Below are 576,716 nucleotides of genomic sequence, written 5' to 3'. Positions count from 1 at the left end.
TCCGGGTTCAGCAAGACAAGAGGGGATTGGCAGAGGGAGGGGACAGAAGCAGCAGGCAGGAGGGAGGGTTGCCCACAGCAGCTGGGAGTCTTATAGACCAATTCTTTGCAGCTCTACTCAGAAGTCTATTCAGAAGAACTCTACTCATTGAGGTCAATGGGGCTTCCTCTCAGATAACTGTGGAGGAATGGAATTCCTGGAGCCAACCCACCCTCATCTCACCAAGTCTGTTGGTCACACCACTTCGAATGCCGCTTCTGGATCACCCATGAGGTCATTCTGGTTGCTGCAGAAACAGCAAAAAAAAAAAACATTTAGCAGGCACACAGAGGCACACAGCAGACTAGCAGACCAATGGACTCAAGTTAAGAAACTAGAGACTATGAGTCAAAATTCATTCCCAAGGAAAAAAAAAAGTCATGAGTCAGTTCTGGGTTCAAAAGACATGGATAACTTGAGTCCATACAAGTCACGAAAAATGCATGCTGTTGTAATTCAGGTCTGAGTCATCCAAATCTTGGCTCATCCCTGCAAACTAGATGATGTTTATGCATTCAAAGAACCTCTGGTCCTAAACCAGATGTTATACAAATAAATATTTGAGAACTGAAAGTAAAGTATTTGTTTGATCTTTTACCTCAGCCTTAGTTTTTATTCCTTACGCGCATCATTTAGTCTTAATAGCAAGCAGCCTGGTGATAGTAAGTCATTTTGATTACAAGAGGAGCTTTCTTCTCTCTGTGTTTCTGTGCTCTGCTTACCAACCACCCCTACAGGATGGGGAGGACCTTGGTGACAGTTGCACATATCAAGATCAGATTCCCCCCTTCCCTAAATAGCTGGCATAACTCCAAGGAGACCCATTGGATGTCGGCCAGGTGGTCTACAGGGAGGTAAGTCAGAAACATTTTGATTTACTTCTCATGGGCCACCTGGTTATCCTCCATAACAGGTTCCATCAGCCGTGCTGTATGCTATGGGCTGGTGGGGATAGGATCAGGTCCTGAGTCTCAGTGGAAGCAATGTATTGAAGCGTATGTAGATGGATTGTAGTTTGTGCACCTCAAACAACAAGTGGTTTAAACTTATTTATGGATGTTCATAAACTTACTTTTGAAAATACAGTGTCTAAGTCAAATCTATCAACAATTTGCAAATTTCGATCTCAATGACTAGGAAGGAAAATGCCTAATGCTTTTAGGCCACAGATGATCTTTCATCAGGTGAATCTATAATTAAGAAACAAACCATGAGACGCATGTTAAAACTGTTCTCATTAAAAACATATTTATCTTTCCTTGAAAGGTCCAGAATAAAACCAAATTTAAAGTAGTAACAAAGTACATAAAGCAAAAACACACTCCCATCATCATCATTTGTAACCAAATAAAAAACAAAAACCCTTAGTAATCTTGCAGCCCAATCCTATGCATGTCTACTCAGAAGTAAGTTCCCATTGTGTTCAATAAGTCTTACTCTTAGGAAAGTGTGGATAGGGTTGCAGCCCTGGGGGCAGAAGTATATAGACCTTGCAAACTTCTTCGGAAATATTTTCATGAGCATTCAAAAATTGATCTGGCCTATTTCTATAATACTCAAAACCTTGTTAAAATCCAGTTCACAAGGTGAAGGTGTTCACAGTTTTCCCTGCCCCCCCCCCCCATGCTCTGGGCTCAAATCACTACTTGAATGTGGTCTGTTGTCATCGTTATTCAAATACCAAGACTGCCTCACACATGGACAACCTCATTGTTGGACCATGAGCAAGTTCTGCGCTTTGGAGCTCTGCTTGTTCTGGTCATAAACACAAAGCAGGTCACCTTTCAGAGGCATTACCATGGAGTTTTTGAAACATCATTCAATTGCCAGCACTATGGTTCAAACAAAACAAAACAAAAATTAAAAACCACACTGGGCAATGCAAGGTTAAGGAGCTCCCTTGGAAGTCACAGTTTCGACCTATTGTTGCTTTGGAGGCACCTACATTTTGCTTTGAAGTACCTTGAACAGACTCCTCACTTTTTCAAAGCCTGAAGGTCATGGTTTAGGCATAGAACAAATTGTTCCAAAGCAACAGAAAGAGTTTGGCAGCCAGGAAGGGAAATTAAATTGCATTATTTATTGGAAATTGTTGTACAATAAGCATTTTCAGTTGTCTTTTTAACACTGTTGAGCTGAAAAAACAATTAGAACATAATAGTTGCTGCCTTTTACATCAATGCTGGCTGTTCAATAGTTTGGTGGTTCTCAAATGTCTAGTAACAGAGGCACACTTTTTTCTGAATTAAAATTGGAGGCACTTTTACTCCAAACAGGTTTAATTCTACAGTACATAAAGAGAGAGCCAGCTGCAGTCAGAGGAACCCACCCAGCTCCTTGTGTTTCTGCATGAGTCACTGTTCTGGATGTGCCTCTTCAGATAGTAGATAATTCCATTGCACCTCTGAATCAGGGGTTATTCAGGGCCAAATTGGGATTTTTTTATGAGGCAGAACTGTGTGAGGGAAAGAATAATATAGGATAGGTTATAAATATCATTCATTCATATACATGTTGTTACCCCACAATTCCTTTACCCCGAAATACTAATCATCCAAAAATTTCCTTTAGCTCATAACAAGATAAACCAAGTATTCTTCTTTTATGACAAATTTCACTGCCAGTTTTACTCAAGATAATCAATATTAAACATACCACCAGTCTGAAACATGAGCTCACTTCTGTGACTTCCCTTAGATAGAAAGAAGCATTTTGGGACTGAGGTTGACCAAGATTTTCCCAGAGGATGCGTTAGATACAAAAGCAGGCACTTTGATCTACCTGAAGATAACTCAACTGGGACAGATGCTTCCCCATCAGCCACACTAAATCAGGATTGGCCAACAGGCTGGCATGCTGGAAGATGCCATCTTTAGACAAGGAATCTAGATCCTAGTCTAGATAAGCGTAGAACAAGACTTATACAGTATGAACATTGCTGCTGTGGGTATGTTCTTTCTTCCACCTTGTGTTTTTTTTTTTTTATTTCTCTACGGTTCCCGTACAGAGTCTTCACCTACTAAATGTTTCTGCCTAATAAAGGTTGACTTGACTTGTTTTTTTTATTGGTGGTGCAGAGAGACCTGTGTCATAGGGAAAGTAAGAAGGGGGACACTGAGAGATTGGGTGCAGAGATATATGTTCAGAGATTGAGCAAAGGAGAGAAATATAGATGAGGTGCAGAGAGACCTGTGATGGTTCAGGGGAAGGAGAGCTCTGGAGAACAGAGAGAACAAGCAAGGATAGCTTAGCAATGTGGCCACAGCAGGACCTGTGAATAGGTAAACCTGTGAATAGTAAGGCCCGTGGATAGGTAAACAGGAAAAGTTGGTACAGGTGTGTGATGAATCAGAGGAACAGAGAACACATGCCGTGAAGTGCAGAGAAAAGAGATGGAATGTTGTGGGACAGGGAGAAAAGAGGGAAGTTTAACAAGGACAGGGCTTCAGAAAGATCTGGAGTGGTGCCGAGAAAGAAAAGAGTACATGCACCACACACACACACACACACACACACACAAGGAGCTGCAAAGAGCAAAAACTGTAACAAAAATGCTGTTGCACAGTTAACATAGTAATGTAGACCTCTCAATTTAGTAATAAAAGCACAAAAGTGGCCTTCAGGGTGAGTGGAGTTGTGTGCTCCTGTGTGTTATAGAAAACTTCTGAATACACCTCATCTTACTGAAGGGGGAATAGAGCTGTGAGCTGTCAACAGAACAATCGTCTGACAGGAGGTTGTGATCTGGCATGATGATTCATCCAAACATCAGAACGTTCCAGGAGATTGCAGAAGAACAGCCCAGTGGTATGAGTAGATTGTTCTTTATTAAATGAAAACCATATCTTTCTTTCATCAGGCAGACTTCTGTGTTCACTTGAGTCCTCCTGGAACCTGAATTGTACCAGGTATCGTATCATCAGTTACTAAAGTCGAGAAGAGACTTCCCTCCCTCCCCCCAAATACAGAGAGAGAGAGAGAGAGAGAGAGAGAGAGAATGCATTGTATATTTGGGTTGGATTTTAATTGTGGGAGCTGAAAAGTGGGGTACAAATACAAAAAAAATTTTTTTTAAGTACTGGAGAGATGTGGTCTTCAAACTTCCTACCTTCAGAGAATCCCATCCATGTCAAGAAGCCCCTGGACATCTGCCATGTGTTGAAGAGGATTCTGGAACATCTTCTAAAGCAGGGGTGTCAGACATGAGGTCTGCAGTCTGGATATGGCCCATGGAAACTCTTTATCTATTCCTTGTGTCAGCAGGGCTCTCCAGCACCACCATCAGCTGCTCTCAGCTGCTGAGCTGCAAAGTGGCACATTGGCAGAAGTGGCACTGCTAAAAGGCCTGCCTCCATGATAGTTGGTCTCTCCCATATCTTGAAAATATTATCAAGATTTACACGCAATATTTTATCTTCTGTCATTTGCAGCTAATGAGTTCCTCGGTGAGCAAAAGGTGCTTTTTTCTGGTCATGTTCTGCTTCATGATGTCAGTTCCTGCTTAAAACTTCCATCCCTCAGCAGGTGCCATGAATGCTTTTTGGCCCACTGTATGAAATTTGACACCCCTGTTCTAAAGCAGGCACTCAGCTCATGTGGGGAACTCACCAAGCCAATTGAATTATTATTATTATTATTATTATTATTATTATTATTATTATTATTATTATTATTATTATTATTATTATTATTATTATTATTATTATTATTATTATTAATTTATACCCCACCTTTTTGCCCAACGGGCACACAAGGTGGCTTACAATTTAAAAGTGCAACATGAAAAACAATTAAAAACAATTTACAATAATTAAAAAATCTAAAAACAAACAAACCCCATGGATTTTCATATAAAAAGCAAGGCCAGCCAGCCTGTCAACAATTAAAAGCTTTTTGAAATAAAAAGGTCTTCAGTCCACACCAAAACGTTAGCAACGAGGGAGCAGTTCTCAGTTCTAAGGGGAGGGTATTCCACAGTTTGGGGGCCACCACCAAGAAGGCCCTCTTCCTGGCCGCCGCCCCCTCACATCTCTTAGTGGCGGCACAGTCAAAAGGGCCCCCCCAGATGATCTAAGAGCACGGGCAGGATTGTAGGGAAGGAGGCGGTCCCTCAAATACCCCGGACCCGAGCCGTAAAGGGCTTTAAAAGTCAAAACTAGCACCTTGAATTGGGCCCGGAACAGAACCGGCAACCAGTGTAGCCGCCAGAGCAACGGCTCAACAGAGTCAAACCGACGTGCCCCAGAAACCACACGAGCAACCGCGTTCTGTACTAGTTGTAATTTCTGGACCGTCTTCAAAGGCAGCCCCAGAGCGCATTGCAATAATCTAATCTAGATGTCACTAGGGCATGGGTGTCATTTTTGCCTGCTTGAACAATGCATATGACATGGAACACACCCAACACTCCCCTGAAGCTACACATTGTAAGGGGAGGATGGGTAGCAATGGGCACACTTGTTTTTTTAAGGGATATTGATCTCGGAAGCTAAGCAGGGTCAGGCCTGGTTAGTACTTGGATGGGAGACCGCCTGGGAATACTGGCTGCTGTAGGCTTATACCATAGTCTTTCGAGACTGAAGGTTGCCAACCATTACCATTTCTCATAACCAATCTTCTTATCAAGGAACTCCCAAAAAGTTTATGGGACCATCTAGTATTCCTCAGAACACACTTTGTAGCCCACTTCAATAGAGGACTGGAATTTCATTAACATTCCACAGAGCTCTGTTCAACGAATAGACAAGATGCTATGGAGAGGAAAGTTACTCTGCTCCTAATGCAAGACAGAATATCAACCTCTGGGTCAATAAGAGGCCACATGGTTTTTTGTGCAACCTCACTCAGCTCAGCTGTTTGTCTATCATCTCTTCGAGGGTCACAGCAAAGGATACCAAGAGTTTTGATCCTAGAGAGGCCACAGCCTTGAATCCTTAAGGTGGGGTAGCCACTTGCCAGAGGTGGAATACAGTTGCAATTTGGGCTATAAATAATTCACCTACAAGTCATGTAAAGGCTTGTGAATTGTGAAAAGCAGCTGAAGTCCTTAAACACAATGAAACAGTTGCTGTTGACTCTGTGGGTGCTGGCTCAAAGCCAGAAAATTGTGATTACAGGCTAGCTTTGAACCTCTTTGTTTCCTTGAAGTCACACTCAAGTGCTTTCACATGACTTCCAGAAGATGCGAATGTATTGATTGCAGCACTTGTGTGAGTGTATGTGAGAATACCTATAGATCTATCTTCACGAAAATACTAGCATTTTCTGGAGATATTCACTGACCTGATTCATTGACTTTAGGGGCATTGAGCTCAATGTAAAACAGCACTGTCTCCCACAGAAATTATTCTTTCTGCTCCTTGTCTTTTCTTTTTTCTTTCAGTTATTCATTCATTCTTGACATTAAAACCTCAGCAGGACAACTTCAAAAGTATCTCTCAGAAACAAATACATTTTCTAAACAAACATCTTGAATATGTTTATTGCTTATATTTTAACAAAAACAACCACAAAGGAAACAAATTGTGTTATACCTACAAACAGAGACATTTAAGGGAACATTATGTAATGATTTTTCCACTCTCTTCAACTAACTAAATGTTCATAAGATATCATGGGCAAGGTAGAGAATGAGTTTTGGGAGAAAGGGTGTTTTCCATCTTTTTACTACAACCCATTCTGTATCCCTCACTCCAGCCATACCATTCTTCTCCCACAGCCCAGGCCTAGCCCATCTCCACCTGCTTCAGCTTCTCCTCCATTTCAGTCCTTCTCCCCATTTCAGTCACTACACAATCCTACTCATTTAGCCATCAATGGAGATTACCCTTTGATCCAAGAACTAGGGCACACAAGTTCTGTTTCTCTGGGGCTGGACCCATCTTGTTCAAGGTTGCACCATGGGAGAGGAATTACAGCCTAATCCTATGCATGTCTAAGAAGTAAGTCCCATTGTGTTCAGTGAGACTTACTCCCTGGAAAGTATGGATAGGATTGCGGCCTTAATCAGACACTGAAAATGCTCACTACCAGACTGAGGACTTTTTTCCCATGATGAGGAGGAGGTGGCAATGGCATAGAATGCAGTGGACAAGGAAAGGAGGGTAGGAGACCTTCTCAGTGACTCCTTCCTAGGCCATGCAAAGCACAGGGCCTAGGAGAGGGGGTAAAGGGGGTAATTTGTACCTGGGCCCAGGGTCAGAAAGGGGGCCCAGGAGCCAAAGAAGGGGGCCCAGAAATTTCCTGGAATCTTACATTTTCCAATTTCACGCAGACTCACTGCCCATGTGGGATGCTGGGGGCTTACCGTGGGCATATGGTAGTGGCTACTGACAGAAGCCATACACACCAGGCCCAGGAATGCATACATTCCTTAACAGTGTCACATCTGGGAGGAAATTGGCTGCTCCAGTACCTCAGCTACCTCCAGTAGCTTGTGGACCTGCTAACCATGAAGGAGTGTAGAGGAGCTCAGGGACCCAGCTGTGGGACTTCAGCTGCTGCAGAAGTACACAGTGTACACAGGACACTTTCCATTCTAGTGTGAGTCTAAACCCAATGCTACTAATCTCCTGCAATGATTTTCTATATTTGAAAGGTTTTAGAGAGACTTAGGAATGTGTTTGGTTTTCTGTATGCCGGGCAGGCAGGTAGACCTGAGTTCTGCATTGGGAAGTTTGGTACACCTGGGCTCCAAAGACTATTCTGGCTGTTGCCACTTTCCCCCTACCTGTTCTGCCCCCAATCTGCCCACCCAATTGCTATCCCCCCCCCCCACTTTGTTTCAGCCCCTCCCTCTTTGGGAAGGGGCCCAAAATAAACTTGGTACTCCCTGATAGAATTCCTCTCAAGAGGCCCTGGCAATGCAGGCTCTTGTTTACTAAGCTTCTCACATATGTCCTCATTCAGAGCCCTCAACAGAAACATTTGACGGTCACAAGAAAATTCAATAAGGAATTACAGTTTCAGCCATTCTGAGCATACATTGGAGGGAAAGGTGGGGTAAATTCTTTGACAGATAAAATATAAATATAGAAATAAAAAACATAACTCTTCAGTATGCTGGTTGTGCTACATCACCCACATTATACAGCTGACCTACAACTGTTACCCTGCACATGCCTGATCTCATCTGATCTTGGAAGCTAAGCAGGATCAGGCCTGGTTAGTACTTGGATGGGAGACTGCCTGGGAATACTGGGTGCTGTAGGCTTATACCACAGTCTTTCGAGACTGAAGGTTGCCAACCAACCATTTACTGCTCATGATTCATGGCTTTATTTTATACTCCACCCGCTACCAAAAACAAACCCAAAAAAAGTGCTTGCTTTTATTCAGGGCTTATTTATAAGCATGATCTTATTATGACTGGATTAGGAGACACCTAGATATCTTGTGACAGCTTTTCATACCAGTATCTACTGGACTGAGTCAAAAGGGGGGGGCAATTTCACCAACCATTAATGCTGAAAGGTTCCTCCCTTGGGGGAATTTTTTGGGGACTGCTGTGAAAAGGAACAAAAATGTTTTGCTGTTCTAGTGACCTCCCTCCATCAACATGTAGCTAAATCTGATTGTTAGTACCTTTCTAACATTGTGATGTTCATTGTGATCTCTGCTTTTCTAAGATAGTCAATATAACAAGTCCCAGAAACCTTGCCCACACTCTACATTGATTTCATTTGCTTTCGGAAATACCAACATGCAGCCAAATCCTATTGACTGTGTAATGTTATAACAGCATTATATTCCCTACATGAGCCTTGATTGGCTCAGATAATTCTATGGAAGAAGCCCTAACCAGAAATTAAAAGGCCCAAAGGCAGGAATACAGAAACAGCAAACATTTGCAAAACAACAGCAAACAAAACACACACACACACACACACACACACACACAAAACCACTTAACAAAAAAAGAACATTTAATCATTTTATGGGGTTTAGAAAAAAAATTCCCTTCTAACCTGAAAATCAAAACAAGCAGATATTAAGTGCAGCCCTTTTATTGTAAATCGTTTTGTGAACTTTCTGTTGAAAAGTGGTATATAAATACTGTTAATAATAATAATATTTAGAGAAGTAAACACAGTTTAATTACTTATAAACTGAATAAATCAAGCCAATCATTGCAGATAGAATGAGATGTGTAGTATTTCAACCCTTCTGAGTGAATTTGCAGACAGGGGTGGCTATCCTATACCCACTTTCCTGGGAGTAAGACCCACTGAACACAATGGGACTTACTTCGAAGTAGACATGCATAGCCTTGTGCTGTTTCATTTTTTATTGAGGTTCTCTTGTTTGCCTCCAGGCCCGGAAGGTTACCACAGCAATGTACAAAATGCTAGAACAAAATGCACCACTCTGAATCCAGCCCCCCTTTTATTAAGGGATCAAATTTTACTTTTGCCACTGGTTAAATCTGCAGCAGGAGACCTAGCTCAGCCCCTAAGACCTCCCCTCAGTCATGGTCAGGTGGATGGGCTTGGCAAATGGACAGGACACAGTGAAACCCAGTGGGGTGCTGATGTTCTCCTCCTGACCTCTTCTTCTAACAGAGCCTGGTGTTAGCCAAAGCAGCACTGTCAATCCTCACTGACCTCATTGACTTAACCTGGAAGTCAAGCTTTTCCTGTGAATATGCAGGTTGCACAGGTCATGATGGCAAAGCTACACTGAATGCCCAAGACAAGCCAGTTCCATATGATAAAAACAAGGGTTCCCATTTGGGTGGAAGGGTGCCTTTTACCACACCTTCCCAGGGGTGGCATTGGGAAGTGGGAAAATGGGAAAAATCAAAATTCACGGACTGGACTCTTGGCAAAAACCTGAGAGGCCTGCCACAGATTCCTGTTGTGAGGGATTGGAATGTTCCTCTGTGCACAAACCTTGATCCTGCATACCTTTACCTAGTTCACAAGTCAAGTATTTCTCTAGTGTCCTCAAGTGTTTAATCCAGACCTCTTACTGCACTTCACAGCCATAGAGTGGACTTCCAAGCCTGAAATGACTTAGCACATGGCTGGACTGTACATAGCGCTTTTAGAGAACAAGAAAGTATAAATATCCCTTGAAAACAAGAAAAGGAGCCACTCCACCCTGTCCTTGGTGCCATGTGTTAAGAGATTGTGTAGCGGCAGTAACGATGAATGGCAGTGACTAAGCTGCATTAATGTAATTGAAGGGCAGACCACGTAGAACCTCTCTGGCTTCCCCTGGATGAACTAAGTCTGGAGATAGCAGGCCAGGTTTCCTGCCCTTAAGAAAGAAGGGGTAGAAGAGGCAGGGGCTTGAGAGGGTAGAAGGTAGCACGTGTGGAAAGGAGGGAAGGAGAGGTATGGGGAGGGGAGAGAAGAAGCAAAAGCTAAAAGGGGGAGTCTAGGGCAGGGGTGCCCAAACTCCGGCCTGGGGCCATTTGCTGCCCTCGGGGACCCCCAATTTGGCCCATAGGGAGCTCTCAGTCTCCAATGAGCCTCTGCCCCACCAGACACTTGTGGAGCCCAAACTGGCCCGACTCAACTGCTCTCACAGCAAGTGCTGACTGTTTGACCTCTCGCACGAACTGCAGGCCGAGGGCTCCCTCCACTGCCTGCTGTTTCATGTCTGTGAAGTAGCAGCAAAGGAAAGGCCGGCCTTGCTTCACGCAAGGCCTTTAATAGGCCTTGAGCTATTGAGAGACCTTCATTTAGTTCCATCTCTAATATATTCATTTATGTAAATCTATGTTAATTTATTCAAATTTTAAATGTAAATTAATTCTTTTTTTCCTGCCCCCTACACAGTGTCAGAGAGATGATGTGGTCCTCCTGCCAAAAAGTTTGGACACCCCAGGCCTAGAGAGACAGAAGAGAAATAAAACTGGGACAAAGAATGAGCAGAGAGGAAAAACACGCAGAACCAGGAGAGAGTCAAATCTGTGAAAGTCTAACAGCTATCCTTACAGTATGTTCCGCTACTACGGCTGCTTCTCCACTGGTCTGCTCAGTGCTCCTGCAGGTGCTGCAGCTCGAAAGCCCCATACTGGCAGTAGTGCAATGTGAATCAGTCACCTGTAGGATTTTTGCCAGGAGAGGGATAGGGATCAGGACTGGGTAGACTGGCATGGGACAGGGAATGGTCATGGTGGCACCAGTTTTCTCCACAGCCATGAGGACTAGAAACTTGCTTTTAAAGGGGGGGGAGGTAGCTGAGTTTCTCAAGACACTGAATTCAGGCAGTACCCTGACCTTTCTATACTTTTATGAAACTGCGGCATTCCCACACTCCTGCTTATGGTCGGATGCAGCTGAGGTCAGCGTACAGGAGACCAAAGGTGAGGCTCAGATGAGGCTATTTGGTATCATCAGAAAGGGGGAGTGGCTTCATTTCACAGCTGTGACTGTTCTCCTTTTTCATCCTTTCTTATAGCTTATGAATTTGATCCTGTTTAACCATGAAGATTTAAAATGTCACCTGAGTGAAAGTCCTGATTAAAACCATATCTTGATCACATTTCTTAACGTGCATTTGCAATGCTCTGTTTACTTAAGTATCAACCGTAATTTAAATCCTGCATAACTATATTTGCTCCTTTAAATTCGTTCATTAGGAATAAGCAGTCTTTCTTTGTCTACTGTTTTGTAAATTAGCATAATAAGTAACTAGTTACAAAGATCATTCAGCAACCTTAATGTCTCATTAATTAACCTGTTCTACATGTTGAAAAGGGATGACCATGCACTGAAGATGGCTATGTTCTCAGAATAGGGAAGTAAAACAGTTTTTACTTACCTGCCCCTTAGTCATTTAGGCCGCATTCCGAATCAACTTTCCAGCACTGACATAAGGGCAATGCAACCCCAAAGTAAGGGAACGAACATTGCCTTAACTTCAGGGGGCCTCCGTGACTGCCCCCCGACTGTAGGATGCAGCGCATGCCCCACTGTCACAGCTATGCCAGTGCTGAAAAGTTGGTTAAGATTGCGCCCTTAGTTATTTAGTTATAATAACAAGAACAATAGATGGATTTCGGTGGGAAAGTATGAATTATGTGCTTCACTTCTTGTGATCAATGTAGCATTTGGATTATATGTTGTAATAACTACATATAAAGGGGGGGTTGTATAACATAATATACACCTATACACCATGTACAGTAGGGCTTCGGCTGTGAATTCATTTTTAGTTTATTTTATTTGACGCAATGAATGGAGACCAAACTGAAATGGGTTGCATTTGTTCAATTCAGGTTTCATTTTTTCCTAAAAACTTACCCAATGATCCCTAAATGAGTAAAAATAGGAGTTGTTTTTGTAGCCCTATTCATTTTCTTTTTCTTTTTTTAACTAATTTTTTTATCGTTACTCACATCAGAAGCAGGAGGAAGTTGCTGGGCAGGATAATCTCCTGAAACATGGCACCTCAAACACCCATAACTACTCTAAGATAGTCACCACAGTATGGGTTTAAAAAAAAAAAAAGGGAGTCACCATGAGAAGATGAAGGTTGCCATGTAACAACTACCATTTTCTTATAGTAGCAGACGTGCACATTATGCCATCCCTGGGCATTTATGGGCATTCAGGATGGTGCTTGCCAGGAAATGACTCTGCCTGGCAGCTCCTACTATTGAGACTACTTGGTCATCACCTTGTGTATTCCTGTTCCTCCAATATCAGCAGCCAATGATGTTGCACTAACGGCATTGCACTACGCAGTGGTATCACAAGTCAATGTTCCTACACGTGAGGAAGAGGTCAGCATGGAGGCACCATTTCAGCAGCAGCCCCATGTATGTTTTCCATAGTGTCAGACAGTTGTCCATACAAAGATCCCCCTGATGGATGAAAATCCCTACCCCAGGCTCATGGAAACTTTATGCTCAATACAAATGCATCTGGATCTGCACCAGGACTGCAGTGAATCTTCAGGGCATCCAATACAGCCTCTGTTCATTTTTAATGGTGAGGATGGGATGAGCATTTCCAGCCATGCTGCAACTGAGCATCCTGGACCACTGTCTTGAGCTCTGCAAGCTTGTTGGGTAAGACTATATCTGGATGAAGGCTGATGTGTTTTTCAAAGTACTTTGACACCCCACCCCACCCCCGCCAAGGGAAGACTTTCTCTCTGTGGGGGCAGTGTAGTGCTCACAGAAGCAGAGGATCACTGGAGATAAACAGGTGCTTTCTTCTTTTTAGAGGCACGTGAGGTCAGTTCTTAAGACACAGTGGAGACAATAGAAGTCCTTTTGCCTTTCAGCCTTTCCTCCTGACCACCCAGTAGAGGAAAAATCCCTGAGGTTTTGGAGATTTTGCACTGGGAAAAAAAAAAAGCTGTATGTAAACCGTGTTTCCTGCAAGGGTGCTTCTTAACAGAGAATGTGCAATGTGCTCTCAGTAAACCATTCTCTCTTGTTGCTTTTGTTTTTGTTTTCGTAAATGCCTTTTCACCTCAGTCACCCATTCAAGTGAAATTTACCTCTGAACAAAAGTATTAAACATGATATCAGAGGTTTAGGTGTAAAGAAAGGAATAATTTAAAATATACTAATACGTATGGCTTGTGAGGCAGGAACCTGTCATGTTTGCTTATTTTACTTTGTAAAGCACAGGATACTGATGGTGCCTATAATCAGTTTGCAATTCTTTTGTGATTTTATGATGAATGACAGGGAAGCATTTGAATGGCATCTTTCAAGCACATATAAAAATCAAAGCCAACACTTCTTACAGCCGTCTACAATTAAAGGCAATTTCCACAGTGTGGATTGTCCATAATGGATAATAATTAAAGCTTTGCATGCAGATCTAACCAAAGGATATATCTCCAATCAACTGGGTCTACTAAGAAGATGAAAAGGAAGACAATCACTTGCACAGACCTACTACTGGTACAAGCAATTTATATTTTAAACTAGGACACAAAAAGTAACAGAATTTAAGAGGGGAAACATGTCATCCCACACATGTTGTGGATTGTCCATAATGGATAATAATTAAAGCTTTGCATGCAGATCTAACCAAAAGATATATCTCCAATCATCTGGGTCTACTAAGAAGATGAAAAAGAAGACAATCACTTGCACAGACCTACTACTAGTATAAGCAATTTACATTTTAAACTAGGACACAAAAAAGTAACAGAATTTAAGAGGGGAAACATGTCATCCACTTTGGACATATTGTCTAAATTTAATGACCAAGTTTCCCCAGTATAAACATGGAGATGTGGGGGAGGTTATTTACTCAATTTCTGTTTCCATGTATATCAGAGGAAAATCTGGTAAAAGTACATTCAATTTACAATTGGTAGTACTGTCTACATAATGATTATGCCATTTAAACTGGGTTACTTTTTGCACCAGATAGCAAATCGGCTATTAGAGCAAACATCTTATAAGCATTAACTTATTCTGAGAGTGAAACCCACGTTTTTCCTTGTTAAGTATGCAACTGTGTTCATATGTCCATTCAGTATCTGGAGACATGGAGGTGTGTTTATGTATTTGGAAGCACTATCCTCCTGGGTTCATAGATAGGCATGGGCCGCTTAATGACCTTCCGCTTAATGACGGACTGCATTCACAATGGTGATCAAAGCACAATAAACAGGCTCTTAATGAAGCAACCAGGTCTCCCATAGCCTGCTGCAGAGTGTGTGTTAACACAGTAAAAAGGCTCTTAATGCAAAGAAGAGGCAATACATCTCCCTTAGCCTGAGCAGCCAGCTAGTTCCTGGCAGGGAGCATTTGTTTACACAACAAAGGCATTAGATTGGGCTGAATGTTCGCTTAATGATACATCACATAACAACAGGGATTAGACAACGAATCCCTGTCTTAAGTGTACACACAAAAGTGTACACTTTTGCTGTCCAAGAGCAGACCTGACTTAGAATCTTCTCTCCCTCCCAAATCTTTTAGCCCATCTTCCCACCATTGAATTCTGAAATGGTGCTTTGCCAAATAGCCATTACATTCCCACTCAACACGACACATTTAAAGATTTACACATGGGGGAGTTACTACAAATGTTTTTCAGATCTACACTTTTGCTTTCTTCTTAATACAGCAGTGGAACCTGAGAGTTATTAAGGTTTAAATCCTATTCACATTTACTTGGACCTGATATTAATCTGATATAATGGATTGTACCCAATGGGACTTACCTCAGCATAGGATCAGACCACATAGGCTATATCCAGCCCAAGATAGGTATGTTTAAGCCATCCTGACTGCAATAGGAAAGATTTAAGTGTATCCACTCTTCAATCAATGAATGTCCGTTTCCTTAATTTTGACTCTAACGTGCTCTAAGCAAGTTCATTAATGGCTTTGGTCAAAGCTCCTTTGCAACTTTTCCATCTCTCACAGAAAACACAGGAAGCCAAACAAATGCCAATACAAAAATCACAAATTACAACTGCAAATTTTTCAATAAGGTGCAGCTCTGGTTTTAAGGCAATAAATACAAAACCGCTTTTTTTTTTTAATGGAAGCAGAAAATTCTGCCATAAATACAGTAGGTATGAATGAAAACTCCTGTGAATAAATGCAGGCCCAAAGTTACTTGGAATCTCTGCAGCTGTGTTCTTATCAGGCCAGAGGAAGGCGAAAAACAACAAAAGAGGCTAAGAAGCCCCGGCTGATGCATGGGAAAGCCATTGGCCGGCAATTGTGGCTGCCCTTCTGCTGAGCAAATAGTTCAAACTGTTCATTCCCATCTCCTATTCTCTCCCCGGTACATTGTTTGTGTCCTTGCATTTCATTCTGCAAGGAAGATTGCTCTCTGGGCCTATAAGCAAACAGTCCAGAAAAAGAGCCAACTAGCTGCCTCTTTTCCCTGGAGAACTAGCATTTTTAGTTCCAGCTCCAAGCTGTCAACGAGCTGGAGAGTTAATGTCAGTATCCTGAATTAATTACTTTAAGCTGGAGCAGCCAAAATGTGCCACCAAATGTCCAGAAAATGTTTATTAATAATGTTTCCTTTTCTGTTTGGGGGATTTTTTTTTGTTCCAAGCTGTCTTTCGCATACGGTGCCCCCCCTTTTCTGCCTGAACAGCCTGCCTCACTGTAGGTTACATTGGCTAAATGCAAAGCACTTATGAGCATTAAGAACAGCTCACAAGGTATCATCCGACACAGAGAGAAACACTTACATGTTCCAGGCCCACAGCTGTCATTGTCATCCTGTCAGAAATTCGACATTAGAGCCTTGACTATAGGAACGAAGTGATAGATGAGGGTGTTAGGAGGAAGCAAGATCATGTTTACACATAAATATCTCTGAAAATTAACCCCAAAATGGTGTGGAAATTACAAAGGGAGAAAAAAAAAACCCACATGAATGGTAAATGGATTTTGTGTTTAAACATGCTATGTTTTAAAGTGCTCCCCAGTGTGAATGGCCCTCTTTAAGAGAATGAAATAATAAACCAATTTATATACCAATAGAGAGCTGAGATCCTGAGTGCCGTTGTGTAAATTTTCCCCCTTGACTTTTCATTATCTACCTGTGCAAAATCAATCTATATGTATGGGATCAACATACAATTGGAGAGATAAAAGACGAAATAAAATGTGCTTTGCATATCCTCGAGATAACAGGCGCTGCTCCTCATTCTCCTGTTTTCCGGGCAGATGCGTTTTATTTTAAAAATCAGGTTGTAAAGGTAAAAGAGAAAGACAGGGCGGTGTGGTAAGTGTTTACTTTTTTGCCCGAAATATTGATTCTGTTAAATGAACTGTGGTTAATAAGTAACCGAAGAGATACCAGCTCGGTTTTGCCCACAATTTATCTGTATCACAGGAGAAGGAAAAGTGCCTCTCTTTTTTATTTTTATAGGGTACATTGCATTATTTTTAAAGGAAATGTCTATAAAATACAAGTTATGAGCACAAAAGCACTATTAAGTCCCAGTAAGTGCAGTGCAAGACCTACACAGACATTCTTAAATATCTACCTTTGAGCTAGAGGAGAAGTGATTAATTTTGCCCTCCATTGTAGGCACATTCTAACTAATGGGATACTATCAGGGAATAGGGAAATGTTATACCTCCATTGTGCTCAGCCTTCTAAAACCCTAGAGCACTTTGGAAGCTCTGCCCAACACCAAAAATGTATGAAGGATAAGCACTCGAGGCCAGTTCACACATGCATGTTCACTGCTCATCTAGTGGCAGCCTGTTTACATGCACCAAAAATTAGAGGTCAACATCACAGGTAAGTGGTTCATATCTGCAGACAAAACCTACACTTCAGTAGGTTCAGATCAACTGCAAGCCATTAAATGTTCAGTAGTAAAAACAGAAGAAATCAAGAGATGTACATGGCATGTATTTGTGAACACCGCCATTAAGGATGTTCCTTATACAGAGTCAGACCATTGGTCCACCCGACTCAGTACTGTCTATGCGATGTTCAGCTCTCCAATTCCTGGGTTTCAGACAGGGGTCTTTCCCAGCCCTACCTGGCGTTGCCAGGAATTAAACCTGAGACTTCCTCTATGCAAAGTATAAGCTCCACCACTGAGCTTTAGCCCTTTTATCTGTCTTCTTCTTAAGGGTACAAATATCAAGATAATGCAGGATGAATTGTTGCTTATAACATATTTTTGTGAGGACCCATCCATGCATGCCAATATTGGTGTGGGTATTTTCCAAGAGCATGGGCCCACAACATTGTGATATGTATCTAAATAGTGGAACCATCTAGGTAGGACAAATCAGGCCACATCATCTTTCCTACCCATAACAATTAGGTGGGAAAGATCTATTCAGTAGGCCCCACCCTTGTGACACTGGTATTTCAATACATATTGTAGCGGCATTGGTTGTGGCCAGGGAGAAGAAGTTCCCACACCGCAGCTACTAGATGTGAATGGGGCCCAATACATGTGATTTATCGTTGCTGGAACTAATATCCTGCGCATGCCTGATCTTGTCTGATCTCGGAAGCTAAGCAGGGTCAGGCCTGGTTAGTATTTGGATGGGAGACCGCCTGGGAACACCGGGTGCTGTAGGCTTGTACCATAGTCTTTCGAGACTGAAGGTTGCCAACCAACCAACTAATATTCCAGCAGTAATTCCTGCCTAGAGGCAGACGCAAAACATGTTCTAGAAGTATGTGAAGCCAAGTGCTTCCAGAATGTCAGCAGAGAGGCCAGACCATGCCCACATAAGGCGGTGGGTTAGTTGGCGGGGAAGGGGAATGGTGTGAGGGAAGGCAGAACAAGGCAGAATGGGGGAAGCACATGGGGCTTGATGAAGGTGAGAGGGTGTGGCACCTGGTTTGGGCCACTTGTACCAGGTGCATTCACTCCTACAGCTGCTGGGACACCCCCTTTGTCTCCTCAGACTTGCACCAGCTAAAGAACTGGTGAAGGTCTAAGGAGACCCATAGGAGACCATGGCATAGCAGACTAGGATAAGTTGAACTTTGCCCTACTTCCCTGTCCCTTACTATCATGGCATATACCACCCTCCCCCCAGCAAGATACAGCTCAATCCTCTTTGGTGCAGCTCCAGTGGCAGCAGGAAGAAAGGATAGGATTGGGCTGCAAATCATGTATAAAGAACAAATATTTCTTCTCTTCCCTCTTATGTTTACGGTTGACTAAGGATTTTAATCAAAATGAGCGTTTGTGAGTGCAGTGCTACATAAATGATAGTTCTTCCAGAAAGTATCTTGTGGCAACTTAAAAACTATTGCATGAATTCATGGGCTAGAGCAGAGATTCCCAAACTGTCAGCCATGACTCCCTGGGAGCCATGGAAACCAGACAGGGGCGCCGCAGAATTCTCACAAAAAACTCACCACCCTATACTGTATATAGGATTGTAGCCCTAATGGGAGCAGCGACCAATGTCCCAGTAGATCAAAAGAGCTGCTAGTCGCAAAAGTTTGGGAACCACTGGACTACAATTTTGCACCTAATGACATAAAGGTTCATGCCAAAATAAATTCAGATGAAGTTATGCTGAGCCAATTGTGTGTGCACTCAGCAGTCAGAACAAAGTCTGTGCAAATCCCACACACCTAACGTGTAATTATTTTCTGATTGGGAATACATGAATACCAGCCCCAGTAACTGGATCAGAAAATGATCTGGGTTGGTAGTACACTAAGGGTGGGGGGGGGGCTGTAACCCTGAAGTTCTGATTGGTCAGCATTTGGCCACTTCCAATTGGGTATTCAAAATTCTCTCCAAGAGTCTTCACTGGCTTTACCTATGGTGTCTATAACCATGTAACTATGCTCAGTAGCTTTGTTGTTATGATTGGGTATGGGGGTTTAAAGTCAAAACAAAATAAAAGGGGCAGCAAGGCCAATGAGAGTGGTTGGTTGGTTGTGGCTAAAAACTGAGTTGCAGTGTTTCCAGGAAGAAATGGCAAAAGACGCAAAGACCAAGCAAAAAGCTTGTGACTGATCGCTGAAGCAGGTGGAGAGAGAGCTTAAGGAAGCCTTCCTAGAAACTCTTCTGAACAAAGAGCCAGAAGCCATGGCACCTTCCGTGATTCAGCTGGAGCACACGTGCCTTTGGAAGACTTTGGGAGTCACAGCCAGCTCAGAACGCATTAGCCTATATGAGAAGTTTTGACTTTTTGCTGCAATGTGCATGACTTTACACTTTGCATGCACACTGAAACACATCTACCAGTATGCTGCCCATTCGTCCAGCTTGGAGAGATCCTACTGGAGCTCCTCACAATCACTTCTGGTCTTCACCACCCAGAAAATTTTAATGTCATCCACAAACTTGGCCACCTCACTGCTTATCCCTGTCTCCAGGTCATTTATGGACCAGTTGAAAAGCACCCATCGCAGAACAGATCCCTGGGGCTCACTGCTTTTCACCTTTCTCCACTGTGAAAATTGCCCATTGACACCCACTCTCTGTTTCCTGGTCCTCAGCCAATTCTTAATCCATAGGCAGACCTGCCCTCTTATTCCCTGACTGTGAAGTTTTCTCAGCAGCCTTTGGTGAGGGACCATATCAAACACCTTCTGAAAATCCAGATATAAAATATCCAAGGATTCTCCCACATCCACATGCCTGTTGACCTTTTCAAAGAATTTTAAAATGTTCATGAGGACCAAGGAGAATAGCTGACCCAAGCTCACCCAGGAAACTTCATGGCTGAGCAGGGATATGAACCTGGATCTTCCAAGTCTTAAGTCCATTTCCCAAACCGCTATACCATCCTGACCACAGATTAACATCAGCTTGCATTATCACTCTCACTCCTATGCCTTACCAGGGTAAAGGTTTTAGTACAGTATATAGTGGCTCTGTATAGATAGTAGAGGGGAAGATGGAGGGACAGGTTTTTGTAGAAGTAGTCCTTCCCCCACTAACTTTAAAAAGGAATTTCTTACACACTGTTAAAGTGGGTGGGATATTTGTTTTCCCTCATGCTATTGTTCAAAGAATCTGTGAGATGGTTAACAGAAAGGGTGAGTTCTCCCTGACCTGGATATTTTACTCATCTCCCCCACATACAGATTGTCTTCCATATGGCTATTTTATGCCAGCTATCTGTATGGTTGTATGCCAACTACAATACTGTAGTCCAGGGCTTTTCAAACTGGGGCATCGCGACGCCCCAGCCTATGAGCCCTGGCTTCTGCCCCCTTAAGGGACAGGGGCAGCCTGGAGGCAGGGAGAAGGCAGCGGCGCAATCCCCAGGATCATGCCACCCAGGGGGGCTGCAGGGGCTTGGGTGCACTTACCCAAGCCTCCTGCAGCCTCCCCAGGCTGCGGGGAGCCCGGCGCGACCTGCAGTAGGGTTCTCTGCAGCAGTGAAAATAAATGCGGAGTGATCGTGCTCCACTTCCGCTTTAGAGAAGAAACTCCCAGAGAGTTTGAGAACCACTGCTGTAGTCAAATATTGTATGCCAACAAAAATACTGTGGTCAAATACTAAATATCGCTGAATGCCAGATGTTAAATATTGAAACTGAATACGATATGTCATCAAAATCCCACATTCAAACATTTAGGCTGCAATCCTACGTACACTTACCTGAGAGCAAATTCCATTAAACTCAATGGGACTAGCTTCTAAGTTGACATGCATAAGATCACGCTGCCCAAAACTGAATAGCATGCATAAAAATTCACAAAGAAGAATGCTTTGAGGGTTGAAATTTGTGGAGAAAATTTGTTTCAGCTCTGCAGTATCTGTGCTAATACATATAAACAGCTTGCATTTTAGACTGCAGACTTTCCCATCCCAACTATAAAGAGAAGCCAAGAAGATGATTCTAGGGTGGTGATTTCCAAATGGTGTAATGCAACAGAGCTGCTAATTTGTACATCACAAAAAAAAAATGAATTAATTTTAAAAATGGTAAGCTTCCTGTGAGCCTACAGGACTACACACATTTGTTGTCTTAAAGGTTAGGCCTATTCTTGGGTCTATTTGGGGTGCTGAATCAAAAAATGGCATTGATTTTGCCAGATTGGCTCTAACTTGGGTGGTACAGCATAGCCACCTTATATGCTGATTCATGCAGATTCCTCATGAAGAAGCCAACACCATGGCGTCCTCATGAGGAACCTGCTTGAATCAGCATATAAGGTGATTATGCTGTACCCCCAAAACTAGAGCCAGTCGGGCAAAACGGATACAGTTTTTGGATTCAGTACCCCAAAACTATTCTAAATTCATTCAAATGTCCTTGGCAACTAAAAAGCGGGTATTTTTGTATGCCTCTGTAATAGTCAATTTGATTTCAAATCAGTTTTAATTTATAGTGTGTCACTCTTAATCCAGGACAAGTGTGACACAGGGCAGTTTGGTACTGATGTCACTTCCAACACTGTTGCAGATGATGGTCCTATGTGGATCTCACTCATCAGCTAGTTCTCAGATGCCTTGTGCATCACCACAAGGCAAGTTGTTTCCTTCTGACATCTCTTGCAACATAGAAAATTGGCATGCCATGGGAAAAGGTTCTAGCCTAGCATCTCCAGTCCCTCACATGGTAGGGATTTTTTTTAATCCATAAGGAATGTGCATAATAGTGGACCACTTGATCATATGACCCCTACCAGCAATCTGAAATGCCAACACAAGCTAAGATTGAGCATAGTGAGAAGGCCTAAAGTGCTGCTGCTTTGTGTGTGAAGAAGTGGGTCTTTTTTTTCCCTCCCATGGGGAAGCATTGAAACATGCAATAGCAGTGATGCAGTTTGAATTGTAGTTTAGTACAGCTGTGCCACTTGATCTGATTGATTGTATAGCAGTTATCCTGTTCACTTTCAGTCCATGTAATAAATCTACTCTCAGACCCTGTACTGAAAAGAGATGTACAGAGGGCTGCATGGAAATAAAGGCAGCACAGAGGTCGTGATGCTACTAAGCTTTAATTTCATATTTTGAAAGTTAACTGTCTGTTTCACCCCAGTGGATAAAGGAATGCACTTTTGAGATAAGAAGCTCCTTCCATAAGAATTGCCGGGGCATTGAGACTGCTTGCCATGGTGGAAGTAGTCAAGCTAATCTAGGCACACAGACCTCAAATTAAAGATTTTGAGGCTTGCCCTGTTAATTTGCTGCATGTTGGGTGTATTTAGAGCCTGCATTTGATTTTCACTGACGTTCTGTGTGTGGAATACGTGTGAGCTTGAGGAAGTAGAGTTAGGGCAGGCATGTGGAAGAATTTCCTAGTTGTAAGGGATGTCTGGCATTGGAATAGGGCAGTGTTTCTCAAACTGTGGGTCAGGACACAGTAGGTGGGTCATGAGCCAATTTCAGGTGGGTCCCCATTCATTTCAATATTTTATTTTTAGAATATTAGACTTGATGCTACCATAGTATGTGATTGTATTTGGGGAAAATTATAGACTTGTACTTTTAACAAGCTACTATGCATATTCTTTTAACAATGATAGTCAATGGGACTTACTCCTGGGTACGTTTGGGTAGGATTGCAGCCTAGGATTGTTCAAAATTTTCCTGCTTGATGATGTCACTTCCGGTCATGACATCAGTTCTGGTGGGTCCTGACAGATTCTCATTCTAAAAAGTGGGTCCTGGTGCTAAATGTGTGAGAACCACTGGAACAGGGCTCTCACACATTGGAGGTTTTCAAGCAGCAACTGGAAAGCCAATTGTCAGGGAAGCAGTAGCAGTTGCCTGCAGTGAGCAGGCCGCTGGACTAGATGACATCAAAGGGCCTTTCCAACTCTCACAGGAGCCAATCTATATGCACACTTTCCTAACAGTAAGCCCATTGAAGTCAAAGGGATTTGCTTCTGAGCAGACAGATTTTGTTTAAGATTCTGCTCTAACATTCTACAATATGATTCTGTGATCACTGGTGGACTTTTTCTGATGGATCACCTCCTTCCTGGAGTGATTCTTGCAAAGAACGCAGGGCTGAGTCTAGCTTGGCCTCATCCAATAACAAATTTCTAACGTTTTTAAGCAAGAGTGCAGTCTCAGGATCCTGTAACACACTTGAAGTGTGCCTTAAAGGTTAATAAGAAATTATTAGCAATAATAATAGCAATTTTCTACCAGTGTGCCATGGCACATGGGTAGGCTGCCAGTGGTCCGCAGGTTTGGGGGAATCCTATTTATTAGTAGGGCAACTGGGGGGTATTGTTGGAGGAAATTTAAAAAAGTTTCCTCTTCAGGGGGAAGCAGAGTAGCTTAAGCAGTGGACACCCCCCTTTTGGGTATCACCCCAGGGAACCTCCCTCACCCAGCTGACTGCTAATCAATAAAAAAAGACAAAGAGACAATGGCTTGTTAAACTTGCAAAAAGAAGTTATTTACTTACAGTTCCATTGAGTGTATATTTACAGCATCTGATTAGGATCAGAGGTTCAGCTAACACTTAGCAAGGCCCTGGAGCTGCCTTGCCCTGCATGCCTTGTGCTCAAGATGGCCTGGGCATCAGAGCCCTGGTGTGTGCATCTTAACAGGTCAGAGAAGTGCTCAGAGGAGACGGGAAGGATAAAGGGTTAGGACCACACCACACAAGGATCACAGAGAGAACAGGTAGAAAGGTCAGAGTCACTGGCCCATAGCTTGACCCCTTCTGGACAGCATCCTGCCCCGTTTGGACAGCAGATGGAGTTGCATCAACTCCAACAGGTATGAGCTCTCAGCTGCCTGTGTGGTGTGCCTTAGCAGTTGCAGAAAGAAAACTGATGGTGTGCCTTGACAACTTTAGTGCTTGGTCAGTGTGCCCTGAGATGAAAAGGGTTGACAATAGCTGCTTTAGGGCCCAATGCTATAAAATTTTCCAGTGCCAGTGCAGCTGTGCCCATGGGACGCGTGCTGCATCCTGCGGTGGAGAGGCAGTCCCAGAGGCCTCCTCGAGGTAAGGGAACATTTGTAACCTTACTTGGGCCTTCATTGCACCTGCACCAATGCTGGAAAGTTGGATAGGATTGGGCCCTTAGACAGTTCAAGCTCACCAATGGACCACAGGGATTCTGGTGAACTGGCTGACCCTGGTGAGCCCATGGGTCATTCAGGAAGCTAAGCAGGCCTTAAGCATTGGCTGAAATGCAGGCAAGATGGACCTGGAATCCCATTGTCCGTTTTTTGGCTCAGGTCCCCCAAAGAACAGAAAAAGTGTGCCTGTGTGTGAGTGGGTGGGTGGTGGGGGGTAAATTCGCGAATAACAAGTCAGTTACTAATGAGCTAAGTCACCGCGCACTGACTGATGAGTGGCAGCAGCAATTAGCCTCCCAGTAATTAAACGGCGTTTATGGGATTAACGCCCCGCGGTTGGAGACAAAGCGCAGACACGATCGGGACGCGCAAGGAGCCCCGAAGCGTCGCCTGGCTCTGAATTTCCTTTGTTTGTTTTGAAATCAGACAAAGGACACCGACAAGAATGTCAATTTCGCGCCTTGGCGGGCGGCTGATCTCCTTGCCTCCCAGCGAGATGGTGGCTGCCTTCTCGCACAGTCCACGTACGACGGAGCAATAAACGGGGCGATCTCTGTTCTACCGGCTGCTTATTACTTCTCCAGGGCTGATAAAGCGTCCATTCCCCGCTCATTTCCACGGCGGCTGGCGGAGAAATGTCAACAGAGAACTTCCTGGGCATCGCACCCGAGTCGAGTCCACAAGGAAGCGCGGGTGGCGGGGAGAAAGAGCGATAAGAGGGCCAAGAAGTCATTCATCGCAACCGGTTCATCTTTCTGTCGGCTCCAGCAGATGCACTTGTGGCCCGCCAGTCTCCAAACATCAGCAGGGTTACAATCCTAGCCATGCTTTCCTGGGAGTAAGCCCCACTGACTGTAATGGGACTTTCTTCTGAGTAAACATGCATAGGATTGGGCTCTGAGGCTGCAAGCCTAGCCACACTTTCCTGGGAGTAAGTTCTATTGACTATAATGTGACTTACTTCTGAGTAAACGTGCTTAGGCTTGGGCTGTGGGCATTAAAGTCCCCACCAGGGTTTTGCTGGCTTTTTTTTTTTGTTTGTTTGTTTCTTTTAAGTGGGGAGGGGGGGAGAAGGGACGCGGTCCGACAAAAGGTTACTGTCAAATCTGGTGGATTTCAACCACCGGTTAAGTAGATGCTTAAACGGAAATCTCCAACTGAAATCGGTAGGACGTGCAGCCCAGTTCCATGCATAAGTTTACTTGAAAGTAAGTCTGCTGTACATACCTGGGAGCAAGCCCCATTGACTTTCATGGGAGTAGATATGCATAAGACTGGGGTCTAGCCTACTCAGAACTCCCACTGTAGTCAATGGGGCTTACTCTCAGGTAAGTGTGGATAGGATTGCAGTCTCAGGGCTCAATCCTATCCAACTTTCCAACTCTGATGCATCCGTGCCAATGGGGTGTGTGCTTCGTCCTTTGGGCAGTCATGGAGGCCTCCTCTATGTAAGGGAACATTTGCTTCCTTACCTCAGGGCTGCATTGCAGCTGCATCGGTGCTGGAAAGCTGGATAGGATTGGGCCCTCAGTCTCCCTCGATACAATGGAGTTGATTCAAGTGCGTGTTCTCGGCAATATTAAAAGGGCTAAAGTTGGCTGGATTGGGCAGACACCATATTGTTAAAGTGCTGTATAAATGTACTACCGACGTGTTAAGCGCTGTATAAATGACATTTTTTTTAAATATCGTGAGGACAGAGAGGCAAACTTCGCTACTATTTATTCGCAGGAGGGACTTGCAACAAAATGTTGCAGCTCTCCAACACTGTCGCCCAATGGCTGTGGAAGGAGGATCAAGCAGACTAAAATGCCGTCCACCCACATCCGGAGCCCTTTAGTGATGCTATCTCTTCCCCCCGGGAACCCCATCCCCACCCACATGCACCATCTCAACAAGCTGTGGTTCCTGAGGGCCGCTGAGATAGTTCACTCTGTTGCGGGCCCCCACCTTGCTTATTCTTTGACGCATTGCCGCGACCCTAGGCAGTGCCTCGAGTTTGGGGTTGGTCTCGTTTTGCTTGCGGTCTGCTGGGCACTCCGCCACCTGAGTAAGCACGTCGTCTCCGTAGTTATTCCAAAGCAGCCTTGATCTTCCGAGAAATTACTGAGGTTAGGGCCTGAGCACGCCTCTCTGGAGAAGAGAGATGTCCACCACCGGTTGGAGTCATGTTCTCTCTCATTCGCCCTTCGTCACTGGGATGGACAGAGGAGTCGCGATGAGGGGGCGCACTCGAGATCGCTTGATGCACTGATAGACACTTTCAACGACCTTGAACCACTCCATCGTTGTTCGCCATCGCTTGAGAGTTGCGGGAATGGTGGCTTCTTTTTTTGCAAGAGACACTCAAGGAAGTTGACTGGTGTATCCCCGTCCTGGGAAGTTCCATGGTAAAGGTGGCGCCAAACTGGACTGGGGACCAGGTGGGCCAACACTCAGACAGGAGAACCAGCACTCATGTGCCCTTCGCTGAGGGCATGACTAGTTCCCGTTGGAACATCGAATAGGACCGTTTTTATATTCCCAATATGGTTAAAGAAGAGAATGGATGGATTCCCTCACCATCAAGACGTAACTCTGGTACATTCCAGTGGTCATGAATGTCTGCCCATCTACTCCACAAGGAAGGAATTTGGGTTCATTGCACCCTAATAAGAGGGCTTGGGCTTGTGGGGATATCCATCACTACCCCTCCTCCAACCATTTTCTACACAGCATAAGACACCCATTCATTGTGCAGTTTTGCCAGCTTGAATACAGTACAGCACTCTTCCAGTTTGGACTTCTTTTAGCTCCTGTCCCGAACAGAAGGTTTAGAATTCAGTGGAAGAGTGTTTTGCAATCTCTTGTTCCTCCGCGTAGGACTGGAAACTTTTCCCGTTCGGTACCAAACCCTGGAAAGCCACTACCAGTCAGCGGAGGTGTGGCGGAGCTGGATCAAGAGACTGTTTCAGTGCAAGCCAGCGTCATATGTTCACCCACCTCCTAGTCCTTGTGGAAGATATTTAGGGCCCAGTCCTATCCAACTTTCCAGCACTGATGGTGCCAATGGGGTCTGTGCTGCATCCTAAGGTGGGGGGGGGGGAGCAGTCAAGGAGGTCTCTTACCTTACCTTGGGCTGCGTTGCTGCATCGGAGCTGGAAAGTTGGAAAGGACTGAGCCCTTAAAATTTTTAATCAATTTTATATTAGGTCTATAATAGACTAGACCAGACTATAGACTATAGACTATAGGCAGCCAGAGTCCCTATTCCTAGGCCACATCCTCCTGGACTTTCAAGCTTTGCTTGTAACTTGCACAAGGGCAGTTGTCCAGCAACTGTTACCCTGCACATCCCCGATCTCGTCTGATCTCGGAAGCTAAGCAGGGTCAGGCCTGGTTAGTACTTGGATGGGAGCCCGCCTGGGAATACCGGGTGATGTAGGCTTATACCATAGTCTTTCGAGACTGAAGGTTGCCAACCAGTTGTCTAGCTCTGTCCTATGACAATTCACACAGGAGGCCCTTGAGACGTCGCCAGAGCCCCTTCTCATAGGTGGTGAGGTGGTGGAATGCTTCTTGGCGCCCTCCAGCCAGCATCGAATGCAGACACGAAACCAAACCAGCTTGTCAAGGCTAGAAAATCGAGGAGCTGGTTTTCTGCGTTCGGGGAATTGTCGGGCGCCCAGGGACGCTCATCAGGTGAGCCCCTCCCTCACCGCACCCTGAAGAGCTGCAGCTCAGACAGGGTTGCCCACCTCATCCGCTGCTACTTGTGAGAACTCAGCAGTGAAGATCCAATCTGCACCAGGTTGTCCGAAAGATTAACAACGTCGCTCAATCTCGTTTGGCGGGTAAATTAAATTAAGCGGGACTATAATTCACTGTCGCCGATGAACAGGCTTGGGGAAAGCAGTGGCTCTCCCGAGAGCAGTTAAGAGAAATCAAGGAGAACGTAATGAGATCAGAGGATACATGAGTGTGCAGTTAAGTCCATATTGGCGCCCCTACAGACGCTAGTAAAAGGAACATGGAGAAGAGGCATCCTGAACTTGCGCCTGACACATACCCCAATCCTAAACACGGTAGAAAGAGTCCTGCGGACACTCCTGAGCAAACCTCATCTTGGGGCGGCGGGATGCCTCTCTCCGGAGGTGGTATCTAGTTTGACATGTGCAGGCATCACCTACATAGAAAAAGGTAATTTTCTTCCCTGCTGCTTCAGGTTTATCGTATGTTCAACCAATCAGTGCAGATTAAATTAATTGAACAAAAAAACTTCAACAGGAGTCGTTGACTTCTTGATTTCTTGAACGGGTGTCCGACAAAGAAATGAATTTTTTTGCCTTTCCCAAAAGGCACCAGAAATTGGAGGGAACAAAGAACGGTAGTGGTGGCTTCAAGTGTTCTAAGCGAGCTTCGTATTCCAATTCAGTCGTTTTCATTCCTTTTTCGTCTCAGGGCACACTGACAAGGCACTAAAATGGCCAAGGTACACCATCCGTTTTTGGACAATTGACAAGCCACACTACGCTGCCAATGGGGGGCTCACATCCCCCAACGGCCCTACCAATAAATGACCCTCTCCCAAATTCCAGTGGCACAGCTGCGAACCATTCGCGGCACACCAGTGTGCCATGGCACAGTGGTTGAAAGTGGCTGTCCCAATTGTTGAGTAGTAAAACCTGAAATTGGGGCTCTAAGAGCCTTTCCTTAGAAATAAATCCCCTTAAGACCAAAACCAGGAGGAATGGGTGCGAGAAAAGTTAAGGAGGTGTCAAGTGCACTGATTCAGTGCTGGCAGAGAGGGGAAGGACATGCTTAACCTTTTCCACTGAAATCAGTGTGGCACTTGAGGTAGACTTGTTAAGGGTCGACTTGAGGACCTTTGGGTGAAAGAACCTCATCTATCCCCGGTCATTTGGCTAGTAGGGAAGGCAATGGCACGACCAGCTCCCCCAAACTGAAGCGATCCCCGTCTAATAGGGTGTCTTTTGACTCTTCTCAGAATGTTGCTATCCTCCCACAAGGAGATCTTGGATGCCCCTTATAAAAGGGCCTTATTCAGTCTCACGCTTCCATAGCAGGTCATCTTCTTCATCTCCCATCCGTAGAGTGTGCATCTGGGGGGGGGGGGTCCTATTTTGACTGCGTGTACCGCTAATTCCAGCCGTGGCTTTGCTGCAGGCGACTGGCAACTAGATTCCAGCCTCGTATCGTCTGAAAGGAAACAAGTCCGAGGGGCGGGCTGATCTGGGTAGTACTAAAACTAAAACGACTAAAAAAAGAGAAGCGCAGCTCCGTCCTCGGCTCATTGACTCACTGAAGTGTCCACGTGGTTATCCCGCAGGATTGCAAACATAGAAAAAGTCCGTGTGGGCAAAGGAGAGTTCGGAGATCTGTCAATATTCCACCGATTTCTGCTTGAGGTTCACACTTGCACCAGAACCGGGTCAAACACTGGTCTGGCTTGGTCCAGTTCCTAATTGTGTTCTGCCTGAGGAAACAGGGAAAGGAAGTGGTGTGGTTTCTGGGTGAATTCGATTTAAAGCAGCAATCCACTTTCCCTTGCCCGCTCTTGAATTCGGAGTCTGGCTGGGTAACCAGTAGTGCGAACTACTGCGCCTTGAGTGCTCTCCTTGGGACCAGGTTATCCGCTACGGCCTGGTCGCTCCAGGTTGATTAACGGACATAGTTATGTTATGTCCCAAAACATAACTATGTGCTCAGGATTAGAATCACTATGGTAAGGGTGTGGCCTTCATCCAGGGTGAGAATCGTCCTGGCACCCGAGATTTAAGTCGCCTTTGAACCACTTTCGTGCTCTTCACGCTGAACAGAACGCGGAAGAAAGACATTTGTAATGCAAATTGACATTTCGGCCAATGGAGGTTTTACATTCATATTTAAAGCGCATATACACCTCTCTCTCTCTCTCTCTCTCTCTCTCTCTCTCTCTCTCTCTGTGTGTGTGTGTGTGTGTGTGTGTGTATACGTGTATGAATATATATAGTGTGTATGTTTATAGTATATATATATACACAATACACAATTCATGTGTGTGTGTGTGTGTGAGAGAGAGAGTGAGAGAGAGAGAGAGAGAAGGCGATTTCTACCTGGGCCTAGAGAGTCTTTGACGCTCATCAGGCCACGTGTTCACATTAAGGCTGAGTTGCTGTCCTTCTTCTCCCGGGTCTTCCACAGGACAGCCTCTGCGCGCTAGAATCCAGGTCCATTGAAAAATGGCCGCTTGGAGGGCTTCCTACTTTCACACATGCGCACGAGTAAGGCGTGTCCCTTGTCTCAGTGTCCTGGGCCGGGAGGATTCTGCAGATCTAGCCTATCGACTGGAGGGCCAACATCCCATAATGAGCCAAAGGCATCTATTTCCTTGAGGCGCTGCTGGCAGCGGGATCCTCCCCTTGGCTTGCCGTGGGATTTGCATTTCTGCCTTTCTTTCAAGAAGCACTTTGTTAGCATTCAATTTCATGCTTGGCTTCTACTGTCAACAGGAGCCTAATCGCGGCTCTCCCTGCGTGCGCACTGGCCCTGAACCAGCCGAAAAAATGCCGAGCGAGAATCACGCCTGCCTGCCGTCCAACCGCAGCGCCTATCAGCGCGCTCCACCTGAAACCGAGCTCTGCAAGACGGAGCACGTCCCCGCAGGCTTCGCCACTTTTGCGCGCTGCCTGTCCGCGGGGCGCCCGCCGGAATCCCTCCTTAACCCTTTCGCCGCCCGCCGCCTGCCTGGCGGGCAGCCGCCTTTCCGTCAGCGTTGAGCTGCGGATCTTAACTACTCCTGCTCGGAAGTAAGTCCCGCTGGAGTCAGAAAGGCTTACTCCCAAGGAAACGTGCAGAGAACCGAGCTCAGGGTGGCCACTAGCAAAAGAGGACCAGGCAACCCAAAATGTAGGACATCCCAGGAAAATGTAGGGCACCACAAAATAAAAGCTAAAAACACTCATGAGTATGGATTTCATAGGGTTAACTTAAACAACCTATTACTTATTAATACATTTAAAACCATATTGCATATAATTTGTTGATTACAAGAAGGCTCTGCGCAGCCTGCTCACAGGGAAAAGGAGGACATTGAAGTTCTCTTCAAGTTCTCTTCAAGGACATGAGGCTTAAAAAGAGGATATGACCTGGAAAAAGAGGACATCTGGTCACCCTGACTGAGTTGAGCATGCTTGCAATGCTTTTAAAGTAGGCTTGCTGCTGAGTTGGTAGTAAATTCCCCTTAAATCAGTGGGATTTACTTCTGAGTAATACACCGTAGGCTTGGGCTGCATGCTAGTCTATGCTCCTGGCAAGTGTGACGAATTCACCCAAAGCATCCACTGGATCAGCTTTTGCCAAGAGATCTGCATACTTCTATATCGTGTTGTAAATAAAGGAGGACCTTGCTGTCTTCAACCTGTAACAAAAGGGCATCAAAGTTTGAGTACTGTGGTTTTATCCCTTAGAGTGTGTAAATTACAAAAGCTTAGACGCAAGCACACCTATGGGTGCCAGAAAGAAAATCCCACTGACTCCAATAAGTAATTGGACATAAGATTGAGCAGTAAGGGTAAGAGCAGTAAGTAACCTGCCTGGGAGTTGAGATTGAATTCATTGGGATTTACTTTCAAGAAGACATGCCTGTCAGGCCGGAGCAAGAGCCCTGAGATCTAAGATATCAGTTCCTCAACCCTATTACAGCAAAATGCAAAGAGGATTCTTGTGAGGCTTTAAATACTAGCAGTTGTGGAGTGGGCTCTAGTCCAGGAAAGCTTGTACCACACCAAGCACAAGCCTACACATGTTCACTGAGAAGTCAGTCCCAGTGCGTTCCGGGGTTCTTACTCCCAAGTACCTTAGACAGGCTTGTCCCTGAAATTGGTACACCTTTAACATGCCATTTAAAAAAATCTTTGTTTTGTTTTGTTTTTCAATTGAGAAAAGCTCAATTATACAGAGGCCTACTTATTGGCTCCCAGGTTCATCGTCTGTCCTGGAGACTCTTCTCACCAACTTGCTCACAGATGGTCCATGGCAATTTCCCACAAAAATGAGGGCTGTGGCTCATTATCTGTTTTACAATCTCGACTTCAGTGTTTTACTCCAACCCAACCGAACAGATGAGTGTCACCATTCTCAGGTCAGCAGTCCTTTGTATGTTTCAAATACAGAGTAGATGGAACTGACATTCATTAGGACTTACTGCTGAGTAAACACACATAGGATCCTGTGTTCTGTTGATGGTTGATGAGGCAACTCACTTATCAGAAGTAAGCTTTCAAGTTCAAAGAGGCTTACTCTGGAGCCAGTGAGCTCAGGATCAAGGCACTTAACCTGCAAGACAGATGGATAGAGGTGTTTGAAAATGGTGGTATTTATTTTACTCAGAAGTAAGCCCATTGTTTTCAGTAAGACTAGGATGTAATCCTATCTTACTCACTGGAAACAAACACCTCTACTGATGGCATGCAGTAGGATTTACTTCTGACCAAACACAGCTTGGCTTGGGCCACATATCACTTTAATTCTGTCATCCACCTTCTTGGGGACTTTTGTTAAATTTGGGGGAGGAGACATATAAATACTTTTGAATAAAGGCCAACTTTAACCACTGAGAACTAGAGGTGTTTCTTTTTTTTGCTTGGTGAGTAAGATAGGTTTACAGCCTAAGAACTCAATCTTATTCAACTTTTCAGCACTGATGCAGCCTGGAGGCCTGCTCAAGATAAGGGAACGTGTATTCGATGGAAAGTCGGAGAGGATTAGGCCCTCAGTCTTACTGAACACAATGGGTTTCCTGCTGAATAAAACAGCACTGTTTACTAACACCTCTGCTGCGAACAAAAGTTAGCCTGCCAACTAAGAACACGTTTTTGTGGCTGTTTTGGTTCTGATCTGCTACTGGAACAGGGAAGGGAAGGCAAAAGATTGAAAGAGGGTTTTGACAGTACGTGTCAGTGGGCACGGTTTCTTTCTTTCTTGAGCTGTAAGTGTCCTAATATGCAAATCCATTCAAATTCCAGCAATTAATCCGTTAATTGGTTAAGAGGCAGGATGAATCAGTTACAGACTCTTTAATTGGTCGACAGTCCTAATGACTAAGCAGCCCTTCCAGTCTGAAACTGGGGTGGTAGCGTCGTTCCAGGTATGAATCAGCACAGGGGAAGTTGGTCTGTAAGTTGTGGGTTGCAGTTAGGGTGGTTTTGGCTTAGCCTAGCAATTCCACTGCCCCTCCAGCAAGTCCACTTTCATTCCATGGGAATTATGCCCAAGTAACTGGGCATAGGATTACAACCCAATTCGGTACAAGTACTTGTATCTGTGGGACCAATCCCACCCACGCTCTCTCCCTTATAGTACTGTGCGTGCTGCACCCTGGTGTAAACCGCCAGCCACAGCCCTGGAAACGAAGCTACAGACCCCCGGCTGAAGTTAACACCTTACTGGCAGGCAGCTGTTAGGAGGACCATCAGTCCCCATGGCCCACCTGCCTAAGGGTCTCCCCTCCCCAAGCCTGTAGGAATTTGTCCCCAGACACTGAATCTCCCAGACTAAGCGAGGTGCTGGTTGCGAGCTGGGGAGAAGAAAGGGACAACGCGGGCAGCTCCTTGGCGTTGTTTACCCAGCAAGGCTGGAATCTAAAGGGCGCTCTCGACAATCAATGGAGCCTCGGCTCAGGTTACCGAGCTGGGCTCCCTAAATGCGTCTAGCAGGCTGATAACTGCAGGTTAAAGGCACCTGAGATAAACGGCTTCCAGTGGCTTGATGTCAAGAGAGATAAGAGGGGGAGGATCGGCTTTTTATCGGCTGCCTGGAACTAGAGCCCTTCTCGCGGGCTGGCCAGGTCATGTTTGGAGAAGGGTGGGAGCCTTCGGTGGGCTTGCAGAGCGCGCAGGCTAACTCAGCGGGAGGGAGGGGTGGCTGCCAAAGGCCAGGCTGGAAAGGCAGCGCTGGGGGATGCGGCTAACGGGAGATACAGGGTGGGAAGCGTCAAGGGGTTCTCCACAAGCTGCCTGCCCTGCTGTGGATGAGATCCATGGAGGGGTTCGTGAATTCAGGTCCATCAAACTGGGTCGTCTTTCCAAACGTGCCTAGGAGCGCTCTGAACTTTGGACGAACTCCGCTTAGGCTCCATCTTCACCGGTGATTAAGAGCCCAATCCTAGGCATGTCTACTCAGAACATGGGGCTGTCCTCTCAGGAAAGGGTGCATAGGATTGCAGCCTTAGAGCCCAATCCTAGGCATGTCTACTCAGAAGTAAGTCCCATTAGAGTCAATGGGGCTTACTCTCAGGAAAGTGTGGATAGGATTGTGGCCTTAGGCTGAAATCCTATGCACATTTACCTGGGAGTAAGTAGCGTTGAACTCAATCACACTAACTTGTGAGTAGGCACGCAGAAGATTGGGCTGTTAAACGGCAAGACTTTTCAACATGCCCAGATTTCTATTCTCTGTCCCGCTCTTCTATTTATCGAAGGTTCCTGGATAACCTTCGTCGTTTTAGTAATGCAAATTCCTTAGAAATTTGTTGTAGCAGACGGTATGACTGTCTCTTCTGCATCCTATCCATATTTTCTTTGTTGCAAACGTCATTGAATATAATCAGACTTATTTCCAAGGGCATTTACACGGCAAAACAGGTGCCTCCTAGACGTTGTTTGAGGAATAAATTCCACCATCCATCCATTTTCAATGCAAGTTTACGAGCAAAGTCAAATCTCTTCCTGATTTAAAAACAGGAGGAGTAAGAATTCTGGTTTTATTAGTATAGAGACTATATACTGGTCTAGCGTCCTACGTTCACTCCTGGAGAGAGAGGAGGAATTAGAGAACTGCACATCTGGGGTCCCACACTTCAATGAGGACCCCATTATGGTCTTTAAAATGAAAGCGAGGGAGTCCAGACCCAGTTTAGTGCCAGAGAGAACCTGCTTTGAATGCTGAAGGTGCAGGGAAATCTTAGAAAGTTGCTTCGCACAGTGTAGACAGCAGTGGACTAGATATATACTCCAATGGTTCAAGGCAACTTTCCTGTGTTCATAAACTACGGTAGGTCTGTAGAATCCTTGGAACTAAATGGAGTTCCTGGTTCTCCTGGAAATCCCAGCTTTAAATTGTTTGGACCTTGTCTCTGGTTCTAGCAGCCCCCTTTGGGTCTTCCAGCAGCTCCATTATTAACATTTTAGTGTATGAAAAGTCTTTGTGTATCACTGGATGTATTGAGATAATTACACCTCTTCTTTCGAACCACCAGATGTCCCAAATAAAAAAAAACAAGGAAGTGGAACAGAGCCACTTCTAAAAAAAGTTAGGACTGTCCTTTTCTTCTTCGTTTCCTCCTTGCCTTTGGCTTTTATAAACCGCCTGAGTAACTGGTGGTGCTTTCCCCATCACCATCTCCCAGGAAAAGCCTCCCCTGCTAAATTTCTGCCTGTCAGGCAAAGGTAGAAGGACCCCCCCCCCCCCAAGGAAAAAAAACTGGTGAAAATGTGAGCAAATTTTGAGAGGGTTTTCAATGGCTCAGGTTTCCTACTCTTGCAGGAATATATTAAAAGCAAAAAAAAAAATTGGAATATACTGTAACTATTTGCCTAACAATCAAGGTAAGCAAAACTTCTACAACGCTGTCATCACATGCTGCCTGTTTAGTTTGGATTGCTAGAAAGTAACAAAACCGCAAAGGTGTGTGCATTTTTTTTTGGTTCAGTGCTTTTCTGCTCAACATTTGGTGTGGCTGGCCACGGTGGGAAGTATCCCCAACACAACATCCTTTTGACTTACTGGCTTTGGGAAGTAGCACTTAATAAATAGTGGTTTGGGAAGTGGACTTAGACCTGGATGATCCAGGTTCAAATCTCCCCTCAGCCACAAAGCTTCCTGGGTGACCTTGGGCCAATCACTTTCTCTCAGCCTGACCTACCTCACAGGGTTGTTGTGAGGACAAGAAGGAGGGGAGGAGCAGCTGTGTAAACCGCTCTGAGCTCTTTGGAGGAAGGGTGGTCTAAAAATGTGAATAAATAAAATAAAATAAATAATAGTAATACCCACTGCTGAAATTAGCGTCAGGTTTTTCAGACTGTACTTGAGGGTAAGTCACAGGGATCTCAGTAAGGCTTACTTCTCAGTAAAGGTGCCTGTTCTATCAAGGGCCTTGCTGTGCACTTCACGTCCCCATTGTGATCAATGAGACTTTAAACGTGCTTTCTGTGGCCGGATGGTGCATCGATATCACTTATTAAAACCTTGTATTCAGGGCTTGAGATCTGCGACAGAACCAGGTTTCTGGATATCTTTTTTTCCCCCTCCAAACCTTCCATACCCGCAATTTCGAGTTCTGGGAGAATGAAGCTAAACAGATAATATTCAAGGCGCTTCCGGATCCCGTGTATGGTTACTCGAGAGTAAATTGCACAGAGATCACTGGGCTCTTTTCCCAGTTAAGTGTATATAGGATTGCTACGTGCCACACAGGCAATGTTGTTCACAAAATATAATATGGAGATGCTCTCAACTTGGGGGAAAGAGCTAAATGGGTGGATAGATAAAGTGAACTCAGCTTCATAGTAGGGGAAACTATATGCACCCCGCTCCTGAATCATTGCTTTCAACAGAACATTCTTCTAAATAGTGAGGCTTAGAAAGGAGAAGCTTGCATGGCAGGTAAAAGGAAAGTTGGGGGGACATTGGCAAGGCTGGATCCAGAACACATACGTCCAGGTGGCTTACTCCTTCTCTGTAAATTAAGGCTGCAATCCTAAACAGATTTTACCCAGAAGTAAAGCCCATTCACCTCAAGTAGGACTTACTTCCGAGTAAACATTCTACAGGGCGTCAGGCTACTCATGTCTTTTAATCTAAAGACCTTAATCGTTGTGATCTCCGAATACTCAACAGTTCCATCTTAAACAGGGGTAGGGTTGCCAACTTCGCAAGTGGTTTCTGCACCTGTGCCTCAACAGCTTGATCTGCGAACACTAGCCGGTTTATCTCCATGTAAAGAATCTTCACAGAGCAGATCAAGCCGCTATTAAAGACATAGCCAGAAGGGCTGACTGAAAAGCTGTAGATCCTAAAAAAAGAAACATACTCTGAAAAAAAAAATAGATGAATTTTACTCTAAAGAATTAAATTACTTTGGTTAGGTAAGTTGTTGTTTGACATGTTCCCTTTCTTTCTTAGGGAAAAAAAAAATCCAGGGAAACACTTTTTTTTTTGTAACTTCTAAATCATCAATAATTTAGACTCTTTCTCAGAGTTAGCATAAATATTGTCAATAGCAGTCAATTGTTTCGAAAAATGTTTCAGATTAATATGGCAGTCCTCCATTTGTAGTCGCTAGTTAATACTGTACTTTTTTACATTTGCATCTGACTTGTAAAAGTAATACACAGGAAGAAGAGGGAGGGACTTCATATATTCCATTTTATAAATACTTTTTCATTTATATATTTTTTTTATCTTCTATTTTACCAAATCAACAAAGAAAATAGGTCAGAAGTATAAATGAAATGAAATTAATTATTCATGCTGAGGATTACACCATGAAAGAAAGGCTTAATTACTGTCCTTTCCAAAATAAGTGAGGTCACAGGTTTTGCTAGGTCCCTGGCTGAACTCAGCTAGTTGACAAAATAACAAAATGTGACTGATTCAGGACTAGATCCTTAAAAAAATCTTTTTTTTACTCCCACTGAGTTCAGTTGAACTTTCTTCCTAGTAAGTATGTTTACATTTGAAACCAGCACACCTTACTTCTGAGTAGCCCCATGCAAGATCAGACAAAATGCTTGATTTAATGGGTTGTGAAGCGACCTAAGGTGTAGGCAGGATTTGCGACCTTATTATTTTTTTAATGTTCAAATATTTAAATTTTTTAAAAAATTGTTTAAATTTCATGGATGGTCCAACCATTAAAATGGCACATTTAAAGCAAAAAATATGGGAGTACTGGTTCCCCAAATACCAGAATTAAAAGGACACAGTTCAGAGGAAAAAAAAATTCTTTCTTTTGTTTTTTAATTTCAATTAATTGACTCAATCTTGTAGGCAAATAACTAAAGAAGGGACCATAAATCATGAAACGACATCTCTCTCGAATATTGACTCATTGGAAGTTAGGCATTGCGGAGGTGGTTAAACTGGGGGAGGGTTTGCCTTGCAGTCTCCTGCTCCATTCGGTGAAGTTTCTAGAGTAATATCGGTGGGGAGAAAGAAGAGAGAATTCCCCGCTTGAGCGGTAGGATTAGGAATATTTCTGGAAGAAAGAAGAGGGTGTGAATTGACTTTAGCCTGCCATGGTCTAAAGCGGAATTACAGCTTGTAAAATAGGTCTCCATCAGTCTCCCAGGAGACGGGCTCAGTTCGACTTGGGTGTTCCAGCTCCTTGTTACCCCTCACAATAATTAGTCCCATCTCGGTCCCAAGCGTGTGGCTTTCCCCCACCCACTCCCTTATCCCCAATAAATGTAACCTTTTTTGGGGGGTTGGATCCCCCAATTCTGCAAACTTCAGGGGTACCCCGATTCAGAAATGGACCTTTGTGGAGGCTGGGGGAGCACAAGCCCCCAAGGCAAGGTCCCTTAAGCGGCTGGCCGGGATGCTTTAGAAGGCCAAAAAAGAAGACGAAATTTGGGAGGACTGTGACTTTCTTATCAAAGTGCGGGAAGTGTCATTTTCTTTGTGCTTTGATGTCTGGTTGTCTTTCAGCCCATCCTTGCATGTCATTACCAGGCTCAGCACAGAGAAAGAGGTGTGGGGTTTTTGTTTTGATGGGAAGTAGAGGAGAAGGGTAGGGGGGGGGAGTCAACGAGGAGGAGAAAATGGGGGGCGCCCAATTAGATGATTTCTGCCCTTCTATTACCACCCTGAATGAAGGAATACTTGACAGTAAAGGCTGCCAGCGGTTCTATTCTCCACTGGACAAGTCAGAATATGCCAAATAAAAAAATTTAAAGGAGTTCTCCTGGATTTCCCCCCCCACACACACACACACACACACACACGTTTTTCCTTTGAAGCAATTAAAAAAAGGGTTAGGTGAATTTTGAATAGAGGTTTTAGAAGTGCCATTCCTAAGTAGGCAAGGGAGATTCAGCCATGCCATTCTTGCGGTTCAGGATCAGTTCGCCTGCCACCCTAAAGCCGTCTTAAGACTCCCTTGGATTTCAGCGGAGCTTAATTAGTAGACACGTGTACAGAAGACGACAGTGCCATCCTCGTCCAGTTCAAGTGGACGTTGGTCTCACGGAACTTCCACGGAGCGGACATAATTGCGGACTGACAGCCCAATCCTATCCACACTTTCCTGGGAGTATGCCCCACTGACTCGAATAGGACTTACTTCCGAGTAGACATGCATAGGATTGGGCTGTCAGGCTGCAATCCTACGCATGCTTTCCCGGGAGTCAGCCCCATTGAACTAAATGGGACTTACTTCTGAGTAGATATGCATAGGATTGGGCTTGAAGGTTGCAATCCTAGGCGCACTTACCTGGGAGAAAGCCCGATAGAACACAATGGGACTTACTTCTGAGTAGACACGCCTAGGATTGAAACTGCCATCCTAGGCACACTTACCTGTGAGTAGATTTCATTGTACTCAGTCGGATTTACGTCAGTGCAATGATCGCCAACCACGTGCATACTAATTTGGGAGTTTTCCCTTCATTTGGACTTACTCCCGAGTAAGCACGCGGAGGTTCAGACTACGTCTGAACTCAACCCTTTCTCCCCAACAGGCTTTAAGCCCCGGAACTTGCAATCCTAGCCAGACCTCCCTAGGTACGAACTCCAAGACTTACTCCCAGGTGAACGTGTGTTTAATACCGGGCGTGTCAGTGATTGTTGTTACAGGCCTTTCAGACTTTGGCCATCTTGGGGTTCTCCGCCTGACCCCCCCCCCCAAAGAAAGTTATTTCGTCTGTAAGGAGTAGGGAGAGGGACGATCTCGATCGGTAAAAGTATTCAGGCAGCAGTCCGCGAAGTGTGGTAGGGAACTTGTATCGTTCCACCCCAAAGGGAAGGGGATGGGATGAGACGCTGGTTCTGCAGCTGGAAGAATGCACTCAACTGGCCGGGCAAGACTAGAAAAAAGAAGAGAAAAGCCAGGAGTCTCCCCCAAAAAGGACAGTGCTGGGGCCAAGCCCTGGACAGGGTTGCCATAGAGGCAGGGACGCCTCCGCCTGTGGATGCTTCTCAGCGCAGCAACGAAGACCTTCGGGGGCACCGAGGAGGAGGGGGGAATCCGTCTCCTCCTGGCCCATCCACGCTCGCTGGGCGAGGAAGGCCGAGCGCGCCTTCTTGGCCTTCATTGATCCGCGTCGCCCGGTCTCCTGCGCAACGAAGGGCGCTCCGCCTGTGGAATGCGGCGCCGGGTGGCTCCGTTGGGGGCTGCAAATTCTTCTCCGCGATCAATGCGTCCCCCTCCTCCCTCCCCCGGAGCCTTCCCTCACTCGGCTGTCCTTCGCAGACGCCGGCACACCTCTCCGTCGGGGGCACGATCCGGGCCCGGAGAAGCGCTCGGCAGAGTCGTCTGCTTGGAAGGAAGAGATCTAAGAAGATGCTTTTGAAAAGGGCTGCATTTCTTATGCTGGGGTCCTGCTCTCCTGCGGTGTCCAAGCCAGGGAGCTGAGAGCGTCCACACCTGCTTAAAAGTGTTGAACTTTGGCCCGTGGCTTTAAGTTCCTCCGGGCAGGGGGACTGTCATCCTCGGCTTACTCTACTCTGAAAAGAGTCAAGCCCACCGATCGTTCCCTGGAGAAGTAGCGTGTCTTGCGTGAAGTTTAATAAGAGACTCGGGCTGCAATCCTAGCCACACTTACCTGGGAGTAAGCCCCATTGACTATAATGGGACTTACCTCTAAGTAGACATGCATAGAATTGGACTCACAGGCTGGGTGCCTTCCAGAAGGCGGTTTTGCTCCAGTTCCTGTCAGAGACGTGACAGCCCAACTGTGAGAAGGCGGGTCTACTTAGAAGTAAGTCCCATTATGTTCAGTGGGACTTGCTCCCAGGAAAGTGAGCATAGGATTGTAGCCTAAATTCCTAAAAATTATCATCATCATCATCATAAGAACATAAGAACAGTCCCACTGGATCAGGCCATAGGCCCATCTAGTCCAGCTTCCTGTATCTCACAGCGGCCCACCAAATGCCCCAGGGAGCACACCAGATAACAAGAGACCTCATCCTGGTGCCCTCCCTTGCATCTGACATAGCCCATTTCTAAAATCAGGAGGTTGCACATACGCATCATGGCTTGTAACCCGTAATGGATTTTTCCTCCAGAAACTTGTCCAATCTCCTTTTAAAGGCGTCCAGGCCAGTCTCCATCACCACATCCTGTGGCAAAGAGTTCCACAGACCAACCACACGCTGAGTAAAGAAATATTTTCTTTTGTCTGTTCTAATTCTCCCAACACTCAATTTTAGTGGATGTCCCCTGGTTCTGGTCATCATCATCATCATCCTAAAGTTCAGTGCTAAGCCACCAGCGAAGCTTTCTGTCTTGGCAGCTCTCCTGCATCTGGGAGCTGGTTGTAATTAGTGGCGTGAGGAATAACACTCTGTATGCTCTGAGGTGTTCTCCAAGGGCTGTAGAAACAACCAGTGTGGGAGGAGGGCTTTCAGGCCTTCCTGGAAAGGCCCACTTTCACACCCAGGATTTCCCAGACCTTGTACAGTCTTCTTTAACAACAGTCTTCATGGGGGGGGGGGGGGAGTTTAGCAGCTACAGCTTTCTCTGGCCTGGAGAGGAAGTGGTGGGGAAAAGGTTCAGCCTCTCAGTGTCCCTGAGTGTCAGAAGGCCCTTAAAGGCCAAGAGAACCCCACTTTGAAAGGAAGCCTCCTTCCTGCCTGGACGAGGCGAGTAGGCGTGCTTGTTATTTATTTACTTGTTTGTTTGTTGGCTTGCTTGCTTGCTTCCTCCTAAACTCCTGGCAAGGCGGAAGGACGGGGGATAAGGATCGGAAGCACAAAATTGCCCATTAGGCAGATTAAATCTCTTTCGAAGCTCTCTCTTCCTGGCGTGGCCTCCTGCCTGCAGCCTGGACACACACACCAGCAGGCAGCCACGCACGGAGCCCTGCCTGCCTGCCTATCACTGAGGGCCTTTCCAAGCGGAATCCAAGGCGGCTGGGCTTCTCCGAGATGAGGGTGGAGGTGATTCTCTTCCCTCGGTCCTCCATCAAAGGCCCCAAAGCGAGGGACGTGGATAGACACTCATTTAATGGCAAGTAATTGCCAAATCCGAGAGGCCGCATTACTAGTGGACTCGAGGAGTATTAATTATTGAAAAACCATTAGCCTCTCTGTGTGTCCTGCAGCGATCCCATCTTGTTCGGGAAATATAAGCTGTCACGTCAGTTTAGATGGAGGGGAAATCAGATGAGGAGCTTCCCCCCCCCCCCCGTCGCCTCGACAAGCCCCATCCTCAGAGGACTGGAAGGCTGCTACCGCCAGCCTCCAAGCCACAGCTCACACAGGCTTGTGCAGGGAAAAGGATCCCTCGTCCTCTTTTGCCAAGGAACCCCTGTGGGTCTGTTGATCGGTGTTTCCTTGCCTAAAGGTAGACCAAAAGGATCCTTCTTTGGATGAAGCACGAGGGGAGAGGAGGAGGAACCTTACAAGAGAAATCAGTTGGGCAGGAAGTCAAATATACCCAGTGCAGGAAGGTTCAGATCCAAGAAGGAGGCATGTTGGAGCCTGCTACTCTCGCCACTCATTCCCCAAAAATTAATTGCAGGGAGAAAAATACTAAGGGGTGTGTGTGTGTGTGTGTGTGTGAGAGAGAGAGAGAGAGAGAGAGAGAGAGAGAGAGAGAGAGAGAGTGGTGTGTGTGCGTGTGACTGAGTAAATGTGTGTGGCGGGTGGCTGTGTGGGTGCCGGTGTTTTGTGTGTTTGACTATCTTAGAAGAGAATGAATGAATGAAAGGCGTCGCAGAGCCTTGGGGGAATCACTGGAGCTCAGCCTCAGCTCTCCCATCAGTAAAATGGGAACCCTAAGTAATTTACCACGCAGATATGGATTCAGGATAAAAAGGCATTTCTACAAGCACAATCCAGCCAACGCAAACAACTTTTAAGTTCCACTGGCTGAATTTGCTTGAGTTAAAACCCCTGGAACTTAAATGTGCCTTGGCTGAATGTTGCTCTGCCCGCAGGGACAGATCTACAGGCTCAAACTCCTTCAACATAAACGATTTCAGTATTAGCGGAGTGAATGGCCTTGCCCAATTAGAGTAATTGTGAGAAGGCCTTGTTTGTTGTCCAAAGAGAGGAGTGAGATTTACGAAATAAAATAAAAAATTAAAATGCTCATACTGGGAAAACAATTTCACCATAATAATACTACATCAAGAATATTTCTTCTGCTGGGCGCTGTAGGGAAATGACACCGTCCCTGTGCAGCAGTCACACATGCCAAAGAGTCCACTTCTCTGTCCCTTAAAAGACCCCCCCCCTTTTACGGGGAAGTTCTCCACAAGCCCCATTGGAATGAATGGCGAACGCGACAAAGCACGACTGTGTTCTCGAGAAGCTCCAGTCAATCCCAGTTGGAACTTAACGGAGAAAAACTTCTCCGGGAGCTCTATCAAGGTCTTTTTGCTTCCGCGCTTCCTGGAAGTTGGACTTTCGTGGTCAAACAGCTACGAAATGGTGCAGCCTTTTCCATTCCAGTTGCATTCTTTGAAATGTTACTGAGAACCCGAAGCGGGTTAAACCCATTTTCATCTCTTCAGCGGTTCAAAGCTGCAATCCTATCTACACTTACCTGGGAGTAAACCACACTGACTTCAATGGGACTTACTTCTAAGTAGACATGCATAGGATTGGGTTCTAAGGCTGCAATCCTATACACACTCACCAGGGAGTAAGCCACATTGACTACAATGGGGCTTCCTTCTGAGTAGACACGCCTAGGATGGGGCTCCAAGATAGTTTCGTCTAGTGGCATGTCTACTCGGAAGCAAGTTCGAAGCGTTCAGTGAGTTTTGCTGCCTAGAAAGCAGGGCTTCAACTTCACTAGGCTTCAAGGTGGGGGTGGGAAAGCCACGATGCTCGAGGACAGACAGTGGGGCGGGTGAGGAGGGGGCTATTGGGCTCTCGAGGTCAGAACAAAGAGGGCAGCTGTTCGAAACCGCCCGTTTTCCAGCTGCTAGAAACTCGGTTTATGACAAAAAGGAGGGTGCGATGGGAATCGACAGACCCTGCCCCGAAGTCCTAGCCTGTTGTTCGAGGAACTCATCAGGCAAGCCTTTCTGGATCGCAGACCGAAAGTTGCAGCTAGCTGGGGCTCACTGAACAGTGGCCACCCACGGGTGCCTCTGGGAAGCCCTGGCTCCCGAGCAAACCTCCAGAGACTCAGTCTGCATGGAACCCGACGGGGCTCTTTCGTTTTATAGTACCATCTCCCTGCAAATCCAGCCAAGCAAACCTAGAGGCTTAAGGAACTCTGCTCGGTTGACTGCGCAGGAGCCCGTTTGAACACCCGGGACTCCCAGAGTAACAGTGGAACGTTCCCCCGTCGTAGGGCCACCAGCCCACATTCCCCAGCTGCTGTGGGGCGGGGGGGGGGAAGGATTCTCAAAGCCGCAAGGTATCCCGCGTCCGTAACCCCATAGCTGTCCTATCGACGAGATGCACAAGCCCAAGAGAATCAAACCCCCTGGGTGGGTGGGGCCCTGTTTTCCTGGGCCTGATCCTGACGGGGGGGCAGCGGGTAGGACTTAGGCAATGTTCCCCCCTCCCTGTCAAAAAGGAATAAGGCAAGAAAGACGGGAGCGCGCGCACTCCCCTGGCCCCCTACCTGATGCCCTGGAGCTGCAGATCGCGGAGGCGATGACAAGCCCGACGCCCCACCGACTGCAACTCGTCGGGAAGGCATCGCCGCATTTATTGGAGCGACTGTTGACTTTAGCACAAAGCAAAGATTTCACTGCCCGCTAGTTTAAAAATGAATATTTTACCAAGATATCGATCAGCGTTATAAAATTCAGTTAAGCACAATGGCTCAAAAGGAGCAGGGGAAAACACACACACACCACACAAGCACGTATATACACACACAGAGGCAAGGAACAGCCGTCCTAATATCTGTGAAAATTTACTGAAGTGTGACGTGCTACCTAAAGTTGGCCCTCCTGGAATTTGGAGTTGGATTTTTTTTATTTTATTTTTTTTATTTGTTTACTGATTTTGTTTATTCAGAGATCGAGGCGACTTCAACCACCAGTGGGTTAAAAAAAAAAAAAAAACTGGGGGTGGGGGTGTGAGGTGGAGAATGTGGTCGTTTTGTAAATTAATCCCCCCCCCCCTCCATGGAGCCCCCTTGTCAAGAAGATAGGAACAAGGGAAGACCGACCCTTCCATTCTATAGCAGGCAACCAAATGACATCTCTTGCCCCCCCTCTTCCCCCCCTTCTTTTTTAAAACGTCTTTGGCCAGAAGTATATCTTATTGCTGGGAGATCAGCGGAGCGGGAGACGGCTAAGTAGTTTAAAACAACCGTGTCACAATAGGGGACAGGCGCGGTGGGACCGGCCAGGTTAGAGCATCACATCGGCGGCCCATTGTGCCCGCAATCGCTCCCGTCCCAGGCCCCCATTCATCTGCGCCACGGGAGCCTTTTATGTGGTAATGAACACACACTTTCCGCTTTGCTTCACAACGTGTGTGTCCTCGCGGGACAGAGGCGGGCAGAGAGAGTCTCGTTTGGGGAGGGGGCCTGGGTTCCTTTCCCCCCCCCTCCCACCACCACCTCCGCTCTGATTTTTAAGAGGTGCCTTCTTTTCACTCAAGTCTTCCGAAGAGACAATGTGGGATTTTTGAGATGGATTCTCAAGTTTATTTCCCCATCTATAAACGCTGGGCTGGATTGGGGGGGGGGGGGACAGGACGGCTACACAAGGGAGATACACAACTTGTTGTCCGGATCGAGGGCAGAAGTTCTTTTATTCCCCCCCCCCCGCACGCACGCACGCACGCACACACACGCAAGTTGCTTGTGATCTGAATTGGTCTCAGCAGGGAGTGGGGGTTTTTTTGACAATAACACCTTGTTCCTTATTGGGGTTAAATCACTGCGGCAGCCACTGACTGACACTTCACGTGTGGTCTCTGTTTTGGTACCACGGGTATAGATTTGACAGTCGATATCAGATATCAGTCCTCCACTTCAGTTTTAAAATTTAGAAGCCTATTGATCAGTCATGGTCACCTCCAGCGGAGGGCTTCCAGTAAATGTCCAGATTTAATCTTCTTTGCTGTCATTCGTGGATAAAAAGTATTTGGCCATGCTGTGGGTTTACATACATAAAAAAGTAACTTGAACTGCAATCTTACCTGGGAGTAGTCACACTGAAAACGATAGAACTTACTTCTGAGTAGGCATGCAAAGGATTGTGGTGTTGGGGTCCAATCCTATCCAAATTTCCATCACTGGTGCAGCTGCAATGCAGCCCCCAGATAAGAGAACAATTATTCCCTTACCTTGAGGAGGCCTCTGTGGCTGCCTCCCCACCAAGGAATGCAGCGCATGCTCCACCAGCACGGCTGCACTGGCACTGGAAAATTTGATAGGATTCGACCCTTAGTCTTTTTGGGCCCTTACAGGTAGCTAAGCTTCCTACAATCCTAAGACTGACTGCTAAATGTCAAGATTCCTCCAGGTTCTGACATTTTCCTTGATCTGTTTCGCCATGTTAATTTCAGTTATGCGACAGAGGTACTGTATCATCACCTTTGCCTTGGGTATCGTACAATGAAATCAAATCCTTGAATTCCCCAGATTACGATGTTCAGTTAAGCACCGGTTGAGATTCACCAAAGTGCTTCTAAACCAACTTCCTTCTACACAAGGAGGCAAGGGTCGATTAAAATGAGTGGAACTTACTTGCAAATAAGTGTTGTAAGATGGGGTGTAGAGCATTAGCAACAGCAGGTTCACACCTGTGGACACATCATTTGGTTACTAAAAGCTGGAAGAAGTTGAACGTGTGAAGAGACACTTAGAAAAACATTTTAGGATCTTACAAAAGCCTGATGTGCGGTTCTGGACTTCTGGCGGCTCATGCAGTTTCACGCCTTCATGATGCAAACATCACTTGCTGACCCAACCCTGGTGATCCCACTCTTCCTTTCAGAAGTCAATTCCCTTCAAATCCCTGCGACCGACTTCCAATTCCACAGGCGATGGATTTGGCTCGCTGCTTATGGCTGCAATCCTATCCACACCTTCCTAGGAGCAAGCCCCATTGAGCACAATGGGACCTACTTCTGAGTACACTTTCATAGGATTGCGCTGTAAGTTCCATGGAAATGAAGTCTAAGGAGAAACCTACCATAGGTACATCAAACAGCCAGGTGTTTCGCCTGCTCTTCTGAAGCAATGTGGCACTGAGGAAATTACTACCTGTAAAATTTCTAGTTCACTTATGGTCGCTCGTCAACCCGTGGGATGTTAGGGGAATGACATCACAAAACTAAACTAAAGCGTCGTGCATCGTGTTTATGCAGGCATGAATAGAACCTTACGCAGAATACAAAAATTGATTCTTTTGAATTGTATCTAGGAGAAAACCGGAAAGAGGTAGCCTTGGTGGGGGGGGGGGTGTAAAGTTGATCAGGTCCAGGGTCAAAAAGGGGGCCCATGAGCCAAATGAGAGAAATTTCCTGGGATCTTACATGTTTCAATCTCGTCTGGACTCGCTTCCCACGTGAGCTGCTGGGGGCTGCTGCAAACCATAAGTACTGGGTTGAGGAATGCATACATGACACTCCTTAACACAGAGTCAAATCTGGGAGGAAACTGGCCTGCCTCAGTAACTCTTTGGCTTGCAAATCCTCATGCTATGAAGGAGTGTATAGGAGCTCAGGGACACAGCTGCAGGACTACAGCTGCTGCAGAAGTGGATTTTGGCTCGCACAGGACACTTTCCATCTTTGTGTGAGCCTAAATATGATGGTGCCAATTTTCCACAATGATTCTCTATATTTAAAAGATTTTAGAAAGATTTAGGGCACAATCCTAACCAGGTCTACTCAGAAGTAGACCTATTTTGTTCAATGGGCCTTACTCTCAGGAAAGTGTGGTTAGGATTGCAGCCTTAAGAATCTTCCCCTTGGAAGGTGGCCCAAAAGAAACTTTGTAACCCTGATAAAATTCCTCTTACAGGCCTGGGGCCAGGCTGGGGAGGATTTAGGTTCTCTCTCACCCTCAAAACGTCTTTGGTATGAGTAATTAGTACCCTAAATATATGTTGCTTAGTGGTAAATCTCATTTCTTGGTAAACTTCTGGTGTTAACCTTAAATCTGCAGCAGAACTAGATTATGCCAGAAATGGGGTGAACTGTTCTTTCTGCAAAATTTATCCTAAACATAGTTAGTCTGGAGTCAATTAATCTGACATTCATTGGATTCCCCCTCCCCATTTGAAGCTATAATCCTATACACATAGATACTAGTAAACTCATTCAGTTAAATTCTTTTAAATTGTACTTCTGAGTAAGACCCGGTTGGCTACAGTTCACGCTCTCTTGAAAGTACCACTGAAGAAAGTGGGCAGGATCGGGTTGCATATGGGGGTAAAGTGTGAGTATTGTATTTAACTCAAACTGTGTTTTATTCCAAGACATCTTGATTTGAGGTACTTCTCTTTGCTTGGTTCAGAGACACAAACCAGGACTAGTGAGAGTGTCTTGGGCCTGGAGAACACCAACGCCCTTGGAGAACAGACTCCACTGAAATCTACATGGCTGCAGTGATATGGAACGTCTACCTATAACATAAAAGTAAGTAGGATACGTTTTCACATGGAAGTCAGCATCATGGGCCTATATGAGCTAGCCCTTCGCTTCCAAGTCAGTGTATGAATGCTAGGGTGGGCCCATCCATGAGACCAACTGAAGAGGTCGCTCAGGCAACAGACTGGTGGGGGGGAACAGTGTTCCCTCTAAGGTGCATGGCAGCACTGCGTTCACCTCCCAGCTGAGCTCCACACAGCAGGGAACTCAGCAATCAGGGCTTTTGGTGATGTGATGACATCATTGCAGGATTTTCAGAGGTGTCTGGCACAGTAGTGATCCCAACGGAGGAGCAAAGCATCACTCCTGGTCTGGCAAACTGCACAGCTGTCAAAGGGATCTGTGCATAGCATGGCCCCCTTAGAGCTGTGTTTTTCAACATTTTCCACCTCATGGTACACTGGCAAAGCACTAAAATTGTCAAGGCACACCATCAGTCTCTTGACAAGGCACACTGTGCTGCCAATGGGGGCTCACATCCCCAAAAGTCCTACTAATAAATGACCCTCTCCCAAGTTCCCACTGAGGACCATTCATGGCACACCAGTGTGCCATGGCGCAGTTGTTGAAAATGGCTGCCTTAGAGAGAACACAGTTGGAGGGTGCCCTTCTCTGTCCATTTTCTTGCTTCAGCTGTTCCAATCCCTGGATTGAAAAGGAAGAGGACAGAAAGGAAGAGGACATGTGAGGAAAGGAGAATGCTGACCTGGAGCATGGGAAAGCGGCAGGAGCAGGCACATCTTTGGGGAAGGGGGCAGTATTTGGCAGGCCCCCTCAGGTGTCAAGGGTGTCTTGGGCTGGCCCTGCAATAGGGATGCTGCCTAACTGACAAAGGAAAGGGCTTTATAAGATGAGGTTGTCAGTATCCTTGTTTTATTTGCCCTTAAATGGGAAACCTGGTCGTGCTTACTGGGAAATGTCCGGTGGTGTCCAATAGAGCTTTCTCGCAGGCTTACCTCTTGAAAGACAGTGGATCATTTCATCTGCACCAATAGTTAGAAAATCCGTGGAGATTCTCTGGGTGACCTTAGGCAGACCCAAGTCCCCAGCCTCAGTCTGAAGGTCTTCCAATCTAAGACCACCTACCTTACAGCCTTGTGTGGATGACCAAGTACTGTGCCTGCAGGCAAAGCTCTATATGCGAAAGATTCTTTATGAAAGAGTCTGAATTCCCTGCTTGATTGGGGCTCCCAAATTTGTCCTCCACTGTCCTTGTCTCCTTCAAGCACAGCGGATGGCTCTGCTGGTGCTCAGAGCCTTTCGTGTGCGGCGAGAGAGCCGTTTCTTTGAAGTCTGCCGCAGTGCTTTTGGTGAGATTGTCCCACAGCCCAACGCTGAGTGCCAGGGACGTGCCACGCCCCACCTGCTTCACTGGGCTTTGGTTTCCTTCCACCTAAAGAGCCTCAGCCCTGGAGCCTCCTACAGCCCTGAACTCCGCGAGACTCACCTCCGCTGCAGCGCCTCCCATCGAAAGGTGAAGCACCACGCACTGCGCGTTGACTGGGAGAGAGGCCCGTTGACATTCATGGGTGCCAGGGGTTTTACTTCTGAGTAAACATGCCCAAGATGGCACCTGCGAATGGCTTCCAGAAATCACTGGAGTTTAGGAATTCTAAACATCCCACAAGGCACCCATCGCTGGCAAGTGGTTTTGCGTGGGATTCTCTGACCCCACAAGGTTTTAGGATCGGCCACAAGGGTTTAGGATCGGGAAGCCAATCGAAGAGCTGCTTTGCCTTTGGCCTCCAAAGGAGCAAGTGAAGATATTGTGACCAAAGCGAGAACCCCTTCTGAGAAACCCTCAGACAGGGCTGGACCTTCGCGTGGACTCCGCTAGCTAAAGCAGGCTGGTCACATGCATCCTTCTCCCCACTCCATCCTCTTCAGGTCAGACTCTACCTCTTCTCCCCACCCTCTAGTCACCCACTGATTTCTGCAGGAACGCAGGAGCCTGGGACTGGTTGAAGTCCCCTTTTAACCCCGCCTGGTCCTCGGCTATTAAGAGCTTCCCTCTCCTCGCCAGGAAGAGCGCTGATCCCAATCAGGCCCAGAAAAGACGCACACAGAGAGAGGACGCACTTTGGGGGCAGAAGAAGCGGGCACTGGAGTGTTGTGATCCCCTGCCTTAGGCACAGCCTGTCCGGTCAATTCTGGCATTATTGGCCATTCTTCTTCCACTGGAGTTAGACTCACGCTGCAATTCTAGCCACACTTTCCTGGGAGTAAGCCCTTATCGAACTCAGTGGAACTTACTTCTGAGTGGACATGCATAGAATTGGGCTGTCAACCCTTTGAAACTTCTATCTGAGCTCCGAATTCGAATCTATCAACCCAATAAAAACGACCCCTTAAAATACCATTGAGTGCACGTGTCGGCCTGTGGGTGGGTGGGAGCGGGTCTGGGTTTAATGCTCTGTCTCTCCTGATGGGAGAACTGGTGCCCAGATGTTTAAACTGACCCCCTGCATTTAGACCTCGATTTAAAGCATCCAAATGCAGGACGTTTCCTCGTTCGTGAAAACGGGCACAATCCTGGGAAAATTCTCCCAGGTAGCCCCCCCCCCACTTGGAATGCATAGGAGCCCCGCACAGGCCCCGGGGCATGCTACGCCCATCCTTTGGTTGCTGCTGGTGTTATTTTTTAGGAGAAAGATCGATGGCAGTGCGGAATCCAATATTTGTGAAGCTGGAAGTCCTCCATTCAAAATGTGAACTCACCAGTGATTGAGTGGAGCTACTCTCTCTCAGCCCTCCCCATCTGCCCTACTGGGATTAGACTGGCCTGTCTTACAGGGTCGTTGTTTAACAACGAAATAGGATCCAAACACGATCCGGTCCAAGTTAAAGCACGATTAGGTCTCAAATGTTTCAGGTGAAAGGGATTTAAGTATGAGTTTAGATCTGCCATTGACATCAACGGGATTTAAAGGCACAGCACTTTGTTTTGGCCGGATCGTGTCCAGCATCATTATTTAAATTACTGCACACAGGCGTCATATACTGTCTATACAGATGTATGCATATCTGATTGTCACCGAGGCTGCATATCTGATTGTCCCCGAGTTATTCCTTAGTTACTCCCTGGAAATCTACATCGCTAATGGCGGGATGTACATCGCTACTGTACATCGCTAACGGTGGGATGGCATCCTAAAGCCAGATTGCCAACATATTCAGTGGTTTCAACTTCCATTGTGACCAGTCCACATTCATAGGATCATGGGGTAAAGTCATGTGCAATACATACATGGAACACGGAACAAGAAAATATACAAAATACAGGGCAGCCAGCCCAATCGCCCAACTCCACGCATGTCTATTAATCCCCTGAGTTCAGTGGGGCTTCCTCCAAAGTCAAACTCAGTGGAGACAGCAAGCAAATTTAGGGCTCAATCCTATCCAAATTTTCAGTGTGGACGAAACCACAATATAGCACTGAGGTAAAAGACTAAATATTCTCTTACCTCGAGGGGGTCTCTGTGACTGCTTCCCAAAGGCAAGGTGCAGCACATGCGTCGTTGTCACAGTTGCGCCAGCGCTGGAAAGATGGATGGGATCAGGCCCTAAATCCAATGCACTTTTTGGGGGGAGCAGGAGTGCAACCCTGTTTACACTTATTTCGAAGTAAGCCCTATTAAACTCAACTGAACTTTCTTCCGAGTAAACCTACAAGGTTCAGGCCAGAAGAAGGGCCACAGAACTCCATGGAATTTGCTTCCGAGTAAACCCACATATAATTAGCATTGATTCATGTTTAGAACCCAGGTGCCCGTAGGCCTAACTGGCATAGAATATACATTCTATATGTACGTTCTATATGAGGAGGCTCGTATATGCTTCCTATACATGTGTGCTCTTCTATGCAGTATAGGAAGTGGCGAGAGTCCAAATTAAACTACCCTTCTCTTTTTGAAAGTGAGTATGGTGCTTACACACCATGCCATGGTGGTTATAGTAAGCCCATTAGTAATAATTGAATCCGGAAGTGAAATTAGTTGATGTTGTTTTTATCCCCAGTCCTTTTGCATTATACATTTCAGCCAGAAAAAAAAAAAAAAAGCATGAAGGTCTGAAGGAATTTTTTTACAACGGTAAAGTGGAAAAAAATCTCCAACAGCACTTTAATATAGGTTTGTGAGAATGTGGCTGGTCCTTACCAGAATACACATTGATAAGCCATAAATAAAGCGTACAGAAAACGATAAATTAATCGGATCCGAGTCGTTTACTCTCCCGGTAACATCGAACCTTCGCGGGTCAAATTACAATCTAAAGTCTTTTTTTTCCTTTTTTTTTGTTGTTTTTGACTTCACAATGCTACAGTCTTTTGATCTTCAGTTTTAAAATCTAACATCGGTTCACACACACACACACACACACACACTGATATCTGTGTCACTTTCACACCCCCAAAAATAGATATATGTATAGAACTCCCTGCGACAGACAAAGAAACACACAAAGAATCCGCCTAAAAAGAAACCTTCAGTTCAAATAAAATTAGAATTGTGTCTGAGTAAACTTAGTCAAGAGCCTGTGGAATTGGGAGGCTTTTTACGCCCCCTGGTTGCTAGAACTCAAACCTCCCCCTGCCCCCTCCCCTAACATAGGGAGAAAAGGGTTGGAGTTTAAATAACAGAAGAGCAAACGTATATTAAATATTGGGGGGGGGGGGCTTCTAACTATGACCCCAACGAGAATTGCAGGGGCTCCTTGCCAAATGTAGGAACGCTCCTCCCCATAGAAAAGTGGCTTTTAAAATCATTTTTTTTAAAATTTCATTTTTAAACAGGCTAAAGACTATACGGCGGCCGATAGAAAGGCGCGGGGTCTTGAGTTTGAATGTGGCACTGTCCTCCGCGCGCCACGACCTCTTAGTCCGCTGGACTTTGGGTAAGTAGTGGAGAGGGACTGGACGGGGGGGGGCGGCGGAGGGTGTTGGAAGGTTGCTTTGGGCACAATGTTAACACTTTCCGAAATCTACCCCGTTTCAAGGTGAAGAGTCCCTCCTGCCTCGCAAAGTCCGTCGGTTTTGCGCTGGGAGGGAAGAAGAGGGAGGCAGCGAAGAGGCGGGCTGCTCAGGAAGAGTTCATGATGGGTCGCGAGTAGACCCCTTGGTAGTAGGAGGTGTCTGCGGCCAAGGGCGAGGCCTCGAGGGCGCTTTTGTTCGTGACGGAGCCCATGGCCAGGCTGCCGGGCACGGGCGAGCCGTAGCCGGTGTAGTGCATCACCTGCTCGTAAGCCTTGAGGTCCATTTTGTGGTGGGGGTGGTGCTGGTGCGGGTGGTGCTGGTGGGGGTGGTGCTGGTGCGGGTGGTGGGGGTGCTGCTGCTGCTCGCCGGAGGACATCAGGTTGGTGATGGAGAAGGGGTGGTTGAAGGCGTAGTGGTGCTCCGCCTTGAGGTGCGCCTCGTGCGAGAGCCCCGCGTGGGCGTGATGCTGGGCCAGCAGGTGCTGCTGCTGCTGCTGGGCCGGCGACGGGGCGGGCTCCGGGTGGCCCTTCAGGTCTACCAGGGCGCGCTTGTGCTCCTGGCAAGGGGAGGCGCTGGAGTGCGGGGACTCCGGGGCGCCCCCGTTGGGCACCTCTCGCTCCTGCTGCTGCGGCTGCTGCTGCTGCGAGGCGGTCTTCTTGCCCCCCGACGGGGCGGGCGAGGCTCCCTGCTGCTGCTGCTGCTGCTGCTTGGAGCCGGGGGGCTTGTCGCACTTGAAGCGCTTCTGGCGCCGCAGGTAGCAGCCGTTCTCGAACATGTTGCCGGAGTCCGGGTGCAGCGTCCAGAAGGAGCCCTTGCCGGGCTTGTCGGGCGAGCGCGGCACCTTGAGGAAGCAGTCGTTGAAGGAGAGCGAGTGCCGGATGGAGTTCTGCCAGCGCTGCTGGTTCTGCCGGTAGAAGGGGAAGAGGTCCATGATCCACTGGTAGATCTCGCTCAGCGTCAGCATCTTGTTGGGCGACTGCTGGATGGCCATGGTGATCAGCGAGATGTACGAGTAGGGCGGCTTGGCGTGCGTGTAGCTCCGGCGGTAGCTCTTGGCGTCCCGCGACCGGCCCAGACCCGCCGCCTGCCCGTAGGCGCCCCCGCCTCCGCCGCCCCCCACCGGGCTCAGGGCCGAGTAGGCGCCCAGAGCGCCCCCCATCGAGCCCGCCTGGCCGCCCAGAGGGCTCAGGCTGGGGCTCAGGTGCGCCGCCATGCTGGCCATGGCCCCCGCGCCCGGGGAGAGGTTCATGCCCGCCGGGCCCGCCGCGTAGGACATGCCCATGGAGCCGCCGGACGCCACCGTCGTCATGTTGCCCGCCGCGCCCATGGCGGGCATGGTCATGTAGCCGTTCATGCCCAGCCCCGCGTTCATGGAGGAGTAGCCCTGCAGAGGCGACAAGAGAAGGGAAGGAGCCCAGGGGTTAGTTGTCCAGGGCTCAGTCATCGCCCCACCCAAGACCCCATTCCCACTGAACCTCTAACACCCCCACTCGTGTCCCCCCCCCCACGGATCTCGACGAAACAAGCACCCCGGACGATTCTGAGGATCTCTCCACTAGACCTCCTGGGAAGTGCCCCATTGAAACCAAGGGGACCTCCTTCCGAGTAATAATGGGTCATGATTCAGGCACAGGCCCTTTTCCTTGGAACAGGAGAATTAGACTGCAAACCTATCCACACTTTCCTGGGAGCACACCCCACTGACTACAATGGGACTGGCTTCTGAGTAGACAGGTGTAGGATTGGGCTCTTAGGCTACAATCCTATGCACACTTTCCTGGGAGCAAGCCTCACTGAACCTAATGAAGACTTACTTTTGAGTAGACCCACTTAGGCTTGAGCTGCTCGGCACGTGCTTCCTGCTGCACCTCTATGCCCACTTATGTGGGAGTAAGACCCATTCAAATCGGTGAAACTGTGGCTAAGGGCCGGGGTCAATTTCCACGACAGTCCACGAGCAAAAGGACTTGGCTTGGTCTGGATCGTGCCCCTGATTAGGACGGGGTTCCAAGGGACGCAAAACGAGATCCTAAGAGTGGGTGACTCCCAGTGAAACCGCTGGCTTGTAAGCAACCTTTTTCGGACCCGGGTGTGAAATTGTTAACCGTGCAGAAGTGCAGGGTCGGCGATCGTAGCCTTCCTGGCTCTCGTTTCTCTGTTCTAAGGAGCGAGTCGCCTTGCCTTGAACGGGTCTTTTTGTTCTCCAAGGAATGTGGTTAGCACTGGGACGGAAGGAGGAGAGGATTTGGGAGCTCTCAAAACCTTTCTCTACTGGCTGGCGGGGCAGAAAGGCAGGTGAAAACCCCAAATCCTTGTCAACCGAGCCAACCAACACCCTGACCCTAAACAGGTTTGCCAGGAAGCGAGCCCTCTCCCGGTGACACGCTCACAACTGACCGGACCGATCCACACTTTCCTGGGAGTAAGCCCCATTGAACTCAATGGAACTGACTTCTGAGTAGACATGCCTAGGATCGGGCCGCGAGACATGCGAATCCGTTTCACAGACGCCCTTTCGGGGAGAAGCTATCCTCTTGGATTTCAATGCGACTTACTTACAAGGAGCGCGTGTGAACACTGCTAAACCGGATCCACGCAGCCATTCAATAGAAAGCGTTTGCTTTCATTTAGGGAATTCGATCTCAGCGCAAGTGCTACTTGGAAGTAATCCACATTGACCCCCGTTCAACCTCTTCGGCAGACCAAGGATCACAGCTAAATCGGGGGTTGTGGTGGCGGAGGTCATGCCCATCCGAGGTAAAGTTAAACACCGTGGAAATGTGTGGGTCTGGTTTACAATCGGAGTGTAAAACCAGCGGAAATCCAGGGACTCCAGGGGGAAGGAGAAACGCCATCTGGCTCAAGGAAGACAGCATCCCGATTCGAAAAGACCACTTTTGTTTCCTGGGGCAGGAGACACTATGGTCCCAACCCTGGGAAACCCCTGTGGGTTGTAGATCAAGCTCTGCTCCTCGCATTGGGGTCTACAGGGGAACAAGTCTTGCTCAGGCTCTTTTTATTCAATATAACCTTCACGATGCGAGATTTAGAGCAATAAATGTCCCCCCCCCGCTCCCCCTGGTTTCTTATAACTCCCCCCTCGGCGCCCTTCCTCCCCCCCCCCCCACACAACCTCTCTGCCAAACACAACTTTGTTAGGATAGCGCGGCTAGGCATGGCAAAAGGATTTGGAGGCTTGGCAAGTCAATATTTGATCACAAAGTTAATATTATCTCAAGGCTAACACAGTGTTGTATAAAAAGAGGGAGAGAGAGGAGACAGAGAGAGAGAGAGAGTGCTGTTTTTTAGCAGAAGGAGGAGGCTTGGGGATTGGGTGCGGGACCCACTCACAAACAGAGAGAGAGAGAGAGAGAGAGACGCAAACAGAGAGAAGTTGCCATTTACCTCCGGCTCGCTGTAGTAGTTGGTCCACTCCGTGTGCTCGTGTCCTTCCATTTTCACGACTCCCAGCATACTGGAAGCGGAGTGCATGGCAGTTTAAAATTTAACAGCCACAACAAGCGACGACAGAGGGAGAGAGAGCAACCAAAAAAAAGGGCAAAAAGGAAAACACCCCCCCAGCCCTCCCTCCCTCCCTCCCTCCCTCTTTCGCTCCCTCCCCCCTCCCTTCCTCCCTCCCTCCCTCTTTCCTTCCCTCCCTCTATGCGTGTGATGGGGAAGGAGGGTGGGCTCGCTCTAGTCGGGGTTTGTCCCTGCTTGCTACTGCTGCAGCTGCTTGGGTGGGTTTCACAGTGAAGAGTCTCCCGGAGTCGAAGGCAAGGAGGAGGAGGGAGGGGGAGGAAGGAGGAGGAAGCGAAGTGGTGCAGTGACGTGGGTGCTGGAGCCACCGAGCAGCCAGCCGACCAGGCGAGCCTCCAATCCCCAGGTCCTGGGCAGGCGATTTGAATAATCGGCTCCCACCTGGGGGCTCCACCCCAAGACCCCCCTGCCTCCACCGTCTCCGCGCTCGGCCTGGCTGGCGCGTCCTTTTGCGCAGCCTGGAAGGAGGACTAAGCCAAGATCACGCCTCTCTTGGAGTCCAGGTTCATGAATCCGGAACGGCGGCCCCTTCTGGGTTGCTCCGATGTGGGCTAGAAAGGAAACCCACTGGACCCCCAAGCAGGTCTCCCAAGACAGGCCCTGGGAGGTCTGCGGCTCTGGGGGACAGTTGGACTTGTCCAAACCAGGCTGCTGCTTCTTGCTTTTGTGGTCAGTCTCCCTCCAGCAACAGAAGAAACCGAGGACAAATATTTACCTACCTGCATACGTAGCATACAGTCCCATCCAAGGCTAGCACCTTGAGTTTCTCCATTGCAATGGGGATCTCAGCTTGCACTCCAATGCGCAGTTTCTGGGATGTAAATCCTCTTGAAATCGGCCAATGGAGTGGCCAGTGAATTTAGGATTGCGCTGGGCAACGGTGTCAGGCTGCAATCCTAGCCACACTTTCCTGGGAATAAGCTCCATTGACACTAATGGGACTTACTTCTGAGTAGACATGAATAGGATTGGGCTCTCAGACCACAATCCTAGCCACACTTCCCTGAGAGGTGAGCTCCATTGACCACAGTGGGACGTGTGTCTGGATAGACAGGCATAGGATTGGGCTCTCAGGCTGCAATCATATCTACACTTTCCTGGGAGGTAAGCTCCATTGACTACAGTGGGACTTGCGTCTGAGTTGACAGGCATAGGACTGGGCTCTCAGGCCAAATCCATGGGACAGAAACATTTTGGATGAGATGGATGGGCAGACAGGGCCTCTGAGAGGAATTTTATCAGGGGGTACAAAGTTTCTTTGGGGCCCCTTTGCAAAGGGGGAGGGTTGAAACAGAATGGGGGAGGGTGGTGACGTGTGAGCAGAATAGGGGCAGGGAGGGGTGAAGCAAGGGATGAAACAGGCAGGGGGGTAGAGACAGCTGGAAAAGTCTTTGGAACCCAGGTCAACCAACCCATGTGGCATCAGTAGTGTCCCCTGCATCCCCAGTCTTGGTAGTGTCTTTCCTATTCACCTAGGATGTCAAGCCAGGGTGTCGAAACCCCAGGCATTTCTTGACGAGTGGTGGTGGCGATCAAACCTTCCTATCAATAGGGTTTCCTATCAATAGGGTTGATAGGTTTCCTATCAAACCCTACCGCTTTCAGTGGGAGGGAGCAGCAATGGATCCAAATAGGGAATGGAACCTCTCTGTGCAGTGTCAGTCCACCTTATTTATTTATCACATTTTCACATGGCTGCTCCCCTCCTTTTTCCTCACAACAACCCTGTGAGGTGGGTGAGGCTGAGAGAAAGTGACTGGCCCGAGGTCACCCAGGACGCTTCGTGGCTGAGGGGAGATTTGAAGCTGGATCTTCCAGGTCTGAGTCCACCTCCCAAACCACTACACCACCCTGGGCACCTTGAAGTGCCAGGTACTGAGGAGCAGCGCTTGGGCACGGCGATCAGTCTCTTGGGGTCCCAAGGCTTTTGGGGAACGGACTCTGGGTTAGACAGAGGGCCTTTTGCTTGTCCCCTGCGAGGTTCTCCTGCTGTGTACCTCGGCGAGATGTTCCCCTGCGCGCCCTGGCGCTGCTCCGGGCCAGGAGGCGAGGCCTGCCGGCGCTCTCTCCTCCCGGGCCCAAGCAAACAAGCTGTGCTCGGCAGCCTCAGGGTGACCTCCAGCATTTCGTAACTAAAACAAACAGCCTCGAAGTCACCCGGCGAGGCGGGCAAGAAGCGCTCCAGGTGAACGGCGGAAGAAAAGCCCGGGATTCCTGGCAGGGCCGGCCCCACATCAACCGCACTGCCTGGGCACACACGCAAGCCGCTTGGCCAGCTCCGACACACCGACAGCCAGCCAGGGCAGGAAGAGGGAGCCAGGGCCAGTCAGCGGCGGGCCTGGAGGAGGGAATGGGCAGCAACAAGTCCACAGCTGCAGGGGCTGGCTGGTCGGGGCAGAGCTGCCAGCCTCTGCCTGCCAGCCTGGGCACGACCCTGCCGCTTGCGCAACCCCGCCCTAGCCAGGTGTCCTCAGAAGCAAGTCGCGATGAGTTCCGTGGGATTTGCTTCCAAGTCACCCCCAACCGGGCGCTGCCACGTTAAATGGATCAGCGGGCTTGGAAACCCCGTGATACCGACTCGATCATTGAGTGTCACCTTGATGGGCACCACATCCCCGCGCATCTGCTCTTCCAAACTCGAGTGCCTCCTCCCCCTTCTCCTCCTCGTGCGGTTTCCCTCAGACATTTCACAGCGACCCTGTAAGGCAGGGCCGTCCTCTGATCCTCATGCAAATGGCAGGCAGGGGCTGAGAGATCCCCCTAGTAAGGGGACACTGAAACCCGGGACCCCGTGGCACCGTTGCAAACCGCACGGGGAGGAGGAGGCCAGCTCAGGTTTCGTGCCTCATTGAAATGAACAGGAGCTGCGCAAGAGAGGTGCATCTCCCACCTCTTTCCGTGGGGTCTGACAGCCCAACCCTATCCACACTTTCCTGGGAGTAAGCCCCATTGGCTGCAATGGGACTTAACTGCTGAGTAGATATGCAAAGGATGGGGCTGTGAGTCGGGCCACGGGGCGGTGAATTGCGCTCCAAGGTGATCATCAATGCTTGCTGAGATGTCTTCGGAAAAAATCCAGTCCAAGTCAGGGTGTCCAGCAGGACCTGCGGGTTGACTGGAGATCTGGGTGATCCCGAGGGAGACCATCCCACGTGACCTTCCACACAGGGTGCAGAACGGGCATACTCGTCTTCTCCTGGCCCAGCTCAGTGGAGTTCCTGGAGCAGTGCGTGGGTCTCCTTGGGCAGGTGCCTGTTCCGCACCTGGAGCAGCAAGGAAAGTGCCATTCTCCAGGGAGGATCCCATTCATCTCTTTCATTGTTCAGGCGCCGCGGGCGGGCATTCAAGCTCAGGACAATTCACCAGGTGCCCTGCCATTCAAAGGGAAGGAGCCCGTTCCACGTCCCCATCGGAAACGCGCCTCGGTGCAAACTCGCTTTTCACAGTCTCACTCGCGAGTGAGTCTCACTCGCTTTTCCAGACGTTTATGGGGGGGGGCAATTAAAGGAAAGCACAATGAGGGAAGGATACAGCATCTGAGGCTTTGCATCTGAACCCCAGCATGGCCCCCTGATTGAAAGGACACAGGCCACCCCATCACACACACACACACACACACACACACACAGAGAGAGAGAGAGAGAGAGAGAGAGAGAGAGAGAGAGAGATTGTGAATTCTATCTGCACTTCCCTGGGAGTAAAGCCCCATTGACTCTAATGGGACTTACTTCTGCGTAGACATACATAGGATTGGGCTGTCAGTGTTTTTCGCTCCAATGCAGGCAAAGGGCTCTTGGAGCCTTCCTTCTGAACAGCAAGAGAGGCCTGGTTAGAGCCCTCTCCTTGTAATGCCCCTCAGCTACTCCTCAGGTCACAAGTCAAGGCATATGAGTGAGTAGCTGAGGAACCTAAAGGTGCTACTCACCCTGCAACGGGGGGAGGGGTTCAGTAAAGATTACTTTGCCGATGTTCAAGGGATTCAAGCCATATTTCTGGCTTTTCTTCTGTCCTTGCTCATTTGAAAATATGGCCCTGTTAAGTAGGAGTTGCCAACAGGGCCGGTGCTATCATTAGGCCAACTAGGCAGCTGCCTAGGGTGAAGACCTCAGAGGGGCACAGTACTGATCTTTGAGGGACACCGTTTTATATACTGCTTGGTTTTTTATTTTTTTAACACATGTAAAAATGAAACTGACAATTCATTTTTTATATCAAGTTAAATACCGCAACAGTGCTATGGAATATAATTAATTATAAAGTCTTATGAAAAAATTCTGGGTGGTGCAGATAGCATTATATAGGAGACAAAATACTTGGCACCAGCTTTGGTTGCCAGCAAGGGGGCTGGATGAGGAATCTATTCTTCTTTTCTTCTGATTGTGTGACTAAAGCCTCCTGGGTCTGTCAAAATTATTTATTTTATTATTATTAATTTGTACCCCGCCTTTTTGCCCAACGGGCACACAAGGCGGCCTTACAACATTTTTAAAAAATGCAACATTAAAAACAACAACAATTTACAATAATTAAAAAATTTAAAAACAAACCAACCCCGTGGATTTTCATATAAAAGCAAGAACGCCAGCCAGCCTGTCAACAATTAAAAGCTTTTTGAAATAAAAAGGTCTTCAGTCCACGCCAAAACGCGAGGGAGCAGTTCTCAGTTCTAAGGGGAGGGTATTCCACAGTTTGGAGGCCACCACCGAGAAGGCCCTCTTCCTGGCCGCCACCCCTTCACATCTCTTAGTGGCGGCACAGTCAAAAGGGCCCCCCCAGATGATCTACGGGCAGGGGCAGGATTGTAGGGAAGGAGGCGGTCCCTCAAATACCCCGGACTTTGCAGCTGAATTATTTGGGGTTTAATTAAGGACATTTCTGGATATATCCTTACAAATATTTCTCATAATCAGAGATCCAGAATCTGCAAATACTTGCATTTGCAACTTGGTCCTTGGGCACATATGACAATTAAGTTCACTTCCAAATCATGTGTTTAGGATGTCAATCTGAATACATCAGCTTGAGTAATAGCATAGCACATAAGAGCCCTTCTGTGTTAGGCCAAGATTCACATAGCTAAGCATTCTGTTTTCAAACTGCCACCACCACCACCACCACCCCTCTCCCAATTTTTGGAAAATTCACTAGCAGGGCATGGCAGTTACTGCCTATCCCTGCTGATTTTCTCAGCATCTGATCTTAGAAGTAAACTGCCACTGCACATGGAGGTTCCATTTAAAAATAATGATCCATTTATATAATTTGTCTAATCTAGAGATCATCAACTATTCTTGTGGTGATGAATTCCAGAAGTTAATGACACTTTAGTTGAAGAGGTACTTCCTTTTGCCAGTTTTATGAACCAAGTTGTAAAAGAATTTACAGTATTTTATTCATGGCAGTGGGGGAATGTGGGTGTGTGTGTGAGTGAATGATAGCAAGGAAATTGATTGATTGCATTAAGACAGAAACTCTCAAATTCACCCGATGTAGATCAATGGGCAAAAGAAATGGCAAATTAACTGCTAAAGAGAATTTGATATACAAGAAATGAAGAACAGATATGTTTGAAAGCAGTTTGAAGAGACCGACCAATGGTGTCATTAGTGTTGTTGTCATCCAGGGTGGTAACTCATGGTATCACCCCCAATGGACCTTCTCATAAATGCAATAATAATGTAATAATAAACAACAACAACAAATCTGTAACCAACACAAAACCTGCCGCAAACTTGATGATGCTCACACAACTGAATAGGAGTCCTAGTATTAGCTGTGATACATGGAAATGAGAGCTGACTTATACTAATTCTTGATTCCCTGTTGTTTCATAATAACACTTCATTGGCTCTTGGAACAGTCAGTCTCACTGGTCAATTTTGAGTTAAAGAAATCTACTTTTTGTTACATAAAGCAGTTGTGTTTTCTTTTTCCATCAATTGATAATTGATAGCGCTGTTTAAATATTCAAGCTCTTTTATATACATCATGTTGTACTCCTTACAGCAGCCATATAAGGTAGGCCGGTTTTATTATTCACAGACTGCAAATAGGAAGAAAGAAACTGTGAGATGGACTGACTTTCCTAAGGCCATCTACTAAATTCATTACAGAAGCAAAATATGAATCAAGCAGACACTTCCAGATTCACAGAGCCATCTCTTAGCCTCTATGCTACACCAGCTCTTGTAACACACCCCATGTCATTCATAAGTAACTTAATATTGAAGTGAGGTTCCCACTGTACTTTCTGGTTCTGCTTCCGTGCTTCTCTGATGGAAGCATGACACAGACATTTTCCAGTCATTTTATCTGCAGTTAAGTAAGGCTTCACATCTTACTTTCTATGCGTTTGTTGTTGAACAGTGGGACCAGGAAAAAAAATGGTGGCATAACTTTGAAGGTTTGAAATTGGTGAAGAAAAATGGGTAGGAATTCCAATGAACTTCTGATTAAAATTGCAGAAATTAGGGGTGAGAAATAGTACATTATAAGATTAACAGCCCAATCCTAATTTGCACTAGGACAGACAGGCCAAGTGGCCTACACTGTATCCAATGCTGGGTAGGAGGTGGCTGCTGCACAACTCAGAGTAAGGGGATATTTATCGCCTTACTCAGAGTAATGCCCCAGCAAAACTAAATCGCCGGTACAAATCCAAGCAACCTGGTGCTGGCTGTGAGGGAGTTAGGATCCAGCCTAAGTTACCCAGGCTGGTCCCACACCCATTCCACCTCCATTCCACCTTCCCACCACCCTCTCTACACCCCATATGCCAGCCTCCCTAATCCTGCACTTACTTACTCCCACCAGGCCTGAATCCGGCACAAAGAGGCCAGGATCCTTACATCAGCCTCCCTGGAGTAGTCACAAACATGCTTTATGGCACGTTTGCGACGCTCCCAGGCCAGTGCAAAGGACTTGCACCAGCCGAGCGCATGGTTAGGATTGCGCTCTAATTGCAACATTCAAACAAGATGGGAGAGAGAGAGAGCGCGCACTCACAGAGAAATGTCTTTATTCCCCCCAGAGGAATGGCTTCTTTTATGTTGCCTTTATTATTATTTATACCTTCAAGCCCTCTCCGTCTCCAAGGATATGTACAGTACTTATTTTAGTGCTTTGGATGTCAAGTTGAATGGTTTAAATCAGGCTGGTCAACTTTTGGCCAGTAGGCCCAATCTGCCTCCCTGAGGCCAATTCCATGTGGCTCCAGGCAGCCCAATCAAATTATTACCAAGTTTGCCTAAAAGGTTTGCCAACCATTGCACTTTGAAGGAAAAGAGAAATGTTTTCAAGTTATAAGCCACAGACATCTGTTTGTATGCACTAATCTGTGCCTGACCTTCTGTAATCCATTCTAGTGGAGCGCTTACTTACTGATAGTGTTAACTTTATCGGGGAACTTGATCACATCCAAAGGCATGAGTTTGTGCAGCACGATGTACTTCTTTTTGATTCTTTTGTCTGCAGAACAGAATTCTGCCCTCACAAATACAAAAGTTGGCCATTTTCATGACAGGAATTTTAAAAGATGACACTTGTCCCCATATCATTAAGAGGTTACATTAAAGAAATTCCATTAAAACTGCAGAATTAAATCCAGAAGCAGCAAATCCATTAACATTGTGTCCTGGAATCAAACTTTGGGAAGTATTACAAAGCGTTCCATGGGAAAAGAATGTATTCACGGGTCTCATTTTCTTGGCATGCTATTTCAGTATCAGATAGTGCCCACCCCTTTGTTTCTGGTGGTAAAAAGATGGGGGAGGGAGAAATTCCCACATTTTTATTAATTAAAGCTTTTAAACTGGCACAATGAGAAACTATTGATATTCACTGCTGTCAGATCCAAGAACCTGAAACCATCTGGAAGATACTCGTGATCTTCAAAAGTTTTTGATAGCGGGCATGGGGGGGGGGAGAGAAGAAGGCAAGAAGAAAGAAAGCTGCCTAGCAAGATTTTAGGAAATGAATGCTAATCAATGCAACCCCAATTTGCTCCTACAGGCTAATCCACAATCTGGTGTAGGTAGCAACGGTCTCTGTATATTAATCCCATAGTTTCCTATTCCTTTCTTCTCCAAAGGTTCAGGACAAGCTCAAGGTTTACTTGTCAGCATGTAATTTCCACCTCCCACCCCACCCCCATTCTATGATGTTTCAGTTTCTTGAAGAGAGAACTAAACCTTCCCCCACCCACCTTCATCCTCCATGTGTTTATTGGGAACTAACAAGGATGTGAAGCTATAACAGGATTATTCAGTCCCTAGGTACCATTTACAAGAAAGTCATTATGGATTCTTACACTTTGCAAAAGAGACTCCCCCTGGCACAGTCACACCATACAGTAGATGTGGATCTCAGATTCACTGTATGTAGCTGCTGGAAAGAAAACAGAGATTAATGCCTCTGGGAATCCCTGTGGACTCTGAAAGGATACACTTCCTTAACAAGAAAATAGTGGCTTGGCTTGAAATTTCCTGGTGCAATTGTTTTGTTTCTCACACTTTCTGGGGATCCCCTTCCTTGACTGGAAAGATTCAGTGGATTAAAACAAACAAAAACTTTCACATGCATTTAAGGGAAGGTTAATCTCCTGAATACTAATAGATTCATCCTTTGGTGGACCTTCTAAAGGACAAAAGAGTTGGCACTTCCAGGCTGGTCCTGCCTAATAGTGTCCCAACTTTTCATTTCAACTTATACAAGGTTATGAATTCTGTGAAGTGAAGGAAATCAATAAGGAACAATTACAATACTAAAACTCAAGAGTCACCCAATGAATTTGATTGAAGGTAGATGCAGATCAGGCAAAGAAAAGATTTGATTTGCAAATGCATGTGTAGTTTGTGGGCCTCAGAGCCACAACATACAGGGATGACCACTAGTTTAGATAGTTTCCACAGGAGGAGGACTAGCAAAATCCAGTGGGAGGAGGTCTGTCAATAGATATGAACTTTGATAGGCCAAAAGGAGACTCCATGATTAGGAGCAAAGTACCTCTACATGCTGGGGTAGAAACAGGGCATGATTGTTATTACATCATGCCCTGTCGATGAGGTGATCAGGACATCTAGCTGGACACTGTAGGGGACAGAATGCTAAACCAGAAGGATCCTTGGTCAGAGTCTGTAAACTTTATTGCATTTTACTGAATTTTTTACATAGAAGGCAGATCCCTGCTGCAAGGGAGTCAAATCCACAATCAACACCAAGGAGACAACAGAAGGGGGAGGGAAAGCCGAGGCATGGATGAATTGTGGGAGCTTGTGGCTGCATCATTTTACTAACCCATTTACACCAGAGTATGTGGACTAGGGACTTTGGCTAAGGTTTCATGAAAAAGGTGGGTTCTGAAGATTTAAAAGAAATGAGAAAAGGTGGCACGACAACATAGGTTTTTTGGTGGAGAACCCAATGGAGGACACATCTGTGAATGAGTATGTGACATTTGCTTCAGCAAGCCAGATTGATGTGCTCATTAAACACATCCTGACCACAGCTGCTAGCAGGAAATCCACAAAATACTTTCTCTGGCCTTGTTTCACTGAGATAATAAATGGTCTGGCCACTGATGCCTAATGCCCTGACCCTTATCTGAAAAGTATGTTCCATAGGACTTATCTCCAATCAGTGTACACAGAATCACAGAAATTGGCCGAATGTGCGGAAAATAATTCACTGACGGATATCTCCAAAATAGTTACTAGGTCTACAGTTTAGGGTTGCTGTTAGGTCTGTGCCATTTCAAAGTAGTACAAAAAGGGTGATAAAAAGCACAATCAGTATAGGCTGGTACACAAACTACAACCCTGCCAGGAGAGAGCTGGCTCGGCCACATTTATCCATGCCTGAGTTAGGCTATTCCAAGGCACTTTATGTGAGGTTGCTCTTGAAGATGGTTCTTTCAGAAACTGCACGTAGTGCAGGATGTTACAAGTGGATTATTTAGTGGGACTGATGCTTGCAGGGAATGTTTCCTCAGTGTTGGAACAACTTCACTGGCTCCCAGTCCACTTCTGGCCCCAATTCAAGGTACTGGCTTCTACCTCCAACTCTCTGAATGGCAAAGACCACTTCTTCCCATTTGCTTGGGTGTTGAATTCATCCTCAGAAGCACTGCTCCAGGTTCCTTGCCCACCAGGGGTGCATTGGATGGAACCTGAGGAGAGGACCTTTTCTGCTGTAATCTCTCCCCCTCATGCCTATGGAGGGGGAGAACACTTGCTAAGTACATTTCCACTTCCAGAACAGGGGCCAAGTAGGGTAGTGTCTCATGGACACCGTGGCAATTGAACCCAATACTACTTGCCATACTGGGACACTGATGCCACTGACTGAAAGACTCTAATTTAGTGGAATGGTTTGAAGTTAGAACACACAGTTGCTGCATTCACTGCAAGCAGGTGGTGTTTGCATCATTTCCACCAGATTTAGAATACTACATCTGTCTTCAGTTATATGGTGTGCATTCTTCCCTAGACTTAAAACACTGCAGCTCTGCCCTGATTGGCTGGGTTAAAAGTCAGGCTTCAAGGACTAAGTAGCAGATAGCTTAGGAGAGTGCTTAATGAGGTGGGCCAAAAGCGAATTGGAACAGCAGTGGCAGTTCCGAGAGAAAAATGACAGATGGACGGATGGACAGATGGATAGACGGACGGATGGTCAGAAAGCACAGTTTTTTTAACCTTATGGAAAACCTGTCTTTACATCTCACTCAAGAGAACAATTTTTCACAGAATATGATTATTCTTTTGAGTGTCACCTGCATTCACCAGGGTCACCCCCAAACTTCCTGACACCCTGGGCAGTATGCCAAATGCTGCTTCTCCTTACCTGATGATGTGCCAGCTCTCCAATGTTCTAGCTCAGCACTCCTCCCTGCCACATTTCCTCTTACTTGTCCAGGAAGTGGAAGGGAGCAGTGGAAGCAAGAAGGCGATCAGAGATGAGTGCCCCTCCTCCAGTCTGCTACCTGATGTGACAGCTTGGCCTCATGAATGGGCTGGTTCTGATTCATTTCATGAAACATCTACCAATTTAAAAGAAGAATGCTAGAAAATAAACATTCCCATACTAAGTGGCTGAAATTTGATTAACAGCCCACTCTGAAACTTTCATAACTCACATAACATGCAGCCTCACCAAAATAGACTGCACTGCATGCTATGGTGGTGGGGAGCTGATCAGGAGGCTTAGGGGGAGAAAGGTAAAATATTTTCTCTTACTCCTTAGGAAGCCCCCTGACTGCCAATGGTCTCCAGGCTTGTGCCAGTTGTTTAGGGGATAGCATTAAGTGCAAGTCACTCATGCATGGTGTCACCCACTTCTGACTCCGACAAGTCCACAGTCCTCCCCCAATCCAGACACACCCACCGCGACAACTTACCAGCATCGGTGGGGTTCCTCTTCACTACCACCATGCAAGGGATCCTCCCTGCCATCTGTGGCAGTGGTGTTATGTGAAAATCCCCTTTTTCCTTTTAAGTTGTGATCTTTATATCTGGTTATGTTACTATGGACAAAAATATTATATAGGCCAAGCAAACAGGCCCCATTTCCAAAACCCTGGTAAAAGTCACAAGTTTACACAACCTCTACCTCTCCATGCACACAGCAACAAAGTCTAAAGCATTGTATTGTTTTAAGAAAGGGTCTCCTGATCCAATCACTGTTATGCAAACCTATTAAACCTCAACACACAGGACAATCAAGTCAAGTCAAGCTCAGGTGAGGACAAGGAGTCTGGCATAGCTAATCATTGTTTAAATGTTTCCTATTGTTGTAGCTTAATCACCGTATGCAGATTTGAACAGCCAGCTACCCCCCCCCCCCCGGAGGCCAGCCTTTGCTGATAGCTGACTCCTTGATCATCCTGTTTTTCTTGCATGCTCCACGTGTCCCACTATGTGTAGTGAGCATGCACATCCAGGTCAGTTTTAGGCCACATCCGGGTCATTCAGGTCAACAAAAACCCTTAAAAGAGAAGGCTGCCATGTGCTCCCTCTCTCTCTGGCTGCCCTCCAAGGCAGAGGTCCTCAATAGGACTCTTCCCCCCTCCCATCCAACTGCTCCTCAGGACAGGTAACTATATCTTGCGTCTGGAACCTTTTCCCTTCTCCCCCCCTTTTTTCTCCCCTTCTCTACCCATCTTTAGTCAGCAACTGGGTTGGCAGAACAGGGACCCCTAAAATCCTTCCCTAAAATCTATCCTTTTCTGATCTCCTCGGAATGCACCAAATACACTCCACATGCAACCACCAGAAGCTAGGTACACGAGACACAAGTACTAGAAACAAATACTTATCAATTTTCCATGTGCATTATGTATACCTGTGTGTTTTTGTAATAAAAATATAATCTTTGATTGAAAGTCGTCTTTCTCCCAGTCTCTTTTCAAGCTAAAAAGGAATTTCTTTGCATTACGCTGTCTTGTTATCTAGCCTGCGATCCTGAAGTTTCCAAAAGGGTAATATAATAATTCCCCTTAAAACATAACAGCCCTTTTTGGTAACAGTGGTGGCCTGGAAGCATGTGTGCTTCTAGAAGGCATCTTATGACACTGTAAGTGCATACCAATGCTGGAACACTAGTTCCAGTAGCAGTAGTGCCAGTTAGGACTGGACTTTAAGTGACATACTGCATGTTGAGCTGAACTGCACCCTATCAGCACTGCCTCAGACAACAAGAAAGATTCATGACAGTGGAAACCATGCCAGAATTACTACAGTTACAATGTATAGTATTTGCATAACTTTTGGAAGAACTCTGCAAGCAAGCCTCTTTTAATCAGATTCCACATTGAAGAGCACTTTGCAATTCATGAAAATATTTGGAGGGGCTACAACCAGTATGATTGATTGAGTCCTGGAATGTACTATCACTTTGCAATTTAGGGCGCAATCCTAACCCCTTATGTCTGTGCTTTCCAGCACTGGCATAGTGGTGCCAATGGGGTACGTGCTGCATCCTGCAGTTGGGTGTCACTCACAGCGGCCTCCTCAAAGTAAGAGAATGTTGGTCCCTTACCTCAGAGCTGCATTGCCCTTAAGTCAGTGCTGGAAAGCTGGAAAGCACTGACATAAGGGGTTAGGATTGTGCCCTTAAACACATTGGGCCCAACTCAGAAGAAGTTAGTTGTGGTTAAGTACTATTGAAAGCATTGGAATGGTACTTAGCATGACTAGTTAAGCCCACTAATTTTGGTGAAATTTAGGTGTGATATTAATTTCACATTTATGAGGGCAGGACCCCTTGAGAGCTACTTCTTCTTGCTCCATGCTGTGCCACACTCTGATCAGGCGGGAATGAATGAACCACACAGAAACAGCAGGATCATGTGAAGAAAACCATGCAAGCAACAGTGGTCAGATGGAGGGAGTAACATTAGTGTGGTCCTGTGAGTGGGTGAATATAATTTAGCAGGCAATCTCTATCTTCAGGGATTCCTGACATTTGAGGTTTCTTGCATCATCATATCTAGGGAAACCCAAGGAAAGTAACTGAATTTTAAAAAAACCAATAAAAATATTTCTATGTAATTGTTCTCCCACCATTAAAAGAACATAAATACAAAGTCCTTCACTATTTCCAGAAGATCCTCAGGCTATCTCCTTATTCACATATGCACTTGATGATGTGGTCACTTGAAAAGATGGCCATTTTATTGAATGATTCATGTCAAGGCCTATCCAAGACCTCCTCATGTCTGAGGTGCCATGCCAAATGCTGCCCCCTTACCTAATAGTGTGCCAGCCTCTGTGCCTACCGCTCTCTGATGTTTGAGTTCAGCACCTTCCTCCACTCCACATTTCTTCTTCCTCTCTGTCCCCCACTTCCTTTTCCAATCCAGAGAGTGGGAGGAGCAACAGCAGCAGTGGAGGTCAGTTGGCAGACAGAAATGGGCACTCTCTGGCAATCTGCGGCCTGAGGCGACCACTTCAGTTGGTCTCATGGATCAGCCAGCCCTGATTTCCATGAAGTGCCCCTCCATCAGATATAACAGTTTTTCAAATGTCAGCAAAGACTGCAAAAAGATGGGGCTACGTGGGTAATAGTGAGAAGAACCACATGTGAGACCATGTCATACAAATTATCTGCCTTGCAGGCTGCCTCCATGTGGTTGTTAGGTGTGGGTGAACGTGTGAACCGGGCTTTTGTCAGCTGTCTGAACGATAGGGTTGCCACCATAACCTATCAAATGATGAGCAGATCAGCTATTTGCTGCATCAATGGGGCAAGAGGAGTAATGGGGCAATCAAATGTCTTATTGCACCTATTATTTGTCCTGACGGATATTTGTCCTGACGGATATTTGTCCTATTATATGAAGCAGGTACAGAGCACAAGGACTCTAGGAAAACAGTCTCAGACACCTCTGCAATCTTTTTCTTTTAACATGTTGATTTTTTTTCCCCATTTGTGCCTGGTTTCTTCTGTGACAAGCAAAATGTATACATCTGTCATCAGCTGACACAAGGTTGACGGCATTGGATCATCACTACATCAGTACTGAAAAATTGAAGTATATTAGTAGAAAGCAAATAATCATATGGTTCAAGATGACCAATCATTTATCTGGGAGTTGACTTACACACTCTAAGGGCTTGATTCAGGGCCCAGTCCTATCCAATTTCCCAGCACTGATTCAGCTGCAGTGTAGCCTCAAGGTAATGGAACAAACACTACCTCAAGGAGGCCTCTGTGACTGCCCCCCTCCACAGGCTGCAGTGCACACCCCACTGGCATGGCTGCATTAGTGCTATGAAGCTGGATAGAAATTGGCCCTCAAAGTGTTAGCCTCCCTCGCAAAATTCCCAGGGCAATCTTGGAACTAGAAGCAAGGGGGTAGGCCATACAGGGCCCTTTTCTCTCTTCTATTCTAAAGATTAAAGGACACACTTTTGCCAACAACTTCTTTTGACTGTAGAATGTATTTCATTTTTTTTCCCCCCTATGGGAGAAAGTGGATGGGAAGGGGACATAAAGGCAAGAAGTTATGCCTTTAAAGGCAATATTTTTTAAAAAGATATAATTTAGGAATCAGATAGGAAAGCAATTTCATTTAAAGCCCCATGGGAAAGAAAGCAATAATACAATACTAGAGATGAATTGGAATGAGGCAAGGCCATAGAGAGCCTTCCCTGCTGAGTGAGGCAGCCATATTTTTCCATGGCAGCCAGCTTGCTAATGAGGCATAGGGAGACAGTTGCCCCAAGGCAGTGAATTTGCAGGAGGCAAAAGATTGGCAGAGAGTGCCCCAGACATGCCCTATACCTGCCACCACCCATTCTACTTTACCCAGCCCAGCCCCTTGCTATGCTAGCCGCTGCTGGTTTAGGCCATCATCTTTCTCAAGGGCTGCCGGAATGATATTATGCAGCTCATGTCACATTAAGGTTATATAGCCTTAGGAACATTTTCCTGGGAGTAAATCATACTGAACAAAGTGTTTATTTATTTATACAGGTATTTATATACCGCCTTTCTTTGGTCATCAGATTTCTCCTCAGACTTTAATCCAAGGCGGTTTACATAGGCAGGCTGTTCTAAACCCCAGTAGGGATTTTTACAATTGACTAGTTCTCGTCTTTCATAGAACTCCTCGTTCCAGCTGGATTCCTTCTCGGTCTGGCCTCTCTCTGGCCCTTCGCCTCCCACGCTCCACTTGACGGCAACTCCTCTCTGCCGCCAAGGGTCAGCTCATCAGTATATCAGTGTGTCATCAGTTCTGGGGTACTTCTGGTTGTTTCGAACTGGCAGCCTCAGATCTTCAGTCATACAAGGCGGCAGCTCTACCAACTGAGCCAGACCTCCTGCCCTGTAAGTAAGTAGAACTTACTTCTATGTAAACATGCATAGTCTACCATAGATAGATAGATAGACACACACACACACACACACACACACACACACAGTGGTGCCTCGCAAGACAATATTAATTCGTTCCGCGAGTCGTTTTGTATTGCGAAATTTTCATCTTGCGAAGCGCGATTTAAAACAAACCAAAAAAAAAACATGCAAAAAAATTCGTCTTGCGAAGCACGGCCATAGAAAAATACGTCTTGCGAGTCACCAAAAAAATCACAAAACGCTTTCATCTTGTGAGTTTTTCGTTGCGCGAGGCATTCGTCTTGCAAGGCATCACTGTATATGAATGCATATGTATGTATGTATGTATGTATGTATGTATGTATGTATGTATGTATATGAGATTTTTTTTTAAGTTACATTTTTCAGTTTGTATATGTTTGCCTTAAACTAAGGCAACTCACTCCAAGAATCTATGACAGCTATTTTCAATTTTTTCATCTCACAGCACACTGACAAAGCATTAAAAGTTTTCAGGATATACCACCAGTTTTTTTACAATTCACAAAGCACAGCACACTGCCGGCCGGTGGCTCATATCCCCACTGCCCCTGCTAATAAATTACCCTCCCCCAAATTCCCACCTGCAGACCATTCATGGCACACCAATGCACTGCAGCAGCACACCGGAAGAAAATTGCTGGTCTAGGTCTGGATGAAATACATTAACTGGATCTTTAAACAAAGTTTAATAAATATCAAAGGAAGAGTCAGTAGCAGGAGAAGACAACACTCTAATGAAGAAATTTTAAATCAATTTTGTTGTTGTTGTTAGTGGACATGACTATGGTGTGTTTCCTGATGAGCTTCCACATTTCCAAATTTACCACTACACCAGTCCATGCTCCTTAGGTTGGTAGCCTTCAATGTTATTGTGACAGTACAGTGGTTTTCAAACATTCTTTCTTCAGGGAGAAAACACATCAGCCTGTCTGCTGAGAGATCCCTGCGTGTGTGTTCCAGGAGCCTGTGTAGTGCAGAGGAATCTGGAGAGCATCTTCAGGAGTACACAGAATTCATAGGGGTTGTGACCAGACCTTTTGGTTCCAAGACCATAATCAATATGATTGCTGCTGATCTTCTCATTGTTCTTCCAGCATTCCTGATTTACTCATCAAGGAACCTTAAAAAAGCATCCAAATTTTCCTTGAAACGCAGTTTGAAAACCACTGTAAATGCAGAATAAATTCAACTGGGTTCCAATTATTGATGCCTCATATTAGGAAAGAGTTTCGGAAGTAAGCACAGAGGGTGTGTGTGTGTAAATTGCCTTTGAGTAGCCTATAAGCAAAACGACTATTGGAACTTATGAAAAATTATGAAAAGCCTCCAAAACAAAATAAATAGCATCCATCTGTTGGTTGTTTACTGTATCCCACATGACTTCCACATGTCTGATGCTCTCATCTCACACATTTAGTTAGGTAAACAAGAAACACAGACGGCTGGTGCCAGGTCCGGAACAAAAGATTTGGTATTAAAAATGTAAAGTTAACACGCTCATCCCAGGACTGTGTTATCTCACTCCAGATTTTGAATGTTAAAGAGCCAAATACTTGCATGGTGTGGATGGTGGTTTGTTCCTCTAATCCTCACCAAAAGCTGATCACAACACTCTTTTATTTTCTTTATTCTTATTTTTATTTATTTGTATCCCCTCCATCTTTTAGGGGTTTTTTTTTTTAATGGCTGCTTTTCAAATGTAAACATTTTTTATCATCTTGCTCTCATTTGCATTTGCACTTTTGTAAATCTGCTGGGTAATAAAACTTTGCATGGTTGGGTAAGATTTTTCCCCACCTTTAACACAGCCAGGAAGAGCTGACAGCAACTAACTTGAAAATGAATTGGTCTGCGCTGAAAAATTCCACAGAGGTAGCAAATGTATGGCCCAATCCTATGGTGGCCTTATGTTGACAGATCTCACAAACCTTCAGCATAAAGACTCAGGCAACGTCGCATGAGTTGCTCCACTCTGGACTGCTTGCTACAGATGGCATAGGAAGCAAGGAAGCCCCACAACCAGGACCTCTGAGAGGAAATTTACCAGGGGGTACAAAGTGTCTTTTGGACCCCTTCCAAAGAGGGAGGGGATGAAACAGAGTGATGGGGTGGGCAGAATGGGGGCAAAACAGGCAGGAGGAAAGTGGCAACAGCCAGAATAATCTTTGGAGCCCAGATCTACCAATCTTCCCAATGCAGAGCTCAGGTCTACCTGCCTGCCCAGCGTTGGCAGCTAGATACAGTAATACAGAAAACCAAACATACTCCTAAGTCTCTCTAAAATCTTTCAAATATAGAAAATCATTGCAGGAGACTAGTATCATTGTATTTAGGCTCACACTAGAATGGAAAATCCTGTGTGGACCAAAATGTACTTCTGCAGCAGCTGCAGTCCCACAGCCGTGTTGCTGAGCTCTTCAGCACTCCATGGTAAGCGGATCCACAAGCCAAAGAGCTTGTGGCCAAGTCAGTTTCCTCCCAGATGTGACACTGTTAAGGAATGTATGCATTCCTGGGCCTGGTGTGTTTGGCTTGTGGCAGTAGTTGTCGCCATTTGCCCACAGTAATCCCCCCCAGCATCCCACATGGGTGAGACTGGCAAATGGAAGATTCCAGGAAATTTCTGGGCCCCCTCCTTTGGCTCCTGGGCCCCCTTTCAGACCCTGGGCCTGGGTACAAATTACCCCCTTTACCCCCCTCTCCTAGGCCCTGCCCACACCAGTAGTAGCAGGCCGCTGAACCTAAGCCAGAGGAGGTAGGTCAGTGGTTCTCACACATTTAGCACCGGGACCCACCAGGACAGAATGAGAATATGTCAGGACCCACTGGAAGTGATGTCATGACTGGAAGTGACATCATCAAGCAGGAAAACTTTTAACTATCCTAGGCTGCAATCCTACCTACATTTACCTAGGAGTAAGTTTCCTTCACTATAATTGTTAAAAGAATGTACATAGTAGTTTGTTCAAAGTACAGGTCTACAACATTTCCCCAAATGCAGTCACATATCATGATAGCATCAAGTCTAATATATTAAAAATAAAATATTGAAATGAATGGGGACCCACCTGAAATTGTCTCGTGACCCACCTACTGGGTCCTGACCCACAGTTTGAAAAACACTGAGGTAGGTCATTGTGGGGGGGGCAGTTCAGAGTTGGGGGCTAGGATGAGGGTGGGAGGATCTTGATGGCTATAGTGCACACACTGAGATCTTATTCCCTTTTTCCTCACTTTCCTCTGACCTACACCAGCTAAATAGCTGACATAGGTTCAAGGAGACCCATTGCAGGATAGTCAGCCTATGGGGAGGTAAGTAAAAAAGTAAAAAAGATTTTTACTTCCCTCTCCTGGGCCATCTGGTTGTGTGTTCCTCCCCCCACCATAGCATACCTCATCAGCAGCACTACATGCTAAGAGCTGGTGAGGGATAGGATTGGGTTGTTAGCTAGCCTGTTGCAATAAAAACCTACTTGCATCCAGGACCCATAAGAAGGGGGTAAATGGGATAATTTGTCCCTGGGTTTGGAGTCAAAAAGGGGGCTCAGGAACCAAAGGAGGTGGCCCAGGCATTTCCTGGAAACTTACATTTTCCTATCTCACATGGGATACTGGGGGCTGCTGCAAACCATAAGCCCCAGGCCATGGAATGTCTATCTGACACTCCTTAACACAGTGTCAAATATGGGAGGAAAGTGGCCTGCTACAGTAGCTCTTTGGCTTGTGGATTGAGATCCACTTACCACGAAGGAGTGCATAGGAGCTCAGAGACACAGCTGCAGGACTATAGTGGTCCACAGTGGACACTTTCCATTCCAGTATGAGCCTAAACACAATGATGCTAATTTTCCACAATGATTTTCTATAAGATTTTAGAGAGACTTAAGAGTGTGTTTGGTTTTCCTTATTACTGTGACTAGCTGCTGATGCCACACAGGCAGGTAGATCTGGGCTCTGCATTGGGAAGTCCAGTAAATCTGGGCTCCAAGGACTTTTCTGGCTGTCACCACCATTCCCTGCTGTGTTTTGCCCACCCCACCCCTGTTCTGCCAATCCCTATCACTACCTTTCCCCCACTCTGTTTTATGCCCCCCTTCCCCTTGGGAGGGGACCCAAAAGAAACTTTGTACCCCCTGATAAAATTCCTCTCAGAGGCCCTGCTTGCATCTGGGCAAGAGGGCCCTTGTCAGTAAAATCACAATAAAACTGATTGTCATGAAGAAGTCAAAACATTCTTGATTTTTAGGAAAAAGATGGGCATTTTATAAGGCTGAAATTCTATATACCCTTTCCTGGGAGTAAGTCTCATTCAGTTCAATGAGACTTATTTCTGAATATGGATGCATAAGATTGTTCTGAAACAGTAGTTTTGATATTTTCTTCGATTTTAAAGGGATCAACTATTTGAACAAGTGCTGTTGGTTAAAAAAAATAGTCCTCGTGATACATATTGAAAAAATAAAAGACAAAATATTTCAATCCACTGATGTGAGAGCAATTTCAGACAGTCAGAAGAGCCATTTGGTTTTTGTAGGTTGCACCATTTCAAACTGCAGGTAGCAGAGTTATTGCATCTGTAAATGCTCTCCCATTAAAACACACAAACATGCATAAAACACCTCCCCAGGAATAAAAAAATAGCATGGTATGAAGACGAGTAGATTGAACCTTCCTTACCAGCATGCTATTTTTCTAAGCGTAGGGACATTTTGCATGGGTGGGGTGGTGAAAACTTCAACCCGTACCTCAGTCTAAAGCAGCATAGTCCAGGAATAGTCTTGTAACATGATTCTTCTTATTGTATAGAATGGCTATGAGACCCACTGAAATCAATGAGACCATGTGTTTATTTCATGGAATGTATCCTTCAGTCTTATGCATGTTCTTCATAAGACTCATTGAGTTCAATGGGACTTACTCCCAAATAAATGTCCAAAGGATTACAATAATAATAATAATAAGCTTATCATAATGAGCAGTAGGTCCTAGCATAGAAATTCCATAGGTTCTTCAAGGACAAAGTGCTCGCTGAAGTAACAATTTCTAGAAAGGAGCTGTATTCACGAAAGCTGCGAAGTGAACCTGAGCAGTGAACAAATTTATTCCAGCATAAATTTTGTGGACTACAGACAACCTCGGCAGATCAGAAAGCTTATGCAAAAATGACTCTGTTGTCTTCATTGAAATGATTACTTTGTACCCAATACCAGATAAGATCTTGTTCTTATGTTCTTAAAGTGAATATACAGAACACGCTGCTCCATAGCATGGTGATGGCCACAAGCTTGTTAGATGTATGTTGATTACACAGATTTATGGAGGAGAGCTGTATCGATGTTTATTATCCATAACTACTGAATGGAGCTTGCATGTTCGGAGACCATGTTCAGAGACCATATTTTAGTTGAACAGATGCTGGGAACAAACAGAAGATGGCCATCACTTTCATGTTCAGCTTACTAGCTTTCCAGGGGCATCCAGCTGGTCAATGTTGGAGACAGAATACTGATCCAGACAGATGCTCTGATCCAGGAAAGACATTTTTATGCCCTGATGGCTTTCTAAAGTTGTTTCTCCTTTCTTGGAATCCTATGTGCAAACTGAATTCAGGATTAACTACCAGCGATGGGAGACCAGACAAGGTCATTTGCCGCTCTGCTTGCTAGTCTCACACTTTGCCAGGACAGGCTCTGGCCTGGCCACATGTTCTACTAATAGCTTGCAAAAGCAGCCAAGACAAACTGGAAACCATCTGCTCTTGCACAGTTTAAGCCAGTAATACTCAATCCATCATTACTTATGGCCGCAAATGCATCCCCAGAACATTCATGGTAGTCATAGGTGTGACCCCCCCGCCACATCAAAGCTTTTCCTGATTATGTCCCTTTGCAAATACTTCTCTACTGAGTTGCCATTTTGGAAGCAATGAGTGTGGGGCTTGCTCCCACCCCACATTCAGTTGTTCCCAAAATCCAGAAAAAGGGACATGTATCTGTCATTGGTTTACTTATTTGTTCTCACTTTCTTCTCGGTCCCTCTCCAATTCCATATACACTCCATGCAGCTGATATTTTCTAACAACTTTGTTCCAGTTGTTTTTTCCTATCCTGGTGCCTAGGTGGCCACATCAAAGGTCTCGGGCAGCCATATGCAGTCACAGTGGCTGCATTTTGACAAAACACAATTTAAGCCACCAGGTATACTTGGGCATTTGGTTCATTGATATTCTTCCAGGTTTGAGGTAACCGTTTCTGTCCGACATGGTTATAAGCCCTGATAATTACTTTCTACAAACAAATATATCCAGATTACTTGTCCAAATTTTCAGCTGAGAGCTAAAACAAAATTTCACAACATTTCAAAATTTGATGAATGTTCACCATATGAAATTTAAATTTTGGTATGATTTGGCATCAAAAGTCACCAATTGTATTTCAGAAGAGAAATTTAACATGAAAATTTGAAGTCTACTTGATTAAGGGTCCAATCCTATCCGACTTTCCAGCACTGGTGCAGCTGTAATGCAGCCTGGAGATAAGGAAACAAATGTTCCCATTCCTTGAGGAGGCCTCTGAGACTCCCTCTCCAACACAGGTTGCAGTGCATACGCTATTGGCACAGCAGCACCGGCACTGGAAAATTGGATAGGATTGGGCCCGAAGACAGCAATCCTATACATACTTTCTTGGGAGTAAGCCCCACTGAACATAACGGTGCTTACATCTGAACAGACATGCATAGGATTGTGCTGCAAATAACTAAAGAGCCCAATCCTATTGTTTTCCCTGCCATAGCATGGAGCTGCGTCAAAATGGGTTGCACTGCATACTAGGGTGAAGGGGAAGATTGGGAGGCTTGAGAGGGGAAAGGAGGTGATCCACACATGCATGGCTCTGCACACTTCTGGAGGACCATTTACGGGGAGTGAGTGGCTCTGTTGGAGTGTCCACCTGGATCTCCCCCCCCCCAGTAGCTGCCTTGGTAGGACTTGCGGGTTCAAGTACTGTGACATCCTACCAGCTGGGCTGTGTGCACAGCCAGAACACTAGTTCCGGCAGCAGTAGAGCCCAGTAGGATTGGGCTGAAAGTAAATATAAGATTTACTACATTTAATTGTATGTCATTTCTCAGGTGCAATCAAATGTTGACTGCTATAACAGGTTAGCTGTCATATATCAAAAGTTCAATTTTGTCTGTTAGATACTAAATGCTAATGCAGGTCTCCTGTCAGATATGATCAAATGTTGACAGCTCCATGTCAGCCACTGTTAATAGTTACTTGACGTACATGCCAGCTGTCACATACTGCCAAATGTTGACTGCTATAAAAGAACCTTTGGATGTCAAATGCTAATGCTAAAAATCAAATATTTGCAAGGCCAGACTATATTTAGATAATATTCACCACCAATATTCTTATTAAGCAATTGAGGCTGCAATCCTATCCACACTTACCTAGGAGTAAGCTCCATTGACTATAATAGGACTTACTTCTGAGTGGACATGCATAGGATTGGGCCCTGAAATGGATACTCCTTCATGATTTCTGTTATAATTCTGCAATTAAAAGGGTTCAAAATTTCATTATTAATTTTTATTCACTGCTTTTAGAGTGCAATCCAGTTAAGTTTTATTTTTAAGTCCTATTGATTTCAACAGTAGCATAGTGGTTACATCTCTATGCTGAATCCAATGGGACTGAATCCAGTGGAAAAAGTGATTAGCTTGATTTATATTTATTTGAAAAATAGTACAATCCTATTCAAATTTATACAGAAGGAAATCCCACTGTATTCAGTTGGTCTCCCTCCTAGGAAAGTGTATATAGGACTGCAGGTAGATTGCAGTTTGTTACCGGGCCTGTGTTTGCCAGCACATTTTGGGCAAGGAGGGGTATTTTCTTCACAACTGCTGTGAGCAATGGGTTTTTGCTGAAGGGGCACCACCTATGGGATGACACCAAAAGAGTTTGGGGAGCATCACTTCAGGGGTGGAACAAGGGCAAAGGTATACCCTCATGCTTTTTATTGGTGGTAAGTCAGGAGGGGGCTAAAATCCCATGGTGAGAAGAAAGATTCAACTGATATTCAAGTGAGACCTGGATATGGGAACTGGAGAATTGCTGAATTTGTTTGTTCCCTCTGTTTCCATGTCCTCATTTGAGAACAAAGTGTGGACTATTTTATTATTTGTTCCTCCCTTAATTCTTATGCTCTATTCTTTGTATAGTGGCTTGTGGCCCAATTGTTTTTGCTGCTGTGCCTATGTAGGGTGTCACAAACAAGCCATGAAGCACACTTTGTGTCACTACATAAGAAAGGAAGGCCTGTGCCATCCCGCTGGTGCCACATCCAGAGCTGCGCCCACCAAAGCAGGTAGGAGCTGTTCCCAGTGGTGCAGGTGTGGGAGAGGGCAGGGGAGAGTGGGGAGGGTGTGTATTGGGGTGGGAAGAAGCAGAGGGGGTGGATCAGGCCTGGAAGAGGGCAGGATAAGTGAAGGAGGCTTTTGCCATATCCTATTCACCCTCTCAAGTCTTTTCCCCCAAGACTTGTACCGGCGATTGTGCTGGTGCAGATCTGAGTAGCCCTATTAGGTAGACTATACAGGTTAGGGAAACAAATGCTCCTAAACCAGCACTGGATACAGCGTGAGCTGTGCAGACTGCTACTCCGGCGCTGGTTGGGAGTGGGCTGTTACAGCCCAATCCTATCCACACTTTCCTGGTAGGAAGCCCTATTGACATGAATGGGACTTACTTCTGAGTAGACATGCATAGGCTTGGACTGTTAGGGGGCAATCCTAACCCCTTATGTCGGTGCTTTGCAGCACCGACATAAGGGCAATGCAGCTCTGAGGCAAGGGAACAAACATTACCTAACTTTGAGGAGGCCTCTGTGAGTGACACCCAACTGCAGGATACAGCACATGTCCCATTGGCACCACTATGCCAGTGCTGGAAAGCACTGACCTAAGGGGTCAGGATTGCACCCGTAGTCTCTTAATTTAATTAATATTACTGCTCTTATATAGTATATCTGTGATGGACTTTGAATGCTGCAAGTTGCTTTAGGAGCCAATCTTGACTGAAAAACAGGATATAAATTAGATAGATAAGCATGCATACAAGCCAGCAAGAGCATAAGAAGCCAAAAGCTTCTACTATGCACCAGGCATGCGAAATACCTGATAAAGATTTTTTATTTGGGTACAGCTGCAGAAAAGCATTTGCTGCCCACAGCCTGTGGCGACAGCAAACATTCCTCAACAGAATAGGAGTTTGGATGCATCATTATGTAGCACAGCTGTGACAACCCTGCTTGGTTCTTGGTGTGGAGCCTGTCACATGTGTTTACCTGCAAATGAATCTCAAAGGCCACAGAGATGGAGCCGTATCCAAGAAGACCCAAGGCAAGCAAGCAGCTATTCTAAAGCAAAGGATGGCACATCTTGACCATTGGCTTCTCATTCACATGAGCAAACAGCCCCTACCTTAGCAGTGAGGAGTTTCCCCAAATAAAAATTCTTTGCATTTAAAGGGATTCTTTCTTAGAGCAAGAAAGCATCTTGGATAGGATGTGCGTACAATTAAACTGAGCAAACATTTGAAAGGCGGCAAGTGCATTTACATTCTTCCTTTTTCTTCCCAGGCTGAGAGATGTTAGTTAATCACATGACAAAAAGGTCAGGAAGGGCCAGATCCCCTGCTGGGCTAAACAGAAATGGGATAGTGACACAGAAATCAATGTAGCAATTTTAAGCAAAAGAGAGTCACTGGACTATTGAACAGATTTTTATCCCATTTGTTCTCCAAGGAGCTCCCGATGGCACGCATGCCTGCGCATGTGCATGCACACGCACACGCACACACACACACCCATTTTATCCTCACAACAACCTTTTAAGGTAGGTTGGACTGAGACAGAGCAACTAACCCCAGGTTACCCAGAGAGCTTGTGATATGGACAGATTTAAACTCAACACCTCCCTAGTTCAAGTTCAATACTTTAACCGCTCTACCACATTGGATCTTCTGGTTGCACTAGTTACCCACTAACCACAAACAACCTGACCTACTACTATACTTTTAATAGCAGCTGAATTTGCAGTGTTTTTGAGACATGGAGATAAACATTAACACCTTGCTATAATAGTGCCATGGACACAGAAGCAGGAGACAGTAAAGAAAAAAAAAGTTGGCAATTTTACAGTAGACATATTCCACTCTTCATTTTATTTGAATAGGCTATTTTATTCCAATAGGGTTCAGTTGAAGGGAGAAAGCTGCAGATCAGAAAAATAAGAACATAAGAAGAGCCCTGCTGGATCAGGACAAAGGCCCTTCTAGTCCAGCTTCCTGTATCTCACAGTAGCCCACCAAATGCCCCAGGGAGCACACAAGACAACAGACACAACCTGCTTCCTGGTGCCCTCCCCTGCATCTGGCAATCAGAGGTAGCCTGCCTCTAAAACCAAGAGCTTCCACATACCTACTATGACTTGCAAAATGCAAAACATATACCCTGTTGCTGCTATTTTCCTGCTGCTAACTGGTTCCAGTCATCATCATTTACAGCAGAGAAGCAGTAGTTGAAGTTCTGAGACGAGTTCCAATTTATATATGCAGATCTTGATCCACCAAGTGTTATAGCACTGAAGCCTGTTTACACACATGGATCCCTGTAGCCAGATGGGAGCATATGAACCTACAACTGCTCTTTCCCACACCCAACCATGGTTACACAGGAGCTTCCTGGTTACCCTCTCCTCCCCTTTTGTCTCTTCTACAGTCAACATTTAGATTATAAACTCCTGGGGAGGGGGGGGAGGCAGCAAAAGCTCATCTTTTTGCTTATGTAACTCTACAGTGCATGTGTATGTTGAAAGTGCCGTACAAATAAATTGGTATTACTACATCTAAGAATACCCTGTCAAGCAATACGTGACTTGTTGTCCTCTGACTCCTGATTTTTGTTTTAAGTTGTCAATGCATTTTCTGCTGCAACCTTGGAAAGAGATGAAATAAGAGAAGACGAAATTATGAGAGCTATGGACCACCCCATAAAACTTTTGATATTATCATGCTGTCCATACCCAACCTGTATTTACCGAGCCGAGCCCTCCCTTGGGTTCATCCCAAGGATTGTTCTTCTCACCACTTTAAAAAAAAAAAATTATAGCCAAGGCAGAAAAGACACTTTCAAAGTCCCTACACATTAGCACCTCATCAGTTCCCTGGGGTCCCTGGCAAACAAGAGCCTTCCTTGCTGAGGAAATAAGTTTTTCCTTGTAATGCGGATGTGATCCTGCAAAGAGAAAGGAGGGAGCTTCCTGGCTTTGCTTTGAGCACAGCTGCCTCCTCTCCCCCAGCTACCAGAGCTTTAGGATTGATGGAGACAGAGTGTGATTCAGGTGAGCAAACAGTACGTGGTAGGTGAAAATTACACTTGGCAATGATGTGTATTCTGTCACTCTAGGAAGATGTTTGAAACCGAAGTGTCTTCTACAAAGAGGAACATTGATTTTCCAACTTCCTGTTTTCAGGGAACACTTTCTACATTGGTCTGTCTTCTTCAAAACCCCTGAGCATCAACCACAGAACCCATTATTACAAAGGACTCCTGGATATGTTCTATGGTGCACACTCCGTTCACAGAGGCACAAACTGGGCCTGTTGGACTTCACTGTTTCACCATAGGATCTGAGAATATACCACAGAACATGAAGCTGCATATAGTGGGGAACCAAGTTGTCTTTCAGGGGAATTTGTCCAGCATTCTTCTCACTGACCCCTGATAAGCCTTCAAGGATAAGGAACCCTTAATAAGCCTTCAGGGAGCTCCAGTGATTTCTGGAACAGTTTGAAAAACACTGGTCTGGAGCATAAAAGCCTCATTTTCCCTGGTGGGACAGAATACCAAAATACGTCCAGATGGAGCTCCCAGTTGCTCCATCTAAAGACCTGTGGGGTGCTTCGGTTTGTACCAGTCCCTGAACATGGTCAAATATGTAGTAAAGGTTATATGCCTAATAAAGGTTTGTTGTATTATATGTAGTAAAGGCATAAAGTTAAACAGAAGTGCAAAAGTTCCATCAGCTCTTACAATTTTCAAAAGCAACTTTTTGGAATGTGGTGGTATCACAGAAATGTCAGTTCCAGTCCTCCTGATTGTGGGGAAAAGTGTGAAAACATGCACAGGTTTGAAAACCAAGCATGGAGTTAAGTTCACACTGATTAAAGGAAGGGGTGAGCAGTTTCCTGTCCCTTCCTTGCAGTTATTAGAATGTGTGTGCCCCCTGCCATGCAGTCTACCTAACACCTTCTCTCTGAGCCTCCATCATTTTGCATTGTCACCTACTGTCAGTCAAACCAAGTGACAAAGTTCAAATTGTTTGTAACCATCTTGGCAGCAAATTAAATAATGTGAGGTGAACAAATAGAGACGGATTCTCTTAACAAGCATTTTGCATTCTCATCGCAAAGGTGGTTCTTGGTGCCACAAGGTCACTTTGGCAAAAAGTTGACATGGCCCTGCACAGTGCTCTCTTTTGTGTACGGAGGATCTGCAGCCAATTCTATGACCCACAACTGTGCCCAAGGCAATATCAAATCCATCTGGATAAGGCATCGATGGAGACTGTCATGAAGCCAACTATCATGGCAGGGGCTGAAAGGGAAAAACACTTAAAAGGACTGAATATGCTATTCCAACTTGTAAGCTCTGCGCTGCCCTTGAAAATGTTCTGGGCATGTGTGTCAGTTGGTGTGAAATGCAACAATGTGTTTTCCTAGTGCAAGTATGGGTTGGGATCATGTGACTCCTGTGCTGGTATGGCTGTATTAGCTGCCTTTTAGCTTCTAGGCCCCATTTGTGGTCCTAGTTCTTGTTCTTAAAGCCCTCCATGACCTGGCATAATTTTTGGCATACCGTGGCATATCAAGGGCTGGCATACCTTTAAAACCATCTTCTCTCATGTCTCATCTCATTAAGATCTTCTGAAAAGACCTTGCTCCACATTCAGGAGCAAGTCAGCGCTCAGGGCTGGCCCAAGATCTCCAGGCACCTGAAGCAGCAAGCCAAATGCTGCCCCCACCTGGTGGTATGTCAGCCTCTGCTCTTCCCTGGATTGGAAAAGGAAGAGGAGGCTGAAGAGGAAGTGCGGAGGAGGAGAACATGGGGCACCAGAACATCAGAGTAGAGCAGGCAGCCTGGCTAAAACACAGAATGAAGGGTAAAAGAGCAATAGGAAATTAGAGTTGTGTTCAAAGATAAGTACTCATGTATATGTCTGTCTAGTATAAGTCCTTGGTTAAAATGGGGTGGGGTGGGGTGGGGTAAGAGGAGTAGGAGAGAGGCATAATATTGGGAGAGAGAGAGAGAGAGAGAGAAGGCAAATGCTGTAACATGGTCTGCAATGACAAAACATCTTGGGGATCAAATCTTTCCTGCTGGTTTTCTTATCAGTAACAAGAAGCAAAGCATGTTCTAACCTGGTCTGTACCTTGTAAGGGAGACTGCTTGAGAACTTGGGGTGGTGTTATAAATTTTACAGTGCAGGAGTTTGTTGTGCACTCCTTCCAACTAAGATTATACCAAAAAAATTCAACTCTAAAATTCTTAGTGTTTTTTTCCCTGCTACACTTACCTCTACTTTGAAAATTATTAGACTTCATTTGAAGACGGAGCTCATTTTACTCCAGACTCTTGGCATGGGCTGCGACCGTTTGAAACAAAGGTGTAAAAACTGTACAATGGAATTAAAAGATATCCCAGATAAATACAAAAGGTATGTTAGAGTGCTAGCCTATGCCTGTTTACTTTCCTTCCATTGTGATCAGTAAGACTTCCTCCCAGGTAAATTTGCCTAGATTGTAGCCTTAGTCATGTGACATGAGCTGCACGTCTCTCAGGCAGCCCTTGGGAATGGCCTAGAAGATGTCATGTGCCCCAGACAGAGCTTCTTGCTGAACCTTGCTATGACCGTTTGAAAAAGTTTCAAAGGCATCCCAGAGCTTCTCTCCCCCTTGACCACACTCTGCTGGGAACTCCATAAAAAGTGTTCTGGGCTTATCCAAGGACATAAGTGAGAGCTGAAGTAAGTGTAGCGGCCTAAGACTATGAGGCAGGAAGCTTTAATTTCACTCTACTGCCACAAGCTCCCTATCAGCTAAAGCCTATGCATGACTACCCAGTAATACTCACTGAATTCAATGAGATTTACTCCCAGGTAAGTGTGTATAGTATTGCAGCCTTAGCACTATTCTCTCAGCCTTAGCTTCCATGTGCAATACAGAGATAAAACTCCTCATCTTACAACACTGGCATCGCTAGGGGGTGCGGAGGGTGTGGGCCGCACCGGGTGACACACCAGGGGGGTAACGCACCCTGGGGGATGACGCGCTAACATCACGGCATTAGGTGCTACCCCATCGTGTCATACACCGTTGGATGCGGAATTTCCAGCAGAGTGCAATGCAAAAAACCAGAGTGAAAGTGCTCCTTCCGTTCAAAAGTTATAGCCAAAAACCAAGAAAGAAAAAATGCCCTATGGAAAGTGAAAGTGAGCTGTATCACGCGTTTACACATGAGTAGGCGTACTTGCCATAGTGCATTGGAAAGGGCAGGCTGAGAGGAATCCAATGACACCAGAATGGTCTTGGTCCAATGAATGCAGCCCCCCAGAAACACCCAAGAAGGTCCCTCCCTCCCAGCTGCCAGTCTGCTGAGCCTGAAACGAAGCGACATGTCTGCACTTACTCGCGAGTAGGCAAACTTGCCTTAGTCTGTCAGAAAGGGCAGGCTGAGAGGAATCCAATGACAGCAGAATGGTCCTGATCCAATGAATGCAGCCCCCAAAAACACCTGAGAAGGAAGACCCTGCCCCCAAGCAGATGAATGTATTGAGCCCTATGGAAAGTGAAACTAAACCTCATGGTCACATTTGCTCAAACGTGCCTTGGCTGGTGTGAAAGATCAGGTGAAGGAGAGTGCAAGGCTACCAGAATGGTCCTGATCTGATGGAACTGGGACTCAACAACTGCACCAGAAAGCAGCCTCCCCCCCCCCCCCACTAAAAAGGATCAAAACAGATTTCAGATGATAAGGTGAAACTTTTTGAGATTTGCAAAGCCTTACAGTGATCTGGTTTAAACAGAAGTTCTTCAATTGAACTGGGCACTGGGTAGGGCTGAAAACCTTACTGGTTTTGGAGGGAGGGTGTTATTGCAGGCAGGCTACAGAGGAAATTCACTTGGTGGAGCAAGGCTGGCTTCTGCTTGTTTAATTATTTGTTTTATTTTAATTATTTATACTTTTTTTAAAAATTTGCCTTATGATGACACTTCTACCATGACATCACTTCTGGTGGGTCTTGGACAGAATGTCATTCTAAAAAGTGGATCCCAGCACTCAAAGTTTGAGAACTGCTGCAATAAGGAGTTAGTAAGTTGACACCTGGGGAGTGTGACATCACTAGGGACCAAAATCACTAAAATCAGTTTGGAGGAATAATATCATCATGTTATATATCAATCATTGCGTAATTTCATGCAGAATGTGTTCTATCTTTGTTCTATCAAAAGGTACAGCCTAAAAACCAGTGTGGGGCGGAGTGATGGTACATCACCACGCCCACCACCTGGGATGTTGCCCCGCCCACTGCATGGGGGGTGACGCGCTGGCATCCCGCACCAGGTGACGTGAACCCTAGTGATACCACTGCATGTGTTTGCCCCAGGCTATTACAGCTATCCCTCTGGAAGAGTTCTTGTTATAGGTGGAATAATAATAATAATAATAATAATAATAGTAGGCAATGTAGAAAATGCTGTTTAAAAATAGTGACTTAACAACCTTGATTTCTTTCTCTCTATGTCCAGCTGCCTTCTTTGCTTCTGAGCTGGAAAAGCACAATTCCAGAGCCCTTCTAGCATTGAAATGCTGAGTTCACAGCTGGGCTCCTCCTAGCCCATGGTTCTGCACTTTCAACTATCTGTAACAAGCACCTTTGGACAAAGAAACAGCGCCTCTCTTCCCGAGTGCCACCACCAGCCTTGTTTGAATGAAATAATTCTATTTGACTACGATATACTATTTCAACAGTTTTAAGTTGCATGCAGTTATTTCAGGTTGATTCTGTTTTAATTTAATCACTTTAATGGGACATTGCATTTCCAGATAAAAGAAACCTCCAAATTGTCTGATTAACATTTTAGAATCAATACATTTAATGGAAAAGTATACAATTATCCAGACAAATTACCCAAAAGGTCGGGTGGGCATGAGCTTTTCTGTCACTTTGAGCAGATGCAATAGGCCAAGAAACTTAAACCATTCAAATTAGATCAATGAGCAACTTATGGGCATGATGTACCATGTGGAGTGCTCTAAGCATGTACTTTAGAGATCAAATCATGTCTTGTTCTGTTGGTATTATACATTCTTATCTTCCAGGATAGTAATTCTTTAAGCCATTTCTGCGCATCGTTACATATACACTACAGGAACTAAATGGATACACCTGTGGGCTGGGGAAAAATGGGTTAAAATGACAGAATATTTAGCACTGCAATATATATATATATATATATATATATATATATATATATATATATATATATATATATATATATATATTTGATAACAAAATAATCACTAGGTTAAAAAGATTCACTTGCAACCTCTGCTGCCTAACAATATAAATGGTATGTTTGGAGAATGAGGATGACTAGTTATGGGCTGGATGCCTAATCACCTTGGCTAGTGAAAGTCAGTTGAGAAAGGTCAAGCTATTTACTGGGATGATTAATACCTAGTTCAGAGAAAGGAGTTTGACCATCTCAAAACTGTGGTCAGTCAGTCTATACCCAAAGAACCTATCCTGGGGTTTTATGGACAGCCACCAAAACCCACCAACTTGAGAGGCAAGTTGAATGTATGGCCCTCCAGCTCAAACACACCTTAATTCTTTCACCTTTTAAAAATCCTGCTAGTCCATGTTTTTGGGCAGAGCTATACCAGAATGTGGACTTGGTCAGAGATCTCCACCTAGGGACTGATTGGGGAAATTACACCATTTGATCCAGTTAGCACTGGAACTGAAACAAGGGTGCTGGACGTTGGCAAATATTCCCTGAAAAGGGAAATATTTCATCTTCAGCATTAGCATTTGATATCTGTTAATTTGTCATAGTGGTTGACAGTTGACTGTACGTCACATGTAGCAGTCGGTATGATTGTACAAGTATCTGACAGCTACCACGCAATAGATGTTAATACTGGGCACCTAACATGGAGCAGCATCAGATAGCTTGAAGAGGTGAACACAAGCCGGCAGTTGACTATCAATGCCATGTCTGTTCTAAAATTTGAAGGTCAAATGTTGAGGCCAAATTACAACATTGAAATCCAAACCGTGACATTATTTGAATTGGCAATTTTTTATTTTATTTTATTTTTAAAGAAATTGGGTTTTAGTTCAGTCTTTGACATCACTGGCCCCCAACTATTTGGGGCATATATTTTGAGAAGCTTAATTCCATTGAGATAACATTTTTGTTCTTCATAGCAGGACACAAAGCTCCTGAGTAGGCTGCAAACACTAATTGTTGAGACCTCATTGCCAACCAAGAAGAGGCCAGCAAGAACAGGCCATCTCCTGTGAGCTGTTCTTGTTGCCAGCCATCCACCCTTTATCATTGTTCAGGGCCTGGGCAGTGGGTAGAACCAGGATCTTGCCCTTGGGCTGGATCCTAACCCCATTCCTGGGCAACTTGGTGCAGCACTTGGTTGCTCAGATCTGTGCCACCTCTTTGGGTGGTGCAGATCATAGAAGACCCACTGGGGCTGCTGCCACATTATCCAGGGTAAGGGGAATGAATTCCCCTTGTCCCAGGCTAAGCCATAGCCAACCCCAACCCCATGCTGGATACAGGCTCCAGCACAGGTTAGGACTGGGCTACCCACCCAATACAGTGTAGTTTAACTAGATGCATAGTCTAGCCCTGCAATGCTTTTCACCATTATCCATTAACACTGCCAGTTGCTGACTCAGTGCAGAATTGTAGATTGTAAGCTCTTCGGGATAGAGGCCTGTCTTTCTGAAAAGCATCGTGCACACTGATAGTTCCCTATCAAAATGATAATTGTTTTTATAATTGTCAGGTAGGTATCGCAGAGCACTGTTACAGAACCATCTGGTGGCCAGAACTGAAATAGACATTTGTCTAAAAGGAATCATTGGTCTGCAGCCAGTGCAGCAAGACAGTATTTTTCAACCAGTGGTACTCATACCACTGGGGTTACTTGAGGTGGTATCCGGTGGTACACACAGGAGCCCCCAGACCTCTGCCATCTGGCAGTGAGACCAGCAACACAACATGACAAACAGCAGTAGGAGGCTCGGCTCAGCAGACAGAACTCCAGTGTGTGTTTTTTGCATGTTCTAAAAAGCCCTCCCATCTGCCCTTTGCTTCATAGCGGTGTTTGTCATGTTGCATCTGGCCTCCCAATCAAGAAGTAACTGGTGATGACATCATTGCCAGTGACTTCTGGTGTTACTTCCAATAGGTGGATGACGTGAAGTGATATGGCAGGGGAATATCACTTGTTGCAAAACTTGTTGCATTGCCTGGTATGGTGGCAATCCTTTCACTTTGCAAGGAGCTCCTCTGAAGGCTGGAAGTGATCAGTCTCCTCTCTGTTAAGATGCTGTGCAGAAAGGCAAAAAGATACATTCTATCTTTACCACTGGATACTTTCTATCTTTACCAATGCTCCCTGTCCCAGTGGGAGGTAGAAGAAACAGACATGGATAGCAGATAACATTTAGCCTCAATTTGCAAAAAGTCTTGGGTGAGCTGCTGAAAGGGATGCTTGGCTGGTGGTAGCCTAGTTCTTGATCCTCTTGCTCACTTTATGTAGCAGGATTAGGGCACAATCCTAACCAGGTCTACTCAGAATAAGTCCTATTTTGTTCAATGGGACTTATTCTCAGGAAAGTGTGGTTAGGATTGCAGCCTTAGTCAACCCCAAACAACCCCCAGAGTCAGGGCCAGCCCAAGACCTCTTGGGCTCAGAAGGTGGCTTGCCAAATGTTACTTCTCGCTTATCTGGTGACAAAAAGGAGAGTGGTGAGCTAGTGTGTCTTTGACGCTTTAGCCCACTTCTCCTCCTAAGTCTCCTTGTTTTCCCCCATTTTCCTTTTCCAATCCAGGCAGTGGGAAGAGGAGCAGTGGAAGCAAGAGGTTGCATGGAGATGGGCACTCTCCCCCTCCCAGTCTGCTGCGTGAGACTACCATCTGAGTTGGTCACGTAGATGGGCTGGTCCATCTTGTGTCATCTCAGAGCTCTGATCTGAAAGTTTGTGAAAATCCTCATGCGATACGTTTTCATATATGAAGTCAAAATTGCCTTTGACTCTCTTGACAGCTAATTATGCTGGCATTATAACATGATTCATGTGGAACAGAAACAGAAGAATGGAATTTGTAATACCAATGAACATTCTGATTGATGTTGCTTTTGTGTTATAAATCCAACTGAAGCAAGGGGCATTATAAGCCTGATGTGTAAAAATGCTTGTTCCTCTTCAGCCTGTGTATTCTATTGGCCTTTTCCCCCTCCTTTTTTCCCTGCTGCTTTCTGCAATGGCCAGTAGATGGCAGTAGTGTATTACGGTTTCTGTCATATTAGTTAGGTGACCCATATGGTGGTATGTAGTAAGTAACACTTGACCTAATGAGCTCATTTTCATTACTGATTTCATCCAAAGGAAAGTTTAAAATAAAACAATTTCCAGGAGATGTGTATCTTTTCCACCATACCCTGAAATGTCTGTCTTTCTTTCTCCCCAAGCCTTTTGGTGGTTGTTTTATTGAAAAATCTAGCCTGGGGGACATCCCCATTACTTTGTGATATTTTAGTTGGAATATTCATATACCATTTTTCAACAGTAGGACCAGGGCTGACAAAAGAGAAGACCATTTCACCAAATACATATTTTACACAAATTTCATTACTATAAGCGATGATGGCGCCATCCAGCCTTGAGGACAGATATACTGAGGGCTACTGGTCATGATGCAGTGACCATATACTGAGCAGCATACAAAGAGGGTGGCCCTGCATGTCAGGCTGGGGGGGGGGTTGAGAGACCACCCCAAGATGTATAACTTCTTTTTCAAGAAGAAAACATTTTTCTTTTAAACTTATTTTTCAGTTGTTTATTGGTATGATTATAAACAGGTTGAGCCTCATTATCTGCATGGGTTCTGTTCCAAGCACTCATGAGGATGGCAAAAATGCACTATAGCAAATCAATTTAAAAAGTTTCTATGCTCTGGCGATTTAAAAACAGCCTTGCTGACCTTTGTGATGTAAGATAAGAATCATTAAGAAGACAATCCATCAATCAGTCCTCCTCCAAGTGCTTGCAAAGGCACTTCACTCAGTCCCTCCCTTCAATGCAAAGTGATCACCTTTCTTTCACCTGCTCAGGGGGAAGGGAGGGTCGCCTGGAGAGAAAAGGATTGATGGATTGTCAGCCAGCTGCGTGCACTCTCTCTCTCTCATTAAGGAGGCTATTGTTAAAGGACTGTTCTGTTTTTTAAACTGATTTTAAAGGGGTGCATTCTTCCCCTTCTCCAGGGATCAGCACATTCCTTCTCATTTGCAGTGGCCATTTGTGTTGAGTCAAATCCGTGTATAAAAAAATCTGTGTGTAACAAGGCTGGACCTGTATATGAAGTTATAAAGTTATATATAAATATAAAAACTTACAAAGTTAGTATAATATATAGATATAGATAATATATAATTATCATAATCATAGATAATGATAACTAGATAACTATCATAATATATAAATAATGTCCTATAAAAGAAAATGTTCAGTCTGTGCTTCTTCTCTGGTCAATATTATTCACTTCATGTCATGACTGTTACTGAAAATAATTTTGTCATGGGATGGTGCCAAAAATTTATGGAATCCTGGGTGCCAAATGATCTTGGTATGCCACTGCATAAACCTCTGATAACCAAGTGCTGGGAGCCAAAACAAGTGATGGTTGATTCCATCATGTTCTGCTTGTGAACTTCCTGGAACTATCAGGTGCTTTTTCAAGATAGTCAGATCTATTTTCACAGCAATTAATCTGGATTATTTTGTAACATATCACTTGCACATGGCATTTCAGAGTCTTTGTTTAAAAGGGAGCAAAGATGAGGAACTAAACACAATCCAGTTTTAAAAAGAATTGAAATGACTTTGCTTGGCAAAGAGAGATCTGTGAACTAAAGGAGTGCCTCCAGCATTTCAGGCACTAAGGGTGCAATCCTATACACTAGTATTTCTCAGACTGTGAGTCTGGATCCACTAGGTGGGTCACAAGCCAAGTTCAGATGGGTTCCCATTCATTTCAATATTTTATTTTTAATATATTAGACTTGATGCTACCATAGTACGTGACTGCATTTGGGGAAATGTTACAGACCTGTACTTTTAACAAGCTACTATGTATATTCTTTTAACGATGATGGTAAATGGAACTTACTGCTGAGTAAGTGTTGGTAGGATTGCAGCCTAGGATTGTGAAAAATTTTCCTGCCTGATGATGTCACTTCCAGTCATGAGATCACTTCCGGTGGGTCCTGACAGATTCTCGTTCTAAAAAGTGGGTCCTAGTGCTAAATGTGTGAAAACGACTGCAATACACGCTTCCCTGAGAATCAGTAGCATAGCTAGAGGGCGTGCAAAACACTTTTGCACAGTGCCTCACCACGGTGTGCAAGCAGTCCCCTCGCCTCTCCTTCAGAGCCATTCCAAGGCTACTAGAACATTTTGCTCTAGCTGCTAGCTAGAATGGTTCCAAAGGAGAGGGGGAGGAACTGCTTGCACCACACAGTGAGGTGCTGTGCAAAACTCACAGCCCAATTCTATGCATGTCTATTCAGAAGTAAGCCCCATTGAATTCAGTGGGACATTCCCAGGAAAGTGTGCATAGGATTGCAGTCTTAGTGTTTTGCATCCCCTCTAGCTACGCTACTGCTGAGAATAAGCCCCACTGAATACAGTGGGACTTACTTCTGAGTAAATATTATAGGTATGCACTCTGACTGTTCTATACATGCAGGTGCATACAACATACGATCATTGTTGTAAAATCAATAAAACAATACTCAAAACACGAATAAGATCAGCACTGAAACTGCCTGAAGCCAGGATTGTCAACTATGTAATGTAAAGCATTACATTTCACAGCATTACATTTCATTTTACTTAGTGAAATGAATCAGAAGTGAATCAGAACAGTGCCAAACACGTCTACATGGTTGGTAGCACTTCTAATTTCTGAGTATCGAGAAGTTGCAGGGAAAGAGGTTCTGGATTTTGTTTCCTTTAGATAAGAGAACACTGGAGGTTGGAGGTGTTTTTGTAATTTTTTATCTATTTACAAAAAGGACACAAAAAAAAGAGCACAAGGGAAGCAAGCAGCCACTCTGATTGCAGGCAGCAGGCCAGACCCACTACCCATCCCTGAGAGAGCCCCTCAACCTGAAGGTGCTTCACTTTCAGCCAACTCATAGCTCTCTCTTCCCCCACCCCCACCCCACTTCTCCAGTTCAGACAGCAAACTACTTGTAGCTGTTTCTCTGTCCCTTTCTTTCAGCTGGAAATCTGTCATTTCTCCAAACAAATCCCTATTCCATGTCAAAAGCTAGATAGGGATTCACAGCTATTAGAGAGATTGATAAGCAATCAGCATGGTCCGCCAGCAGGTATAACCATATTATTTGTTTCCTGCCACATGCACACCACACAAGTAAGTTCCATTTGCGGTACATAATCATAGGTACACATTTCTGGCTGCTCCTGAAAATCCACTCTACACCCCACCTGATCCTGGTGTGTAAGGAAAGAGTGAGCAGACCAATTTTACCCCCTCCTGCAAGGGGTTTTGCTGAAGTGCTGCTCTCTGTCATCAAGTAAACAGGCAGTCAAATCCTAAGCTGCTCGGCACGCAGGGCTGCTGTGGCACCGAAAACCAAGCAGCCACCAGCAGCTCCTCAGGGAAAAGGGACTTTCATCCCCTTTCCCCAGGTAAGGTAAGTAGCCCGCAATTGTGCTACTCAATTCTGCAGCAGCCCATGGACTGGTGCAGGATCAAGAGACTCCATTGTCAGGCTTTGGTGCCCAACACAGAGCTCAGGATCCGGTGGAACAGAGCTCCAACATTCCCACCCTCCTCCTGCCCCACTCCGTCCCCCAGGATGCCTCCTCCCCGTCCTTACCCTGCCCTCCCCCACCCCCAGAATGCCTCCTCCCCACCTCCCCCCACGCTGCCACCTACCTCTGTATCACCCAGTGGTTTGGGCAACTGCTGAGCGGTGGAGCACAGGTTTTTCACCAGCACTAGCCCAGCGCTAGCTGGCACTGGGCTAACTCCGGTGCTGGGCTGGCGCCGAGGACTTGCAAACATGCTTTACGGCACATTTGGAACAATGTGTGCCAGCGGTGATCCGGCACACACTGTTTAGCACTGCCTTGTCAGAAGTATGTCCATTCAATTCAATGGGACATACTCCCAAGGCAGTATGCATAGGATTGTAGCCTACATTTTAATCTTCTGAATAGCGTACTTGTATTTCATTGAGGATTTTTAGCCAAGGCGTTCATAAAATCAGAAGGAACTTTAATGAGATGCTGACAGCACAAATCTAATGCATCCGGGAACTAAGAGCCCAATCCTGTCCAACTTTCCAGTGCCAGTGCAGCCATGCCAATGGGGTGTGTGCTCCATCCTGTGGCGGAGGGACAGTCACAGAGGACTCCTCAAGGTATGAGAGCATTTGTTTCCTTACCTCCTTACCTTCCTACCTGCTCTGGGCCAGAGTATCTTAGAGATCGCCTACTCCCATACAATCCGGCTTGTCCTCTTAGGTCGTCAGAGAAGGCCTTTTTACAAGTGCTGCTGCCTAGGGAGGTACGTGGGGCGGCAGTAAGAAATAGGGCCTTCTCAGTAGTGGCACCAACGCTATGGAACTCCCTTCCCCTTGACTTAAGAATGGCTCCCTCTCTTAAGACCCTTTGGCGAGGCCTGAAGACCCTTCTGTTTAAACAAGCTTTCTGAGTTCTCAGCCTTTTAAACATCTTTTCAACATCTTTTAATATTTTTTACAGGCCTGATTCTTTTATGCTGCTCTATGCTCTTTTTACTTGACTATTTTTTATCTGACTGCTGTTTTTATGATATGTGTTAATATGTTTTTTATTTGTTTTAAATTATGTTTTTAATCTGTTTTAACCTGTTGTAAGCTGCCTTGAGTCCCTTCGGGGAGAAAGGCGGGGTAAAAATAAAGTTGTTGTTGTTGTTGTTGTTGTTACTACTACTACTACTACTTCTACTACTACTACTACTACTACTACTACTACTACTACTAATACTAATACTAATACTAATACTAATACTACCACCTCAGGGCTGCATTACCACTGCACCAGCGCAGGAAAGTAGGATAGGATTGGGCACTCCGTCCACTGAGTTAAATGGAACTTACTCTCAGATAATTATGCATACAACTGCAGTCAAAGTGAGTGAAGAACTGTTTTGAGTTCTCCCCACACTGGTTCCTTTGCTGCAATTGTTACTCACGCGGTTGTTTTCCATGACTTTTATGCTTTGGCATGTTGACTTGTTGTGCATTCTAATATTACAGCTGGCTTTAGTATTTTACATTCCAGAATAAAATCATTTTTTTAAAATCCCAAAGGCAGCATTAAGTGAGAAAATAATGTTATGTAACACAATTACATGCAGAAGATCGACAAACATCCTGCAAGATCAGAGTCTGAGGACCAGATGCTAATGTCATGTTTGCAAAAACAGCACAAATCTGGGCCAGATGTTGCTTATAAGGACATTGTGATAGATTCCCAATCTTCTTGCTGTTAACAGCTAAAACATCTTCTGTGAAGATTATTAACTCCAGCAGCAGACATTCACGCTGAGGCTGGAAGTTCATGTTAGCTCAGCAAATTTGTGTTTCCTGGACTTCAAGCTTGCTTGCTAATGCTATTTGTTATCAAGACTGTGTTATCAAGAAGGACCAAAGGAAACTGTCTTATTAAAACACACATGGACACAGTTAGAGCATTGCTAGAGCAATGAAGGTCATTCATTGAAAATATTTGACAGAGAGAAAGGCATCATCAAGTGATGGAGTAATCCTCCAGGCATCTTTTCCTGCTGAGCTAGCAAAATAGCAGGAAACAGCCTGGAGGGGTTCACAGGTCCTGAAGCATCAACGAGACAAATATGAATACCAAAGCTACTTGTAATCTAGGGCAGTGGTTCTCGAAATGTTTTAGCACTGGGACCCACTTTTTAGAATGACCAGCTATCGGGACCCACCAAAAGAGATGCCATTGATCTGGAAATGATGTCATGGCTGAAAGTGACACCATCAATTTAGGCTTCAAACCTAAGTCACCATCAGCCAAAGTTCCCATTACACAGTGCGCTCATGCTGTTATTCTGCATAGCTTAGAATTCAAACAATCCAGCTCAGAAGTCAAAGCAGAACACAGATTTGGATCCTTCTCCAACCACACAGCCCTCCAGTATCCCACCTTCCCACTTGTTCAGGGCAAAGGACCATGCATCTTTCCCACCGGGAGCCCGCCCTGCCCAGCAGCTCTGTAACCTGTATTTTTAGCTCTGTGTTTTCAATAGCAGCTGAGCTAGGTGCTAAGTGACCCACCTGAAATTGACTCATGACCCACCTGGTGGGTCCCGACCCACTGTTCGAGAAATGTTTTTTCTCAGTGTTTCTGACCTAGGGAGAAGGAAGATCACACTACTCTTGGGTTTTTTCTCAGCAGCAGCTAGGCAATCATATTGGAAAAGAACAGTTCACAATCTTAAGTCCACCAGTTGGTCCACTGAGTCAACCAATTCCTCTTCCTCCTCCACAGTGCTCAGCTCCGTCAGATCCAGAGCCCCATGTCAGTTGTCATGGCCCAATACAAGGCTTTTTTTTTTTAAGTTATTTTTAAAACACCAAAAATTAACAAGTACAAACTAAAAATAGAACTAAAAATACAAAACAGGTATTGAATGTTGTGTGGCAAATGAGAAGTTCTGAATCGACATTTCTTTTTCTTCTTCTACAAAATCATATAATATGATCATATTAGGTATCCTATCTTCAACAATCTGTTGGTTATGTCTAAAACACATTTTCAACCACAGGAAAGAGAAAGAGAAAAGAAAAAAGTATGTATATTATTTACTCATCGAATTCGTAAGTCATTAGACCCATTTTCCCCTTCGTATGCAGCAAGTCCATGAATGGTTTTCAATGGTTAATAAAGGTCTTTACAAACTTCTCCTTAAAAAAAAACATAAGTTTGTTCATTTCAGCTAAGTCCAATACCTTTAGCCACTATTCTTCAACTGAGGGTATCTCTGAAACCTTCCAGTACTTAGCATACAATATTCTTGCTGCCATTGTCTGACAGGAGGTTTCTTAACTCTGCGCTGGCCCATCCATGAAGCCAACTGAGGTAGTTGGTCAGGCAGCAGATTGGTTCCTCTCTGTCTCCCTCCTTGCCTCCACTGCTCTTCCTCCTCCTCCTTCCACTCCCTGGATTGGAAAATGAAGAGAAGAGAGGAAGAGGAAATGTGGGAATGTAGAGGGAAGTGCTGTGCTAGAACATGGAGAGTGGGAGGGAGGGGTAGAGGTTGGCACATGATTGCATAAGGGATGGGGCATTTGTTATGTTACCGCAGGCAACCATCATTAAACACTTCAGTGTCAAGCCTTTGCTGTGAGACAAGCCCAGTCCATTACCACCTTCAGAGAGCAATCCTATGTGTATGTACTCAGAAATAAGTCCTAATGAGTTCAATGGTACTTCCTCCCAGATGTCTATAGGATTGCAGCCTCAGGCACCAGCTGAGAACATCCAGGGACTCCCTGAGATGAGATGAGATGGTGTGATAGACCTGGGTATCATCAGCATACTGGTGACATCCTAGTCCCAATCCTCTGACAACCATTCCCAATATTTTAAAGAGCATATTAAACAGCAGTGAAAACAAGATGGAACCCTGCAGGACCCTAAAGATCACAGAGTCTACCAATAATCCCCTAGTACTCTCCTTCTGAACCCTCCAGGTAAAACTGGAACCTGTGCAATCCTACACTTCATCACTTCTGAACACCAACTGTGAGAAATGGTTCAGAAAGACTAAATGGTGAATGATATAGACCAGGGGTGTCCGAAGTTTTTGGCAGGAGGGCCACATGGTCTCTCTGACACTGTGTCAGGGGCCAGGGAAATAAAGAACGAATTTACATTTAAAATTTGAACAAATTTACATAAGTTTACATAAATGAATATGTTGAGGTCAGGGCAGGAGGTCTGGTCTAGAGGGTTGAGCCTCCATTTGCCTGAAGATAACATCCGAAGGTCGCCAGTTCGAGGCCACTAGCACCATGCGACCCTGAAGCAGCTGACAAGCTGAGCAGAGCTATTCCATCTGCTCTGAGCATGGAAGGATGGAGGACAGAATGTGCGACCAGATCAAGAAAGAAACACCTGAATGTTGTGGTTTCTTGAAAGATGGAAACCTTCTTTCAAAATTGTAAAAATCCCTATGGGGATTTCAAAATTGCCTGCCTATGTAAACCGCCTTGAATAAAGTCTAAGGAGAAATCTGAGGACCAAGAAAGGCGGTATAGAAATACCTTTATTATTATTATTATTATTATTATTATTATTATTATTATTATTATTATTATTGTTGTTGTTGTTGTTGTTGTTGTTGTTGTTGTTGTTGTTGTTGTTGTTGTTGTTGTTGTTATTATTATGTTAAAGATGGAACTTATATGAATGAATGAAGGTCTTGCAGTAGCTCAAGGCCTATAAAAGGCCTTGCACAAAGCAAGGCTGGCCTTTCCTTTGCTGCTGGCTACTGCATCACAAATGTGAAATAACAAGCAGTGGAGGGAACCCTCACCCACAGCTCACGTGAGACGTCAAACAGTTGCCCTCACACTGAGAGCAGTTGTGTTGGGCCAGTGTGGGCTCCAACAAATCTCCAGAGAGCCAGAGGCTTATTGGAGACTGGGGGCTCCCTGAGGGCCACATTGAGAGGCCTTGAGGGCCGCAAGTGGCCTCAGGGCTGGGGTTTGGGCACCCCTATATAGACAAGCACTAAGAGGTATAACAGAACCAACCGGGTTGCACTTTTCCTGCTTAGGCTCCTGGAACAGATTGTCAACCAGGCAGTTCCAGTTCTGAGCCCAGGTTGGAAGCCAGAGTTATATGAGTCAAGATAATCAGTTGCATCCAAGACCTTCACAGGTCAACTTGTCCAAAAAGAGATTAGAAACCAAATGGTAGTGATATCCAAACACCTTTTAGTCTGTATCCAAACTAGTTGCTTTTTGTACATATGTGAACTATGCTACTTATCTAATACTTTCCACATAAGACTTTTGCATCAGTGGTGTAGCTAGGTGTAATGGAACATCAGGAGATCACTGGGCAGAAAATGTGGTGTTGACAGTGATTCCCATGTTTTGACAGCTGGTTGACAGCTCTGGGAAGGAAAGGGCTAGTGGACAGCTGTAATCAATCAAGGCCAATGGAGACTTTGATGGACACTTGAACTTCATTTGACTTTGATGAGACTTTGCATGGACATAGACTAATGAGGTAGCTCACAGCTGAGCTTGATTTGGATTTAACCAGGGTTTGCAGGAATAAAAGGCAGCCTCAGAAGGAGCAGATGGACTAACCTCCACACAAACAGGAGGGGATTGCCAGGACCCTGCTGGAGGGCTATGACACAGATGAGGGACTTTGCTGTGCTGGACCCATCCAAGGAAGAGGATGTGGAGATGCTGCAGGATTGGACTGGGAAGATTGGAGTGGGCTTTGAAGCTGCTGTGGACTTGGACTAGAGGCTTCAAACTTTTTACCCACTAAGTTAAGTAGAGTTTTGGGGAGGAGAAAGCATCTGCACAAGAGGAATTGCAGGGTGTGTGTGTGTGTAGCAATAAGTTTTTTACAAACTGATAAGGGTGTTCTGTTCATTCCTCTACACACTTCATCTGTTATTGGAGAAGGGTGTTAATTAGCCAAAAAGTGGGCTTTATTTATTTTTCATGTTTTTATACTGCCCTTCCTCCAAAGAGCTCAGGGTGCTTTACACAGCTGCTCCTCCCCTCTTTCTTGTCCTCACAACAACCCTGTGAGGTAGGTGAGGCTGAGAGAAAGTGACTGGCCCAAGGTCACCCAGGAAGCTTTGTGGCTGAGGGGGGATTTGAACCTGGATCATCCAGGTCTAAGTCCACCTCCCAAACCACTACACCACCCTGGCTCTCATCTCATTAGGAGATGGAATATTTTTTGGACAGGACACTAGGGCATCAGGCACCTGGGACCCATAAATTTTTAATACCTCCATACCCCCCCCCCCACCTGGTCTCAGAAGACCTCCTGTGGGCCTTAGAAAAGCACTTCTGATTTTTGGTGAAAACAGACTGCGCCATTCTATGGCCTCCAGGAGGCCTTCTGAGGCTTGGGGGGGTCTCCCTGGACCTCAAAAGTCTCAAAAAGGTACCCTGTCAAGGTGTGGTATCTGGGGCAATGGATCTCTCCCCCCCCAGCTATGCCACTGTTTGGCTTTAGTGTTTGCCTTTACACATTTTGTATTTTATTTTAACTTGAAATGAATATTAGTGTTTTATTCACTTGGAACACTGAATTCTCAGAATAAACACCTCCGCCCTTGTCATATTGCCTATGCCTGGTTGCCTCCCTTGTTGACGCAGGCCTGCTGCCACATACCCTAGGATAATCATTGCAGGTCCTCATAAATGATATATATTACAGTTGGTGTACTGAATATAATAAAAATATTCACATTCTGAACTGGCTTGTTGCCTGAATTCTTCTGGATGATTAAAGCTGAGGTCATTTAAACATTCAAATGGTTTGTGGAATGTTTATCCCCTGGATCATGATCCCAGCATGTGGTTCTTGCCTCAGGGGTGAAAAGTTTGAGTCAAAAAAGGAAGTGAACCATAGGTTTCTTTCCATACAATAAGCAGGATCCTTTATTACCCAAGATCAGAAAATGCTGTCTTAAAAATAGAAACAAATAGACATATAGTAAGTGCAGTGGGGAAAGCTGTTGATTGCTGAAGTATTACACGGGATGTTTGTTGGGCAATGTAAGTGAACTGCTGTCTGGAGAAAAAAAAACTTACAGCCCAATTCTATCCCCCATCAGTGTGCATGATGTAGGGTCGCCAGTACAGCCTCAGCTGCTTCCACTGCTCATGCACCAAGCTGGCCAGGAGAGGTAAGAAAAGAAAAACTTTACTTAAATTAACTGGCTGCTACCTGATCCCCTATGGGTCTCTTCAGATCGATGCCAGCAGTTTTGCTGGAGCAGCTCTGTAGTACCACAGGCAATATGTCAGGCCTGGGATGGGAGCCTGGGATACAGATGGGTGCTGGTGCCACCAAGATCTGCCTCTGTCATGTCCCTGATCCACCCCCACCACTGGCAGAAACCCACCAGTGGCCATTCTGCAGGGCACTGTGGGTGGCGTGTGGCCTTCAAGCCTTTGCATCAGCAGCAGTGCACCACAAATCAGCAGAGCAGCTGCCACAACAGTATACCTTGTGGTACACTGGCATAACAGAGTGATAGGAGTGGGCCACTAATGGTTGTAAGATTTTTACAAATTCCACTGAATATTAGCACAATGCAAAAAGAAGCTACAAAAGGACTGCAGGCAATGCATAAAACCCTCTGCTTTTTGCCAGGTGGTCATGTATGACCATCAGAGCTGCCAATCTATGCATACCTATTTGGCAATAAGCTACACTGAACACAGCAGGACTTCTGCACAAATACTCCTAGGCTACAACTGTACAGTAACAAACCCTATGATTTCAGAAGATAGGATTTTCACTGAAGTGCCATACTAAGAGCTACCCTTTGGTAGCAGGCAGACACAATTTAAGGAGACAGAATACCATGTGACAGCAGAACACAGAAAACTTAAGGGTAATATAGGGCAGTGGTGGCTAACCTATGGCACGCATGCCAGAGAGGGCATGAAGAACCCCCTCTGTGGGCACGTGTGCCAAGCCTCTAACCTTGCCTCCCTGGAGGAGGAGCCTCCACAGCCACAAAGCCAGCCGCCTCCTGCTCGCAGCAGCCGGGGCAAAGGAGGGAGGGGTGAGGCCAAGGCGGGGAAAGGAACGGACAGCAGGGGGAAGAGGCAGATGGGGGGGCTGACGCCAAAGACCCAGGTGGCGTGCTCCCAATGGGCACAGCAAAGCTGCTGCTGCTTGGGGCCCCAGCCCTGCACATGGTGCTGGTCCTGACTTACTAAGAAGTAAGTCTCATTAAAGTCATTGGGGCTTGCTTCCAGGAAATGGGGGCTAGGATTGCAGCCTGAGAGCCCACTCCTATGCATGTCTACTCAGAAGTATGTCCATTGTAGTCAGTGGGGCTTACTTCCAGGAAAGTGAGGGTAGGATTGCAGCCCTAGTCAAAAGGGGGGGGGGGTTGCTCCCAGTTTAAGAACCCAATCCTATACATGTCTACTCAGGAGTCAGTCCCATTATAGTCAATGGGGCTTGCTCCCAGGAAAGCGTGGCTAGGATTGCAGCCTTGGAGCCCACTCCTGTGCATGTCTACTCAGAAGTAAGCCCCATTACAGTGGATGAGGCTTACTCCCAGGAAAGGGTGCCTAGCATTGGAACCTTGGAGCCCACTTCTGTGGGTGGGGCTTTTTAAAAGAAAATAATTTCTTGTTTGAGAAAATGAGAAGTGGCAAAGTCTTGCAGCCACCCCCTCCCTGCCAATATTTATTTACCCAGCATGTAATTAGTCTGTGGAACTCTTTGCCACAGGAAGCAGTGATGACAACTTGCCTAGATGCCTTTGTGAAGGGATTGGACAAATTTCTAGACGAAAACTTCATGATAGGCTACAAGTAATAGTAGGGAAAAGATGTTAATGTATGAGTTGTTTTTTCTAATCTACTAGTAAAACCTCAGTATTCAGGTTAAATTGCCGTGTTGACACTTTGCGATAAATAAGTGGGTTTTGGGTTGCAGTTTGGGCACTCGGTCTCTAAAAGCTTTGCCCTCACTGATATAGGGCATGTCTACACTATGCATATCTATCAGCCCCAAGCCTGTTCAGTTCTTTTGGACTCTAGAGCCATTTAGTACAAAGCTGCAGGAAGTTCTAAGGAGAGACTGTGGACTAGTTCACACAGGCACAAACAGTTTGCTTCAGTTCCTATTGATACTTGATTGGTAGCTGAACATGTTAACTGATTCAGTCAAAAGGCACTGTGTTTGATGTGACATGAGGAGATATGACTTGTGTCTTATATCTTTGATATCGTATCTCACATCCATCTCATATATTTGATGACTACTCACACACACGCAAGTTATTTGATCTTACTTCTGCCATGAACTGGAACAGTCCTAGTGAATCTGCCTTCTGAATTGGGGCTAATCCACAACCCCTGCTAGTAACGCACCCCAACCCCCCACACAAATCTTACATTCCACTGTCACTGTTGCTTCCTCTGCCTTCTTTTGTCCACCTGGCTGCTTAGGAAAGACGCAAAGCAATCCGAGGTCTGCCTCCAATCCCCTTCATCCAATTTATTTCAAACAGGATGATGTGGAAGTGCCTGGCTGAAGGCAAGGGGATGAAGGGCAGGCTGTCATTGTCTCCTCTTGTCCACCTGGCTGCCTTGCTTGCCACTGCCTGAATGTCGTCTTGCTCACTCTCAGCGGGCAAGAAGATCAGAGAGGCAATGGAAGTGGCTCAGTGGGCTGGAGGGGCAGAAGGGCGCAGAGCACCTCTCATCCATTTGTCATCACCCCCAACTTGCCACCCAAGATGGCTGCTTCAGTCAGCCTCAAGACCCTGACCCTGGCCATAATGAACTCACTAGATGACTTTTGGAAATCCTCTATCCTTCATTCTCTGTCCTCCATGCACAGAATTGGGATCTTGGCCTACTTTGCAGGTCCTTGTAAGGATTATGATAAAATAATGGATGTGAAGCATATTGGACATTTGAAAGCACTTTAGAAATGTTAATTTTTAATGTTGTATTTTTTAAGGAGTTGTAAGCTGCCTTGTGTGCCCGTTGGGCAAAAAGGCGGGGTATTAATTAATTAATTAAATAAATAAATAAATAAATAAATAAAAATTAAACATGCATCTTGCACCTAGGAGAGGATAAGACTGCAGTTCTATACATTCTTCCTGGAATAAGTCTCATGGAACATAATGGGACTTATTTCCGAGTAGACATACATAGGATTGCGCTGAAAGCTTATTAAATTTGTATAAAACACTATCCTACACTTCATACTCCAGAGCTTTCCCATCCTTCCCCACTTTATGTATCCCCTTATTTTGCTTAATCAGAACCAGAAGGGGGGCAAGCACCCCTCTAGACAAGTCGCTCACCCTCTCCATTGCTTATTTTGACACTATTTACATGTATAATTGCTCTTTATATATATATACACAAACACACACATACACACACACCCCACACACACACATTCACATATACAAAAATATAGATATAGGTAGAGAGAGGTCCATCACAGGCAGAAATTCAACAAGCAGCATTTCTTGCCTATGTTTGGTAGCAGGGAGAAGAAAATGATCCAATTGGGGGTTAAACACAATGGTACTTTATTGTTACAAATGCAATCTGAACTGAACTCTAGCCTTAGTTATTACAGCTAATAAAAACTAGTATGAGCTAAAGAGCTCCAAAAAGCAATAACTTTAACCCACAGCACACATGACACCAGAAAGAATCTTGACAGCTCCAGCTGCATTTCATGAAAACTCTGTAGGATGTTTCTGGGATCTGTTGCAAAACAAATGGTTGCAATCTTGGAAATATCTTTCCTTAGTACATATGTGCTTGTTTTTCAAAAGAAGGCTTATCTGAAAACCCACAACTCTCTCTCATAAAAATTTCTAAAGTTTTCTATACCACCTCTCTCCAAATGGGCCCAGGGTGGTTTACACTAAAAAAGCACACACAAACAGCTATGATTCTATGTCAGGGGTCTCCAAACTTTTTGACCAGAGGGCCACATCAAATATCTGGTGGGGTGTTGAGGGCCAGAAAAAAAAATTAAATATAAAATTTAAATAAATAAATTAGAAATGGAACTTAGGTGAGTGAAAAAATGAATGAATGGGCTCATTCATTCAACCTCTCTGGCCCTCAGAACACCCTCTAGACCCAACCAGAGCACAGCTCTGGTCACGTACAGTTGAGTGGGCCAGAGACTTTCAGGGGACAAGAGGCTGAGGGCAGGATAGAGGCTTGTCACGGGCCGCATCTGGCCCCCGGACCGGGTTTGGAGACCCCTGTTCTATGTTATACAAAACAACAGTTAGATCAACAGAACAATAAAGACAAAATCAAACAGCAGCCAATCAACAGAAAATCAGCCAGGAAGATCAACCCAGTGGAGATTCTTGGCATGTTAATATCAGGCAATACCAAAGGTCTTCGCAAATAACCATGTGTTAGCCAAACATCTGAAGGCATAATATCTGGGTGCCAGCCTGACCTGTAAAGGAAGGGCATTCCACAAAGTTGGTGCCACTATTGAAAAGGCACTGTTGCTTGTGGAAGTCTATCACTCTTCTAACAGCCTAAGCATCAAAAGCTGTACCTCAGATATTGACCTGAGAATATGGGAGAAAGAAGTCTTTCAAGCACCCTGCTCCCAAGCCATTTGGGGCATTAGAGGTTAAAAACCACACATTGAGTCAAGTGTAGAAGCACATAGGAAGCTAATGCTATATGTCTGGCACAAACCTTACATGGTTCCAGAAAGGTGTCTCAGTCAGCAACCAGATAGCTACATTTTTCACTAGCTGGAGCTTCCAAGTTGTCCTCAAGGGCAGTCCTACATAGAGTGCATTACAGTAATCTAATCTAGAGGTGACCAGAACTTGGATTCCTGCGACCAGATCAGATTTCTCTAGGAATGTCTGCAGCTGGTACAATAGATAAAGCTGGTGAAAGGCGCTCCTTGATGCTACTTGGTACTCTGTAAGGATGCCTGGGTCAAGGAGCACCCTGAAATTGCAAGCCTACTCTTTCAGGGAGAGTGGAAAGCCATCCGGAACAGTCTGTGAAACTGTTTCTGACTCAGCTGAACCCTCACCAAACAGCATGTCCATCTTGCCTAGATTATGCTTCAGATTACTTGTGCCCATGTAGACCTTTGCAGCTTCCAGACAACAGTTCAAGGCATTCACCATTAGGATCATGTCTTTAGTTCACAGTCGGTACTGTAGAAAAATAAGTTCAATATTAATAAGCACAGACTTGCCATAGAACATCAACAAATTTTTCCTAAAATGTTCCTAAAACAGCATTTCAGTTTTCTGTGTCTCTGAGAGGCTTTGGGCAGTCTTACTGCAAGAATATAGGTATTCAGGAAAAGCAAGTCTCTCTGGGATACCATAAATTGGTGACTTATGTAACTGTTCTTCCTACCCATCTGTGCCAATCACAAGCTCTGTTTGCCCCAACACAAATTCCATACCTCTTTAGAAGCTAAGTAAAACTCTACCAACACTTGAATTACCAATGCAAATTTTTGAGAGGGTTTGGGGCATCGTGTTGGTTGCAAATTTTCCTGAGAGTAAGTCCCAATGAATTCAATGAGACTTATTTCCGTGTAGACATGCATAGCTTTGTGCTGTTTGACCTTAGGTACTGTGACATTTTATTTAACGGGCAGCCTATCTTATTTAACTATGCAGCACTAGTTCATTGGGGCCATACAGCCTACCACTAGTGTTCCTGGAAGGGGGGGGCAAAATGCTGAGCTTTTCAGGGCCTGAACATTGGTGTAAAGCAGCCCTTCCAATGCTTCAGAGCAATTCGGAGCAGGAAGAGCAAAGTGGAGGAGATGCCTCGCTACTCCAAATGGCCCTGCGGGTGAGGAGGAGGGGCCACTTCACACCAGTGTTCAGGCACCTGAAAATCTTAGCATTTTGCCCCCGTCCTGGAATGCCAGTGTGACCCACACCATATCTAGTACTGAAATTGGGCAGACTGGAAGTCTCCTCAAGGTAAGCGGACATTTATTCCCTTATCCCATGTTGAACCACAGCCTTTCCAATGGGGCTACTCGGATCTGCGGCAGCAAAATCACTGGTGCATGTCTGAGAAGCCCTGTGTAAGGCTTTCAGGCCCAGGCAGGGAGTTAAGATATGGTGGAGGACTCCTCTGCCAATCCTGCCCCAACTCCTGAGCCAGCCCTGTTCTGTGCTCCCGCCACCACAAGACAATCCCTCCTCTGCCCCACCCTCCCCAGATCGCTATGCCTCTGTACTTACCATCTTTGGTAGCTGCAGGTTCAGATGATGATGATGATGATGATAATGATGATGATGATGATTAACAGCACTAGGATTCAGCACTAGTGGGACAGTACAGGCCTTCCTGCCATACTCTAAAGTCATCACAAATGTGCAGTTGCTGTGTTGGCACTAGCCCCTGTGCTGGATTTCGCTGTAAAGCTGCAATGCTACACACACTTTTATGTGAGCAAGTCCCATTGAACATTTACTTCTGAGTAGGCATGCATATGATTGTGCTGTAAAAGTAGCACTTGCAGATGTTCACCTGTCCGTCCCCCTGCTTCTGGGCTTCTGTTACTCCCAAGTAGTTGCTTGCAACTTAGATCAGAATTTCTGGCATCTTCTTCCTTCCTGGCTTTCATAATGTCTCCGTTCTCTTTGTCAGAAGGTGAGAAACAAGAACAGTTCAGCCATCAGTACTGTGTGCCAAGGGTATGCATATAAATCACAGGGCCTGAAGAGAACCCAGGGATTGCCTGCATTCATGCCTGACACCATCATGCACTGGCCGAAGGAGAGGAGTGAGTCTGCTCCCAAAAGAAACCTAGTCAGCCTCTTCCAGACTGCAAATCTCTGTCATAGCCAGCTGCACCAAGGAGACTAAACACCCCTCCCATCGCCAACCAAGAGATCACCCAGCTTTCAAACACACAGGACCAAACCCCCTTCCCAGACCAGGTACGTCTGCATAGATCCATGTGGACTAGCACCAGAGGTATCAGTGGCACAGGTCCTAGTTGATCCATTGCAGCTGCTTGGGCTTATCCTGATACAAGGGGACAAATAACCCCTTTTCCTCAGGTGACCTCCAGCAGCCAAAAATCCCCCATGGGATGCAGCGTAACCCACACCGGAACCACTGCATTGCCAAACAGGGATACTGGATTGGGTTATAATGCACATGAAATTGCCACAGGCCTATAGTTAACAGTTGGTCAAAACAACTATTTTACACTTATTATATATGTGTAATATAATAGGGCAGAAAGGAATGACAGCCCCACAGGGCATCAGAGAAATATTCAGGGACAGTGGCAGGGGACAGGAAATTAAGGGAAGAAGCAAAACCTTGGTGAGCTTGATATGGGCCATCTATTATCTCATGACTTGCACTGGGTACAACCCAGTGGTTAATAAAATGATTGAGGGCCCAATCCTATCCAGAACTGATGTGGCCTCAGTGCAGCCACAATAGGGCCCTGGGTTATAAACCACAAAGTCTCAGGTTTGAACATTGCCCTGAGTTTTCAGGCAAGCTGCCTTCTCTTTGCCTCAGTCCCCCATCTAAGACTGTCCTACCTGACAGGGTTGATGTACAGACTACAATGAAGTGATGCAAGCAAAGTGCTTTGGCCACTCAAAAGGGCTCTGGAAATTATCCACCTCATCCACAGAGAGCTGGGTGTCAGCAAACTGTGCCTTTTTCTGGCAGAAAATGTTCAGAGTTCTTAACTGTGAACAAATGTTCTGGCACAACTATACAAAAGGCAGCTTACTCAGCCTATTTATCCAGTGCTGTGCTGTTTTCCTTCCTGGCTGTTTCTTGTGGCTGCTTTCCACAAAAGGCTGCTGGCACCCTCAACTGTGTGTTTTTTCTTTCTTTTTCCAATTGATCCTGGCTCTGGAAGAGTTGAAAAACTTGGAAGGAAATGGCCCAGATGGCAGGTTCAAATCATAGCATGGTGTAGAACAAACTAAATCATTTAGGATCAAATCCTATCCAACTTTCCCATGCTGATGCAGCTGCAATGCAGCCAGGAGGTAAGGGGAAAAGATAGATAGGGCTGGAAAGTTAGATAGGATTGGGCCCTACGTTTGTGTAATGGCAGTCATCCTTAGTTTATGATCATTGTGGTAATGCTCCCAAATGGTGTCGAATCTAGCTTTTGGGAGGCCCTGGGGCAAAAGCCTGTGAGGGGCTCCCCAATGGTGCATTCTCCCTATGCTTGGAAAGGTATTTGAATACTGCAGTTATGCCCCCATTAAGGAGCTAGAGCAGCGATTTTCAACTTTTTCCATCTGATGGCACAATGACATGGTACTAAAATTGCCAAGGCACACCATCAGGATTTTGACAATTCACAAGGGCCACCATGCTGCCACGGCACAGTGGTTGAAAATGGCTGAGCTAGACAGTGAAAGAGTGCCAGTTCATCTTCACTGCTATTGCTGTAGATACGGGTGGAGGCATGAAGAAGGCCTCCTATCCTCTGCTTCCACTTGCCCATCCTCTGCACTGCCTCCACACCTGGTCAGGAACATGTAGGAATGTATACCCAAACAATGGGAGAGGAGACACCACAACAATACACATGAGGCAAATTATTCCAGTTAGAACAAGCTCTCTCTCTCTCTCTCTCTCTCTCTCTCTCTGTAAAGGTGGTTTAATATTTACAGCTCAATCCTATCCGCTACTCTCTCATCCATGCAGAGGTCCCCAAACAACCACTGCATCCCATGGTGGTGTGGGGGCAATTCAGAAGTACTCCTCTAGCTAAGGCAGCCATTTTCAACCACTGTACTGGAGCACACTGGTGTGCCATGAATGGTCTGCAGGTGTGCCACGGGACTTTGGGGAAGGATTATTTATTAGTAGGGCCATTGGGGGATGTGAGCCCCCCCCCCCACTGCATGGTGTGCCTTGACAATTGTCAAAAAACCGATAGTGTGCCTTGGCAATTTTAGTACTTTGTCAGTGTGCCTTCAGACGAAAAAGATTGAAAATCACTGGGCTAAGGCAGGGGTGTCCAAACTTTTTGGCAGAAGGGCCACATCATTTCTCTGACACTGTTTCGGGGGCTGGGGAAAAAAAGAATTAATTTACATTTCAAATTTGAATAAATTTACATAAATGAATATATTAGAGATGGAACTTATATGAATGAAAGAAGGTCTTGCAATAACTCAGAGCTTATAAAAGGCCTTGCACAAAGCAAGGCCGACCTTTCCTTTGCTGCCACTACTGCATAACAGACATGAAACAGCAAGCAATAGAGGGACCCCTTGTCCAACAGCTCACATGAGAGGTCAAACAGTTGCCCTCATGCTGAGAGCAGTTGCATAGGGCCAGTGCAGACTCCAGCATGTCTCCAGAGGGTCAGAGGTTCATTGGAGACTGGGCGCTCCCGGCGGGCCAGATTAGGAGTTCCCGAGGGCCACAAGTGGCCCCCGGGCCAGGGTTTGGGCACCCTTGGGCTAAGGGAATGAGAGACACGGACAGGAGGAGTGTAGGGGAGAAAGAAAACCAGCCAAGCACACTTGAGTTATGACTTTATGTCAGTGTTTCTCAAACTGTGGGTTGGGACCCGCCAGATGGGTCATGAGCAAATTTCAGATGGCTCCCCATTCATTTCAATGTGTATTTTATTTTTAATATGTTAGACTTGATGCTAACATGGTATGTGACTGCATTTGGGGAAATGTTACAACTCTGTACTTTTAACAGGCTACTACGTATATGCTTTTGACAATGATAGTTATTGGGGTTTACTCCCACATCAGTGTGGATAGTATTGCAGCCTTTGGGATGTTTGGGAAATGTTTTTTAAACTGATTAGCAACTGCTTGGGGGGTTAGGAGGGCTCTTCTTTATTTTAAATAAATTTTAAAACTTACCATAAACATTTAATTTATTTGATTGATTTTATTTTGTCACATTCAAAATTTTCCTGTTCGATGATGTCACTTCTGGCCATGACATTACTTCCAGGTTAATAACACCACTTCCAGTGGACCCCTACAGATCTTCATTCTAAAAAGTGGGTCCCAATGTTAAAAAGTTTGAGAACTACTGCTTTATGTGATTTCAACTTACAGTTAGTTCAGCTTGATTTCAGCTGCAGGGAGTTATTGGGAGAAAGGGGCAAGTTGGCGCTCCATGAGCAAATTATCTTGCTTCCAGAGAAAGAAGGAGAGACACAACGACAGTTGTGGATGGTTCCATAGACAGACATCTAGCTTGGCACTTCGAGGGAGAAGAGAAGGGAGTGAGAGAGAACCAGGCAAAAGGTATTAGGAGGCAAGGAAAAGAAGAGCATAGAGAAGGTAAGGTGGATGAAGAAGTAGAGGTTATATTTCTGTCTTTCTGGGAGTGTCTTTTGACCAAGAATCTGGGATGCTGTAACATAGCATGATGGGATACTTCAACTGAAAGTCTGGAGATAGAATTTCAAATTGTGACTCTCAGCCCAGATCTCTTATATTGCTTTATTCCCCACAGTAAAGTGGCCCTTTGTTTTTCTGAGGCTAGTTCCAGTCTCCTATTATCTTTCTAAGTTAGATCTCTTGTTTACTCCCAGTTCCTGAAGGTTGAGCTTGCTGCCCTTAAGGTTAAGGGTACAGCATTAGTTATTTCCTTGCTTAACAAAAAGCTTTGGGTGCTGCCCTTGTTCATGGCCAGAGTAGGGTAAATTCCATCAAGAATTTGGCAGCAGATACCATCAGTCTATTGTGGCGGTACTGGTAAATAGCCTTGTTTTTGACTTGTACTGGGTTTCTCCATATCTTAAAAGCTGATTAGGCATTCTGGGTGTGATCTGGAAGTCACAGCCACATTGGGAAAATTAATTATTATACTGGCTCTGATTCAAGCTTTATTCATAATTACAAGAGAAAGATGGGGAAAATATTGGAAGCAACAGGAAAAAGGCACTTTGAATCTGGCTCACAAGTTCTCTTTGACCTGGCCTGGAACAAAGTTAGAAGATGTAATTAAGGCCTCCTCCTCAACTATGGGTGCTCGAAGCCAAGTCATAATACTCTTGGAAAACCTCCCCATTGGGCCTCGGACCCCATCTGACTTACCAGATAATGTGGGGGAGCAGTGGCAGCAAGATTAGTAACATGAAGAGGATAGTTTCCTCCTGCACCCCTTCATGTCAGATAAGCCAGCTAGGGGTCCACTGCCCAATAACAGTCTTCCTGGGAAGTTCTTGGGGCAAGGTGTGGGCCTTTGCATGGACATGGCCCAAGCCTCCAGCTCACACTTCACTAGGCTCCACCTTTGGATGCACCCCAGCTCCCAAAAGTTTTGTGGCTTTAATGGTTACAGAGTTTCATTCTGCTTCCAACTCTCCTGCCCATAAACTCATTATTCCAAAACCCAGTCAGATTGGTAGAAGATAGTGCTAGGCTAAGTGCTAATGCTACAGCCACAAAATGGAGCTGACTGGGGGAGTTGGGTAAATTAATCACCAGTGATGCCTGGAAGTACCAGTCAATATGTACCTGCACCTCTGTGGAGTGCAGAACAATAGAGGCACCCATCTCAAACAAGGGATGAACTATCAAGGGCCATCAAGCAACAAAAGGAAGGTTCTTGATGTGTTAACTCCACAATAGGTTAGCTTCATTAACCTTAATTCTTCCCTATGGCAATTTTGGTCATAAAAAGTGGGATCACTGTCCCCTTGTGTCTGCAGTCTGTCTTTTCCATGTCCTTGCTGCTGTTGGTCCTTGACCCCTGGGGCTGGCAGATAAGAATAGGCCCTCAGTTTGGCTGTACTTGTCATTAGAGGTGACTAAACAGCCACCGGGTAGATGGGACTTAACCTGGGAAAGTAGTTCATCTGAGAAAAGGAAAACTCTGATCCCAAACCTCCACTGCCTTGTGGCTACATCCAGTTATGGAAAAGGCTTCAGGAGTCAACCTTGAGGCAAAATCCAGAGCTGGAGTCCCTGAGGCAGTTCATGGCTGAACACAGTCACATTCTGACAACTCCTGTGACACCGCTGGAACCAACTGTATTGGCTTCTGCCTTTCCATTAGACCATTTCAGTGATGTGGAGAGGGGGAATTTGCTGCATCGGTAACAGTTTATCCTCCATATCTACTTTACCCAGGCTTTGCGCACTGGAGAGGACACTCTGTTCCAGAACCACCATTCAGAGCGTGACACCATAGTCTTCCGAGACTGAAGGATGCCAAGGAATTGCTGTTGTTGCTTCCCATGACTTCCTCAGTGACCCAGTCACCTTCAGAGCGTTTAAGGAGCCAAAATCCATGGATTTCATTATCCACTGTTTTCTGTATCTGTGAGGGGGTCTGAGAATGGAGGCCCCATCTGTATATGCTAAGTGTTTACTTTGACTGATTTCTCAGGAAATCAGTTTTAATTAGCAAGAAATAAAATAATTGACAGCAAAATAATATGTTACTGTAAATATCAACTATTGCCCAGGTTCTCACCACTTTAGCAGTATCTTATCAAACAGGTGTAGCCAACTAATTGGCAAAACACGTACAAGCAGGAAATAACTAGGAACTGCGAGTTTATGAAGAAGGCACTATGTAATGTGTTTTCAGAGAAGCCAGCTGTGATCAAGGTCATTTGTTTTTAGTTTAAATTCTGAGGAAAACCAATGAGAAAACTGTCAGTCTCCCACAAATAGGGAGAGGCACAAAATACGGCTGGTCAGCTGGAAAGATGGGTGCCAGCCATTACATTTATAAATAGTAGAAGGAAATGGTGATAGTGACTAATCCAGAATGGTCCTGAGATTACTGTTTCTGTTCAAGAAAGTGAAGCAGAATCTCCTGGCGAAAAACAATTGATACATTGCGAATTCCAAGGTCAAGTTAGTGTATCTTGCTCACAAGTCCACCCAAGCATAAATCCTAAAATTGATATCTCTGCACTGTTTGAGTCATAGGGCAGTCCTGTGAGCAATATTGCTGGAAGAGGCATAATTAAAATAATGAACTACTTGTAATCTTTTCCTTTTAAAAATTCCTCAGCACCGTTATGCTTTTTCATTCAGAACAAATAAAGGATTTCTTTAATGCCACTTAAGCCTGATTCAGGAAACACCCCACCCTTCCACAATCTTTCAGGCATGCAGCAACAATAGAAGTGGCAGGAAAAGTTTCCACCCGTCCATTCTCCGTTCGTCCAAGTCTTTGTTCTCTTAAATTTTTTCTCTGGAAATGAGCAACCACACCAGCAAAAACTTCTTCCAAATAAATGTAACAGTTGATTGGGCACAAGTGGTTCCATGAGGGAAGATGAGGAGATTGGGAGTGGGCTTAAAGGGGTGGTCAATTACAAGGAGGCTGTAAGCCAACACAAAGGAGGAGAGGCTGGCCCAAGCTACGTTAGAACTTATGTTGAACATTGAAATGGCCACTAATCAACATGGCACACCATCCACCAGGAACTTCCCTCACACAGGCCCCACTGAAATGAACAGAAACTGCACGCAGGAGTACCATTAAAGTCTTGTGCGGTTGCCCTTCTTTACAACAGGCCTTGTGGTAGAGGATTTCCCTCTGAATGGTGCCCCATGTGTTGCTTGCATCCATCTTCCAGGGGCTGCAGCACTATTCGAGTTCTGACTTCCTTTAGAGATTGCTGGAGACTTATGGAGACTCTTTGCTTTTGCTTTATTAACAAGCTGAGCTTTGGAAAGGAATTAAATAAGTGTTTCTCAAACTGTGGGTCAGCACCCACTAGGTGGGACGCAAGCCAATTTCAAATGGGTCCCTATTCATTTCAATGTGTATTTTTTTTTTTAAATATATTAGACTTGATGCTACCATGATATGTGACTGCATTTGGGGAACGGTTACAGATCTGTACTTTGTACAGGTCACTATGTATATGCTTTTAACAATGATAGTCAATAGGCCTTACTCCTGGGTAAGTGTGGAATATGACTGCAACCTTTGGAATGTTTGGGGGATTTTTTTAAACATACTTAATGTAAACTTTTAATTTACTTGATTGGTTTATTGATTTGATTTGATTATGTCATATGGGGGGTGTTAAACATTTTCCTGCTTGAGAATGTCACTTCTGGCCATGACGTCACTTACAGGTTAATCACCACTACTGGTGATTCCTGACAGGGAATGTCATTCTAAAAAGTAGGTCCCAGTGTTAAAAGTTTGAGAACCACTGAATAACCTGTACTCCTGCAGGCCACAACAGGTAACAACCCCAAAAATTGCCTTGTGGGGATAGCCATTCCTGAAGTCAATGGAAGCTATCATCTCAGGCAGCATATTGGTAGGGGAATGCCCACCTCCATCCACTTACTTGCCTCCACCGATCCTCTTCTTCCTCTTCTGGCTACCTGGATTAGAAAAGGAAGGGGGGAACAGAAGTAGGGCAGGAGGTCTGGCTCAGTTGGTAGAGCTGCCGCCTTGTATGCCTGAAGATCTGAGGCTGCCAGTTCGAAACAACCAGAAGTACCCGAGAACTGAGGACATGCTGATATACTGATGAGCTGACCCTCAATGGCAGAGAGGAGTTGCCGTCAAGTGAAGCGTGGGAGGCGAAGGGCCAGAGAGAGGCCAGACCAGGAAGGAATCCAGCTGGAACAAGGAGTTCTTTGAAAGACTAGAACTATTCTATTGTAAAAATCCCTACGGAGGTTTAGAACAGCCTGCCTATGTAAACCGCCTTGGATTAAAGTCTGAAGAGAAATCTGACGACCAAAGAAAGGCGGTATATAAATACCTGTATAAATAAATAAAGTATGGAGGAGAAAAATGGTTAGCTGGAGAGTCAAGCAGTAGCTGGTATATCACCAGGTAAGGGGGACTGCATTTGACAAGCCCCCTCAAGCACTGGAGATCTGGGCCTGATCCTGGTACTGGCATTGTCCCTTAGTTTCTATCTCAGCCTCTATCTTCCACAGTTTAAATGCTACTCTCTCACACACTCAGATATCACACCCTCTGAGCCACAATTCTGATTTTCTTCTCTTTCCCCATGCCATCTGAAAGAGAAGCCATGTTCTCTTTCAGGTTACATACTCTCTCTTTCAGGTTCTTTTTCAGGTTACACTCTCTCACGGGTTACAAGCCCTGCTAATTGGGTAAGAGGCACTTTTTCAAGTGGGTGCTCCTTTTTTTAGCAGGGGGAGAGTAACTGGCCCACCTCACCCCAGCACTGTCTGTTCTAGTGACTGTCTGCTGGTATTCCTTTGCATATTTTTAGATTGTGAGCCCTTTTGGGACAGGGAGCCATTTGGTTATTTGATTTTTCTCTGTAAACCGCTTTGTGAACTTTTAGTTGAAAAGCGGTATATAAATACTGTTAATTAATTAATTAATTAATTAATTAATTAATTAATTAATAATCTGGAGGAAAAATCCATTACAGGTTACAAGCCATGATGTGTATGTGCAACCTCCTGATTTTAGAAATGGGCTATGTCAGATGTAAGGGAGGGCACCAGGATGCAGGTCTCTTATTATCTGGTGTGCTCCCTGGGGCATTTGGTGGGCCGATGTGAGATACAGGAACCTGGACTAGATGGGCCTATGGCCTGATTCAGGCCATTCTTAATCTTATTCTACATTCTTATGTAGAAAGAAAGGAGTCACTTACATCTCACACTTCTGGCCCCTCCCAACTGGCAAAGCTTACATGAGATGATAGAGCCTCTCATTATCTGAGGGAAGTTGCCCATTAAGAAAGAATTTTTTTCTTTACTCTTCACACCTCTGACTATAATTTTCTGTTGCCGGTCAGCCTCTGTATGTGTGAAAGCATCTGGATAGCCCAGTATTCTGTGTTTCAGACACTGATCCATCTGAAATCACAATCTGTTACTTAATTCTGTAAGAATGCTCTTAATGCAGGAGATAGATTTTAGATGCTGTGCTAGACTGAGGCTGCTTCCAGACTGGTCATTTGCTCTGGAATTACTTTTTAGTCACTGAACAGCCCCAGTCAGCATATCATTACTAATCTAGATTTTGCAAGTGTTGCTTCCAGGTTTTCTTGGCATGTGTAGATCCCCCATGCACTATTCCAGTGTTTAGAAGAGGCACTACTGGCTACTGGCTTTTCAAGGACACTGCCCCTTTAATCAAAAGGCTTTGGCTTCTACCTAACTGATTGTTTCCTGTCTCTGCCCCTTCAGAAGCATACCTTCTACAGACAGCTCTCATGTGGATTATGTGAGGTGCTCTGACTGCAGCCAGACAGAGCAATTGCCCACTATTTTATTGTATTTTAAGGAGGGCACTTTTGCAATTATGATAATCAAAAATAACATTTTAAAATTAATGAGGCATGACTCTGATTGCAAAAAAAAAGGGCAAAATCCTTGGATGGGGATGTTTATGAGCAAATTTCTGATGCAAAAGTACAGCTTGCAAGAGTCTGAAAGCCAAGGGGATGGTGTGAAGTGACGTAATCTGAATCCCAGCTTTTGGTAGAGAACATGCTGGCTGGCTGTCTAGTACGTAACTCCCCTTCGTGTCTTTTAGTACTTGATTACTACACAGTGAGCTGGCAGGGTTTCAAGAGGGACAGTGGAGGCAACGAAAAGCTCTGTCCTGTGAGTACTGCAGGAGCTCTGCATTACTCAATAGGGATTGTCACTGGACAGTTACTTTCACTGTCTCACTCACCAATGGCTTGTGTACGTCTTCATGCTCTACCTACCCTGTGGGGAAGGGAAAGCAAATCAGAGCAAGCAATGAATATAGTGTACCTCTCTTTCTGTCTAGCCCAGACACCAACATTACCTCTGCAGCACCTCTCAACCTACAGCTGAAAGCCATCAATGTAGAACAGGCTGCAACAACCTCAGTACATTTACTAGGGAGTAAGATTCACTGCATTGATCCACCTTTCTGTCATGGGGTGAGTATTTTGGGTTGTTAATGAGGATATTGTTAGAACAGACAGGTTGTATGGAGCAACAGTTACAACTGCATAGCTCTATACATGTTGCAGCTGCCTTCTCCTTTCCATGCAATGATAACAACCAGTTGCTTTGGTAGGGTATAAACGTTCTAAATAAATTGTTACTGATTTTGTGTTTTGTTGAAGAACCTTTAAGAAAAATGAAGGGAAAATCCAACTATCTTGCTAGCTAGTTAATTTTTACTCACCATGCCCTTTATTTTTGCAGTGCCAGGAATCCTTGAAAAAGTAGCAGAACGATTCGATCTCATGTCTCTAGGTCAACAAGGAGCACACAATTTATTGGTGATAGGGAGCCAGAAAGTGCAAGAAAGTTGGCATGGATACCAAATGATTGGAGGAAAGAAACAGTTGCAACAACATTTGGTAGACAATGTCAGCAGGGGCACTGTGAACCCACAGTGACTCAGCAAGGACAACTCATGGACAAATGAATCAGCAAGGGCACAGAGTTAAAGGGTGGGGCAGAGAATCCCCAAAGCAACACCCTGTCAGGCTTTGACCCAAGAAAGACTGCAGTGGGGAAGAGTGTGTATTTCTGGTGTGGAAGATCATAAGCAGTCATAGGTGGGCTTATGCCAGGTAACAGGCCAGGTAGCAGTGTTAGAGGCAAGAGATGTGATTGTAGATGAGCCATGGTAAGATACCCCATTGGTCAGACAACAACTGAGGGCCAGAAGTAGATGTGATCACAGATGGGCTAGAGTCAGATACCAGGTCAGGTAGAGAAAGACAAAGTGAGGCTACTCTAAATGGCAAGTTGCTCAGGAAAGCTGTCATGGAGGCCAGGATTGTGTAGGGCTCTTGTGTGTCCACTATGTCCTGCAGTCAGCTGACCATATTCAGTGTCAGCTTATAGAGTTTAGATAACCACAGAAGCATTGCAGGCACTCCTAGACTCACAAAGCCTACTAAGTGACAGCGGCAGAGTGTGGACGGATGTGGCCTGGGAGGGGGCAAGATTGGCAGTGCTGATACATGCCTTATGCCAGTGGTTTTCAAAAACCAAACTGGGGCATCACGACACCCCAGCCTGAGAGCCCTGGGCTGTTTTCCCTTAAGGGGCAGGGAGGGGGGAAGGCAGAGACGCGCGCCACGGATTGGGTTGCAACGGCACACTGCCACTCACCGCCGCCTGCAGGAGCCTCCCAGGGGTCGGGGAACCTGGCGCCAGCCTCAGCAGGGCTCCCCATGCAGCGCAGAGCCCTCCAGAAGGCGATCACGACCACTTCTGGTTTGGCAATCGAGAAACAGGAAGTGGTCATGATCGCCTTCTGGAGGGCTCTGCACTGCGTGGGGAGCTCTGCTGAGGCTGGCGCTGGGTTCCCCTGACCCCCGGGAGGCTCCTGCAGGCGGCGGTGAGTGGCAGTGTGCCCCTGCAACCCAATCAGAGACGCAATGCTGGGTACCACGTCTCTGCCTCCCCCCTGCCCCTTTGCCTTCTGAGGCAAAGACTTAGTGGCTCTCAAACTTTCCCAGAGAGTTTGAGAAGCACTGCCTTAGTGACATTTTTTTTTTTTACTTGCATAGAGAAAATGCACTGTAGACTCAACAGCACTTGCAGCATTTTGGAGAGAGCTTGGCCCTATCTTTGACCTCATGTGCTCCCTGGGTTTCTTTTTTCTTGTTTTTTGTTTTTAAAAATGACTACAGCTGCTGAAATTTGGAACTGAAATAGTTTACATTCCTTGTGTATGCCCTTGTGCGATTCCACATCAGTGAAGTCTTTGGAAAGCATTAACAAACTTCTTTTCGTGCCCTTCAGAAAAACCAAGGTCAGAATGGGTAGTGCTCAATAAATCTCTTTTATTCTGAGCACCTATTGGAGGAAGTACCCTTCCTCCAGAAGGCAAGAAGAAGTCACTACTTTTAAGCAGTGACCGAGGGAGAAACAATACCACTACCAGCAACAGTGGGAGATACACAGTGGTGGAGCTCGTTCTAGTCAGGAGGGCTCAACACAGCTGACTCTAGCAGCCCCCTGCATCCACTGGCTTGCAGCCTCAGGTCTCCTTTTGGCAAGACCATTAGTTCCCCCTTGTCCCTGGTCACTGCTCAGCAGTGGCCGCTTCCTGCTACCTCTTATTTCACAGCACACCACTCCATTGACTATTGCTACTCCTGAGAACACAAGAGGGAAACAATGTATTACATGATAATATGTATAATAAAGCTCCAACAGGTGGTTTATTAGTATTAGTATGTGTGAGAGGAAGAGTGACGGGAAGGCGTGGTTACCTTTACCCTACCAGCTCACCAAACTTGCTCACCCAAACTGCTTTTCATGCTGCAGAGTTCCAGATGAACACTGAACTCACATCTGGAACACCACTAGCAAGAAAGAGGAAGTGGCTTGATGGGGTGATTTGGAGCAGGAAAATGGAACAAACACTGCATACCTTCCTAGGAGTAGGTCTAACTGAACATAATGGGACTTACTTCTAAGTAAACATGCATCCGGTTGTGCTGTATGATATCCCTTTCCCTGCTGCTACTCGGCTCAAAGTTGGAGCCTTCCAAAGCTACTTTCATTTAAAAAAAATAAACCCCTATCTGAGCTTAGTTATGTGTTTGTCATCTACAAATTTTTCCCATCTAATTGTGAGTTACCATATGCCATGAATTTTGAAGACAGGCTTTGAACTTTATGGGAGATAGGTCAATCCTGTACTCAGGGATATCCTGACTATCCAACTCAAAATACCCTGGAGCACTACTGTAGCACTTATGTTTCAGCAACTGATACTAGATAAAGGGTGTACTGGCTTTGAACAGTTTTGCTACTCTAATGAGGAACATATAGAAGAACTTAAAGTTTATGAAGAACTAATAGACTATATTTGTAATGAAATAGGAAGTAATATGACAACACGTAATTTTCGCAACACCAGGTGTAAAGAGGGCTAGTTCGATGGGGAATGTAAACAATTGAAAAAAACATATTAGAGATGTTTATAGGCTATTCAGAAAAGAAAACGACCAGCGTTTGCTGTCTGAGTATTTCCAACTTAAGAAGCAAATGCAGGCCCTGGCAAAAGTTATAAACAGGTTGAGCCTCATTATTCATATGGGTTCCTTTCCAACCCCTGCTAACTGGGTAAGAGGCACTCTTTAAAGTGGGTGCTCCTCTTTTTAGCAAGGGGAGAGTAACTAGCACACCTCACCCTAGCAGTGCCTATGTATGAGGCAGTATCTTTTCTAGTGGCTGTCTGCTGGTGTTCTTTTGCATTTTTTTAGATTGTGAGCCCTTTTGGGACAGGGAGCCATTAGTAATTTGATCTTTCTCTCTGTAAACCGCTTTGTGAACTTTTAGTTGAAAAGTGGTATATAAATACTGTTAATAATAATAATAATAATATGGATGGCAAAAAACGCACTATAGCAAATCAATTTAAAAAACAAAGTTTCTTTGCTCCTGTGATTTAAAAAACAGCCTTGCTGACCTTTGTGATGTAAGATAAAAGTCATTAAGAAGACAATCCATCAATCAGTTGTCCTCCACTCAGCCCCTCCCTTCACCAATGAAAAGTGATCACCTTTCTTTCAGTGCTCAGGGGGAAGGGAGGGGTCCACTGGAGAGAGAAGGATTGATGGATTGTCAGCCAGCTGCCCTCTCTCTCTCATTAAGGAGGCTATTGTAATGGACTGTTCAGTTTTTTAAACTGATTTTAAAGGAGTGCATTTTTCTCCTTCTCCAGGGATCAGCACATTCCTTCTCATTTGCAGTGGCCATTCCTGTTGAGTCAAATGTATAAAAAATCTGTGTATAAATAGGCTGGACCCGTACAGACATTTTGACAATCAATGGGCAAAGTTACTGTCAGCCATTTCCTGTAAAAGTAATGAACAGTTCTGGGCAATGGTGTCAATGGTGACTTATCTGGTGAGGCTTATGACCCAGCAGTGATATTGGCCAGCAGATGGCTATGACACTTTTCAGAGCTTATGTATGAGGCTGATAAAGGTACAGGAGAACCTATATCTTTTGCTTCCACTGAGCTCCCAGACTGGCTATTACTGGCTATTCAGTCTTCATACGTAATAATTAAAGGAGTTACCCCTGCTAATTGGGTAAGAGGCACTTTTTAAGTGGGTGCTCTTCTTTTATTTAGCAGGGGGAGATTAACTGGCCCTCCTCACCCCAGCAGTGTCTTTTCTAGTGGCTGTCTGCTGGGTGTTCTTTTGCATCCTTTTAGATTGTGAGCCCTTTTGGGACAGGGAGCCATTAGTTTTATTTGATTTTCTCTGTAAACTGCTTTGTGAACTTTCCATTGAAAAGCGGTATCTAAATACTAATACTAATAATAATAGCATTAAAACTGGTTTCTCCAGTTGCCGAATTCCCTGACGCAATTTCCACTGACATGTTAAAACACGATCTGAACTGGTGGGCCTCGATTCTTGCTCCCCTGTTTGTGATGATTGATAAAACTGGGGAAATGCCTAAATCTTGAAAGCATACCATAGTGGTCCCCATTTATAAGAAGGGTGCAGTGGCGTAGCCTGGCTGAACACCATTAGGTTCTGGCTACATTTATTGTACATGGCAGACAACGATGACCTGTCATTTCACCTTCTCTCAGACCTGGTAATCCCAATGGGGATTCCTCCACTACAGTGGGCACAATCTGTACTGAGCAATGCTCCAGTACAAGCGCCATTGAAATAACTGGGAACTGTGCAAGAGCACAGATGAGCAGTTTCCATTCACTTCAACAGGGCTTGCACAGGAGAACTACCTGGAGGACTGTAGTCAAGGTATATGGAAAAGCTAACATCTACTCAAAGTTACACTACGAGTTAATTCTATGTATTCAGAGGGGTTAAAACAAATCTGAATCCCTAAGCCTACCTACATGAAGATAAAATATTTTCACTGCGCAGCTGTCAAAACAATCCCATCATCCAAGGCTCAGCTGTTCATTTTAGCAGAGAAACACAGAGCAGAATACCAAATGCATAGCTTCTGAATGAGCAAGCATGTCATTTCACCTCAAAGGGATGCCTGTATAGGAACTTTCAGAGGACAGAAGTACTTCTTTCTCATCAGAGAGAGACAGGAGATTGAGAAAGAGAGAGAGAGAGTGATTTAAGCCCTTTGGTAATGTAGCCAAAAACTGGTTCCAACATTATTATAGCCAGCTCACTAGAATCTAAAATTACTCACATGATACTGTACTCATGAGAGCAGTGTAACATCAGCACAGCTAAGTTGTGCATGAGCAACTTTTCTTCTATGAACAGAAAAATCACAAGTTGCAATTTTCCAGTTTGCAAAACAGGAGGCAAGACCTTGCTTGAGTTTGTTCTTCTGAAGGTATGCTGCTCATCATGTGAGCAGTTATTTGTACAAGTGAGCCAGCCAGAATATCAGTGAAACTGGCTTCAGATGTGCTCACACAGCAAGGAGTGGAGCCAAGGAAATGCAGGATTGAATATGATATGGAAAGGGGATAGGAAGAATCTGTGTAATATTGCACTGTTAGGAAGGTCAGGGAAAGGCATGAGTATGGGTGAGTGAGCCAGGATGAAAGGGGATGGTGCTTCTCCCCAGGATATCCTGATAACAAAGTAAAAACGAAAGGTTTGTTCTTGTCATTTACAAGGGAGCAAACTAGCTGTGACTCTGTATCAGCTGTGATCTCTGTGTATCAGAATTCTGATAGGGATGATTTGTTGTGAAGTGGGTGGGGCAATTTAAAATGCAGTACAGGTGGGTGGGAAGCCTCCTCTGTCCACACTTTCCCTCATCAACAGAATACTGTTTCTCTCCAGCCATTGTTTCTCCTAGAGCAGCTTATTTCCCCTTGTTATAAAAACAGCTACAAAGTAGTTCTTTGGAGGATGAGGCATGGGCAGTGTGGACAGGGTTCAGCATTATTTTCCCATCTACCCATGCTGCACTTTAAATTCCTCCCACAGGAAACTATCAGAAACCTGGTTAGGACACACTGTTCACCGATACAATGACATTTAGTTTGGCCCCCACTGCAATTCTTTGTGGATCTAGAAATTGCGAATCAAAGATGTGAGGCAGACCCACCAAACGTATACAGTCCACCAGATGAAAAGGTGTTCCAACAAGCAAAAAGGCATTTTCCATGGGAGAAAAGGAAAAGAAAATTTTAACGGGCATTTACAAACTCTAAAACTTATTACATTCAAAACTTATTACACTAAAACTTATTACATTCAAACAATGAGATACTGAATGAAATCATAATAAAGCAGCATGTAGGAGCCTGCCATGGGAGTTAAGTGGAGTGATGGCTCCTATTTGGGCAGGAGCAGCAGGAGGAGGGAAGCACCCTGCTGAGCTCAGGGGCCTTCCTGGAGTTCTGGAGGCAGCCACTTTAAAGGGGGGGGCTGCAAGCAGGGCCTCAGAAGCTTAACTGGGGAGGGGGTTGGTGCACCCACTTCCTCCTCCAGTGGTCTCCTCTCAGTCCTGCCCTGAGTCTTGAGCCTTTTCCTTGGAGGAAGGTCTGGCAGGCTGCCAGTCCCTAGTACCCTCAGGAACGAAGGACCAACCTCTTCATCACTGGCTGGCTGCTTCTTCTTCCCTTGGCCTGGGCCCCCCATCCCTTTTGAGTCTCCAACCCCTTCCAGCATCCATAACTGTGGTCTGCTTGAACTGCCTGCCTCCTTCTCTCATTGGTCTGCAGCAAAGAGATGCCTTGGCAGAAACAACATGGCTGAAAGGCCTGCATGATAACACAGGCCAACGCACATTTTGCTTCCTTAAACGTTACACCAATTCCTGGGTATATTTGGGGTGCCGATTCCAAAAATGGCATCCATTTTGTCCATTTTGATAGGACAAATCCTACACCATGGCTTCCTCATGAGGAAGCTGCTTGAACCATTCACTAATGAGGCTATACTGTATCTCCAAAAGTAGACGTGATAGGACAAAATGGATGCCATTTTTGGAATCGGCACCCCAAATTCATATCAAACCACCATAAAGTTTGGGGAAAACTTTTCTTAACCTCAATTTTGTAGGCCTGTGTAATTGAACTCTCCCATATCTTGAAAATATAATCAAGATTTGCATATTTTCCTCTTCTTTTATTTGCTACTAATGAATTCCTATGTGAGAATAAAGTGTTTATTTCTGGCCATCACCCGCTTAATGATGTAACTTCTGGCGGTCTGCAGGCAGCATGAATGGTATTTGGCCTGTTATATAAAAAAGTTGGACACTCCTGTCCTAGTCCAGGCTCTGGGCCCTCTGAGGGTAAGGGCACAATCTTAACTTGTGCTGGGAACAGGAAGGCCAAGTTCCCTGCTCTTTTTCCACTGCAAGGTAGGTGCAGGCTGGAGTGCAACTCAGAGTGAAGGAATTTTTGTCCCCTTACCCCATGTCACTCACCAGCCACCCCCATGGAGCTACTTGGATCTGTGCCTGCAATTTCATAAGAGCAAATCTGAGTAGCCCGTGAAATGCTGGTTGGGTCGCGGACGGGGTTTGCACTGCTGTGGTGCTTCCACCCCCTCTCCTGGGTCCAGTCCACCTCCCGGTTCGCCCTCCCCCCTCAAACATGCCCCCTTCTTGCCTCCATTCTGCTCTTCTACCACCCTCTCCCAGCCTATGCACCAGCACTGGCTCAGCCTGCTCCCAAATAGGTGCAAACAGTGCTTTATGGCATGTTTCAACACTCTGGAGCAGTGGTTCTCAAACTGGTGGGTTGCGACCCACCAGGTTGTGTAAAGATTCCCCTGTGGATTCCTGGGGATTCCTGGGGATTGAGGAATTCCTGGGGATTGAGTCGCTGCCCTAGCGCCCCCCCCCCCCACACACACACAAAGACTTACTGAGGGAGTAAAGCTCCTTCAAAGTTTGAGAACCACTGCTCTGGAGCCAGCACAAGAGACATACACTGGCTCAGGGGTGAATCAGGATTGCTCTGCCCATCTCTCAATGCAGCAGAGTGGATGATGAAAGGGCAGCCTACTGTTTGGGGTCTGGTTGTGGTTCCACTCCCTTCACAGGCAGTCCTTCTGTTTCCCTTAATCTGAACTGGTTATACTCTTGCAAATCAGGCCTCATATCAGTCTTCACCAAGTGTCATGATTTGAAGGGGTGGCATTGGGAAGGAATCAGGTACATTTGTGTGAACTGGACTTTCCTACACACCCTTGGGTCACTTTTTAAACATGCAACCTTGCACTGGGGTCTGCCTGCTAGCTGTCAATTCTCTCTCAAAAGCAACTGTGACAGTCTCTTTCCAGCTCTTCTCCCCACCCCCCAATAGCAATGGCTAGAGGAGTTTTGAAGGAACAGGAAGCACTTGGATGTTTATTCAAAACAAAGAACAATTTTATTGAAACAAAACGTGGAAAACGGAAGACTGAAGGCAAACAGCCAAATTCTATACTTGTCAAAGTTTAGAGAAAAATAAACTAGTTTCTCACTAAATTCCCTAGCTTGCAACTTCACTTACAATCATTTTGGAACCAAAGGAATCCCAGTCCTGCCCTGTCAGGAATTAACCCTGTCCAGGCTGGACTGCACCAGCCTTCTTCCTGATCTGGCAAAATCCTCTTGCACTGACTACAGCTTATCCCATTTTGGGGAGGACAGCTAGGTAGGCTAGCAGTGGTCCCATCCACTGGTGGGCTTATGCCAGCCAAAGGGCGGGCACATATCTAAGTAGGCCCATCGGAGACCATGGCACAGTGAAGTAGTTAAGTAAAAAAGAGTTTGTAAAAAAAAAGTTTTTTACTTATCTCTCTGTTGCTGCCTGGTCTTCAACATTCCACTTGGCAAAGACTGCACCAGAGATACTGCATTGGCCTATCCTAGCCAGCTCAGGATGGGATTGGGCTGTTAATCCCAAAACCATATTTTGTTTAAATTGTGAGCCTCCTATTAGCAGGTAGTCTCAGACCATTACCTTCCCCCCCCCAATGGAAATGCCACTGGAACTCTGTGAAAAATGCCTGTTTTGCCCCCTGTGGCAATGTACGATCCCTGAAACACAGCAGGATTGGGGAGGATGGATTGAGCCCTGGAGAGGGACGGGATCAGCAGCGACACTGCACACCATATCCTATCCCGCTTTCCAGCCTGATCCACTGACACAATCTGCTGACAAGGGACAAATGTCCCCTTACTCCGAGGAGTCCTAGTGTAGCTCACCCCAGCACCACTGCATTGGCATGTGAGAATTTAGGTAAGATTGGGCTGTTAATGGCATATCAATCTTCTGTTGTACAGTATCAACCAACACTAAAGTTGGAGATCTTTGCTGATTATCTTCTCACTCAATTTCCAATTCTATATAGTAATCTCAATTGTTTTGAATTTGTTATAAGGTTTTTCCCTTTTGTTTTTTGTAATAATGATATGCTTATTTTTAATTATATGCTGTTTTAGGTAGTTAGGTAATAAAAAAGTAAAACCATCATTGTCAGAGAAAGGGATTCCATATTTAACATTATCTTCCACTGCCTATTAACAGTAACAAACAAAAATCATTATAGTTTTTTTTCAAACAAGCAAGCTGTCAAATCACAGTCAAACTATTTAAAACTTGCCCTGCATTCAGCTACCACCTAAAGCGTTAATTGATTAATTTAGCTTTTAAATTAAAATCTACAGCTCTAAATGAAATAAATACACGCAAGCTGACCAAAATCCAATTTTCTTCCTTATATTTATTTTCCACATTTTTATATCACCCTTCCTCCATGTTGCTCTGAGTAATGTACATAATTCCTCCCGCCTTTTGTCCTCACAGCAAACCTCTGAAAGCCCAATCCTAGGCATGTCTACTCAGAAGTAAGTTCCATTGCAGTCAATGGGGCTTACTCCCAGGAAAGTGTAGATTGCAGTTGGGTAAGGCTGAGAGATAGTGACTGGCCCAAGGTCACCCAGGAATCTAGATCTTCCAGGTCTAAGTCCAACTCCCAAACCACTACACCATCCTGGTTCTATATAGTAACTGATTGTCAAGGACTGATAATAAACTAATGTGATATTATATAATTTATCATCCTTACATAATTTGTTATCACTGAGGTAAAATCCTCACAAAAATATCCAAACCTGCTGACAAGGTGCTTACAAGATTTGTTGAGGAACCAGCAAAATAGTTAATTAGCCAAGTACTAGTTGTAAAACATACTGCAAATGTTACATTCTACTATGTTCTGCATACAAATTTTATTACACATACATGGGATGACACAATAATTTTGTAAATATCCCACACATAAATAAATAAATAGGAGTATGCCAAGCTTACAAAACTGCAGATTAAAAAAAAAAAATCACTCACTCTCGCACCCACTTTTGAAAATAATCACATCTTTACAATATCAAAAACTCCAAGGTCATTCAATCAGGACTGTTTTACCAAATCAATACACTTCACTGTGTTCAGCAAGATTTTGGTAATACCTATTCATTCATTTCCAAGAAGGCAGTGATGAACTGGGTTGACAAACCACAAAATAATGCAAAAATCTAATGCAGCATAAAGGACTTGGAGCACTGATTGATGCTATTAATCAGTGGGTTTTGACCCTTAACTTCTCCTTTGAAAAGAGAAACCACAACTGGACTTGGAGTGTTTTTTAAATGCCAAATTTTTTTTAAAATTTTCATAGACAGTATTATATATAGAAAATTTCATTTGTTGCTTAGGCTCCAACACACAAGCGAGCGACTTAACGCAATTCTTTTTTCAGCTACTAAGAGAGCAATCCAGAAGACTCCTTTGGCCGGTGCAAGTCCCCGTGTCAGCCCGAGCGTGTCACAAATGTGCAATAAAGCATGTTTGCGACTACTCTTGAGCTGGCTAGGCAGAAGCAAGCATGTGTGCAGGCCTCCAAGCATGTGTGCTGGATCCAGACTTCGGAGGGGTAAGCAAGCGCTGACCGAGGTAGGCCGGCATGGGGAATGGGAGAGGATGGAATGGAGACAGGAGGGGACATTTTTGGGTGGGGGACGATGGGCAAGGAGGTGGATCAGGCCTGGGAGGGGGGCAGAATCGGCCGCTGCAACACAGGCCAAATCCTAACCCATAAACCTGGCCCAATTAGCCTTACACAGGCTGCTCGGATTTGTGCTAGCAAAATCACTGGCACAGATCTGAGTAGTCCAATAGGACTGGCTGGGACGTTGCTCAGGGCAAGGGACATACCATCCCCTTACCCACTCTGCCTGCTTTTTCCAGCACAAGTTAGGACTGGGTTGCTTGTATTATAGCCACTCCATAAACAAGGCTGCATACATTTTAGGTAGGGAGAGCCTGGTAGTTCTGAAACCAACATCCTTTTAGCATTATTCCATGCCAAAATATCTTTGATTTGCAATTCACAAGATTTGGTCTCATAGGACTGCACAGAGCAATTCTACCTGAAAAAGCCTTGTTCTGCCTTGTTTGGCTTGGGCAATGGCTTTGTTAAAGTGCCCTTCTTTTATTAAAAACGTGGATACTATCTTATTTTCAAGTTTGTCTACTAGCTTGCAGACTTTAAAAAAAAATGGATTTGGCCTCTTCAAAGATTCTAAGAATTCTTAGAAACTAAGAATTCTAAGAATCTAAGAATTCTAAGATTCTTAGAATCTTTGAAGAGGCCAAATCTATATTTTAAAAGACTTCTGCAAGCTAGTAGATGTCTTTGCTTTATGTCTCTGAAAGAGTCAGGCTTAGAAATGCAAATTCTAAGCCTGATTAGCCTGAATCTAAATCTCCTGAAACTGCAAGCACTTGAGGTTAAAAATGATGGCAGAGTTCTTAAACAATTAGACCCAATGCATAATTCTATGCACAACTACTCAGAGATAAGGCTATTGTGTTCAGTAGGGCTTACTCCCAGGGATTTTCAACCTTTTTCATCTCATGGCACACTGAATTGGCACTACAATTGTCAAGGCACACCATCAGTTTTTGAACAATTGACAAGTCATACCACACTGACAGCAGGGATTCGCATCTCCCAGTGGCCCTACTAACAAATGATCCTCCCCCAAACTCCCATGGCACACCTGCAGACCCTCCAGTGTGCTATGGCACACCAGTGTGCTATGGCACAGTGGTTGAAAATGGCTGGTATATAGGATTACAGCCTAACTTTTATGTTTTGACAAGTGTAGGAAAATTTTATATTAAATACACAACTAAAAAAAGATATCCTAAATGGGAACATTAAATAACTTTTCTATCATTTTGCAACATAAAAATGACAAACAGAAGAATAGGGCATGATTCTGCTACCACCTAAATCAATGGACATTTTCCAATGAAAGAGTAAAAATAAGATTATAGTTACAGAAAACAGCAATTTAGGTACAAATGGAAGTGTCTGAATGCCAACAAGCATATGTCACAAGATTTGAGAGTTAACAGCTTTTTCTTTTTTTTTTACATCTAACAGAACGTACTTTGAAACATAATAAACCAAAATCACTAAGATACTCCACCAGCAGCAGTAAAATTAACATTAAAAAACCATAACAATCTAAAATATCTACAGGTCTAAAAGATGTTAAAAGATACAATTAAAAGGGTTCCAAAAACACATCAAATTTGGTGCCAGACACACCTCCTTGGGGTGGAAATTCGAAAGCCAGGGCACCACAGCAGAAAAACCAGGGCACCCTAGCCTCCAGCTGCCTCATTTCCAAAAGTCACAGAGGAGGGTCTCAGAAGAAGATAGCTGTATCTGGACTTCATGTGGGTGAGAAAAGGCAATCCATAGGATACCTGGCCCCATGTAATTTAGGGCTTCAAAGTTATTAACTCTGAATTGTACTCAGAAATGTACCAAGAAATAGTACAGCTGTTACAGGAATATCGGACTGCAGTCCTAAACAAATGTTCCTACTATGAAGTAGACATTGATAGGACTGCACTGTTGGAGAATTCCATAATAAAATGTGGAAACAGTCTGGCAATGAAATGGGAAGTACTGATTTCATAATGGCGATGAAAAAGAAAAAGCACTACCTTTACTGTCAAGTCAGTAAAGCAAGAATATTGTCTGCAGCAGCAAGAATAGAGGATGAACTCTTCCACAGTTGGAATGCAACCTGCTGGGAAGTTTTTAGTTGTGCTGATACAGTGGTACATTGCAGTAGCTTGCACCTTAAATGGTTGGTTTAGCATGAACGTTTGTGGGCAACTGCTTACTTCACCAGACATATAGAAGGAGACAGAGTATCAGGACATTTCAGAGTCATGTTCAGAAGAAGGGACTATCAGCTCTTCCAGTTAACCTGGTGTCCTTAGCCTTAAAATACTGACAGCATCATGTCTGGTAGAATAAATCATAATATTGCACCTGGAGGTGTAGGGAAAAGTCCAGGTTCTATCACATTGCAGATTCTCTCTTGCTTTGTGATCCATGAAAATTGCTTCCAATGCATGAGAATTAGCAACTCTCAGGAAACAGAGAATTAAAACCAAAAAGTTCCCAAAGTCCTTCCAAGCAACCAGGAATATCTGCGAAGGAACCCTTTCTGGAATTGTAAGCATTTCCATCCAGTTTTTAAAACAACATTATCCCCCGCCCCCCACTCACACACTCCATTCTTTCCCCCAAAAGAGAAATGCTCCTATATTTTCTGTCTGGAAAGGGAATTAGGCATTGATTTTTAACCTTTTTCATCTCACAGCACACTGGCAAGGCACTAAATGGTCAAGGCTCACCATCAGTTTTTTGACAAGACACACTGTGCAGTCAATGGAGGGCTCACATCTCCCCAACGGCCCTACTAATAAATGACCCTCTCCCCAATACCCACGGCACACCTGGGGATCATTTGCGACACACCCGTGTGCCATGGCACAGTGGTTGAAAATGGCTGACTTAAGACAACATATTACAGTGCCACACCAGTCTCAGACTGCCGGCATTTGTAATCCAGCATGGTCTGTTTAGTGCAGTGCTTCTTCACTAAGTAGCACAGAATGGCTGCTAATAGCACAACCACCAATGCGGTACTAACAATTGTTGCGACCAGCATTCTTGGGCTGCTGTCATCCTTTGGTGGGACAAGAGTGGGAAGTGATATTTTGGGGTCATATTCTGATGTTCTGGATTCAGATTCAGTCTCACCCGAGGCATCATCTTCAGGTACCCCACAGAATTTCAGCTCTTGGACAGTGCTCCCATCAGGGCAGGTGCATTTATGGCTACCGAGCAAATTTTCGCACTCAAAGTCACCACATTCACCAGACTCGCATTCATTGATGTCGGAACAAACTCTCATCCCGTCTTTTTTTTCTTCCACAACATAGCCAGGCGGACAGAAGCAGGATTCGTAAGTGTGCGGGTCGCACTGCGCTGGGCACTCGGTCTGATTACAGAACATGATACACTTATGAGGATTTTGGGGGTCGGGGATAAACCCCTGAAAGCAGGTGCAATGATACTTTCCATTCACAGCCACACAGTCGTGATCGCAGGGGTGGTTATAGCAGACCAGTTCCTTTAACAGGCACTTGTCCATCACCAGTTCGTAGTCAGGAAAACACTGGCACTCGTAACTCCCCTGGGTGTTGATGCACTCCTGCGGACACAGACCAGGCGTCACTTGACAGTCGTCGATGTCCTTGCAGCTTCTGCCGTCCGGAGCCAACTCATACCCCTCCCAACACATGCAGACGCCGTGGCTGCCTTGGGGCACGCACAGATGCTGGCAGGGCAGGTTGTCGCAGGGGGAGGTGCAGCTCCGCAGGTCCCCCGCCAGCGTCTTGCCGTCGGGGCAAGTGCAGAAAGGGCGCCCCTGGTCGTCCCAGCGGCACTGGCCGTCGCAGCCCCCTTTCTCCAGGCTGCAGTGCCAGGCGCCGGGCAAGGCGGAGCCCCACCGCAAGGAGGCGTTGCCGTGCGCGGCGCACTCCAAGCTGGCACCCAGGCTGGGCACCTCCACGGTGGTGCCGGGGGGGAAAGCCACGAGGTCGTTGTCCCGCACCCCGAAGGGCGTGAGGTAGGAGACCCCGAGGGCGGGCGGCAGCGCCAGCGGGGCGCACGTTCCTCCGGGATAGCTGTACTCGCAGAGGAAGCCGTCGGCGGGAGCGTCGCAGGCGCGGTCCTCCCAGCTCAGCCGGTGCGTGACCACCGCGCATCGGGGGCCGACGACGCGCCCCGCCGCGTCCGTCCAGTTGCTGTAGTCCGTGTGCTCGTCGCCCACCACCCAGCCGAAGCCGCGCAGCTTCTTCGCGGGCTCGGCGCGCGCGCCGTCGGGCAGGCGCAAGCCCAGCCAGGCGCTCCCGGAGCGGCCGCGCAGCAGCAGCGCGATGGCCTCGGCCGCCACCGTGGAGCGCACCGTCATGAGGTGGCCGCCGGCGCCCTGGCACACGCTCGCCCCCTCGGGGAAGCTCCGCGCCGCCCAGAACAGGGCGAAGCAAGCCGAGCCCAGGCACTGCGCGCCCGAGGGGGCGGCCGGGGGCGACGGCGCCGCCAGCCCCGCCACCGCCAGCGCCAGCGGGAGCAGCCTCGGCAGCCACATCATCGCGGGACGCCGCAGGGAAACGAGCCGACCGGGGGACGTGGCTGCTGCCGCCCCTCCGCTGCCCTTATAACACCCTCTGTGCGGGGATTCCGGCAAAGGAAGGGCAGTGCCGTCCGCCTGCCGGCAGGGAGGAGGGGGCGCCTCCCCGAGCAAGGCGTGAAGGGGAAGGCCTGCCTCGCCCGCGCTGGCTGAGTAAGGGGAAGAGGAGGAAAGGCTGCCCTCGGCGTCAACGGCGCCCCGCCTTCTTTCAGCGCTTGCAGCAGGAGTTGGCGCCCGTCCGCCCGCCCCCACCTCAGCCCAGGGCAGCGACTGCGTGAGGAACCCGACGGAGCGCACGGGAGGCGAGCCACGTGCCGGGTGGCCCTTTCCTCGCCCTCTGGCGCCCCAGAAGACCTTTGGGAGCAGCCCGGATAGGCGCGGCTACGAGAACGGCCCGCCCGTGTAGGAGTTGGCAAGGGAGCGGCCAACAGTTCCCGCTCACGTCCCAGTCCAACGGCAGGGGAGTCCACCCAGCCTCCTGCCTGCTTGCCTAGGAACATCAGCTGCAGGTTTCCAAGCGGGGATGGAGGCTTGCCCACCCCAAGGCAGTTTGGCGCTTCGCAGAGGCACGCCCCACTCGCAGACGCAAAATAAGACACGTGTCGCCAGAGCCAAACACGCAAACCCTTTTCGCACGAACGGCTTTGCCCTGCTCGTGGAGAACGACCAGGATTGGCTTCCTTGGCCCCGCACAGACCTGTTAAGGTGAAGGCGACATGGGTTCGGCGTGCTTAGAAGTTTCCATGCAGTTTTGAACCCTGCACGTGAAGGGCCAAAGCCTATCCAGTTTTTCAGCACTGGTGTAGCCGTGCCAGTGGGGTTTGCACTGCATCCTGTGGTGGGAGGGTAGTTATGGAGGCAACATCTGTTGCCTTGCCTCAGGGCTGCATTGCAGCTGCACCGGCGCTGGAAAGTTGGATGGAATTGGGCCCTAAGTCTAAGGGCACACTCGCCAAAACAAAAAATACAGTTCGCTTTAGGAAGGAGCTCAGCCTCACAAACCCTGCATCCCCTATGACGGCCCTTGGGTGAGTGGGAGGGAGGAAATTACTATTGTCTGCCTTGCCTGAGGGAACTCAACCACGCTCACTTCCTCTGGCCAGCCAGTGCATTTCAGACCACTGCTTCCAACCTTAGTACCCTTGCTGTCAAAGACATTTGCCACTGAGACAAAGTGCTTTGCCACTTGCAGATGGCACTGATGGGAGGTGGGAAGTCAGTCCGACCCCTAATATTTGCCAGCTTGTTGAGGGAATCTCTACCATCTATAGCAGTGTTTCTCAACCAGTGCTTCAAGCACCACCACTAGTACCTGAGATGGTTTCTGGTGGTGTTCACAGGACCCCTGGACACCTGCCACCTGGCAGTGAGACCAGGAACACAACACCACAAAGAGCTGTAGGAGGCTCCAAAGCATGTTTTCCATGCTCGAAAAACCCTCTTGCCCACCCTGAGCCTCTTTCTGGTGCTTGTCACGTTGCATCTGGCCTCCCAACACAGAAGTAACTGGTAATGATGTCATCGCCAGTTACTCCCGGTGGTACTACTGCAGCATACATTGGAGTAGCATTCTACTTGACACCCCTGCAAAGAAAGTTAGCCACCACTGACACAGGTGGTGTCACACTTAACCTGAAATAGATGCAGGAGTAAAGCTATTCTGACAGTTTTCATAAATTTCAACAGCTCTCAGAATGGAGAGATTGAACAAGATTAAGAGCAATGGTTTTGTAATGAACTCCAACATGTAAAATAATTGATTATTAATGAAGTATACATACAACAGAGATGTATGTATACTTCCCTTACCTTGTATATGATGACGTGTGGGACTGTTGTGTTTCAAGACTGTTTTGTAAAAGTGCATTTCAGACCCACTTTATAACGCAGTAGTGTTTGCCTTTAGTACCCTGGTGTCACTCCAGTGTGTGCTGAAATTAACACATGAAGTATGAAATTGAAATGTGAATTTCTGAGAATACAGTGAACACATTAGGGAGCCATAATCAATCATCCTTCCCCAGCAGCTGTTCTCTAGTATTTGGAAATACACATGTCCCTTTTCCCACATATTATGTGTGTATCGCACAGCAAACATCAGCATGGGCTTCAACAAACACAATTGCTGCATGAAATATGAAACAACTCTTGCATGAAATCCTACACAATACCAGATTTGCCTTCATGTTGCCTTTTTAACACTGCAGATATAAACTGTACGGCTGATGTCAAATATAATTTCAAACACGTTTTTCACTGCCAGCTCTACTTCAAGAGAAAGAACAGCCTTGGTTTGTTACATTTGCCCTAATCTTATGCAAGAGCGAAGGGCTGTACTTTTATTTTCCATGATGTCTCATGGCACCCTATGACTAAATGGTACATTCTGTATGATGCTACCCATAAGAGACAGCTAACCTTTAGAGCTGCCTGCGTCAGTTTTTAAAAGTTTGGCAAGAAAGGGGATAGTGTGTCCCCTTTTTTGCAGATAAATTTTGAAGTTCAGGAAACCCCTATTCCCAAGGGTGAGGTGGTCTGGAGTGACTCAGAGGTGCTGCCAAAGAGTGTAAAGTGAGCATTCCTCCCAAAGAACAAGCTAGAGGCCAATAGCATACTAGCGAACTGGCATCTGGCCAGGACAGTAACTTTCCAACCAAGAGGAGTGGTGTTAAAAAAACAAAACGCTGAGCAATCAGATGGCTCATCTCAGCCCAGTTTTGAATAGCAAGGCAGTGAGGGAGCTCTGCCTCAAAGGGTGAGGGGATATGGTATAATTAGAAGACAGGCTCTGAGCGTCAATGTGATGCACTAGGATATAGATATAGAAGAGTAGATAGGAGTAGATAGAGGAGTAGTAGCTATATATTCCTATGTATAGGAACATAACAAAGGTCTTCTCAGCCCAATCAGCTATAAAGCCCACTGAAAATCTTTGGAAAAATCAGTCTCTCTTAATGTAGAGAGAAAGAGAGTCTGAACTCATGTGAGGATAAAATGGGCTAGCCCTACACAGGCAGTTAATAGATAGATAAGACCTTTATTGGCATACATAACAAACACAAACACAACAACACAACAAAGAGAACAACAGTAGTGAGTACAAGCCTGTGATATATAATACATAAAATTAAATAAGTCAGGTATATTTGTCCCATATAAAACATAGTGGCCTAATATATAAAATATGCTGGATAGCCTCTCTTGGGTCTACTTGCCACCATCAGCTGCAGATAGACTGCCATCCTCTTGGTGATAGGACTGAACACATCATTCAGCTGTTATGGCTTATCACCGCCATCATGAATTTTGAAACCTTTTTCAGTTCTGAGGGTGAACAATCATTTAATAATAACTTAATTTTTTCTATATCTGGAAGACCCACCTTATTAACCAGGATGGGCATTAGATAGGTAGAACGGGCGCTATTATGCCAAGGACAATAAAAAAGTATATGTGGGAGAGATTCAACCAACCCCATGTTACAAGGGCAGAGTTGATCTTGATAGTGAGTCTTATGATACCTCCCAACTATCACCCTTGAGGGAATAACGTTGAACCTTGCCAGGGTTATGGCACAACGTTCTGTGGGGTCTGTCAGTGAGGAGAGGTAGATTGCCATTTTCCCTAACTGGTATGGGATGGAATAATATAAGGGCGAGCAAACCTTTGTTGCCTGATCATAAAGATTTAGAAATTCAATATCCAACAGTCTGACTATGATGCTCCAAGAGGCCTCAGCACATGTTCAGATGGTCCAATGAGATCCCTATTGTCTCAATTTTCTTCCTTATATAGGTTGACCATGAAGAAAGGTCAAGCTCGCCGAGACTGCCTGGTGGCGAATTGTAATGAATGTGCAACCAATATCGGATGGACAAAAGCCAGGCTCTGGTTAACAAGAGCTTTTGCCCTGTTTCCAAGCATGTGGCGGCATAGGGGGCACACCTAGGTAACCCCAGGATTACCCTAAGAAATTTTGCCTGAACTCCTTCCAGCTCATGGTTTGCTGCCCTAATCCAAACTGGAATGTCATACAGTAGTAGTGCAACTGACTTGGCATTAAAGATCTTAACTGCCCCAGGAATGAAACAATTACCTTTTCTATGGAAAAACCTAAGGATAGCTTGGGAGTTAGCATGGGCTAAGTTAACTGCCAGTTTATGATGAGTGCATTATAATTTATAATATATAAATTATATTGGAAGTGTACCCCTAGATATTTAAAACTCTTGACCTGTTCGATTTTCTCACCATTTATATTCCAGGTAGCGGGTTCCAGGATTTCAAGAACACTAATATCTTAGTCTTCTGGGTATTTAACTCCAGTTTATTTTTTGAAAGGTAGCACAGGCAGTTCTGAGTTCTTTAGAGGCAGAGCCAGACATACAATAGCCAACAACAACAACATCTAACTGACCGTGTGAAAATCTCATAATAATAATAATAACTACAACCACAAACAAACATCTGTCGCACAATACACCATATATAACTGTAAAGAAGAAATAAAAACAAATCAAAATCATTGATACAGCTATACCAAGGGATAGCAGAGTAGAAGAAAAAGAACTGGGGAAAAAAATACAAAAACTTACAAGTAGAAATTGAAAGACTGTGGCAGAAGAAGACCAAAATGATCCCAGTAGTGACTGGCATCCTCAGTGCTATTCCAGAACACTTTGAAGAGCATATGAACAGCACTGGGGGCCATTTAATCCTAAAAGTATTGTTTGCTACAATGGCATTTTTGAAGTAGCTGTGGGGGGGGGGGGGAATCTGAGAGGAAAAATGAAGCAGGTTAAGCACTCCCTAGTTCATACCATGATCCTGATCCAAACTGTGACTTCCTGCAAGTCAAAGCAAGTCTCAGTTTACATAACGAGACATTTTACGTCACATGTAGCTTGACCCAGAGATTCCTAGAAATTGTAATTTGGTGAGGGGCCTGAGAAATACTTCTTGGAGATCTTTATCTTCCCTTATAAAAACTATACAGTACCAAGGTTTTCCTGGGAAGATGGAATGGCTGTTTAGTTACTTTGTCATGTAAGTAAGTATAATGTTAATGTATAGCAGCGTTATAGGAAGTAGCTTTAAGGAAACGTGTGTGTGTGTGTGTGTGTGTGTGTGTGTGTGTGCTGTACCACACATGGTGGTTGTGATGGTGAATGAAAGTGGCCGCACTTAAGAAGATAAGCTAGTTCTTCCTTTATATCTCAGCACAATCAGATCCTCTGGGTGGCACTAAACCTCTGTATCAGCTAGAGCAGTGTAAGTTCAAGGCTTTCCTATAGATGTGTTCTAGCCATAGTACAGGACACAGGGATATTTTGCAGCACAGCTGGTTCAGTTCTTGGTGAATTCTGGATTAGCAAGAGGTATTGTGGATGGTGGGCACAAACATAGGCACATCTTGTTCCCCCACCCAAACTGGATCCAGCTGCAAATGTGTATACCTCAAAATGGAATATCTTTTGTTGTTCCTTTACAGAAATCCATGCTAATAAAAGTGTACAACATTCCTCCTTTCCTTCTTGTTCCTTACCATAATATTTGTTTCAAATATCCTTTCATTTTTTGCATACTGTAGATTCTTGGGATAAATAACTTTTTCTGTAATGTCAATGGAACTAAATATTTGTTACATTCATGGTTACATTCCACTTTTATGGTTTTTCTTTCAGTATTTCAGCTCCTTCTTTCCATACCATTGACAAATATGGGACACAGTTCATCCCTTCTGTGTGCGCAGCTCTGGCTACTGTATGTGCAGAAATGGATTATATCCAAATGTAGGAGGAATAAGAAAGAGGCATGACCTCTCCCATACAAATAATTTGTTATGTTTTAAGCTTAGGAAAGAAATTTTTAAATGTTTGAGAGACCGTGGTGAACGAGACCTCTTCACTTTCATATGGAGTCAATATATATGTGTAATCTGGTGCAGACTTGGATGATTCAGCTCGGACAGCGTCTCCATTTGACCCCAGTATCCAGCATGTCCTCAGGAAAAGCTCAATGTGTTTTGAAAGTGTAAGAGTGACTGGCACTTGTTCCTAGCTGAATAAAAGGCCAGGCAAAACACACTGTTACCTCGTTGGATTTCACTCATGCCTGTCCATTGGTCAAGTTCATCCACCTGACCATGGTTAAGGAGAAGTCCAGAGGCTTGAGATAAGGTTTCATTTTTTCAACCACCAGTCAGAATGCTCAATTCTTGAACCCCCAAAATCCTCTAAAGAGAACTTGATAGTTTGAACTAGCACAAACTTTATTCCAACACTTGCAGGTGTCGCATTGCTGTAGGCAAACAAGAAAAGTGCAACTATGGACCCTGTCCTATCCAACTTTCCAGCGCTGATGCAACCATGCCAATGGGGTGTGTGCTGCATCATGTGGTGGGGAAGGGGCTATCACGGACGCCTCCTCAAAGTAAGGGAATATTTGTTCCCTTATCTCAGGGCTGCATTGAGGCTGCAGCAGTTCTGGAAAGTCAAATAGGATTGGGCCCTCAATAAGTACCAAATACCTCATCAGAGCTTATGGCTGCAATCCTAACCACACTTTCCTGAGAGTAAGCCCCATTGAACAAAATAGGACTTACTTCTGAGTAGACCTGGTTAGGTTGGTGCCCTATGTCTCTGTAGTTGTATTATGTTTTATCATTTCTATTTATTTCAAATTTTAAGTGCCAATTTTCATCCATTTCTGTTTCTGGCTTTCTTTCTAGCCTCTGTTATTTTTATAAGTTGATTGCCTGTGGTGTCTTTCTGACCAGAGCTAAGAGTTCCCTGGCAATTACTCAGGGCTAACACTATAAAGTGAAAGTGTGAGTAAAGAGGAGTGGGGTCAGCAAGATTAGTTGGCTTCTCTGACTGCTCTTCTAGCAACTATGCTCTGATAACTGGGAATTAGGTAAGGAGTTGCAATGCAAAAGGGAGCCCGCTTGCTGGTCTTTTCCCTTCCTGGTGGCAGCATGTTTTCCCTTATCAAAAGTTCCTAGGCACCCAGGAGATATCTGAATGTGTGGGAATGTCAAGTGCACAGACTTTGTGCCTTGGTTCCCCCCCCCCCCCCATCACAGTTTGGTAGACCAAATCAGTTCATCACAAGGACTATTCTTTTCAGGTGATTTCAAGTGTATGTAAGAAGTATTGCTATGGATTGAGCAGCTAATTCCCATGCTAATATTCCCAGCCATTCCAAGTTCATTGTCCTGCTTCATTTCCTTTATCTGTTGTGCCCCTCGGGGTTCTGTATATTTAGGGGTGCCTTATTTTTGCAGTTTATCTATTGTCCTCTTGTATATTCCTTTGGTATTATCATTTTTACACTGATTATGTTCCATTTCAGATTTTTCCCCATCTTCAGTTGCTTATCTTTCTGCCTAATGTAGTTCTTCTTTCTTCTTCAATTATTTTATTTTGAATCCAAGATAATTTATTTTCTTAATTTACGTAAGACTGGCAGTCCAAACCTATGGGGCCATTATGACAGCGAATCTTGCAATCCGGCATTGTAAAGGCCACAGCAGCACTATAAATGGCACACTGCTGCCTTGTGTGTTGGAGCTGGTGGCCAAATGGCTGGCAGTTCCATGCCATCTGCCACTGATAGATCCAGCCCATGCCACAGCAGGCAAGGTGATGTCACGAACAGGTTGTGGGCAGTTCAGAGGAGGGCATGGGATGGTTCAGAGGCTGGAGGGGATGGATCTTGACAGCAACAGTGGGCTCCATGATCCTTGTTTTTCCAGCCCAACATGGATCCTTGTTTTTTCTCTACAGCATGCCCCCTGTCTCTCAGACGTATGCCAGTAAAAAAGCTGGCATATGTCCAAGGAGATCCATTGGTGATTAGGCCAGCTACCAAGGAGTAAGTAAAAATATATTTACTTGCCTCTCGTGGGCCGTCTGATCACACACACCCCCATTGCATGCAGTGCAGGACACTGTCAGTGCAGCTGCATGGCAGAAGATGGGAGAGGGATAGCATTGGACTGAAGTTTCTTATTTTTCGGCTTCAGGCTCTTCAGTTTTTTCCGTTTCCTAAAACTAATGGTGGCATATTAGTGTACTTGACATGCTGTGAATCTGAGTGTGATTATTTTGACTTTTTTTTTTTTTTACAGTTCTTTGTCTTTTTCATTGAAACTTTAAACCCTTTCTAATTTTGAAATTATGGACACCTCTAAAATGTGGTCTTGCTGAAGAGATTTCTAATACTTCTTTCATTCCCGTCTTATCTAGACTTGATTATTGCAGTGCCCATTTAGTTTATCTTTACCTACTTTAAAACTACTGATATCTATTCTTCTACAGTTCATCTTACATTCCTTGCCTGTAAATACAGTATGCTAATATTTCTCCTCTTTTTCCTTTACACTGACTTTTTTCCTAATTGTGTTCACTTTAAAATTCAACTTCTTACTTAAAACTTGCACTTTATTTCACCCTTTTATCTTTCTTATTTAATTTCTTTTTATACTCCTTTGAGAGCTCTGCATTCTTCTGAGAGCTATCTTCTAGTCAAAACTAAGATTACATCTGTTGTCTCATGCCTCCATCCCTTTTTTTCTGGCTGCACCTAATCTCTGGAATTCACTGCCTCCAGATATTTGCATGATTCAGTCCCTCCCACTTTTCAAGAAGCACCTACAGACATATCTTTTCTCAGGTCTTTCTTCTCTGATTTACTGAGATTTAATTTTCAACTTAGCATGTCTTTTCCTCCATTGTCTTTCTTCACCCTCTTCATTCCTTTGTCCTCATGTGTTTGTGTAGATTGCAAATCTGCAGGCAGGACTTTGTTGTTAATTTTATCTTTACTTATTTTACAGTGTCTCTTTCTTTTTAGGTGCATCAGAAATTTGTTGTTGTTGCTGTTGTTATTGTTGGTAAAGCCATGCCCAAGCATGGGAGTGGGGCAATGAAGAAAGGGCACCTGGTTCTCTGCTGTCTGTCATGTCACTTCCAAAAGCAAAGGAGCCTTGTTTGTTTGCTCTGCTTCCAGAACCACTCCATCTCTGATACTTTTCAATAAATGTTTTCACTTTGTTGCAGCGTTTTCATTGTTGTTAATGGGGGTAAGTGGATGGGAATCATTCCCCCACCCCGGTTGTCAGGTGGCTTCAGGATGTGACTGGGAGGGAATGGATTCAAGGTGGTGTACTATTTCTCACCTCTGGCCTCTTGAGATCCCAAAAGAATAAATGGGCAGGCTTCTTACAGTTCACAGTCCTTCTGTTGACTGCTTATGCAATAAGCCATGCAGTCTCTCAGCATAGGGTGGGGAGGATGGATGACCATAACCAGCAGATTCAGGCAATCAAACAAATGAGTGTTGGGGGTGTGTGTGGTTAAATGGATTGGTAAGAACTGGGTGACCTGAAAGACTTCAGTGCTGATAGAGCTACGAAATAGGACAATGTTGTACTCCCTTCGGATAGCTTTGGCCTTCCACTTTCTCAGGTATACCTGAGTCTGGGAGCCTTTTCTTGAGGAAGATCACATCCAGGGTTTTAACTTAGACCTCTTTGCACATGAAACCTATATTGTTCCACAGCGCTAAAGCTCCTCATGTAATCTAGTTAGACCTGAGGTTCATGGATGGGCTTGTGCCTAGAAGATGACAAATGTTCATCTGTTTGTCACCTTTTGCCTGCCACCTTTTGTAGGTAAGACACTGCTCTTTGAAGTCAGGGTTCTGGTCCTACCTGCTCCTCCTCTAACATGAATGTTGCTGACTAGGCACCCAAAAGGTGAGTGTTAACCTTGAATCCAGCAATCTCCCTGTCAGGGCTCAAACTTGAGTTGCCTGATTCCCATCCCAGCACGCTTATCTACTGAACTAACAAGGATCACACACATAAAACTGTGGTTATGGCTTCCCTTTTTGGTTGTCCTAGTTCTCTATGGCTAAAGTCTTCTTGGATGGGTATTGCTTTCTAAGGAGAACATGAAAGCCTTTGTGTTTTCTGTTCAGGCCTCCTCCCCAGTGAACTACATGGGAACTGTGCTGTACTGTTTACTTTTTCTCCCCTATGTGTTGGTCATTCAGAGAGTGGATATTTGCAGGCTGCACATGTGAGTAGTATAAGTGGATCCAGATCCCTGCCTTCAGGGACCTATGGTGGACCTCAGGTGCTGGGCTCCTGTCTCTGTCACAGGAGGGCACTGTGGTGTCCTTGTGTATTTTATGTAACATTGTAGTTTGCATGTATGGTGGGTTAGAATGATGCCATGGTGGTATTTTCCCACTGGCATGCATATACTGGTGCCTTCCCTGCATAGCTGGTGTGTGGGTGTCATTTGGCATGCTACTCTGAGGATTAATGTGTCTTGGCAGCGTTACCATAGATGCTGGGGGAGTGGCTGTTGGAGTCCTTTGCAGTGCTGTTGTATTCTTCTTAACTTTGCTGTTGGGAATAAAGAGGAACTCAATTTCATTCAGGTAGCTTATCTAGCCAGTGGTACAGCAAAACCATTGGATTTCTCTTTTGGTTTAGTTTAAATTTATTTTTTTCATTCCACAGGCCATAACAAACACATAAAACTTTATGCAGAGGAGGCACTATATATAGGTAAAATCAATTATTGTAACAATTTGCCACCTGCACAGCTAAACAAATTGGTTAATCTTTGCAGACATAAAAGCAAAAGAGGCAGATTTTTCCAAAATAGCACTATCTTGGTTGATTAACAAATGTATGAGTAGTTTTGCTTTTTGTTCTTAAACCAATTGTTCTTCCCAGAGAGGGGAAAAAGTTCCGGTATAATAATTAACTGTTTCTCTCTCTCTCCCTTATTGAGTGTCAGAGCTTGGCCATTAACAAGCCAGAGATCCAGGACTTGGCAGGTGACTCAAGTCTGAGTCATGAAAAATCAGCATTTTTTGCTGACTCGTGCAGACTCAAGTCACCTGCATCGATGACTCGGGCATTGATTCAAGTCTGAGGCCACTGACTTGACACTCAGTCTCCATGCATACAGACTCGAGTCTGTCTGTAACTGGGTGTGCTTGCTTACTTTTTTTGCAGCATGAAAGACTTTGTAGAGCCATCATTCAGACCGGGCAAGCAGCAGGGAAGTTCCAGACAAGAGGGAGGGAAGGATTAGTGTTTTGCTTTTGCATTGAGGGGGAGGTGGGAGCAGGCTTCCTTTGATGATCATTGGACAAATGATGGGCAGTATGATATTTTTCTTTGAATGAAGTAGGGCAGAAGGAGAAGGCCAAGGGGGTTCTTGTCTTAGAATTGGCTGGAGAAGCCCAGGAGGTGGAGGAAGCCATTTGTAATGATCATTCTTTTCAACCACATGGCTGGCTCCTGCGGGTTCCAGTAGCATAGCTAGAGGGGGTGCAAAGCACTAAATTTTTCAGGGAGCCTCACCTCAGCTTGCAAAGCACTACATGTTGCATGGAGCCTCATTGCAGGTATGCAAGTGGCCCCATCCCTTTCAGAGCAGGGATGTTAAGTGTGGGGGTGGATGGTACTGCCCTGTCATTGTCTGTGGAAAACACTGCAATTGCCCCACCTGCTAACATCCAAGGAGGCTTTTCTTATACCTGCTTTCTCGGTAAGCAGGTGGTGTAAGCAAGGCCCATCCCTGGGACTTGGGACCAGAAAGTGAGTCAGGAACAAATTAGAGTTAGAACCAAAGATTCAGGTCCTTGAGTTAGACTTGGTGGAACCTTGAATTAGAACCAAGGATTCAAGTCAAAAAACAAGAACTTCTCAGAGCCAAGGATACTTTCCTGCTTGAGCAACCATTCAAACAGGAAGCCATTTATAACCCTTCCTGTTTCAGAGGGATCCAATCAATAGCATAGCACAGAGGTGCCTAAACCCCAGCCCGGGGGTCACTTGTAGCCCTCAGGAGCTCCCAATCCAGCCCGCAGGGAGTCCCCATTCTCCAATGAGCCACTGGCCCTCCAGAGACTCGCTGGAGCCCATGCTGGCCCAATGCAAGTGCTCTCAGCTTGAGGGTGACTGTTTGCCCGCTCACATGGGCTGTGGGACAAGGACTCCCTCCACTACTTCTGTTTCACATCTGTGATGCAGCAGTGGCAGCAAAGGAAAAGTTGGCCTTGCTTTGTGCAAGACCCTTTATAGGCCTTGAGCTACTGCAAGACCTTCATTCATTCATACAAGTTCCAGCTCTAATAATGTAAATTTATTCAAATTTTAAATGTAAATTAATTTTTCCCCAGCCCCCAATACAGTGTCAGACAGATGATGTGGCCCTCCTACCAAAATGTTTGGACACCCCTTGCATAGTGGATGGGGCTCCTCCAGACCCTGAGTCTTTCACTTCTCTTGATCATATTCCAGGCTGCAATTCTGGTAAGTTCACCATAGGAGGCAGCTGTTCACCAAACCATAGCTCTCATTTTCAGCTCAAGTTCTGGCATCCAGAAAGAAGGCAAAGAAACACTTTAAAAATATTCAGGTCGCTAGAATGATGTGTTTTCCTCCCTGCTTTCTTGAGTAAACAGTTGGTCTAACTGAGAGGAAAAACAGCAGGAAATGTTTTCCTACACATACTAGGGAACAAGAAGTGGTGGTGGACCATGACAAACATGTTAAAAACACTTTTAGTTGCTTGAGTTTCAGCATCCCAAGGCCACAATCCAGCCCAATTCATGATGATACTGGTGGGAGAGTTGCGTATGTGCCCCATTGACTTCCACTGCCAATAGGACTTTAAGGTACTTAATACTGGCTGAATCTTGCTTAATGCATGTAGTATTCTTCCAAAAATGAAGGCAATGAAGATTTATTCTAAAAACAATTTCATCATATTAACAGGCACTTAGATAAATACGTATTTTAGCTATTGACCTGTTAACAGAAAGATTTTTAAAAGGAAAGATCTGTGAGAGTAGCTGCCAGTGTGATAACGAAATCATCATTTGATGATGGATAGCATCATAACTTTAAATGCACCTATTTGCATAATAAACCTTTGGCTGCGGAAATTTTTTTCAGGAGCACCATGGGGATAGTCATAATACATTTCCCATTCTGATGCTTATACATATATTTTCCAATTGTATCTTCTAGATCACTTGCTGGACAGTACTTAAAAGAAATACATTGAATGCCTGATAAAACGCCTTGCTTCCTCCTGAAAGGCCACTGGGATGCATTGACTTGAAACATGACCATTAGTCTCAGGGTGTTTGGTTGGTCACACCTTCACACTCATGGGAGTTCCCCAGTGGACTAGGCCCTTTCTTCTTGGTAGTTCTGGACCTCTAAAACTGTAGGAAGTGCCTCTAAGAAGAGGAGGCAAAGACCTCAGTGCGGAAACTAGGGCCAAAGACTGGACACTATTTGTAGCCAGAGGCTTGGCTGGAAACTGTGTAAATAAACCATCCTTCCTGAAGTTTATGACTTGCTTTCACACTATCTCTTAAACCAACATGTCCTTCTCAACCCCATATAAAATCGCTCCCCCCCCCCCGGCTGAGCTAGAAAGGGAGGAGAGGCAAAAACCATGCATACATATACCCCTTTCAAGGGAAAGAGCAGGGCATGATCCAACAGTACACTGACTTGCCAACCTGAAATTCAGTCAAGTGTAAATAATTGAAATTGTCTCATATACGTGCAGCACAATCCTATCTTGCGCTGGAACAGGCAGGCCAGGAGGCCTGCTCTGTATCCATTGCAAGATAAGTGCCCAAAGTGGCTCAGTTGGAGGTAAGGGAAAACTCTGCCCCTTACCCCCCCCCCCCGGTAAGCCACTGCAGCCCCAATGGGTCTCTCCGGACTTGCGCCACCTCCAGAGGTGGCATAAGTCCAAGGAGAGACGAGCAGCTTGCAGCTGCTCCACACTGCTCAGGAAATGGGGTTGGGATCCAGCATAACTGCCAGATCCCAGCCCCACCTCCCACTCCCCGCCTGCCCGCCTCCGGAACCATCCTCTGCTCGCCCTCCCCCCACCTCGGAACACTTCCCTCCCACCTCCTCCCTGTCTCCTCCCCACCCTCCCCAGACCCCTGCATTGGCCAAGCTTGGCCAACGCAATCTACATGGGGCAAGCTGGCACAAAGTCTGGATGCAGCCTCCATGCTCCAGCGCACCTCTATGCACTGGCGCAGCTTGCTCCTGAGAAGGCTTTACGGCAGGTTTGCAATCCTCCTAGGCCGGCGCAAGGGACTTGCGTAAGCCCAAGGGCTCTTTAGGATTGCACCCTTAATTTTTTTTTTCAACATTCATTGCACATGTCAATGAGCTTATTTTTAAAGAATTATTTATACTGAAAAAAAATAATTCTCAAAACTAAACACACAGATGGAAGAAGCTTGTTGCTGCAGTTGCTTCTACAAAGTTTATAAAATGATGCCACAGGAGACTGAAATATGAAATGAAACTTTACTTAGCAATGAACAACTCTTACTATATCTAATCTCAGACTGGCTAGTGCCCTAGCTTTCAGTTTTCTGCTGATTTGTGCAGAACTGCTTCCCTTTGTGCACTGACTTATGGAATATGTTAGTCCCTATTATCATTACCATGTCCCTGAATTCCTCCCCCCAAACATCCTGACAATGATTGAAAGACATGGGAATTGATCCAGCCCCCCTGTGAGTGCTGTACCTACAGCAAGCTGGATCATCTGCAAGGAATATTTTAGCTCAGTGGTTCTCAAACTTTTAACACCGGACCCACTTTTTAGAATGAGAATCTGTCAGGACCACCAGAAGCGATGTCATGACCGGAAGTGACATCATCAAGCAGGATAATGTTTAACAATCCCAGGCTGCAATTCTACCCACACTTACCCAGGAGTAATTCCCTTTTAATATCATTGTTAAAAGCATATGCATAGTAGCCTGTTAAAAGTACAGATCTGTAACTTTTCCCCAAATACAATCACATACCATGGTAGCATCAAGTCTAATGGGACCCCCTGAAATTGGCTTGTGATCCACCTAGAGGGTCCCGACTCACAGTTTGAGAAACACTGTTTTAGCCTATTAAATGTTTTTGCTAGCATACAGAATGGGATATAGCCACAGACTGAAGAATAACATGTATGAAGCAGTACCATTTCTCAATCTATTTGAGTTTCTGGTCTGATTTTTCTTTAGCTGAAATCCACTTTCCTAGGAATAAACCCTATTGAATGCAATGGGATTTACTTCTGAGTAAACATGCAAAGGCTACGCTGTAAATTAAATGCAGCCTATTCGCAGGTCAGTTCAACACCAGGATTCAAAAACCAGTCTACATTTTAAAAGCAGTCCTATCGAGTGATGAAGTCAGATGTAACATTTTAAGTAAAGTATCTTCAGCATGTCTCTGTGATCTGGCTCTGCAGGTTTTCAGAGTGATTCAGCTTGAATAGGAAAAAAAGCTATTTATGGATGGTACCTACTGGTTAGTGCCTGTATATCAAGTGCATCTCCCCACCCTCAACCCCTGGAGTAGATTTGCATAAGTTTTGCTTTGTTTTAATATTTGTTTTGTGAGGTGAAGGATGGGCACCTATACAAATAAATCTACATGTGCAGGTTTATTTTTTTAAGGTACCACCTGATTTTTAGGTACAACCATAAGCAAAGAGTAAGTGGGACAGATAATCCAGTGTTCAAGTTACTGATCTGTGTCTGACATGCAAGTTGCAAAACCAGGCTTTATACCATAGGAGGTGAAGAACCTAATGTGTTTGATCTTAGATTTCTTCCTCTGACTTCCCCCTCAGAGTTTCAGATCACACAGGCCTTGTGATTTCCCCACCAAATATGATGTGAAACATCTCTCACTATACATATATTTCTCTCGCTTCCATTTTCCTTTATCTTTTCTCACCATCCATCATTGTTACAGCAAAAGCACAATGTTGATTACATGTACTCAGTGCCTCCCCTCCTCGTCTCCTCCTGATCTGGCTCCCAAGAGTAATTGTCAGTGGCACTTTTGGCTTTTTTCTTTGCTTTCTTGGTTTTCATTCTCTTGTAGGCAACCAAGCTTAGAGCAAAAGCCATCAGTAAGAAAACAGTGGCAACACCACCCAAGATGTAATACAGGAGTTGTTTAGAGCTACCATTGTTATTGTTTATGTTGTCATCTCCAATCTGATCTTCAGCATCTGGTGGGCTGATGAGCACATCTGGCTGGCTGGTGGCATACTGGGATACAGAGACCCTTTCTTGTTCTGCTTGAACTGGAGAATCAGATGGTAGTGCTGGTGTCTCTGAAACTGAATCAATGTTCACTGGGTTCCCCAATTTTCCTTCTTCCTGGGTGAGTGGGATTCCCCAATTTTCCTTCTTCCATGGAGAGGAGGTACTAGCAGTGCTGTCTAGGAGGCAAGAGATCCCATTGGGTGCCAATATCCACCCTGGCTTGCAAAAGCACTGATAACTGCCTGGGTGGTTTTTGCACGAATGCTCACAAGGCTCTTCCTGGCACTCATCCACATCTAGACAAGAAGTGCTGTTGACACTCTCTAGCTGATAACCTGGCTGGCAGGCACAGTGGAAGGAGCTGTGCGTGTTTACACAAATCTGGGCACATGGTGTGTCCCCAGCACACTCATCAATGTCCTGGCATGACTTACCATCAGGCCCAGCAAGCTTGTAGCCTGAGTTGCAGAGGCAGTTGAAAGTCCCTATTTGGTTCACACAGATCTGTTCACAGGGGCTTTGGGGAAAACTACATTCATCGACATCCACACAGCTCAGACCATCTTCAGCCAACATGTAACCCACAGAGCAGAGGCATTCAAAGCCACCTGGGCGTTGCAGACACTGCCCTTGACAGGGATTGGAGCTGCAATAGTCCACTGGTATGCAGGAAAGGTGGTCTCCTCCAAGTTGGTATCCTGAGCGGCAGGCACACTGAAACAATCCCCCGTCCAGCTCCTGACACTCATGCTCACAGCCCCCATTGCTGTAGCTGCAACCATGACTAGATGAAGCGCACAGTGGACCGGGGCTGTTCCACTCAAAGGTATTGGTGTTTGGTTGTGCTTTGCACACAAGGAAGACATTAGACAGCTCCTGTTTCTGAGCTCCACATGTCACTGAAGCTGTGGAGCCAAAGGGCACGACAGCAAGGGAAGAAGTGGCTACTCCAAAAGGAGTGCTGTAGTTGACCGTGCCTGGTCCTGCCAATACAAGCGACTGGCACATCCCTTGGAAGCTGAACTTGCACAAGTAGCCAGGGTGCCCATCACCTGAACTACCACAGTGACCATCGGTCCAGGCAAGTTCCTGAGATGAGGAAGTCCCTTGAAGGGTCACACACTTCTTCACTGTGCAGGATTCCCGGGGCTCCCGAACCCAGTTAGAATACTCAGTCTCCTCTCCTCCTGTCACCCAGCTGAAGCCCCTCAGTAGCTGGTGTTTCTGGTAGCATTTGCCCTTCTCTCGATGAAGCCCAATCCATAGTCTTACCTCCATACCTGTGCCAGCTCCCCAGTTGGGCACCTTGTTCAGCAGCTGCAAAACAAGCAATGCCTCCTTTTGGTTTTTCAAAGTCATCAGGTTGCCCCCATTGTCTTGGCACTTCATCTGAGCCTCCATCCAGCTGTGCCTTCCCCAATGAAGTGTATAGCAACTGGAACCAGAGCACAGGGCTTCCACCTCCTCACTGGGCTGGGCTGTCAACACCAAAAGCAGCCCTTTCCAGAAGAGCTGAAAGAGAAACTCCATGGTGACTGGGTGAAGGAGCCGTGAACTTAACAACCTCCCAAGCGCAAGCTCACGTTGTACAAATAAGTCTTGCAAAGGACATGCTAAGACAATGGAGCACAGATTGTCTGCATTGCATATCCCTTCAACTCAGCAACTGGGTCCATATGCATCCTGTGTTGTTGTGACTCTATTTATCACCGGAGATTAGAGTTTCCTGAGAAATGTAGTATTGTTAACTGCAGCCTTTGTTATCCAATATAGTTTAACTCTAATTATTTAGAAAATCCCTCTTTTTAAACTGTCTTTCTGCTTTCCTATTTTTAAGCTAGTCCTTTCCCTTCACATGAGAATCTTGCTGGAATGCTTCTTTTCTTTCCTTTTTTTTCATAGTAAACCATCATTGAGCTTCTAAGCAATCCAAATAGGGCCTTCTAGCTGTCAGCCACCACTGCAAGTTAAAAAAGAAAATAATGATGCAATCTGGAAATAAGTCAGCACCCAGTTCTGCATTTTCTCAAGAAGGAAAAACATGGAGCCTGTGACTCCTTCACAATATGGATCTCATATTTGTACAATCTTTAAATAGGCACAAAAGCCCGTAAATAAAATCTGGGTCATGGGAATGTCTTTAAACTTTAGACTGAGCCAAATTTTTGAAAGGTTCTGAACTGATTTCTACGCAGTGTAATTCAGCTGACGTTGGCAGGTCTAAATTCCGGTTGAGTCTAATGGGTTTAGGATTTCACTGTTTATCAGGGGTGGCCAAACCATTGGTTGGGAGCCACATGCAGCTTTTTGACACACACATTGTGAGCCTGGAAATATGTTGCCTAAGCTCATTTTTGCATCACAATTACTATAAAAGGTAAATAAAAAAATTTCAAGCTTTATAATTATTTGCCAGGTTATAATTATTTGCTGAGAATACACTGGAATAAATCTTCATGGTGTTCAATAAATGTTCATGGTGAGTAAATATATTTAAGAATCCAAATGCTTCTTGAATATTGTAGTTCTCAAACATCTGAAGTTTACTGCATGTGGCTCTTACATTGAGCATGTCTGGCCACCCTTGCTCTAAATTAACCCCAGGGAATTTTCTAGGTGCAGCTCTAATGAAAGTATAGATAAAAAGAAATACAAATAACTGTGATGCCAATAAAGGTTTCCGGTCTGATCTGAATAACCGATGAATTTCTGGCCTTTGGAGTATGTTCTGCACTCAGTTTCTAATCTATGTTCACATGCTCTGAAAACTCTGCCAGCAGCAGTGGAAGTTTTCACTCTTTCGCATCTTGCAGCAGTACCAGCAATGCTGCAGTGTTGCTGTGTTGCCTTCTGCAGGGATAGCATGGGTTCCATCATGGAATTGTGGGTGACCACAGAAACTGAGACGAGATTAGGAGAACACAGGGAAAACGGCCAGGAAATGGAGATGTGACAGAAGCCCAACTGGATTGGGATAGTAGGACTGGAGTACAAAGAAAGAGAAAGACTAAGGACGCAATCCTAACCCCTTATGTCAGTGCTTTCCAGCACTGGCATAGCGATGCCAATGGGGCATGTGCTGCATCCTGCAGTTGGGTGTCACTCACGGAGGCCTCCTTAAAGTAAGGGAATGTTTGTTCTCTTATCTCAGAGCTGCATTGCCCTTATGTCAATGCTGGAAAGCACTGATATAAGGGGTTAGGACTGCACCCTAACACTATAAAAGAGGGAAAGTGGCATGAAAGCCACATTGTGCACTTCAGGCATACAAACAGCCAGCACAAGCACCTAGAGGCCCCACATGCATGACAGCAGCTCCCAGATGCCCCACCAGAGCAGATAGGTAGGCAGTGGGGGAGGTTCAGGAGAGGGTGGTGGGCATTTCAGGAAGGAGAGCAGGTCAAACAGGAGGGGGAGGATCTGGGTGACAGTGGTGCAAGCCAAGATTCTATTCTCTTTTCCCCACCATGAACTGCCCCTGGAGTCTCCTTGGGCTTATGCCAGCAAAATAGTTGGAAGCCAGCTGTTGGAAGCCAGGCAGTCTACATCAGAGGCTCCCAAATTCTACAAGACAGTAGGGACCTCCCTAAGTATTTGAGGGGGTGGTGGTAGTGGCAGCACTCCTGGGATTGCGCCACCATCACAAAAAACTGGTTCCAACCTCTAGAGGGTGTGGGGAAGCCATGGCCCCCTCTGTGGACCTTCCCATGCCTCAGAACATCTCCCTGAAGCGATTGCAACCTGGTTTTGCGACAAAAACCAGAAGTGGGTCGTGATTGCTTCAGCAAGCCATACTGAGGTGCAGGGAAGCCTGCAGAGGGCAACATGTTCCCCCCAAACGCTCCAGTGGGCTGGCACAACCCCTACTAATGTCTCACTTGTATAAACATTTTATTTATTCAGTAGATTTAGAAGCACCCCTCCCACCTCAACACAAGGCTTCCAGAATGGTGTCCTTTTTAAAACAACACAATAACATTCAGTTCATAACAGAAGGTATCAGTCACACAGTAAGATCAAAATAACAATGAGAACCAGTGACAGAATGTGCTGAAATGTGTGTTCAAATAAAACCGGTCTTCCCCTGGCACTGGGAAGGTGAGTCCAGGCAAGCTTCACTGGGGAGGATATTCCAAACACTGGGTATCACAGTGGTACTTGTCTGTGACAGGCTTGAGCCTTTGTCATGCTACAGAAAAGTGAGGCAGGTAAAAGAGCATCTGGTTGCCACAGACAGAGTTGAGCTGATTCTGGAAGAGAAGCAAGGCAAGCAGAAGGGCTTAGGCAACATGAGGGACAAGGGTGTACTTGTTTTGCAGCTATCCGTGCTATTCAAGGGAGCCATTTTGCAGATATCCATGGCCATTTAGAAAGTCTCTGCACTATTCGTGGGTGCCATTTTGAAGGTCTCCACACTATTCGCTGCCATTCTGAAAGTCTCTGCAACATTCTGAAGTTCTCCACTGCTGGCAGGTTAGCTACCACTACACCTAACCCATTGATCCCATAGGTAGAGGTGTTTGTTTCTAGTAAGATAGGATTGCAGCCTTACAGTACACAGTGAGCTTACTTCTGAGTAAAATAAATAACACCATTTTCAAACACGTCTATCCATAAAATCATTTGGTATCTGCTGGTGTTTCCAAGATCCTAACCCCTGCAGATAAGAATTGACTGCATTTGGGTATAGCTTAACATGTGAACAGTTATGTGTGTGTGTGTGTGATCGTTATAGCACCAGACTATGTGCATTCATAATACTTAAGCATTAATTCCTTTTATCATGTCCCTTATATAATTTCCACACTAGTTTCCATTCACAAAGTAGCTCACATTAATGCTACCCCTCAGAGGCATATATGCACATTAAATTCATATGCAACTATGCTGTTAATTCTGGGTGTCTGTTTGCCACTATTAAATGCAGTACAATCAATTCATATTCTGACACTGTTGTCCTTCCTATATCTGGCACATACAGCATTTTTCTCTTTTCCACAAACTGAAAAACAAGGAAAATCTTCCAAGTCACCATTAAGAACATTTATTTCAAGTCATTGTTTCTGTATGGTCTTTATTTTTACTCAAGAAAATTGTTTCAGTGCAGGTCCACTCCCACAATTTCCTGCTCAGTGTGCGATCAATGAGGTTCAACTACAGAGTCATATAATTTTTCTAAGGGTTTTCTAAAGCCAAGTAGTGCCATGGTAGTGCAGCTGTTCCACAGCTCCAGTTGTGGGGCTTGCATGGGAGAGAACTTCCTCAGAAATTGTGCCTTTGGTTTATCTCGCAGACCCAGCATTTTCTATTTTACCCATCTACATTCAGTGCTGTGTTCTGTGTCCAATATCCTGCTCAGATATCCTGTAGCAATCTTTTGTTTTGTCTTAGCAGCTTATCTATGTGAATCATGTAGGTTCTTCTCAATCACAGGAAGTACCACAATATAAATTGTTTGTAATATGTCTGAGATATAATCAGCTATACTGCAAGTGTTACAAAAAGTGGTGAGTTTGGGGGCAGGGTTGTAAATTGTGGCAGATTAAGGAGCTGGGGTTGCCAAATGTGACTAAAGCTTTTCCTCACCTGAAAACAAAATGTTTTCTTCTTCTTCTTCTTTAGTAACATGATGCAATGTCATAGAGGTGTCCCAAGGATGCATTGCGCTCGTGCAGTGCTTACCTTGTGGAGCTTGGTGTTCCAGAAGTTCGGGAGTGACATAATGATGCAGTCACATCACCCTCAACCTTCTGCTCTATTACATTGCTTTTAATGTGATAAGCCTACCTATGAACTACCTCTGTTCTGAGATCTGTGGCTGTCTCTGGGCGCAGTCACTTTGTGTTCTCACTGGCAAGTGGTAAAAATATGATCGTTGGCAAGAGTGTGAGGCAGCTGGGCCCAGAGAGAGCTGAAGATCACCAAACAGAGGCTTGGTGGTGTAGTGTCACACACACACACACACACACCCAGGTCACACCAGCTGCATCCCTTTAGTGATGCCACTGTAATGTCATTAAATCAAGGAGACCTGTTAACATCTGCAAGATTGCTTTCAGGTGTCATTTGGAGATTGGTGCTAATTACTAGAGACTCCAGGTCAACCCTGGTGGGTTTGCAACCCTATTAATGGCCAGACTACACACCAATACCATGGTCTTCAGCACAATTGCCCTAGTCAGTTAGGGGACATACATGCACAAAAGCAGGATTTTGCTTGCATAGTCCTAGCCAGAATGGAAGAACTGCATATTAAAATGGTGTGGTGTGCTGTGTGTGAGGTTTCTGCTCTGATCTATCTGCTACGATTGCAGGCACATAGTCCTTAGCAGAAAATAGGAAAGAAATAAGCTTATTTCTGCATGCTCTCCCTTTCTTGTTCAACAACTCATTGGTGCAATTGCCAGTGTTCTGAAAGAGCTATGCACATGCAACCAGGGTTGTTCACACACAGAGTTGTAGCTGGGCCAGTGACTCCAATCCAAATTTCATAGTTCTGGTGCACAGCTGGTGCACCAATCTGCTCTTTGAGGCATCTGCTTCAGTTGCCCTCATGAATGGGCCAGCCCCTGAGTGCTTGTGTTGTTACAAGACAGCTGTGACTCAATCCACAAAGGTGGAGAAGGTCTCAAAGCCTAACCAGCCAGTGCACAAGGTTCTGTGCTGTCTTTAAAAAAAAATAAAAAAACATTCTCAGCAGCAGTCTGGAAATCTGAAGAGAGGAAGGATAGGCAGGCAGACTGTGCTTAGCCATTTCTTCTCCTGTATTTTATGCTGAAACACGACTCCCCAAGGTCTTTTTCTCCCATAGGGGAAAAGATATAACAACCTTATAATTTTTGCTCTGCACATAGGAAAGCAGATTGGGGATGCAGTTTTGTGTGGGCAAGGGCAGGAAGGAAAAGGATTCAGCAGTCCCTTCCCCTTTCTGTTCATGACCACAACCTCCAAAGCTGCTTTGTGTTTAAAAAAGAGAGAGAGAGAGACAATAGACTCTGCATTGTTTACCAGAAATCAGAAATAGTTCTCAGTTGAGTTGTACTTGTTATTTGTCCAATCTAAATCTATCTGCCTTGGACCCTTCTGCTGAGTTTGGAGCAATAAATAATTGAGGCTTTAGAGGGAGTCTAGTGTATGCTATTGTTCTCAGATATCCAGGACAAAATCTCAAAATGACATGAAACTTAAAAGCTAGAAGAAGGGTTCCACGTGCAAAATGAGAAAAAGGAGGACAAAAACATAATTCACCCTAAATGCAAGGATCCTGAAAGAGGAACATAAATTGCACTGGTTGTAGAGAGCTGAGTGATTAGAAAAGGGTAAATGAACTGAATAACCCCAAGAGACAGCTTATAAAAACTTGAGCTGTCTGTGGAAGAACTGTGATGAAAAAATGTGTTCAGAACAAAAGGATGAAATGAGTAACATTTCCGTGCTCAAGAAATAAGATGCTCTCTCAAATATGGGGCAAGGTTCTTTCAGTGTTGCTAGGATAGCCTTAAAGATGGAAGCTTCTCATCATTTTGGAATGTTATTTTGAACTATAATTTCCTGTCTTCTGTGAGTGATGAACTTCAGCCTTGTCTGTGCAAAAATTCAGTATCTTTTATTGACCGAACCTTGACTTATGTTTGCCTTTAGAGGATGGCAACTTGATGAATATATACAAGAAATGATTCACAAGGTGTCATCTTATCTGCTGGCCCCCAACCTTGCAGCTATTTGGCCTTGCAGCTCCAATAATATTATTCCATTCACATACACACACTAATCCTAACCAACTTTCCAGCACTGACCTGGCCGCAATGCAGCCCCAAGGTAAGGTAACAAATATGCCCTTACCTTGAGGAGGCCCCCTTGACTGCCTCTCCACTGCAGGATGCAGTGCACCCCACACTGGCACAGTTATGACAGTGCTGGAAAGTTGGTTAGGATTGCGCCCTAAATTGCAAATACATTGAACAAGATGGAAATTCCCAGACAAAGTGTTACTAAGCTGTATTTCTGATTGAGAAATCCAAAGGCTTAGCAATCATTTCTTTTAGGGCCCACTTGAAGGCAACACTCCTTTCTTGTGACATTTAACAATCCCAGTGGTTATCTCCTAGAAGAAGATCCAGGAAATAGGGTGGGGTTGGATGAACTTACCTGTGGAAAGCTACTCAAGTTCAGAAAATGAACTGAGAGATTAAATGGAAACAAAAGTGGACAGGCATTGCTAAATAATAGGAATGTACCAAATATATCTACCACTGGGTGGATGGGACTCTGGGAAGGCAGCTCATGTGAGAGAAGGAAAACTCTGATCCCAAACCTCCACTGCCTTGTGGCTACATCCAGTTATGGAAAAGGCTTCAGGAGTCAACCTCAAGGCAAAATCTGGAGCCGGAGTCCCTGAGGCAGTTCATGGCTGAACACAGTCACATTCTGGCAACTCCTGCGACGCTGCTGGAACCAACTGTATTGGCCTCTGCCTTTCCATTGGACCATTTCAGCGACGTGGAGAGGGGGGATTTGCTGCATGGGAAACAGTCTATCCTCCATGTCTACTTTACCCAGGCTTCGCGCACTGGAGAGGACACTCTGTTCCAGAACCACCATTCAGAGCGTGACACCATAGTCTTCCGAGACTGAAGGATGCCAACAACAACCAAGTATAACTGCTGCTGTGGAATAGTTATGCCTAAATCCAGATCAGGAGGGTGCACTCTTCAGTTAATGATCCTTTAAGTCAGCAGATAGAGCTGAGATACAGCAAAAATTGGATGCTGAGGAGGTAATTCTAAGCTCTTTTGGCAGCTTAAGCTTGCTTAACTGCCACTAAACCTAGAACCTCAGCTACACTTCAAAATAGCAACATTTATGTACTGTATTGTGTTAAAGTGAGAAGTGTTTGATTGCACATTTTAGTTATGTGCAGATTTAGCCAAACATAAAATAGGCCACACTTCTGTATTCCCAGAAGAGCCCCCCCCATGACCTTTAATCACCTCTAATCAACATTCATCGTCCAATAACCCAATATAATCACATCTTGCAGCAGTACAACCTGAATCATCTGGCTGGCCTGTATAGCCTTTAGCCTGCAAACTAGTCAGATATGCTTTTGTACCTAGGTCTGATTAACTAGAACTGAAACTAGGGGTAACTAGTCTAAGATAGACATTCAGAGGTAGTTTGTGAGGAAGCATTAGCTCTATAAGCATAAGACCTTTGGTGATTAACCTCCAAAGCATTCCTGACAGAGCCTGAGGAAAAGGGAAGTGATTGAAGGAAGTTCAGCAACGGATTGGCCAAGACTTTTACTTACTAACTAACTAATTAAATAAATAAATGCATTTATATTCTTTATTTCATTCATGAGCGACAAAGTGGCTTACACATTATTTTTAAAAATGCAAATAAACAATAAAGACCTTCAAAATAAACTGATAACATAGAGCAACACATAAAAGCAGCAGCAGTAGCAAGTCAAACAAGGTTATATAATCAGATTCTAGCAGTATAAAAAGTTTTCAGAAAGAGGAAGCTCTTAACTATCCATCTAATGATGAGATCTCCCTGGGAAGAATATTACATTAGAGGTGTTAGCACTGAAAAGGCTCCTTAGAGTCTTACTACCCAATCCTATGAGCCCTGGCCCCAGCGCTGCGCTCACAGCACTACTGTTGGGTGTCACAAAATTGCCATGAGGCACTTTGCTGTCATTGGGAGACACACAGCATTGATGGAGAGGCACACATCAGTTGGTGCTAGGCCTCTGCAGTAGCAGGACATTGATGAGTGCTGGCCAGTGAGTGTCCCTACTGGGTGGCAGGAAAGCTTTTGGAGGAGGGCAGGATGGGGTGAAACTGGGCAGAGGGGATGGGCCAAAGGGTGGATTGGGTCTGGGAGGACGAGGGGACAGCAGCAGAGGTTGCCACCGAATCCTATTCTCCCCTCCTGAGCCGCAGAGTCTGGAATCAATGTTCTGATGTTCCCCTACTCCGAGGAGTCCTCCAGCAGTTGCACTGGCCCCACAGGATACAGTGGTGGCCATTTCTGCACTGCCCTACATGCAGCACCAGGGCAGCATAGGACTGGACTGCCCACCTCCTTCTAGAGTAAGCAAAAATTAAAATCTTTTTAAATTGAAAAAAAACCTTAAGGACAAAACCATTTATAATACTAGGAAGTCACCAGCTGTATGAGTGCAATTCAGAGTGTTCCATAGTGTGTCAAAAGTATGACAGGCAGAAGTTGTGGAAATGTTGCTCAGTTGAATGAGCTGCTGGTTCTTAAGAAATCCTTCCATTTCCTTCTGGCCAAGATGGCTGACCTGGGGCAAAGCAGAATATAGATGGGGTACTTCTGGGATATGGCATAAGCACCCCGTCTCCATAATGATGGCTTATCTGCTGTCACTGAAATTAAGATCATAGTACAGGAAAGCATCATTGCAAGGTAAAGGATCTCTTTTGCAGGGTTATATTCCTCAGGTGAAGAACATGTATTCTCAAGTGTTGGGGAAGGTGGGGTTTGGTAGCTGGAGATTCAATAATTAGGAATATAAAACATGTGCTTTGACATTTAGGCTCTCCAAGGTAACATTTTCAGAACTGCAATTTGTTCCGTGCATGAAGCCAAGTAGACAGCTTGAACGGAGGGGTCAATGTGTGAAAGAGACCCCCATTGTTGTTAAGAGGAAGTGGGCTCTGGGGAACATTTTGGAACAGGCTACAAAAGAAACAAGCTCTGCGTGAACAACAATTGAACCAAGCACTAAATATGGAAAGGGTGTCAGAGTAACTTTTCAACTAAATTCTTGGTGGGGTCAAATGAGCTACAGAGAATTGTGTGGAACTATTTATCTCTAAGGAATGTTGGAGCAAACGTTTCAGGTCATTTATATGAGGATAGAAGGGGAGCTGTGGTGGTTGATGCTTAACAGGAACATACAGTGGGCCTATCAGAAATGTACCGAAGTGGAAACTTGCAGTTTCATACAATTACCACTTGATACAGACAAGCAGAGGAAAGACACCAAAGGGTGTGTTTGGGGTGATGTTGCTCTATATCTCACAGAACCTATTAATTCAAGAACACATTTCTCCATGAAATCACTGAGGATGAAAATTCCAAGCCTGAATATCAACTTACTAGCCAAAATAGAAAACATAATGATAGGTGGCTTCCAATACCCTGCCGTTGACCAGATAATTTCACTTCAAAGCACGATAGAGACCATATTTCTAGATGTGTGCCTGAGCCTTGGAACAATTGGTCATGGAACTGACAAGAGAACAGGCTACCGGAACTGAATTCTGAGTAGTGCCCAGACCTTGGTGTAAGATGTACATGTTGTCCAACTGACTGGCATCACTGACCACAGCACAACCTCTATTCAGTGCATTTATGCATTAAAAGTTGCTCCAAAAGTTCAACACAGTCACGTTTAATTTCAAAAGAGAAAACCTCAAAGAGAGAGAGAGAGAGAGAGAGAGAGAGAGAGAGAGAGAGAGAGAGAAATGAATTTTTAAAAAAGTGAAAGGGAATTTCAAAAGGATTAAATCTCTCTAGGACATTGGGAGGATTTCTTTTTAAAAACCATAATAGCAGAAATTCAGCTGAAATGTATACCACAAATTAGGAAGGCAATGAAAACATCCAGAAGGATGCCGAAATAGTTAACTAGCTAAGCAAAGGAGGCTATAAAAGAAAGAAGGCTTTCTTTAAAAAAAAAAAAATAGAACTGGTCTAGCCCAAATAAGGAGAACAGAAAGGATCACAGACTCTGGCAAAATAAATGTCAGACTATGATAACACAGGTGAAAAAAGAATTGAAAAACATAATGCTGAAAACATTAAGACAAACAATAGACATTTCTTTCAATACACCAGAAGCAGGAAACCTGTCAGGGAGGTGGTTGGCTCACTAGATGACACATGAGTGAGGGAGTCTTCATAAGACGTTAGGGGGACTGCGGAGCAGTTAAATTAATTTTTTGTGTTAGTTTCTGATGTAGATACCCACCCATTAATGGCTGTTTGGAGGGAAGTAGATGGAAGAACTGAGGACCTAATCAGATATGACAGTGGGTGCATGCTTGGTTCTCTGTCTCACTTCTTTTTAACCCTTCAAGCTTCCCCCCCCCTTTGATGCAAGATGTTTCACCACGTTCAGTATCATACTCCCTGTTGACTTTCCAATCATGCATTGGCTGTCAATCAGCTAAATTAACATTTAACCACAGAGGTTCTTGAAATGCATACAGTGGTGCACAGGAGTGCAATGGACCTGGCAGAGGCAAAACAACAAAGCCTTGCGATTGTTCTGTCAAATGACAGCAAACCAAGTAGGAGACAGATCAGGCATGAGAATACAAAAAGTCACACATATAAGATAACAAGAGATGGAAGTGGTGAAGCGAGACACCAACCTGCCCTAAGAAGATACATAACTAATGTTACTTCTGAGTTAACCCAGAGTCAAATGGAAGTAAACTTCTCCAGTTAATTGACTCATTAAAACCTAACCTATCACCAGATTTAGATGGCATTTACCCAAAAGCTATTAAAGAATTCAGATGTCAAAATGCTGGTTTCCTCTCAAAATAAGCTACTTCTCAATAATGCTCTTTCCCCTTTCTCTGTTCCTCACTCCAGAGAATCAGAACTTCTGCATTTAGTCATTTGTTTGACTACCCTCATTCTTTCCACTATACTATGGGGCATTCTATACTATGTGGACTCTTTGCTCACAACAGGAGAGGAAACTGAGCGCTTTCCACATGCGCTGCCTCCGACGCATCCTCAGCATCACCTGGCAGGACAAATTTCCAAACAACACAGTCCTGTTGTAACACAGAACGTGCTGGAATTCAGCATGTATTCACTGCTGAAACAGAGACGCCTGCGTTGGCTCGGTCATGTTGTGAGAATGGATGATGGCCGGATCCCAAAGGATCTCCTCTATGGAGAACTCGTGCAAGGAAAGCACCCTACAGGTAGACTACAGCTGCGATACAAGGATATCTGCAAGAGGGATCTGAAGGCCTTAGGAGTGGACCTCAACAGGTGGGAAACCCTGGCCTCTGAGCGGCCTGCTTGGAGGCAGGCTGTGCAGCATGGCCTTTCCCAGTTTGAAGAGACACTTGGCCAACAGACTGAAGGTTGCCAACAACAAATGAATCTGTAAGACAACTGTCAGTGCAGTTTTTTCCTCCTGTGCTGGTACAGCTTCCCTTCACTTTGTCTGCCTTTAAATTACCTTTAAAGCACCTAGTAGTTGGCAACCTTCAGTCTCGAGAGACTATGGTATCGCGCTCTGAATGATGGTTCTGGAACAGCGTCTAGTGTGGCTGAAAAGGCCGATTCGGGAGTGACAGTCCCTTCCACACCGGGAGCAAGTGCAGTCTGTCCCTGGTCTGTCTCCCTTGCTACGGGCCTTCCTTCTTTGCCTCTTAGCCTCAGACTGTTGGCCAAGTGTCTCTTCAAACTGGGAAAGGCCATGCAGGAGGTGTTTCAGAATACACAAGAGCAAGTCAGTCAGTGCAGTGCACTGTTGATGTCTTCCCAAACATTTTTAACTGAGCTTAAATTTCACAAGAGCACAGTGAGTATACTGTACTGTACTTCAAGAGCATGATTTGTCTCTCTCAAATCATGGACATCCGACCACACCTACCTTCCTTCTGCAAGCATTTATATTTGAGAACTGCATAAAAGCCATGGCCTCTAAACTGAAAACATTAACCTCTCATAATCCCATATATCCAGAGCTGATTGCTTTGGAAAGGCACATTGCTCATTACTGGGTTGAGGCTATGTACTGGATGGAAAGAAGTCAGCCTCATAAATTGTGCCTTGCTCAAGGACTTGCTCAAGTTATTCAGGGGAGGCTCTGCTCCATGTGCCATCATTGAGTGAAGCTGAATGGGCATGCATGCAGGACAGAGCTTTCTTTGTGATAGCCCCTGAACATGAAACTCTTTGTCTTGGGAAGTACCAGAAATCTCCCCTCTCTCTTTGCTTTTAAAAAGGCATTTGAGATGGATATGCTTCAAGGGGAGATGCAAAGCTGAGCTGTCTGAAAGTGGTCTATCTATATTTGCTGCTGGAGTACTGTACCTTTCTCTGTCTTCCAATGATTTTATATTGTTGAATCTGCCCTGTTGTCAATTATTGTCATGCTTTATACTGTATTTTAGCTGCTTTGGGACTAATTAGTGAAAGGCAGAACACACAATTGAATTAAAACTCAATTCAGTAATCTTCAAACAAGGCTTTGCCAGAATAAGAAGGATGGTGTGATCAAAAGCATGCAAACCATCCTCATGAGAGCAGCAAAGGTGCAGAAAAGGGTGCAGGGAGAAGTAAAAACACCAGACATCCACAAGCCCACTCAGAAGGGGCAGGTGCTCCAGTCCTCTGATGACCAGGACATCTAGCATCGCACTGACCGTCTCCCAGACATTTTGCTTCCATCACCACTTCATATGAGAAGAACAGAATGTGCTTTTGAATTGAGGGAGAGCTCCTGCTATTTCTTGCTATCACTGTAGCCCAGTGTTTCTCAAACTGTGGGTCAGGACCCACTAGGTGGGCCGCAAGTCAATTTCAGGTGGGTTCCCATTCATTTCAATATTTCATTTTTAATATATTAGACTTGATGCTACCATGGTGTGTGACTGCATTTGGGGAAATGTTACAGACCTGTACTTTTAGCAAGCTACAATGTATATTCTTTTAACAATGATAGTCAATGGGACTTACTCCTGGCCAAGTGTGGGCAGGATCAGAGCCTAGGATTGTTAAAAATTTTCCTGCTTGATAATGTCACTTCTGGTCATGACATCACTTCTGGTGGGTCCTGACAGATTCTCATTCCTAAAATTGGGTCCCAGTGCTAAAAGTGTGAGAACTACTGCTGTAGCCCATTGCAAATGAGGTAAAACTCTCCATTCCTAGCCCTCTGTGCATGCCAGAGGACTTGGGATAAGAGAGAAGGATTGGTAAGGACTTCAAATAATGGCTGGTTTGTAAGCCAAATTAATATTTTTTGACCCTTGTTAAATCTCCATCCCTTCCTCTCTCCCTCCCTGTTTGAGAAATCTACTTTTCCTTTCCCAAAACTGTTTTACTTTTTTGTGTTAAATAGCATCAGAATTCTGTGACATGCCTTTGTGTATAAACTGTAGTTTGCCTCCAAGCTGCCAACTATAGTGACACAGAGCTTAAGACTGCTGTTCTAAAACTGTGCAGCCTGAGGCTAGGTTTGATTCCAGGAAAAAGCTATCTGGATTTGCAAGCAAGTATCATAACCACTAATCAAAGTTTGTGAATCATATTGCTTGCGTGCTTATGACAGTGAGAAGCACAAGATAAATATTGTGAAGCATTCAGAACATGAAGGCAAAAGAGTCTGGTGGCATTTGGAAGGCATCTCTTTCTACTAGGGCAGTGGTTCCCAAACTGTAGGTTGCGCCCCAATTTTTGGTGGGTTGTGAAACTGATAGCTGACAAGGAAGCCCTATGGAAGCAGGAATGGAGCAGAAAGTGTGCATTTACTTGTGGGTAGGTGAATGTGCCTTGATCCACTTCAAAGGGCAGGCTGAAAAGAATGCAATGCCACCAACAGTGGTGGACCACCCCAGCCCCATGCCCTGGGGCAAAGGTCCATGATAGCATCCCCCCCATGAGCTGTCACTTCCCCCAGCGCACAAATCCACCCCCCCCCCCCACTCACCTGAGGCTCATGGAACCTCGCGCAACCCAAGGCTACGTCAGAGAAGTTTCTTGAGGTTTGCCCAACACTAGAAACTGTGCTTCTGAAAAACCAGAAGCACAGTTTCCTACCCCATCAGGAACCTTAGAGAGGTTTCCACAGGGTTCTACAGGCTTGTGCCTGGGACATTTGCCCCATCGACTATAATGGGAGGTCTGCCACTGGCCACTAAAATGGTCCAATCCAATGAATGCAGGCCCAAACTCTTGAGAAAGAAGTACCCTCCCCCCCTTCAAGCTGACAAGGAAAATGTACTGAGCCCTACGGAAAGTGAAACTGAGCCACATGTGCACATTTACTTGCAAGTAGGTAAACATGCCTCAGTTCACTGTGAAGGGGAATGCAAGACCACCCGAATGGTCCCAATCTGATGAACACGGAGCTCAACAAATGCTCCAGAAGGTGACTCTCCCCCATCATAGTAAAAAAGATAAAAACAGAGGGTGAGAGTGGCTGGTGAAGTGAAACGCCTATCTCCTATCTCGTCAAAATAGGTAGGACCCAACAGGGTGTCATTTTTAAAAGTGGCTCCCAATTCTTTAATAAACAGATTTATTCTTGACTGAACAGAAGCCATTTGTGGTCTTTATGCAGAGCCTAGGGCCCAATCCTATCCAACTTTTCAGTGCTGATGCAACTGCAACCCAGCTTTGAGGTAAGGGAACAAATGCTCCCTTACCTTGAGGAGGCCTCCCTGTCTGCCTTCCTTCAGCAGGATGAAGCGCATGCCCTGTTGGCACAGCTACTTCAGTGCTGGAGAGTTGGATAGGATTGGGCCCTTGATTGGCAACCTTCAGTCTCGAAAGACTATGGTATAAGCCTACAGCACCCGGTATTCCCAAGCAGTCTCCCATCCAAGTACTAACCAGGTCTAACCCTGCTTAGCTTCCAAGATCAGATGAGATTGGGCATGTGCAAGGTAAAAGATGGGTAATTAGACAATAATATATATACCTGTGGGTTTGGAGATTGAAGAGATAGATTTAATAGAGATCTAATAGTAAGGTTAAATCTTATTGTATTAAATAATATAAAAGTAGATATTGTTATATATGTCTGTAGTAGAGATAAGTGAAAGTTTTTTTAAAATTTTGTATTAAGTATTGTAAGCTGTGTAGTTTTGTATTATATTTTGTAGCTTAGTAGTTTTGTTAGTTTTATGTGTGTGTTTTATTATTATTTATTTAGGTTGTATTTGTTTTTTTCTGCTCTAAAAAATTTAAAAAACATTTTAAAAGTGGCTCCCAGTGCTAACAAGGAGATTTCTACTCTGTACTTGGGGGACATTCTGGTCTAGATCTCACTGAAGTTGTCAGCTTGGGTCTGGGCTGTGCTACTTCCGTCTGTAGATGGGAATTTGCATGTCTGATTGGTTCTCCATATAAAAAATTCAATGCATATAGAAAACTTTGGGAACAGGGACTTTAGCCTGCACTCTTCTCCTGATATATTCATTTTCTATAAAGGGACATTTTTGTATGAAGGATTGAGTCAAGTGAGTCCTTCTTGACACCTGTGGTTGGCAACCTTCAGTCTCGAAAGACTATGGTATAAGCCTACAGCACCTGGTATTCCCAGGCGGTCTCCCATCCAAGTACTCCAGACATAGGCTTACAACCTCAGTAAGAACTAGGCTTCAGTTACTGACACAAAACAGTGATTCCAAGTCATGTGTTCCAAGTATTTGGTTTATGTGCTATGTGTAATAAATTAAGATCTCCCATTTTGTTCAGAGTACTCACTGATAGAGTGTTCTTGCAGTTGGGCCTGCATGAGTCATTGCTTCTGCCTCATTGTCTCCTCTACGGGTGGGTCATTCTACATCCACTCTGGGTCAGCTGCAGTGGAATCACTACATCTCTCCTGAGTGAGGCAGCAGAAGTTCCTGCCTTCAAAAAGGAGAAGCCCAGAACAGTGACACAAACACCAACTCTCTGAGGGCAGATGGTTCTTATGTTTACACAATCTGAAAATAACTTGTTTATACAGTAAGTCTGGAGGGTGCAGTTTTAATTCAGATCAAACATGTGCCTCAGCTATGGGTCATGCTGTTTTAAAAACACCATATTTAAACAAAATGGGTTCCAAGAAAGGCTCCAGCATAAAGCCACTGAATTGCAGTTCATTAGCTAGCTTGAGAACATGGCACTTTGATTGAGCCTGCAAGTTGGGAGTGACTTTCTTACTATGGAAAGTCATTATGTCATCGTAATTGGTCATCTTGCATTATTATCTTATTCCTGGTGGGCCCTCCTTAGGAAGGGTGGTTACACCCTTTGATTACATCCTGCATTCCTTCAGTCTCAGCTCAGAACTGCAACTCAGCCTTCACTTGTACCTGCATTTTCTTGGCCTTTGGGCCCCTTTGTGTAAACCTACAAACTTCAGAGGTCATTTCATGTATCTAAGAATATGCCAAATTATAATGCAGTCAATTCTTGTTATCCACTATGGTTAGGTTCCTAGAAAATCTAATTCTGTATCTAATGGATACAGAATCATTGATCAGGTTCAGACGCAGATCATGCCCAGGAGGGGAAGGGATCAGCTGCAGCAGTGCACACTAAACTATCTCTCTTCCCAGGTCAGATCTGCTGGCAAATGTCTCCTTACCTTGAGGAGACCCCCAGACTGCAAAATTTCCTCACAGGATATAGCACAAGCCACACTGGCCCTGCTGCATCAGCATGGTGGAATTTCAATAGGATTGGGTTTCCCATTGTTGGAGTTGGTGCAACTCCGTCTGCTGTCCAGAGGGGGCAGGATGCTGTCCAGAAGGGGTCAAGCTATGACCCAGTAACTCTGACCTTTCTACCTGTTCTCTCTCTGTGATCCTTGTGGGGTGTGACCCTAACCCTTTATCCTTCCCTTCTCCTTTGAGCACTTCCTCTTGTCCTCTGACCACCAACCTGTTAAGATGGCGCACACCAGGGCTCTGATGCCCAGGCCATCTTGAGCACAAGGCATGTAGGGCGAGGCAGCTCTAGGGCCTTGCTATCTCTAAGTAATAGCTGAACCTCTGATCCTAATCAGATGCTGTAAATATACACTCAATGGAACTGTAAGTAAATAACTTTTTTTTGCAACTTTAACAAGCCATTGCCTCTTTGTCTTTTTTATTGATCAGCAGTCAGCCGGGTGAGGGAGGTTCCCTGGGGTGATACCCAAAAGGGGGGGGTCTGCTGCTTAAGCTACTCTGCTTCCCCCCAAAGAGGAAACTATTTTTAATTTCCTCCAACACCCATCAGTAAAGGCAGACAGCATGTGGGGAATCAGACCTATTCTTCCACAGAATGTAGCAAAATCAAACCTCAGGAAAGAAGGGAAAGTCTTTGAAGAGATAAGTAAGAAATTCTGTTCTCACTCTGCTGCTGCTATTTAGAAGTGTAAATATGAACTACTGCTGTATTTTTTCAGATTATAAGTTAATGGCGAGTATAACAGAAACAAGCTAGTCATAAGAACATAAGAAGTGCCCCACTGGATCAGGCCAAAGGCACATCTAGTCCAGCTTGCTGAGGCATCAGATGCCTCAGGGAGCATACGAGACAACAAGATACCTACATCCTGGTGCCCTCCCTTGCATCTGGCATTCTGAGCTAGCCTACTTATAAAATCAGGTGTTTGCACATACCCATCATGCTTGTAACCCGTGATGGACTTCTCCTCCAGAAATTTGTCCAATTCCCTTTTAAAAGCATCCACACCAGATGCCATCACCACTTCCTGTGGCAAGGAGTTCCACAGATTAATCACATGCTGGATAAAGAAATATTTTCTTTTGTCTGTCTTAACTCTCCCAATACTCAATTTTAGTGTATGTCCCCTGGTTCTGGTGTTATGTGAAAGGGAAAAGAACATCCTCTTATCCACTTTATCTATCCCCTGCACAATTTTGTATGACTCAATCATGTCTCCCACTCAGGTACCATTTTCTAGACTGAAGAACTCCAAATGCTGTAGCCTTTCCTCATAAGGGAGGTCCCCCAGTCCCTGTAGACATTTTGTTTGCTCTCTTCTGTTCCATTTCCACTATATCCTTTTTTAGATGTGGTGACCAGAACTGGATGTAATACTCCAGGTGTAGTTTTACCATCGATTTGTACAATGGCATGAAAATTTTAGCCGTTTTATTCCAATACCTTTTCTAATGATCCCAAGCATGGAATTAGCCTTCTTCATTGCTGCTGCACACTGAATCAACATTATCATTGAGCTGTCTACTCACTCCCCAAAATCTCTCTCCTGATATGTCAGACAGCTCAGAACCCATTAGTCTATATGTGAAATTTTGGTTTTTTGCCCCAGTGTGCATAACTTTACACTTACTTACAATTAAATGCATCTGCCATTTTGCTGCCCACTCTTCCAAATTGGAGAGATCCTTCTGGAGCTCTTCACAATCCCTTCTGGTTTTTACCACTCAGAAAAGTTTAATGTCATTCGCAAACTTGGCCACCTCACTGCTAAACCTTGTCTCCAGGTCTCCTATGAATAGGTTGAAAAGCACCAGTCCCAGGACAGATCCTTGAGGTGCACTGGTTTTCAGTTCTCTCCGCTGTGAAAATGGCCCATTGACACCCACTCTCTTCTTCCTCTTCCTTAACCAGTTCCTAATCCATGAGAGGACCTGCCTTCTTATTCCCTGACTGTGGAGTTTCCGCAGCAACCTTTGATGAGGGACCATGTCAAACACCTTCTGAAAGTCCAGATACATAATATCCATGGGTTCTCCTGCATCTACATGCCCGTTGAACTTTTCAAAAAATTCTGAAATTTGCAAGGCATGACTTGCCCTTTCAGAAACCATGTTGGTCTCCCTCAGCAAGGCTTGTTTGTCTCTGTGTTTTAAGATTTTATCTTTGATGTGGCATTCCACCATCTTACCTGGAACAGATGTTAGACTGACAAGGCTACAGTTTCCAGGTTCCCCACTCCTTCCTTTTTAAAAAATCAGTGACATTTGCTGTCCTCCAATCCTATCCTCCGATTCTGTTTTAAAGGACAAGTTGCATATTCTAGTCAAGATATCAGCAAGTTCCCACCCCCTTTTTTACTTCAATCCATTGATAAGTTGATAGCATAAAACCTGGCTAGAAGAAGCTAGATAGTGTGTTGCCAATTGCAAGATGAGGCTAGATAACTCAGTCTTGAGTATAACAGTAGAATGTGATGAGACAATATTTATTTGAAATGTACTGAATATTCATTGAAAGCATTGGTTTTAATAAATGGAAGGTTCCATATTTTATCTTAATTGGACAATCCACACTCCATTTGCAAATAAGTCAGTGTGGAGCATAAGGCATTGAAGGACAAAAGTCTCATCTTATAACCACTCAAATACAGTACCTTTTTACTGCAAGGTGTATGAAATAGTTAAACATTGTGGGACAGGGGTGGGCCAACTGGTACATAGTACAACAAAGTTCGGAATACTGCTGTGCTAGAATAACTCACACATGAAAGTACTGTAGACTTTTATAGAGACAAATGAACCCTGACTCCTTTCATGACATTTGGTACAAGTTTATTGCATTCATCGGTTACAGTGGAGCATCACTGCCATGACTCACTATAGAAAGGATTTCTTGGGTAGCCATTGTAGAATATGAACTTTGAATGCCAGGCTTTTGCAATGAGTTCATTTATATGCCCTGTTCTGAAACTCTGATTTAAACACATATAACGTATTTATTCGAAACTCTGATTTAAACACGTATAAACACGCCTGTTTGCTTAGCAGCAACTGTTACCCTGCACATGCCCAATCTCGTCTGATGTCAGAAGCTAAGCAGGATCAGGCCTGGTTAGTATTTGGATGGGAGACCGCCTGGGAATACTGGGTGCTGTAGGCTTATACCATAGTCTTTTGAGACTGAAGGTTGCCAACCAACCTGTTTGCTTATGGTTTGATCTTGAAAATTTAAATACAGAATTTTCAAAACATGCCACACCTCACCTGCAGTCTGAAATGGTACAGTTCAGGATTTTGTCACTTCGGTCTATCACCTCAGTTCACGTAATATGTAGGATGACCCTAATGTGGTCACCCTCTGGAATTCTGCACACAATGAGTGCTGAAAAATGCTTCACAGCAGCGTTCCCAAACTGTGCACTGTGGCATGTGAGGGCACTGTGGTGAACTCTCAGGGGAGCTGTGGGACATCCCTGTTGGTGCCCATCTTCCCAGCTCTCCCGGGCTCTGCCATTTTGGATCGTGCAAGATCTCACGTGATCCAAGATAGTGATGCCTGGGAGAGATGGGTAGAAGAGGCTGCTGAGAAAGAATACAGCTGTGACCACTGTTAACTTTGGGAACCGCTGCCTTACAGCATTCTTCAAGAACAAATCCAGCAGGGAGAACATTGACTTGGGTGAAAAAATGAACTGACCTGCAGTTATTCAGAGAAAGCTCAGTCAAGACAAAAAAAAATATCTTGTGTTTAATACTCATAATACTATTGTTCAAGCATTTCTGTTGGCAATTTCTGTCTGTTCCCTGTTCCAGACATCTGATGGGCTTCATATTGTAAACTATCTCTGATGTTTATTTAAGGAAATGGGCTTTGGGACATTTCAATTGCAGGAAGAATGGGCAATAGATTATGTGAAGTCACTGACTGAAGTCTCACTTCAGCAATATTGTTTAAAGAAAGATTCAATCCTTAGGGTTTTTTTATTATCATACTAGTTGAGGCTGTAGTTGTCTACATACTTACCTGGGAGTAAATTCCACTGAACTCAGTAGGATTTATTCCTGAGTAGACTTGCTGAGGCATGTGCTGTGATGCTTCTAACCCCTGGAAGTTTTCCTCATTTACATTCAATTTAAGGAAAAATGTTGAAGTTGTTTAGTTTTCTGAATACCAGCAACTATAAATTCCATTGTTGTAAGGCTAACCCCTGTGACAGTAACCTTGATCAGACGAAACCTTGTGCAAGGTCTTGTGCAAGCTGGGGCTGATACACAATGGTCACCATTTAGAGGAGAAAGGAGAGGTCAGAGTCCTTCCCCTCTCCAAGTTTTAAACTATATGTGACCTTCCTGCTCAGGGGTTCTTTTGTTTTTGCCAGCTCACTGGTCCAACATAGTGAACAACTATTATGATGACTTATTTTACCACCCACCTCATGGTGACTGGTATTTTCTACATACCAAGTCCTTCCCAAAGACAAAGGACATCTAGAGGTTTTTGTGTAATTGTAATATATGTTCAGTTCCAAATAAAGTTGCTCTTTGCAGTTCATAAGGCAGGCAAAAATTTACCCTCTACCGGTCCAGATCTGGCAGGGAGAGGCCAGCGTGCATCTTTGCTCTGGCCCAGCCTTCTCTAGAGTAGTTGTAAACGTCCTTTACAGCATGTTCGTAACACTTCTGGCCTTGAAGTGGATGGCAAGGGACTTGTGCCATCCAGGCATGTCCTCTGTATTGAACTCTCTAACGGTTAAGTGGGTCTATATAACAGGGATGCATGCTAAAGGCAACAAATTCCTTTACTTAAAAAAAGTAAAAGGGAGGGGGTACTGACTGTTTATGCAGCATCATACCACATTACAGTTACCATGAGGTGAACAAAGAGGAATCAAAACAAATGCTCTTCAAATATCCTTTGTTTGCAAACTATATTGTATCTATAACAAATTTTGTGATGGTAAAGGGGAGGGTGGTGGTGAATGGTTGATTTCCCCTAACATTAAAAAAGTAGAAGGCTCTTTGGTTGCCATTGGCTGAGCTGCTCTGATCCTACAGAAGGCAAACAACACTGCTAGAAAAAGGATGCGGGGGGGGGGGGGTTTAGGAGAAACAGGGGTCTATGCTGGATCAGGCCAAAGGCCCATCTAGTCCAGCTTCCTGTATCTCACAGTGGCCCACCAAATGCCCCAGGGAGCACACAAGACAACAGACACAACCTGGATCCTGGTACCCTCCCCTTCATCTGGCAATCAGAGGCAACCTGCCTCTAAAACCAAAAGCTTGCGCATACCTACTGTGACTTGTAACCCATAATGAACTTCTCCTCCAGCAATTTGTCCAATCCCCTCTTAAAGGCATCCAGGCAAGATGCCATCATTACTTCTTGTGGCAAAGAGTTCCACAAACTAATTACACACTGGGTAATGAAATATTTTCTTCTGTCTGTCCTAACTCTCCCAACACTCAACTTTCGTGGATGTTCCCTGGTTCTGGTGTTATGCGAGAGGGAAAAGAGTGTCTCTCTGTTCACTCTGTTCATCCCCTGCATGATTTTGTATGTCTCAGTCATGTCCCCCCTCAGGCGCCTCTTTTCTAGACTGAAGTGGCCCAAACACTGTAGCCTTTCCTCCTAAGAGAGGTGCCCCAGCCCTGTAACCATTTTGGTTGCTCTTTTTTGCACCTTTTCCATCTCCACTATATCCATTTTGAGATGTGGTGACCAGAAGTGGACACAATACTCCAGGTGTGGCCTTACCATCGATTTGTACAACAGCATTACAATCTGTCTGTCTGTCTGTCTCTTATTCTCTGTTCCTTTCCTAATGATCCCAAGCATGGAATTAGCCCTATTCTCTGCCGCCGCACATTGGGTTGACACTTTCATTGAGCTGTCCACAAGCACCCCAAGATCAGCTCAGAACCCTTTAGCCTATATGTGAAGTTTTGATTCTTTGCCCCAATGTGCATGACTTTACACTTTCTTACATTGAAACACATCTGCCATTTTGCTGCCCTGTCTCCCAGTTTGGAAAGATCCTTGGAGCTCTTCACAATCTCTTCTGGTCTTCACCACTCAGAAAAGTTTGGTGTTATCTGCAAACTTTGCAACCTCGCTGCTTAGCCCTGTGTCCTGGTCATTTATGAACAGGTTGAAAAGCACCAGTCCCAGGACAGATCTTTGGGGCACTCCACTTTCCACCTCTCTCCATTGTGAAAATTGCCCATTGACACCCGCCCTTTGCTTCCTGGACCTCAACCAGTTCCTAAACCAGGAGAGGACCTGCCCTCTGACCTGCCCCCTGACTATGGAGTTTTCTCAGCAGCCTTTGGTGAGGAACCAAGTCAAACGCCTTCTGAAAGTCCAGATATATAATGTCCACAGGTTCTCCCGCATCCACAAGCCTGTTGACCTTTTCAAAGAATTCAAAAAGGTTCATGAGGCAAGACTTACCCTTACGGAAGCCATGCTGATTCTCCCTCAGCAAGGCTTGTTCGTCTATGCGTTTTAAGACTTTATCTTTGATGAGGCATTCCACCATCTTACCCGGAACAGATGTTAGGCTGACTGGCCTATAATTTCCCAGGTCCCCTTTCCTTCCCTTAAGAACATAAGAAGAGCCCTGCTGCCAAAGCTACTGTGAGCTTCCCATATCTCACAGTGGCCCACCAAATGCCCCAGGGAGCACATAAGGCAACAGAAACAATCTGCGTCCTGGTGCCCTCATTGCTATCCTCCAATCTTCTGGCACCATGGCCGTTTTAAGGGAGAAGTTGCATATTTTAGTCAAGAGATGAGCAACTTCACTCTTCAGTTCCTTAATAACTCTTGGGTGGATGCCATCAGGGCCTGGTGACTTATTGATCTTTAATTTGTCAATTAGATCTAAAGCATCTTCTCTTTTAACCTCTATCTGACTTAATTCCTCAGTCAGGAGGGGAATTCCTCAGTCAGGAGGGGAGCAGTACCCTCTTATGAAACTATTACCATGTATAGCCTATAATAGTTTTATAGGGGGGTCCTGCTCCTTTGAGAATGCTTATTGTTTCATAGTGTGTGTTTATGAGTGTGCACACATGCATGTGCTTAGTGCCATGGGTAGCTCAGCATAGTCAGGGACCCCCAGAACCTGGCTCAGGTGTTGCTTTTGAAGACTAACTGCCATTTGGTTCCTCTTCAGAAAAGGGGAAAAGGTGACTTGCCTTTCATCTGCCTAGCCAGGATCAATTGTTTTTCTTTGGTGCCATCGTGTGGCCATTTAAGGTCACTTCTCTCAATCTCTATTCTCTGAGGACTTGCAAGGTGCTTTTCATTCAGTTTTCCATTGGTGTACCCTGAAGATATATTAAATGGAATGAGCAGAGGTTGGCACATCTCCAGATACGGGGAGGGAGCATTTGGCATGTTGCCTCAAGGGCTGAGAGATTTTGGACGAGCATAGATAGAGAGGATTTATGAGAGGATTTAGAGAGGTGTTTTCAGCACCTTAATCAGCCACCACTGTATTGGTCCAAAAGAACCTTCATCTAACCCTGCTAGGTAAAGCTTGCTGGGTACCATCAAGGATGCAAGAAATTTCTTTTGCTCCCAGGAAGGCATGATTTAGTGACTTTTGCCACACCTCTAAAAGGAAAAAAGAACATTTCAAAGACTCAGTAGAGGCAGAACTGAAATGCGACACAGAAGTATTGCATAGACACACAATATTCTGCTTAGAATATTATTCTTTGGAGAATAATAAAAAGATTATTCTTGGGTTATCAATGCCCACTCATTGCTATACTGGATCCTGATGAAACCCCTATATAGACAATTCTTCCCTTTTAGGTTGTACTGTTCTAAGCAGTCTCTTGAATGGTTGGTAAGAATAGTAAAAAATAGCTCAAGGACAGGCCTGAGCCATACATATTGTTTGGTTTGGAGCAGAAGTTAAATGACCAGCTGTTTTCCTTTCTGTTCACTAGAAGGAGAAAATCAACTGATCTATCTTCAGGCAGAAGATGCAGGCTGGATCAGCCCAAGGTTCAGCTAGTCCAGTATCCTGTTTGCCACATGGCTGGACAAATGCTACTGTGAATCCCACAAGCAAGGCAATAGAACAATGGACCTTTCCTAAATACCCAGCAACCCATATTCAGAGGTGTACACACTCTGAACATGGAGATTCCACTTTGTAATCAGTTAATAACTGGTGATAGACCTGTCCTTCAAGAAATTATCTACCCCTCCCACTTTTAAAAAAAATAAAAGCTACCTAAACCTGTGGCCATCACATCTTGCAGAAAGAATTTTATAAATTATGAGTTATGTGAACTATTTTGTCTACTGGAAAACTTGGGCCACTCAGTCTAATTAGTTGATTCTGAGATGTAGTGTTATGAAGGATTTTTCCATACCTTGCATTTTTTAAACCTCTGCATTTTTCCTCCTTAGTCATCTTCTCCCAATCAAAAAAAGCATTCACGTGTAAGGAAGATGCTACCCTTTGATCGTCATCCAGTGCCATGGCATTCTTTTGGAGATGTAGCAGTGAGAATACAGCAAGTCTAATATAGCTGCACCATAGATTTATATAAAGACACCATAAATCACATTTTATTTTCAAGCATGTGCTGCCTAATGGTTATGGTAGCCAACTGATGTCCATGAGACCTAGATGCAATTTCAGCCCTGCCTTAGGTCTTGTGCATCTAGAAAGGTTGCTATGCCTGTCTGTTTATTGCACACTTTGACTGTGCAGAATGCCAGTCAATTTGTTTTGATATACTTCTCAGCACTTGTAAAGTATGGTTTGTAGTACAGATGCACCAGGTACTGCTGGTATACTAACAATAAGCAGGATGCAGTCTAACTATTTAACATCCTCCAACTCCTTTAAATCTATGGTACCTAACCCATTTCTGCCCAGCCCAGAGGTGTACACATTTGATCCCTGTTGCATATATGCAATGTTGGGCAGAAATGACTTAAGAGGAGACAGGGGTGCTCCATTACCTTCTCACCTGCCTGGTCTTCTTGCTGGGTGGGCAAGGAGATGGAGTGATCCTGTTTTGCTCCCTCCTAGAAACAGAGTGAACAAAACAGGATTGCTACAGTGCTCTTCTCTGCAGCACCACTACTGTGATTGCTTGCAGCAGCAACCCTGGAGGAAGAGGAAGGTTGCCACTGTGCCAGTCCTCCCACTCTCAGCAAACAAGAAGAGGGATCAGAGCACCAGTTGAAGTAGCTGGGTGGGCAACAGGCAAGTATGGGATGCAGGGCTCACCTTGTCAGTCTGCTTCCTCTTCTAGCCACTGCTTGATGCAGCTGCTTCAGAGCCCAACCCTATGGGCTCTGAACACTGGCATTGAGCTCCAGTGCCAGCACTGGGGGTCAAACATGCCCATAACACCCGGATAGGAGGGGCGCCAGCCCAGTACCAGTCAATACTGAGCACAGCACCAGACAGATAATAATAAAAATAAAAAATAATAATAATGACAGATTATTACAGACAGATGCTGCCTGGAACACAGTAAGAGCTCTTGGTGGCAGTGAGGGTCTTGGGGGCAGGCATTCTGGGGCAGGGGGAGGAAGAGGGGCAAGAGAGGCATGGGACCAGTGGAGCCCTGGTCCACCGTATCCTACCCTCCATGTTGAGCTGCAAAGCCCAACATGGAGGTTCTCAAGTCTGCACCAGCAAAACAGCCAGGACAGACTTGACATGTCCCATTGTGAGACCTGTGGCTTTCCCTGGGGGACAAAAGCCCCCTTCCCTTGAAGAGACCTCCAGTGGCCCCAGTGTAGCACTGGACTGGATACAGAGGTAGCCATTTTGGCACTGCTGCATGTGGCGATGGGATGCTGGGAATAGGATTAGGTTGTTAGCCTCATGGCTGGGCTGGTACTAATTACACAGGCCATTACACAGGTTGTACCAAAATGTGTGGTACAACACACATTTTGCTTCCATGAACGTTACACCAATTCCTGGGTATATTTGGGGTGCTGATTCCAAAAATGGCATCCGTTTTGCTCTATCACATCTAGTTTTGGAGACATGGCATAGCCTCTTTAGTGAATGGTTCAAGCAGCTTCCTCATGAGGAAGCCTACACCATAGCTTCCTCATGAGGAAGCTGCTTGAACCATTCACTAATGAGGCTATACTATATCTCCAAAACTAGACGTGATAGGGTAAAACAGATGCCATTTTTGGAATCGGCACCCCAAATTCATATCAAACCAGCATAAAGTTTAAGAAAAACTTTTCTGACCCTCAATTTTGTAGGCCTGGGTTATGGTTGAATTGCATACAATAAACTGGTTGTTTTGTGCAGGTGTCCAAAGGGCTGAACATTGTGATCCAAGAGCCGCACAACACAGCCATATGCTTTGTAGGAGCTGAACCCAATAGGACAGAATACTGAACAGTTTCTGAATCATAATTTTCTGCCACAGGAAATGTACACAAATATTAATTTATACATATAGTTCCCCGAGTTGGATTGGATGGTTGGAGGGAACCCTGGGTCATTAGCTAATTGGAGGTTACAGATTCCAGGGCTGAACAATATCCTTTATTCTTAGCAAGAGGTATCACCAGGACAGAATCTTTTTCAAATTTTAAGTACTTGACATGGTACAGTACATGAAATGCCTTTATTTTTTTCTCCCCTCGTCTAGCACAAAAGCACTGGTTACAAACCTAATTATGAATATGAAAAGTTTAGAAGATTTTTAAAAGACAGTATGATTTTGCTTGCATAGCAGGAGCATATGTTAGCATTTTTAGTTGTTGTTAGCAACCAGCTGACTCGTTTGGGAAGACATCTGGCTTATTGCCGGTAAAACCCCATCAGAACAGCAGCCTGCTGTCCTGTGCTGAAGAAATGAGGGTTTACTGCTGGCAGTTGTTTTGCAACAGATGGATTTGGTTTAACCAAGGAATACTGTGCACCTCAAAGTGGCAAGTGGCTTTCTGTGGATAGAAAAAAGAAGAAAAAACCATAAATACTACAGCCCTTTTAAAACGTTTCCCTCTTACACATAACACAACAGTACCTTGCTAAACTAAAATTTATTGTTAAGATATGAGCACTTTAGTCAGAGATATTTTTCTAGTATTATACTGGAAATGATCCCAAGAAAGTAAATCACTTTTTAAATTCTTTATTGGGACACAAGAATGCTCAGCTTTGCCCAGATCATGTACATAATTTTCAGGAACATAATTTTAAACAACGTAAACAACAATCTAAAAACTCAATCAACCTCAACATACAGAACTTCATCACTAGAAGATCTGGACACATAATACATGGTTCCATGTCACAACCCAGTTTTCTTCCATAAACCACACCGAACGGAATGGGAACCCCAAATTACGGTAATAGTCTTGGGCAGATCCCATTCATTTCAAAGAAATTTTTGAAAGAGAATATTGCTGTAGATTATGCCATATTCTGACACAATATTCACAGAGATGCCAAATTCAAGCTGCTTTCTACATGGGGTCAGCTAATTGATGTGTTTCATCAAGAGTAGGGGTGCCCAAACCCCAGCCCTGGGGCCACTTGCAGCCCTCAAGGACTCCCAATCGGGTCCGCGGAGAGCCTCCAGTCTCCAATGAGCCTCTGGCCCTCCTGAAACTTGCTTGAGTTTGCACTGGTCCGATGCAACTGTTCTCTGTGTGATGGCCAACTGTTCGACCTCTTGCGTGAGCCTTGGGATGAGGGCTCCCTCCACTGCTTGCTGTTTCACATCTGTGATCCAGCAGCAGCAGCAAAGGAAAGGCTGGCCTTGCTTTGTGCAAGGCCTTTTATAGGCAAGACATTATAGGCAAGACATTCATTCATTCTTATAAGTTCCATCTCTAATATATTCATTTATGCAAATTTATTCAAATTTTAAATGTAAATTAATTCTTTTTTCCTGGCCCCTGACACAGTGTCCGAGAGATGATGTGGCCCTCCTGCTAAAAAGTTCAAGAGGGATACGCATATATATGCAAGTTTTTAAAAATTAGGGGTACAGTATCACTGCCTAGACACCTTTTTTACAAGGAGAGAGGTGGTATATGAATCTTAAATAAATAAAACATATCTATCTCCTCCCACATGCATAGCCTTGTTTGGCACACCAATGCAGCGGGATCCCCACAGGAAGTCCACTGAGCATTTTCTGTCCGTCCGTCCCCCCTTTGGCTCTCAGCTGGGTGTCCTCCTCTAACATAAAGCTGTTTCTACAAAGAACACCTGTGCTTTGAAGGGCCTGGAAAATGGAAGGGAAAAGAACATCCTACAGTAGAATGGAGCACTGAAAACTGGCTTGGTAGAGAAAAACTATGGCCCAAAGAAGACAATATGCCCATAACATGTTTGGGCCTCTTTGCTCAATTTCACAAATATAAGTAGCTGCATGGAGCGCAGTGCATATCAAGACACTGAAAGAGCCAGGAGCACTTTAACCTTTTGCTTTAATTGTATTTTTTAAATTGTCTTTTCTTGTTATGTAAGCTACCTAGAGCTCCTAGAAGAGTAGAAAGGCAGAAGAAAAATCTTTTATGGCACAATTCAAAGGAGCCAAACTGGCATAGCCATCCCTGCACTAGTTTCGAGTGTTGCAAATCTGCCATAAGGCACATCTGTAATGACTAGCCAGCCAGCAATGCTGGCACCACATCTGAACCCTGCACTGGCTGGAGCAGGTAAGTGTGTAAAAGGCAGTGTGTGGCTGGGAGAGGATGGTGAAAGGGCAGTTTGGAGGCAAGGATTGTGCGTTTTTGGGTGGGGGAGGGAGTAATGAGAGGTGGATATATTATATATGGGAAATATCCCCATATCCTGCTGACACCTCCAACCTACCCTAAAACTGCATTAGATGCAGCACAGGTTGTGTGGCCTGGCTGTGCCAATACAACTTAGGATAGGGTTGCCCAATAAATTTAAAAAAACCTCAAAGTATTCTTTTTTTAAAATTTGTTACAAGACATATGTTAAAACACACACATTAACATATACTTGCATGAGAGCCAGGTTTGTGTTTTTTAAAAAAACATTTTCAGTTGCTGACCTATCACAAAACTACTGTATTTTTGTACAATGAGAAGAACAAAATTATGCTAAAGCTGCAGCTGTCTTTCAATACAGCAATCAATAAATGCTGCTGCTGTTGTACTGCTGTTGAAAAGGAACTTAGGCTGGTTAGAAAATGAAGGCACTTGGTGCTATGCTCAGTATAGTATAGTATAGTTTTTATACTGCCCTTCCTCCAAAGAGCTCAAGGCAGTGTACACGACAGCTACCCTCCTTTTTTCCCCTCACAACAACCCTGTGAGGTAGGTGAGGCCGAGAGAAACCAACTGGCCCAAGGTCACCCAGGAAGCTTCATGGCTGAGGGGGGATTTGAACCTGGATCTTCCAGGTCTCAGTCCACCTCCCAAACCACTACACCACCCTGGCTCTCAAATTATAAGTCTTCTGAGTTTCTAAGCAACTGATCTCAAAGATTCTGACACAGCAATAATCCCCCAGACCAAATACACACACACACACACACACACACACACACACACACACAGTGACTTCTTTGTCTACTGAACAGAAACCTCTGAAAATCTGGGCAATGATTTCCTTTTGCTTCTTGCATCATTTGTAGCCTGAGGTTGCTACAGAAAGGTTTTAGATTTCTCAGGGCCAAACCACACATTGCATTGCGTTGTGTGTCACTAGATCTAACATTTACAGCCATAGGAAAATTCGGAGTGGACCTGTGGCACACAGAGAGGACTTCAACCCTCTGTTCCCCACCAATTTCAATCAACAAGCTGCTCTTCCCCCCGGGGAGGGAAGGTCCCATTGGTGCAAGGACCAATCTCCCCCTCTCCAGCTGTAGCAGTACATGTCCAGCAGCGTGACAAAAGGAGATGGTCTTATGTCATTTGAGAAGCACCAGACGGAAGCAAAAGGGGCAATGTCCTTAGCCTCCCCCCCAGGTTTCTTCCACTAACCCTTACTTATACACATATCTTTGTACATCATAAGGACAGGAATTTGGCTAATCTAGATGATGGTTAGCATTGTTAAATCATCTATTTCTGTCACATACCTCTGCTGTTTCAAGGAAGGCGCAGCCCTCAACATCCATTGTTGACTTCGGGCAAGTTGTTCTCCCAATTTTAACATCCAGAATATACTTGATGCCAGAGACCAACTGTAGGGAGGTAGAAAATGGCTCTTTAATAAAGAGAATGTTCAATAGTAAACTCCATTCTTGGCCTGAAAGGAGCCCATTCTTATCACAAGAGAGAACTTGGAATTCAGCAGGTTTGTGTCAATGTTCAAGTATGACTGGCCTCCACCCCAAGGGTGTCCCTTCACCCTCATGGAGAAAAGTGAAAGGAAAACAGAAGCACTTTGTACTTAGCCTTCCATTAACTAATGTTGCAATGCTGACTGAGCTGCCCATGTTTGGGTGATTATTGCTTTAGATCAAAGAACTTCCACAGACACTGCAACTGACACAATTAGCTACAAAAGCACAAGAAGAAAGCTAGTATGATGCAAAAGCTGTCTTTTGACATAAGAGACTTACAGCCCAATCCTATGCTGGCCGCTGCTCCGGAGTACAGTGGCGCCGAAATGGTGTACCCCATGGGGCTAAGGAAGCAGCTGGAGGTCTCCTCCCAGCAGAGCCTGATGGGTCCATGCCAGTGGTTTTCAAACTGGAGCATCGTGATGCCCCAGCCTGAAGTCCCTGGCCTCTGCCCCCCTAAGGGGTGGGGGCAGCAAGGAGATAGGGAGGAAGCAGCAACGTGATCCCAGGATCGTGTTGCTAAGGGGGCTGCAGTAACTGGGATGCACTCACCTGTCCCTGCAGTAGCCATCCTGGGGTGTGGGGAGCCCTGCAGGAGCATCTGCAGAGCTCCCCAGCTCATCAGAAGTGAAAGTGGAGCAATTGCGCTCCACTTCCAGTTTTGCAGAGGTGGAGTGCGATCACTCCACTTTCACTTTTGACGAGCTCAGGAGCCTGCAGAGGTTCACGCAGGGCTACCGGCACCCCAGGACAGCTGCTGCAGGGACTGGCGAGTGCATCCCAGTCCCCAAAGCCCCCTGAGCGATACGATCCTGTGGATCATGTCGCTGCCTCATATCATATCTTGATATCAAGATTCATATCTTGAAACTCGGTTTCATAAGAGACACGTTAGCGAAAGTTCCTTAAATTATTTCCTTAAATTTCAGAATTGGTAGAAACTTTTGAGTTAAAAACAAGAAAAGGAGGAAGTTGTCAGGGCACGAAAAGAAACTGATGAGCCTCAGAGATGATGGAGAGTCAGAAACAGACAGGTTAAGAAGAAATTAAGGTTTTTGATCCATTGTATTGGGATCTTATGCTTGCATTTTCTTTTTATTTTGAGAATGCCAGCGATCATTTGTTGCAGCAGCAAATTAGCTCTCAAACTGCAACAGACTTTGATGCATTGAAGTCAACGGGCCTTCTAAAATAGACATACTTAGGATTGGACTGTTAGAGATCTCTATCTTTCCATAGCCTCCCACCCCCAAAAAACACTGAAAACCTGGCACCAGTGCTGCAGTGGCAGAATTTGTGAGCTCTAGTTAAGAGAATACAGAAGAGGAAGTAAAAGTTCTGTTTGGGAGGTGCACGTGCATGAGCAGCATCCTCACCCCATAATGGTAGGAGGAAGAGAAAGTGAATGGAAGCCACATAGCTCTAGCTGTTTTCTAAAAAGTCTGCACGGAAAGTTTTCTGCTGGATTCTGCCAGAAGATGGCAAGCTGAATAGCAGAATTAATGACTGCCAAGCTGGAGGCAAAGAACAGGGAAGAAGTGACTCTTTGTCCCAATTAGGTCAAGTGCATTCAAGTCAGCAAAAACACAAGCCACGATCCTGGCTGGCCACTATGGAGACAAGCAAATGAGGTCTTCCTACTTCCCCCACCATCAGTTACTGCTCCCCTGGATGATGCAGTGTGACATTTTGCAACAAGCCAGGATGGAACCAGTTACTTCAAGTTAACAAGCCTCCCTCTGCAGACTGAAGGTGCTATTGCAGAGCTGGAAAACATGCAAAAAGGAGCAACCAAAATGATCAGGGGGTTCCTTCCTTCCTTACAAGGAAGTGACAACATCTAGGGCTTTTTTGCTTGAGGAAAAAAGGCAGTTAAGAACAGACAAGACTGAGACCCTTAAAATTCTGCATGAAGGGAGGTTTTCCCCCTAGATTCTAGAACCAGGGGGATTCTAGAACCATCCAAATAAATTGAATGATGGTAGACTTGGGAAGGAAAAAAGGAGGAACTTCCTCATTCCATGCATAATTGGTTGTGGAATTCACTGTCACAAGATGTGATGATGGCCGCTAACTTGGATGGCTTTAAGCCACTTCTGTCCAATGTTGCATATACACAACAGGGACCAAATATGTACACCTGTGGGCCAGGCAAAAATGGGTTAAAGTTCATGGAGGCCAGGTTTATCAATGACTAATAATCATGGTGGCCATGCACTTCCTCTGCATTCAGCATCAGCTTGCCTCTGAATACCAGTGGCAGTGAAGCAATGGCAGGAAAGAACTATGCTTCTCAGGGTCAGCATGTGGCCTAAACGTGGGAAACAGGATGCTGATCTAGATGGGCCTCTGGCCTGATCCAGTAGGGCTTTTCTTATGCTGGCATTGGTAGGGCACACACAGTACATGCAGAGGCTCCCCAGTGCCTTCACTTACAAGAGCCTGGATGGAAGGGCAGCAAAATACAGTGAAGCAAGTCCCTTGATTACTCCTTGAGGCACCTCTGTCCCTGGCAGTTGCACTGGTTCTACACTCTGCCCTTTGCTATATACCAGGGGCAGGCAATCCCCCGTCTGTGGGCCATTTGCAACTCCAATCTGGCCCTCAGGGAGCCACCAGTCTCCAATGAGCCTCTGGTCCATTGAAGCCTGCACTGGCCCACAACCACCATTTGCAACTACCAGACACACGCTGTGCGCCAAGTTAGAGCAAGATCTTTTCTAGTCTCCATGTGCTTTCTGCTTTTCCCTGGGCATTATTTTCACACACACACACACACACACACACACACACACACACACACACACCCATTGCTTCTGAACAACTTATGTCTCCATGTGTTTCTGGCATGGTCTGTATGCTTTCACTGTGCAAGAGGTGTGTGGCAAACAGTTCATCATTCTCATGTGGTTCGACATGCCTGTGTTATAGTTCTCATGTGTATTATAAATAAGCTCAGCAAAATCCATCCAGTCACAGAAGTTCCATCTCTGATGTACTCATTTATGTAGATTTAGTCAGATTTGAAATGTAAATTAATTTTTTTTTCCCTCCTGGCTCCCCAACACAAAGTCAAAGAGATGATGCAGCCTCCTGCCAAGATACACTTGGCCCACCCCTGCTATATACAAACAGTCAAAGGGTTTGGATATTGAATGTGCACACGCGAAAGAATTTTTTGTTGTTTATTGTGAAATATTAAAAGCAACTGCAAAAAACTGTTCTTAAAGTACTATTATTAGTTGCAATGAGTTGCAGCTCCACCTTGGAAAGCTTCCAGGGTGCATCTCCGGGTCTTGCCCCCACCCCCTCCATCCCTGCACTGCCGCGCCCACCCAAGCCGGCTACTCACTTGCTTCTGGACGGTGATGACCTCGGCCAGGCGGCTGCTGTACTTGTCGTTGCTGGCTCTGTTGTACTCGTTAATGGCGAACTGCAGGGCCCGCTGGACCCCTTCGTCGTTCTCGGCGACGATCGCCGGGGCGCCCAACCGCCGCTGAGCCGTGGCCACCGCTGCGCTGACCAAGAGGACGCTGCAGAGCATCAACCCCCGTGCCAAGGCCATCGCTGCTCTGCTCTGTTCTGCCCTCTCTGGACTCGGGACCAGCGCTTCCTCTCCTCTGCCTGCGCGATCGCTGCGCTGCTGCGGTCCCGCACCGCTCTTTTCTGCAGCCGCACACGGAGAGGGGAGGAGTTTCGTTCCCCCACTAAGGCATCCTGAGCGGCTCCGAAGCCTGGCCCCCGCTTTGTGCATCCCTCCCTCCCGGCAGGCTCAGCTGGCTTGTTTTTTTCCAGGCACATGAAGGGGGAAAAACACCCTCCCGCCCCTTAAGAGCAGCTGACTCACTGCCCGCGTGGTGGATGCTCACAGCCACATGCCTGGGCGTTGCTGGTGACTCTTGCACAGTCAAGAACCTTAGAGGAGTGTTGGATGGCGCCAGAAACTTTGAGGATTGCCTTTGTGGAAGAGGACTGTGGGCCCAATCCTGTCCCAACTTTCCTGCACTGATGCAGCCACAATGCAGCCCCGATGTAAGAACCAATGCTCCCATCCCTTGAGTAGTGACTGCCTCCCCAACACAGGCCTGCAATCCTAACCTCACTTTCCTGGGTGTAAGTTCCATTGAACACAATAGGACTTACTTCTGAGTAGACCTGCTTAGGATTGTACCCACAGGAAGCAGTGCATAGCCCATTGGCACAGCAGCACTGGCACTGGGAAATTGGGTAGGATTAGGCCCTGTGAGCACACACCTATCCATGTCTACTCAGAAGTAAGTCTCATAGACAATGAGGCTTACTTCCAGGTAAGTGTGGAAACAGCCCTCAGTCCTTCCCTCTGGTTGCAATAAAGCTCATTTGCAAGGGACCCCAGAGTTCTTTGTACTTTTTGCCACAACTGCAGACTATCTTGTTTCAAGTGATGGAATTACAAGATGGGGCACACCCCCAAATCGACAGGCTCTGTTGGTCATCATCCCTCCTCCTTTAACCACCCTGATTTAGCATGCCTCATGCCCTCCCACAGTCCCCTTTAAGGAAAGGTATACAGTACTGTATAGGCCAGCAATTTTCAACCTTTTTCATCTCCCAGCACACTGACAAGGCACTAAAAAATTATCAAGGCACACCATCAGGTTTTTGACAATTGACAAGGCACACTATACAAGACACATCCCCCACTGGTCCTAAGAAATGACCTTCACCCCCAAATTCCTGTGGCACACCTCTGGACTACTCCCAGCACACCAATGTGCCACAGCATAGTGGCTGAAAATGGCTGGTATTGGCATATTAGACAAGCCCCACTTTGTATACAGTTAGATAAGAAGCTGACTTCCTCCTGAAAGCCCCTTTGCTACTGAGCTGCACCCTTCTACTTGAAAATTTAACACTACTCCTGTCTTGCTTGATGGCCTCAGAATGCATCAACATAGAGGTTTTTATCAAGATGTGTAGCAGGGTGTCCTCATCCCCTTTGAGAGAGCTAGTAATGAAGAAAATTATTAAAGGCTAAGGCTCTGTGCACCTTTTCCCACAAGCAGCCCCCAGTTAGACCCAGTAATTGCACTAGGAGGGAATCTGAACTTTAAAACCAGTACAGACTGTGCTCTAGGGGCCATATGTTTGGTGGTCATCCAATGTGGCTGCATGAGTTGCAAGTCTGGGCATGTTTCCTTCCAGAGCAGGTTCCAGTCAAATCCCCCCTACTGGTTTTTCCCCTATAAAAAAAGGATGTCACAAAATTTGATCACAACTTTCCCACATCACATATGGCAGGGATGTGGCTCTTTGACATATAATGTGTGGCTTGTTGTAAGTATGTTGGCCGAGTTCCTTTTTACATTAAAATTAATATAAGAGGTAAGTAAGAAATTTTCAAGCTTTATGATTTATCAGGTACAGTATAAACTGAGAGTCCACTGGAATAAAATTTAAGTTTAATGTTCACAGTGAGTAAATATATTTAAGAATTTAAATGCTTCTTAAATACTGCGGCTCTCAAACATCTGAAGTTTATCTTTTATGGCTCTTATATTAACAGCCAGTTTGGTCATCCCTCACATGTGGCATGACCTCTGGGAAGCAGAAGTTCCGCAAATGCTTATAGTGGCACTACACTGTACAGTGGCACTGCCCCTCAAATCATGTACTAGCATTCTGTTGTTGACTGTACTCACACTCACTTTTAGCACTGAGAACTGGTGCAGTCTGAGAAATTATGACAGTGTAAGTCTTCTCTCTAACATAAACAAATTCACTTGGGCAAGTCATTCTCTTCTTCCACTTGAGCAAACCCCACCCACCAACAATATGGGGAACAACAAAATAACAAAAACCTTGCAGAAGTGTTGTAAGGAGGAAGTCCATCACAGGCTACAGGCTGTGATGGGTATGTGCAACATGCCAATTTTAGAAGTCCACCTCAGAATATCAGAAGCAAAGGAGTGGCAAAAGAATGCAGGTATGTTGTTGTCTTGTTAGCGCCACTGAGATAGTGGACTAGATGGACCTTTGGCCTGCTGCAGCAGGGTGGTTCTTATGTTATGCCCAAGGCCAGAAAACAGAAGAGGGATTTGAACCCCTACCTTTCACCTCCAGAGCCAAGAGGCCAGATTCTTTGCTATTGAAGGACTAGCCTACATTGCACCAAGTAAAGTGAATGACAAAGCAAAGTGCTTTGCTATCTTTAAAAACAAACAAAAGCGTCATTGTTCTTCAAAAAGCCTTATAGGGAGCTGGCTTATTACTCCTTGATGTAGTAGATTGCTTAAGGAGCAGGAAAGGCAAAGAATAATGCAGCCTGAATGCAACAACCACCCTGAATGTAGCTCTGCATGAAAGGCAAATCTGCAGTCTGATCACAATGCATACAAACAACCCACTGCTAAAGGGTAGAATATCATCTCACTTCCCCCCACCAGAAACAAAATCTGAAAAGAGGAAGACACGCTTGGCAGCTACAAAAATTGAGGAATAGGCACAAATGTCTAAAAAGGTGCGAGGGGGAAAAAGAGGAAAGAGATGCATGCTGGAAAAAAGGAGTGAGGATTATGTGCTCACTAGCCACAGGTCCAGGTTCAGTTCTACCAATCTTTTGTCCTCAATGTCCTTAAACAGAACTTAGTCGATCTTGTGAAAAATGTGAAAGATTTATGGCGTGGGCAGAAATTAGAGCATCTGTCTAATTTTAAAAAAATACTCTGAATTCAAAAAATCTAGTTTGAAAAAATTTGGTGCCTCAGTTTGGTGTGTAAAGCAAAACTTTTACTGGTAGAAAGATGTTTTGATTTTGATTGCTGTGACAAACATTAAGGTGTATAGAGAACAGATTAACTTAATAGAAAATGTTTCATCTGACCTTAGCCAAAAGTACAAGCTACAAAGAATGCCACAGGTTCTGTTGCATACAGGTGGACCCTCTTTATTCACAAGAGTTCTGTTCCTGGAACCCACAGAAACACCAAATTTTGCATGAAACTCCATCATGTAAAATTCAGGGTCCAACCAGCTCCGAATGTGACCGGAACTCTCATTCATTCGTGCCCAGAGTTGTTCTGAGGCCTGTGGAGGCCAAGTGCAGCCTCCAAGGGCCTCAAAATGGTCTCCGGAGGCCTAGAAGGGCATTTCTGGTTTTCGGGCAAAAACCGAAAGTGCCCCCTCAAGGACCTCCGGAGGCCTTTCTGAAGCTCATGGAAGCTGCAGGCAGAAGAGCCTCCGGAGGTGACTGGAGCAGAGCTCCAGTTGCCTATGCAGGTCTTAGATGGGGCAGAGTCTGGCTACACACACAGGTCCTTGGGACCTGCGTTGAGCTAGATTCACAAATAGAAATTCCGCAAATAATGAGACTACACCCATACTTTCAATAAGTAGGATACAGCCATTCTTTGGTGTACAGCATAGGCTAAAGACAGAAATATACTGGACATTGGTTAAAAGTAACCAAACACTGAGAAGAGCAAGCCTACCCCACTATAAGTGATTTCATGGCCACGAAGCAACTTTGCCTGCAACTGCAACTCAGGGCACAATCCTAACCAGGTCTATTCAGAAGTAAGTTCTATTTTGTTCAATGGGGCTTACTCCATTAAAGTGTGGTTTGCATTGCAGCCTCAGTGTTATTGCTGCTGGAACCTTGGTGTCTATTTTCCCTTCCCTCTCACTCTCTTCCCTTGCCTCCACAAGACCCCTGGTCTTCAAGCCCCTATATCGCCAAGGTCTCCTCATATACTGCTTTCCATTTGCCTGTCATTACACACACCCCTTTTGCAAGGGTTTCTTATTTCATCTCCTTTCTACCTACACCAATGCTCACATTTAGAATTTAGTTGTGTGAGTGAATGTTGACTATGATGCATCGCATTTTATTTTTGATTGCTGTTCCCCAATGTTGTATTATCATCAAATAAGGTTATCTATTGCTGCATTTTTAACTGCACATCTCTCCTCCTTTCTTGCCATTCTGCCAAGTTATGCCACAGGCTCACTAGTTATTCCTTGCACATGCAACAGATTTCCCCCATGTGCATGCTATACAAGTCCTAAAAGCATGTGTACCTCCAGACTGAGAGCAAAGTTCAAAGTCCAGCTGAAATGTCTGCGTAACTTCCTCTTTGCCGACAATGCAGCTGTCACCGCCCACTCTGCCAAAGATCTCACGCAGCTCATGAACTGTTTTAGCAAGGCCTGCCAAGACTTTGGACTAACAATCAGCCTGAAGAAAAAACAGGATGTGAACTCACCTCCCTGCATTACAATCTCTGCACACGAACTGGAGGCTGTCCATGACTTTGTGTACCTTGGCTCAACGATCTCTGACACTCTTTCTCTCAATACCGAGCTAAACAGACGCATCGGCAAAGCAGCTACGGTGTTTTCCAGACTCACAAAGAGTATGGTCCAACAAGAAGTTGACAGAACATACCAAGATCCAGGTCTCAGCTTGCGTCTTGAGTAAACTTCTATACTGCAGCGAGTCATGGACTCTTCGCTCACAACAGGAGAAGAAGCTGAACGCTTCTCCACATGCACTGCCTCCAACGCATCCTCAGTATCGCCTGGCAGGACAAAGTTCCAAACAACACAGTCCTGGAATGAGCTGGAATCCCCGGCGTGTATACACTGCTGAAACAGAGGCGCCTGCGTTGGCCTGGTCATGTTGTGAGAATGGGCGATGGTCGGATCCCAAGAGATCTCCTCTATGGAGAACTTGTACAGGGAAAGTGCCTATGGGTAGACCACAGCTGCACTACAGGGATATCCGCAAGAGGGATCTGAAAGCCTTAGGAATGAACCTCAACAGATGGGAAACCTTGGCCTCTGAGCGTTCTGCTTGGAGGCAGGCTGTGCAGCATGGCCTTTATCAGTTTGAAGAGACACTCTGCCAATAGACTGAGGCAAAGAGGCAAAGAAGGAAGACCCATAGCCAGGGAGACAGACCAGGGACACACTACACTTGCTCCCAGCGTGGAAGGGGTTGTCACTCCCAAATCGGCCTTTTCAGCCACACTAGACTCTGTGCCAGAACCACAATTCAGAGTGCGATACCATAGTCTTTCGAGACTGAAGGTTGCCAACATAATGAGGTAATCACCATTATGTACCTAGTGACAGATTTATCATATCATTCATAGAGTCTGAAGCAAGACACCAAGAGGAATTTGGAACAAAAGGAAACAGAGCTGAGTGTCAATGAATTGAGGGCACTCTACTCTAAAACCTTTTTTCCACTGTTCTGCTAGAACCCACTGGTCCAGTTCCAACTTCAGAGCATTTTCTAGTGTACCACCTCACTTTGCCCAATTGCTTTAAATTCACAACATGATCCAAAAATCAGGCAGTTAAACACATATTAATTTGTATCAGTACTAAACCTGAAACTGAAGCATGGATAAAGGGCCAAACAAACTAATTTAAGCATTATCTTTTCATAACACCACAACATAAAAGGGAGATTCAAGTACAACATATCTTAAGAAATGCATAATACTTCTGAAAAGTACTGGCACCACAATAGAGATTTATTGATCTAAATAAGTGTTAAAACAAGCAGCCTTTGAGAATATTCTAGAATTCCATTGATGTGGTCAAGGTTTTATGTTTCTGAGTTCTAAGTCGTTATTCTTCAGATTCACCTGGCCTGCGAATATCATCAATCTTCAGAATCATTCTAACCATCTGAGTGGCCAAAGAGATCTGTTGCTTTTTGCCAATTAAGGTTTCAATGACATGTTGGTCTTTCATATCTGTTGAAAGAAAAAAGCATTTGAATACACTGAATTCACTGAAAATGAAGTCACTATTAAACATACATATTTCCAAATGCAATACAAGGAAAGGAGTTTACAACATTAAGCCCAACCCATTTACCAGTATTACTGCATATTAAAAACACTGCCATATTTTTTTGAAGAGCTTGTCAAAATTTTCAGCTAAACATAACAATACCTTATAAAGCAGTGCTTTTTCACAGTGACTATCAATGACACTTGACAAAAGCAGAAATTCTTACAATTTTTCATTCTGCTTATGGAAAAAAATCAGCAAAACATGGAGCAAAAGATGATCTGTCAACTAGATGGATTTATCCACAGCTAAAGAAAAGACTGCATTTCTTGATACTGCAGCCTCCTTCCTGGAATGGCAAGTACAAAAGGGATGGGGGCTTTCACTAAATCCTGTAAAAGAGCCCATTTCTTGTGAAGGGGAAAAGGCAGGCAGCAATGGGTGAGGGAAAGCAGATATAGATAAAAAGACATCCATGCATTTTAACAAAATAATGTGTAGTACAGGTCACATTAAACACAATGTTCCATCCAATGATACTGTCTGAAAACAGAAGCGTGTAATTTATTTTACCATTTGTCCCTTTGTGCAAGCAATCAATACCCAGGGCAGAGTTGTCTTCTTTGACTTGCCGAGCTCGCACTTCAGCCATCGTCTGTATGGGATTCATACCACTGTTCTCAGCAAGTGCCAACGGGATGACTTCCAGGGCATCAGCAAAAGCTCTCATGGCATACTGCTCTAGTGATGGGCACTAGGATAGCAAATACCAAAATCAAAGTTATGGTAATGTCTGAAAATGGACTATTTTATGGCTTAAACAAGAATATTGTTAAGAAAAAAAGAAGCCAATCAGAATAGCACTAACTGCAAACTTTCATAGCTACAAAAAATACTATTTGAGACATATCAATGCTTATATTACTAATGCACACATTTAACATTCATAGGTTTTCTTTATTAAACTCTTTAGAAAGTACAAATATATGTTTTACATTACTTTAAGGTGAATTACTATTTTTTCCAACTTAGAAAAATACTTCAAATAAACTCTTGCTTTCCCCCTGAAGCTGTTAGTTTCTAAATCTAAAATTTTTAATGCAGGGGCGAGGTGGATATCCACATGGGTAATACAGAAATTATATATTTCAGCTGTGAAAGAGCACCTAGATGTTCCTTCATGTTTATTCTGACATTTCAATATAACAAAAATAATATTCTTAAAAGAGATTGTTTTTCTGTATTTCCATTACCACTGTTTAAATTTAAGCCTATTTATTTGCTCCAGAAGCTCAGGACAAGCCCCTGCTCGAAACATACATACCCCCTGCAAGGCAGCTTAGCCTGAACAAAGAGCCTTTTGAGCCTAAGATTAACTATTGATTCATGGCTGAGCAGGGATCTGAACCCAAATATCCCTGATCCAAATTTAACACCCTACTTCACAGACTCAGAGTTATTCAGTTTAACTGGAGGGCAAGTACTGCTGAGTGCCAATACTGTACTTTGAAAACTTTTTGTAGGCAAGCATCAAGCAAGACCAACCGTTTGAGGAACAAATACTTTATCAGTTTGGGGAGCAATCAGCAAGAGCACAGAACACACACATACAGAAACTATTGGTGTGTGTCACCATAAGTTACAGGCAAAATTATATCAACAGCATAGCATTTCAGCATCTCTAATGCTGCATCTTTTTTATCTACATTTTACTGAGTAATTTACCATCAGGCTTGCCCCTTACCTTGTCTGCAGTTTCACTAACAGCCAATGCACAGGAAATCTCAGCAGCACCTCCACCATAAACAACGCGGTTGTCACGAACAAGATTCCTAATCACACACAGTGCATCATGAAGGGATCGTTTAGCTTCTTCGATAATCTTTAGAACAGAAAATTAAGACACATCACGGAAATAACATTTCAAAGGAGGAAAAAATTCAAAAGGCACGCTCTATTTCAGGGGTTTTCAAACCCCGGCCCGAAAGCCAAACACAGCCCACAGCTAGCCTCTGGCCCACTTGACTGAATACGACCATAGCTGAGCTCTGGTCATGTCTGGAGGGTGTTCCGAGGACCTTAAGAAATCACTTCCTGGTTTCCAGAAGAATTGTAAGTATATTTTTTGTGCCCCCTGAAGGCCTTAGAAGGCCTTCTGGGGGTCAGGGAGGCCTCCCCAGCCTTCATAACATGTTTTCAGTGTTTCCTGTGATGTGCTGGTTCTGAGATATTTACTCCTGTATATTTAAGTAAACTGCTTGGGAAGTGGAGGAATGGGAGTCCATTTAAGTGGGTACAGGTCCAACCTTGTTATACACAAATTTTTTTATACACAGATTTGACTCAACAGGAATGGCCACTGCAAATGAGAAGGAATGTGCTGATTCCTAGAGAAGGGGAAAAATGCAGCCCTTTAAAATCAGTTTAAAAAACTGCTTTTTACTGTTGTAGAGATGCAGGTGATTACAGGTATAACCTAATTATCCACTAATTTTTCTCTCAACACTGATGAGAAGAGCCTTTTAAATAAAAGGAAAACAGTTGTTTAACAATAACCTCCTAAATGTGAGAGAGGGCAGTCTGCTGATAATCCAACAATCATTCTCTAGGCACAAGGCAAACCCCTCCCTTCCCCTTAAGCTCTGCAATTTAGCCTTCCAGTGCTCATCACCTCCATTCTTTCCCCCTCACTGTAGCTCCTGGTGAAGGGAGAGACTGCTGCCTCCTAGTGAAGCCTAAGCTCCTGGAGAGAGACTGATTGCCTCTGTGTGCATTTCAAAAGGTCAGCAAGGCTGTTTTTCAATCACTGGAGCAAAGGGATTTTGTTTTTTAAATTGATTTGCTTTAGGGTGTTTTTTCGGCATCCACCTGAGTACTCCGAACCCTGGAAAATAATGATACACAACCTGTACTTTACTTCTGTTGGTGCTTGGAGAAATACGGGAAATTTGAGCCCATTCATTTATTCATTCATCCAAGTTTCATCTCAAATATATTATTTTTTTTTCTGGCCCTCGACACAGTGCCAGATATTTTATGTGGCCTTCTGACTGTAAAGTTTGGAGACCCCTGCTCTAGTACATTCATCACTCTAGCAATATCTCTAGATTGACCAAAGTTAAGATTACATGTGCTACTTTATTATTTTTGCTGGCTTATCTTGCTGCAATCTCATCATGTTTCTAAAGCAGCACTTGTGCAAAGTGCAAACCCTTTCAAAACCAATTTAGCGTTCCAAGAATTCAAGCAAATTCTTTTGCAACAATTAATTTGCCTTGATAGAAGCAACTAGCAACAACTCCTATCCTCCTCTCCCACATCCTCAGAATTAAGGAATTCTCATTAAACTGTTCCTCCTGTGTCTGGGGGGAGGGAGAGCAGATAGGTATTGTTACTCATATACATGCCTCAACTAAAGAGTCTACATACTTAATTTAACCATTTTGTATTTGACCATTCAGTTTTAAAAATTTGTTGTAAATTAAAACAAAACGCGGAATGTATATAACAGTGAAATACAAGGAATTTTGGCAAAACATGAAGCTGTATGAAAACCTGATAGACTTCATGGAAAATCAAACAGGTAACAGCTTATCTTGGTGAGTTTGCTGTGGGTCAGTGAGGATGCAGCAATTTTTCTGAATGCATGCAAGCCACAGGAAGATAGGCAGCATCACCTGAAACTAAACTCAAGCTTGGAGAAGGAGTACAGCATCAAAATGAAGAGGGCAGCTCAAGTGCGGAAAAGGGTTAAGACACACAGTGTGAAGCAGCCCAGAATTACGGCTTGGAATAAATGCTAAAACATATATTACATAAATAAAATACATAGAGCAGGATGCAAGAATTTGGTGACTTTTAGCCTTATTGAAGAAAAACGAGGCTCAGTGGGCAACTTTCTTGGTTCATGCAGGAATAAAAAACATGTTGGAAAGGTGGATGGAGTTACAAAAAAGATCATGGGGAAAGAAGAAAAGTGTGGAATAGTTAAGCAGTTGTAGCATAGCAGAAGTTAGGCCATGTTGCATCCATTAATACTCAACATTTGGCAAAATAAAGACATACTAGTCATATACCAAAATAAGACTTCACAAAATAAGCAAATAATCATATACCAAAATAAGCACTAACACAAAAGTTCTGGAGAAGGAATTGATTCCATCCTTCTCTTAGACCAGGGGTGCCCAAACCCCGGCCCTGGGGCCACATGCGGCCCTTGAGGACTTCCAATGCAGCCCTCAGGGATACCCCAGACTCCAACGAGCCTCTGGCCCTCCGGAAACTTGCTGCAGCATGCACTGGCCCAACGCAGCTGCTCTCAGCACGAGAGCAACTGTTTGACCTCTCACGTTAGCTGTGGGATGAGGGCTCCCTCCACTGCTTGCTGTTTCACATCTGTGATGCAGTAGCGGCAGCAAAGAAAAGGCCAATCCTGCTTTGTGCAAGACCTTTTATAAGCCTTGAACTATTGCAAGACCTTCATTCATTTGTATAAGTTCCACCTCTAGTATGTTAATTTATATAAACTTATGTAAATTTATTCAAATTTTAAATGTAAATTCATTCTTTTTCCCCCCAGCCCCCAACACAGTGTCAGAGAGATGATGTGGCCCTCCTGCCAAAAACTTAGGACACCCCTGTCTTAGACAAACAAGGACACGTTCACCCCCTTATTTATTGCTTTAATCAGATTCAATTAGGAGAGTTCAAACTGTGCATTTTAGCATGGGGAGGTTCAATGTGACAGTTTAAGAAGCCTATTGCTTCAGGTATAACCATCTGAGCAGCCAGATCCTACACTGCCCCAGCATTGAGTTTTGCTAACATGCCATAAAACATGTCTGCTCCACCCAAAGAGTAAGCGGTGCCAGCAGGGAGACCTGAGCCACCCTGTCGGTACTGCAGTAGGGAGCTCTGGTTGCCAGCAGAGAGCAGGTAAGCACCAAACAGCATAGCGAGGGTGGTGGGAAGAGGCATTTCTGGGTGCAGGAAGGGCAGAATGGGAGTAAGACTGGCCTGGGAGGGGGTGGGATTGGCAGAGACTTTGTCTACCGAATCTTATCCCCCATGTTGGGCTTGGAAGCCTGACATGGGGTTTCTCAAGTCTGCACCAGAGAAATTGCTGATGCAGACTTGAGAAGCCCCATTGAGAAGGCTGGGGCGTTACTTGTGGTAAGGGGATGAATGTCCTATTACTCTGAGAAGACCTCCAACTGCTCAGATCCAACACAGAAACCAGCAGTAGCCGTTTAGCATCACTGCTCCTGTGCCAGATAGATAGTGACTTGTGGCCCAATCCTAAGACATTTCCACTTAAAAGTGTCAGAGATGCCAAAATTTCTGCCTCAACAGAACACGTTGGATTTTTTACAATTCCATAAAAACTATGAATGAGGATATCATAAAGTTAAGAGGATGAACAAAAAGAAACAGGTGCATTTTTGAATGCAATTGGATGTACAACCCCAGTTTGTTGAGCAGATCAACACTTTCGTAGCTGGCACTATTTCAAGCAAGTTGAAAGACTTGCTCATTAGTGATCCAAACTTCAAATCTTTATAAACTCCATGAACTTTGTTTGAACTTTTAAAACTTTTTGTAGGCTGCCAATTTCCAAGATTAATAAACTGCATTAGCACAGATTACGGTTTGTTCTCATGACATTCCTAGGCATTAAATCAAAGCAAAAAAAGTAAAAGTTTAATGAATTGGTGAATGGTCACTGGATGACCTATCCAACAAACCTAAAACTCACCATTTTATTTCCACCTCTAATGAAGATAGTCACAGCTCTGGAATTCTGACATTCCTCAATTACAAGCATTTTGTCTTTTGTTGTTCCGAATGAAACTTCTCTAACAAGGCCGGCAAAACCTAGTTTCTCAGCAGTGAGTTCGCAGAAACGAGGAACAATACGCCCTCCGGTTGCAATGGCAATCAACTGGGGGAAGAAGAAAAAAATCAAAGCTATGAAAGGCAATAAGTCATTAAAAACACAAGAAATGCAAGGAGTAGGTAAAATGTCATACTTACTTCTATTTCAGGACCACCAACCCAACGAATAGCAGGCAACTCATTCTGAAGCAATAAGTGATTGGCTTCATCATCAAATCCCCACTGACAAATAGCTAGGTTTGCGCCAGTATCTTTGATCTAAGGAAACATAATACTACAATTTTATTCCACTCTTCCTTTAAAACAGTGGTTCCCAAACTTTAGAAGCTTGTTGTCGTGAACCACATGCAGCTGCTGGTGGTCTGGTCTCCACCCTCTCTGATGGTTCATCTCCCAAGTACTCTCCAACAACTATCAAAAATGACAGAGAATGAACCAGCCACAGATGACACTTCAGTGGCTGTGGGCAGTCCGTTCTCTACCCTCTTTGGTGGTCCATAGGAGATTGCTTGGCGAGACACTGGAAGCGATCAAAGGTGAATTTTTCTCCCAAGATCTTGTGGATCAATCCTCAGAGTCTCGCAGAACACAGGTTGGGAACCAGTGCTTTAAAACTACCAGAGCAACTCACATAGGACTTGTAAACGTCTCCTACCCAAAACTGATCAGCTCCATAGCCACGTTTCTCCAAAGTTACAGTTATCAGACCGGCTCATTATCTCGTTTCATTATATTCCCATACAGTCAGGAGACCTTGTAGTGAGAAGTAGTCCTTCAAATCTTAGATGCCAATTTGAAAGGATAGTAGTAATCACTGAATGGGCCTGCAAGACCATTGAGTCCCATTAAAAGAGCAAAAGCTATATCTGAAACTCTGAATAATGTACTGTAATTAGTTACTATGTGAATTTCAACCAGTATGATCAGGACAAGACACGTGCTGCAATTCTGCAGAGCTCAGAATTAGATTTCTTAGAACAAGTTTCCAACACATACAATTGTAAAAGTACACTTGCAAGTCCATGTGCAATATTTTCAGCAATCACATAAACAAGAAAAGTGGTTGAATAAGATTTACAGCAGCTGAGGACAGGGATTCACTTTGCTCCTCTATCTCATGGACCAGCATAGTCCATGATTTTTCCTAGTCCAAATGTACTGTATATGGGCCACGGCATTCAGTTTCTCTTAAAGCAGAATGTGGATTGTCTAGTGCAGAACGTTCTGTAGCATGGAATTCACACAATCCTGAACAATATAGCCATCCTTTCAGTATGCTATTGTTAAAGAAACACTTTGCAACAATATTACTAATGAAATTGGGACTGATTTTTATGACACTATACAAAACGTTCCATATCGTATGAGGAAAGTGGCAGAAAACTAAAATGTGTAATTCTAACCTGCTTTACCATCTCTTCAAACTTCTCTCTCTCATACTTCTGCAATGCCTTGTAGTCTTCCACAGAAGTTACATCAAGCTTATGCTTAGTTTTCGGCTTAGGTGGTTCAAATGGACAGGTCAAAATTGCAATTTTTGCATCTTTGATTTCCTAGAGAAAAAAGGTGACATTCACAAATGCAGTAATGATAGAACACTATTATACAAAAAAAATCATACACATCTAAGATAACAACATAATGAAACAACATAGCGACACAGACACCCAAGTATTACAGACTTTATTTAGAAACAAATATATGCTATTACCAACCACAAAGATCACTCACTTTAGGCATCTGTGGATGGCTGAAATCCTTATCCACAATCACACCTTTTATTAGCTGGGTATCCTCCAGTCTACCACCAACTTTGCCTTGGACTTTTATCAACTCAAAATCAACATCTTTGCGTTCCATATCTGCCACAGTTAGTACTGCATTTACAGCTATTTCTGCCATCTGTCTGTGACAACGAGTAATTCTAAAAACAGAAGAAATCTTCAGGTCAGCTAGTTCAGGTAACAAAATATGCATGAAAATAGAAACTAAGTAAACAAGTAAGGAAAGATCAATGGTGCAGAAAATAAAGGCTTCCTGATTTGGGGGAAATAAACAGAGAGTAAAATACATAAATAATTATTAAGAGACAAACTCACATTAGGCTTAGCAGCCACCATTTTAAGCACAACAAAGTTATCAATTTACTGAGTCCTCACTCAAGCAACTAAATAAGTAAATCAGTTTTTGTAATTGCCATTCCGTTTATTTCAATGCAACACAAACCTGGATGTTTTATCTGTAAAAACAGGCAACAGAAAACTCAATTGCAAACATTCAGCAGATCATCTGAAGCACATGTTCTACACCTTGCTGTCCTGTGACTAAGATAAGATTTAATCTTAGGAAGAAAGGAATAATTGTGTAGACCACTTGACTACCAGTAAACACAGAAATGGGACGGACGTATATGGGAGGGGGAATGAGAACAGCCTGCCAGAATACCAACCGTAGGTGAGGTTCCTGTTTTTCCTCATCTGCCTGGAAAGTCTTTCATAGTAAATATAGGTGTCACAACAAAACCAAATCCCAAACCGAAAAACTAGTATCATGCATGGAGAAGAGCTTTGCCCCACAATGGCAGCACTTTTTAAATGTGATTCTGCTTAATGTATCTACCACACAGGGCAGGACTATCTATTAAAAATGTTTTAAATTTTTTTTGGAGAACTAATCACTAACAAAAGAGGTAGGAAATAAAGATGAAAACTGGAATATATGTCTCTTTACATTTTCCTGAAGGACAAAGACAACTGGAAGAGTTTCTCAGAGCGATGCTTCAGTAGGATCAAAAGGATAACATGCTCAAAGCTCTAAAATCTTCGAAAGTCTGTCACACATAAGAGCAGAATTCCACTATGTATGATCACACAAAGATCATGAAGAACATGTTAATTGGATCAAATGGCCAAATACCATTACAGTGGCAAACAACCCCCAACTCTTTTTTTTAAAACACACAACATATGGCATCTATAGTCATTAGCATTAGTTCAACAGTAGTGAATTATTTAGTTGCTATAGTTAGGAGGGACCTACCCTTATACGGAAAGAAAAAAATTCCAACTAACTTCAAGGTGCTATATTAATAGCAATTTCTAGATGTTTTTATAAAATAAGTACTTACACTTTAGAGCCCAGAGTTGTCTTTGCTGTCTGAATGAGGGACTCAGTGTTTTCTGGATCAACAGGGAAACTATCACTGATCTTGTCCAAGTTCTCAATGGCAATGCGAGAAGCCTGTTCGTAACCATCTGCTATCCTGATAGGATGAATGCCACGATCCAATAATTGCTCTGCCTGTTCCAAGAGTGCACCAGCCAAAACTACAACACAAAATTTCAAAGTGTTTATATTTAGGAGACTATCCCACCATGCATTCTTTAGACATTAGATCAGTTTTTTTCAGTCTGTGGATTGGGACCCACTAGGTGGGTCGCGACTACTCGTGAGCCAATTTCAGGTGGGTCCCCATTTATTTCAATATTTTATTTTTAATATATTAGACTTGATGCTACCATGATATATAACTGCATTTGGGGAAATGTTACAGATCTTTATTTTAACAAGCTATTATGTATGTTCTTTTAACATTAGTAAATGGGATTTACTCCTGGGTAAGTGTGGATAGAACTGTAGCCTAGGATTGTTAAAAGCTTTCCTGCTGGGTGATGCCACTTCTGGTCATGACATCACTTGCAGTGGGTCCTAACAGATTCTTATTCTATAAAGTGGGTCCCAATGCTAAATGTGTGAGAACCACTGCATTAGATACACTAGAGAAAGAACCCTTGGCTACTGAACTGAAAGTCAGTCCTGCAATTTAGTCCACATTCATTTCTACAAGACTTCCTGTCAACACATCCCCTTTTAGAGTCATTTGCAGAATATTCTGCTTAAAGAAAGTTAACTTTCCCCCTTGTTTTACTCAACTGTCCCTAATTAGGCACATGGAAATCACTGCTATTTATTACAAGTGACTAAATAAGTAGTTATTTACAAGCCTTCATAATGAAACAGATGCAACTAAGTAAGACATGAATGTATAGAAGCAGTTAACAATAAACTATTGGTGTAATCTTAACACAAAACTGAAGACAATAACATGCTCCATCAGTCAATTAGGTTTCTGCACTAGCATCTGATACTCTGCTGTAAGATGCAGTACTAAGCTTTTCAGCCTTCAATAACAGCTACAAAGGTATCCTATGTATTTCTTCCTTGTAAAGCAAGTCCTTCCTTAAGGTAGTTTCATTATAAATTTAAAACTTTAAAACTAAAGTTGAGGGAAAAAATAAATTCCTGGTTGCGGCCACTGTCTCTGTCAGTTTCTATGCTCTCCCAATGTTTGTGTGGGTTCTCTCTGCCCCAGAAAGCTCACATTTATTTCAATGTTTAATATTAGAAGTGTTTTGGTTCTTTACTTAAGAGGCTTGCTGATGATTTTGTTACCAAAAATACGCCATAGGAACTGAACTCTTCAATTAACCTACAGTAAAATTGGTTTCATTATAAGTCATTTGGCTTGAAGTGCAATTTCTAAGAACCTACAGACAACTTTCAGTGAGGACTTACTGTAGTCAAAACAAATTCAGAAGACATATTCGAACATATAATGACCATCAATTATCTAGCTTTTAGTATGTTTTATAATCATGTTTATTGTTGAAACAACCTGTCATTTGAAGTCATTTTTTCAGAACTTGTACAGGAGACTCGCAAAACCCAGTCTTACCAACAACCCCTGTGGTCCCATCACCAATCTCATCATCCTGAGATTTTGCCAGCTCAACCATAAGTTTAGCAATCTGATGATCCACATCCATCATACTCAAAATGGTGGCACCATCATTTGTCACAGTCACGTCACCATCCTTGTCGACCATCATTTTATCAAGACCTGCAACAAACGGTAAGATATCAATATATATTTTAAACACCTCTAACAAACTTTAAGAAGACTTAAACGTTTACGTCTTTATGCTTACCATTGGGCCCAAGCGATGTTCTGAGTGTATTGGCTACTGCCTTGGCTGCCATTATGTGAGACTATAAGAAACCAGTACAGAATCAGTATCACAACATTCTAGAAATAAAACATTTCCAGCCATGCAGCTAACATTGCTTATTCTAAAGATCAACAGTGTGTCTTTATTTCATTTATAATCCAGAGACATATAGCAGCATTCCTTATGGTTACAGCATCATTGTTACAAGTACTTTAGACAAGTACAGTACAGTAAATGTCACCATTTTTAGAATTGCTAGTTTTCAACAATTTTTTTTACAGTGAATCAACTACACGCACCAAGGTATTACTCATGCAATACTACCTTGTGGAAATGACATTAGAGGAATAGTGAAACAAAGAAAAAAGATAATCATTCCTAAAGTGTTAATTTAGGAACAGTTTTTTGAGCAGATGTGGTCTGGAGGCAGAGCTGTCACCTTGACTGAAAAAGCTAAGCAGGATCAGTTTGGGTCTCTCTTTGGATGGATGACCAGAAGTCACTGGCTAGTGACAAAGGAATGTGGGGGAGTGTGGACTGTAGAGATAACAGAGGGCTCAATCTTATCCAACTTTCCAGCTCTGGTGTAGCCACCAATGCAGTCCCATGGTAAGGGAACTCATGTTCCCATACCTTGAGAAGGCCCAAGTGACTGCCCCTCCACCACAGGATACAGTGCACACCCCACTGGCACAACTACACCAGGACTGGAAAACTAGATAGGATTGGGCCTTGAAGGAGGTAAGCCTGGATTGTAACTGGCAAAAAAATAGCCTGAAGTGTGTTTTGCAGCTGCCTGTGGAAGCCTGGAAAGTGCAAGAGGACTGCACTATGAAGGGGACATATAGAGATGGAGGATGCTGTGACTTCCTCTCACAGAATAACACTTGTCACCCATTTTAACCCATTTTAAAAAGTGGGGGGTTTATGGTCAGCCTGCCTAGATAAACCACCTTCAGTCTATGAGACTCTACAAGAAAGGCGGTATATATATACTGTGACAAAGTAGTCATTCATCCTACTATGACTTTATCTAAAGTAGTTGTTTAGGATGTTTTAAAACATTCTAAAAACTGCTATTTTCTAAAACAGGCCTTGCAGCCCAATCCTACCCATGCTTTCCTGGGAGCAAGCCCCACTGACTCTAATGGGACTTACGAGTAGACATGTACAGGATGGGGCTGTGACTTCTGAATGAGTGGACAGAAGTGCATTATTAGTGACTTTTCCAGCTGGAGCAGCAGCGATTCAGAGCTGCTACTGGCGGTGATGCCGCCTCTTTCCAGAGGCCTGTGGGTGCTGCAGAGTAAGATAGAGCCCAATCCTGTGCATGCCTTCTCAGAAGGAAGCCCCACTACAGCGAAAGGGGCTTCCTCTGCAGCAAGCATGGACAGGGCTGCAGCCTCAACGGGGGGGGGGGGAAGAGAAGGAAAGCGCCGCCTCACGTGGTTCTGGGGGAAGGCCTGGCTTTGTCTGAGCTCCGCTCTGTGGCGACCAAGAACGAATGAAACAGCTGCCCCGAGGAAGTACCACACGGGGAGCAGGTTGGACCAGACCGCTCCCTGGAAAAGCAGCCCCCCCCCGCCTGGCGTGGTGCAGTCCACAGTTCCCATTCCTGCAGCTTCCAGGGTCAGAAGGGAAAGACGAAACTGGGAGGCGCCGAAGCCCCCCTTCGCCCTCGCGCACAGCGGCCTTGGGCGGCTGGAAGGAGCGTGGCCGAGCGTGGGAGTCGAACCCGCGACCCCCCTAGGCGCCCCAGCGCTGCGGCAGTCGCCCCACCACGCCCAGAGCCATAGCCCCCCGCGCCACACCTTGAGGGCCTCCAAGCCTGTGATGCGGCTCTTCCGCTCCTGGTCCTTCAGGATGAGGAAGGGCCTCCCGTACTCGTCGAATGCCAGAGTCCCCATGGCCGACATGGTGAGGAGGAGGGAGCGCTAGGCAGGCCCAGCGAAGACGGACTAACGGCGAAGAACCAGTCCGCGCGAGCGCTCCTCCACGCCCACGCACTTCTCGCGAGACCTCGCAACCGCTGGCCACGCGCACGCGCCTCCTCCCCGAGATTTCCTTTCTCCCGCGATTCTGGAAGCATCCAGGGGAGGTGCACATGCGCGTTCTCTTCAGCGGCGTCCCTCGTGAGAGCTATAAAGAGGAAAGGCGAGAGGAGCGCGCGTGCTACACTTCCGGTTAGAATTGGAAGCCTCCGTGATGCTCTAGGCCGAGGCACAAAGTGGTGCTGCTCAGTGGCGTAGCTAGAGAGGGGGCAAAGCACGAAGTCTTGCAGGGAGCCTCACCCTTGGAGCCGTCCTGAATGGCTCCAAGGGGGTGGGGCCGCCTGCACGCTGCGGTGAGGCTCCCTGCAAGACTTCGTGCTTTGCCCCCTCTCTAGCTACGCCACTGGTGCTGCTCTACCTTGTCTCTGTACAGGGTGCCAGTGGGGCGTGCACTGCTTCCTGTGGTGGGGAGGCAGTCACAGGGGCCTCCTCAAGGGATGGGAACATCTGCTACCTTACCTTGGGGCTGCATCGGTCCTGGAAAGTTGGATAGGCTGGGGCCCTTAGAGTCCAAGCATATGCCTGTCTACTCAGAAGTAAGTCCCATTGTAGGCAATGTGGCTTGCTCCCAGGCAAACGTGGATAGGATTGCTGCCTTAAACTGGGATAGGCTAACAGCACAAGCCTAACCAGGTCTACTCAGAAGTAAGTCCTATTTTGTTCAATGGGGCTTACTCTCAGGAAAGTGTGATAAGGATTGCAGCCTAATTTAATTAGATTGTGATGCCTTGTTTTGGGGGGGTGGTGTATTATTTGTCTGGAAGATTAGATATGCCTTGGGCATTTGGTGGGCAGCTGTGAGATACAGGAAGCTGGACTAGATGGGCCTTTGGCCTGATCCAGCAGGGCTCTTCTTATGTTATGTTCTTATGTTTCAGATGTGGAGACAATGAGGTGGATCACCCTGTTTCCTTAGCTCTATAGTTTTGCTTCCCTGAACGTTTCTACACAGTACTGTACATTCCATACAATGGCTTTCTTGGTAGAGTTGCGAAAAGCTAGAGCAGCACCACGCTGCATTCCTTAGGGCAGTGGTTCCAAACCTGGTATACATTTACCCCCAGGGGTACTTGCCAGGGCCTTTGGGGTACTTGAAAAAGAACTGAATAGTAGTGGGAAAAGGCAAGTCTGTATTAGAATGACTTGCAGGTGTAGCAAGGCAGGAAGGAAGGCAACCAGCTGGCTGTGAAAGCCTCAGAAACTGTTAGTTTCTGGTCATTGATTTGTGTGCTTTCTTCTAAGACTTAGGGCACAATCCTAGCCAGGTCTACTCAGAAGTAAGTCCTATTTTGTTCAATGGGGCTTACTCAGGAAAGTGTGGTTAGGTTTGCAGCCTTACAGTCCAATCCTATCCAATTGTGCAACCGCAATGCAGCCCTGGGGTAAGGGAACAAATGTTCCCATATCTTAAGGAGACCTCTGTGACTGCATCCCCAACACAGGAAGCAGTGCATACCCTATAGGCACAGCAGCACCGGAACTGGAAAATTGTATAGGATTGGGCCCTTAGTTAGAGTGCGTTTCATTCTAGTTTTTTTAATCTCTATTAGCCAACACCTTCATTCATTCATTCATTTTTTTTCACCTCTCTGATGGAGAAAATGTTGCTGAGGTAACACAGGTGGTCCCCCGCTTAAAAGAAGTCCCATTCCCCGGCGCACTGAGATGACGGATGTTTTTAGATGCCTTTTGTTCTGAATGGGAAGCAGGGAAGAGAATTGGTTCACTCCTGAGGACTAGGAGTTCACCCCCCTCTCATGGGGATAATGGTACAGTCGATTCGAACAGGAAGTAGCCGTCCTTGGTGTTTCCATCCAGCGTTCTGGCAGAGTTCTATCCACTGGCTGGGAGGGGTTTGCAGTACCTGGTCACCACTTGAGAGGTATACTGTAGAGAGGGTTAGGGATGGGGTGACCAGACGCCCTCTTTTTCCAGGACATGTCCTCTTTTTAAGCCTCGTGTCCTGGAAAAGAATTTAAATGTTCTCCTTTCCCCTGTGAGCAGCCCCTGCAACCAGCACAGAGTCTTCTTGTAAGCAGTAAATTATATGTAATAAACAGTATACTGTAATAAACAATTATTATAAACAATTAACAATATAATAAACAATTATACTGTAATAAACAGTAGTTTAGATTTAAAACTATAAGTTTTAAGTAAGATGGAAAAGTGGTTGAAATGTAGATTGAAAAAATTCCCTTTAGAATTGGGATAATTTTAAATTAACCACATGAAAGCAATATTTGAGTGTTTTAAGCTTTTGTTTTGTCTTGTCCTGCACTTTTCTTAGATGCCCTGCATTTTGGGGTGCCTTGTCCTCTTGTGGTTATGACATCCGGTCACTATGGACAGGGGAGAGAAATGACTATATCGCAGTGTTTCTCAAACCATGGGTCGGGACCAACTAGGTGGGTCCCCAGTCATTTTAATATTTTATTTTTAATATTAGACTTGATGCTGCCATGGTATGTGACTGCATTTGGGGAAATGTTACAGATCTGTACTTTGAACAGGCTACGATGTATATACTTTTAACAATGATAGTCAATGGGACTTACTCCTGGGTAAGTGTGAGTCAGATTACAGCCCAGGATTGTTAAAAATTTTCCTGCTTGATGATGTCACTTCTGGTCATGACATCACTTCCTTAGGGTCCTGACAGATTCTCATTCTAAAAAGTGGGCCCTAGTGCTAAAAGTATGAGAACCACTGCTATATCATTTCAGTCTCCTCATGTTGTTTGTTATTCAGAATACCCCCCCCTCCTTGAATTTGCTGGGTCTTACTTCCAAGTCATGCATTTTTGGCTTGGATACTGGCATTGGTTCCCCATAATGCGTGCTCATGATTGCCTACCTGAGTTCCATAAATTAGCAGGATCATTTTGCTTCCCATCACCTATGCTTTGACTTTTCTTACTACCGCTTGGGGGGGGGGAGAGGCAAAAAGAGATGTGGGATAAACCCTTAATTGGGTGTGCGGAAAATAGGGTATGACTAGAGGTGTTTGTTTCTACTGAGTAAGATAGAATTTTACAGCCCAATCTTACTGAACACAATGGGTTTACTTCTGAGTAAAATAAATAACACTGTTTTCAAACAGCTTTAGGAAGAGTAGATAGAGCAGGGGTGTCAAACTAGTTTCTTAGCAAGAGCTGAATATCATTCATGATGCCTGCTGAGGGCTGGAAGTGATGTCATTAGCAGGAAGTAATGTCATTAAACAGGTCATAACCAAAAAAATAAGCACTTTTCAAACCTAGGAACTCATTAACTGCAAATGACAAAGGGAAAATATGCAATTCTTGATCATTTATCAAGATACAGGAGAGCCCAATTTTCATGTGGGCTGCCCTTTCAGCAGTAGCACCTCAGCACTGCTGAGAGCCTGAGGGCCAGATAAAAAGCTTCCACAGGCTGCATCCGGCTCCCGGGCCTTACGTTTGACACCCCTGAGATAGAGTCTCTTTTTCCTCTCACATAACACCAGAACCAGGGCACATTCACAAAAGTTGAGTGTTGGGAGAGTTAGGACAAACAGAAGAAAATATTTCTTTACCCAGCTTGTAATTAGTTTGTGGAACTCCTTGCCACAGGAAGTGGTGATGGCATCTTACCTGGATGCTTTAAAAGGGGATTGGACAAATTTCTGGAGGAAAAGTTCATTACGGGTTACAAGTCATAGTAGGTATGTGCAAGCTCTTGCTTTTCAAGGTAGGCTGCCTCTGATTGCCAGATGCAGGGGAGGGCACCAGGCTGCAGGTTGTGTATGTTGTCTTATGTGCTCCCTGGGGCATTTGGTGGGCCACTGTGAGATACAGGAAGCTGGACTAGATGGGCCTTTGGCCTGATTCAGCAGGGTTCTTCTTATGTTCTTCATGACAAAGGCCAGTGGTTCCCGAACTATGAGTCATGGCTCCTCCAGGAAACCTCCAGAAACCAGCCAGGGGAGCGCAGAATCCTCAGGAAAATCCCACCACCCTATACAAAGTATAGTATTGTTGCTCTCATGGGGAGCCACAATCAATGGCCCAATAGGCAGTTGAAAAAGTTTGGATACCACTGATCAAGGCCTTTGTGAATGTGGAAATGTAACTTGCATATTCTTCATTAAGCCTTGCTTCCATTTCCCTCACCTTCCTCTGTTGTCTTTTTGTGTCTTTTTTATATTGAAAGCCCTTCAGCATAGGAAGCATCTTGTTCTTTTCTTTTGTAAACCTCTTTGAACTCTTTGTTTAAAATTTGTATGCAAATACAGTGAATAAATAAATACAGTTCATTTGTTCAGAAGTGAGTACTGTTGAGATCCTTGGGATTTACTTTCTAGTATATCAATTTTGGATACAGGGATTATTTTAAGTTCTGGACTTGGCAAACTTAGTTACTTGATGATATAGGTACATTTGGAAATGTACATACAGGGTGACCCAAAAAAAAACAGAACCCATAAAAATTTTATTAAATCCTACAAAGGTCCAGTAAATTTCAAGAAACTTACTGGACTCAAACTTCAATCATATTGAGGAAGATTATTGTTCCAATATTTCATGCACAAAGTTGACTTGTATACCCTGAAAGAAAAAAGAAGAAAAATTAAAAATAACAGTTTTATTCAAAGATTTGTGGGTTCTGTTTTTTTTTGGGTCACCCTGTATATTCTTTTGAATACTTATGTACGCCATAATGATCTTTATAATAGCTATTTGACCAGTCCTAACCCACACTGGAACAGGCAGGCCAACTGGCCTGCACCATATCCAGTGCAGGGTTGGACCTAGCTGCTGCTCAGCCTGTGACAAGGGAAATTAACTCCCCTTACCCCAGGTAACATGGCAGCAGCCCCAATGGGGCACATTTCTAAAGCATGGTACATTCTACAGTCAACTGCCATATGAAGCAGTTATTTTCCATACAGCATATCATATCATGACTTAGCATTTTACTCTTCTTCAATAGATGCTGCACGTTCTTATATAGCAAACATAGCATAGCAGAATATTCTGGGAAATAAGCAGTTTAATCTTGTGCTTGCCTACTCATATGTATGTTCCACTGAATTCGATTAGACTTCTGTGAAAGTGTGTGCAGGGTCAATCTGAAAGCATCTGAAGTTTTAAGTAATGATTATGCAAATGAATTCAGGAGTATTTGCATAATTGAGCTTGTATGTAATATAGCACTTTTTATTGTTTTGTTTTTTGTAAATGGGATCCAATTTATTTTATGAACATTAACATTTCTGATGTTGGAACACTGATGAATGTTATGGTAGAAAAGCCACAGTCATGCCAAGCAAAGCATTTTTGAAAACACATCCTTCTTTATTCAGATCTTGTAAGACTGGAACAATATGTATTAATATTGGATTATGTTTGTAAATGTTTTACTATATAAATGAGAATGGAGCTGATGAATAACTCCATTTCTCACATAATTCATTTTGGTTAATAGAATTTGAGACTTGTAAAGAAAAAACTTGTCAAGAAAAAAGTCATAAAATGAAATTGCTGTTATAAATTAGAAAACTGGGACGCGATCCAGCCAAAGTTAGGAATTTAAAGTCCCGTTGATTTTGATGGGAGAAATATAAGTGCAAGCTTTAAATAATTCATAAATGAACTAATGGAATTCATAGCCAATGAGATGTGGTGATGTCTTTAAAAGGAGATAGACAAAGTGCTCAATCCTATCATAACTACCCAGAAGTAAATTTCATTATTGTCAATGAAGTTTACTCACCAAGTAAGTGTGAATAGGATCTCAGCCAAATTCATGTAGATCTTTCAGTAGCCAAGATAACTCCATGGAACCCCATGTTCAGATGCAGTATGCCAGTTTCCAGTGGGCAAGCAGTGGGGGGGGGGGAGCTGTTGCTTTTTATGCCCTGCTTGTCGTTTTCCTGGAAATATCTGTCTAGCCTCTGTTGAAAATAGGATGCTGGACTAGAAAGTCATTTGGTCTTTCCAGAAGGGCTCTTCTTATATTCTTACATCCCCTCTTGAAATCACTGAGACTTAAATCAATGAGATTTAGGGCGCAATCTTAACCAACTTTCCAGCGCCGGCATAGCTGTGCCAGTGGGGCATATGCTGCATCCTGCAGTTGGGGGGCAGTCATGGAGGCCTCCTCAGGCTAAGGCAAAGTTTGTTCCCTTACCTTGGAGTTGCATTGCCTTTACCTTGGTACTGGAAAGTTGGTTCAGATTGCACCCTTAATGTGCCTAAAAGATTGGAAGTTGAACATAATAAATGTTTTCCCTTTTCTAGGTGCTTCTGTTATGTCGAAAGTACTTCCTGGAGACAGCACAAGAGACATTTTGCCTTTGATGGTCACCAATGAGAGCCCTAAACAAAGGAACTGGGGCTTATTAGTCACTGGTGTAATTGGTGGGACATTAGTAGCACTTTACTCAGTTGCCACTCCATTTATCACTCCAGCACTGAGGAAACATTGCCTGCCATTTGTACCTGCAACTACAAAGCAGATTGAAAATGTCCTGAACATGCTGAGAGGCAGAAATGGATGCCTGGTTGACATAGGTAGTGGTGATGGACGCATTGTAAGTTTAAAACTGCTTTTTAATGAAAGTATTTTTGAACCTGACAAATGGATGTTAATGAGGGCTTTGTGCAGCACAGTGCTGAAGGTGTTTCTATTCTGGGCTCTGCAACAGTAATAGTGTGGACAACTACATATGAAAATGTGAAGTTGCCTTGATTCATGGCCCAATCTTACCCAAATTTCCAGTGCCAATGTAGCAGTGCCAACAGGGCATGCACTGTATCTTCCAGTAGAGGAGCAATCATGGATGCCTCCTCAAGGTAAGGGAACTTTTTTTTTTTCTTACCTCAGGACTGCATTGCAACTGCAGTAGCACTGGAAAATTGAATAGGCTTGAGCCCCCAGACCATTTGTCTATCTAGTGGCGCAATCCTTTCTTGCACTGGAACAGGCAGGCCAGGAGGCTTGCGCTGTATCCAGCATGAGATAGGGCTCCACAGTGGCTCATCCAAAGGTAAGGGGAAACTTTCCCTTACCCCGGGGTAAGCCACTGCAGCCCCTGTGGGTCTCCTCAAACTTTCACCACCTCGTAAGGTTGCATAAATTCAAGGAGAGTGGAGTGGCTTGAAGCTGCTCTGAGCTGCTTGGGAATGGGGGTTGGGATCTAGCATAACAGTCAGATCCCAGCCCCGCCACCCGCTCCCCAGTCACCCATCCCCAGGGCCGCCCTCTGCCTGCCCTCCCCGCACCCTTGAATGCCTCCCTCCTGTCTCCTCCCCACCTACCCCAGAGCCTTGTGTCAGCCAAGCTCAGCCAACGCAAGGCTCGCCCACCGCAAGCCGCCATGGAGTCTGGATGCAACCTCCCTGTGCCAGCGCACCTCTGTGTGCTGACATGGCTTGCTCTAAAGGAGGCGCAAACGTGCTTTGCAGCTTTACTATAAACGTAAACGTGCTTTACTCACAGTTAGGATTGCACTGCATACCACTTTTGTCTACTCTCCCTGACATTTGCTTTTTGGCACAGGTCTTTCCCAGCCTTGCTACCCAAGATCCTTTAACTGAAGGTGCTGGCATTTGTCCTGGATTTTTGTAGAATTTCTGTCTTGCTGTATGTGCTTAGGATTCTGCCACATGTTTGTATAATTTTAAATTGTTTTCTGTGATTTCACTAAGCAGAGCCTTCAGGTAGTGTCCCTGGGAATCTTTCTCCTGCTGATTAAAAAACTGATTTGTGATTTGACAGGTAATAGCAGCTGCAAAAATGGGATTCAAAGCTGTAGGTTATGAATTAAATCCCTGGCTAGTATGGTATTCCAGGTATCGCGCTTGGAGAGAAGGAGTTCATCAGGAAGCCAAATTTTACATTTCAGACTTATGGAAGGTATGTATCTTCTGTAAATTACATTTACAATTGCTCAGTGGTACAAATTAAAAATGGTCAAATAGAAACCAATACAGTATCAACTGAATATTTTTAAATGCATATATGCTGGATCTGTGTTCACTTCCAGACTATGAATCAATATATTTATGTAAATGTCATTATAGAATAATACTAATTGGTTTGTTTGGTATTGAACTATATCAGGCTATCTGAAGGAAAACACTCTTGGCTTCATGGAATATTTGAGTATATTTGGCTGACCAGAGTGCCTGGTAAATTGATAATTTTTGACTGGTGAATCAACTAGAAAGGTCTAGTATGGCAGCGGATGCCTTGAGGCTAAACTGTCATGGTTGCCCAGTAGAGAGACATCGCTCTGATTCAAGATGAAGAAGAAGGGATATAAGTTGTAGTACATTGGTGCCATCAGACAGAGAGAAACTGGAAGCAAAAAGGGCAGATAATTCCACTTAACTTATGTACAGCATCACTAATTCTTATGAAATGTGGATGCAAGAAACAGATAAAAAATTTTCTCACATAATTGTGCATGCAGTTACACAGGTGTAAAGTGCAGTTATTGTATCTGCTGGGTACCTCAACAGCCAGCTGTAGTTCTAGATCACAGGAATGTGATCTCTCCCATATTCAGTGCTATTCTTTGCAGATGTGCTGAATGCAGGAATTGGGAGGTGGGAGCTAGTCAGCTACTCCTGTTTGCCCCCCTCACATAATGCCTGAATAGGGCTACACAGGCTATACTGAGCAGTGAAAAGGAACAAACAGTGCATTTATAAAGGCTGAATACTTACAGTTGCCATTTATTTTAAACAGGTCAGTTTTTCCCAGTATACAAATGTTGTTATTTTTGGAGTACCCCAAATGGTAAGTTTCCATTATTTCATCATAGATTATCTAGAACAGGGGTGTCTAAACCTTTCGGCAGGCGGGCCACATCATCTCTCTGGCACTGTGTTGGGGGCTAGTTAAAAAAGAATTAATTTACATTTAAAATTTGAATAAATTTATATAAATTTAGGGAAATGAGTATATTAGAGATGGAACATATGAATGATTGAAGGTCTCGCAATAGCTCAAGGCCTATAAAAGGCCTTGCGTGAAGCAAGGCCGGCCTTTCCTTTGCTGCTGCTTCACAGACATGACACAGCAGGCAGCGGAGGGAGCCCTTGGCCCACAGCTCACGCAAGAGGTCAGACAGTTGCCCTTATGCTGAGAGCAGTCACATTGGGCCAGCACAGGCTCCAGCAAGTCTCCAGAGGCTCATTGGAGACTAGGGATCCCCTCGGGCTGGATTGGGGGTCCCCAAGGGCTGGGTTATAATAATAAACCCCGGGCCTGGGTTTGGGCACCCCTGATCTAGAATGTTGAAATGTCAAATGAACCAAAATCTTTGATAATTATTAGGTTTGACAAACTCTGTCTTCTTTAGGGGTAAATATAAATAGTGAAATCTGAAGGTGAAGCTTGGGGCTCTGCACGTGTTTGCACATTTGTGCATATGTGGAGCTCCATGCATTAGGAGAGGTAGGATGACCCCACCTTCCTCACATAGTAGTCATGCCCCATGTAGTACCAGTGTAAGACACCTCAACTAATACCCATAGGATTGGCCTGTGCAGTCCTTACCATATGTGGATTGGACCCCAGCATATTTTGCTTCATGCACATAGAGTCCATTCACAGATTTTGGAAGAAGAATGGCAGACATGATCTCTCTCCCTCACCATGCAGAAGCAGAAAAAACTGTACCTGCAAGATATTTCAGTCATGTTACATATTTAGTATTTCCCTTCAACGTTTGCTTTATACTAGCAGTTCTCAAACATTTTGATCTCCAGGACCTTTTACGTATATTCCTAAAAGGAGTCTCAGGGAACCTGCCAGAACATGTGCAGAGTCTCAGAGAGCCCCAGAGCACTGGCACATACATAGAATGATACAACACGAAGCAGATGATGGCTGCTTATGGGGTGCTCATGGAGCCCCTGAAGGGGTCTTGGGGAGTCCCAGGGCTTCTAGGAGCACACTTTGAGAAACACTGCTTTACACTAATCTCTAATTCAACTAATAGCTTAATTTTCCATAATATTGCATCTTACTAACAAAGAAACCAAGGATAAGAGGAAATGCTTTATTTATTTATTTATTTATTTATTTCCTGCCTTTCTGTCCCAGTAAAGGGCACTCACGGTGGCTTACAAAAGAAATCATATAAAAACATAAAATATATAAATATGTATAAAAATAATAAAACTTGGAACCAAAAATTAAAATAAAAAAATAAATAAAAATAAAAAAATTGAAAGCCGTGCCATCTTTAATGGCATCTTTTTTTGAGTGTTGGTGTAAAAAAAAAAATAGAACACCTTTTTAGACAGGTTCTTCACTGAGAGCTTGATTTTTAATTTTGTTAAAGCCTATCCTTTCCCATTGCCATGATGTTTCTTATGTGGGCAGAAAAGCAATTCTCCCCTGGTCATCTTGTAAATATGACAGCAGATAGGTTCTATCATCTGTGTGATAGGACGTGGGATGAGAGAAATAAATAAACCTAACAATAGCTGCTGATAGTATTTGTTTATATAATAATTAAAGTAGAAAGAAAAAAATGCTGCTTGCAGGCTTATAAAGAGCAATTTTAAAAAAAACAATTGGGCAAGCAGAAGAGACAAGACACAGATCAGAGATTAGCTGTTCAAGAGAAAAGTTTCAGAATGTGTTTAAAACACCAGCAAGGAAAAAAAGATGCAAATGTCTGCAGGAGGTTGTGAGTTACAGGGAAAGGACTGGAGTATAAAATAGAAGTAACCGAAGGTTTATACAAGAGAAGAGCATCTGTGGAGCAGCAAGGACCAAATGGCTAAAGAAGGGAAGAAAAGCAGGAAGAGGATAAGGAATTAATGATGAAAATAAGTAGTACAGAGGACATAACTTACTCTGAATCAGTTGGGGAAGTAGGAACCAAAGAAAGGAGCATAACAAAGGAGAAAATAAGGATCACAGACACTGTAATCTGATAGCAGAATTAAGGGTAGAAAACAGGCCAGAACCAACAACCCAGAGGAGCCAACCCAGAAATAAGAGAGATACAATAATCAAATTGGAAAGGATTGAAGCGGAAATTCTTTACATGCTTACTTAGGAGTAAGTTACATTTAATTCAGTGGAACCCGCTTTCTGAATAGACACACATAGGATTGTGTTGTACGAGTGTTACCTTGTCTTTGCAACAAGGGGAAACAAGTAAAAAAGATGAAACTGATAATCTTCAATGACTTGAATAAAAAGGGTTTTAAAAAAGAAGGAAGAATAAATCATGAGTTCAAGACCTGGAAAAGAAAATAGGTCTGCTTTGTGATGCTTTGTATTGGTACTAGTTGTTTCCTCCCCTGAATTTTTATCCCAGACTACATCTATCATTCCTTTGCCAATTTGCTGTTACAGCATTTCTCAACTTATTTCTGTGGAGCCAGCATGTTCCCATCTTTCCCATTCAGCCAACCTATTATTTAACTTCTTGTTTCCTTTTACTAGTCTCTCTCTCCCTCTGACATTTCTTCATAGTATTTCAGGGGCCTTTGTTCTTTCTCTGTCTTCCCCTATTGTACCACCATACATTTTCTGATATGTACTGTATATACCACATAATCTCTAGCCTAACTTCCAAGGGAATTTTCAGTCCCTGGAACTTCTCTGTTAAGCACTTGGAAAACTGATATTTCATAAACCATTTACTGATCAATCCTAGACATACTTACTTGGGAGTAAGTCCTACCACACCTTCTGAAAATTTATATTGTTTCTTCACAGATGCAGCAACTGGAGGAGAAGCTTGGAGAAGAACTCCAGCAAGATGCCAGAGTTGTTGCGTGTCGTTTTCCTTTCCCACACTGGAAGCCAAATCATAGTATTGGCGAGGGCATTGACACAGTGTGGGCATATGATTTTGAATCTTTTAGGGTGCAATCCTAACCCCTTATGTCAGTGCTTTCCATCACTGGCATAGCAGTGCCAATGGGACGTGTGCTGCATCCTGCAGTTGGGATCACTCACGGAGGCCTCCTAAAAGTAAGAGAATGTTAGTTCTCTTGGAGCTGCATTGCCCTTATGTCAGTGCTGGAAAGCACTGACATAAGGGGTTAGGATTGTGCCCTTAGTTGAATAAAAAAGATAAAACACATTCTAATAAGTTGAAATTTCCAAAACTTTAATCTGATGGCTTTGAACGATGAATATTGATGTAGATAGCATTGTTTCTGCGGCCTCTTATATTGGTGGAAAAACATTTCAGAGGTAGTTGCATCGAATTCCCCCCCTCAAAAAATTTCTTAAATCTAGTGTTCTTTAATGCTGTCTGTCATGAAAAATAGTTCTGTCATGAAAAATACATATACTATACATGTTTTTTACTAGTCCTGATCCAACCTTGTGCAGTAAGTCACTTGCCCTTAAATTATAGGATGAGGTGGAATATAAACCAAAGAAAATAAGGGTAGTGAATTATCAATTTAAAAATGTGTTGGCAAAATGTACTCAACACAACAGAAGTCTGTTCATAAAATATTTAGCAAATGGTAACACATAACAAAGGTTTATTAAGAATTGGGTTTTCTAATACACCTAATGTTTGGGTAAGTGTTCTGATTTAGTATTATAGAATAGCCAATATTTTATGTGTTTTTTTATTAAGACTGCAATCTTATACACACTTATGCAAGCCCCTTTTCCCCTGCTTGCTGTTACATACCCATTTTACTAATTTCAATATTTTCTCAGGGCAAGGTACAGAATTGCAAAAATATTTGAGATCTTAAAAAGTATTGGCAGAGTACAGTGTGACCCAAGACATAGGCACAAGGGGAAATCTGTTACATGTGCAAGGATCAAATGCAGTGCCTTGCAAGACAGCTTAGTGGAATGGTATAAAATAAGGAGGGAGGCAGGTTAAAGACACAACAATAGATAGCTTTTATTGTGGAGATAAGAATACAATAACTGGGAAGGGAATCAAAAATAAAAAGCAATGCAGTGTACATGACAATCACTCACATTTTCTAAACCTTATACCTCAGCAATTTTTAGGTAGAATGAAAGAGAAAGTGGAAATCCTTACAAGAAGGATGGGTGCAATAGCACAAGCAGAGGAGGGGAGAAAGGAGGGAGGAACAGAATGCGGGGAAATAAGGAGGGTTGCCCAAATGGAATAAGTTCTTTAGAACTGGTAGTTTTGCAGTAGTGGGAATAGAGGGGGAAGCAGTGGTGGACCTCCCATTCATTTGATGGGGCAAATGCCCCACATGCCTTTAGGACCCTGCGGAAGCCTCTCTGAGGTTCCCGATGGGGTCAGAAATAGTGCTTCCATTTTTCCGGAAGCAAGTTTAAAGCATCCGGGCAGCCTCAGGAAGTTTAGTTTGGGGGGGGGGGGTGGATTTGTGTGCAGGGGGTAGCAACATCCTGTGGGGGCCTGCCATTGAGGACCTTTGTCCAGGGGCACGGGACTGGGGAGGTTCACCACTGGGAGGAAGAGGAGAAAAGGAGAAGCAGGAAAGCACAAAGGTTCCTGCTGCAGTACAAACCAATGGCTGTGTCATTATTCTTGTAGTCTGACCTGGGGCTACAAGCAAGGAGTGAGTTCCTTAGTGGGCCATGAAAATACTTCCCTTGCTGCTAGTGGGAGACCCTTGCCTTTTTCACCATATGGTTCCTCCTAACCAGAGCTGGAGGTGTTTGAGTGGATGCCCCCTCACACACTTGTAAGGCTAGTGGTTTGAGCAGCTGTCACTGTTAATGGGTCTGAAAAGGAGGCCTGGAGCTAATTTCTAAGCCTCCCCCTTAAATAGTGAAAAAATAAATCAGGTGTCCTTAACTGTCACACGCTCACACCAAAGAAGGGAAAGATAAAACATGAAGTATATTGTCAGTTTGACCTCACAAGAGACACAAAAGATAGTGGGGTTTGTGTCGGTCAGGGTTACCAAGAGCCAAGACAGCCTGTCTGCATCTACTGAGGCAAGCTTGTAGTGTTGCAGAAAGTGCAGGCCAAGACATAGTGATCTGGTTCCAAAAGGGGGCAGTGAGAGGATGAAAAGCAGAAAAGAGCTTGTAAAGCAAACCCAGGAAGGCAAGCAAGGGAAGAAAGTTGAGACAGCAAACTCTACTTTGAGGAAAACTGAGAGTGGATCAGTGAGTGCCTAATCTGTGCTTTGTGGCTGAGGGAATGGTGTAGGGGAGGAAAGTTGGAAGTTATTTGATACTTATCCAGGGTGCTGGCTGACATAGCAGTTCTTGGGAAAGCAAGTGTGGGAAAAGGGTAAAGAGGAAAAGGGGCGTGTGACACAGCACCAGTGGATCACTGAGCAATGCATAGCTGATACAACAGGAGCAAGAATGGGGAAAAGATGGATAATACAAGGGTTTATAGAATTGCTTATTCATTCATTTAAATATTTTTTATCCGACCTCCTCCTGGTAAGGGCAGTCAAGGCAGCTTGCAACATTTAAACATAAGACAATGTAAAAACCCCAATGGATCTGATAAAAGCAGTTAAAAATTGTTTAATTAAAACACCAGTCCATCTCATCAGCTACCAAATGCCATCTTGAATAAAAAGTCCTTAAGACTTTGCCAAAGATTCCACAAGCGGGGCACCACCACCAGAAGGTCATGTTTCTTGCTGCTGTTCCCGTCACCTCCATCAGTGGTGGCATGGTTAAAAGGGCACTCTTGGATGACCTCAGAGGACGGGTTGCATTATATGGAAGGAGGTTGTCTGGAACCCTAAATTAGTACCTTGAATTGTGCCTGGAAGTGAACCAGCAGCCAGTGTAGCCACTGAAGCAGCAGCCTGATTGGGTCAAACCAACAAGCCCCCACAACCACAGGGGCAGCTGCAATTCTATGCTAATTGCAGTTTCTGGATAGTCTTCAAAGGCAGTCCCACTTAGAGCATGTTGCATTCATCTAATCTAGATGTCACGACTAGGGCATGGGTCACTGTGGCTAAGTCTAAATGATTCATGTATGGTTCCAGCTGTTGGATCAGCCAAAGCTAAGCAGAGGCTGCACTTGCCACAGCCTCAACCTAGGAATCCAGGATCAGCTGCACATCTAGGAGAACTCTAGACAGTGGACCTGCTTCTTCAGAGGAAGTGCAACCCCAGGACAATGGTCCATTACCTGCAACATGGACTTCTAGGCCAGAAGAACTTCTGTCTTATCAGGATTTAATTTCAGCTTGTTTGCCCACATCCAGTTCTCAACTGTCTCGAGGCAGTGACTGAGGACCTCACAATCCCTTTGTGGAATTGTGGAAATCAGGTGGAAAGGAAAGAGGAATCAGGTGGAAAGGAAAGAGCTGGATGTCATCAGCATAGTGTTGACTCCCTACCATTTTTAATAACCAAAATCCCCATAGGAAAGCATAGAGGCTACTGTCATTGTCCTTTTTATTGTGTCTTGATGGTCCTTTGTGGTCCATCCCTGCCCCAAAATCAATATCTTTATTGCACACCACAAATGTGTGCAAGCCATGAGGAAGCTGCTTGAACCATTCACTAATGAGGCTATAATATATCACCAAAACTAGACGTGATAGGGCAAAACGGACACCATTTTTGGAATCAGAACCCCAAATATACCCAGGAATTGGTGTAACATTTAAGGAAGCAAAATGCGTGTTGGCCTATGTTATCGTTACAGCCCTTGACTGAGTGTACAGTGAGGTTGGTGAGAGAACCTAAGGTTGGAGATGCCTCATTCGTGTTGTTAATGACTTTGTTTACTCCAAAGTCAGGAAGCTCCCAGAACGTGACTTGTTTACTAGTTTAAGAGCCCAATCCTGAGCTCTTACTGCTGGTCCTCTTCTGATGTTGAGTGTCACAAATGTGCCATAAGACACGTCTGCAGCCCTCAGTGCTGGTTCAGCAACAGTGCTAGCTCAGTACCAGCCAGCACTGGGCTAGCGCTGGTGGACCACCTCTACTCTCCTGCTCAGTGACTGCACAAACCGCTGGCGACAGAGAAGTAAGTGGGGGAGGCAGGGAGGGCGTGGGGTGGGAGGGAGGCAGGACCGAAGGAGCTTTGCAGGCCCAAATTGAGGCTCTTGATTCTATGGCAGCCCAAGGGCTGCTGCAGAATCGAGCAGCCCCATTGCGGGGCTACTTGGCTTACCTGGGGGAAGGGGGCTTTCGTCCTCTTCCCCTAAGAAGCTACCAGCGGCTGCCCTTTTGCACACAGGATGCCATGACAGCTGTTTCGACACAATGGGCAGCTTAGGACTGGACTATAAATCTGCTAACCAGGCAAGGTGCTTGACTGGCTTGCATTCACCACCACTTATGCATGTAAACATGTCAAGCAAAAATTCATAGAAAAAAAATAAGCGTGTCAGACAACAGCAGGGCAAAATATGTCATACACACACACGCGCTGTTAAGGCCAACAGTCTCTCACACAGATACAGCCACCGTTGGCTAGTAGTAGCAGCAGAATTTCACTGGGGATACACATCCACTTACACACTGTCATCCACATTCTACCACAAGCCATGCATAGCTGCATGTGAGCAAAGGGCTGAATCGGAGCGAACGTCTTATGCGGCACTGGCAAGCTATCAATGCCAGCCAGCACAGTGGGAAGCCACCAGTATTCTCAGCAACAGGGATTCATCCTATCCCCCTCCAGTAAAGATTATATGATGGCTTTATTTGTCTTCTGTAATGTCATCAAGTAGACAAATATTATTGGCTAAATGGCACTGTGACATCATTGTATTAATGTGATTCCTGATTGGCTAGGATCACACAGTAAAGGTAAAATCCTAAGAAGCACTGCTGCTGCAGCCTATTGGGGCTTCTAACTAACATTCAAAAAATAAGTGAAAAACTAGTAGGTTTTTAACAGGGATTTTTGCTCCTGCCACAAGTCCTTTTCACGTTTTCATGTAAGATATTGATAAGCTAGAAAATGTTTTCATGTAAGATATTGATAAGCTTATAAGTCTGCAGGCAGGGTAACGTGTGTGTGTGATATACATATATATCTCCGTTTCTTTTTTTTCATTTTTTTTAATACACTTCTTAGAAAAGGATTGGATTTACTGATGCTATGAATGACGGTACTAGCTAATACATAACCATGTCCATTAGCAGGTGCTGTGGTGCTCCACAAATCTTTCAGAAATAATTGCTTTTTTAATGAACAACTTCATGTCAGGATAGGGTTTCTGCTTGGCAGTTCATTTAACAGTTGTACTAATGTTAATGCTTACAATTACTAGTTATGTTTGCTCAACTGTATTTGGGTGGGCATTTTTCAAAAAGCTATGAAGGTCATCATAGCAACTCAGCTCTGATTTAAAAGCCCTTCATGGACTGTTCACTCCAGGAGACAGAATTTGAGAAAGAGGCAGTACCGTAACAGTGTATTTTTCTTTTGCTGTGATTGCACCTGCTCTCATCCCCAAGGAATTTCCTACAAGCAGTGTGTCTCATAGGAGCCCTTTGCATTGTTTTGCGCTCCCTGAATTATAGTGAGTTCCAAGGCAGCTATATGTTGCCAGTTTCCTTCTAAGGAGAAGAAATTCTCCTCCTAAGGAGAAGAAACTGGAAAACAAGTCAAAACTTACAGTAGCATTATCCTGAAGTAGCATCAGTCCCTAAAATCAGCAACAGTGTGGCTGCTTCTTGTTGGCTGTCTAAAAAAATAAAATTTCTGCCCGATTCAAACTCTCTCCCCCTTTCTTGGCACACAGTGTTCTTGAATCCTATTCTGACAGGGAACCTGCATTCCCAAGTTTCAGAAATAGCAATTTGATATGACAGCAACACATCTTTAACTATGGGCACAATCCTAACCAGGTCTGCTCAGAAGTAAGTCCTATTTTGTTCATTGGGGCTTACTCCCAGGAAAGTGTGGTTTGGATTGCAGCCTATGACTATTTAAAAAAAAAAAAACTAGCAAATTGGCTGTTGTTTCACTTTGCATAGCTGTGGCAGTGTCCAATGTTGGGCCAACCATGCTGTGAACAGGAACCGTTCCATCAGGTTGCACTTTGCAGAGCTAGTATAGTGTAGTGACAGTTTATGGTGGCAACAGACGCTCCAGGAGTCTCAATAGCTGCAGCAGGATGGGCGGCCAGGATATCCAGGACTCTGTTGATGGTAGTGAGGATCCCAGACAGGAACACTTCCCTATGTCTGTATCTGAGGGCAGGATCAAACTTATAAGTTCACTTCTTTTCCATTCTGCTTCACTTTGTTCCATTTTATCCTAAAACCTTATTTGTGTATAATTGTTGTTGTTACTTCCATTATTAAGAAAACAATACATGGACAATTCATTACAAGACATATACAGGACAATTCTGATCCCAATTATGAAGAATCTTTGAACACTCTGTGCAGACGTGAAACTGCAGCAGGTCAAGAAATTGTTGGCAGAGGAATCCTCTAACATTTCAAAGTACATTTGCTCTACATATTGAAACCAGATCAATGCAATATTATTACAGAAAATTAGGAATACCATCTGACAAACGGCTAGGATGACAAAGAGCCTGAGACCATTCATAGTCTGGAGGGTTCATTTGAAAAGACAGCACAGAGTATGTTCATTCTTGTTATTAATCTCTTGGTTTGTTTCATAAAAGTTCTGGTTAAATAAGAGATTACAAGACTGCGTGGCAGCAGAGAGCCAGGAGACTCATTCGAGACTCGCATGGTGAGAGACAGAGCTTGAGGATATGAGAGAAATATAATAAAAGTTACCATTCAAAATCATAAATCCCCTGGATGGATACTCCATTCCTTTGACAGAGAATGGCTTTTCTAGAAATATGCGCAGGTTTTTATTAACTTTTTATTGGGAGACATTTCCATTTTACAATATATAGTACCATGCCTCATTCCTTCATTCAGTTTTGATTAGGTTTTTTTCTCCTTAAGGTACATTTGAGTCATCGGATTAGTTAAGGATACAGGATGATGGTGTTACCAAAAGGGCTGTTTTGTTTAGGGGAATTATTACACTGCCCTTATTGGAACCTTAGGGTCGTAGGCTGGATAACAAGACGGCGTAATGCAGAGAAATTCCCTTTTGCTTAAAGAGGAGACTGAGAGAAAGAACTTTTAATAAAAAATTATAGTTTTTATTACAAAAGCACAAAGGTAAACATAATGCACATGGAGAAATGATAAGTGTATGTTTCTTGGTCCTAATACTTGAATCCAGTGTACCTAGCTTTCATGGTGGTTACGTGTGGAGAGTATTTGGTGCATCCGAGGAAAACAAAAAGGAAGGGGGGTTGTAGGGAAGGCTTTTTGGGGTCCCTGCTCTGCCAACCCCAGCTGATAACTAAAGATGGGGAGAGAAGGGGAGAGAAAGGGGGGAGAAGGGAAAGAGTTCCAGTCGCAAGATAGTTACCTTTCCTGTAGAGCCAGTTGGAGGGGGGGAAGAGTCCTGTGGAGAGGACCCTCTGACACAACACAGATGTGTTGGTCCTTGGAGAGGCAGAGAGTGAGAGGAAGCGTTCACTTAAAAGGGGTTGGGAGACAGTGCTGAGCTGGATGGTAGCTTGATTACTACCACACAGCAGGGTGCTTGGAGTATGTAAAACATTGAAAGAGGATCAGGATGTCAGTTATCAGCACAATTCAATGGGATCTATGGCTGGGTTCCTAGATGGGGGAACTTAAACTATACAATGAATCAGCCACACAAGAATTTTTATAAATATATAAAAATATACAGGTATTTCTATACCGCCTTTCTAAGATTTCTCCTCGGACTTTATTCAAGGCGGTTTACATAGGCAGGCAATTTTTAAATCCCCATAGGGATTTTTACAATTTGAAAGAAGGTTTCTATCTTTCAAGAAACCACAACAATCAGATGTTTCTTTCTTGGTCTGGCCACACATTCTGGCCTCCATCCTCCCACGCACAGAGCAGATGGAACAGCTTAGCTCAGCTTGTCAGCTGCTTCAAGGTCGCACGGTGCCGATGGCTTCGAACTGGCGACCTTCGGATGTTATCTTCAGGCAAATGGAGGCTCAACCCTCTAGACCAGACCTTCTGCTCCAGATCTTGAAGAAGGCAGTTCAAGTTTGCATACAGTACTTAAACAGTGTTTGGGTTAAAACAATACAATGAATACAGTAATGTAGGAGACACTTAAACAGTGATTTAAGACACCAGACTTCTTCCCATAATATGTGACCATGGGGTGGTGGTTGTGTAACCATGAGCTTGTGGCTTGACCAGAGTTCTGGAAATGTGGCCTGTGTGCTAGGAGAACAGTTTAGCCTGCATGATATTTTAGTCCATAGTAACATAACCAGATATAGAGAGAAAATCACAACTAAATGGCAAAAGGGAATTTTCACGTAACAATGGGACCAAAGGGTCAGATCCAGCTCCATGTTTCCAACAGCAGCAAGCCAAATACCATCAGGAAGCTACAAACCTTTGGTCTGATCCAGCAGTCTCATTATGGCAGCCATCTTGTTTGAGCCCTGCAACTACCTCTGAACGCTGAGGACCTATTTAGCCCTCAAGGCTAATATCCAGTTTTGTTCACTAAATTGATCCAATAAAACACTGTGCTGTTAAGGATTGAATCAAATCTTATACAATGAGGCTTACTCCCAGGAAAGTGTGGATAGGCCTGCAGACTTACAGTGGCGTATCTAGAGAAAATAGTGCCCCTATCCAAAGAGCAAAGTGGAGAACATGAGATGGGAAGCAGCTCTGTACATTCCACCAAATGAATTTTTTTCAGCAGGCTACACAAAGAAGGGGAGATGAGGAAGAAGCCAACCCTGTTCCACCAAGTGAATTTATGCAAAAATCCAAGGATGCTAAGCCCCTCTAAAAAAAGATGAAAAATAGTGTTCATTTACCTCTTTTGGCTGTGGTGCGGAAACAGTTCATTGGTAGAATAAGGGTAAGTTCCCCTTTAAGTGTTGCCCAGGACAGATGTCCTCACTTATGTCACTGTAGCCTTAGCCTTGTTGAATCAGGTGATTAATATGAAATAAAACTGTGTCAGAAAATAGGATGTCCAATTCCAGTATGACACAGATGTTGCCTCACCTTTCTTAGTTGTAAGTTTCAAGGCTGGTGCTCATATGCATGTACATTGCTTGATTTCTCATTATATGTTTGCTTAATACTTGGTGCCTGTGTTCACACATGCATGTTTAGCCAATTGCTGCAATCCGTGGTAAATTGAACTATCAAGCTATTGCTCCACAGAAGAAACTTTTCTAGCCTTGGACAACTGATTATGCCCTCCTGTCAGTGGAATCAAAATTATGCTATAGGCAAATGTTGCAAATTAAGAAATTACAAATGTAGATCCTCACACACAAATATGCAGGAGCAGATGGAGAGGGGGCTGCATAAAGTTTTTTTCCTGCTTCTTTCCTTCTTCACCCCACCCGTGCTTGCCCAGTTCCATGGAGCTAGCCCTGGAGACTGCTGTGATCTCAGCTAAGCAATTGGGGCAGTCCTCTTTGCAGCATAAAAGGTCCTATAGGGGGTGCAAGATGACCTATGAGCAGGTAAGGCAGGTTGTTCCTGTTCTTTCCTCCTCCAATTGTCTTCTGCTGCCCAACCTAATCCTTCATACCTCTCCACACTTGCACCCAAACTTACCTTTTGAGGTGAACATTGTTTTCTGAATACTGTACATATAAATCAGGACTTGCTTGAAAATGGCCATTATACACAGCTGGTGGTTCAATAAGCCTAACATTTTGAATTTCCAGTTTCTGTCTTCTATTTGCCTTTATCTTTGTCTATTTTATGTCCTTCTTTCCCCTGCCCTGATATCTTTCTTCCCTAATCCCCAATAAAATTAAGTCTGTAAATCCCTTATCTTTAGTGCCACAGGAATTAATATAACAGTGATAATAATATGTGTTGTCATTTGATAAAATTGAACACACACACACACAATTTTGAAAATTGTGCTCCAAAGATTTTGCTTGATTCCACACAAATATGTTTTGCTCCTTGTTGCTATGAGCCTGGATCTTATGCTACAGGAACATGGTAAATCCATCATTTTTCATCCACTATGCCTTGTTTTGAAAGCCATACTTCTTGATAAACAGCATATAGCACTGTAGATCAAAGTGCTTGAACTGGTTGGTGTACTACAGTCCATCATTAACACTTTGCTGAAATAAATTCCTTTTGTTTTCCACAGTTACCTAGTCGACAAACCAGCAAAAAAAATACTCTGCTTATCCTGTTTGATTCAAACAGTCCCCAGGAGGAGCAAGCAAAAGGAAGTGGTGATAGACCGGTAGTTAAGAGTAAAGAGTCATAAGCGAGTTCCATCTCCTTCTCCTTCTGGCCCACGTGGCCTTTTTACTGGGAGAGCAAGAACCAGAAGGAAACAGAGCTAGGTGATCCTATTCTAATCACTGGTGAATGCAAGCAATCAAAACAATATCATGGTGCTACTTGCAGCTCCACCACTGCAGTCACATGGAGTGACAGCACTGGATGAAGAAGTGGGCTGCCATTGCTCTGATCCTATTTCTGATTTATTTCAGTGAGCAAAAGGATGACAGAGCCAATTTAAGCAACTTGGTGGATGGTGGGCAGATCCAGTGGGTGAGGTGCCCCTTGTCACTGTACTGATCCCCCCGAACTCACTGCTCAAAGTGGCTGTATCAGTCAGCCTCATGGCTACATACTTATCTTCAACGTACGCATAACTGCAACTGTGACTACCACTTCATGCATCTGACCAAGTGGGTCCTGGCCTGCACTTTTGCATAAGCTTTTTTATGCCACAATAAGTAATATCTTCTGTACCACAGGATTTTGAGTTGTTGTTTTTCTAATCTACAACATAGGGAACAATCCTAACCAACTTTCCAGTGCTGAGGGAAGGGCTATGCAACTCTGAGGTAAGGAAAAGAATATTGTCTTACCTTGAGGAGGCCTCCGTGACTGCCCCTCAACTGCAAGATGTAGCACATGCTCCATTGGCACAGCTATGCCACTGCTGGAAAGTTCTTTAGGACTGCACTCATAGTTACTCCATCAGAAGTCATCCTGCAATAGCTCTTCTCTGAAATTCATCTCTCCCCATGTTCTTCCATGATGTACAAAGATGATCTGTGGATTGAATTTACCTTTGCCATTTCTCTGAAAGACTCAGTGGTGAATTCAGACAACATTCTACTACAACGTTATCCTTGCTTGAAAGAAAGAAAGAAAGCTATTTTATGTCATTACTCTTTTCAGAGGGAAAAGAAAACTACATTAGCTTCACCTGGAGCACATCAGATAATTTTCTGGTAGATGTGCAGTGATGTGTCAGAAACAGCCGACAATTCCGATGACAGGCAAATTCTTATAAATATATTAATGGGGAAAGTGTGTCTCTGTATTGGCAAGGGTTTGGTATTTTAAGAGCGAACAATGAACTGGAGGGGAGAAGAATAATGCTTAGCATACATATTAAATTCCATTCAGTGGAATGGTTTTAAGGACTGCAATGAGAACAGAACGATTCTTGACTTTTCCTGCTCATGCCAAGGGAAGAGTAGTGAAAAGGTCAAGACAGCAGGATAACATTAACGGCATGGTATCTAGGCATAGTACCCAGAGTATGATGCTCACTTAATCCTCAGCGCAGCAAAGGAACACTAAGGCTAGTATCAAGTACTGTTGAATGGAAAATGTGGTAATCAGTCACTAACATCTTATCCACTCCATTACCATGAGACCTGGCCAAAGAGGGCACAGAACATGGCCTTTCAAAGCGGAAATGTCTGGGCAGAATCTTTCCCAATAAGAAGGCAAGTGATAAAAAGGACTCAGAGCATATCCAAACTCATCATTCCACTGGCACAATAGCCACTCTGCCATTCGAGGGTGTCGCAAATGTGCTGTAAAACCGCGCCACCTGGAGAGCAGGCAGCATCGGTGGGAGGCTTGCACCACCCTTCTCATGTTGCATCCACAACTCCTGCCACAGACAGAGATAACAAATGATTGGGTAGTGGAAGGGTGGGTGGTTTGGAGGCAAAGAAAACTGTACAGTTAGATTACCAAGTACTAAGGTCTAAAATTCCAGTATACTCCAGATTCTGCCAGTGTTAAACAACTCTGCCTATATTAAACATTTAATTCCATTCTTTTGGTATCCTGAAGATTCTATAAAAGGCATAGTCTAGCTCCGTCCTGCCCAAAAAGTTGGTCATTTTTTAAATCAAAAATGAAAGTACAATCCAAATCCTAACCAACTTTCCAGCACTGGCATAGCTGTGCCAATGGGATGTGTGCTGCATCCTGCAGTTGGGTGGCACTCACGGAGGCCTCCTCTAAGTAAGGGAATGTTTGTTCCCTTACCTAAGAGCTGCATTGCCCTTATGTCAGTGCTGGAAAGTGCAATAGAATTGCACCCTAGAGGCTCATAGTTACAGTCTATGAATCTAATATTCATAATTACTCATGAAAAAATCATTGATTGGACAACATACGTATTTCAGAGGAAACACTAAAAAGTACTCATATGCTTATGACTATAAGCATGGTGTTCATATGCTTATGACTATAAGCATAGAGCTCATATGTTTATGACCCTCATGATATTAGGTGGAGTGGAATTTTGCAAGAGACAAAATAGTTAGCAATACTTTTGGTTTACAGAAGTTCATAGCTGTAAGACTTACTGAAACTAGCTGGGAAACAAGACGTGTGTCACAGGCAAACCAATGCAATAAGAGTCTGATGGTCTGATGGCCTTCCCGGAGAAAAGCAGCAGAGAAGGATTTACAGCAGAGAAGTGGCATGATGGTAGTGATGGTTAATCCTTTCTCCACTCAGTTTCTCTAGTGCAGTAGTTCCCAGCCTTTAGGAGACCGGGATCACTGAGACAAAAATTGGAACTGCCATGGACCACATGCAACCAGGGCCTTCAAGTGGAATTTTATTAGCGGGTACAATGTTTCTTTTGGGCCCCTTCCCAAAGGGGGAGGGGAGGGAATGAAACAGAGTTGGGGAGGGTGGCAACAGGGGTGGGGAGGGAGCAAAACAGGGCAGGGGGAGGGTTGCAACTGCAGAAAGTGTCTTTGGAGCCCTGATCTACTGTGTTTCCCAATGTGGAACACACATCTACCTGCCCTCACAGTGTCAGCTACATCTGGTAATACAGAAAACCAAACACACTCCTAAGACTCTAAATTTTTTTTTAAATTTGGAAAATCATTGCAGAAAATTAGATCATCATATTTAGGCTCACGCTAGAATGGAAAGTGTTCTGTGTGTACCGAAACATACTTCTGCAGCAGCTGTAGTTCCACAGCTGTGTCCTTGATACACTCCTTCAAGGTAAGCAGATTCACAAGCCAAAGAGCTACTGTAGCAGGCCAGCTTCCTCCCAGATTTCACACTGTTCAGGAGTGTCACATATGCATCCTTGGCCCAGCACATATGGCTTGTGCAGCCACAGTCACCATGCACCCAGCATCCTATGCGGGCAGCAAGTCTGGGTGAGATTGGAAAGTATAAGATCCCAGGAAATTTCTGGGGGCCCTCATTTGGCTCCTGGGCTCTTCTTCTGACTCTGGGTCTAGGTACAGATTACCCTCTGTACCCCCTTTTATAGGTCCTGCATGCAACTCCCAGTCCTTCACACAAAAATGACAATTAAATTTGTCATAATTGGAGATTTATTAGATGTATTATTTATAGTGAAGATTTGTGGGTTGCTGCTTTTTTTGCTTGTTGCAGGCAATCCATTCTCCACCCTCTGTGGTGGTCATGGGGGAACACACTGGAAGTGATCAAAGGCAATCTTTTTTTTTCCCCCCTGAGGCTTCGTGGACCACTTTTCAGGGTCTCACAGAGCACAGGTTGGGAACTGGTGCTCTAGTGCAACCCTCCCCCCCAACACTTTCCCCTCTGCTTGCTGTGCACTTTTCAGATATTGCGTAATTAGCATTGCAATCCTATCCATACTTGCCCAGGACTAAGCCTCACTGAACACAATGGAATTATTTCTGTGTAAACTTGTGTAGAATTGGACTGCTCAGTGATGAAAAAGCAAGCAATGTACATGCCTATGTGAATTGTATCTGAAGTTTACCAGTTTTGGGTGCAATCCTAACCAGCACTGGCATAGTGGCATACTGGTGCCAATGGGACATGTGCTGCATCCTGCAGTTGGGTGTCACTCACGGAGGCCTCCTCAAAGTTAGGGAATGTTTGTTCCCTTACCTCAGAGCTGCATTGCCCTTATGTCAGTGCTGGAAAGCACTGACATAAGGGGTTAGGATTGCGCCCTTCATGTTACACTGACTGCCATGCATGCAAGATGTCAGTGGTGGTCCACATAGGCATGTACTACATCATTTGATTTCTGGCCCCTTGACTATTCACACCTTGACTATTCACAGTTACTTAAAAGCATTTCAATCACTCTGTTGCAAAGTGTTGCTTTTGAAGGGACAAGCAATGATATTGAAGGTTTTTTAAATCTGATCTGGTCTGATCTCGGAAGCTAAGCAGGGCCAGGCCTGGTTAGTACTTGGATGGGAGACCGCACATTCAAACAAACAAGTCACCTCTTGATGCTGAAACATGCTTTCCATGTCCCCTGGGGTTCAAACCCTGAGATGTAAGGAGAGGAGTCAAGGAGCTGAAAAGGAACAGCTAGGAGGTCAGGAGGTGGAGTCTGGTCAGACAGACATAGATAGCTAGTGATTGTGCCTGCAGGTATGGCCAATATCTCCTGAGGTAGAATACCAAATGCTACCTTCCTTTCCTGGTTGCTGTGTGAGCCTTTGATCCTCCAGCTCTCGGAATCATTAAAGGATCCAGAAGAAGAGCCCTGCTGGATCAGGGCAAAGGCCCATCTAGTCCAGCTTCCTGGATCTCACAGTGGCCCGCCAAATGCTTCAGGGAGTGCACAAGACAAGACACAATCTGTGTCCTGGTGCTCTCCCCTGCATCTGGCATTCTGAGGTAGCCTACTTCTAAAGAGGAGGGAAGAGGAATCGGTGGAACAGAAAAGAAAGTGCAGAGAAAAGAATGGTGGGTTATAGTGTTTTCCATTTTCCGACCTACCACTGTTCTCCACACTTTCACCTCTGTTCTGCCCCCATTCCTTTTTCAATTCAGGATGCAGGAGAAGGAGCACTGGATGGATGGAGGTGGGTGCCTCCAGTCAACCTGCTGCCTAGGGCAACTGCTTCATTTGGAGTGTGTCTGGGCAGAGGTGGAACTTTTCGTAGAAATGGGGGGAATTAAATTTACTATACATTTTTACAGTTCATTTACACACACACCCAGGTTCAAGGCAGTGTGGGCTAGGAGCATCAGCCGGGCTGCCTCACATGCCCTCAGGTCACATGGCAGGACTATGAGCCCAATTCTATGCATGTCTACTCAGAAGTATCCCCTTGGGGGCTGGGGATAAGAATAGGCCCTCAGTTTGGCTGTACTTGTCTTAGGGGCGACTAAACAGCCACTGGGTAGATGGGACTCGTCAGCCTGGGAAGGCAGCTCATCTGAGAGAAGGAAAACTCTGATCCCATACCTCCACTGCCTTGTGGCTACATCCAGTTATGGAAAAGGCTTCAGGAGTCAACCTCGAGGCAAAATCTGGAGCCGGAGTCCTTGAGGCAGTTCATGGCTGAACACAGTCATGTTCTGGCAACTCCTGCGACGCCGCTGGAACCAACCGTATTGGCCTCTGCCTTTCCATTGGACCATTTCAGCAACGTGGAGAGGGGGGATTTGCTGCATGTGTAACAGCCTATCCTCCATATCTACTTTACCCAGGCTTTGCGCACTGGAGAGGACACTCTGTTCCAGAACACTATTCAGAGCGTAACACCATGGTCTTCCAAGACTGAAGGATGCCAACTATTCTACTCAGAAGTAAGTCCCATTAGAGTCAATGGGGCATGCTCCCAGGTAAGTGTGGATAGGATTGCAGCCTTAGAGCCCAATTCTAGGCATGTCTGCTCAGAAATAAGTCCCCTTAGTCAATGGAGCGCGCTCCCAGATAAGTGTGGATAGGATTGCTGCCTATGACAACCGCTCTCCAGCCAAGGCGAAAACAGCCCCCTCCACCGGAGACTCTAAGAAGGGCAACCCCCCTCCGTCAAGGCACTGGCACCCTGCAGTCATCAAGCGTGTAGCACGCAGACATTCAGCGGCCCAAACGTCACGTGTGAAGAAGGCATGGGTGGGCGTGGGGGGGCGAGGATGAGCTGTGCCACCACTACCACCAGCGCCACGTCTCCTGCCCCCTCCGGGAAACTAGCCGCTGGCACAGAAGGGGAGACGTCACTCATTTGCAGCGGGGAGGCTGGTGTTGAGTCGGGGCTGGCTGCGCGCCCCTTGGCCGCGGAGCAGAAAGGCCGTCCCTTTTGGGGGGGTCCCTGCGCGGTGGCCGAGCCCGGCGAGGCGGGAGGAGACGGAGGCTCCAGTTTCACCCTCCCCTGCGAGGGTTGGAGAAGGCGGAGGAGGAGCAACAGCCGCGGCGCAGCAACTGGCCGCTCGCACATGCAGCAGCTCCGGCGCCGCCTCCAGCCGGGACCTGCTGCTGCCGCTGGAGCACCAGCTCGCCACCCTTGCCCGTCCCGCCGCTTTGCCCCCCTCGGCTCGACGGGACAGAGCTGCTAGCAGGGCGCTCTGCGGGGGGGCCGCCGTCGAGCGCGGCGCTCTGCCAGCTGCAACAGCAGCAGCCCTTCCACTCTGCTCGTCTGTCGGGCGCCTGGTGCGGGCTCCGTTCCTCCTCCCGGGACAGCCGTCGGGGGCTCTGTGGGGGTCGCAGCTGCCCTTCGTAGCCCAGGCGGCGCCGGCCCGCGATGGTGTTTCTCCTGCTGTGGTGAGTAGCAGCCCTCTGCTGGAGGGCTTTGACCCTCCTGGTTGGGGAGTGGGCTTGCATTGTGTGTGCGTATGAGCCAGCCTTGTGAAGGGGGGGGGGGCACGGCAACAACTCAACTCACAGCCCAATCCTAGCCACACTTTCCTGGGAGTAAGCCCTATTGACTATAATTCTGAGCAGACATGCATAGGATGGGGCTCTCAGGCAGCAATCCTATCCATACTTTCCTAGAAGTAAGCTCCATCGACTATAATGGGGCTTACATCTGAGTAGACAGGCATAAGCTTGGGCTCACAGTTGCCTTCCACCCGTCCAGGACCTGTTGCTTTCACTGAGGTGAACCCACACCGTGGCTCACACGTCTCCTTGTGGATATGAGTATGTGCAGGATTCCGGCCTCAGTGTCTTTGCCTTCTTTTGACGGCTTCTACGCAATGAACACGAAGCGCGACGCTGCGACCGCGCGCCTAAGGCTGCAATCCTATACAATTCTGGGAGTAGATCCTATCGAACTTAATGGGAGTTACTTCTGAGTAGACATGCATAGGATTGGCTTTTAGTCCGGGGTGCGCGACGGCTGTTCTTAGATACTTGATTTTGTCCTTGTTCTCTGGGTCACCTCCCCCCCCCCCCAGGTCGTGTAAACCTGCTGAGACGGGGCGAGGCGTGAAGGGTTCTGGAGGTGCATGAGCGTGTTGGAAGGGCAGGCTGTGTCAGGGGGAACTGTGTGTGTGTGTGTGTGTGGGGGGGGGGGTGTCTTCGCAAGCGGGTGCGTCCAGTGGCGTAGGTAGAGGGGGATGCAAAGCACTAAGTTTTGCAGGGATCCTCACCGCAGCGTACAAGGGCCCCCCCCTTCGGAGCCATTGTGGGCGGGGGGAGCAAAACGGAGGCGAATGGGTACGAAGGGGGATACATTTGCACGCTGCGGTGAGGCTCCCTGGAAAACTTAGTGCTTTGCACCCCCTCTAGCTACGCCACTCCGCTTGCGAAGACGCCCCCCACCGTTCCCCCTGCAAAACTTAGTGCTTTGCACCTCCTCTACCTTCGCCACTGGGTACGTCCGCTAGATTTTTTCTTGTGGGGTGGACCCTCTTTGGGGGTGGGGAAAGACTACTGAAGCACGGAGTGAAAAGGGAAAACGATCTGGGCTGGAGTCCAGTTTTTGTCCTAAGCGTAGCCTAGGAGGTCGCCCCGTCTATATTCTTTCGACTTCTCCCTCCTCTCCTTCTGCGCCTCGCTTATAGCTCTCTAGCCCTTCGCTTTTGGAATCTGCGCCCTTTCCAGCAGGGGGCGCAAGAGGTGAGGCTTCGGCTCAATAGCGGATTCGTGGAGCACGCGGTGAAACAAATTCAGGCTGGGAGAGGACGGGGCGTGGGGAGGACGCGTCTTCTCCATTAGGCAGAACTGGTCCTCATGTGAATGTGGAGCTTCTGATCTGGGACTGCCTGAGGCTGCAGTCCTCAGTGCATTTACAGGGGAGTAAGGCTACGATCCTATGCATCTGTTCCTGGGAGCAAGCCCCATTGAACATAATGGGACTTACTTTTGAGTAGACCCACTTGGGATTGGGCTGTCAGCCTCCCACTAAACTCAGTGGAGCTTCCTTCTGAGTAAACATGTTCAGAATTCCTCTGCATTACAAATAGGCCTTTTGAGGAAACATTCAAAGTGGACACTTCTGACTTGACCTATGTAAGTATAATACCATGTCTATTTTGCGAATAAGTACAAATCTAAGATAGCACATAACTGTGTTTTAATTTAATATTAGATCATCTCCTATTTGTCACTGCTTTCCTTTCAGTCCCATGGAGATAATGCGTGACTCCTTTTAAAGGAGTCATTGAAATTTACTGAAATTTCTAGGTTGCTTTTTGGCTTGTTCTGGTTTGTTTTATAGAAAGATTTGTTTTGTTGTAAGTATATTTGCCTTTTCACTCAGAAGGTCTTACAAGGGGGTTTCTGTCAAATAATAAACAAGGAAACATAATTTAACCATTGAAACCAACTCAAAAGCAGGAGCATTGAACAAACCGATACAATTAACTGGATGGTGATAGCAAAAGCAGTGTGGAGCAAAATCCACCCCTTTGCCTCCTCAAAGTCAGTATATAACAGTAGAGTTTTGACCTGGTGTCTAAAAATCAACAGGAAAGGAATGAAGCAAGCTTCTCTTGGATGTGAATTTTTCTTTGTCTTTTAAAGCGATTCTTAATTGGGCTTTGTGTGTGTGTGTGACATTTGAATGGGACATTGTACTTTACGAAGCTGGATGTCAGCCTTATGCATCTGGGGTGTCCCAAGGTTTGAAGCTTAGGGGCTAGTACGCGTAGTTCATGACCTGTGCATATATATTGTATTGCTGAATGTCTTTATGCTTGATTCCTGTATTCACACATGCCACACAGTGATGAACATACCCATATAAGTGTAAGAGAATAAATATAAAAATACATTTGCAAATATGTATGCATGTTAGAGAGCTGTGATTGGCTGAAGCTCCCTGTTGAGGTGTACACCTGATGGGAAACCCTGGTTTGTTTCTGTGACATGGTCTTTATTAGACACCTGCTGAGCAGAAGTCAGAATGCTAGTTGTGTTTTCCTCACTTAAATATATATGTATATCAGTGGGACCTGATTAATGGGAATTGGACTGGTAACCAAGAGTATGTACTAAATTTTAAACACATCAGTATCCTTATTGCATTTTAATTGACAGGAAATGTGTTGGATTAAAAGAAATGAACTTGGCAGATTTATAAGTGGATATGTAGCCCAAATCTGAATGTTTTACTGAGTCAAATAATTGCAAAACAAGGGACTTCTGGAGTGTGCATGTAGAAGCATATATCTGAAAAGTGTTCACTGAGTTTGAACAGCAGGCTATTAAAGCAAACATGCCTTGGGGCAGATATTTTTCTTTTTCTTTTTCAATGCCAAGCTGTAGACTTCAAGCAGTCCATTAAAACACTCTGTGAAACACGTTTTGGAGATGGGGCTTGAGTATTGGGATAGAGAGGCAGTAGTTTAAAGTTGATCACCCTTTTTCCTCTGGGCATTTATCTTACAGCTGTTTGAAATGAAGCTAGGAGCGGAGGAGGGAGCTGCTGTGTGTATGCCCTTTGGAGGTGATTTGAAATGAAAAGGAAACTGTTTTTGCTTGTTCAGCATCACTTTCCCAGTGATTGTGAACGGGAAGGAACAGTATTGCAAAGGAACAGCATCTTGTGTTCTGCAAGTATTGCAGGCTTTTAGAAATTTGGAAGTCAAACAAGTTTGTGGGCTTGATTAAGCCTTTTTGTGTCTGAGGAGAGACATAAGGGGTCTTTAGGGCTGATCCATGTGTTTATTCGTCTCTTGATGGCTGCAACATCAGAGGATGGCTTGCATGTGTGAACGGGTCATTGGAAGCTGAACTCTGTATTCAGAACTTGCATATCTCCTCAACTTTGCCTCAGATGCTTTTCAGTGGAGTCTTCTCTCTTGTTCCTGAATTTAAAAAGAACACCTGACCTAGTGCAACACCAGATATATCTATCCATGGCCAAAGACTCACTCCCCTCTCATTCTAGATTGAGAAACCAGTCTTTGGCCAGGGTCTATATTTCAAGAAGGTTAACTAAGCTATTTTTTAAAAAAATCCAGTTTTGCATATCTTCATATTGCCAAGGAAGATGGCTTGCCTGTTGGAAGTGAAAAAAATTCTCTTAATTTGGATCTAGTCTGCTTTATCTAAAGCAAGGGGTTACTTCAGATCTAAGGGGGTTGTTGGCAGCATGTCCTCCAATAGGTTCCCTTCTATGTGGGTGAGTGCCCCTGTTTTGTGGAGCGGCAGTGATTGCATATTTCCTGGGCTCAATTTTTCCAGTGTTCATCTTGGTGTTGCATGGCTTCAAAAACACTGTATAAATTATTCACCATTGACTATGGCAGCAGAAGAAGAAACACAACTCTTGGCAACTGCTGACTACTACCCTGGGCTCCCGACAACATCCCAGACACCATGTCATGTGAGGGCTTTGTGAGACGGTGGCTGGAAGAGGCCCCCTCAGTAGCACCCAAATAAATAAACACTATTTGTAACTCATTATCATTGCATCATCTCCAGTATTAGCTCCTTCAAGGATGCGTTGCTTTCTTGTTATCAGTGGATGCTTGTTATCAGTGGCTGATTAATGCAACTGAATTTCACTTTAGGTGCTGGATGAGGTGGAATACTTTTTTCATTGGAATCTGGGCCCGCAGCACAGTGTCAGGTTTGGGGTCCATTCTGAGAGTAACCAGAGGTTTTCAGCACAGTGAGGGGCTGCTGAAAATACTGACTTTCACTATGTGGAAGATCTTTGCACATAGTTTTGGTGGGATGAATTGGAAACAATCCTCTCTCCCTCAAAATGTTTCAAAGTGAAACCAAGTACGGTTCTGTTCATCCTCAGTGGTAACTTTACTCCAGCGTGTTGGATGGAGCCAGGGCTGGGCCATCCATGAAGCCACCTGACGTGGTTGCCTCAAACAGCAGGTTGGATGGGGATGCCTATCTCCACCCATTGCTGCTGCTCCACTCCCTGGAATGCAGAAAAGTAGAGGTGGAACAGAGCAGAAGTGAAAAGGATGAGATGTCTGTGAAGGAGAGGCGTATACATCACCAGGTAAAAGGAGAGCAGCATTTGGAAAAACCACCTCAGGCACCAGGAAGCCTTTGGTTGGTCCTGGATGGAGCTATTGCTTGCTCATTTGCTTTTTGGCAGTGTGTACATAACCAAGAGAAAAAATATCACCTATCATTTCCTCTAGTTGTACTTGGTCATGTGTATGAAGTCTTGATGGATGCTGATAGTTCAGAGGGTGGATTCCAAAAACCTGCAGGCAGGGGCTTTTGAGTGTGAGTGTGTTTGGGGGAACCCAGTACAGTCTCTCTTCGGTTCCCCCACTGAAGAGTTAGTCTAGAACAGGGGTGTCCAAACTTTTTGGCAGAAGGGCCACATCATCTCTCTGACACTGCGTTGGGGGCCGGGAATAAAAAAAAAAATTAATTTACATTTCAAATTTGAATAAATTTACATATATTTACATAAATGAATATATTAGAGATGGAACTTATATGAATGAATGAAGGTCTTGCAATAGCTCAAGGCTTATAAAAGTCCTTACACAAAGCAAGACCAGCCTTTCCTTCACTGCTGCTGCAGCATCACAGTCATGAAACAGCAAGCAGTGGAGGGATCCCTCATTCACAGTTCATGCGAGAGGTCAAACTGTCGCCCTTACACTGAGAACAGTTGCACTGGGCCAGCAGGGGCTCCAGTAAGACTCCAGAGGGCCAGATTCTCATTGGAAACTGGGGGCTAATCGCGGGCCAGATGGGGAGTCCTCGAGGGCCGCAAGTGGCCCCCGGGCCGGGGTTTGGGCACCCCTGGTCTAGAAAGACAGTGGGCTCTTCCATAGTGGCCCCTGGTGCAGTTGTAACATGTAATCCAGGGAGCCTTATTGTGCATGTGAGAAAAAGCTTGGCTGCTTTTATGGGGATCCTTAGATTCCCCAGCCTATGTTGGCAACCTTTTTCAAAAGAGGCTTGCTTCTGAACTAAAATTTTAGATACATTTGACAATGTACCATTTTTTATGCTGAACCACTTTTATTGTATATGTGTGAAGTTCATTGTTCTTGTTTCCAAGGTTGAAATTCAATAATTATTCCCTCAATCAGCTCCAGTAACTTGCTGTGTGGTTGTATTTTTTCAATAACATGCAGATCACACAATTAAAAATAAAGTCTTTCTCTATTAAGGAAAACAAAATGGTCATTTGCTTAAAGCAGCTCTACCGGAGTAGTTTGAGAATACCAATGCTTTGTTGGACATTCCTATAGAGATTTTTATTACAGTAGGAAGTCCTAACATTTAATGGAAGTCCTCCTCTTAGAAATTCCGGGGTTGAGCAAAATGCATGGAATTTTACTTTTATTCATCTGTATATTCTGTATATTCATTCATGTTTTAAAGTCCACTGAGAATTCAGAAATATCTGACCTTGTTGGGCCAAACCATAGGCCTGGGATTGTCCAACCGTGGGAGATGGTGTAGCAGTAAGTGACTGTGGGAGAAGGCAAGAGGATGGTCACTTACACCCTGAGTAATTATTAACAAGAGTGCTTTGAGCCATGGGTTTGTGTTGCTGTGAGAGACACTGGTAGGAGTGGTTTCCTCTACATCCTTGTCTCTAGATTTGTTGTTGCCATATTTGGATATTGATTACCCTGCTATTGGGTTCCCTTCATCCTTTCTAACCCCCTAGCTGGCTGGTTGAGGACTTGTGTCTTGCATGCTGCTCTGTGTTGATAGGCTGCTCTGACACTGTGCTCTCAGTCTTCAGGGGAGGAAAAGTCATTTTGACTCCCTCAGTATTTCCTGGCAAGGGTAGGGGGTCTCTGCTTGAGAAGAAGCCCTCTCTATAGCTGCTTACATGCCCAGTTTACTAACATAGAGAGTGACAGAATGTTGTGAATGCTTCATATAAGAATAATTCAGAAAAATGTATAAGTGACTCAGTGATTCCCTTTCTAGTATAGATGGGGAACTGAGGCAAAGTGTAACTGGTCCTAGGGCTTATTTGGCGAGACCTGAACTAAGAATTTCCCAGTCTGGTTCTCGCGTTAAGTCAATTGCATTATGACTGACAGCTTACTTCTTTTCTTTAAAATTAAATGTGTTGATGCTGGACTGTAGGCAGACAAGGCAGAGCCAGGCATAAGTATCTACCTATAGGATAAGGGAGCACAACTGATGTTGGTCTCAGAGGTTCTAGGGTCCACTTGGAAAGAGGCTGGCCAGAAGACTGACAGTGCAATCCTATCTTGTGCTGGAACAGGAATCCAGCGCAAGATTGGGGCCAGAATTGGCTCAACCAGAGGCAAGGGGAAACTTTTCCCCTTACCCCTGAGTAAGCCACCATAGCCCCAGTGGCCTTGGACCTGCGTTAGCTCAGGAGGTGGCACACGTCCAAGAAGAACTGAGTGGCTTGGAGCCGCTCTTCGTTGCTCAGGGAATGGGGTTGGGATCTGGCATAACTGCCAGGTTCCAGCTCTGCCTCCTGCTCCCCACCTTCCCCCACCACGGAAACCTCCCTCCTGCCTTCTCCCTGTCCTCCCCAGACCCCTGCATTGGCTGAGCTCTGTCAGCCCAGCCTTCCGTCCCCAGCCCACTGCGGAGGCTGAATGCAGCCTCCATGGGCTGGAGCGCATTCCTGTGCTGGCAAAGCTGACGTATGAGGAGGTGCAAACGTGCTTTAAGGCACGTTTGTGTCCCTACTGGGCTGGTGAAAGGGACTTGTGCTGGCCTAACAAAAGATTAGGATTGCTCACGGAGTCATTCACTGACTGGGAGTCCAATGTTATGCAGTGCACACTGGCTAACTGCCGGCGCGAATGGTTGCAAACATGCCATAAAGCATGTTTGTGGGGGTTAGCGCCAGCCAGGTGCTGGAGCTGGCCCAGCATGAATGGGAGGCTGGTGATCCGCCACCAGGCAGTCCTTGAGAAGTGTCTGGTAGTGGAGAGGTAAGACAGGGCATGGAGGGAGGTGAGGAGGGAGCCAGTGGAAGGTGTGGTGGGGGAGGGAGTGGGGCAGGAAGGGTGTGTGGGCGGCAGAACTCAGCTCTGCCAGATCTGGAGTCCCGTGTTTGGCTATGTGGCTCGACATGGAACACCTTGATTTTATGCCAGCTAAAGAGTTGCTGCAGAAACGAGTAGCCCCATTGCGGGGCTACTTCCCTTAACCAGGGGAAGGGATGAAAGTCCCCTTCCCCTGAGCTACCGGTGACTGCCCGGTGCGCACAGGATACCACGGCAGCCATTTTTTGGCACTGCAGTAGCCCTGCACTCTCAGCAACTCAGGATGGGGCTATGGGTCTGAAGCCAAAATAATAGTTCGAAATGAGCAGGATGCAAGGAGATAGCAGACAGGCAGAGGGCCAACTAGGTTGGATGTGGCCACAGTAATGGATTCAAATCCAGATCTGAGGAACTGCACAGAGAACAAATGGGTAGGGGTTATAATATTAAAGAGCCTAAAGGACATGTAGGCAAGGAATAGAGGTATCTTTTTTCCCCATCTGTGACTTTCTTCCTTACAGGAATTTTTTTCAGGCACTATTTTTCCCCTAGCTGGTGCTAATAAAGAAGTGGGTCTGACTAAGATATGCATTTGAGGAAAGGGGCTGTAAGCAAAGGGGAGAATGATCCAGGATTCATCGAGCGTGCCTACTTAATTGAACCTTTGGCCTCCCACTTGCATCCTGAGCTTGCGTCCTGAGTACACTTCTGTACTACAGCGAGTCATGGACTCTTCGCTCACAACAGGAGAGGAAACTGAACGCTTTCCACATGTGCTGCCTCTGGTGAATCCTCGGCATCACCTGGCAGGACAAAGTTCCAAACAACACAGTCTTGGAATGAGCTGGAATCCCTAGCATGTATGCACTGCTGAAACAGAGACGCCTGCGTTGGCTCGGTCATGTCGTGAGAATGGATGATGGCCGGATCCCAAAGGATCTCCTCTATGGAGAACTCGTGCAAGGAAAGCGCCCTACAGGTAGACCACAGCTGCGATACAAGGACATCTGCAAGAGGGATCTGAAGGCCTTCGGAGTGGACCTCAACAGGTGGGAAACCCTGGCCTCTGAGCGTCCCGCTTGGAGGCAGGCTGTGCAGCATGGCCTCTCCCAGCTTGAAGAGACACTTGGCCAACAGTCTGAGGCTAAGAGGCAAAGAAGGAAGGCCCATAGCCAGCGAGACAGACCAGGGACAGACTGTACTTGCTCCCAGTGTGGAAGGGATTGTCTCTCCCGAATTGGCCTTTTCAGCCACACTAGACGCTGTTCCAGAACCACCATTCAGAGCGCGATACCATAGTCTTTCGAGACTGAAGGTTGTCAACTCCTAGGTCTCCCACTGCTTGCATGACATCTGGGTTTAAATGTATGAGGCTGCTGCTGCTATAGCTAGTTTGGCTCTAATTTTTCTAAGTGTGTGCAAGTTAATGCCAAATTTTATATTAAAGAATAGCAATAGTTACAATGTATACTTTATTATTTGTAGGTGTGTGTGTTTTTCTTATTAAATGTTAGCATTTAAAAATAAGACCTGTATTGTTTTCTGTTCTTGTCCATGGTGTATAGCATGTTCCCTCCTGAAAGAGGCCATAAAACACAATGCACATGGTTTCTGCCCTTTCCAATTTGTCTCTGTAAAATATTGCTGACTTGAAAGAATGAGTGTTTTATCAGCCATGCCAAACCATATTTCAAACTGACCTCTCTGTGACATATAGTTTTTGCCAGCTGTTCATGCTAGACTAGTTTTAACATCTAGCCTGGAGCATTGCAAAACTGACCAGCCCAGAACAGGTGGCAGTCTGCTATTTCAAATCCCTCCAGAAATATGAGAAATCCTAGACCCTGAACAGGCCTTTGCAGGTAAAACTGAGTATTGTAAGGCATTCTCTATGCCTTTTCATAGAGAAATTTTTGATTTGCTAGATAAGCATATCACCTCTTGTCACCTAGGAAGAGCCTTGTCCAACTTTAGAAAGTTGCCACAGGGAATGCTTGTGCTGATGAATTTCCTCTTCTAAGACAGTGCCTTGGCAGAAGTATTTTTGCAGTTCCTAAAAAGCAAGAGGGAAGGAAGGCTAAAGGGCCTAAATGTGATGGGGAAAGGGCATGCAGTTGTGTTGCCCAACAGAAATATCCTCCGGCTGCCATTAAAAATTAGTAAAATTGGGGGCATTAAGCCCCAAAGCAGGCAAATCATACAGGCAAATTGGTTCCTATAAATGTGAGCCTCTTTTAGGTTTATGCGTACAGAATACTCAGCTTGTCAAGCGTTGGTCTTGGTAATTTATAAAACCAAGCTTTTCTACTAATTGGTAATGTTATGGGCTTCTTAATTGTTTTGAGTTGTTTATATTCACAGTTATGGATATTTTCAGATTTTTATTTCTATTTTCAGAGTTTTATTATTCTTAGTGTTTTAAAAAAATTGTTTTCTCCATACGATTTGTTAAGGCTGCAGTCTTAAATATAATGCTTACCTGGAAGTAAGTCCAACTGAATTCAGTGGGATTTACTTTTGAGTATAAATGCGTAGTCTTTCACTGTAATTAACTACAGCTGAAAGAAAACTGCATGCTTTTCAAAGCAAGGGTCTTAAGCAGGGTGGATAAGCAGAGGCAAGTCACCTGGAACTGATGAAGAAAGGGAGGGGGTATTAGTAGGGGTCGGGTAGCTATTGTGTAACTAAGGAGGAAGTCAATGTTTCTGTTCCAGGGCTAGACTACAGATAGCCTTTATCACATTGCCTTGCCGGGTTTGCCATTGTCAGTTAAGAGTCTTTAGATGGTGGGAGGAATGAATGAAGGAGGTGCAAAGAGGTGGCTGGTCAGTACTTGTAGAATTCTTTCTTTACAGCAGTGACTTGCACACTTTTCTCTGGGGAAGACTGAAGTTCTTGGAAGATGGGGAGCTCTTTGATGAGAAGATCACTAAGAGAAGACTAATTTATCTAAAGAGCAGCACATCTTTATTGCTACCAATCTTCCTTCGGTAAAACATAACTGCAGGATAGTGTCAGGTGTATTCTAGAGCCTTCTTGTTCCATGCAATGGTTAAGGCCCAGCTAACCTGGCCAGTGCTCCATATGAACTAAATATGTGCTGTCAAATGTGCATTAGAATCTTCTGCAATACAACAGAATTTCCTTAGCCCATGTTGAAACAGAGGTCATGTCTTTTGGGTAGAAAGCTGGGAAACCATGCTACACAGTCTAGATGTCCACCAGTCCTCAAGTGTGTTTGGAAGATATTAAATCTTATTTTGGACACTGCTTTTTTGTGATTTTATTGATCCTAATTCTGGCATATGTGCTATACTAGGTATTTGCCTTGATCACCCTATAGGACGACTTAAGTAGCAAGAAAGGAGAACAGTCTGCTAATTGTTCTGAATCGCTTGACGGCTTTTCAGTACCATTGACCATGATGGCCTTCTGGATAGGCTGTCTGGTTTGGAGACTCTGGTTTGGAGACACTGTGTTGGTCATACTCTTGTCATACTCTTTCCTGGAGACCAATTCCAGAAAGTGATGCTTGACCTGATAGCTCTTATACTTTTGGGTCCTGCAGGATCCGTTTTATTCCCCCTGCTGTTTAAAATCTATATCAGGGGTCTCCAAACCCCAACCCATGGACCAGATGCAGCCCACAGCGAGCCTCTATCCGGCCCTCAGTGAGTCTCTGGTAGCCTCTGGCCCACTCGACAGAACATGACCGGAGCTGTGCTCCATTTGCCTTCGGAGGGCGTTCTGAGGGCCTCTCTGGCCCTCATCATGTCTTCTAAAGGCCTAAAAAAAAATCACTTCCTGGTTTTCCCAAAAAACCAGAAGTAACTTTTTGTGCCCACTGAAGGCCTTTGAAGACCTTGCAGTTTGGGTTAAGTGACACATTGGCAGGATTGAGCAGCATAGCTATGAGCTAGAGCCAATTCTTGGAACAAAGCTGAAAACAAATCCACGTGGAGGCTGCAGCAGTCTCTTCAGAGTGATGGCCCAGGAACTCCAGATTAAACAAGCCAAGACTGAAATGCCAGTTAGTCTGTTGGACTTGGTTCTACCTGTTCAGGACGTTATCAGGTAAGAGAGCAGTTGGGTTAAGTGGACCGGGTAGTCAGGGCAGGCATAGGCAGAGACCAGCCAGGAAACTTGTTAAACACAACGGCTTGACTGCCAGAGGCATGGGCTTCCAATGCAAAGCATATCTGAGTTTCCCAGGAGGGTCTATAGTTCAATGGTAGATGATATACTTGGCGTGCAAAAGGTTCCAAATTCATTCCTTGCATCTCCAAGTAGAGATGAGAAAGATCCCTCTCTGAAACTCTGGAGAGCCACTGCTAGTCAATGAGGACAAATACTAAGCTAGATGGACTAATGTGTAAGACAGCTTCATATGTTCAGTGGTCACACTAAATATTCTCAGTGACCAGTTATACCGGCCGCCAGTATAACTGATCAGCAAAGAACAGATAGAACTGAAGCATATCTGCCTTTTTGGTAGATATGCCTAACTCAGGTATGCACATAAAAAAACCCCACCCCCAGTTTTTGAGATAGTTTTACCTTTGGGCAGCTGGGCCCAGAAAGTCATCAGGAGAGCAGAGTAGGAGAGGTAGGAAGAAATGTAGGCTTGGCTCTTTTTTTTATTTAGTCATGCAAGCTCAAAAGCATCACAGACTCTTTTAGCTGTAATTTAATTTGCTGTTTAAACCTCTTGGTGAACTTCTTGTTGAAAAGTGGTATATAAATATTCTTAAGAATTGTTGGCTTGTTATGTGCAAGAATACACTGTGTGTTTCCTGACCCTGATTTGATCCTGACTTTCAATAAGTCATCCTTCAAACTACTATATAGTTAAGCTAGTGCTTGTTTGGCATTAGTTGTTGTTGGCATCTTTCAGTCTCGGAAGACTATGGTATCGTGCTCTGAATAGTGTTCTGGAACAGAGTGTCCTCTCCAGTGTGCAAAACCTGGGTAGAGTAGATATGGAGGATAGTCTGTTACCCATGCAGCAAATCCCCCCTCTCCACGTCGCTAAAATGGTCCAATGGAAAGGCAGAAGCCAATACGGTTGGTTCCAGCAGCGTTGCAGGAGTTGCCAGAACGTGACTGTGTTCAGCCATGAACTGCCTCAGGGACTCTGGCTCCAGATTTTGCCTCGAGGTTGACTTTTCCATAACTGGATGTAGCCACAAGGCAGTGGAGGTTTGGGATCGGAGTTTTCTTTCTCTCAGATGAGCTGCCTTCCCAGGCTAACGGGTCCCATCTACCCGTTGGCTGTTTAGTCACCTCTTACGATAAGTACAGCCAAACTGAGGGCCTATTCTTATCCCCAGCTGTCATATACCTTCTCCCTGTCTTTTTTCAAGCCTAGCCCATATTGTGTTTGCTGGTCCTGTGGATCTGGATCACTTTTATTATATTGATGTGTCCTAGAACAGCATGGTCATGGGTCTTCGTGGTCTCCCGGAATTTTGCAGAGCAGTGCAGTGCTTGTTTCTTCATTTTTAGGTAGGGATGTATGAAGGAGAATACTCAATCCATAGCCATGGTTTAATTCTGGGTTGATTAGAAACTGTGTGTTTTGGAAGGTGCATGGCCGAAAAATTGAGCCACAGATTGTATGTACCAAGTCCAAATCTTCTGAAGCCCTTACAAATCTATTTACTGTTCAGCATTTTGTGGGGTTTTTTTTAATGTCAGTTCTAGTATAAATCAACCACACCAGTGTGAAAAGGGTGTTAAGTTAATTGCAGAGTTTGCATCTGATTCTTCATGCCAAGATCTTTATCAGCATGGATTTTTGTAGTCTATTGTGTTTGCGCACATTCAGTAAGCTGATAGTTCTCCCCTCCCCCCTTTTAGATGTTGACACTAACTTAACATCCTGGTCCTACATAAACCCACAGAGTAGATGTTTAACTAGCTAAGGCCTTGTCAATGCTGAACTCAATGGAAATAGGAATGTTAAGCAGCTGTGTAATTTCTTTGTATGATTGGAATCTGATTAGAGGAGGGAGGGAAAACAAAGTTGCATTGAGAGAGTTAATTTATGCAGCTAGGACTCACATACACTATCAAGAATTACAATCTCGGTGGAATAGTGCTGCTGTTATAACTCCTTTCGGTAGTTGCTCATGCCTAAGCACTCTTATCACTTCCGTCCATGTGTAATGTAAAAACAGCACAAACAGAGATCCCATGAGAACGAAATCTCTAGTCTATCTTGAGCCAAGAGATACCGTATTTTTCGCTCCATAAGACGCACTTTTCCCCCCCAAAAAAGTGGGGGGAAAAGTGTGTGCGTCTTATGGAGCGAATACTGCAAAAAAAACCCCACAAAAAAACACAAAAAAACTCCGCCCCAGCCCTGGCCCCGCCCCCTGCCCGCTAGCTCTGCTCTGCTTCCCCGGGCAGTCAGAGGCTACTCAGAAGTAAGTCTCAGAGTCACTGGGGCTCACTCCCAGGTAAGCGTGGGTGGGGTGGCAGTCTGCCCAAGCCCGCTTGTCTACTCAGAAGTAACTCACAGAGTCACTGGGGCTCACTCCCAGGAAAGCATGGGTGGGGTGGCAGTCTCGCTGCCAATCCTGTGCATGGCTACTCTGAAGTAAGTTCCATTAGAGTCAGGGGGGCTTACTTCCACGAAAGCCTCTCTCTCTCCCCCCCAAGCCTGTAGCATCACAGCCTCTCTTTCCCCCCCACCCCAAGCCTGGAGCATCACAACTTCTCTGCAACACAAACACTTTCCCCCCTCTCTCACACACACAGGCTGCCCCCTTCTCTTACACACACAGATGCTCAGCCCCCCCCACACTCACACAGCAGGGGAGGGGCGCTTTCACTCACCTCATCCAGCATCTGAATGTAAGGCCCCCCCCATCACAAAGAAAAAGCTGTCTCCTTGGTCAGAATGCCAGTGTTTGCTTATTGCACAAGCCCCAGGTAAGGCTTGGTTCTCACCATAAATCCAGAGGTTTGTTGTGTCTTGAGAATTCAAGTTGTGGTTGGACTTTCCACTTGTTCATTTGTATTGGAATCACGGAAGAACTGGCGAGGAGGTAGATGTGGTGTCAGCAGTGGCCCCTTTAAGGGTAAGGCCTGGGCATCCAGCAGAGTGTGCTGCACAGCTGCAGCCACTGGAAGGCAATAGGGCCCTCAGGGATATAAGGAGTACCTGAGGCAGAAAGGGTTTGTGGGTTTTGAAGGAGTGCAGGTTGGAGGTAGGAGAGGAGACTGACTGGGTTTATTGAATTTGGAATCTGACTGTGGATTGTGACTGGACTTGGATACCCTGATGGATTTGACTGACCTTGGATTGTAATTTGGCTTATTGGTTCTGGACTCTGATTTGGTAACTCTGATTGATGGGACTGATTTACTTGGCATCTGTGGACTGGAACTGGACTCACTTTTGCTTGCTGCACTGGTGAGTTGCACAAGGGGGACTGATCAGCCTTAAGCGGGCACAAGGCCCAGTGGATTGGGATTTGGCAGAACATCATTGTAGCAGAAAGATAATGTGATCCCCTATTTGAGTGCACCTGCTTTTGTGAGCTTCATAAATTCTGACTCTAGCGATGATGAGTTCTTGGGGTTTCCAGAAAACTAGAGTACTCAAACCTTTAAGTCTCTCCATTTGTTAATGACAGTGATAATGGTTCTTAATGTCACTGTTGACTGCTGTTCACTTTACATGGTTCAAATGTTATTCTGTTATAGTTTATTAAATATTTTATTACACTATTTGGTTCAGAATATTTTTTTTCCTGTTTTCCTCCTCTAAAAACTAGGTGCGTCTTATGGTCAGGTGCGTCTTATGGAGCGAAAAATACGGTAATATACTTCAGGTGTGCACATGTGTATTATGATTGTGCAAGAGTGAAAGGAAATGCAGAATGTGATATTTGTTGCTGAATTCACCCCCATGGGAATCTTTGGTTTGGATTCATAGGTGCCCTTCCACATTGGGCTCCTGCCACCTGTCATTCCTGTGTTGGTTTGCTGGTGTCTTTTGTATTTTGGTTTTTTTTTTTTAGAATTGTGAACCCATTTGGAACGGAACCTTTTTTTAAACATTTCTTTCAGTAAGCTACTTCGCTGCTATTGTAGAAAAGTGGTGTATAAATATTTGTAATCTTGCATTCATAGAAGTCAGTGGCCAGATCCTTGCACAAGAGTATAGTTTTTGCATAAAGTATGCAAAATAAAATACATATTTGCCTTGTTTGTATAATTTATTCAGGTCACAAAACTCAACTTTCCTTCATACAGAATTTGGATTGCCTGGGAATAGAATTTTATTTAGTGCAGTTGTATCTTGACCTAAAGTGGCACCACCATGCTTTACTTTCAGAGAGAATGTAGGTGCATGAGGAGGTTGGCATGGGTCAGGGATTGCCCATTCGTGGGGCTAAGTAAAGCAGATGCTTCAGGGGTCATGTACTTATGTTGCCTCCACTAGGAGGAGCAGAGACTGGCACATCACCTGGTAAGGATTGGGGCACACTATCTCCCGTACTAAGAGGTATCAGGCTCTGGTATGGGGGAGGAGAGAAAAGGAAACGTTAAGATAGAGAAAAATGGGGTGAAGGAATAGGACAGAGAAGAAAGATGGATGCATGCAACCAAAAATAAGAAAAGGGGGGATTTACAATAGCATTTCAATTTCTTTGTGGGCCTAATCCTATCCAACTTTCTAGCACTGGTACAATTATGCCAGTGAGGCATGCACTGCATGCTGTGGTTGGGTGCAGCTACGGAGGGACTCCTCCAGCTAGGGGAATATTTGTTCCCTTTTCTCAGGACTGCATTGTGGCTGTACTGGCACTGGAAAGTTGGATAGAATTGGGCCCTATCTTTTTATGTCACGTGTGAATAACTGTTCTATCTGAGTAGCTGGCTTAGATTGCATTTTTGAGTCCAACTAGCATTCATGATAGTACTCAATATTTGAGTAGCTTTTTTTGACATTCCTACCCTTGCAAATTATTGGAAATATTTCTTTGGACATTAACAGTTGTGAAACAGCCCTCTTATTCAGTTTCCTCCTTTCTGCAATCATGGGCATATGTAGCATGACCCTTCTACATCTCTCTGGTGAAATGATCAAGATTGGGAGCCAGCCATGTCAATTACGCCAATACCTGACCCATTCCTTTAAGTATTATTATGTGCACCAGTGTTGGTGTGCATGGACCTTCCCCTTTTGAAGGGCAAGTCTTCCCTCACGCCTCTGGTGCTAATAGCAGGGCTTTCCCATGCTGTGTGTGTGAGAGGGAGACATGGTGAAGGCATGAAAAGGACAATGATTTACACACAGATCGTCACCAGCCACCCTTGGATTGTATCTGAATCCAGAGGAGTATGAATCACCTTTGAGGGTATGCAAATGGAAAAATTACTACTACTGCATTAGTTAGGATTTGGACTGGTATTTAAATTAGGAATAGGAAAAGCATATCTTGTTCATGGTGGCAGTGCACATTAACGGCATTAATGTACATGGAGGAAGATTCTTTGATATCCCTATAATGCTTGAAAATGGATATGTGACTTTGGCTTCTGTGTCTCTTTTGTCTTAAATTGCTACTAGAGCAGAAAGGGGAGTAGGTTTTGCCCTGTCAAGACTTGTTTGCAAAGCAGTTTTTATATTGGCAATTACCATTGTGCTGTGACAAGTAAAGAGATTACCATCTCTCTGGGCTTTTATGTAACTCTATTGCTTGCTAAAAGGCCCTGATGGTCAGTTGATATTTCCAGATAAGAATGCTGGTCACACTTACCTGTCAGGTTGGATGCTGGAGGAAACAGTTTGGTAGTTGGATTGTAGTTACTGTGAGGTGATGTCACATGCTCGGTACACGCTTTGACTAGTTGACTCAGCCATTTTCAACCACTGTGCCGTGGCACACTGGTGTGCTGTGAGTGGTCCTCAGGTGTGCCATAGGAATTTGGGGGAAGGTCATTTATTAACAGGGCCAATGGGAGATGTGAGCCCCCACTAGTAGCATGGTGTGCCTTGTCAGTTGTGAAAAACCTGGTGGTGCGCCTTGACCATTTTAGTGCTTTCTCAGTGTGCTGTGAGATGAAAAAGGTTGAAAATCACTGAGTTGACTGAATGTATGGAAACGGGAAGTGGATTGTACATGCTTACTTTGGCCTCCCCTTGTGTTCAGCAGAAGAAGCGGAAGGGCCTTCTATTTGTATGTTGCTGACATCTCATAATCTGTGATACCATTGGCACCCTGCATGCACATCTTTGCAGGTGCCAAGAACTTATGGCATGGTGTGTGGGTGCTGCTCTTTGTTGTGAACTTTGGAACTGGAAGAGGGCCTTGTTCACTGCCTTTGTTTGCACCAGACCTCAACAATGCAACATGAGAAACGCTTCCTCCTCCCCCCTGACTCAGGAGAATGGTCACTTCTCATATCGTGCTGGGGTTTGCAGCACACAGAAGTACTTCAGCTGGCTCCAGCTCCACAGCTAACATGACATGCAAAGTGGCTCCTCACTTCCCCTGATTTGGCAAGAGAAGATGCTGTTCAGGGGCCCTTACCTCTGATACTCATGAGTAGACTGGTGGAAACCTGATTTTGGGGGGGTTGGTTAATTGTCCTGCATGCTGTGGCTTGAGAGATGGTTGGAAAAATTTTCAAATTTATCATTTACTTTATATTTAATGTGGATATTTCTGTGAAATTGCAGTGACTTTCTCACATCAAAATAACATTAGGAACCTGATGATTAAGGGAGCAATTAGTATATCTCTTTCACTGAAGACAAATGCTAGAAATCCCTGTGGTGCTAAGCTATCTCAGTTTATACTGGATCCATTCATTTCTTTAAAGAGCTTGTTGGTGTCAGGATTTAATTAGCCACACACCAGTGAATTTCTGAGAGCCATTAATAAGCAGCGTCAGACTGCTTTCTGAGGAGAACACCCCACAGCCACCCTTGTCATGACATTTTTTCTTTTCACATGCATGACAAAATGAGCAGCCCAATCCTGGCATTTTCCCTAGGGACTACTCTCTGAGGTTCAGGCAGAAAGCTTCATTCTTTTCCTACTTGTCTTCCCGCTATCCTTTGTTCAGTGTGTAGTAAAATAGCTATTGCAGCTAGGTTTCAAGATATCTTGGTCTAAACACGTTTGTATAAACTGGAAGCAAAGATACAGCCATGTGACCTTCATTTATTCTTTCATTAGTTGCATGGTTTTTAAAAATACACGTTAGTGCAAAGTTGTCATCTATACAACAGTGGTTCTCAAACGTTTGAACACTGGCCCCCCCCTTTTTAAATTGACAATCCATTGGGGCCCACCAGAAGTGATGTCATTAACCTGATGTCATGACCAGAAGTGACGACATCAGTCAGGAAAAATTTTAATATTCCTTGTATGACAAAATCAAATATAAGTAAGTACATTAAAAGATTACAATAAGTATACATTTAAAAATGTATTTAAAATAAAAACGAATCCTCCTAACCCTCCTAAGCTGTTGCTGATGTGTTTTTTAAAAATTCCCCAAAGGATGCAATCCAATCCACACTTTCCCAGGAGTAAGCCCCCTTGACTAATTGTTAAAGTCATATACAGGTGAATGTCGCTTAGCGACATTATGACCAGCGATGGCCGCATATGAATGAACTTTAATTCAAACTATTATCTTGTGAATAGACATTCGGATACACATACTTTCTTAATAACTCGGGGGGGCAGAGAACAGACATTGGATGCCCTGAGATCCATGCACATTCAATTCCTAGTCTCTGCAATGATCAGAATGGGAGTGGGCTGACCGGTCTCCCAATCCCTACTTAAAAGGCTGTTTCTGTGCTTGCAGTGTTAGCTGTTGACCACCTGTCATATCAGTTGATCTGCTTTGTTGCCTATGAATTTATTACTTAAACTAAAAGAGAAACCTCTGTACAAATGTCTATAGCATATCTAAAATTTTTGTTATAGTTTTTTTAGAACTTTCAGTGGCAATTCTTAATCTGTTATGCAGTTAGTGCCCTAAAATAAAGAGAATTAGATTGGTGCAAGTCCAAAAATATTCTGAAAAACCAAAGTCTTTTGATATTTTCAGATCTCTGAGTTCACTGGAAAATAATGTCTGGCTTCTCCTGACTCCATTATCACATAAAGCAGTACAGTTGGTAGCGTTATCATCAAGACAATCTGTAGAAATGTCTGTCAGCAGCATTGGAAAGGATCATGCTTTTTTGAATGCAAGTCTTTGCCAAAGATTCATTTTTTTGTTTCTTTGGCTGATTTTGTGAAGAAGGCATGAAAATGGTCTGTCAGGCATAGTTTTAACACTTGATTGCAAAAGCATTTTCCTACATGTGTGTTGTTTTTAATATTATGGTAATATGAAGCACTGCAGGATAGTAAATTGAGAACACAGCCTGTTATGTGCATTTAACCTTTGAAGACAGGCTGCCATCAGTCTGGTTCATGGAATCTGATAATAATGCAGGATGCCTTAAAATCTCACCAGCAAGCCTGGGGAAAACCCCAGGCACTGGTCTTCCAGGCTCTTAGAAATGTGGTGTTCATGCATAGGAATTTATTTTGTTTTCTTCCCAGGGCTGGTACCTTAACAACATATGTAGGTACTTGGGGATTCCTTTCCACAGCTTTTATTAAACATGAGATATGTTAAATAAAAAGACCTTAAAAAGTGGGCAAACAAATTACAAATGGTGATTTGAAAAGAGATGGTTGCTGATTTAAAAAGTCATGCAGAACATATTAAATAAAATCCAACTGTTGCACAAATCTTGCTGTGTGTAATCCAGTCAAATACTTCTCTCCCTTGCTTCCAGTGGGAGATTAAACATGTCTGTCTCTCATTGAAATAAAAGGTGTTGAAATCAAGGGAATTTAAGGTTATTGAACTTTGAATACCATGGTAACTACAGAGTAATAACTATAGGAAATATAAATGATACAAACTGAAAGAAGGAAATTGAGCAGTAATAAAAAAAGGCAGAGGAATTATGTTGGTAGAGTAAAAGAAGGGTTCAATATAAACATTGCATATATGTGCTAAACTGATGGAAATTATATAGGCCTGATTCAACCAAAGTCATCCCATCAATTTCAATAGAAACATTAAGCATTTGCTTATCTGCCTCCCACTGAAATTAGATGAACCTAAAAGTGCTAATATTTGGCTAGAAGGTGTCCTGTATGATAGTGTATCTGTATCCATTTCCAGGGATGGGAAATTGAGTCAGGTGACTAGAGTCTGAGTCACAAAAACATGTGTTTTTTGCTGACTCATGTACACTTGAGTCAGGTGTGTCAGTGACTCTGGCACTGACTTGAATCTGAGGTCACTGACTCAGAAATGAGTCCCTACGCATGCAGGTTTGAGTCTGTCTGGGTGTGCTTGCTTTCTTTTTGCAGTGTGAAAGACCTTGTGGGGCCATCATTCAGACCAGCCAAGCAGCTGGGAAGTTCCAGCCAGGAGGCAGGGAAGGGTTAATGTTTTGGTTTTGCATCAAGCGGGAGGTGTGGGGGCACGAATGGTTCCTCTGGATCATTGCATGAAGGTTTTTTCCCTGGATGAGTGAGGGGGGAAGACGGGGGGGGGGGGAGGTGGTTCCTAGCCATCCAGGTGAAACTCATGGCATGGCTCTGGCAGGCTCACTGAATGACCAGCCGCAATGGGACTACTTCTGCATAGAACTGCAAAGGATTGGGTCATGGGTCATACTGGTAAGTTTCCCAGTATGTGTGTCTCTTAGCTGCACGTGACCCTCCTCCCTCTTGCCGCTTCTGTCCCCACTCTCACTCAGTTCATCCCACCCCTCCTGCCTTGTTTACAGATGGGATGGGGACATCAGCGGAGTATTAAATGAGAATTCAAGACACTCACACGCACTCCATGCCCTGGTGGCAGCTCCATTTTTTTCTGTGAAGGCGTGGCTGACTTTTTACGGAAAAGTTTCAGGACTCGAGTCTTTTACAGACACCAAAATACTCTAAGCAATTTGGAAATTTCGCCTGTTAAGACTTGCTTACTAGTTGAATTAAAGGGGGCAGAGACTCGTAACTCAACTCAAGTTAAGCTGCGCTGGATTTGCCCATCTCTGTCCATTTTGTTAATTTTAAAGTTTCAGCCACACTTATGGGCATTTGATCACCCTTCTGTTAACCTTGATACCACTGCAGCTTAATGATCCTGCCATTCTTTTCCTCTCCGTTTTGGGCCTTGAAAAGCAGACTGTTTCATTCTGAAAGTGCTGTTGTTCGGATGATGTTACAAGCTACTTCTCCTCTCCTGTATTATTGAACAATTAATGTTCAATAATAATAATAGAACAAAGACTGCTGACACCCCTGCTTCAAGTACACACATGGAAGCCCATTGATTTCACCAGGATTTTGTATACACAGTTGAATGCAGAATTGCAACTGAAGACAGTTGCAGAAGGCCATTGCAAATCACAAAGCATAAAAATGAAATAGCCTGTGTGACTGTCGGGAAAGGCTGAATTTTTGTTTTCTTGTGGTGGTTTTGGAGAACAGATTATCTGTAAAATCTGTGTGTTGTTTTGGCTTCTCTGTGAAATTGATCCTTGTGGTCTGTACTGCAACAAATTGAAGATATGGTGAATGGTGGAAATTAAGATGCAATTGTAAAGCACTTTAGAAGCAAGCCTTATCTGTTTACTAAAGAATTTCAGAGAAGGCCTATAAAAATCTTATTGGCTTAACAAAGGAAAAGCAGTGGAATGCATATGTTTTGTTTTTTTAAAGTCTGAGCTGCTATACTGAAAGAAAAAAATGTGTTGGAAAATGGAGCCTTAGGCATGCATGTAGTAGAGCAAGCTGCCTTTTCTATTGTAATAACAGTGCGGCATAGTTTTCCTTAATTTATATCAAGTTTTCAGAAGACTTTAATAAAATATTCAAAGTGACTTTGGAGAGGGTGAGTTACTGTATTACTGTCAGGAATATTTCAGTCTCTTAAGTTGCAAAGCTGCTGGCCTAAAAGTCACAGGAAATTTGAGGAAACGGTTTCTCTTCCGTTTAGGCTTGATCACGTACACAGTTCTTTCCTATAGAATTATTTATGTATAAATGTATATCCCGCTTTATCTCCCTAGTGGGCGTTCAATTGTTCCAGTTCTTGGATTAGCGGCTAGAGCAGTGATTTTCAACCACTTTGCAGCTGCACATTGGCGTGCCATGAATCGCCTGCAGGTGTGCTGTGGGTGTCTGTGATAGGGTCATTTATTAGTAGGGCATTGAAGGATCTGAGCTCCTACTGACAGTGTGGTGTGCCTTGACAACTTTAGGTGCCTTGAGGTGCCTTCTCAGTATCCCTTGAGATGAAAAAGGTTGAAAATAGCTGAGCTAGAGAATAGAGTGTCTCCCGTCTGCCTCTGTTCCTTTTATCTCAAATATGTAGTCTATCGCTAGCAAGCTGAGCCCTTCTACCTCTTAGTCGCTCCAGACCAAGATTTATCATTTTTGTGAGAGGAGGCGTAGGGACTTAGAAGGCTGAGGATTCTACTCTGGGAGTGGAAAGAAATAAACAAAAATATCAGCACTTGGTTATTAAAATCTTATATTGCAGTTGCAAGTTGGCCTAAAAAGCTTACTCGTCACTCATCTCTTTCAACAGCTTTTTATACATTCAAAAGGTCCATGCAGCACATTCTTAACACGTTTTGTTATATCATTGCTTATTACTAGTAAATATGTCATTAACTATTTTCGTGCCTTCCAGGAAGGAGGATTATAGGTTATCTCTTGTTCCCCCCCCCCCCGTAAGTTAATACTATCTCTATATCTCAGTTACTTTCCTCCTGAGGTCTTCCAGGAATGATACCTAAAATTGGTCGATGCCCCCACTTAACAGTTTGATGAACTTGGCACGTTCCTTTTTGCAGCCCCTTGTATTCTTGCAACTCAAGGCTCTTCCCTAAATGTTCCATTGTTACTCACTTTTTGTGTTAGCTGCTGTTGCAGCAGGAGTCATTCCTTCATTTACTTATTTACCTTTCCCTGGAAGACAAAGGGGAACGAAGGATTATTCTGCTTCCCAGCACTTTGACTTTTTGGTAAAGTTTCAACTCATTCTACAGTTAATGATGAGGTCTCTCTAAAACAGTGATTTTCAACCACTGTGCCATGGCACACTGGTGTGCCGTGAATGGTCCCCAAGTGTGCCGTGGGAATTTGGGAGAGGGTCATTTATCAATAGGACCATTAGGGGATGTGAGCCCCCATTGACAGCACAGTGTGCTGTCAATTGTCAAAAAGCTGAGGGTGTGCCATTTTAATGCTTTCCCAGTGTGCCGCGAGATGAAAAAGGTTGAAAATCACTGCTCTAAAATGTCTAATAGAATACATTTCATTCAGTTTGTTCTATAATATACTCTTACTTCATTATGGTTGGAGGATTATTGCCTAACCCATTCTGGTCTATTGCTGCAGTGAGGCATCCTTGCTTGGTGATACTAATCTTTGGCAGCTCCCATCTTGAACTCAAGCTTTATGATGTATACAGAGTGAATTGCCATCTGATAATCACCAAGACCTGCAGTAAGCTCATATCCTGACACCCCTGCAAATACAATTTTGTAGTCATTCTAGATGCAATATTGTTTTGGTTTGGATTTTAATAATTGTCCAACCTCCCTGAAGTCCATAGTGGAATGGAATTTTAAAAAAAATCTTTGGTATGTATAAATGTATGTTCAGTACAAATGAATTCCCTCCGCCCCTTTTTTATACAAATATTAAAGGCTCTGAAAGTGGTTACACTTGCAATTAATTATAACTGGAGCGGGATACACTGGAGGCTTAATGGCAAATTAGAAACAGATTTGGGCAACTACATCCATTTCATATTGATTTTGCAATCCAGGAGTGAAGGGCACTGCTATACTTCAGCGAACAGAGCTGAACCACCTGTGAGGTGAGAGTGGTGATGGAAGGCAGACTCATCAGGAGGGCAAGAGAGTGCACTCCTCTGCTTAATAATGTATGTGTTTCTAATGAAACCCATTCTCAGACTTTTCAGTGTCAGGGAAGAAAATTAATGATGAACCAGTTAATAAGTTTGGGCTTCCAAATCCCTCGTAAATATGCATTTTTAAAAAGTGCTTATGTGGATATGGTTGCTGTGTAAACGATTTTGTGAACTGCTTGTTGAAAAGTGGTATGTAAATATTCTTGATAATAAAAAACTTCGAACTGTGCAAGCTTTTGCTGCTTCAAAAATTCCTCTGTAATTTGGGATCATGAAAACATACACCTTTGTATTTGTACTGTGCATCTTTTTTATTATGTATATGTGCTAACGTCTTGCAAAAATAATTACATCCTATTACACATTTTGCTGTAAACTGCCAAAAAGAAAAACGTAAAAATTACCAGGAGTTACAGACATGATCATTGCAATTTTTTATAAAGAATTTTGTTTCCTGGCAACAATAATTAGCTTTTTGTTTCTTGAAAAATACGTTCAGCATTCTCTAGATACTATGATGCATTTTATTTTCCATTCTTCCTCTAAGGATCTCAGGGCAGCATGCATGAGATATTGAGTGACCAGTTCTTGTCACCTCTTCTGTTGGGTTTCCTGGCTGTAAACATGGGTGAATGCTAGACCTGGGGAATATTCACAGTAACACTAAGTCCATCAATTGTATGTATCCTATCCAACTTTCTAGTGCTGATGCAGCTATGCCAACGGGGGGCGCACTGCATCCTGTGGTGGTGGCGCAGTCACAGAGGTGTCCTGAAGGTAAGGGAATGTTTGTGCATTGCACCTGGATGGGATTGGGCTCTTAGACCGTTGGTTTGGCAAAGAGAAAAAGCCCTGTAAGGTACCCCCAAAGGAACTGATGGTCAACAGAGACAAGTACTTTTCCAAAAAGAAAGTGGTTTGTATTAAAAAAGAGTACATAAACTCCAAAACTGACTGCTTTCCAATGTTTACAGTTACGCTCAAATCTTGACTAAAAGGCACTTAACATTGAAGGGTGAGAGGAGAAGAGACTAGATAGGGGATCCAAGTGGTTTATTACCCCATTATCCAGCTGGGAGTGATGACTCTTTTCCAGAGAAAGTCTGCATGGTTTACACCAGTGTTTCTCAAACTGTGGGTTAGGACCCACTAGGTGGGTCACGAACTAATTTCAGGTGGGTCCCTATTCATTTCAATATTTTATTTTTAATATATTGGACTACCATGCTATGTGACACATAGAGGAACAGGCCTTGCTGAGGGAGAATCAGCATGGCTTCTGTAAGGGTAAGTCTTGCCTCACGAACCTTTTAGAATTCTTTGAAAAGGTCAACAGGCACGTGGATGCAGGAGAACCTGTGGACATTATATATCTGGACTTTCAGAAGGCGTTTGACAAGGTCCCTCACCAAAGGCTGCTGAGGAAACTCCACAGTCAGGGAATTAGAGGGCAGGTTCTCTCCTGGACTGAGACCTGGTTGAAGACCAGGAAACAGAGAGTGGGTGTCAATGGGCAATTTTCACAATGGAGAGAGACGAAGAGCGGTGTGCCCCAAGGATCTGTCCTGGGATTGGTGCTTTTCAACCTCTTCATAAATGACCTGGAGACAGGGGTGAGAAGTGAGGTGGCAAAGTTTGCAGATGACGCCAAACTTTTGTGCTGAAGACCAGAAGTGATTGTGAGGCGCTCCAGAAGGATCTTTCCAAACTGGCAGAATGGGCAGCAAAATGGCAGCTGCGTTTCAATGTAAGTAAGTGTAAAGTCATGCACATTGGGGCAAAAAATCAAAACTTCACATATAGGCTAATGGGTTCTGAGCTGTCTGTGATAGATCAGGAGAGAAATCTTGGGGTGGTGGTGGACAGCTCGATGAAAGTGTCGACCCAATGTGCGGCGGCAGTGAAGAAGGCCAATTCTATGCTTGGGATCGTTAGAAAAGGTATTGAGAACAAAACAGCTAATATTATAATGCCGTTGTACAAATCGATGGTAAGGCCACACCTGGAGTATTGCATCCAGTTCTGGTCACCACATCTCAAAAAGGACATAGTGGAAATGGAAAAGGTGCAAAAGAGAGCGACTAAGATGATTGCTGGGCTGGGGCACCTTCCTTATGAGGAAAGAAGGCATTTGGGCCTCTTCAGCCTAGAAAAGAGATGCCTGAGGGGGGACATGATTGAGACATACAAAATTATGCATGGGAAGGATAAAGTGGATAGAGAGATGCCTCTTTACACTCTCACATAACACCAGAACCAGGGGACATCCACTAAAATTGAGTGTTGGGAGGGTTAGGACAGACAAAAGAAAATATTTCTTTACTCAGCATGTGGTGGGTCTGTGGAACTCCTTGCCCCAGGATGTGGTGACGGCATCTGGCCTAGATGCCTTTAAGGGGATTGGACAAGTTTCTGGAGGAAAAATCCATTACGGGTTACAAGCCATGATGTGTATGCGCAACCTCCTGATTTTAGAAATGGGCTATGTCAGAATGCCAATGCAAGGGAGGGCACCAGGATGCAGGTCTCTTGTTACCTGGCGTGCTCCCTGGGGCATTTGGTGGGCCACTGTGAGATACAGGAAGCGGGACTAAATAGGCCTATGGCCTGATCCAGTGGGGCTGTTCTTATGTTCTTATGACTGCATTTGGGAAAATGTTACAGACCTGTACTTTTAACAAGCTACTCTGTGTATTCTTTTAACAATGATAGTAAATGGGACTTACTCCTGAAGTGTGGGTAGGATTGTAGCCTAGGATTGTTAAAAATGTTCTTGCTTGATGATGTCACTTCCGGTCATGACATAACTTCCAGTGGGTCCTGACAGATTCTCATTCTAAAACGTGGGTATTGTGCTGTTAGTGCTAATAAGTGCTAAGGGTGTGAGAACCACTGGGCTAGAGGGCAAAGAGGGGAGGGAGGTCTTTGGACACAAAGGTGGCTGGTCACAGTCCCTGTGGTACAACGTGTTTTCTTATTTGAATAAAAAGGCAATGGGCACCTTAACACATTCTGTAGAAAAGGCGTGTGTGATTTATTGCAAAGAAGCAAGCACAAACTCACAAGCTCTAGAAATCCAATTATTTGTGCCAGTAGCGTGTGTGTTTACACTTGGCAAGAATAATTCTATGTCTCTTGGGATTCTTAAGGCTTCATTTGCATGTAGTTACCGGTCGAGGTTTCTTGCAAAGTAGGGTTTCTCTTCGCCTATCCATTTATACAAGCCAAAGCCCTCAAGTTGGAGGCAGCCTGGCTGGAGTGTAGGCTGGGTCCTCTGGTACTATTGCCCAGTAGACTTCATAGCTAATTGGTGTTTTCAGAAGCAGGAGGTTTCAGGCCCTTGGGTTTATACGTGATTTACTCATGCGCTTACCACTTCCCCTTTAGCCCCAGGTTACTGATTGGCTTGACCTGGTGGTAATAGTGGGAAAATAGGTGAGATTTTTCCTATCTCACCCAGTCTTGTGGCCCCTACTCCCTATAGTGGCACTGTCCACCATGGGGAAATGCCCCAATAACTAATACATGTGTTCCACAGCATTCCCATCTATAGCAGCTCTGGTGGTGTAAGCAGCAAAGTGGCAAAATCCAAGAACTGCTAGGATTTCCAGCTAGGGGATGCCTTGCATCAGCATCCCCTTATGCCACTGGCACAAATACATTTGTTTGGCTATAGCATGGCAATAGATGGAAGATAAGTCCCTTGGAAGTGGTTACCATGTGAAGTAAAAATGTAACTCTTTCTATGGCAGGCACGAGTTCCATAGCTAGAAGAAGCTGTTTTGCCAGGGATTAGACTAGGACCAATTACAACAGCATTCTTGTAAAGACGGGTGCTAGTAGCCCACTGCACACTGATGCAGGCTGGGAGCCAGGTGAGACCAGTTCCCATCAGCATGCTCATGTTTTGCAGGACTGGGCAGAATCACACATGGCAGGGACGAAGATAGACATGGAGGCAGTCCTAGAATCCACACTGGCCACTTGACAAAGTTGCTCTCCAACTTTGCAAGCATAGCAAGATGCAGGTGAAGAGCACCTCATGGAACATGCAGAATCCCACATACAGGGTGGCTGTAGCATATGGACCTATCAGAGGGAACGCTGCATGGGCCAATCCTCAGGCTTGCATGTGATACAGGGCATCTACTCCTATATCCCATCTATTTACTCAGTCTAGCAATGTTCTTTCTGCTATCACTTGATAATCAGGGCTCTCAAGGCTGCATAGTCCCCCACCTATCCCATGCACTGGCACCTGTTGGCAATGGCTTTCGGTATGCTGCCTTCCATGTCCTCCTGCACCTGTCTGCTGTACACCATGGCTCACAACCACTGAGGAGCATCCTCCTACTATTGGAGCCTAAGGAATTATAGAGTGAGGATGTTGCAGATCCTGAAAGCAGAGGCCTCTCCCCGCAGATCTACCCTGAGGGCAGCTGAAGTGAAAAACAATTAGGATGGGATCAGGTCAAAGTTTTTATTGCATTGGCTCAAATATGGACAAACATCTGACATAGGAACATGTAGGTGGGGCTGCCCACCATCTCCCAGCAGGGCTGTTGTGCCATTGCAGGTTATCTAAGTAGCAGGTGTCATTGAGGTCTGTCCGCACTGGTTATGTTTCTGTCTGTCATAGAATTTGCAAAGCATAAGTACCTGTCTGGAACTTGAAAATCAACAGCTTCTCCAACTTGTCACAGCAGGCAGACAGGCTTTGGGTTTGCATGGTGTCAAACCATGGGTTTGGGTCAGCATACCTGAGGGACAGCTGCCTATGGAGAGCAAGGAGAAATAACAAAGGATAGGCAACAGCACCAGTGAACTCTGGATTAGAGTTGCATGCTCAGCATTTGTGAGAGGGAGTGTGCATTTAGTACTGCCCTGTTGGGGAAGCATGGTGCCTCAGACCATTGCCCCTTATGGGGGTTGCAGTGGAACTCTGTGAAATGATTGTTCTGCCCTATGTAGCAATTGCTGCAGTCCTGAAAAACAAAAGGACTCCAAACAAGCCTTTAGCCAGCAGTGGCAATGGTTGGAGTCCCTGGCATTCACCAAGGGAAAGCAGATACTTTCTGCGGTTAGCTGTTGCAAAAGGAATGAATGGTTAGGCAATATAGATTATAGCAAAATCACACTGGACAATACTGGAGGGTCAGTATTGGGAGGGCATGAGACAGTTATGCAACACCAGTATATTGTGTTGTGGGATTTCCTCCCCTCCATTACTTACCTGTGTGGGGTGTATTGTCCTTGCTGCTTCTGTTGGAGTTCTTGTGAGTTGAGTCCTCCCTGAGCAGGATCCCTACAATAAGAATTCTGGAAAGAGAAATCTCAGCAAAGTTTCTTCCCATACATGTTGTGCAGGACAACATGTGGTTTGTGTGAAGTTCCCCACGTCATGCTCCAAGTGACCTTTCACCACAGATCCCAACACGAAAGTTCTCTGATCTCACAAAGGGGACATGTGCCACTCGTCTTATCATTTGATACGTGGTCTGCCTGGCAGGGGCTTTAGTACTGGGATTGGCTGCCAAATGTAGTCTGTTTCCAATGCTCTGCTGGAGGAAAGTGGGCAGAGAGAAAAGGGTAGCAGGAGTTATAATTTTCTGATGTGTTATCCTTCCCTGTTCCCTATTGATATCCAGGGACATACGCCATGGCATACGTTGTTGAGGCTGGTTTGTGTTGGTGCAGGATTGGGCTGTTAATAAGGTGCCATGCATACCAGTTGTATAAATAAAAATAAGACGTGAGCAGGGAAATCCCAGGTTCAGATCTCACTTTGGCAGTGAAGTTGCTGGGTGGTTTGTAGAAATTGCTCTCCCAATTCCCTGTATGTGAGATGGGCTTTATAATACTGAGTTATCTTACAACAACAACAACAACAGTATTTATATACCGCTTTTCAACAAAAAGTTCACAAAGCGGTTTACAGAGAAAATCAAATAACTAAATGGCTCCCTGTCCCAAAAGGGCTCACAATCTAAAAAGATGCAAAAGAATACTAGCAGACAGCCACTAGAAAAGACACTGCTGGGGTGAGGTGGGCCAGTTACTCTCCCCCTGTTAAATAAAAGAGGAGCACCCACTTGAAAAAGTGCCTCTTAACCAATTAGCAGGGGTGACAAGTTTGTTGTAAATATTACAAGTTAAATTGTTTCTGTAGTGTATTTTTTATGCATGTTGAATTTATTTCTTGTTCAGTGTATCTATCCTGGTAACTTGCCAGCTTTACATTTTAAAATATATTTTATGCAGTATATGTGTGCTTTAATTCTAATACTTAGCATTCATATAGCACTTTCTGAGTGCTTAAAACCGAGGCGGAGAGGAAGCAGCTTGCTTGGTGGGTGGCTTGCCACCCAGTGAGTTCATGGCCAAAGTCAGATTCCAATTGTGAAGTACTGATTCACAGTTCAATTCCTTAGCCACTACAGCACATCACAATGCGATCATTTCCTCTTCTTATTTTTTCCTTACTTGTGGGAATACCTTTCCTCCTCTTTGCCTTTCCAGGGACCACTCTGAGCTCTTCTAAAGTGCTCTGTAAATGTCACATTATTACAGTGCGATCACATTATTACAGTGTGATATTTTCATTGCGCAGAAAATTCACAGTAGTGTTTTGATTGTGTATGATCCAGGTATGTTATGTCATAGACCGTTGTGTTTCGCTCACAGCATTAAGTGGTTGCTATGCAAAATGTCTCCCTCTCTGGAGTGTGCCATCCCTACTAATGTGATTGCTGCATACAAGGGGCTGCTCAAGATTTGCAGACACCTACTGGACAGTGCCTGTGTCCAGTATGAAAGTTTGCAATTTCTTTTTGCTGACAATTTTATTTCCTGGTCTAGAAACGAGTTAATTTCAGTTTGGGATGTATGGCAGAGTTATTTGTTTCCCAACAAAGTGAAACAAAACAAAACAGACTGCCTATTACATTGTCAGATGCATTAAATGAATGTTTGCCTGGCCTTTGGCTCCTGTTGAAATGAAAGTTGTGCGGATTTCATGGTTGCTGTGGATACAGGTAACCATATTTGGTTGAAGGGATGCTTACACAAAGCTGCCCTTGTCTCTTAACAAATGCATGGGAAAATAATTTCAAAAAGAGGTAGAGTTATTTGTACAGCAGAGACCAGCCTTTCAGCAGCCATGTAAATGCAAGGAATCAAAGGAGCTTGCAGGGGCCAAAGGGAAGTTACATTGCTGCTGGACTTCCCTGAATGCTGGTAGTTTGGGAAACTGACTTTTAAGAGAATGGCCATTTGTTCTGCACTATGACTTGCTTCTTAGCAGGATGCTATAGCAAGGTTGGAAAAGGGGGGAGTGTATGTGTGTTTAACTTTTGCGGTGCTCTTTTTTTTTTTTTTTACAGAGAAAGAGAGAGAGAGAGAGAGGAGCTGGAGATTGTTACACAATTAAATGGAGATGCACATGCTTACTGGTAACCAAGAATTTTCTCCATGCAATATATTGGGAAAATGGTTTTTTACATTGGAGGTTTGATTATTTTCTTTCAGGCCCCCAAAGTGACACTCATAACTAGTAAAAATTGTAGGCAAATAATTTTTGTGGACTCTCACTGCTTAAGTTATAGATATCACATTTGTTTACCTTTAATATAACTTGTTGCCTCCAATCTGAATTACTAGTGGTGCGGAGAGCACACTGGTGATATTTGAACCAGATCTGCTTGGACCTGACAGATAATGCCTTTTCCCTTACTGCCTTCTGAGTGTGCAGGGGATGATAGACCAAACATGTGCAGGCATTGACATTTTGCAAGGCCTGGTGTAATCACAGATAAAATAGAGACTGATGAATTCTGCAGAGGCATTCCAAGGGCAGCTTGTTATGTTACTGCTGTTGTATATCGGTGTGTGCCCCAGCTTCATGTTGACTTCTAAATTGGAACCTTGTAGGGCTATCTCACAATGACTGTGAGGACTTTCTTTCATCATAGTTTTTAAATCTGCAGAAGTATTGCAGACTTTGTGTGCTGTTCTTGGAGCTGGTTGTGCAACCTGTCCCCCAGTCACATCACTGTAAAGGTAGTGGTGGTGAAACTACGTAATAACTGCTTGTATGTTTCAAGTAAAGGGAAAGCCTTATCTATTTTGTTTCCTACTCTTTGCAGGCTTTGGACACACAACCACGTAATGCTTAACCACGTAATGCTATGCCTTATCTAGCCTGCAGTTTCAGTGACGTTTGACTAGTGGCAATCCAACAACAGCAGCAAAGAATCAGCATGGCACTGTCTGCTGACAACTTTTTAGCCTGAAGGTGAAATGCTGCATGAGGCAGCAGATACCATGGTAAATACAGAACAATCAGTGCATGAAACTGTCAGGCTCATGTGTCCATCTAGCTCAGTTCTGTCTATCCTGGCAGGCAGCAGATCTTTAGGATCAGAGGCAGATGTTTCTTTCTAGCCCTGTCAACCTGAAATTGATTTGCCTGGAAACGTAATCTTGACACCTTCCAGGTGCAAAACATGTGCTCTACCACCAGACACTTGGCTCTGCACTTGTATATGTAAATCAGGTGCCCACTCTGGGTCACATTAAATGATATTGTTCTGAGGATACTGTAGTGGAACAGGCAGAGAGCTGTACTTAGTCCACCCAACAAAAATTGCACATGGAAAAATAATTCCACAAACAGCATTACCATGTGAAAATAAACAGAGCTGTGTGACACTTCAAATATGTTCATTGAGTTTCAGCCTCTCAGCTGCCATATTGCACTAGATAAAAAGATCAATAAAGGATGTGACGTACAGGTGATATATACAGTGATGTACAGGTTACAGTACATCACTGTGGTCATTAGCTTTTCTCTTGAGTTGGTTCAGACATTATGTAAGAGACGATGGCTTAGAATCAATTGTGAAAATTTTCTTTTTTTAGGCAGTAGTGTGCACAGCTGACACCTAGAACTGAAACACACTTGGAGCAGAATGTCATACGCTACTGCCTAAAAAATGCAGCAAATATTCCTTGAGCTTTAGGCAGTCCTCAAGTCTCTGGCAAACCCACATAATTTTTCTCCATCAAGGCTTTTTAGACTGAGGTGTCTTGATACCCCAGCCTGTGGGCCCTGGCCTCTGCCCCCTTAAGGGGCTGGGGCAGCCAGGAGGCAGGGAGGAGGCAGCGGTGTGATCCCCAGTCGGGAGGGGGCTGCAGGGGCTTGGGTACACTTACACTGTCTAAAATAACAAAGTGTCTATCCCTCTTCCTCTGCCAGCTTTTAGGAGCCAGAAGAGGGAGAGACAACTTGTTACTACAGGCAGTTGTCCTAGAAACTGAGCTGCAGAACCTGGAAGAGTTTTAAAACAATTTTCAACTGCTTTGCTCCAAACTTCCATGGCATACCTGTGGACCTTTTGCGGCACACCAGTGTACCACAGCACACTAGTCGAAAATCACTGCTTTAGCATATGACATGAATAGCCAACAACATGTACGTTAAAAGAAGTGTTTATGTATTTTTTTTTGTTTTAAGTTATAGCACAGATTAGCAGTTGTGATTTAGAATATTCAGTGCTCTCCTCAGCCCTTGTAATTGAGGAGCCTTCAGCTGAGGAGTCTTGACTAACCTTCAAGAAAGCCACCAGTATTATCCCCAGATTGGTGGCTGAGGTTGAGAGTGACTTGCTCAGTGAGGTCATAGCAGAGACAAAATTTGAACTGGAAACTTCTTGAGAAGTAGCTTTGTCTTTTTAGCCACGATGCTGCCTCATTTCTACAGTACAAATTGGGAAGTACAAAGTACAATACAAAGTTCTTCGGAAGCATCTTTCAACATCAGTACTATAAATTGGAAAATTCCAGTCTCGGACAATGATGGCTTCATAACAGTGACCCAAAACTGGTCACTGTGTCACGAAACTGGTTACAAAACAGTGACCCAAAATGCTCTCATTTCTGAGAAAGTTATTTAAAAACAACAGCAAACCCAAACAATTACTGGGAAAGGGTCAGTCAATCATTTCTTTAAGCATTTGTTGGCACAGTCTGGTCTTTTTGTTTTGAGTGGCCATGCACAAGGAGAACTGGGTGGAGAACGTAAACATCATGCAACCCCATTTGGGAATATAGCAGATTGTTGAGCATATGCGACATTCTGCATATGTGGGAACCCACAGAATAATTATATGCTTTTACGTACATGCATCTCTTTTAAGACATAGATGAAAAAGCAAAACAGCAGACCATAGAGAAGAGGTTTTAATTGGGCCTTGCAGACCAGTGCAATGGCTCCTAAAGTTTCTAACTTTAACCTAAGAGGATTTTATTTTAATTAAGAGCCAGCCTCTGGCAGCAAGAAATGAGATCGCTTGTACCACTTGGAGCCTGAAATGCGCAAAGGAATTTTATCTGCTTAAATAAGATTTATGCTATTTAAAAAATGCCAACAAGAAACACTTGGTGTGAAATGAGTTCAGAATGGCAATAGAAAAGAATGCAACTGTGCAAGCCTATGCATGACTACTCAGAAGTAAGCTCTATGAGTTTAGTGGGAGTCTGGGATTTTCCATCTAAAGCAGGGGTGGGCAAACCCTGACCTGCAGACCATTAGTGGCTCTTGGAGACCACTAATCCAGTCCACAGGGAGCCCCAAATCTCCAATGAGCCTCTGGCCTGTTGGAGACTGTTGGAGCCTGTGCTGACCTGTGACTGCTTGTCACAGACATGAACCAACAGACATGAGCTGTGGGTCAAGTTAGAGCAAGACCTTTTATAGTCTCCATGTGTTCTGCTTTACCCTGAGCATAATTTTAACTCCCCCCCATTGCCTCTGAACAACTTATTATTATTTTTATTATTTATTGGATTTGTAATCTGCCTCCCCCCCCCAAGGGCACCCAAGGCTACTTATGTCTCCATGTGTTTCTGGCTTGGTCTGTATGTTTTCACTGTGCAAGAAGTGTGTGGCAAACAGTACATAGTTCTCATGTGGTTCGACTCTAGTTCTAGTTGGCAACCTTCAGTCTCGAAAGACTATGGTATCGCGCTCTGAAAGATGGTTCTGGAACAGCATCTAGTGTGGCTGAAAAGGCCGATTCGGGAGTGACAATCCCTTCCACACTGGGAGCAAGTGCAGTCTGTCCCTGGCCTGTCTCTCTGGCTATGGGCCTTCCTTCTTTGCCTCTTAGCCTCAGACTGTTGGCCAAGTGTCTCTTCAAACTGGGAAAGGCCATGTTGCACAGCCTGCCTCCAAGCGGGCCGCTCAGAGGCCAGGGTTTCCCACTTGTTGAGGTTCGACATGCTTGTATTATAGTTCTCATGTTATTATAAATAAGCTGTGTAAAATTCATTTATATAAATTTATTCAAATTTGAAATGTAAATTAATTCTTTTTCCCCCGGCCCCCAGCACAGTGTCAGAGAGATGATGTGACCCTTCTGCCAAAATGTTTACCCACCCCTGATCTAAACAAAAACCCTAGTTACTGTACAAAATGCAATGGATGAGGGGAACCCCTGTTCCCCTGGGAACTGGAAACTGATACAAAAGAGACACCCCAGAACTTGTAATACATTGACAGCTATTAAAATAATGCTATGTGTCTTCTGTTTGGTGTGGCATAATTATTTTCAAGATGGTAGGTGAAAGGCCAGATATTTACTTGCTTAAAGGCTTAGAGAGAGTAGCAGCCCAGACAGATTGGCATTGTTGCAGCATCTCACTGGCCTTGAATCTTTAGTCTAACATGTACAGTTCATTCAACCATTGAATGCTACTGGTAAAGCTCAGAGGTCTTGTGGCTTGGGACAGTGGTAGCCAGCAGGTTATCTGCACCAAAGCTTATGAGTAATGAGAATGAGGGATTTTAATATCAATATCTCAAAAAGGTTCACCAGCATGTAGCAGTGGCATTAGAACAGTGAATTTGCTTTAGTTACAGAAACAGCTAGCTATAGCATGAAATCATATATAATAGGTGATGGGGGTGGCAGCATGGGAAGCTACTCCTTCAGACAGAGAAATTTTAGAAATTCTATTTGGCTGGCCCTAGAGACTGCGATGAAAAGTGAAGTTGATGCAGCCGTTTGAGATCTGTTGTTAAAAGGCCTTAAAACCAGAAATAATTGGGAGAACTTTTCCCTTTTGTAGATTTTTCCTTTTGTTGATTGATGTCTTTCAGACATGAATAAATTAAATGTTTGCCTTATTTCTTGTACCTCCACCCCCGCTTCCTACGGTCATGGATGAGGGACATATACAAAACTCTGTGGCCAGATACCTATTGGTGTGTTGAAAATTGTTGTATGTAATTTCTTGTATCATTATAATTTAAGCTCCTGTATCTTTTAGTCTCCCTTTCTTTTCTTTCAGTTCTTCCTGGGGAAATGTAGCTTAGAGCCCCTACCGAGAATTCTGAAACATTTCTCATTAAAACATTTATTACGAGTTCAGTGCAACTGTGTTGGCTGCTTTATATTCGAAGTCCAGCCTGGAAGGAAAATAAATGGTCCATTCTTTTGTTGTGCTTACTTCTCCTCTGGGATCACATTTTGTTTGGCAGGTGCTCTTGGTAGGTCTGCTTACTACCTGAGCTGGTCTCGCTTGACATTTGATTGCTGAGCAAGAGAGTGCACTGGGAAATGCTGGGCAAGAATGCATTTCAAGTAAATTTTCAACTTAAAAAGAAGTTGTCAGGGCACAGCCAAGGCAACAGACAGCTGTACCTGAAATCTAGATTTGCAGTGCGTTCTGTCCTCTGTCTCAGAATCCCAGAGATGTTACTGGGGGCTGGAGGGCAGTAGTCAGAATGCTCAAGGGCACAAGGCCAGGCTCCTGGTATTTTGACCAAGCCTTGGCCAGTCAAGGTGTTTCATACTATATACCAGTAACAATGATTGGTGTTGCACACCCATATTCTCTCCTGTGCTTGGAAGGAGTGCTGAAGTGTGAGCATGCCTGGGCCCAGATGACTTACTAGGCTAGGTCCCGGTCTTCGGGTTACGGCCCCTAGTTTGCATCCCTCCGAGAATGGGCCCATTTAGACTATACATGCCTGACTAGCCTGCCCACATGTGATTTGAGACACGAATGAGCACATCTTCCAGCTTTATTAATTGCATAAAGGGGCTGTTTCTCTGAAACACCTCCGGTTACATTGTATAACACTAAAATGGTTTATGTTGAATTTTTAATCTTCCTTATACAATTCAGAGGCACTGATTTCAACAGTAACCTTAGTTGTTGTTGTTGTTGTTGTTGTTTTGGTCTAATCAAAACATTTTAGTTACCTTAAATTTTGTGTTTTTATCTATCCTATTACCTAATCCAGCATTTCCCAAACTGTGGGTTGCAACCTGATGTGTGGTGGATCACAACCCCATGTGCACCGGGCTGCAATATCATGCTCCCTAAAATGCCGCAATGCCTTATTGGGAGCCCTGGAGGCCACTTCCAGTTTGGTATAGGAGCTGCTGGCCGAATGCATTGTAATACACCTCGTATTATACAACTGCATAGCGTAAATTGCAGCTAAAGTATTGATGCTATGCCAAACATAGTGGCATTTTTTGAAATTCTCGCACCAAAATTAATAAACATTAAAAATGTTCAAATTTTGTTACTCAGTATTAAGCATGAGGGTGGGAGGGAAAGTTGAGTATGCTCATCCATCCCGTGTTTTGCGTGGGCAAGGCTAGTCCAACATTTATTGTCTTAACTGGTCCACTCTTGAGTTTCAACTGGGGGAAGCAGAGTTCAGTTTTGTGGGTGGGTCACCTGACCTCTCTCAAACCAACAGAGTTTCAAGCTACATAAAGAAAGGGCATGATACAGGATGTGCTAGATGAATAAACCAAACCCATTGTGAGACTCTGTTACTTATGAGAGAAATTGCTGTTGAAAGCCGTTCTTTTCTGCAGTGCAGCAAGATCCAAGGCATACTTCTTAGTTATGGGTGCTGGAAATAGTCTGAAATGCTAAATGTCTTGTCTTTTAAAGAAAAACACCACCACCACAAAGGACAAAGGAAAAACAAATCCCTATCATTATGTACCATTATCATGACTTAAGCCTGATGCATTGCCTTTTTAAGTTTAGCAGCTTTTGAAACCAAACAGTAATCTGAAGATTATGCTGTCTATTGACTTTCACTAGCATCCAAGGGCCCTTGAAATATTTGGTAAACTCATAAAACATGTATGATGCTATTTCTAAGAGGATTGCACCATAGAATGCAGCTATTGTTATGCAGCTACCGCCTGTTGCATCTTGCCAAAGAGTGCCACAGGCAGCTATTTCTATACTTAGTTCCACCCATGTTATTTCCATGGTGTCCTTCTGGCCTTGGATCCCTTGCAAGGATGACTCTATTTAGAGTCGTTGCCAAACAGTCCAGTCAAAGCTAGGAATTTACTACATTCCAGGGACAGTCCCTGGCTTGTGCTTTCTTTTGGATTCAGCCATTGGGTTTTAAAAGTTGTGTTTGTTTTGCCAGGGTTCAGCACCAAGAAGCCTCACGGCCAAAACCATCTCTGATGTATACCATCTGCTTTTCTCCAGTTCCTGTCCCAGAGACAAAAGCAATGTATGGTGGGAGTCGTGCTTGTGGGAAGAGTATTTGCCAATCGCCTACTTTGTGAAATGGGGGGGGGGGCAGGTCCATAGTTGCCTATTCCCTCCTTCCCAAGATCAGCCTCACCACTAGTGAGGGCTGGTTCTCATCTTGTAAATGTGCTAATTCTGTCCCATCTGTGGAAGTTGAATGTAAGCTTCTTGGCAAGGACCTATTATTCTGTAAAGTGCCATGTATTTTGACAATGCTAAAATAATATCAAACTGTACAACCCTTTACCAAGGGATGGGAACTTGAGTCCAGTGACTTGAGTCCAAGTCGTGAAAATCAGTGTTTTTCACTGACTCATGGAGACTTGAGTCATGTATGTGGGAGACTTGGCAAAACACTTGAGTCAGGGACCTCTGATCTGTCATTCGCCATCCGCTTGGGTGACTTGAGTTGTCTGCCAAAGCCTACTGCTTGCACTCCCTCCATCTTGCCCAAAAAACCTCTTGTGTTGATCCAGGAAGCCATTTTTTGCATGCATGAGGAGCAAAGCAGCAGGCTATGCTATGTTCAGAGATGGGGGGTGCAACGAAATGGTTAACATTTTTGTTTGCACTCAAAAAAAACTTGCTGCATCTCGTGATGGAGAAATTGTAGCGACTTCTGCAAAAATATCAATTTTACCTGGATTGAAATCCACGTGAGGCGCCTGCACGTCTACAGAGTCGAGGGGAGGGAGGCGCCACCTCTGGTCTTCCAGAGCATCCATTGGATGGAGGATGCGTCTCCGGGATCTAGGGAGACAGCCTGGAGGAGCCTTTTTCCTTATAGGGACAAGTGGGTTTTGCAAACATAAGGAGGGGCTGCAGGAGATCTGGGGCATGTTTAAAGGGAACTCCAAAATGCACATAGAGCCTGGCAGCAGCCCCATTTTTTTCTGCGAAGCTGCAGTGGGCTCTTTAAAAGGAATGACTTGAGACTTGAATCTTTTCAAGTTGCGAAAATGCTCTGGGCAACTTGGAAAGTGCCCCTGTTATGACTTGTTTTTGAGTCAAGTCACGGGGCGGAAACTCGAGATTTGACTCGAGTCAAGCCGCACCTGACTTGCTCATTCCTGTCTTTTACATCTGAGACATTGACGAGTTCTGCATCAGAGGTGAGCTGTTGAGTTAATTGGACCAGATGTAAAGGTCCAAGACCGTTTTCTGTTGGAGAGGTTTTTGATAGCAGCTCAAGCTTGTCGTCATGTTGAGTGCCCATGGTTAGTGTCCAGGGTGTGGTGTACAAGCTGTGGCATGGCTGGCTTATGGCACATCTGGATGGGAGCATAGAGAATGTACGGGCCTTGCTGTTTTTAAGACAGTAAGCTGCTGCCTGTTCCATGACTCCATATACTGAAGGCAAACCTTTTCCAAAATTCAATTGACCGACTGTATTTTTATCCTGACTTTCTCCCTGAAGAAACCCAAGGTGGCTTACAAAAACCAATGCAAAAATAACAAAGAGCATAAAATCACAATTAAAATAAAAAAAATATATTAAAAGCCTGTAACAATTAAGAATATTTTGATAAACAGCAATCATACATAATTATGTTTAAAGCCATTTCCGAACAACGTTGCATATATGCAACAGTGACCAAATGTATACACCTGTGAGCCGAGCAATAATAGGTTAATACATAAGCATAAATAATACTTTTGCTAACAAGCAAATTTAAAATTGCTCATTAGCTGCCTTCAACATTTTTTGTGACAAAGTGCGGATTAAATACTTTAGATATTTAGTGCCAGATGCACTATTATTTTGAAATATTCTTAAAAATAAGTATTACAATGCATGCTGGAACAGATACAACAGGAAATTATGGTTTCCATTTGTGAGAACAAGTCTGCCATAGGTTCTCATGCTTCCCTCACCCCCATGTCATGAAACCCCCTTAGGGGTGTCTCACAGGACCTGTTCATTTCCCAGCTGTATGTATGAAACACACAGCCCAATACAGCATAAATGCCTGTGTGGTGATGCAGTGGTGTCTGGTGAATTTCAGCTACTGGAGGTCTCCTTGAGGTGAAATTTATCCCCTTGCCCTGGGGCAAGCCCCAGCAGCTGCGATGGGTCAAACCAGACCTGAACAGCGATGTTACTGGCACAAGTCCATGTTGATCCATTTCAGGGGATTAGGTTAGGGAAGTGGGTTAGAATATGGTGCTGGCCAGTGCTGCTGGTTTCATCTTCCTCCTGGGCCTGTTCCACCAACCCCCTGCCCCTGATGCCATTGTGTGTGTATGTTTTCCTGGACTCCAGGAAAATTTGGATTTCAGACTCTCCAGATGATCTTTTATGAAGCTACTAGTTTTTGTGCTAGCTGTCTGTAGAATACCTTTTACAATAGTCCTCAGATTTGTTTTCACATTAAATTACTGAAAAACAAAGGGCTGCATGGAATTAGCATGTTATTAATGAAGGAAGGTGTTTTAATGAAAACATTTAAAATTGGGGCTAAGTTGGTTGAGTGACTTTTGCATTTTCTTTTGGGGCTGTGCGCATGTTAACACTCGTATGTGAAAAAAATTACCTTCCTATATCATCTTAATTGTGTATGTTATGCTGCAGGGTGACACTGGAGATATTAAAATATGGTTAACAAATTGTTGTTTGCTAACTGGAGCATCCTGTATATATTTCTACATTGGCATTTCTTTTGGAAATATATACTTGTGCCTTCTGAAGAGGTGCGAACTAGAAACCTCTGCCTTCCTTGCTAAATTTTCCTCTTTTTTTTTTTTGTACCAAAAGACAGTTAATGAATAAGAAACTAGCAATAGTTAATTGGTGAATTGCAAACTGCAACGTATTAGTGAATTCCATAACCTAGTTAAGTAATTTAGATGGTAAGCTTTTTGGACTGAAGACCTGTCTTTTGCTTATGTAAAGTGCCACATAATCCTGTAAGAGAGACTTATGGGATTTTTGTAATATCTACTTATTTATAAACAAGCTTGGTCTGAGCCAGACTAGCACCTGAATGGCGATATGGAAATTCTGTCCTCATAAAGCCTCATGCAAGACCTGTTGCTATCTTCTGCTCCTGCCTATATAGCCAGATGAGAAAGGGGGAGTGAAGGGAAATGGGGAGAGTGGTAAACCAGAGCTCCTCTCCTTTGTCTGTGCTGTTCTGCTTAAACTAAACATGTTCCTCTCATTCTGCATGTTTCAAATAGGACAGTGCAGATGAAGGAGACAGTGCCAGACCTCTCCTTTCTCACCCTGGTTGCTTAGAGCAGCGGTGCTCAAACTAGCGACCTTTGTGCACTTGGAATGCAGTCCCTATCTATATTGCGTCTGAGTGTTCTGGCCGGACGCTATGCAAAGATCTCCTTGTTCAGAGGACAAGGCACTCTGGTCAGTTGTGTCATCTGCCTGGTGTCCCAAAAGGCTGTGCGATAGAATGTCCAGGAAGACGCAACTGCCCAAAGTGTCCCTGTCCCCTGATTGAGGGAGACTTTGCATGGCAGCTGGGCAGACAGCAACCAAAAGGTCCGCTCACCAGCCAGAAAGATCCACCTGAATGCCGGATCCAGCCCCCAGGTCATGGTTCCAGCAGCCCTGGTTTAGAAGATGAGGTGGCAGCAGCAGCTTCTCTATCTACTTCCAGCGGGCTACCCCAATCCTCTTGCTCTCTGCAAGTTGAAGGAGGATCAGAGTACTGGTTGAAACAGCTTGGTGGGCAGCGGACAGTAGGGGTAAACAGACAGATGTGGGGTGCAGGCCACCCCATGTCAATTCATTGCTCGCTTAGCCTGCAACTCAGAATGGTTGCTTCAGTCAGCCTCATTATACTGAGCCTTACTTACAAATTGAGCACTGGAAGTGCTAGTGTGTGAAGCACCATTCTCCTCAAAAGCAAACAGCATAAATGACTTCATGACTACTTCTTGCTAACCAGCTGCCAAACTCAGACTTTCTCCTTGTTTGGCTACAATAAGGGCCCAGTCCTATTCAGCTTTCCAGCACTGATGCAGCCGCAATGCAGCCCCCAGGTAAGGGAACCAATGTTCCCTGACCTTGAGGAGACTTCCATGACTGTCCCCCTACTGCTAGATGAATGTTCACCCTGTTGGCACGGCTGTATTGGCGCTGAAAAGTTGGATAGGACTAGGCCTTAAGACTGCTGAGTGTTGTTTCTCACCAGCCTCGACCTAAAGAAGGAACACCTTTAGCTATTGGCCAAAAGCTCAGAGGTATTTCTCATTTCACTTGGACCAACATAGTGCCATAACATATTTTGAAATGAAAGATATACAAAGTGACAATTTGAAAGAAAATAGTTTCAGGTTAAATATAAATGGAAAATTCTGACACTTTTTGAAAACCAAAAGTGTTTTCTTTCTTCTACTAAACTTCAGGAATTGCAAATTCATTTTCGTGAATTTTTCACAAATGAGAAATGCACTGTTTACTCAGAAGTGAGCCCCACTTAGCCAATTGCAGCTTCCTCCCTAGTAAGAATGCTTAAGATTGTAACTCAAAATACACTTGTTTTTAGAACTAATTCAGTATTTATCTAAAATCTGACAGGCATTTAAAACTGGAAGAGCATTATTGGGATGCAAGACAAAACTGAGTTGACATCTTGTTGCAGGCTAGGGGATAAGCTAGCAACAGTGCTGATTTCAGCACTTTCTGGCTCAGGAACGCCCTCAAGAAGCTTTGCATGTTGATGTGTCCAAAAAGTGACTGGTGTTTCTGCCACTGTTATTTCAGAGGGTAATTATCTTGCATGTTTGTGCAGCCCTTCTATTTTAAGTGCTACATACCACATTGAAAACACACCCTTCAATTTCCGAGCTTTTGAGCTTCTAAAATGTATCCTGGAAGAGCTAACAGTTCCTCCAGTACAATATGAAGTTTTATTCTATTTCTCTAATCAGGTTATGCATTTATCTGAAACACAAAATGTTCAGATTTATGCAAGCAATAGAAAAGGGACAACTTCAAGGCATCCTCACCTAGCTGGTGTTGAAATGTTCATGCAAAAATTTGTGGTGCTATTATACATTCCCCATTTTGTTTGGATACTGTCACATGGTTGAGTTCAGCCCAGGGCAACCAACTAGCCATACTGGTTCAATTCAGACATTGTGCCAAACCATAGTTGCACTTCCAAATGTACAGTAGGTGAACCATGGCTTAGAGCTGCTTCTCTGCTTTTGTATTCTATTCTTGTAAACACTTGTCTACACATGTTAACTCCTGTTTCCTTGGTATATATGTAACTGAATTTCAATTCAGGCATCACAGCATACCATGCTTAATACAAACCATGGTTTGTAAACTCAGTTCAAACCAGCTTTAGCTGATCACAAGCCAAGATTTGTGATCAAGCCAACAATAGTTTTCTTTATCATGGTTTAACTTATTTGAATCAAACCATTGTACTATAGACATTCCAAGACTAGCTGTCTCATTTGTACCTCCTCCACTTTTTGTAAGGAGCTCAGGAATACATACATAGGGTTTCTCAAATTTTCTTTTCACAGCACCTCTTGTGATCCTGGTTTGCCCACTGTACTGTTCAACTTGGCTTAACCCTGGTTAACCTCAATGGCACTTAACAGATGTGCTAATGAACCACTTAACTGTGATTAAAGGAGGAGAAGAAAATTCACTTAAGGGGAGGAGTAGTGAGGAGGCAATGCATTGCTAAAGTTGGCTCTTAATTTTTTAACTGCAGTTAAGAAAAAGGCAGCTAGTATTATGTCAGCATGAGCCCAAAGTATAATCTGCATTGTATGCTGTCCCCTCTTACTTGTATTTTTACACAGTAAAGAGCAAAGTGTATTTCTGTGAAAAGCTGTAAAAGAAAAAAAATGACGTCCTAAATTTATTTTTCCCCTGAGCTATTAAAAAAAAAACCATCACCGAACAAAAACCATATTTCAAATCTGCAAGGTAAAATATGGGAGCAAACTCATAATAGCAAAATCATATCTGCTTCACCATTTAATTACAAAGTTACGTTTTATGGAAAAAAATAACTGCATAGGAACTGATATCTGGAGATTTATTAATTCCTATTAAACAACCCTGAATGTTGTAAATTGGTGGGCTCTTTATGTTGCGTAAGTGTTCCTGTGCTGAAAAACTAAATTGGTTCAGTACGTTTAAATTACTGTGTGTGTTTTTTGAACACTTCTGTGGGAAGTTGTAAGTCTCACCACATTGCAAAGAGCAAGGCCTCTCTATTCTGGGCTCTTAATCAATCACAGGCTACATCTCAGTAATGGGTAAGGCCTAGATGGTCCTTTAATAAGGCTGTAAAAATCCTTGGAGACCTATTAAGTGATATTGGAAAGGATCAAGGGAGAGGACAATCAGCTGCTTTTATGAGCTTCTGTGGAGGAGGCTGTCAAAATGGGTTGGGAGAGTTGTAGAATTTATGGTCCATCCATTGATGTCAATGATATTAGTGTGGTAAATGTCATTATACTTTATGGAGCTAAACTGGTTTCAATGTGTACTGAATATATATAGCTTTTTAACTATCCAATCACCAAACTGGAGATCTGTCTGCCCCTTAAATCTACATCTGTATATACACACACATTATATTTTAAAATAGAGTTTAATAAGAAATGTCAATGCAAATACAATTATTTCCAAAGTTAGATTTGAGTGAGGTACAGTGCAATCCTAACCCCTGGGTTAGGCTGGCACAAGTCACTTGTGCCGACCTGGGGATGTCGACTTTAGAGTCAGAGAAGGCAGATCTGCAGCAGATCCAGACCTAGTGAGGTAAATTTGTATTGGCAGAACACAGCCGATGCATGGGTCTGGGGGGGGGGCGTGGGGAGGAGGTGTTTCATAGGGCGCAATACGTTGGGGCCAGTGCTGCACAACACGGGGCAAGGGGAGAGTTTCCCCCTTGCCTTGGGTTGCGCCAATTCTGGCCCCAAATGTGTGCTGGATGCAGCATAGGCCTGCTGGCCTGCCTGCTCCGGTGCAAGTTAGGATTGTGCCCTTAGCCCTCTGCTGATTTAGTAATCTAAATAGTCTTAAATCCAGCCTTAAGTAGCCTGGGGATTGGACAGAAAGAGCAACAGGTTTAGTGATTCTTGTGCATTTTGGCTCTTGTCGGTGTGAATTATACACCAGGTGAATATGCCCCTTGTTTTCTTCCTCCTCTTCTTCCTCCTTGGCTTTGCCCATGTTACTGGGCACAAACAATGATATAAAATACACACATTTGCAGTTTTATAACTGGTTCCTGTTTTTGTTGCTAGCTTTTGTTATTGCATTGGCTTTCCTTACTATTTTAGAGCTGAAGCAAGGTTTTTGAGTGACTGTACAGCTAAAGAATGAACTTCTGCATATGCAGGGGGTAGAGAAACAACCCATCCCAGACAGGAAGAGAAACCAGACAGATCAACCCTGTGGGCAGATTTAGGCGCATGGGATCACTCACTGTAGTCTTAAACAGAATTGGCTTCTAATTAAGCAGCAGTCAGCTCATCAGAAACATTGCAGAATGGTTAGGATCAGTGGAATATTGTCATCACTGGATACACACTCTATAGGAGGGTTATAGAAGAATGTGTTGGGGATGGTGTTGCTCTGTATGTTGGAGGGTATAGAGTCCAATTAACTGCAACACTGAAGAGAAACTGCTGCACAGGATTGCATTGGGTGGAAATACAGGACACCAGAAGTAAGAACATAAGAAGAGCCTGTTTGTCCCCTTATCTTGAGGCTGCATCATCACTCAGATAGGATTGTGCCCTGGTGAACTTAATCATTAATGGTGCTCAGACCTTGTGCAAGATACATGTCGTTGAACCCACTGGAAACAGGACCAGAATACTACACAGTTGTGAAGTGCCTTGGATCCAGATGGCACCATGCGAGCCTCGCATCTCTGAGGCTTGCCTTGAACAGTCGCAGAGAGGCTCAGTGCTTATGTCATCACCAAGTGCTTCCAAGACAGAAATAACTGAAACTCCTCAACTATTCTTTGGCCGGAACTGACGACAGCTGAGGTCTGGTACCAGTCGGGGTGAAATAAACAGGGAAGAGAAGGGGGATGGGAAAGAGAGGGGGGAAGAGGATGAGAAGGAACCAAGGAGAGCCAAAAGAGGATAAGAAGGAGCAAAGGGGAGGGAGGGGAAACCAAACAGGTAAGGTCAAAAGAAGCTCCAGACGCTGTTAAGATACCTCTGAAGGCAGAGGGAGGGAGCTTGGATAGCAGGAACCCATTTGCCAAAACACTGGCCTCAGGAGGGATTTAGCTGCCAGAGGTGGAGGCAAGGCAGGTTCATTTATCTGGTAGATGGACTTGGGGAGGTGAGAGTGCCTGCAGAGGAGGACCTCTGCAGAGGGGCATGTCTGGCCAGGCAAAGAAAAGGGGGGTGACTGCAGTAGGATTCCATTGCCTGGCAACCTTCAGTCTCGAAAGACTATGGTATAAGCCTACAGCACCCAGTATTCCCAGGTGGTCTCCCATCCAAGTACTAACCAGGCCTGACCCTGCTTAGCTTCCAAGATCAGACAAGATCAGGCATCTGCAGGGTAACAGTTGCTGCATTAGTAGGATTCCATAACAGTTATAAATGGTGAAGTAGTTTGTTTGTATTGCTCATCAAAAGAACATAAGAAAAGTCCGGCTAGATCAGGACAAAAAGTCCATCTAGTCCCACTCTGTTTCCTGATCCTCAGCCTAATCCATGAGAGGACCGGCCATCCTGACTGTGATTTTGTTTTTGTTGTCTCTTACAAATCCATCAGACTCATATCTTCAAACCTCATCTGTAGAGATGTTCCCCCCCCACTACGTATGTGAGAAAAGGGGGAGGCAGGGAGAGCTACCACCCCAATTCAGTATGGCAGCTAAGAAGGCACATGTCATATGTTTACAAAATTATAAGTGGTGTGGAAAAAGTGGTTAGAGCAGCAGTTCCTAAAACTGCAATCCAATTTTTGGTGGGTCATGAAACTGACAAGGCTGATTAGACTGTGTGCATTAAGGGTTAAACAAGCTACTACTTGGGGGGAGCAGTGCTCCCCCATTAATCATAGCCATAGAGGCTTGAGTGACTGGTGAAGTGAAACTTTTTTTAGCTGGGTCCTGATGCTAAAAAGTTTGGAAATCACTGGGTTAGAGGTTTGTATTGCCTCTTTCATAATACCAGAGCCTATAGGCACCCAATGAAAGAGGCTGGAGGACAAAAAAAGTACTATTTCACACAGCATATCATTAATGCTTGGACATTCATGGACACAAGGTGTAATGACACTGTTGGTCTCAGTGGCTTTAACAGTGCAGTCCTGTGAAGGTTTACCCAGAAGTCCCTCTGTGTTCAGTGTGGTTTGTTCCTAGGAGAGTGTGCATGAGATGGCACTGTAACAGGGGTTTGGCAAATTCATGGAGGGGAGGCCTGTCAATAGCTAAATAGAGCCTCCATAGTTAGAGGTGGTAGGTCAACTAATACCAGTTGTTGGGGAGCTGTGCTGCAGGAGGACAGTTGCCTTTGTGCCCTGCCTGTGGGTTTTTGGAAGTATATGGCTGATCGCTTTGGGAAAAAAGAAGCAAACTAGACCAACCTTTGGTCTGATTCAGTGGAAATCTGCTTATCTGATTGACTTGTTGCCATCATGGTTTCTTTAATGGAACCAATATAATGGAATTATATTGCAAAGGTGCAATATAAATGTTTTACGTAAATAAAAATTGACTGACTATTCCATGTAAAGTTTGGGCGTGACCTGCATTTCAATTCCATGCAAAACAGATGTGCAATAATTTACATATTGACAAGCCCTTAAACACTGTAGCTTTTGAGTATGGCTAGAATTTGACTTGTTAAATTGTTTTGGGGCTAGAGAAGTTGAGAGTTGAGAAATCCGCAATTGGATCTCTGAGGAGGGATGATGTGGTTTTTTTTTAGTTCAGAGCAATGATTGCAGAGAGGTCATTGGTTCAGGGAAGCAGCAATGGGGTGGGATGTTTCTTTCTCCCCAACATGTTTTCCCTATCTAAATCTCCCTCCCTCCCCAATCTGAACCCATTTACTTCTTGAGAAGAAACATCTATACAAGTAGCTATACTATTTCCCTGTGAGGTCTGTAGTTTATCCCTGTGAGCCAAATAGCTTAGGATGTGGGGAGTTAAATCAAGGAAACTGCAGGAGGAAAATGTGACATTTCCTCTATGTGATACTATTTCCCTGATTCCATTACCTCAACTACCTGTGGCTGCTTTGAATTAAAAAAAATAAATGGCACTTTCAGGGTGTTGGTCAAAGTCTTATGGCTTAACTTTGCACTTCATAATTTTTTAAAATGTTCATTCAAACCATTAAGCTCTTTAATGGCTTGTCATTAAGATAGCATAGGTTAAGGTGAATGTCACAGACATTGTTAAACGGTAACAAGGGTTTCATCTACAGCTCACTCCAGAATTGTCCATTTAAATGGGACTGTGGTAGAGTGAGTTGTATTATCTGAGTTGCATAGGGAAGGTAAAAAGAGTCCAATCTCTCCAGAGTGCATGGAGTAAAACATGCTTTAACTGTTACTTTTCTGTTAAGTAAAACAATACTTAAAACTGCTTAAAACAGTAATAGAGGCCCAGCAGAAGTGTATACAGCAGAAGAGGAAGGCCTCTACAGGAGGCCTCTAAGAGGAAGGCCTCTAAGTCCAGGAGGGTGCCCGCATGGCTAACCAGCCAAGTTAGAGAGGCCGTAAAGGGCAAGGAAGCTTTCTTCCATAAATGGAAGTCTTGCCCTAATGAGGAGAATAAAAAGGAACATAAATTGTGGCAAATGTAAGAAGGTGATACGGGAGGCCAAGAGAGACTATGAGGAACACATGACCAGCAACATTAAGGGGAATAATAAAAGCTTCTTCAAATATGTTAGAAGCAGGAAACCTGCCAGAGAAGCAGTTGGCCCTCTGGATGGTGAGGGAGGGAAAGGGAAGATAAAAGGAGACTTAGAGATGGCAGAGAAATTAAATGAGTTCTTTGCATCTGTCTTCATGGCAGAAGACCTCAGGCAGATACTGCTGCCCGAATGGCCCCTTCTTACCAAGGAATTAAATTGGATAGAGGTGAAAAGAGAAGATGTTTCAGACCTAATTGACAGATTAAAAATCAATAAGTCACTGGGCCCTGATGGCATCCACCCAAGAATTATTAAGGAATTGAAGAATGAAGTTGCTGATCTCTTGACTAAAATATGCAACTTGTCCCTCAAAATGGCGACTATGCCAGAAGATTGCAGGATAGCAAATGTCACACCAATTTTTAGAAAGGGAAAGAGGGGGGACCTGGGAAACTATAGGCCGGTCAGCCTAACATCTATACCAGGTAAGATGGTGGAATTGCCTCATCAAAGATAGAATCTCAAAACACATAGACGAACAAGCTTTGCTGAGGGCGAATCAGTATGGCTTCTGTAAGGGTAAGTCTTGCCTCACGAACCTTATAGAATTCTTTGAAAAGGCCAACAGGCATGTGGATACGGGAGAACCCGTGGACATTATATATCTGGACTTTCAGAAGGTGTTCGACACAGTCCCTCACCAAAGGCTACTGAGAAAACTCCACAGTCAGGGAATTAGAGGGCAGGTCCTCTCCTGGATTGAGACCTGGTTGAAGACCAGGAAACAGAGTGGGTGTCAATGGACAATTTTCACAATGGAGAGAGGTGAAAAGCGGTGTGCCTCAAGGATCTATCCTGTGACTGGTGCTTTTCAACCTCTTCATAAATGACCTGGTTGAGCAGTGAGGTGACTAAGTTTGCAGACGACACCAAACGTTTCCGAGTGGTGAAGACCAGAAGTGATTGTGAGGAGCTCCAGAAGGATCTCTCCAGACTGGCAGAATGGGCAGCAAAATGGCAGCTGCGTTTCAATGTAAGTAAGTGTAAAGTCATGCACATTGGGGCAAAAAATCAAAACTTCACATATAGGCTAATGGGTTCTGAGCTGTCTGTGACAGATCAGGAGAGAGATCTTGGGGTGGTGGTGGACAGCTCGATGAAAGTGTCAACCCAATGTGCGGCGGCAGTGAGGAAGGCCAATTCTATGCTTGGGATCGTTAGAAAAGTTATTGAGAACAAAACAGCTAATATTATGAGTACAAATGATGGTAAGGCCACACCTGGAGTATTGCATCCAGTTCTGGTCACCATATCTCAAAAAAGACATAGTGGAAATGGAAAAGGTGCAAAAGAGAGCGACTAAGATGATTACTGGGCTGGGGCACCTTCCTTATGAGGAAAGAAGGCATTTGGGCCTCTTCAGCCTAGAAAAGAGACACCTGAGGGGGACAACGACATGATTGAGACATACAAGATTATGCATGGGAAGGATAAGTGGATAGAGAGATGCTCTTTACACTCTCACATAACACCAGAACCAGGGGACATCCACTAAAATTTGAGTGTTGGGAGGGTTAGAACAGATAAAAGAAAATATTTCTTTACTCAGCATATGGTTGGTCTGTGGAACTCCTTGCCGCAGGATGTGGTCATGGCATCTGGTCTGGATGCCTTTAAAAGGGGATTGGACAAGTTTCTGGAGGAAAAATCCATTACAGGTTACAAGCTATGGTGTGTATATGCAATCTCCTGATTTTAGAAACGGGCTGTGTTAGATGCAAGGGAGGGCACCAGGATGCAGGTCTCTTGTTATCTGGTGTGCTCCCTGGGGCATTTGGTGCGCTGCTGTGAGATACAGGAAGCTGGACTAGATGGGCCTATGGCCTGATGCAGTGGGGCTGTTCTTATGTTCTTATTATCAGTTGTGACCAGAATCAACCCATGCACAAATGAAAGGTTTATAATTTTTTAGGAGTGTGACTTTGACCCATTTCTCAATAGATTAGGGCTGTGGTTTTCAAACTCTCAGGGAGTTTGAAACACGCAGTAAGTCTTTGGGGGAGTGGGGGGGGGAGGCGGCAGGGGGAAGGCAGCTACGCGATCCCTAGGATCGCGTCACTCGGGGCTGCAGGGACTGGGGTGCACCCTCCAGTCCCTGCAGCAGCCATCCCCGGGTGCGGAGAGCCGTGTGCGAGTGCCTACAGGGCTCCCCAGGTCAGGGAAAGTGAGAGTGGAGAGATTGCGTTCTGCCTCCACTAAACCAGAAGCGGAGCGCGATCTCTCCAGTCTCACTTTCCCTGACCTGGGGAGCCCTGCCGATGGTCGCGCAGGGCTCCCTGCACCCCCAGGAGGCTGCAGGAGGCTTGGGCACGTGTACCCAAGCCCCTGCCCCTGAGCTGGGGGGATTGCGTGGCTGCCTCCTCCCTGCCTCCTGGCTGCCCCCACCCCTGGCTGCCCCCCTCAGGCTGGGGTGTCACGGCACCCCAGTTTGAATACCACTGGATTAGGGAGATTGTGCATGAGGAATGACTGATTAAGGTTGTGTGGCCAGGCCTTGCTAAGGAATACATCTCTCCATCTACAGTCAATGTAATTCAGAGAGAAAGAGAATGTAAATTAGAAAACCATTAGAAATCCATTTCCTTTACAAATGTTGAGTGCTTCTTATTTTGCGAATCTCTTCTGGGCATAAAGGCTATAGATATGTACTTCACAGGGCTCATCATTCATTGCAGATGTAGATGAAAAGAGAAATGGATGCCATTAAAAATGATATAAGTGGTAAGATAAATGATTGTTCAACAACTTTTAGTAGCCTTATTTATTCTGTGTGGTCTTCCAGATGTTAGGAGATAAAGACTTATTTGCCTGAAGCTAGTCGTTCCCCACTCAGTTTGCATAGCATAAGCTATAAACAGTCTGATCACTTTGTGTGCATGAAGGATTAATTCCTGTTGGAAGCAACACAAAGAAAAACCACTGGAAAAAGTAGGTATTGCCAAACCACGGTTGAGGGAGCCACTCCTATTTTGATAAGATAGCACTCTATGAATGGACCAAAGAGGGGGATATAGCAGAGGGAAAGAGTTATTTCAAGTACTGTACGTGCATAGTCTTGGACTACTTTTAATTTAGTAGAAGAGGGAGCTGGGGTAGGAATGTTCAGTATGAGTTGAATGAATTTATATGGTAAGTGCTGCTTGAGGTAGTATTGCTGAGGGTCGCCATATAGACACCATTTTTTGTGCCATCTACATTATGAAAGTAACATGTAGGCCACTGCTAACTTTCCTGAAGTCAAAAGCAAGTAATTGAGTTTGGTTCCTTGTACTTTATGTAATAAATCAAAGATGCTGAGATAAGAGAATCATAGAGTTGGAAAGGACCTAATAGATCATCTTGTCCAACCCCCTGCCTTAGGCAGGAAATTCTCTTAGAGCATCTCCAACAGGTGCTTGTTGAGCCTCTGCTTGAATATCTCTAGTGAGGGAGAGTCCACCCAGTGGCATAGCTAAGGGGGTGCAGGGGGTAGCAGTTGCACCGGGCAACCAGCTTTAGGGGGGCAACAAGCTGAGCATGACACTGGTGGCCAAAATTGTGAAAATCTTGGTATGTATAAATAATACCATCATGTTATATATCATTGCAATGGTTATTTAATACCACTGCTTTGCAGTGAAACAAACCTCATTGGAATATCTTTATTCCATCAAAAGTTATGGCCAATTAACCAGAAAACGAAAACACAACTGCCTTAAGGAACAAAAAGTGAATTTTTCTAAACTCAAAACCGACCTATGAGACTGATTGTTCTAAGAGCCAATGAGGTGTTATGATACTGCATGGAACCAATAAGGTTAATATGAGTATTATTTCCATGTATCATAATACAGCTACTCCTGCTAATTGGTAAAGAGGCACTTTTTCAAGTGGTGCTCCTCTTATATTTAGCAAGGAGAAAATAACCATCCCTCTTCACCCCAGCAAAGTGTCCCTAACCAATAAGGGGTACACTTTATTTATTTACTTAATTAAATTTGATTTTGTCATGGAGGGGGAGCTACAAAATCTTCTTTGATCCCATGTAGCAGATAGATGCCTAAGCTATGCCACTGGCTGGGGGGAGGTGGCAGATCAAGTGAGTGGTGAACTGCTGGGGGGAGGAGGCTGGTTTCCCCCCAATTTGCGCTTTTTAAAAAACTTGGGCGCAATGTCACTTCCAATTGTGACATCACTTCTGGGACATCATTTTGAGCTCTGCTTCGGGCTACATGTTCATTAGCTACGCCACTGAGTCCATCACCTCTCTTGGCAATCTGTTCCACTGCCGAACCGCCCTGACCGTTAGGAATTTTTTCCTGATGTCAAATTGAAATCTCCTGTCTTGCAGTTTGTACCCATTTGTTCTAGTTCTACTTTTAGAGACAGCTGAGAATAAACTATTCCCTTCTTCCATATGACAGCCATTTAGGTATTTGAAGAGCGCTATCATATCGCTTCTCAGCCTTCTCTTCTCCAGGCTGAACATTGTCTATGAACAATGGAAGGAAGTCCCATTGGCCTTGATGACTTTTAGCTGCTGAAAAAATACATTTAGGATCAGATTGTAAGCCTGATGTGGATGGATCAAGAGTGAGCTAACATCTTTGCAATTGTTTTTGGGTAAGGTTTCCTGAGGTTGTTTCCAGGATAATGTTATTTCCCCCCCCCCCACCAGTGTTTCCCAAACTTTTTAGCACCAGGGCCTATTTTTTAAAATGACACCTTATTGGAACTCACCCAGCTTTACAAGAGGTTTATTGGATCAGGACCAGTCTGGTGACCTTGCATTCCCCTTGAGGCAGTCTTCAGTGAGATCCAAGCCAGGGTCACCTACTCATGAATACATGCACATGTGTGGCTCATTTTCGCTTTTCATAGGGCGCAATACATTTTTCTTGTGAGCTTGGAAGGGGGGGGGATTTCCTCTTGAGAGTTTGTTGGAGCCAGCATACATCGGTTTGGGACCATTCTGGAGGCTTTGCATTCTCCTAGACCCACCCTTCAAAGTGGACCAAGGCACAGTCATGAGAAAACATGCACATGCAGCTCTGTTTCCATAGGTCTCAATACATTTTCCTTGTCAGCTATTAGCATGTCAGTTTTGCAACCCACCAAAAATTGAGTTGCAATCCATTGGTGGTCCCTGACCCAGTTTGGGAACTGCTGCCCTCCACACACACATCAATTTTTTGGGTAGTTTAACCATGTTTTATTACAAATCAAGCCTCTGTCTGCACACATGCACATGTGCGTGTAGCACATCAGTTCCAGAGAAAGACTACAGCAATAAATCTTCCCTTACTTGCTGCTTAATAAAACAATTATGTTCTGTAATCAACTGTTGTTGAAGCTTTATTTGCCTCCTCTTTCCTTGTACTGTTGGAGAAGATTGGCTTGTTCCACTAATTGGTCTCAGTAGCCTTTTATTTCTAATAGGCTGCTAGTGTTTTTTTGTGAAGCAACTTGCTGGCTTCCTCATTAAACGTAATAATAAGGGACATCTACTATGTACTGGTTGGCATGCCAATAACCTAATGTTCAAGCAGCGGACAGCAGACTAGTGGAGATGCAAAATTTCAGAAGTCTTGAAGTATGGGCAAATTTGGGGAAAATTTTGGTATGTATGTTATGATGAGCATCTGAAATGTGAATGTTGATAATTCCACAAGTTTTGTCAGTGTCTAAGAAATTTGATCTACACAAATCAAAGGTAACTAAACATGATTGTCAGTATGAATTGGTGTGTTATTATTGTTACTATTACCATATTGTCCATAAAAGATATTAATTTTAGGCTAGTAATAACATTCATCTGGAATTATGAGAGTTCACATACAAAATATTGGGCTTCACCAATTTTTTCAGGAATAAAACTGTACTAGCTAACTTGGTAAACCTGAAACATTATTTGCCACATTGTCTCCCCTGAGAAGACCTCTGGCTACTTTCAAGTGCCTGCTGGATACTGCGGTAGCTGCTTTGGTGCCACTGCTCCAGGAGGCACCAGGAAGCTCACGATTAGGCTATGTCTTAGCATTTAGTACATTTATCAACTGAAGAAGTAGAAATGAAGGCCCGATGTTTGTGCATTGCACCTGTATGCAGAAGATTCTTCACTCTTCCATATGAATCCTAGAGCATCACAAACATTCCCGAGTCTTCATATCTTAAGGGATGATTGGTGGTGATGGGAAGACTTTCAGTTTAATGGCTATTTTTCTTCTTGTGACTGAAGAACCACTGATAAGATTCCAGGCAACTTCAGTGTTCCCCAGAATGCAGCTTGAAAGCCATTGTTCCCTTGTGGCTTAGCAAAACAACAACAAAACAACACCTGAATCATTTTCTGCGAAGAGATGAAAACGAGCCTTGCATTGATGCAAATGGCAGTGTTTCCTAATAGGTCTCATTTATTCTTATATTCCCCTTGGGCAAGCTGTATAAAAATAACGACAATAATGCTACATATATAACAGAGGTGTCCAAAACAAAGCTCTTGTATAGAAGCTCAGAGTACAACTTCATAGAATATTCATTGTAGAGATGCGTTGGCCCTGGAATGCCAACAATGTGAAGCAGCTCTATAAAGTAACAAATAAGGCTGGTAGAAATGTGCCCTTTAAATATGCTGCTGTTTTCACATCTCATTTCTGGAAAGAAAAGCTTGCATGGAGGCTTCCTCATCTCCTCTCTCTTCTTCTTTCCTCACTGCAGGTAACGTTTCAGGTCCAGGGAACATGGGGGTCCCTGAGAATGCAGAATTTGAGGTCTTGTTTAAGGATGCTGGGTCATTGGTATATGGCCTGTTAAATAACCTCCCCCCCCCCCCCCCCGTCCCTGGCGAATTTTAATCAACACTCTGTAAACTATTTCTCAACAATTTCATTCAGAAGGAAAGGGCTTTTCAAGCTTTGTGTTTGTGTATGAGAGTAAGAGGATGAGAGTGCGAATGAGTATATCCACACAATGTTGTTCAGTCTTTCATTTGAATTCTTATGAAGTTTCCCAGACATGCTCAAGCATGTGTGCTCTGTATTATAACTCCTTAATGATTTGGTTTTAGGACCTGCTGAGTGTCTAGAAAGAAATTGGGTTAAGTGGCAGGATACACTTCCAGCATTTGGGCCACTCTCTGGAGAGTCAACTGGCCAAGACGTTGGCCATTCTTAGTCTGATTGCTGTTTGTTTTCCATTACGTAGGCCCTTTTCACATCTGAATACAAGAAGAGTTGCTGGCTAAGGAGATGTGACGGATGCAAAGAAAGACATGGCCAATATGAGGGACGGCAGCCTGATGGCAATGTTGGTCACAGGTCTGGGGATGTTGTGTTTGAGGACAATGACAGCAGAGGATCCACAGTGTCAGCGGGTTGAGCACCCAGTTGTTTCAAGTGAAGGTAAGTAATGGAGCTATTTTAAAATATTCCTCTTGAAAGAAGAGCAAAATGAGATGCTTGAATGTTTGTTACTGTGATGGCTGGACTCCCCTGGTTTCCTTCACTTTCCTTGTAAGGAAAGCATCGGCGTAAGGTTCAATAGGAAGGAGTCATCTTTGAGACACTTTGAACTCAGCATTGTACAAGAATGGCCAAGCAGATAGTTTGTTTTGTTTATTCATTGTCTTTGTCTGGATTCCTCAAGCACGATAAGCTCTAACCCGGGAGTGTCAAAGATAAGGCCCACAGGCCACATCTGGCCCGCAGAGCCATTTTGGGTGGCCCCCTGAGCTTTGGTGGAGTTTTGGGGCTGCCCCACTCGCTCCAACCGCGAGCACAGCTCTGCAGCTGGAGAGAGTTCCCAGGGCTGGAGCAGCCATGCGTGGTGTCCCTGGCCCTTGGTCCTCTATCTGGCTGCAAGCCGGCCTTGTTCACGGCTGGAAGGGGTGACTGAGGGCTGGAGCACCCACGTGCGGTGACCCCAGCCCTCTGTCTTTCCTCCAGGCGCAAGCAGGGCTCACCCGCAGCTGGAGAGAATTTCGAGGACTGGAGCAGCCGCGCACAGCGTCCCCAGACCTCGGTTCTCCCTCTGGCTGCGAGCAGGCCTTGCCCGCGGCTGGAAGGGGCGACTGAGGGCTGGAGCAGCTGCGCACGGCGTCCCTGGTCCTCCATCCTCCTTCCGGGCATGAGCAGGGCAACTGGAAGGGCAACTGAGAGCTGGAGCACCTGCGTATGTCATCTCCAACCTTCAGTCCTCCTTCCAGCTGTGGCCAGAGCTCTCCCGGGCTTTGGTTGTGGCCAGAGGGGGTCTGGGAACAGGAACCGCTGTGCGTGGCTTCCCTGGTTCTGACTAGTGGCAGGTAGGTGGGGGCTGGGGGGGGTGACTGGGAGGCTTGGCTGGCTGGCGGACAGGGGATGCATGATGGTAGAATGGGGGCTGGAGGGGCGACTGGGAGGCTTGGCTGGCTGGCGGGTAGGGGATGTTTGGTGGTAGAATGGGGTCTGGTGTGGGGTTAGGTAGAAGAGTGTGGGGGCAGCCTCAGCTTTAAAAAAAAACAGGAAGTGATGCCACAAGTGATGTCACATCACCTCCTGTGTTCAGGTCACTTCCGGGTGCCACACTCATGCCCTCAGCATGTGCCATGAATCCAGTGAGGCCCCCAGGATGAAATGAGTTTGACACCCCTGCTCTAGCCAGCTAACTTGTTGGGATTGTCAAATGCTAGTCGATTGGGCATCTGGGCTCATTTGACCAGGTCACAGGGCAAGTGGGGTGCTCAGATTGTCATAGATATCTAAACAGGCAGACCAGATCAATGACATCATCAGCCCTAAGTTTCTTAAGGTCAAGTCCAAGTATGCTTGTGTGTGTGTTACAGCGTGTGCGTGGTTATGTTCTCACCTTCAGAGATCAGAGAGGTACAATAGCATCTAGAAAGCTACAAATGGAGACCAGCAAACTAAAGCATATGAGCGAATTATTCTACTTTTAAGTTTGTTTTTAATTACCTGCTTGTATTTTTGGCTAACACCCAAGGCTTTTTGCAAGCCTTCTTGTTTTATTCTTTCTTCTGCATATTATCTACCACTACCCTTTGTATTTTTAGTAAATGGTTTTTTTATGTTTAAACTCTTTACTGCCTATGGTTGGTTGAACTCAGTCAGAACCTTGCCTTGGTACTCCTTGACCTTGGGCTATACGTAATTTGTTAGATTTTGGAGGAATTCTTCATGTAACTGGAAGGAGGCTATTGAGGATGCCCGCTCTCTGTCTGGATTTATTCTTGGGGTAGTAGTGGAGTCTGTCAGTTTTTGGCCTTGGAATGGACAGATCAGATGAGAAAAGGGAGACACTGGCACCAAGCCTCATCTAATCTACACAATTACACTGAGGCTAACAGGAATGAATTCTTGGTCGTCTGCCAGCTTTCTCATAGGCATCTACCTGTGTTCAGAAAATCTAAATTCATAGCTGAATAACTGGAAACCTTTGCTCACAAATGTCCTGCATTTTAAGTTATGCGCATTTGAATCTATAAAGCAGAGCATAAGTGATAGACATGGGGGAGACAGTGACTACTGTGTCACCACATACGTACCTGCCACCGCAGCAGAATATGTTGGCCTATTGTGAAGGAACAGCCCTTACCTGTAGAGGTGACCCTGCTAAAAGATGTTCTGCAGCACAGAAATGGAGCCCAGATAGTTGGGATGAAGGATTTATTGGAAGATTATCTTAAAGACTTTTCAACCATTGTAGAACTTTTGGTGTAAGCAGATGATCAATCTAGGATTGCAAGTATTAATAGGTGAAGTTGCCTTATTGTGAATAAATGTATTGGTCGTTTAGTCCATTGTTCCCTTTCTAGTCCGTAGTTGCCTTCTCTGACTGGCAGAGGCTTTCCAAGGTCTTGGGCAAAAAAAGTCTTTCCCAGCCTTGCTACCTGGAATCCTTAATGATGGTGACTGGGATTGAACCTGGAATGTCCTGCATGCAGATCACGTGCTCTGTTGCTGAGCAGTCACTGCTTCTTTATTGGAATAACAGAATTGCAATTGATATTCCATAATGACGTACAGGTGGCAACAGATTCAATTGTCTGCAGTTCTGCCCCCTGCATGCCTATTACAATTACCTTTGTTGTATAGCAGAAGCACTTGCAGCGCGGGTGTTCTTGTTTAATGATCTTGCGTAACTGAAGATCCAAATGTGCAGGCAATCCGCCTGCATGCTAGAGGGCAACTAACAGGAAGCAGGAGTTCCTACTTCCCGTTAGTCTCTCTGCAGCATGCAGGCTAGTTACCTACGCGTTCGGCGCTTCAGTTAAGCAAGATCGTTAAACAAGAACACCCACGCTGTAGGCGCTTCTGCAATACAACAAAGGTAATGATAATAGATGCACAGTGTGTGTGTGTATGTCACTATTTATATAGCGTATCTGTAGTTTCCGGTATCCTGATTGGGGGGGGGGCAGGAATGCATTCCCTGCAGATATTGGAGCATGCCGGTGTTGTGGAATTTTCATGGAAATTTCAGTGAGGCTATTGTTGTGACAGCTTGAGGATTATGTGGAGCAAGTGAAACAGTGCCATTTATTTTAGACATTTGGTCTAATATGTAAAACGTTTCTGTCATTCTTGACATGTTTTCTTCTGCCTCTTGTCTCCCCTGACTCTCTGAATATTTCATCGAAGGAACTATCCTGTCTCAACTCAAGAACTGGCTTCTAAAGCTGGTAGTGTTTTATTTCACAATGTGGAATTTGCCTTGTTTGCTTCTGCCATCGCATGTTGATGGCTTCAGCAAGCTTCTGTGGCTTCCCTGCTGTGTAGCCACAGCCCATTGAGATTTCATCAGTTTATGTAGCTTTTGTGTGCTGACTCTCATCTGTCATTTTGTTGCCCGGTCCCATAGTTTGGAGACATAGGCACATATGGAAGGCGCGCAGAAAAGAATGAAAGCAAAAGTCCTACTGTGAACAGGCGTGGATTGCCACACATTGGAAGTGCACCACAAAAGTAGGAGGAAGCTTCTTTCTTTTATCAACAACCCACTCCCATCCCCCCAACTGGAGCTCAAGCAAGTGTACAATAAAAGTCATCCAGATACGCATCAAAATACGCAGCCATTCAAATACAGCAGACATGCTGCAGTCTTTTTCCACCCTTGAGAAAAGGGCAGTGGAGTCAGAGTGGAGCCAGAATAACATTCTGAGTGCTGCCTTTGGCTTTAACCTGGAATGCTTTTTCAAAGAGAGACTGCTATTACATGTGCAAAATTGCTGCCTGTGATTATGATACCTTTATCTAAAAATAACCCACATTCTTACCAGGTCAAGAAATGATGATGGAATCTGGCTAAGGCATGTCACATTTATAAATGATGTGCACTTTAAAAAAATTTCATAAACTCATATAATAATGGCCAATACCATCTGCCTTGTCTTCCTAAATTTCTTTGCTGGTGCAGTCAGTAAGGGTCTGTCCGACAGTGGAGAGGCTAGGGAAGGTAATAGTTTGTGTCTGAAAAACCCACAGGCTTTCATCTAGGGCTCTGCCTTTTTATTTTAGAGGCTGAGACTACATACTGCTTTAAGAAGGCATCAGTTCTTTTATGACATCTGCAGCCATGTTTCAGGCTTCACCTTCATACTCAGTGTGGGAGAACTAAGTTGCCATAAGGGGGAACTGGCTGCCATAATGGAAGTGAAGCACCAAGAATTAAGATGGACATATTAAGAAATAGCGCAACTGTTTTCTGGAAACCCATTGGAATGATAGTACTGGCAGAATTGGGTGGGGGGTAACAGAAATGAGGGTTCCAAGAGATGGAAAGCAGGATGAAACTAAGTACCACTGGGTAAGCACTCTTGAGAAGAAGGAAGAGAAGTTTGGGTTGATATTCAGCTACAGCCCATCCTTATGGCAATACTGTCATACACAGTTCTACCACCGGATGGTCATCTTCCCGCTTGAAAATAATTTCTTTTTAATTCTGATGAAAGAAAGAGAGAGACTGAAGAACACTGTAGAAATTTGCAATTGAATTTTCAGTGACATTTGGTTTTGAACTTGTTTTTAAAGACTCTAATCCCCCTCTTATTTTCTACAGGCAATAACTTTTTATTAGCCAGTGGTCTGGGAGGGACCAGTTGGGAGATGAATTCATTTGCAAGGTCTGACCTTTAACGCTGGAGGCTCCTTGTTTTGGCTTCTGGTTGATGCCAGTCGGATGTATGGCTGCTTAATCTCCAGTTTCAAAGTTTCTATGTGGTTTTTGCTGTTAACAGACCTGCTTTTCTCCGCAGGGAGTGTCATAATTGCCAGTGTTGTTTCAGTGTACCAGCAGTGAACATATTGGCAATTTTAGCAGCTGCGAAAGTTAGTAATGGTGCTAAAGGGAGGAGGAGGGGCATACCGTAATGTATGAATGGGGGGAGTTAATAGGTAGAGATGCTGCTCAAGTAAACAGTGATTAGGCAGCAGGGAAACCAAGAACCAGCAGGGTGAGCAAATAAATAACATCCTGGTGTTTCTGCCTTGAAATATTTTTTTTGAGTAGCTGGTATACACCCTAAGGAATTAAACTATCACAATCTGATGCAAGTAACTACTAAACAGCAGCTGAGTCCTATTGGTTACTGCATCAGTAATGGTGCTCTGTTGAAAATTGATTCATTTATGTACTTGGCACTTATAGCTGCTGAAATCAGTTTTGTGAAATCTAGAGGAAGACCCAGAGTCCAAGCAAGAGCCACAATTATAGCTGACAAATATGAGGTCCACATCTAGGATGTTCATACTCTTTCATCTAGATCAGGGTGTCAAACATAAGGTCCATGGGCCGGATATGATCCATGGAAGCTCTTTGTCTGGCCCACATAAGCATTGGCCTCTCCTAGCACCACTACCAGCTGCTGAGTTGTGAAGTGACACATCGGCAGAAGCAGCACTGCTGAAAGGGCAGTCCTGGGAGAGCCCAGTTATCATGCAGGTCACCCTTTCAACAGTGCTGCTTCTGCTGAGGCATTGGTGCTGAAAGGGTGGTCCACATGATAATTGGGCTCTCCCACTAGTGCTGCTTCTGCCAAAGCGCCAAGACAAGAAACAGAAGGAGGACTGAGAGGTGAGGAATGGTACAGGTGAAGAAGCAGACTAAGAGCCCAAACCTGTGCTCAGCGGCACGGCTCCATGCTGCCGAGCACAGTTGCAAACATGCCATAAGGTACGTTCGCGGGGCTCACCGCCGGGCTCCTGCCTGTGCTAGCGCCAGGCAGTCGCCCAGCTCCCACAGCTCAGCCGTCTCCCAGACCGCCGACCAGCAGCACGGTAGTGGGGGCGGGGATGGGGATGGGGAGGGGGGAGGCCAGTGGGGGGCGGAGATAGGGTGGAGGGAGGCATTCAGGGAGGCGAGCAGGAGGCGTGCCGGGAGGAGGATCTGCTCCGCAGGATCCAGGGCGCTCATGTAGGGCTGCGCGCCCTACACGAGTGCCTTTTCCTTACCGCCAACCTTTTGGTTGGCAGTGAAGTGAGTAGCCCTATTGTGGGGCTGCTTACCTTACTCGGGAGAAGGGGACGAACATCACCTTCTCCCAAGGTGCCTCCCACGGTAGCACGGGAGGCGCTGGATTCGGCGGCAGCCTTCCTCAGTGCCACTGAGCCTGAGCGCCCTGGGCAGCTCAGGATTGGGCTGTAAAGAGGCATGAGAAAGGGAGAAGCTGCTGAGCATCTGGGAGAGCCCAATTATCATATGGTCTGCTCTTTCAGCCGCACTACTTCTGCCAAGGCGTCATTTTGCAGAGCCCCTCTCAGCTGCTGAGCTGCAAAGTGACACCTTAGCAAAAGCAGCACTGCTGGAAGAGTGGCCCATGTGATAATTGGGTTCTCCCATATCTTGAAAATATGATCACAATTTGCATATTCTATCTTCTGTCACTTACAGCTAATAAGTGAAAAAAGTGCTTATTTCTGGTCATCGCTTGTTTAATGACGCCATTTCCTGCTTAATGACATAACTTCTGGCCCTCAGCAGGTGCCATGAATACTACTTGGTGCACTGTATGAAACATAAAATCGCTGATCTAGATCAGGGGTACCCAAACCCTGGCCCGGGGGCCACTTGCGGCCCTCGGAGGCTCCCAATCAGGCCCTCGGGGAGCCCCTAGTCTCCAATGAGCCTCTGGCCCTCCAGAGACTTTCTGGAATCCGCACTGGCCCAATGCAACGGCTCTCAGTATGAGGACAACTGTTCGACCTCTCATCTGAGCTGCAGGATGAGGGCTCCCTCTACTATTTGCTGTTTCATGTCTGTGATGCAGCAGTGGTAGTGAAGGAAAGGCTGGCCTTGCTTTGTGCAAGGCCTTTTATAAGCCTTGAGCTATTTCAAGACCTTCATTTGTTCCTATAAGTTCCCTCTCTAATATATTCATTTACGTAAATTTATTCAATTTTTAAATTGTAAATTAATTCTTTCTTTCCTGGCCCCTGACACAGTGTCAGAGAGATGATGTGGCCCTCCTGCCAAAATGTTTGGACACCCCTGATCTAGAGGTTAAGCAGAATAGATTGCTTTCAACAATGTATTGTGGACGGATTCTGATCGGGTTCTAAAGAACTTCCCAGTTGCCATCTGAGCATGTGTCAGGATTTTTTTGGGTTCTTTACCCACAGCCTTTTTCCCAAAAGGCACTCATGAGAGCCAGGTAGTCTTACACTATAGCATCCAGTGGAGTAAGAGGCTTCAGGGAGATGCAAACAAACATCAGCAAAGTCCCTTGCTCATGACAGTAAGCAACATTATTTACTTGTTAATTTGATGAATCACCTGCCTTTATAACATCTAATCTTACTTAGCATTAATTTTAGTCTCCAAGGTTTGGGAACATGAGAGAAACTTTTCAAAGAAGAAATTTATTTTGTTGTTGTTGTTGTTTGTTTCTGTAAAGTTCGCAACAAATGAGCTGACTGCAATCTGGCATAAATGAAAATTAAATGAATGACCTTCTCCGGTAGCAGAAGGCAGAACAAATGCAGCAAAACTTGAAAAGTCTCCTGGAATCGCCTTTTTGTCATATGGAGAGGGAGAGTGACTTAAAATGCAGTTTTGTGTTTTTTGTTTCATTGCCCATGTGAGCTGAATTTTAGATCTAGCATGTAGATGAATGGAAGTGATAAATTAGGCTCTTCATATTGTAGCTTGTTGTAACTCTATTATGGAACGTTCTGTTATACTGGAAGAGGATAACATGTACTTCCAAGTGCCAAGTGTTAGTCTTCGACTTCCACTGGCTTCTTGGTGTACCAGAGCATCCATTTTCGGCTTTTTAAAAAGCAAAATACAACAATCCAAAGCTAGATAAAGCAAGAGCATGCAATAGAAATGGAAAATGAGAAGATAAACACTAGATTGGAAAAATGACATTCATATGCTTCAAAGACTGTTCTTAGCTGGTGGAGAAAAAGCAGTTCATCTCATGGGGGGGCAGATCTGGAGAAGTATGCCAGCTCACCAATGTAAAACAACTTTTGAGGACAATTTGAGGTTCTGGTCATGGCTCGTAAAGTGCTATCGTGGCTAGGCCCTGCATCATTGTGACTGCTGAGAATGTCCTCTTGACACAACCATCTGGTCACCAGATTTGCAGCTCTGAGCATCTTTGGTGCAAATATCATTCTCTCCTAGATTTTGTTGAATTATATTTTTTCCTATTCTCTCTTTCAGCAGTCATATTTTTCTCAGTATAAATCCACCTTATCTTTTGCCCTATCTATTTTATTCATTATCTTTATCTTGTTCATTGTCCTCTTCTTGCCATTTCACATCTTTCCCCCCCCCCCATTATCTTTAGCTATTGTGTCATTTTTTTCTTTTTTCTAGTGAAGCACCCTACTTGATCCCCCTATCTCTTTGTTTTCTGCTTCTGGTTTCCCCTGCTGATCTCTTATATAGCTTTCTAAAAAACTGTAGGCACAGTCTGACTTCCCACCCACCCCCTATATTTGAGAAAAGTCTACTTGATTCTTCTTTTCTTGTTATCTTCGTATCTCTTGTTTTCTTCTCATTTTTAAAGTCTTGTATATTCACAGTGTCTTCAGTTGTATCTGCAATTTCTCTTGACTAGTCCATGTTTTGTTTTTTTGCAGTCTACCAAAATGTCTCATTGTGATCTTTCTAAAAATTGTTGTTTTGCTAAATCCCAGTGTTTAGTCTGCTCTTATTCATCTTTCCTTTGCCTTTTATACAGTTAACGATTCTGTTATTTTATCTTCCCTTTGGCTGTTCACAGTACTGGTCTGTCAACAGTTCTTTCTGTTCGTGTTTTCTTCACTTTCCCCCCTGCTCCCCTTTTCTCTGTGATGTTCTACAAGGTTCTGTTCTCAGACCTCTTGTAACCGCTTCTTTAGGTTCTTCTAATTTGGCAAGACTGCAGTCTCATTTGATCACTGCAAACTGTGGATGTTTAAGTTGCAAAAGGCTTTTCTTGTTTTCCCCCCTAAGTCCTCGCTCTCATCTATTTATTCCTTTTCAACCTACTGCTCAAACAAACATCCCAGCCTCCTCTGAAATGTGCAGCTGTGCTCGTGTGTTGTAGAATGCATAGTGAGATCACAGAGGGCTACAGTGAGGTCCAAAAGTACTGGACAATCTTCTGTGTAGTGAGTGTGCACCCAAGAACCTGCCTCAGAATCTTCTGCAACATACAGCGTTTGCATAATAGAAACTTAAAGCTTTTTCAGCAGACAAATATGATATGGAAAGCATTCTCTAAAGATGGAAAGGTTAAAAAACCACTGCACTAGGTAATGATTGTTCTGCTCATCTTTCTCATCTCCAAGGCACCTGTCATCTTTCTCATCTCCTAGGCAGACAGTAGAGTCTTGCGCTTCTGTCTAAGACAGCAGGAGCCTCTTCACAAATGAAATCCAAATGAATCCTGTTGCAAGCCTATCCTCTCTTCAGCATGATTCCCTCCTCTTCCTGGCATTAACAATGTTAAACCAGAGTTCCTTTGTAAGCCAGGGGTTGGAAACCACAATTTGAAGAAACCAGTAACAAGATAATCTGATTTGAATTACCTGTGGTTTGCATTGCTGCACATGGAACATAAAACCATAGTTAATGTATGGAAAGGAAGGCAAAACCGTGGTTAATGCTCTGGAGACCAAAGGAGAGAAGGGGGAGGGAGCATGCATTAGCCAAGCTGTTAACCTGAAATTTTCTCCAGTTTGTAACTCTGCAGCAAGACAATGCTGTGCTGTAATAAGGTCATTGAGGAAAAATTGGCAGGAAGATGTGTACTGTGGCATTCAGCGTGGGTGTGTGGGGACCTGGAATAGAGGCCTTAAATCACATGTTGGCATAGGAGGATCCCAGCATTGATCTTTCTTAAGGGCTATAAGGAATAGTGAGAAAATGTATGTTGAAGTGCTTTGATTGCTGTATAAATCAGAAATATTTTTTTTTCTTTCTATTCCCATAGAAATTGCTCCCTGGTTGCATGTATTCAGAGCAGAAGATGCTGTTGATTTCTCACAGATGACATTTGATCCAGGACAAAAAGAACTTATTGTTGGAGCAAGGTGAGGTGATGATTCTTTAAAAAAATAAAATAAAATATTGCACTTTCTCAGTGGGCTGATTTCACTTGTTTAAATACATGTGTGGGGCAAAATATATTTGTATCCATGCAACTTTATTAATATTAAGTCTTGAAATGTACGTAGTCCTGAATGGAGGATTCAGACTTCAGCATCTTGCTTGGCGAATTTGTTACGGGACAATTCCTTTCATAAATTTGCACTGCAGGGTCAGTTAGGAGGTGCCTGCATCTTGCTTTCCTCACAGAGTCCTTTGAAAGTGTTGCTGGGAAAGACCAAACTCTTTCACCCTCCTGCTTTTTTTTAGGATATAGAGGTAAAAATGATAATGGATTTCAGGATTTGTGATGGTAGGTAGTAACCACCTTTATAGGACTGCAATCCTTTGCACACTTACATGGGAGTAAATTCCATTTACTCAAATTCCATTTGAGTATAGTGGGGTTTCTGAGTAAACCTGCGTAGGATTGTACTGTAAGATGGCCAGATCCTCATCCTGCAAGTACTGCACATCTGGAACTTAAAGCCAGGCTACACAATCAGGAGGATCATATGATGCAGATCTGGCTGGACTGTACCATTTCAGACTGCAGATGGGATTGTAAAATTTAATGCCCCCTTAATCTCCCCTTGAATCGAACATAGTCGAACATGGGTGGCCTTGTTGCTGGGGAAACCCACTCCGTCCAAAGTGAGCTGAGACTAGGTGAGTAAACCATAAAAGAAGTTTCTTAAAGGGATGAGAAATCAAACCAATAGAGGAGAAAATGTAAAGGATAGAAACAAGGCACTTGACAGACCAGCAAAAGGAGAGAACGGAGGTGGCTGACAAGATGCTGAAAGGAAAGTAGAAAATAAAAACTATGGTGCAGCTAATTGGTTACAATCCCTACTGTACTTATGCATGTTTCAGGATTCTGGCACCCACAAGTGCAGCAAGATGATTGCAGGAGACCAGTGTTGCTCAACCTCTGTCCTCTGCTGTACCACTTCATATGGTCCGCCTATTCGAAGTACCACCAGAAGTAACTGTCAATTACATCATTGCCAGTTACCTTTGGTTTGGGAGGCCAGATGCAAGGCAACACACACCAATAAGAGGCTCAGGGTGGACAAGAGGGCTTTTTCAAGTGCAGAAAAGCATGCTTTGGAGCCTCCTGCCGCTGTTTGTTGGGTCATGTTTCTGGGCAGCAGGGATCCAGGGGTCCTGCGAGTACCAACAGACACCACCTCAACTACTACTGATTGTATCCGTACCACTGGTTGAGAAACACTGCAGTAGACACTTCTGATCTCGGACCTGGGCAAATGTGCCAAGAAGTGCTTATGGCCCTGTTTTTTTGTTTTTTTTTAAATTGTGGGCCTTAACTAGGTTTTGTTTATGGAATTGGATACTGGGTGTGTACTAGAATTGGGTACCCAAGTGAGGAGCAATGTTGAGCTCCTCAATACCCTGTTCTGAGAAATCAGGTAGACTTCATAGTCCAGTGAACTGTCTCAAAGCCAAGTACTTTGTTTATCAGTCAGTTGGGGAAGATGCTCAACAATAAACAGCAGCAAAGGATAATGCCTCCTGCATCTGCCTCGGAAGTAAGAGAAAGGTCCAAAACAGGTGAAAAAAATGCAAAAAATAGGGGGGAAATCAATGGTTTTCATTACACTGCTTCACATTGTGAGTGCAAGTATGTTTGCTGCCTAAATCCCTTGATGGAATTTTTTGGAGAATAGATATTAATAAATAAATATACATGTTTAACTTAAAAAAAATGTGGATAGTCCACACTAAGGAGGGATAAGAGTGATAGCTAAGCAAGCATTCAACTTATAAATGTCTCAATCAAATGGCAAATCTGGACTTGCTGAATAAGGAATCTGTCATGACTGTTCTTTAAATACATTGTATTTACACTAAAGTAGTGTTTTTCAGCAAAAAAAATGCCCCCCCCAATGATTTTATTATCTGTATCCCTTCAACCTAGCTGCAGATCAGCACAATTAATGAATGAATGTTGTAAAACACTAAGAGGCAGCTTAGTTTAAATCTGCACAATTCAGGCTGCAATCCTAAACAGACTTTCCTGAGAGTAAGCCCTATTGAACAAAATGGGACTTACTTCTGAGTAGACCTGTTTAGGATTGTGCCCTCAGTGTTGTAATTCAAGAGACAACTTGAAGAATCCTACATAGGCTACAGCTTTTCCCTTTTTGTTATCTTGGTTGTGGTTCTAGCTGCCAACAAATGCTGACTGTCCTTGAGGAGGTTTTGGGGTCAGACTGAGTTTTAATGGTAGTGCTTTAAGGAAGTGGCTTTGCCTTAGGAGTTGTCTAGTGGTTTGTTTTGTTAGTTGGTTAAAATCTGAATAACCATCAAAATGATGTTTTGCTGATGCAGTTTCAACCGAACATATGGTGTTGTTTCAGCAATTGTATCAGGAACTGACCTTAGTTTTTTGCTTATTTTTTAAAATTGTGTTCTGATTGAACTGGGGAACAACATGATGATGGCGGTATTGCCAGTACAGACAAGGGCAATGTCAGGAATTGCTGCCTTGAAATGCAAACTTGCTTGTGGCCATGTAAGCTTTCCTGCTTTCTTTGGCTGCAGCTTCCCAAGCCCAACAAAAAGGGAGCAGGAAGAGACTGATGGCAGGTTAGTGAAAAGATTCTGCTTAAGCTTCCCTGTAGTGCCATGGGTCTGCTTGCTGAGTCCTGCCTTGTCCGTTCTCTCCCAGTTGGCCTTTGACTTCCTGGTCTAGCTACATCTCTCATGCCCTGTCTTGCCCTCTGACAAGTAGAGCAAAACCGTACAAATGGCAGAAGAGATCCTCTGAGAGACAAAAAAAAAAATGGCTGTGAAAGCCATTCACTTACTGAACAAATTTGAATATGTTTGCACCCAAAACTAAGAGGTATAAAATATAGTTCAGTGCTGTGTATGCATTCTCCACATTGTCCAGTGTCAGGGAACCTTCAGGGCCAATGCGATTGCAAACTTTGTGTAATATTTACTGACTTTATTTATTTAGAAATGTTGAAGAGAGCCTGTGGGAAGCAAGCCTACACCCCAAAACAGAAAGTAGATCCCTAGGGAGCATCCAAGGTCTGATGGATAGCTCATTCCAAAAGTTGGAGAGTTTTAGTAGGAGACCACCGCCCAGCATCGGCTCCCATTGGCAAAGCATAAATCCATCATCCTGTGAGCTGGTCAACCTGCTGGTCAGCCAGCAGCCATGTAATGTTTAATTTTTCTCTGCAACCAGGAGTGTGTGCTAGAGTTAAGAATGGGAGAATAAAAGTGCAGCCAGGTAAGGTTATTCAGTATAAGAAGTTGTTATGGCTGCATTAGAAATTTTATGTTCTGTTTTTTACACATTGCAGATTTGTTGTCCTTAGAGGATGGGTGTGTTTGTATGAGAGAGAGAGAGAGAGAGTGATGAGTTTAGTTTAGAGTTGTGTTGGACCTAGAAATTGCTTTCAGTTGGTTTTAATAATGGTGGCAAAGCCAGTGAGAGCGAAGAAAGAGAAGATTTCAAATGAGGTTTTGAACTAGGAAGGAAAGGCAGTTTCTTCTTGGAAGGCTCAAAATTTTTATCAAGTTAAAATCTGCAGATATTGGGGTATCTGAGTTAAAAGTAAGCAAGACTTCCTAATTGAATCCCACTCCACCCCCATCTAGCTGTCAGTTGCTAACTGAATCCCTCAGATTCTAACTGAATTCCTCCTGTATCATCTAGCCCACAGTTGCCAAATCTGAAACAAGAGGAAAATGTGTGGAAAACATGGTGGGCTGGAATAATGACATTTGTTAAAAGGCATTTTGAAGGGAGGGGGCTAGTTTGGTATCCTTCATTTCTTCATCGTAACCATTCTGTAAAATTAATTCTTGATCCAAAAGTAGAAATTGTAGAAGCCCCCATGTGTACAGTCAACAGAAATGCACTCCAGAGAAAATTCTGCTTCTCTTTGCCCATCCCTTTTTGGAATTTTTTTTCCGGAAAATGTGTGAATTGAGGAATTCCCATAGACCCAAACATGAAACATTATAGTTACAGAGACTGTAGATCAGTGTTTCTCAACAAGTGGTAGGGTACCACCTGTGGGACTTGAGGTGGTATTTGCTGGTATTCGCAGGAACCCTGAACCCCTGCCGCCTGGCAGTGAGACCATGAATGTGAAACAACAAATAGCAGGAGGAGGCTCAGGTTGGCAGGCAGAGCTCCAAAGCATGCTTTTATGTTCTTGAAAAAGCTCTTCTGTCCACCTTGAGCCTCTCACTGTGTTTGTTGCATTGCATCTGGCCCCCTAGTTCGAAGTAGCTGGTGATGATATCATCACCAGTTACTTCTGGTGGTACTTTGAATAGGTGGACAATGTGAAGTGGTACTGTGGAAGACAACCCTTGAGAAACACTGCTGCAGATGATATTTATAACATAAATGTGTATAACACATACCCCAAACTTGATGTTTTTATAATCAGATTTTGCCTTTGAGGTGTGGAAGATGAATTCTCTAGCAGGCTGAAATTTTGAGACATCCTTTCTCTGCGTAATAGGAAAACTCAGGAGGTGATAGTTCAGTGGACCTTTCTGACACTTAGGGCCCAATCTTACCCAACTTTCCAGTGCTGATGCAGCTGCATCACAGCCCCAAGAGTAAGGGAATAGACATTGCCTTACCTTAAGAAGGTCTCCATGACTGCTCCCACACTGCAGGATGCAGTGCATGCCCCATTGGCATGGCTGCATCAGAGCTAGAAAGTTTGATAGGATTGTGTCCTTAATCCTTCTCAAAGCAGCAGTAGCTAATCCAGTTGAACTGCAACGTCTTTTCCCAATAGAGCCAAAATCTTAGTTTGTCTGAGTCATGACATGGTATATCTTACTATTTTGCAATACATGGCTACTTAATGTAGTCAGATTACATTAGAACAAAGTGGGGAGAGTTTATAATTTAGGGACAGAGCACATCATTTGCACCCACAAGGGTCCTAGTTTGGATCCCTTCCATTGAAAGATTTTGTGCATCAGGGCTAGGAGAGAGATCTCAGATGCTGGAGAGCAATTATATGATTGTTCAGAGCCAATAGTGCCAGGAGGGAACTATTGGAGCCCTCCTTCGTGTATTAAACATCTCCTCAAGTGCTCTCATTTTCTTCCCTTTGAACAGTGTTTTTCTTTGTTTATAAATCCAGTCGGCCCTGTGCTGCTGGGTGATCTTGTTAGAAGCATTTTACTGGTGCAGGAAGGACTGGCTTGTTTCTGCGCTGCTTTGGATGCAAGTCAAAGTGTCACTGGTGGGTCCTGCTTCCCACTGTGCCACCACCTACTCTCCCAAACATTTTTGCATGGTGCCACTGCATTATACTAAAGCTTTTATCCAGTGTTGGCACAAGGAACTGCCAGGTGGGAGGTCTGGGGATTGGCAAAGCATAGGCCTGTCTATCTCCGGAGAAAGAGAGAGATAAATAATCTCTCCTGATCCCTCCCACACAAGAAAATTTTAAAATCCCCAGATAAGTATGGAATATATTTTTGGTGACTAAAATAGCTCCAAGCCTCTCTCTCTCTCACTGGGTGATTTTGAATGCCTGTTGTTTGCAATATGTTGTGATTTTGCTATACACTGCTTCCACCCAGTTAAATAAAATAAATGGATTGCTGTAGGAATTCCCAAACTATAACAGTCTGCATTGTGTCACCAGCCTGGGGATCATTCACTAAGAACAGAGGACAATGCTTTATACCAAGTCAGACTTACTGGTTCATGTATAGCACAGTCCCATGCGTGTCTGCTCAGGGATAAGTTGAATGGAACTTACTCCCAGGAAAGAGTGCATAGAATTGCATCCTTAGAGGCAGCCTCTCTCCAGAATCTCAGGCAGAGTTACTTCCTAGTTCAACTACCTGAGATCCTTCGACTGGAAATGCTGGGGGACTGAACACTGGCCCTTATTCCTACCCAGCTTGTGATAGACTGCTGGTCAGCGAGCCCTCCTGTCTAGCATTGCTCCTTCTGCCAGAACATGCAGGTAGGGAGCAAGAGGCTTGATATAGGACAGAAGGTGAGTAGGAAGGGAAACAAAGGACAAGGTGAGAGAAAACTTTCAGAGAAAGTAAAACTAAGAAAATGTAGGTATCTGAAGCTGCTGGTTATAGGTACTTGTAAATTAAATGGTCCATAGCTGCTCTAGCTTTAAAAATGTAAACTTGAACATGATAAACACATGCAAATATTCTCCCAAAAAGAGAGTCACAATTGGTGTAGACTTCTTTCAGGTGTATCCTCAAAGGTAAAATCAAGAGGAATATCCAAGAGAATACCCACCTGAATTACTCACATAACTGCAGTTGTTTCCCTATTTTCTCCCCACTCTAGAAATTACCTCTTCAGGCTGCATCAGGAGGATCTTTCTCTAATTCAGGTAAGTAGTTCATATGTTAGTTTATTTATTTATTTATTTTTAAAATAAGCTGATGGACGTTTAAAAGTTATTAATGAAGATGTTGACAGCCTGAGGATGGCAAACTGTGCAATTCACTTCTGCTGTACTTCAGTTATTTCACGGTGTACTTTAATCCTAGATTAGCCTTTTGGCCCAAATTTTCCAGTTTTAATAATCTTGCTGACAGCATAGCAATTCTGGGAGACTGCGCACAGGCTGCTGTTGCATAAAAGCTATTGCCACTTCCATGCAGTGAGCAGCCACTCTGTCTGAGCTGCCACTCGACAGAGCTGTTGTGAGCTCTGTCGTGAGCTGCACACAGATGCCTCCTGTTTTCCCAAAGCCACAGAGCTTAACAAAATGTCAGTTTTCTATGGCATTGGAGACAGGAGGCTTCTCAGCATGGAAGACCACTGGATGCAGGCAGCTCGCGGTATGGAAGTGGCTGCCACAAAAACAATAGCAGCGAAGCCAAATGCAGCCTCCCAAGGGCTGATCAACCTTAAGAAGATCCTTCGTAGTGATATTATTCAGAAGCTATTCCCCCTCCCCATCTTTTAGTTTCTGTGTTTGTCTACTAATCATCTGCTCTTGAAGTACTTTTCTTGGAAAAAATAACATCAAAATAATATTTTGTATGGAATGTCATTCAAAGTGAAATTTGGAGGCCACTGTGTCGAGGTGTTCTTGATGCTTGGAAAGTAAGTCAAATGGCGATCAGGTGGATTCTGCCTATCCTTGGAGATTTCCCACTTGAATTTTCAGGGGCAAATTTTTCTGTGGAATATTTCCAGGGGCAGAAATTTATGTGGAATCCTATGGTTGATATTGTCCACCTGAACAAATAGTACGGAGCAACTATGTGTGTGTCTGTTCAGAATTCTTCTGCTACTCTGCCAAGCAAGGGATTCATTTATCTTTCTATGGCTTCTGATGTACCATTTAGAATATTTTCTTCCTTTTCCTCATTCTTCTTTTGACTTATTCGGCGACATTCCATTTTCTGATTTGCCTTCTCCCTTTGATCTTTTGTGGTTTCTTCATATGTTTCCCTAGTGTAAAGCAAGCCCTTCTACTATGGCTTGCTATTGGTTTTTAAGAGATCCATCAGATCCCTGGGCTCTGAGCTGCTATTCTTTCAGGACTCAACTTTTTCTCATCTTTGAGGTTTTTTCTCATCCATTCTCTATATTCTTTTGCAACAATATTGTTGGTGGATGAAAAATGTCAGCAATGTCATGCTGGGATGTAAAATAGGGGTATTAGTGTTGAAGTTGTTCAGCTTTGCAAACAAGTTTGTTAAAGTTACTAGCCTGCAGCACTTGCCCAACAGTGCACCTTGATCCTATGCATGTTTACTTGGTTGCAAGTCCCACTTTGTTCAGTGAGGCCTACTCTCACCGTAAATATGCATGTGACTGCAGCTCCTGTTATTTGCTGAACATCCATGAAAGGAGTAGGTCAGGGGAACCAAGTCTCTCCTGATTTATAGACTTCTCTTCCTGCTTGTCTGGAGAAAATGACTTACCACAGGTGTCCAGGCAAGTGGCTGTTAACAAACCTGAAGTAGTGTCAAATGGCTTATGTAGTTGTACACTTTTTTTGCTTTATTGTGCTCATGTTGAACTTGATGTGGCATTTCATCTTGAATTAAACTTTGTTCTTTTATAACCTTAATGAAAGGCACAGCATATTGATTAAAATGCTTCTTTTGAATGCTTTTGGTCCAGTTTTCTGAAGAAAAGAGAGCAATGGGGGATTTCAATGACTGGCCAACCCCACTGCCAAGCTGCCAAAAGAGAGAAAAAGTATCCAGATATTTTTCTTTAAAAAAGATGCAGCTCCTACTAGCAGCTTGCTGATAACTAGGAATGACTGAAGTTTGGAGATTATTCAGTGAAGAATACTCTGAATGCCTAGAAATGAGGCACATTTCAAACCATGTATCTGACTATATCAGGGTTCTCCAAACCCCGGCTCAGGGGCCAGATACGGCCTGCGGTGGGCCTCTGCCTGGCCCACAGCCAGCCTCTTGTCCCCTGAAAGCCTCCGGCCCATTTGGCCGAACATGATTGGAGCTGTATTCTGGTTTCATCTGGAGGGTGTTCTAAGGGCCAGAGAGGTTGAATGAATGAGCCCATTCATTCATTTATTCACTCATCTAAGTTCCATCTCTAATTTATTTATATACATTTTATATATGAATTTTTTTTTGGCCCTCTACACCGTGCCAGATATTGGATGTGGCCCTCTGGCCAAAATGTTTGGAGATCCCTGGACAATATAAAGCTGTGCCAACAATTCACCAACATCAGCACAAAGACCACTATATCTTATAATCATCCCAGCAACACCACACTAGCCCAGCCCTCTCAATAATGCTGGTGAAGCCCTTCCCAGCAATGCCAATATCATCCACAGAAACCCTGATACAGCCCGTCATCTGTGGGATGGGGCCCTGATGTTGGTATGTCATCAGTGTGACATTCAAAGAGCCAATTACCTCATCTACCCAGCCCTGATACCAGCAGCTAGAGAAGCGCCACCAGGATGAACCGATTAGGGGACGGAGGCATGTGCATTGTCAATGAGTGGCCATTGCTGGGGGTTGCCCCCTGCCAGTCCCTAGGAATGAGCAACTCAGCAGCAGACACCGTCCAACCATGGCAACATGCCCCAAGGATGTCATGCTCACAGAATGCAACACAAAGATGTCACAGCACCCCCACCCCTTACAGGAGCTATTGTGGCATCAGTTGCAAAGGGTCAAAAGCAAAGAACTATTAGGAATCCATGTACCTAGGATTTGTCCCCTTATCACACTTATGCACATCCAAGGAGTTCCCTTTGAGCTAAATACAGCAATTGTAGAAAGTAGCTCCCTCAGAAAAGGGAAACCATGTGACACAAACATGCAAGTCCCTTTGTGGCAAGGGTTTGAGTCTCTGTGGGAGCATTCATCAGCTGGAATCAACCCTTTTGCCTGGGTAGGGACTGGGATGAGTCACAATGGAACTCTCAGCAGCATGTAGGCAAAGCAGGGTGCTGGTGACTTACTGCACAGAGGCACAGACTGGGAGCCAGTTAAGAAGGGATTCAAGTCCAGCCAGGACACTTGTCCTAACCACAAGGTTTTGCATTACTGACCAGCGGCACCTATGACAGAAACAAAAGAAGATGGGGAAGTAGGTCTAGGACCCACACTTGCCACAAAGCTACTCCGTAGTCTCCCATCCATGGCAGGAGACAGGCAATGAGCACCTCTTCAGAGGGAGCACTGCATGGACCAATGATTGGGTTGGCATGTGACACAGGGCACTGACTGCAGTGGCCCACCCATCTAGCCACATCCACGTACATACACACATGCCCTCTGCTTCAATGCTGGCACCTACTGTTCCCTGCGACTGTTTTCCATACACCATGGCAGCAGGGAACAGGGGGCTTATGATCATAGAAGAGCATCCACCACCTTGGAGTCCAAGGTGTCACAAAATGAGGATGCTGCAGACCCTGGGAGCAGAGAGTCCCCTCCTCCCCAGAGTCCTACCTTGTTGCTATCTGAGGTAAGAAACAACTAAGGTGGGGAAAAATCAGTGATAGAGCAACATCGGAAAGAGAAACACTCAAGTGTATTGCCAACCATCTCCTTCCAGCAGAGCTGCTGTGCCATTGCAAGTTATCCAACAGATAGCCAAGTAGCAGGTGTCAGTGAAATCTGCCTGTGTAGGTTGTTTCACTGTTTGCCATGAGTTTACAAAGCCACAGGGGTTCAAGTGGAAGGACTAGGTCAGCAACTTCACTGAGCAGCAGCTGGGCTCATATTCATCACTGCAGGCAAGCTGGAAGCTACCCTAGGGACCTGCATGGTTTCCTTGCTTCTAGGATGACTGCCTGCGGGGATCAAGGTCAAACACAGAGAGAGTAACAGGGATGTGGCAACAGCATCAGTCATGCCTGTTCTCTGGCTGGAGATGCATACTCAGTGTTTGAGGGAGAGTGGTGCTACCAGAGTATACTGCATGTGCAATTGTGCCCTGTTGGTGGTGAGAGCATGGTCCCTCCATGGCGGTGAAAGCACCTTTCTCGCTTGGGGGGTGAGTGGGGCTGCAGTGAGAAACTGGGAAGAATGGCTCAGCCCCTTGTGGCAATGTGAAAATCAAAAGGGTTGCAGTTGAGTGTTTCACCAGCAGTAGCAGTGGTTGGAGTCCCTGGCACTCACCAAAAGTCCTTGCTCCTAGCCATTGCAAAAGGTGCAGATGGTTAGGCAACACAGTTCATAGCAAAAGCACATTTGATAATCCTGATGGGTCAGAATGGGGGGTGGGGGTTATAGAGACATGAGACCGAAATGTAGCATCAATGTGTGGCAGCCTGGGATTTCCTCTCCCCCTTTGCAAACCTTTGCGGAGTGCCTTGTCCTTGCTTCAACTGTTAGGGTGTTTTTCCAGACTTCAAACAAATCAAACAGGAGATCAACAAAATGCTTTAGGATTCCAGTTATTAGCTGGGTCAAGGGTGACGTTACTTGCTTTAAAAACATCACAGCTTTACAGAATTCGAAGGGATCTGTTAGAAGATATTTGGCTAATTGCAAAGAGCTCACTCTTTGGCTTAAAGAACACTTCAAAAAGCAAAACGGCAAAGACTTCACATGTAGTTTTTATGGCCCAGCCCCTTTACGGGAATATTTTGAGATAATTGATCATCATTTTGAGTTGTGCTCAAATGCTGAAAAATATGAGTAACTATTATCTGAGCCATACAGTTTAGAGCTATTGAGCGACGTCTGCTGGCACAATTTAAAGATAAAACTCTAGTTCTTCTTCAACATCCTTCAACACCTTGTTAGAAGGAACTTGCAGACAGTTAATAGCTCTAGCAGATGCAGCAGAGGAAAACCAAGCCAATATGTTCCAGGCGTTCACAAAGTTAAAAAGTGCCACCCAGCTGGTAATTCTCCTGATTAGCCTGTGGCAGAAGCTGAATGCTGACCAAGTTGCTATTCTGGAAGCCACATTTTTGCCATTAACCCAGGATACTCAAGAGCTAGGTTGGGAAGAAAATGTGGGTGCTTCTGTCTCTCACTTGCTGAAAACATGTTTGTCTAAGAGTTTTAAAGAACATGCTCTGACTCTTACCAATCAGTTGAGTATCCCCAAGGATACTAATAGGCTGAAGAAACATATAATCTTGCTCTGTGATCAATTGGCAAAGGTGGTCATATGTCTCTAAGTATGGACGTTGATGCTCAACAAAGTGCAGCTCTACTAGGTGGCTGTGCGACTATTCCAGAGTCTGACCTAGAGGAAAGATCTGCTTTGCAAGAGCCCATAACAACATTTACCAACCATAGGCACCTTCCTAAACAGAAGACAAAATCTGATGTAATAGTCACTGAACTATTTCTGTAAATTACTTCTGTTGGCATTTTCTGGACTTCCTTTAGTACTGATTCAGTTTTAGCCAACTGTGCCAACTATAACCAGACTGCGCTTGTGCCAGACTATGTATCTACGACATATGTATTTCTCAGAAACCCCACGCAATGGCAGATTTCTTCAGCCTGACCACCACTTTGTACCTAATTAGAGTAGACATGGCACTAAAGAGAAACCACAAATGCAGCAGTGAGCCTCAATAGATATTCATACAGCCTAGGATCTTAACAAAGTGAACAATTGCCCAAGTAATGATTTTCTACTGTGGATTTCTTATGCTTTGTTTGTTAAATTCTATTTTCCTTTCTACTTTCCTGTTGACTGCAGTAGACTTGAATTTTGTTGAATTCATCACATACCCGATCAGCAAAACCTTTCACCCTGTTAGAAAAGATATTAATTCATTGCCTGCTGCCTCTCCAGAACTCCCATTTAAAAGAGCTTTTACTCACTTGAAAAGTAAAACATATATGAATTGATGAGGTGCACAATAGTTAATGTAGCTAACAAAGCTACAGGAGTTACACTGTGCTAGAGTTTAATAATAATAATAATAATAATAATTAATAACTTTATTTTTACCCCGCCTTTCTCCCCGAAGGGACTCAGGGTGGCTTACAACAGATTAAAAACATAATTTAAAACAAATAAAAACATATTAACATATATCATAAAAACAACAGTCAGACAAAAAATAGGTAAAAAAGAGCATAGAGCAGCAGCAAATCATAAGAATCAGGCCTGTAAAAAATATTAAAAGATGTTAAAAAGATGTTAAAAAAGGCCGAGAACTCAGAAGGCTTGTTTAAACAGAGGGGTCTTCAGGCCTCACCGAAAAGTCTCAAGAGAGGAAGCCATTCTTAAGTCAAGGGGAAGGGAGTTCCATAGCGTTGGTGCCATTACTGAGAAGGCCCTATTTCTTGCCGCCGCCCCATGTACCTACCTAGGTGGCGGCACTTGCAAAAAGGCCTTCTCTGATGACCTAAGAGGACGAGCTGGATTGTACGAGAGTAGGCGATCTCTAAGATAGCCTGGCCCAGAGCAGTATAGGGCTTTAAAGGTCAAAACCAGCACCTTGAATTGGGCCCCGGAAACGAATGGGCAGCCAGTGCAGCTGCTGGAGAAGCGGACTGACAGAGTCAAACTGCCTACCTCCAGTTACCACACGGGCCACTGCATTCTGCACTAGTTGCAGTTTCTGAACCGTCTTCAAGGGCAGCCCCACATAGAGCTCGTTACAGTAATCTAGCCTCGATGTCACCGAGGCATGGATCACCGTGGCCAGGTCTGCACGATCCAAGTACGGCCACAGCTGGCGCACCAGCCGAAGCTGAGCGAAGGCCCCCCTGGCCACAGCCGCCACCTGGGAATCCAGGAGCAGCTGCAAGTCCAGGTGGACCCCCAAGCTGCAGACCTGCTCCTTCAGGGCGAGTGCAACCCCATTCAGCGCAAGCTGATAGTCCAGAACCTGCATCGAGGATTTCCGAACCAGGAGAGCCTCTGTGTTATCGGGATTTAATTTCAGCTTGTTAGCCCCCATCCAGATCCTCACTGCCTCCAGACAGTGCTCCGGGACCTCAACCGCCACCCTGGAGTCTGGAGGAAAGGAGAGATAGAGCTGGGTGTCATCGGCATATTGATGGCACCCCACTCCAAACTCCCGGATGACCTCTCCCAGCAGTTTCATGTAGATGTTAAATAGCATGGGGGACAGAATTAAGCCCTGTGGCACCCTGCACCTCAAAGGCCAGGGTGTCTAACAGGCATCCCCCAGCACCACCATCTGGGACTGATCCTCCAAGTAGGAACAGAACCACCGCAAAACAGTGCCTCCAACTCCCAACTCGGCCAATCGACCCAGAAGGATACCATGGTCGATGAAAGGTCCAGCAGGACCAACAGGGATGCACTCCCCCTGTCCAGTCCCCGGCGTAGGTCATCCACCAAGGTGACCAAGGCAGTTTCCGTCCCAAAGCCCGGCCTGAAACCAGATTGAAAAGGATCCAGATAATCCGCTTCATCCAAGACCCTCTGGAGTTGGGACGCCACCACCCGCTCAGTTACCTTGCCCAGATACGGGACGTTGGAGACTGCATTTGGGCCTCTGTGTGCGCGCGCAGATGCCTCTGCAGGGCTCCCCAAGCCTCTGTAACAGTGAAAAAGAGATCAAAAACCACTTCTGGCTTTTGATCAAAAACAGGAAGTGGTTTTTGATTGCTTTTTTTGTAATGTTTTGTAGTCTTGGGGAGCTCCCCCCCCCCCCGGGAGGCCAGCACTCCCTCAGGTAAGTTGAAAACCCCCTCCTGCAGCAGCATGATCCTGGGGATCATGTTGCCATAGCCCGTCCCCTGCAAACAGTGCTCCCAACTCCCTTGTAGGAGTTTGGGAAGCACTATTCTATAGTATAAGTATTTATGGACAAGGGCCAACTTCATCAAATGCATGAAGTGTTATCCTCAGGCAGGTATAAATATGCACATGGGGATAGAAAGGGAAAATTGCAAACCATGGGCTATGGTGCCAGAAGCAGTAATTAGTGATGATAATATCATCTTCTTGGCTAGGCTAAGCTACTAGTGAAGCAAACTGCAGCCTTTGAAAGCTTATGTTGAAATAATTGTGTTAGTCTTTAAAGCTCTCCAAGTCGGTATGTGGTAATACAGACCCTCAGTATCCACAGAAGATCCATTCCAGGACCCCCCATGGATACTGATTTTCACTGAGAATGAAATCTGCAGAAAGGCCACCCAGTACCTCCCAGGCCAGAAGGTGCTTCTGGTCTCCTTTGGGAGGTTCTTGAAGCCTTCTGGATAAGGGCTCAGCACCCACATTGAGTCAAATCTGCAGATTCCGAACCCACAGACAAGGCGAGCCAACTGTTTGTCAGCATGTGGGGAGACAGGAAGCAGCTTCCTCTATTCATTCATTCATTCATTCATTCATTCATTCCTCTATACCAAAATCAAACCTCCTGACCAATTCTGAATCAGCAGTTTCATGCTGGACTCTTTTCCTCCCTTTGAAGATCCAGCAGAATCTAGAAAGTCTGGAATCTAGAACCTCTATAATGCTTCTAGGTGGCCAAAATGGAGCTGCAGGGCAAGCGTGGAGATTCAAGGATAGCTAGAATATTAATTCAGAAGTCTTGATAGCCAAACTTTCACAAGGTGGACATCTATGATTTTTCCTACCCCCCTAACCCCATCTTTTCAGAGATTGTTTAGCACTACTCAGTTGATTTTTTTGTTAATACTGCAGAAAGTGTGTCAGCTTTTGGTGTGACTGCTTTTGGTTGCCAGGAGCAGGTCTAAGGGACTTGATTCTGGAAGATGCCAAGACTCTCCTCATTGCAATGAAGGGGGAAAAGGGAGGTGCTGGAGGAAGAGGAGCCATGACTTACAAGTAGTAACATTTGGTTCCCCCAAACCCCCCACAATGGTTACACACAGGGAAGTGTTTAGGTTGACCCAAAAAATAGGATTTTGCTCTTTAAGAATAGAGAAACAAAACATACGCTTTCAGTCAGCATTGAAAAAAGCACTTTCATCTAGTTAAAGATATTCTGGTAAAATTATTTAACATAAATGTGCCTCTTTCAGCATAAGCTGTCATAATAAATAATAATAAATGTATAATAGATGTCCTGTTGTCTGGCACTGAAAAATGTCAGTTCCACTCTATCCTGGCTGTGAGGTCAGTCTTAGCTTTGCTCAGCAATTGCACACTGCCGCCTGCTCTCTTGTCTCCCGAGGCATTCTTGCTCTCTCTCTCTCTGTAGTGCTGGTTTTCTTCCATGGTGAGGGATGGTCTAGGACAGGGATCTCCAAACATTTTGGTCAGAGGACCTCATCAAATAACTGGCACGGTGTTGAGGGCTGGGAAAAAAATTTAAATATAAAATTTATATAAATAAATATAGAGAGAACTTAGATGAATGAATAAATGAATGAATGTGCTCAATCATTCAACCTCTCTGGCCCTTAGAACACCCCCCAGACACAACCAGAGTTCCTGTCACGTTCGGCCAAGTGGGCCAGAGGCTTTTAGGGGACAAGAGGCTGGCCGCGGGGCTGGATAGAGGCTTGCCATGGGCCACATCTGGCCCCCGGGCTGGGGTTTGGAGACCCCTGGTCTAGAAACCAAGTAGGGAGATGCAGAGTTACTACCTGTATGTATCTTTGTGCATGCCTTAGCACTTCTGCTCTTAATCATAGTGGTTAATTCATTTAAAATGTGTGGCTTATGTTTGTATTTCATGTGTAGATATAATTTAGCTATATTTTATTTTTGTAACACTGCAGTCCTAAACATGTTTACTCAAGGATAAATACCACTATATTCAATGGGGCTTACTTCATTGAAGGTAAAGGTGTTTAGGGTTGCAGCCAAAGTTATGTAGTTAGGTCAGTTTGAGTGTTTCCTGTTTGTTGACATTTTCCTTATTAGGTAACATAGTGCGGTTCCTGGTGGTAGGCATGATCTTTCTTTGTGGGTGTAGCACCAGTATGTGGATCGATATCCATTGGCAATGGCAGCCTTCAGTCTTGGGAGTCTATGGTATCGCGCTCTGAAAAGTGGTTCTGGAACAGCATCTAGTGTGGCTGGCCAATTCAGGAATGACAATCCCTTCTACAGTGGGAGCAAATGTAGTCTGTCCCTGGTGTGTCTCTCTGGCTGTGGGCCTTCCTTCTTTGCTTCAGTCTGTTGGGCAAGTGCCTCTTCATACTGGGAGAGGCCATGATGCACAGCCTGCCTCCAAGCGGGACGCTCAGAGGCCAGGGTTTCCTACCTGTTGAGGTCCATTCCTAAGGCCTTCAGATCCCTCTTGCAGATGTCCTTGTATCGCAGCTGTGGTCTACCTGTAGGGCGCTTTCCCTGCATGAGTTCTCCATAGAGGAGATCCTTTGGGATCCGGCCATCGCCCATTCTCATGACATGACCAAGCCAACACAGGCATCTCTGTCTCAGCAGTGCATACATGCTAGGGATTCCAGCTTGTTCCAGGACTGTGTTGTTTGGAACAACACATCATTGTTAGGAACGGCACACCTGGGAACCATTTGCGGCACACCAGTGTGCCACGGCACAGTGGTTGAAATTGGCTGGCCTAGATTGTTGTTTGGATTATCTTATAGTTAGCAAACTTGTACTTTTTTCAATTTTGAAAGGCCAGGCATTACTTCTAAAAATAATTATATCGTGAGCCAAATAAAAAATAGTAACAGAATATAAAATTCCACAATTCCAGCCCCAGTTTGGCAAAATGCAAGCAAACAACAAAAACGGAAAAAGAGCGTGTGGATGAATCTTGATGGCACAAGTTGCAGAGACCTTCATTTTGCATTCTGGATCCTGGTTAATGGTTTCTGCTTGTTGGTTTGGGGTTTCAAATACTATGGTTGCTAAGGCTACATTCATTTATTATCATTCATATTGTGCTATCTGTGTGTATATATAGCATTTCACAAAGGAAAAGTGGTTCCCTGCTCCAGGGAGCTCACAACTGAAATGCTGATGAGTGGGAAGGCAAGAAAGAGGATGTTTAGGTGTGTCAGAGGCCCAAATGCAGTTACATGTTACTTATGTTTCATTTTGGTGGGCATAAAGGATCAGGTGGTTCCAAAAAGGATGGTGATTGCATTGCTTATTATATAATTAATTTAAATGTGTCTGTTATGTTTCTTATGGTGTTTGTCTGCAGCTTATGTGATGGGATGGCAACACTTAGATCTCCTGATTGGGTTCCTGCAAGAGTGCTGGCATAATTCAATAAAAAGCCTATTAATTTTGCCAGACTTTTCCTACAGCTGGGCCTGTAGGTTCTTCAGCGACAGTGCCATGTCATAACAAAGCACAAGCCAGATCTAATGTTTGGCTTTAACATTTCCTTTTAAAGCATTTACCAATAACCATGCAGTTCTGCCTCATGTTAATTACAGAATTTGCCTAACAGAAGAGCACAGCATGTGCCCCCAGTTCGACAGCATTATTCCAGAATCCTGCCAAGCATTGCTAAAGGGTACAGCTGGAAGTAAATGCCAGATTTGTTCGAGAGCGTTTTGACACAGCTTGAAGTGTTTTCTCATAGCTGCATCTCAATAGTGTTTTGAATAATGCTCATTGCATCTCTGAGATGCCCATCACTGTAGTATGTCAGTACAATAAATAAAAAATTAACTAAATATGTAAGCTGAAATATTGGAGCCAAAATGAATGCTGAGCCCTGCAGTCGATAGCTCAGCGAAGTTATCTGTTTAGGGTGCCATGGGGAAAAAGACACACTCTGTGCCAGGGATTGTTAAAGAAGGAATTGAAAAGAATATAGCCAATATTTTAAAGTCTTTGTAGAAAAAAACATTGTGGTGTGCATATATCTGAAGTACCGTGGACTTGTGCCCCATCTCGGTAAGGATAAAAGCTACAGAAAAAGGCAATCCAAGTGAATATTTTTCCTTTTGAGGAATACTTAAAGTATTTGAGCCTTTTTAGATTAGGAAAAAACTACTTCAGGAGATATGTTTATGATGCATGTATAAAGTGATGTGTGGTATGGAGAATATGGGTAGAGAATATTTTTTTGTGGGGGGGAGAATTTTTCCCCCATCATCCTGGGGTTTCAGTGAAATTGACAATACATTTGTGCCTCCTTATCCACAGGATATCCTTTCCACTTATGAGCTTCTTAAAGGCATCTAGTTGGCCTCTGTATAAAACAGAGTGGACTTGAGGCTGCTCTGGTCTGATCCTGAAAATATCTTCTTTAGTTTGGTCAGTTCTGCAGACGAGGCTCCGCAAATATGGTCAACAGCTAGTCATTCGTAGAGGTGTTTGAAAATGTTATTTTCTTTTACTCAGAAGGAAGCCCATTGTGTTCACTAAGATTTAGGCTGTAATCCTGTTTTACTCACCATAACCAAGCACCTCTAAATATTGATGATCCTTCATCTTTTTCTGTCCAATTCAAGCACATCGTAAAGCACTCCTTCCCTCCCCCAAGGTCTCTGTGCATTGGAGATAATTCAGAATGAGGAGAGGCATCTCACTTCATGTCAGGCAGAAAAGCTTGTGACCTCTGCACATGCCAATGGAAGTGGGACTGTATTTCTCTGAGGGCTTTGGGAACTTGAAGAAGGGGCTGGATTGTTCACTTTCTTTTGCACTATGCTTTGAGAAAACTCAGAGTCCATGAGAGAGGTTATTTCCAAGCATCTGAAAGGTCCAGTACAAAATGAATGGGTAATCGAGTTCCTCCTCCAAGCCCTGTATGCCGTAGGACTTGGTAGAGGAGTAAGATAGGAGGAGAGTTCCAAATAATACCTGACTTTCAAAACCAACTACATTTGTAAATCATTACCTCCAAGGTGAGGTCCCATCCAGACTGTTTTGTAATAATGAACACCAAGATGATGGCATTGATTAGTATTCATATTAGCTAGAGCAGTGTTTCTCAAGCAGTGGTGTGGGTACCACCAGTGGTACTTGAGGTGGTATGCATGGAAGCCCCAGACCTCTGCCTCCTGGCAGCAAGACCAGCAATACAATGTGACAAACGGCGGTAGGAGGCTTGGCTCTGTGGTCAGAGCTCCAACAAGCATTTTTTGTGTGCTCAGAAAAGACCGGAGCCTCTTACTAATGTTTGTCATATTGCATCTGGCCTCCCAATTCAGAAGTAACTGGTGACGACATCATTACCAGTTACTTCCTCTGATACTTCCAATAGGTGGATGATGTGAAGTAGTATAGCAGGGGACAAACTTTAAGAAACACTGAGCTAGAGCTGGGCAAACATTGGCCACCACTGGCACCTGATTCTCCAGGGTCAGGGCTGGGTCCAGGAGCACTCCCAAGCTGCAAACCTGGCCCTTCAAGGGAATTACAGTCTTGTCCAGAAGAGATTGTAATCCCGGCTCTGAGCCAGCTCTCCTGCAGCCCAGGAGTGCCTGTGTCTTGCTTACATTCAGTTTATTAGTCTACATCCAGTCCTTGGCAGCCAGGCAGCAGTTCAGAACTCCCACAGCCTCTCTATTCCCTGATGGAATGGAGAGTGTGCATATTGGTGACATCTGCATATTGGTGACACTGCACTCCAAACACCTGGGTGATTGCATTGTACCTTCTTAAATCATGTTTGAATACACAGCATAAGATGTGAAGGCAAACAGATAACAATAGTAAAAAGGCAAGTAAATGAAATTATGAAATTATGTAGCCCGTTTTCTGGCACCATGTAATTAAACCACCTTTGGAAATATTATGTTTTGCCAGTATCTAATTACCAGAGCCATCTGCCTAAGGCCTGCTCTGCCATCTGTCTGGAATTTTTGTCCTGTTGGTTTCTATTTGTTTTCTGTTTATAGAATTTGCTATGAACTTCTGTTTGTATGAGTTTGTATGGAGGTAGATATGGCTTCTGTGTCCAATGTGTGGAACTGTGGGTGTAACAGCACAAGACCTCATCTTGTGGTGTTGCAATCTCCTTGTCCTTCAAAACTCTCATTGGTTGTACTTGACCTGTCTTCCTCTCTTATTTCCTGTTATATGTTTGCCCTTGGGCTTTGCTCTTTTAACTTCCCTGGGGGGGACCAAAGACCTTCTGCCTCCTTCAGTGACTCCACACATTTTGCCTTGGTTCCCTTTACAACTAGAATGTCTTTCTAGTACACCTGCATGGTGCTTCCTTTCTCCTTCCATATCCCTGCTCACACTTCTTCTGCAAAGTCTTTGGCCTAACCTCATGATTTGAACTCCCAGTCCCTTTTCTTTTTCACAAAGCAACCGCAATGTGCAAGGTTCCCCCTCCCCCCATACCACAGCCCAATTCAAAATTGTCTCCTTCCATAAGCTGCTATTCAGGGGAAAATGTCTGGGCACAAGAATTGTGTCCTTGAGCTTTTGTGGGTAATAACTAATGTTGGGAAGGGCAGTTTAACAGTGTTGGGAAGGGCAGTTTAAGAGAAGGGAATTGATAAAAGTTTACCCTCTTCCCCACATCGCAACTAGATGGTAGTTCCATGTCACAGAGATGAGCCTTTATGTTTATGGTACTCCATAAAATGCTGTGTATGTTGATGGTGCTTTATAGGTGCATATTTATAAAACATCAGACTTGATGATTGAACTTGATATTTGTAGGCAAGGGTATAGGGGGAAAAGAGGCATAAGAGAGATGGTAAGCATTTTCCAGATTTTCTTGTATTTCATTTTGCTCATTGCACCTTAGTCTTTCAAGGTGATTGAATCAGGAGGCAAGCTCTATTATTGCAACAATGCAGTTTCCCAGCTTTAAACATATGGAGTTTGGGATTGTCAGCTCAACCAGCCCTTGTAAGCTGTTCTTTTTAACAATGTCTTGACCTGCTGCAATTAGGGGAGAAGGTTTTCATGTCATGAAGCTAAAAGTTACCGTTGTCGCCATCCCCAACTTCTCAGCAGTGACCGGGACACTGGCACAGATTGTAAGGGGCTAGGAGAGTCAGGCCCAAATCCTAATCACTGGCATAGCGGTGCTTTATTGGGGCATGTGCTTTATTATATATGTGCAGTTGGGTGGCAGTCATGGAGGCCTCCTCAAAGTAAGGGAATGTTTGTTCCCTTACCTTGGAGCTGCATTGCCCTTATGTCAGTGCTGGAAAGTCGGTTAGGATTGTACCCTCAGTGGCACAAATCCAATATCCAGACCCAAGCCTCCTGAGCCAGTCATACTAATGCATTTGAGCCAGAAGATATCAAGGGGCTGGCAATGCTTACCCCAAGGGGGTCACTCCTTAGGATCCATTTGCAAATGCTAGAAGTATTCCTTCTGAAAACGAGTGAAGAAGTGAAAGAGTACAGTATTATGTTCAAGGCTAGAAACCTTCCCCCTTAAGGCTCAGGAAGAAGGTAATCTGGTCCGGGGTACATGAAAGTTGACATTCAGTTCTTATTGGAACAATTTGTCTGCTCCCTCCAACTGCCCTCTTTCTGGAACTCTTGATTAGAGACTGAACATTCTCTGCTACTTTTTTCCTGTTCTTTCCATCTGCCCTAGAATGCCTGCTGGACCTACATCCTCCCAGCCCATCTGTGGACTCAGCCACATCAGGATAAGACAATTGCTTGCTCAGTGCAGCAGTCGTGACACTGTTTAACTGCTCAGTTACAGGAGCCAATGGCAGGTTGGCAACCCTAGTTCTGTTGCTTCTCCAAATCCCCAAACTTGCCTCTGGAGTTTTGATTCGTACAGGCCTGGATGTCACTTGATTACTCAGCGCTTGCAGCAGAATATGTGACTGTCTCCACTGAAAAGTATTGTGTTTTGGTAGGATGCAAAAGTTTTTTGTATGGTGGTTTATGCAGATATTAAAATTGCCAGAGGACAGGTGATGAACATGCGCATGTGATCTGTATGTTCTGAGATTGTTTTCGAGTAGGATACAAACATTCAAAAATATCACTAAAAGTCCAGTCCTTTCCTGAGCAGGCACTGAGTATGCAACAACTGGTGCAGCTTCCCCTGGATGCTATGAGCCAGCTGGGGACCATGCAGCAATGCAGAGGTAAGTAAAAAAAATTCTGACCTACTCTGCCGCTGCCTTGTCTCCAATGGGCCTATTCAGATCTGCTGCCACCAATATCCACCTTGAGATATCCATTCTCAATCCCTGCCCAGATTCTTCCCTGGAGTGCCCCCTCTCTAGGCTCACCTGCTCCAGCAGGGGTTCCAAAGATGGTTGACATGTTTGGGGCTGCCAGCTGAATGTGCTGGTGGCTCCAGCCCAAATGCGGTTGCAGCCACTGCTGTGCCAGCAGCCTGGGCCTTTGACAGAACACAAGATCCATCTTTTTATTAAGATGGAAACATGGGCACTGCCAATGCCCAAGCTATTTTCTAAGAGAGCTTACCGTAGTCTTTCCTCTTTGTATTATCCATACCAACCCTCTTTACATTTTACTGTTTTCCTGCCTGCAGTTGTTTGAACTCAGTCACAGTCTTTCTCCTGTTCTCTTTGACTTTTGGCTACATGCTGTTGGTTTGGTCTTGGGGAATTCTCCATGTATCTAGGAGGGAGGCTTTGAAGGATGTTCCTTCTCTGCCTAGCTCTATCCAGTGATGATAGCAGAGTTTACTGATCATGGCCTAGCATAGAGCTAAATCACAGGAAGGAAGAAGACAGGGCAGAAGAACTTCCCACTCCTCCTCGATCATCACAAGATGTGAGCAGGATAAAGATGCAGAAACAACTCAGAATTGCTGCTTCCTTCAGTGGTTGCGTGACTCCTGTAACCTCTAGTTCTGGCCACCGTCTCTTCTGTTTTCATAGGAGCTCTTTTTTTTTTTTTTCTCCTTTTGGCTTTGTCTTTCCATTCTCTTCTGATGTAACTGGCAAGTATTGCGCAGGCTCTTCATCTTTTGTGCCTGTCTTTGTTTGAACCATCTTGAAGTTAAAAACCCTGTGGCTTTTGACGGGAGGGATGGGACACAATTTTCTAAAGCAGCTGTTGGTACCTGATTGCTTAAAATTGGGCATAATATTTCCTGCTGGCTCTAGTTCACTTTTATTCTAAAGGCTGCTTTAGAATGCTTCCAAAACTTGCTGTGTGTCATCCTGATATGAGGTAACTTTTATGAAGTCCTTTCATTGAGGAGGTAACCCCACCCTCCAGAAGTCCCTTTCATGTTATGAAATGCATCATGCTGCCATAAGTTATTTCTTAGGAATGAATGGGTGATTCAGGATTGGATTCTTCTGTGAAATATTTTAGAAATGCAGCAGTTACAGGAAAGCGATAAAATGGAAAGGGGTTTGTGCTGGGGAACAATGTTTGCAATGTTTGTCTTCGAATATATTTTTTTCTGAGTTAGGGTTATTAAAATGCATATTGTTTCTTGGGTGTGTGTGTGTGTGTGTGTGTGTGTGTGTGTGTGTGAATTGAACTCCATTCCCCCACTGTGGAGTTCAAGACAGTGAATTAGGGTAAACTCTGTTTATCTTCACAGCGACCCTGTGAGGTAGATTTTAGGCTGAGTGCTTGTGACTGCCCAGTGTTAGCTTCATGGCTTGACTGGATGCTGGGACTTTATGGTCCAAGTCAAAAAATGTATGCACACCACATTGTCCATCGACATTACCAAGTCAGTGCAGTGCTTTTCAGGCAGTGTTTCTGTGAACCTTGGGGTTGTTTGGAAACTTCACAGGGTTTCTTCATCTGAAGATCAATAATGGCTGACCAACTTTTCCAAAAGACAGCTTACCCCCTGTGTTACCACTTTTCTCTTCAGCAAGCTCCACAAGGGAGTTTTGGTGACTCACTTTTTACTCAGGATGCTGAGGCCTGGCCAGTGCTCAATGTGACCAGACTAGACATTTGGGGTATCTTGCTATGTTTTCTTTTTCCCTTTGATTGAAGCAGTGATGGAGAGATTATGCTTAACTCTTTCCTCGCTTAACATTGCTTTTCCTTGCTTAACAACTCCTCCTATGCTTAACTCATTTTCACACCTTATTGGTTCCATGCTGTATCATAACAACATCTCAGTGGCTCTCAGAACAATCAGTCACATAGGTCAGTTTTGAGTTAAGAAAATTCACTTTTTGTTCTATAACACAGTTTTCACTTTCTGGTTAATTGGCCAAAACTTTTGCTAGAACACAGATATCCCAGTGAGGTTTGTTTCATTGCATTCTGCATTAAATTACCTTTCCAGTGATATATAACATGATGGTATTATTCATACAAACCAATTTTTTTCACAATTTTGGCCACTAGTGTCATGCTCAGCTTGTTGCCCCCCTAAAGCTTGTTGCCCGGTACAACTGCTACTCCCTGCACCTCCTTAGCTACGCCACTGTGATAGCATTTATCTTTTGAGCTGCTTTCCCTCAGCCTGTTATTTCATTTCTAGATATTTCAGTTTCCAAAGACTGAAGTATACAAATGCGTGAAATGGTCAGGCTTTGCCTTTTGTTTTAGGAGAAATACAGCTTTATTAAGACAAGAATAACGTTAACAGTCTGAGATCAGAGCACTGGCTTCAGTGCCAACTTTTAGGCTGGTTGCTGTCCGGTGAAGGCAATCACTCTGGGCTCCCCAGGGTTTGCTCCATAGGTAAGTGAACGCTTACAAAGGTTTCAACAGATTACCAGATCATGCTTAGAAAGCAAAAGTGTGCGTCTCTACTCGTTTTGCCAGAGTCTGCCTCAGCTGACAGCAGGGATTGTCGACTGTGTCTCCATGGAAACTGGTCCATCAGCAGACAAAGAATTGATGACCTCAACTCTCCCTTAAACCCTCCATTTATCATGGAAGAGCCTTTTGAAGTAGGGTGGTATCACTAGTTTGTTTGGAAATGGCACTGTTTCCAGCATCATTTGGATTACTATTACTAGATATTGATAAAGTATAAGGTATACTCTCAATAGTATACTAACCAAGGTGCAGGTAAACAGAGTAAGATGCTTCAAAGAGGGAAATAACCTCCCCCCTTTAACCAAAGTAGACAAGCCTCATAAGGCTGTTGGCTCAGATGTTTTGCAAGAGAGGCAAGTGAATGTTCAAAAGTAAAGCAGGATTGCCACATTGAACAGGAAAAACAACCTGGCCTGTTGCTATGCCTGTGATAGCAGCAGTGCAGAAAGTAGTAGGTAAAGCTTTTCATGGCATGGAGAGGAGAATTAATCATCTGCTAATGTTCTGCAGATCAATCTGATATTAAAAGCACAGGAAGGAGGGGCCAGTTGAGAAGTTGATAAAGTAAAAAAGAAATGTCGGTAGACCATCGGAACGAATGGACGGGATAGACTGGGATGCTGTGACTTTAACTTCAGGCAAATAAAGGCCAGACTAGATATGACAAGGGTAGCCACCCATATTTGTTTGTTAATGATTCTGCCCCATTCACATTTAGGGTTGGTTGGGTTTGTTTCTGATTTAAACATCAAAAGGGGCATCATAAGGACTCTTCCTCACCCATATGTCTCCATGGCCCTTTGCCCCAAGTTCTTTCACCTCGCTCTCTTCCAGTGTCAGACTTGGGCTGGGGAAAATTATTGGTTGATGGACTACAGGGAGGTATGGTAGTCCAGCACCACACATCCCACTGGATGTCAAAATGAGATTCTGCTCCCATTGCATATGTGAATGAGGCAGTCGAGAACAAACCTGGGTGCTCCCATTGCACATATGTCCATATCAAGCACAATGCACATGAATTTTCAATATTTGTCCCAATTTTTGATTTAAAGGGTGACTTAAAGTCCAATAATTGTTCGTTTTCAGTGACACTTCATCTCTAAAGTGCAGCCCTTTTATTTCACTTGCCATTCTTTATAATTTTTATATTTCTGTTAGGGTGTGGAGTGGCGTTGTGATGAAGCTACTACAAAAGCTTGTTACAGTAAGGGCAAGTCAAAGGTGAGTAGGTAGTTTTTAATCTTTCGGCTGATGAAAAAATGCAACTGTTAGCTCATTTGTATGTTTACTCAAAAGCAAGTCCCTCTGAGTTTAGCAGAACTTTCTCCCAAGTCTTTGGATATGGATAGGTCTTAAAGGGCTCAATCCTATCCAGCTTACTAGCTCTGATGCAGGCCCAATGCATCCCCGAAGTATGGATATAAACCTTCTCTTACCTTGAGGAGACCTCCTTGACTGTCCCCCCACTGTAGGATGCAGTGCATGCCCTGTTAGTATGTCTGCATCAGCACTGGAAAGTTGTATAGGATTGGACCTTAATTGTGTTTGTCTGTGTGTGGTTGAGAAGCGAGGTTGCACCTATGCCGTCTGTATACACCTTTCCTGTCTACAAGCCCACTACAGTCCACATATTGAATGGAAAGCTTGCATAGGGTTTTCTATCGGTTACCTGTGCAGTTCAAGCCTGTACTACATGCAGATAATATGTCCAATTTGCAGATATGTTGCAGAGCTAGAGATGGGATAGGTCCCACTCTCCTCACCATGCGAACTTGCGGAAAGCCTCATTTGAGCTACCCCAGAATTACATACACTGTGTTGATCTCATATACAAACATAGAAAAGTGGCAACTTTAATGTTGATCAGCGTTTAAAATGTTGGAAGCCTGCTGTTGAGTTATACAAAATTGTTCCTTAGGCTTAGAACAAAGATTACCCAGACCAAATTTCACCCAGCCACATCTGCAGACTTCCAGGAAAACAGTAGATAGGTACAGTAATTAGTACAGAGAGGCCTTCTTTGCTGCTAGTTTTGCCAAATCCCTGTTCCAAGCTTTGCCTAAAGAACTTATGCCCACTCTGAGCTAATTAGTTCCCACAGCTTAACCGCAACTAGCTCTAGCAGTCTGAAAAACCATCACTGTACCCTGTACCAGCAGAAAGGGTAGCTTGCCTGTGGGGCTACAGGGTCCTTCCTCCCAGTTCCTGACGTAGCAGTCCTTCCAGGTGTTAGGAAAAATCAAAACTTCACATATAGGCTAATGGGTTCTGAGCTGTCTGTGACAGATCAGAAGGGAAATCTTGGGGTGGTGGTGGACAGGTCGAAGAAAGTGTTGACCCAATGTGCGGCGGCAGTAAAGAAGGGCAATTCTATGCTTGGGATCATTAGAAAAGGTATTGAGAACAAAACGGCTAATATTATAATGCTGTTGTACAAATCTATGGTAAGGCCACACCTGGAGTATTGTGTCCAGTTCTTGTCACCACATCTTAAAAAGGACATGGTGGAAATGGAAAAGGTGCAAAAGAGAGTGGCTAAGATGATTACTGGGCTGGGGCACCTTCCTTATGAGGAAAGGCTACGGCGTTTGGGCCTCTTCAGTTTAGAAAAGAGACGCCTGAGGGGGGACATGATTGAGACATACAAAATTATGCATGGGAAGGATAAAGTGGATAGAGAGATGCTCTTTACACTCTCACATAACACCAGAACCAGGGGACATCCACTAAAATTGAGTGTTGGGTGGGTTAGGACAGACAAGAAAATATTTATTTACTCAGCGTGTGGTTGGTCTGTGGAACTCCTTGCCGCAGGATGTGGTGACAGCATCTGGCCTAGATGCCTTTAAAAGGGGATTGGACAAGTTTCTGGAGGAAAAATCCATTACGGGTTACAAGCCATGATGTGTATGTGCAACCTCCTGATTTTAGAAATTGGCTATGTCAGAATGCCAATGCAAGGGAGGGCACCAGGATGCAGGTCTCTTGTTATCTGGTGTGCTCCTTGGGGCATTTGGTGGGCCGCTGTGAGATACAGGAAGCTGGACTAGATGGGCCTATGGCCTGATCCAGTGGGGCTGTTCTTATGTTCTTAGGTGCAGTAGCACCCATTCAGCTTTCCACCATCTAGCAATGTCCGTCCAGGCAATCTGTTCATTAACCAGTTGGGTAGTCAATTAGTTAATCCACAAGTCAGTCCACCAGTTTGTTGTGTGTCTGCCAATCCATTGGTCAGGTTTCCAGTTAATCAGTCCAAAAGTTCAAGAAGTCATTAGCTGTTCCATTGGCAGAGCCGTGGGTCAGTTTGTGAGTTAACAGCCAGTAAGTCAGAGAATATGTCCAATAAACAGAGCCATGAGTCAGGCTGTGAGTCAACAGACCAGTTAGCCAGAAAGTCTCCTCAACTCTGACTCCTTCTACAACCCACAAACTCTCCCTGCCCCAGGTGCTCCTTATATCCTGTAATAGCCTGACTGCCTCTAGTGTCTGCAGCTGTGCAGTACACCCTCTGCTGAAAGCCCAGGTCTTAACCCCATGTTTCCCAGATTCACCAGAGCAAAGGGCCACTGCAGACACCACATCCTAACTCCTCGCCATATCTTCCACAATTTCAATACTCTGCCTCAACAGCTGAGTCTCCGAAAGGCTTTCTGGGGATGGGTGGTGGACCCAGTAAATGAAATATGTATCTTTGGAAGCAAAACAATCAGTCATGAAACATGCATGTTGCCTCCAGTCAGACTTCCTAAAGTCAAGTGACAAAAGACAAAGGCAGCAATAGCTAAAAGATTCAACTTGAAAGTGGGGAACATGAAACAGAAATGGAGCTTGGAGGAGTGCTCAGTTTCTGTTTCCATTGCAACATCTAAAGTATAATGATCAGAGATTCTCTGAGGCTTGTGAGTCTCATTGTAAAATTTGCCTGTACCCTTCCCCACTGCATAAGGCCTGTCGCACAGCAGTAGCCTATATGAGGGTTACTTGGAAGTAGAAACTGCCCCTTTACAAAGAGGCAGTTGGTAGTGTAGGAGATTGATTATCAAAAAGTAGCTGAGCATTAAAGCAAACTCAAAAGGGTAAATTATGTGGAATTTTTTTTAATATGGTACAGTCTTTGTGCTGAGGTTTTTGTATGGTTCAAGCAAAGATTCATCTATCCAAAATTGCCTGCATGTGGCAATCAGCAAGCTTCCCATCCCTGAGCAGTGTTTAACTTCCAAGCCTTTTCTCTGTCAGCGTAATTGGCATAGTTTTCACAGGGATTTGGCGGGGAATGGGTTTTCAACATTGTGGGAAAACCCTGTGTAAAACTGAGGCAGGATGGTCTGAGAGAGCTATACCAGACCAGAAATACAAGCAAGAGTTAACCTTCAAGAACAAACATGAGCATTTGTAAAGGGGTCATGGTGGAATCATTGAGCACAGCTCTGAAATGTTAAATACTTAGAAATCTGAAGGAGTGAATGTACTCCAGAACAAAGTACTTTATTGTACATGGTAGACTGGAGTTAAAAATGCAACAACTCTGGATTTTTTTCTCTACAAAGTCCGTGATTGCATTTATAGTAGTTCCACAACCAATCTAGAAGCTCCACTAATAAGTGGATAAAATAATGGATTGATAGATTTCTCTGCTGCCATAAGGCATCCGGTATAGATATAATTGAATTGTGCACACATTTGGACATGGTTTATCCAAGCTTTGCATGTATGGTCACACTCTGCAGGGTAGCATCAAAGAGTAGGTCAGATTTTACTTTGTGTATTCTGCTAATGAAGCATTGATGATCCCATTTTCTTTTTTATTCCCTGGCAGGAAGAATGCCAGAATTACATTCGTGTGCTACTCATTGGTGGGGACAGGCTTTTCGTATGTGGAACGAATGCTTTTACACCCATTTGCACGAATCGGACGGTAGGAATACAGGCATATCCGTGCCTCAGACTTAAACTGATTGAATGCATATTCCTTCTTTCCAACGAGCTCTGGGTACTGTAATCTGGGGGGAGGAGAGACTCTGACACAAGGCATCTCTATGCAGTCAGCACCCTTTACGAAATTGCAATTCCCTGGATTATTTGGAGGATATCTCGACAGTGAAATTAGAATAAAACTGAAAAAAGTTCATAATGTAGATAGGGCCTATGTTAATTTATCACGATTATTGATGCCAGCTGATGAAACGGCTACAGAGATAACTGGAAGTATCTGGAGGCTGGTAACGTGATGCTGATGCTGCTCATTCAAGCTCATGTGCTACATCATTCCTGTGCTTGCTTTGTTCTAGGGCTAAGCCGAAACTATCCATGCAATTTTGTTTCTATCATTGCCAATTCTTCCCCCAGCCCATATGACTATGTCTGCATCCGTCTGGCCTAGTTCTTAATTATGTGGACTTGGAGAGAAGCTTACATGAGATACATAAAGGGAAGCTAGTTGAATTTTTTCTGTTGGGATGAGGAATTTTCCTGAGTATGGTCCTTGTTGGGGAGGCTTGCTTTAAACCAAGATAATTTAAAACAAACTTTCCATTTTGCGATTTACGTATATCCTGAACAAGCACATATCTAAAAACTTTGATCATGTCATGCATGCCTTTTGAACTGTAGGATGATACCTGCTTAGGGAAATATCTCTTTGGCCATATATGTTGCTTCGGTTCCAGGGTTTAGTAATTTCTCTGAATGTAATCCGTATGGGCCTGCTTAGCAACTGTATGCTTTCTGGGGCTTAAACGCCTTGTGAGCAGTGCTTTGTGTTTAATATGCATGCCTAAAAATGGCAGAGTTTTGACCTTCTTATGTTTGATGACACATTCTCTCCTGCTTGAAAATCCAAAATTTGGTGCAAAAACCAAAAGGTGAAAAGCACAGCTTGGCCATAGTTAGTGCTCATATTTTAATTTAGATACATGCACACATATCAATGCACAAAGATATTTTAGTGTGTTCTAAACTGTTGCCAGGACAATGATAGCCAAGAGGCGGAACAGTTATTTTTCTTTAGGATTTTATATAGATGCATTTTCTTTTTCTCTCTTTAATATTTATATATAATTATATATATATAAGACTTGAGACTGGTATTATAGAGAAAGAACCGTTGCAGAACAAAATGAAATCCCGTCACATAAAAAATGTCCCCAGTGGTCTTCTGAGTTAACACTGAGCCCTGGAAGCCAACTGAAATAGAGTGGTTTTAACAATACTTTTGAAAAGTGTTCAGCTTGGAACTTGCCGAGCTCCAAAGATGGGGCTATGGCTCACTAAGAATGGCCCTGTTCACATCCTTATGCACAGATGGTATGAGCAGAAATACGCAGTGCAATTAGAGCTAATGCAAGTAATTTTCTGTTGGATATCTTTTGATTACCAAGTGTGCAAGGACTGCCAGTTGTACTCTGATTTTCAGATACATGCCACAGAACTAAAAAGTGTGTGTGTGTGTGTGTGTGTGTGTGTGTGTGTGTGTGTGTGTGTGTGTGTGTGTGTGTGTTTATATAAGAAAGAAAGAAAGAAAGAAAGAAAGAAAGAAAGAAAGAGAACCTCTGTTTCTGCTGTTGTTTCTATGGATTGATTTAAGGCTTCATGTGATTTCAATTGTTGATTCCCACAATTCGGTACAGCTAAGGAACCTGGAAGAGACACACGATCAGATCAGTGGCATGGCTCGCTGTCCATACAGTCCCCAACACAACTCCACGGCTCTCCTCACAAATACTGGCGAGTTGTATGCAGCGACAGTCATGGATTTTCCAGGGAGGGATCCTGCAATTTATCGCAGCTTGGGGTTACTTCCTCCTCTCCGGACTGCACAATACAACTCTAAGTGGCTCAATGGTGAGTGCAGGGAAGACTTGTCACTGTTCTTGACTAAATATTATTTTGAAATTGAATGAGCTCCTTTGTTTTGTTGTGGAGGCGAACTGTAAGCACTGAAAGTGGTTTCAAATGCTTTGCTCCCAGTTTCTTAAGCTGTGGAAAAATGACTTCTTGGTGTGCACCTTAATGGTTTCAAGTTAACAATTCTAGATAGAACTTGTGGTGGGGAAGCACCAGTGGAGGAAGATTTAGAGAAGGGGTGTCAAACATAAGGGCCGCAGGCCGAATGCTGCCCCCAGAAGCAATTTCTCAGGTCCCCATTATAATTGGGCTCTCCCAGTTTGATAATTGGGCTCTCTAATACCTTGAAAATATGAACAAGGTTTGCGCATTTTCTCATCTGTTATTTGCAGCTAGTGAGTTTCTATGTGAGAATGAAGTGCTTATTTCTGGCCAACATCTGCTTAATGATGTCACTTCCGGCCCTCAGGAGGCACCATGAATGCTAACTTCATCCCTCTGTGTGGAACAAGTTTGACATCCCTGATTTAGAGAGCAGAAGAACTTTACATGCAGGATGTCCTGGCATCATCAAGTTTAAGATAGATACTAACTTAAAACGTTGCCATCTTTCTAAAATAAATAGCTGCCAGGAAGCCCTGATCTAGATTGGTACCATATTGGGAATGGGGTCAACCTTTTCCCTTTCCTCTGTGGCATAGTCCTGATGAAAATTTCCCTCTGCATCAATACCAAAGCTATGGTGTCAATGGCAGCTTCGCTCCGAGAGCAAATAGCAGCTTCAGCAGACAAATTTTTCATGGCCTCTATGCATGAGGCAAAACCTTTCCTCCTCTGGTGTGATGATCCCAGTCTGTTTTTGGACCTCCCACAGCTGCTATTAAAGAAAGATGATGACTTGCTTAATATCATATCTAGTTTGACCTTCAGGTAAAAAGAAGCATTAACATGTGGGTGAATGCTTGCCAGCCTTTGACTGTTGCTGTACCACATGTGACAACTACACCAAGTACTATTGTTCTATTATTATTACTACTACTACGCCATTAATGTGCCTGACATTTGACTGTTTGATAACCGACAAAATTTGAGAAAACAAAATGGGTCACTGCCTGCCCTCAAGAAACTTTAAATATAAAATCCACCATGAGGAAATATTCCAGTTTGGGTGTAGTTAGATATGAGAACTAAGGCATTATACCAAACACCTCACAGAAAATGTGGATGTTGAGAATGGATTTGAAGAAAAAAAAGAGGGGTGGCCCCTTGTAGGAGTTCTGTGTGGGTGTTCAAAGCATATGGGGCAGTAAAGGCAAATGGCTAGAGTCCATGGGCAGCCCAATCCTGAGCTGCCCGGAGCTGCGGGACCTGGCAGCTCCCTGGCGGGCTCCCACCGGATCCACAGCCTCCCGCACTACCGCAGGAGGCTCCTCTAGAGAAGGGGACATTCGTCCCCTTCCCCTGGGTAAGGAAAGCAGCCCCGCAATGGGGCTACTCACTTTAGCGGCGACTGCTTGGTCGCCGCTAAAGTGAAGGTGTTGTGTAGAGTATGCAGCCCTCCATAAGCGCCTAGGATCCTGCAGAGCTCAGCTCCACGGATTCACCTCCCCTGCCTTCCGGAACGCCCCCGACCACGCCTCCCCCCTCCCCGGAACGCCTTCCCCACACCCCCATTCCCCGTTCCGCAGCCCGGCGGTCGCAGGCACCGCCAAGCCATGGAACAAGGGCGCCCGCCAGGCGGTGGTTCAGCACTGGCCAGAACTGAGCCAGCTCCGGCGGAAGCCTGGCAGTAAGTCCTGCAAACGTGCCTTATAGCACGTTTGCAACTGTGGTGCATGCCGCAGAGGTGCGCCGCGGACAACAGGATTGGGCTCTCATTTACGTTAATCTTTTGTAAAGGAAAATGTAGAATGAAAACATTATTTTCTGCTATTTTTTCCTATAATATTATTTCAGAACCAAATTTTGTATCATCGTATGACACCGGAAACTTCATCTACTTCTTCTTCCGAGAGAATGCAGTGGAACACGACTGCGGGAAAATAGTCTTTTCCCGGGCGGCGCGAGTCTGTAAGAATGACATTGGAGGCAGGTTTTTGCTAGAGGACACCTGGACTACCTTCATGAAAGCTCGTTTGAACTGCTCCCGCCCTGGAGAAATTCCATTTTACTACAATGAATTACAGAGTACGTTCTTCCTGCCAGAACTGGACTTAATCTACGGGATCTTTACCACTAATGTGTATGTAGCTTATGCAGTATTTTTATTTCTAGCATATTCAGAATAAACCTGAGGATGAGTTCTGCTACCTACACTTCCCAAGAGCTGTATATTGCAGAACAGTAGGCCATTCTGAAACATTCCTGCGACATGGGCTCTTGAAGGAACTTAATAGGAAGTAGAAGGAAACTCACTCATCTATGTGCTTTCAGTAGTATAGTGAACAAGAAATCCAGAGGAATTTACCCTTGTGAAGCCAAAAGTCTTTTATTGGTTGAGAGAATCTGAGTATCAATTGGGCACAAGGTGGCCATGAATGGCAAAGAATCAAACAGTTTTGGTTCAGTCTACAATTTCCCCAGTATTGTGGCTAACCAAGTTTCTGGGAAAAAGACTTTCTATTTTGTTTTGAAGTTAATTTTATTTATGGTTTATAGGACGAAGAAGAGAAAATAAGAATGTTTGCATTAACTGGTTATCCACAGAAGTGTTGGAAAACATTTATTTTACTCAGAAGGAAGTCCGTTGTGCTTAGTAAGATTTAGCTGTAATCCTATCTTACCGGAAACAAACACCTCTTGCTATCCATAAACAAACCTATTAAATTCCCTCTCTTTGTTGATTGCACCCCACTCAGATTTTCCTTCTAACATTCCACGTTCCTCCCACTGCTTCTTGGTAGCAAGGCAGAGATAATGACCAGGTTATAGACAGAGTATTCATGACTTAGTGTCCTAGTGCCTAGTGACTAAGTCATGAATACTTAGTGTCCTAAGTCCTAAGTTTCCAGGAAGGTCCTGGAAAAGCGATGATAACAACTCTGAAAGAAGACAATGGTAGGCCTATGGCAAGAGTATATTTATTTCTACGTTTCATAATATATGTGATATTTTTAGGCACTTAAGGAATGATTTCGGTCTGTATTAGCGAAGTGGGTCCCTGTCGTGTGGATGTGCCCATGTATACATGGCAAGAGGGAGAAGAGGGCATGAGAAGATCCTGCCAAGTGGAAGGATGGATGTATGCTAGAAAATCAAACCTTTTCAGGATCCCATCTACCTCTTTCAATGCCCCAAGCTGGCACCAACAAGAGTTGGTGTGTTCATACTTGCCTCTGGTGCTGGGGATTATTCCTTGCAGCGGCAGGCAGGGCACCCCTAGCCAAGGGCTGAAGGAGTGAGGTAGGGAAGGTTGCTAATTGTTCTGACAGAGCATAGCTTGACAAATTCAAAGGCAGCCCAGTCCAAAGGGCATGTTGTGCCTGTGCAGGCCCCCTGCTGTAAGGTACATTTGCACCAACTTGTGAGCTGGCCACACCGGCACAATGATATGCACCAGCCTGCCGGCTCTGATCCTCATGCAGGCTGGCGCAGGTGAGTGTCGCAATGGGCTACGCAGGGGGTAGGAGAGAGTGGCAGAAGGGCATTCTGGGGGGGGAGCATTTCTGGGTAGAGGGAGGGAGGAACGGGGGCAGCAGCTTGGGCTGTATCCTAACCCCCACTTGCGGGCCTCAGAGCCATACACAGGCTGCTCAAATTTGTGCCAACAAAATAGCTGGCACAGATTCAGGTATCCGCAAAGGGCTAGTTGGGTGCTGGAAAACATCCCCTTACCCCAAGGTGACCTCCAGCCCATTGCTATCCTGTGTAGGATACAGCACAGGCTATGCTGTCTGGTTGTGTCCAGCTCAAGTTTGGATTGCACTCTTAGTCCCAGATTGTACATGGACTCTGAGGCCAGAATTTCTCCATCCAATAGTTACCTCAAGGGTGACTGTAAACTCAGTCATTCTAAAGGTAGAAGGAGCCCACCTCCTGCCTATGAAACGACCATTGGGGAAAAGGAAAAAAGACCCCTTTGGTACCCTGTGAGAACCCAAATCCCTCCCGCTATCTATCTCTTTGTGGGCAAAGAGAGACTGAGCTCTTCCTTTTCCTCTACAATGGTTCTGGGAAGGATTTCTTTTGCAGATTTGTGAGTGAGCACACAGCTGCACATAAATAAAATAAATAATATAACAACATTTCCCATTGTGTTCTGGGACAGCTGAACCAAGCCTGAAAAATAATTATTTTTTCTTAAACATCTATTTAAACAGCAGTGTAAATAGGGTGTAATGCTTGCTCAGTAGACAGACCAAAGTTTGGCTGAGACTGAGACTGAAAAGGGGCTATATACCAACTCCTGTTATTACCCTTGTTTAAAGAGAGATAATTTGGGGGTTTCATTTCATTACCTGTTTATGTAAGTATGAACATCTAGAAATTATTTTTCCTTGTAGATTGTGTATCATGATTAAAAATAATTGGAACGTTGGAAGTTGCCTTGCATAGGGTTGGACCAATGGTCCATCTAGGTCAATAACATCTACCCTGATTGGCAGCTGCTCAACTTTTCCAGCCTTGCTTGAAGATGCCAGAATGAACCTGGAATCTTCTGCTTTACAAAGCATGCCCTCTCCCATTGAACTACAGCCCCTCCCTTCTTCCATAGCTACTTTAAGTTTGCATGAAAATCTTTTATCTTGCTTCAGCTTTATATAGTTTTAAAAACTTCAAATTCTGCTTTTCTGCGGAGCTAGTTTTACTTATTCTCCTATAACATCACCAGTTGGTGATCTCTGTCCTAAACACCAAACACGCATCATGTTCTGCTTAGCTGAATATCAAATTGGCATACTGCTATACATTGTGCCATAATTTTCTTTGGAGGGCCAAGCCTTTGGCTAATATGGCCCTGGTGGCACTTGCTAGTCACTCAGGAAGCATCAGTGTGTAGTGACTTGGATCTAGAACTGTAGCTCTGGTTTCATAGATGAAGTATGTGAAATAAGCAGGATGTTGGCTGATCCACTTGTGAGGCCAACTGAAGCAGTTACCTCAGGTGGCAGAAAAGTGGGGAGCACCCCACCTCTGTTCACCCATTCGCTTCCACTGCTGCTCCTCTTCCCCACTCCTCAGTTTGGAGGAGGACAAGATGGATAGAACGGAAGTACAGGTGGATTATTCGCGGAATTTCTATCTGTGAATCTGACATAACGAAAGTATCCAGGACTCCAGTTTTCAGGTGAAAACCGTAAGTGCCTCTCTAGGACCTCCTTTCTGAGGCCCATGAAGGCTGCACACCTCAGAAGAAGCCTCAGAAGAGTCTCTGGAGGTGACAGGAGCACAGTGGCCTCTGAGGCTTTTGGGGGCCTTACTGAGGCCCATAGAGGCCGCACACAGGTTCTGTGGGCCTCAGAAAAGCCTCCAGAAGTTCTAGAAGGGCACTACTGGTTTTCAGGTGAAAACCGGAAGTGTCCTTCCAGGATCCTGGAGGCCATTTTGAGGCCTGTGGAGGCTGTGCGTGGCCTCCACGGACCTCAGAATAGCTCCGGGTGTAACCAGAGAAAGGCTCCGGTTGTGTTCAGAGCTTGGTGGACACTGAATTTAGTGTGTCTTTGTTTCACGCGAAATTCAGTATTCGCAAGAGTTCCAGGAACGGAACCCTTGCGAATAACCAGAGTTCACCTGTATGTAGCAGAGGAGAAGGGTGGGGTCTAATCCACCACTCTCCCCACCTCTGCACTTCTTCTGCTCCATCTCCTGCCTTTACCAAGCCAGGGAATGGGAGGGGCAGAGGCTGCTGCATCACCAGGTATTGGAGAGGTGTCAGCATTTGACATGCTGTTTCAGGCACCAGGAGGTCTTTCATATAGATGGATATTGGATCCCTCCTCCCACCAATCCCTGTATGGTCATTGGCCAACTATTTCATTCTTGTTTCTTTCTGTCCAAGGTTAACAACAACTTTGACACAACTGTGCCCTGGTACCTTTTTGCAAAAGACAAGGCTGATGTAAGGGGAAGGGGTAATTTAAATTGGGGAAGGGGCGCTTAACCTTTTCCCAACTTCAAACAGTCACCCCAGTATGCCTTTTCTCTCTGTGTCCCGTGTCTGCAAGGGATAATGTTGTGCAGAGGCAAAGAGAAAGATACAGTAGGTGAAGGGGAGCAGCAGCAGCAGGAGAGAGAAGTGTGTAAGCAGCATGATGTGAAGGTGCAGTGGGCATGCTTTTCATTGGCTGAGTCGGTCAGTAAGGGTAGTCTTAGGCATACCATGACTTCATATTCAGTATGGAGATATAGTTCTACCTTATAGGGTGGTTGTAAGAATTATGACAGGACTCTGTATGGAAAGTGCTTGAATACTCAACAGTGCTATATAAAATGTAATATCTTTGGGGTTCTCAGATTATTCATTTAATTAGTACTTATTATGTGTCTTGAGAATGAAAGACTTACTGTGGATCTGTATCCAACATAGATCCTCCCATCTGGACTCTTCCATTCCCCACTCACAACATCAGTATCCTCCTAATAATATAGTTTTATTGATATTTCTGAAAGAGGCTGATTCATTACATGTAGAGAGTACTTTTATCCAGTCTGGTCAAATGTAAAGAGTTATAGATATGAAAGGAAATTGTTGATTTTCATAAGCAAATAGCGTAACATATTATTTTGCTTCATCTTCTTTATGTTTGTGTTTTTCTTTTTTAAAGGAACAGCATAGCAGTTTCAGCTGTCTGTGTGTTCAACATGACTGCAATAACTCAAGTCTTCAATGGGCCTTTCAAGTATCAGGAGAACTCTCGCTCTGCCTGGTTGCCATACCCCAACCCCAACCCAAATTTTCAGGTACTAAAACCTGAAAAAGAAAGGCGTTAACTTTACCACTTGTCTTTAAATTGTAATCATGGATTTAGGACCAAATTACAAATTTCACTTAAAGCAGTGTTTCTCAAACTGTGGGTCGGGACCCACTAGGTGGGTTGCAAGTCAATTTCAGGTTGATCCCCATATATTTCAATATTTTTAATATTCTAGACAATGCTATGATGATATGTAACTCCATTTGGGGAAGTGTTATATATCTGTATTTTGAACAGGCTACTGTATATATGCTTTTAACAATGGTAGTCAGTGGGACTTACTCTGGGTAAGTGTGGATAGGATTGCAACCTAGGATTGTTAAAAAATTTTCCTGCTTGATACCGTCACTTGGGTCCTGACAGATTCTCATTCTAAATAGTGGGTCCTGTTGTTAAAAGTTTGAGAACCACTGACTTAAAGCATTACTAGTCCTGGCAGGCTTAGTTTTTAGTTAATTGCAGCCAACCATTAGGCGAGGTACAAAGCCATGGGAAAGGAGGGCTCACAACAGCAGTGCTGCACAGCCAAAACAAATGGGATGAGGAAAGTTGGTAGAATTGGAAAGGGAGTAGCTGCATTTGCATTGACTTTTGACTGAAATCAGGTCAATTTCTCATGGGAAAAACATCGATATGAGCTTTAAAAAGTAGTTCAAATGAATGTCACCAAACAAAACTAAAAAACGATTGTCTGTGGCAGAAACCCCAACACATACTCAAATTGCAATTCGACATGCCATTGTAAAATGGCAATTACTGGCTTGGGAGACAGTGTACCGATTACAGTTTGAGCTTGTGACAGAAATCTCAAACCATGATTTTGTCATGGGTGACATTTAGAAATGTCTTAAGTGTGACTGGGGGGAGGAGGGGAATCCCAGACTATCATAAGTAAATGTGGCCATGAAAAACATTCTTGCACTGAATAAAATATGGGCACAGACGTATGGGTATTCCAGTGTGACCTGGGAGAATTGGTAGTGTGCCACGAGAAATAAATAATAGAATAAAGTGCTATCGGGGCCTAGACCAGTCTTCTCCCAGGCCTTTTCTTAGGACTGGTGAGCCTGTGGGCAGCCTCAAGAATCGCTCATCCTTTGCATTATATTTATGTAAATTTCTGATCTAGGAATTCCTATAAAAGCATTTCCAGAGTAGTGACATACAGTAAGTGGTTTTCACTAGGAGTAAATAATCTTTCTGCATCTCATTTTGAACATAGTAGAGTGTGTGGATGGGGGGGGGCAAGATTTTGTGGAAGCTTTGTGGAAGCTCCAGAAACTTCCATGTCAATGTAATTCATTTGTTAAAATCAATGGCATGTTTTGCTCGAACACTCTGAAGCAGCAATTTGCAATGCTTTTCATCTTATGATACACTGATAAGGCACTAAAACTGCACACCATCAGTTTTTTGACAAGGCACACCATGCTGCTGGCGGGGGGCTCACATCCCTCAATGACCCTACTAATAAATGACCTTCACTAAACACACAAAGCACACCTACAGACCATTCATGGCACACCAGTGTGCCCCAGCACAGTGGCTGAAAATCTCTGCTCTAAAGGTTGATCTTCACCAGTGCAGGAATTAGGTGAAAACTAGTGATTGGACTAGTTTGTGGCAGAAGCTGGCTGTGTCTGCTGCTGGTTAGCTTCTGCCTCCTAGCGTTGTGAATTTTGCAGTGTTGTAAAACTTGATTCCACTCAAAAAGAAGCCAGTGAATGAATTCTTGATTGTGTAAACATTGAAGTAGTGCCAATATGTCCAATATGGAAAATGGCATAGCTCACCTGACTCATGGAAGGGAAGGAGCAAATTGCAGCTGAATCAGTGATACAGTTGCTGATAGATATGCCTGATAACTCTTGGGAAAGACAGTGGTCTAGGCATTATTAACACATACCCCTAGGCAAGTGAGGGAAGCTCAGTTGAAAGGTGAAAAGAGTGTGATTCCTACTGTTTATGCTCCTTTCTACACACACTGTCTGGTGAAGCTGGAAGGTGCCCATGTACACATACACAGAAAAAATTAATTAAATTTTGAAGTGTAGGAGCTTGTCATGACTACTCCTGTTGCAGTGCCCCAACAAGACTGCTTCAAACTTCCTCATTAGGGTGTTTTCTGCTCATTCCGCTTATTCCTACTTTTAAACTTATCATACTTCATTTAAAGATCTAACTAATTTCATCTCAGACTGTTGGACTAGGTTGCAGTAGTTTAAAACAAACATGGAAAAATGGAATTGAAAGATCTCTGGTGTATTAGAGTGCTAGCCTATGTATGCTCACTCAGAAGTAAGTCCCACCATGTCCAATAGGATTAGCTCCTAGACAAATGTGTGTAGCATTGTACTGTTAAAATAGCATGAATTACACACTGTGTCTCAGGTAACTTTTGGGAAAGACACTGGTCTAGCTCAGGGGTGTCAAACATAAGACCCACAGGAGCCTTTATCCATCCCCTGCCTATAGGAGCTCTTTATCCAGCCCACATGATAGTTGGGCTCTCTCAGCACCACACTTTCAGTACTGCCACTTCTGTTGAGGCTCTGGGAGGGAAAGACAGAAGGAGGCCTCAGACGGCAAGGAATACTGTGGGGGAAGGGGCAGACCAAGAGTTTTGAGAGAGGGAGATGTCATGATTTGGCTGTCTCGTCATGGGCTTTCACATATTGACAATATGATCAGGATTTGCATATTTTGTCTTCTGTCATTTGGTGCTAATGTTCCTACATAAGAACAAAGTGCTTATTTCTGGCCGGCATCTGCTTAATGATGTCACTTCCTGCTTAATGATGTCTCTTTAAGCCCTTAGCAGGCACCATGAATGCTGTTTGGCCCACTGTATGAAATGAATTTGACACTCCTGGTTTAGACATTAATACATATTCGTAGGTAATTTTCTCTGTTTGCCTTTTGGTGAACCTGATGCTTCTTTTCAGCTAAGTGATCCTTTGCAAAAATGTTTCTAAGGCATCACCTGAGTGCTTCTGCTGATGACATCACCACTCCTTCTGTAGGTAAAGTCCTGGAGCTTTGCTCTCTTCTATGCTCCGGGTTAGGTCTGATAGGCATGTGTACAAATTCACATTAACCCTAAGCAAAAGTGTCACCCTTTTGAATTTACAGCTTGAATGTCATCCTTTTCCTGCCTACAGGCTGGAATGCAGATGACAGTCCAGTGACTCTGCACCTTACCTGCTCTGCCCACTGTGGCAAGCTAAATCTTGGCGAAGAATTTACTGTTAAACCCCAGAATTTTGTTTGAGGAAGCCATGCCTAAGCGAGCCAACACAGAAGGGAAGAGAACAACCAAGAAAGGTTAAGAGATTGGTCCCTGTTGCTGCCTCAACTGCAACCAAACCGGATGGCATCTTCCACAATCTGGCATTCTCTTTGTATATTTGGGATAGCTGATGTATGGGTACTCAACCATCCCACATTTTTGGTTTCGTATTTTGAGACTTCATTGCGATAATCCTCATGTTCATTTGGTCAGATTTTTGTGGAAGACCTTTGGATGACTTGCTTACATGGAAAAGTATGTCTCTTTAGAGTACATCATGTAGCTGGATTATCTGTTGTAGTTGCCCAATTCATATATAGTATGGGGCGTTTTATAGGTAGTGATCCTAGAGTGTATTGCATATTTTAGTTATCTCTATCTTTTATTATGTTAGCAGTAATAGTCTTCTGCATTTCTAGTGTGGCACCATGGACCAAGGTCTGTATTTGAATCTGACAGAGAGGAACCTCCAAGATGCTCAAAAATTCATTCTGATGCATGAAGTGATCCAACCTGTAACACCCGTTCCTTATTTCATGGAAGACAACAGTCGATTTTCGCATGTGGTAGTTGACGTGGTTCAAGGCAAAGACATGCTTTTCCATATCATCTATTTGGCCACAGGTAAATGTCTTATTTACGCTCTTTGGAAGTTCCTTATAGCCAACTCAGAATGATTTTGGAAACAATTGTATATGAGAAAGAGAAAGTGGCTGGCCAGCATCCTGTCTAGCGGTGTTTGTTTCCAGTGATTAAGATTATAGCCTGGGCTTAATCTTAATCTGGGATTAAGATTATAGCCTGCATCCTATTCAATGCAGCTGCATCTTGCAGTCAAGGGGCAGTCACAGATGCCTCCTCAAAGTAAGGGAACATTCGTTCTCCTACTTTGGGGCTGCATTGGCACTGGGAAGTTTGGTAGGAATGGGCCCTAAGTCTTACAGAACACAATGGGCTTGCTTCTGAGTAAAAAAAATAACACAGTTTTCAAACATCTCTACTCATGTCCTGCATCTCTCTTCTTTGGGCCTCCAAGTAATATATCTAGAGCCCAGCAGCATAGGGTGGCTTGCTGTATTTGGCCGAGGATTCTATGGATTTTGAGGGAGACACTGAGCAGAGGGAAGCATGACACAAAGTTTGGAACATCAGGGGGTGCAACATGGGTCTGTGGATTCAGCATTGTATTTGGACTATAATTTGAATTCTGCCACAAACTTGATGGTGAGCCTTTTAGAAAGTCTGTTCTTTAAGCCTCAGTTCGATACCTGAATATAGGAATCATGTATTGGGATATTTCAGGAGCAAAGATGATAATGATTGAAATGATAAGTCTGGTTTGTGGGGTGCAGAAGGTTTAATTTGTCTCTGGAAGGAACTTCCTGTAACTCTTCCAATTCTTTTTATGTTTGTATGCTGTTGAGATTATCTTATTTGTAGCAAAGGCTTCAGGTTTCTCACCCTGCAGTTGAAGTTTCTGACACAGTGATTGGCAAAAAAAAAAACAACACAAAAAAACACAAAAAAAATCACAATGACATCTGTGACAGGAAAATGTAGGTCATGTTTTTGTTCAAACTTTACATGTATATCTCTGTAATGAGAGAATGTTTTATGGACTAGTGTGTATTTTTATAACAATCTTTGAAAAGTTCCACTCAAAAGTACACCCACCATACTTTATTTCCCATTTCAGTCCTGCTTTGTGGCTTGTGCGAGAGCCCCTCAAGAGAGCTCACAAAATGATGGTAACACGTGGCAATTTAAAGCAGATAATTTTAAATGCACATCAAATGCGTTGCTAAATTTCATTGTAATATGATAAGTTCAGAACTGTAATGAGATATCACATTTCGCGTGCATATGTAAAATACCACACACAAAAAAGTTCATATAAGCTTTGGTCTAGTAATTTCAATGCAGATTTAACCCTGCAGAGATCTTCTTTCTGTGAAATATTTCTCTATAGATTTTTTTTCCTGTTTTCTAGCAGAAATGGTTCTAGTATAAAATATATATATATAAGAGTCTTTAATCTGTCCATCATGCTTACTTTGCCCAAAATGTAAACTACCATGAGAATCCAATAAGTAAGGATTAACAAATGACAAGAAATACATCCTGTGTCAAAAAGAAGTCCAGAAACAGAAATTATGCCTGTGCAGCTGGTCATCTTGAGTATGTTCTGTGAGTTTTGAAGCCTCTGAAATGCTGATGTGATACAGAACTCCTCTTGCCATCCATTTTGCTTTATAACTAGCAGCCGTGAATTGTAATAAGCATTTAGTTTGAAAAGTGTGTTTGTAGCAGAATTATTTTCAGAGGCAAGGCTGTAATTATGTGGATTTCTTTCAACTTGGCTGCTGCTAATTACAGGCAGAGTTTAAGTATTTTCAGTCTTTGTGCCTCACACTAATGTTGTCCAGCCCCTTCCGCAGTATAACAGTATGTTTTGTGTTTAGAAGTGCCACACTGTTCTGGCACGTAATGGTTGGAAACCCAATGATATGCTGTATAGTTAGCATTACTCCCTGACAAGGATTTTTATAGGTAATGTTACAATCATCTCAGCATTATATTGCAAATGGATAGAATCAGTTTATTCTTGATGTTGAAGGGAAACATTTGTGGGATCCTCTGTACTCTAAACCAAAACTGAGTCCCAAGATCTAAAAAGTGGAATTGCTGTGTCAGATCAGAGCACTTTCCTTATTTGGAAAGGTCATAACATTTCAGGTTTCTTAACTTGGAAAAGAGATGATTTGGGGGAGGGGCATGACTGAGACCTATAAAGTTATGTATGCTATGGAGAAAGAGAAATATTTCTCCATTTCACAATACTAGAACCATGGGTCAACAAATGATGCCAATTGGCGGGAGATTTAGGATTGGCAAAAGGAGGTACTTCACGCAGTGCACAATTTGTTTGTGAAATTCATTGCCACAAAATGTAGTGATGGCTCTAAAAGTGAGTTAGACAAATTCATGGTGGACAGGTCTATCAATGACTGCTAGTGACGGCTATGTGTTACTTCTGGGTACATTGGTGAGATGCCTCTGATACCAGTTGCAGTGAAGCAAAGGTGAGAGAGAAGTATACCTTTCTCTCCTGCAGGTGGGCTTCCTAGAGGCAACTGGTGCAACCTGTAGGAAACTGGGTGCTGAACTAGATGTGCCTTTGACCTGATCCCACAGGGCTTTTCTTATGTCTTTATCTTAGTGTCAGATTTTGCTTAGAATGACAGGTGTCCCAGCAAGCCTGGGTATGACTGGTTTAAACAAAGCCTACAGGATTATCAAGGAAAGATTGCTTGATATTGAGCGTCAAGAGCTATTCTGCGCAGCTAACACCATTTGCGCCCCTCTCTATCTGCAATCCCAGTCAGCTTTGGGAAACCGGTTCCTTTCTTGTATCATCTACAGTGCCTGCAGGCTCACAGAGCATTCTCCCTTGTGAGATGTAATGCATTTCCATCAGCTCTGCTAGTGGGCAGGTTTAGTGGCATTCCCTACTCAGAAAGATGTACCTGTGACAGGAACTGTGTGGAGACATTACAACATATATTTTTTTTACTTCCCACTTCATGACATCATCCTTCATAAGAACTATCTGGCTCCACTGCTGAATAAAATGCAGGGTTGGGAGGATTCAATTAAGTTACAATCTCTTCTTTCTATAGTGGAAACTGATTCTCTCGACAAGGTTGCTAACTTTGCTTCTGGGGTACTGGCAGGATGGAATTCTGGGTCTTCTGCTATATTATGGTGAATGGGGGGAGGGAGTATTGGATGATTATGATTGTTTTGTTTTATTGTTTTCTGTTTGTTCTGGATGTCTGTTTGTTGTTGTGTATTTCCTTTATCTATGCCAATAAAGGTCTTATGTATGTATGTATGTATGTATGACAGGTGTCCAGTTATTCCTTTTTGCATACAACAGCAGATCAATATGCTTTCCATTATGTTTTATTAATCTCGTTCTTGTCCTCTTGTAATTTTTAACACAGCCTAGTAGAACGGGTCTCTGTGTTTTGGAATCAGGGTGGTGTACTGTGAAGGGTGATCACAGTATCGATGTATATGTGCAAGTCTGGATGTGTTAAGTTGGTTGGGAATGTCTGTGTGTGGTCTGGGGAGGAAGGAGGTTACATGATTTATGTCTGTCTAGTTGTCTTCCTTATTCTTTCTCCCCCCTCCCCTTAATCCAGTACCTTCTAATGTAGGGTTTTAAAAAAGAAAATTAAATATGTTTTCTGACAAAGTAATTTTGTTGCTTTGTAGACTCAAATTTTACATAAAGTTGAATGACAATTAAGTTTGAAATGGTTGATCAAGTAGCAGAGTTATATGTTAATGCAAGTTATTTGGCCCTTTGTAGAATTTTTTTTCTCTTGTTCTCTCAGTGTGTAATATTTTATGAGCTTCAAAAAGTACTTTGTACGTTATGGCTGGGATCCAGTTAACCATACAACGAGTTAAAACTTTTTTGTTCCAACAAAGCTTTTATTAATTGAGTTTTGTCTTTGCCAATCTTGCCAATTGGTTCTTTGTTGCTCTTCATTGTTTTGTTGAAATGTTTGTCTCATTTCTGTCTCTGGGTGTCTGCATTATTATTATTATTTTTAATGTTTGAACTACTGTATTTTTTTTTTTTTTGCAATTTTATTATTTGGATTGTTATGATATTATTGTAAGCTGTTTTTCCACTGAGGTAAGGCAAGGTGGGATAGAAATGTTAAAAGTTAAATAATAAGTTCAGCACAGTGAAGGTGGCTAAGGACTTGTGTTACTCCTTCAGTCACCTCCTGATACTACACAACTAATCATACTTCCAGCTGAGTGAATTTGCACAAGTTGATTGATATTATTGTGGAATTTAAAGGGAAAAAAGTCATAATACTTTTGAAAATATCTAGGGCAACTCTATCCCTTGTTCTCTTCCCTACAGATTCTCTTTCCACCCCTGCCATCTTATCTCTCACAAGAGAAAACAGTTGTCCTGTCTTCTAGATCACTGATATTCAAAGTGGTGTGTCGTGACCGACCATAGGACCTAAAAATGGGCCATAACCCCTTAAGGGGAGTGACCTAGGAATGGGTACCCCAGCAGCACCATAGCAATTGCAGCGCCACGGGCATCTGGAGCCTAGTCTCCCTATTGGAGGGGGGGTTAGCAAGCCTCAGAGAGGGTCCGGGAGGCCCGCAGTTTCCTCTAAGGGTCTCCCCCAAGCAATTTATTGCTCCGATCTGCAGGTCAGAAAGACTTCCTGCAGATTGGAGCAATAAGATGCTTTGGAGAGACCTGTGGAGGGGTCTGTGAGCCTCCCAGACCCTTTCCGAGGCTTGCTAATCCCCCACCCCCGGAAAGGAGACAAGACTCCCGATGCCTACGGCGCTACAATCACTGCGGCGACACCAGACCACATACCCCCCTCCCAATCCACACCCCCGCAAACACTTACCAGTGGTTCTCAAACTCCCAGAGAGTTTCTGGTTTCTGCTCTTTCATATGGAAACTGTCGCTTGCTTCTAGCTTTAACCTTTCCTTCCTAACCTACTCTACTTTCCTTCTAGCTAAAGAGGAAGGAGGAGGAGGTCAAAACCAATAATGATCTGTTTTTCCCACATAGCTGGGGTAATGTTTAGCCATGGGGACAGGACTCAACTGGATGGTTCTTTCCCATGAATCAGCAGCCTCCCTTCCAGCAGGATGCTTATTCCATGGTTGGGACACTGCATTCAGCCTCTGCCTGTGTGGTTGGTACATCTAAACATTGCTCCAGTCATGTGCAAACCACTCATGGAAAAATGGATTTCATGAAGCTTAGGTTACACTTAAAGCACTCCTAAAAACTCCTGGGTTTAGGAACAGAAGGCTAAGGCCCATTACTTGGGGAGAATAGCTTTTTTTAGGGCCAGATTTAAGTGGGAGAGATGGAACATGATCATTACATTTGATACAGTTGCCAGAAACATGGTCTCATGTTGGGTGGTCCACCATGGTCAATACATGGTGTTGGGTGCAAGCCAGGCAAGCATGACCCAGGTCAGTCTCATGCCACTCTGATGGCAAGGAAGCCTCAGGTCCCACAGGCCTTACGGGAAAGGCCAAACTTTGTTTGTCAGAACACCCCTCCCATGCTAGCTGACTGGCTTAGGAGAAGCTTTGCCTTATGGAAAATTCCATGACCAACCGCACCTTGCTTTGGTCAGCAAATCTGAACCCATAAGCAAGCCACATCTTGGGAGTTTCTTGACTTTGGAGTAAACAGAGTCACTGACACAGAAGTAGCACCCTCAACCTCAGCTTGATTTAAGTAAACTTAATCAAGGAGTGGGATGATAATCATCAGCATAGGCCTCCTGAGCAATCCGGGAACCCTCAGCCACACTGTCTGCAGTATGCTGAGCAGTAGAGCCACCCATCCCAGACTGGGTCAAGCCATCAAGACCCAAAAGAAAGGTCCCTGCTGAACTCAACCTATAAAAGCATCTAAGCTTTCCTGTGGGAATCTGGTTATAAAAAGCAGCAATCACAGATCCCTTGTGTTTGCTATTTGCTGTTGACCTGCTTACTCTGTCACCTGTGCTCATGAATTTTTCAGGCTACCAAGGGGTTCACTTGTTGCCTCTAAGCTCTGGTTTTCGTTCCAGAGATTAAAGACTCAGCCCAGGTCTCATGCCCTGGCTGAAACCCTGGTGCTTCTCGCTTCTCCTCTTTTTCCTGGTTTTTCTCCTCTTCCTCTCCAAAACACCAGTGGTTCTGCCCCATTCCACCCAGGTAACCTTCTTGAGTACCCTGTGCCCTGCTCCCCTTCTTTCTTTGCATGATTACATGTCCCCTTTTCCTTTTAAGAATTTCGTCCTTCTTTTGCTTTTTACCCAGAAGCCACTGCTGTGTAGGCCAAGGTGTAAGAGTGATTGTTGTGCACTCTGCATTGAATATTTATTTTTTGTTTCCCTCCCAAGTTATTGTATTCTTATCCCCACAATAAAAATCCATCTGTTTTTGCGCCTTGAACCTTACTTCCCTCTTCATTTCATGCCATTCTACTGAATTGTGCTACTGCACTTAGTTTCAGCACATGCACTTGATCTCCCCCCATGTGCTCATGTTAACAGGTGTTTTAAAAGCATGCCTGCCCAGTTACAATACCCTTGCCTTTACCCTATCCTGTTTTCAAGGGAACTTTATTATAGAGTCTTCACCTCCAGTGTTGAAGGACAGTATCAATTAAACCTTTTAGGCACCAAGCTGGGCACAAAATGGCTGCTTATCTCAGACAATCTTTGCAGTCACAAAGGCCTCTGAGAATCTGTCATGTAGTGCCAGATCTGGGTTTTGCTTCCTTAGCAGTTTGACAGACTTTTTTTCACAGTTCCCCACATTGGTGGGTGTCTGCCAGGTGAGTCTGGGGAAAAAAAGGCTTGAGGTTGCAACACTTAAAATGTGGAATGGCTTCTCAAGAGTGGCATGTCTAGCCCTTTCATTGCCAGCTTTTAGGCAGGCCCTGAAAACAGGTTTGTTCAAAGGTGTTTTTTGTTTTTTTTAATGATTTGATTCCTCTTAATTGTGTGTTTATTCTACCACTGCATTGTATTTCACTACTTTTAAATTCCTTGGTTTGCTTTTAGATTATGTATTTGTTTTGACTATTTTAGCCGCCTGGAGCAAAGTGTAGCGAAGAAAGGAGGGGTATCAATTGTATAAATAGTGTGAGGAAATAATAATGTGATTGGGGTGGGAGGAACATGTGATTGGTGGTAGTGGGGAAAGCAGCTGCTGGTTGCACACCAGGGAGCCCTGTCTCTCTTAGAGCCTGGCATGTCTCCTGGACATGGAATCAGGAATTGTTCTTGGCGAAACTCCATCTGCTTTTATTTTCTTTTGAATAATCATTGGATGCATGATGTGGCTATTAAAAGGACAGATCTTAGAAAGGCATTCAGAGAGATGTGAAGAGATAATCATAATTATCCTATTACATATAGAATAAACATTTGGACAGCATGACATGTAACACTCAAAATACTTATTTGGTTCTGGAAACGTGTAACTAGCTGTCTCCCGGCATCTTCAAGATGGAATTAAAATCCCTTACTCAGAACTGAACAAAAGAAATTCAAATGAGTTATCATTTAGGATGGTGCCCTTTCACATCTCTGAGGAGTTTGCAGATGAATTTAATTATCGGCACTATTGTGAAGCTGCTATACCTTTAATGGATCATCAGGCTTCATCACTGACAGGAGAAACACTGCATGCATTTCTCTCAGGACTGGAATTGCACAGTCCTGGCAAAATGAAACCTGGGAATTTGTGTTGCTCCTTCTCCACTGCAAAACGACAGTGGAAGAGGCAACTGGCTGTGGTGAGGCAATGAGTTGGAAGGGGGGGGTGCATAGTTCTTCCACCTATTAGTTTTTCCCTAGCAGCTTCTCCCCCACTGACTAGCACAGTGTTTCTTCACTGGAACCCAGACAGTCCAATCCAATGTAAATCTCCACCCAGCGATGCAATGATGCCGGTATAGGCTATCCCGCAGGGAATTTTCGGCAGCTGGAGGTCTTGGGGTAAGAGGACATTTGTCCCCTCTCCCAGGGGTCAGCCCCAGCAGCCACATGCGGACTTGCACCAGCAAAATCATTGGCACAGATCAAATCAGATCTGGTGCAAGTCCGCATTGATCTGTAGAGGAGGATAAGGCCTGGTGCCACCAATCCTGCCCCCCATCCTGGGCTGGATCCAACCATCCCCCACCCTGTTGCCACTCTGTTAAGAACATAAGAAGAGCCCTGCTGGATCAGGCCAAAGGCCCATCTAGTCCAGCTTCCTGTATCTCACAGCGGTCCACCAAATGCCCCAGAGAGCATACAAGAAAACAGACACAACCTGCATCCCGGTGCCCTCCCCTGCATCTGGCAATCAGAGGCAGCCTGCCTCTAAAACCAAGAGCTTGCACATACCTACTATGACTTGTAACCCGTAATGAACTTTTCCACCAAAAATTTGTCCAATCCCCTCTTAAAGGTATCCAGGCAAGATGCCATCACTACTTCCTGTGGCAAAGAGTTCCACTAACTAATTTACACGCTGGGTAAAGAAATATTTTCTTCTGTCTTTCCTAACTCTCCCAACACTCCGTTCTGCCCTCCCCCACCCCCTGCCAACCCCTGCACTGGCCTTAACTGCTCTGGTGGGCCTCCTTTGTGCTGCTTGCGCGTGCAGGAAGACTACTGTCTTCCCACTGGTGCGCTGGTTACCTGCACTGCAGCAAAGTGCATTACAGTGCTTTTGCAGCAGCCAGTGCCAACAGAACATGGGTTCTGTTTGCACTTCCCTCCAGAAGGATTGGGCGTAAATTAGTGTTCCTTCAACTAGGGCTTCCGGATTCATGTTTGCTCTGTGCATGTGTGTGCACCAGGGTTAAGTGGTAGGTGTCAAATGATTCCCTTGCTCTGTGTTTTTAGATAACATGTGCTGACCTTGCAGCTTCTTGTGGCTGCAGCTGAAATTTTTCTCTTGGAGTTCAACGTTTCTTCTTGACTCTGTCAGGAAGATGCATACAGGTTTGGGACAGGAAACAAAGATTTCATCTTCACAGTATTGTACTTTAGGGCTATGAACAATAGCTTCCTTTGTTAATTGTCTGAGGACAGCATTTTAAAGGCTACGCGAATAATAACATGTACTGAGCTTTTGAAAGAAATCCCTCCTGGTCTCTGAAAGAATATGATTGATGATGACTCTTACAGACCTAGTACACAGTGCAGACAAGGACAGAATGTTTCCTGCTTTTATGGCTAGACACCCTGACTCGTTCATACATGCAGAAGGAGAAATGAAAACAGTGCCCTGTGGAGATTCTTCTGTGTTCATTTGCACATGTAGTGCCTGTATTGGGCTGGATCAAGTCCTTGGTACTTTTACTCCAATCCCTAAAGAGCAAGGATGACTGGGAGAGGGGTTAGGCAGGGATATGGAAGGTGTGAACAGCCTTCCCAACCCATGTAATAGTCATGGTGGGGTGGGGAGTCTGTTAGGGCCTAATGGAATCCCTCTTTACCTGGTGGTTGCTTCAGTTGTGGTGTTTTTGTTTGAAGGATAAATTGCTGCTCAGTCATTTTGGGAGAGTGGTGGTGATCAGTTTTTTGGACAGATGTACCCCAAGTCCCAAGGGAGCACCACTCAGATATGCACTACAGTACAGATGCAGTCTATAGTGTCTTGGGGTGGTGCTAGAAAGGCAGGTAGTGTACTTAAAACTCTTCTCTGGACCCTCCTGCCCCTGCACATGGGTGCTGCCAAAGTCTCATTGCCTGCACTACTTCTTTTGGCACCTGTGCTGCAGGTTGACCACCCGCACCTGAGTGGATCAGCAGCTGAGGCCCCAAAGAAAGATGTTCAAGTGATGACTGTGGCAGTGTGTGTGTGTGTGTGTGTGGGGGGGGTCATCTTAATGGCAGCCCACTTTGAGGAATGGACAAAGTAATGTCAGTCCTTTTCTCTAAGCAGCTGTCCTATAAAACTAATTGCTGACCTTTTGCTGATAGAGCAAATTACTCTATTGCAAGTGGATAGCACTGCCAGCACTACTGCCTGGGTTTTCTCTTCCTTTCTAGAATGTCATGACAGCATGTTGCAGAAAGTTGTGTGGGGGAAGTTTGGTGAGTGCATATGTAGAACATCCCAGATTCAATGCCTGCCATCATCAGATAAAAAGATCTCAAGTTACAGGGCTAAGAAAGACCCCTACCAGAGACCTTTAGAAATAGCTGCCAGTATGAATAGGCAGAATTCTGCAAGATGGACCAAAGGTCCAATTCTTTCTCAAAAAACTTCACATGTATCTTCTGAGAATCAGGGATTGTGCAACTCCTTGATCCCCTTCTAGGGCAGCTTCCTTCAGTTTGAATCCTAACCAACTTTCCAGCATTTGCGTAGCTGTGCCAGTGGGGCATGTACTGCATCTTGCAGTTGGGGGGCAGTCATGAAGGCCTCCTCAAGGTAAAGCAATGTTTGTTCCCTTATGTTGGAGTTGCATTGCCCTTACCTTGGTGCTGGAACGTTGGTTAGAATTGTGCCCTCACTCACTTAATAGTACACTGTGGGTCATTTGATCTTCTGATGCAAAGTGGGCAACTAATTTCACTTCTCAATTGCTGCGAGGTATGCAGTAGAGCCTCTTGTCAGCAAAAGGGTAATTGATTACAAATATTGCCTACATATTTTGCACAGATTAATTCCCCTCTCTTTGCCTTACAGACCATGGCACTATTAAGAAAGTGCTTGCTCCAGTGAATCAAACCTCAAGCAGCTGCTTGCTGGAGGAGATTGAGATATTCTCAGATAAAGAGTGGGAGCCCATCAGGAGCCTGCAGATCTTGCACAGTCAGAGTGCCCTCTATGTGGGCCTTCAGGGGAGCGTGGTGAAGATCCCATTGAAGAGATGTCTGTTTTACAAAACACAAAGGTATGAAAGACTGCTGCTTGGCTGGCTGGCTGGGAGAAAAATCCATTTTTCAAAGATAGTTTGAAATAAGAAGCAGAAGCCAGGATAGGATTGTGCAGAAGGGTACAGGTTTCATTCTTCATGGCTGCATCAGAAGCCTGTTTCTCCAGGCTTATATAGGCCTTTAGCTGCTGTACTGACATCACCTTCCTAAGCAGATAAAAATGAATGATTGTTCTGACGTTTTTATTTTGTACTTTCAGTGCATGTGTTGGATCTCAGGATCCTTACTGTGGCTGGGACCTGGTGCTAAAGAAATGCACACCACTGGAAGAAAGCTTGAGCATGAGTCAGTGGGAGCAAAACATCTCTGTGTGCCCCGTAAGTAAAATGCCGATACTTTGTCCTCTTGAAGTTTCCTGTGACTCCCATGGCAATAAGTCAGATTTCTCATGTTCAGTCAATAATTACCGTATTTTTCGCTCCATAAGACGCACCTGACCATAAGACGCACCTAGTTTTTAGAGGAGAAAAACAAGGAAAAAAATATTCTGAACCAAATAGAGTAATAAAATATTTAATAAACTATAACAGAATAACATTTGAACCATGTAAAGTGAACAGCAGTCAACAGTGGCATTAAGGACCATTATCACTGTCATTAACAAATGGAGAGACTTAAAGGTTTGAGCACTCTAGTATTCTGGAAACACCAAGAACTCATCATCGCTAGAGTCAGAATTTATGAAGCTCACAAAAGCAGATGCACACAAATAGGGGATCACATTATCTTTCTGCTACAATGATGTTCTGCCAAATTCCAATCCACTGGGCCTCATGCCCGCTTAAGGCTGATCAGTCCCCCTTGTGCAACTCACCAGTGCAGCAAGCAAAAATGAGTCCAGTTCCAGTCCACAGATGCCAAGTAAATCAGTCCCATCATTCAGAGTTACCAAATCAGAGTCCAGAGCCAATAAGCCAAATTACAGTCCAAGGTCAGGTTCCAGGTAGGTCAGTTAAATCCACCAGGGTATCCAAGTCCAGTCAGATTCCAAATTCAATAAATCCAGCCAGTCTCCTCTCCTACCTCCAACCTGCACTCCTTCAAAATCCACAAACCCTTTCTGCCTCTGGTACTCCTTATATCCCTAAGGACCCTATTGCCTTCCAGTGGCTGCACCTGTGCAGCACACTCTGCTGGATGCCCAGGCCTTACCCTTAAAGGGGCCACTGCTGACACCACATCTACCTCCTCACCAGATCTTCCTGGATTCCAATACAAGGGGGGGGGGAGCAGATCTCTATACAGACCAGTGCAAAAACAGGGGAAAGGTGTGGGGGAGGTAAGATCTTTGTATAGGCATCACAGCAAGACCATTGCAAAACCCCTTGCACACAGAACCAACAGAAGGAAGTGGGGGGGGGTGCAGATCTCCATACATACCAGTGCAAAAGCAGGGGAAAAGTGTGGGGCAGGTAAGATCTCTGTATAGGCATCACAGCAAGACCATTGCAAAACCCCTTGCACACAGAACCAACAGATGGAAGTGGGGGGGGGCGCGCAGATCTCCACACATAGCAGTGCAAAAGCAGGGGAAAAGTGTGGGGCAGGTAAGATCTCTGTATAGGCATCACAGCAAGACCATTGCAAAACCCCTTGCACACAGAACCAACAAATGGAAGTGGGGGGGGGTGCAGATCTTCATACATACCAGTGCAAAAGCAGGGGGAAAGTGTGGGGCAGGTAAGATCTCTGTATAGACATCACAGCAAGACCATTGCAAAACCCCTTGCACACAGAACCAACAGATGGAAATGGGGGGGGGTGCAGATCTCCATTCATACCAGTGCAAAAGCAGGGGGAAAGTGTGGGGCAGGTAAGATCTCTGTATAGACATCACAGCAAGACCATTGCAAAACCCCTTGCACACAGAACCAACAGATGGAAGTGGGGGGGGGGTGCAGATCTCCATACATACCAGTGCAAAAGCAGGGGAAAGGTAAGTCATCCCCAGTAGAGCCAATGGGGCTCACTCCCAGGGATGAGTGGACGGGAGAAAAGCCTGCCAGCGCCTCCTCTCCCAGGGAGGAGCCCGTCTCAGTCCCTGGGCTCCCTGGACTCACTCCCTAAGCTCGCTCCCTGGGCTCACAAGCCTGCCAGGAGCTCACTCCTAGGGATGCGTGGATAGGAGAGAAGCCCGCGATTGACTCATTTCGCCTGAGATGGACTGGTAGCTTGAGGGTCGACATAATGAGCACCCCTGCTCTAGGGGCTTGCTCAGCAAGACTGCCATCCCACCCAACCACCCCCGCTTTCCTGGGAGTGAGCCCCAGTGACTCTGAGACTTACTTCTGAGTAGACACGTGGGCTTTCTCAGCGAGCCAGCCATCCCACCCACCCACCCCCCCTTTCCTGGGAGTGAGCCCCAGTGACTCTGAGACTTACTTCTGAGTAGACACATGGGCTTTCGCAACGAGCCTGCCATCCCACGCACCCACCCCCGCTTTCCTGGGAGTGAACCCCAGTGACTCTGAGACTTACTTCTGAGTAGACACGCGGGCTTCCTCAGCAAGACTGCCACCCCACCCACTCCGCTTTCCTGGGAAGCGGAGCCGAACAGAGCGGGCAGGGGGCGGGGCCAGGGGCGGAGTTGTTGTTGTTTTTTTTTGTTTTTTTTTTTGCAGTATTCGCTCCATAAGACGCACACACTTTTCCCCCCACTTTTTTGGAGGGAAAAAGTGCGTCTTATAGAGCGAAAAATACGGTACATTCAAATAATGTCAGTTCAAGTTTTCATTCTCTCTGATCTGAGCTACAAGCTTAACCTTTTCTTAACAAGCTTTTGTAAAGCATGATTTGCATGTATGAGTCATTAAGCCTTCCATCTACAGTCTTGCATATAGAACAGGCTAAAAATCTGGCCATTGCAGCTGTAAAATGTTGGCAGAGCAACTGTTGTAAGGGAAGGTTAGACTGGCCATGAAAAACCTAATATGAGAGGCAGGGATCATTGTGCACTGTTGTCAGGAAGTGGAAATGACTGCTGAGCCAAGGAAGTGCAGGTTTGGAAGCAGAACAGGAAGAGAGCCTAGAGGCAGAAAGTCTGGAGCAGTGGGAGCCAAAACAGACAGAGGACTCAGAAATCAGAATCTGGAAAGACTAGATGGAAGAGAGGAGCCAAAGAGGTGGGGAGCTGGCAAAGGAGAGATTGGTAGAAAAGAAGGCGAAGCAAAAAGCTTCCCACAGAGCCTAGTGATAGAATGTAGGTTTTTGGCAAAAAAGGGGACATGAGATAGGAGATGCTGGGCAACCCAATGGCAAACTAGTTCATAGGAAGCGGTCATGGGAGCTTTGTCCCACAATGGTGGCACTTTTTAAAGGTGACTCTACATACCCTATGATGGGACAGGGCTAACTACTAAGAACTGTAAATTCCTCCTGATTGGTGGGAAAGGCTGGAGCATTTACCAATGCATGTAGATAAATGCTGGGGTAGGCAGCCAAGGGACATTTCTGAAAAGAAGAAGAGAGACGTCTGCCACTTGCTCTAGGAGAGGGAGCAATTCCCTGTGGTTGCCTCTTGCATCAGGAAAGATATGGAGCAGAAGCAGCAAATGGGTTCCCCCCCCCCCCCAAGATAACTGACAAGAGACCCAGGGACTAAGCTCTGCTGCTTACCGTTTTCTCCGTTTCCTTGCCAGAATCTTTGTTTTCTGTCATTGCTTTCTCAGCCATCACTATCAGTAGCCATTCCAGTTCCTAGTACAGTTCCTCCCTCTTCAACTGTCTCGTACACCATCTTGGGCAAGCAGAAATCACCTCTCATCAGTGTGAATGTTAACTGACTTTTCCCCAACGCAGGGCAATCCTACTGTTTCCTATGGGAAGAGGAGGTACTATTAACACTATTTTTAAATAAAAGTATATGTGCCATTTTCCAGGAAGCATGCTCTGCATAATGCCCCTGGGGGCTGGGGGCTAAGAATAGGCCCTCAGTTTGGCTGTACTTGTCGTAAGAGGCGACTAAACAGCCACCGGGTAGATGGGACTCGTCAGCCTAGGAAGGCAGCTCATCTAAGAGAAGGAAACTCTGACCTCAAACCTCCACTGCCTTGTGGCTACATCCAGTTCTGGAAAAGGCTTCAGGAGTCAACCTTGAGGCAAAATCAGGAGCCGGAGTCCCTTAGGCAGTTCATGGCTGAACACAGTCACGTTCTGGCAACTCCTGCGACGCCGCTGGAACCAACCGTATTGGCTTCTGCCTTTCCATTGGACCATTCCAGCGACGTGGAGAGGGGGGATTTGCTGCATGGGTAACAGCCTATCCTCCATACCTTCTTTACCCAGGCTTCGCGCACTGGAGAGGACACTCCAACTTCGCCATACGGCGTCGGCACAACACGGGAAGCAGCAGTTTACCGGTTATAAGTCTTTGCTCGATTGGCGTAGAGCATGACGCCAGGGGCTGCTTCCGACGGTGGGAGAGATCATTGCATCTCATTGGGCAGCTACCGCCCGCCTTAAGCTGGGCAGTCCCCAGCCAGTAAGGTGTTGCCTCGCCACGGTCCGTTAACCTCATGGGGTGCGTGGGGTTTAGGGTGAAAACCGACAAGCGGATCGACAACTCTGCACCATGCAACAGAAAACAGAAAACTACTGCCCTGAAGCTGGGCACCTGGAACGTTAGGACAATGACACCTGGCTTCTCTGATGACCTGCAAGAAATAGATGACGCACGCAAAACAGCTGTCATCGACATGGAGCTGAGCAGACTGCAGATGGACATCGTCGCCCTTCAAGAGACTAGGCTGCCAGATTCCGGATCTGTCAAGGAGAGAAATTTCTCATTTTTCTGGCAGGGAAAACCACCAAACGAAACCAGGGAACATGGCGTTGGCTTTGCGGTCAGAAATACCCTGCTGAAATCCATCATCCCACCTACTGTGGGAAGTGAAAGAATTTTGTCCCTGCAGCTCCAGTCATCAGCAGGACCTATCACTCTCATCAGTGCTTATGCACCGACTCTGTCGTCTCCAGCAGAAGCCAAAGACAAATTCTATGATGACCTGGCCACCACTGTCAAGAAAATCCCTGTAAAAGAGCCATTGTTCATCCTCGGCGATTTCAATGCTAGAGTTGGTGCTGATAACAGTTCATGGCCCACTTGCTTAGGTCAGTTTGGCACTGGGAGGATGAACGAAAATGGCCAACGCCTGCTAGAGTTTTGCTGTCATCACGGTCTCTGTGTCAGCAACACATTCTTCAACACAAAGCCCCAACATAGAGTCTCTTGGAGACATCCAAGATCAAAGCACTGGCACCAGCTCGACCTGATCCTCACCAGACGCTCCAGCCTTCCCAGCATCAAGATCACACGCAGTTATCATGGTGCTGCCTGCGACACTGACCACTCCCTGGTGTGTAGCAGAGTGAAACTGCAAACAAAGCGACTGTATCACACGAAAAAGGAAGGAAGACCTCGCATTGATACCAGCAAGACCCGGGATCAGAGAAAAGTGGAGGAATTTGCACAAGCGCTTGAGGAATCTCTTCCAGGCCCGGCCGACGCAAACGCATCCAACAGATGGGAACATTTCAAGAATACCGTTTACAACACCGCCTTGTCCATATTCGGCAAGAAGACCAACAAGGCGGCAGACTGGTTTGAAGCCCACTCTGAGGAGTTGACACCAGTCATTGAGGAAAAGAGGAGAGCTCAAGCAGCATACAAGGCCTGTCCCAGTGAGCGCAACCTGCAGGTCCTCCGAACTGCTCGCAGCAAAGTCCAACAGACTGCCAGGAGATGTGCTAACGACTACTGGCTCCAGCTCTGTTCCGAAATACAGATAGCAGCTTGACACGGGCAACATCAAGGGGATGTATGATGGTATCAAGCAGGCCCTAGGTCCAACACAGAAGAAAATTGCCCCTCTGAAGTCTGCCACAGGCGAGGTCATCCAGGATCGGGCGCAGCAGATGGAACGCTGGGTGCAGCACTACTCTGAGCTATATTCCAGAGAAAATGTAGTCACCGAAGAAGCACTGAACAACATTGAGTGCCTGCCTGTGCTGGAAGAGCTTGACAGTGAACCAACCCTAGAAGAACTTCACGTGGCCCTGGACTCCCTTGCCTTTGGCAAGGCACCTGGAAAAGACAGCATCCCTGCTGAAGTCCTAAAATGCTGCAAAGAGATCATCGTCACTGAGCTGCATGAAATCCTCTGTCTCTGCTGGAGAGAAGGTGGAGTACCTCAAGACATGAGGGATGCAAACATCATCACGCTGTACAAGAACAAAGGTGACAGGGGTGACTGCAACAACTACCGCGGCATCTCTCTCCTTAGCGTTGTAGGAAAGCTGTTTGCCCGAGTTGTACTAAAGAGGCTCCAGGTACTTGCAGAGAGCGTCTATCCAGAATCGCAGTGTGGATTCCGAGCCAACAGGTCCACCACTGATATGGTATTCTCCCTTAGACAACTGCAGGAGAAATGCAGGGAACAACGACAGCCACTCTTTATAGCCTTCATAGATCTCACAAAGGCTTTCGACCTGGTCAGCAGAGACGGCCTCTTCAAGATTCTCCCCAAGATTGGATGTCCACCCAGGCTCCTCAGCATCATCAGATCTTTCCACAAGGACATGAAGGGCACTGTTGTCTTCGATGGCTCCACATCAGACCCTTTTGACATCCAAAGCGGAGTGAAGCAGGGCTGTGTTCTTGCACCAACCTTGTTTGGGATTTTCTTCGCTGTCCTGCTGAAGCAGGCCTTTGGAACTGCAACAGAAGGCATCTATCTCCGGACCAGATCAGACGGAAAGCTCTTCAACCTCTCCAGACTGAGAGCAAAATCCAAAGTCCAGCTGAAATGTCTGCGTGACTTCCTCTTTGCCGACGATGCAGCTGTCACTACCCACTCTGCCAAAGATCTCCAGCAGCTCATGGATCGTTTTAGCAAGGCCTGCCAAGATTTTGGACTGACAATCAGCCTGAAGAAAACACAGGTCATGGTTCAGGATGTGGCCTCACCTCCCTGCATTACAATCTCTGAACATGAACTGGAGGTTGTCCATGACTTTGTGTACCTTGGCTCAACGATCTCCGACACACATTCTCTCGATACCGAGCTAAACAAGCGCATCGGTAAAGCAGCTACCACGTTTTCCAGACTCACAAAGAGAGTCTGGTCCAACAAGAAGCTGACGGAACATACCAAGATCCAGGTCTACAGAGCTTGCGTCCTGAGTACACTTCTGTACTGCAGCGAGTCATGGACTCTTCGCCCACAACAGGAGAGGAAACTGAGCGATTTCCACATGCGCTGCCTCCGACGCATCCTCGGCATCACCTGGCAGGACAAAGTTCCAAACAACACAGTCCTGGAACGTGCTGGAATCCCTAGCATGTATTCACTGCTGAAACAGAGACGCCTGCGTTGGCTTGGTCATGTCGTGAGAATGGATGATGGCCGGATCCCAAAGGATCTCCTCTATGGAGAACTCGTGCAAGGAAAGCGCCCTACAGGTAGACCACAGCTGCGATACAAGGACATCTGCAAGAGGGATCTGAAGGCCTTAGGGATGGACCTCAACAAGTGGGAAACCCTGGCCTCTGAGCGGCCCGCTTGGAGGCAGGCTGTGCAGCATGGCCTTTCCCAGTTTGAAGAGACACTTTGCCAACAGTCTGAGGCTAAGAGGCAAAGAAGGAAGGCCCATAGCCAGGGAGACAGACCAGGGACAGACTGCACTTGCTCCCGGTGTGGAAGGGATTGTCACTCCCGGATTGGCCTTTTCAGCCACACTAGACGCTGTGCCAGAACCACCTTTCAGAGCGCGATACCATAGTCTTTCGAGACTGAAGGTTGCCAATACAGCTCTGCATAAACTGAGAGCTGTCTGTACTTCCATCTCATTTTGGAAGACTCATCTGTCTTCACTCTCTTTATATTTAATCCCATGTTATTGGGATGAGACCCTGTAGAGACCCTGTGGGATCATCAAAGAAACACCAAGGAAGTCAGAGTGGGTAGAACACATATTTCTTGCTAGTTTGAAGTTGCAAGGTAACTATCAGAAATTACCTTCAGCATCAACCTGATCCCGTGGTGCTACTACAAAACCATATCCCTGATGGGAAGCACATTGAAAGAGTGGTTTCTACTTCTGTTTCTTTCCTACTTTCCATTTCTTTCAGTGTTCATTGAACTAAATAGCAATATTGAAAACTATTTTTCCTAAAGAATTTAAGGTAATATTAGTGGCAGTAGAAAACCTGCCTTTTTGATATGTGGTCATAGTATCTGCACATTTCCGCACATAGCGCAGCTGTTCTGGGTGTTGGATGGCTTGATGAACACTGGCTGCCTCTGTGTTGACAACTAGTGTGTGAGACAGCTGATAATAAGTTTTGGGTACACTGTGGCCATGATCCAGCAGCTTCAGCTGCACATGCTAAGTCCTGGGCATGCAAGGCCTTCATGTTCGTTCTCTCTCTCTCTCTCTCTCTCTCTATCTCTCTCTCTCTCTCTCTCAGTACCCAGCATACTCAATGGAAAATGCCTGCATACCAATAATTTCCTTCTCCTAGAAAAGATGAAGAAATCCTCTTTATCTAGAACATTGGGCTAAGGGCAATGGTGGAAAGCAGCTTCACTAACACACAGCAGAATTGTGTGTTACAGAATGGAAGCATTTTGGCCTGCAAGTGGGAGAGTCCTATGTTTGAATGCACACCCCTGTAAAATCTCCCTACACATGGAGAGCTAGTGTACCAGAGGTGTTGGAGTGATTCCCTTTTCCCTAACATACTCATTTTCTATATGCAGGATGTGGGGCTTTTATTTCATATGCTCACTTAAATGATATGCTCCAGCAAGAGTTGTATTTGGTGCTCTCCTGATGGTGTAGATTGACACCAATTTAACTTTTTTCTCTTGCCTCTTCTGTTTTAGACTCAATAACAAAGTGAGGGGTCATGTGAAGAACTTTTGTTACTTTACTTGGAACTACCTATTTTATTTTCTGTGAAAAGATAGCTGTTGTGAGTGTCCAAAGTGCTATATTGCACATGTGATGTTTTCAATCATAGTTGTCACAAAATAAACCTGACTTATAGATTGGTATAAGCCATTAATTGTAAACTGCAGTGCAGAGGAACTGAAGACTCTGGAGAGCAGCCAGAAACTTGCAATGTAGAATGAAACCATATGGGATGATATAATTAAATCTCAACTTCAAATTATTATTGATTAAATGTAGACTTCCTTGCCCTCTCTTCCCTGGGTGATGTGATATATATTCTTCACGCCAGTTAATTAGGAGTCTTGGCCTCTTATGTGGATTCAAAAAATACCTTTAGTACCTATATGAATTTTCATCAAAAGATTCAACCAGCAGAAACAAGCAGGATGGGATAAATTATCATTCCTCCAAACATAGTACGTACATAAGCCTGTGTGATTGTTCAGAAGACACACAGACCTGAATATGGAGCCAGGAGGTCAGCCTGGTTCAGCTGCTTTGGATGAACACTGCTCACGTGATATAAAGTGCCCTTGGTGGTTTAGAGAAAGCCTGCTTATGTGAACCTCCTTGAATTAAAGTCAAAGGAGCAATTCCAACAACCAAGAAAGGCAGTAAATAAATACCTATTATTATTATTATTATTATTATTATTATTATTATTATTGTTTCTGTATAAATATAGGGTTTAAATCCTGCTGTGTGTTCTCCTCCTCCAAAACCAGCATTTCAATAGATTTGTCTTATATGGGAAAATTTTTCTATCCCACTCAGTGGTTGGTGTGCAGTTTTTCAACACTTTTTTTGGGGGGAGGGGGACTTATATTACTTTCCCATTCAGCTGTTCAGATGGCTAAATTGACCAGATATAATATTCATCTCAGAAAAAAAGATGAAATACAGATATGTAACACAAACTGTGGGAAATGTGACCTAGTTTGAGAATAAGGCACAACACCTTGTTTATTGACCCATCTGAACCCACTTTTTAGAATGACAATCTGTCTGGACCTACCGGAAGTGATGTAATTTACCTGTAAGTGACATCATGTCTGCAATGACATCATCAAGCAGGAAAATTTTTAACACCTCCCATATGACAAAATCAAGTAAATTAGTAATGTAATTTAAAAGTTGAGTAAATTTAAGTAAATTAATTACTTGAATTAAATAAGTTTGTTTTTTTAAATTCCCCAAAACATCTCAAAGGCTGCAATTGTATCCACACTTACCCTAAGCCCCATTGATTATCATTGTTAAAAGCATATACATAGTAGCCTATTAAAAGTACAGATCTGTAACATTTCTCCAACTGCAGTTGCATACTATGGTAGCATCAAAATACTAATATATTAAAAGCAAAATGCACATTGAAATGAATGGCGGCCCACTTGAAATTGGCTCAAGACCCACAGTTTGAGAAATTTTGAGAAATACAGTTTGAGAAATGAATGAATTAATATTCATTATTTTATTAATGACCAGAGCTTGTATTTTTGCCTTTTGCTTCTAGACAAGAAATTTGACTGTGGATGGCTACTTTGGGAACTGGTCAGAATGGAAATCTTGCTCCCACGTGGATGGCTCCAGTTTAGGTCTTTGCCTCTGCAGAACACGCTCATGTGACAACCCAGTTCCACAATGTGGGGGCCTCCAGTGTGAAGGACCAAGTATAGAGATTGTCAACTGCTCCAGGTATGCCAAACAACAGAGAGGACTCCTTGAATTGTCAAAAAGTTTTCTGCAGATTGATGTCATGGTCATGTAGTACAGGACAACAACATATGTTATGGTTTTAGGTGTAAATACAAATGTAACATGGTCAATGATCCGCATGTTCACAATTACTTGTGTCAGACAGATATGATTGGGGTGCTTCTAAAGTATGGCAATTTGGACTTTTTCTGGGCAGTGGGCCCCAACTGTGCCATCTGTGCCAACTTCCACATAATGTATAAAATTATTTTCGATAATCAAAAAGTAGAAAAGTAAAAAAAATGTTTGGTCTGAGAAGAAGTTTGCCTAGAGACTGTGACTTAGTACTCCATTTTAGAATCTAAACTACTGTCCAATATTCTCTTCCTTCCTTTTTCAATCTCATGTTTGGAGGAACAACATAGGGTTTTGAACTAAAGTTGTTTTGTTATTAAACTGGCTCATCTTGATTTGAAGTGATCCAAGAGAAGGTGGATTTTAGCCTCTCTAGATGGATGTTTAAGCTGTGGTTATGAATGTTCAGTCTCTCTCTTCAAGATGAGGTTAAAATGTCTCTTTGAGAAGCTAAAAGCTATAAGGGATCAAAGATTTATAAAAAGGCAGCATGACGTGTTTTATATTAACACGGCATAAAATTCAGCATAGTTTGATATAACTTCTCTATTCAACTGTTTATCATACTATGTCCAATTGAAAGACCAATGTTTTAAAAAGTTCTTTAAAAAGATGTTGGAAATCTGTGACAAGAGCATATGCAACAGTAAAAGATCATTTGGCTTTCTGCTGCTCATTCTTTTTGCACCAAAAATGCATAGTTGTTACTTGATTACTGCAGGGTCTCTAGAATAGCTTCCTTAATAGAGTGCAACAGTTACTCATAGAGCAAGCTTATGCACTCTTACCTAGAAGTAAGCTCCATTGAACAGAATTTATCTTACATCTGAGTATACGTGCATATTTTTGCATTATTGGTTGATGTGTGAGATCCAAGGTACTTTCCTATAGCATCTTTGTTATGGGGGAACCAGGGCTCATACCATGCTTGTTGCTGGGGAAATGCTCATCCAGGTATTTCCAGTAGTGTTTAAATTGTGGTTATGTGGACAGAGGAGTGCTTCAAGTAACTTCTGGGCAATGGCTGTGGCTTTCAGAGAGAGAGAGAGAGAGAGAGAGAGAGAGAGACTCCATGTTGTGTTATCTCTTCCAAAATGACTTTTTCTGTACTGAGAGATTGAGATGCAAGATAATTCATTCAGATGTTTGAAGGAAGAGAAAGAGCTCTCTACTTTCTATTCTGTGCCATGCCACCCTCTGCAGCAGGGCACTTTCAATTTCACATACCTTTTTCCTTGGGTACTTGCTCATTGTCTCTAGCAGTTTTGCTGTGCATGTTTCTCCTCTGGATATAAAACAGCCATGTCAATTTCATTTCCATACTATGTGTTGTAGAACTGATTTGTGCAAAGTTCTGGAGGGTAGAGCACTGTGAAGAACAAGACAGGGAGGACTGTGCAAAGCTTGCTGTCTAAGATTATGTGTAACCAAATTGAGCATTGCAATATAGATGCTATTTCACTTAACCAGGCTTGCTATGGGCAATTGATCATCCTGTTGTAAGGACAGTTCCATAGATTTCTACAGTCCTTGAAGCTATCAGCTGTGAAGGAATATTTTCTTATGAACCTACAAGTTATTTTAATCTGCAAAAGCTTTTTTTTTTTTGCAGTAGGAAAATTTTTTGTATATTAACTTAAAGTAATCACCTTCCTTTTCTGAACACTTTAAAAGTTTAAATGGTGCATCTTCACATGCAGTTTAATATGGAAGCATTAAATTTTCTAGAGTAATTTCACTTTATTTTTCCCCAATGAAAGATATTGCATTTGTGTGTAGTAAGCCACCTTGAGGTGTCTTTTTAATCAAAAGTCAGGATATGAATACTTAAAAAAAAACAATTACAATTGAGTTCCATTTCTATTGACAGTTTCTGAAATGTGACACTGTAATTTTTTCAGGTTCCCCAGTGGCAGGTATAGCCAAATAGAGCTATTACAGCACCTTCCATAAGTTCCTCACAAAATGGCATAAATGAGGACTAAGCTACATGTTACACACTAACATGTGTAATATTCCCCCAATGCCAAGAAAGCAGACAAGCAAGCAGCCATTTATGGACTATAGAATAAAGAATTGATAGAGGAGGGATGGGGCACTTCTCCTATATGCCACTTCCCCACTCCAGTTTCTCTTCAAACAGCTCCATAACCCATGGAGTCCAAGGTGCAAATTTTCATGAGTGTCCCCAGTCCTGACTATTGATATTTTGTGGGTACAGAAATGGAGGCTGGACTCCCTGGACAACTTGGTCTCCTTGCAGCACCTCCTGTGGAATTGGCTTTCAAGTTCGCCAGCGGACCTGCAGTAACCCAAGCCCACGGCACGGTGGTCGTGTATGTGTGGGACAGAACCGTGAAGAAAGGTAAGCGGTGTTCTCCATTACTTCATTTGCTTTCTGTTCTTGTATCTGCTTTATTATTTTATGACTGTTTTTCGTTAGCTCTGCTTTCTGTTATTCCTGTTTTTCTAAATTCTGTTCTCTTGGATTAAGTGTTGTTACTATTACCACAGAAATGAATGTGGAGTTGGGTTTTCACTTGTCCCTTTGCTGAGTTCTCCCAAAATCAGAGGTGCCAAATAGCACTGCCTTCCCCTTCAAACATGATAGTGGTGTGTTTGCCCTGCCTAGTGGCTGCCTTCAAAACCTCCAGTTCTGGAGAGGGTAGCATATCGACACAGCACTGGATTATCTTAAGTGTCTCTAAAGCACAAGTGAATGTTTCCAGAGCCTGGTTTGTTTTAAGAGATAAAGGAACAACCAGTTCCAGAGGTTCTGTTGGAGGGTGAGATTTTCACACTTTCCACTGTCAAGATTTCCTTTCCATAGAAACTCCCTTCACTTGATTCAGTGTTGTCTCATGCATTCAGTGAACATGTGTGCAGGGCCAGGATCTGCCATCTCACCCTGCGCACATTTGTTCCATGTCTTCTAGCAACAATCTGCAGGGTCAGGCGTTCTATTGATACATTTGCCGAGGAACCCCAGTGCAATGCAGAATATTATGGGGTATGTTCTCCAGTGGAGCTCTAGTTCATGCAGGGCAATGACCAAGCCTGTTGGCCTCCACTGTCCCACATGATATGAAAGTGCAGCCCCCAGATTATACCCAACAGTACCTTGTGAGTTTTCACTGTTGTGGAAGATTAGAAATGCAGGACAAACACTCTCTTTCAGTAAGCGTCCTGCATTGCTGATCCTTTCACTGAAGAATGCTGATGAAACTCTGAGTTTTCTGAGACACAGATTTGAAACCTGCTACTCTAGTATGACAAAGACTTGGGTACGGCTGTGCAGATAGGAACAGGCTGGATTCTTGACAGTGTCTATTAAGCTCTGTGGAGCAAAAAATGCTAATGTAATTAATGTCTTTTGGAGCTGCCGTGCTAAATAACTGGGGTAGCTAAGGAGTGGGGATTGTCCCTCCCAACTTTGCCCCTAAGTCCACCCCTTTGCTTTCTCATGTCTAAGAGAATGGTTACCACTCATGCTAAAGAAAGCACTGCTATTTGGAACACTGTTGTTCTAGAAGAAAAACCTACACATTCAAGTACATCTCTTAATGGGTGATCTCATCCTCTAGTGCAGCCATTTTCAACCACTGTGCTGTGACACACTGGTGTGCCGCAAGTGGTCCACAGGTGTGCCACAGGAATTTGGGGGAAGGTCATTTATTAACAGGGCCAAAGGGAGATGTGAGCCCCCACTGGCAGCATGGTGTGCCTTGTCAATTGTCAAAAACCTGGTGGTGTGCCTTGACCATTTTAGTGCCTTGCCAGTGTGCCGTGAGATGGAAAAGGTTGAAAATCACTGCTGTAGTGACTCATACCCATATAGATGATATATAACGTCGCTATAAGGCTAGCATATACATATCTGTTGTGTCCCTATCCCAAACTTTTCCAACTTGCAACTATCTTGACCTACTGCACTACTGGCTACAGTTCTCCATTAGGGCTACAATCTATTCATTGTATAGGACACTAGGTTTTTTGCATGGATTTTGCGGCTCCTCTGGCTGGTTTCCATGGCTCCCCAGGGAGCCACAGCTCACAGTTTGGTAACCACTGTCCTACGGTTTTATTTGTTCATTCATATCCCAACTTCCTTCCATCAAGGAAATTCAAGGCTGCTAACATGAGGTTGAGCAAGTTCCCAGACTGTCCTGCATCCAAGCGCTGACTAGAGCTAGACCTGCTTAGTTTCAGCAAGGTGGCTGCGTCATGTGGCTAATTCAGACAACTCATTCTCTCTCTCCCCCCCCCCGTGCCAAAAATGTTGTGCTCTCTGTGCACACACAGCCCTTCCCACCCCTCATAATGACAGACATAATGGCTAATATGTATGCAATACACAGTATTCTCTAAAAACACAATTCTAATTTGCTTGAACTTGTGCCCAGTTTCTGCTGAATATTCTCTTTCCAGCAGATCACATCTCTGTCTTGGCTTTCACTCTTATGGTGCATTCCTATGCATGTCTGATCAGAAGTAAGCCTCATTAAATTCAGTGTGACTTACTTCCAGGTAAGCATGTATAAGATTGTGGCCTCACTCCAGTGAGAAGAAACATCTTTCTTCAGGACAATATACTTTGGCTTTTAAGTCTGCCAATGTTCCTGCATTGACCCAAAGAATGAACAAATTGCCCCCAAATAATTCTGTGTATGAGAGACAATTATGTGTATGAAAAATATGAGAGACAAATACTTCTAACTCTCTTAGGGCCCAATCCTATCTAACTTCCCAGCACTGATGCAGCCACAATGCAGTCCTGAGGTAAGGGAACAAATGTTCCTTACTTTGAGGAGGCCTCTGTGTATGTCCCCCTCCCCCACTACAGGATGCAGTGCACGCCCCACTGGCATGGCTGCACCAGCACTTTAAAGTTGGATATGATTGGGCTTAAGAGTATTACCTGAGACAAGCACCTCCATCGCTGGCCCCTCCCCCACAAAGACTTATTGAGGGAGTAAAGCTCCCTCGAAGTTTGAGAACCACTGCTTTAAACCATCAGGATGGTTTGTGCTTCAGACCATCAGGAGGGGAGTTGACTTCTGATTTAAATAAATGTAAGTTTTGTTGGCAATGGCCTGGGGATGTCATATCTTGTTATCATATATGGGGCTGGGGCAGGGGCTAGCTCAGGGGCAGAACACTTGCTTAGCATGTGAAAGGTTCCAAATTCACCCTCTGGCTTCTTCAGCTAAAAGGATTCCTGTTAGCAGGGCTTAGGAAAGGGCTCAGCTGATACACATTTATTCACACTGTAAGGTGAGCTGGAGAGGATACAGCATGCTGTGCTGTTATTCCCTGACCTTCTGTCTCACCAGAACAATAAGAAATTAACTTGGCTGGCAGTTGAGTACTTTTTAAAAATAATGTCCCTTAAGAGAATTTGCAAATTATATCTGCTGATATTGAAAGAAAATATTGCTCCTACACCAATAAAGCAAATATTATTTCAGAGGAAAGACATCTCAAACTTAAGTTTTTTGCATTCAGAATAAAACAGGCAACTCACCAGCAGACCATGCAGGCATTCCCATTTTGTCCCAGGTGTTCCATTATGATCATGTTCTCAGTGAAATGCTCCTGTCCCATCCTTACAGAATTGTTTTAAAAAGATAACTGAGATTATGGCTTGGACTCAAACAGCCTCTTTTGCAGGGCCGACTGAAGCTGAAGAGGTCGGCTGAAGCAGCTCATTAGTGCCGTCCTGCCTGCTGCCATCATAACCCCCCCCCCCCAAACCATGCATCCCTTACCTTTTCCCTTCTGTGTGATCTCTTTAAACAAAGCAGGAAATGCAGCATGTGCTTGGGAGTGTTGCTAGGGTGTTCCGCACTTCCTGCTTTGTTTAAAGGGTCCATGCAGAGGAAGAAAGGAAGTGAGGTGGCAGGATTAATGTGTTCTGATCCTCTGAGCATGGCAGTATGGCCCCCTGCCCTCTCACCTTCCTCCTTCTTCCGTGCAGACTTTTTACACAAAGCAGGAAATGTGGTGCATGCTTTAATTGATTCATGTAATCAATTCATCAGTTAAACATTGTGTACTGGTGTTGAATGTCAATGTGCGCCTGGAGCAGCAGGGTTATTATTAAGGTACTTAACTCTTTTTGCCTTGTCATAGTTGTGATTGATGCTGTCAAATTACATGACCAAATGACAGTGGTATTTCCTCCCCCCCCCATTACACTAGTGTTGTCTGAGCGCCACTTGCTTATGGCCAATCATAATACTAAGGAGTATCTGTTCCCCTGCTTTGGAGGGACACATGTATTCTGCTGTAAGTGGAAAGAATTCCTTTCTACAAAGATGCTTGTGTTATCATTGGACTTGCAGTGAGGGAAGCAAACCAGGTTGTGTATAAAATTTAGAAAAAATCCTCCACACCCCATCCTTCAAGTAACAATTGCTATCTTTGGAAGATTGAGCATGGCCTCATTCAGTGCGTCAAGGGTCATGTCGCTAGCCTGGCAATTTTTCCCTGTCACCCTCTCACTTCTGCCCTCATCACTTCCAGACACAGGGTCAGCGCAGAGGTCTGCAGTTTCACAGATCTGAGAGTCTTGCAGTGCTTGTTCTGCAGAATTGCTTTAAAGCATAAGCCCTTTGGGCCCTGAGAAAAGGCGAAATTAACAGGGAGGGGAAGGGCAGCAGGGGAAAAGCACTTCCTGCTAGCTTGAAATGTTTCCAGAAAGAGGATTAATTGGACTTTGCTCCAAATCCCATGTTCCAGCAGTCTTCAGGTTCACCCCCGCAATGAGACTTTGAAACATATTTGAGGTTTCTGGTGCTTCTCTGCTAGTTGCAGTGAATTTAAAAAGTGTACTTGTGTGCTCTGGCTTATTATGACTGGGAGGAAGGGGGAAGTTGGCTTCATGACTCATTTTTATTTTATTGAAAGCAACACAATTTTTATCTGTGCCCTAACTATAATCCAGACCTCTGGCTGTGCATGGTGTTCCAATAACTGGCTAGGCAGACTGAGCTTGATTATCTGACTGACTCTTTCCCTGGCAGTGGGAAAAGTGGGAAGCCCCTTCAGTGCAGGAGGCTGCCATGGGAAGCATGCACTTGTATCTTAAATCTTCTGCTGGCCCCAAAACGATTGATAAGGCCTATGACTGGACACAGTCCTTGTATTTGCTAACTGGTTAAGAGGCACTTTATCAAGTGGGTGCTCCTCTTTTATTTAGCAGTGGGAGAGTAACTGGCCCTCCTCACCCCTTCAATGTCTTTTCTAGTGGCTGTCTGCTGGTGTTCTTGTGTATCTTTTTAGATTGTGAGTCATTTTGGGACAGGGAGCCATTAGTTATTTGATTTTCTCTGTAAAGCGCTATGAACTTTTCATTGAAAAGCGGCATGTAAATCCTGTAAAAATAATAATAATAATAATAATAATAATAATAATTCTGCAGTAGTCCTTGTATATCTGCAGCTTCAAATATGTCTTTAAATTACACAATGTTGGTCAAAAATTTAGCATATGTGGCATATAAAATAAGGAACTTCCCTTTGTGAGCCTTTTGGAGACAAGAAACCATTTGATTTATTTTAATATATAAACTGCTTTGTGAACTACAGTGCATCCTCCTTATCAGTGGGTTTGGAACTCGCAAATTTGACCCAATGTGTGTTCCGAACCACATCTTGAGTGCCCACGGAGGACTAGGGTCTGGGAACAGATCCCCTGAGGATACAGAGGTCCAGCCTGTACTCTTGTTGGAAAGCAGTATATAAATATTCTTAATAATAATAGTGCTACTCCGCTTCATTCATCAGAGCATTGGGATGAAGAATTCATGTTATCACCACGGCATGGTAACTGCTTCTCTGTAAGTTTTTCCCAGGCTGCTGTAGTTACTTTTACTAGCATGTGAATGTCTGCCACCTTGCCATTCAGTCCATTGCTTCATCTGCCCATGCATAAATCCTTGGTGGCATGTCAACAGCTTGAAAGGAGAAAAAGAGAAGCAGCTCTCTCTTCCATATTATAGGAACTTCCTGGCCTGGTCTCGCCCTGCTGCAAACCTTTTTTGCCACGAGTGATTGGTTGTTTATAAGCCTTGACTGTTCATCATGAAGGAACCAAACCGAATCACCCCCTTACCATATTACTGCCTTGGGCTGGAAAAATGCTCCTGGGAATCTGCTCCTAGACTACTGCAACAATGCATTTATAGCGCTTAGAGAGTTGGTGAATGAGGCACAGAAATATGTCCAGATTGTTCATTTACAGCAGATATTGCCATTTTCTGTATTCTTAGGAGCCACTCTTTGGAAGGAATGATCTCTCCTGCAACACAAAACATGTTCCTCTTTTGCAAGAGAAACCAAGATGAGATTTAAAAGCTTAAAGGTTTTTTTGTCCCAAATAATTATGCTCGAAGAAGATGGTCTACTGGCTAAACTTTTAAAAAACTGCTTTACCTAGTGGTTTCATGTTAACACCAAGTCCATTTTTTATCGTATCAATTACTTGGGCTGTATTCCTCGCTGGAATACAAGCATAATCACTCCTGTTGATCAGAAGGAAAATAAAAATCAACCCAGTGGTTATTACCCCATCTGTATAATCAACATCACTGAGAAATGGTATGCCACATTTTTATTAGGTAGACAGGAAATTTAGGCAGTAATAAATGTTTTTGCTGAGGAACAAGCTGGGTTTCAGAGAAGATTCTCTACAATAGATAATTGCCTTGTTTTAGTTCATTTTATCGTCTGGTATTCTCTGCTAAGGAATGGGCACCTCTGTGCTGCTGAGCTTCATAACAGAGAGATTGTGTGGACTAAATTCATTATCATAAACTTGGACTGTAGCTTGCTATATTTTGAGTTAGTACTGCTCCCACTGATAAAGTAACTAAAGAGAACTCAAATACTAGCAGGGATAAAACATGGAATTTGTTTTGGCTCCATTTTTCTTAAATGTTTTATTAAATGTTATCTGAGAACTCCAGGATAAGAAATATTTCACAACTCCTCTGGGTAGACAACTGGTTTTGCTTTCATATGCTCAGGATATTTAAGGTATCTTTTGCTAGAGAAACTTCCTTGGGAAAGTACAATACAAATTTTTTGCTATCCATAAATTATGATAATCCAAAAGTTTTTGTGTTTGTTGAAAGACTGCAGGAAAACACCTGGATAATTGATCATCAGAAATGACACAGGTTAAATTGTATTAGTAATTTAAGAATTCAGTTAACATTAGAACATAAGAAGAGACTTATTGGATCAGGCCAAGGGTCCATTCTGTCCAGTTTCCTGTATCTCACAGTGGCACACCAGATCCGTCAGGGAGCACTAAAGACAACAAGATACCCATATCCAGTTGCTACTCCTTCTGCTTCTTTGATCAACGTTGAAGTGCAGGTTGCTGTTCATGACACTCCTCATAGCCACATCCAACTGCAACAAAAATAATCAACTTCAGATTTCTTCTTTTGAATGTTTTTTTCTCTGGCCACATCAGAATGACATCTCACTATATTAAATAGAACTTCATCCCAGATAAGCTTGCATTGTATTATGACCTTAATGTAGCTTGAACTACATGCTGTCTTGTCTGATAGCCCTTGGGGAAGCCAATGACTCAGGCATACGCCCATAAGCAAATTTTTATTTGCAACCTGGTGAACATGATGTGTCTTCTAGGCTAAGGTCCTTTTGAAAACAGTTTCAAAGTAAACACTTGAGAGCTTCTGATGATGATGTCATCACTCCTGTTGTTGGAGAAGTTCAGGTGCTTTATTCCCCCAGCCCCCCTTCATTACACCACTTTGTTACCAATCCATAAAAGGACCTATCCTCTTATTCCATGACTGCTAAGTTTAAGAGCCTTTGGTGAATTTTGTCAGAAGTTTTTTGAATCTCCAGGTATACAATCTCAAATAGATTGCCTCTATCCTCATGCCTTTTGAACTCTCAAAGAACATAAAGGTTAGTGGGTATAACTTGCAGAAGCCATGCTGTTTCTTCTTCAGCAAGGCTTTTTTCTTCTGTATGCTTAATAGTTGTATCTTTAATTATGCTTTTCATCAGTTCATGGAGAACAGACATTAAACTCACCAGCCAGTGATTCTGGGGATCCACTCTGATATCTTTTTAAATACCTGTGTTAATTGGTTATCTTCCAGACGTCTGGCATGGAGGCTGATTTAGGGAACATTGTTTTGTTAGAAGATCAACCATTTCACATCTGAGTTATTTAAGAGCTCTTCTTTGCCATCTGGGCCCAGTGGCTTGTTTGACATTACAGATCCAACCTTGTTATACACGGATTTTTTATACACGGATTTGACTAACACGAATGGCCACTGCAAATGAGAAGGAATGTGTTGATCCCTGGAGAAGGGGAAAAATGCACCCCTTTAAAATCAGTTTAAAAACTGCTTTTCTTACTGTTGTAAGGAGACAGTCACGCAAGTGATCATTCCATTCTTCAGCTGAGCCAGGCAAAAGCAAGGGGTCCTTTGCATTTCTAATTGCTAACTGCCTCTCTACAACTAAGAAAAGCTGTTTTTAACCACAATTGCAAAAGGGTTGCACTTTTAATTTTTTTTTTTAAATTGCTTTTATTTATACATTTTATGGTATCAGCAGGGAGTTACAAAGCCCTGTGAATGTCGAGACATGACCTTATTAGGAGCAATGGAAGGGCACGAAACCTGGAAGTGGGTCTTTAAATCTATTTTTCTACTGTTTTTTATCCACAGATTTATTTTTATCCACTAGGGGTTCTGGAACAGAACCATAGCGGATAACGAGACACGACCTGTAGTATGGTCAATGATCCCTGTTGGTTCTGCAATTCTCACGCTAGATCCTGGGTGCTACATAGGATTAAGTCTAGGATTGCCTCCCCTCTGGTCAGTTTCAAGACCCACTCTGCTTGGGTACAAAACAAGTCCTGTGTTGATCCTATGTGTGTTTATTCATAAATTAGTCCCATTGAGCTCAGGGGCGATTACCTCAGGTAAGTGTCTATAGGATTGCAGCCTTAAGTAATATAGCTAGAATTTTTCTTTCTCAGAAATTTTCTCTAACTTGCAAATTAATATACCCAGTGTGTTACCAAAAGGGCTCTTTTGTTTTAGGGGAATTATTACAGTGCCCTTATTGGAACCTCAGGATCGCAGGCTGGATAACAAGACAACGTAATGCAGAGAAATTCCTTTTTAGCTTAAAGAGGAGACTGGGAGAAAGATAACTTTTAATAAAAGATTATAGTTTTATTACAAAAAGCACAAAGGTAAACATAATGCACATGGAAAAATGATAAGTATATGTTTACTTGAATCTAGTGTACCTAGGTTTTATGGTGCTTGCATGTAGAGAGTATTTGGTGCATCCGAGGAAATTAGAAAAAGGGAGAGGTTGTAGGGAAGGATTTTGGAGGTCCCTGGTTTGCCAAGCCCAGTTGCTGACTAAAGATGGGGAGAGAAGGGGAGAAAAAATGGGGGTGAAAGAAGGGAAAGAGTTCCAGGCGCAAGATAGTTACCTGTCCTGAAGAGCAGTTGGGTGGGGGGGGGGGGTCATGTGAAGGAGACCCTCTACCTTGGAGGGAGAGCCAGAGAGAGAGAGAGAATGTGTGGAAAAAGCCCTCTCTTAAAAAGGGATTTCTAGATCAGAGCTGAGCTCAGCTTGTTTACTTCCACCCAGCAAGGTGTTTGGAGTCAGGATGTCCCTGATCAGCAAAATTAATGGTTGGCTTCCTAGCTGGGGGAACTTACGCAATACAGTAACCCAGGAAGGCAGTCCAAATTTGCATAGAGTACTTAAGCAGTGATTGAGTTAAAACAATACAACGAATAGGAGACCCTTAAACAATGATTTACTATGCCAGACTTCTTCCTCCTAGAGAGGTGGATGTTGTAACCATGAGCTTGTGACTTGGCCAGGGTTTTTTGGAAAAGTGTGCTGGGAGAAGGGTGGCCTGCATAACTAACCAGATATAAAATCACAACTAAGGAAAAAGGGGATTTTCACGTAACAAGTGTATATAGTATCCAGTATGTGCACCAATCACATAAAGACTCCAGTGTACTACGATCACGTTAGATTATGTTCTAACTCACTTTGACCTGTGAGGTTTACCTCACTGTTGCTCACTTCCATGTCTAAGTAATTCAAAGTATACAGGTTTCCTTTTTCTGTCCCCAGGTATTGTAATGAACACCTGTTGTGCTCCCCGCACATGTTCTGGACAGGCTGGGGTGCATGGGAACGTTGCACAGCTCAGTGTGGAGGAGGGATTCAGGCCCGCCACAGAACCTGTGAGAATGGCCCTGACTGTCCTGGCTGCAATGTGGTGAGTAATGTTTGCGCTTCATGTAAAAGTTTCCTTAAATTTATGGCTGTATAGTTTATATTGTATGGTTTTGTAACACACTAAGCCAAAGTGGAGATACTGACAGAGGTTGATAGTAGGAAAATTGATATATTGTGTAGGGATGGTCAAACACCCCACAGTCTGCTCCAAAATAATTACCAGGTAAATTAATTATTGTCCAGGTTGCCCAGATGCCTTAAAGATTCATCTGGATTCGGTCTGGACTTCGACCCTGGGTCAGTTCAATTGCATACTGAGAGAAGAAGAATATTTTTCAATCTGTTTGAGCTTTTTTTACACATTTATTAACTACTACTACATACATTGTAGTATACATATGGCAGTGAATCCTCCGACATAAATTGATTGTGCTTGAGGGATGACGCAGATTTGCTCAAAAAACAGAGCTGTCTGTATTGAAAATCTAGTTGTTTTTAGAGAAGAGAGATCTGAGTTTGGATGAGCATTAAAACCTCACACAGGTTTTCCATTGGAAAAGGAATTGTGTGCTAGTGACTGAGAAGCTTACTGATAACCTGGTAGTCCTAAGCAGGCAGTGAGGACCAACAGGTAGTGGGACAATGTGGGCTACTGAAATTCGTGTGTTTATTTGAATTTAACAGCCACTGCTTGAACTGTAGCTTCTTGTAAATGTTTAATAAAGACTAGTTCTGAACCCAAATATGCCATTCATGGCATATTTCTTTACTTTTATCTCACCCATCCTCCAAGGAACAGGGAGGCATTCACTGTTTTTACCTCATAACAACCATGTGAAGTAAGTTAAGTTGAGAAATAATGATGGAAGGTTAGCCAGCCAGCGTGCTGTGTGGCTGAGGATCCAATTCTCCATCCAGTGCACCACACTAATTCACAATGACCCTCTGGGAACTGCATTGGCAGGCTTCTGAGGCTGCTGCCCTTTCTTCTAAGTGGAAAGGGTTATTTTGGTCTCCCTTGGAGAACCTTTAAGTCTGAATGGTAAAGAAAGGTCAGGAAAAGAAATAATGTCATAAGAATGTACAAGAGAAGACCTGCTTTGACCTGTCGTGGTTTTATATTGAAGGGTGTGATTTGGCATTTAACCACAAGACGTCTAAGAGCAATATACAAGGTGTAGGGAAAAACGGTTCCCTTTTTAGCTGCTGTCATTATGAACTGATGTTATAAACTGTTGTAGCAGCACAAGATGCTGCTTTGGAGAGCACCCAAGGCTTTTGGGGGCCTTGGTGCTTGGTGGGAGACACACAAGACTGTATCTTGTTGCCTGAAGGAGAGTGTTAAAGCAGAAGCACTCTGAGGGTTTGAAAGTTAGAACTTGAGGAGCAAAGAGTTAGAGCAGGGGTGCCCAAACCCCGGCCCTGGGGCCACATGCGGCCCTTGAGGCTTCTCAATGCGGCCCTCAGGGAGCCCCCAGTCTCCAATGAGCCTCTGGCCCTCCGGAGATTTGCTGGAGCCCGCACTGGCCTGACACAACTGCTCTCAGCGTGAGGGCGACTGTTTGACCTCTCGCGTGAGCTGTGGGATGAGGGCTCCCTCCACTGCTTGCTGTTTCACGTCTGTAATGCAGTAGCGGCAGCAAAGGAAAGGCCAGCCTTGTTTTGTGCAAGGCCTTTTATAGGCCTTGAGCTATTGCAAGACCTTCATTTATTCATATAAGTTCATCTTTAATACATTCATTTATGTAAATGTATGCAAATTTATTCAAATTTTAAATGTAAATTAATTCTTTTTTTCCCCGGCCCCCGACACAGTGTCAGAGAGATGATGTGGCCCTCCAGCCAAAAACTTTGGACACCCCTGAGTTAGAGCAATGAAGTCAACAGACATGTATAGAAGCGAGATGCAGAAAGAAGGCTAGATGCAGAAGGAAGTCTTCTGGGATTCAGCCTTCTCTGGCTTTTATTCCCTCTCAAACAATACACAACAGGCTGGGGTTTTCCATTCTCTTATCTTGTTTACAATACTAAGCCATGAGTCAGAAGTCTGCATAATAGGGAAATTTACAAGAGGATGCTAAGATTCACACTGGCTATAACTAGCCGGCTCTCTAGCTTAACCGCAATACACATTCCTGAGATATGATTCTGTTGTTCACAGCACTGGGTTCAGAGTCATCACCAAGGCCAAGAGTTTGCTCTTGCCGCGCAGGCGCAGAATGGGTTCTGCTGTTGCCACATTTGCCAAGGCATCTCAAAACCTTTGTGCATTCTATATTTACTACAGTTTGTGTTAATTGTATAGTTAAAACTAAAAGCTGGAGATCCTGAAGGCCTAAAATTTGAGAACTTCACCATCACTAGTAAAATGTCAGGGCTGCTGTTACCACATTTACTAACAAAATAATTTTTTTTGTCTAGGTTATAGATAACCACCTTCTTCAGCCTGTGGGCCAAACTGTCCCCAACTATTCAAGGGCTTGATCTTTCCTCCAGCCATTGTATCACTGATGCAAAGTTCCACTACTCACCCAGCAGTCATCTTGTTTATAGGAACAGAAATCCTCTGACTTGAGTCTGAGAAGAGCAGCTGATTATGTGAAACTTGTTCCACCCGCACCTAAGCAAAGTTGTTTGAAGAGTACCACTTGACCAGACCAATCACTTATTGGCCTGGTTTGAATGACTAGTGTGGAGCAGACAGTGTACAATTGGGATAGGGCCAGATGTAGTACATTAGCTGCTCATTAGCCATCACTGGTCTGGATAATTGGAGAGAAGTTGTGTTGCACTATTCTAGGACAAGGATGGATAACAGAAGAGAGGATTGTATTCTTGGGACTTTTTCTTCTTACAAGAATTTAAGTACAGGTGGGGCCTTGATTTCCGTGAAGGATCCGTTCTCTAGTACCCCACGGATATTAAAAACCACGGATACCCAAATCCCTGGTTTTGGCTCCTTTAAAGCCTTCAAAGGCAACCAAAGTTGTGCTGGCCTTGTCCAGAGGTTTTCTGAACCCTGCTCATGTCCACCTGCAGCCTCTGTGAGCTTCAGAATGGACTAAAAGGCCAAAAAATGCAACTTCTAGTTTCTGGAGGGAAACTGGAAGTGACATTTTTAATGCCTTATAAGGCAATTCTGAGGCCTGGGGAAACCCCTGGAGGTTCCCTCCAGAAACTGGAAGTCATTTTTTTTTGGCCTTTTAGGCCATCCTGAAGCTCGCAGAGCATCTTGATGAATATCCACATAACCCTGTGCAAATGTTATAGGCTTATTTATATCTAAACAAGCTTAAACTTCATTATGCAATTTGATTTCTTGTTTTGAAATTAGATTTCTAAAGTTTTCAGCCCAAGAAAGAATGGAACTGATACTGTACTGCAGGTTGCATATAAACAATACTATACTTTCAGTGTAAACAATCCATATGTTTCTTTCAGGAGTATCAGTCTTGCAATGCCCACCCCTGTCCAGAGTTGAAAAAGACAACTCCTTGGACCCCCTGGACCCCAGTTAATATCTCTGACAATGGTGGGCATTATGAACAGCGATTCCGCTACACTTGCAAGGCTCGGTTGCCTGACGCAAGCTTGCTAGATGTGGGAAGGCAACGGATTGAAATGCGTTACTGTTCTAGTGATGGGACCACTGGATGCTCAACAGATGGTAAGAGATGCAGCAGAACCGGAAGTTTATTTTCATTGGCATGGTGGGAGGTGTTATAAGCTTTTATCTTGGTGGTATTGATAGAATGAACACCAGGCTCTTAGTCTGGGGCAAGGTGATATATAAATCAACTAACTAAATAAATATGTGGTGTCCCCTAGAGCAGCACATTACTGTTTGGCATAGAAATGAATGACAGCTATTGACTTGCATGTCAAAAAGAGAAAACAACAGCATCTACATGTTTGCCTGTGTTTTTGCCTGTTTTTTTTTTTTTTTTTTTTTGCTGCCACAGTAATCAATAGCTGCTATTAGCTTCTGTGGCTGAGAGTAAGATACTGCTCTTTGGGAGCAGCATAATCCTATATGACAGTAGCTTTGGAAACAGTGCTTTGTATTGTATTGTTCAATCTTCTTCCTTGGTGCATGATATCCTGTACCTAAAGCATACTTCACAGTTGCCTGTCCAGTCTTTCCTTGGACAAATCCAAGAAGATTCCATAACCTTCCCAGGTTGCTTGATTCTTTGCAGTGAACAACTCTTACAATGAGGACATATTTTCTATGTCCTCATTGTACAGCTCCCTTCATCTCCGGGGGCTCCAGGTTTGCCTGCACCATGGGTTTGGCGTTTAGAAAAGATTTATTACAAATTTATTATTTATAGTGATTTGTGGTTTGCTATTTTTGCTGCCAGCTGCAAGCAGTCCGACCTCCACCCTCTCTGGTGGTCCATGGAGGTCTGGTTGCTCAGTGAGACTCTGGAAGTGATCAAGAGAGATTTTTTTTCCTGAGACTTTGCGGACCACTTCTCAGGGTCTCACATACCACCTGTGGTGCCTGGACCATGGGTTGGGAACCAGTGTCTTAGCTTGAGGAGGCCTCCGTGACTGCCACCCAACTGTAGGATGCAGCACATGCCCCATTGACAAAGCTATGAGTGCTGGAAAGTTGGTTAGAATCTGGGCCTAAGTGTGGTTAGGATTGCAGCCTTTGGGATGTTTGGGGAATTTTTTAAAAACAGGTCAGCAACTGCTTGGGAGGGTTCTCTTTTTTAAAATGAATTTCTAAACTTACACTTATTGTAAACTTTTTAATTTATTTACTTAATTAATTGATTTGATTTATTCATTTGGGGGGTGTTGAAAATTTTCCTGTTTGATGTTACTCCCAGCCATGACTTCACTTCCGGTAGGTCCCGACAGGACCCAACTGTCATTTAAAAAAGTGGGTCCTAGAGCTAAAAAGTCTGAGAACCACTGTACTACCTGATTTAAAAATAAATACATTAAATACAGGTGCAGCCTATTTATCCATGGATTTTTTATCCGCAGATTTGTCTCAGTGCAAATGGGGTGAGGGTACTGAAAGTCACACACACCTTTGCCTCCTTTGCCCTGCGCTGGCCTCTCACTCTGTTTCCAGGCAGCCCAAAACACTGCAAAAAGGCTCCACCTCTACCAGGCAGGGAAATAGCCCTGGAAGGAACAGTAACATTCCTGGAGCCCCTGAGCCAGCAAAGAGGCTGAAGAGGGGAAGGGGGGGGGGGAGAAAATCTTGGTAGCCAGAACACGTGCAGCAAGGTGGAGCACACTCTCTCACACTCACACTCACACATACACAGGGGCGGGTGCGGTAGCAGCAGAGGGGATTGCTTTAAAAAAACCCAGGGAGTTGTCAGATCCTGGGGAGGGGTTGAGGGTCCTCCGGCCAAAAAGGGGTTCATACTCACCCTGTGGTAGGTCCCTGGGATGAGGCTGAGTGGCCTCATGTTCAAAAAGGGGGGGTTAGATCCACCCGAGTCCCCCTCTTTGGCTTCTAAGGTAGCCTGGGTCTCATGGGCATGCAGCCTTCCTCCTGGCTGTTAGCCTTGCCTGGCTTCCTCATCATCATTGGCCTCCCCAGCCTTTATGGAGTTCCCAGCTCCACCCCTCTCACCCAGTCAGCTCGGGCACCTGGTCCTGGAGCCAACCCCGCCCTGCTGTCTGAGTCTGTAGGAGGCTTGCTCGCCAGCTGAGTGGCTCTGCGCCCCGGCCTGCCTCATGCTCCTCCTCCCCGCCTGTCTCTGCAGCACTTTCCAATGTTTACAAGGCACAATGTTTACAAGTGCCTTCCAATGTTACTCTCCGCCGCCCTGCTCCTGGCTGAGCCCCCCCCCCCCGTGGGGCGAGAAGACCCGGCAGTGTCCACGGGGGGGGTGTGCCCTCCCTGGGGGCACTGCTTGAAGGCCAGCATGCTTCCCCGCTCATCCTCCCCCACCGGACCCAGCCGCGGGGCTCCCTTCCCCGCCTCCCAGGTGGCTGGCCACGGGTGAGGCGAGGCATGGCCATTGCAGGAGCCGCGCCACCCATGTCGCTGTGGGCGGGGGGCCGGGCACCTCCCAGGGGGTTGCTCTTCCCCCCGCCCCCGGCTCCCCGCAGTGCCTGGTCGTCTGCAGGGGTTGCCGGGGGTTTGCACCCACTGCCGCCCAGGGCTCTCCCCCTTCCGTCCCCTGGCACCCCTTCACTTCGAGGAGGAGTGCCTCTCTGGGGGCTGCTCCACCTCCCACCCACGGCTCCACTGTGGCTCCATGATAGCCATTAAAAAGTTTTATTTCCCTGCAGGCACCAGTTATATTGCTGTTGTTACGACTTGTCTCTTACTCTTCATCTTTGACTCTAGGCCAGGAGAAAACAATGGTAATCTCTCTTCTTTCTGGCAGAATCTTAAATATTTCAAGGCTTCTGTCATTGCCTCTCTTAACCTTATTCTTAATTAAAAATGGCAAGGTAATCACAATTTCTGTGCGGATCTGCAAATGAAGCCAGATCTGAGACTAGAATTAGAGTACAGAAAAACACTAGTGTACCACAGTGGCTAATAGGTTGACGAAAGAAGTGCCTGATTCAAATCTCGCCTCTGCCATAATAAACTCACCAGCAATGCAATCCTATGCATATTAACTCAGAAGTAAATGCCATGGTTTTCAATGGGGCTTACTCCCAGGAAAGTATATAGGATTGCAACCTAGGTGGCTTTTGGCAAGCTACTATCTCTTGAACTGTTTCTATGACACTTACCTGGGAGTAAGGCCCTTGAAGTCTTCAGGCTGAGAACTATTTCTGCCTGATCAGTCATTGAGAAACCATAACCTATTTCCAGTTTCAGAATTTTGTTCTTTATGCCTTTCCATTAATGGTTGTTCATGCGACACATTCAGGCCTCTTTCATATGCTAATTGTCAGCAAACCAAGGTTTGTCACCAAATGCACGTTCAGCATGGAGCCATAGCCAATTCAAGATCTGTGATCAGTGTAGCTGTATATTAGTTTTTTCAACAACTTGTTTGTAACATTTGTGCTTCACATTTTAAGGTGTTACACTTAAAAAATACAGCAAGATCAGACTGAAGTTAAGAACTTTTAAATACTTTGTATTACAATGGGAGAGTTGTGTGTATCAAAATGGCGAACAGCACTATACATGTTTACTTCTGAGTAAATCTTACTGTGTGTAGAGGAGCCCTAGTGTGACTGAATCCTGCCCTGTATATATGAAAATTGTGCTCATTATGGTCTGCTCAACAGATTGTCTTGTTTTTTTTTCCTTTCTCATTAAGTGTGGTCCCATCAGAGTAGCCTTATGAGGGAGACATTCTGAAGGTTTTTGAAAGCTCATAGAATTCTGAAGTGTTTTGAACCGTGTAATATTTGGTGAAATTAAATCAATAGCTGCATACCTTAAGAATACATTTGTTGCTGCTGTTATGCATGAGACTTTGCAGAGTTAATGTAACAAAAAGACAGGTTCTGACTCCAAAGAGTGACAATCTCAACTTCAACAAAGGAAAAGAAGAGAAAAAATGAAAGAGAAAGGCAGGGTAACAAAGGATGAATATGAGCAAGAGCAGTAACTTGTACTTAGTTTTTATTACAGTTACACACACTTAGGCTATATCTTTTATCTTTCAGAAATAATTGAAAGAGAACAATTCGATTCCATGACAGATGGCTCCACACTGTCATTAAAATTTTTCATTCCAATACTACACAAAGATAATTTTTCAATAGCTATTTCAATATGACCTTTGCTCTGGCATCTCTTTATCTAGTCCATGCATTTTATTATGTATCCAATCACTCATATTTGTCTGTATGGCCAACTCCTGTAATCTTAGGGACTCCTCCATTTTCAGAAAGTGGTCTGGAGGCTGCAAGTGATTGTACTGCATAATAAATTCTGGGGCCAGATAAAATTACTTTGGAGGCTGCATCTGAACTGCAGGATACCAGTTCATTATTCCCTGGTCTATACTATTTTAATAATTCTAGGGTTTCCAGTAATGTACAATAATTGCCATGCTTGGCACCATAGTTACGTTTAATACCTAACTATAACCCTCTGACTGTACATGTTCTTTTAAATATCCCAGTAGCTGAACTATTCAAACTAAATTGCATCTTACAATAGTACTGTTGTAAAGCTGGAAGTTTTTGTTTTGAGAGGATACAACTTGAATTTTTCATTTGTGCTCTGTTTCTTTCAGGTGACTTCATGCATTCAGGACATTACTCTGCTCATACAATCAATGGAGCCTGGTCCCCTTGGTCTCCCTGGTCTCAGTGTAGTCGCGACTGCAGCAGAGGTATTCGGAACCGCAAACGTATCTGTAACAACCCTGAGCCAAAGTTTGGGGGATTGCCCTGTCTGGGACCATCATTGGAGTACCAAGAATGCAACATTCTCCCATGCCCAGGTAAGAGGCAAGTGAAAATAATAGACTGGAAACTCAGAACCATTTGCAAGTCATACAACACATTTTTAAAAAAAAAACTCTAATCCTGTTTCCATCATGTCTTGTCTAAAAGAGCAAGCTGGGTGAGGTAGCCAAGGAGGGTGTGCGAAGATAGGCCAGTCTTGCTTTGAATATTTGTGCTACAGGAGAAATTCAAGCAGTGTCAGTGATAATATGTGTCCAGCTTAAAACAGCATGTCTTCTGTTGTACCAGAATCTGCAATAACATTTGGAAACTCAGAACTTTATAACTGGAGCCAGTTTTACAGTCCCCCTCACCAGATTGAGAGCCAGTCCAAGAAAAAGGCTTCCAGTGTGACCATGTCTGTGTGGGAAGAAGGCATAAGGAAACAGATCCTGTGCTGTACAATATAAAAGGGCTCTGACATTTATGATTTTGTTTCCTAAATTGCCATATCTCAGCATTGGCCCTCTCCCTTGGAAGATGGAGTGGTGGAATGGGCTTCTACCTCTCTGTTCACATACCAGTAAAAATATTTTATAATCTCTCTCAAGGACAACAATTTTCAACCACTGTGCCATGGCACATTAGTGTGCAACGAATGGTCCTCAGGTGTGCTGTGGGAGTTTGGAAGGAGGGTCATTGGAGGATGTGAGTCCCCCATGAGCAGCATGGTGTGCCTTGTCAGTTGTCAAAGACCAGTGGTGTGCCTTGGCAATTTTACCATCTTGTCAGTGTGCCAAGAGATGAAAAAGATTGAACATCACTGCTCTAGGAAATATATGTCCATTTAATTTTTATTGCCTGGAAAGGGGCATGAAACTTGTTTCTGCCAATACTGCTTTTTACTTCAGTGCGCTGGTCTGTGAGGCTCTCCCTATACTGAGAGAAGTTTGGGATTTTGTCTCTTTTCAGTTGACGGAGGTTGGTCTTGTTGGTCATCGTGGTCAAAGTGCTCTGCTACTTGTGGAAGTGGGCATTATATGAGGACCCGCTCATGTACAAACCCAGCCCCAGCTTATGGAGGGGATATCTGTCTAGGTCTCCACACTGAAGAGGCGCTCTGCAATACTCAGCGATGCCCAGGTATAGGAAAGCCAGGTCCTCTGTTTCCTTACAGGTCTGCAGGAACAGGGCTGTTTTAGATCTACATATCTTTGACAGTAGGCAGCTTTGGGATTTTATTATTTATTATTTTTATTTATCTAGGGAACTTATATCCTACCTTTCTCCTTATAAAGGGCAATCAAGGTGGCTTACAATATTAAAACAGTAATAAGACATTATAACAATTAAAACATTAAATAAAAATTAAAGCAATTAAATAAATACAAAGCGGATTCCAGTGGACCTACAACAGTTAAAAATTACAGCTATCAAATGCCGTTCTAAATAAAAAGGTCTTAAGGCCCCAACAGAAGGTCTGCAGGAAAGAGGTTGTTCTTAATTCCAAAGGGAGGGAATTCCACAATCATGGTGCTACTACCAAGAAGTCCCTGTTCCTCAGCATCACCCCCCTCACCTCCATCAATGGTGGCATGGTTAAGAGGGCCCCCTCTGATGACCTCAGAGGTTGTATTGGATTAGATGGAATTTATTATGCTTTTACTTTGCCCTTTCTCCAAGAAGCCCTGGGCAAATTGCACATTTCTATCCCTTCCCATTTTATCCTGAGAACAATTATGTGAGGAAAGGAAAGGAAGAGATATCATGACTGGCTTTTGTAACCCAGAGTACTTCAGGACTGTGCAGAGATTCAAATCCAGGTCCCACCCCCAGTCCAAGTCAAGCGCTTCCTACACTGTGCCATGCTTTCTCTAAAACCTTCTGTGTTTTGAAAGAAGGCATGTTCTAAACTGAAATGACATGGCATATACAAAATCCGTGATTGCTACCAAAAACAGCATCTCCATTTTGAGTTCTCCCATAATTCCCCACAATCTGTTGGATCACTTAACCTGTTTCATGAGGATGGCACCTCATCTGTTTCCCTGATGCTATCAGCCACTTCTAATGATGTGGAATAGTGGCAGAGAAACACATGACATGCTGATGTTGGAACAGAAACAGTGTTTCCATTTTCAGTGGCAACTTCATGTCGTGTCTAGCACTGTTTCAACCAAATGTCACATAGATAAATAATGTTAGCCATCCCACAGTTGTCTGTGCAGTGTGTAATAGTCATAAGGGATGGAAGAGATGCTGTCCATCCTCCCACCCAACCCGCCTCCCTAATATAGGCTGGAATCAAAGCAATATGCAGATTTTGGTGACAGCCCACATAGCCTCATGAACAGCAGTGGGTTACATGTGTTCTGCTGAGTGTGAGCATCACTATGTTGCTGAGATTGTCAGAGCATTGTGGGCTTTGATACTAATAACTTGGTATCCCTGGACCTGAAGCTTCTACTTTTGAATGCCAGGTCAGTGAATAATAAAATCTGCATCATCCGGGATTTAATCCTGGATGAGAGAGCTGACCTGGTATGCATTACGGAGACCTGGTTGGACATGGCAGGAGGAGTTATCTCTCCGAACTTTGTCCACCAGGTTTCCAGGTGTCGCAGCAGCCAAGATTGCAGGGACGGGGAGGGGGAGTTGCAATGGTCTGTCGTGAGTCCATCTCCCTTACCAGGTGCCCTATTCAGCAGTTTGCTGGGTTTGAGTGCCTGTATGTTGTATTGAGAGGGCCGGACAGGATTGGGATTCTGTTGGTGTACCACCCGCCCTGCTGCCCAACAGTCTCCCTGCCTGAGCTGACTGGGGTGATCTCAGGGGTGGCATTGAAGGCCCCCCGCCTGTTAGTGCTGGGGGACTTCAATGTTCATGCCGAGGCACCTGCAGCAGGTGCAGCTCAGGACTTCATGGCTGCCATGACAACCATGGGCCTGTCCCAGAAGATCTTGGCCCCAACACACACTGCAGGACACGTGCTGGACCTGGTGTTTACAGCTGGGCACGGGGGTAGTGATCTGGATGTAGAGGAGATTAACATCACTCCGTTGTCATGAACAGATCACTTCCTGGTAAGGTTTAGGCTTGTTGCGGCTTCCTACCTTCACAGAGGCGGGGGACCGAATTCTATGGTCCGCCCCCGGAGGCTAATGGATCCTGAAGGTTTCCTGAGGGCTCTGGGGGATTTTCCCACTGCCAAGACTGGCACGTCATCTGAGGCCCTGGTTGACCTCTGGAATGGGGAAATGACCAGGGCAGTGGATGAGATTGCTCAGGAGCAACCTCTGCCACGTCACAGACTCGGAGCGGCTCCTTGGTTCACTGAGGAGCTGCAAATGATGAAGCAGCAGGGCAGGCGTCTAGAGCGACGGTGGCAGAAAACTTGTGATGGCTCCGATCGGACACGGAGTAGAGCTCATTACAGAGCCTACTCCGTGGCGGTGATAGCAGCAAAGAAATCTTTCTTCTCTGCTACCATTGCATCTGCTGAGAACCGTCCAGCAGAGCTGTTCCGTGTGGTACGGGGCCTCCTCCATCAGGCCCCTCCAGTAGACCAGGAGGAACACACGGTCAGCCGCTGTGACGTGTTTGCACAACATTTCGCAGATAAAATTGATCGTATTCGTCACAACTTGGATGCCACATTGACAATGTCTGACGATGTCCCCGTGGCAACTGCTTGTCCAGTGTTGTGGGATTCTTTTCAGCGTGTACAGCCCGAGGATGTGGACAGACTCCTATGGAGTGTGAGGCCATCTGCCTGCCTGCTTGACCCTTGCCCGGCTTGGCTGATAAGAACTGCCCAGGGTGGACTAGCTGAGTGGACAGGGAGGGTGGTCAACTCTTCCGGCTCGTCCTCTTAGGTCATCAGAGAAGGCCTTTTTACAAGTGCCGCCGCCTAGGGAGGTACGTGGGGCGTCGGCAAGAAATAGGGCCTTCTCAGTAGTGGCACCAATGCTATGGAATTCCCTTCCCCTTGACTTAAGAATGGCTCCCTCTCTTGTAACTTTCCAGCAAGGCCTGAAGACCTTTCTGTTTAGACAAGCCTTCTGAGTTCCTGGCCTTTTTAACATCTCTTAACATTCTTTAACATCTGCTCACAGGCCTGATCCTTTTCTAATTTGCTGCCCTATGCTCTTACCTGATTAGTTTTTATCTGACTACTGTTTTTATGATATGTTATGTTTTTATCTGCTTTTAAATTATGTTTTTAACTTGTTTTAACCTTGTTTTGTAAGCCACCTTGAGTCCCTTCAGGGAGAAAGGCGGGGTAAAAATAAAGTATAATAATAATAATAATAATAATAATAATAATAATAATAATAATTAATATCTTGTTGAGGAGAAAATGGGGGGACAGCAACTGACTCCCTTGCAAACAGATGACTGATAATTTCAAAACTCAAAGCACTGAAGTGCTGGTCCAGTTCCAATCTGACAAAGGACACCCCACTTGCAACCTTAAGGGCTTGATGTGCATTTTTTAAAAACATGCACAGTACTGTGTGCTTCATGCAAGGCAATCCAGCCCAGTAATACTGTGTTAAAAACTGATCTTGTGAAGATCAAGCCCTGTATATTAATATACTTACATGGGACAAAAATACCCTAGTTTAAACACATGTAACATTTTTATAAGTATAAAAATACACACCAAACACCAACTTATTTTGTTCCACACTATCCCCTTCATGTACCTCTTGATTTATTTTTTTTTAACTATCACAGATAGCTGGTCTGACTGGTCAGAATGGTCTGGCTGTGATTCATCTGGAGTCCAGTTCCGAACCCGTCAGTGTAATGTTTTGTTTCCTGTTGGTCATCAGTGTTCTGGGAATACTACTGAGACTCGACCATGTGTTTCTGATTCTAATTTCATACCAGGTAAGTGCAGAGCCTCTACTCTCCTTATTCTTGTCGACCTCCTGCAAACATTGCCACAAGCTGCTTTGGAGCCAGTGGATGGATTTTGATCTTTTCTCGCACTGTCAGCTGGCCTTATGTTCTGTGGATGCATGCATTGCTTTTGCTGGATTTGAGTGCTTTCTTTATTGCATGAAATAATTAGAGCAGTGGTTCTCACTCCTTTAGCACTGAGACCCACTTTTTAGAATGAGAATCTGTCAGGACCCACCAGAAGTGATGTCATGACCAGAAGTGACATCATCAAGCAGGAAAAATTTTAACAATCCTAGGCTGCAATCCTACCCACACTTATCCAGGAGTACGTCCCATTGACTATCATTGTTAAAAGCATCTTCATAGTAGCCTATTAAACATACATATCTGTAACATTTCCCTAAATTCAGTCAGATACCATGGTAGCATTAAGTCTAATATATTAAAAATAAAATATTGAAATGAATGGGGACCCACCTGAAATTGGCTCGTGACCCACCTAGTGGGTCCTGACCCACAGTTTGAGAAACACGGCATTAGAGAATTAAGGATGGTATCCTTTTTTTAAGCAAATGAACATGTAGGATGTATTATAAAGAACAATGCTAAAGATTTAAAAATTTCTTGTGCCAGACAGAGAGAAGTACTAGAATTTTTTTTTTTAGAACGTTAGAAGAGTTCCTTAGGATGACCATTTTTTACCAAACTCCGTAATTGAATTATTTGCTGTTGCAGACATAACAGTTGCAAGAACTAGCAGCATCAAAGAAAAACCATGTGGCGGTAAGGTTTTTGTTTTCCAGCTTTTCATTTTCTTTTCCTGTCAGTAATGCTCTTGTCTTTTTTATTCTACGTTTTTCATGCTATTTTTTTCAACTTTATTAACCAGCTGAGGTTCAAAATACATGTTGTTGTATTTTCCTTCAGTTTTATTTCATTCCCTGAGGAAGCTGTGAATCTGAGCAGAAGAAGAGGGGGTGGGGAAAGGCTGCCTAAGCCTTCCAGTTATGTTTAAGTTCAAAATTGCCCTCCCAAGTTGCTTTTTTGCTCATTGAGGAAAAGATGCAGAGAGTGGGACTCTGTATCTTTCCATCTGCAGATAATAAATCAATTTGGGGTAGGTGAAGAAACAAAAAAAGAACTAAAAGGATTAAGCGCCTCACTTTGTCTTCCCTCCTTCTGTCTCCTCAAATGGTTTTGGACTGGTTTTTTATTTAAAGCAGCAAGTTCCACAGAACTTGCATAATTCAAGCCTAAAATTCAAAAATCAAAGAAGTGAAATGTTCAAAATGGGTTTTGTTTGAACTATTGGGAGAGATAACAAGAGATTTATCAATATTTGAAAAAGCAGAGGTGAGCCACTTTGTTTTTCCTCTCAACTGAGCTCTGAAACGTGAACGAGGAAGTAGATGAGTGTGTGCACATGTATATATGTGGGCATGTATCAGTGCCAAGGAAAAGCAGAACTAGGGGTTAGTCTTTTCTATAGCTCCTTGTCTGCCCCTGTGATTCACAATTATGCCAAATGAAAGAAACTTCACACATTTGCAGAATTCAGCCAAAATGAAGCAACTTTGAGGGAGTGAATGCTTTTGGAAGAATGGAAGCCCCTTAGGGAGAAGACAGTTGTTTCCTTACTTTCTCCTTTTCAACCCATAATTTAGAGAATTGAGGTATATAAAGTTCTGTGCTTGGGTTTAAAAAAGACAACCAACCCACTTTCCCAACATCACTCAAACACCCGTCTTCATGAAAATATACAGGCACTACTCCAGATACCCTGTAAATACAATTTCAGGAGCCCAAGTTAGCAATTACATGCCTATTTTCAGACTTTTGATTTGACAATGTTTACAAGTCACTGCCCTACTTTCATTTGAGTCACACAAATACCAAGGCTGTTGAGATTGTCATGGAAGCTTTCTCTGTTCACTGTTGGGGATGGGAACCTGGGTGTGGGGAGGTCTTTTTGGTACCTTTAGAGGTGAGTTCAAGATGATACCTGTTGGACTGGTCCTGACTGGGAGAGGAAGGGTTTTCTCAGCCATTTTACCAAAACAAAACAAGGTCTGATTGCATAGGACAACACAGGGCTTTTTCTCATGCAAGGCACACACATAAGATTGTGTGTACTTTTGATAGAGGGGAAAAAGTGTCAAAGTAACCCAAATTCTGCAGAAGTATCAATTATACAAAGTACATAAAGCTGCATATTTTCTCTCTTTCTGCATAATATATTTGCTTTTGTTAGTCATGGGGGTTGGGATGAGGGTACTGAAAACCTAGTCATCCGGGTCCTGCTCCGCTTTTGAGATTTGAGCAGGTATTGCCATCATGCTGCTCATATTTGTCAGGACTAGAAACTTGCACTCTCTTAGAAGACAAAAGCTGAGATATTCAGGAAACTAAGTTCTGTGCCCAACATCGCATTCAGTATGGGTTCTTGCATTGCACTTATGAAGCCCAGGGTATAGCTGTGTATAAGCACACAATAGGAAAATTAATCATATGTAAAGAAAATCTGATAGTTTTGTCTCATTGTCCTGCAGAGTTTAACATGTTCCATATGACTGCAGTGGGGCTAAGCAGCTCCATCCTGGGGTGTCTTCTGACTCTTTTGATTTATACCTATTGCCAACGATATCAGCAACAGTCCCACGATGCAACAGTCATTCACCCAGTGTCTTCTGCTCCTCTTAATACCAATATCACTAACCATATCAACAAGCTGGACAAGTATGATTCTGTGGAAGCCATTAAGGTGAGGAGCACATGGTAATTTGTAAGTTATAGATATGCGAGATCTCTTGAAAATCGTGATGGTTTACAAAGGGACTGCTCTTATAATGTTCTTTATTTTTATAGAATGAGCATGTGAACTGGCCCTACCTTGGGAGTTTTTCCTTCAGAGCTAGTTCACATATTATTTAAATCATGGAGAGACTACTGGAAATGGTGTCCACATGGTGACTTACCCCCACTACAGCTTGTAGAGCTGGCCATTGGGTCATCCTAGTGCGGACTGATTCCATGGCAATATTAGCTGCTTCTCAGAGGTTGAATCTCTGTGTACGAGGTGCCAGAATGATGTGATAGCTGGTGCTATGAGTTACAGCTATAAGTCATGCGCCAGCTAAAGCTGGGCACCTTAAAATTTCATTAATTTAACAAGCAGGAGTTCAGCGTGTGCTGAAACAGTCTATTTTCATGAATCATTGTCACTTACCACCCCAGGCAACTGCCCCAAGGTCTAAGACAAAGAAGTGCAACTGGGGGAGGGGTGAGGAACTGCAAACTTTACTCTTTCCATGTAGGGTGGGGCTTCTGTTACTCTTTTCCTGGCAATATGAGGAAGTAATTGCATTGCACCAGCATACAGTAAGAGAGTCATGTGTTGCTTACATCATAGAGATAATAGTATCTTGCTACTTAAGTTTCTGTCTTTGACCTTGGGAGAGCTGGCTGGGGAAGTAAAAGACCCTGATCCTTGGTGACTCAGGATTTATCTATCTTTTTAACAGTTTCTCACTGAAGCCAAAAGGAATTATACGTGCTCAACTTTAGCTTGATTGTGCTTTAAGGAGCACTTTTATAATGTAGTAAGTTTAAATATGCTTTAGTACTGGAATTGCCCAACATTAGCTTTCATTATTTTTATGGACATTATGTAGTTACTAGACTATTTTCCTTTTTTTCTTCCCAGGCTTTTAACAAAAACAATCTGATCCTGGAAGAGCAGAACAAATACTTTAATCCACATCTCACTGCAAAGGCGTATTCCAATGCCTATTTTACAGATCTGAATCACTATGATGAGTATTAAAAAAAGGCCTCTGTACCGACTGCTGTGTGTCCTCAAGGCTTGATTACACCAAGCTATTAGCGTCATATTGCTGCCAACTTAAAGCAAAGGACAAAACCCACACAACTGCCCCTTTCCAAATTAGTTTACTGCAGTCCAATATTTGTACTACGTTATTGCATCTGAACGCAGAGACAAGATCTGGGTCATTTTGTATAGGTCAATACATTTTGGTCAATTCAACTTACTATCTTTAGTTTCTCAAAAGTGTTTGAAGATGGCTAGGTACTGCCCACTGGACTCTACCCTTCTCAGTTACTTAGGAGAAAACTTTTTAACTAAATGGGACACCTTTAAAATGGTAGCACTTGCCCAAAGGGAACCCTTAGACCAGTGATTTTCAACCTTTTTCATCTCTTGGCATCTCTAGTGCTGAAAAGGCACTAAAATTTCAAGGCACACCATCAGTTCTTTGGACAATTGACAAGGCACACCCCACTGCTGACTGGGGGCTTACACCCCCACTGGCCCTACTACTATATGACCATCCCCCAAACTTCTGTGCCACACCTGGATACCGTTCGTGGCACACCAGTGTGCTGCAGCACACTGGTTGAAAATTGCTGCTTTAGACTATTGAGTGAAGCTAACATGATTATCAGCAAGCACTCCAGCATCAGTGAGATTTTGTGAAGTTGTTTGGACCTTGAAGAGACAAAATAGATTTCAACAGGACTACAAACTTCCTGTGGCATAAAGGACATATGCCACACAGACTGCCTAAATGATGGAACCAATCAAGAAACAAGCTTCCCCCCCCCTCTTTTCTGTTTGAATTTGCCAGGCTGGGAGCATCTGCGGAAGAGGGCATGCTGAATGATTTCTGCATGCTATTGCTGCACATGGATTTCTGAAGCATGCATGGGCTTTTTTGGTGGCTTGTGGCCCTTCTACTTGACCTGCTTCAAGTACACCTTACATCATTCATCACAACTTTCAACAGAGCACAGTTGGACTATGCCTCCTTGCTGAACCATCAGTTCCTTTGCCTTGTCTGTTTTAGGAGCAGATGGAAAAGCACAAATGCTTCTATTTTAATAGCTTTTCTAAAATTCATCAAGGGGAGAAATGGCATGACATCTATTGTATAAATACTGAACGGGCTTAAAAAAAAAGCTGTTTTACTCCTCCTGGCATCATGCAGCCTGGGGGGGGGGAAGCAGGCCCCCGCTTCCTATCTTCTTATTGTCACGCCTTTTTCTCAATGGTATTTGTCTATTTTAAAAGCAAACCAGCTATACTGTTAATGTTTCAGAAAACGTACATTTCATAAGTTGTATACTACAGTGAACCCTCACTTTAACAGAGCTCCGTTTTAACAGACTTTGGAAAAAATGGGCATTGTCTGCTTCTTTAACAGCTAGTCATATGTTTTGTGCATGTGTGCATGTATTATCATAAACATGCTTGGAATTAATGCACTTCTGGCATTGATCCTTCCCTAGTTAGTCTGTTAAATCAAGGGTTCACTGTATTTCTTAAAAAAAAATTAGAGTAAATAGCAAAAAAAATCCAAGGCTATATTTTTATTGAATGCATGCACTGCATGCTTTATTCTTGGGCTGGATACACACAGGCTGGTGTTCTTTCTTCCTCTTGCTCCAAGCACAGATATTTGCTCAATGCCTCAGGCTGATGGCTCCTGACTGGGCTTGCAAACATAAGGGAAACTGAGGCTGTATAGAACCAAATGAAGCACATCTCAGTGTTAATGGTCCCTCCCTCCAACTATGATTAACTAGCTATTGATAGCTCTTCATGCATGCAGTCACAAGATTGTATTCAGATCTTAAAGAAAGTAGGAAAACTCAAAGAACAATACTGAGACAATAAGAATTCTTTACATCTCTGTTGACAGAAGTACATGTCCCCTCGTCTAATTTTTCCCATTTCTTGTTCTGGGTAGTGAGAACATATCTGTATGCTAAGAGACAGCAAACAGTAGCCTGGCAGTAGACTTTTTACAGGCAGTATTCTCAACCAGAAATGTATATTTGACTTTAGACTATTGGCATCTGTGTAACACAGTGAGCTGCACTGTTGCAAAAGCCATTTAGGCTCTGGTAATCCAGCAGAGGATTTAGAATGTACAGTTTCACTCCATAAAGACATAAGGAAAATTATGCCTCATAATTCCATAGAAAAATTTTCCGTTTTCCCCCCTCATGCTACTTCCTGAAAAAAGCTTCTCCCCGATCCTGCTTCCTGAAAAAGCCTTCTGAAGCCTAATGTCTTGACCCTCAAGTTACAGTAATGGAATTATTTATCATAATTCAGTGTAAGCTGGATACTTTCCGATTATTCTGCATTTTTCCAAGAGAGGAAAATTTTATGCAGCTCACTAGACCCCTGTAGCCATGGGTCTAGTTAGTCATCTCTTCATATGCTAGCTTCAGGCTTATTCTTTTCCTCCTCTAAAGTTCTGTTGAAAGGCAAGCCACAATCCAACACAAAGGTAAAGTGCAGAAGTTATGTTTTCCAGTTGCTTAACTCTGCATGGGGGAAAAAGTATGCAAGATGCAACCAGTCTCAGAATTAATGGGGAGCTACTCAGCTATTCAACACGGTTAAGAAACTAGAAACACAATACCTACACTAGTTACAAGCCTGGTTCTTGCTTAGCTTGCAACTCATGTTTAAGTAGCTGTGTTCTTGTTGTATACAACTATGTCAATACAGCAGCATAGTGAGACTAGAAAGACACTTTCTCCCCTTTTGCTGTGACAGGGATGTAGCTCTTTTTGTCTGTCACCTAAACGTGTGGGGTGTCCCAGAGCCTTGAGCAGGCCAAACCAACAGGACTAGAAAATGGTCACTTCCAATAGCCTCATAAACTAGAACAGGGTTAAATGCTGAACAGTTAAGAGCTTATGATTAGTAGCTGCTGATTGATTGCCATCCTAGGACAATGGAAATTTTAGAGTTGACAGCTAGCTCTTTCCGGATTGCAAGTGTACAGCACCATCTACAGGCACAGCCAGCATTTGCAGCTGTTACTGAGTTCTAGTGGTGTTTCTTCACATTGCAATGACAAACATTGTGTTTTTCTCCCAGCCACCACACTTAATTATATACAGTTGCCAGGGGTAACTAGGCTATGATTTTGCACCTCTGCCTGTAAGTAGTGATCATTCGGAGACCTAAGTTCATTTTAAATCAGACTCTTCTGCCCTAAGAATGAAATAAGCTTTAGTCATGTGAACATAACCTCCCTGCATTGAAGCATCAGGTTGTAAACTTAACATGCTGGTGTGATCTTGAATTTGGAATAGAGTTGTGGTGTGTACAGCTCTACAACCAAAGCTACTAAGGCCTCCTGGAGTCAACCCCAGTGCTCACTTAGGCTCTTTAAAAAAATCTTATGGCTCTGATCCAAAGCACCACATATAATTTCATATCTGCTTCTGTCTCACACAGGGCAACATGCAAGCTCAGATCCAAATATTCTAAAGCATGGAAAAAGAAACACAACTTACTTGCACTGCTCCCAAACCCACAAATGTAGAGCACCCAATAGCGTGATTGTCCTGAAATCCTCCTTTCCAGCTCAGAGCTTGATGCAAAGACATAAAAGATTTGTCCGGGCCTCAGTCACCAAGGAACACACAAAAATAGTAACAGACATATCTTAAGTGGAGAACTGGAAGAAAAGGGTGATTTCGAGTATGGAGGAGATGCTGGTAGAAGCAATGCTTAGTCTGGATTGTTCTGACCTGGTTAACATGCAGGAGAATCTGTGACTGTAAGTTTTATAAGTAACACTGCCTTTGTGGGCTAGATGCCCATCATACTGTTTGCCAACTTGTACATTTGTAAATAAAAAAAGATTATTAACAAAGCATGTCCCAGTTCTCTAAATCCTATCTTCCAAACCTCTCCTTTGACCTCTTCACTACTTGGGTGAATGAAAATATTGCAATTAACAGCACAATGGCATTTGGAAACAAAATTTCATCTTCCAGCCACAGCAATAATTTTTAAAAGCCCATAGCTTGGCAGTGCATTTTTACCCAATTATGACTTCTTGGCAGACACACAGCTGCCACTACCTATAAAATTAGAGGTCTTGCATTCATTCATCCTTTAAGCTGGAAATCCATACACACACCCCTAACTTAAGTATTTTTTCTAAGCAACAAGAACTACCAAAAATTCCATTGCAATGACAACTGAGCTTTTCCTTTCATACTTTCAAAACCTACTCACTTTTAAAAGAATCCAAAGTGGGTGGTTGTTTTTTTTTTTTTTTAAAGTGCATGCCCTACACTTTTAAATGCAATATGTTCTGAAGACAACTACATATTGACAACTACTACTTAGGTGATAATGCCTATCTATGCCTTAAAGTGTTACCTGCTGACTTCTGCTGTTCAAGCAGCTGTTAAGAGGCATAGAAGCAGGCTCGATAGCAATCCTGTAACTTCAGAATGTTAAAATGTTGACAAATTTGTACACTCTCAGAAATATCGGAGCATGATCCACCCAAATTCACCATCCACCACCTTTACTGCTTTAAAGGACAAGAAAATTTACTTTATGCTTAGCTTACACCAAAATTCTGTCACTAAGATTGTTATTGTATTTCACACATGGAAGCCACATCTGAACTTCAGAGTTGAAAATTATGGAAGCCTACATGCACATTCATAGTGACCTTTCGGCTTGATTCCAGGATCTAGGCAGCCTAATTTGGTGCCACCCACTGTGAATTTAAAAAAACATAAAAACCAAAACACTAGGTAGTCACTCTGCAATTAACATTACATCTGAAATGAATAAAATATGTTGATCACTTATTTCTTAAAGTTGTGACCCTTTGTTAACGCAACTAATTAAAATCTTATTTTAATGCAAGAGAAAAATAAGAAACGTTCTTCTGAAACAGCACAATAAAATTACCTACTAGGTCATATATTTATACTGTTGCATATTATGAAAACTTGACTACCAGAAAAACAGTGTGGACATTTACTTCCCATCTCATGAAAAGCAGTATCTGGTCCAGTAATTACCACCAATCACCACTCTTCTAGAAAACTCTGACAGTTGGCCTATGATACAAATAGTTCTCTCTTGGGCTGTGGCCCTGGTCTTTGTGTAAATGATCTTGCTGTGTATCCCAGAATGTGAAGAGAGCAAAAAAGAAATCCATACAGCCAGACAAATTCACAATCTGTCTTGTGAATGATATAATTGTGTAGTGGACTTCATAACAAAAGATACTGTGTTATGCTACAAGCTGGCATATAGGTTAATTTCAAAACGGTATGTTTTGTTACCAGCAACCATTAATATGCATTCAGGAAACTCGAAGTACAAAATAGGAAGTTTTTGAATCCCTAGCATGTATGCACTGCTGAAACAGAGACGCCTGCGTTGGCTCGGTCATGTCGTGAGAATGGATGATGGCCGGATCCCAAAGGATCTCCTCTATGGAGAACTCGTGCAAGGAAAGCGCCCTACAGGTAGACCACAGCTGCGATACAAGGACATCTGCAAGAGGAATCTGAAGGCCTTAGGAGTGGACCTCAACAGGTGGGAAACCCTGAGCGTCCCGCTTGGAGGCAGGCTGTGCAGCATGGCCTTTCCCAGTTTGAAGAGACACTTAGCCAACAGTCTGAGGCTAAGAGGCAAAGAAGGAAGGCCCATAGCCAGGGAGACAGACCAGGGACAGACTGCACTTGCTCCCAGTGTGGAAGGGATTGTCACTCCTGAATTGACCTTTTCAGCCACACTAGACGCTGTTCCAGAACCACCTTCAGAGCGCGATACCATAGTCTTTCGAGACTGAAGGTTGTCAACAACAAGATGGTGATTAGGTACGATAGGTCTAGATTTAAATTAAAATTGGTCTTCCTTAGTTCTAGACAGCCACTTCTAGTCATATTGGAATTTGACACAAAGCAGCAAAAATACTTAGAAGTCTAATAAATAAAACCATAAATAATAGCAGTTTAGCTTTCTTTTCAATCTTTTTCTTTTTTAAAGATAGGGTACCTATACAGTTTCCTTGCCTTAAAACAGAAGGGGCAGTAGAGGAAGGATATTGTGAAAATAGTCAGGACAAAAAATCCTTCTTTTTCCCAATCGGCTCTATGTATTTCACCCAATGAATCAAACCAAAATAAGTTCTTCTGTCACTTTTGCCTCAGAAAGAATCTACAAATGAAAAGGCACTGATGACAAAGTTGAATCTACTTGTTGAAAAATTAGGTAAGAATAACTTGATGTCATTTGAAATTTCCTTATAAAGGTTCCATTGTGCAAACTCTCACCAAAAATCTGTTACTACTTATTCTGCAGGTAAGATTTAATAAGACAGATCCTGTGGCAGACAAGAAGAGTTGAGTGAGCAGAGTGTAGATTGTTAAAATTGTTCAGGCGGCGTTGAACACAGCTGAAATGCAAAAGGTTCCTCCATGGATCTACCATGTCAAACTGTCACCAAGGGTAGTCAGTTCTCAGGACCAGATGTCCTGTAGATATCTCTTTTCATCTCTTAATGTAGCCAGCATTTTCAGTGCTCCTAATTTATCCACTCCTATCTCTGCAATTAATATATCCACTAACGTATCATTTACATCCTTAGCCATATTCTTTGCATCGCTGAAAAAGAAATAAGAAAAAAAACACCATAACTGATCAAACCCATAAGACAGAAATCAAGAACTGTAAAGTGGACACAGACATTCATTTTCAGACAAGTATGGGAAGGTGAAGAATGCAGTCATGTGATCAGAACGTCAGTCAGTTGACTGGACAAACATTGGCATCAATGTCAAATATTGCATGAAGCCAAGTATGCTCTTGTATAACTGGACATTCCAGCTTAAGTGCACCACAATGATGACCTGAAGATAGGAGAAAGAGCTTCTTGCTCCTAAGCCCTGCAGGACTATGGGTGCATATCCAAGGATGCACACACACATTCCTGTCACTACCCATTGAGTAGCACCCTGTGTCCTGTGCAATAATCATATTCTAAAACATTTCTTTTTACACTTGCTATGTGTATATTGTTTACTTCAAAGTTAAAACAATATTGGTAATTCTTTGGCTATCCTTCAGTTCTAAGATAAGAATTGCTCAGTCTCTCGTATAGCTACTGCATAATTTATAGTTCACAATGTTGTGTAAATATAACATTTTTATATTTACACAACAGGGCAGGAGGTCTGGTCTAGAGGGTAGAGCCTCCATTTGCCTGAAGATTAACATCCACAAGGTCGCCAGTTCGAGGCCACCGGCACCGTGCGACCTTGAAGCAGCTGACAAGCTGCAGCTGAGCTGTTCCATCTGCTCGGAGCGTGGGAGGATGGAGGCCAGAATGTCAAACCAGATCGGAGTGTAACACCTTGAATGTAGTGGTTCTTGAAAGAAAGAACCTTCTTTCAATTTGTAAAAATCCCTGCGTGGATTTAATAAGCCTGCCTATGTAAACCGCCTTGAATAAAGTCTTGAATAAAGACCAAGAAAGGCGGTATATAAATACTGTATATTATATTATTATATATATAAATAGGTTACAATAGTTTAGAGCTTAAATTTTATAACAGCTAAACATCTGTTCAAAGGCTCTCTGACCTATTAGAATGTTCCCTTTCGCAGCTCCTCTGGAATGAATGGGATCTTGACACCAATCCCCTTTCTCATCATGGGTTTCAGAGATTTTTTCTTCTTCTTCTTATAAATCATTAGAGCAGAATTCAGCTAAGGATAAGCACTTTTAGGACCTCTTGATGGGAGATTTTCAAACCTCTACCATTGAAATCAATGGGACATAAGCATGGTTCACTTTGTTCAAAACATGCCACATAAAAAACCATACTGTTTACATGTCACCCACCACTCACTTCCAGCATTAAAAATTTGGAAAAATGCATCTAACAGCTAAATCAATCTGTATGTTCCTAATGTCTTATGCTACTGTCATATGAAGAAATATGCAGGGCACTAGTGTGCTCCTATTGTTTGCATCTCAGCTCCCTTTTGCACCCTGGCTTTTTCTATTATTGTCTCAACAAGCCCAGTCTACAGTTTCTTTTCCTTTCTTTCACTTTTTGACTAAAGTAGTTTTCCAAGCAGCTCCAGTTGCAATCTTTTCATCTTCCTGCTGAGCACTGTAATGAAACTGTGCCTCTAGGGATATGTTCTACAAGGAAAAAATAATACCTCTACCAAGACACCTGGCCACCCGTTAATTTTGTTTTTCTGTCTTTTGCTCCCAACTCTGCACCACCAGTGGGAAGCCTGAAGGTTTGTAAAAAGCAGTTAACATTCTTACAAGTCCTTGCAAATCCAGATTCTATAAAACAGAGTGTTACTCACCCACAGACATAAATATATCCTTTTTCCTGCAGCAGGATTCTGGTAACCTCTTTAGAATAAAGCCGAAGGTTCTCCTGAACATATTTAGGAGCATCAGTTGCCTCCTTAACCAAGGAGTCTCTTGAGAAACAAACCTTCAGATGAGTTAATGTACCGTTTTCTACAAAGCTTCTAAGCTCATCTCTGAAAGATAAAGTCAAGCATCATTGCAAAAATGAAGCTATAGTTCTCAAGTGCAACTAGTAGGGGTTGAAACACTAACGGGCAGTGCAAGATTAGGCAATGAACTTACTGAAACAAATAGTCTTTGGCCTGATGGCGGCAGCCATAAAACAACCATGTCTCACCAAATGTCAAATCCTTCTGGTCTTCATGAAGTTTCTGTCTAAAAAAAAACAAAAAAACATTGTCACTAAGATTACAACCCTCTGCTCCCAAGAATTCATAATCAAACACACAGCCATTCTGCAGCCTTTATTAGTGGTGCAAGTTTGCAATCATTTTCTGATTTTGCAGAGTTTATTCTGGTTCAGCTAGTTATAGCAGCAGGCCAAATTCTGCCTTTTTTTGTTTGTGTGCAACCACAGAAGAAAACAGTTCCAACGACATAAAATCTAGTTCCTATTTATTCTACTAAGTGACAACAGTCTTCAGTATGTTTACTTCCTGGCAGCCTTATAAATTAAGTTTGCACACCATTTGCTCACCTTATAAGTTAAATTTGCACACCAGTATGAGCAGGTGCAGAATCGAGGAAACCCATGTCAGGTTACTGGCCTAGAAGGGGGGGGGGGGCAGATATGGCAGCAGAGACCACCGCCATCTCTGTTCCCTCCCGAACCTGCTCCTTCCCCTGTTCCGAAAAGACCTGCTACCGGCCAACGGTAGAACTGCTGGGAGCCTTCTCCTTTTGTCCTCTGGCACCTGAATGCTGTAGTAAAATGGAGGTAAAGAGACTTTTGCAATCCAATTCAGTGAGCTTTTGAAGTCACAAAAGCTCTAAAATAGATACAAGGTCCACCACTCAGAGCTTCCTCATTCACTTCAATGGCAAGTATAGGTCTCAACATGCAATGAGATGTGCATATTTAGCTGCTCCCTTTACTAAAATGAATGAGGAAGCCATATGTACAGGAAATGAAAACAGAATCAGAAAATAAGAGTGCATGGCCCCATAAGAACGGCAGCTCTGCTGCTTATAGGGCCATGCACCCAAAGAGTAAAAACGGCTGCAGTGTTCAAGTCATTCTTCAGCTCTTAGCATCACTTGAACATGTTATTTGAGAGCCTGCTTATGACTTCTGGTGAATCGGAATGATCTGAAAAACCCAAAATTTGGAAATCCTTTGAAGGCCCAAATTAGACAGAACTATTTTCAGTAGAAAAATTGGACATACCATGTCACAGTCTTTTGCGCCAGATGTAGGGTACACAACCAGCGCTGGGCCCAGTGTCGGTTGGAGCAGGGCCATGGTGCGGGAGGACAAACGGTGAGGGCTCCCAGCAATAAGTTCTATCACTGGCTGGCGGAGGCCTTTTGGGGGCAGGGGACAGAGGTGGCAGGCTCTGCCGCCATATCCAAACCTCCTTCCTGGACTGGGAAACCCGACATGGGTTTCCTAAATTTTGAACCTGCTCAATAGCGGGCACAGATCTGAGGAGACTCATTGGGGCTGCCTGGTCACTACACAGGGTAAGGAAAAGTTCATTCCGTTAGTCCGAAGAGACCTGGCTCTGCATCCCTGCTCCACTGGATGCAGTGCTCGCCATTTCTGTGTCACTGGGAAGCATAGGATTGGGCTGCAATTTATTTTTTTAGCCATGCTTCCAACTTTAACATACTTTCTGGCAAGGAGTGCAGCTACAGGATCATGCAACTAGAGTTCCTAACTCATTTAGGTACAGTCCCACCATTTGAAGCCATAGTGCTTGTTCTTGGCAAGATGCAGCAAAGCTCCCATGAACTCCTGAGACAATTAAAAATAAAACCACAGACATTTAGACGCAAAGTGACAGGCTCTTCTACTGTTGCCCTTGGAAACACGCTCCCTTGGCTTGCCAGAACTAGATCTCTGCAGTGCGAGCTCTCTGTAACTCTCTATAGCCTGCTCCTCCTGTGCTCATAGCTCTGGAGAAAGGATCAAGAAAAATCCTGTAATTTTGCTCAGGCAATGGGCCCGAAACTCTCAGCATAAGAAAACTTGGCAACTCTTCATTTTCTATGCAAAGGCTCAGAGAAGAAAGCAGAAAGTCCTCAGCTGTAAAACCTCTCCCTTTAGACAACTCATGCTCCCTACTTCCATTTCTGAGGAGGAACAGGTTTGAAAACCCCCAACAGAAGGAAACTTTGGAATTCCTTAGCCCCTCATCAAACAGCTCTTCACATGTCCTGCTTCAGGAGGGTGGGCAAGTGCACCTGAAATTCATCCTTTATTGAAAAAGGATGGTCACAAACCCTAGTGGCCCTAGAAGGTCAAGATTTAGGTGGAGGATTTAAGGTTTCCCTTGGAACACTTCCCATGTGAATTTGTTGGGGGCAAAGGAAACTCTGTCCCTGTTTTCCTGAGTTCTAGTCCTCTGACCCAACCAAAGATCTCCACAGGAGAAGTTTTCCTGTCTCAATGGTGGGTGGGTGGTAGGGATTTACCACCGGGTCTTCCAAAAAGTCTGCACCTCTCCCTGCCAGAAATGAAAAAATCTGTTTTTGCAGTTTGTTGCACATTGCATGGCTGGCAGCTTAGCAGGGGTTTGCCCCTTAGCATCATTCTAGTTAAGTTTTGCATAGGGTCTCTCAGAATGGGAAAGAATCTTGTCAGGTCAGGTGGACTCTGCTCCAGTGAGTGCCAAGAAGTGCTTTTGCCCAGCTGGTGCACCAATGACACTGCGGGTATCTGCCAAATGGCATACTGACATTACTACAGGCTCTGCCTTTAGACCACCAGATCAGACAGCCTTTGCCTTTTGTCCTTTAGTGGGCAAAGGGTGTCACAAAACCAGTCTAGGTCTCCTTTTGTGTGTGCGTCTTCAGATAAGGAAACCACTGTGATTTCCTCTGAAAGAGAACTAGAGGACTGACAAGCTAATAGATCCCCTCCAGATCTAATTAAGAGGTTGCTGGGGAGGGGGACAAGTGTGGAAACACACTAACATTAATAAAAGGTCTGTCACAGTCCTGTCCCTTGGAGCAAGACAAGAAAAAAAATGAGAGGGTGGTTCTTCCCATGGTTTTCATGAACTTCTTATTTTTGCAAGTTCTTTCCAGAGCAAGCTGGAGGAGTAATCCTGTCCAAGATGCCCTCCTCCACTGAAAGTGTTACCCTCACCAATTCATTTTTTTTAATCCTGAAATGACTAAGCAGATAAGAAGCTTGAAACACCTCTTTGTTTTGTCTCTTGCTATTTAAAATCTTGATGAATATAAACCATCTTCCTTTAGGTTATCACATCCTCTGCTTTACCTACTTGATATTCATACAGCACCAACAGGAGGCCAACAGATGCGTTAACACTCTCAAATGCTTTCTGTTATAACTACATCAAAGTTGCAGTCAACTTTAATTCACAGCTGCTATAAGCAGTCTCTCAATAATATGCACAAGCCATTGCAATAATATGGAATAAATTAGTCACAGCAGCTTGTTAAAAATTACGAGGACCTGTTATTAGCAGTAATGATAGCAAATCTGTTTCCCCTCCCTTTTCAAAGACAGCTTCTGGCTGTCCCAATTAATGGTTTCCAAAAAATTTATTACCCCGTTTAAAAAAATCATTTGGCACTGCAGCAATTCAATTTCATGCTCCACATACAGATACTTCTCAAGATCGTGTCTCCTATTACTTTTCTCTAAAATTATAAACCAAGGCACCAGGTTGATGCTTTGAAATCATGTTAAATCAAATGTGATTCTGGAATATAAAACTGCAGAGATGAGAGTCAAATGCTGAACTTCTTAGAGCATTCTCCACATAGCCACTGTGACTTTGACAGCATTGATCTTCAAGCATGGTTGAACTGCTGTAAAAATTAGCTACAGCCCAGATCAACCATCAGGAGAAGGGTCAGACAAGTGACATAACAAAGATTTGTTTCTTAGAGCTACTGAAGTCAATGAATCATGACCAGGCCAAATGCAAACAAGTTTGGAGGGTGGAGATCTGCATTTAAAAAATATACATTAACACAAAAATCAGGCCACTACCCACAAACTTTCATGGGGTGCTATCCCATGGAGCTTAAGAGTTTGTATGTTCTGTGTATACACACTACAGATACATGAATAGGACCTCACACATGGGCTTCCCCCACCCTACTGGTAGCTGTTTTTCTGGCTGGGTGGTACTTGTGTAGGAAAATCGCACGCAACTGACCCCACCAATGTGGTTCCAGTATCACACATCAGAGTTACATGGATTACACCATAAGGAAATATGTAGCAGGAGCTTCAATTACACTCTGAGCTGTCGGAATGGTTGAAGATCCCCTTAAGATACAACGCCTAAGACCACTTCCCACTTGAGATGAAGGACTCTGTACTTTGTAGCAGCTGATAGACAAATTATGTCACCATCCATTTTATACTTTCAACCATCGCCAATTGCGGTGTAGTAGTTTTCCAAGTACCAGAAGCTGAAAGAATTTCATTTACTGCTTTTTTGTTGTTGTTACCTAGTTATGTAGTTACCTATGTTGCAGGAAACCAATAAACGGTGCAATTCCGGTTCCTGGACCCACCATCATAAAGGGGACCAATGGATTATCTGGTAAATGAAAAGTGTTCGTCAGGCGAGAAGATATGGAGACCTAAAACACAGTTAGGTAGCATTAAAACATAGATGATGGAAACTAGCAGGTCTATTTTCATGCTATACTTGTCCCAAAAATTAAGCACAATTGCCAAATTATACTGAAAACGTGAAAGAACTGAAGAGAGAAGGAAATCATTACTAATGGTGAAGGAAGAGGTACCAGGGAGAAACACATACGTATACACGCTGTGTACTCCCCCAGTGCAATTGATAGGAATCAGGTTTGTGCTAACAAAAGGTCCTGCTTTATCCATAAATTTGCCTGTGAAATTCCCTGTCAGTGCTACAGGATTTTTCAATGATCAGTGGAATAAACAACTTTTTAAAAAATCAGCAATTAGGTCTGCCTTTCACATTTTCATATGGAAGATTATGAAAGCCACTTTGGAACTGTCACAAGCTATAGCAATACAGCTCAATTCCCAGAGTTAATTTCCATGTTCATATAATTTCTGTTAATGTGAACACAAAACTTGTGCCATAAAGCGCACTGTCTAATTAGCCAGGAGGACACCACATGCTTGCTATCATGGAATAGCCACGTGAACAGAGCTGTTGCCATTTCTTTTTCCACTATAGAAGGTTTCACTCTGTCTCAAATTAATCTCCATAATGAGAACAAGGGACTTTCTCTTTAATTGAGTGTTGAAATTTTTAGAATTCTTGAGGGCCTAGAGATTATACAAGATCCTGCTGCCCACGTGCAAGAAAGGGGCTTTCTTTGTAAGTTTCCATTTCTTCTAACTGTGTGGGCTACGGGACATAAACAGATGACCAACATACACCAGAGTGCACTTTTCCACTTTGGTCATTTGTAGCATAAGGAGAATTGCACAACACACCAGATGCAGATGAGTAGCAAAATGGCCATCTGTATCTAACCTGAGATGCACATGTTGCAGATGCCAGTAAGTGACCCAAGGTGCTCATCCCTGCTTGAATAATTCAATGTGGCATATGTGCTAGAGCAATAGTCTTTAATCTTTCCAGGTGTGAAACCCATCTTTAATGCCAACCAGTAACATGGGACCCACTTTTAATTCTTCCCCATATAATGTCCCCTTGCCCTGTCTGTCAGGTTCTCTCCGACTTTCTCACCTATTAAAAAAAATGAGAACAAGTGGTAGTACTTTCACTGCAACCCACCATAGGTCAGAGCATGGCCCACTTGTGGGTTCCAAACCTCCAGCTGAAGACTGAGGCATTAAAAAATCTTTTTTGAGAGATCATTCTAAAAGAGACCTCAAAATATCATGCTACAACAGGGCCTACACTTACAGCTTACGTTGGTATTCTCAAAATTATAACAGGGAATAGAAAAGATGGTGTTTATTTTGGAATGCACAAGCCTTATTCTAAAATTTAGACCTAGCTTTGCTACCTTCGGCCTGAAGTACTCATCATCCTTCATACTTGACTGAAGGATTGGAGTAACCAGTTCAGCCAGCCAACCGGTACAGACTCCTCTTCGCAGTTGACCTAGATGTGATGGAAATTCCAGAATGTTGAAGATGAAACTCATCTTTCCAGGCTGGCATAAACTGGAGCTGCAATGAAACCAAAAGAAGAGGTAGGAGGAGGTAACTAGTCTACTATAGGCAAGGCCCATTATGGCCAGGGCTGTGTGTACCACGTACTAAGGAAAATCCTTAACATGAAAAGCATAATTCTGCAACCTTATGACTATTATGCAAGTTTACAATAATTTTTCAAATAACAAAGCTTCTTTTAGCAGATACGATATAGATGTCCTGGGATGATCAACAGATATTGTAGCCAGTCAGAGCCACTTTTCTGCATCTCCTATAGCAGGAGTCTCTAAACTTTTCAGCCAAAGGGCTGCATCAAATATCTGGCACAGTGTCAAGGGTCGGAAAAAAAAATAAATATAAAATTTAAGTAAATACATTGGAGATGGAACTTAGATGAATGAATGAATGAATGAATGAATGGGCTCAAATGTCCAGGATTTCTCCAAGCATAAACACAGCCCAAGAAATAAAGCACACATACTTAAATGGACCCCCATTCCCCCACCCCACAAGCACGACTCTGGTTGTGTTGATCAACTGGGCCACAGGCTCTCAGGGGATCAGAGGCTGGCTGAGGGTTGGATAGAGGCTCTCCATGGGCCACATCTGGCCCCTGGGCTGGGGTCTGGAGACTCCTATCCTATAGCACTGTTTCTGACAATGCTCAGCTTTCAAGGAATGTGTCTCCCACATGATTGTAGGTAATACTGTGCTGAATAGTTTATATTGCTTCTTTTAGTCATGGGCAAGGAACTACATAGGCTACTAAGCTCTCCTTGCTGTGGATCCCTGGAAATCTTATTCAGCAACCCCTCTAATGTCAGAGATTTTACTCTGAATTGCCTATACATTTTCAAACACATCTTCTCAGCCATCAGGGCTAGAAATTTTTTAAAATAATAAAAAACTGAAGTTCTCAGCATGCTGAATTCTGCAGATTTTCTGGGCTTGCAAATAGCACATACAGCCCTGATTAGGATCTCTCCCCAAAAGCACTAGCATGCAAGTGATTTTAAGATATTTTTGACTATATGCAAGTCTTCTTGGAGACCCAAGTTATTTGTCTTGAAGGTTCTTCAGTAACCAGAATAATAATCCTTCACATTTACCTATGTTATTGTAGTCCTTATGACCCCATAAGACAGGTCACAGTGTTATTACCCCAACTGAGGCTTTGGGCAAGCTATTCTCTATGCAATGCAAGAGTTCCACGACTGGAATTCCCAACATCTTTTTCTTGTCCAAAAAGCTGCTGGAGGGAGGGATTCACATTGGGGATTTGCACTCGTGCCAATTTCTCAACATAAAATCACCCTGTATTGGGCCCCTTCATAGCAGACAGCTGAGGGGGTATGGGTGAGATATGTTTCTGTTGTTCTCCCCTCTGAACAAGTCACCTCATCCCATCCCACTTCTTTTGACAAGGTGGCAACATCAGGAACTACAGTCCTTAAACTCCCAAATCACATCTTGCAACAAGATTCAAACCACAATCTTCCTTGAAGCTCATCAGTTAGAAAGGTAGTGTGGAACAAAGGCTAAAAGTCGACAGTGACTCTCCTGGTGTCTTATAACTTTTGGCAAATACTTAAAATTTAGCTGTAATATCAAGTGATGATTTGCATACATAAAGCAGCCACCACAGAGCTGGTGCATTCTCAGACTACTGCACTGTGGAGCCTATAAAACAACTTCAGAACCTGAACAGCCACCTTTTCATTTGAGAAGGTAAGCCTGAAAATTTCTGTATGAAATAAACCCAATTTCTAATTAAAACAAACACAGGTATTACAGTACCTTGCAGCTGAGTAAGGTCTGGCTTGCAATTTTGGAAGGTGTTCTGAAAAGAACAGAAGCTTGTGAGTGCAAGATAGTTCCCACCTACATGCACCTGGGCACCTATGATACCTTCTAATCAATAATTAAAGTGTTCAAAGTCACATTCATTAGCTGCAATAAGGTTATTCAATACTATTATCTTCATATTATAAATGAGGGGAGGATGGCCAAGAGACTATGGTTTGCCCAAGGCCATCTACAGAGTTTAAGGCAGAGTCAAGATTTGAACAGAGGACTTTCCAGTTGATAGCACAGTCTCTGTCTGCCATGAGTATAATTATATCACACAACAAAGGTGATATGTAAATATTCATATTAAAGTGTAATGAATTTTATGTAAATAAAAATGTCTTAAATGGATCTAAGAGAAAAGATTATTTTGTTGTAATTTTGTTACCAGCAATTCCTAAAATAGCAATTACTTTCATAAGAGTTAAATGCAATCCCCTTACTGCATTTTGAGAACTACTTATGATATATTAATTTTCTAGTTCATAGAAAAGGTTGATGGATTACAGTAAAAATACAAAGACATACAAAGCTGTATGAAGAGAAAACAAGAGATACCAGCAAGAATATCCACTCAAAATGCATGGTATCTCTTTAGTGACCAGGAATATGACAAAGATATATTAAAATCATCAGTGTGAACACTGGCGTCGCTGGGGGGGTGCGGGCCAGACCGGGTGACGTGCCGGGGAGGGGATGCGCCCTGGGGAGGACGTGCTAATATCATGGCATTAGGAGCTACCCCATCATGCCATACATCGTTGGATGTGGAATGGCAAACGGAGTGCAATGCAGAAAACGGAATTGAAATCGCTCATTTCCTTCAAAAGTTATGGCCAAAAAACCGGAAGGAAAAAATGCATGGAGCCCTATGGGAAGTGAAAGTGAGCGGTATCACTCGTTTACTCGTGAGTAGGTGTACCTGCCATAGCCCTTCAGAAATGGCAGGCTGAGATGAATCCAACGACACCACAATGGTCCCGATCCAATGAATGCAGCCCCCCCAAAACACCTGAGAAGCTCCCCCCTCCCAGCTGCGAGTCTGAGCCCCAAACGAAGTCACATGGTCGCGTTTACACGCAAGTAGGCAGACTTGCCTTAGTCGAGGCAAGGCTGAGAGGCTCCAAGGACATCAGAATGGTCCTGATCCAATGAATGCAGCCAGCCAAAACACAAAGAAGGAGGTCCCCCCTCCCTCCTGCGAGTCTATGGAGCCCTATGGAAAGCGAAGCAGCCTCATGTTGTGTTTACTCATGAGTAGGCAGGCATGCTTTGGCTGGTGGTCAGGCCAGGCAAAGGGGAATGTGAGGACACCAGAATGGTCCCAATCCAATAGAGCTGGAGTGCAACAAATGTCCAGAGGCAGCCCCCCCCCCCACTAAAAAGGACAAAAAAGTGGCTTGAACTGGTAAGGGGCATGTTTTCTATTTTGCACTTGCAAAGCCAGGAGGGTCTTTATCTCGATGTGCCTGAAATAGAAGAACTTTAAGCTGGGCACTGGGGAGGGCTGGAAATCTCACTGATTCTTTTTGGAGGGTTGTTATTGCAGGCAGACTACAGAATAAGCTCCATTGACCATTATGGGACTTACGTCTGAGTAGACATGCATAGGATTGGGCTTACAGGCTGCAATTCTACCCACACTTTCCTGAGAGTAAGCCCCATTGACCACTATGGGACTTACTTCAGAGTAGATTCACTTGGTGGAACAGAACTGGCTCCCCCTTATTTAATTATTTTAATTTAATTAATTATAATTATTTATTTTAATTTGCTTGATGATGTCATTTCTGGCCATGACATCACTTCCAATGGGTCCTGGACAGATTGTCATTCTAAAAAGTAGGTCCTAGTGCTAAAAGTTTGAGAACTGCTGCAATAAGGTGTTACTAAGTTGACACGGGGTGTGTGTGTGTGAGAGAGAGAGAGACTCTACAAGTTTTCAAAATCACTAAAATCAGTTTGGAGGAATAAGACCATCATGTTATATATCAATCAATGCATAATTCCATGCAGAATGCAATGAAACAAACCACATTGAAATATCTGCGTTATAACAAAAGGTAAAGCCAAAAAAACCGGTGGGGCGGGGCAATGGTACATCACCATGACCACCTGAGGTGTTGCCCCACCCACTGCATGGGGTGATGCGCAGGCCTCCTGCACCGGGTGACTCAAATCCTAGTGATGCCACTGAGTGTGAAGACAGCAAATTTTTGCCTTCTTTTCTCTCTCGTTATAAAACTCTAGGTCATACAATTAAGTTGTCTGCCACTGGGTTCAGTATTCCCTCTCTGAAAAGTAACTCTACACAACACATACTTGACAATCATGGGTTATATCTTAGGCAGCTTTAAACAAGATTTGACAAATCCAGGAAGGCAAGCACTGCAATCCTATATACGTATAATTACTTTGGAATAAGTGCCATTTTGCTCTGCTCTCAAGGAAACCTGGATGTTCACCGGTGGAAAAAATGAATTCTTTGCTTGATTCAGCACAGCTACTTCTTATCCAAGAGCATATCAAGCACCTGATAGTTTAATTGGGTATTTCCTATGCATATGATGCAGATGTCCATAACATTACAAAATGCTTTCCACAGTTGCAAGTGAAACATTGGGACTAAATCCTATAATATGTTTTAATCCATGGCTTAAAGATTTGAGCAACAAATTATGTTTTAAAAATGAATGTGTTTTTAAGCCTTATTCAGTTCTGTGTTCCATATATTCTGTGCAACTACTTACCAATCAGGAGGCTAAGGGGAGGCTGGCAACTTGGGAAAGCATGAAGCAAGTCCAACAAGCAGACATTGGCATCCCTTAGGAAAGCATTATAATCTGAGGATCCTTGCTTGCTGCAGAGTTCTTGAAGTCTCCTCTTTTCTCCAGAATCAGCAGTGTATTCTACCAGAGAGCGTAAGAACGCCTAGCATAAAAGAGGCCATGTTGTAATTGAATTAGTATATTAAGATGTAACTGAATTATTAAATATTAAGACAAGAAAGATTCTTCTCTATGAATATAAAATCATCCCACACTAATATCTAGCTGGGCAGCATACCAGCCGTTATTCAACTTTATCCTTACAACACAGGCCAGGTAAAGTACACAAAAAGCTACTAAGTCCACAGACTTTTACTAGTGTACTCACTCAAATAATCACTCATTTGGGACTAGATTGAAAATAATCACATTCTGTAATATTTTACATGGTCCTCTAGATGAAAGTCTTACTCACTGAAGGTGACCAGATGAGTTGCTGTTTACAAGCCTTGTTAGGCTATTATGGGGTGCTTTGCTGTTAGCCAAGTTCAAAAGTTTTGAATGGCCCAGTAATAGACATCGGATGTATTTGCAAATAAATAGCACTCCAACACAAATCAAAATGCAGCAGATTCATTACTTTTGATACTACAGAGGCAAGCAAGGAAAATATTATGAAGTACTTTACAAGCTGAAGTACTACACAAACTAACAGCAGCACTAATAAGTTTACATAAAACGTATAGGGTGCCATGTTGCATAAGTCACAGAAATGTTTTGGGTAGCACCCTCTAACCAATATACCCTTTGATTTTATGACAATATTAAGTGTAAATATGCCGAAACAGTTAATGGGTACTTCTACAAGCTGTTTAATGCTGACACCTAGTGGTGTATACTGGAAGCTCCCTAAAAAGATTTAATTCCACAAACATGTTTAATCTCTATGCATTGGTCTTTCTTTCTTCCTCTCTTACTGATCAGATATGCCATTTTAAAATTATCCTCCTTGTTACACACCACTTTGAGACCCACAAAAGCAACCAGGAAGTTCCATGAAGCAAAGGGGGTTGAGGTAACTTTAGCAACTAGCATTTCCAACAGTCATGCACAAAAAGGTTCCTTTTAGCCCTCTCCCAATGCCTCAGCTGCATGTTCATTTACCCTCTCTCTGGCAAACAAGGGCCAATGCTGCAGGAGGAGTAGTGAAAGGAATTATTTGCAATTTCAATAGCTGCCAACATCTACACCCACAGGGAAGCTTTTCACTACTGGAGTCTCATTCATCGCCTCCTCTAATCTAGAGCCAAGCCCTGCCCACTCAGAAACAAGAATTTTCATTAACAGTCTATGACATTGTAGCAGTTCATCCACTTGGTGAAGTGGCCTGCAAACAGAGAATGGCTGCTTTTTTAAAGCTTATTCTAAGATGCTGAATTTTTCAGCAGAGATGACAGATCAAATTGAAAAGAATTATGGGGAATGCATTTCCCTCAACACTGGGGGATGCCCCAACAATTGGGATGCATGGTGCTAACATGGAGGTAAATGCATCACCTGGCTGATCGACATGGTCCCAAACTCCAAGCATTACTACTTTATTGTAAAAATCAGGCCACACAAAAGCACCAACTTGCTGCCAAAGTCTATACAAACTGGGTCTCATAATGTATTGAGAATGGTAATGCAGACAGAGGTACCCAACAACCAAGTTCTGTAAGAAATGACAATGCCCAAGAAAAGGGGGGGGGGGGTAGATAACCTTTTTGGGAACGGCTCTTATTTCCAGACACCATGTCAGGATAAATTCCACTGTACTTTTTTGGGGTATATACAATGGCACTGCTGCTCCTGTACAATGACAAAAAATAATTAAAATTGAGAACATGCCAAAAATGATTTTGCATTTCCATTTAAAAATCCATGTTGAAGGACACATTATAAATTAACCAAATGAATAAAAATACATACAATTCCTAGTAAAGTTACCTACTAGGAAGCTCAATCATACCGTAAAGCTGTTAAACTGCATTCTAGCAAAGATGCCCTTAACTGAACATGGTGACTCACACACCCATGCATTCTTCCTCTGCTTTGAAGCAGAAGCACATTGCTAAGTTGTTTGGCCATGCTCAGCTATGCTGGCCAACCCCTTGTGCTCTAGTGCAGGAGAGAGAAGTACAAGAGTGAAGCACAGGGCTGGGCTGTAAGACTGAGCTTATCTGAAGCATCTAGGCCATTTAGTTATTTGATTTTTCTCTGTAAATCGCTTTGTGAACTTTTAGTTGAAAAGTGGTATATAAATACTGTTGTTAATAATAATAATAATAGGCCACCTTCTGAGTGTAGCCACAGTAACCTCCTTGTGGTGCTTCCCTCTGCTGCTGTGGAGCAGAAGAGGAAAGTGTGGGGCTCGGCTGTACTCCACACAGCAGTATGGGGCACTTCACTGAATGCAGTCAACGTTGACTCACCACCTCACCAAAAAGTATCAATCCATTCACCTCGATGAAGGAAGCCACTGCTAACCTTCTGGATATCTGCTAACACACAGCTTTAAAACCAGGATCTGCAGAGCATATTATCACTACTCACTTTTAGAGTAATATGTGTGATACTTAACATACTGGGAAAAACACAGGTCCTGAAGAGCTTACAGTCTAGATCAGGCAGTGGCATAGCTAAGCCATTTGCTGCCCACTGCAAAGAACATTTTGTAGCCTCCCCCCCTCCCCCGCAACGAAATCAAATTTAATAATTAAATTGGGTCTTTTTTATTTGTTAAAGTGAGTGAGAAATTTTAGTTAATATCTTGAAAAAGCAAGGACTTGTTGAAAGTTAGGATCAGGCCATAAGTTGTATGAATTAAAACAAAGTTGTGTTATTTATTTGCCTATTATTTTTTTATCCCACTTTTCTCCTGAGGGGCATCCAAAGTGGCTTGGATTGTTTAAATCCAAACAATTAAAATATGTATACATCTAAAATAAAACTGTAAAATACAATGTAAAAATGCAGCAATCACAGGCATAATGGATGAACACACAAGCACATAAAATACAAAAATCAATAAATCATAAAAGTGTCAATAAAAGCAGCAGGTGTCAGGTGCTAAAGTAGATTAAAATCAGAAGGCTTGCTGAAATAGAAATGTTCTTAGAGATCACTGGAGGTTTCGACCACCAACCCTTACTTCTGTAAGTGACCACAAATCTAAAAGGCATATCTAATTTAGAGCCCAATCCTGTGTTCAGAAGTAAGTCCCATTATAGTCAATGGAGCTTACTCCCAGGAAAGTGTGAATATACAGTTTTAGAGGTGCAGGGGACTGGAGACAATCATAAGAGCCAGCAGCTTTCCTTTAGGAACTGGAATAGAATGTGAATCAAATTACAAATAAATGATGAGATGATGCATGCCTTCCCTTGCGTGCTCTCCTCTTCCGGCTCCTGAGCAGGGAACCCATCATAGCCAGTCAGCCAACTGTGAGCCCAATCCTATGCCTGTCTACTCAGAAGTAAGTTCCATTATAGGAGGCAGGTGGAAGGGCGGTCCCAGGGGCATGGAACAGGAGGCAGGGCTGGGATCCAGCTGTTATGCCGGATCCAAATCCTGTTCCATGAGCAGTGCAAAGCGGCTTCAAGCTGCTCCTCTCTCCTCAGACTTATGCCACCTCCGGAGTGATACAAGTCCGAGGAGACCCACTGGGGCTGTGGTGCCTTACCCAGAGGTAAGAGGAAGAGTTTTCCTTTGCCTCTGGCCAAGCCACTTCAGGTCCCAATATTGCACTGGATACAGCACAGGCCTCCTGGCCCGTCTGTTCCTGTGCAAGATAGGATTGCGCTGTAAGTCAGATAAATTTTCTTGCTTTTTGGGGGGGCGACATAGACTGAGCTAGTGATGATGCAAACTTGGTTACAAAAAGGCAATTAATAATTTGGGATGAAACTGTGTTCATCTACTCAAGCATCACCTATTCTGTTCTTAGCATGTCTGACTTCTTAACGCATCTCAGAGGTACTTGAAGGAACCACTACAAAGAGGCAGTATGGTGACCACTCAGGGTAACCAGAAAAAAGGCTACATGGCAAAATGACTACACAAGCTTTGCCCACATGGGTTAGGGAGGATTCAAAAGGTTAGGGTAAGGGTTAGGCCTTTTTTTTTCCTGTGGACAATTCTTATATGGAATTTTTTTCCATACAACTGCCAAACAGACATGCGAGGCTAAACCATTGCACTACATTTAAACATCAAAGGTAAGGAACACTTTTGGACTGGTGCTCAGTTTTGTAGTCTTGTCATTTGACTTTTTAAAGGCTGCAGTTCTGTGCACCTTCTCAGGATGCTTCCACCGAAAAACAGTGGGAGATTTACTTCCAAGAAAACATGTCAAGGATCAGGCTGCAAACAAAAATCAGTTTATGAAAACGACTGCAGATGCAAGTTATACCTCCAAATGGAAGTGCATTTAAAACACACTGAGTTTAGGAAGCTTCCAGCACTGTATTTCTGAAGGAGATGATGGAAAATGAAGACACACCATTTTTCAACCAATATTCACATACACGGTAAATAAAAATTTACCTCTCTTTTTAGTGCCTTCCTTAACTGTCAAGCAAACCAAGTAATCTTTTTTCTCCAACAGTCCCAAGATATGAAGAAGTTCTTCCACCTCATTGGCATAATTGGGGCAAATTACATTAAAGGCATCTCCAGGCTGGTAGCTAAATGTTGTTTCCTGCATTTAAAATACAAGTTTGTTCCAGTAAAACAGCACTGAAGGTATATGTACATTTCCTTGTCACCATACAGTTTTTCAGCTCACTGCCATAGATAAATTGCATTGAATGAATGTGATGCATATGCTATTCTAAATGTTTGACAGCCTGTGGACTGATTAAACACTTTTAAAGTAAACTAAGGTGCACAATTTTAAAATTGATTTTAAAAGGCACAGCAAGTTTATATTTGTTTATGTTTCCTTTCCAATAAGGTTTGACTTACTGAAATATCAAGTTCCAACAGTAGCGTAGTTTTTACCGCAGTGTTTGTGGTCAGTTGAACAGCCTTCATGACAGGAACCTGGAAAACGGAGCTTTCTGAAATCAAAGGCAGGCCAGTATCCTGAAAACAAGCCGACAGCAATTTAGACTGAAGAAATGAGCAGCTAAACATCTCATTAGCACAATATTTAACAGTAGCCTAGTATGGGTACAATCCTGCCAAAGTTAAGCATTTTTATAGTGCAAGATTATGCATATTTACTCAGAATTCCCAGTGTGTTCAATGGGGCCTACTCCCAGGAAAGTGTATAAGATTGCAGCCCTAAGTCCCACCAACTTTAGTAGCAAAATTCAGCACATGCTTAATCCTTCCACTGAAGTCTATAGGACTAGAAGCAATTTATGCAGGCTGAATCAGCCCCTCTTATGTACCTAGAAGAATATTATAACATGAAACCACCATTCAAAGAATCTTCCTGCACTCTAGAACACAACAGGTCTGCAAAAACAATAGAAAGCCCAAATGAGAAACAAAAATTGTGAAATGTATGAACTTTTCTGAGAAACAGTCAGGACAGCAGAAGAAAAATATTAAGAGTCTTATTCAGGAAGGAAGGGGAGAAATACACTTGAATTATTAGAACATACCTAATGAACAAGGTGAAAAATACAGAAAGAATTTGAAAATTCATATTTGAATTTACAATACAAATTTGCAGTGACTAGCAAAACAGGTCGTTGCAGGCCGGCATTTCACAAGATCCATTTGGATTTAAAACTATGCTCCAAAATGCCACTGTTAGAGAGCACGACTCCTCTCTATTTTCCTTCATCACTTTGATTCACAGCAGCACAAACAGGTTCTTTCTCCTCCCAGCCTCTTCTGCCCATTCCCACAAACTGTGTATACAACATATGAGAGGAAGCAATGCATTCTCAGGGCTCCCAGGCAACTTTTGATCAAATGACAGCAGCCTGATGTGGATGAGCCTTTTAAATGAGCCTCTGTGCAGTGATCACAGAACTAGGCTAGAGAACCAAGTCACACCACGGTGCCTCTCTATTAGGACAAGCCAAGGTGGCACAGCAAGATCAGGGGAAAGCTAAGAGCAGTCAGAGAAGAGAACAAACAGGATACCAGAAGAGTAAGAAAAAACAAAGGAAACAAAAAGATTAATTGAACAGGTTCAAGGCACAGCCAAGGAATTTTAAACAGGACCATGACCATCAGCAGCCTCTGCCTGCTTCTATTTATAGTACCAAAGCAGGAACCAAGAGAACATGGAAGTTCAGATGCCTTCAGGGGAATATGCATTCCAAGACAGAGCTGAGAGGAGCAATTCCTTACAGTCTCCTGGCACTCAGCACACATGCAGGAGTCCCAAGGATACACCCATGTGCTATATTACACAATATTACACCAGCAACATTCAATGCTTCCAAGTGTCCCAGTGCTGTTACCAATAACTCTGTTTTATTGTGCCTTATTTCATGTTTGTGAGCAATCATGAAAGGCCTTGGTTTAAAAAGTGGGATATAAATCTTTTTACTAAATAAAATAGGACAGCTGGTGGCATGGTGACACAGATAGCCCATTATTTTTCAAGTTACAACTTTAGAACAAAAAGCCACCTTCTTTCTTCCTGTAAATATGTAGGCTCTTGGAAACGTTACATAACAAGTTTACAAATACAAATGTCCAAAAGGTCACAAAGAGATTTTGTAGCTGGAGATGTCTTGACCATGGGAGACCTTACCTGATCAGAACTTTCTTGAAATTCCACTTTGAGGTATTCTGGAGGCAAAGCAGGAACATTAAGAGCAGACTGTGAAAGTGGAGGCACCGACTGAGAAAGTGAAGGCTGAGAGTCTTGAATACAAGGTACCGAGTTAACATTTGCCACATTTTTGGACAACAGACCATTTTTCTGTTCTGAATCACTTAGTTTCAAATGCTCCATTTTGGAGTCTAAGTCAGAGCTAGAAATTGTGTTCACAGAAAAAGATGCAGATTTATTATTGTGGTTTGTGTCAACTTTTCTTGATGCAAATTCTTGCTCGAGAGCAACCCAAAGTCCAGCAATCCATGGATCAACCACCAGTTCCAAACTGAAACAAAAGTAGAGAGGCACGTGTTTAAAAATAAGTGAAGAGAGAGAGATACAAGCCAAGATTCACATTAGCATAATCATAATTACTTAAAACACTGAAGGCACAATCCTAACCCACTTTCCAGCTTCCTAACAATCCTAACCCACTTTTTCACTTTCCATAAGGGCAATACAGCTCTGAGGTAAGAGAACAAACATTACCTTACTCTGAGGAGACCTCCATGTGCCACCTGACTGCAGGATGCAGCATACGTCCCATTGGCACAGCTATGCCAGTGCTGGAAAGTTGGTTAGGATTTGGACCTGACTTATTTAAAAGGCCATTAATAGATTTTAACCCCTGCTAATTGGGTAAGAGGCACTTTTTCAAGTGGGTGCTCCTTTTTTTTTTAGCAAGGGGAGAGTAACTGGCCCACCTCACCCCAGCACTGTCTGTCTGCTGGTATTCATTTGCATCTTTTTAGATTGTGAGCCCTTTTGGGACAGGGAACCATTTAGTTATTTGATTTTTCTCTGTAAACCGCTTTAGTTGAAAAGCGGTATATAAATACTGTTAATAATAATTAATAATTTTTATGAAAGAAGAGACAAGCTTTTCTCCATCAGAAGGTAAAACCAGCAGCTATAAAGAAGACATTCATTCATTAGCAAGTGTGCTGTTCTTTCAAGAGTGGGCTACACTTGCACAAGGAAAACCACAGAGCAGCCGCCTCATATTTCAGTGAATTGCTTATGAACAAAGGTATACAACTGAGGGCCCAATCCTATCCAACTTTCCAATGCCAATGCAGCTGCAATGCAACCCCCAAGGTAGGGGAACATCCTACTGCATCCCCAAAGGATGCAGTGCACACCCCATTGGCGCAGCTGCCTCAGTGCTGGAAAGTTGGATAGGCCTAAGCCATGTTTCTAAATATACAGGGAAGAAGTTAAAAGTAAACTTAACAGAGAAGTGCTCCTTTCTTACCCGACAGAATCATCAGCTAGTCCCACCTCACAAAAGCGGTGTGCTCCAAGTTCCTGAAATCGTTTATCTATTATCTTCCCACCATTGCAAAAGAATGTATATTCTGAGTCTCCCAGACCTGAGAAAGCCATTAGGATAAAAGATAAAAAACACAGAAACTGGTGTCAGCTACCCAGATTGATCCATTGGATAAAGAATTTTGGATTAAATAAAAATCTATACCTGTCTACTCAAGCTTTCAATTTAATTCTCAGGCTCAAGCTTTTTATCCATAAGTAGAGGCATTTGTTTCCGGTGAGTAAGACAGGCTGTAATCCTATCTTACTGAACACAATGGGCTTACCTCTGAGTAAAATAAACAACACTTTTCAAACACCTTTATCCATAAGAAGTCCAACATCCTGGGATTGCTGGAATTGGTCTCCTTTGAGAGATTTATATAAAGGAGTGTAAAAAGGAGACTGCAGAGATTGCCCTACAGTGCTTTGCCCCAAGCTCAGTGTCCAGGGCTTGTGGAGGTGAGGGCAACATTAGCAGAGCTGAGCACCCTCCCCACCTGCATACATTGAACCATTTTCAGCAGTGCTCCTTTTGACCCTGGACTGACATGGTTAAGATAGTAAATGGAAGAATGACACTTGACACCAAAGAAAGGGGCAATTCCGGATGGAGAGTGTTTTTCCATCTCCTACTTACTATTCCTCTCTCTCACTTCCTTCTCTCCATACTCTTGTCTCAAGCAAAGGAAGAAACTGCTAGTGCCTGGCAAACTTACTGCTCCCTGGGTATCTGGAAATAGCTGGAGAGCACACAGGATCTTGTCTAAATACAAAGGGAGTACAAAAGAAAGAGCACTAACATGACTGCTAGTCTGTGGGAAGTGAAGGCTTTGGCAGCTGCCAAACTCTGTAGCCTTCTAGTAAAGATGGTTTCAAAAATTTAGAGTACACATTTCACAAAACAGAAGCTACAGCCAAACAGTAATCTCAGAGTTTTGTTGTTGTTTTTTAAAAAAACAAACACACATTCTAAATCCCCTACCCTTTTTATGTCAGGGGTACCAACCTTTCAACTTTCAATTGTTCCTGTAACAATTATGTAGAGGAGGGAATTTCAGCAGAAACACTGTTGAAATTCCCTCCTCTACACAATTGTTACAGGAGCCCTAAGGTTGAATGGTTGGTCACCCCTGTTCTAAGTAGTCTGATCAAAAATATATTGCCATTTGCAATGGCAGAATACTTCCTGCTTTACACGAACAACACATACAAACCATTACCTAGCAAACCATATCGCAAATGGGAAAAGTGGTTTGATGGCAGGGATTTGTCCTGAATTTCTTTCACAAACTTGACTGCGGTATCTGGTGGCTCTCCTGTACCAGTAGTGGAAACAACAAAAACAACTGGGTCCTTTTCACTGTCCAAGTTATACTACAAATCAAGAAAAATAAACCAAATTAATATTTCACTGTGCAGGTATTCAAAATGAGGGGAGGGGGACTGTACAAAAAAACAAAACAAAAAACACTTGTCCCAAGACTCCAGGACATGGTGGTCTATACATTAAACACACACACATGTGGTGTGTATACCATGTGTATACCATATACATGTGGTATAGTTTAGTGTCAGATTTTGACCAGGGACAGCTGCGTTAAAATCCCTGCTCAGTCTCTACGAGATGAGTCCAATCACCATCCAAGATAAAACAGGAGGACCTCTAAAGAAGCTGCCCTGAGAGAGGAAGGAATGGAAAAGAGGAATTAAACAATTCCTAAATAAAATCCACAAATATACACATAACTGAGGCAAGGTCCAAGTCCGTGCAATTGCATTTGCTTGCATTTCTGCACCTGTAGCCTTGCCTCATTTTTTGGTCATTCTATACTATAGAGTGTCACATATATGGATAGCATGATATAAACAGTAATAGATTGCTTTCTTTACACAATTATTTCAACAGAGAAAAGAAAACCAAGATGTACCTTCCAAGAGAAAGGATGCTAAGAACGTATATTTGGGTGTCGGAAAGAAATGCCACAGGAGAAAGTACAAATCATCTGCCCCACCTCAGGCACTGACTTTTTTGAGTGTCCAAAACAGCTCCTTGGTCAAGTAATCCTCACCTTGTCTAACTCACTTATGCAGTGGATATCCGCTTTAAGCCCACGTTCTTTCGCCTGCTGGCATATTTCCTCAGCTATGGCTTTTGCCTGGCCCTTCTGGCTTGCATAAAGCAGTAAAAACCTCCGATTTGTTTCACAGCACATCTTTCAAGGGTTTACAACTTGGCAAGAAAAGAAAGAGAAAGGCAAGGCAGTTACTTCAAACGCAAGAGTTGGACAAGAAAAATTCTTATATTTGACAGAGGGACTGACCCTCTTCACCCCAGCATGCTGTCTTTTGACTTTTCTGTGGCTTTTTTTTTTTAAAGATTTGTGAGCTTTTCAGGGACAAAAGCAGGGAACAATTTACTGATTTTTAATAATGCTATTTAATAATATCTTATCTCATCCCACTTTTCACCCACGTCCTGCCTTGGAGACCCACTTTCAGGACTGGGCAATGTGACCTACTTCTAACTTTTCTTTTATCCCTGCAAGTCTTTTTGCTGGGCTTGAACCTGCCTCTTCTAACTCCCTATCTGAGTCTCTGTATCAATGGGACATCAGGAACCTGCTTTGTTCTGAGTGTTATTGAGGGTCTTCTTGTGACTTGTCCCAGCTCCTCCCCTGGCAAACGGATTCCTTCCAACTGGTGGACTCCTTCATAGGTTACAAAGCCCTGCCCCAAGAGAGACCCTTGTGTTTATTTCACACAGCTCTCCTTTCCCAAAATTGCTATCTTCTTTCTTTTGGCCAGCTATAGGGAAGTATTTGTTGGAAGTGCATGCTAGCCTGAACGCTAAATCAAGATCTGAACTCCTAGTTCCAAGAACGTCTAGCAGTTTTGCATCCTTGCTGCCTGTAGCACAGTAGTTCCCTTGGGGGGAGGGACCCTTGTGTCATCTCTCCAAATTTGGCAGCAGTGGCTGTTGTCATGTTACCTATTCCTGGGAGCTGCTGGGGAGACACTGTCCAAGAAGAGTTCATGGACTTGCAGCTGCCACCAGACTGACACTGTTTCTCTGCAGGGATGTGCCAGAGTCACAGTGCCGACTCTCAAGTCAAGCCCCAAGTCTCCCCTCCTTTACTCAAGTCGTCCACAAGTCCTAATGGGCAGCTGCTGCAACTCTTCCAGAGCTGTTTTTTTGAGTTGTTTTGACTCAAGGTCAAGTCTTTTCCCAAAACAAGTTGAGTCACAGAAGTGGTACAAAAAGCTAGCAAGCACACACACAAAACAGAGTCGCAAGCACACACAAAAGTGAGTCCTGACTTGAGTTTATTCAAATCTTTTCATTTTTAGGGTAAAATCCCCAAGTCTTGAGTCAGTGCCCGAGACACATGTGACTTGAGTCCATATGAGCCACGAAAACACATGTTTGCGCAACTTGAGTCCGAGTCATCCAAGTCATGGCCCATCCCTGCTGGGAAGATGCTAGTCCACTAGGCACAAAGAAGCACCTCTGGTATCTAATAAGGCAACACAGAACAATTTATGCTGAGTTTTGGGAAGCTGATGAGTCAGATCAAAGGAGAACTAAAGAGGTGCTTTTACACCATGGGTCACTGGTTTTTGAAAGGTGCCATGATGGAACTCTGAGATGCTTCAGATGCTTATCCAGGGGATCAGGCCCCTTTTTCAGGCTTTGAGAGTCTATGGGCTGAATGAGAATTTGAGCACCCCCTTCCTCCTCACTGCAGCCTGTCTCATAACATAAGAGGAGCTGCACTGGATCAGGCCAAAGGCCCATCTAGCACAGCCTTCTGATTACATCTCAGAGCCGCCCACCAGATGCTTGGAGGAGAACGGAAGACCACAAGAGACCTGCATCCTGGTGCCCTCCCTTGCGCCTGGCCTTCTGGGGTGCCCACCTCTCAAATCAAGAGGCTGCACACACCCATCACAGCCTGTGATCTGTGATGGACCTTTCCTCCAGAAATCTGTCCAAGCCTCTCTCAAAGGCACCCAGGCCGGACGCCACCACCACATCCTGTGGCAAGGAGTTCCACAGACCAGTTAGAAAGAAATATTTTTTTCTGTCTGTCTCGACTCTCCTGACACCCCATTTTGGTGGCTGACCCCTTGCCATTGACATTCATTGTCACGGCTGGAGCCCGAGTCATCCAAATCACGGCCGTTCCTGCTTCTCTGGCTGCTGGCATGGAGGCTGCCAAGGCTGAAAAGAGTGGCAGCAGTTCTTCTAAGCATGTGAAGAGTTCTCTCTTTCAGGGTCAGAAACACAAGGGTGGGGGGAGGGGAGGGCACAGGGCACTTGTGGACTTCCTTCAGCCCAGCAGGTGACTCGCCTCCTTGGGACTGAAGGCTCATAGGCTGGTCCCGGTGCCTCCCCCACTCCCCCAACATGTCGCTCACCAGCCCAGTAGACGTTGACAGGAACTGCACGAGGCCTGTCCCAAGATAGGTCCTCTGGAGACAGTGACCGTTGCGCACGTGCCTCTATCACCAAGCTAGGCTCCTGCCCGGCCAAGAGCTGATTGGTCTCTCGGACGCCAATCAGCATTAAAGGGGCGGGGCAAACATTCCGGGTGGGCCTTGCAGTGTTCTGAGCATAGACAAGACATGGTAATTCTATGGTTAGAAGACGAGTTCTCATTCCCCTTAATGTCATTGTTCCCCCACCACAGTAAAAGAGAAAGGTGGAAGCGAGAGTCAGAGGTTCTACTTACCATAAGGTAAGCAGTGTGTTTCTCTAGCCTTCTGACTCTATGCTAAAGAGAAGGGCGAATCAGGAGTCTGTATTCTGTGCGGAGGCGGGAAGGAAAGGGAATGTTGGCGAATCAATGCATTCGACAGTGGGGGGGCGGGGATAGGAGGGTGAAAGGGGGAATCCGATTGGATACCTCGCTGCGATGGGCGGAACGCAAACAAATGAGCGGAAGCCGCAGGTAAGAACTCGCTTAACGGTATGCGGACCCTCTGAGGAAATGCTGTACGGGGGCTGCGTGAGGTCAAGCCAAGCAGTGCCGCGTGCTTCCCCTTCAGGGTTAATTTCTGTGTGTCCTTGAGTAGTACGGGGCGGCGGGAGGTCCAAATTTCATGGCCAGCTGGGTGCGCGCAGCCCAAAGCGCGAGGGCATCGGAATGGACGAAACCCCTGAAAGGCCAGCTGCAGGACTGGCCTGAGTGACTGACTGCAGGTGGAACTGGGCTTTGCGCAGCAAGGGGGTGGCAGCATTTGTGGTGCCATAAGCTGCGCATGCCTAGTTGTCGCAGTGTACATAGCTGCGCTTTCCTGTTTGAAAAGAGTGTTTTTGAGCACGTGCAGAGTGCTTTCCTGCATCCTTCCTGCCCCGCCCCAAAGAAGTAGAAAGTATGTGTGGTGGGTTTTTTTTTGGGGGGGGGGGAGGGATGGAGGGAGAGAGTCCAAAGCTTTCTCTAATTATGTGCAATTAATTATTTTCCTCCTATATAATTGTTTTCCTTGGGAAAGGAAGCAGCTTCTGGTTTGGAAGGGGGGCGGAAAAACAGATACGGCAGTGATTTTCAGCCACTGTGCCGTGGCACACTGGCGTGCCATGGAGGGTCTGCAAGCGTGCCATGGAAGTTTGGGGGAGTCATTTGACCTCAAGGTCATTGTGGGTCATCAGTGCGGTGTGCCTTGGCAACTGTGTGCCGTGGCAGTTTTAGCTCCTTGTCAGTGTGCTGTGATGAAAAAAGGTTGAAAGTAGCTGTGATCCGGTATGGAGACAGACTTTGAGTGTGTGTAGAGTCTCTCTCAGACAAAAAGCAGCTCTCTTTGCCTTGCACTTCTTTTTACTTTCCCATCTATCACATCTGTCGGTTCTTCTCCGTTATGTTATATATAATAATAATATTAACCATGTTTACATGTCACTTTTCAACAAAAGAGTTCACAAAGCAGTTTGCAGATGACATCAAATAAACTAAGAGCGCAATCCTAACCCCTTTCCAGCACTGACATCAGGGCAACGCAGCTCTGAGATAAGAGAACAAACATTCCTTTTCTTTGAGGAGGCCTCTGTGAGTGACACCCAGCTGCAGGATGCAGCACATGCTCCATTGGCAACACTATGCCAGTGCTGGAAAGTACTGACATAAGGGGTTAGGATTGCGCCCTAAATGACTCCCTGTCCCAAATGGGCTCACAATCTAGAACAGCGGCTCATAAACTTTTTAAGCACCAGGACTCACTTTTTAGAATGACAATCTTCCGGCACCACCAGAAGTGATGCTGTTGACCTGGAAGTGATGTAATGATCAGAAATGAAATCATCAAGCAGGAAAAATTTTAACACCCTGCATATGACAGAATCAAATCTAATTTATTAGTGAGTAAATTTAAGAGTTTGGAATAAGTATACATTTAAAAATTAAAATAAAGAAAAACCCTCCTGAATCTGTTTTAAAAAATCTCCCAAATATCCCAAAGGCTGCAATTCTGTCCACAATTACCTAAGAGTAGGCCTCATTGTCTATCATTGTTAAAAGTGTATACGTAGTAGCTGTTAAAAGTACAGCTGTGCCACATTTCCCCAAATTAAATACTGTGGTAGCACCAAGTCTAATATCACATTGAAATGAATGGGGACCCATTTGAAATTGGCTTGCATTCCACCTAGTAGGTCCTGACCCTCAGTTTGAGAAACACTGATCTAAAAAGATACAGAACACCAGCAAACAGCCACTAGAAAAGACGCTGTGCTGGAGTGTAGAGGGACAGTTACTCTTCCCCTGCTAAGAGGAATAAGAGAAGTTTGTTCCAATGTCATAGTTACTGTATATGTATGTATTTATTAATATTTATTCAACACTTTTCAAAAAAAAATAGTCAAGTATATCCTAAATGGTAGCGCAGAAGAAGTGGTGTCTCCTGTGAGTACATGGCACTTTGAAGTCTTTCACCCTCCCTCCTTGTTCCCTATCTAGGATATACTGTCCATTGTTTTTACCAAGATATCTCAGCCATCTATCTGTGTAATAGAAATTTCCAATTTCCTCTTATTTTTCACTTGTTTTAGGCCTTTCTAGCACTTTAGATACTTTTGTGATGCCCCTGCTCCTGAAAAGGCAGCTGGGTTATCCTGATGTAATAACCTCAGGATAACCTTTGTTATCCTTTGTTATTGTTTGAGCATATTCTTCTCCAAATGACAGAGAAATAAACCAAGTTCATTGGACTGTGAAGCCCACCTGTTTTTCAGGGGTGGAAAATCCAGGTAGTCAGGTCTCCTCCCCCCAAAAAACCATAATCAGTCCCACAGATGAAATAGGATTAATGCCGATGGGCTATAAAAACTGTATACTTTTACTGCTCAGGGTAGGGCTTTGAACAGCATGACTAAATATGCTAAATATGGAGGGAAAGCCTCCAGTTAGTCATATCTTGGCCTTTGTCTTATTTTCTACTTCCTTATTAGCATCTTTACCATACTTCTTCCCCCATGCATCTCCTTTTTGGAGTTGATCTGCCTAGTTTTCATCCCTTGAGTTTTCTATCCATTGTTTTGATTTTTCAGTCTTTTAATGGACGTTTTTCACTTTTACTGCATGCCAGCCTGGTCTCAGCTCACTTGAGGAGTGAGTTGCCACATGTACCAAGTTAATCATGTTAACTACTGATTGGTTTTAAAGCAGCCCTTTGGAGTTTGGGGCTCAGTTAAGCCGTTTCTGCCCAATGTACATGCAATAGGGACCAAATGTGTGGATTGGGCAAAAATGGGTTTTAGCCTGGCACAGAGACTTTCCTAGAATGGCTTTTATATTTGTGCTTCTTAGCTGTGGGTAGCAGCAGCAGTTCATTCCCTGTTTAGTCTTTAAAAAGATCAAAGCAGAGAGCAAGGGAGAAGGATGTCATGCTTACTGCTCCCATTTTGCCCTCTGCCTCCCCTTGCAATCCCAAAGGGAGTGCTTTTTGATTTGCAGTTGATTTGGACATGGTACTTGGAAAGAGGACAGGGCAAGTAGGGAGCAAGCAGTGGCAGCAGTAGTGAGCAATCATCATGCACATGGCAACAGTCTTTGAACTAGCCTAACATTTTAGGAATGCTTCACAGGCCCAAATCCTAACCAGCTTTCCAGCACTGGCATAGAGGTGCTAATGGGACATGTGCTGCATCCTGCAGTTGGGTGGCAGTCACAGAGGCCTCCTCGAAGTAAGGGAATATTTGTTCCCTTACCTCAGAGCTGCATTGCCCTCACCTCTATGCTGGAAAGTTGGTTAGGATTGCCTCCACAATGAGTTGCCTGTCCATGATGCCTCTTGGCAAGTCCTCCCAAAGCTGCTCCTGAATGAAGATCCAGGATCTGACTGTTGATGTCTTCAGGTGTTGATTCAGCAGGCATGCAAGTGTCTGGAGGCATTTGGTATGTGGAAGAGTTAGATCAGAACTTCTGGAGTCGTGGAACTGCCTTAAGTATGGTGCCAGCCAGCTTTCTAGGGAAGTCCTCCAACATGTGCTGGGTGGCAACAGGAAGGGGTAATCAGTTATTTGAATAGTTTGGACCAGGAGTTCCCAAAATGTGTGTTGCGGCGCCTTGAGATGCCACGAGGCTGGACTGCTGCCCAGGAGCGTAACTGCAACGCTGCTAAGGATGGAAAGAGGCTTGGCCACCCAAGCTCCTATGTGCGGCTGTCACATGTTGTCCCTTCCACCCACCCTGAGCCTGTTACCATCTTTTGCAGCTTAGCACTGAAGTTTCTGAACCTGGAAATGACTGGCAATGATGTCATCGCCAGTCACTTCTGGGAGTTGTGCACTGCATTTGCTTCAGTGAAGTCTCAGCATCCTAAAAAAGTCTGCTCACCCATCCTGCTACGGTAGCCATTGCTTTGGGATGCTTCCTCAAAGCTGCCATTGCAGAAAGGCTGCATGGCAGAGCTAGTTCATTTTGTCTTCATGTCTAATTTCTTCCCAGAATAATAGGTCCTAAGCAGCCCTGCTGCTGAGATTGGCATGCAACAGCTGATTGGGTATCCAAGCCCACCTAACCAGGTCAACCATAGGCAAGGATGCCCAAGTGGCTGTAAACCATCCCATGGGATGGACCTGTGACATCAACTAGCCTTTTTAAGGTCTTGCATAAGGATGCTTAGATATGTTATCCCTAGTCTGTCACTGAAAGCAGCTGCTGCTTGGAGAAAGGCAAACCCAGCCACCATGTGTGTGCATGAACCAGAAGCTTGGAACACTGTGAATATTTAGAATTGAGACAGTATTCAGTCACTCACATCAGAAAATTTGTTTTATTTGCATCTTACATTTTAATCTCCATGCTAACAGTCACCATTTGTCAGTCTGCTTTTTGATACATGCCTTGTTCTGACCCTTTTATCTCCCTATTGCTTTGTTCCTACAACCTTTTAATGAATTTAGTAGATTTTAAATAATTCCTTATTTTGTTTTATTGTTTTGCCTATCTGATTCAAGTTTACTTGAGAGAGAGAGTGGGTTTGCCACACTCCTTCAGGCTGTCATGTTCTGCTTCTGTTTGCTTTCTAAAAAGACCTCTGAGTTTTGGACCCTCTCTTAAACGGGGTTGAAGGCTCTTCAAAGTGACCCTTTGAGTCACTCTGGCTGAGCTTCCTGGCCTTTGTGGTGTCAGTGGAAACCAGTAACAACTTCCCAATAAATCCTGGTTTGACTAGCAAGAAAATAAAAGGCGGGAGCAAGGGGGAAATGGCTCTCACTAATGACTAGCTGGGCCCATTTGGCCTTCTACGTCTCTTCCTTCACACCAAGGTTTTCAGGAAGCTAGATTTTATGGCTGTCGGCACAGTTTGTTCTACAGAATTGTGGCATAGCCATAATTGATTATAGTCCTTTTTAACTTTTCCTTTTCAAGTTCCATTTTAAGCCTTAAAAATGCTGATCAAGTGTCATCTGTGCCAACACTTTCATCTTCATTTTTTGTTCCTTCCAGGAGACAATGTTTCAAAACTGACCTGATATGGCTTCAATTAATTTCAAGTGTTTCCAAGCATATACTTTGCGAGCACAAGCATGGAGACAGCTGTTAACTGGAAGGAGAACCTTGAATCATTTTGGTCAACAAACTGGACAGCTCAAGTTATGCTACTGCCGTACTTCAGCCTTGCAAACAGTGCATTCAGGGTCTGGTTTTTGGCACACACTTTGCAGAAACTACCATGTGGAACTGGGAAATCCACCCAACTTCACTACAGGAACTGTGCACCTCCATGGAGAGGATGGTAACAATTGTAAGTCTGATAGCAAATGGACAGACGAACAGCTGTTTTTGAAGGAGTTGAACCATTTGCATTCATACAAAGACATTTTCAAGTGCATGAATTCATTGAAAAGTTTATCTGACACCATAGTGGCAGCTGCACTTCAGCGAGTGTGTGATGTCGAAGTGGAAGATGGCAAACTAAAGAACCCTGAAGATATAGTAGAGGATGAAACCTTCAGGTCACTTTGCTTCCAACTGGAGCAAGAATCTCAAAATCTATCTGACTCTGGTCTTGTAAGTTCACTCAATGCATTGATAAAGTTGCGAGTGGACCCCTGGAGTACTTTGATAGTTCGCTTGGTCTCCGAGAGCCAGGAGCGGCTTGATAAGAGCCAGATGACCATCAGAAACTTGTGCATCCTTGGCGACAGCTTATTTGACCTGGAAGGTTCAGGCTGTGTGATGCTGGAACAAATTATGGACCAGGTGCAAAGTGTAAAGTTTGAGGACTGGAAGGTTGATGATATTGCTATGGTTTACAGAATGCTGCAGCGAGGTGTTGGAGAGAGAGGGAAATACCAAAACCTGCTAAACAAAATGAACAGTTTCACCATAACCCAAGTGTCTCATTTCAGCCCCAAACTGCTAAGTGCTGTATTAAATGCTCTTGTTGTTCTTGATCAAACCCAAGCTGTTCCCTTGGTAATTAAGCTTTGTAAGCATTCAGTCCGGCACATACCCCATTTCACAGATGATGAACTAGTAAATGTTCTGGAGTCTTTCCTTCATTTCGGACACAATGACCAGTTCTTCATAGAAGCACTAGAGAGACATGTTGCCAAGTGTGCTTTCACCATGCATCCCAACACAGTCTCCAAAGTCATGCAGTACTGCAGCAGGAAGCACATCCTGTCCAAAACCATCTTTAACGTAGTGGCAGAAAGTTTTATTTACAATGCTGACAAGTTCACCACAGCTCAGATCGCTGAGTTGGTTGTCCCATTTGGGAAGCTCAACTACTTGCCGCCTTGTGCGCCATCACTTTTCCGGAAACTCGAAAGGATACTCAGTGCTCGATTTGCTCAGTTTCAGCCTCATGTGCTCTTGAACCTTCTTCATTCATGCACACTTGTTGAACGTTATCCACTAAATTTTCTGGCAAAAGTATTTAGTCCCTATTTTCTGCAACAGTTGCAAGGTACGCATGTTGGGTCTATATCTAGCATTCTTCATCTTAGAAGAGAAGCTTTCAAACTGTGTTCCTAAGAACCTTATTAGGGGTTCCTCAGTGGAAAGATAACTCTAGTGGCCAACTGCCTTTTCTGACCTTTCCATGCAGTGTGCAGTTTCCAGGGAGCACTGTGCACATTCTTAGGCATGCTCTACCCGAACAGAGAGTAACAGCTAGGCTAACAACTTGCAGCATTTTTCTTCTCTCAGCACACTGACCTCTATGGTCTTCTTCTCTTGTGATATCAGTTCTGGCACTTGGGAGACTCTTCTGGGTTTTGAGGCTCTGTTTTTAGGGCAACTGTGTGTAGTAACAAACTGTCTGTCTCTCTTCCTCCATGGGCTCCATAGAGGAAGGAGGGCAGGCAATTTGTTACCTTAGACAGTCACCCTAAAAACAGACCCACAGAACCCAGAGGGGTTCTTCAGATTATTTTCAATTGCTGTGCTCCAAACTCCTGTGGCACACCTGTAAACCTTTCATGGCACACCACTGTGCTGCAGCACACCAGTTGAAAATTGCTAGACATAGGGCCTGATTGTGTCTCCTCAGAAACTGCTAGTGCATCCTTCAATCTTTTGCAACTTGCAGGAATTCTGTGGCTGGTATACAGTGTCTTTTTGACAGAGAAATCAATATGCAATGATTCTCTGAGGCAGTTCTCAAACTGGGGCGTTGTGATGCCCCAGCCTGAGGACCTCTGCCTGTATTCCTTTAAGGGTCGCGAAACTGAAAGTGGGTTACAGTTGTTCTTTTCACAGTCTCCGCAGCTTGGGGAGCCCTGCAGAGGACTCTCGGCACCTCCAGGAGCCTGCTGCTGCCTTCTGTTTGTAAAGAAAGCCCCTGCCCCCCTTGAAAGTGGCACAGTCCTGGGGATCACATTGCTGCATTCTCCCCTCCCCTGCCAAGACTTACTTCAGGAATTTTACTCCTGAGGAGTTTGAGAACCCTTGCTCTGAGGGTAGAAAGTTTGAAAATTACTGATCTGGACTCCCTCTAACTCTCTCTGTGATGTCTCACCTCTTTCTGCTGCTTAGAACTGTACTGGCAGTGAAAGCTGAAACTACTTTCCGTGGTATGCAGAAAGTACTGGCAGTGGTATGCTTCATTTCAGAGGTAGAAAGGGATGCATGCAAATGAAATATCCATTCTAGTGGCACATCCTTGTTTAAACAGTTGTCTCGCGTGGGGCTATAACAACATTTTGTGTGTGTTGTTTAAATTGAAATGTGAGTGCTTTGGAGGGATAATAAAAATTCAGTTTTCCATTTGCCACTATTTATCAGCACTAGAGTGATTAGCTGATTTAATTTTTGTAGTTGATTTATCATCCCATGGTTAACTGATTACTCAGTTAGGTTTAAAATTTATTTACCAAAACGTTTAGGAAAACAGAGGCATGGTGCAGATGTCGCACTCCCAGTTCCTTCACCATGATTATTAAGATTAATCAGGAGCAGCCCATAGGGTCAATTGCATTAACACCATCTATAAGTGTTCTCTAATCTTTTTTGTGCCACAACCCCAATAAGTAAATAAAACATGAGACTGGGGACCCACCATCGATCCTACCCCCTTCTCAAGACCCTATCAGTCCAATCCCTGCCCCCGTTGCCGCCCACTCTGGACCGAAGTGGAGTGGAAGTTTAGGGAAGTTTTACCAATCCTTTAACCTTATAGCTGATTCAGTAACTCTTTGCCTACTTTTCCCCTCAACTTGATGACTGTCATAGTGTTATGCTTAAAAGAAAGTGCAAAAAGCAGATATTGTGGATCGTCTCTGTATCTTACACTTTTTAAATCTATACAGCACATAAAGAAAATGCATAAGAAAACCCTCCTTGTCATGTCTGTGTGGTTCTTTGTATTCTAGCTGAAGGACTTGATTTGGAGAAGTTGGTTCTTTCTCAATTGACCCAGTTATTTCTAACTGTAACACTCGAGTGTCCATCCTATGAGGTATGATTATATGCTTATATCTTCTTTGCCCAATTTTATGCATGTTTACTGAAAAGAAGTAATATTACTTAACAGCAATCTGAACTGATAACAGTAATATCACTTTGTAATTATAAGTACTGTACTTGCAATAATGAAAATTGTCGGTGGTTCAGTCATTAGTTGGGGGTCTTTTGTTCAGCAGTATTCCTATGCAAATGTCTGTCCAGAAATAGCCTGCAAGTAACTTGTCATGTCTTTATCTCCTCCTGATTTCTTATTATGCATATATTTATCCAGGTTTGCCTAACCAGCAAGAAGAAATGATGCTTGTCTTTCCTGTGTTAATAGGGTCTCAGACTCCTTCCAAAATACAGAGTCAAGTCCTTGCTCACCCCAGGCCATTTGCTAGAGTCTTCACTTGACCTTCACTTCTACAGCAGAGTGAAAGCTGGTCTGATTGACCTCTTGGGAGGACGCATGTATTTTGCTTCCCGTGTGTTGACACCATTCTGCTATATTCTAGGTAAGCAAATTGTAGCTAATTTTAGTGTCACCATTTGTAAATATCACTTGTCATTGTTCCATAATGTTGCAAGCTGTTTTGGTTCAGCCAGTGTTGAGGTGTGGTGATTCTAAGGAGGTCTGCATCTTGCATACACTAGAACAGCAAACAATGGAGTTGGTCACGGGAGTTTTGCTTGGACACAGTGGAAGCACACAGTTGGCATTCACCTTTGCTAAGCAACCATATTGGCCTAAGCGCTATTTGCCAAGTGTTTCTCAACCCAGCCCATTGGAAATACTGCATGTACTTCCCACAGGTTTGAGGATTGTATGTATTGGAGATCTGTTTAATAGCTATGCGTATTTATCAGCAGAAACTCTCTTCTCCCCTGACCATTTTCTATCCACAGTCATGCATGCTTCAACGGATTGAGTTCATAAACAGGCTACAGATAATTTGACCTTCCTACTTAGCTAATATTTGACATTTCCCTAGTCCAGTGTTTCTCAAATTGTGGGTCAGGACCCACTAGGTGATTTGTGAGCCAATTTCAGGTGGGTACCCATTCATTTCAATGCATTTTTTATTTTTAATATACTGTATTAGACTTGATGTTATATGATATGTTACTGCCTTTGGGGAACTGTTACAGATCTGTACTTCTAACAGGCTGCTATGTATATGTGCTTTTAACAGTGATAGTCAATGGGGCTTACTCCCGGCTAAGATTGGATACGCTAACAGCCTTTGGGCTGTTTGGGGAATTTAAAAAAAAAAACAGATCAGCAACTGCTGGGGAGGGTTAGGAGGATTATTCTTCATTTTAAATACATTTTTAAACTTACACTTATTGTAAACTTTTACTTAATTAATTTCATCATATGGGGGGATCTTAGAAATTTTCCTGCTTGATGATGTCACTTCCGGCCACAACATCACCTCCAGGTTAATGACATTGCTTCCAGTGGATCCCAACAGATTGTCATTCTAAAACCTGGGTCCCAGTGCTAAAAAGTTTGAGAACCACTGTCCTAGTCTGTGAGATAGTTTACTTTATAACTTTTCTGACAACAAATTTGGTAATTGTTACCGAATAAATGTATTTCCAGTCTTGTTCAATATAAGCAGGGAGGTTGCTGAACACTGTCCATTTCCTGCTCTGCACCAAGGCAAGACGACAATGCTGAAATGACCATGGGTTCCATTTTTTAAGGCAAACAAACAAACAAAAAAATGTGATATATGCTGTAGAAAAATGCTTACATTGATTTTTTTTCTTGTTCCTTCCTTGCACCAGATATTGAGATTAAACTTGATGAAGAAGGATTTGTCTTGCCAGCCAACCGATACGAAGAGGTGTATCAGAGGTTACTCAATTTTGCTTACAAATTTATAGCTTGCCTTATCAAAATTCATGTTCAGGTGGAAGGGAAAGGAAATGCCAGTGACCATGTGTTATGATAAGCTTGGGCTCACCAGTGATTGACCAAGCTTTTACTGTTAGAGGTGTCCTGTCATATCCGCAGGGGATACAGTCTAGGGCCTCCCTGAAGATATGGAAACTGCGGATAAGAGGGAACCCTATGTCCATGGCCCCCCCATACCCATTACCTTGCTTCCTGTTAACATTTTGCCTGTGACCCTCTAACGTTCAGACTGCTTGCCTGCTTCTCTTTCTATAAACTTGCTTGCTTGTCACATTCTGTAAAGCAAGAGACATGTTTGCTTGGCGTCACTGGTTAGAACAAAAATGAAGGCTATGGGCTTGGGGATTACTATGAATAACTGTGTAGAATTGAATCTGTGGATACCAGATCCATGGATGTGGAGTGCACCTGTATTTTATTCACTTGGAATAGTAAAAGTGATTGGAAGACTTCGCTAGTCTGTACATTTGTATTTATGTTTGAAATGTTGATTTCATAATAGTAAATGGCAGGTTCTGATTGATCATGAGCATAGAATCGGGTTACTGTGTGCCCGTTTCCTGATTATCAGTGTGAAGTCTCAAAATTCTGGTGTCTCGCTCAGTCCTCTAATGGGAGTGGGGGAGTTCCGCCTGTAGCCTCCCCCTGTACAACTTCCTCTAATGTCTGGAAGGCACCTTGGAGACTAGCACAGTGGACCTGTATACTTTGGAGATTTCTTTGCTATCTTCATCACATCCAGCAAGCTCTGACTCTGGCCTGTTACTTGCATTACCCAAGAAACATAATACCCTAAGGGTAGGAATGATGCAGGAGGTCAAACATGTTTTAATTCTAATACGATGCTAAATGATTTTAAATTGTATTTTGTATTCAATTGACAGAATAGCTCTCTGCATTGATGATCAAAAGAGATTTTGCACCAATAGTCACAACCTTCTTGGAAAAGAAGCTATTAAGCAACGGCACCTGCAGCTAGTTGGATATGAAGTTGTGCAGGTAAAGCTTCAAATCAGTGATTCTCATTGCAACTGGTTTGCCAAGATAGACTGACAGTTTCAACTATGCCTTTCAAGGTACAAGCTGCTGTAAACACTATGCAGGTCTAGCAGAGCATTGTTCCAAGGTTTCCATTTCCTGACTTCCAGGTCATACTTATACCATATTGCTGCCCTAGGGCCCAATCTTATCCAATTTTCCATTGCTGATGCAGCTGTACCAGTGGGACATGTACTGCATCCTGTGGTAGGGAAGCAGTCACAGAGGCCTCCTTAAGGTATGGGAACATTTGTTCCCTTACTTCAGGCTACATTATGGCTGCATCAGTGCTGAAAAGTTGGATAGGATTGGGCCCCCAGTCTCTTTCCTGAAGCTTGGACTTCTAGCAGCCTATCCCTGTCCCACTCCCATCTCCCCCATTCTGTTGCTGGCTGCAATGTACTGCTTGCCATTATCCATGGTTGTAGAGGGAAGGAGGGCTTCAGGGATGTTTGGCGAATTCAGACTCTACAGGAATAATGTTGCGCAATCCCTACTAATTGCTCTTTACACTCTCACATAACACCAGAAACAGGGGACATCCACTAAAATTGAGTGTTTGGAGAGTTAGAACAGACAAAAGAACATATTTATTTACTCAGCCTGTGGTTGGTCTGTGGAACTCCTTGCCACAGGATGTGGTGATGGCATCTGGCCTGGACGCCTTTAAAAAGGGATTGGACAAGTTTCTGGAGGAAAAATCCATTACGGGTTACAAGTCATGATGTGTGTGTGCAACCTCCTGATTTTAGAAATGGGCAATGTCAGAATGTCAGATGCAAGGGAGGCACCAGGATGCAGGTCACTTGTTATCTGGTGTGCTCTCTGGGGCATTTGGTGGGCCGCTGTGAGATACAGGAAGCTGGACTAGATGGGCCTATGGCCTGATCCAGTGGGGCTATTCTTATGTTCTTACTTAAATATCAGAAATAAGTCTTATGAATTCAGCACGACTTGTTTCCCAGTGAGTGTGTGTAGGATTATAGCACTAAGAGAATACAACAATTTTGTAAAACTGAGATCTGGGTCTTGAACCAAGACCGAGAGGTCTTGAAGGTTTTGAAGCACTCCAGATAGGAGTGCTGCCTTGCAACCTGCTAAAGAGCTAAGCAAGGCAACTGCTGCTCCTCTTGCCTGCTCTGTTTGAAGCCCTGTAGTCCTTCCTTGCTCTTACCTGCTGTGTGGTGCACCTGCTTTTAACAGCTGGTGAGGGACAATAGATAATGGGATCATGAAAGTGATGTGCTGGAGAGCCATTGCTTCTTTGTATTTTGCTTCAGTGGAAGATCTGTGGCCCAATCCTAGTGTAACTAGAGTTGTGCTGGCAAAGGCTGCTTTACAGCTGTTGTAAAGCAGCCTCTGCCTATGAGCACAGTAGGTGTGCTAGTTGGGAGGCCACAGCAGCCACCCACATACTGACAGGCCAACGGGTCCCTGCTGAGGAAGATAAGCCCATGGGGGGGGGGGTTAGAGGGAGGTGAGGCGGGTGTTCAGTGGGTTGTAGGGTGATCAGGCCCGGTAGGAGGCGGGATTGCCAGTAGCGGCACATGCCGAATCCTGAACCCTTTCCCTGGTCTAATCTGCCAGTGAAGAGCAATACTGGTAAAGGGACATTTGTCTACCTTCCCCAGCATAAGCCCCAGCAGTCGATATGGGGAACTCTGATCTGCACCAGCTCAATTGCTGGAACACTGACATATTCCAGCAATTGAGCTGATGCAGATCAGTTCCCCACATTGGCTGCTGGGGCTTATGCTGGGGAAGGTAGACAAATGTCCCTTTACCCTGAGGAGACCTCCAGCAGCCAAAAATATCCCCCACAGGATGCAGTGAAAGCCAAACTGGAGCTATTGCATCACTCTGCATGTATTTAGGTAGGATTGGGCTACACAAGAGTTTTGTCTGATGTCCAAGTGTGCAAAATGGCAGCTCAAAGGCTAGGCTAGTAATTGCAGAAGTACCCAGCTATGTTGGAAGGAACCAAAGTAAACTTGCATTATGTTACAGACCTGTCCATATTTTGTTTCACAAACAAAAACCTTCATATAATTTATTCCAAATTTGCTCTCTTAAAAACAGAGTAATGATTCTTTCCTTCCTTTCATTTTTAGATTCCATTTTTTGAATTTGACCCATTGCGCAACAGAAGTGACGTAGTGGAATACCTGCACAAGAAAATCTTTCCTAATTCATATAGACTCAGCTGGTGATGCAACAGAATCCAAATGAGGTGAAATATCTATAGAAATTGTGATTATTTATTTTTGTAGACATGGACTTTGTACACTATTCTGATTTTGAAATAAATTCCACTATTTAGTATTTATCTTGCATTTTGGCTCTGCTCTCCGATAGTACAAAAGGCGAAAGTGCCAAAGACTGGTAAAATGCAACAACATTTTTATCTGTGTGATTGTACTGCTACCACGTTAAACTACAAGTGTTTGGGCTATACCTGCGTATTTTTCCCTAGAAGTGCAGAGAGTTGCCCTTGGCATATGCATAGAGAACTTTTTTTTAAAGCTATTGATTAATAAAGGATGCTTGAATTTCTGTTCATGACTGCTACTGATTAGTGGAGTCAACTCCAAGCTATCTTTGTATCCTACCTGAAAAGCTACAGCATGATAACTATACAAGAAAAGTACCATATGGAAAGGTAGTACATTATAGCAACTTAAATATATTTTGAGATTGTGGCACTTTTACTTGGGTGTATGCTTTTAATTGTAAGATTGTTTTAAAAAAAAGATTTTACATGGGCTATGTATCAGAGTGCCAGATGCTAGGGAGGGCACCAGGATGAGGTCTCGTTATCTGGTGTGCTCCCTGGGGCATTTGGTGGGCCGCTGTGAGATACAGGAAGCTGGACTAGATGGGCCTGTGGCCTGATCCAGTGGGGCTGTTCTTATGGTCTGTTCATGTTTTGATTGCTTTATTTGACCTTTTGCCAGACTGCTGCACAGGCTGGGTTAAGTATAGTTTACCTCTTTGTGCCGTCCTTACTGCAATCAAGACTTTCTAAGTACTTGTTAGAGCAGGAAGAGCAGGGTTGGTGGCAGGAGCTTGCCTTTGGGGGTAGCAGTGTGGGTTGGCAAACTGGAAGAAAAACTGTCTTTGCAATTTCTCTTCCTCTGCCCACTCCCCCCACCTACCACATTACTCCCCAAGAAGTAAAGTCCCCAGAGGGCAAATGTGATTAGCTGGGATGCAGTGGCTTGGCCCTTTCCAGGATTCCTGGAAAGCAGAGGCAGCAACAAAATGACAAGTTAAATGTTGTTCTGCTGCTACCCCCTTGTAAAGGTGGGTGCTGTGGGTCAGGGCTTTCAGCAGTTGGTTAGTCAGGTCTTGGGAAGCTCATGGGTTCTCGGCCAATGCCTGTTCTCTAATATCACCTATAAGAATAGAAATGCTTCCATTCCATTTTCAACCTGAGTTCAGCTCACTCACTGGTAACCTTGTGCTCTACCAGATCTTGGCAGGAATGCAAGCAGAATCAACACAGCTCTTCATATGAAACTGGGTTTATTTACAAAGACAACTTTGGTAGTAATATTCCTCTGTTAATTCAACAATGCAATCTACCAGTGATAAAGCTAAATTGGAAGCCATCTCCAGAGATAGCTCCATCAAGCACCCAGTGCTTCACAGTACATGGTTCGTGGGCTGGGTTTGGTTTTGTGTGTACCAAATTGTGTCTGCTTGACATAAAGTCAAGTTAAATGTCTGTTTTCTATGCCTATTTTTTTCCTTTGCCTTAATGGTTGTATGATGACAGAACAGCTTAAGGAAAAAGCATCATAATTTTATGTACGTAATACACTGTTAGTATTTTGAACACATTGAGACGGAAGTTTGCTTTATAAGTGATGTTAGCATAACAAGACAGTGTTACTTTGAGACATATAAGATATGGTTTTCCAAGACTGAGAGAAAAGACAAGTTGAACCAGGAGTATCAGTTCCTCCTTGATCTTTCACTAGTAATTCATTCATTTAACAAATCAAAGCTAAAACCAACATATTTAGAGACTAAAGAGAAACAACGGTGGCATTTGCAAACATGGCTATTTGGGCAAGTACAGTGTCCTGAACCAAAAGCAGAGCTCATTTTTCATGGAAATAATAGCACAGACTTTCATGAATATTGTCCTTTAATAATCTTAAAACATAATTAAGAGACTAGTGTTTGCTGCTAATTGCCCATGTTGGAATCTAGTCATATAGTTTTGAGCACATTAAAATAAGGCACAGTTATTTTCACTAAAACCCTGCAATGAGTTCATAGAGATAATAGAACTTGCCCTTTGAAATGACCCAAAACAATACTAGCACAGGGGAAGGAGTAGCACCAACTCCTCCCCCCCCCCAAAAAAACCCAGGAATCTCATTGTTCTCTTATCACAGGTATTATCATTCTTATTAAGCAGTGAATGCCTTAGGTTGCTTTCACACTTCTGGAAGATTTTTCTATCAAGCAAGCAATTCCATTTTTCCTGTAGAATTCTGCCTGGATGTGGTTAATGCGCACATGGTCTCGGATCTGCTCTTCCACAGGCTTGTTTATACGTCTCCCATATTCGAAGGATGACAACACAGGCATAGGCCTTGCCTTTTCCTGTGAGAACATTTTTAGATGTTATTCCTCAGTATGACAAGAGAGCCTTAGATAAAGCAGCTAAGGGCCAAAATGAGACCTATTTGGCCCACACTATATATGCTGAGTATCTCCTTTACGTACAATTTAGGCACCCTGACCCATGTTGTGACATCGTTATGTTGTATGCTTTCCCACTCTGTGTCATTAGCTTTTGCCAGTGGAGGTAGAAAACACAGGTATGCCTCCCTAAATGTTGCAGAAAGAGTGGGACAAACTTGATATACTTAGCCCTGTTTTGAATGTAACATCAATTTCCACCCAACACTATATCTTAACAGTAGGTTTTCTTAATAGATCTTTTGTATGCACTAGGCAGAAAGTTGGGGTTATTTAGTCCATCAGCTGATTGCATGGTGGCCACTCAAATACAATAGGAAAAAAGTAATGAACTGTTTGTGTGCAGCTTGCAGGTTGCAACCTGAAGATTTGCTTTTCCCCTTTTAATCCATTGATGAAGCAGATGCTGAAGTGTTCATGTGACTTCTACTGCCAGTTTCTCTCACGTGCACTCTGGCATCACCATTCATCTCCCATCAGCCCTCAAAAACAGAAAAGTAGTAACTGGCTCAGAAAAAAATGGTTTTGTGAACTGGCTCTCTGAAGACTCTTTAAGGGGTGATGAGGGCTCCTCTCTGCTTCAGCTATATTTGGCACAACCATGTTTCTGCAGAAGCCACCTGACAAGAAGGAGAAGCCAGCAGAGACTGGCAGGGCATAAGACCTGTGGGCTACAGGGCCACAGTGGTAGGGCATAGGACCTGTTTAAGTTTGCCCATCATCCACAGGCTGTTGTCCCACAACATGGTCTCAGTGGGGAGGATTCTTAAATCTAGTTGGGGAGTTCTTTATGCAGCTTCCTTCTTGCTACCATACTACCACTTCACTGCAACAGAATAATTTCCTGAATTTTATCCTGTCCTATGTATTTTGTTTGACATTTAAAAATAAATACACATTTTTCTCAAGCTAAATTGTTATTGTTGCATTCGTTTTATAGCACTGTAAGCAAAAGAATATGCTGGCATCCTGCATGGTGTGCATTTTGAGACTCCTTCGGAATGTCTGACAGATGATCAAGGTCACTTTTTAAAATTGCTATCTGAACCAGAACTGAACCCAAATGTTAAAATACTGAGCTAGTTAGGATACTGCTTTGTCTGCTGGCCCTTCCCTGTGCTGTTATGTAACAAGAACTTTGCACATGCTTCCTGACTGAGCAGGAATACAAACTAAGGTCTCCCAAACTCAAATCCACAGTCATGCAGTGAGATCCCCAGCACGTTTACATCCAGTGGCATAGCTAGAGGAGCTTCACCACAGCATGCAAGTGGCCCCTTCACTTTGGAGCCATTCTGGGCAGGGGGAGCAAAACGGAGGCATTTGCCTCTGCTTTGCTCCACTGCCTGGAATGGCTCTGAAAGGAAGGGGCAGGTTGCATGCCGCAGTGAAGCTCCCCCTCTTAGCTACACCACTGTTTACATCCACAGAATTCAGTGGTACTTATGGTACAGAAATCAGTGGTTGCTCCAGTGGCTGCACTGACTGTCCATTCCTTTCCAAGCTCAACTCAAGGTGTTAGTGCTGACCTTTAAAGCCTTGTAGGCATAGGACTGGAATACCTCAAGGACTACCTTCCCCCCATATATTCCTGGACATCCCCTGAGGTCATCAGAGAGGGCCCTTCTCAGGATACCACAGCCATCTGAAAGCAGGGCCTTATCCGTTGTGGCACCACACCTTTGGAACCAGCTGCCAGAAGATCTGAGAGCAGCTTCTTTGGTATACGGTTTCCAGCAGAGTTTGAAGACCCTTGTGTTTTGCCTGGCCTTTGGGAAGGAGGTACTCCTTTGGGACCCCTTAATTTTTATGCTGCTATACATTATTTTTCTGCAGTCTGCTCCTTTCTTGTTGTTTTTTAATTGTTTGTATGGTTTCTATTTTAATATTTTATTCTATTTTAATATTTTTATGATGTATTTATGCTCTGTTGTACACTGCTTTGAGTTTTTAGAAAGCAGTATAAAAATCCTTTAATATTAATTAATTAAATACACACATATATACATACTCACTCACTGGGAAAAGAGCCCTAGTAATTACGCCAGGTTACAATGTTGAAAATGATACCATTGTGCAGGATCCAATATTTTGCTTTGTTGTGGATCAGATAAGATTGAGGAAGGGCCAATATTGTGGTTTTGTCCCGCTGCACAATGCTAATCAAGAAAAGTAGTAGAACAGTTACCTCGTCGTTAAAGTGTAGGCCTTTGCTTTTCGCATGCTCTCTGTCGCACCGGTGGAGTTTTGCATCATAGCCCATCGGTCTCTTAAAGATGCAGTCATACAGGGAAACAATTCCTTCCTGCCTTAAAATAATGGAAGGAAAAACGCAACAAAAGCCCATGCTGTGAACCGACGGCCAAAAGCGATGATAAAATAGCAAGCCCGTCTGAGTCAGGCCTAGTCTGGCACCCTGCTTCTGATTGTAACTGGCCGGATGTTTGCAGGTAGCTATAAGCAGCTATGAAGGCAAGAACTCTTATTCACTTTTTGTGTGTCCTCTGTACATGAGAATTCAGTTCAGCTCTCATAGCAATTGACAAATCTCTCCTACAGCAATGCGTTTAAAAGCATCTAAATAAATGTCTATCACTATTATCTTGTGGATAATTCTATAACTTGATAATGCAATATCTGAACTAGTTTCCTTTTCTGGTCTGAATCTACCAATCACACTGAGTGATTCCGAAATGTTGTTCATGAACAAGTATGCCACTCCTAAAAACTCCCCTTCACCCCCCCCCAAGTCTAGGTACACTGACGATGACCTAGGAATCAATCTGTCACCTCCACTATTCTATTCAAAGCTCAGAATCACGTGTCACACACAGCATTTCCCCTTCAAATGTATATTGAAATCCACAGCTGGCCCAACAGGTTTTGCTGCAGGAAGCAAAGGACAAGATGGTTCACTCTTGTTACATGATCAATATTCTTTTTTTTTTTTTTAATTGGTTTCAGGGCATGCAGGAAACATGCATCTGAACACAATGCCTGTAGAGCTACCATCCAGACCAGGATTATTTACAGGACAGATGGCAAGAGGCCACAGGTCCACAAGCCAGGAAGGCCACACTTTTGATGAAACCATGAAGCCCTCCCCCTTCCAGGTAGTCCAACACTCAAGATGCAAACAGAGTCTTGTTTACTCCTGAAACTGAAACGGCATTTGCACACCTTCAGATGAAGCCCCCTAGCTTCAAATCCTACTGAAGCAGCATTTTTGGTGTCTTGTGACAACTGCCACTTCCTAGGGACTCCTGCGTTTGGGGAAAAAATGTTTGTAAAACACCGGAAAGAGTTCACACATCCAGTGGTCTTCACCAACCCCATGAATAAGGAATATGGTCGTGTTCATTTCATTCATGACCCATGAAAAAGGAATCTAGGAATAAGCCAACAGACCCCCACCTAGTTACTACATCCTCAACTGGATGGAGCAACAAAGGCAGAACCCAGCAGGGGTCCTCAACTAGCAATAATGATTGAGTCATCCCACCTAGAAACCCATAGGATCCTATGAGGAAAAAACCTGTCGGAACCGTTGGCTTTAGAGCCTCGTGTTCTTCGTTCCTCCTTTGCGTGTTATATTCTGCCTCACTGTTGGATTAAGAGCTTTCATGGTTTATCTCTAACCTCATCCCTTGCCTGTAGCTCCCAGTTCTGGTTACAGAGAGCCACTTCCCTGCCACAACATTTAGCTGTGGCCTGAACCTCAAGAAGCTGTCTCCCTCATTCCCACTCATCTCCCCAGTTTTCTTCCTTCCCCTCCGCTTTTCTCACCTCAAGGAATGCAGCATGAGGGCTGTCAACTGACAGACCCATCTCAGGGTAAAAGGCTTGTGAAGGAAAAATGTTAGCCTCTCCTTATAGATTGTATTTCAACTCCTTCATAGTTGTTGCTTTCTACGATTCTTGTGTTGGCAATTCAACCCTACCCAGGATGCCCTTGCAAGGTAATTTAAAAGTTGTTATCATCTGTTCCAGTGCATGAGCAGCAGGGGGCAGCATGAAACCACTCATATTGCAAGTACATGCTGATGTGCAATGAAATTCATATCCGTAGCAGCTAAGCCACAATAAAGGGGCTCTGAAGGCGTCCAATCAATTTATCAGGCAAACATGTTTATTACCTGCTTTGAATAGACTGAACACATGGTTCTAGTCATGAGTTTGCACTTGAATGAGCAGTCCTTTTTCCTTTTCTGTTTGTCATAACATAGACATGTTTTCAAGACAGTAGATGCAAAGCCTCAGATCAGCTTCCAAAAGTGGCTTAATGAGGGCAGCAGGCCAGGCAGAGTGCCTCTCCTGGCAGTTTCTTATTGGCCTTATGCCTCTTGCCTAATACACTAGCAGTGCATGCTATGCATGTTTACTCAGAAGTAAGTCCCACTTTGTTCAGTGAGGCTTACTTTCTGAAAAGTATGCTCAGGATTTGCAGTGTAAAGCACATTCAGCCACCAAATATTGGTGGGGAGGAGAAAAATCAGTCATATAACTACCTTAACATTTTTTTTCAATCTCTCTCCAAAGGATTTGACCCAGAGCTAACTCCATCAGAAAGGTAACAACAGTCCTGGGCATAGAAATGACCCAATGCGTCTGCATTTGCTATCGCCTCTGGAAAGATCCTCCCCCTGTTTTCAGTCTCCCTCCACCATAACATTGGTTCAATGTTGGATTCCCCTTGCCCTCTCTCAAAGTACTCTTCCATCCTTTTGGACGCACCTTGCTCTCTTGGTGAAAATAGCTGAGTTCAGGTGGGTCCTTGCGGCGGGGTGGGATGTAACTGAAGGCTGACTGTGCAGACAGTGGAAGCTGATGGTTTCTTACTAGTTTCTCATTGATGCCTAAAAGGTCATCCTCCTCCTCCTCTTCCTCTTCTTCTGCTCCCAGCGCCTTTCCATTCTGGAGCTCCTGCATTCCCTAGTCAGGCCCAATGTTTTCCTGGGAGGCAGGTTAGCTTGTCTTCAGGTCTCCCACTGTTTCTGTTTTCAGCTTGTGTGTCTGTCGAGTTCTTTGGTTACTAAGAGACGTTCTTTGTCTCCACTGTGATGTCAATCAACATATAAGGGGGATTGGAAGGCTGAGAAAGGCAGCTGCTGGACAAGCAAGACACTTAACTCCTAATGGAGAATCTGGAGAACTACCACATGACACCTGCCAAATAGTACAACGATATATTTATGTGTTTGAATTGGAAGCAAAGGAATATGATCATTTATTGACTCTGATCAGGATTGCTAATGCTGTATTTCAAAATGAATTCACGCGGCAGCCTTTTGTGTGCACCATTGTATAGTTTATGAAATATGAGACATCAGTATCAGTTGTGGTGGACAGACTTCAAAAGGTGGGGATGAAGCTCACAGAGAGTAACTGAGCAGTGTTCAGTTTGGAGAAGGGCAAAAGGTTCCAACACAATAGGGAGAGTATCAGTGCTTTAGAAAGCCAAAAGAGACCTATCTGCCATTATTGATTTATGCCCGTAATGAGACTGATGAGAGGTTTGGATGCGTCTCAGCAGCAGCAAAGAACATGAGCAGGACAGACCATTCTTGATACAATACGATCAGGGCTGTTTGAATTCTGTCTGCCTTGATTGTATTGCACAAAGCACAAGGTACAGCAGCTTCAGAATTTTCGTTCTAAACAAATAGCAAAGCGCGCGCGCGTGCGCGCGCAGACACACACACACACACACGCACTGAGATCCACCTTCAAACAAATGCCTTGTAACAAGGAAAAAAAGCACCAAAATCCAATTTCCTACCTTCGCACTGTTAAATAACAGTCCATTACATTCCATTATTCACCCCATCTAGTGGCTGAATGTAATATAGTGTCTATATACCAATGCATTCTGGGGTGACAATAGAGGATCAAGAAGCCTGGAAGTGAGTCTTTAAAGCTATTTTCTCCACTGTTTTGGTACCCACTGATTTTTTTTATCCACTGGAGGTTTCAGAATGGAACCCCTGTGGATAATGAGACACAACCTGTATGCAGATTTTAAAAGGGGTGACATTTATTCTGTTCCCAGAGTTGGCATTTTCTTGATGCAGAATTTAGGGTGCATGTTGGTGGCCTTGCTATAGTGAGGCTAACTACATATAAGAAAGCAATGTTTCTAACCACAATAGAATCTAAATGAGTTCCTGAACTTTCTCATATTTATCCTTTGCACCCTTGGACACTTCCCTCCCTCCCTCCCTCCCTCCCCTCCTTCAGTGTCAAAATTTAGCTCATAATCTCTTTGGAGCAGAGGTCTTTTTCTTTTGCTTATGCCATGAAGCATTGTGTACATTTATGGTGCAATAACAATAAAAAGCCCAAATTTAAAGACAAAGTACATATAAACTTTTAATGAGTTAATCTTACAAAAGACAATGGCATCAAAACATTGGACACATTTTGTACAAAACTGGTCCTGCACAGCTACAACTTCTTCCGAGAGAAGGCATTCAGCCAAGGCATCCATTTTGTGTCACTGGCTGAGACACACAACAGGCGAACATACCTTCGTTGTAGTAGATGAAGGGACAAAATTAGATATTACAAATTCAGAACTAGAGGGTGTTATTGGGGAGCTACCATACTTTCCATGACTTTCCACGCAGCTCTAGTTTTATTGCCATAGGATTTTTTTTTTGTATTTTTGTTTTCTCTCATAAATTCTCAGTCTTTTCAAGTCTCTGACCTTCCATTTCTTGATCTGTTTAAATTTTTCTTCCTCTTTTTTCTACTTAAAAGAGGTGACAGTGCAAGTTGTGACTTCCCATCCCACAGCACGCACTAACCATCCTGGAACATTAAGACTACTGAGGTCTCTTGATGCTGGGTCTAGACTGTAGATGTTACTACAGCAATATTTCTATATACCAGAAAGTTACACGCATGTTCAGGGGATGGCCCAAAAAGAGTTAAGAAAAATGTGTGATGTTTTTCTTGAAAAATGTGGGACTGCTGACACCCGAGTGTATATTTCAGGACGCCACATTCCCTTGTGACAGGGATTTTGTCATTTCAGTATGTACAAAATAGGTCTGAAGCTCTCCTTTTCCTTTAACGTTAATTATGCCTCTGCAGGTACAAATGTAACCCAGGGTTTGCAAGACATTCTGAGTCTCTTCTGTGACCTGAAAGGTGAGAACATATGTTTTTAAAAACGAAACGTACCTGAAAGTCTCTTTTCCCCCTGCTCTGTACTCTGGAGTGGAAAAACTGAACCAATTGTGAGGAGATCTTTCATTAAACCTGGTCAACTATCCCTCATGGAGGATAACCTCCTGCTAGGTGTGTCTCTTATTGACTTTAATGGACAAGTTTGCTGGGCATATTATGTGAGGTATTTCTCTAGATTCAAGTTTCACAATTAAGTTCTCAAAGGGGTGCCATGCAGTGCTGCCCACCCTCTTCTTCCTGACTTGCTGGGCTGAGATCCCATGAGATCTTGCAAGATTAGCTACTTGGACAAGATCTTGCACAATTTGCGTAAGTTCTTACATGATGTGGTCCAGGCAAGCTGAGAAGAGGCCATGTGGCACCTCTGTGAGTGGAAAGGCTACCACGCCCCAGTGTGTTTGGGAACCACTGTAATTAGGGATGCTTATGGAAACCACCTCTGCCAGATTCTTCTCTAGATGGGCTTCCACATTACAGAAATTGTTTACCAGGGAAACCTGTAGTTCTTCCAGACTCCTGAAAGTACATTTCCAGAAAGTTGCAAAAAAATTTTAAAAACTGTAAAAAGCGAAAAAAGCCAATCCATTTCCATGAATTTTTTTTTTTATGTTTTAAAATTTCCGTAGAGGAGCATAATTGAAGGATTAAAAAAAATATTGAAATAAAAAAAGATGTTTACAGAAATTGTTGACTTCAACAGCATTAACATGACATAAAATCATACCTGTATTTTATCTAAGACACCTGTGCTATCCATCCTGCTGGCCACATTTACAGTGTTGCCCCAGATATCATATTGTGGTTTTTGAGCCCCAATGACACCAGCAATTACAGGTCCATGGTTAATACCTATAACAACAATGGCAAGTTAATCTACTCGTTAGCATATACTGTATACAAAGATACGGTACATCAGGGACTGGAAGGTGCAGGTGCAGGTGTGGAAGGTGAGGAAGAACCACTTCACTGTAATCCATGGAAAAGCACCGTAGCTGTCATACTCACACCTGAGGAGGCTCTCCTTACACATGAGAAAGCTGGTGTAAGGAGAACCTCCTTGAATGTAAGCGGGGGGGACGACAGCTGCGGTGCTTTTCCATGGACTATGATGGGGTGGTTTTGCCTCACCTACCACATCCGTCCTGCACGTCCCTGCTGCACACTGACTGATTCGCTCACTTGTGGGGTTATGAAAATTAGTAGGGTACTTCCACATCACTTAGAAACTTACAATTTGGAGCAAATAATCCAAACATTAATAATACTGTACTGCAGTGGTTCCCAAACTGGGGCATTGCAATGCCCCAGCCAGCACTGCTCCCTTAAAGGGTGAGGTGACAGAGACAGCGATGACACGATCACCAGGATCGCACCACTGCTGGGGAGGAAAGAGGTTCTATAAACCTACCTGTGGGTTGCTATGGCTCTGTGGAGAGTTCAAGGAGCCCACAACCCCCCTACAGGCCTCCCCGCACCTCTAAACTGCTGAAAATAGAGGGGAAAAACCCACTTCCAGTTTTTGTTGCTTCACTTCTTCTCACCAACATCACTGATGCTCAGTGTCCTACAACTTCCACCCCACAAATACCCCCTATGTATAAACTACTTCATATCAAAGGTTGCTGAAGGTGAATTGTTTTGATTTATTTGTGTGAATTCAGGTTGAAGTTTCTGATTAGCCATGAAGTTCACTGTGTAGCCTTGGGCAAGTGACTATCTTTCTGCCTAACCTACCTCAGAATTTTGTTGTAAGGCAAAATAAAAGTTTCTCTGGGCTTCCTGGAGGAAGTAATTTAAGCAATACATGATATAACAGACAAATTATTTCATATTAATCCATTTTATTAGAAGATTTAAATAGACTAGGATAAATAAAATGAATAAAATGGATAAATGAATAAAATGAATAAAATAAAATCTTTATTAGAAGATTTAAATAGACTAGGATAAATAAAATGAATAAAATGGATTAATATGAAATAATTTGGCTGTTATATCATGTATTGCTTAAATTGCTTCCTCCAGGAAGCCCAGAGAAACTTTCATTTTGCCTTACAACAAAATTCTGAGGTAGGTTAGGCAGAAAGATAGTCACTTGCCCAAGGCTACACAGTGAACTTCATGGCTAATCAGAAACTTCACTGTTAAAAGAATATATATAGTAGCTTGTTAAAAGTGCAGGTCTGTACCATTTCCCCAAATGCAGTCACAAACCATGGTAGCATCAAGTCTAATAGATTAAAAATAAAATATTGAAATGAATGGGGACCCCCTGAAATTGGCTTGCAACCCACCTAGTGGGTCCCAACCCACAATTTGAGAAACACTGTATTAGTTTATTTACTGCAGAAGTGTTTTAATTAAAAGAAGGGCCTGAGAAATGCAGTTAACTAGAACTGACACATGAGTATTCATGCGCATGGAGGGGGAACTGCCAAAATCTGCAAAAGGGAGTTAGCCCTAAATCCAGCGGTTGCCAAGGGTAGCAGCAGGAAGAATGAGGGCCTGAGACTTGGAGGGATAGGGGGTAAGGGATAATTACAGCCTAGCTGGAGAGAACAGCCAGACATTGCCAGGAGTGGGAAGAATATGACATAGCTTTGCTGATCCAGGAAGCCGCAGTATGGCAGCTAAGAGGAGGCAACTGGATTCCACCTTTAGCCCCAGGTGGCATGCATGCTTGAAAAGGACTCTTAATCCTAATGATTCCAGGGAGGATAATAAATAGTTTTCCCCTGTCTGATGCTTGCTACTTGGAAGTGTCATAACTGGATTATTATTATTTTTTTTTAAACTTTGCTGCATTACCAACACTTGGTGAGCTCCTTGGGGATGAACTCACAGGACGTTGAGTTGCCCCTCTGGGATGTCAGAACAGTGTTTTTGTAGGACTGAAAACACAAAATGTATCTATTGGATACCCCTTGTTTACTAAAACATGTACTCTGTCAAAGTAGGACATTTGGTTAATTACACATGATTTTAAAAATTCATGTTGTATCCTATAGATCTTTTTCCTTTTTTATTCTAGTAACTTCTTAAAGGGTAATTGCTCCCCCCCCCCAAAAAAAAATCTTATTCTGATTGTTTGTCCTTCCTGAATCAACTGTGAAGATTCTGCTCCTAATATGGTCACTGCTTAAACTGCTTGAGATGGGAACTTTTTTGTTGAAAAGTGGTATATAAATATTCTTAACAACAACAACAATTGTAGCAGCTTTCTCTATTGACATAAGGATCCACACTTTCTTAACTTTTCTCTAGCTCGAGGTCTACTTCTGGAAATGGGATTTTACCAGTTTAGCTAAGACAAGATTTAGTATTTGTGCCACTTACCAACTCGTAGCTTGAAGTCATTGAAGGAATGCTTGTTTATGACATCTAGTTTTGCTCCAAGGGCAAATGCAAACTCCACCATAGTCCCAATGTGCATGTACTGTCTTTCAGGTTCCTGAAAATAAACACGTATACAGAGTGATCATCAAAACCATATTGCTCAGTTTGTTCTCAGTGAAACTCTGCATGAACACTGCAACATACTGGGAGGAATGAGTCTTCGTACTAGGGTTGCAGTCCTTGGCAGTAAGTTCCATTGAACTCATTGGGACTTACTTGTGAGTGAACACACATAGGATCAGGCCATATAATATTTATCTGCTGTGTCCATGTAGCAGGGACAGCAGATAAAGGATCATATTGGATCTTCAGCATAGCTCAATGGTTCACACATGCCTCAGCACTACATCAGAAGCTGCACTGCCCAATTTGTACAAAATGGAGTAATAATGAAGAGGTCTCCTCAGTGGTGCCTGTCTGAACTTTGTGAATCCTGACTGAGGATGGTTCAGTTGCCTTTTGGGCCTGGTCTGCACTATTGTACACCAGTATATAATACAGCCCCATTTTGAGCTGCAGGAATAGAAAAAAAGAAAGAATCAGGATGTTTCAGTTTTCTACAAATACACTGCATGTTTCTTCAAAAGTATCCCCTTTGCTCAACATAAATCTGTTCTTAGAATCTGGGGAGAGGGGAAATTAGTTTTAACATCCCCACATACATAAGGGATTCTTCTAATACCAGAGCATAAGGGTTTATATAAGTATGCTTGAGGAATGATATTCCCCCCAGAAATTCTGTAGCCTTTCACAGGCATTCTAAATTTATTCTAGTGAGATACTAAATATAAATCTTGTCCCATAATAAATAAATTGTTTGTTTGAGACTGAAATTATATTCAGATTTAGAAAATGAAAATGTAATGTTTTGCATTTTGTGAGAAACGGAGGCTGCAACCCTAACCACGCTTTCCTGAGAGTAAGCCCCATTAAACAAAATAGGACTTACTTCTGAGTAGACCTGGTTAGGCTTGTGCCCAGAGAGAGCACGCGCACACTGTGTTTTACGGCTGGTTACTAAAGTTGGTTAAAAAAGTAAACACATTAGCAGGCCCAGGGACAAGTAAGCAAGTAAGCCCACACAGGGATTTGGATGGAGATGGGGAATCGGTTCAATAGGGTGGGGGAGGGGTGGAACTGGGTGGTGACGGGGGTGGGTTGGGCCTGGGAGAGGGGCAGTGGCGTTTTCCTGAGCCTTTTCCTGGGCCTGATTAACCTTCATGGAGCAACATGGACTTGTGCCAGTGATTCAGCTGGTGCAGGTCTGAGTTGCCCCATAGCAGCTGTCTCCTTACCCTGTGGAGACAATCGAGCAGCTGAAAATCCTGTACAGTGGTAGCTACACCACTACATTGCCACATGGGGATTTAGTTAGGATTGGGCTGTAAGAAGCCCTGCTGTACACCCAGAATTCCCCATGTAGCCCCCTGCATCCCATACTAAATTTGCAATATGAACCCTACAAGCGGCATATAACTTTGATGTACCTGACTGTGTTCTTGGCTGGGCATTGCGCTTAGTCCTGTGGCTGCCATATAAGTGCTCCCAATGGTCTTAATCTTTTCAACACCACTAAATTTGGGTTTAGACAGCAGCTGTGAAAAGACAAAAGACATTCAATTTTTGGCAGCTAAATAATGCATCAGCATTGTTAATGAGCAGTTCCTAGTGTCTCCAGGCACTTGTTTGATGGAATAATACAAGCACATTCAGAAGATGTAGATCCAATACGTATGTGTCTTATTTTTACTTGTGGCCAAATTAGATGCAACAATGGCACATCCAAGTCTGCCTCAACTGCATACAAGTAAGAGGTGATGGGAATGCATGCTGGATTTTAGAGGTAAATCGGAATAGCTGAACCCTCCCTGCATTGTGAGTTTACTTCCCCATAGCCTCCCTCCCCCCCAATAATTTTCTTCCAGTCAAGCCAACCTCCTGTATCAGAGCTTGGCTGAGAAAGCGACATGGCAGTGCAAGTTACCCAAGCTCCAAGCTCAATCCTTCCTGGCAGAGGTTGATTATCTTATATAGCACACTAAGGCAGGATTGGATGAGGATATGAAAGGCAGGTATAGACCTCCTATTCCTGTAACCCAGTGAAGCAATGCTACTGCATTTACTAAGGGAGGGGAGGGAGAAAAGAAAAAGCTGCCTGTTGAGCAATAGACCTTCTCTTCGCAGATGCTATACCTGTATCAGGAAGGACTGGCCTAGATGTATTTGCTTTAGTGTCTGTAAGCCAGCTTGATTTAATTCAAAGTAGCAGATAAGAATTCAATAAATAAAATAAGAACATGTACCTACATGCTTTACTGTCAATTATTTTGTCACAGGAGCTTGTTAGAAAAATCTACTGACCCATAACAGTTGATTTTTTTGCTTTTGTTTTTGTTTAAAGCCCTATATGGCCATGAGATCATTTGCTGAGGTTGATAGGATTTTTGTGCTCTGAGAACAGAAAATGAGATTGACTTGTGAATCTGATGAGCAAAGCCCATGCTGATTTCTTAAAAGGCCTCTGCTTTGCAGTCTTTGGGGTCTTATGCTAATCGTTGCTCATGCAGGTCAGGTCTGCTGCATTTCAAGGTGAAAAGTGCATTTTGTGTAGTTCTGCAAGATGTACAAATTCAGCCAGAGTTTTTAGCTGTGTTTTTTTTTCTTATTTCCATACTTCACTACCAACCATCAAATTACACCGCAAACCACACTACGGGACACATTCGTTCTCGTTCAATTTCCCTATCAGATCTGAAGTCACCAGCTGTTTAACCATAAAAACATTCAGCAATTCTTTTGTGAGCATGCTGCTCTGAGTAGCAAGTGCATTTGTTTCAGACACTGGTGCTAGGAGATAACAGATCAGGCGAACAACCCAAAAACAACAGATAAATCCAAACAACCACAGAAGTAAAAACATGGCAGACAGCCTAAAAGAACATGCCAAACAATGGCAATTCAATTGAGATTCAGATAGTGCTTAGCAGCAAGCATCCAAATGACAATCCACTACATGTACATTGAAACAGTTCTGCCACTTGTTTTTGAAACTGCCAAAGCAAAGACTGCCACAGTGTAAGTAATCTTATTTTTACGAGATAAGAGAAATGCTGGTTTTGGCTGACGTATCCATTCTTTCAGAAACTGTTAGAAAAATGCTTTTTTGTTCGTTCTCAGCAATGATACCATGAGACCTGAACAATGGTCAATCAAACAGAGCTTTTCAGCCTACGTTTATGTTCTATCAATGACATACCAGGATGACTTAACTTTTGCCAAAATTAAAAAAAAAAATGTCATGCTTTGTCAGGAAAAAGGGTTGGACTGCCATTGAAGACTGGTTCTTTCAAAAGACCAACTGAGGCAGCAAACTGGACACCCACCTCCACCTGCTCATTTATTTCCGCTGCTTCTCTCTGGATTGGAAAAGAAGAGGGGACATTCTAGAGCTGAATACTCTCCTGTCCTCTTCCACTCCATCCCCCCTTTCCTTTTCCAATCCAGGGAAGTGGAAAGAGCAGAGGCTGACGCATCACCAGGTTAAGGGGGGGGGGCAACATTTGGCAGACAGCTGCAAGTACCAGGTTTGTGCCAGCCTTGTTTGTGTATTGTATTTTACTGGTAGGTGGTAATTTTCATTGTATGTCCATAAAACTGAGTTTATTTTTTTTTTTTAATCTGAATTTGTAAGTTGTCTTACAAGGCTTTTCAAACAGGTGTAGGAAATTATTCCAACTTCAAATATTCAGTGAGCATTAAACATAGCTCTGCATAGGGTAGTATTATAGCCGAATTCTGAGCTGCCCAGAGTTGCGGGACCGGGCAGCTCCACAGAGGGCTCCCACTGGATCCAGCGACTGTTTGGTCACTGCTAAAGTGAAGGTGCTCGTGTAGGGCGAGCAGCCCTGTCCAAGCGCCCTGGATCCTGCAGAGCTCGGAACCGCAGATCCACCTCTCCCCGCCCCGACACACCTCCCCCATGCCCCCAACCACGCCTCCCCCTCCCTGGAACGCCTCCCCTATGCCCCCAGACACGCCCCATCTCCCGTTCCACAGCCCGGTGGTCACAGAGACCGCCGAGCCACGGAAGCCACGGAAGCCAGGAGCGCCGGCGGTAAGCCCCGCAAATGTGCCTTACGGCACGTTTGCAACTGTGGTCTGCGCCGCGGAGGCGCGGCGTGGACCACAGGATCAGGCTCTTAGTCAACTATTTCAATATTCTCTAAAATGAGCTGTAACTAGCCATTTTCAGCAGACAGTGTTACTGCAGAACTTGGATTTGTGGTGCATCTCTCTTTGGAGGTGACGTGTGTACGTCAATATGGGTATTTTCATATAGCACAATTTAAAAAAATCAACACCACTTATGAGTAACGGTATGTGAAACCATGGCAGGAAAAAATGTAAGCAATTACATGGGGGTGAATTTTTTTTCTTTTTTCAAGCAGAGAGCAGCTACCACATACAATGTTCTGTTAGCTTATTATACAAACACTTTGAGGAATGGGGATTGAAGCATAGAAATAGAAAAAAGTGGCTAGAGGGTCTTAGATACAAGGGAGTGGCAACTGGATACAATTATCTTGTGTGCTCCCAGAGGCACCTGGTGAGTCACTGTGAGACATGAGAAGCTGGATTAGATGGGCACTTGGCCAGATCCAGCAGGGCTCTTCTTATGTCTCTCAGGCTGGACTTCTGGAAAAAAAACCTGAACACCAGCATCAGCCTTGGTTCTAAAGGGGCACAGAATGGTGCTGCTCAATTCACTGGCATGTCTGCAGGGAACTCTTACTTATGTTGAATTGCAAGTTAAGAGCGGAAAACTGGTTAAATTTTAAACCAGAAATGCCATTAAGGCTTATGATTGTGCATAACTCTAGTGTCTCCCTCCCCTGAAGCAACCCCTGCCCAGCTGGCTTCCTTTCCTACCTCTCCAACATGTACAATTTACCCTTTGTGGCCTGATCCCCATGATGCATTTGTCCATCACACAGTGCTTCTACAAATCATTCTCCTATGTTTAAAAATAGAGCATGAAATGGGTTTATACTATATATGACACCTTCCTGTTATGATACAAGCATTTTTGTACCTTTCTTGGAATCTTCCTGGGAAATAGTCAGATTTATAAGCCCTTAACATAAGAACAGCCCCGCTGGATCAGGCCACAGGCCCATCTAGTCCAGCTTCCTGTATCTCACAGCGGCCCACCAAATGCCTTAGAGAGCACACAAGACAATAAGAGACTTGCATCCTGGTGCCCTCCCTTGCATCTGGCATTCTGACATAGCCCATTTCTAAAATCAGGAGGTTTCACATACACATCATGGCTTGTAACCCGTGATGGAAATTTGTCCAATGCCCTTTTAAAGGCATCTAGGCCAGATGTGATCACCACATCCTGTGGCTAGGAGTCCCACAAACCAACTACACGCTAAGTAAATAAATATTTTCTTTTGTCTGTCCTAACTCTTTCAACACTCAATTTTAGTGGATGTCCCCTGGTTCTGGTGTTGTGTGAGAGGGAAACGAGCATCTCTCTATCCACTCTATCCTTCCCGTGCATAATTTTGTATGTCTCAATTATGTCCCCCCTCAGGTGTCTCTTTTCTAGGCTGAAGAGGCCCAAGTGCTATAGCCTTTCCTCATAAGGAAGGTGCCCCAGCCCAGGAATCATTTTAAAAAATCATTTTAGTTGCTCTCTTCACATATAACCCTGTGAGTCAAAAAAAACATCTTGCAGGGGACATGCTTTTGCAGGACTCCAACAGTGCAATCCAAGACGTATCTCCTCAGAACTAATTCAATGGGATTCACTGAATTCAGTGGGATTTACTCCCTGGTAAGTATATATAGGAATGCAGCCAAACTAGATTTTTTTAATGCTCAAGGAAAGAGTGAAGAAAGGTTTCTTCCAAAGAAAGAACTCTGAGAATCATCTATCTTAGAACTCATGCCCACAGTAGGTTTTGAACTGGCGACCAAAGGCAGATCATATGGGAATTCAGGCATTGTACCACCACCTTGGTCTGGTCAAATAATCGAACAGCAGGGTGATCAGACTCACTAGCTTCCTTATATCCATAGGTTAGAGCAAGTCAGGTGAAACTCTCCCGGACTCCTTGAAAAACGTTTGGGTCAGGCTTGTTCACAGGCCTCAGCAATTAGGAGACAAGCTTTTTATTGGCTACAAGTCACCTTCACCATGCTCTCTGCCTCATTCTCCTCTCAACTGCACAGGATGTAGGTCTGACATTCTGTGATGCTATAGATAAGTTTAAGATGCTATTCTGCCTGAAAGGGTAAACAGGTCCTGTTGCCTGCACATTAAGCATGTCAGCCACTGCCCATTTGCTATAGATTGTGATGGTAATGTGGGAATGATTACTGCTTCACTTCTTTGCAATGGATTCACTTCTTGCTCATATTGTGTTCTGACATGAAGTACTTACATCATCAAAGTCAGCAATGATCTCATTTAGAAGTCTCAGACATTCTAAGCCCTCTTTGTTGACATCAGATTCTGTATAAAATTCTTTGAAATCTGGAATGGAGGCAAACATGACGCAGACGCAGTCATATGATTGATGATATAAATCCTATTCAAGACAGAAGATTAAGAAGCTTGGTCATAAAAATATTGTCAACACAAGAAACCCAAAATATGGCACAGATGAGAGAGGAAAGAAAAAAGCAGAAGGACAATGATTTTCATGAATGGTGCCCTTGCTCCTTGTACCAAAGACGACAACTTCATTTTATTAGTACTTGCTTTATTTTGAATCTCTTTTGTCTATGAATAATTTTCCTGGGTAAACACACAAATACAACTTGACTATTCTATTTATTGATTAAAATAACTCTCTACATACACATCTGTCTCTCTGTTGCACGTCTCAGTCCTACAGATACAATGCATACATGTTGCTAATAATCAAGTGACAAATTTAACACCAATACATCTTGAATGCGCACACCTCTCAGAATCTCATTTCCATCTCAATGCAAAAGTGTCAGGAGTTCCCAATGCTCCACAGAACAAAAACACAGTGCAGAACTGAAGGATTTCTGTTATTTGGAAGAACGCACCTTTGACAACCATGACACTGTTTTCTTTTATCCTTTTAATTAAGCTGGAAGACTACAAAGATCGCTTTACCCAATTTGAATCACAATTACTGACTGTCAAAAAGATATGCATCGTTGCCATGCAGGAAACAGGAAATCCATTTTAATTAAGTTGATGTATACCTGGAACTCAGGTACATTTCCCTATTCACTTTAATGCTTCCCTATTCACTTAAATAGAAGAGGTAGCTCCACATGTGCATCCCTTTGCATGTACACAGCTGCCTTCTTTAATGAAGTACACTAGTGGCAGAACTCTGTGTGTACAGAAACTACTACTTACAAACTTACATAACATGCTGGGTTCCAGAGGTCTGTTCATAAGTTGTTCGGTTCATCAGTAATACTCCAAAGTACACTGATGCACTTTGATTGTTGCCACTTTCACTAGAGACACTGCTCAGTTTCACTTCCAACCTTGTGAGATTAATTGGGAATCCTGACAGTTTCACCATGGAGCTGCACAAAATGCTCCTGAGCGGCTTCCACAGTCAGTAGCATCAGCTGCAAACCAGAAGTTGGGGCTAAAAGTGTTCCCTAATTTGCACATTTGTATACTGATCATTTGTAACCAAGAGAACTTCTGTATTTCAGAGTTCCCAACTCTGCAAGAAACTGATGGATCAGAGTGAGAGAATATGAATACCTGATTGTTTGTAATCAGCTGAATGGAGTATGTGTTTTGAGCATTAATAGGATGTAGCTGAGGAAGATAACATGGTACGCAGTAATGCAGAAAGAATATTAGGATTACTGCAGATCCAGCCCCAGGTATCAGAGCCCACACAGCAAATTTCCCTCCAGAGATGCCCTCCTACCTGCAAGAAGCCGAAAGGGAGTCATTCTGCTCCCAATGCATGAAGGCCATGGACACAAAGACAGTCTGGGATCAGCAGTGTGGCCCGTGGTGGCAGCTCAACAGCACCAACCCCTTGACCAACCCCTTGACACAAGCCCTGGGATATGGAAATCCTCACCAATGTTTATTTCATATTGGACGCTTTGCAAAGTATTGGAATCATTCTTCCTGTGTATGTGTATAGCCATACACCAAGTGAGGCATTTTAAAGTTAGAATGTACTTAGCAAGGAAAGTTTTTGCATCTGGCTTGCAATAGCAACTGTCTGTTTCAAGGAATTGATGCCATTCTGAAGACTAGCTCTGGATGCTTGCCCACTCTCTCCTGCTCAACATTTGTACATTAAAAGATATTAAGTCTTCACTGATCTTTCACTCAAAAGGAATCAAAGTGCCTTAGTAGTACCTGGAACATCTCACTGAGTGTGTGATGGCAGTGTGTATATCAGATAAAATTTGTCATAATATTCCTCTCATGCTTATAAAAATGAAACTACAAATGAAGGCGAGCAGATTTGCCCACTTCCACTTTTAGTGGACTTTTACTTTTAGTGGAAGACTTCCACTTTTAGTGGAAGACAGGAGGGAGGTCTCTGTGGTCGTGCTGTGCAGAACTGCTTCAAAAGGAGTGCATGGCCCCTAGTCAGTTTGATCTTGAAACAGAAATGGCCCAACCTGGCAAGGACTGACCTCATTCTTCAAGTTCCTTGCCAAGAAATGTTCAGCCACATGAGCAGGCAGCACATTCTCCAGAAGCAGCCGGTTCAAGTTCTCCATGGTCTCAATCTCCTCGCGCTCTTTTTTGAACTTGTTCTTCCACAGGAAATCTAACCTACAGTAATATTCATTCTGTTACAAAGAGGACACAGAAATAAAGAAACAATAGGCATCTTGTCCTACCAGATGGTTTGAAGAGAAAGAAAAAAACCTCTCCCCTCCCCCCAGTGGCATATCTAATGATCATGTAGCCCGGTGCCAAGCTCAAAATATTGCCGCGGAAGTGACGTCAAAACAGGAAGTGACATCATACCCGGACTTTTGAAAAAGTGAAAAATGGGAGGAACCCACCACCTCCCCCTTGCTCTGCTGCCTCCCCTCAGTCAGTGGCATAGCTAAGGCATCTGTCTGCTACCTGGGGTCAAAGATTTGTAGCCCCCAACACAGACAAAATCAAATTTAATTCAGTAAACAAATAAAAAGTATGCCCCTTATCGGTCAGAGACACTGTGCTGGGGTGAAGACGGATGGTTATTCTCTCCTTGCTAAATATAAGAACTTGAAAAAGTGCCTTTTTACACAGTTAGCAGGGAAAACTGTATTATGATACATGGAAATAAGAGCTGACCCATATTGACACCTTTTTATTTCATGCTGTATCATGATAATATGTCATTGCAACATGTAAAAAACATAATAACATTTCATTGCCTCTCAGAACAATCAGTTTCATAGGTCAGTTTTGAGTTAAGAAAATCCACTTTTTGTTCCATAAGGTAGTTGTGTTTTCATTTTATGGTTAATTGGCAATAACGTTTGATAGAATACAGATGTTCCAATGCGGTTTGCTTCATTGCATTCACCATTAAATTACCTTCCCAATGATATATAACATGATGGTATTATTCATACATACTAAGATTTTCACAATTTTGGTCACTAGTGTCAAGCTTAGCCTAAAGCTTGAAGCCTGGTGCAACTGCTACACCCTGCACCCCCTTAGCTATGCTACCCCCGAAGTGATGAAGAAGTATGTATTTATCCAGATCAAGCTGGGAACATATACGTGCATGACAGCAGGCTTCTACATAGGCATCCTTAGCTGGATGAGGAATTGCACAAGCCAAATGGGTGCTGAATGCACAAATCCCCCAACCTGTTCTAGCAATCAGGGCTGAAAACATGGAGCCTCAACAAAAAGCACTGATAGTGCTTATCAGTCGCTCACAAAGGGGGAAAGGTGGCTGGGATTAGTATCTCTTCTCCTGCCTGCTCTTTGCCAAAATATTGCCAATTACCTAGCAGATCATTTCATGCACCCAGTGCATTGGGACAGTGCTATTCAGACTGGGGCATCGCGATGTCCCAGCCTGAGGGCCCTGGCCTCTGCCCTCTTAAGGGGCAGAAGGGAAGGCAGTGACGCGATCCCCAGGGTCACGTCGCTAACGGAGACAATGTGGCCAGAGACAATGACCCTAATGCTGCAGTTTTCAAACTGTCTGGGAGTTTGAAAGCTGCAATAAGTGCTTCTAGGGGAGGGGAGGGAGGCAGCGGGGGTGGGGGGAAGGCAGCGATGCGATCCCCAGGATCACGGGGCTGCAGGGACTGGGATGTATTTTCCAGTCCCTGCAGCAACGTCCTGGGGGTGCGGGGACCTCTGCGCAAGTGGCTGCAGGGCTTCCCAGCCTGCGGAAAGCGAAAGAAACCAGAAACTTCCGGTTTTGCGGAAGTGGAGCGTGATCACTCCACTTTTGCTTTCTGCAGGCTGGGGAGCCCTGCAGACCCTCGTGCAGGGCTCTCCACACCCCCAGGACGTTGCTGCAGGGACTGGTGAGTACATCCCAGTCCCTGCAGCCCCGTGATCCTGGGGATCGCATCGCTGCCTTCCCCCCACACCCGCTGCCTCCCTCCCCTCCCCTAGAAGCACTTATTGCAGCTTTCAAACTCCCAGACAGTTTGAAAACTGCAGCATTAGGGTCATTGTCTCTGGCCACATTGTCTCTGGTTGCAAGCAGAAGAAAATAGGCTGAAGCACACAAAGGGTTTCCCAGGGTCTGAAATGAAGGAACTGAACTATTAAGAGGTGCCACACAGATTTCAGCTCAAACTATGCAATGTAGACAAACAAGAGCCTTAACAAAATTAAGCAAACTAAAAAAGAAACTAAACCCCAAATGTAACCCTAAAAAAGTGGGTTTTCAATTTCCACTGGACTGATGAAAGTAAAAAGAACATCAAGAATTGAAGAATTTGGGTAAGGCCCCTCCCCCTCACTCACTCACTCTCTCTCTCTCTCACACACACACACACACTCTGCAGCAATGCCTCAACATTTTCTGATTGAATACTGGTCCAAGAAACATTCTCCTTCTATAGCTAGTGGAAAACATATTTTCCTCCTCCCAGTTTTTCTGCCACTTGGCTGAGTTCTACTGCTGCAGTTCATTGAGTTGTTTATTTTTGCAATGTTTTAAATCTCTTTGCTTAATTTTTAAATGATTAAAAAAAAACAACCCACTATATTTTACAGTATTCACAGCCCAATCCTATTCCCCACTGGTACACAGGATTTCAAGGCTGCCAGTGCAGGCTCCACTGTATCTCGAAAGCCAACAAGGAACCTGGTCAGCCAGGAAAGGAAAGAAAAATTTTACTTATCTCCGCAGCTGCTGCCTGGTCCCCTATGGGCCAACTCAGATTTAAGCTGGTGATTTTGCTATTAGGTCGAAGAAGTCGTATTGCAGCCAGGTCAGTGGTTCGGAATCTGGCAGACATTACTGTCACTGAGATCCACCCCTGGCCTAGGCTGATCCTCACCACGATCCACCCCCACTGCCACCGTGTCTAAGCCGACAGTCTTTGCACCTGCGGCCATGTTCTATGGACTATCAGAGATATTGTAGCAATGACAGACCTTGAGACCCACCAGCCTACCATGCAGATAGGATTGGATGGTTCAGATTTATTGGTCACCTTATTCTAAAAAATAAACTAATAGTGGTAATAATGTTCCTATATCAAAACACTTTAAAAACAAATTAAACCCTTTTGTTCTTAGAAAGGTTAAAAATTTCAGTGGGATGTGTGTCGTGTTGGCAGTGAGGTCACAGTGCCCATGAAACATGGACATACTAGAGTTCCATAGCCTTGGAGGGGAGAGAAACAGTACAAGTTGCAACTTTTAATTAAAACTAAGATAGTCAATTAAAATACCTGCTTCACTTGCTTAACCCCAGCCACCAAATAAAAGCTAAAGGCTACTCAAAGCTCAATAAGATACTTCATTGCAATATTAATATTTCCACAAGGGTAAGACGACTTTCAATTAAACTGCACAACATAAACACAACATCTGCACAGATGAGAGGAGACAAAATCTTGATGGTATTAAAGTCTTTGGCTGGCTCCTACCAGTCAGGTTCAGGCTCCTATTGACACTGCAGTGCAATAATGGAGAGTAAGGCAGCAAATCGACAATCATGCTGAGGTCAAATGTGATTATAAAAGGAACGTAAAGGAAAGCAGCAGTGGGCTGAGAGAGATGTGCACAAAACAGACTCAGAACTGACAAAACAAAGCACTTTCCCCACAAAGCATTATTTAACTTAAGGAATTCACTGCCATAGCACTGAACAAATTAAGCTGTAATCCTAGGCACATTTTCCTGGATGTACGATCTACTGAACACAATGGCGGCTTGCTCCTGAATAAGTCACACATAGGATTGTGCTGTTAATGGAGGGAAAGCCTATCATTTGTGCTTGCTACATGCAACTTCCATGTAAAGATGCAGGCGATCTCTAATTATCAGACACTGGGGCAGGCAGCAGGGGAGGATCAATTTCATGCCCTACCTATGAGCTTTCCCAATGGAAACAGAATACTAGACAAGATGGGATTTTTTTGCTTTGATCCAACCAGGCAGTTCTTGTGTTCTTATAAAACATTTAGGAGTGAATTATCTTGATTAAGATCCTGGCACTGATTCTAGTAGCTACTCACAAAAATTACACTGTAGACACCAAGATCATGAATAGCACAGTTTCAGGATCTGACCATATTATGCAAACTACAGTAGTGAAGTGCACATTTATCATGAAAATTAGTGCTGCATGGCCTTTCCACGCCTCATTGCTATCCTAGGTTAATTTATTGAGGAAAAACAAACAATTTCTTCCTTAGCTCTTTCTCATTCAGTTTATAAAGTGAAACAAAAACAGCCGCTGCAACGCCAAATAGACCTCTCTGAAAACTAAACTACGGTATTAAGAGTACTGCAGTAAACTGATCATTATCAAGGAACTGGAAAACACAAACAGAATCCTCAATTTACATTCAAACACGTCTCTTAACATGCTATTAAAAATATCTGTCTTTAAATGTGAAAGAATTGTGGAAACCCAATGCTATGGAAATTGCAGTTTTCAAGAAGCTGATTTTTTAATGTTACCATTAACAGAATCCTCTACTTTAGATTAGAGTTCATCTAAACAACATTTATTTATTTTTGTTTATACCCAGCCTTTCCACCAAACAGACACGCTATTTAAAAACAAAATCCCTATAATACAACAATAAAAGTGAGTTAGAGAAACAGCTTGCTCATGTCTCTTGATCCTGTCTTGTAGACCAAGAGAAGGATATATAGGCAAACTACTCCCTGAAATCATGTATAGAAGAATACAATGAAGAAAGATGTCGATAAAATGGACAAAGATATGCGAGGCAAGTTGTTCTCAACTGTATGTTCAAGATGCTGTTATGCTATAGAAATCTGACATGTTACCTCAGCACTACTGGTCTATCCTGTGGCTAATGCACATAACAGACGCAGAAAAGGTAAGTGGAATAAAAGACAAGAACAGTCTCAGTTGTCAAGAGAAATTTCCAAGGTCACCATGAAAGGCACACCATGAAAGATGAACCAGAAGTGACCATTTCAAAGGTGACTGTGCATTTCATTCCTTGCAACAGATACAATGCTCAATTGTTCTCCCCTTATGTCTTCAGTGTCATCTGCTCATCAATTCACATCAAAACAGTCTTTCAATAACAGTGAGAGAGTCCAGCTATTCAAGGTGAAGCAGGTGTCAGCACTTGTGTAAATTATGCTTGCTAGAATTGTCTTTGTGAGAAAGACACAGTTGGAACATCATAAGCAAACTTGCAGTAAACCTTCTAGGGGCACAAAAAAGCTGGAAAAGGTTGGGAGCCCTACCTGTCTGCTGAGTACCAGTAAGGTGACAAAGAATATGAAGAGAGACACAGAACCCATCGTCTTCAGATCCTTCAGTATCCCTGGCCTATGAAAACAAAGACAGAACTAGAGCATGTAGGAATATAAAAGTGCTATAAAAACTGTGAACCTGGTCTGAATTCTAATCAGTGGGGACCCAAGCTGGCTTACAGTCAGTTTATTTAAATTGTATTACCTTCTGTTTATTTAAATACAAATGAACATAAAACATCTAAACAAGAGTACAAAAAGAGTATGTATCCCTCATTTTCACAAAGTTGCAGTGGTGGTATGGTGAATACCACATAACAGAGAGTTCAGAAAACAACAAACTAATCTTTAAAAAACGAATAAAGCAACTAAAATGCAGTCCGAAATGCAGTCCTAAAAAGATGGGTTTTCTATTGCCACTGGACTGATGGAAGGGAAGGAGCCACCAAAATCTTCACCAGTAGAGAAGTCTACATGTGAGGGGTCATCACAGAGAAGGCCCTCTTCCTCCACAGGGCCTCAATCTCTGCATTCCTTATAAACTGTGCCACCATGCAGCTCTAAGCCAAACTCTGTGTAGCATGGAGCTCAGCAATCTGGAAGTTTGGCAATGACACAAGACATCATCACCAAGCATCTGGAATCACGGTCACGACCATTCACAATGCCACATGCCAGAAAAGGGGTCTGCAGACTGGTATGGGTGCCTTAAAGGAAATATAGCTCAATGTATGAGTTTTTACATATGGGGGAGGCTGTCCTTCAGATACCCTGGTCTTAAGCCATTTCAGACTTTGAAGATAATTACCCGCACTTGGAACTGCACTCGGAAATGGACTGGCAGTCAGTACAATTAATGGAGTAGTGGAATGACATGATCCTAGCATTCAGTGCTAGTCAGGAATCGTGTGACACCATTCTGCATCAATTGTAGTTTCTAAATGGTCTTTGAGGGCAGCCTCATATAGAGCATGTTACAGTACTCTAACTTTGATGGAACCAATGCATGGGAAACCATGGTCCGGTCTGATCGCAACAGGAAAGGACACAGCTGATGCACCAGCTTAAGCCATAAAGTGCCCCTATATTCACCACCTGGACATCTAGGAGCTATGCTGGGTCCAGATGCACCCCCAAACTGCAAGCCTGGTCTTTCAAAGGAAGTATAATTCCAGTTAGAACAAGCTGATGATCATCCAGACAAATCTGTTTTATCCAGATTTAATTTCTGCCTGTTAGCTCATTCAGTCCATTACTGAGCCCAGACAATAATTCAGGACTTTGACAGCTTCCTTTGGCATCAGATATAAAGCTTCCTTTGGCATCAGACATAAAGCGGGGTGTCCTAAATATACTGGTGGCACCCAACCCTAATCCTATGATAATCTCTCCCTGCAGTTTCATGCAGATGTTATACACCATTGAAGTTAAGCTGTTAAACATTCATTTCATTGAGGTGCACCACCAGCTTTCTAGCATTTCTAACATTTTTTCTTGGACATAACACTTTTGGGTGCCATGGAAGAAAAAGGTCGCATAGTTAAACATTCCCCTGGGTATACAGGACTAGCATGCTGAAAAGAAAGCAGGCTGGCTTGGTTGTTTTCAGCATTGGATGTTGTAAAGGGAGATCTACTAAATGAGGAAAGAGTGTGTATGAGTCAAACAAGGTAGATATCTTGGACCATTATTTGTTGACTTACCCATTTTACAAGCTCAGATGACGATTGAGTTTTATTGGCAGAATGAAATTTTGGCCATGGTAATAGAACACTGAAATATCTCATTTGTGGAAAACATTCATTTCCAACACAAAATGTTATAGTGTTTGCACATATGGTAACTAAAGTAAGAGAAGCTCTTACAAAAAGAGAACAATCTCCCTTGCCAGCATGACAAATCAAATGGGCATGTGATTTCTTCATTTAATGGGCTGATTCTTCCGATGTTTTCCTTGTTAATATTCCTTCTGTTTGTGCTGGTTAGGCTTATTGCCAAACAAACCAACAACATACACCTGAATGGAACTTATCCCCTCTTGCCTCCCCCACTTCACTCCAGAGCTCCAAGAACAAAAGTAGAGGAGGCAAACTAGACTTTTTGAGATGTCCTAGTCCTATGATTTTTCCCACCACAGCATGCAGCCACACCAAAAGAGGCTGCGCTGCATACTGTGGTGGAGGGGAGCTTGATTGGAGGCTTGGGAGGGGAAAAGGAAAATAATTTCCTTTGCCCCTCTGTAAGCCCCTTGACTGGCAATGGGTCTCCTCCAACCTGTGCCAGCTCTTCAGCTTATTGCAAGTCTAAGGAGGGCGTATCAGCTGGTAACAGAAGGGATAGCATCTGGCATAAGTCACTCATGCCAGGTGCCATCCCCTCCCACCTTTGACATACCTCTCGCCCTCCCCCCATTCCATCTTCCCCCACACTGTTTTGCTCACCCCCACCAACTCATCTCCACCATTGGGCCTACCTTGGCATGGGGCCTCTGCATTGTCTCCAGAGCTGTTCTGGAAGCATACAGCTAAGCGTGCTTCCAGATTTCCATTTATGACAGCCAGAAAGCATATTCCACTATATTAGGATTGGCCAGCAGAGTTACCACTATTCTCTCTCATTTGCTTATAGTGTTTAACACAAACATGTGATATGGCACCATCAAGCTGTGTGTCCCTTCAACCACACCTTGCATAGTTGACTAGTGGAGTGGGAGCAATGGAACATACCAAACAATGATGTCCAGTCACATTTTTGGGGGGGTTGGTTGTTGTGAGGAATGGGAGAAGAAACATGGAATGATGGCAACTGTAAGTCTCATAACATCCAGCTTGGCCCTCAGTAGCACCTTAACCCAGGGACAAATTAATTGGCCTACCTTTTTTGCGGGCCCATTGTGTACAGGAACTTGCTGTAGTCATCTAGCACAGAACCATGCGTATGCAGAAGAATGATGTTGTAGGCTACCAAAGCAATGAGCATGAGCGCCATTTTCAATTCATGATTTATTCGGAGGAAAACAGAACAGGAAATCAGGCCCAAAATGCAGCTGTAGATAAAGTACTGGAAGGGAAAGAACACACTAAATAAGAATTTGAGTCTAATTAGTAACTAAGGTTTTGTTTTCACTAAGGAGGTAAACCCATGTGCAAGCAGAACCATTTCAGATTACAGGTGGTAGTCACCTGATTTAGTGGGCCTTTAATGCGTTCAGCCGTTCCCCATCCCAACAGCCAGTTACTGCTTATCCACTGGTGGTAGAGGGCCAAGAGTGGGCGGTGAGCAGTGACATCAACAATTGCTATTCCGCCAGCCAGGTAATCAGTAGGACAGCGTGAGCCATTGCATAACTGATCTTTGGGGCTACACCCCCTCCCCATCATCCAGATGCACTTCATGGAGGCTCACATGTTTTAGCCTAGCCATCTCCCTCACATTTTCTATATTTTCTATGTGAAGTTTTCTATGTGAAAAAATCTTTTTTTTTTTGTATGTGTCATGAAATTGATGAGGCCGAGAGCCCCTCACACATTACTACAACGGAATGAAATGGGAAGTGCATTTCTGAAGCCATTCCATGCCACTGAAACATTTGGAAGACTAGCTGCATGAGCATGACTAATCACTGAGGTTCTTTTCACTCCATGGTTACACTTACTTGGTAGCCAGGAGATAACTAGATGACAAGACCTATGTAAATGGCTTCTTCCCTCATTGTTTTAGCCTTTGAAAATTTTACCACAACAGCCTGGGAGAAAACTACAGAAGAGCAGTTCCCACACAAGTGCACGAGGGGACCTTGACTCCCATGTACAGTAGATGTGGTCTGAGCTGGGGCAAAAAGTACAGTCACATGCACATTTACTTGGGAGAGTTGTTCCCATGTGAACCCAGTTTCTTGCCAGAAAATGAGCAAAAGATAAGGCTGTGAGGTTGGATTATCAAGCAACAACTATGCTGGCCTCTTCAAATGCAGCTTCTGAATGTATATGGACCACTGGGAAATGTGTCTACTCCTCCTTGCAAAATATAACACTTCCCTCAAATGGCAAATGTTGTCAAAGAAAACTGAGTGGTGAAAGTCTTTACGTGTACCTGAATCAGCATAAAAGCAATGGCAGAGGAGGCAACAACCACACTGCTATAGGTGCATGTAAATGGGGTTTTGGTTTACACAATTCCATTGATAGTAAGTGGAACGTGCCTGTTACAATCCACAAGAATAAAGAAATTTGATAAAAACTTACTGGTAAGAAAAAGTAGTTGCTTTGAATATACCAGAGCGTATGATTGCCTGCATAAGGCAAGCTTGTATTTGATGAATTAAGAATCGGGAGGAATTCAACCACATCACCTTTGTCATCCAAGAAAAACTACAACAAACAAATATGAAGTCTTAAGATCTCCATCAACTACACAAGTATTAAGGTGAAATTTAACACATCAAGATAAATGGAGGTTTTGATAAAGACTTAAATTTGAGATACATTGATTCATATTCACTACTTTCTTTAATTTTTCCATCACAAAGAAAGTCAAGTTTTTTCAATATGTTGAATGATAAGATTAATTTTAAAATAAGATTAATTTTTAAAATCTATTTGAAGCTTCTCATTTAAGAAAGAGATACACATCATTTTGTCATATTAAGCCACCATCAATAATTCTAATGACAATATAGTGAGCCTAGTCTACAAATTTTTTATCTACCTGAAAAATCTAGGTAAAGCACCCATACATAATAGAAGTAGATGCAGAATCAGATCTGGAGCCAAACAGCACTGACAAACAACATCTCATGCATACATGCTATACGCATGGTTTAAACAAAGATATGACGAAATAATGCTGTTTCTCCCTCTATTTTTAGTCATTTCTAGCCCCCTCCCACCCAAGTCCTTTGGGTTGCTGTAGCCTGGTAATCTAGATGCTCCCCTGAGGTTCTTTGATTGAAATACCATTTTCAAAAAGCCACATGTGCAAGTGGTCAATGTCTAGAAGCCGTTGAAGATTACACCACATAAACCAATCTTCATGCTAAGATTGGCATGTGCCCCACAACTGGGTAGCCAAACTTACCTGTCTAGGTAAAGGGGAGCTGGAGAAGTCAAGCAGTTTCCCCACATCCAATCCAGAAACATTGCCCCCCTCCCCCACAAGGATTAGAGGAAAAGCCTTGAGTTTCCCCCAGAGGCGAGGTGAAGGGCCAGGACTACAAATGCTCTGTGAATGTGCATGTCATGTAATACATGGAACCAGTTCAGGTTATAAAGTATTATCCAGACTGGCCTAAGGTCTTTTTCTTTGGATGTCCCTTGATGTTCCAACTTTGTAAGCAACCTTCCATTAGATTCAGTGATTCTTTAGGGAAAGGGACCAGAACATAGGGATTAGACCTCACACAGCTCTGTTCCTGTTGTCCCTATTTTTGTCTTAAGGGGCTCCTGTAATGCTTTTTCTTGTATGAATGGTTGTACCATTCACCATTCAGAATCATTCAGAGTCCAGGCCCCTCATCCAGTCCTTTGCAGCTCAATTTCTAAGTGCAAAATGCATCATCTTGACTATACTACACATGCCATATACATGAACACAAAGGCACCATGTGGTGCATTTCATATGCTGGCAGGGCTAACTTTGAGCTATTGATGATATGTTAATTCAGAATAATGCAGGAGCAATCCTATTATCATGAACCTCACTGCCTCTGAATTTTGCTGCAGGAGAGGGTTGTTTTCTCTTAACTTCTCCTTCTAGACATTTTGCCTCAGTGTAATTGACTGTAACAATATTGTTTTAAAATACTGCTTTTAAAAATGGTTCAACAGGAGTGGGAAGGGGGTGGGCAGCTATGGGGGTCCATTGCAGGACTTCCAGTACTTCCTGGCACTAGTTGGATGCCATCTTGTCTTCCAGTTAAGCGGCAAAATGTTCTGCTGAGTCAGTGTCCAGACCACTGCTGGATGCCTGGCGTCCCGACCCACCCACCCTTATTTTACATTATTCTCCCACTCAAAACATTTCAGACAAAGAACGAAAATATTTCTATTTATATTCTAAGTACTTTTACTTCCCGTTTCCCCTCATATCCACAACTCCCTGTTGAAGAAAAATGTTTCCTCTGATAAGGCTGGCAGCATATCAGCTAGAGTTCAAACAACATATTGGATGAAAAATTATTCATTTTCCTGTAAAAGAAAACCCGCAGTTTGGGACTGTGGGCCAACATTTTAGTTAATGCAACAAGTAGTAAATGGAAAACGAGAAAACTCTCCCAGTTCTCAGCATTGCCTGAATGGACCTCACACAATTAACAATGTGCGAGCTTTCCCTTCCCATGATTCTGTGTTAGTTTTGCTAATTGCATCAGGTTCAAGAGGAGACAACTGTAGCAAAAACTCATTAAGCTTACCATATTGAACACAGCCATTGTTAATATTACAGCTGTTGTTATCAAAGTGAGCGTGATTCGTGGCCATGGGCGATTTGCAATGACTCCGGATGACTTCAGAATCCACATCAGTGAGGATGAGACTTTCTTGTTACATTGCTGTATATAGGGTACATAAAAAATGCATGTCTATGAATATTTCTAATTCTTTTGCATTTGCTCTAAAACAATGCTTACAATTTTATATGGCAAGAACATTTAGACAACTAAAAAAATAGAACAGTGTGGGGGAATATCAACCATCACTTTATTATTAAACTAGTCTAGAGTCTAGATCAGCAATTTTCAATCAGTGTGCTGTGGCACATTGGTGTGCCACGAGTGGTCCACAGGTGTGTCATGGGAGTTTGGTGAATTTATTAATTAAATAAATATCATTTATTAATAGGGCAGCATAGTGTGCCTTGTCAATTGTCAAAAAACCGATGGTGTGCCTTGACAATTTTAGTGCCTTGTCAGCATGCACTACTATGAGATGAAAAAGATTGAAGATTGCTGGTCTTGATTAAGTCTAGATTCAGTGATGCTTCTAAACATGAGTAGCCAACAACTGAATCTAATCTAAAAGTTATCAAGCTATACACGGCAGGATACAGTGTACAGTTTTCTTTCATAAAGAGACAGCAGATTATATATAAATCAAGGCAAGTAGGAGGCCCTCTGAGTAATGGCAGAGACTTTACTATCAGGGCTTCCAAGAGGAATTTTATCAGGAGATACAAATTTTCTTTCTTTCCCAAAGGGGTGGGGAGGAATGAAACAGAGCAGGGGAGGGTGAAAAGAGGGTGGGCAGAACAGGGGTGGGGAGGAAGGAGTAGGGTGACAACAGCCCCAAAAAATCTTTGGAACCCAGGTCTACCGAGCTTCCCCAATGTGGAGCCCAGATCTACCCATTTGCACAGAGCCAGCAGCTAGATATAATAATACAGAAAACCAAACACACTCCTAGGTCTCTCTAAAATCTTTTAAATATAAAAAATCATTGGAGAAAATTAGCATCACCGTATTTGGGCTCACACTAGAATGGAAGTGTCCTGTGTGTAACAAAACTAACTTCTGCAGCAGTTGTAGTCCCGCAGCTGGATCCCTGAGCTCTTATACTCCTTCATAGTTAGCAGATCCACAAGCCAAAGAGCTACTGTCGCAGGCCAGTTTCCTCCTAGATTTGAAACTGTAATAAGGAGTGTCATGTATGAATTCCTTGGCCCAGCAGATATGGCTTGAGGCAGCAGCTGCCATGCGCACCCAGTATCCTACACAGTCAGTAAGTTTGGGTGAGATCAGAAAATGCAAGATTTCAAGAAATTTCTGGGGCCCCTCCTTTGGCTCCAGGGCCCCCGTTTTGACCCTGGGCCCAGGGACAAATTACTTCCTTTATCCCCATCTCACTGGCTCTGTTTACTATGTGGGGCATTGTAGATTTTCATCAGGAAGACGCATGGAAGGAAGAATTAACTTCCATCATCTATCCCTGATCATATTCACACCCCCACCCACTATGGATGGTAAATCCAATCCCAGACCTCCAGGAATCACATCCAGTTTTGCCCTGAGGCTCTACCACATCCTTCCTGCATCCCTTTGTGAAAACTTTTGACATTTTGTTAAGCATTTAAAATCATATAAAAACAGATCTGTACTATCAGTTTTGGGCAGCATGGCTGCTTCCTCAACACGTCCTGAATATCTACATGCCAATTTGATTACACTAACATCCCTCACCTAACCTGATTACATGTACATATGAAGTTTTAATCTCAGCAGTGAAAGTCATTTTTAAGTGAATAGGTTTAGATTTGGAGTATCTGTTTAGTGTGCTCTCTGAATGAATAAGATAATGGAATGCAGCCTCCGAACTACATCATTCAGTTCAGGCACTGAATGGAGCTACGAAGGGAAAAAAATTGATCTTTGTGCCTTTCATTAGAATGAAGGCTGCATTATTTTTAGCTTCCATCCTTGCTCTTTTAAAAGTAACCTATGAAATGTTACATACCGTAGGAGTAGTTCTGCCCTGAAAATGTGCACATTTCCACTGTGGGATTGTTGACTTCCACCTCCCAAAAACTTTTCAGGGACACCTCAGGTCACACACATTATTCTTTGTGCTATATATTAAATCAACTATTCTGTGAGACTCTCCAGCTAGTAAGATAGCTCAGTTTGTGTTTTCTGCTAATCTACCACAACAAAAAAGAAATTGCAGCCTAGGTAATGCTACATGGTGTGAGTTCCAGAAATAATGGTAAGCTCAAGAATTAATAGCAATGTGAAGCCTCTACAATTTCACTAGCAACAAAGGACATGGCAAGGAAGTGAGTACTTATTTTTCTATGACAGAATTTGGAAGTGGAGCCCTAATCAGAATTAACCCTGCCGCCTCTCCCCAAACCTAAAGTACAGACTGCCTAAACTATTTTAAGAACATTCTAGCACATATCATGGGAAAAATAGAGGGAGCAATAGAGAGTGTATGTAGGCACACAGATGTCAGAGGCTGCATTCACTTTGAGTCCAGCCTTTCAATCCTTTTTTCTTCCTTCTTCGGACAAACAGTGACCACTGATAAATGCCTGCACCTCTTTAAAGAGGTCTCTTCATGACGACTCATTCTTATATAGTTTTCATAAAGACAAGATACAGTTGAAAGTTCAATGGTATTGTCATAGTGGTTCTGCACCCCAATGAAACTCCTTTGAATCAAGATCCAAAGAACTGTGGAACTTTGTTCCGTTCCAGAACACTCCCCGCAGATACTGGAAACCGCAGATACGCAGGATGCCCCTCCCTGCACACTCATTCATTAAAGACATACCCTGCACATCCACAGATTCTTGTTTAAACAAGGTTGCTACAAGCTTAGCAGCTTATAGTGACCTTCTGGTCGCCTCCTGGCAGTCTGGTCGCTTAAAAAAATAGACGGAGGTTAAAAGGAAGCTTCCTGTTAACTTCTATCTTTTTTTTTTAAGCAACCAGGCTGCCAGGAGGCGACCTGAAGGTCACTATGAGCTGCTAAGCTAATAGAGATCTTATTTAAGCAAGAATCTGCAGCCATGCAGGGTATGTCTTTAAATAAACTAATGGGTGTGCGGGGGAGGGGAAGGGATCCCCTTGGAAACATAGATAAAAAAGTGAAACCAAGGAAAAGCAATCCGTGGATACAGCCCACCCATATACTGCTTTTCAACAAAAAGTAGTTCACAGAGCAGTTTGCATAGCAAAATAAAACAGAACCAAGGGAAATTTAGACTTGGTTTTCTTAAACAGCAGGCTTTCTATCTCACACGTCTAACTGCTTTTGGAACCAAGCAGGATTCATTCTCCAAAGTAATTTGTGACAGCAACTGTTACCCTGCACATGCCCGATCTCATCTGATCTTGGAAGCTAATCAGGGTCAGGCCTGGTTAGTACTTGGATGGGAGACCGCCTGGGAATACTGGGTGCTGTAGGCTTATACCATAGTCTTTCGAGACTGAAGGTTGCCAACCATGGGAGTCTGCTGTGTAAAGTTGCTCTTTGGATCTTGGCCACAGCAATTTCAGCCTGCATCCTTTTTTCACATACCACTGCATCTAAAATTACCATTCTTTTATCAAATCTTAATTATAGTCTCATTAGATTTAATTAGGGGGGAAAAACAGAACTTAGGAATTATCAGAAATACTAAATAGTACTTCTCAGGGCAAATGCACAAATTTCCTTAACTATGACATATCAGGCAAGTTACAATGCAAGTCTGTTAGAAAATCTGTCTCCATCAAGGAAGAATGCATAGTAATGCATAAATTAGAGTCTGAATTTCAAATCACTAGAAAAAGAAAATGTAAATTAACTCCAGGGAAGAAAGTTCTCAGAGATCTGTTTCCCCACACCCCACCTAGGTAACTCACAAGAATATTATGTCACAATTAACATTGTTTTTTGTAAGGAGAGATGGGCTTCAACAATGCAGAGATATTAGGACCTCATTATTCATGCATAAGGAATTTTTTTGCCAAGGAAGTTGAGGTGTTCTTAATACCTACCAAAAGCTGTCCAGCAAAACAGATAAAAAGAATGAAGGAAAGCACAAGAAAGGCAGCTCCAAAGGAAATTCCAAGAACAGACTTCCTGCAAGACAAGAAGAACACGGTCTCTTAGAGAATACAAATCACAGACTTTTCATGGATACACACATATGTATGTATGCATGTATGTTTACAGTCACTGAAAAATCATGGTGTAGTCACATGTCTAATCCTGTATCACCCTATTTGCAAATAAACAGAAGGAGAGATTCCTGTTTTATCATCAAAAGGGGTATGCACATGGATTTAGCCTTCCTATAATCATCACCTTGCCCCACCCCAGACACTTTTCTCCTAGCATGATTCACACTCAGTATTGCATGGTCCAAACAATTGTGAATCCTATTGATTTTCAGTAGGATCGATTTAAGTATAGTGTTTATGTCTTCCACTAACAACAATAGGACTTGAAAGTTCTTAACCTTAGATGGTTAGTACTCCAAAAATCTAAAGAACAAAAGAAACAGGGAAAAGGAGGAAATAGGGAGGAGAAATAACAATATATTCAAACATTGTTTAAAGCTACAACAATTTGATCATGAAATATACTCTCTTCATTACGGGAATATGCCTGGCATATTTTATGAGCAAAATTGCATCCATTTTGTATGGGGGTATATCTGCACTGTTATAGCCAAGATAATCATCACTCTGAAATGTGGAAAGGCCATTAAATTCATGGAACTCTTTTATTAATGCTTCATCTGATTCATCTCTATCAATATATACAATGAGGAGTGTTGCCTGGAAGGAATGGTTTTTGCTTTGGAAGACTCTTCCCCTAATTTCAGATGTTTGATGGCTGTGTACAAGGAAACATAATTTGAAGATTATCAGTAGTGTCTTCATGGTCAACCTATATAAGGAAGAAAATTGAGACAATAGGGATCTCACTAGACCATCTGAACATGTGTTCATATGTTGTGGCGTATTGGAGCATCAGAGTCAGACTGTGGGATATTGAATTTCAAAATCTTAATGATCAGGCAACAAAGGTTTGCTCGCCCTTATATTATTCCATCCCACACTGGTTAGGGAAAATGGCAATCTCTCCTCACTGACAGACCCCACAGAACTTCGTGCCATAACCCTGGCAAGGTTCAACGTTATTCCCTCAAGGGTGACAGTTGAGATGTATCATAAGACTCCCTATCAAGATCAACTCTGCCCTTGTAACATGGGGTTGGTTGAATCTCTCCCACATATACTTTTTTATTGCCCTTGGCATAATAGCGCCCGTTCTACCTATCTAATGCCCATCCTGGTTAATAAGGTGGGTTTTCCAGATATGGAAAAAATTAAGTTATTATTAAATGATTGCTCACCCTCAGAATTGAAAAAGGTTTCAAAATTCATGATGGTGGTGATAAGCCATAACAACTGAATGATGTGTGGCAGCCTATCTGCAGCTGATGGTGGCAAATAGACCAAAGAGAGACTATCCAGTATATTTTATGTGTTAGGCCACTATGTTTTATATGAGACAAACATACCTGACTTATTCAGTTGTTATGTATTATATGTCATAGGCGTGTACGCACTACTGTTCTCTTTGTTGTGTTGTTGTGTTTGTGTTTGTTATGTATGCCAATAACGTAACCAAAGAGAGACTATCCAGTATATTTTATGTGTTAGGCCACTATGTTTTATATGAGACAAACATACCTGATTTATTCAGTTGTTATGTATTATATGTCATAAGCGTGTACGCACTACTGTTCTCTTTGTTGTGTTGTTGTGTTTGTGTTTGTTATGTATGCCAATAAAGGTCTTATCTAGTAGTGTCTTAAAAAAATAAATTAAAAAACTTGTTTAGGACCCAAATGAAATTAGGAGGGTCCACTGTGGTACAGCACAATCCTATGCACGTCTATTCAGAAGTATGTCCTATTGTGTTGAATGGGGCTTACCCCAAGAATGTGTAGGAGTGGAACCGTAGTGTCTTGCCCAAGGGCCCCGACTGAGTGGGGTCTGTAGTTCCAGCTTTCTATGTAAGAACTCCAGCAATGCGAGGAGATCTACTGCAAATTAGCCAGTTGTTCACCAGAGCATTGCAGTGTGCCTCGGTCCACCTCGTCTTCAAACGTTTAGAATTATGCATTAGTAAGATACCCACTGACAGATTCCTGCAGGGAACTAATTTTCATTTTCAATAGCTTTTGCTCAATTTTTTTGATAATTTCAGTGTCTATTATTTCCTTCTGAAATTTTTCGGTACATTCATGAAGCTTTCAACAGATTTCAATCAGTGCAGAGGCTTGGAGTGTATAAGAGCTTCATTGTTAAAACTTCTTTTCAATATAAACATTCATAGCAATTCTCCTTTCTTCTACCAGGTGCAACGGAAAGAATGCTCTGATAAAAATGAATAGCTTTCTTGAACTTTTTTTGTCAATTACTTTCAGACAATCAATGGTGCACTTGTTTTTTTCTGGAAATCCAAGGGCACGGAACATGCTGTTCTAGCCCTCCCCCATATCTTCTTGAAAGTTTCCTTTTCATAAAGGCATGACATTCAACAGCAGTTTGACTGTAAAAGGCCAGTTTACTCTTACTTGTGAACACTGTTTGTGTAACTCGCGTACCAAAAAGGAACAGTTCTGAACTATACCGAGAGAACAAACACTGTGTGGCACTACATCAGCCACAGATCACAACTCATAGGGTCTTCTTAAAAACCAATTATGACAGCTCCAAGAATCACTGAGGAAGAGTTCACAATTATTTTTGACTGAATAAAGCAGTAACTTTTGCTTTAGCTTTTCCTAACACTCTCCTCATACATCAACCCAGACAAAAGAAGGCCGAGAAGGTGCATGAGAACTTTGCATGCTTATGCATTTCTTCTAACTTGATAATATCATGCGCTGCTGTTGCCAATAATATATAACAACAACAACAACAACTAGGTATTTATATACCGCCTTTCTGGTCATCGGATTACTCTTCTGACTTTAATCAAGGCAGTTTACATAGGCAGACGTTTCTAAATCCCTCAGGGGGATTTTTACAAACATAGAAGTTCTCTCTTTCAAGAACCAACAATATTTCAGATGGATCTTCCTGGTTTGGTCTCACTTCTGGCCTCCAGTTCTCGCACGCCGGCTGACAAGCAGCTCCATCTCTCGCATGGAGGGCAGCCAAGATGCTTCTTGCTCACACCAAGAGCAGGTGGAATCACTCAGCTGGGCTTTGTCAGTTGCTTCAAGGTCTCACCATTCTCAGCCGATCAGGGAGCTGCTGGTGTCCTTGAACTGGCGACCTTCTGATGTTATCTTTGGGCTAACTGAGGCTCTACCCTCTAGACCAGACCTCCTGCCCTCCTCCTTATAAGTAACTTAAGGTTTAAGTATGTTAATATTTAAGTCTAAAAGCAAATGATATGGGGCTGCAATCCTATAAATACTTAAATGGGAATAAAACCCACTTAAGCCGTTTCTGTCCACTGTTGCATATACGCAACAGGGATCAAATGTGTACACCTGTGGCTGGGCAAAAATGGGTTAACTCAGTGAGTTTATTTCTGAGTAGACATGAATAGGATTACACTGTAGATGCAACATTAGTGTATACTGTAGGTGCATCAACAAATGTTGACTAGCTAGGATTGCCAGGTATACAAACTGGAAAACCTCTTTACCTTTACATTGGCTTATGCAGCAAGTTAGATGCAGCAGAAAGTAGTATTGGGCTATGCCACCAAAGGACAACTAAGGAGAAAGATGGTCCTACATCCTTATCAGTGGATATCAAAAGCCCTGCTGAAGTCCTGTGCCCTATCTAGCAAGCCTAGTTTTGATCTTCAATTGGATGGGTTGAACCAGTGTGCCACCACCAACACTTTAATTTTGTTTCAGTTCTTGTAATATAAAGAGAAAAAAAGAACAAGGAGACAATCTATCTCCCTTCTACAGACATAAAAAAGAAAAATTGTACAAAGAGAGAAGTTAAACAGCACAATAAAAAAACTAAAAGTAGATCTCATTTCTCAAAAAAAGGTGGGTGCTACGTCTGAAAAGGTTGAAGATGACAGTAATGGATATAAACTAAGAACTACAGATATTTGCTTACTTACTTGGGTAGGACTAGAATCTGCACAAGAAAAATGCAGAAGAAAATAAGACAAGCACAAGTCACGTAGTACTTGAACGCAGGTAGTGTTGTTGCTCTATACTAAAAGAAAATTAGAAAGATTATTTTAAAAGTCTAGAAATCAAAACAGACGCACCAATTAGATAAATAAGCAAATGTTTACTATGTCGAAATGCCTACTAGCCTATATGATTTTAAAGCAAAGGATTGAAAATAATTCTAAATGGAATATAGGTCTATCGATAGCTACTAGACACCATAGCATAGAACCTCCACATATAGAACCTCCATATACGGAGGCAATACACCGCTCAGTATCTGTTGCTTGGGGACAAACAATGGGTAAGAGCTGTTATTATGCACTGGTGATGTTGGTGATGATGTTTGTGAAAGTATGTGGCAGGTAACGATGGACCAGAAGAACGCTTGGACTGATTCAGCTAGCCTCTTATGATGAACTTGAGCCAAAACTAGACTGAGACATCTTCAAAATTTGTTTAGCAAGAAAGTAATCAACAGCAAGCATTGTCATTAATAGTTTTCCCTCTCCTGACACTCTTTAGAAAATGAACCTGTCATAAATGAGGCCTATTGAGGGCACATGCAATGTAATCAAAAGGCACAATTTTCTGAGACTTTCTCTGCGCAGGCCACCCTGAAATGCATGGGAGTTGCCCAAGAACACTACTATGTATTTCAATGTAGCTTGGGCAGGAGAACTTCCCAGTGAACTGCACACACAACTAGCAGGATTAAAAACTGAACGAACAATTTAATCTCTTTCTTTTCTGCAACAGAAAATGAACAATATCTGTTTGATTCAGAAATCCCAAACAGTCCACTCCCACATACATCAGCCAGTATTTACGAAAAGACAACACTGGGGATGACTACGAGCCAAACTAGACATGTCCGGCAAATGTCTGTTAAACATCTCCTTGTTCAACTCACCTATGAAGCAGTGTCTGTGTATCTACTTTTTATAGCCAAAGGCATGCAATTGGGAGGAGAATGAAACCTGCCCCTTTCCTTGCCTTACTTCACTATCCTGTGCTGCTTTTAAGCATTTGCTCTCCAGTTGTGGTTCTGATACCAGGTGAGCAGACCAGGGAGAAAACTGCTTCAAGCAGCCAAGCACAGAGAGTAAGGTGGATGGATTTTGCTCTTCTCCTCTACATGATCATCTTGGCATAAAAAGTAAGTCCCACTCACTTCAGCCTTATAAGTAAAGGCAATGTTCTGACGCTCCCAAAGTCTAGTTTGGCCCTAAGGCAGACTTTCCCAAACTGGGGAATCGCGACACTTCAGCCAGGGAAGTCCTGCCTCTGCCTCTTAATGGGCGCAGCAGAGGCTGTGACACAATTGTGCAGCCGCTGAGACCAAAGGCTTTTTTTTTTTAAACTTACCCCACCAATGCCGGCCTTCCAGATGGTGCAGGGAAGTGAGTCACAATCACTAGTTTTAGCTTTCTGGAGGCTTGGGGAGCCCTGCAATGGGGCCTGTGGGCTTCCTGCATCTTCTGGAGGGTAGGCACTGCCAGGGGTAAGTAAAATAAAACCTCTTTGGCTCAGACAGTGGCAATTGCACCACTACCTTTGTCCTCACCCACACTTACAGCAGTTCCCAAACTCCTGGAAAATTTGGGAACTGTTGCCTTAAGACTGATTACGCACAGTACACAAGAGAAGGAAAGAGCAATCAACACTATTACGCAGGCCTACAAAATTGAGGGTCAGAAAAGTTTTTCCCAAACTTTAGCGATCACCCAGTAGGATTGCAGCTATCAAGCATCCTACAAATAGGGCAAAGAGGTTGAAACCCAAAGAACATGTGTGTACCTTTATATTTACTTATATAGAAAATGAGCTAGACACAGTTTCTTCCACCCGTTCCTCCCCTGGGTCCCTCTGTCTCTTCTCCCCAGCAAGCAATCAAATCCAAGTTTGCCCAGCTAAATGCAGGGAAAGAGCACAGATAGAATGGAGAAGAGGCAGGAGAAGACATACCTACATCGTTTCCCAATTCATCAGAGTACTCACCGGTTCTATGGGTCCTAACCCGGCTTCTTAACACACAGATTAAAAAAAGACATAAAGTAAACCGATCAAGTGCTATGACTTGCTTTTTATAACACAAATACAAAACCCAGGAATTGTGTGTTAAAAACCACTTACTTCTTTTTCTAGTGCTTTGTTATAGAAAAGCAATGATATCCTTTGAATGTCTTCAGACTTCAGCCATTGCCTAAAAGAGAAAAAGAAATATAGAACAAGATGCACACAAAACACAGATTAACCCAGTGCACCCTGCATAAAATGTTTGGACTGTGCCCCTCTCTTCACAGGGGTCACAGAAACTTCAGCTACCTTGTGGGAGGGAGGGAGGGAGGGAGGAAAAAAGAAATGTTATTATTTTTATGTATCTTTCCATTTGTAGACTTAAATTTATGTGAGCTGCCTTCAGAAGTTGGACGGTGAAATTAAAAAAATAAATCTCCCCCCAAATAAATAATTTATCTGAAGACAAAATAGGAAGGAACCCCCTTAACATGAAAGAAAACAATTTTTCCCCTTTGCAGAATAGCTTGTGCATTATGACAGACAAACCAGTTTACTAAACAATCCTTTTCTTAAGGAAAGTGCAGTCCTGTGAGTGGGCTAGGAATCGCTAATTGAATTCTCAGCACTCTTAGGAAACAACCATTCCCCAGGATCCTTTACAGGCAGGACTGCTAATTGAAATGGTGTAAAACCAATTAAAATTTGTAATGAAGAGAAAGCAGTATGCAAAGTGTATGCTGGCAATGTGATCAGAAACTGCACTTCCTGCAAGCAGGGACGGGAAACACATTACATTCATTGTTCAGAGGTGCACAAAAGTAAACAGTGTTAATACAGTCATGCCTCAGCAACCACAGGTTTCTATTCCCGGAACCCCAACAAATGCTAAAACCCAAGGACAACCAAATTCGTGGGTCAGACACCATGTTGCCCTCCAAACGTGACCAGAGCTGTGCTCAGATTGCATCCGGAGGGCTTCTGAGGGCCAGGGAAGCCACACACAGCCTCTCCAACCAAAAATTGTCACTTGCGCTTTTCACCTTAAGTGTCAATTTTTGCCTCCCAGAAGGACTTTTTAGAGTTGAGGTGGCTGCACATGGCTTCCGTGGCCCTCAGAAGGCCCTCCAGACATGATCAGAGCACATCCCCAGTCACGTTAGAGTGAACAGGTCCAGCCAAACCTGTGGGTCTGGAAACCATGGTTAGATAAAACTGCATGTCCCATATCCATGAATTATCAACCTGGACCAATGCATCCATGCTAACTGGTCAAAGAAACACCTTTTAAAGTGGGGTCCTCTTATAAATGGGAAGGAAAAGCAACTGTTCCTCTTCCTCCCAGCATTGCAGTGGCTGTTGCTGGAGTCTCTTCTACATCTTTTTTGGACTGTGAGCCTTTTGGTGACTGGGAACCATTTATTGATTGACGTGCAGAGAAATCCAATTTTGCGCTGGAACAGGAAGGGAAGCCAGGAGACCTGCGCTGTATCGAGCACAAGACTGGGGCCTGAAGTGACTCAGCTAGAACCACTTGCCTTACTGTGGTAAGCCACCACAGCCCCAAAGGGTTTCCTCGGACTTGTATCACCTCTGGAGGTGGAACAGCTCCAGTGGAACGGCTCGCAGCCACTCTGTGCTGCTCAGAGAATGGGGTTGGGATCCAGTACAACGGCCAAGTCCCAGCCCGCCTCCCGCTCCCCACCTGCATGCCCCCAGGATCGCCCTCTTTCCCCCTGCCCCAAATGCCTTCCTTCCCACCTCCTCCCTGCCCTCCCCAAACCCTTGCTTCGGCCAAGGTTGGTCGATGCAACCCTCCCTGCCTGAGTCGGCGTGGAGGCTGGATTCGGGCTCTGCAGACCAGCGGGCACCCCTGTGCTGGCCCAGCTGACTCTCAAGCAAATGCAAACGCGTTTTAAGGCACGTTTGTGACCATCCTGGGTCGCCACAAGGGACTTGCGCTGGCCCAAGGTGCAGTCAGGATTGTGCCCATAGTTAAGTAAACTGCTTTGTGAACTACTTTTTGTTGAAACGCAGTATGTAAATATTCTTAATAATAAAACAGATAGATATCTGCAACTAGCCTCAGGCTGCAATCATAGACACACATTCCTGGGAGTAAGGGCCACTGAATATAATCAGACTCACTTTTGAATAGAAATGCATAGGGTTGTATGGCAAGTTATTAATGAGTCTGCAGATCAAAACCAGAACCTTAAATTGTGTGCAAGAGCTATATGCAGACAGAGAAGAACCTTAAGCACTGCCATAGCATACTGTAGCTAACCCATCACCATCAAGAGGCAACAGGTGCAACTTTTGAATACATTTCCCACTTAAGTCCAATTAAATTATAATTATCTGGGGCTTAAGCATGTGGGGCTTGAGCACACACAAGGACTTCAACTCAAGTCATAATTAGTATTTGCACATGATTTAATCTCAGGCCTCTGTATTAACCTACTGGGGCATACTTTTCCCTTTCCCCAACCACATTTGGGAATGGGTAGGGTGATCTGTATGAAGAATGTGAGGTGAGGTTGCCCTGTTCACTTACTTACTTATTATTTATTTATAGTATTCATATCCCCCCTTTCACCCACACCAAAGGAGACTTAAGGCGGCTAACCATAAAATCAATACATAAAATCAATACAATATTAAAAGCAATTAAAACATTAAAATATCCAGGATCACAACAATTAAAAATCATTTAAGAAGTGCCAGCTTTCAGTGTCCATTAAAAGCCTTCCTAAACAAGAAGGTCTTGAGGTCCCGCTGAAAGGTCTCCAGAGAGGGAGCTGTTCTTGTGGGGTATACTTCGTCTATACACCACTTTGCATCACACTCCCCAACAGCAAAGTGGGCAAAGAAGACCATTACATACGGAACTCTGCACAAGCCTCAGATAAATGGGATCAGAACCCTTGTTTATTCATTTGTTTCCAATTAAAAAGACCTGCAGCGTTACTCACATACTTATTCCTTGTCCTACCTGTAGGTCAGGCAGACAACACATTACCTTCCTATATGAGGGATCTGATGAATGCATGATGTAACCCCAACCCCTGTAAATGGTTCATGATTTAGAGACCAACCCCTGCTTTGCCTGCCAATGCAGAGCCAAACACTGAATGATGAGGGAATCTGGTGCAGGGCTAAGAAGGGCATCATCAGCTGAGAGTGGGGCTATAGAACATGTTCCTGAGATGTCCCTCATGTGTTCAGAAGGAGAGCCAACAACTGAACAGGGTTAAATTCATCCTATACGCTGGATGACAGGGGGACACTCAGAAAGGAGCCTTCAAACAGGTTTATCCATCCTCAGTATAGGGAATTGCACCCAAGGTTTTTCAGGTTTCACATATGCCTGCTTCTCTGATTCCATGATATAGGAAAGGGAAGGTGAAGGGGAGAAGAGACAACTTTGCAAACATACTTCTGAGCATTTATCCCATCAATCGCTTGAATCATCCTTTCATTCAGTTCCTCTTCAAACTTTTTCTTTTGAGATTTTGTTCTGTGGAGGACAAAAGAACAAGTTTTCTAGGTTTAAAAAAAATAATAATCACGACAATAATTTTCGGAGAACAAAACAAACATTAAACCAGCTCTTTCAGTTCCTGAAGCAATATTTAATTGGGACTGCACAACTTGCTGTATATGGATCTGCATTTAATATCAGCCTGTCATTTTACATACAAATATCAACTTGTTCCGGAACTTAGATTCTCATATCCTACAGCTCATTCTAGGTCAGGAAAAGCAGCTGATCGACAGGGAACTTATTGGAGTGAAGAAGGCAAGAAGGTAAGAGAAGAAGCCAAGGGGAAAGCAAAGTAAGGCAGGAAGCCAAGGGGAAGCCAAAAGGAACATAGGGTTGCTAGATGCAGGGACTTGACCCTAACAAATGAATTATGCCAGGTGTGCTTTCCAGTGCTGCTGCAGCATTGTGCACTTGCAATCCAAAGGGGGCATGAAGATCAAGAAATTGGGCGGTGGTAACATGCTGAATTTCACTTCTTGATTTGAACTAATCAGTGAGTTCTTTGGCTTACGGCTTTTAGTACTTTTATGTCAAAATCAATAACATTTTGGTATGATTTCTAAATCATTACTACAATTATTAAGTGTTCAGTTGATTTCCACTATGGCCTAAATCCATGCATTTTGCTGATGCCTTCATTCCAGCAACACACACTTCTGACAGCCTATTAGTATCAAGCTGAGAACAAGTCAGTACTTCAATAGATCACTAAGAGCCCAATCCTATCCAATTTCCCAGTGCCAGTGCAGCTGTGCCAACGGCGTATGGATTGCATCTTGTAGTGGGGCAGCAGTCACAGAAGCCCCCTTTAAGGTATGGGGCTGCATTGCAGCTGCACTGGTGCTGGAAAAGTGGATAGGATTGGGCCCTAAGTCTACATTCATACAAAAGCAACAATGTATTTCCAAGAAACGTGAGTCAAATTGAAGGGGAGGATGTCAGTTCAGTGACAGTTCCGGAGACTCCCCTTTATAAGTCATGATTGGGGACCAGAATTTATTTAGAGCAAAATTACGTATAGAGGGCAATTTTCCTCCAAAACAAAAAGTGTAAACAGGGGTTAATGGAGATCATATATACATCCACACCCTTCATTAAGAGAGGGGAATTTTATCTCATAATAAACAATGGCATAAGGTAGGGATAGAGATTGTCCTGTACATGTAGAAACCAGTATGTGCCCCAGAGGAACAGTCTATTCATGATGCAAGTTGAGAATGTGTCAGGCAGTGAATTGGAGGAGGGAACAAGTTGGTCGTCCCACCCCCCATATAAGTATCTACCATCTCTCCCAGCCTGCCATGGAATTCAAACTAGTTCAATCCTCTTGTCTTCTTCTCTCGCTGCACAGGCGGAGTCTCCTTATTCTTGAGGGTTCCGTTCCCAGAACTCACGTGGATGGCAAAAATGGCATTAAAGCAAACCCATTTAAAAAACAAGGTCCCCTTGCTAGGTGATTTAAAAAACAGCCTTGCTGACCTTTGTGATGTATGACAGTGTCATATCATCATGGCATCCTTCAGTCTCGGAAGACCATGGTGTCACGCTCTCAATGGTGGTTCTGGAACAGAGTGTCCTCTCCAGTGCACGAAGCCTGGGTAAAGTAGGTATGGAGGATAGGCTGTTATCCATGCAGCAAATCCCCCCTCTCCACCTCAATGAAATGGTCCAATGGAAAGGCAGAGGCCAATACGGTTGGTTCCAGCGACATCGCAGGAGTTGCCAGAACGTGACTGTGTTCAGCCATGAACTGCCTCAGGGACTCCGGCTCCAGATTTTGCCTCGAGGTTGACTCCTGAAGCCTTTTCCATAACTGGATGTAGCCACAAGGCAGTGGAGGTTTGGGATCAGAGTTTTCCTTCTCTCAGATGAGCTGCCTTCCCAGGCTGACGAGTCGCATCTACCCAGTGGCTGTTTAGTCGCCTCTTACGACAAGTACAGCCAAACTGAGGGCCTATTCTTATCCCCAGCCCCCAGGGGAATGACAGAGTCATTAAACAGACAATGCATCAATCAGTCTCTCTCCAGGTGCTTAGAAAGGCTTTATTCTGAGGCAGCGACCCCTGCCTTCACCCAGAGTGCAGTGCTGGGAAAGAATGCAAAGTGATTATCTTTCTTTCACATGCTCAGGGGGAAGGGGGGGTTGCTTGCCTTGGAGTGAAGCTGTTCTAAGTGCCTGGAGAGAGAATGATTGATGGATTGTTAGCCGGCTGCCCTCTCTCGTATTAACGAGGCTATTGTTAAATGACCTCTTTCCTTTAATTTAAAGGGCCCTTTTCATCCTGTTGAGATAAAACCACAGGTGAAAAATCCATGGATAATTAGGTTATACCTGTAGTCTGTGTAGTGTGGGGGTTCTCGTCTCAGTGTCAAGGACCACCACCACTGTTGTTTCCTCTTCCTCTAATGGCTGGTGAAGAGAATGCTAGAAGCCCTGCATTCTCTGTGGCCATTAGGGAAAGCAGTAGTGATGTATGCCAAAGGAGAGAGATAAACGGGAGTTTACTTCTAAGGAAGGTTCAGGGAGAGCCTTACCTGTCTCCCTCAGCATCCCCTGCCACTGCAACTTCCTCTGATGGATACAGAGGAAATGATCAGCTCCCAGCATTCTCTCCACCAGTCATCATGAGGAGGCTGGGGTGGCAGCAACACTGGATGCAAAGTGGAGGATGAGGAGGTCCAATGCCACAACTGTCTCCTCTTCCTCTTCCTTCAATGACCAGCAGTGACCATTAGAATAAACCACGGCAGCGCTACTTCATACGGAGGTAGATAACCCCCCAACCCCTCCTCACTTCATTTACCTCTTTCTGTCGTCGTCATCCAGTGTCACTGCTGCTTCCTCCACTGGTTGCAGAGAGACCAGCACTCCCTCCACCAACTACTACAGGAAGAGAAAAGGTAGCAGAGCTGGCTGCTGAGACAAAGAGGCAAGCCTTTCCCATCCTCCTCTTGGTGCCACCTTCTCTTCTAATGGCTAGTGGAGATAATGCTGGGCATTCCCTCTTCAGCCATTACAGGAAGCAAGACAATGAATGGATGCCAAGGGAGATGCAAGCAGGGGTTGGGGGTTACTGTCCTGGTTACTTCAATTAATTGCAACGATGTTGCAATAGATAATGATGTCCTTTTGGCGAGTGTGTGGAGGAGAAAAGAGCATGCACGTCCAAGTAAGGATAAAATCTAAGTATCATAGATAATCCTTTAGGAGTTTGAAGGAGAAAGAAGATATGCAGGTGGAGCTACAGCAGCAAAGGAAGTACGCACAGGGAATTTTTACTTCTTCAAAAACTTGAGGACTTAAATGCAGGGAAACGTGTTAACAGGAACACTTAATATCAGGGACCCTCCCCCCCCCCGTAGTCCTGTTTAGAGAATGCACATATTGCTAAATTGATTTAAAATTCTTATTTCAAAATACTGATGAAAGATAATTGTGCTATTTCTTATGAAAAATGTTTAAAAAGCATATAACACATACCTTTCCCTACAACGCTGGAAATTATATTGGCCCATGGGCATGTCCTAAAAAGGAGAACAACAGAAAATGTCACCTAAATACACAGGATTATAAAAATGTTTCAAATTCTGAATGTAGGAGTATAAAGACTTATTGTAATGCAACTATTGTCAGCCAACAGTTCTGGCCCCTTAACTCAAACATCCAGAATAAAGTGTATGACAACATTCCTGTTGATTTTAATGGATCACAAGCTGTTCAAAGGCAACCAATTTAGCTTAAATAAGTGTGAATAGAAATAAATGCAGAATGGTGAGAACAGAAGATGGATCAGACCAAATGTTTATCTAGTCCAACAACCTGTTCCTTAAGTGACTGGCCAGAGATGGTTTGAAATAGCTCATGAACAGAATGGGCCCTCCTTTTCTTTCTGCTCCAGTTGCCAGCACGAGGAGGTACATTGCCACTGAACTTGGGAGGTTCCAAGCAGCTACTGTGGCTAATAGTGACTAACAAGCAGGGACTAGAAAATATTGAGAATATTTGTCCTTTTCAAAAAATAATTGAGTTCCTTAAAACGATATAGAGAGCCTGTACCATGGTGCTGATCTTGCCATTTTCAGTAATCATGCTGTCCCGATGGTGTAAGTGAGCGAACGGCTTGGCTGCTCCCCAAGATTCCAAATAGCGTGTCATACGGACAGATGCTCTCATTTTCGCTCCATCCAGTGTACTGCGGGGTCGGAAATGATGCTGTGGACTTCGTTTTTCTTCCTAGTTAGGAAGTAAATGAATACAGAAAAGAGACGTACATTATATATACTTTGCACCATTTTTGTAAATAACGGTAGCTTCTGAAAACGTACAGAATATATGTTATGTCTAAGAATACATTTGAAAACAGAACCAGTTTGAAACTAGGATGCCCTTAGTAGAGCTCTGAGAGATCTGCATAGGCTTATCCCCAACATCCCCATCCTTGCTTCAACCAATCCTGGAGGCCTGTCTGTATCACCCATCGTCCTTCCCCTTCTCATTCCTTTCTGCCTTCCCTGGAAAATGCCCCTTTGTGCCTCTACTCAAGTTTAAGACAAACTTTTCTGGACTGAGGAAAGCAAAGTATCATTTTAAATTTAAAAAGAAAACACAAATGTGATGAACAGAATGACTAATCCCTGAGAATATAGCACAGTGCAAAGCCTCTCTTTGTTCTTTAATTTTACTGCAGCACGTATAAATCAATTATGGCCTGAATAAGGGATAAGGGGTCAACCATAGAAAGCTGCTACTTCTAATGAGTCAGGCCAATGATCCATCTCACCCAATAATTTTACTGTATTCAGTGGGGTTTACACACAGGAAAATGTGGCTAGAATTGCAGCCTTAGAGTCAGGTAAGTATGTATAGAATTTCAGCCCAAGTACCCTTAGAGGGTGAGGTCAAAAGCTTACCAGTCATTTACAAAATTCTTCCTTGGCAATCTTACATTTCCTATCTGGCTGCTCAGTCACTTAAAACCTGAGAATCCTTGGGAATCAGGATTTAGCCAACACAGCTGTCTCCTTCCCTTTCCGTCTTGTTCCTAGTGCAGCACAAAGTCGCTTGTTTGGAGGACAGATGCAGACACAGCTTGAACTGTGAGCAAGTGGAAGTTCTGGCTCTCACAGACTGAGCTGAGGGTGGTTCACATAACTGCAGTTTTCTGGCACAGAGGGCAAGCTGGAGGGTGTTTTTAGCAGAGTCAGTAGTGGACTGTGTGAGCATCCCCCACACCAAAGGTCCAGGGCTTAACCTGGCCAAAGCTTGCTGTTGCCCATGAATAAGACACTCATTTATTATCACTCCTGACAAAATACAATTCAAGAGCCAGGATGGTGTAGTGGTTGTAAGGTTGAACTTAGACCTGGAAGATTCAGATTCAAATTCTCACTCAGCCATGAAGCTGCCTGGGTGATCTTGAGCCAAGCTTTATTACGTACAAAACAGCAGAAGGGCTACTAACCTTGGGATTGATTATAAAGTAGGTTTTCACATTATGCTCTTTGAGATATGGGTCTCTTGCATCTCCGTCTCCATCTTCCACTTTGTAAGCCCCATTCAAGTGCGCCAAGGTGACTGAAGTAATGTGAACACGGCTGAAATTATGGTTTATTTTAAAATGACCATTATACAACATTAAAAATGCAACATTGGTTTTTTTGTTTTGTTTTACAATTAGAAGCACTTTCCACAGTCTCAGATGCATAATGATAATTACAGTAACTAAAGGGGAAAAATTTACATATGACAAAGCTGGAGGTTGCTGCTCACAAAAAATAAGTGTAAACTGCACCCTGATCTTACTCAGGTCATCCATCTATATCTGGGCTTCCCACAAGAGGCTGCAGGTGAGAGAGACTTATATGCAAAAAAATTTGTCTGTACTGTGCATAAAAAATTCAGTGTCCTGCAAAAGTGTTCCAAGTCTCCTCTTCTTTTTCCCTGCAATACATGTTGTCTGTATTGAAATCAAATACATATGAGGAGCATTCAGTCATGTGACCCTCCCCCACAAACTGAAGTGGTACAGCCCAGACTCAAATTGAATACCTCAGTAAGAATGAAGACAACTTTATATCTATACTCCAGAAAAAAAACCATTGTGCCTGACATTACACACATCCAAACTGCATCAGTTACTCTTGTTAAACTTGGGCAAGTTCATGAACTTTGACTCCAATGCACACAAGAAGCTCTCTTGTCTTCAAAAGCTCTCTACTCATATAACATCCCATGGATGCAGGCAGGATCTGGACCAGCAGGTTTTCCGCTCACACTGAGAACATGAGGAAGACTTTCTCATGAAAGTTAAACATGCAACCATGAAGGGCGTGGCCATGTGGCCAGTGGCCACACTGGTGTCAGGGGTCCAGAGTCTGTGAGAGGGTTAAGGTGTTTCCATTCATTTAGATGGTGGCTAGCTTTGTATATTCAAAGAATATGGAGTGGTCCTCTCTATTTATTACAATTTTGATTTTTCTCTGTAAACTGCTTTGTGAATTTTAGTTGAAAAGCGGTGTATAAATACTGTTATTATTCTTATTCTTATTATTACTCTGGTCTTCTTCCAAAGTGCTTACACTAGCTTATTGTACATTTGATTCCCAAGTAGTCTGTAGTCTGCCCAGGGCACCCAGGCTCGGCGGCACCGAGAAGGGCCGCTGCCAAATCCTGCGCCTCCCGCGCTATCATGGAGCACCTCGCGCTCCCGTGCTCCCGAAGCACCTCGGGAGAAGGGGACGTTTGTAAAGTCGAGTAAGGTAAGCAGCCCCGCAATGGAAAAGGCACTCGTGTAGGGCGCGCAGCCATCCACGAGCGCCCTGGATCCTGCGGAGCACAACTCCATGGATCCTCCTCCCGCCTGCCCCCTGGCATGTCTCTCATCCGCCCTCTCTCTGCCTCCCCCCTCCCTGGAACGCCTCCTCACTGCCCCTGTCCATGCCCTGCCTCCCGTTCCGCTGCTCTGTGGTCCGGGAGACCACAGAGCCACGGAAGCTGGGCAATCACCCTGCACTAGCCCAGCACCAGCCGGTGCTGGGCTAACACCGGTGGGAGCCTGATGGTGAGCCCCGCAAATGTGCCTTATGGCATGTTTGTGACTGTGGTCAGCGGCATGGCTCCATGCCGCCGACCACAGGTTTGGGCTCTGAGTAATTTACAGAATAAGACCTGTAAGCAATAGAACAGTATCATGTGCCTTTGAGGACCATTCCATTGTGGTAAATAGGAATTTGCAGTAAATGTATATTTGCAGTAACTCAAGTATGTTTTGGATCACAGCAACCAAGTAGAAACAAAAATGCACAAATGCTGATAGCAGATGCTGTCTTGCTAGAACCTGAACTCCTACTAGGAGTTCTGTAGGAGAAGTTCTGTAGGAGAGTTAAGCACATGCTTAAATTTCACCTACTGAATTTGACTTGCTCATTGTTTATAACAGAGACTCATGTCTATAAAGAAAATATGAAACATGAAAGTAAGGTAATCAGGATAATTAGCTTGCTTAATGAGTATATGCCCTAACAGTGAAAAAAAAAAAACTGTGATTACATGGTAGGTGTGTTTTGTGATCACTTGCTCTGCCCTAATAGTGCTAAAGTCCACAGGTGCCACTACATCCTGAAACCTTCTTTGCTTATTTTAAATATTTAAAAATATTTAAAATTTAAGTCAAATAGGGACTGGTCTTACCCAGGAACTCCTCCAGCTTCCATGTGATTGGCCAGTGTAACATCATGTGACCATACATCATACTGCCATTTCTGCAGTCCAATCACCCCACAAAGGACATTCCCAGAGTGCACTCCCACTCGCATATTAATATCAACTCCAGTTGCATCTCTGACCTTCCTATTATTGAGATAACAAATGGTCAGGGGTGTTATTTTCTGCACTTTAAAGCAAAAACTAGAATAATGATCATGTCATAATTTTTTTCATAAACCACTAGACATTTTACTCAGAATATAAATCAGTAAAAACAATTCATAGCCATTTGTAGTTATAATTATATACTGTATAAGAAACATGTGTTGCCTAATGATCAGCTATATCAACAGTAACATAAAAAGAGACAAGATGAGATTCAAGGTCATAGACAGAAATTATTTACAAATAATTAATTCTAAATAAAAAGCAACAAAGATGGTAAGCAAAAGCAATGGAGAACTTTGGCCTTAGATCAGAAAAAAAAATGTTTATTAATGTCCAACTTCAACAGACTGCATGACTTTCAAGAAAATAATTCATTTTTAAGGTTTTCACATTAAATATTATTAAATTTTACATTTTACAAAATTTTAATTTTACAAATAAAAAGTTTATTTTAGAAAAGCTGGTTATTTTTCCCCCCTATCTTATAGAACATCTCATTTATTTGGTAAGCTTTTAAATGGATTTTTTTAGACTTCTTCTAACCAGATCTATCTCAGCATTGTATATATTTAGAATTTTTTAAAATAAATATTTATTTCAAAAAACCAAGGAACACATTAGAAAATTGCAAAACATTTTCAAAAACAAGATACACAGTCATCAAATTCATGACGTATAAAGTATATTTTCTTTTAAAGAAAAAAATACTCAGGTGCAAGCTATCTGCCATTCCTGGCTGGAAGGAGACTGAAGGGAAGGAAGTAGGTTGCCATTTGCTTCCCATCCCCCAGGGCAAGCCCCAGTTCAAGGCAGGGTGGAGATTAGCTTGCTCTCCCTCCCCCCTTGAACCCATTTCTTGGGCATGTTTCTTGGACTCAGGGAATGAATGCAGTTTGCACTGGGATGCAGCAATGTCCACCTCTTCAGTTCTTTTGATCTCTAGGGGAGAGGGAAGCTTCCTCCCAGCAAATTCCACATGTCTCGGTATGCATCTGAGTATTTTGAACATGCTAACCAACCATCCATTCTTCTTGGCAACCTGACACATAACTCTATACAGTATATAATTGTTTCTTTAGTATCACTAAAATCACTTTCTCAACAGGAATTTATTTCAAAAAGTCATACTGGGACCAGCTGGTAGTTACTTTAAAAATGCAAAGAAAGGAACTGAGGAAATGATTCATGAAGGAAAATTAGCACAGGATTCTCACACACACACACACACACACACACACACACACAGGGAGAACTTGAGCACAAAATTAACTTTCTGCCTAATCCACAGAATTAAGACAAAAACTGCTGATTGTTCAACAAGCGTTTCAGATGCATAAGGCTTAATGGCAGCTATGAGAGGCTGAGCATCACTCAGGCACATAATAAATGATGCTGCCTGTTGTGTGCTTATGGGTGTTGCAGGATACGTTTAGCAAATGTTATAGCTGTAAGTCTTAAATTCCTCCATAACATTAAATGGAAGTAACCATTAGTAAGGGGTGCCTTCACGTTACCTTTATCAGGCAGAAAACGTTTACTATTTCTCACATTTTGAATGATGCGTTTCTTTGAGGAGCTCAGGAGTTATTGTATTTTATCCCCAAATACCCCATGTGCGATAAATTAACCCGAGAGATGGTGACTTGCCTCACCCAGAGAATTTCATTGCTAGGTGGGAATTTGAACCCAGTTTTTCCCGAACCACACCCAACGCTACATGGCATACAGGATCAAAACAGGTTCACTGTGCTGTCCTCACCATCACTGCAAAATGGTAGCGACGTTGCACAGTCCTTCATACACAGTACACTGCTTTCATGCCAGTACTTCATCATTTGGAATCATAATGCTAATGTGGAAAGGTTGCACACAATGCCATATGATAAGCTGTGTTGTAGGGTACTGAAGGCACCAGATGGAGCCCTTCGTATACAACCCGCACGATGACGACAACATCTAAGCTAGCCGTACGCAGCTATTTTCATTTATTCGTCTACAAATTTGTATCCCGCTTTATCTCCCAAGTGGGCATTCAAAGCAGTAAATCTATTTTTACAGACTTAAAAGTTAGGCACATATTTCAGCATTTGCAAAAGTGTGTACACTTAACGAGGTATTTTTATTACAGTTCTTTTAATTGGTTTGCAAAGATACGTTATATTGGCATAAATTTTTAAGTTGTTGTTGACACCTGCAATGAAGCTTAAGGTACCTTTAGCTGTATTTGCTCACAGTCACAACTTGCTAACTTTTGCTTGCCAATTCCTTCTTTTCCTGCACCTGCTATCATTGTTTCTGCCTTCCATTCCTACCATCTGTTATCACCTGCACTATCAAAATGTAGATGTAACCTTCCTGAGGCTGCCATGCCTGAGGCCCTGTAGTGATGATATTTTTCTTGAAAAATACTGAATCAGTCTGGAGGACATCTTACTAACGCCCATGATCAATTAAGATCTGATTTAACCTGCCTATTTGACTACACTTAAAGTTAAAAAAAAAATTAGGCCATGTCAATTTGCACAAACTGAATAAATATCATTGAAGTTTTTCCAGCAGCCAAAAGCATTTAAACTGAAAAAGCCGATTAGGGGGAAAAATTCAGTAAAGACTACTTAAATAATTCAAACTTTATGGAGAAAATATTTTTGTTGGAATATTTGTAAATGTTTTCAGGGAAGACTATAACAGACACTTTCCTTACATTGTCCAAGCCTTAAGGGGTAAAAAAAAAAAGAAGAAGAAGAAGGCACTGAGAATGGTAAGATATTGATTTTAGGATGCAAAAAGAGCTGCTCTTTAGATACATAGCTATTTTGTGGGTATTAATCCTTTTCTCAAGTTTCATCAATACATTCAACAGATGCACAGAATGGAGCAAGGTCACACCAGCTGGCTCTGGCTCAGGCCTTCATGCAATTAGCATCAGTTGAGAATCGTGCTGTAGACACATTCTCTCCTTCCACTTTATGCATAGTTGTTGGGGCCAGGAGATACATAAAAGTCATGAAGAGTGGCCAGCAATCCCACCCCCTCATTGAATGAAATGAGGATGAAAAGAGGCCTAAGTTAATTATCAGTTTGACTGGTATTATATTCTTTCAGTTGGTATGAGCTGCCTTAAAGCATAGGATAAAAATTCCTAGTGAAATAAAATTAAAGATAAAAAATAAACACTGGCGATGCAATTATTTAATATTCTCATATATGGTCTGGAACCAGACACATTAATGACATCGAAAATTCCACACCACCCAACCTTGATTCCAAGAGGGGCAGATTTGGAAGTTAGACACAGAAAAGTTTTAGGAGACTTGACACTGCAGCATTACTGAAGCAGTGACAGGGTGGGGATAGGAACATGCAGTTATTCCCATATCACTAAGATAATATTGGAAGGGCCACTAGTGAAAAGATTGCCTTACGCCTGTTCAAAACTTGCAACATCTGACTGTTTTGTAATATATTCGATACACTAATATTCATAATATTATGAAAACCCCATATTCATAATATTTTTCTTTGCAACAGCTGCAGATAGAATCAAGATTCACCCATTGGAACTAGAACTGAAACAAATACTGAAACAACAGCTGCAGATTTAAAGGTACAGCAATATTTTTTGTGTGTTTTATAAGAATAGCATCAAATCATTAAAATCCTATACCTACTTTATGGCTTCACACATGTCCAATCCCATTTTCACACAATTCTTAGCATGATTTTGAAGAGATATAGGTAGACCAGACACACAGTAGTAGCAATCTCCTAAGATTTTTATTCTCATACATTCATTTTCCTGAACAAGAAACAGAAAGATCAGTTAGCCAATATGCAATATATAACAGGAGTTCTGTACTGACTGCATGTACTCTATATCATCAAATGTATGCCATCTGAAGATAAGTAGGAGGAAGATAACTGGGCTGGAATGTGCAGGCTAAAAAGAGCTGTGAGTGCAACACATATCCCATTTCCACTGACCTACTTTCCTCGATGTGTGAAATCAGAAGCACGCACAGGCTATGCAGTATCCAGAGACCTAGGAAATCAAATAAAAACTTCCTTCTGCAGGGTACAAAAATAGAGAGGTCCCGTGGGATCAGACTAGAACATTTAAACACAGGATGGTTGTCCTCATTCATATTCAAGCCCTTGCAGGAACAACAGTGTTTCCTCAGCTTCGCCTTCAAAATAGTATTGCTACTAGGCTGTGCTCCTTTATGGAGGTATAATTAGATTTTCAAATAATACCTAATAGCAGTATTTCTAATCCAGACAAAAACAAAGATTTTAAGTGTTGGTGATGCCAGACATGTGCTATGGAATTCTGGGATTCCTCATAAGCTTCTAAGGGGGTCCTTTAGGAGAAATTAGTAAAATTAGGCAAGGCAACCAAAAGACAGTTTATCTATCATTATTGGTCTTCCCCTGCAATGCTGACCAAAAAAAGAATCGTGCACATTCTAGGATAAACTGAACCTGAGAGCGTAACTACTCAGCTCAGTCAAGGGACATTTCTTTTCCTGTGCTGCAGGCAGAAGGCTAAATGCTTCAACACTTTACCGTGGAAAAAGGATTATTGCTTAGTTCTGTAGAATGTATTTGCTTCCAGTTTGACTAGTTTGACTAGGGTTTGACTAGGGTGACAGGCAAGGCAAGCTTAATCAACACTCAATACGTAAAGATTCTAGGCCACACACAGAAACCTCTGCCATATCCAGCCATTCTGTGATCAGTGTGTGCAGTTGCTCTTGGGTGGATCAATCAAGGTGGAAAGCATTCCAAGGGAGGAAGTTCAAAAGGCAAAGCTTTTACATAAGCGCTGGTTCTGGCATTAAAAATATTTACCTAGATGTGTGTCCCAGCTGCTCCAGGCACACTCAGGCTGTCCATGGATACAGCTGCAGCTATATGGCAGCAATTCCAGTGGTCACGGCAGCTGAAAATAATGTGCTGCCACAACCGTTGACATTGCTACCAGAATGACCCTTCTCACATTTTTACTGCACAAGTGCATTCATGTACATAGTCAGGGAGCATTTCATGGAGAAGGTGGGCACAGCCCCACAGCTCAGTGTCACGAGTATGTGCTTTGTATACTGGAGGAACAGTTCAGGGTTCCATGTCCCTGCATTCAGTGGTTGTGTGCAGAGAGTGGGATGGAGTGGTGATGCATTGTTGGTTAGGCTTGTGGCCTTAGTGCTGATACCAACAAAGCCCCTTACATGTTCTCTCTCCTTAGGAGAAAAAAAAAAAAGCCTGAATAGGGCTAATGTCCCTACAAACTGAAAAGTCAAGGTCAAATCTCAGAACTGTAGTTTTTTAGCACTCAGATATGGCCCTGGTGTCAAGAAGCATGTGATAAGAGAATGGTGAATGCGGAAGATGAGGGTGTATGAAAAACACAGTCCCCTGACTACCTAACAACCTATTCTCATGATACTACTATCCATAATAGTAACAATGATCGTTAAGAACTTCAATACAGCAGCCACTAGCTCAGCCCTGATACTTACTTTTGCAATTTGATCAAATTTGCCAAAGAGTTCATTGAGCATGTGCACCAGTTCCCCAGGAGAGCAGTCACTAGCCAGGCGAGTGAATCCCACAATATCGGCATATAAAATGCTGCAAGTAAAATAATTCATATTATAATATTCCTCTCTAAAAAATAAAGTATTATTTTCCCTTAAGAACTTCTTATAAAAAACAAACAAGTGGGAATTGCCCCAATTACTTCTATGGGAGCAAATTCAACTTGCCCAGAACACATTTTTATACTGAATTCACAGAGGCTAATTCCTGTGACTGTTTTTGTTGGGTTAGCTGGTGGAATGGTTGTGTGTGTTGTATCCTGACATCTCTCAATCAGTTCTGAGCCAGAACCTAGAAAGTTCATGACCCCTTACCCCCCCTTGCATCTGACAAACCCCCCTTGCATCTGAGGTGGAATTCCTCCATGACCTCTCTGAAGAGAATTGTGAATTACTATCCTACAGAGAGGAACAGCTAGAATCTCCGAATCCGGCCACCCAGCAAGGCACTTCACTCTTCACATGGTTTTCATGACAGAAGGCAGAGGGCACAATCTGAGGTCATTCAACAGTTCCAAGGGGTGAGATTTTAAACCAGAATGCTACATCTTTAAATTTTCTGCAACTTAGCTTATGGGGCAAGGTGCTGATAGTCTTAGATCCTGTCGGGGGTCAGGGGCATGAAGCAGCTCTAGCCTGTTGGATCAACACCTGCTTCTCCAAGAGCTTCTGAGGGTAGTTCTCTCAGGTACTGCAGAGTTGAACCCTGCAGTTCAAAAACGTGTACTCTTGATTGGCTGTCTCCAGTGACTCCAACTGAAGCCTGGTAACTGCCAAGATCTTCCCAGGTGCACCACGGGGCCAGAGCCTAGCTGAAACAGACCACGTGGTTGTTTCATCGATTCTAAATCACACCTTCACATCCTTGAATAAAAGCTTCCTAACGTGATGACATGGTGAATGACAATCTGATGGTGGACTGAAACACTTTCTAGATTTGCAACGCTGAAGGTGGTCATTAACGCCAATTGTAGCCACACAAGCTAGTATTCTTTTCTCAATTACAGGGGAATCTCCTCATTTTTCATATTTTTCACGCAGAATTTACTATGATTTGTGAAAGCAATAACGTTCCAACATCTAGGTTGCTTTTAAAATTTGAGGTAACCAAATAAATGCAGCTGAATTCCAAAATCAACATGTCAAAATATTTGTAATTTACCATGCATTCCCCAAATAAATACAGCCGACAACAGCAGCAACTGTTACCCTGCAGATGCCTGATCTTGTCTGATCTTGGAAGCTAAGCAGGGTCAGGCCTGGTTAGTACTTGGATGGGAGACCTCCTGGGAATACCGGGTGCTGTAGGCTTATACCATAGTCTTTCGAGACTGAAGGTTGCCAACCAGGTATGGAATTAAAATGGGCCACTTTATTGAATACAAAAGATTGCAGCAGGGCAACAAAGAGGTAAACAAAACCCATCCCAAGTGCGGGGTTCTATGAGGGGGAAAAGGTCCTAGCCGTCTTCGTCGCCCAATCTCATAGGGCGTCCACCTGACTCCAGGCGTAACTCAATTGTTATTAAGCCCACCTTTCAACGTTGCCTGAAGAAGGTAACTCAGCCGAACTGCTATGTCTTCAGGTCACCCCTGCAAGGCCCCCAAGTTTGGACAAGGGGCTAGCCAGCCTGCCCCCTCGAGCCGGTCAGGCATCATGGGAGCGGTTCTGGTTCACCCCCTGTCCTTGCTGACTTAGATTGGACACCGAGAAGGTCTTCTGCCTACTTACCCCGCACTTCTACTGCCAGTGACCCAGGCATTAAATACCTATATCATAACCCAAACCCGCTCCACAGCCAGTCTGAGGTAGGCGAAAAAACCACCATCATAGAGCCAATTAGATTGTGATTAAAAATTCCTACCTGGCCCTCAGAGAGCGACCAGCTAATCCCAGACTAGCAACAGGGCAGGTGGGGGTCGCTCGCCACAAATGAACTGAGCGAATGGGACATGAATGGAATGTCCCAACCCACTTTTGGCTAGCCAGCCAATCAGCTGGCAGCAACTCCCTGCTGCCAGCTGAAGGGGGGAAAGCCCGGCAATACTTGCTAGCACGCCAGGAAGGCGCGCTAGCAGCCTCTCTTCTCCCAGTTCTATGAAATTCACATACTTTAAATACCTGTCTGTATATATGTGCAGACAACCGCAGCAACACCTCCAACATACCAAAGCTTCCCCCAAATTCTCTTCAACTGCCGGCTGTCAACTGCCCGGTTTGCTTATCCATTCTTCCCATGTCCCCTGTTTATGACTCTCCTCCTCATTTGCCTCCCATTCTGGCTCTTTGTTGGTATTTGTTTGTTGGGTTTGGTGCGATGCCACTCTGTGCGTGCACCAAACGTCTGGGGCTCCCCAAGACTCCACATATGCACCAGTGGGGCTCCCCAAGGCTCCTTTTAGGGAGTATAAAGGACTCCAGAGACCAAAACTTTGAGAACCTCTGCTCTATATGTTAAATCTGGCTACTGATGTCAATTAAAACATTTCAGCACTGAAAGCTGGCAAGGGATAGTACCAAACAATACCTTACGTTCGTGTGTCTTTTGACATATAAATTATGGAAGTTGTTTGTATTTTCCAGCTGGCCTGCTTTGGGTCCTTGCAACCTCTGAATGATCTCAGCTTTCATCTCCATGGCTATGTGAGCAGGGAGTAAAGAAAGCAGGAGGCGCTCCTAGTTTTGAAAAAGAAAAGATAAAAAAGATCTGGGTTTCAGTGAAGCTCAGTTAAGGATAGTTTGCTATGGAAAAACTAGTTACATGGTGGCAGTTACAAATGCATTTCTTATGAATGACAGCAGGAGGAATGTTCACCCAAGGGTACTAAGTGAGAGTCTACACTGAATTCATCGTTAAGATTAGATTTTTTCCCCTGACTTTTTTTCTTTTGCATAATGCAAATGCAGCCATCTTCCTGGAAGACTAAGGTTGGAATCATAGACATAAAGATTCCTGAACTCAGTGAGGCTTTCTTCCAAGTAGACCTGGATAGGAATGCATGGGGGAAAGGGTTTTTTTTTAAACCCTTTCTGCTCTGGAAGTTTTCCCATGAGAGGAAAAACAGTTTGGAGGGTCATTCTTAACACGTGGGCACACACCCTACCAGAGTTAAAGAGTAAAGACTCCTCTCTCTCTCCTTTCAGGCTTCTATGGAAGTCTCCATGACTGCATTTTAAAAAAGAAAGAAATCAGTCGCAAATGATACACACCTGGCATCACATGTGGCTTGGTCCAGAAAGCAATGTAAACTCATGTTAGAACTATCAAGGGAACATAAACATATCATCTACCAGATGACATGGGCAAAGGACTCTTTTCCTAAACAGCAGTGGAGCCCTTTGCACTTTACGTACCTCCGGACTGAGTAGCTGATGTCTATAAAAAGGAAATGCTGACAACTATTGCTCACATTGAGAGGGAATAAGGTTAGTAAGGGAGGCCTTTGACAAAGCATCTGTTGCCGTTCATTCTAAGGAGGGTGTTTAAGTGCCCCCTTTACCCATTTTATGCAGGACAGCTTATGTTACTAGCCCTTCAGCATTCATTCAGCTCAAAACATGGTCCCTAATTTTTATTAGAGGTTGACTGGGAGTTTATGAAGTACAGTGTGTAGTTCTTGAGATCCAGTCACCAAACCCTCCTTTGTGATCCTTCCTCAGATACCAACCTCCTGTATTTGAGCAGAAAGAGCCAAACGTGCAGCAGACCTAGGCGTTAACTGCACTGTCACAGATCAGACTCAGCTGAAACCATTTTATTTCCTGGAGACTCTTTTCAAGGCAGTAGTTTGTGTCAGTTCTAATGCGGGCAACACTGAACAGGCTGCACTTCAGATAGATACAAGGCCAGGCAATGTTGTACCTATTTATTCTCCACACCTTATTAGGCAAAAACATTTTTTTTAACCCTCACGCATATTACATTCTTTGCAACCAAAGTATAGTTGTGATTCAGAGGCCCACAAGTTTCCATACATCAGTTCCAATTTGTTTCATACCATTATGAAAAAAATTATTTAGATGGGAAAATAGCTTAGTTAGATTAGTATCATCACCCCTAACAAAGCACTACAACTCGCAAAAAAGTGAAATAATAATAGTTTATTAGTATAGTCAATGGACCTTAGAAAATGCTTTGCAGAAAACAATGGATTCATATAGCAGTTGTGAATCATCAGGAAGCACAAGCTACAAAAACACAGAAAAATACCAGCTGATCCAGAATAAAATACATAGTTTCACTCTGAATTTGCTCATGTTCTAGTGGCTATAATGGGGTTCTCAAATTCCTCAGGATTAAAACTTCCAACGTAAGTCTTGGCAGGGAAGGAGGAATGCAGCAAAGGGCAAGGGGGGGAAGTGACACAATCCAAAGGATTGTGCCACTGTCAGGGAGGCCAGGTGCTCTTCTTTACTCACACAATGGAACAGTAGTGTCATACAGGGAGCCCCACAGATGCTTCTGCAGGGCTCAACATGCGGAGAATGAAAAAAAAGAAGATTGCAACTCAGTTTCGCAACCACAAACCAGAAGTGGGTTGCAATCATTTTTTAAATTCTCCGAATATTGGGTGCCCCCGTGGAGGCATTCGCAGGGCTCCCCGTACCCCTGGGATGCTGCAGCTTCATTGTGTGAGTAAAGAGCAGCCCCTGGCCCCCCGACAGCAGTGCAAGCCTGGGGATCGTGTCACCAACGTCCCCCCTCCCTGCCCTTAAAAGGAACAGAGAAAGATGGACATAGGCTGGGGCGTTGTGACACCCCTGTTTGAGAACCTCTGGGCTATAAGAAAGAATTTAGCTATAATCTGATTATTGTCTGAGAAAAAAATAAAGAACATAAAAACTGGGAATCTACTTGGGGTGAAACAGACAGACAGAATACGTTTTAATCAACCTTTTTCCACAGAAATTATGCAGGAACAGAATAGAGTACACCTCTTGGGCTGCAATCCTATGTATAATTTCCTGTGAGTAAGCCTCCCCGAACACAATGGGATTTACTACTGAGCAGGCATGATTAGGATCGTGCTTTAAATCGCTCAAGTTTTAATGCTGAAGGTAGCACATTAAAACATGCAGGAGTCATTTTAGCGAGCTGGTAGCTGGATGGGGGAATCCCTGTCTACCTTATGTCATGTGTGAATTGCTTCTGTACACTCCTAGGCCTGACCTGCCCTCTCCCTTGATATGAGGTGAGATGTGGAAATCCAAATCTTCCTATTGGATTACAAATTTCAAGTCAAGTGTTGAAGTGGTCCAGTCAGGTTTTTGGGGGAACAATTTTTGGTGTCCCTGTTTTGAGTTCCAGCTGCAGCTTTATAACTAGAAAGTGGATTGGATTCAGTTAAGCTTGGGACTATGGTGTTGCAATGCTGCGTTTGTATCTTGTTTTCAGATTCTTCATTGGGGTACTTGTCATCAGTTCAGTTAGATCTGCACTATAGCTTCTGGATGCAGATGACGGTAATTAAAATCTACACATTAGATTTCTCACCACAATTGCTCCTTTCATATTGCATTGCTAAGGCTCAATTCTTCTGGCTGATACACCCTGATGAACTGAGAGTACACTTTAAGTTTACCCTAGAGTCCTCAGCCATGCACCAGACTGCCTGTGAGAGTCACACAAGATTGAAGTGGAAAGCATTTTGTAAACAATTGTGCTAGGTCAACACCATATTAGCCCAGCTAAACAATTCCTAGCTTGCCTGCATGTATAAAATTGAAAAGAACATCCACTCTATGAGCCGAGAATTAGGCTTGCTAAAATGGTTTTGCCTCTCCAAATCCTGGAGTAGAGGATGTCAATTCTGAAAAATAAGAAGCCAAATGCCTGGGGAAACAATAGTTTGTGATGAAATGAATGCCATATTTTATAAGTGTTAACATTTTATAGCATTGCCAGTCTGACTGGCCTGATCACTGTGAATGTGTGAGCAGAGCCTTTGGCAAAAGAACTTTAATGGTCTCTAATGAATATGGATGTTTCCTGAATGGGCAATTCACCTGCGGGGGCAGAGACCAGTTCCTGTGGAAAAAACAGCTGGAATAGGCAGACAGAAAGGGCGAGCACTGAGAATTTCTGGGAAGATTTAACTGAAAATATGGCTGCAGCCTTGAAACTAGCCAAGTACCTCTCCAGCGGCCCTCTTTGCCTTCACTCAAGCTCAGCTTGTGTGATAGAGAAAGGGAAAGGCATAGGACAGAACAGGCACAGAATTTAATGATTAGCAGCAACTCTTTCTTTCTTGGTCTCCACTTCACTCTTCCTACAATCAGATTGGAGTTACTAGAAAATCAGAAGGCTTCCTGCAGCACCATTCAAGACTAGAAAGTCCAGGCAGAAAGAGGCTATCCTGGGAAATCCCCTCTCCCAGGTTAGCAAACAGCCGCTAAAATCCAAGAGAGTCTTCCTTTAAGCCAAACAGTAGTGGGACTTAAATGAACTGGCAAGTGTGACAACCTACTTCTTTACCCAATTCAACTTAGACCAGGTAGCGCAGTAAAAACTATAAGTAGTTTGGGACGCAATCCTAACCAACATTCCAGCACTGACATAGCTGTGCCAATGTGGCATGCACTGCCTCCTGCAGTGGGGTGGCAGTCAAGGGGGCCTCCTCAAGGTAAGGGCATGTTTGTTACCTTACCTTGGGGTTGCACTGTGGCTAGGTCAGTGCTAGAAAGTTGGTTAGGATTGTGCACTTAATGAGTTTAAAACAATAAAGGGGGGGACAGCTCCAAAGGGATCAAAGGAAGGTACAAAAAACAAACACATACAACAAAAAGAGGAGAGTGATTGGCAAAGCTATTAAAATGCAAGTGACAAACGAAACAAATACCCTGATGTGATTAACTGAATACTGTCCTGAGTCTAGTTACTGGTGCTATCCCAAGGGTCTGGACTCTTCACTTACAATTCAACAAGACAAGTGGCTATGCTTTCTATAAAGTAGCAGCTGCTTTCAACAATTGTCCAGGGCAATATACCTCAGCATCCTTGTGCATTGTCTTTTAAAAAAACAAAAAACTTATGGTTGAAGACGTCATGGTTCCAACTGATTAGAGGACCTACTAACCTAACCAGGTCTACTGAGAAGTAAGTCCTATTTTGTTCAATGGGTTTTACTCTCAGGAAAGTGTGGTTAGGATTGCCACCTTAGACACTCCTCTTGACCCTTAATCTGGGCAGGAAGATTTAGATGCCCTATTGACTGCTGTTTGCCAATCCCTACAGGGGGTGGCCTAGGAGCTACTGCCTTAGCCGGAACCAGATAATGAAGACAAACAATCCACAGATGGATCTTGTCTGCCCTGCCATGTAGACAATGGCACTGAATTCAAAGACTTTCAGGGCTATGGCTAATACAGATGGGTGTCTCAGCAGTGTTTTAGGTAGAGGTTGAGACTACGGGGTGGAGTTGGAAGGGTTCCAAAAAATAGGTTAAAAAAAAATCAGGATTTTCACCACAGCTTCTGGTGAAACCACCACAGCTTCTGGTGAAACCACCACACCACAGATTTCACACCAAGTAAATCTGTATATTCATAAATAAAAGACATCATAAGTCTCCAGTGCTCTCCTATCAAAAGAAAACTAAATCAAGTAAAGCTGCCACTGGAACTTCTTGGAACTCAAAAAGGGGAACACCTAACAATATACAGAAGCTGCCCTACATTTAAAAAAACAACAACAACATTCAGCTTAAGAACTTTCAAGATACAAACATGCCTGGCCATATGCCCATAGATGGTATTAGTTGCCATTCCCAGCATTCTTGAGCATCCCATCTTATTCCAGCCAGGCCTGTTAGCCCACTTTTCTAAGACCTCACAGTATAGAGTACTGCAAATGAACTGTTAATGCTTTTTCCCATTCCACGACATGTTCGCTACCAGTAACAGTGATGTTGGTCTTAACAAAACAAGGGACAAACAGGCCCCTGGAACCTAACCTGTTCTTTAGAGGAACTTCTGTATTAATTCAGTGCAATTACTTTTTACTAGTTCTTAATCATTTTTGTCTTTCAAGAACCACACATTCTAATTCATTCAGAACGAAGATCCTTCTTTCTGGATTCATTTTGTAAGGCATATTGAAAACATTTCTCAATCTAGTAAAGATAGGCATTGCTACAGTTACACACTGAGCATCCCACTCAGTTACCTTGTTCATTTAAATCTGTCACGGCTCCCGAGCGCTGTTTCTAAGCCCATTATTATCAGGAACCTGCCGCCTCCTTGAAAACGACATTCAAGGAGCTCTCTCAGATACCAACATTGCCTCTTACTAGAACCTTTCAAAACAACTGATAAGTCACACGATGCAAAGCACCTGAAGAGAACAAGGGTAATTACGCTAACTGCTCGTCAATGTCAAAATGGGGTATGATAGCTTTGATATTTATTTTATAGTTTATTTTCTGCAACAGTTCATCAATGGGGCAAACAATTTATATGGTGGTTGAATCTATGTTTTAGAAGAAATAGAACACACACAGAGAGAGAATGAGAGCTGTATGTGTACAAGCTTTCCCCCATATCCAGTTTCATTCTGGGGCCCCTCAGATATGGAAACTGCAGATATGAGGAAATCTATATAAAGTACAATACTTCATGCTCTCCATGCCCATTACCTTCATTTTTCTTTGCAGCAGAAGCACACTTTTTCTTGCTTAACAGAGGACCAGTTTTGCTTAACTGAGCAACATGACATGCAGGCAGACAGCCTCATGCTACAGGGAGGAGACTAACTGAATGTTAACAGGAAGTTTCCTGTTGGCTGTGTCCCTCTAGCAAAGGGGTGTCAAACATAAGGTCCGGGGATCGGATGCAGCCCGCGGAAGTTTTTTATCAGGCCCTCAGGCTCTCAGCTGCTGAGCCATGCTGAGGTATTACTGCTGAACGGGCAGCCCACTTGAAAACTGAGCTCTCCCATATCTTGAAATATGATCAAGATTTGTATCTTTTCTCTTCTGTCATTTGCAGCTAATGAGTTCCCAAGTGAGAAAAAGTGCTTATTTTTGGTCATGACCTGTTTAATGACATCACTTCCTGCCTAATGACATCACTTTCAGCCCTCAGCAGGCATCATGAATGCTGTTTGGTCCTCTGTATGAAGTGAGTTTGACACCCTTGCTCTAGCATCCAGGCTGCCTCCCTGCATATCTCACCCCGGAGGCAGCCCACAGCGGCACTCGCCCATAAGTCGATCCCACAGATAAGTCGAGGGTAGGATTTGATTAAAAATCATGGGATTTTGTATGACCCTCAGATAAGTCAGGGGTTAAACTTAGGGGGGTATCTGACTAATTTTGTTTGATTTTACCCAAGCCAGATCCTGAAAAATAACCTACCAGTAATTGTTACCTAAGAACTGTACAATCATTAATTTATTAAAAACATAGTATTAAAACACAGTATACATACATAGTATGTATACATCTATACAAACATGTATACATACATAGTATGCATACATACATACACTATTTTTAATACTGTTTTTGCTATAATATGTATAAATAGTATGTATACATAGTATAGCAAAAACAGTATTAAAATAGTCTCTAATTTATTAAAAACTATGATCTATCCTATCTCATAGATCATAAGATACATTTTTATTCACTAATTTTTTAAATCGTACTCTTAACAACTATTTGTAAACACTATCAGAGTAAGGCCATAATCCCATCCACACTTTCCTGGGAGTAAGCCTCATTGACTTTAATGGAACTTACTTCTGAGTAAACAAGCCTAGGATTAGGCTCTAAGTACATTGGAAACAGCATACCAGTAGAACCATTAATGAAATCCTCTGGTGCCTGGTGTCTGGTGCCTTGAGCCAAAGGCTCTATGGAGAACACACAACTGGGAGTGTGCAATTCAGTTCGCAGTAGAGAGACAAAAACAAGGAGTGATTGAGCAAGTGCAGCTGCACATAGTTGCACCTGATTTACTTGGAAGTAGACCCTCTGTGGACGAAGAGCAGCGGCGCCGCCGGGCCTCATGTGGAGTTCCTGGCAGCTACACCTCCTGCCAGCCTCCACCCAGCCGCTCCTCTCATCATTCCTGGAGGAGCCAGGGCATGCCGGGCAGTCACCAAGGCAGACGGAGGGGGGCCATTTCCAGCTGGGGGGGACTTAGGAGGATGGGCAGCTGTGCCTCCCTCCAGCCTGCACCCAGCTGGTTGCACCTGGAGCATCGGAGTAACCCTGGAGGGGGCAGGGCATGTGAGGGCAGCCTACCAGCGATGCACAGCCCTCTGTCTGCACTCCCTGCCACAGTCCCGCTGCCTGCAGGGGCAGGGAGCGGAGTGGGCGTGTCCTGGCTACTGCAACTGCTCGCCGGACCAACGGATAGCAGGGAGCACTCAGGGAATGACCTGCGCTGTCCCACGGCTGCAGCCAGCAGGGAGGGAGGCGCCGGGGAGCACCTGGCAGGGAGCAGCACAGGACGATCCCCATGCGCTCCCTGCCCTCCACTGGTCTGGCGGTGGCGGCGTGTGCACGTGGAGGGCTCTGAGAGGGTGTGGGGGAGCGCCAGCGGGCAGGCTGACCCCCATGCCCTGCCTCCTCCCGGGTTCCAGGCACGACAGGCAGAGTGCAGGCTGGGGGGAGGTGCAACTGCCCATCCTCCTACCAAGCCCCCCCCCATGCAAATGGCCCCCTCGCCCCCTCCATCCGCTGGGTGACTGCAGAGATAAGATGAAGGGGGTGATTCTCCCGTGAGTATGGGGCACAAATTTATCGCCATATAGGCGAGTATCTACGGTACTTTGCAAATTGTAACCAGTTTGTAAAATTCAGCTTTTAGATTTCCTTTGAGGAAAACTTTAATTTTTTTAGTACAAACCCCACATAGCTCTGAATTTATCTGAATAAGAGTTCCAGTCTCCTATTGGCACAAAAGACAGACATTAAATTCTCCCAGTCCATCTAAAAATTATATGATCCCTTTATTGAGAGGGCTAGGTTATCTATGAAAGTCTGAGTACGTCAGTATGGAAGAAAAACAACTGTCTTGTACCACCTTGAAGGGAACATGTTCATTTTAAAGTCAGCTTTAGTAGGCTATGGGTTCACTTCAAAGATGCAAAGATGTATTACTTTGGAGAATGCTCCTTAAAATGGCATTGCTCATTGACATAAAGGTGGACGTTCACAATTTTCATACAATACCGATTGTTGACCATAAGGAAAGAAGAATTTTGATGACAAAAGTGTGCCTTTTCTTATAAACCAAAGTAAGTGGAGAAGAAAGTATAAAGACTAGACTCCACTGGAAACTGCTACAAACAAAACCCTGAAGTAGATTTCTGAAAAACGTTTCATCTCTCCTGTTTAATAAATAAATATTCTATCACATCCTAAACAAAAGACAGGAAGACAGGGAAGCATGAATGGAATTCAAAGAAGAACTTTACCTGCTGCCTCTTCTCAAACTCCAGCTTGATGCGCGACTTGATGCAGTTGCAGGTGTCCTGATACGTCTGCTGTAGAGCGAGTGCCATCAGTTGCTTGTGGTATGCTCCTGCGAGGTTCCCACAGATAAAAATGATAACATTTGCCAGAATCTAAGCGCAGAAAAACATAACAATGAAGCAGATCCTGGTCTCAACCGGACAGTAACACTATTCAGCTTTATGTCTCTAGGTCTTCAGTTAAGAATATAATGCAGACCTTTCCATTTCTTACATCCTTACAATCATTGCTACTAAGGGCTCAGTTCTAACCCCTTATGTCAGTGCTTTCCAGCACTGACTTAAGGGTAATGCAGCGCTGAGGCAATGGAACAAACATTCCCTTAATTTGAGGAGGCCTCCCAACTGCACCCAACTGCAGGATGCAGCATATGGCCCATTGGCTGAAAAGCACTGACATAAGGGGTTAGGATTGCGCCCCAAGTCTACCAAATAACTGTGGTCCCAAAATACTGAATATCTACTGTGTGTGTTAGTTTTCTGGAGATGATGTACTATAGCACAGTTTTTTAGATCAAACTACATGTAGGCTTTTCAGGCATCTTCAAGGTAACAAGGAGAATCATTTTATATGTTTACTTGACAGTGCTGGAATCCATGTCAACTCCCAATCTGCAACACAGAGTCCAGCTTCAAGCATTCACCAGTCAGCCTCAAAGTCTAATGAAATGGAAATGGAAAAGGTGCAAAAGAGAGCGACTAAGATGATTACTGGGCTGGGGCACCTTCCTTATGAGGAAAGGCTACAGCATTTGGGCCTCTTTAGCCTAGAAAAGAGGAACCTGAGGGGGGACATGATTGGGACATACAAAATTATGCAGGGGATGGACAGAGTGGATAGAGAGATGCTCTTTACACTCTCACATAACACCAGAACAAGGGGACATCCACTCAAATTGAGTGTTGGGAGAGTTAGAACAGACAAAAGAAAATATTTATTTACTCAGCCTGTGGTTGATCTGTGGAACTCCTTGCCACAGGATGTGGTGATGGTGTCTGGCCTGGACGCCTTTAAAAGGGGATTGGACAAGTTTCTGGAGGAAAAATCCATTACGGGTTACAAGCCATGATGTGTATGTGCAACCTCCTGATTTTAGAAATGGGCTATGTCAGAATGCCAGATGCAAGGGAGGGCACCAGGATGAGGTCTCTTGTTATCTGGTATGCTCCCTGGGGCATTTGGTGGGCCGCTGTGAGATACAGGAAGCTGGACTAGATGGGCCTATGGCCTGATCTAGTGAGGCTGTTCTTATGTTCTTATGTTCTAAAAACAAATGCAGCACTACCAAAACACATGTGAAGTTGGACTGTGACCCACTCTTGAAGATGTCTGTTTCAATTGGTCTTCATAAAACATTTTACTACTTTGGTTAAAATATTATATGTATTTTTTAAAACTTATCTGGCACTTGCGCTCCTTTTTTCGCCACTGCTCATTATGTGAATTAACTGCAGACGACCCTGAACATAAAATTTTCTCATTGCGTACAGACTATAGAACAAGATGCATTTTACTGTCTCATAATAACATGCAAGATCACTTCTCTTCCCCAAGTGCTCTGCTGAGACAATTCAGTTCAATACCATTGGAGGTTGTACAATTACAACACAGAAGAGAAACAGTGGGGTAGGCTATAACATGCAGTTGACCGACACAAATGCTCCCCATATGTAAAAACAAAGATTCCTTATACGTACAGGACCTGCAAGTCAGATAGGAGATTTTAGTTTCGCCTTCTTTGCAATATGCTCACGTATAAAAACCTATTTTTCAGCAATAGAGAGCCCTTCCCAAGGCAGGCTCTTTCTGTCTGGGCTTCCTACTCTTGGGTGGTGACAGCATGAAGACTATTAATGTCCCAGTAAGTCCCAGCCTGACCAGTAAGAAGAGCAAGAAAGAAAGGATTGCTGTGCCTATCTGCTATGCCCATTTGCCTATAGACTCAGGACTGACAAATAGAAGTTCTTCTCTCAGCGTGCAATTAACTTAGGGAATTCACTATATGTGACAGTGGCTACTCGAGTATGTGGTTTTTTAAAAAAAGAATAGACCAATTCATGGAGGACAGGTCTATTAACAGTTATTAGCCATGACAACTAAACAGAAGTGTCATGTACAAAGACAGTACAACTGGCAAACAGGAAAAGACCATCACCGCCAAGCCTGGCTTATGAGATTCCAGAGGTATCCAATTAGCCACTGCTGCAAACATGTTGGACTAGACAACCCTTTGGTCTAATCCAGCATGAAATTCTCATGTTTTTATAATAGCAACAGCATTCATTTAGCAAACATGGAAGGTTCTGGTTTGCCTTTCAAATTTAGCAGTGTGCTATGCAACTATTCTAAGAACAGAAATTCAGCTTCTATGCTGAGAAATCTTCATGTGCCCGGTCACTAGAACTGTAACAGGACAGCCAATGACAGCAATATTTGAAGAACAAGTTCTCAGTTGCCAGTTGGCTGTGTCATCTACAAACAATTCTAACTCGCTGAAGAGCAATGCACTCATTCATTTCCATTTAACAGCAAGACAAAAGTAAGCACAATGTGTTTCTTCCCTGTAGAACTCTGAGAAGGTAAAACATAGCCATTTGGTTAAATTTATTGGTTTGCTGTTTGCAAGTTACCATTTTTCAACCTTGTTCGAAAAGCAACAAGGCACAACAGAATAAAGATTGAGTAGCTTAGTAAACAGGAAATTTCAGAGTGAACTGGATATTCAGTGTTTTAAATAAGTGTTTTAAATACCTGATTTACTTATGGCTATGAGGGTTCAAAATGCAGTGGGCCCTCAGCATCTGCAGGGGATTCATTCACCGACCCCCCCCCCCTTCCCCGGATACTGATTTTCATGGATAATTGACTCTGTGCAGCCCAAAAAACTGGGAGTGCCTGTCAGAATGATCCAGCAGGCTTTCTGAGAAACAGGAAAGCCATGTACCACCTCATCTCAGAAAGTACGCCAAAGCCTTCTGAAACATACTTGATGCCTTAGAACACCTCCTGGACTTGACCAGAAGGTCATGTGAGGCCCTCCAGAGCAGATTGGCACCCATGTTGGGTCAAATCCAGGAGTGCCAAACTTGCAGATAAGGAGGGCCCACTGTACATGTCTCTCTTTGGAAAGTAGTGCTTTACTCTGCCATACTGAGGTCTATAGATTAGCGGTCTCCAAACCAGTGGTCTCTTTGTCATTGTGACAAATGAGAAGGTCGTGTGGTTTAGAGGTTGTGTTAGTACCTTGTCTAAAGAAGCTAAGCAGGGTCAGTTCCAGTTTTGCTTTGGATGGACAACTGGAATGCCACAGATGATGCTGACAGAATTCCACAAATGAATGTGGACTGTGAAGGTGTCAGCTGGCAAGAAATAGATAACATATTGAGAACCTATCTGATTTGCAGCTGCCTGTGGACATTCTGCTTTCAAGTCTATCCTGCTATTTGCAGTACCATCTCAACTACAGCTGATATAAAGGAAGAGTTGGAACACTTTCCCAGCTCTGGACAAATCTGGTGGCTAATTCTACATCTGTGCAAGAATTACCTGTCTTCAAAAGAACCCACCTTCTATGTGTCTGCCCTTAATACTAATATGGACAAGCTTGCTTTTTTGACAAAGGCACAAATGCAAAGATACAAAAATGCAAAGATGCAGTGGGTGGCCTCCTCTAAAGGTGTGTAATTCTGCTGCTTCTCGGCATTGTGAGCAATTTACTGATCCAATTATACATCATACAGAGGTATAGCATATTACCTGCTCCCAGCAGAGGTTGATTGGAAAGAGGCAAGACCATAACCATAAATCATTCAGAGATGTAACAGGTAACCTTGGGCTTACAAGACTCTCTAGCTATTTGCCTGTTTATTTTTTTTATCCTACATTAGCAGCTTTGCAAGGCTCTCAGTTTGGAAATTACTGTTTTAACCCAACAAAATGTGAAAAATTACAGAATTGCCAACTACAGCTTATAACAAGTAAAATTGCTGTGAAAATTCTGCAATACTCATTCCAGTGTCTGAAGTGTAGAAAACACAGAATGGATCACAGAATTGATGATTAAAAATATTCACACAGGGCTTAGAGGCTAAAGTAAATTTTGCATTGCAAAGTAAAATCTGCTTTTCCTGAAAGAAATAATTCAATCCATGACTTTTTTTGCTTGATTAAATTTTCTAACAAAGACTTGTGTGTTATTACGTCTACTAATATTTGTAAATACAGTCAATTCTTCCTTATCTGCTGGAGTTAGGTTCCTGGAAAATCCAGCCAATACCAAACCAGCAGATACCAAATCATTGATCCTATGGGATCCATGGGGTTAGGGGTAGCTAACCTGGTGAGGAATGCCAGCAGCAGAAAGTTTCAGAATGGTGTGAATAGCTTTAGAATGGCCACTGAAGACAGAGAATGCCTGTCACAGATAGCTTTAGGGTAGCCAGAGATGACACAGATAACCAAGAACATGCAGCAGATAGCATGACATGAGTAACACTCTTGTTACCACAGATAAGCGAATCCACAGTAATGGATTATGCGGATAGTGAGAACTGGCTGTAGCTACTCACCAGGTTGTTTGTAGGTATTGCATCTAGGTGGTCAGACAGAGAAACTTTTTAAAACTAGAAGAACCTGAAGATGTTCCTTCACGCCCACCCGCCCTGCCCCCGCTTTCTATTAGTGTGTTGCAAATGACATATATAGGCATGAGTAGCAAGCAAGCTAGGAAGGATTTGTGAGCCTCTAACATTTGCAAATTTATTTGCAAGGCTTTGTTAAAGTACGCTTTGCGTTAGGTTAGGCAGTTCTTCTGTGTGCCCTTTACAGTAAGAAATGTCACAGGAAACGGCACACAAGGAGCCTAATACATCTGCGTGGAAGCAGCTGCAGAATTACAAGCTAGAGTCTTGTGGCACCTTAAAGACTAGCAGATTTATTAGGAGGAAGCTCTAGAACAGGGGTGCCCAAACCCCGGCCCAGGGGCCACTTGCGGCCCTTGAGGCCTCTCAATGCGGCCCTCAGGGAGCCCCCAGTCTCCAATGAGCCTCTGGCCCTCCAGAGATTTGTTGAAGCCTGCACTGGCCCAATGCAACTTCTCTCAGCGTGAGGGCGACTGTTTGACCTCTCGTGTGAGCTGTGGGATGAGAGCTCCCTCCACTGCTTGCTCTTTCACATCTGTGATGGCAGCAGTGGCAGCAAAGGAAAGGCCAGCCTTGCTTTGTGCAAGGCCTTTTATAGGCCTTGAGCTATTGCAAGACCTTCATTCATTCATATAAGTTCATCTTTAATATATTCATTTATGTAAATTTATTCAAATTTTAAATGTAAATTAATTCCCCCCCCCCCGGCCTCTGACACAGTGTCAGAGAGCTGATGTGGCCCTCCTGCCAAAAACTTTGGACACCCCTGCTCTAGAACAATGGTTCTCAAACTCTGAGGGAGTTTCACTCCTTCAGTAAGTCTTTGTGGGGGAGGGGCAAGGGCAGGGAAGCGATCCCCAGGATGGCATCCCTAAGGGGGGGGCAAATGGGGGGATGCTTTCACTTACTTTAATGTTGGTAGTGCTGCTGGAGGCTGCAGGAGGTGCGGGGAGCCCAGCGCAGCACTCCTCAGGCCTCCCCGAAGTTTGGAATCCTGAAACGGAGTGATTGCAATTCACCTCCTGAAAACCTTCCTGCTTTCCTCCCCCTCCCCAAATAAAACACTTCCTATTTTACCAGTCACCAGGGGTCTTAAAGTTGTTTCCATGCAGTTGGAGACAATGTGCTTGTCTCTCTCCCCCCGAGAGAGACAAGCACACACTTTACTTGGCCAGGAGCAGAAAAAGGGTACTGTTTTTAAAGTGATTTACTAATCTTGTTCTTTGACTGAAGAGGAAGGGCTGGATTTTTAAAGTGATGAATCTTGCTATTTGAAGGGAATACTTATCAGCCATTGATGAAGTGATTGCCAGCCCAATCCTATCCACATTTTCCTGGGAGTAAGCCCCATTGACTCTAATGGGACTTACTTCTGAGTGGACATGCATAGGCTTGAGCTGTGCATCTCCTAATATAGGAGACAAATCAGCTTCCTAACCAAACCCTTATCAGCTCTGATATACATTTTCATGGTCTATTTTTGTTTTCCCCACCAGCTGCTGGAAAAATTTAATTTCATTAAATTAATAAAGGGTTCAATCCTATCCAAGGAGAATGGGAGAAATGACTAGTTGGATTGGGGTCCACAGGGGTGTGTGTGTGTAATGTTGGTCAGACTGCTTGTTCACAAAGTTCATTTGATAAAACAATTCTGTTGGTATGCTTACAAAGTTTTAAAAAATGAGTCCTCCTGGACCAGACAAAATCTACCTACTCCAGCATCCTGTCTCCAACAGTGGTTAGCAGCTGATCTTTATTAAGCATGTATATTGCTGTGTATTAATAATATATTTTTAAGATCTGCATTTAATTAATGATATGATTAATATTAATATAGTTAATATATATTTAATATTTAATATTATATTATAATAAATATAATATCATAATATTATATTTAATATAGTTAATATTTCTGGCCACTTCCTGTTTAATGATGTCACTTCCAGCCCTCAGGAACATGATGGGGAGTCATGGCCAACAGCCACGGCGGTCAAGAGTGCCACTCGCCAGAAAAGTTTGAGTACCACTGCCTTAAAGGGATGGGAGAAGCGTTACACAAACTGGTGGGTCGCGACCCTCCAGTTTGAGAACAACTGCTCTAGAAGACTAGTGTCCAACTTCATCAGCTGCATGGAGCACCATCCTCAGTTGGCCAATTATATGCACAGAGAAACAACATGTAAAATCACTGGGCTTAAAGGCCACAAAACGCAAGAGGTACAGCAAGTCTGACATTTCAATTCAAAGCACAAATGTAAGATTCTCTATTTTATTTGTAATTGCTTTCCACTGTTTGGGGGCTTTATAGATCAGGATGTGTTTGATAAGTGTGTTACATCCAGGAAGCCATGACAAAGATTTTGGGTGGGTAAGCGGTGGGACGGTGGTGAGACATATTTCAAAACTAAAAGTTTTGCATACTCCCCAAAAATCAGACAAGAGCTAGGCTCAGGAAACTATGTAGGTTCTTCCAGGCACAGCATTTACCTACTGACAGAGAAGCTGTTTCAGCACATCTGACTCTTTCACACTTCATGTAAGGATTATTGTGCCAACTGCCATGCTGGTTTCTGTTGGCTCAAATAGCAGCCCACAGACTAGCAAGATCTGCCAGGCTGCATCGTCCAAAAAAAGTAATAGTTCCACAAAAATCCTACACCATATGATATGTTTTCTCATACTACATTTTTCCCCCGGCTGCTGATTCAGTAGTGCAATGTGATTTCAATTGAGGTTGATAATAGGTTTTAGACAAGTCATAATACGTTTTGGCTACAAGTGTGTTTCTCTAGACACAACATACTCAAAGGAATTCCTCTCACCAGTGAGCCATTTCCCACCAATAAGCCCCATCACAGATGACAAGCTGGCAACTAGAGTGGATGTCATCTAGGAGTAGGACTTTTTCTGCAGTGGCCCTGGAATAATAGAATACCTTCCCTAAGAAGAACTGCTTGTTTTCTTCTATGTTACCCTTAGGAAACAAGTGAAAACATTTATATCCTGCCAAGCCTTTAGGTGCAAAATCCTTCAGAAGGTGCATTTGAACAGTTTTTTAAAATCTTGTATATTAAATAGTTTTAAATTGCTTCAGGTTTCAGGATGTTTTAACTGTCATTAAATTTTATTGACTTTGAACATGAATTGCTTTCAGAACAATTTATTAAAAGACAATTTAAATACAGGACAAATAAAGCCTATCTGAAGAACAAATGGAGAGACTTGAGAATAATCATAAATCCTTCTATGCTGGGTTTTTCTATATTCCAGTATATTTTCCAACATATTTTGGCCCTGGATCAAAGCCATCATGAGGTTCCTTTTGCATGTATTGTGACTGGGAGGGAGTGTACCCTACCTCCAAAAGCTATTCAAAGCACTCTTCAGTGCAGTACATGATAACAGCATAAGGAAGCAAGCATCAGCTAAGTCCTATGCATGCATGGGAGAGCTTTAAGTACACACATGAGGCACTCTGGAGCCTGACTTTGACTATATATTTTATTTCCATTTCATAAAGCAGTAATACAACTACAATAAATACAATTCAATCTAGCCACGCTGCAGAACTTGATTCTAGTCTCCACTAAGAAGTTTCTTACCATGACTATTTTAATCTAACTCGGTAGTTCCCAAACTCTCTGGGAGTTTGCTATAAGTCTTTGCAGAACTTTGAGAACTTTGCTGTAAGTCATGATTGAAAATTGGAAGTGGTTTCCAATCATTGTTTTTAGTTAATTGCAGGACTGGGGAGTCCTGCAGAAGCACTTGCGGGCTCCTTGCACCCCCCCCCCCGCCGGAGTTCAACACTGGTGGAGGTGTCCCTCACAGCAGCACAAACCTGGGGATCACATCACTGCCTTCCCCCTCCTCCCCGCCCTTTAAAGGGGCAGAGACAGTGAATGCCTTGCTAGTTGGTTGCGACCCACCAGTCTGGGGACCACTGATCTAACTCTTTGCTGTAGCAAGAAAGCAAAAGAGAAATGTGAGAAACATTCTAACAATGTCATGCACATAAAATGTGAAAGGCACTGAACAGAGATAAAACAGTCTCTCTGCAGTCCTGAAACAGCTCACTGTGAAACTGTTAAAGTAAAATCTCTGTCACTTCTTTGAAATAAGCAATTTGAGGATAGAGCCAAGGCTGTTAAGTCTCATATAATGCTGTGGGCAGTAGTGCCTTGTTTTTTTACTAAAGCAAGAAAAAGCCTGAATAAAAAAAATTACCAGCAGTAACAGCCACTGTAGCACTGACTGTTGGCAAACTTGAAATGATTTGTAGAGACGTGCCTGGCTCTCACTATGACAAAAGAGGTATTTTTCCCTCTTTACAAGAACATAACTACAATATTTTCAAAGACTGACAGGCCCTATAGCAGGGATATCAAACATAAAGCCTACGGACGGATTACAGACCATGGAATCCCTTTATCTGGCCTACAAGATAATTGGGCTCTGCCATGTTTTGAAAATATCAAAATTTGCATATTTTCTCTATCATTTGCAGCTAATGAGTTCCTACATGAGAACAAAGTGCTCACATCTGATCATGACCTGCTTGATGACATCACTTCCTGCTTCATGATGTAATTCCCCACCCTTAGCAGGCACCACGGATGCTATTTGGCCCATTGTATGACATGAGTTTGACACCCCTGCCCTATACCATAGGTACTTGAAAAGCCCTAATGAAACAACCACCAGGAGACCATCACACACTTTCTCACATGAAGAAAACAAAAGATTCTTCTTCACTGGAGGTAGGATGCAGACACACAACTACTATGAAGCCTTCTGAGGAGACTGTAATGTTCCAAAAACAGGCCAAATGTCATGTTTTTGGTACCATTGGGAGTTTAAACTCTTGTTAAAAGACCGAAGTATTCTGAATCAGAAGGTACATTCTCACCCATCTTTTCAAGTAGCAGCAAAGTTGCATTATTTATTATTTTATTTTATTTTTATTGATATCCCACCATTTTGCACTGGCCTCATTGGAGAGTAGACCACAGCTCTTCTTGTCTGCTTTATCCCCAGGTTGAGAAATCAAGGGTGACTGTTGCATAGTAAAACAACAAGATAGTTTGGGAGCTTTGCACTCTACTCAGTTGCTTCTCAAGTTGCTGACCAAGAAGGCAGAACTAGTTGCAATCTATTCTACTGCTAGAACTCTCAGAAGCAATGTAACACTGGAGAACTCTGGACAAGTGCAAACTGTCACCACATATACAGTCATTTGTCTGGACTGATCTGCCACTTGGAGAATCTTACCACACCTTAGCCAATCTACCAATCAGCAGCTAGAGGCTGGCAGAGATGATAGCTTTAAAGATATGAAGGCAGTATGAGACATCATTGTATGCAGTACACACACTTGCATCTTTTGACTTATATCAAACAGGATTCACAAGCTTTTAATGCACTACAGAAACCTACCACCTGTTGGTCATGGGCAGCAGAAGGAGAGAGAATACACACCGCGGACAACAATGTGTCTGTGCCTTTACCAAATCACCTCCCACTCTCTGAAAAGTCTATTTAACTACATTATTGGCCTTTGAGTTAGAAGCCCCTTTAATGTTGAAGAGAGCATTATTAAGCACCTGCTTACATTTGAAATCACTGGAAAAGGTGGCCTGTAGCCCTTACATTAATACTAATTATATTTTTACAAAAAAATAATCATGGGCAATTTATTTATTGAAACAATGAATCCTGAATGCAAACAAAACACTGAAGAATAAGCATAAGTAGCAAGGCTTGATTTGTTTTTAAAGAATTGTAATTTAAATTATGTGAACTTTTGGATCCCCATTAAACACAAATCATTTTTAAAGGCTTATGGAAGGAAACCTTCGAGACGTAGATTATACTGTAATAGCTTCTGGAAAATTGGCAGAAAATCCAAATCTATGTAATATTTTAAATCACTGTACAACTTTTGTTTTTGTTTTATTATTTTCCATAATATAAATGATTATGGAACTGTATATCTTAGCCCAATTCAGCGTGTCCTTGAGTAGAGGGCAGAGGGCAACTTCAGGGTACACCGGGTTCTCCTAAAGTGCTTTGGAGCCAACTACCTCACTGAAAAATAGTTTCTTCAATGCAAGAAGAAATTCAGTCATGTTCTTAATAATAGACAAGTTATATTTGCTATCCAGGATAATTAGCAAGTCATTCAGCACATAATGATCAATTCCACCAAAAACATACCTGCCAAGCCAAGTGTTCCTTGATGATGTCCGTTGATGATAGACAGATACTCAGAACAATGGTATGTGATGCAGAAGTTAGGGCGCTGGCAATAATCGCATCCTTCATGTCAAAGGGCAGCATGGTATAAACCACAAAGATTATGAATAAGAAAAATGACACCTGTGTGGAAAAAGACAAAGACAGCCCTGGTCAAAAACTTCCAAAAGGATAGTCATGTTGGCCTGTTGCTGCAAAAACAACAAGGAGAGGCAAGTTCATTACGAAGGCCCAAATTCTAACCAACTTTCCAGCACTGGCATAACAGTGTCAATGGAGTATGTGCTGCATCCTGCAATTGGGTGGCACTCTTGGAGGCTTCCTCAAACTAAGGGAATGCTTATTCCCTTACCACAGAGCAGCATTGCCCTTATGTTGGTGCTGGAAAGTGGGTTAGGACAGCACCTTAATACACTTACAGTAGCATAAGCTTTCATGGAGTAGAGCAGGGGTATCAAACATAAGGACTGTGAGCCAGATACAATCCCCATAAGCAGAGTGTCTGGCCCCCTGTGATAACTGAGCTCTCTCAGCTGCAAAGTGACACATCAGCACCACTGAACTGGTATCATTGAGAAAGCCCTACTATCATGTGGGTCATCCTTTCAGTAGTGCTGCTTCTGCTGAGCTGCTAGGAGGTACAGATGGAAGGAGGCCTCAGAAGACAAGGAATACTACAGGGGAAGGCACAGACCAAGAGGGGTGAGAAAGCGAGAAGCTGCCAAAGTGCTGGGAGAACCTAATTATCGAGTGAACTGCCCTTTCAGCAGTTTCACTTCTGCTGAGGCATCAGTTTGCAGAGCAACTCTCAGCTGATGAGCTACAGAGTGGCATCTCTGCAAAAGTGGCACTGCTGAAAGGGCAGTCCGTGTGATAACTGAACTCTCGCATATTATGAAAATGTGATCAATGTTTGCATATTTTCTCCTCATTAGCAGCTAATGAGTTCCTAAGTGAAAAAACAGTGCCTATAACTGGTCATCACCTGCTTAATGACATCAGTTCCTGCTTAATGACATCACTTCTGGCCCTTAGCAGATGTAATGAATCCTATTTGGCCCACTGTATGAAATGTGTTTGGCACTCCTGGATGAGAGAATTTGGTAAAGGGGGCTCTAGTACACAATATTTATATTTGTTAGTTTATAAAGCGCCACAGGATTCTGTGTTGTTCTTGTCAAAAAGTAATTTAAAAATCTTCAAAGCATATTTTTTGCTAAAATGCTATTGCTAATATATCCATGAGCTAGAATCCAAAGAGGATGCACCTGGTAGGATTTTCAATTTTTTCTTTTATCAATGGACACATATAGTATTTATAATTTTAACAATTCTATTGTTGCATTTGTATTTATTCAAACTGTTCAAATTTGTTAGCTGCCTTGAGCTAGAAAGGTGGGGTAGAAATCTTTCAAAAAAATACATACACCAGCCACATCACAATCGACTTTTGAAAAACCCTTCAAGTTCAAAAGCCTTTTCCTATATGATATGAGGAAGAGAATCACAACCCCCAAATGTTCTTGGGCATGCATTTTGTTATTTGGATGCTGTCCATTAATGGTTTGTGTAGAATTACTACATATTTATTAATAATAAAGCAATATAATTCATTCCACAACATCCCAAATGTAATCTTATTTCCTTCCACAGTTTACAAAATAGGGACTAGCACAGAAATAAACTTGGAGGCAATGAAGGAAAAAAAAACCATTTAAAATTATCGTTTACATTCATATGTTCAGTAAAAACACAAAATCTCCTCACAAATAATTTCCAAAGTCCCAAGTACAGAATACCTCTGCCTTCTAACATGATTGCTTCTTCAATCCAGGTCCATTCCCAGCCCACTACTTTGACGCTAGCAGGATGGACACTCCAAAGACATGCTTCCATGTCTTCCTCGATGGGACCCATGAAGAGAGAAGGTAAATCCTGAGCCAAACATCCCACCCATGTAATCCATTCAAATCTGGCCTACACTCCTTAGCAGCAACTTCAAAAATTGCTCTAGAAAATGTGCAACCAAACACTCACAGAGCATGCACTCCAAATGTACCTTTCTACATGGCTTAAACAGCCACACATACCAGGGTTATACAACACTTTGCAAAACAGAAATTAAACAGTACCCAAATTCTCAAATTAAAATATAGTTATACCTTTCATAATGCATGGCATCCATTCTGGAAAGTTGAGCACTGTGTGAGTAGCACTATAGGCAATAAAGTTACAGCACAAAACCAGCACCAATTGCCCATAAGACACTGCTTTCATTAAGAAGAATAGCTGACAATCATGCCGGGACAAATCGCTCAGTAACAAAGCGGTGCTAAAGGTAAAAGAGGTATGAGTATAGCCCTAAAGTTTAGCTCTGCAGCCTCAAATATTTGATAACCAAGAAACATGTAGTGGAAAAGTCTAGTCTCTATGTCACCTTCAAATACTGAAAATCAGACTTTGAACCTGGAAAAACACTGATTCAGGAGGGAAATGTGACACAGATAAAAAAAACATCAAAATTATTTTCTGATGCTAGCATTCCAGGATCCAGGAAGACAAATTCACAAATGGAAACCAGTTTTTATACATGGTATTTCCCTAACACTCCCTCCCCCACACACATTTTATTTTAAACAAATCAGAAACTGGCACTTTTGTATATCACCACTAGCTTATAATTATCTAGGTGTAAGACTTTTAAAAGGTATCACCTCCTGCAGCTTTAAAGTGGTTCTCAAAAAAGCAACACAGAAAAACAGATGAGATTTCTATTTTCATCTAACTCTAATCATGCCACATTATATGCCTGTGTGAATTCAGATGATTAAAATTCTATTTTCAGCCTCAAATTTCTGATTACCAGTAGCCAGCTTGAGATCTTGCCACAGAGCAAGAACCTCCCAACAGCCCAGGCTGAGAAAGGCTAAAAAAAACTGAGGAATAATCTCCAGCTGAAATTGTCATCAAGGATGCAGAATCAAGGCTCAGTGTGATCTGGAAATATCTTCCCAGGAGTGCCATAGACTGCCCGATAGCTTGCTGCGTGAGGTAAGGGAAGCTTTTTGTTTTTGTTTGTTTGTTTTTCCCTCTGTTTACATGTTTTTAAACCTTTTTTACTGTGAATTTACAGCACTTCTGGAAAAGCGTCATTTCCGGTTCCGACTTGGCCATCCGCATATTTTAGCATCCATGGTAATAATGAGGCATGACCGTAAAGGCAACCCCCCCATAGAGCAAATTACAACAAACCAATTTTTGGGAAGACTTCAGGTTAGAAAATCTCAGGAAGTGGGCTCTGCACCAATTTACCTATTCTGGGACTGCAGATAAGTTGTGTCCAACATTGAGAGGCACTACTATTGCCAGTATCATTTTAATTCATTCTGTTTTATCTCCAAATCCAGGTCCATAAGCATACATTGTAGTGCTGATGAAGTGGGAATACACAAATGTCTTTTACGTTATTAGAGAATATCCACTAATAAATTCACAGCCTAAAACCTACTAACAAAATTCATTTTAAGATGTATGCAATCATACAGAAGACAGTTGTAAGTAAACAATAAGCACTTAGTAAAACAATAATCAAGTTTCTGCAGTACTAAATGGTTACCACTGCATCCTGAGCTGGATTCAAGCAGGCTGGAAGTCTTCTCGGAGAAAAGGGGACATTTGTCCCCTTATCCTGTGTAATGCACCACATTGCTCAATGGGGCTGCCCAAGTCAGTGCCAACTATTTCAGTGGTGCAAACTCAAGAAGCCTCATATTGGGGATAAGATTTAGTGGCCTCCGCTAGTCCCAACCCTTCCAGGGCCTCTCCCTCCCCCATCCTACCCTCTCTCTGCCCTCCCCACACCCAGAAACGCCTCATCAAACCCCTGCACCACTCTGTGCTTACCTTAGTTCCACTGGTGGATGGGTCTCTGCCTGCAGCATTGCCGGGGCAGCATAGGCTTCCCTGCCAGTGCAGCTTACTTATCGGGTAGTGCAAATGAGCCAGCACTGAGGCATCATTGGATTGGACTGCCCGAGTACATGTAGAGGGGCATGTGAGAAGATCTCCTACGCATATATATGATTGGGGAACTCATCAAGAAGGGAGAGAGAAACCAAGACAGGAGCATGCTCATCTTTAAGTGCATGGGCAACTGTCCAGTTGGGCAATTAAAGTAGCATCCACACTGGTCCAATAATTACATATAAGAGATGACACATCACAAGGAGATGACAGTATGGCACAAACAAATCTTCAAAATAATTTTTATGCATATATTCATTCTTCAGCTCTATAACCAGACCTCAGAACCATGCTGAGTAATGCTCCATTAAGGAGCATAAGTACTCGCACACAGACACATGCAACAAAAGCTGATTTGGAATGGAGAGGAAGTGGGGGGGGGGAAGCATCTCTTTCCAAGCGTCTTGCTTCTCCATTTCAAATCACCCACCACTACCACTTCACTGCCTACACAACTGCCTTTTCAACTTGGAGGCAATTAGGGGGCAATTAGGAGTGGTGGGCAGAGAGAAGGTTCAACAGCTCTCTTCCTCTACTCGTCGTATCTATACTCGATCCACAAAACATGCTTTTCCACATGCAATATTCCAGAGTCTGTAGTGATGTGGTATGTGGGACTATTTGCACATCCCAAATCTTGCAAGTGATCCTAATTGTCACACAATAATTTAGAAAGGAAGTAAGTGCACTGCAGAAGTAGACGATGAGGAATAAAAAAGAGACGGAATATATTATGGTTCCATATTCAGAATGTATTTCCTTCAAATAGTTCATCTCCTCTCTGACAGTTTCTGCAATAAATATTATATCATCTTATATATTGCATTATCATTTGCTCATGGAGAGAACCTAAACCCTGTTCAATACATCAAACAGACAGCATCATAAGAAAGCAGGCTAGAGCCTATTACAGCCCAACATGCTTGAGTGAAGATATCTTTAAGAGAGGAATGTTATTTCACGACTTCTATTGCCGGCTCTCGCTCTTGCTCGCTCGCGCACACACACACACACACACACACTCAGGGGTAATAAAAAAACAAACCCAAGAATATTACTCCTTCTCTTTCTGTCAACTGGTCAGATTAAATATAAACCTAGGTCTCTGAAACCTGCTAAAGATGTCAGTTGAAGTAGCATATGCACTTGATTTTCGTCCTACAAAATGGTCAGCTTTCACCACCAGAAAAACAACAAATGTTCTTCCCTAGCTAGCAGGGTACTGATACAGACAAATATAGTACATGAAATATGAAACCTAACATATTCATATTCCACACACAAACAGGTATAACATCTTGGTGTAGAAAGATTAACTGCTCTGCTTTGGAGCTCTCTGTAAACCACTGGGCTACAAAGTTCCTTCATGGGAGCTCATTCTAAGGTAAAACATGACCAGAATCAGGTTTATTAGCTCACATGGATATTTGCCTGCACAGTAGGGGCTCCTAAATAAAGCATCATTCCTTCGCTCCAGCATGTCTTGCTGCAACCAGAGATCTTCCTGCATCCCCAGACAAACCTAAGAGTACTTAACATTTTTTTCCACACCAATCAAGACTGTTGCTAACTGCAGACTAGGCCTTTGGATCATGCTCAGTCATTTCTCTCTTCCCACATCCCCCTCACTACTTTGTGACTTTTTATTGGACCCTGATAAGTTTTATGCTGCTGATTAAACAAAGAAATGCTTTCCTTCCCATACCTCATGAAGGATACAGGTATCAAATTTAGACCTTCCCTTTGGTCATCCAGAGATAAAGGGGGAGACCACTGCCAGAGACCAAAAGTTGCTCCTACTTCTCTCAGCACTTGCAATCACAACTGACCAACCTCCAGAAGCTCTGCAGAGAGATTTTTATAGCCAGGGCCAAAACCCCATCCCTAAAAGCAGCAACTGTTACCCTGCACATGCCTGATCTTGTCTGATCTCGGAAGCTAAGCAGGGTCAGGCCTGGTTAGTACTTGGATGGGAGACTGCCTGGGAATACCGGGTGCTGTAGGCTTATACCATAGTCTTTTGAGACTGAAGGTTGCCAACCAGAAGTCAGAAGATAGCTCAGGCTTGCCGGGGTCCTAATGTCCTCATTTCCTACCATCCCCTTTCAGGTAGACTATGAAAGGGGAGCCTACTAATGAGGTAGGGTTAAAGCAGCCACCTCAGGTAGCAGATTGGCATGTGGGGTATCCACCTGTCACCTCATCGGCCACCTCAGCCGGTTTGCTGCTTGCCTTTCTTTTTTTGCCTCCTGTGTCTTCTCTGAATGTTTAAAAAGAAACAAAAAACCAGGAAGAGCACAAAAGTTTGTGAGGTGACAGAGTGGTAGTATAGGGCATCTCTTGTGCTTCCCCAAACTGCTACCTACTACTATAGTAAATATACAGGCAGACATTCTACAGGAACAACATCAACAATCACTTGCCATGCGTGGACTGCTTACAGCAGTGGTTCTCAAACTTTTTAGAATGACAATCTGTTGTGACCCACCAGAAGTGATGTCATTAACCTAGAAGTGATGTCATGGCTTGAAGTGACATCATCAAGCAGGAAAAATTTTAACGCCTTCATATGACAGAATCAAATCAATCAATCAAGTAAACCAAAAGTTCACAATAAGTTTAGTTTAAAAAATTATTTAAAATAAAGAAGAACCCTCCTACCCCTCCCAAGTTGTTGCTGATCTGTTTATACACAGTAGCCTGTTAAAAGTACAGATCTGTAACATTTCCCCAAATGCGGTCACATACCATGTCTAACATACCATCAAGTCTAATATGTCTTAAAAATAAAATACACATTGAAATTAATGGGGACCTACCTGAAATTGGCTCATGACCTACCTAATGGGTCCTGACCCACAGTTTGAGAAACACTGCCTTAGAGAATGTGACATAAATTCCATACAGATGTGTTTCCCAAACTCTCTGGGAGTTTGGGAGGCACAGTAAGTCTTTGTGGGGGAGGGGGGAATGCAGTGATGCAATCCCTAGATCATGCCACTTCCAGGATCACTGCAATCCAAGGATCACAATCTTTATTTTTACATTTTCTGAGGATTGAGGAGCCCTGCAGAGGCTTCCATGGGGCTTCCCACACCCCCAAGAGGCTGCTGCCAGTAAGTACAGTGAAGCCCCTGTTGTCCCTGGCAGCAGTGCAATAGTGGGGATCATGTTGCTGTGTTCCCCTGTCCCACCCCTTAAAGGGGCAAAGACAGAGCTCCTCAGGCTGGGGCGCTCCAACACCCCAGTTTGAGAACTTCTGCCATACAGCATATGTATGTGACTACAACATACACCTGTGGTGCTTAAATAACTTCCACCTGATTCTACAAGCACTTTCAGTCATGGACAGTTATTTTGGTTGGCTGACACCAATTGCTTGTTTCTCAGTTAAAAATAGCATCAGCAGGTGAAGGAATACGCAGAGCTGTAGCAACTATTTGATCCTTTCAAAGCATTTAACACTGCAATGCTATGTAAGTCTACTCAAAAGGAAGCCCTAATGAGTGGCATGCCCAGGAAAATGTGTTCATACAGGATTGCATCCTTACAGAAACTTCTTTGAAATATTAAAATCATACAGAATTAGCAAATATTAAAACGGACATGACCTGATTGCTACTGACATTTATTTTGTCAATGAATCTATGGAATTCAGTGACAATGGATACAGTAATTACATATCTTTTGATTACATTGAAGAAAAAAGCAATCTGAGATAACATCTGAGCAGGGTGACCAGATACAATGGACAACGGAGTGCCTATAACTTTAACCATTGTATAGAAGAGGAAATTTTGGCAGGTGCTGCTTTTAAAACCCATCCATATTGAGCTGCACCTACCAAAATTCCTCTTCTCAATGGTTAAGGTATAGGCACTCTGCCAGCATACTGACCACTGAAAACAGCAAGAGTTAAAAGCCTAATGATGCATAAAGATACTTGATGGATTTTCCTCCCAAAACAACAAAAGAACTCCTAAACCAGTGGTTCCCAACATTCTTTCACTTGTATACCCCTTGACAACCCATTTCCATAAATTGTATCTCTCATATTAGCAAAATGTTTGCATTTAATATAGTTGCTCTTATTTCAAATTTATATGTTTTCAACTACTGAACCAAATTGTGATAATACACAATTTGATGACCCAAAACTAGCAGGTTAATGGGACTTTTGCAGCCAAATAGCTGTCTTCCTTCCTGCCTTGCCAGCCCTGCAAGATATTCTAATACAGACCCGCCTCTTTCTGCCAATATTCAATTTTTTTCAGTACCCCTAAAAGTCCTGGCAAGTACCCCTGGAGGTATATGTACTCCAGGTTGGGAACCACTGTCCTAAACAAACTAGAGTTATTGAAAACAATTTCATGGACATAATCCCCAAAGAAACTGAGATATTCTTGACAAATATTAGGTTTGTCCTCAATACACTGGGAAGATTTTAAATGACTGCAGTTTGGATTGAAGCTCTAGCTCATTTCTTAATGGATTTCTATCACACTTCGGGTGGTGGAAGATGTCACCTGGTTCCTTTGTGTCAAACTTGAGGGAATATGGGATGATTTAGATTTTATGACCAAAGAACATTCAGACTTATAGTGGTAGAACACAGTCTCTCTTTCTTTCCCAACTACTCAGGCACTGCAGAACCTCTGTGCAAATAACACTACAGAAATGAAAGCAGTGTATCCTGAACACAAGGCAGTGATCTGGTGTGGGGAACAGGAGGAATGGACCACCAGGCCATGCCAGCAGGTTTATACCAAAGCTCAGAGGTAGAGCAGGACTCAAGAGAGTCAGATGTTGGCTTTCCAGAACCCTGGAACAGTCCCAGGAGGAAGACAACTTGTTTGAACAAGGATCTGATGGCAACTGAGCCCTTAGATGCTCCCTGGATCTTACTATCCACCCACTCTGCCCTTTTGCTGAGGAGTGGAAAAGCTTAAAGGGCCAGCACACTAGGCTGGAGCCTGTTACCTTTCATCTCACTCCTGGCAAACTGTCTGCAGTAGCAAACAGGCTCCTGGAAACATAAAATCCTTAATAGTGGTGATGTTGACTCTACCACAGTATCTAGCTCAGGAATTTCTAGTTTGGGGGTCTCCAGCACAGGGGAGTCATTGGTTGCTGTACTCAGGCTGAGTGCCAAGGTCCCCATCCAGCACTTTTGCACCTGCACTTCTGGACCTTCTGACTCAGTCCCTCTTCCACTCAATTAGTGTTGAGAACACTGTTGGAGGCCTTGGTCATGACACATGGAGGGAGAGAACAGGATTGTTCCTGCTGCCTCATCCCTGCCCCACTCTCTACGTATTTACTGGAATACACAGCTTATTGTGCATGGCTCCCATGCATATACTCAATATTCATAGGCTCTAAATGTGTGATCTATACCAGGGGTGTCCAAAGTTTTCGGGAGGAGGGCCACATCATCTCTCTGACACTGTGTCGGGGCGTGGGGACAAAAATAATTAATTTTCATTTCAAATTTGAATAAATTTACATAAGTTTACATAAATTAATATACTTGAGGTGGAACTTATATGAATGAATGAAGGTCTTGCACAAAGCAAGGCTGGCCTTTCCTTTGCTGCCACTACTGCATCACAGATGTGAAACAGCAAGCAGTGGAGGTAGCCCTCATCCCACAGCTAACGTGAGAGGTCAAACCGTCGCCCTCACGCTGAGAGCAGTTGCGTCGGGCCAGTGCGGGCTCCAGCAAGCTTCCAGAGGGCCAGAGGCTCATTGGAGACTGGAGTGTCCCTGAGGGCTGCATTGGGAGTCCTCAAGGGCAGCAAGTGGCCCCAGGGCCGGGGTTTGGGCACCCCTGATCTATACCCTTCAAAATGGAGAACACAGATTGCATGTTCAGAGCCCATGTATGGTCTAAGTTGGAGGCAGGGTCAGCAGGCACAATCCCATCCTCCCTTTACACTTTTATGCTTTCCTTTTATCCGGTTTGAGCATCTGCAAAAGGCTAGACAGTTGCTCAGTTGCTAAAAGTATTTTATTAAAAATAATAAGATATTCAAACAAAGCTTAAACAAAGTTGCTTGCACCAAGTGATTTTTATCTCCCAATATACAGTATTACTGGTTCCAATGTTTTCAGGAGTTTTATGAAAACAGTAGCAGCTTAGGGCTGTCTGAACTTCGCTTCCTATGCAATTTCCTTCACCGCCAATATAGACCTTTGCCTTATTTTCCTGAAAAAGTAAACCAACTAATGCCTGGATTACTTTTTATTACATCTTAACCAGCCTTCTCAGTTAATCAACACAGGATTCTGCCATCATACGAGGGCCTATATTTTCTTTGCAAGAACATCAGTTTCATATATAAAGAAGCTTTGAGTCCAGCAGATTCTCTTTCATCTAATCTAAGTAGACTGAATTTTGTTATACTGAGCAAACTCAATATGCTCATTTATTGCTTCCACCTCATATAAAAAAGACTCTTGAAAGAAGCCTTCTTTACATCTGCTTTATGACCATATTGCCTTGTACTCTGCACCACTCCCGGTTCATTTAGGCAGTGGGGGATGGCCTATATCCCTCGACACATGATGCCTCAGACTTCACAGAGACCATAAGCAGCACCAACAGTATGTGTTCATTTTTGCCCCTCACAAAGTCATGCCACAAAGTATGAGAGAGAATGAGAAGCTGGATCACTTGTTTGACCTGAAGCCTACTTGAGAAGAAACCGTGGCTCTTGTGATTGACATTTGCTACAGAGAGGTTATTCGGCAATGACTTGGGAAAGGGCTTTTACTGCTAATGTTGTCCCAATTGCTCCTAGATGCACTCTCCTGCTCAGGGCCTAGGAGAGGGAGGTAAAGGGGGTAATTTGTACCCAGGCCCAGGCTCAGAAAGGGGGCACAGGAGCCATTAGAGGGGGCCCAGAAAGTTCCTGGGATCTCACCTGAACTTGCTGCCAGCACATGATGCTGGGGCACAACCATGTGCATGCAGTGTTAACTGCTGCTGCAAGCCATACACATCAGGCCCAGGAAAGCATCCATGACCCTCCTTAACACAGTGTTAATCTGGGAGGAACCTAGCCTGCTACAGTAGCTCTTTGGCTTGTGGATCCCATAACCATGAATGTATAGAAGATCAGGGGCACAGCTGCAGAGCTACAGTTGCTGCAAAAGTTCATTTTGGTCCATTCTAGAGCGAGCCTAAATACGATGATGCTAATTTTCTGAAATCGATTTTCTATATTTCAAAGATTTTAGAGAAGAGTGTGTTTGGTTTTCCATATTACTTTATCTAGCTGCTAGTGCTGCATGTCAGGTAGACCTGGGTTCTTCATCAAGAAGCCTAGTAGACCTGGGCTTCAAAGACTATTATGGCTGTCAGCACCCTCCCCCTGCCCTATTCCCCCCCCCCCATTCTGCTTTGGGAAGGGGCCCAGAAGAAACTTAGTACCCTCTGATAAAATTCTTCTCATAGGCCCTGCTCCTGCTGATGACAGCCCAATCATCTCTTTGGTTTACTGGGGAGCTTGGGTGATGGAATAGCAAGGAGCAGTGTTTTGAACATTTGGAGAAAAATCAGAGTGGACATAACCAAACACAAGCTAGTGCACATTTGGGAAGTTTCTCCATGGTGGGGGAGAGAGATACTTCCCTGGCAACACCGAGTCCATTCAATGCCATCCAGATGATCGGTTCTATACACTTAATTTCATTTTTTTCCTCTCAAGATAGAGAAAGAAAGATTAAGAGATTATAGAGGTATTAAATGCTACACTCTTCCCAGGCAACGCAGTATGTTAAAATGCGAGACCTATAAGGTAAGATAGCTCAAGACCCAAGGGGGTATGATGACAACAACTTCCTTCCCTAAAAAACAAAAGATTGCCATGCTATCCTGCAGTGGTTCCTCTGAAAATGTTTCAGTCAACACGCTACAGGAAAACAACGAAAACGCTGGCAAAGAATCATTTCCAGGCTTTCTTATACAGGAAAAAGATTATCTACAACCTGCAGTGATTCGACCACTTCTAAATCTATAACAGAGTGGTAAAGCGTTACTTTGATGCAATAACACTAACAACTTAAATCAAGGAATGGCCAGCTTCTGTGTTCTTGAGGTTAGACAGACATTAGTCCAGAAGCCATAAAAACCCAGACTTCTTGCAAGAAGTGCCTGGCTGCCTTTCTCTATGAGCTTGGAGACTGGAAATAAGTGAGTTTTCAGGAATACATGGCAATGCATAAAGACAATTTATGAATGTAAATTGGCTATACATCTGCAGCAAGCTATCTGTGACATTACATCTTATCTGCTGTTTTATGCAACAAACTTGTGATCTTTCTAAATTCAGTGACATTTGCATTTTTATTTTTATAACTCAGATACTGCGAATCCATATTCCCTGCACCATGAGGCAGGTGGCTGGGGGCAGAGGAGAGACAGCAGGCAGTTTGGGACAACAAGCAAGAACATTTGGGCAGAACTTTCTTGGCCAGGGAGTTAGGTGGGTGTGAGAAACCAGTAACCTTCCACTTCCTCCTCTTGCTGCATTTCAGTTTAGGGAAAGAGCCAATCACAAAAGCTACCTGGCAGCTCCTCTGTGCTTGCTACAGTACTGTTTTGAAATGAAATTGTAACCTTGCTCTTAGACACAAACAAAAGCATGTCCTGTTTGGTCTACTCCTCAGTTTGTCCTATGTTGCCCCATCCTAGCCTGGTCCTTTGTTTTTGACATTTTACCTATTCACACTCTCCCCTCTCTTTCTTTTTCTTGCTTGCCTGACCCCTGATTGACTGCCATAAGCCTTGCTTCATACTTAGTTCCAGTTTTAGAACTTTCAATCGTGTATCAACCTCAGGGCAAACTCCATGTTGGAGAGAACATTTGGCATAGAGCCTTCCAGTGGCTCCCCTAAAGTTGGGCATACATTGGTTGTAGCAGCAACACCTACATGATGATGGAGGAGGAGTTTTTGCACCAGCAGCAAAAACAGAGTTCCTCTAGGCAGCAATTAGCTGCCATCCCCCAGCCCACAGCAGTGTTCTCAATGTACCATTGTTTCATAGCACTGTGAGGAAAAATGTTAGCTGGGCCCAATTCTTGAAGAAGCAGAAAACAATGACTGTTCTTCCAATGTCAGCAATAGTATTTGCTGGGGTGCCAGCATTTGCCCAGTGGTTTCAACCATTGACACCAGATCTGGCCAATTGCCCCTAGCTGTGGACTATAACACCACATGTGGACTATAACACAACATAGTTTCACTTGGGTTTAATTATTATTATTAACAACAGTATTTATATACGGCTTTTCAACAAAAAGTTCACAAAGTAGTTTACTGAAAAAATCAAATAACTAAATGGCTCCCTGTCCCAAAAGGGCTCACAATCTAAAAAGATGCAACACCAGCAGACAGCCACTAGAAAAGACACTGCTGAGGTGAGGTGGGCCAGTTACTCTCCCCCAGCTAAATAAAAGAGGAGCACCCACTTGAAAAAGTGCCTCTTAACCTCTTAAAGTGCCTCTTAAAGTGCTTAAGACTATCCTGGCTTATTTATTATTCTTTATTTAATTTATTTATTTATTTATTTATTTACTTACTTACTTACTTACTTACTTACTTACTTACTTACTTACTTACTTACTTAAAAGCTTAATACCCTGTCTTTAAAGCCTCCCATAGCAGCATACGATACAGTACTTAAAAGAATAAAACAGATCAAATAAAACAATAAGACAGCTAGTACTGTATTGTAATGCCGTTGTACAAATCGATGGTAAGGCCACACCTGGAGTATTGCGTCCAGTTCTGGTGCCACATCTCAAAAAGGATATAGTGGAGATGGAAAAGGTGCAAAAGAGAGCAGCCAAAACTATTACTGCGCTGGAGCACCTTCCCTATGAGGAAAAGCTACAGCGTTTGGGCCTCTTCAGTATAGAAAAGAAGCGCCTGAGGGGGGAGATGATTGAGACATACAAAATCATGCAGGGGATGAACAGAGTAGATAGAGAGACGCTCTTTTCCCTCTCACATAACACCAGAACCAGGGGACATCCGTGAAAGTTGAGTGTTGGGAGAGTTAGGACAGACAGAAGAAAATATTTCTTTACCCAGGTGTAATTAGTTTGTGGAATTCTTTGCCACAGGAAGTAGTGATGGCATCTTGGATGCCTTTAAGAGGGGATTGGACAAATTTCTGGAGAAAAAGTTCATTATGGTTTACAAGTCATAGTAGGTATGTGCAAGCTCTTGGTTTTAGAGGCAGGCTGCCTCCGATTGCCACGTGCAGGGGAGGGCACCAGGATGCAGGTTGTGTCTCTTGTCTTGTGTGCTCCCTGGGGCATTTGGTGGGCCACTGTGAGATGGGAAGCTGGACTAGATGGGCCTTTGGTCTGATCCAGCAGGGCTCTTCTTATGTTCTTAATAGCAATTAAGATCAGAAATAAATTATACTGTACATCAAAAGCCAAAAGCCTAATGAAATTTAAAAAACCAAAGTCCTGGATGCCCTTTTCAAAGCAGCAAGGGGAGTCATCCTGTGGACCACCTTAGCGAGGGAGTTTCTGAGCCACAATGCCATCACATAGAAGGCCCTCACCTTGGATCCTGCCAACTGATGTGTCAGTGTGAGGTCAGCAGGCAGAAACTGGGAGGTTAATCCCAACAGCCGGGCTCTGGTGGGCAAAGGCAATCCTTTAGGTAACCTGGGCCAAGACTGCTGCTGTTGTTACACCAACTACCTCCAGATCTTTCTCCATTCACCAGCTATTGATTAAATATCTTTGGGAAACCAACTTTAGCCATTTCTATCACAAATAACTGTAGCAAGAATAGTGGTCGTGAGACTTTTAACCTGCCCATTACAGCAATTTGTTTTTTCCATTAATTTTTCCAAGCCACTTAGATTTAAAAGATTTGTTGTTTTACTGTACTGGTGATATGCTACCCAAATTTCAAAAGCATAAAAGTGACAAGAAGTCAATACCACAGCTCTATATACTTTTAAACATGGTTTAAAGGCTTAGCGGTCTTCTGAAAGTACTCTCAAAACCTGCCACAAGCAGCAATAGCTTTGACTATTCAATTTACGTTTCATCTTCAGTTCTCAGTGTACTGATTCATGAGACAGAGTGATGTTCAAGTATGCTTTGAATCCACCACCTTGCAGAAATGATCTCCAAGAGCAATTTCTGGTGCAAAATAGCATTTTATCCCAGGCATTAAGAGACAACAGTAAGGAGGTTGGTGTCAGTTGCAGCTTTTCAGCTGTCTCTTGTGACATGTTTTGTTTCCAGGAAACAATTCTTGGCATATTGGCAAGCTACAAGTAGTCCCTCAAAGTTCCACTTTGACATCATGTCTTCCAGTCACTCCAGCTGAAAACATGAGCAGTGTTTTCAACTGGAGAGACTAGAAGGTTTGATGACAACGTGAACCAAAATGGCCAAGCAGCAACAGGCCCTGCATGCGCGCGCGCACACACACACACACACAGAGCTGGCCATATGATGAGGCCAGCCAAAACATCTACTTCAGGAGCACTGTTACCAAAGTGGCAAAATCCACTGCACTGCAGTAACTCTGCACTTCATCATCACCCTTTCCAGCCCACTAGCAGCTCCTTGGCAATGGATTTCTGTAATTCTGTCATGCTGCTCCACTCTGCCTGCCCAAAGAGCCTGCTTGCACATGTGTGCTCTGCAGGCAGTTCTGCATGTGTAAAGCAAACAACACAAGCAGTGGCAGAGCAGGAACCACTAGATACTTTGCAACTGAAATGTGGTATACTGCTGTGTTTCAGATGGGTGGGTGTGGCTCTCACTGTTGTCATCAGCTCTTCCATGTCTCCCTCTTTCTCTCTAGTTCCCCACCACCACTGCCTCCCAGAGTCCCCTTCTTCTCCCACAGCGGTCAGCCAAATACAGTTGCGACTCACATCAACAAGAACCCTCCATCCTTTGCTTGGCTCGTGGTCCATCAGATCTCTCATCTGCCTGTGCCCACTCCAGCTGCTTAACACCATGCGAGCGAAGGGCTCAATGTCTACATGCCAGCCTGCTGCTGTGCCTGCTGTCATCTGCTTCACCAGTGGGTCATTCTCCTTTTTCTCATCTTAGCCAGCTGCCATCCTCCCATCATGCACTAGCCAGGCAGCTTTTACTTTGTCCCAAGTTCTCCAGGAAGCTGTCACAGCCAGAAGAATTGGGAAACTTCATGTTCTTCCCCTCTTAACTGGTACTTGTCATTGTGCTTAGGATTGCAGACTTGGAACACAAGGGAACATTTCAGCAGGTGGTGTTGCTCCTGTCACACCCATGATATGGACACTCACAGAGTTGTAAATCCTGCTATGGTAGGATAGGGAGTGTCATTTTGTCCTTCACTTTAGGGGAGCAAAATGTGTGTGTGTTCGTATGCATCCATACACACATGGAAAGAGAAAGAGAAGCAAACAGATAGAACCTTTGTTTCATTAACATTGAATTTTGAGTCTAGAGCTAACATTATTTTCTAACAACGCATGTATAATACATTGTACACCTATCTAATTACAAACACTGCACATAAAATTCAGGGAATGTTGCATATTGCAGAGGTACAAATTCAGGTTTCAGCTGGACCAAATTCATGAGAGAGGGCATTGTAGAATGTTAATGATGTGATGTTATACAACAGTGTTACTTTTACATGAAATTCTAATCTTACTTTTAAAAGAAAACACACACACACACACACACACACACAGAGTGAGAGAGAGAGAGAGCTAAAGTTTTTTTAAAAAAATACTCGTGTGTCAAGCATGTGCTTCAAGAATATTATAGTACAAAAATAAACATATCCATTATAAGCAAATTATTGGTTAGTTTACATCGTTAGTTTACATAACATATACAATATGTTGCATACAAAGACTGCAACTGCAACCATCATATTCAGATTGTCCACAGAAGATACTGTCATCAACCCTATAAAAAAAATCAAACTACAGTTTACAAAATTTATATAACTGTTAGGCCATTGTAGGTGTAAAACCAGTTTGAGAATTTTCCCCCTTAGAAGGCAGAGTTACATTTTATTTATTTTCATTAACACTAGGAAATGTTGAATATGGGAGTCTATGGAGGTCTAGGTGAGACAATGCAACTGGGGATTGAGTTGGAGGGCAAATGAAATGAAAATGCTTATCGTTACTGGGCAGAAAGTGGTGTGCAGGACAGTTCTGTTATGGGGCATCTCAGAAACCTTCTAAGGCAGCAGGATCCAAATCATGGCCCATGGGCTGGATCTGGCATCAGGAAGAAACTGTCCCCACCTGACACTTTCCATTCTGCATTACAGCCTTTTATCTTTCCAGTCAATCTGTTTAGAAATTTACATCAGGCATCCGCTATGCCCCAATTTGTTGGTGGAGGCATCTGCCCGGCACAAATTTCTGATCAGAATGGTTGGAAATATAAGAGGTTGCAGCACAGAATGGAAAGTACTTCGTGGGGATGGCTTTTTTTTTTGACACAGTGGTTCGCAGTTTGGGGACCACTGCTCTAGGCTAAGAAGGCAATACAAGTTTCTATTGGGTTCCTGAAACTAACTACAAAAAGTGGAATGCAACAGTTCAAGCTGGGATCTCTCTTTTCCATCACAGTTGTACAGATTGAAACTATCAGTGTTGAAGGAATTATAATTGCACATTCCAAAGGTGCTCTTCCACTAACAATGAATGGCTGATAATTTGGATTGATGACTTTGAAAGCAAGTTCAAGAAAAGATAAATGAGGAGATTTACTTGGGAGAGAAAAATCTGAGTTAACAGATAGAAAGGACAGAGCAGATGGAGCAAACTGATTATAACACCACATTTTAAACTGCTCACTTTCCTCCCCCACATCTTTCTCCTGTCTTCTTCTGCTTTCTAAAACAACCTTACAGAGCAAAAGCACCCACAGTTCTGCCCCTGCCCCACATGTTTGCAAAAATCACTGTTCGCTACCACTGAATGACAGGTATTGGCAAATGCTCGTATCTTGAACAAAATCTCCATAGACACATTTTCTTCTGAATTAAATTTACAGGTCAAACCTAACCTGCACTGGTGCTGCCAGGCTGCATGGTCTGTGCTGTTTCCAGTGCAGATTAGGAGGAGACTGGAGATCTACTCAGGGCAAGGGGAGATTCATCCCCTTATGCAAAGTAAAGCCCCAGTCTACCCTATGGGTGTCCTTGGATCTGCACCAGCTATATAGTTGGCACAAATCTGGGCAGCCAGATGTTAACGCTGCAAGGCCAAGGAGGGAGGATAGGATATGGTGAAGGAGACCTGCACTGTCCCACTCACCTCTCAGGACTGTCCTATCCCATTCCACCCTCCTCTGCCCAAAAAATGCCCCTTCCCTGCCTCCGGAACACCCTTCCACCACAGGTACATGAGAAACTCACCTCTTCCAGTGTCTGGGGACCTTGCTGCAGCACCGGCAGGCCAACACAGGCTGTCCCGCCAGCACAGCTTGCTTGTGAGTCAGTGTAAAGTGCTTTATGGTGCTTCTACAATGGCTTGCACTTGCATAGCAACTGCTGTGCTGGTGCTACTACCGTATAGGATTGCACTGTGAGTTAAATTACGCGTATTTAAATTAAGCTGAAGGTTCCTTTGAGACCAAACTACTTACCAATAGAGAAGCCTGCCAGCTGCATCTGTGTGTGATTCACTGTTCTGGCTTTGCCTCCTTCCAGTCACTCTTTTGAGGAGGATGGGTAATTCTGTTGGGTCCATGCAGCCACTGTGACTCAATCATTTCCAATGCAGAGATGTACCAGAATTACTCACTCTGAGGAGGTTGCCTACTGCATCTCTGCATGTATTGCTGCTCTGTGCTTCTCACCTTCCAATGAGAAGGCAGTCAGTTTGGTGACGACACTAGAAATGCAGAGAATGAGCCGATAGGTCATTCTTGTTCTTGCACAGCCTGAGTACTCTTGCTCTTTCACAGTTTCTTTCTTGTTTTTGCAGTTTAGTTTCAAAGCAGTTCAACTGTAAAAGTAAAGAGTGCCACCTGTACTAATATGTCTTGGCTACTGGAAGTTTTGGAAAACACTACTCCAGAGCCTTTGGCCTTAATGACACATACTTCATAAGAAAAGGTAAAATCAAGACACATGTTTAGATGTGTGGCTCCCCTGTTCATCCCAGGCTCAGATGATAAAAGAGCCATGATCAACAGGCTTTGATGAGCAGTCAGTGCCAAGAGTTCCTTTAATCATTTATATCCACCATATCAACTGCACAACCTTATCTGCAAGCAGGGGACATGACAGCTACTAGCATTTGCAGGCTGTATGGAAGGACCTTTTCAAAGCACCCCATTAAGCCAGGCATGAAGACAGGGCTTCAAAACAGTGCTGGCCTCATTCCAGAATACTTTACCTGAGGAGGGCAACTCTTCCTTTGCTTTACCCTGCAGACTTTAAAAACCCCTGGCAGGACCTGGCTTCTATGGCACTGAGGGCAAGGGCAAGTCACAACATTAAAAAAAAAATATGTACATAAAGCAAGTGTTCTGGCCTAACTATGAAATTTCTTTGTTAGTAGTGGCTGGTCTCCTTGCAATTCTTTTTTTCAGATCTGAGTGACAGTGCCCAAGCTGGATTCCTACCTGATATTCTTCAGGTCACCAGTTCAAGGCCTGCTGTGGGCTCAAGACCCAGAACTTCTTCACTTGTTAATTTTTTGGGGTATACTTGTATACACAAGAACAATCAACAGAGAGTTGTGAGCGACTGCAGCTTCCAGCTGAGCAAACACTTAGCGGCAAACCTGGGTTTGCCCCTGCATAATGTGTGAAATAGCTTTTAAATATCAGTTTGAGGTATTTTTATTCAGACTGCCTTATAAGGGATTGTTATGATTTAAATCATAAAGAGATTTATTACATCTATGGGTGCTTTGCCAAATACTTTTAAACAGTGATTTTCTACCTCTGTCCATAGCACACTGGTGTGCTGCAAACTGTCCACAAGTGTGCCATAAGAGTTTGGGAAAGGGTCATTTAACAGTAGGGTCATTGGGGCATGTGAGCCCTCCACTGACAGTGTGGTACTGATGGTGTGCCTTGACAATTTTAGTATCTTGGCAGTGTGCCGTGAGATTTAAAAAAAAGACGGTTGAAAACTGTTGCTTTCAATGGTTTAACTCATTGGTTTCCTAACTTTTTGGAATGGAGGCTCCCCTGACCTACTGGGCCATTGGACATGGCTCCCCATTAGGGCTACAATCCCATACATTGTATAGGGCAGTGGCATTTCAAGAGGATTCAGCTGAATTAACATGGTTTTATTTACTTATTGCCCACCAGTTGCAACAGACTATGTTTCTGCTTTGATGGCTAAATTCAAAATAAATATTCTTTCTTCTCCTGTACATACAAACCCAGGTAGAAAACTGATCTCACTTGGAGGATCACTTCATTTATTACATATTTAGATGAGCACCTAAGGCTTTTTTAAGTGTACAGGTATAACCTAATTATCCACAGATTTTTTCACCTGCAGCTTTATCTCAGCGTTATGAGAACGGCCCTTTAAAAAAGTTTAACAATAGCCTCATTAATTCAAGAGAGGGCAGCTGACAATCCATCAATCATTCTCTCTCCAAATCACTGCAAGGCAAGTGCCCTATCCCTTCCCCCTGAGCATGTGAAAGAAAGATGATCACTTTGCATTGGTGAAGAGAGGGGTGAGTGAAGTGCCTGGAGAGACTGATTGATGGATTGTCTGCCTAATGACTCTGTCTTACATCAAAGGTCAGTAAGGCTGTTTTTAAATAGCCTAGCACATTTTTTTATAATGGATTTGTTTTAATGCAATTTTTGCCATTCACCTGAGTTCTGAAAATAGAACCCCCACAAATAATGAGACAACCTGTACACCTATAAATTATAAAATATGATAATAGCAAAGCATATATCATCACCATATCCAGGAGCCTTAATTAGCTGCAATGAACTATACGCCCCCTAGTGAATTCATGTTAGTCTATGCAGAATGGTGAAATAGCCCATGGTGTGTTACACATTTCAGGCACTAAAGGCCTTTCAAAAAACTCATTCACCTTTCAACTGAAACAACAGCCTAAAGAAACAGTAATTGCTTAACTTTTTATCTCTTCATAGGATGGCATTCCCATAATATCACAACTAAGGCTGAGCCAGAAATCTTGGCCACTCTTTAAAATTGCTTCTGTTCAGTAACAGATCATGACATCTATTTTTTTACCATTCACTTTTAGAATTTCTATAAACTCTTTGCTGTCAGTCATTTAATAGTATCGCATATCACAGACAACAAAAGAATTTAAAGAGACAGACAGAAAAAAAGCATTTGTAGGTGGATGCCATTGTTATGCTAGCTGCTCATGGCCACAAAAACACTGTCATGATAGTCCGGAAATGTTATGTATTGATCATAAATATTCATGTGTCTTGCTGTACTTTAAGAATATCAAGTTGCCACAATTCTGAAAACCTGAGAGTTATATCCCACATATCTCCTTTCAACCATCTTTGCATTCTGGGCTGTGAAATACAAGTGGTCTCCTTGGAAATCAGCATTAGATTGCTTTCAGAGTTAGAAAAGCCCCTTAATATGTCCTTGGAGCCTCCAATAGCCACTACTTGCTCATAGCATCTCGTCTAATCAATTTCACTACATTTGTGAAGCTCTATAAAATACTAGTCTTTCATCCCCCATGGAAAAATCCAATAAATACCGAAGCAGAAGTTTTTCAAATCAGACAAATACCAATTGTATAATAGGATCAAAAAAACTTCACTTTAAGAGAAGATACTTAAAAATTCACTCATTCATCAAAGGTCTGATAAGTGTAGGCTAAGCACTTCCCTTAACTTTCACACCATGGAAGCCAAAAACACATCTGACAATCTTACATATGGAGTTTGCTTACAACTTAGCTTACACTTTCCCTTGGTATTCCAGCCTCTGCAGGCTGGGAGAACAATGGTGCACAAGGCACTATGGAGGCAGTAATATCCTGCCTTAACACTGACTTCCTGCATCTCCTGTATCAGTTTCCCAAAGTGTGAGTTGCAACCCACTTGTGGTAAGTCACTAGCTGGGCACTCCTGCCTGCACCTGGGAGTGGTTGGCTCCAAATTGGAGACATTCTGGAAGGGGAGCGCCAGCCCAGCAACATTGCTGGTTGGAATGACTTATGGGGTTCCTCTGGAGGCCTCCTTTTATGGAAGAGTGCGGAGCCACGCATTCACATCCTGCTACCGCAGAGGGCATGAAGATGGCAGGATTCGAAGTGGCGCCAACAGCAGTAAGCAAGCAGTGGGGGCAGGGCTGGGAAAAACAGGGCAGGTAGGGGGAGGAATGGGGAGGGGGCTGGTGGATCTGGCAGCAATGACATACGCCAAATCTTATTCTCTCCTTTCCAAGGCTGCAGGCCCCCTTCTTCTCTTCGGACTGATGATGGAGGTCTGAGGAGATTCATTCGCGGTTGAGGGGCATATGAAGGGGTAAGGAAAAATAATTCCCTTTTTCTCTCTGGAGCCCCCCAATCTTAGCCCCCCCCCCCCACTGGATAAAGTGCATGCCTTTTTGGGGGGGAAGGACAGGATTGGGCTGCTACAGTTTTTCCTGGAAAGCAGAGAGGAAAGGCTGTACTACTGCAATATTGTTCAGGGAGAAAAGGCTTGATTCTGGCAACAGATTAAATATGAGGAAAAAAGGAGAGCAACAAAGAAGTGTCAAAGATACAAGAATTGAGCATGGTGCAATTATGGGAGGGTCAGTGGTTAACACTGTCTTTGAATGTTTTTGTAGTAAAATTTGACAAAAACTACATGGCTGATCTTATGGAGACAGAAAGGCTTACTTTCCTGCATTTGTTCTCGATTTTTGCTTCCATTCTTTAAAACTGCACACAGTTCATTTTTAATCCACTAATGCAGGGGTGCCCAAACCCTGGCCCTGGGGCCACATGCGGCCCTTGAGGCCTCTCAATGTGGCCCTCAGGGAGCCCCCAGTCTCCAATGAGCCTCTGGCCCTCTGGAGATTTGTTGGAGCCCTCACTGGCCCAATGCAACTGCTCTCAGCCTGAGGGCAACTGTCTGATCTCTCGCGTGAGCTGTGGGATGAGGGCTTCCTCCACTGTTTGCTGTTTCAGGTCTGTGATGCAGTAGCGGCAGCAAAGGAAAGGCCAGCCTTGCATTGTGCAAGACCTTTATAGACCTTGAGCTATTTCAAGACCTTCATTCATTCATATAAGTTCATCTTTAATATATTCATTTATGTAAACTTATGTAAATTTATTCAAATTTTAAATGTAAATTAATTCTTTTTTTCCTCGGCCCCCAACACAGTGTCAGAGAGATGAAGTGGCCCTCCTGCCAAAAACTTTGGACACCCCTGCACTAATGCATGTCCATTCCAATGAGTCACTGGAAAGACAAGGGTTGCTGCAGCATATTCCTGCAACTTTGGTGGTTGCTCAAGAGCTAATTTCCAGATATTCTGCTGAGTTCTGAAAATGCTACTTCAAAAAAAAGTTCCTTCAAAATTCATGTGATCTTCTCAGCATCCAACATGTTATGACAGTTGAACAAGACTCACAGCTTTATGGGTAACTTGCCACAGGCATTTCAGATACTCTCAAAGTTAAAAGCACTTTTGTCTCTTCCCACCCCTCTTTCACACATTAGCTTTAGTCTACCATCAAATTCAATACTTAATGTATTCATTTCAAATTTCACCCAGCATTCCCCAACAATGTGAACCAAATAGTCTAACAACCACCTCAATAAAACAGCAAACTAAAACAAAAACAAAAACATAAGAAAAATAAAGCAGCAGCCATATTCCCAATAAGTTATTCACTCTATGGTTTGCATAAACCATAGTTTGTCAAGTTCAGATGCAACAGCAAATTGCAGTTCACAGCAGGGAAAAGGTAGCTAATTCCACCCCTTGCACATGAAAGGGTGGGGCACACACTTGAGGTTTGCCAAAGCTCATGCACAATAATCAAAACCATTGCTTCGATGACTGTCTGATCCAGACCATCCAGATAGACAGTGAAATTAGGCATGGATACAACTGAAAGAGCACATCCTAACAATTCACACTACATCTCCTTAGAACTATGTAATCGCATCTTTAAAAAAATCACACACTGTGACATAGCTTTCTGTTCATCTCTCTTCTTCCTAACAGCTGTTGTAGCATCATGACTGTGAGTGTGAACTGTGAATACAGAACTGCATCACAGGCTCAAATCACTCCCCACTGTCAGGGCTGTTGGTGGTTATATCCAAACCCTACCCTGAAAGATATATTCTCCAGCTTAAGGTCAGTGGCTTGAGCTGGAAACTGAAGAAACTGAAGCCTGAAATGCAGGAAGCTGAAGGTCCTGCAGTCTTTATCAGGTGAAACCAGCCTCCTCCTATTGAGAATCCTGCTATCCAACTGGGATAACCCAGATAGACAATCCAGCTGCCTATTAATTTTAATGCAGCTTGCACAGGAGAATTAGTTAAGACATATCTCAACACTCCCACTGAAACCAATGGAACGTCCACACATTCCTGAAGCAGACTAGGAATTTGTTCTGTGGTTACTTAACACCCGCAGCCAATGAAAAACTCAAGGAAGAGGAATGTGCAGTCAATTTTCCACTCACACGAAATGCCAGTTGTCAATGGAAGAATTATGCATCTTGTGTATTACACTACATTTATCACAAGTTGTGGAGTAATTATAAGGACTTTTTCACCTTGCAGAGATATTTCCCAGTGAAAAATCAATCACGTAAATTCACACTATACCTTTTCAAGATCTTCTACACACAATAATTACTGCTTTACCTTAAAATACTTTCATGAATATTATGAGGAAATAAAAAAAAAGGCAAATAGTATAAAGCAGGCAACCATACAGCCATGTGGTCAGCTGACAACACTGGAGGATTCTGTGACTCAGCTAAACGGTCAGCTGACATGAAGGGAATTATTCTTCTTACCACAACAAGATCCTACAGAAGACTAGCATTTCATACTGTTAGTTATGAAACACAGATTTTCTTAACTGCTAACGCATGGCACAGACGATTAATGGGAAGGACTGCATTGCATATCCCTCCATCAAATGAGGTGTGGAGATTGGAGATGTATGATTGGGCCTTCTCAGAAGTGATTCCCAGAGTTCACAACCCAACTCACAACCCAGATAGAAAGGCAAAAATGTGCATGCTTCTTATGGTGTTACTGAATATTACCTTTGTCCATAATGTTTTATTGTGGAATGCCGGCTTAGTTTGGTTTATTTGATTGTGTAGTGACTATAAATTGCAATGTTTTACTGGATGTTATAAGTTGGGGTGCTTGTTTTTATATTTGCAAAAAAAATGAAATAAAACCAATTTTAGTCAATAAAACAATTTTTGTTGTATATTGCTAAATACCATCAATTTCATCCCATGCTGCACCAACTGGCCATTCCTCAACCTCTTCCACATGCCTTCTGACAGCTCCAGTGGTGCAAGGTTTGCTGGGGCACAACTCTTCATGCAGACATAGCCTGTAGGGGCAGCTTCCAGCCCCAGCCTGAACAAGAAGGCTTTCCTCACCCAGCTGCCATGCCAGCAAGTGCCAGGGCCAGCAAGCTTAGGTGCAGCTCTGGAGGCACCATCAGGTAGCTCTCGACCTCACCCCGCTACCACACCAGCAATGTATAAAATTATATATATTTTCAGATTTAGAACCAAATTACAACTCTATATTGGTTGTGGACTGCAGCTATTAAAAATAGATAACTTTTTTTAAAAAAATACAGATTGGAAAAAATATTTAAAAATTAAGGTGTTTGGAAAAAATAAACACAAAACACCACATTTTGCATTTTTATTCAACAAATAAAATCCATTTTCACACACTCCTAGTTATAAACTACTCTGAACACACTAACTAGGTGGAAGAAAGAGTTACTTCAATCAGTCAATCAATAGTTATCTGTTTACTGCTCTCTTGTACAGCTCCCAATCATTTCCGATGAGCTTGAGCAGGATTTCCTGCTGGATTGTGATCTGATTTAAAAGCAAACAAACAAAAAACACCATTCATATGTATGTAACTATTGCTAACTATGTCCCCTACTTAAAAATCCAGTCTTTTTCAAAGAACTTTTTGAAAATGCACGAGCCTTTGCATCGAAGCTTTCCTGCCTATACCCTGAAGTCTTGATTGCCTAATCTTCAAAGGCATACATTCTTTTTCTCAAACCTCTATAACCAATCCTCAAAAAACAATTTACTCCTCCCCAAACTGGCAGGAATAAATTTTCACACACTCACACACAAAAATCCTACCTGGTCCCACGGACAGATGATTCCTCCAAACCACATGAAGAGGTATCCCATGGCAACCAGACAAACCCAGACTACCAAGGAGAAAATACGAAGGAACTTCTTGAATAACGGCTCTATGCAGGCAAGGACAAATATGGCAAAGAAAATTGCCAGGGCTGTTGGAACAGTTATTAAGAATGCCACATGGTCCTCAGTTTCCTGAAAACAAGAAGAAAGGGAAGTTTACAAGTTAGTCCATGAAAGACGGAAACAACATTTGTCTTCATTATGATGCTTCAGTAGACCTTCTACTGTTCTATTTGTCTACATAGAAGACCTATGTATATACAGTATACAACACTGCAACATTTGTCTTCTATATACATTGTAGCTATGTATGAGCTAGGATGCAATGAATCATGAAAGCAGTTCCAAGAGCTCAAAGAGGCTTTAGGTTTGCTTCTCCACAACTACCATTCCTGTCTTCCATGTTGAATGCCAATGCTTTTTCTGAAAATAAAGGACATTTCAGAAGCATTTCTGTTCTATGTCAGGGTGGTAAGCTGTTTTAAAAAAAAGAAAAAGTAAAATCCACTGAGCTAGCTCAAGACCCCTGAATGAGTCTAAACTGCTCCCTGGTTAAGTGCCTAGTTATAAGTGCATTCCCTAGTGCCTAGGCCTTAGTACACTCCAAGAGCAAAGACCAATATAGGCAAGCCAGTGTTTCTCAATGGCATGGAAAGTAAAAAAGACCATGGTGCTTGATTGGTAGAGTCATAATTACAGGTCAGATCCTGGTATCCACAATGCATTCTGGGGCATGGCTGGGAGGAGCAAGGAACCTCCACGCAACCTAGAAGTGGGCCCTTCAGCCCTAAGAATAGTTATGGAGACTTGGAAACTACACAGTTTTGCAGCAAAACCACAGAAGCCCTGATTTTCATGGGTTTTTTGTTTGTTTTAAAGGCACTTAAACTTGGACCCTGGTATCCACTAGCATCCACGTTAATTCAAATCTGCAGACCCACGGATACTGGGGTGCAACTGTATTCAAAATTTTTCCCCAACAATACACACATGATCTGTTATATCATACTAACAATGCTAGACCTCAAGACTACTTCATTTCCCCATATTTGTCTTTTACACTCATACTTCCTCACCCCCCTCCAATAAAGCTACTCTTCAGGATCCTGACTCTTGACTTCTTTTTGAGGAGGAGCAAAGGAGAATCACAGGCACACATCTGAGCAGAAAGAAAGTGCACTTCCACTTGTGCAATGAGATCTTGGGATTCAACCCATTCCTTCAATACATATTCCTTTGAATGTGTTAAAGTGGTTTTTAAAGTATCGGCTAACATCTTGAAATATTCAGCTATATAACCACCAGGACCCAGAGTTCTACTCGTTTTAAGTATTTCAGTTTATGAACTCTCTCATCCTGTACTATAATAGCAACTATAAACTCCTTGTCTTCACTGCTTGGTTGCAGAATATATAATGCATAAAATATTTTTAATATGACAATTCTCTGCCTTTTGTGAAGCATTTGATCCATAATAATTGACAAATACCTCTGCAATCATACGTTCCTAATGGCTAATCTGTTAATTGCTTTTTTCACAGGAGGAATTGAATCTTTCCTACCCTTTTGGCTAATTTACATACACTTTTGTGCAAGGTATGTTATATTTCTTTACACTGAATATGAATCTACAGTGCACAACTTCAGCTTTTCAAGTGTTACTTAAAGTTGACGTATCTTTAAAACCCACACGGAAACAGGCAGGCCAGCTCACCTGCCTCGTATCCACTACAGGGTTGGAACTGGCTGCGACTCAGCAGGCACAAGGAGAATTAATTCCCCTTACCTCGGGTAATGCGGCAGCAGACCCAATGGGCTACTCAGATCTGCCCCCCCCCAAACCAGTGTCAGAATAAGTCTAAGTTAACCTGCAACAGAGATTTCACTAGTGCAACTCTGGGTGGACCCCAGAAAACTAACGGAGACCTAGAAGGGGGATAGGATATCAGCTGCACTGCTGCCATGTATACCACTCCCTTTCAGCCCTCATTCTGCCAGGTTTTCTCCCTGTTCGCCCTTCCCTGTCTCCCTCCTTGGCGCCCATGCTGACTTATCAGTGCTAGCGGTAGTGGAGAGTTTGCTAGAGGGCTGCCACCACCACTTGCAGCAGTGGTCCAGCTGCTCCGGATGATGTACTACATTTGCAATGGCTGTAAAACGCCTTACACTGCTGCTGCGGCAGCAGGTGTGGTCTGGTGGCTGAGCAGAAGGCTGTTGGAAGAATGATAAGCAGGAATGGTCCTGGTTGAATTTTGGATGGGAGACTGAAAGCTGATAAAGCTGTCATGAGACAACAGATTCAGGAGGAGTTGGCTGACATAAAACGGCTCCTACAGGAAGCTTGGAAGGCATACCTAGAGCCAGATGTGACAACCATGCTGTGAAGGATTCCATCTGGAAGAAAAGGGTTCTATGAGCAGCCTGTAGAACAATTACTGTAATAAACTCATTTGTTCTCTGCTATGGAGCTTTGCAAGCTGCCTTGGGCATTTGCTTCAGCATGGGAAAGGTGGGTTAGAAATCTCAGCATAGAATTGGGCAGCCGATTACATTGCTTACAGAAGGAGAAAACAAATCCCCAACAATTCTGGAGTTCCTGTTTCTGGTATAAGAATAAAATATAGTCATTTTTTTCCTAAAATTTGGATTCTATCTATTCAAAAACTGGAGGCGTCCAGAACATACTTTCAGTTTTTGCCAAAGTCCACGTGCAGCCTCTCCATGCCTCAGAACACCTCCCTAACGCAACTAGAAGAAGACCTTACCAGTTGCATCTGGGAGGTCCTTGAGTTCCTCCAGACAAGGGGTCAGCACCTAAACTAAATGAAACCCATGGGTGCCAAACCCACAGAGAAGAAGGTCCCACTGTATTTAATTTCAAAAAGGGAAAATTATTCAAAAGGACGCAGTTCAAATGTATTAAAATCAATAGGAGTTGTACTTCCTTGTGAGGAAGCTGCTTGAACCATTCACTTATGAAGCTATGCTGCATCTCTGAAACTAGAAGGAATAGGGCAAAACTGATGCTATTTTTGGAATCAGCACCCCTAATTCATATAAAACTACCATAAATTTGGAAAAAGTTTTTCTGACCCGCAATTTTACAAATTAGTCTGTCAATTAATCTACTGAAAAGTGGAGAACTAATATTTAACTTACGTGCTGGTCACTATATGGGCAGTGTATGTGTGCCAGAGGTCTATTTATTTATAGATCTATGGCCCAGAAGGCTGATGATCTGGCATACAAACTGTCAGCACTGGAGGGGAGGGCTGTTGTGTTCTGCCTACTTTTCCTAGAAGCATCTGGTGGATGGCTGTTGGAAACTGGAAGTTGATGATCAGATTCAGTAATGCTCTCTCAATATTCTTAGGAAAGGGTGAACACAAAATATGAAAGATTTGGCATGTCAATAATAAGTAGTCCTCTGTTGCCTACAAAACGACACTTGGCATGGTCCAACCAAAGTTATGCACTTGCAAGTGTCATTGATTTTAATACTTCTAAGAGCTGCTGGATTCACCTGAAGAGATTTAAGCACATACATAATTATCTCATTAATATAAGAGTTCTTAAAATATTCTCCTTGATCATCTTAACCTCCTCTTGACCATTCCCACTGACTAGATCATGCTTACTATATTCTATAGACACATATATATTTGGAATTCATCTTACGTCTTTTGAGAAATTTCTGTACTTTTTACATGTGCTTTAGAATTGTCACTGAACTTTGGGAACGGGGCGGATTGGGAGCATATCAAGGCAGATGGGGTGGGGTCTCTACAGGGAGAGCTCCACAGATATTCAAACCCTGTTTTGTTCCTGACGCACCTCCTTGCCTCTACTCAACTTGCCCTAGCTAAGTACCTGGTGAAGGTTCGAGCAGACCCATTGGAGACCATGTGGGAGCGGAGGAGGGTAGGTGAAAACATTCCTTTGCTTTACTTTTCTAAGCCCACATGGTCTCCGGCTGCCTGCAGGGTGCAATAGAGTGGCACCCTGCAGGTGGCATTTAGTTGCGATTGGGTTATTACTTTGGATTCAGTCCTGTGCACATTTTCCCATGGACATAACTGCTAAAAGTATGGGGAAAAAATCTCGAACCACTAAATCATAATAATACTTTTACAAACAGTTTGTTTTCAAAAAAAAAAAAGTAGCTTCTTTTTTTAATGTTTTACAGCCTAGAAATCACAACCTTCAGTCTTAATCAGATATTTAAAAATCATTACTAGCATTATACTTGAACAAGGATGATTGAATCTGTGATGTATCCAATTAATTTAATGAGGATAATAATAGTTATTTTAATACTTATTTTAAAGCCTTTTAAAATGAAGGTGAAAATGCACATCCTAATGATGTGCTGCAGTACAATATCAGTTTTTAATATTAAATGTGTCTATTATTCTGGATTTTAAGAACACAGAAACTGTCTAATTTCATAAATCTCTATTTTCTTCCCCACCCTTAGTTCCCCTCCCCACCATATTTTCCCCTCCAAATTAAAAGCTGTGATTGTTTTAGAAGCCCTTCCTTGCGCCTTTGTTCTTTGTAGTTTTCCCCATGGTATCCTTTTAGAGATCATGCAAACAGAACAACATCCTGTAGAATCCTTCTGTCAGTAATCTGTACAGAGCACACTCCTGGCTTTCCTTCTTGCACTGGCCAATACGTCACTGAGGGAGGGGAGATAGAAGCCAACAGAATCAACACTTCTACCAGTGATTTGCACACATTCCTGTGCTGCCCCACACCTTCCAAGGAACAGTGGTTGCATCAAGTTGAAGGTCAGCAAATGCTTTCATATGATTTACTTACTGGAAAGATTTACGGATGATTTATCTTTATTGGAACGATTTCCAACAAGAAAATTTGCCTATACCAGCAAAACCACCATTGGTATCATAACCAATAAAACCAGTTATTGTGCCTATCCTCTCTGAACCTAAAGCATCACAAATAGGCTGATGAGAAATTTGCCTTTTCCTCTGACACTGCAAGAAGTTTCTGAACATAGCATGGGGTATCAAAGTGCTTGTACTAATGCCTCTGAACCAGGAGAGTGAATGTGGACTAAGCTGGCACTTCCTGAAGTTGCATCAACTGCATGAAGTTGCATAATTTTAGTGTGAGCTGCTTCTTGTGAGCTCCTAGGTGGTCCAATTGATGATGAGTGGCTGCCACTATTGTTCCCTATGTTACAACTTCACTACTGCTGTTTTCCAAATTTGTCAGCAACCTTGTGCATCACGTATGCTGTTAACTCTGCTGTGTGTTTGAAAGCAAGTATTTTCAACATGACATTTCTGATCCTACTGCTGATGAGGTATGCAACTGACATGCTGCCTGTCAGGTACTTGGTACATGCAAAACTTTTCAGTGGCATTGCAATGTTGTCCTGTCAAACAATTTGCACTTCACTGTAGTAAACTTTGCAGAAATGTAATCAGTCAAGGAAAAGATTGCCAAAGACTTCACACATATGAGTGAATGGAGGTTTATTGAGACTTTGCAACAATGCCATACCATCAAATACGGTGACTCAAACCTGCTCTGAAACTTATACACCACCATTTGTTAGCTTCCTCATAAAAGACTCAAAACACAAAGAAAGGTCATTCTTTGTGGTTGGTATGAGAAGGCCATGAAGAGTACACATGGAACCATGCCAAGCATATAATTGCTAATGGCATCTTTCAGATCCATACTCAGCCTTGACTTGGCAATCAACAGCAGTCTTACAAACATCAGATAGTCTTCCTAGGAATTTGTCTCCATGTGTTAAGCTTCAGCATCTTCATAAAAGACCAAGAGGCTTTTTATATTTGATTTCAACAAACTCACTATATGCTGTCTGTCCACTGACACTTCTGCCTCAAAAGTCTTTTTTTTTTTTTTAATCTTGCCACCTATTACAATCTTTGTTCAAAAGATCCACCTATTTTCTTTGATATTCTCTGATTTTTAAAAACATATCACCAAGTCTGGCTACCCCTACCACTCTTTGGTAGGGCCCAATCCTATTCCGCCTCCCTGCTGCCAGAACTACTGTTTCGGCAGTTTGGGGTTTGCTTTAAGTTAATTGTAAATTGCCAGTGTGTTTCTGTTCTGCCACCAAAGAGGTTGTGGAGGTGTCATGCACGACAACAGGATCCGGAGCAGCCACCAGCACTGGTACGTAAGCAATGGGGTTGGGCAGGGAAGGGGCAAGAACTGGGGTGAGGGGGCAGGAGGGGTAGGTCCAGCAACATGAGTTTTTCAAACCTGCCCCTTTCTTCACATGCCCCACTGGAAACAACAGGGAATTACACGTCACTTAAATAACATCTACACAGCAATTTTTAAAAAAAACTTGCAAAAGAATGTATCTCAACAAAACAATATTGAGCATTTTTGGGAAAAAAAAAAGGTCCAAGGAAATAAACCTTAAAGGAAAAGATGCAACCTTCCTAAAAATTTGGACACAAACTATGCACAGGGTCAGAAAAATACAGATTTTAAACTGCTATAACTCCCCCATTCTTTAACTTCACATCGTATTTGGTAGAGTGCTAGAGACAGTCACCTAGGTCTTCTCTGCCAAATCTGATAAGCAACAGAATGTTCAAGGCTAATAATAATGGAATGCTATTTTTCCTCCTGAGCTTAACAATACAGGAACTAGCGACCTGTATAATGTCATTTGAACAAAGCTTGAACAATCATCAGACGTGACTCGTTTCACTTTTGTGTAGTTTCATGTAATAATGGCATTTACTGTTGTAGATTCACACAAACCACTTTCAAACCGTATGGTATCAATTCCACTGCTTTCAAGAAATGGATCAATGCACCTCAACACTGCCATTGCTGAATGCAGCTCACCAGGTTGAAAATAAGATGGCTTTGGTTCTTTCACATTTGCAGCTGATTCGTAGGGATGTATAGATCCAAATTTATGACAATTAACAGTTTTACTGCCAGGCCCTACTATAGCATGATTAATCTTCTCTGCCTAAAGCAAAACAGTAGCAGTGTTGATAGTGCAGGTATGAGCAGTGCTACATGTACAGTACTCTGGTGCAAGAAAAGGTTTTATTCACGTGCAAATTAACTTCACACCATCTAGACATTTTTTCAACAGGTGATACCCTCTCAGCAGTATTGTCTCATTGACCTTCACTAGCATCTATACCAGTTTCCTCAGCTCTTGCAAATATCTTTGCTATGAACCACAGCTTCTTTTGCAGCATGAAACAAAACTTCACTGATGAACACATCTGCTCACATCTGCATTTACTGAATGGTAGTTATTCAAATACACATCAACAACTATGTGACTGAATAAATAAATAAAATGACACCTTTCTTATTAAGCTCTTTGATGAACAAAACGACAGTAATTCCACGCTCTACAACATTGGCTCCTAGCCAAATTTTGAGCGAGGCCATCACTGAGGTTCTATTTATAAAGAAACATTACTAAGACATGAGTTTCTCTCCCTTTTTGGCACTTAGCATCACAACTATTCTTATTAATCCAATCCCAGATCAGACTTAAAAAGAATAGAATTGCGGTTAATATGAGTCATGAATGGTTGCTGTACAATTATAAATAAGGAAGGTCTTGCCAGTTTCCTGGACAGAATTATGGCCATTTTGAATGTTCTTTCAAGAAGCACCCAAAACAAATGCATGCCTGAATGATGCTGTTTTCATCTGATACTTAAAGGTGGAAGGGAGTGGGTCTCCTGGGGCAAGAAATTCCACAAGATAAGCACCACTACCTAAAAGTGGTGTACACATCTTCTGTACACAGCTACTATAGTCAACTGCGCTTGGTAACTTTAAGAACAGAAGAACAGCCCCACTGGATCAGGCCATAGGCCCATCTAGTCCAGCTTCCTGTATCTCACAGCGGCCCACCAAATGCCCCAGGGAGCACACCAGATAGCAAGAGACCTCATCCTGGTGCCCTCCCTTGCATCTGGCATTCTGACATAACCCATTTCTAAAATAAGGAGGTTGCGCATACACATAATGGCTTGTACCCCGTAATAGATTTTTAAGCCAGAAACTTGTCCAATCCCCTTTTAAAGGCGTCTAGGCCAGTCGCCATCACCACATCCTGTGGCAAACTTTGTGCTTCTTGAAACTGTGACGATGCCTGCTTTTATCTGCCCACCCATGCTTTGACACTTATTGCTGTTCTAACATTGTTTCAGAGGCATTTCCATTTCCATGATCAACTGCCTTGGGAGCTCCACAATAGGAAAGGCAGGACATATTTTAATAAATAAATTGAACTGTTGGCTCATGTTTATCTTGTCGCCCATTACAACTAGTTGCCCACTACAAATATTTCTCCTAAATACTGTTGCCTAATCCCTCCCACAACTTACAGCTGTGCTTATGGTTTCTCCCATCTGTAATATCATATTTTCTTGCTATGTGACCTGTTACTCTGTTTATTGGGAAACACCAAAACCACAAGCAACTTTCTCAAATAATGCAAAAATATTTAAACGAACTGCTATGGGACTGGTTGGATAAATGTTATCTACACTGCTGTATATATTGGCGTTCCAATTCAGAAACATATCATGTCTGTATAAGCACCCGACTACCCAGAAAATACGCCATGCTATCAATATTGGCCATATCAGTTATCTACTGTCAACCAACAGGAGCCTCAAACAAAATTCACTTCTCCTTCTGCTCAACCCTGCACATTTGGTTTCCACTGTTAGAATAATGCACACAGATACCTATGTGATGCACAGGGCATGAGTGCCACGCACATACAGGATGCCTCTGCACAGCATTGAATGCTTCAGAAATCATGATGTGAGGGCTGGTGTGGATGATATTTTTCACATGCAACTGGCCCCACACTGTTACAAACATGTGCACTCATGGCATATATACATACTGGACACACCTCTGGCATCCAGAGCAGTATTAGGGCCCAATCCTGAGCTGGGCCAGCGCTGGCACTAGGTGTCGCAAACATGCCATACGGAATGCCTGTGACATCCTGAACTGAATTGGCACTGAGCTCAGCACTGGCTGGAGGCCGCCTGAAGCTGTGTAAGAGCTCTGAGCAGTGGTGACAGTTTTGGGCTTTATCAGTCTAGAAAAAGGAGTCCTAGGGAGACATGACTGAGATATACAAAATTATGCAGGGGATAGATAAAGTGAATAGGGGGATGTTCTTTTCCCTCTCACGCAACAGCAGAACCAGGGGACATCCACTAAAATTGAGTGTTGGGAGTTAGGACAGACAAAAGAAAATATTTCTTCACCCACCATGTAATTAGTCTGTGGAACTCCTTGCCGCAAAAAGTGGTGATGGCATCTGGTCTGCATGCCTTTAGAAGGGAATTGGACAAATTTCTGGAGGAAAACTCCATCACAGGTTACGAGTCATGATAAGTATGTGCAACCTAAGCATGCCAGATGCAAAAGAGGGCACCAGAATGTAGGTCTCTTGTTGTCTTGTATGCTCCCTGAAGCACATGGTGCATCACTGCAACATACAGGAAGCTGGACTAGATGGGCCTTTGGCCTGATCCAATGGGGCTCTTCTTATGTTCTTACGGGGGCAGGGGGATGCATTCCGAGGTGGCGGAGTTTATTCCTATAGGGTAAGCAGGTTGAGTCGCATGAGAATCATTCAAGTCTCAGCCCATCCCTGCTGTTTTGTGATTAGGTGAATGAAGGGAAGCAGTTTCAAGGAATATCAGCAGAGGACTGAAACCAAGGGAGGAAGCCATTTTCAGTTAAGCTGATGTAAGAGTTGCACAGTATTAGATAAAGTTTGTTTGAATCTACTACAGCATAATTTAACAAAATTTTGCAGAAGAAAATGTTATAAAGATGGTTATGGACTAGTTCTGGCCCTGTTACACTAAAAAAAAAAAAAAAGGAAAAAAAGATTTTCTGACCTCATCTTCTTGCTTCCATATAGAAGCTGACACTCTGCTCAAAAACCCTCCAGGACTTTTGCTAAAGATTTCAAAGAATTGCACTGGTGGTAGAGCTCTGAGTAGTTCCATTTCCATGCTCCTCCCTCCCCCATAGTCCACTTCAGACTCTTCAAGTCTTTCCTGAAGGAAAAAGATCAGAGCTTAAGACTTGAAGAAATGCTCTTTTTTTGTAGATCCAGTTTTGACTCCTCTGAATGTCCAGAGATACTGTGCAAGAATTGCCTCTCGGACACATCAACAACTTCATCATATTGACATCCAATGCTCTAACTCAGTTGTTCCCAAACATTTTAGCACTGAGACCCACATTCTAAAATGACAATGTATCACAACCCACTAGACCAGGGGTATCTTAAACTTTTCCACACGACGGCTGCATTGCGTTTCTGATGCCATGTCAAGGGCTGGAAAATAAGTAACAAATACATGGAGGAACAATATGCTGAGAATACAATAAGTGGGTGTGGGTGGAAGGAAGAGGGGAACAGAGGGGAAAATTGACTTGCACAGGAAAAGGGGGGATGGATTTTGAAAAAGCTTCATGCAACCTATGAAGCAAATCTCAAACTTTTTGTCTCAGTTTCTGCTCCTTTTAAAGTTTAACATACATTGTATTTATATTCCATGTCTCTCAGCATCAGTATGCATATCATTCAGCCACTAGAGATGATGAACATAATGCAATGTAATGGAACAGGGGTGCCCAAACCCTGGCCTGGGGGCTACTTGCAGCCCTCAGGGACTCCTAATCTGGCCCGCAGGGAGCCCCCAGTCTCCAATGAGCCTCTGGCCCTCTGGAGATGTGCTGGAGCCTACACCGGCCCTATACAGCTGCTCTCAGCATGAGGGCAACTGTTTGACCTCGCGTGTGAGCTGTGGGACAAGTGCTCCCTCCACTGCTTGCTGTTTCACATCTGTGATGCAGCAGTGGCAGCAAAGGAAAGGCCGGCCTTGCTTTGTGCAAGGCCTTTTATAAGCCCTGAGCTATTGCAAGACCTTCTTTCATTCATATAAGTTCCATCTCCAATATATTCATTTATGTAAATTTATTCAAATTTGAAATGTAAATGGATTTTTTCCCCCGCCCCCGAAATAGTATCAGAGAAATGATGTGGCCCTCCTGCTGAAAAGTTTGGACACCCCTGTAATGGAATAATTTCTTTCTATTACATTTGGCACCTCTAGTGGCTGAATATATACCTGCAAGTGCATCTTTTGACTTATTTTTAGCTCTGAGAGGCTGAGGAACCTTGGAGGCCAGATAAAATCCTCCCAAGGGCCAGATTTGGACACCGCTGCACTAGACAAAAAAATAAAAGAGAGAGCAGATCTAGACAGAAACATTTTTATTTTTTATTAATAATAATTAAATATTAATAATCATCAGGGTCCCTATTGGCTGCAACTGTTACCCTGCACATGCCTGATCTCGTCTGATCTCGGAAGCTAAGCAGGGTCAGGCTTGGTTAGTACTTAGATGGGAGACCACCTGGGAATACCGGGTACTGTAGGCTTATACCATAGTCTTTCGAGACTGAAGGTTGCCAACCAATCCATGCTCTTGAGGCTGCTAGAGACGTATGTATATGTGTAGACATTTGCTAGACCCTACCTAGAAATGGAGTTCAAGGAGTGTTCCCCCAAACATTTACAGCAGATGTTCCCAAACTGAAGTGTCACAATGCCCCAGCCAGGGAAGCCCTGTCCCTGCACCCTTAAGGAACAGGGCGATGGCAAAAGCAGGGAAGCGATTGCCAGGGTCACGGCACTGCCAGGGACAAAGGGTATTTTTCTTAACTTTCTAGAAACAGCACCAGCCCTCCGGGGGTGCACTGAGCCCAGGGATGCCTCTGCAGGGCTTCCCAAGCCTCAGAATATCTAAAAATAACTATCACCATCTCTGGTTTGCAATCGTGAAACTGGAAGTGAGTTGCGCACCTTGAGGGCCAGCACTGCCACTGATAAGTTATAAAAAAACACTTTGTCCCTGGTAGCAGTGCGATCCTGGCAATCATGTCACGGCCTTTGGCCCTCCCCTGCAAAAACTTCCAGCGGTTCCCAAATTCCTGGAGAGTTTGGGAACTGCTGCTTTACAGTCATTCCAGACACCTAGAAGGTTGAACTGGAGAGCAAGATGTGCAGTTAGGGACTTCCTGGTCAGGCAAAAGGCCGAAGCTATATTCACATGTGAATTACAGCACACTAATTACTAGAGAAAATTGGAGAATGTGATATTTGAATTTGAGGGTATGACAATTACCTCATACCACAGGTTAGCATAACAGCAAATGATTTTATTCTGCAAACCGAGCAAGGGTGCTTGCAAAGTGTTGTTTTTTTTAAACTTTTCACAACCTACCCAAAATCAGCTCGTGACCCATTGAGTCCTGACCCACAGAACACTGCTCTATCACTATTTAACAGGGACAGTCGCTGTTTTCTGGTAGCTGTCACCAGTAAACAGTTGGCCCCACTTTTCTGGTTCTGTTCTGTCTTTCTAAGAGATATGGATGGTACATTTTAAAAAAAAAAAGTATTAGTGTGGAACCTAATGTTCCAGACCATCTCTAACTATTCTTCAGGACCAAGTATTTTTCTAATCAACCCAAAAGTTCTGCAAACTTAAACCCTCAGACAACATGACTGGGGGAAGTGGTGCAGGAAATTGATGGGATTGGGCCCCTTGGCCTCAACCCCAGCCCTACTTGTTCATCATAACTTCTGAACAGTGTGTGTATTTAAACTTTGCTCCCCCACTTATTTGAAATGGATGCGAGACTGGGGAGGGGGTGAGATTTCAGATAAGGAAAAAAAAGAAATGCTCATTGTGCTCAGGTATCCATGTCTTAACATGGATAGCAGCAAAAAAAGAAAAAGAAAAAAAAAAGGCAGCTTCTAAGAATGAGGAAACCTTGAAAATAATGGTATAGCATTGTATAAATGCAGCTGGAGCTGTTCTCCATTATCAGTAATAGCACAAAACATAGAATTCTACTCTAAATTATCCAGCACCCATTTAACAATGGTAAGAAAATGAAATTAACAACCAGAGGGAGGCTATTGCCATGCACTGGTAGTGATATTAAATGAGGGAAACGCAGGAAGCCCTTAATGAAATCTACCACCCCAGCACCATGATTCCCCTCAGCTTTAGCCACACACAGAGAGAGACTTGTAAAACAGAAGCAGTGTGCAGCAGGGAAGGCAGCATACTGCACTGTATTCATGATAAGTAAAGGGAAGGGGCACACCAGCCTGTCTGTCCATGCACCTGCCTTCCACCTACATCCATTGGGGAGTGAACCCACCCAAAGTGGTGCCCTCATATTTAGAAGGGAAAGAGCAACTTTTACACCTGCATGGTGCCTTTTCCATGCTGTTGGCTGTTGCTGATATGTCTTTGGCATCTTTTTAGATTGTAAGCCCTTTAGGAATAGAGAACCATTTATTTATTTGTTTAGCTTCATAAACCACTTCGTGAACTACTTTTTTAAAAGCAGTATATAAATATCCTTAATAATTAATAACGAGGACAGCACAAAAGGCCAGGCAGCCATGTCCCCCTTTGCCCCCCCTCCAATAATTCAAGTACTGTAATTCAAGAATACTGTTTAACAAGCTTTTCTTGAAACTCCATCCAGGTTGAAACACAGCTTGCCCTACAACTGGGACACTACTAACATCTAAGAACCACGAGTCCATTGTATTCTGGGAATATACCAAAGCAATCTCCTTGTTTTCTGATTTATGGCCTTGGCTATTTCTTAAGCAATGTAAAAACATATTGTAAATTCAAACATATATTTAAATTTATAGTAGCAATCAAATACACTTGAAGTAGTGAATTCTTACTTCTTCCTAGATACAAGATGTTCAGAGGAAAAGTTGGTTGCTGATTACAGTGAGAGGTTCCAAATTCTAAAAAATGAGGCCAGGAGAGAATAATGAGTTTCTTTCTACTCTGTAAGCAAGCATCTACTGAAAATAAAAGTAATATACAGTACAACAATTCTTTGTTAATAAAGAGCTTCTGGAGCTGTGAAGGGGTAAAATTTGCTTGCTGTAATTTAAAAAGATATGTCAAAAACTCAAGCTTGATTTCCTCAAGGTATATTTTATTTTTCTGTGCAGCAGGAACTTGGTGGCGGAATGAGTAATAGGATGGTTCAGAAGAAGGAAAATACAGAGTTGTCATTTTAACATTCAGCACTTCTAACCTTGAATGTTCATTTGTAATGTTACTGCAGGAAATTTTATGTTTAAATGCATGAGGCATTATACATTACTTAAGAATGGAAACACTCTGATGAGCCATGCTGATTGGTAAATTTTCAAACCAATCTGAATTTACAAAATTGGCAGTCCACATACATTTAGAAAATTAAATATTTAAAACCAGCTCAGAGAAAAAGTCTTCTTTTAAATATTCCCGAAAAAACCTTACATATTTATTATTAAACTGCATTTTGATTTTTTTAAAAATAAAAAATGGAAAAGAGTGCCTTATCTGTTTTGAAATTCTTGATGCTGCATTTCTCAGAAAAAGAGATACAAATCAGTAACCATGTTAGAGTGGTCAGTTTATTGCAATTAAAAAACTACATAGAATAGTCTCCTAATTACTGAATATTAAAAAGGAATACTGAGGAATATGTTTCATTTCACTCCGCAGATGCATAATTGCAGGTTTTACTTAGTAAACTATTTTGCAAGATTGAATATGGAAATTAGTTTTATTTTCATAACTCTTTATCCTTTATTAGTATCAAGTACCTAAGGCCAGTAATTTAAATCTCAGTTTGTATATTAATACAAATTACAGATAATTAGCTGTTCTCTTTAAACTTTCTAACTACTAAAAAGTAATTATGAAACTGCATGCATAGCAAAGCTGATGTTCTCAGTTCCTTACATGCAAGGGAAGGACATGTACGTATGAAAACAGCCTTGGCCACGAATACAATCAGGGCAAGTGAGACCAGATTTCAAAAAGTTGCCCAGTGATCCAAAGGCTTTGGAGATCAGTGGTCAATGCCAAATATTCTTTGTGCCTGTAAAGAAACTGCCTTCACTTTCAGGGACAAAACAATAAAATAATTCCTTTCTTCTTCTTCACATTCCATTTTTATTGTTAGCCACTCAGAAACAAAACCCCCCAAAATACATTACAAATGAACTTTTCTTCCTCCCTGTGGCATGCCTGGAATCCCAAAGACAAACTGAACTATAAAATTCACAGCATCCCTCTAAGCCTGCCCTGCCAATGCATACCACCACTTCCGTACCTTTCAATAAGCTCTCAGTTTAGAGCTGCAGCTATAACACATCGGCAGAATGGAAAAATGTTTAAACTGGCCTAAAAAGGTTTTAGATATACAATTAAATTGTGATCAAGGGAGTTATGCAGTGTTTCAACACAGGGTGCCTAAATGCCTTTTGGTCTGTGATGTCTGCAATGGGAGCCTTGTATATTATGGGCAATACCACCACCCCCTGCAATTATTATATACACTGAACTCTGATGTATATAAATATCCAGTACACGTTAGAGAGGGAAAGGGAAAGACCATCAATCTAATTTGAACTGAAAGACTACTGCACTAACTTACCTCTAGCTATTTCTCCTGCTTCAGTTCCTTTTGATTTGTATCTGCTCTGAAACTGACATTGCTTCATATTCTGCACAAACATTTATAGACCTTGAAGGCCTGTTAAAACCTAGTAAGTTACCTTTAGTGGCTCATGGCCATTCATAACCAGGGTGACCCAGTTTAGTACAGCAACCCTGCTTGACCAAAATTGCTGCATGTTTATTGAATTTAAGTCTTGTGAAGGGTTCTAGCCAGCTCCTACAAACACACTCTGCTCCGAAGTTGAAGTAGTCAGATTCCCAGCTGACTATTATGCTCAAAGACCACCACATTAATCCCTAAGTCTCAAATACATGTTCATCACAAAGCCTGCAGCATCATATGGTAATATGCATGTACAGTATGTACATATGAAGGACCATCACAAACAAGCAACAGAACTCTCCTTTTCACCTCAAACGCAAGACTTGTCAGTGGAGCCAGTTCACACATTGAAGCTGCCACCAGTCATCAAGTGGACTATAATAATGTAATCAAGCAATGTGCATGCATGGGTAAACCAGAGCCTAATCCTAACCAACTTTCCAGCACCGATGCAGTTGTGCCAACAGGGCATGCACTGCATCCTGCAGTGCAGAAGCAGTCACACTGGCCTCCTCAAGGCAAGAGAATCTTGGGGCTGCATTGTGGTTGTATGAGTACTGGAAAGCTGGACAGGACTGTACTAGTATAAACACAAAAGTTGCAAACTCATGCACACTTGCCAGGGAGTAGATGCCATTTAACACTGTGGTACTTACTTCTGAGTAAACATGCATAAAGGTTACTCAGTTTACACATCAAGTTTAAAGTGCTTTTTTTAACCAATAAAACAAAGAACTGACAATGGGTCATTTTTTAAAGTGACTTGGGGCACAATCCTAACCAGGTCTACTCAGAAGTAAGCCCTATTTTGTTCAGTGGGGCGTACTGTCAGGAAAGTGTGGTTAGGATTGCAGCCTTAAAGAGTAGTCCTAAGCATGTTTACCAAGAAGTCTCATGGTGTTCAATTGAGCTCACACCCAGGTAAATATGCATATGATTGCAGCCTAAATGATTAAAAACTCCTAAGGCTGTAAATCTTTGCAGAGTTACATGGAAGTCCTACTTAATTGGAACTTTTTGAAACTTCTGACAATTGGAACTTCCGACAAACTATACAAAGAACTGGGTTGGATGAGTCATGAGAAAGAGTTGCAACTCTATAAAGAAACCATATTGTTTTCATAAAGGACACAAGAAACAGGGCACTGTTACTTTTTCACCTGGTTTCTTCCAAGGTTCCCCCTAGTTCTTCAGTCCACTCTACTTCACTTCCTGTAGCAAACAAGACTCCAAGGAAACTATGTAGCAGGCACTGAAGGGAACAGACAGAAAGAAGGGGAGGAAGAATAGCCAGAAGAAACCTCAGCCCCTTAATTTCTCAGTTCTTTCACAAAGAGAAAATTAAATGTGTAGTTCTCTGGGTTACAACCTGGCAATCCTATTTATCTAAAATACCATACAATAGTTTCCAGTGCTTATGTGCTGAACATGAAAACATTCAGTAAGTATGCCAATCCCCTTGACTACTTTCTGCAAGCAAAGAGAAAATTCTAGAGCAGCGATTTTCAACCTTTTTCATCTCATAGCACACTGACAAGGCACTAAAATTTTCAAGATGCACCATCAGTTTTTTTGACAATTGACAAGGCACACAGCACGGACAGCAGGGGCTTGCATCCCCCAGTGGCCTTACTAAAAAATGATCCTCCTGCAGCACACTTGCAGACTCTCTGTGACACACCAGTGTGCCACGGCACAGTTGTTGAAAATGGTTGTTCTAGAGCAGGGATGTCCAAACATTTTAGTAGGAGGGCCACACCATCTCTCTGACACTGTGTCGGGGGCCAGATAAAAAAAGAATTCATTTACATTTAAAATTTAAATAAATTTACATAAATGAATATATTAGAGATGGAACTTATACAAATGAGTGAAAGTCTTGCAGTAGCTCAAGGCCTATAAAAGGCCTTGCACAAAGCAAGGCCAGCCTTTCCTTTGCTGCCACTGCTGCATCACAGACATGAAATACCAAGTAGTGGAGGGAGGCCTCGTCCCACAGCTCATGTGAGAGGTCGAACAGTCATCCTCACACTGAGAGCAGTTGTGTCGGCCAACACGGGCTGCAGCAAGTCTCTGGAGGGCCAGAGGCTCATTGGAGTCTGGGGGCTCCCTGCGGGCCAGATTGGGAGCCCCCAAGGGCTGCAAGTGGCCCCCGGGTCGGGGTTTGGGCACCCCTGTTCTAGAGTATGGACTGCATCATTTAACACAGTTTATTTTCCCTGCACTTGGAATGCAGGGCCCAAACCTATCCAACTTTCCAGCGCTGATGCAGCTGTGCCAACAGGGTGTGCACTGCATCCTGTGATGTCACAGAGGCCTCCTCAAGGTAGGGGAACACTTGTTGCCTTACTTCAGGGCTGCATTGGCCCTGAGAAGTTGGATAGGATTGAGCCTGCAATCCTGTTCCCACAGGTGTCAACTGAAAAACCTCTGTTGGTTTTAACAGAGCACAATTGGAGCCTTGGCAGCGAGCAAGTGAGGAATCCACACATGAGCAAGTTTTCTTCCCCTGAAAATTAGAGGCCTGTACACCAGAAAATCTTGTGATTACAAAAAATTGACCAAGGAACTCTGAAATTGGTTTCTAATTATTTAAAATAGAGACAATTCTTTAAAATAGAGACAATGATTCTCTCAACTCTTCTGGGGGATGAAAGAGTTTGAAAGGTGTTGGATTCCAAATGCACTTTTGCAGATTTAGAGCTTTGTCACTTGAAAAACAAATGCCAATAAGGTTAATCTGTCAGCAGGAAGGAAACCAAGCAAATGAATTAGAGGAATTAAATTTGGACTGCAAGCCTAAGCATACTTTCTTGGCCATAAACTCCACTGAAATCTATGGGACTTATTTCCAAGTAACCATGTTGATAACTAAAGCACTGGTGTGTTTGTTTATCCCGATTGTGATCCATTAATAGAATATTTAACTAAAGGACCAAATAGTGTGAAAGTGTCCCTGAGTGAGCCTTGGGGATATAAGGTCTGTTAATTGCCCTACCCTGCTATTTACATTAATGCACACAGAGTCACCCAAGAGATTACACAATGCAATTTTGTGTTAACAGATGGAAAGGCAGGCAATCAATCGATTGCTGCTCAAACCTGCCTTTAAAACACTAAACAGTTTCAAAGTGTAGAGACAGGAAAAGACCAAAGAGGGCCCCTACCCTGCCAGGAAGAGAGTGCACTATAGCACAACAATAACAGAACAGCATCTCTGCCACTAGCTGCATCCATTATGCAAAAACAAGACACATGCTATTTATCAATGTAAAAATTCAAAGGGAAATGGCAGCAAAGGCTCAAGAGAACAGAAACTCAAAAATAAATTCCAAGCACTAATTCCAGTAGGACAGGCTGCAGTAGAGAATGGAGCCATGCCACATAGGGGCTGAAGCAGCTGGAATGAAAATAACAACCATAGGGCTATACAACCCTATGCACATTTTCCTAGGATTTCCTAAATCCCACTAAAACAAGCAGGGCTTACTTCTGAGTAAATAGGATCTGGCTGCACAGCGGATGAACAGTGCTGGCAAACTGCAGAAACTAGCAGTTTATTTTAATCAGTTTGCTTTAAGCAATACCACATTTGAAAAGAGTTTCAATTTAAAGTGACAACGTATTTTAAAATAAAAATCCTTTCTCTGTTGGCCTATGGTTCTTAGATCATGGTGAGGCCAGTATTGGAAGCACCTCGCCAGTGTAGGCGAAGTGCTTTCAAACTCTGAACTTCCTGTAAGTAATGCAATAGCTAAAAAAAGTTACAGGCCACAGAGAGCTTGATTTTTATTAAAATGCAATCCATTCATTCCGAGATAAAGCAGGATACAAAGTAAAACATAATTATCTGGGTTTAACTGTCTCTGACCAGTAAAGCAAATTAAAAATTGGTCCCATGGTTGTTCAGAGGATCAGGTACTGCCCTAATGTCTTGTGATACATATTCTTTCGTATCAGTAGCTCTCCAGAACATGAAAATCAATCAAATTAGAATGGTTCAGCATTTGGTAAAATGAAAGCACAGTATACACAAGGGCAGTTGCGCTAGTCAACTTCTGCAATGTTTAATTAATAAAAGAAGAGCAGCTGGAGCTCAAACTATACTGGAAAGTACAGCTTCTTTGCTTAAAAACCAAGTCACCTAATCCTAGAATTGGCTGGGGCTACTCAGAAGTATGGACGCACTCAGTCCATGCCTAGAAGCACTCTTCTCTCCAACCAGCCAGTAGGTTTAGGAGGAGGGGAAAGTTCCAGCTAATACTAATGGTGTGGGAGATATGAACTTGGGTATTGAAAGTGTTCCAGTACTTTTTCAGATTCCAGGACAGGATCCCAAGAAACAGTGGCTCCAACTGGTAGATATTTCTAAGAAGAAAAAGGTTGGGACTCAAATCTGCCTGGATTTACCACACCCTCTGCTCTAGAAACTCTGTCCTCAAATACAGTACAGTACTAGTTCTTCAAAAAGATGGGCATCGTTATATAACAGCAAGGCAAGAGTATACAAACTCTCTGCATGTAATTCATGCACATTACTGTTATTTTCATATGTTCCATATCCAAGTACAGTGCTGAAGTTTCTGGGGTGCAACCCCTAACAAAATTATGTCCTGCTTCTGTCTCTAAGGACACTTGCAGCTAGCCAGGAAAATGTTCTAACCATAGCCAAACCTCCTTCCCTGCCTCCTCCCATGGTACCCTTTAGTCCTCCACTTTGGAATAGGTGCATGGACTGAGGCAGTTACTGATTAACAGAAGGAGGGATGCACTCTGCACATGCTCAAAGTGCCCCTTTTCAGGAGGCATAAAATGAGACTTGGGCTCTGCTCCAGAACCTATCCAGTCAATGCAGCTAAGTGCTTGACACCAAAACAAAGCAGAGCACCAGATAAATCCCCAAACCTTTACTGATTAATGGGACAGATGCACTCTACACATGCTCAAAGTATCCCTTTTCAGGAGGCCTAGAGCGAGACTTGAGCTTTGCTCCAGAACCAGTCCTGTCAATGCAGCTAAGTGGCTTGAGACCAAAAGAAAGTGGAGCACCAGATGAATCCCCAAACCTTTACTGAGTAACATGGGGAATGCACTCTACACATGCTCAATGTACCCCTTTTCAGGAGGCCTGAAGCAGGACTTGGGCTCTGCTCCAGAACCTATCCAGTCAATGCAGCTAAGTGCTTGACACCAAAACAAAGCGGAGCACCAGATAAATCCCCAAACCTTTACTGATTAATGGGGCAGATGCACTCTACACATGCTCAAAGTACCCCTTTTCACGAGGCCTACAGTGGGACTTGAGCTCTGATCCAGAACCTGTTCTGTCAATGCAGCTAAGTGCTTGAGACCAAAAGAAAGTGGAGCACCAGATGAATCCCCAAACCTTTACCAGTTAACAGGGGGGTGCACATGCTCAAAGTACTCCTTTTCAGGCGGCCGAGAGCGGGTGTTGGACTCTGCTCCAGGACCTGTCCTGTCAATACAGCTAAGTGGCTTGAGACCCAAAGGAAGTGGAGCACCAGATGAATACCCAAACCTGTACCAATCAACAGGGGGTAGATGCACTCTGCACATGCTCAAAGTGCCTCTTTTCAGGAGGCTTAAAGCAGGTCTTGGGCTCCTTCAGAACCTGTCCTGCCAATGCAGCTTCAGTGGCTTGAGACCCAAAGGAGTGGCGCGCCCCAGACCTCTTCCTGATTTCCAACTTCAGCTGGAGAGCCTGTTCTCCGTGGCAGGGCTGAGCCCAGGGAGACTCGAGGGCTTCCTGCGCGGGACTGCCCCTGAAGAGCCCCTGCGGGTGGGGGCGCCACGTCGAGGAAGGGCGCCCGGGGAGAGCCAGCCCCACTCACCAGCCCGGAGGCGAAGAAGAAGACGGCGAGCAGAGCCAGGCAGGCGCCAATCACGATGACCAGCAGAAAGACGAGCAGCGGGTGCTGCTGGCTCATGCAGTAGTAGGACTCGTACAGCCAGTCGCGGCGGCGGCGGCGCTGGCCGCGGCAGCACCAGCGCGGGGGGCCCCGCTCGGCGTCCTCCTTGGCCCCGCCGCTGCCCTCGCTCTCGCCTTCGCCCAGCGCCGCCGCCGCAGCAGCGCCGCGCTCCAGCAAGTAGCGCTGCCTCCTCATGGCTGCGCAGAGTCAGCCCCTCAGCAACTCCTCCGGACCAGCCCGCCGCCGCCTCCGGACGCCGAGAGCGCGGGCAGCGGCAGCCCCAGCCTGAGCATGGTGGGTGCGCGCCTGGAGAGCGGGGCAGTGGCGCGGCGACTTGGGAGAGCAGAAGCCGCGGCGGCGGCGGCAGCGCCAAGGCACCTCCCCGCTAGGACGTGCCTTGCCCGCCCCCCATCCTGAGCGGGAGGTGGGGGACCTGCTGCTGCTGCTGCTGCCGCCGCTCTCTGCCCCTGGAGAGCCAACCTCCGCCCAGCCCTGCAGGGGAAGGCAACCTCCCGCTCTCGATTGGCTACGCTCCTGCCCCGCCACTGGCCTTGGAGAACCTGCGGGAGAAGTGCCTCTGAGCGTGTGCAGAGCGCAGTGGAACGCGGCCAGTGGCTATACATTCCTAAGAGCGGTGCCAGGGCTCGAGGAAGCTCCTAGCTGGGGAGAGGAGGCTATTTTTTTGGGTGGGGAGGAAAGGTAGTGCCTCTGGGCACGTGCAGAGTCCCGTCGCCTCCACTTCCAGGCAGACGTGGGCTGCAAGTACACACTTTCCTGAGAGCAAGAGCTGTTGGATAACAAGGAACTTACTTCTGAGTAGACACGCATAGGATTGGGCTCTTGAACTCCCACTCTCTTTATACGCATATATGATTCTATCAATTTTTGGGGGGAGCCACTGGCTGTGCGCAAATATGCCACGACTCTAACCGAGGAACTTGGCCCCTGCCCTGTTACTTGCTCAATAGTGGCAATCAGCGTCCGAGCTTCCTACTCTGCCCAGTCCTGTGCATGCCTACTCAGAAGTAAGTCTCATTAGAGTCAATGGGGCTTACTCTCTGGTAAGTGTGGATAGGATTGCCACAACTAAACTTGTGATCTGTTCAGAACCCCTTTGAAATCCGAGCAGGCTTCTGCTGCTCCCCGACGCCCGTTCCTGCAACCGGATCCCAGTCCTAGCCACGTTTACTCGGCAGCAAAGCCCACTAATTTAGATAGGATTTCCTTCTTCCCAGCCACCGTGCGCTTGACATCGCAGCCGTGCAGTGGCACGATCCCGGGCCGTTTTCCTCGCGAGTAAGTGTGCCGCTCCCTTCGGTGCGACCGCACCACGAGCGTGTAGGAGGGTTGTAACAATCAAGAGGGTTAGATCCCGTTCCTATGCATGCCTACTCAGAGGTAAGTCCCATTATGTTCAATAGGGCTTGCTCCAAGGATAGTGTGCATAGGATTGCAGCCTTAGGGCCCAAGTCTATGCATGCCTA

General features: G+C 43.7%; 11 protein-coding genes and 6 pseudogenes across 23 annotated transcripts; 9 read left to right on the top strand and 8 right to left on the bottom strand.

Annotated features, from left to right (window-relative positions):
- The first annotated feature begins 8,134 nt into the window (after nucleotides 1-8,134).
- Nucleotides 8,135-8,251, top strand: LOC136650171 (5S ribosomal RNA; annotated as a pseudogene).
- Nucleotides 8,252-27,746: 19,495 nt separating this feature from the next.
- Nucleotides 27,747-27,863, top strand: LOC136650526 (5S ribosomal RNA; annotated as a pseudogene).
- Nucleotides 27,864-54,297: 26,434 nt separating this feature from the next.
- Nucleotides 54,298-57,683, bottom strand: FOXA2 (forkhead box A2). Its single transcript, XM_066625243.1, has 2 exons — nucleotides 57,597-57,683; nucleotides 54,298-55,575 (listed from the first exon to the last, which is right to left on the bottom strand). Exons 1-2 carry the CDS (start codon nucleotides 57,681-57,683, stop codon nucleotides 54,298-54,300), a joined length of 1,365 nt encoding a protein of 454 aa, XP_066481340.1.
- Nucleotides 57,684-133,928: 76,245 nt separating this feature from the next.
- On the bottom strand, nucleotides 133,929-136,367 carry THBD (thrombomodulin). Its single transcript, XM_066625884.1, has one exon. The coding sequence runs from the start codon at nucleotides 136,213-136,215 to the stop codon at nucleotides 134,584-134,586; it is 1,632 nt and encodes a 543-aa protein (XP_066481981.1). The 5' UTR covers nucleotides 136,216-136,367; the 3' UTR covers nucleotides 133,929-134,583.
- Nucleotides 136,368-150,327: 13,960 nt separating this feature from the next.
- On the bottom strand, nucleotides 150,328-154,034 carry CD93 (CD93 molecule). The gene has a single exon (XM_066624886.1). It carries the CDS (start codon nucleotides 153,919-153,921, stop codon nucleotides 152,110-152,112), a length of 1,812 nt encoding a protein of 603 aa, XP_066480983.1. The 5' UTR covers nucleotides 153,922-154,034; the 3' UTR covers nucleotides 150,328-152,109.
- A 27,440-nt stretch (nucleotides 154,035-181,474) lies between these two features.
- Nucleotides 181,475-188,900, bottom strand: LOC136649073 (cystatin-like). The gene is made up of 3 exons (XM_066625486.1): nucleotides 188,500-188,900; nucleotides 184,941-185,045; nucleotides 181,475-181,812 (listed from the first exon to the last, which is right to left on the bottom strand). The coding sequence occupies exons 1-3, from the start codon at nucleotides 188,710-188,712 to the stop codon at nucleotides 181,732-181,734; spliced, it is 399 nt and encodes a 132-aa protein (XP_066481583.1). The 5' UTR covers nucleotides 188,713-188,900; the 3' UTR covers nucleotides 181,475-181,731.
- Nucleotides 188,901-194,647: 5,747 nt separating this feature from the next.
- CCT5 (chaperonin containing TCP1 subunit 5) lies at nucleotides 194,648-207,859 on the bottom strand. Its single transcript, XM_066623541.1, has 11 exons — nucleotides 207,649-207,859; nucleotides 205,817-205,877; nucleotides 205,564-205,728; nucleotides 203,956-204,154; nucleotides 202,560-202,752; nucleotides 202,232-202,381; nucleotides 200,967-201,086; nucleotides 200,689-200,874; nucleotides 196,678-196,815; nucleotides 195,507-195,687; nucleotides 194,648-194,893 (listed from the first exon to the last, which is right to left on the bottom strand). Exons 1-11 carry the CDS (start codon nucleotides 207,751-207,753, stop codon nucleotides 194,766-194,768), a joined length of 1,626 nt encoding a protein of 541 aa, XP_066479638.1. The 5' UTR covers nucleotides 207,754-207,859; the 3' UTR covers nucleotides 194,648-194,765.
- A 98-nt stretch (nucleotides 207,860-207,957) lies between these two features.
- ATPSCKMT (ATP synthase c subunit lysine N-methyltransferase) lies at nucleotides 207,958-220,199 on the top strand. 6 transcript variants are annotated; one of them, XM_066625150.1, is made up of 5 exons: nucleotides 207,958-208,020; nucleotides 214,154-214,446; nucleotides 215,634-215,771; nucleotides 216,609-216,659; nucleotides 219,606-220,199. In XM_066625150.1, the coding sequence occupies exons 2-5, from the start codon at nucleotides 214,165-214,167 to the stop codon at nucleotides 219,765-219,767; spliced, it is 633 nt and encodes a 210-aa protein (XP_066481247.1). In that variant the 5' UTR covers nucleotides 207,958-208,020; nucleotides 214,154-214,164; the 3' UTR covers nucleotides 219,768-220,199. The 6 variants fall into 6 exon arrangements, with proteins under 6 accessions (XP_066481247.1, XP_066481246.1, XP_066481244.1 ...); XM_066625149.1 differs by lacking the exon at nucleotides 207,958-208,020 and adding an exon at nucleotides 208,358-208,424; XM_066625147.1 differs by lacking the exon at nucleotides 207,958-208,020 and adding an exon at nucleotides 208,435-208,533.
- Nucleotides 220,200-236,374: 16,175 nt separating this feature from the next.
- SEMA5A (semaphorin 5A) lies at nucleotides 236,375-401,899 on the top strand. 3 transcript variants are annotated; one of them, XM_066626252.1, is made up of 22 exons: nucleotides 236,375-236,658; nucleotides 293,925-294,121; nucleotides 304,141-304,240; nucleotides 310,636-310,681; nucleotides 330,472-330,534; nucleotides 334,130-334,228; nucleotides 335,940-336,153; nucleotides 338,113-338,398; nucleotides 342,921-343,056; nucleotides 346,779-346,983; nucleotides 357,626-357,833; nucleotides 358,076-358,193; nucleotides 368,345-368,526; nucleotides 370,883-371,026; nucleotides 380,835-380,982; nucleotides 384,384-384,609; nucleotides 389,135-389,344; nucleotides 390,261-390,431; nucleotides 394,029-394,184; nucleotides 394,935-394,982; nucleotides 396,749-396,960; nucleotides 397,903-401,899. In XM_066626252.1, the coding sequence occupies exons 2-22, from the start codon at nucleotides 293,992-293,994 to the stop codon at nucleotides 398,020-398,022; spliced, it is 3,222 nt and encodes a 1,073-aa protein (XP_066482349.1). In that variant the 5' UTR covers nucleotides 236,375-236,658; nucleotides 293,925-293,991; the 3' UTR covers nucleotides 398,023-401,899. The 3 variants fall into 3 exon arrangements, with proteins under 3 accessions (XP_066482349.1, XP_066482350.1, XP_066482351.1); XM_066626253.1 differs by lacking the exon at nucleotides 236,375-236,658 and adding an exon at nucleotides 238,199-238,350; XM_066626254.1 differs by lacking the exon at nucleotides 236,375-236,658 and adding an exon at nucleotides 268,665-268,714.
- LOC136647397 (protein PTHB1 pseudogene) lies at nucleotides 315,065-316,116 on the top strand (annotated as a pseudogene).
- Nucleotides 401,900-402,396: 497 nt separating the features above from the next.
- Nucleotides 402,397-429,990, bottom strand: MTRR (5-methyltetrahydrofolate-homocysteine methyltransferase reductase). Its single transcript, XM_066626255.1, has 15 exons — nucleotides 429,906-429,990; nucleotides 427,556-427,716; nucleotides 426,707-426,860; nucleotides 425,428-425,545; nucleotides 424,107-424,458; nucleotides 422,351-422,470; nucleotides 421,931-422,084; nucleotides 419,106-419,194; nucleotides 417,326-417,506; nucleotides 414,525-414,567; nucleotides 412,577-412,742; nucleotides 411,072-411,190; nucleotides 406,682-406,774; nucleotides 406,390-406,572; nucleotides 402,397-404,667 (listed from the first exon to the last, which is right to left on the bottom strand). Exons 2-15 carry the CDS (start codon nucleotides 427,697-427,699, stop codon nucleotides 404,523-404,525), a joined length of 2,061 nt encoding a protein of 686 aa, XP_066482352.1. The 5' UTR covers nucleotides 427,700-427,716; nucleotides 429,906-429,990; the 3' UTR covers nucleotides 402,397-404,522.
- A 386-nt stretch (nucleotides 429,991-430,376) lies between these two features.
- On the top strand, nucleotides 430,377-444,398 carry FASTKD3 (FAST kinase domains 3). 6 transcript variants are annotated; one of them, XM_066626185.1, is made up of 7 exons: nucleotides 430,377-430,438; nucleotides 435,434-436,901; nucleotides 438,808-438,893; nucleotides 439,224-439,398; nucleotides 440,678-440,747; nucleotides 441,692-441,806; nucleotides 443,957-444,398. In XM_066626185.1, exons 2-7 carry the CDS (start codon nucleotides 435,461-435,463, stop codon nucleotides 444,053-444,055), a joined length of 1,986 nt encoding a protein of 661 aa, XP_066482282.1. In that variant the 5' UTR covers nucleotides 430,377-430,438; nucleotides 435,434-435,460; the 3' UTR covers nucleotides 444,056-444,398. The 6 variants fall into 6 exon arrangements, with proteins under 6 accessions (XP_066482282.1, XP_066482281.1, XP_066482279.1 ...); XM_066626184.1 differs by lacking the exon at nucleotides 430,377-430,438 and adding an exon at nucleotides 430,440-430,456; XM_066626182.1 differs by lacking the exon at nucleotides 430,377-430,438 and adding an exon at nucleotides 430,462-430,500.
- Nucleotides 444,399-446,282: 1,884 nt separating this feature from the next.
- CFAP90 (cilia and flagella associated protein 90) lies at nucleotides 446,283-451,490 on the bottom strand. Its single transcript, XM_066626186.1, has 3 exons — nucleotides 451,296-451,490; nucleotides 448,750-448,866; nucleotides 446,283-446,462 (listed from the first exon to the last, which is right to left on the bottom strand). Exons 1-3 carry the CDS (start codon nucleotides 451,488-451,490, stop codon nucleotides 446,283-446,285), a joined length of 492 nt encoding a protein of 163 aa, XP_066482283.1.
- Nucleotides 451,491-453,549: 2,059 nt separating this feature from the next.
- On the bottom strand, nucleotides 453,550-575,427 carry ADCY2 (adenylate cyclase 2). Its single transcript, XM_066623703.1, has 25 exons — nucleotides 575,155-575,427; nucleotides 553,528-553,725; nucleotides 527,103-527,264; nucleotides 516,186-516,335; nucleotides 507,288-507,436; nucleotides 504,683-504,794; nucleotides 502,835-502,962; nucleotides 498,981-499,139; nucleotides 496,753-496,885; nucleotides 495,348-495,524; nucleotides 494,772-494,815; nucleotides 491,183-491,263; nucleotides 487,861-487,930; nucleotides 485,670-485,767; nucleotides 481,553-481,637; nucleotides 477,488-477,625; nucleotides 475,323-475,448; nucleotides 473,954-474,138; nucleotides 471,070-471,154; nucleotides 465,825-465,983; nucleotides 463,601-463,747; nucleotides 458,636-458,743; nucleotides 457,089-457,203; nucleotides 454,477-454,601; nucleotides 453,550-453,706 (listed from the first exon to the last, which is right to left on the bottom strand). Exons 1-25 carry the CDS (start codon nucleotides 575,425-575,427, stop codon nucleotides 453,554-453,556), a joined length of 3,360 nt encoding a protein of 1,119 aa, XP_066479800.1. The 3' UTR covers nucleotides 453,550-453,553.
- LOC136649888 (5S ribosomal RNA) lies at nucleotides 480,863-480,979 on the top strand (annotated as a pseudogene).
- Nucleotides 505,952-506,071, top strand: LOC136650260 (5S ribosomal RNA; annotated as a pseudogene).
- Nucleotides 564,965-565,081, top strand: LOC136650740 (5S ribosomal RNA; annotated as a pseudogene).
- Nucleotides 575,428-576,716: the final 1,289 nt, after the last annotated feature.

The sequence above is a fragment of the Tiliqua scincoides genome, chromosome 4 (assembly GCF_035046505.1).
Source record: "Tiliqua scincoides isolate rTilSci1 chromosome 4, rTilSci1.hap2, whole genome shotgun sequence".
Lineage (NCBI taxonomy): Eukaryota > Metazoa > Chordata > Lepidosauria > Squamata > Scincidae > Tiliqua > Tiliqua scincoides.
Note: the sequence above shows the minus strand (reverse complement) of the source record. Positions and strands in the feature narration are given on the sequence as shown.

Excerpts from the sequence above, each read along its gene's own strand:
- FOXA2 (XM_066625243.1), bottom strand. The coding sequence starts at position 57,683 with ATGCACTCCGCTTCCAGTATGCTGGGAGTCGTGAAAATGGAAGGACAC. Across the intron at positions 55,576-57,596 it reads ACTACTACAGCGAGCCGGAG|GGCTACTCCTCCATGAACGC; the intron begins GTAAATGGCAAC and ends TCGCCTCTGCAG.
- THBD (XM_066625884.1), bottom strand. The coding sequence starts at position 136,215 with ATGATGTGGCTGCCGAGGCTGCTCCCGCTGGCGCTGGCGGTGGCGGGG.
- CD93 (XM_066624886.1), bottom strand. The coding sequence starts at position 153,921 with ATGGAGTTTCTCTTTCAGCTCTTCTGGAAAGGGCTGCTTTTGGTGTTG.
- LOC136649073 (XM_066625486.1), bottom strand. The coding sequence starts at position 188,712 with ATGGCCTTGGCACGGGGGTTGATGCTCTGCAGCGTCCTCTTGGTCAGC. Across the intron at positions 185,046-188,499 it reads TCATCACCGTCCAGAAGCAA|TTGGTCTCTGGCATCAAGTA; the intron begins GTGAGTAGCCGG and ends ACCTCCCTACAG. Across the intron at positions 181,813-184,940 it reads CCTTCCTTGAAACAGCAGAG|AAAGCCACTTGCCACTTTGA; the intron begins GTATGTGACAGA and ends TTCTATCCACAG.
- CCT5 (XM_066623541.1), bottom strand. The coding sequence starts at position 207,753 with ATGTCGGCCATGGGGACTCTGGCATTCGACGAGTACGGGAGGCCCTTC. Across the intron at positions 204,155-205,563 it reads TGGGACCACAGGGGTTGTTG|TTTTGGCTGGTGCACTCTTG; the intron begins GTAAGACTGGGT and ends TTTGTGTTGTAG. Across the intron at positions 196,816-200,688 it reads TTAGAGGTGGAAATAAAATG|ATTATCGAAGAAGCTAAACG; the intron begins GTGAGTTTTAGG and ends TCTGTTCTAAAG.
- ATPSCKMT (XM_066625145.1), top strand. Across the intron at positions 214,447-215,633 it reads GTAGTGGTGATGGACGCATT|GTAATAGCAGCTGCAAAAAT; the intron begins GTAAGTTTAAAA and ends GTGATTTGACAG. Across the intron at positions 215,772-216,608 it reads ACATTTCAGACTTATGGAAG|GTCAGTTTTTCCCAGTATAC; the intron begins GTATGTATCTTC and ends TATTTTAAACAG.
- SEMA5A (XM_066626252.1), top strand. The coding sequence starts at position 293,992 with ATGGCCAATATGAGGGACGGCAGCCTGATGGCAATGTTGGTCACAGGT. Across the intron at positions 294,122-304,140 it reads CCCAGTTGTTTCAAGTGAAG|AAATTGCTCCCTGGTTGCAT; the intron begins GTAAGTAATGGA and ends CTATTCCCATAG. Across the intron at positions 336,154-338,112 it reads CAACTCTAAGTGGCTCAATG|AACCAAATTTTGTATCATCG; the intron begins GTGAGTGCAGGG and ends ATATTATTTCAG.
- MTRR (XM_066626255.1), bottom strand. The coding sequence starts at position 427,699 with ATGTGCTGTGAAACAAATCGGAGGTTTTTACTGCTTTATGCAAGCCAG. Across the intron at positions 424,459-425,427 it reads CTAGCTGATGATTCTGTCGG|TTTGGAACTGGTGGTTGATC; the intron begins GTAAGAAAGGAG and ends CTTTTGTTTCAG. Across the intron at positions 419,195-421,930 it reads GGAAGGCACTAAAAAGAGAG|GAGCAGCAGTGCCATTGTAT; the intron begins GTAAATTTTTAT and ends GTCATTGTACAG.
- FASTKD3 (XM_066626185.1), top strand. The coding sequence starts at position 435,461 with ATGGCTTCAATTAATTTCAAGTGTTTCCAAGCATATACTTTGCGAGCA. Across the intron at positions 438,894-439,223 it reads TCGAGTGTCCATCCTATGAG|GGTCTCAGACTCCTTCCAAA; the intron begins GTATGATTATAT and ends CTGTGTTAATAG. Across the intron at positions 439,399-440,677 it reads ACCATTCTGCTATATTCTAG|ATATTGAGATTAAACTTGAT; the intron begins GTAAGCAAATTG and ends TCCTTGCACCAG.
- CFAP90 (XM_066626186.1), bottom strand. The coding sequence starts at position 451,490 with ATGCAGGAGCTCCAGAATGGAAAGGCGCTGGGAGCAGAAGAAGAGGAA. Across the intron at positions 448,867-451,295 it reads ATTTTCACCAAGAGAGCAAG|GAAGGAATTGTTTCCCTGTA; the intron begins GTGCGTCCAAAA and ends ATTTTAAGGCAG. Across the intron at positions 446,463-448,749 it reads GCCTACACTTTAACGACGAG|GAAAAGGCAAGGCCTATGCC; the intron begins GTAACTGTTCTA and ends ATGTTCTCACAG.
- ADCY2 (XM_066623703.1), bottom strand. The coding sequence starts at position 575,427 with ATGAGGAGGCAGCGCTACTTGCTGGAGCGCGGCGCTGCTGCGGCGGCG. Across the intron at positions 502,963-504,682 it reads AATTTGATCAAATTGCAAAA|GAAAATGAATGTATGAGAAT; the intron begins GTAAGTATCAGG and ends TTTCTTGTTCAG. Across the intron at positions 465,984-471,069 it reads TACTGGTACTCAGCAGACAG|AATGAATATTACTGTAGGTT; the intron begins GTAGGGCTCCCA and ends TCTTTGTAACAG.